Source organism: Bicyclus anynana, chromosome 20 (genome assembly GCF_947172395.1).
Source record: "Bicyclus anynana chromosome 20, ilBicAnyn1.1, whole genome shotgun sequence".
Lineage (NCBI taxonomy): Eukaryota > Metazoa > Arthropoda > Insecta > Lepidoptera > Nymphalidae > Bicyclus > Bicyclus anynana.
In genome coordinates, this window is record NC_069102.1 from 5,268,566 (window position 1) to 5,845,281 (window position 576,716).

At 36.3% G+C, this 576,716-nt stretch overlaps 20 protein-coding genes and 1 long non-coding RNA gene across 36 annotated transcripts in view; 12 read left to right on the plus strand and 9 right to left on the minus strand.

Annotated features, from left to right (window-relative positions):
- The first annotated feature begins 7,936 nt into the window (after nt 1–7,936).
- On the plus strand, nt 7,937–217,651 carry LOC128198030 (high affinity cAMP-specific and IBMX-insensitive 3',5'-cyclic phosphodiesterase 8-like). Its single transcript, XM_052887935.1, has 12 exons — nt 7,937–8,109; nt 54,699–55,012; nt 55,199–55,417; nt 102,381–102,416; nt 139,428–139,516; nt 165,203–165,268; nt 166,234–166,439; nt 189,053–189,112; nt 208,635–208,692; nt 216,429–216,596; nt 216,998–217,221; nt 217,459–217,651. The coding sequence occupies exons 2-12, from the start codon at nt 54,760–54,762 to the stop codon at nt 217,649–217,651; spliced, it is 1,572 nt and encodes a 523-aa protein (XP_052743895.1). The 5' UTR covers nt 7,937–8,109; nt 54,699–54,759.
- On the plus strand, nt 217,449–237,828 carry LOC112052756 (high affinity cAMP-specific and IBMX-insensitive 3',5'-cyclic phosphodiesterase 8). 2 transcript variants are annotated; one of them, XM_052887643.1, is made up of 9 exons: nt 217,449–217,639; nt 218,641–218,817; nt 224,604–224,696; nt 225,744–225,995; nt 226,456–226,672; nt 227,687–227,868; nt 228,582–228,715; nt 229,378–229,532; nt 230,586–237,828. In XM_052887643.1, exons 2-9 carry the CDS (start codon nt 218,716–218,718, stop codon nt 230,759–230,761), a joined length of 1,311 nt encoding a protein of 436 aa, XP_052743603.1. In that variant the 5' UTR covers nt 217,449–217,639; nt 218,641–218,715; the 3' UTR covers nt 230,762–237,828. The 2 variants fall into 2 exon arrangements, 1 of the variants encoding a protein (XP_052743603.1); XR_008251867.1 differs by lacking the exon at nt 230,586–237,828 and having other exon boundaries at nt 226,456–226,871; nt 228,579–228,715; nt 229,378–229,517.
- A 2,557-nt stretch (nt 237,829–240,385) lies between these two features.
- LOC112052752 (AAC-rich mRNA clone AAC11 protein) lies at nt 240,386–242,037 on the plus strand. The gene is made up of 2 exons (XM_024091948.2): nt 240,386–240,465; nt 240,981–242,037. Exon 2 carries the CDS (start codon nt 240,986–240,988, stop codon nt 241,994–241,996), a length of 1,011 nt encoding a protein of 336 aa, XP_023947716.2. The 5' UTR covers nt 240,386–240,465; nt 240,981–240,985; the 3' UTR covers nt 241,997–242,037.
- A 660-nt stretch (nt 242,038–242,697) lies between these two features.
- Nucleotides 242,698–299,585, minus strand: LOC112052743 (ceramide transfer protein). Its single transcript, XM_024091935.2, has 12 exons — nt 299,269–299,585; nt 298,553–298,672; nt 295,742–295,841; nt 293,846–294,016; nt 292,690–292,840; nt 291,714–291,774; nt 255,344–255,526; nt 254,283–254,389; nt 254,024–254,145; nt 252,940–253,121; nt 251,620–251,743; nt 242,698–249,049 (listed from the first exon to the last, which is right to left on the minus strand). Exons 1-12 carry the CDS (start codon nt 299,485–299,487, stop codon nt 248,922–248,924), a joined length of 1,668 nt encoding a protein of 555 aa, XP_023947703.2. The 5' UTR covers nt 299,488–299,585; the 3' UTR covers nt 242,698–248,921.
- Nucleotides 259,408–312,570, plus strand: LOC112052742 (RNA polymerase II subunit A C-terminal domain phosphatase). 5 transcript variants are annotated; one of them, XM_052887637.1, is made up of 12 exons: nt 259,408–260,090; nt 300,688–300,835; nt 301,557–301,694; nt 302,943–303,193; nt 304,063–304,205; nt 306,345–306,675; nt 307,292–307,527; nt 308,817–308,959; nt 309,284–309,427; nt 311,281–311,417; nt 312,079–312,125; nt 312,370–312,570. In XM_052887637.1, the coding sequence occupies exons 2-12, from the start codon at nt 300,731–300,733 to the stop codon at nt 312,504–312,506; spliced, it is 1,812 nt and encodes a 603-aa protein (XP_052743597.1). In that variant the 5' UTR covers nt 259,408–260,090; nt 300,688–300,730; the 3' UTR covers nt 312,507–312,570. The 5 variants fall into 5 exon arrangements, with proteins under 5 accessions (XP_052743597.1, XP_052743598.1, XP_052743600.1 ...); XM_052887638.1 differs by lacking the exon at nt 259,408–260,090 and adding an exon at nt 266,197–266,340 and having other exon boundaries at nt 300,653–300,835; XM_052887636.1 differs by lacking the exon at nt 259,408–260,090 and adding an exon at nt 299,980–300,223 and having other exon boundaries at nt 312,373–312,570.
- A 1,360-nt stretch (nt 312,571–313,930) lies between these two features.
- LOC112052744 (28S ribosomal protein S17, mitochondrial) lies at nt 313,931–315,695 on the minus strand. Its single transcript, XM_024091936.2, has 2 exons — nt 315,450–315,695; nt 313,931–314,556 (listed from the first exon to the last, which is right to left on the minus strand). Exons 1-2 carry the CDS (start codon nt 315,573–315,575, stop codon nt 314,197–314,199), a joined length of 486 nt encoding a protein of 161 aa, XP_023947704.2. The 5' UTR covers nt 315,576–315,695; the 3' UTR covers nt 313,931–314,196.
- Nucleotides 315,696–318,330: 2,635 nt separating this feature from the next.
- Nucleotides 318,331–323,178, minus strand: LOC112052755 (peroxisomal membrane protein 11B). Of its 5 annotated transcripts, XM_052887722.1 has the most exons (5): nt 323,109–323,178; nt 321,929–321,958; nt 321,111–321,257; nt 320,281–320,396; nt 318,331–319,638 (listed from the first exon to the last, which is right to left on the minus strand). In XM_052887722.1, exons 3-5 carry the CDS (start codon nt 321,164–321,166, stop codon nt 319,094–319,096), a joined length of 717 nt encoding a protein of 238 aa, XP_052743682.1. In that variant the 5' UTR covers nt 321,167–321,257; nt 321,929–321,958; nt 323,109–323,178; the 3' UTR covers nt 318,331–319,093. The 5 variants fall into 5 exon arrangements, with proteins under 5 accessions (XP_052743682.1, XP_023947719.1, XP_023947720.1 ...); XM_024091951.2 differs by lacking the exon at nt 323,109–323,178 and having other exon boundaries at nt 321,929–322,573; XM_024091952.2 differs by lacking the exon at nt 323,109–323,178 and having other exon boundaries at nt 321,877–322,573.
- An 889-nt stretch (nt 323,179–324,067) lies between these two features.
- LOC112052740 (RNA-binding protein spenito) lies at nt 324,068–329,206 on the plus strand. Of its 3 annotated transcripts, none has more exons than XR_008251890.1 (2): nt 324,068–324,313; nt 328,209–329,206. XR_008251890.1 is itself a non-coding variant. In XM_024091930.2 (2 exons), the coding sequence occupies exon 2, from the start codon at nt 324,551–324,553 to the stop codon at nt 326,795–326,797; it is 2,247 nt and encodes a 748-aa protein (XP_023947698.2). In that variant the 5' UTR covers nt 324,156–324,313; nt 324,525–324,550; the 3' UTR covers nt 326,798–327,182. The 3 variants fall into 3 exon arrangements, 2 of the variants coding, with proteins under 2 accessions (XP_023947698.2, XP_052743802.1); XM_024091930.2 differs by lacking the exon at nt 328,209–329,206 and adding an exon at nt 324,525–327,182 and having other exon boundaries at nt 324,156–324,313; XM_052887842.1 differs by lacking the exon at nt 328,209–329,206 and adding an exon at nt 324,525–327,182 and having other exon boundaries at nt 324,239–324,379.
- Nucleotides 329,207–331,625: 2,419 nt separating this feature from the next.
- LOC112052753 (neuralized-like protein 2) lies at nt 331,626–335,058 on the minus strand. Its single transcript, XM_052887843.1, has 2 exons — nt 334,318–335,058; nt 331,626–333,198 (listed from the first exon to the last, which is right to left on the minus strand). Exons 1-2 carry the CDS (start codon nt 334,964–334,966, stop codon nt 333,083–333,085), a joined length of 765 nt encoding a protein of 254 aa, XP_052743803.1. The 5' UTR covers nt 334,967–335,058; the 3' UTR covers nt 331,626–333,082.
- A 982-nt stretch (nt 335,059–336,040) lies between these two features.
- On the minus strand, nt 336,041–339,954 carry LOC112052750 (neuralized-like protein 2). Its single transcript, XM_024091946.2, has 2 exons — nt 339,067–339,954; nt 336,041–338,384 (listed from the first exon to the last, which is right to left on the minus strand). Exons 1-2 carry the CDS (start codon nt 339,752–339,754, stop codon nt 338,275–338,277), a joined length of 798 nt encoding a protein of 265 aa, XP_023947714.2. The 5' UTR covers nt 339,755–339,954; the 3' UTR covers nt 336,041–338,274.
- A 1,230-nt stretch (nt 339,955–341,184) lies between these two features.
- Nucleotides 341,185–354,448, plus strand: LOC128199232 (uncharacterized). 3 transcript variants are annotated; one of them, XR_008251891.1, is made up of 9 exons: nt 341,185–341,620; nt 341,917–342,083; nt 347,011–347,147; nt 347,656–347,740; nt 348,716–348,800; nt 349,191–349,279; nt 349,636–349,720; nt 351,344–351,473; nt 352,088–354,448. It is a non-coding gene; the product is annotated as an uncharacterized LOC128199232 (long non-coding RNA). The 3 variants fall into 3 exon arrangements; XR_008251892.1 differs by lacking the exon at nt 349,191–349,279 and having other exon boundaries at nt 341,186–341,620; XR_008251893.1 differs by lacking the exons at nt 348,716–348,800; nt 349,191–349,279; nt 349,636–349,720; nt 351,344–351,473; nt 352,088–354,448 and adding an exon at nt 348,097–348,236 and having other exon boundaries at nt 341,191–341,620.
- A 413-nt stretch (nt 354,449–354,861) lies between these two features.
- LOC112052748 (leukotriene A-4 hydrolase) lies at nt 354,862–368,399 on the plus strand. Its single transcript, XM_024091939.2, has 11 exons — nt 354,862–355,032; nt 356,591–356,655; nt 357,274–357,386; nt 358,586–358,728; nt 360,173–360,284; nt 360,950–361,170; nt 362,158–362,356; nt 364,746–364,967; nt 365,756–365,903; nt 366,858–367,035; nt 367,831–368,399. The coding sequence occupies exons 2-11, from the start codon at nt 356,595–356,597 to the stop codon at nt 368,282–368,284; spliced, it is 1,851 nt and encodes a 616-aa protein (XP_023947707.2). The 5' UTR covers nt 354,862–355,032; nt 356,591–356,594; the 3' UTR covers nt 368,285–368,399.
- A 2,052-nt stretch (nt 368,400–370,451) lies between these two features.
- LOC112052751 (39S ribosomal protein L13, mitochondrial) lies at nt 370,452–372,464 on the plus strand. The gene is made up of 3 exons (XM_024091947.2): nt 370,452–370,588; nt 370,722–371,000; nt 372,146–372,464. The coding sequence occupies exons 1-3, from the start codon at nt 370,565–370,567 to the stop codon at nt 372,377–372,379; spliced, it is 537 nt and encodes a 178-aa protein (XP_023947715.2). The 5' UTR covers nt 370,452–370,564; the 3' UTR covers nt 372,380–372,464.
- Nucleotides 372,465–373,218: 754 nt separating this feature from the next.
- On the minus strand, nt 373,219–376,099 carry LOC112052749 (sporozoite surface protein 2-like). Its single transcript, XM_024091945.2, has 2 exons — nt 375,051–376,099; nt 373,219–374,543 (listed from the first exon to the last, which is right to left on the minus strand). The coding sequence occupies exon 2, from the start codon at nt 374,536–374,538 to the stop codon at nt 373,219–373,221; it is 1,320 nt and encodes a 439-aa protein (XP_023947713.2). The 5' UTR covers nt 374,539–374,543; nt 375,051–376,099.
- A 1,394-nt stretch (nt 376,100–377,493) lies between these two features.
- On the minus strand, nt 377,494–393,927 carry LOC112052745 (sorting nexin-2). The gene is made up of 10 exons (XM_024091937.2): nt 393,710–393,927; nt 391,928–392,041; nt 389,744–389,987; nt 388,794–388,979; nt 386,358–386,479; nt 385,841–386,047; nt 384,937–385,053; nt 384,394–384,513; nt 383,274–383,426; nt 377,494–382,881 (listed from the first exon to the last, which is right to left on the minus strand). Exons 1-10 carry the CDS (start codon nt 393,797–393,799, stop codon nt 382,831–382,833), a joined length of 1,404 nt encoding a protein of 467 aa, XP_023947705.2. The 5' UTR covers nt 393,800–393,927; the 3' UTR covers nt 377,494–382,830.
- Nucleotides 393,928–394,148: 221 nt separating this feature from the next.
- LOC112052746 (protein PRRC1) lies at nt 394,149–403,141 on the plus strand. Of its 2 annotated transcripts, XM_052887845.1 has the most exons (10): nt 394,149–394,198; nt 394,397–394,557; nt 395,014–395,117; nt 395,474–395,598; nt 396,418–396,564; nt 398,243–398,345; nt 399,898–400,068; nt 400,782–400,971; nt 402,142–402,318; nt 403,027–403,141. In XM_052887845.1, exons 2-9 carry the CDS (start codon nt 394,405–394,407, stop codon nt 402,265–402,267), a joined length of 1,119 nt encoding a protein of 372 aa, XP_052743805.1. In that variant the 5' UTR covers nt 394,149–394,198; nt 394,397–394,404; the 3' UTR covers nt 402,268–402,318; nt 403,027–403,141. The 2 variants fall into 2 exon arrangements, with proteins under 2 accessions (XP_052743805.1, XP_052743806.1); XM_052887846.1 differs by lacking the exon at nt 394,149–394,198 and having other exon boundaries at nt 394,240–394,557.
- A 2,553-nt stretch (nt 403,142–405,694) lies between these two features.
- On the plus strand, nt 405,695–409,984 carry LOC112056411 (uncharacterized). The gene is made up of 4 exons (XM_024096843.2): nt 405,695–405,915; nt 406,592–406,768; nt 408,443–408,586; nt 409,850–409,984. Exons 1-4 carry the CDS (start codon nt 405,736–405,738, stop codon nt 409,907–409,909), a joined length of 561 nt encoding a protein of 186 aa, XP_023952611.2. The 5' UTR covers nt 405,695–405,735; the 3' UTR covers nt 409,910–409,984.
- Nucleotides 409,985–425,632: 15,648 nt separating this feature from the next.
- LOC112046731 (sodium channel protein 60E) overlaps nt 425,633–576,716 on the plus strand; it is a 260,429-nt gene continuing 109,345 nt past the window's right edge. For both annotated transcript variants that reach the window (XM_052887629.1, XM_052887630.1), the window contains exons 1-2: nt 425,633–425,889; nt 542,684–543,206. In XM_052887629.1, the coding sequence (XP_052743589.1) occupies nt 542,751–543,206 (456 nt within the window). In that variant the 5' untranslated portion in view covers nt 425,633–425,889; nt 542,684–542,750. The remainder of the gene's footprint in view (nt 425,890–542,683; nt 543,207–576,716) is intronic.
- LOC112054823 (trypsin, alkaline B-like) lies at nt 491,364–494,678 on the minus strand. The gene is made up of 4 exons (XM_024094729.2): nt 494,630–494,678; nt 493,474–493,639; nt 492,182–492,434; nt 491,364–491,648 (listed from the first exon to the last, which is right to left on the minus strand). The coding sequence occupies exons 1-4, from the start codon at nt 494,676–494,678 to the stop codon at nt 491,364–491,366; spliced, it is 753 nt and encodes a 250-aa protein (XP_023950497.2).
- Nucleotides 503,610–513,858, minus strand: LOC112054825 (trypsin, alkaline B-like). Its single transcript, XM_052887936.1, has 4 exons — nt 513,854–513,858; nt 506,588–506,782; nt 504,937–505,189; nt 503,610–504,053 (listed from the first exon to the last, which is right to left on the minus strand). The coding sequence occupies exons 1-4, from the start codon at nt 513,856–513,858 to the stop codon at nt 503,763–503,765; spliced, it is 744 nt and encodes a 247-aa protein (XP_052743896.1). The 3' UTR covers nt 503,610–503,762.
- On the plus strand, nt 516,357–517,418 carry LOC112054826 (periaxin-like). The gene has a single exon (XM_024094732.2). It carries the CDS (start codon nt 516,357–516,359, stop codon nt 517,416–517,418), a length of 1,062 nt encoding a protein of 353 aa, XP_023950500.2.

Sequence of the window (576,716 nt, forward strand, 5' to 3'; positions counted from 1 at the left end):
ACATTTGAAGAACGTTATATTAATTATCTCTAGAATTGGAATTATATAGTTTTGTTTCTTCAATTCTTAAGCGCGCTTCACACTCCGCTTGAACATAAATGCCGCGAACGCTGTTGTTCGCTGTTCACTATTTTCGAATTCATTCATGCCGCAAGTGTAGAGCCCACTTAAAAGTTTTAAATCTTAATAATTAATCTCCACTTAAAAATTTACATCTGATACAATTTCACACACACACACGCACTCACACACGCGCACACACACACACACACACACACACACGCACGCACGCACGCACATAAACCAGCGTTTATTGCATGTTGCATGTTAAGTTAAGTTTAAATTTGTTATTAAGGAAGAGCGAGACCTTCTGATACAGGTTTTAACTTAAAAGAAGGTCTCAGCCACATCAGAGACTGTAAAACTATAAAATAATAAAATTTCATTTCATTTCATTTCAATTTCATTTCATTTCATTTCATTTAAATATTGCGCCATCTCTTGAGGTTATTTTGAACTGCTAAGTAACCGCACATTGCTCTTCACATGAAGCTACGGTTTAGCTACGAGGTGTAGTAACAGTATAACAGATGGCGTTAGTAGTATTTTTCTTGATTTCAGTAAAACCCACAATTTTAAATCGGGCAGAATAAAATAATAATTATCTTATGATCCACGATTACATTTGTTTGAAATCTATGCTTTTTTTATTCAATGACAAGTTAGCCCATGACTCAGTGGCGGACTAGGACCTTCGGGAGCCCGGAGCGAAAAAGCTAAATTTCCACCGTTATGATTTTTTTAAATAAATATTTGTAATTTTTTTTTATTACTTTGATATATAATTTAAAAATATGTCACAGAGATCAAAAAATATCACACTTTTCGGCGATTTTAAAGTATAAAAAATAGTTTTAAAGTGAAAGCTTCTTTAGCGGTGTTGATCTCTTTTTTGGGATGGGTAAAAAATGTTAAACTCGCTTATTATTATTATATTAGTTATAGTTGTCCCTATTCTACTATTTTATACTGGTCGAAGAACTTTTTACACACACACACACACACAAGACGCAACTTATTCGAATTTGAACTTTATGATTATTATTGATTAAGATCTTTATTTTCTCAAAAGAATTACCTACATAAAATTCACCATCATTGACAAACCATGTTCGGCTCACTGTTGAGCACGAGTCTCCTCTCAGAATGAGAGGGGTTATGCCAATAGTCCACCACGCTGGCCCAATGTGGAGTGGCAGGCTTCACACACGCAAAGAATTAAGAAAATTCTCAGGTATGCAGGTTTCCTCACGATGTTTTTCCTTCACCGTTTGGCACACGTGATAATAAATTTCTTAAAATGCACAAACTGAAAAGTTGGAGGTGCATGCCCCGGACCGGGTTCGAACGCACACCCTTCGGAATCGGAGGCAGAGGTCAGCCATATGGCTATCATGGCTCTATATATTTATATATGAGTATACATATATGACGAGGTAAACTCGTATGTCGTCTCCTCAAAAAACGACAGCATTTTGTTGGTATACAAGTCCAAAGGTAATTTTAAAATTAATTGATCTGAGCATTTCGCATACGCCTATAATACACGCAGGGCGCGTGTCATTCAATGAATGTATCGTGTATTGCACGCTAATTACGTCCTTATTACGTATAGAATAAGAAAGAGATTTTGAAGTGATTAAATCGATAGCAATTGCAACATTCAAGAGTCGATTCTGTGTGAATGCGATACTAATGTAAGCGTGTACGTGCATAGAGAACAGTATAGGATATTCGAAAATTAATTTATATGCAGGTATTGTAATATCACTGTTTCTAGCACGAGTTTTTTTAATGTCGATAGCAAAATTCGTTATACGAATATAGCCTTACTATAAAAAAGATAATTATTGATTCTTGCATTCTCCTTAGCCTAACTTACGCTAGTCAGACATGGATTGAGGAAGATACAAAAAACAAGAAACCTAGACATCCGAATTAAAACTAAATTAACAGATGCTCTTCTCATCAATACAAATTAATCAAGCCCAAACAAAAGGTAACTGCTGTAAATTGTTGACGAGTTCCATCGTCTATGTTTCGGCTCATCAGACCAATCCTAATCTTCATAAAATTGTAGTGGTTTAAAATACCTTTTGGAAACACTAACAAACGCACTAGCGGTCTCTACGATTTTCGAAAGTTCTCCACGATTTCTCCAAGATACCATTATCAGACCCTGACATGAAAAAAATAGGACTACCCTGGAAGTAAATCCTTCTAAACAGAAAAAGAAAATTGAAAATCCGCATAGAAATCGGTCGGTAGAAACTTTATTTCCTTCCCTATCTATGTTTTTGGTAATACACACACAAATTTTTAAAAATGTGTTATTTACACTGTCTTCTATTTCTATTTTCGCGTGTTTTTATATTAAATCAATAGATTAATTAACATGAACCAATTGTATAGTCGTGATAGCCCAGTGGATATGACCTCTGCTTTCGACTCGCATTTCGAATTTTTAAAAATAAACATTTTTGGTGTCAGTATCCATTATATCCTCCTCCTTAATCCGTCCTTGTCAGTCAATTCATTAAAAACGGACGTCTACCAACCTCTCTGCAAAATTTCAAGTTTGTAGCAATGAAAATAAAGGATTTTCAAACAAACTTGGGAGAGCCCTTAAACCTTAAAAAATAATTTCTTAATCCGGCCTTGTCGCAAAATCCATTCATAACTAACGTAAACTAATTGTTAACTACCTCCATACTATTATAGGACTCAAAAGGTGATTACAAATATAAGAAAACTAATGTCGAACAAAGGTTATGATTCACAACACTTGTCAGGACAACTTAATTAATAAGTCAAACTGTAACCAAAATAAGATCCTAGAATGGCAGAGAATGACCTTGAGTGGAGTCACGTACTTGTGAACGATGTGAGTAGGGTTAAAGGTACCTTTGACTGATATCAAACACTCCCCTTTTCCACTCAAGTCACTCTCCCCGCCTATCCCAAGTAACCCATAAAGAATTATACAACAAGAGATGTGGACGGCTCGAACGCCATGAGCACACTGAAGTCAACACGAGATCGAGCGACGTCATATCCGTCACAGACTACTATTTCCAACACTAAACGGCGATAACATTCGGCCATCTGGTGGCGCATCCGTCCCTGGATCGCGTCCGCGTCTGGTGCAGTTGCGTTTACACTGACAACTTGAGCGTGTACAAACCACTATTGAAAGTCGTGTATGACTCATTTTTAATCGAATGAGTGTGTATGGGCCTTGTGTATCTAGGGTTATGTATAGTTCAAGTCACCATTGTATGTAAGGTCGTGTATGACTAATTTTTATCGAATGACAGTAGGGTTACTTAATCCGGTAACAAAAATTCACAAATTTCAAACGGTTATAAGTTGCAATTATTAACACAAAATCTATACGGTATCATTTCGCGTCTTGTCATAAAATTAAAACACAAAATTTCATCGAGTACACCGTGGAACACAATTTCTAAACAATTTCTGTCAATACCGTCAATACTAAATTTATACCGTCGATACTTAAACTTGGAATCACGATTCACACACTATTGATATTCGAATTTAACTTTACCGTTATGAAAAACTCATCGGTGTACTTTACTCAATTAATTTATTACCCTCTTTTTATGAAAAATGATCTCTCATACCAGATTTAACAATTAAATGAAAAACGATTGGCCTAATTTAGGGTAGTTTAAAACTTCTTCGTTATCTTTGTTTACTTTGTGGGCACAAGTTCTTTATCGCACTTCTGATATTATCGGACTAAAAAGTGATTACTAATATAAGAAAACTAATGTCGAACAAAGGTTATGAATCACAACACTTGTCAGGACAACTTAATTAACAAATCACATTGTAACCAAAATAAGACCCTAGAATGGCAGAGAAAGACCTTGAGTGAAGTCACGTACTTGCGAACGATGTATGTAGGGTTAAAGTATCCTCTGACAGTCGACTAACACTCTCCTTTTCCACTCAAGTCACTCTCCCCGCCTATCCCAAGTAACCCATAAAGAATTACACAACAAGAGATATGGACGGCTCGAACGCCACGAGCACACTGAAGCCAACACGAGATCGTGCGACGTCATATACGTCACAGACTACTATTTCCAACACTAAACGGCGATAACAATACCTAATTTCAAGTTTGAAGCACAAAAATAATGTACGAAATTTTCGAGAGCCTTTAGACCTCCTTAATCCGGCCCTGTCGTAAAATAAATTTGTAACGGACGTCCACAAACTATAAAACACCCCTCTGCCAAATTTCAAGTGAAGGACATTCAACAATACAACCTAGCGAGTGCCTTTTTGCCGTCATACCGATAAAAGGCGCTCCTAACATTTTTGTCAAAATTGAGCTAGATGCATATTCGGAACTAGAAAAAAATGGCGCACCTGCCAGTATTTTTATATTTTGCCTACATATAGCAGAACACCATAATCTTTACTGTGAAATAAGACATATATGTAAAATAACTACCTACCTACCTACCTACGGGCAATTTCGTTATTTTCATTTTAACACAAAATTACTGAACCGATTTTTATGTAAATGTAATGGGACCAATCTGGAATTGCACTCTTTTAAACAAAAAAAAATCAATATTGCTTAAGAAATTACGAAGTTATGAGGTAACAAATATTGAAAAAAAAAAAAAACATACGTGTCGAACTGTGTTAATTGAGAACCTCCTCCTTTTTTCAAGTAGATTAAAAATTAGCATGTATAGAAGTATAGATTCACAGGAGTCGAATTCAGTTTGCTGAGTAGCGTATCACCAAAGCATTAACGAAAATTTTGGTATTGGGGGGAGGAAATTTGGGGCTTATGTTTCAAAAGTTAAATATTAATTTAATTTTTTAAATTATTGTTCACACTGAAAATATTGAAATACTTAAATAATTTTTTACAAAAAATACAACCGATTTCGAAACATAAACGTACCCACGAAACGCAAGCCCGTGTGGTTTGTAGTCGTTACTGAAAAAACTACACGAAATAAAACAGAATGTCTGAAAAAAAAAATAATAGCCTTGAATTATAGATCACCGACACGGCTTGACACCGACTTCAAAGTGATCAGTAGGTAGAAAATATTATAATTATAAATTTTCGCTTTTTAGTTTCGTGGGTACGTTAAGTTAAGTTTTGACGTCTGTTGTAATTTTTGTAAAACAAACATTTATCTCTTTTCAGAAAATTCAATACAATTATTAAGGTATCGGGTTTTATTTGTTTTGTAGAATTTTCCTTACTTTACTATACTTACCTTTTTGTATCCAGAGCCCGGTTCAGAAATTACCCATGCAAAGGCTATTTATGCACTGCACGCTAGGCTGTTTTGCATTTTTGTGAATTGTTTACCAAACGATTTTTTTTACTCCGTGTATTCAATAACTAGCTGACACCTCGCGGTTTCACCCGCGTAATTCCCGTTCCCGTAGGAATACGGAAATAATAAATAGCCTATAGCCTTCCTCGATAAATGGGCTATCTAACACTGAAAGAATTTTTCAAATCGGACCAGTAGTTCCTCAGATTAGCGCGTTCAATCAAACAAACAAACAAACAAACTCTTCAGCTTTATAATATTAGTATAGATAAAAGCAAGTAGAGGTAATATATACTTAAGGTGTATACTTACCTAATATTTTGAAGAATTATGCGAAAGTACATCTAAACTGAACCGATTTTGACGAGTTTTTATATTGAAAATTGGCGCATAAATGATGAGAGACCTAATTTTTTATTTATAAATAATTAGAGGTGGAGTTTTATAAATTCATTAATAATATAAAAATAATTTATGAAATTGCTCCTGAAAAAAGGGTTTTTTTAACCCTTGTCTAAAATTGGTCTAAAAATTTGAAATATTTTTTTTAATTAAAACGGTAAATGTATATGTATAAACGATCAATTAAAAATAAATTGATAAAGTTAAAATAGGGGTTGATTTTTTTCATTTTCGTAGGTCATTTTTAGGGTATATTCACGAGTGTAAAAAAATGCATACAGGTTACTTATATACAGTAGGCTAACTAAGCAAGGATTTTTGAAAAATATTTTTTTTTACAAAATTCTAAGAATTTTCCGAGACTATTTGTTAATTTAATAAATAAATAAACTAAATAAGAGTTGAAAAATAGTTTCAGTAATTTATCCCCAAAAAAGAAGTTTGTTAGTTTGAAAGGTTTATAGTCCTAACCGGCAAAAGGGTGAATTAATATTGTGTGAAAATTCGTAAATCAAGTAAAATTTAAGAAAATGTTATCGTATTTTATTTCAAAAATAGAGTTTTAAATAGACTACCAAAATACATTATTGTAAGAGCACTCTTTTATATACATAGTACACATACTATCCTCAATATGTATGTATAGAGTAACCAGAGTAAGTCTTTACAAGCAACGTACTGAAGCCGGTGAAACCCATTAAAAAAAAACAAACGCCAGGCGTCTCCTTGACATCCGCATACAAACTTTTTTCATAATTCGTATATCAAAATTCAACACTAACAACAATTACGTAAATTAATAATCAATCAATAAAAAATAAAAAATCTTATATTATTAGTTTTAAAAATATTTAAAAACATTTTTCTTGAATAATATTGAAAATTACCGATGCGACTGTTCGTGTCGTACTGACTCGAGAATGTATTACTTTTTGAATTTCGTATTTGGAGCGGCTACGACATTGTCGTGTTCCGTATATTATTGATTAAACTGTGAACTAAACTGTAAACTTATGAAAATTATTATATGTAAATCTTAGAGCTTAAACCACTACTCTGTTTCATTTCAGGTTAGTTAGTTTATTTTTTAGGAGGATGCCAAGAATTTTAAGCATTTAAATTAAATAAGACAGCAAAGAACTTAAGAACTCTTAATCCGTTGTCCATTTATTATAATAAGTACTCAAGTACTCAGGCAAACGAAGCGCTAAAGTGGATGAAGTGATATTAAACAAGTACCTAAATAATTAAAAAAATAAAAAACCTATTGCCTAACTTGCTCGCACCTAGTCATCCACGTCGCTTATTTTGTATAGCGATTCATTTATAATGTTTTTCTAATTGTAGTTTTTTTTTTAATATGACCATAATATAAATACAAAATATTTTGAAATCCTCTTGATGAGCCCTTGAACTTGATACGTACGCAATATACGAAAAAAAAGAATTTTTACCTAGAGTAAAAATTTTTTTTTTAAATAGCGTCTCAGTCGTCGTGTTGGTTTTTTTAACTTCATCTATCTAAGAACACTTGTGTTATTAAGACAAATTTTAACGATATTTTAATTAGGTACGTAAATCCGTTCAGCGATTTGGAAGATTTATTTAATTAATAATCGAGCAATACCACACATTACATTATACAATATAATAATTAAGCCTCAATAGCTCAACGGTAAGAGCGGTCGGACTCATCATCGAGGGGTGGTGGTTCGATCCCCGCCCCGTTGGTCTATTGTCGTACCCACTCCTAGCACAGTCTTTCTTGACTAGTTGGAGGGGAATGGGTATATTGCTCATATTTAAAAAAGATACAACAAATATTCTTTTTTTTTTTTTAAATAATAATTATACAAGTTACATTTTACTATATAATGCAAGTTATGGAAACTCAGTTTGGGCGTAGCCTTTTGTCGAGTGAGTGATAGGGAGACCGATTTTATTATCTGTTTTATTTATCATTCATATAGTTATTCATAAGAGGTAATAAACAATATTACATATAATCACATAAGATACGCGCAAAAAACATAACCCTTCTTGCAGTCGTGTAAAAAATATTTTAATTTTTTTTCGTTTGGGCGGCGAGCTTGCCTAGGGCGGGCGGAGGGGACGCTCAGTCGCTATGTGTCCGCCGGTGTAGACGCACGCTCTGCGCTCCCACATCTCGTAAACACGGAAATGATTTAACCAAAGTCCATAAGGAGATCAGTTAATGTTTTATTGTTTTTTTTTAATAAACTCCATTGAACTTTTGTGTTAGTTTCCAGTGATTGTGTTAAAAGGCCACGATCTCGTATCGTTTCCGGTAAGTTAAGCGGAACATATGTGTTGATATGAGTTTTATTTTAATCTTCGTAAACGGTAGATATTCCTAAATAGATACAAAATATAATTAAAAATTTGTTAATAATTTTTAATTAATGCTTATGTTCGTAATTTTACAGTAAGTAAATAAAAAAATATGTGTTGTATTGTACACATATTTTTGTCAACATAGTATGTTGTGAACATAAAGTAATGTTTTACTAATTCGTCTGAGGTTGTGAGTTGCGACAGTATTTAATAAAATTTGGGCTTAACTTATGAGAAACGCTAATGCCTAATAAATTTGTCAAAACTTACAGCAGCATACTCATACTTACTCTAAATTCCCTTGAATTATTTCTCAATAATTCCTAACATAAATAAAATCTATCGGTGGTAAAACTTCAAATCAAACTTAAAGTTTTAGAAGTGCTTGTAAAATAAGCCTATTTGAAATAAACGAATTTTGATTTTTGAAAAGAATAGAGAAGAGAAGACTTAACAAAGAAACAGAAAAAAAGAGATTCTTTCTGAAATTCAATTCAAATAGTCCCAAATAAAGTTAATTTAGGTAGGTAAACAAATATTTTTTATCACATTAAACAACTGATATTACTATACTCACTATTAACCACACATAATTAAAATGTCTGTGTGTGATATTAAAATTTATAATTATTTACTAATACAATACTAAAACACAAACAAACTATTTTTTTATTTTTTTGTCTGTGTTTTATTTTAAAAAGATTGTCTAGGCCAGAGGTTCCCAAACAGAACAAACAAATAACAGTTTTATTAAATAGTGATAATTGATTACATAGTTAATTGTCAGTGGATAGCAAAAAGTAAAATTGCCCAGGCAAAAAGTTATTTATATAGGTATATTAGCCAACTTATTTGGATATCTACTCACAGCACAAGGAGGCAATCAATTCACAATTATTTTATTTAGAAAACTCACCATTCTGTATAAACCCAGATAATTTTCGTGGACCCCGCTTTTAAATCGTGAACCCCCATTTTTATGTCTCGTCAACGTAGACCCCGAATCTTCCGTAGAGCCCTTGGGACCCACCTGGACCACTTTGGGAATCGATGGTCTAGACTTTAGGCTTATCTCTGGAACGGCACAACCTATTTTAATGGTACTTTCACTTGAAGATAGAGGAGATTATTGTTCAACTTATAGGTTATTTTTATAAGACAACTACTAGAACAGGCATCTGTACTCTAAACTACTTAATATTACAAAGAAGGAAGATATAATTTATTTGTTTATTTACTATTTAACTAACAAACTACTCGACCGATTCTAAAAATTCTTTCACCATTATATCTATACTATATTTTATTTCCGTATTCCCACGGTAAAGGAATTTACGCGGGTATATTCTGCGGGAACTCCTCTAACTTTACCTAATATTATGAAGAGGTAAAGTCGTAAGATTGTGGGGGGGTATCTATGTAATTATGCTAAATCGATTTTGAAAATTCTTCAAATAATTGAAAGTCACGTCATTTGCTATATCTGAGTATATGTGACACTCACATATATACGAGTACTCAGATATAGCAAACGAATAAGCTATATCTTCCCGCACAGGAACTTTGCTAATGAAACCGCGGGGCGTAAAAAGGCTAGTCTACGAGTATATATATTAATTACTAGCTGACGCTGCGCGGTTTCACCCGCGTGGTTCCTGTTCCCATAGGAACACGGGGATAATATATAACCTATAGCCTTCCTAGATAAATGAGCTATCTAACACTGAATTTTTTTTTCAAATCGGTCAAGTAGTTCCAGAGATTAGCGCGTTCAATCAAACAAACAAACTCTTCAGCTTTATATTATTAGTATAGATTGTAAAAAGGTGAAGTTTGTGAAGGTTATCTCTGGATTTACTGAACCGATTTTGAAAATTCTTTTACCAATAGAAAGCCACGTTATTTGTGAGTAACATAAGCCATATCTTGTCCCTGTATTCATACAAAAAAGAACTACACGGATGAAACCGCAGGGCGTCCGCGAGTCTGTAATAAAAGAAATCTTTGTGATAACGCGTCCTCTTACGCGCCGGCCATAAGGTTCATATCCGTTGAACACGCCGTCCGTACGTCAGCACATTAATGTGGTTTACAAATAAACATGTGAACGCTAAACGTGTGATAACCGCTAGTAGTGCCATTTACACAATCTATACTTAAGACTTTAAGAGCACATTATCGATAGTGTTTCTAGTACGGAACAACACAAGCTACGCTTAAGCGGGTTTCTAATGTAAGTAAGTAAGAGCCGTGATAGCCCAGTGGATATGACCTCTGCCTCCGATTCCGGAGGGTGTGGGTTCGAATTCGGTCCGGGGTAAGTACCTCCAACTTTTCAGTTGTGTGCATTTTAAGAAATTAAATATTACGTATCTCAAATGGTGAAGGAAAAACATAGTAAGAAAACCTGCATACCAGAGAATTTTTTTAATTCTTTGCGTGTCTGCCAATCCTTATTGGGCCAGCGTGGTGGATTATTGGCCTAAAGAGGAGACCTGAGCTTCAGGAGAGAGCCGAATATGGGTTGATAATGATGATGATACTTTCATCATTATTCATTATAATTATCAGCTTATTTTCAGGATTTCTTCCTTTTTAACTGACTTCAAAAAAGGAAGGTGTTCTCAATTCGATGCATACGTTTTTTTTTACCTCATAACTTTGTCATTTATTGACCAATTTCGAAAATTCTTTTATTGTTTGACAGAGTACACTTCTTGAATGGCCTCATTTCATTTTTACGATAATCGGTTGAGTGACTTTGTTTTAAAATCAAAATAACTGTAATAAGTGAACGAAATTGCCCATGCTGTGGCGTTTATGGTCACTATGCTATACACACTAAAAAAAAATCATTTTAACAAAAATTATCCCCTTTATCGGAGAGGGGATATAGATTTTGGCTGGTGGGAGGCTTCGGCCGTGGCTAGTTACCACCCTACCGGCAAAGATGTACCGCCAAGCGATTTAGCGTTCCGGTACGATGCCGTGTAGAAACCGAAAGGGGTGTGGATTTCCATCCTCCTCCAAACAAGTTAATCCGCTTCCATCTTAGACTGCATCATCACTTACCATCAGGTGGGATTGTAGTCAAGGGCTAACTTGTAAAGAAAAAAAAAAAAGTTTAGACCCACCTTGTTGCTCCAATACGGGTTGGCGGGCTTAGAGTGATAATGTTAGTCTCTATAACGATATCTGAATAATTATTCATCGCACTTAATTCTGTATAAAAGAAAATGCTGATATTTTAAAAATATTATAGAGTTATAAATAGTTAGAGATAAACTCTTTCACTTGACCTGTTCTAATACGTTTTTTGATCGCTGGCGTTATATTTAAGGGATGTATGATGAAGCGTTAAGTCAATAAATAAAATCCATCATAATGGTGAGTCAAGCAGCCAAACGCAAATAGGCCTCAATAGCTTCCGCTTAAGGAAGAAAGCCTGAACCTGCATCATCATTATTATAGCCTATTTTAACGGTCCACAAGACTCCCTCCTTAAAGGAGAGGTGATATGGAGCTTAGACCCACTACGCTGCTAATGCGGGTTGGCGGGCTTAGGGTTATAATGTTAAAATCATCATGCTGAGCTCGAGTCTCCTCTCAGAATGAGAGGGGTTAGGCCTTAGTCCACCATGATAGCCTAACGCGGATTGGCAGACTTCACTCACGTAGAGGAGGTATGCGGGTTTCCTCACGATGTTTTTCATTCACCGTTTGAGACATGTAATATTTTATTCCCTAAAATGCACACAACTGAGAAGTTGGAGGTGCATACCCCGGACCGGATTCGAACCTACGCCCTCTGAATCGAAGGCAGAGGTCATATCCACTGGGCTATCATGTCTCTCGGGCTTAGGGTGATGTTAAATTCGTTAACGACCACTGTCAGATGTTAATGATCTAGATCGACGGCTTAACGTCAGGGCGTGCACAACCTTTTTGAATAGGGTATGCACTATACGTACAAATTATATAAAGTGGAAAATTCCTTCTGCTATTTAAATACTTCAGGGTAGGCAGCGCATTTTTGCATCTATGAAGTGCACGCCAATAGTTAACGTGCTCTCCGGGTCACAAGGGTGTAGCACCGCTAATTTCCCAACTCTGGTAGGAGAACTTTAACTGAACTGAGAAAAACTCAGTATCTCATATAATCCGATCCAGAATTCGAACCCAGAACCTCGTGATTCGAAACCACAGAGGCTAACCACTGGACTGATGGGGCACTGACCCCGTATTAGGTCGTTGAAAGGATAATACAATTTTAACAAGCAATTAATTTCCGTTGTAAATTTGCGTAATCTTCCTATCCCTAACGGGACGCAAACAAAACTAAACCTTGTCTTCTTCAGATTTCTGTAAAGAGATTTTTAGAAGGAGACAATCTGTCAACTTTCTTCTTCATCTCACTCTGTCTATCACCATAGATAGAGAGATATAAATTAATTCGAAACTCACGCTGTCTAGTTTTAAGTGATTACCACACCCAGTACCAACCACGCCAACGTCCTAAGCTAGAAGCTCCCAAACTTTTTTTTCTCAGAAACCACTTTAAAAATTTTGCTGGTTCCGGTGGACCCCTGCTACATTTCTACATAAAATCTTGCCTTCAGAACCGGTGCTAGAATCAGTACAAATGGACAGATCTGATGTTTCAAAATGCTTAATTAAAAAAAAAAAAGTTTAACAATCAAAAAAATTATTCTAGCCAACTTTACTTTTTGATGTCTACTTAGGTATAGTACAAGGAACCAATCAATCCTTACTTATGTATTTTATTTAGAAAACTTCTCATTTGGTATGTAGCCACTATAAAACCAGATAAATTTTCGTGGAGCCCCGCTTACGAATTGTTGACCCCATTTTTTGTGCACGCCGAGGTAGACCCCCAAGGAGTCTCCCGTGGACCCCAGGGGGTCCACCTGGACCACTTTGGGAATCAATGCTCTAAGCTGTAGTCTCAGGTCATGCCTTTGGATAGAGACACTTTTGTCTAACCACTTCCCTTCGCAGTTGTAACGCTGCAGAGGTCTTTTGAAGTGATAGGTAACTTCATATGGGGATGCAATCAGCTTCGTAACGTAACGTGTTACGGCGCGGCTCTGGCTTCTCTTTCTCTCACGCATACGGCTGCAGGTTTTACTCGTATCACTTCTGTCGAGCGTTTAATTTCTTTATTTTACAAAGTATCAACTAATAAGTAAGTATGTAAGTTTTGAATTTGTCTTTGACTTTAAAAGCGTTTGTTGCCATGGAGAGATTAGCTCAAATTTTTTTTTTATTCTTTACAAGTTAGCCCTTGACTGCAATCTCACCTGATGGTAAGTGACGATGCAATCTAAGATGGAAGCGGGCTAAATTGTTAGGAGGAGGATGAAAATCCACACCGCTTTCGGTTTCTACATGACATCTTACCGCTAAATCGCTTGGCGGCACGTCTTTGTCGGTAGGGTGGTAACTAGCCACGGCCGAAAGCCTCCCGCTAGACCTGAACCAATTAAGAAAACCTCACCACTGCGCCACGGAGGCCGTCATAAAACCTACAAAGGTTAAGAAGACAGAAATACTGCTTTTCTAATGGTTCAGAGGTATTTAGAACAGCTAGATAGTTCGTAATACCCAAGTTCATCGTAGCTACAACGTTAGGTGCTAATTGTTGAGCCACGTTCCTTTGTTGACGTTCACATGACGATTATTTCCTGTGTATACCCAGTGCTTGTAGACTGTGTGCTGTTCAAGATCTTGGGTACGTCACTTTGAATATAATTTATGTACTCGTACTTCAACGAAGCTGTTTTGTGTGGATCTACAGAATAATACGTAGGAACATCAAGTTTAGAGCCCAGTGGATATGACCTCTGCCTCCGATTTCGGAGGGTGTGGGTTCGAATCCGGTCCGGGGCATGCGCCTCCAACTTTTCAGTTGTGTGCATTTTAAGAAATTAAATATCACGTGTCTCAATCGGTGAAGGAAAACATCGTGAGGAAACCTGCATACCAGAGAATTATCTTAATTCTCTGCGTGTGTGAAGTCTGCCAATCCGCATTGGGCCAGCGTGGTGGACTATTGGCCTAACCCCTCTCATTATGAGAGGAGACTCGAGCTCAGCAGTGAGCCGAATATGGGTTGATGACGAGACATCAAGTTTGCAGCTTTGTTAAAATGAGCCTCCAGAGTTCCTTCTTAATCAACCCATTTTGTCATGTTTTAACTGACTTCAAAAAAAGGAGGAGGTTCTCAATTCGAGTCTGTTTTTAGGGTTCCGAACGTACTGTTAGTCTCAGCCTGTCGGTGTTTATAAAAAAAAAAAAACACTTTAATAACGGAAACTAAGTTTTTATTTAAATATCTGTAATTCTTTACTGCAACAATAAACTTTCTATTACTTAGGATCACTTTCACGACTCGCGAGGACCTGCAAAGGGTCTATAGGCGGTGAATGTTGTTAGGCGCTTAGTCTTATTACTAGTCCAGACCGGCGGGCATAAACCAGGTCCGTAGCTGGACAGCAATTCGGCTAATTACCAGAACGACTGGCTGTTAGAGGCAGAGCTATGATTTATATAGCAAATATATTGCTGACTGAATATTTATATCTGTGTCACAGCTCTGCAGTATGAATATAGAATTTAGGGATGTAACAGTACGTAGTTTTTTGTATGTGTGTTACCTGATTGCTCGAAGACGCTTCAATCATTCTTTTTTGTTTTCTGTCGACGATGTTTGTTGTCGACGATTTCAATAATTCTTTTTTGTGTGTTTTTTGGGTCCCATTTTCATTAAGGCAGGATCTGATGATGAGATCCTGGAGAAATCCAGGGGAACTTTCAAAAATTGTAAGGGAAACTACAGCGTTTCATATTTTTTCGATGAAACTCTTTAAAGCACTACAACTTACTAAAGGTCTGGAGTCGATCTCATGAAGCCGAAACACAGACTAGGGAACTCTTTAACTGTTTACAGCAGCTACCTTGTGTTTGGACTTGAATAATTTATGTTGACGAAGACTTTCCACCTAGATGGCTGTGACTGTTATTATGGGTCTGATGATGACGACAAAGGACAGTAAATGTAACTCGTCAACGGTTTACGGTAGCTACCTTATGATTGGGCTTTATTAATTTGTATTTATAAGAACTTTCCACCTAGATGAGTTATGACTATCATTAGGGGTCTGACTGTGACGACAAATGACAGGTAATGGAACTCGTGAACGATTTTGATTTTGGGTTTTGATTGTCTCCTATTAATGAAATCTTTCCACTTAATGGGTTATGACTATTATTAGAAGTCTGATGATGAAGATGAAAGCCAGGTAATGGAACTTCTTAACTTTTTATTGTAGCTACATTGTGATTGGGTTGGAAGAAAAATATACTCAATATGTTAATCACCAGAACTCAAAATGCAAAGCCGCAGAGTCTAATCACTGGACCAACAACGCAGTTCAAATGATTCGTGCATACTTTTTAGTAATTCAATAACAAATTTAATAAATCCCACCTATTATGTCGCTGTAAAATAATATATCAATGCAAATTGCGTGCGAATATTCAAATGTGCAAAACGATTTATTTTGCACAGTTAACAAAACGAAACAAAACGGGCACGATAACGTATTTGTTTGGAACAATGCCCGCTTTTATCTGCTTTTATCACGAAAAGTTAATTCTAAAGCAAATACTCCGAGGAATAGTTTCACTGATGGTATTTTTTTATGTATATTTAACCATTTTTTCTGTAAATACTGAGACTGTTTAGAAGTAATTGTATCTGGAATGTCTTGGAAATCGGAGTACTACAAGGTAGGACTCTCGTCCCTATATTATACAAGCTATTCATATTTGTCCGATAAACAAAGCATCTTTTGAACCATTTCAATAAAGTAAGTACATTATAAAGTAAAGTAAATTAATAAGCATCCAAGTATTTCTTGGTGACTAACTTGTAATTATATCTTAAAGAATATTTTTCTATATCTCTACATAATGGGAGTCTAATAAATATTCCTTTTCACATCCACAGAACGGACAGTTATTAGGACGTTCGGGCGGATAAATAGATCGGATCCAAGAATGAATATTTTCATATTCATTCTTGGATCCGATCTATTGCTTATTGTTACTGAATTGGTTGACCATTATTATGGTGTGATACGTAAACACTTACTACCCCTTTACCACTATGTAATAAATGCCAGTAATATGGATTACTATAATGAAGTATTTATAGTCTGTATTTAAAACACTTGCGGTCTTATATAGAACAGATATGACTTCACTGCATTACGTAGTTCTATCGTTGATGCTGCTTGATTTTATATAGTTGCTTTTATTTATAGTTTAGTTTTTATTGACATGAATTTTTGTCTTTATTATAGTTTGACGACGTTTCGTGGTTTCGCATTTCCGTGACCTCCACCAGTACCTAGTGCAAAGTGTCAGCTGAAAATAAGCGCTTTATCCCACGTGTGCATGTGTTGTCTCATGATGCACAATGCTGAGCTAATTTTCAAGGTTTTTCTGTATATCCACATATTTTGTGTCTCAAATTAATTTAACTTTTAATGTGCCTATAATTTAACTGTTAGCTATACTTTTAGACATTTTTTTATTCTTTACAAGATAGCCCTTGACTACAATCACGCCTGATGGTAAGTGATGTTGCAGTCTAAAATCAGGCTGACTTGTTAGGAGGAGGATGAAAATCCCCACCCCTTTCAGTTTCTACACGACATCGTACCGGAACGCTAAATCGCTTGGCGATACGTCTTTGTCGGTAGGGTGGTAACTAGTCACGACCGAAAGCCTCCCGCTAGACCTGGACCAATTAAGAAAACCTTAATCGGCCCAGCCGGGGATCGAACCCAGGACCTCTGTCTTGTAAATCCACCGCGCATGCCACTGCGCCACGGAGGTCGTCAAAAACATCAAATTATCTTGGTAAAAATATTGCGACAGAAATATAAGTATGACAGCAGTACTTCCTTGGAACATCTCTGACACAAATAACTCAACTACCAGTAGATGATAAGATCTACAAAAAGTGAAGCTAAATATAAATCAGCAAACATTATTAAAGCACACTCTTAAGTAGGCACACGCATAAATACAGCACGTCTCGTCATTATCAACGCGATAAACTGTGATAACACTTCTAATAGCACTTCGCTTATCTTTGCAGAGGACTCGACGTCTATACTTGGTCAGCGTGTGACCGAGTGGCGTACTTGTGTTGGGTCACATTCTTACGTTACATTGTATTCTTCGATACGTTAAGGTCGGTACTGACCGACATAACGAGGCGTAATGTAACGTGGCGAGCGTTCGTACAGTCAGTACGGGAAAATAAGGCGCTCGCAGCGAGCAACGAGCGGCACGTTCCCGCTCGCGAGCGCTTCACTCCGTTGTCAGTTTTTTAGCGAATCGACGAGCATGTTACACAGATTAACATGTTATCGCCGCGTTGCAACGACTTGCGGTACGGACGGCTTCAGTGTGCTCGTGGCGTTCGAGCCGTCCACATCTGTTGTTTTGTAATTCTTTATGGGTTACTTGGGATAGGTGGGTAAAGTGACTTGAGTGGAAAAGGGGAGTGTTTGTTAACACCTGTTTGGGCCTTTAGCCCTACACACAACGTTCACAAGTGCGTGACTTCACTCAAGGTCATTCTCTGCCATTCTAGGGTCTTATTTTGGTTACAGCTTGATTTGTTAATTAAGTTGACCTGACAAATGTTGTGAATCTCGAAATCGACCTTTGTTCGACATTAGTTTTCTTATTTTTGTAACCACTTCTGAGTCTGCTAAAAACAGATATTAAGCACACGAAGTAACGTAACATGCTCGCTGCAAAAGATATATAACGCCCTGTAACTTTGGTCAGTACCCGCCTTTATGAAGTCCGTTTTGGCGATTTGATTTGACGCTCTTCGTTACGTAATAATTGATGGATTTAACCACTATCGTAATTATCGATGGATTTGATAGGGTAGTAGACTCTTTAAATTAAATTTAATATACACCATATTAACTTCGTATAGTACATGTAATAAGGTTCCGAAATTTATCAGTATTAATGAATAAAAGCTAATGAATACCGATATATAAACCTAATTTAAAAAATATATATTTAAAAAATTTCCAAAAGTCTAAATCGCTGTCGTCCATTTTATGACGTCACGATGTTAGTTGAAATCCCGACACCCGGCCTGACACGCATACCGATTTGCTGGCAATATGTACTGAAAACATATATTGGTGGAAGAAACATAAGCTAATGAATAACATGCCATAATGTATAACAATCATTAAATTAAATAGCCGTGCGATTTGTTATTCATTCTAATGGGCTAAGAGACTGTATAAGCCAGACACACCTCATTTTATGAAGGACATTTGGGGATCTGTAACCCTTAAAACCTGATGATACCTATTAAAACCACTACGATCCAAATTCCATGATTGGCTAACGGCTAACGTACTTACTACGTTGGGACCATGGGATTCTGTGATAGAGAAGGAGGCCGCTAAATGGAGCCGAGAGGGAAGATAGTAGTGGACCAAGCTGCTATTGGTGGAAGTAGTAGAAATCATTCTCACTCTTAAATGAGCACAAGGCGTCGTAAAACGAGGGCACCGGCGTGTTTGAGTTAGGTTCCGGAGCTTACCACAATGCGCTAAGGATGTAGCCACGAGAGGGTTTTAGTTAAGTTCCACATAACCTATCTTCACCCCCACTGAAACGGGTATCTCAGAAAGAGGGATTTCTTTCTGAGATACCCCTCCCCAATAACCAAAAAAAGACCTGACAAAGTTTCAGCCTTCATAACCTTCATAAAATGTTATATGTCTGGCTATTGCATTCCAGTTCTAAATACAGCATCTGTCGAATAACTTTTACACCAACGACAAAACACTTTCGTCCCCACCTGTCATTGCTAACGTTATAAAAATAAACCTAACGATGTTTGTCAGCGATTTTTATGAAGCATATAAAAGTTATGAGTCTAGCAATTTGTGGCGAGATATTTGCGTACACCTAAGGTATTTCGCAAACATTAGAACTTCACTTTCGACGTGAATACGAATATATTGCGATGACGAGGTAAACAAACATTTGGAAAAACCGAAGCATCGCAAATAGAATCAAACCATGGCTGATCCAATCACAATTTTTTCCGATCTTCCCTTATGGTGTAGAGACGTGGACTATCACGCCAAAGAAAGACAAGGAGTTAATATGTTCGAGATTTGGTTCTGGAGGCGAATGTTACGTTTACCGTGGACTGCCAAGTGAAATTTATCAATTCTTTCACAGCTTCAAATTACTCGCAAAACACGTATCTCAACCACTTATCTACAGCGCATCCTCAGTTATTTTGGACATATCACACCGTGGTAACGATAATTTCCAAAAAAATATTATGGTAGGAAATGTAGAAGGCGACTTCACATACTTTAAAATATTAACAAAAAGCTCATTTATGCAGATTTCCCTGCGATATTTTCCTTCACCGTTTGAGACGCGTAATGCACATAACTGAAAAGTTGGAGGTGCATGCCCTGGACAGGATTGGAACCTACGCCCCCGAATTGAAGGCAGAGGTCATATCCACTGAATATGCTGGGTCTATTGTCGTGTCCACGTACGACAATATTCCAGCGGACGGGGAACGAGCATCGAACCTACGGCTCGTGCGGATTAACATGAAACCTGGCTCGAATGATGTTTGTATTGTGTTTGTTTGGTTGTGATAGGTAGACAGATGTCAACTTAATGCGCACAATTTATATGAGCTCTCGGTGTTGAGTGCACCCACTTAACCCTGTAACTACTAGCTGTAGACATCTTGTATGCCACACTGCCTAAGTGCGAATTAGCGAACTTTGAACACCTTAAGGTGGCATTTTCAGACACCTTTCCTTAAAATTACCTTTCACTGATGAGGCACGATATTCCTTTTTATAAAACGAAGAAAGAAATAAGAGAAACAATAAGATAATGAAAAAAATAACAGTCACCAGATATTTTTAACAATAAAATGGAATCATAAAAAGCTGACAGTGCTTAAATACTTAAGGGCATCCCCGTTTTATGTTAACTGACAGATAATAACTTAAGACGGAATGGGAAACCTTTTAAATTAATCATCTAACCTTTTTATAATCGGAGGAAATCTCCGTTTCAGTATTTTCTCTCTTGATATAATAGTCAGTAAGTCTGTATTGTTCTACTAAGAGATAATACACAATATAAGTTGGTATTATTGTAAACGTGTTTGTTTTCTACATTTGCGATTTCCTGCAAGGAATCCTAAACTTTTGTAGTATTAGATTAGTTAGTGGCTATCGTTTAGCAGTCCATACTAAGTTTTGCCCAGTACTGACCACGCTGGGCATGCGGGTTGGTCAGCGCAGTGCTAGATTATTCGCGCCGATGTCTGGCCTGAGGCATTTCATGATCTAGCCTGTGGGAATGGTTATACCGCCATTCGTCGGTCGCCAGAGCTTCGTCGGTCCATCTTCAGGGTGCATCACGAGCAGGTGAGGTTGGCAGTTGGGGAGACTGACTGGTACTAGCCTCCCCCTTACACCCCAATCCAACTCGGCTGGGCTGCATTCGGGAAACTTCGCGACATCTTTTCGTCCGAAATTCCTCAGTGCCTGAAGACAAAAGTCTTCGAGCGTGTTGCCAGTGATGACCTATGGTTCCGAGACTAGGTCGCTAACTATGAGTCTCATAAGAAGGCTCAGAGTCACACAGCGGGCGATGGAACGAGCTATGTTAGGAGTATCTCTGCGTGATCGAATCAAACAACAAACAAAGTGTTACGTTAGTACGTGGATTTTTTGTCTGAATTCAAGATATCTTCATTGGTAGATGTAACCTTATATAACTGATAATAATAATTGTCCCAGAAGGCATACAAAAGGGGATGACACGCACTGCGATGTTATAGAATGCCCTTTCAGCTGTAGTTCTTCATACCATCTAAAATGCCAAGCAATAACTTATCTCACTGTCACAATTATATTATAATATAAAATTTAGAATGGAGAAAAATTATACTCTGGATTTACACATAGATAACTTTTTATTCCGAAAATTTCATCACAGAATATCACGTTGAAAGAATGGAGTTGTGTGCGTCTGGTAGTATACAAAAATAAGTAGGGAAACTGTATCTGGATAGAACCGCAGTTCATATCTTCGTTGTATCGAGGAGCTGTTACAAATATAACAACATAGTTATTAGAAGGAATAATTAAATGCCGTGTGTCTATGTCGGCCTTCAGCTTTATACTCAAATACAATCGCGTACAATAGAGCTTAACGGAAGCTCTACGACATTGATGTCTTTTGTTACGTAGCCACTGACGCACGGATCTGTTCGTTGCTGGATGGTATTTATTTAGCATAGAGACAATTTATACTGTGGTATAAGGGGCTGGAACCATGCGGCAGGTCGATTCTGTTACAACGAGCGCTTCGAAAATTAAAAAATGTACGCAGTTTTTTTAATTAAAATTACTTACGAAGTAGAAAATCCTAAACTTGCACACAGCGGGCGATGAAACGAACTATGTTAGAAGTATCTTTGCGTGATCGAATCAGAAATGAGAAGATCCCCAGAAGAACCAAAGTCACCGACATAGCTCGACGTGTCGCGAAGCTGGCGGTACATAGTTCGAAAAGCCGATAGATGGGGTTCGAAGGTACTGGAATGACCCTGATGCACTACATAGCGCAGTGTTTGTCGACCCCCCACGAGGTGTACTGACGACATCAAGCGAGTCGCAGGGTCTCGCTGGATGAAGGCGGCTCAGGATCGTGATGTTTGGAAGTCCCTACACAAGGATCTGCAGTGGACGTCCATCGGCTGATATGATGATGATGATGATGATGACGCAGTAGAAAAACATAATCTTTCATTATTTGAAACAACTATTCAAAAATAATTACCAAGTATAAAATCACGTCCAAATCAATAGTACGACTAAATTGCATTGATGGTAGTGATTTTCGCATTTTCTAGAAAAAATAATATAACTTTGAAACCGCAAAATTTCGGCTAACATATTATATTGTGTTATTTTAGTAGGCCTTGAGTAACTTACAGGACATCCTGTATATTAGATGCACGTCCTTCAATTCACTTCCTAATATAAAAGCACCAGTCAAATTTGAATTATTTAAAAATTACTAACATTTACATTTAAATATTTTCTTAACTATTTAGGAAATTAAATATCACGTGTCTCAAACGGTGAAGGAAAACATCGTGAGGAAACCTACATACCAGAGAATTTTCTTAATTATCTACGTGTGCGAAGTCTGCCAATCCGCATTGGGCCAGCGTGGTGGACTGGCCTAATCCCTCTCATTCTAAGAGGAGACTCGAGCTCAGCAGTGAGATGAATATAGGTTGATAACGACGACATTTAAATATTTAATGTTTGTACTAGAACTATTTGTTAGTCAAGACTTGTTCTAATATCCATTTAGCTTGAGTCCCCAATAGGAATAACAACGTTTAAAGTCCCCCTACGAGGAAGTATCTACTCGAATATTTTCAAGCATTACATTGTTAGATTGGAATAGTTCGAGGCAACTGTATCTTTATAAGAGCCGTGATAGCCCAGTGGATATGACCTCTGCCTCCGATTCCGGAGGGTGTGGGTTCAAATCCGGTCCGGGGCATGCACCTCCAACTTTTCAGTTTATTTATTTATTTAAATATAAATATACATTTTTTAACTATACTTAATATAACTTATCAGTGTGACATAAACTCACAATAGTTGTGTGCATTTTAAAAAATTAAATATCACTTCTATCAATCGGTGAAGGAAAACAAACATCGTGAGGAAACCTGCTTACCAGAGAATTATCTTAATTCCCTGCGTGTGTGAAGTCTGCCAATCAGTATTGGGCCATCGTGGTGGACTATCGGCCTAACCCCTCTCATTCTGAGAAGAGACTCGAGCTCAGCAGTGAGCCGAATATGGGTTGAATTAATAGTAGTAGTAGTAGTATCTTTATAAAGTCACGGTAGGAACTTTAATGTTTTTTAAAGAATATTTGCTACTAGCGAACGCCCGCGACTTCGTCCGCGTGGAATTCAGTTTTTCACAAATCCTGCGAGAACCATTGATTTTTCGGGATGAAAAGTAGCCTATATGTTAATCCCGAGTAAAATCTATATCCATTCTAAATTTCAGCCAAATCGCTTCAGTAGCCGCAGCGTAAAAGAGGAACAAACATACAAACTTACACACAAACTTTCGCCGTTATAATATTAGTGTAATACATCATTAACAGCCTATTTAACTAGCCGATTCACTATTTTGGTCTTACTTTATATACTACATTTGGTACTTTCATCCTGAAATAATCTATGGTTCCCGCGGGATTTGTGAAAAACTGAATTTCGCGGAGACGAAGTCGTGGGCTATGATTGCTATAATATATTAAAACAGAAACTCTTAATAAAACTATAACTTATAGTTCAATTTTGTAATGGAAGCTAATCGTTTTAATGTTGTATGTATATAAAAGATAACATTCGCTAGCTTAATGACTCCAAAAATTAATTAGTTTTATATGAAGGGGAACGGTTAATGGGTTTTATAATTGAAAATAAACAGTACCTTATATTTACATTTATAGGCTTATGAGATAAAACTTTGTATTATGACTGTTGCTTTATTTAATAAAGATCAGAAAAGTTTTGATTTTTATCTCTTTATAAGTCGCAATTTTGTTCTATTATTCAAATCTGTTGTGGTTCAATCCCGTTGGTCTATTGTCGTGCCCATTCTTAATACACTATTTCCCGATTAGTTGGAGGGGAATAGATATATTGGTCATATTTAAAAGATTGGCAAATATTCTTTAAAAAAAAAAAGAAAACACCACGGTCTTTAGCCGCCAGCATCCAGCGGCTCCCTGTAAACTGCTTGACGTCACCGGTCCACTGTGACGGGTTGACCAACACTACGCTTTCCGGTGCGGGGTCGCTATTCCAGCACCTTGAGACCCCAATGTTCATCAACTCTTCAAACTTTGTTCTTTATAATCAGTATAAAATTATTTGCTATAAAAATCTAATTTACTGATAACCACACATATAGGATATCTCCCTGGAGACTGTTGATAAACACAATTAATGAAGTGATAAAGTTTCTAATAGGCAATCGCTGAAAGCAAATTGTCTGGAAATTTAAAAGCTTACAACATATACGAGTAAATATATTACTTTCTTCAACGCTTCTGTTTTTAATGGACCTTGAAATTACGTCTTATCAACAATTTATTTTAAAACAAATATCTCCATTTAAATAGCCAGAAAACTGGGACTTTTTGAGTGTGTTTTCATTTGCCTCACAATTAAAAAGGTAATGTTGTTGTTTACAACACGGGCAAGAATACTTTTTATAAACTTTATTTTGATTTTGATTATTGTTAGTAGTATTTTTATTTTGGGTAGCAATTAGTAAATTTGTATTTAAATTAGAATAAGAAATATCTGGTTTTGATGTTATATTACTGCTTTCTTTTAAAGTTTCTAATAAATCAGCTCTGTTACTGAGAAAGGTTATAAATATATCTAAAGTTGGTGGATTAACTAGTGTGTTTCGGTGCTCTTCCCATTTTCTATGTGTAAGATTATCTAACTTACTGGCCATCATGTGGATAACTAAGGTGTCCCAGTATTGTGTGGGTTGATCTAACGTAGCTAAGGCACGTAAATTTTTATTAGTAATATCAATAAGACGTCTAATAGATTGATAAGATTCTGTTTGTATTGTTTCAATATTAAATAAAGCACTAACATGATTATTAACTAACAATCTTTTGTTATCATACCTATTGCATAATAACGTCCATGCTTCTTCATAATTTTCAGATTTAAAGTCCAATTTGTCTATAACTAATGATGCACTACCCTTTAAAGAAGCGCGTAAGTAATGAAGCTTATTAACACTATTAATATCTTGTCTTGAATGAATTAGTGAAATGAAAGTTTCTTTGTACTCTAACCAGTGCTGATAGTGGCCGCTAAACACGGGCAAATCGATTTTGGGTAACCTAACGCAACTCGATCTAAAACCACTTGCCTCCTCGTGACTCAGTAGCGAGCTGTCTCGCTGTTCGCCCGGTCTCTGCGCATTGAGTATACTGCGCGCTGTCGCCACCAACTTGTGGTACTGATCCTCAAATTGAGTACGTTCCTCAACGTCATCGTCGAGGTGCTCTGATAACATCTCAATATCGATCTGTAATTTGTCAAATTCGGCATATACACTCTCAAATTTATTAAAACGGCTTTCCAAGTCTAATACATCGATATCGGTTAGTGTACTAATGTTTTTAAATAATTTCAGATAGTTGTTAAATATCGTAAGCTTCGACTTCATACAACTACGACGTCTAACTAATTTTTCGTATTTTTCTTCAGACATTTTTATCTTAGATTCTATCTATTAATATACTAATCAATGGAAAAATATTCAAAATAACACAAAACCAAGTAACAAAAAATAGGTAATGAAATGTAGGTACGTATTACTATGCAATTAAATATTAACTATCAAACATTTACGAGTCTAAACAACCACTAAGTTAATTATAACAGAATTTAAAATGTATTGCTTAACAAATTGTATCTAATATTATGTTTACGTAAAATATTCAATCAAAATCAAATTAAATCTGAAAGTGAAACAGCGGAGCGCATCTAGTGTAATAAACAGCTGTAATATTATACTATGTAGGTACCTTCCTACTGTGCACTCGCGAAATAAGGCCGTTTACATTCGCTAAAGAAAATAAGTATAGGTTTTATAATTAGGAGTATAATGAAGGAAAATGTAGGATATGAATAATTGGAACGAACTCACTGGTTGATGAATCCAAACCACAATTAATCCTTTTTTAAGACGACTCGGTACGTCGGGTCCAAAGTCCGTTGCACTTTCTTCGTGTTCTTCTTTATAATTATGATTTATTGTATTCCTTTTAAAAGACGGCTAGGTTCTTGCGAAGGACCATTGTTGGTACTGGGACGTTTATATATGTAAATGATTAGACTGTATAGTAAAGATTAAACGTGTAATTCAAAATCAGTACATCGGTAAGTGGATCCGAATACAGAGTGCCTGTCCCGGGCGCGCGCCTCCGCTGCCGTGCGCCGTCCTCCGGCTCCCCGCGCGTCTCCTCCCGTGCGTACGAGTACATAGATGGACGATGATCACGGCCCGATGTTTCATTTTTATGGCGAGCAAATGACAATGGGGTTACTCTGGTGTTAAGTGATAACAGCTGCAAATAAAATATTGCAGCACCAGTGTCACTGCTAATCTATTTATAAGAGCGGTTTTTAGGCGACAGATGTTCTCAATGCGTTCCACAAGCATAACTCTTTAATATTTCATTCATCATTCAACCCATATTCGGCTCACTGCTGAGCTCGAGTCTCCTCTCAGAATGAGAGGGGTTAGGCCAATATTAATTAAGTGAAATTAAGAATTTCATGATATTCTGTTATCGCCGTTTAGTATTGGAAATAGTAGTCTGTGACGGATATGACGTCGTTCGATCTCGTGTTGGTTTCAGTGTGCTCGTGGCGTTCGAGCCGTCCACATCTCTTGTTGTGTAATTCATTATGGGTTACTTGGGATAGTCGGGGAGAGTGACTTGAGTGGAAAAGGGGAGTGTTTTATATCAGTCAAAGGATCCTTTAATCCTACACACATCGTTCGCAAGTACGTGACTCCACTCAAGGTCATTCTCTGCCATTCTAGGCCTTTTTTTGGTTACAGTCTGATTTGCTAATTAAGTTGTCCTGACAAGTGTTGTGAATCATAACCTTTGTTCGATATTAGTTTTCTTATATTTTGTAATCACCTTTTGAGTCCTATAATAATTCGGTGTTTTAAATTTTTTAAATTTTCAGGCGAGAACTCCCTTTTTATTAGGTAGCACATTTTTGTATAGTCCCGACTTATTTTGTACCTCATGTACCTACCTATTAAATATCACAGGTCGTGCTTTTTAATCGGGACTACAGTGGACATTTTTTTTTAATTTAAAGGATTCAGCTTATATTTTAACAGTCATCTGTATGCAAGAGTGTTAATGTAAAACTTACGGCAGGAAATGTTCTCCAATTTTATTGTTTAAGGGTCTCAAAACTTAACTCGATTATAGTTATTTATATATTATATTGTTTGAGTATCGTGGGAAAGGGTGCAAAGTTTTAATATAAAATAAACCTAATTATGGTATCTAAGCCAAGCGGGGGTTTTATTAATGTTACTTCTTAATAAATTGCAGTTAATGGAAGCAGTGAGAAGACACTCGGGAACCACGTCTTCGATAGTGATCTTGTGATGAAAATCGGTTGTCTGTAAAGTCGGTTTACTGACGATAGTTGAACGTTGCATTTTTTCAAAAGAAAATGTTCGTTTTTCTAAAATACTGTTTAATAATCTTCATAGACCAGAATATACTTTATTTCTTGTTAAAAAAGTTGGCAACCCTAGAGCGAGGAAACGACGTATGACGTCATCTTTTTTCGAGTGTGCAACCGGCTTCATCAAATTATAAGACGTTGTCACGTCAAAAATCAATGTATAATAGGTTATTTATGTATCCATTAGCCGCGCGACATTTAGAACGGCTTGAAGTATTTTTCCAAAATCTTTTCTAACGTTTTGTGTCTATTTTTCCCACTTCCGGTTTCCCAACAACCGTTTCTCGTTTTGTTCTAATATGGCGCCTATGTCAGATGTTTAGTCGAGTCACTTCATTTTCTCAGTACATCTTCGTTTTTATGGTGTCCAGACGTAGCAATGAATATTTTAAAGCTCTGCACTAAATTGTAATTCAGATTATTATTCAAGGAACGAAACAGTTCCATAAGAATCTCCCTCGGAATGAACAGGCGAAAGTTTTACGGCATCGCTTGGTAAACAAATAAACGCTTTGACCGCGTGAAGAGGCCGCTACGTGCCTCGGGTCACGTATTCTATTTCTTATTTGCAAGGAGAACGATTACCTACTTATAGGGGACTGGATCCTGGATACTTTCTGTCTACTCTCTATCGATTATCTATACTGTTAGGTTAGAGGGTATTCGAAGAAAAAAACCCTCCGTCACTCGTTCGTCTCTTTGTTCTTGTTTTGGATATAACGGTGCGAGCTAGAACATTCTTTACCTAGCCGTCGTAGTGTTCAGTGCTATTTCTTGTATTGTAAATTTAGTGTTCCGTATCTTTTGTGATTAAGTCTTGTTTAATTTTGGTTTCATTTTGATGAGTTTGTTAATAAATTGTCCTTATATTAGTTGTGAATTATAATTTTGTCCTATATGGCTATTGTTATTTTCAAACCCATGACTGAATAATCTAAATATACTTATAATAAATCTATAGAGAGATCAATTTTGTACATGAAATATATTTCCAAAATAACTATCAGGGGGTGATTAGTGATCGATACTGATGCTAAAAATGCAATCAGTAAAATTTTTGTCTGTCTGTCTGTTTGTATGTTCGTTATGGAAACAAAAACTACTCGACGGTTTTTAACTAAACTCGGTACAATTGTTCTTCAAACTCCTGGGCAGGTTATAGTATACTTTTCATCACGCTACGATCAATAGGAGCAGAGCAGTGAAGGGAAATATTGGGAAAACGGGGAAGTTACTCCATTTTTTAAGCTTCCGTCGCGTGGTAGAGTAGGGGTAGGGTAGGGTAGGGATACGGCAGGGGTTTAGTAGGGGTAGAATTGTGTCCCTACTCATCCTCTGTATGGTAGGGTAGCTGTAGAGTGGGATTAGGGTAGTAGTAGGGTTTCACGTAGACGAAGTCGCGGGCGTCCGCTAGTTATGAAATAAAATAATCCATTTTGGTATTTAAACTATCGTGAATATTATTCATATTATGAAACAGCTAAAATTCACATGATACAACGTCGTAGTATGCCCGACTAGTTTCGAACCCATATGGGGCCGTTAATCATGAACTGGTTCTTCTAACGCGGCACGATGCAAACTGTGACGCGGCGCGCAACCGCTCTGAGCGCGCGTTGAGAGAGGAGTTGAGGCGTGATTCAAGTAAGCTTACATACCTGCAGCGCGATCAACATGATGTCTTGCACATCGCGATCAGTTTTATCAGCTGTCAAAGTAGCACTTAATGCTACATTTTACCTCATTATTCCCATGAGAAGGCGTTCTAATGAAAATAAAACTCAAAATGTCTTCATATTATAAGCTGATAAAATAATTATGTTATGTAACTATTTAAATGTGTTATTTTGCCCAAGCGTAGTCGCTTGCGGTTAAAAATAGTGTCTATATAAATGAATTAATAAAATAATTCACTTTACTGAAGTGCTGCTTTATTAAATTAAATGTAACGAACGCGCAACATGTGGGTTTACGTCAGTCATGATGTGTCTAAAGTCCGCACACGTTCAATAATATTGTCAACATATTGACAATATTGTATGGTTAGATAGTATGTAGCCGTGATAGCCCAGTGGATATGACCTCTGCCTCCGATTCCGGAGGGTGTGGGTTCGAATCCGGTCCGGGGCATGCACCACCAACTTTTGAGTTGTGTGCATTTTATAAAATTAAGTATCACGTGCCTCAATCGGTGAAGGAAAACATCGTGAGGAAACCTGCATACCAGAGAATTATCTTAATTCTCTGCGTGTGTGAAGTCTGCCAATCCGCATTGGGCCAGCGTGGTGGACTATTGGCCTTACCCCTTTCATTCTGAGAGGAGACTCGAGCTCAGCAGTGAGCCGAATATGGGTTGATGACGACGACGGTATGGTTAGATTGCCTAAAATCGTAACTACCATAAGTTGTACAATATTACAGTATAGACCGCCCATGACTTCGTCCGCGTAAAATGCTGTTTTTCACAAATCCCGCGGGAGTCACGCATATTCCGGGATAAAAACTAGTTTATGTATTAATCTAGGGAATAATCTTTGCTTAGCACTAGACAGCGCAGTGTTAGTCGACTCCCCACCAGGTGGACTGACGACATCAAGCGAGTCGCAGGGATTCGTTGGATGCAGGTGGCTCAGTATCGTGATGTTTGGAAGTCCCTACAAAAGGCCTATGTCCTACAGTGGAAGCCCATCAGCTGACATGATGATGATGATGATGATGATGATGATTATTGCTTGTACATCTCACTACTACAAAGCCAAAAAGATTTCCAAAAGTGGTCAAACAATGATCGAAGTAAACTAGTTAAGTATTCTAATTGCTTGGATACATCCTGTTACCGACATGCCATGTGGACAATCATCATAATGTGATTATGTTGATTGTCCACGTGCCATTCTATGACATCCACAACGCTGTCAAATTAGGCATAAACAATTGAAACTTCGTAATTAGCGTGACGACCACAGACATAGAAAGTAATGGACGCATTCATAATATCCGTCGCATTTTCTCAAAAAAAAAAAATAAAACAACGTAGGGATGGACCCTATAAAGAAATGAGACAAGGCTATTGGATATTCGCTATCATGATGCGTGACCATTTTTTCAGACCTATCCAATGTGACCATTTTTTCTATCTCACTTGTGTCTGACAAGTTTGACAATTGTTATTCTAATAGATTTTTATACTTTTATTAAAAAAATCTTAAAAAAATTTAAACGACTTAAAAATCAGAAAAAAAACTAAAAAGCGAAAAATAACATCGTACGTGCTACCTTCTGATAACTTTAAGGCGGTGCTAAGCCCGTGACGTATTAAAATAAACAGCGTTATGGGTCTAAGCTCCATACGAGTATCCCATCTCCTATACAGAGGAAAGCTTGGTCCAGAAGAAGGTCGTTAAAATAGGCTGATAATGATAATGATAGTTAACTTAAAATTTCCTCAAACTGTAACAGCCGATGGACGTCCACTGCTGGACGTAGCATGGACTTCCAAACAAAACGTCCATATAACGTCAGCATCCAGCAGCTCCATATAATCCACTTGATGTTTAAGACATACTTTGACTTAAAATACATTTATGAAAAAAGGTTCGATGTGGTTTAATGTTCTGTGAAAATCACGTCAAACTTGATTGTCTTTTGACTGACAATGACACGACAAACAGTTCTATTTATAATTCGTCTAAGGTTTATGTTGATTGTCCACATGTCACTCTCTGACATCCACTACGCTGTCAAATTAGGCTCAAACAACAGAAACTGTTCGTAATTAGCGTAACAATCGTGCAGATTTTAAGTAGACTTTAGTTCCATCGTTAAGATTGAAACGAAAAACAGAATAGTTGTATTACAAATACAAGGACGTGGAAATCTTTTGTCACTGTCGTTTGACAAATTGACCTACTCGAATTTCGGTGTAGGGTTGACACTTTATTCCAAGAAACAAGATGATGACTAGGTTTGAATATATTGATTTTTATGATACATTCGGGTAAATAACGTCAATGTTAATTAATTTTTACATAAAAAAACAAAGATTGACTGGATATTTGCAAAATAAATAAGATTATAAAATTTCAAAATCTATTAAAAATCTTTTATCGTAATTAGATGAAAATGCATACAGTTATAGCTTCCTTACATTAAATGTGTTTTAATAAACGAATTATAAACTTAAACGCACAAATAACGAAGATATTAGTAATTTTGTTTGAACGCCCATACAAATCTAACGATCATTATGTACCTACGACGTCATTAATTCGTACCATTTTGTATGGGGCGTTTTTCAGGGATCCGTGGCAGTGCAAATCTAACCCTTTAAATCCCTGTAGCTCCGAAAGTAATGGTCGCAGATACCATGTTACTTTTACAAAATTGCTTTAATATTAGCATACTCTTAATTTATATACAATTTAAAAAACTGTCATCATCCCTATTCTCAGTAGCAGCCCCAAGTTACAACCCTAAGACTCGGGACAGCATGTTAAGTCGTCAGTGCGTGTCGTAGTCTGGCAAGTTCTTTAATGACACTCCCATGATATGCGGGCGACGGGGGGAAAGTCTGCGCGGTTGTGAATCGTGCGTGCGGGGAAGTGAGGTGCATCAGTCGTGGGTCTTTCGTTCATCGCTACACGCCCCCCGGCCCGCGTGGACCATCGGGAGTGTTACGAACGAAGTTGCCAAGCTATAGTTAATTAAAGCCACAATGAATGTCAGTTTGACAATTGGAAATTCTTACAAAACCGGTGTGCATTCGTTAGTATGCGAATCACAGAACAGAAAACCCTTATGCAAACATTTATGCACATCATGCGCAGCCTACATATCAAAATTAACTTGGCACCACAATGTGTGGTGTCTATAAATGAGCCCAAGGTGTATTTGGGAAAATACATTTAATTTATACCAAATAGGCTTAATTTATAATTTTCCAAATTACAATTTTACAATCATTTTTTTTAATTTACAAAACCCGCGCAGTCTTTCCCCCCATCGCCCGCACATCATAGGAGTGTCATCAACGAACTTGCAAGACTATAATTGTTTAATTCTTAATTAATTTACATTACGGGACAATTGTTTTGTAAACGATCACATCTAAACTAATCTATACTAATATTATAAAGCTGAAGAGTTTGTTTGATTGAACGCGCTAATCTCAGGAACTACTGGTCCGATTTGAAAAATTCTTTTAGTGTTAGATAGTCCATTTATCGAGGAAGGCTATAGGCTATATAATATCCCGGTATTCCCACGGGAACGGGAACCACGCGGGTGAAACCGCACGGCATCAGCTAGTTAATATTATAAATGCGAAAGTTTGTGTGTAATGTTTGTGTGTATGTTTGTCCCTCCTATGCGTTGTTACTAAAGCGATTTAGCTGAAATTTGGAATGGAAATAGTTTTTCTTCTCTCTCTGGATTACACATATACTTTTCATCCCGGAAAAATCCATGGTTCCCGCGGGATTTGTGAAAAACTGAATTCCACGCGGACGAAGTAGCGGGCGTCCGCTAGTTTGTAATAAATAATAATATCTATTTGTACACATTGATGTCAAAAGAGGAAGAACATAACTCAACAACGTTGTTTAACATTCATATCACTTTTAGATGGTTCTTTTCCTTTAGAAGTGATTTAAAAGGTTTCTTCGGAGATTTATATCCATGACCTATATTCGTAAGGTTATTTATTTTCGTTTGTTACCCTTTTTTCCATGAATCGGTCTTTGTAACCTTTCTTGTAGTAGATATCTACAAAACTGTATAAAGAATAGTTTTTTTTTAAACTCAGTAAGTAGTGAAGGAACCGGACCAACAAAGCTATTCAAATAATAAACCGAATACAATGCAGACGTATTATTACGACAAATAATAAATAATTTCTAGGTACTTACCTATCTAATTAATCACGAAATAATAAAATAGGTAATCGTTATTTAATTTTGTATTATTAGGTATCCAAAACTTTCCCGTTTCTCTTCAAAACAAATGTAATATAAAAAGTTTCTTATCCCGTCCGAAGCGCCGACAGGGCAATTAGGGTTGTCACCTGTAATTAAAAATAAGTCGCAAGAAATTAATAAATATAATGGTAGGGTGAAAATGTTTAAAATACGGACATTATTTCAGTGGCTTTAATAAAGGTCTTAGTGTCAAAGTTCGTTTGGAGAAGTAATACCGCCATACTTATTTCGGTCACTAAAGAGAATTTCTGTATTTCGATCTGCTGGCATATTCACTAATTTGGTCTTTAGTAATAACCTATTAAAATAAATATCATGTGCAGGGCTATACGACGAACGGAGTAGTCGCTCCAGGCGCCAAATCCTAGAGTACACCTAAATGATAATCCTTCTCAACCGTAGACGGTACTGCGCCTGATATTCAATAGGTCATCCCAGAATACGGTCGAGATCTTCGCGTTCCATTCTTACTTTACAGTCATAATTTGGTATAGGTTCTATACCTATCTACACATTATTAGAACAAACTGGAGAGGCGCCATAATTGGATCTCGCTCCATTAAAAAATTTGCTTCGGGCCGGCGCTGTCATGTGTCATCTACCTACTGTATAAAATTCGCAAAAGGATGTCAGTAAGCACCGGATGATATTTCTTACATAGAATCTCATATGTCAACTAACATTAAGTTAGTGAATTAGCCTGCTGAAATGGCTGCCTTAAACTCTGCATATGATTCGGAATGCGGAACGTAGAGTTGTGGGTATATAACTGGCAACTGACAACCCTACATTAATAATGATCGCATAGTCTCTGTCAAATATTTTACTAACAGGTGGAATTTGTTGATAACTGGTCGCCAAGTTTAATGCTCAGGTAGATGTGTTTTACAAATTGTGACATCATAATTAATTAATATTCAAATGTTTTTATAAATAAGTTTTAATTTTATTTTTGAAATTGGATTTTGCGTTAGACCCGGTGAGATTGAGTCAGCAAAATTCGTGACGGTGACGGTGAGATTGAGTATCCCGCTATCCTGAAACAATCCATGGTTCCCGAGGGTTGAAAAACTGAATTTCACGTGGACGACATCGCTGGCGTCTGCCAGTCAATAATATTTCCCGATATTTTTTTATAAATTTATAGTGTTTTGTATTATAATTTGTATTTTATTAACATTGTTAATACACTGAATAATTAAATCTAAAGACTTAGGCGTCATAGAGTTCATCCCAATCGATGTTCATTGGTAAAGTTAGCCTTAGCACTTTGTCCATAAGGCTGGCTTTGCCACATTGTATGGTAATACTGATTCTCTGACCTAAATATAGGCCAGCCTTCTGGTCGCGGGAGGCGTCGATTAATCGCTTAGCGATTTCTTTTAAAAGAAAGCGAGTACGGACCCACGGAGCTAGTGTTTTAACCGCAAACGGCTCAAATATGTAATCTACAACAAGATTGCTGTATTAGCCCCGTTTGAGGGTCTCTGCTGATGCAGCAGCAGCGTCCGCACAGCCCATTGTGCCAGGAAGCTGTGAATAAAGCAGGCCCTGCACACCCCATCGTGCCAGTAAGCTTTTTTTTATAATTTACAAGTTAGCCCTTTACTGCAATCTCACCTGATGGTAAGTGACGATGCATTCTAATATGGCAGCGGGCTAACTTGAGAGGAGGAGGATGAAAATCCACACCCCTTTCGGTTTCTACACGACATCGTACCGTAACGCTAAATCGCTTGGAGGTACATCTTTGAAGGTAGTTTGGTAACTAGACACGGCCGAAGCCACCAGCCAGACCTGGACCAATTAGGAAAACCTCAATCAGCCCAGCCGGGGATTGAACCCAGGACCTCCGTCTTATAAATCCGCGCATACCACTGCGAGGTCGTCAAAGCTGTAAATAATAATATGAACTTTATTGTCAACATTGATGTGTGCGTGCGAGGGTGACACCCTTGGTCCAATAGTCTAATTCTAATCTTTGTTACACAAACATACAAAAAAATTCGTTGATATTTTTAGTACAAATTCTAGTCTAAATATATAAATCTTTCAACAATATTGTTGACAATGTCTATTTTAGAAGTGTGTACGTTTTGGTGCCAATATTTAATTGGGTGTAACAAAAACTGTAACTCATAGTAGCAGATTCTTATTTTATATAGATTTTAGTAAGTAAGTAGTTATATAGTTCTTAGTAAGAAGAACTAAAGTTTTTTTTTATTCTTTACAAGTTACCCTTGACTACAACTCACCTAATGGTAAGTGATGATGTAATCTAAGATGGTAGCGGGCTAACTTGTTAATACGTGAGGAGATCCGCAGAACTAAAGTTTTTTTTTTATTCTTTTCAAGTTAGCCCTTGACCACAATCTCACATGATGGTAAGGTGTAGGAAGACAATCCACACTCCTTTCGGTTTCTACACGGCATCGTACTAGAATGCTAAATCGCTTGGTGGTACGTCTGTGCCGGTAGGGTGGTAACTAGCCACAGCCGAAGCCTCCCACCAGCCATACCTGGACCAATTAAGAAAACCTCAACCAGCCCAGCCGTGGATCGAACCCAGGACCTCCGTCTGGTAAATCCACCGCTCATAACAGTGCGCCACGGAGCCCGTCGAATATACTTAGTATTAAAATAAAATCACATATTAAAAGCGTTTTATTATAACAAAATACATACGATAAACAAACTCAGTGCCGTGATAGCCCAGTGAATATGACTTCTGCCTCCGATTCCGGAGGGTGTGGGTTCGAATCCGGTCCGGGGCATGCACCTCCAACTTTTCAGTTGTGTGCAATTTAAGAAAATAAATATCACTTGTCTCAATCGGTGAAGGAAAAACATCGTGAGGAAACCTGCATACCAAAGAATTTTCGTAAATCTCTGCGTATGTGAAATCTGCTAATCCGCATTGGGCCAGCGTGGTGGACCATTGTCCTAATCCCTTTCATTCTGAGAGGAGACTCGAGGTCAGCAGTGAGCCGATTATGGGTTGATCAAATGAAAAAAAAAAACAAACTAAACTTCTTCAGCTTTATTATTAGAATTTTTAACGGATGTTATTATATTCAAAGGCAATTGAGGTTTAGCATTAAAAAGTTTATCAGGCACTAAAAAAACAAGAAACCTAAATAATCTAGAAACTCATCTGTTTATTAGGTTTTCCACGCGTTTGCGGGTGGATTTAAAATAAGCAGTAAAGATAATACGGCTTCTTTATAAATTGTTTTATGTTATAAACATATCTGAGTTTTTTTTTCAGTGAAAATGTAAATTGTAATTTTCTTTGAAGACTCGCGACTCTCAAATTGCAAGCTTGTGATGGAATGTAGGAATTCATATTTTTTTGTTTTGAATTTTTAACCGACGTCTAAACAGGAGGTGGAAGCTTGTTACGAGTAGATAGGTAAAGTGGCGGAATGTAGGAATTTATATTTCTTTGTTTTGTTTGACTCCTAAACAGGAGGATCTCAATTCGTCGGAAACTTGTATGACTAGCCGACGCCCCGCGGTTTCACTCGCGTAGTTTTCGTTCCTGTGAGAATGCTTGGATAAATATATCCCATGACACTCACAAATAACGTGGCTTATATATAAAAACGAAAGACACGCATCACGTAATCTCAAAAACCACTTGTGTAGAAAGCTGAAATTTGCCAGGGAGGTAGTTTAATTTATAGTTAGTGGACGACCGTTAACAACGAAATTTGCGACAGGGGATTTAATGTAGGAGTATTAGTATATGCTAACTATGGGCCTTATTAGAAGGCTCAAAGTCATTCAGCGGGAGATGGAGCGAGCTATGCTTGGGGTTTCTCTGCGTGATCGAATCAGAAATGAGGAGATCCGCAAACGAACTAAAGTCACTGAAATAGCTCAGCGAGTCGCGAAGCTGAATTGGGCAGGCCACATAGTTCGAAAAGCCAATGGACGATGGGGTCCCAAGGTGCTGGAATGGCGACCCCGCACCGGAAAGCGCAGTGTTGGTCGACCCTCCACTAGGTGGACCGAAGACATCAAGCGGGTTGCAGAGAGCCGCTGGATGCGGCTCGAGATCGTTTTGTTTGGAAGTCCATGCAAGAGGCCTATGTCCAGCTGTGGACGTCCATCGGCTGATAATTATGATGATGATGATTAGTATATGTAGATACTAGTTACCAAGTTCAGGGTAAATAACACCTTCAAATACCTGTTATCGCCGCGTTGCAACGACTTGTGGTACTTGTTGTTAATTACTTGCTGTGTAATTCTTTATAGGTTACTTGGGATAGGCGGGGAGAGTGGAAAAGGGGGTGTAACTTTAACCCTATACACATCGTTCACAAGTGCGTGACTTCACCCAAGGTCATTCTCTGCCATTCTAGGGTCTTATTTTAGTTGCAGTTTGATTAGTTAATTAAGTTGGCCTAACAAAATTTTGTGAATCATACATAACCTTTGTTCGATATTAGTTTTCTTATTTTTGTAATCACTTTTGAGTCTGCTAAAATACCGTGTAAACAATTTTTGTTACATTTAATTCTAAATCTGGAACGAGAATTCCGTTTTCCATCTCAATTTGTTTGTAAATACGCCAATAGTTTGCGCGGTGTAGCTGTGGCGCCGGCTTTGTTTTGGTGTCTACTTATAGATTTAATGCAGTATAGATACTTTTTCTGTAGCCCTTTAACCCTCATTCGCACGAGAGTTTTTTTACAGACGTTAAAAAGCGTTCAAATATAGTATGAAGTTAAACGAAGGTCTATTTCCAACGCCCAAAATTGAAAATGCAACACTGCTCGAAAAGAAGCGTTGTGTTTTAAATTAGGAACGTTATAAAAGCGCCAACGCTTTTTAACTCTCGTGCGAATGAGGCCCAAGATGGACAGAACAGCATATCTTGAGACGAGAAATAGACAACCAATTAGCAGAGCATTCTCAACGCAACGAGCAGATTTAAGCTCAGACTTCATATAACAATATAATCATAAACATTTAATTTTCTTCAAAGTAAATTGGACCTAAACAATACTGGCTTAAGTTTTAGTTTGAATAAGTTTGAGGTGTAAATTCAAATCTATGTCTTTAATTTATGGCCGATATAGTTTATAGATACGTGATAGCCTCTGCCTCCAATTCCGGAGGGTGGTGGGTTCGAATCCGGTGCAGGGGGGTCCATGCACCTCCAACTTTTTACAGCGTAATTATCGAAAAATACAATTGCGCCCTGAAATAAATACGCTTTAGATATTTCGCTTTTGAGATAAATAATCAATTGTACACAAAACAGAACAAACGAATGACTTAATTATACCTTCTGCATGAATCAAACAAGTATCGACAAAAACAAGCCAAGATTTATTCCCTAATATAAACCACATTGCACATTTTACAGCCCAAATTAGTAATTAATTCAATGGTTGCCACCCGTCAGAGTTTTCCGGGATTTGTCCTACTTTAGAAGTCCGGGGAGCGTTCAGGGGTTTAATAATATGTAGTCCGGTTTTGGACTTTCAAGACTTGAGGCGCCAGGCAACACCTTCAGTTAGTTTGTAAGCTTAAGGGATTAAGACTACAGCTTGGTCTTTGGACAATTCGGGAAAGGGTGTGTTTTGGCTTAAGTGTTGACACTCCTGTGACCAAGGGGCGGATGACGTTGAAAATCGGGGACTTCATCCTCATCTTCGCCGACGAAGACGCTGTGTAGCTTGTGTTAAGTATAGCTTGAGAAACGTTGTCTGACGTTTTTTTTTATTCTTTACAAGTTAGCCCTTAACTACAATCTCACCTGATGGTAAGTGATGATGCAGTCTAACATGGGGCTAACGTTATTGTCATCGACAGAGTCGTGAACACAGAACAAAGAAAATGTTGAAGCGAAGTGGTCGTGAAGGACTTCTTTTTTGGCGTCTTAGGCGTTAAGGGATTAATGTACATGCTGCTTTATATTTTTTATAAAGTGGTTGCGGTAAAATTCAAGAGGTGGTATGCACTGTGGATTTACAAGAAGAAAGTCCTGGGTTCAATTCTCAGCTGGGCCGATTGTGGCTTTCTTAATTGGTCCATTATTGGCTGGTGGGAGGCTTCGGCTGTTACTTATTACTACCCTACCGGCAAAAGCGTATCGCCAAGCGATTTAGCGTTCAGGTATGATGTCGTGTAGAAACCAAAAGGGTTGTGGATTTTCATCTTACTATCTTACTACTTACAAGTTAGCCCGCTTTCATCTTAAATTGCTTCATCACTTACCATCAGGTGAGATTGTAGTCAAGAACTAACTTGTAAAGCTTAAAAAAAATCAAATTGTAGGTGATTTTTGATTTTCTATATTTTAAAGTTGGCAACCCTAGATTTAGCAAACATTGTTACACAAAATCGTGCCTACATCTAAATACGAGTACGAAACCGCGTTGATATATTTATAAACACGCCTAATTTGTGTTCAGAAACCGAATCCCAATATAAATTCCATATAAATGTTTAATACACCGCAAATCAATTTCACGAAATGCGTTGTTTCAGTTCAACTTACCGGATAGAATGAGTTTCGGGAACTCACTGTTTATTGAAACGTATTTCATTTGCGGAAGAGGCCTCCTTTAAGGAGAAATAAACTCTATCTATGTAGTATTAGAGTCTCAATTTAATTGTAAGGCGTTTGTCACGGCTCTAATGTGGTGATAGACAAACAGTGTCATAATCTGAGCTAATCTCATGGTAGTGGGTAAACAGTGAACAACACGACTACTTGCTATGCATGAGATTTGTAACACATATTCCACGGTTGTGTATGCGGTTACATTGTTCCATTGGTAATGGGTACAACTAATTTGAATACCTTTGTGTTTAGTGTTAAGTAATCACAGACTATGAAAAAGTTAGACGAGACAACACGAAAATAATTTGTTTATTACTAGGAGTCGCGAAAATTCGTTCGTGCGCGAGGTAAGTGACAGACAGACGGATTTTCACATTTATAATATTAGTATAATAGAACAGACAACGCTAAAAGCTAACGTACGGATGAGTTGAACTTGTGACATACTCGTATACTATGCTACTATACTATGCGTATATATGTAATATAGTAATTAGTGCTCCCGCTGCACACAACAATACCTTTTCGCGAAACGTTTCGTCGTATCCCTGCTTATAAATTCAGTCTGGTTCCTGCTAGAAAGACCAAATTTTCAAGATATTTGATCAGCAGCCTTCTCCTTAAACATGCCAAGTTTTAATTGTATAACTAGTATACTTTCTTGGCCGTTTCTATATGATTTGCAACAGATTACACCCACTTGCATGTTCAGAATATTGGTTTGTAGAGAGCTTAAGACTTTCATAAATAAGTTTAATATAATATATTAATAATAATAATGGTCTTGGCGGAGCGAGATCTGCCTAATCTATATCCTAATAAAAAAAAAAGAGATAATCTATTATCCTACGTTCGTTTTTCCACAAAAAAAACAGCTTATTTGCCAAGTGTTTCTTGACATTCATTTTCTGTATCTATTTTCTTTTAGTCTGTGGTGTTAAGTGAGGATTTTCTCCTCTCCAAATTAATTCTAAATTGTGTTTTGTAATCTTCGTTTCTAGAAAAAAACAGAGCAATTTTGTTTAAGCCATTATAAGAAGTTTCAGCTTTAGTACAAACTGCCAACGCATTTGATTAAAACGTTACGAAGAACCGTGTTTTTTTCTACACTTTCTTATTATAATTGTAGGTATAAGTATATTCATACACCTACATACATATTAGGTACATCACGTCTCGTTCCCGTATGGTTATCCCTTGTTATCCCTTGCTTCTTCTATTCGCATCAATTCTTTCATTATGTTCGTCGGTTTTGGGTTATATTGTGAATATCCTAGATTTGAAGCCAGAACGTTCGCAAAATCAGTTTTCAGCGAACGTATAACTAAACCACTACCTACCTTTTCTCTTTTTTACGTCAAGCAGTGTATGATAATTAGTGAAGAGTGATTATTTGCTTTTCTATTGATAATAATATTTAGATGTAAGATTCGCACTTTTTACTAGAAAAATAATTCGACTAATTTCTAGAAAAAATTATTTAAAATAAGTTGCCCTATGTCTTAAACAAAACAAACGACGTCTATAACATACATAATCAGTGATACATATGTCCAACGACTTAAGACGTCTCTAATTCCACTTTATTTCGATAAGCTATTGAGGGTATATTGGATTACATTGGATCAAATCGACCAAAGCGTGGGGTAGTTGTAAAATGTTGCTAAAACATTAAAAGTAAGTCGTAACACCAATCTCTTGTGAGCCGTAAAACGACCGTCTTTCAATGTATTCCTGGAAGTAACGATCGTGGTGATCGTAGACTACCACTTTGAACCGCACGCATTTCTAATTCTCTCGATGCGATGGACACACATACCGTTTGCGGAACTATTATTTGGTAACATGAACCATGAGTGGTGTGTACAATGCTTATAACTAGGGTAGGCATTGTAAGTACAAATGGCACTAAATGGAAAATTCCTTGTCTATTTGAAAAATATAGGTTTGTAATCAATCTTTAAAAAAGGGCATAGCATTTTTGCATCTATAAAGTGCACGCCTCTGAATACCGTCAAAGAAACTGACATTAACAGTTGAAATGTATAAAAACAATACTACAAAGTATAACAAATTTGGTTATATACGTACGAGTATGTTGAAAAATTTGATGCAAAACTCCTTCGGCTTTGCGTGTAGTCTAGTTTACTTAAAAAAACATTTTGTTTTCAAATGTAACGTTATTCGAGTTGATTAAAAATAAATAATAGAATACATATATTTCAATAAATAATTAAAAATTAACCAAAATAACCAAATATATTGTAAAGTCAATTGCACACTATCTCACGTGCCGCTGAATCTCAACAATTCCAATCTTCTTAGTTCATATCAGTTTTTTTTTGTTGTAATTGGGAGTTACTCATCATTCAGAAGAAAGGTTTTTAATAGTTAGAAACACGTCATCTGGACAATGACGTACGTTTTCTTGACGTATGGAAGTAATTCGTATTTTTGAATTCCTTTACGTAAAAGCTATAAATTCCTGACAAGATTACGTAAACAGTACGTAGTCGTTCCTAGGCGTAATAGGACTCTATATGCTCGTATTCTATAAAATTTGCTTATGCATGTATTGAATGAAAGTGTTGGCACATTACATTTTATTCAACGTCTTCTAATTGTGTATAGTGTGTTTAAATTAAATTGGCCGCTAACTTTGACACTCATAAGACGACATAAAGTCACTCAACGGGCGATGGAGCGAGCTATGCTTGAAGTTTCTCTACGAGAATCAGAAATGAGGAGATGCGCAGAAGAACCAAAGTTACTAACATAGCTCAGCGAGTCGCGAAGCTGGGTAGAGTACATAGTTTGTAGAGCCGATGGAATTTGTGTGCCAAGGTGCTGGAATGGCGACCCCGCACTGGAAAGTGCAGTGTTGGTCGACCGAGGACATCAAGCGGGTTGCAGGAAGCCGTTGGATGCTGGCGGCTTCAGACCGTTTAGTTTTGAAGTCCACGCAAAAGGCCTTTGTCCAGCAGTGGACGTCCATCGGCTGTTAATAATGATGGTGGTGTATTAACCAGCGGCTTCCACGACACATTTGATCTCATCAATCCACTTTATAGATTGTAGGGTCGACCAACACCTTGTGGATAACATCCATCAGTTCATCTTTTTTTTTTTATTCTTTACAAGTTAGTCCTTGACTGCAATCTCACCTGATGGTAAGTGATGATGCAGTCTAAGATGAAAGCGGGCTAACTTGTTAGGAGGAGGACGAAAATCCACACCCCTTTCGGTTTCTACACGGCATTGTGCCGGAACGCTAAATCCCTTGGCGGTACGTCTTTGCCGATAGGGTGGTAACTAGCCACGGCCGAAAATCATCATTCATCGAACGATGTTTCAACGAAACAAGGGTTTTATATGAAATTATTAGTTGGTAAAGTATTCCGTAATGTTGGCTGCACCTAACCACGTTTAACGAACTAGCTCACGGTACACCCAAGTCAACTATACAAGCCCGAACGTTACGTCCCTTAGCAAACACATTGTACGCCATCGTTTGTGTTATTAAGGTTTTAAGGGGACTTGCAAACGACTGCCTTGCTGCACCAGTGCTTAGACTATGTGGCTACGAATGACGAGGTCTTGGGTTCGAGTTTTGGGCCGGGGTATGAAATATTGAGCTTTTCTTTCTTGAAAGAAATTTTCAGTAAAAATCAGCCCGTATCAATCAGCGAAGATGATGGAGACCCTGTGCCTCGAAAAGTACATTAAGAAAAGTTAACATTTCCTGCATAGAGCGACGCCTCATTAGCGTTGCAACGGATCTTCGTTTTTCATATATTTTAAACTAGTGGACGTTTTCACTCGCGTAGTTTCTGTACCCGTTACAATACGGGGATAACAAATACACGCTTTCTAGTGATAAAAGAATTTTCAAAATCAGTTCAATAGATCCAGATTTTTTATATCCAGAGATTACCCCCTATAATACCACATTACCTCTTTATTATATTAATACAGATGACAACCACATTAAAGCATTGCTTCGACGGAGTTTCAACGGCGCTTACTTCAACGGACAGAGTTTCACTTGTTTCGATCCATTGTTGATACTGACTGGGTGCCTGCGTCGTCCTCTTGCGCTGCGACGTCGTGCATCGTCGCATTGCATGTTGTGCCATACAATGCGTTGATAAGTTGTAACGCAGCAACGCACTAATGAAGCATCTCCCTAAATAGTAATTGAGCCATCGGGCTAGTGTATCAACTATTGATCTAATTCACTATTTAGTGTTCAGGCTGCCTAATATTTTACGCCTCCAAGCCTACGTGTAAGTAACGTTTATGCGCGTCTGTCTAATAAATTAGGTTAAGGAGCTCTTTCTCAGATATACGCTGCCTAATAACAGCGTATGAGTTTGGATTTGTGCCAATAAGCAACAGGTAGAGTCGTATTCCCGGTGGGTGGTCCTTCGCAAACATATTCGTAGGTTTATGAAATTTTGGTAAAGATGTAATATTACGAGTCATAAAAGGTTAAGGTTAGGCTGAGATTTGCAAATATTCGTTTATGGTTTTATCATGATTGCCATGATTTTTCTTTCTGTCGCTTATACCTAAACTTGTGATAACGAGAAACGGGTTATCTGAGAACGCCCGTCGTCCAAGACGAAAATGGTTAGAAGACAGGGGATAAAATAGGTATAGCCTTCAATATATGACACTCATAAATAACGTGGTTTTCTAGTGGAAAAAAATTTTCAAAATCGGTTTGTGAGATTCAGAGATTACCCTAAACAATACCACAAAGTTTATCTCTTTATAAAACCTATTAGTAAAAAGTATACATCTAGATATGGTTGGAAGTCAACCGTAATTCATCGTTTTTGGTTGGTGGGAGGCTGCGGTCGTGGCTAGATACCACCATACCGACAAAGACGTACCGCCAAGCGATTTAGCGGTCCGGTATGATGCCGTGTAAAAACCGAAAAGGGTGTGAGTTTTCAACCTTCTAACAAGTTATCCCGCTATATTAGATTGCGAGGAGGAGAGTTGAGATTATAGTCAAGGGATAACTTGTAGAGTATAAAAAAAGGTTTCCGCGGAAATAGTAAAAAACTAAATTTCACGTAGATGAAATACAGAAATAAAAAAAAATGTAATTTTCACATAATCTGTTGAATTTCGGAAAATGGTAGAAATGTAGCTGCATGGAATCTACAGAAAGATGCAGATATATTTGAAGAAAATGAGAGAAGAGAGAGAAACAAATGTTTGGAAACCTCTGCTCTAGGTCCTCAATTATCTAGATCAGAAGTCCAGAAGCTAGAGGGTATAAACCGTATTTTTTAAATATTTACTGTCCGAACTCCATAAAAGGCTACCATTCTTACCTATGGTAGGTGCTTAGACTTTCGGCCTTCATAAAATGAGGTAGGTATAGCCCTCGCAGGCCATTAGTTCAAAAGTCAAAATGACGCTCTTTCCGTGTCGCAAAATATAATATCTTGGCTAGCAACCCGCAAATACAAAACGAATTTTCACCGGCGGAACAATTTTCATAATTATAATTACATCAGACCTTTTCATACTTTACCCGTGTTATTTGCTAAAGAACTTGATACACAAATTATCTAATTGAAAATGCGTTTGTTTGTATCCAAAGGAATGTAATATTTGCTACACTTTTGAAACAATTCTAACATTATTAGGATACTCGTAAGTCGTAACTTAGCTTATCTGTGATGAATTTAATAACTGTCTGGAAAAGCCTTTTATTTGAATTCCCTTTGAGACAGATTTAGTACAAAATTTGTTCATAATTTGGGATGATTGACACCTGCGTAGGTAGACGATTTCGAGTTAGTTCGTTCATTGTATTATTTCTACGTATCTTTCACAGGATGCGATAAGTTATATTCCTCCGACGAGAAGGAAGATCTTTGTTATTTTTTATTTTTAGGATTCCGTGCTTCAAAAGGAAAAAACCGAACCTTAGATGATCTCTTTGTTATTCGTCTGTTTGTCTGTCACGACCCTTTATTTCTAAAAGGGGAGACGAATATCTTAGCATTCCATGAATTCACCGTGCGGGTGTCGGGTCCATCGTGCGGTAGAGAGAAAACTCTGAGCAGAGTCCTGAACTTGTGACTACAGGATGTAGTGTTAAGGAATTCCTTGTCGATCGATCAACACTCCCCGTTCTCTGCTCGTGTTGTTCTCCCTGCCTAGCCAAATTTGGTAAGCTCCTATTAGAGCAACTTTGGATACTCGTTCTAATATAGAACTAGCTGCACTTCTAGAGACGCCAAGGTCTATAAGCAAGTTATAGAGAGATTTTGCTATTAATCTTCTCGCACCTACTTCTACGGCGTACAGACTAACTACATAGCCATTTTTAGTTAGTTCAAGTTCTTTAAACCTATCATTGTCGTTTTCTGATATAAGGATTTTACATTCGAAACCCAGTGGGCGAGTCCGTGCAAAAATCATTTATTTGTTTACAAGCGAACGAAGTCACGGTCGTCAGCTAGTCTACAAAGTAGGCCAATGTTACTGCCGTCCGTGGTGTAAAATTACAGGCGCCTTAAAATTATGATCAACTCGAGTCGCTACGCAAATTTTCCCTCAAAAGAAAACATAAAAGACAAAATAGAGACAGCGTAACAAATCTAATTTCCGCTGTTATCCAGAAAATATCAATGTTGACAAAGGTCGTAAATTTTTGTGTGACAAGCTGATTTCATCCGGATGTCCTCCTATCCGTTGCCAATGGAAAATGTACGTCCGGTATGATCTTTGACGTATACTACTACTAGGTACATGACTACATTTTATTTTCATTTTTTATGAGTATTATATACCTACCGTGATAGAACAGTGGATATGACCTCTGCCTCCGATTCCGGGTGGTGTGAGTTCGAATCCGTTCCGGGGCATGCACCTCCAACTTTTCTGTTGATGTCGTGTCTCAAACGGTGAAGAAAAAATCGTGGGGGAACCTGCATACCAGAGAATTTTCTTAATTCTCTGCGTGTGTGAAGTCTGCCAATTCGCATTGGGCCAGCGTGGTGGACTATTGGCCTAACCCCTCTCATTCTGAGAGGCGACTTGAGCTCAGCAGTGAGCCAAATATGGGTTGATAACAGAACACACAAAGTAACTTTCATAATTATTACATTCCAATTAAGTTTCATTCTAATAAAGTTCTAATTAAAAATACTCCAGAAATTAATAGGCCAACAGGCACTATATTTAGAGTAATTGATTTCTTTTCACACAAGGAAGTAACCTGAATTGACTCGATGCCGTCAATAGCTGAAAACAAAGACTTATTATATTCTCAAACGTATAGCAAGTCTTTATTCTACGAACAATACTCTCGGTAGTCGGCCGGTCGTCGTTAATTGGTTAATTACGTCGTGTCATGCCCTGATAACTCGCCACAATTCAATTCTCATTAATGGATGGACAATGTTATCGTAAACCTAAGAGACACATAATACAAGCATGTGGATGGATACGGAAAGGGACATCGGATAATTAGTGGGATTTTTTGTTTGCTTAAACTTGATTTCTGTATTGTAAAGATTTAAAAAAAAAATATTGTTTTGTGTAATTTTAGTAGTTTCAAGTAATTTACGTTTAAGTTTTTCTACTTCAAAGTAAGTTTTTCCCAAAAAATGCGACTAATTACTTTTTTTTATGTTTAACGCCACCATTCGAGTTTAATTACAAATATATATATATAAAAGAAAGTCGTGTTTGTTACAACACTTATAACTCGAGATCTGCTGGACCGATTTTCATGGCTTTTGATTCGTTGGATTTGTCTCCGCCAAGAATAGCAGAATACATCTTAAAAATAAATAAAAACTTGAAGAATAAATAATTATGAACGAAGAATAATTTTCTATAAATGTTACTTTGTTTAGTACCTGTCAAACATTTGTTGTCCATTCTGTCAAATACTGTTGATTGACATTTATACGTGCGTTCAGAAATACTGACAAATGATTAAAATTTACGTGTGCGCGTAAATTAAAGTTTATATTTCCGAAAACTTTTAATTTTTTTAAGATTTATTCTATAGGTTAACGAATTCGTAAATGTCTTTTTTTATGTCTTTGATTTTTCCAAGAGAAATAATTTACATTGGTATAAAAATCAATGCCACTTTTCGTTGTAATTTTAGAACACAAGCTATTCAAACCAAATGTTTAAGGATTTGTTCGGACTATTTAGTAGATGGCATATGTGAAGTTTGCACAAAAGCGGTTGTCATTTATCACATTTTTTGTAACAAATGAAACCGAAGTAGGGTAGGGGTAGGGTAGAGGTAGGGAAGGGGTAGGGTAGAGATAGTGAAGAAGTGCATATAAGTCAAAGCGAAGCTTGACCGGGTCTGCTAGTGTATATATAGTTACAGAGCTAAAAGGAACGGGTAAATTGTAGGATAGCTTACTATGCAAAACTAAAATGCATTTATTTACGAGTACACTCGTGCCCGGCAAGACCTATTAACTAGGCACGCCGGCTGAAGCTAAGAAATTACCAGGTTGAGAGTTTTAATTGCCCACTTGCCTTTCTCGAATAGGTCTAATTAATTCCAACTGTTGTGGAATAGCGGATATTAAAATGTAAAAGTTTGATAAAGAAATCCAGTTTAATTTACAGAGTTAGGTGTTTATGCAAGTGATTTATTAATAAAGGGTTCATCATCATCATTATCATCCAATGGACGTTCACTGCAGGACATAGGCCTTTTATAGGGACTTCCAAACGTTACGATACTGAGCTGTCTACATCCAGCGACTCGCTTGATGTCGTCAGTCCACCTGGTGGGGGATCAACCAATAAGCAAGCTCAGGCTCAAATTTACAATGAACTCAGTCAGGTATTGTTTTGTTATCCCCATGTCACATTTAATTTGCAGCAGTTTAATCATAGCAATTCTTTAGCGTTCTTGTGTAATTAATTAGGTAGACTGTAACGTGATTTTTCTATAGGCTTATTATTTTTATATACTTATTGAGAGACGTACCAGTGAGGAGACCCTCTTTAAAGCCTATACTAGCCAACTTAATTATACCGCAGAAATAGAAATTATGTAGAAATGCAGTACTATATACTGTATTTTACTTCATAGTAGATGCAAAGACCCGACTTTAATTATTTAAATTGTACACCAGTCTTGCAAAACTGATGAAATTCTGTCGCCTTTAAAATAATAAAATGCAAAATGTATTTTGTTATAGAAACAGCATTCGTTGTCTATAAAAGAACTTGGCCAGACAACAAAGAGAATAAGTTCACAGTAAATACGAATAAGTTTCTATTAAATTAATTTATTTTTCAATACGTTCGCTCGTAAAGCGGTTCTTATTTCACCGCTGGGAAAAGTCTAAAGTAGACTTATTGCTACTAAAACTTTACTGTGCTATAAAGTGCGGTAATATCAATATTTTGTATTAGTAGTAGCAAACATAATAATTTTGCGTGGAACTAATTTACAATAATGAAGCACTTAATTACTAAAATTTTAGACTCAAGCTGAGAAACGAAGTCTGGATTTGGTGGTTTTACTTTATGAGTGACTAGTAGACGCCGTGCGGTTTCACCTGCGTGGTTTCCGGTCCCGTAGGAATATGGGAATAAAATGTAGCGTATTGCCTTCTTTGATAAATGGGCTATCTAACACTGAAATATTTTTTCAAATCGGACCAGTGGTTCCTGAGATTAGCGCGTTCAAGCAAAGAAACAAACAAACTCTTCAGCTTTATAATATTAGTATAGATATGAATCTCGTAAGTTCGAATCCGGTCTGGGGCTTGTATCTCCAACTTTTCAGTTGTGTGCATTTTAAGAAATTAAATATCACGTGTCTCAAATATTGAAGGAAAATTATCGTGAGGAAACCTACATAGGTATTTGAGATTTTTTTTTAATTCTCTGCGAGTGTGAAGTCTGCCAATCCGCATTAGGCCAGCGTGGTGGACTATTGGTCTACCTCCTCACATTCTGAGATGAGACTCGTGCTCAGTAGTAAGCCGAATATAGGCTGATAATGATGTTGATTTTATGAGCAGTCAATGGTAGAGCGTGTTTTCGTTTCGTTTTCGTGTTTGTCCAAGAAAAAACTCCCACGATTAAGTGTGCCCTGGGATATGATGACTAATAAATGCTTAATTAATACACTTAAGATAACTTAGGATAACTTAATGCTTTCTAATCAGACAACAAAGAGTTTTTTTTATTTTCTTTATTCTTTACAAGTTAGCCCTTGACCACAATCTCACCTGATGGAAAGTTTTGATGCAATCTTGGATGATAGCGGGCTAACTTGTTAAGAGTAGGATGAAAATCCACACACCTTTCGGTTTCTACATGACTTCGTACCGGAATGCTAAATCGCATGGCGATACGTCTTTGCCGATAGGGTGGTAACTAACCACGGCCGAAGCCTCCCACCAGACAGACCTGAACCATTTAAGAAAACCGTCCCAGCCGGGGTTAGAACCCAGGACCTCCGTCTTCTAAACCCACAGCGCATACCACTGCGCCACGGAGGCCGTCAAATGTTTAATACAATTTAATCGTAGATTTTCATACAAAGTAAACGGACCAATATTCAAACTGAAAATTTACTTTCGATAACAACATTTCAATTTTATCAAGAATTAATCTGTCGAAAGTACAAATCAAAGATTTTCTTCCAAAGGTAAATAATAAAGAACAGCTAGCAAATAACAACCAAGTTAGAGTTTTATGCAGTTTTAATAGATTCTATCAGTTTGCAAACAAATGTGTCAATAACATAAGAACTCCAAGAAAGACGTGTTTTGTTTTTAAAGTACCTATTTATAATATTGTCACGGCATCTAGCGAATGTCTAAAGCCGGGTCCAGACGAGTCTCACAAGCAAATAAGGTCTTCTTTTATATAATTTATAACACAATTCCTCGTACAGTATAAAAATAAAAAAAGTATCTCTTTTTTCAACAATTTCAATATTGTAATGTATCTCATTACGCACATGTGCCGTAATGTAAAGTAAAATGCACATGTGCTGTAATGTAATATAAAAACTTTATCATCCTTCTAAAACGAACGGTACTCTTTTAAACCTTAGCAAAAAGTTTTTATGTCAGAAAAATGCCCAACATTTTATGAATAAAATTAACTTTGTGAGATAAAACATAATAAATAAACATTTAATTCTTTCATTTTAATAATTTGGACAACCATTTATAATTAACATGAACGCAAAAATATTAATTTACTTGATGAGTAATACTTATGTCTTTGGTGCATTTTCCTAAAAAAAAACCGCTGGTGCTCGCACTTCGCTATCTGTGTAAAAATGACAAGTGTGCCAAAATGTCATCATATGGAAAACAGGCAAAGATGCAAATTCATTTTCAGAAAGTGTGTTTCCTCGCAAATGTGTTATAAAACCTCGTATGACATACGTGCACTTTCATAATTACAGCCTCTGCTTCCTTACTATTGCTCTCGCCTTCGGCTCGAGCTGCAATATAGCCTCGGCTGTAATTTTCAACTTACCGCACTTATATCAAAATGTACTATTAGCTTTACTATCGACGCTCCAAACGTTTCCGGTCTTCATTTAATAAATACATAAAAATAAAAGCAGCACTAGCTATCACGACCTTCCTATTCGGCATGTTCGTAGCAACTATTCTGGATTATATTATATTGGAAATCGTTCTTGATATACATTCGTGTAGACAATTAGCTTTGGAGTCCAAGTGCCATCCACACTGTTGACGCTTTATTACACGTAATCTTACATTACGCGTTACACTCGTCTGGACCCTGCTTAAATATCCACGGACAAAATGTAAACATTACCAGAGAGGCTGCCAAGAGAAATCAAACAGAGATCACGTATCACCTATCAATTAAAGTAGCTTACACATAGATTAGCTCGGCTTTCAGAAGCTCACGTTGTAAAGTACTTACCTGTTTACGTAATATCCCTTCTCTGAACTGGAAGTTTTATTTATTAAGTCCGTTTTTTCTAACATTTTTTTTTTAATTTTTGCTAAATCGAAATAGCTTACACTGTGATAGCCCAGTGTATATGACCTCTGCCTACGATTCCGGAGGGTGCAGGTTTGAATCCGGTCCGGGGAACTTCCAACTTTTCAGTTGTGTGCGTTTTAAGAAATTAAATATCACGTGTCTCAAACGGTGAAGGAAAAACTTCGTGAGGAAACCTGCATACCAGAGAATTTTCCTAATTCTCTGGTATAAAGGGCCAGCGTGGTTGACTATTGACCTAACCCCTCTCTTCTGAGAGGAGACTCGAGCTCAGCAGTGAGCCGAATATGGGTCGATATTGATGATGATGATGATGACCTACACCTATTCTTAATGTGGGTTTTCTCTTACGTAGTGTATTAAGATGTAAGAGCAATATTTGTCGAATTTACGTAAATAAATATTGTTAAAAAAAAATTACAATCATGACGCCCCAAGTTGGGTGCCAATCGATATCAAGGATGTTGAAGTAATTAATGCGTGAACCAAATGAGAAAATAAATTTTCCTTCCACCTTAACGGAAATCTCTTTAGACTCTCCATACATCTTATCTCGTTTCTATGGTTTCAATTTCTTTAATAAATAGCTCAATATGATGTATTTAATATACGAGTCAATCATTCTTTTTTTATCTTTACAAGTTAGCCCTTGACTACAATCTCACCTGATGGTAAGTGATGATGTAATCTAAGATGGAATCGGGCTAACTTGCTAGGAGGAGGATAAAAATCCACACCCCTTTCGGTTTCTACACGACATCGTGCCGGAACACTAAATTGCTTGGCGGTACGTCTTTGCCGGTACGGTGGTAACTAGCCACGGCCTAAGCCTCCCACCAGCCAAAAGCCTAATTGAAATAATTGAATTTTGACTTGAAACAAAAAGTTACTCTGACTCCGAAGTCACAAAGTGATCTTCAGTCAATTCCGTATCTTTCTCATCAAATCATGAGGCGAAGGAATCGGAGAGTGCACCTGCATAACAGCAAACATTTGTGCACTAAAATATCTCCTCTCCAGTCTCAAAACTGGTCTTCGTAGCGAAATTGGTTGCGGACGTAAATATAATTGATTTATAACTCTTATAAAACTTTTTAATTTTCGATACCTATTCCAATAACACTTAGCTCAACTTGAGATCACCAAGTAGAAAGTTGAAGGAGGATTAACTAAGTACAACAAGGTTTTTATTAACTTTCGTCCCTTCGAAGTTAGCAATTTCTTGAACAAAAGTTAAATTTTGTTCCACGAACCCTATTGATATTGTGAAAATATAAACAAGGTATACAGAATTTGATTAAGTATCGTCACCATTATGATATCAGCCGATGGACGTCCACTGCAGGACATAGGCCTTTTGTAGGGACTTGCAAACATCACGATCCTGAGCCACCTGCATCCAGCGAATCCCTGCGACTCGCTTGATGTCGTCAGTCCATCTAGTGGGGAGTCGACCAACACTGCGCTTTGTTGTGCGGGATCGGACCATTCCAGCACCTTGGGATTCCAACGTCCATCGACTCTTTGAACTAAGTGCCCCGCCCATTGCCACTTCAGCTCGTTGAGCTAAAATCCGGCATGCTAGGATATCTTCGGCCTACAGCGCCAATGGCACCCTAAACCTACATCCTTATCAGCCTATTTAAAGAGTTCACTAAAGGGCCAGGCCTCCCTCCTTACAGGACAGGGCATAAAGAGTTTAGACCCACCACACTGCTGCAATGCGGGTTGGAGGGCTTCAGATATAATGTTTCCAAAATGTTAACTACCGCATTTTCGTCACCTTTAGGTATACCTTATGAATCCGGTTCTCCCGCAAAATCTATTCTTAGCAGACGTCTATTACCTAACCTAACAAATATCCTCCCTGCCAAATATCATCTATTATATGTTTATAAAATGATAGTAACCGGTGCTTACGGCTGTACGTGGTCTCCAAGGCTAGGGGTGTAATACAACCAACTACCCAACTCTGGAGAGAGAGATTTCACTGAAAACTTCTAGAAGGAGAGAAAATCTCAGTATTATATAGTGCCACCCAGACTCCAACCCAGCCTCTTAATCTGAAGCCTCAAAAGCTAACCAGGAAATCTACGATCTAGTTCCTCCGTCCCCATTTTACCACAGAACAACGTGTCAACGTCCCGTCAACCCGCACGAAACGTTTTGCGTCAACGTTCCTAATAAGAACTGCCAAAATATGGAATGCCCTTCCGGCGTCTGTGTTTCCTGACACGTATAACTTGTGCACCTTCAAGGCAAGAGTGAATAGGCATCTTCTAGGCAAGCGCGCTTTATCTTAGACCTCATCATTGCTTTCCATCAGGCTTGATTATGGTCAAGCGTAAGCCACATAAAAAAAAACTACATAAAAAAAACCACGAAACCAACGTGAAAGAAAATAACCCAATGTTTCTAGCCTAAGGGGTTATAGCCCGTATATTGGATTTTATTTATTTTGTTTTCCTTTGTTCCAGGTTCAAACGATGATGCCGCAATGTGTTAGTGCCAGTGCCAAAGTGAAAGTGTAGGGCCAGCATGGGTTGCACGCCGAGCATGCTGTTAGACCACAAGAACCGGCGGCGCGACAGCACCGGCTCGCAAGAAGCAGCTCTCGCCAAGATAGCGCCAACACCGCTGTGCCAGAACAAAGCTGTCCAAGCTGCCAGGGCGCCCAGAGCCTCGCTGGAGTCAGACGGCTTCAGCATACAGCTGTCCAGCAAGAAGGACAGCTATGTGTCGCAAATGGGTAATAACTTTGCGACTCAGCTGCATATCAAGAGGATATCTGGTAAGATTTTTTTTATATAGTATAATATATGTATAACTGTAATTAATGGTCATATTAAAAAAAAAACAAGTGTGCTTTAAACCACACGACTGAAGTAAAACTTCTTTCAAAAATAAAGCACACAACGCCAACTATATGGGTTTGTTTCAATGTTATCTAAGAACGCCATCTATTGGTACTTTAAAGTAATAAACACTGTGTGTGTTACTGGCTCGCACGAAGCAGCCCTTGCCAAGATAGCGCCAACACCGCTGTGCAAGAATAAAGCTGTCCAAGCTGCCAGGGCGCCCAGAGCCTCGCTGGAGTCAGACGGCTTCAGCATACAGCTGTCCAGCAAGAAGGACAGCTATGTGTCGCAAATGGGTAATAACTTTGCGACTCAGCTGCATATCAAGAGGATATCTGGTTAGATTTTTTATGATATTATAGCTATAATATAAAATTATAATAAATGGTCATATTAAAAAAATTAAGTGTATTTTAGACCACACAACTGAAGTTAAACTTCTTTCAAAAATAAAGCACACAACGCTAACTATACAAAATGGGTTTGTTTCAAAGTTATCTAAGAACGCCATCTATTGTACTTTAAAGTAATAAACACCGTGTGTAATACTGGCTCGCAAGATGCAGCCCTTGCCAAGATAGCGCCAACAATGCTGTGCCAGAACAAAGCTGCCCAAGCTACCAGGGCACCGAGAGCCTCGCTGGCTTCAACGTACAGCTGTCCAGCAAGAAGGACAGCTATGTGTAATATGAAGAGCATATCTGGTATAATATTTTTTACTGTTACGAACTAGGGTTAGAGGATTTGGCATGAAACACCTGGTGACGCGTGTGAGATTTTATTTCACTCCTTAATCCGAGTACCAATACACACTTCCAAATGAAGTCAATTCGATGTCCAAAATCGTAGATTCACTATTGTTCACTCGTATCGCTGGTATACTTCGATGTTACTTGACTCCGTTCCGAAGTTACACTGCACCGATTGTCCTGTCCAGCACGTATTTGCTGACAATAATTCTAGATCATTCTGGGAATACTTATACACGAGTTGTTTATTCCACGAAATTCGACAAAAACAATAATAAAAGATTGTTAGCTCAAATTGTAAACAGCTCAAATATGGCCGAGCGATAGTGGACCTTATGGCAGTATATAGTAGTAACATTATTATTTAAAGGCTTAATATAATGCAATATTTTCAATAGAAAATTCTACACATTTGTAACCCACTAGTCCTTTATTTCTCATTGTTAAGCCTACATAACTGAGCTACTTTTGGCCTCAATAAGGGTAAAGGCAAGTGACCGTACTCATATTCCAGAGGTCTAGGGTATTGTTGAACAATTGTTATACCCATTCTTAGCACGAACTTTTCTCTTGATTAGAGAAGTAAAGAAAATACTCTTTTATTAAAGGAAAAAATTTAGAAGAATGGAAATAATGTTTGAAACATTATTTTTTAAATCACCATGTACAGCAGAAGCAGATGTCTGGCACACCAGATGTTCGAAGGGTTGAGAAAAATTGATATGGGTAACTAAATTTCATATATTTATCATTTTCATATAATAATAATTTTTCATTTTATTAATATCTTTAAATATCAAAAGTCCTATTTTCGCCTTCTAAACTGACGTAACTCATGCTTTCTTCCTTCCGTCAAATCCATATCGCTAGAAGAACATGATTTTTAATAACTAAGATCATTAGTTATTTAGTGATGAAACTTTTTACTTATTCATTACGCTTCATAAAGGTAGGGTACAAATGCTCAAATCGCATTAACTGATTTGCTTATAACCACAAATTCAATTATAGTCATAAAACTTTTGAGAACATCAGTAAATACGGCAAAACTTTAATATTTTCCAAAGCTACCGCTAAAATCATAGAGGAATAAAATCTTTTCCAATAAAATAAAGCCACAAAAGCCATCCCCCAGCGTCATATCCGATTATATAATAGTGGAAAGCGGGCTAAGAAAACTTTGCTGCAATATCGGATGACATAATAAAACGAAAAAGCTTTAAATGTACCTAGAACGAAAATGTATTCTACCAAGAAACATGACACGAGTGTTTGGTTTGTCACAATATACTTTTATAGAAATACTTTTTCAGACCAGTTAGATAGTAGGATACAGAGGGCCTAGTGGCAGTTTGATACTGTTACTGTCACGTAACGTAAACGCGAATTTCTAAGGAATTGAAACAGCGCCATCTAGTTGCACTACTGCAAAACTGTTTCATTCCATATAAATTTTGCGTTTACGCTACTTGACAGTAAGAGTATGAAAATATTGAAAACTCCCACTAGGCACACTGTTGACATAATAGGATACAGTTAACGTAGTAGGATACAGTTGACGTAGTAAAATACAGTTAACATAGTAGGATAAAGGTGACGTAATAGGATACAGTTGAAATAGTAGGATACAGTCGACGTAGTAGGATACAGTTGACAATTGAATACAATTGACGTAATGGGGATACAGTTTACGTAATTGGACACAGTTGAAGCAATATTATACAGGTGACGTAGTAGAATGCAGTTGATGTATTAGGATACAGTTGACGTAGTAGGATACAGTTAGCGTAGTAGGATACAGTTGACGTAGTAGGATACAGTTGACGTAATAGACCGAGAGGCTGCAATAACCAGACATACCTCATTTTATGAAGGCTGAAAGTTTGTCAACCTATGCTAAGTTCAGTAAGTATGGTGTAGCCAATTATGGAGTTTTGACTATGATTGATGTTGATGATTTATATAGAAGGTAGCAGGTTTCAAAGCTCCAGATCCTAAACTATCCAAGTATAAACCGTACATCTTAATACTTTCTGCTGGATAACATAAGGAATCATTTACCCAGTTTCCAGGCCATTAGCTTCGCTAAAAATTGTAATGTTTAAAAAAACTCTTTAACGATGTCTTTCGAAGGGTTGACGCGAAGCTACGTGACTGGCGACTAGAAACATGGTCAGTCATATTATGCCGAGAAAAATATTATAAAAATAAGTTTTATACTTGGACGATTGAGGGTCTGGACCCTTGAAAGCTGTTACCTAAAGCCACCACAGACCAAATTCCATAATTGGCTACTATTATTACTCAATATGTTAGGACCATAGACTAATATACCATATTCAGGTAAGTATGTCTATCAAATAGTTTTTAATTAATTATTAACTTAATTGATTAATAAATTATCATCATCATTAGTAATGACTATGAATGAAAGAGTCGTGCTCAATAGTGATGTTTGAGCAAGATTCTCCTCTCAGAATGAGAAGGGTTAGGCCAATAGTCCATCAGGTTGGCCCAATGCAGACTGGCAGACTTGACACACATAGAGCATTAAGAAAATTCTCAGGTGTGCAGGTTTCCTCACGATGTTATAGACAATACAAGCTTAGACAAAATACTAGCGTTGCTAGGTAACCGACAAATTAATAGGAGGTATAACTTGTGCGCATTAATTTGACACCTGGGTACCAAACAAACACAGTACAAACTTCATTCGAACCAGGTGTTTAGCTAATCCGCACGAGCTGTATGTTATTGATAACATCCCTATCTCTGGATATAGGTAATCTGTAATATTTATCTCATAAACCTTTTGTTTGTAACGAACGTATAATTTTCCCATTTCCACTAATTCTATCCGCAAAAGTATGACGCAAACCTATCAAAATGCATTTAACATGATAAAAACGCCATTAATTTTATTAGCAATTTCTATCGAAATATTTCCTGGTATTAGAGGAGAAATATTGTTTGACGTCGTTTTTGCAATATTATGTACGTATCAGCAGCTGTACATACTTAACACGTTCGCTGCGGCACTGATATTTCTGTACTTTCCTCTGTTACTAAAACTTTATGTGGTGCAGTACGAGGTCCATTGACCTCGTAACTCTTGCAGACACTAGGCGTACGAGTTCCATTGACCTCGTGACTCTTGAAGACGCTAGGCGTACTAGGTTCATTGACCTCGTGAATCTTGAAAACGCTAGATGTACGAGGTCAATTGACCTCGTACATCTAGCTTTCCTCTGTTACTAAAACTTTGTGGTGCGGTACGAGGTCCATTGACCTCGTAACTCTTGCAGACACTAGGCGTACGAGGTCAATTGACCTCGTGACTCTTGAAGACGGTAGGCGTACGAGGTTCATTGACCTCGTGAATCTTGAAGACGCTAGATGTACGAGGTCAATTGACCTCGTACCACAGCGAACGTATTAAATGAACTGATTGCCTTGTGGGAGTTTTCAATGTTTTCTCTTTCATTGAGTGGCCTACTTAATATATATATTTTTTAAAGAATGTCTGCCATATATTTTAAATCCAATATTACCATTTCTCTCCAACTAGTCGGGAAAGGGGAAAGAATGTATTAGGAGTGGGTATGACAATAGACCAACGAGGCAAGAATCGAACCTCGGTGATTAGTCCGACCGCTCTTACTGTTGAGCTATTGAATCTAAGTCAAACAACACTTTTCCTTTCTTTCAACACAACTCGGAGCAACATACACCTATCCTTTGGCGTTTTTTTTTGCCTAGAAATATAACAGCTTTACCAAAAAAGCTACATTATATGTTACAAGCAACAAAGAAAAGATTGACGAAAAAGTCAGAGAGGAATCGTAGGGTTAGTTTTGTATGAAAATATTTTTACACGTTTTAAGTTAACACAAAAAAATAGACAAGTGAAAATTTTAGAATAAAAATTAAACCGACTTCAAAACATTAAAACGTACGGGCCACTAAACTAAATATTTTATGTTCTACTTGCTGATCAGCTTGAATGCGGTGCGGTAAAATGTAAAATTAACGCACAAACTAATTCTGTGAATTGGCTTAAATACAATTTCACGCTTACGTAGTCTCTGTCGAAGTATGTTAAGTACTTACCTGTAGATCATAATTTTTATCTACAAAAGGATCAGGTGCTTAGAGCTACGAAGTTGATAATTGTGATACACAACGCTCCACAACTTTTCACTTAGCATAGGCTATTGTGTAAAGGCTATATTTCATACACATTTAATTCGGCTCACTGCTGAACCAGAATCCTGCTGAGAAAAATAATCCACCACGGATTGGATTATTTTTCTATATGGCAAATATTCTTTTAATAAATGCAACTAGAACGAAAGCAAACTTAAACCCTTAATTAGCCTGTAAATAGAATATGCACGAACGAATCAACAGGAAATCAAGACAGTCTCAAATTACTTGGATGTTTACCAAGTTAGCAAGTATGTGTAGTCGGCAAAAGTTAGCTTCATTGTTTGTTGCGACCTACTAAAGTTGTCGACGACGTCAAGTTTATTACGAAACCGTATAATTCGTGTCATTTAAAAAGAACGCTGACTATGCGGATTGGGTTTAAAATTTATAAACTTTAAGCTGTATTAAAAACATTTCTTGAGGTTTTTAGTTCGACTCTATTTGTGGGATAATAAAGATAGGTGTTTTTGTTGACTAAACTAAACAAAATAAGCTCATCATATATATTGATTATTAAAAAATTAAATAGAGATGCATCTTGTCTATTACTTTTTATACTACTTCTAAAGGAGACTTTGTTTGAATTGTATTATTTTGGTATTTCGTGTTATAATATCGTCGCCGACGTTGTCAGTTTTATACAATTTTGATCAAGTTACTTTAAAAAGCTTTATTAGTTGTAATAAAATCTAAAACATTTATTTAACAGAATCAAATTGACACTGAAACTAATTATGTCTGTATAAGAATTATGTTATATTTATCATATTATGCATTTCACATAATATCACATCAACATTATAATTTCAATTGCAAAGCTATCTCAAGTATACAATAAAATTATTCATTACAGTAATATCCTCATACAACGGCTGTTAAATAGGTTTGTACTATATTAGAGATTCGATTACAAATCACAGCTAATCGTAGTAGATTGCGATAAAATTAATGACTATGCCAATAACACGTTTTTCTAATCAAGTGACTTATCACAAAAGTTTAGTCATTCAAATCACTTCTATAGATAATGGGAATGATGACTAAGTTTGAATATTAATTGATTATGAAACACGGCTAAAACTCACGTGATATTACGTCGGAGTATGCCCGACTAGTTTCGAACCCATACGGGGCCCTTAGTCATGAGCTGGTTCTTGCATCGCGGCACGATCCAAACTGATTATATTATATTACTCCGACGTAATATCACGTGAGTTTTAGCCGTGTTTCATAATCAATTAATATGAATAACACTCACGATAGTTTAAATTCTAAAATAAGTTTGAATACATTGATTTTTATGATACATTCCGGTAAATAAGGTCAATGTTAACTAATACATAAAAATGATATGAATGTTTGTTACTCTTTCACGCCTCGACTACTGAACTGAATTAGCTGATTTTTGGTATTGAGATATATTATAGCATAGATTAACACATAGGCTAGTTTTTATCCCGGAATAATCCACGATTCCCGAGTGATTTGTGAAAAACTAAATTCCACGCGGGCGTCCGCTAGTCTTCTATTTTTAAGCTATAAAAATACCTTTTGTGTTTTTTGTTTAAGAAGTCAAATAAAATAAAAAAAGCGAAGCTTCACCGGGTCTGCTACATATAAAACGTGCGAAAATGTTAATAAAAGTGGGTGAAATAGGGGTTGAAAGCTTACATCGAATTTTACGCGGAAAAAGTCGCGGGCGTCCGCTAGTTAATTGATAAGGTAGGTTACCTATCAGTTTCAAATTATAAATCTATCTCTGTGTTAAATCTCATTCAGATTTGTTCAGCTATCCTGGGGTTTAAAATGGTGTAACTGCCTCGTTGGTCCAGTGGTTATCCCATTTGGTTTCGAATTACCAGGTCGCAGGTTCGACTCCTGCATGGAATTATGAGCTTTTCTTTTCTCAACAGCGTGTCGTGTCTAAGCCCCATATCTCATAACCTACAAGGAGGGAGAGAAATCTTGTATGGTATCAAACAATAACCGTCAGTGTTCAATTTAAATGACGCCATTTAGAAAAGAGTAAAAAATATGGCAAGTCACGGGCCAATATTGTTAAATGAGGGGGGAATAATTAATGAACTAGTAGGGGTTAAATGTTTATGTCATCAATTACTCAGCGACCCGATGTCTCCTAGTTTAATTATTACATTTATTACTATCTATATTTTTAGCGTGCGTTGAAATGGATTTTTTAATATTTGGTAATCTGCTTTGCTATTTCTTCTAACTTATTTCACCTAAAGATAAGTGTAGATTTAGATATTAGGCTAGGCTTCGAACATACTTGTTTTATAATAATAACCGAGCCGTGATATCCCAGTGAATATGACATCTGCCTCTGATTCCGGAGGGTGTGAGTTTGAATACATTCCGGCGCATGCACCTCCAACTTTTTAGTTGTGTGCATTTTAAGAAATTAAATATCACGTGTCTCAAACGGTGAAGTAAAAACTTCGTGAAGAAACCTGCATACCAGAGAATTTCCTTAATAAGCTACTTGCCTCATTTGTAAACAGAGTTTAAACTGAACTATGGAAGTATTATAAGCTATATTTTATTTTGTTCCGTCAATAATAACCAGTAAAAAAAATTAATACAAATGAAAAAATATCTACGTAATTTTTTTGCCGCCGAAACACAATACTTTAGCAAGTGACGTCATTCATAGAAATAACAGCGTGATTGGCGTTTTCAGCGATGTGGTTATATTACGTCACCGCAAGCGCCAATCACAAACCGATGCCTTGTAGCGAATGACGTTACAATTTATGATTGGCGTTTGCGCTGACGTGATAAAAATACAATTTCGTTTTATAAAAATATTACAATTACGAGATTATTTTCACAAATAAAAATGTCATTAGAGTTTCTAGGCATCTAAACTGCCTCTATGAAAAAAATCTTCTTAGTTTTGTACAGCAGGCGAGTAGCTTATTCTATGCGTGTGTAAAGCCTGCCAATCCGCATTGGGCCAGCCTATTGGCCTAACCCCTCTCATTTTGAGAGGAGACTCGAGCTCAACAGTGAACTGAATATGGGTTTAATACAAATGTGATAATGAAATTAAAATTAAATAATATTTAGAAAAACTGCGGAAAGAGACGTTTTTAAATTTAAATGAACGAAACAGGGCTGAAAATTCACCTTTGTGTATTGCAGTCATTTTAATGCTCGCTGGTGAAATTACCAGCACATGCTTCAGGAATACCTTCGAGTGACGTGTGCTTGGCAGCGCATTGTAGAGCAAGTTTCTATCGAGCATGCATTGCAGGGTAATAGGTTTCGTCATATTTTGACGGCCTCCGTGGCGCAGTGGTATGCGCGGTGGATTTACAAGAAGGAGGTCCTGGGTTCGATCCCCGGCTGGATCGATTGAGGTTTCTTAATTGGTGCAGGTCTGGCTGGTGGGAGGCTTCGGCCGTGGCTAGTTACCACCCTACCGGCAAAGACGTACCGCCAAGCGATTTAGCGTTCCGGTACGATGCCGTGTAGAAACCGAAAGGAGTGTGGGTTTTCATCCTCCTGACAAGTTAGCCCGCTTCCATCTTAGATTGCATCATCACTTACCATCAGGTGAGATTGTAGTCAAGGGCTAACTTTTAAAGAATAAAAAAAAAATATATAACTTAGTTCAGGTACTCGTACTTCGTTATATGACGAAGCATGTATACTCTTCGCTTTACGAGTATATAGTACCCCAACGTCCATCTGCTCGTCGAACCTGTGCCTACACATTGCCACTTCAGTTTCTCGACTCGCTGAGTTATGTCAGTGACTTTGATTCTTCTGCGGATCTCCCCATTTCTGAATCGATCACGCAGAGAAACGTGTATATATTTTCAAATTTAGAGAATAGGCCTATTATCTGCGTAGGAGCATAGGCTGACCTTTCAGCTTTAATAAAATGCGGTATCTCTGGCAGCGGCGAAGAGTTCATGCAGAAGTCTCCCACCGGGTTACCTTTAAAAATCCATACATATTCACTGTTGTACTGTAACTAGATATATGAGAAACCGAGTTAGCATAACGTTGTAAGAATTTCCTTTACTTTGGGAAGGCTTACCTTCATCTAAATTCCAATCGTCGCCACTGATGCTGGCTATGCATACTCTTAGTCCATGGCATATGGCTCAGGTTGCAAATCTTCATTCAGTACAGAGTAAATACGAAATTTACTCAGTTTATCGTCACGGACACGTGATAATATGTTTACATGCCTCCGTGGCCTTAGCGTACGCATCGCCGATTTGCCGACCCGAAACGAATGAGCCGATAAAATATCAGATTTGTATGGCCGTGACAGAAATTTTTCCTCAAGGACAATTTGTTATCGGGCGAGTTATTCACGATCTCGGTTGATTTTAGATCCTAAAAGCCAAGAACTGTTTTGACATCATCATTATCAGCCGATTGACATCCACTGCTTGACATGGGCGTCTTGTATCTTCCTTCTTCCAAACACTGGTCTAGTGCCGCGACCATTTAGCGGCTCCCTGCAACCGACTGGATTCGCTCAACCGGGACTCGAATCTTATTCTAATTGTTATTATTAATAGTTGAACCAGTTAACAAATTCTAATGAGACCACACCGTTTCAAAAGTGCTTCTAAACTAATGATATTTGAAATAAATGATTTTTTTTAATTAAAAAGAAAACATAAACCTGTATTACATTCCTACTTGATTTGTACTGTGTACTAACAAACAAACTAAAAATGAGGATATAAATCGCTAGTCATTTCAAATTACACATATAATTCATTTACCTTATCAGCCGATAGACGTCCACTGTTGGACATAGGCCTCTTGCATGGACCTCCAAGCACAACGATCTCGAGCCGCTAGCATCCAGCGGCTCCCTGCAACCCGCTTGATATCCTCGGTCCACCTAGTGGCGTCCATCGGCTCTTCGAACTATGTGGCCTGCCCATTGCCACTTCAGCTTCGCGACTCGCTGAGCTATGTTAGTGACTCTGGTTCATTGCAGAGAAACTCCAAGCATAGCTCGCTCCATCGCCCACTGAGTGACTTTAAACCTTCTAATAAGGCCCATAGTCAGCCCATTTTCCATTTGGTTGTTACTAATCAGTACACATTGAGTAGGGCTGTAGTATAGCTACATACTCTCGTATTGAAATATATATACATAATATACAGCAGCAATCTCGTTCAATGCATGCATGATAACATGCACCTAAAATACATCCTTGCTTACGTCAAACAAGACACTTGACGTCAGATTCGTTCCAGTTTAATTCTAAATTTCGTCAAGCACGCTCGAGTTATGCGATGAGTGGAAGAACATAAAGATTATGTATCTTTACAACCTGGAATTATGACTACTTAACTTTGTAATGAGCCTTATTTACAGCGGATAGCCCAGTGGGTATGACCCCTGCCTTTGATTCAGGGGGCGTAGGTTCGGATCCGGTCCAGGGCATGTGTAACTTTTCAGTTATGTTCATTTCAAGACATTATATATCACATGTCTCAGACTGTGGAGGAAAAACATCGTGAGGAATCCTGCATACCTGACATTTTTCTCAAATATTTTCCCATGTGAAGCCTGCCAATCCGCATTAGGCCACCGTGGGCCGAATAGTCCACCACGCTGACCTAATGAGAGGGACAGTCATCTGATGCAATTATTCCAAATCACAGAATTTTTCTTTGGCAGAGTATTTGTTTATAGAGCGAGCTATGCTTGGAGTTTATCTGCGTGACCGAATCAGAAATGAGGAGATCCGCAAACGAATCAAAGTCACTGACATAGCTCAGCGAATCGCGTAGCTAAAGTGGCAATGGGCAGGCCACATAGCTCGAAGAGCCTGGCCCCAAGGTGCTGGAATGGCGACCCTGCACCGGAAAGCGCAGTGTTGGTCGACCCCTCACTAGGTGGATCAAGAACATCAGGCGGATTGCTGGAAGCCGCTGGATGCTGGCAGCTCCAAACCGTTGTGCTTGGAGGCCCATGCAAGAGGCCTATGTCCAGTAATAGTTCTATCGCCCGCTGAGTGACTTTAAGCCTGCTAATAAGGCCCATAGCTAGCGACCAAGTCTCGGATCCGTAAGTTAAAATATCACTGGAATTCAATTGTTTCAAGTATAAGAGTGACTTCTAAAGTGTAATAGATCAAAGGCATGTCAAGCATGCAATCGCTACTCAAGCCAGCGTAACGGTTACGTCACAAACCTACTTATCTAAAGTGTGCTGCTTACATGCATATAACACAGAGTACCCTACGGACATTATCACAATGAGCCGTGGTAGCCCAGTGGATATGACCTCTGCCTCCGATTCTGGAGGGTGTGGGTTCGAATCCGGTCCGGGACATCAACTTTTTAGTTGTGTGCATTTTAAGAAATTAAATATCACGTGTCGCAAAAGGTGAAGGAAAAACATCGTGAGGAAACCTACATACCAGAGAATTTTCTTAATTGTCTGCGTATGCGAAGTCTGCCAATCCGCATTGGGCCAGCGTGGTGGACCTTACTCCTCAGATTCTAAGAGGAGACTCGAGCTCAACAGTGAGCCGAATATGGGTTGATATCGATCGATTGTCACAATACTTCACGCTGAGGCGCCTGACACGAATATAGATCCCTTTTTTACCAGACCACGCCAAAAGAAAGGGTAGGCAGGTAGGAAGGGAGGGGTATCAGGTGCGACCACGGCTCTACCTTAGTCATTTTTTTACTTATAGAAATGCATAAGTAAAAAAATGACTAAGGTAAAGTATATCTATCTGAAATATTTTCTCATTTCTTACTTTTTAGATCCCTATTTTACGTAGCCCTTCATATTTTTATTGTAGTTTCAGGAAGGATCCCTAATTTTTTTGAAAATATAATATAGCCTATAGCCTTCCTCGATAAATGGGCTATCTATCACTGAAAGTATTTTTCAAATCGGACCAGTAGTTCCTGAGATTAGCGCATTCAATCAAACAAACAAACAAACTCTTCAGCTTTACAATATTAGTATAGATTTATAAAAAAAAAATGCCTTATATTTTTCTTTCATTATCAGGGAGTAACACAGGGTAAATTTTATCCCCGTGTTCCTACAGGAATGGGAACTACGCAGATGAAACCGTGAGGTTCTGCTAACCGCTCATAAATTTGTCTGACTCGAACACACACTTTGAGCTGTAGGGTCATTAATAAATACTTTGTTCTTGGACTCAAGGACTAGTAGCTTTGCTTCCATATGCATGTGTATAGTACGTGAACGCATCCGATAATAGCTAGTAATAGTTAACATGGTGACAAGATCATCCTTCGCTCTTATCACAATCATTATCGTTATCAGTGACGCACGGCAGCACTAATTTAAACACACACATCCTCGTGTATAGTATGTGGGTCATTTGGTTACTTTTACTCAGTGGCGTGCACAGGGTAAACTAGGGTAGGCACACCGCTCGTGCGGATTAAGTTAATACGCACGGGTTATAGGTACAAATTGTACAAAATAGGAAATTCCTTCTCTAATATTTTCGCAATGAGTCTTCAGAGTAGGCAATGCATTATTGCATCTATGAGATGCACGTCACTGTTTTTACCCGACGGAGGGTTATGTCTTTAGACTGAACTAGACGCTCCGCGGTTTTACCCGCGTATTTCCCGTTCCCGTGTGAATACGGGGATAAAATATAGCCTACGTTATTCGCTGCTAATGTAGCTTTCCGTTGGTGGAAGAATTTTTAAAATCGGTGTAGTAGTTTAGACGTAAGCGTAACGGACAAACTTACTTTCGACCCTCAACCGTTAACAGTCTTAGTACACCGCGTAAATTGTTCTACACTTTCTTCGACATACTCGTAATGCAAGAAATTATGTACTCAGTCGCAATAGCTTTGTAGAAGTCTTTGCCAGACTCTTTGAAGTCTCATATATGACGGTGTTTTCAAAGGGTTGCCTTTTCCACTAAGCTAAGTCCTAAATAAAATAACCCGGATTTCACCCGCGTAGTTTCCGTGGTTTCTTCATTATCAACCCATATTCGGCTCACTGCTGAGCTCGAGTCTCCTTCCAGAATGAGAGGAGTTAGGTCAATAATCCACCACGCTAGCCCAATGCGGATGGGCAGACTTCACACATGCAGAGAATTTAGTAAAATCTCTATGCAAGTTTCCTCACGATGTTTTTTCTTCACCTTTCAGACACGTGATATTTAATTTCTTGAAATGCACACAGCTGAAAAGTTGGAGGTCCATGCCCCGGAACCGGAGGCAGAAGTCATATCCACTGGGCTGTATTTTAGCACCGTATTCCCACGGGAACGGGAACTAAGTGGACAAAACCCCGATGTGTCTGCTAGTAAAACCACTTTTATGGAAATCGGTTATGAAATAAAGCGATGTCATCGCAGAAGGAATATTATAAAGTGAATTCCGCCGTCGATTGCCCGATTACTGACGTCACCAAGACGATAACAATCGTCGAGTGAGGCAGGAGGCGAGCAATTTATGACATTCGATTATCCTACACGATTATGCTAAATCGTTGTGATGTCACGCGTTATCTAATCGGATTAGACGTAGATCGCAAACAACCTGTCTTGTGTGAAGCATTAACTGTTTGCGACGTAAGCATTATCATTCGTTGACATTTTCAGTAAATATTCAACAAGTATTCGATTTGATAATGTTTTGAAACCTTCAGTTTCTTCACCTTTTCTTAGAGATTAAATTAAGTATCTATAGTTAGTGGATTACGAAAATAAGAAAATCAATGTCGAACAAAGGATTCACAATATTTGGCAGGAGAACTTAATTAACAAATCAAACTAACCAATACAAACACTAGAATGACCTTGAGTGGAGTCACGCACTTGTGAACGTAGGGTTAAAGGATCCTTTGACTGTAATAAATACTCCCCTTTTCCTCTCAGGTCACTTTCCCCGCCTAGCCCAAGTAACCCATAAAAAATTACACAACAAGAAATGTGGACGGCTCGAACGCCACGCAAATCGTTTTCGCCAACCAATCGGTAGCCCTCTTTAACACCCCATCTTACAGTCTCAGACTACTATTTCCTACAAATCTCGCGGGAACTATGTGTTAATCCAGAGTAAAATCTATTTCCATTCCTAATTTCAGCTAAATCATTTCAGTAGTAGCGGCGCTAAAGAATAACAAACATCCAAACAAAATCCATACAAACTTTCGCATTTATAATATTAGTAGGATGATCATTGATCTTACTTCTCAAACTTTGTATACAATATGATATTATTAGTGAATCAGACAAAATTATGAACGTAGCGAATAATGGTGGTCTACCACATCTTTTTGCGGATGATTATTGTTTTTTTTTTTTTAATTTGATTACAATCATTTATTAAATAATTAAGTCGACATCATTTTTTATCTTTAATCTGTAGTTACATAAAATTAAAAATTACGTCACATAGGTATCTGTTGATACATCTATCTAAATAAACTCGTATCTCGTTGTTGATTTTATATTGGATTTATGATTAGTATCAAATCAGTTTTTTATAAGTATACATATAAAACATTTTTCTGATTCTTTATAGTGCTTCTATCTGTATCTAATACAGATATCGATCTTAATGATTGGAGATAGTATTATATAAAAACAGCATACAAATATTTATCATGAACATACATACGAGTACGTAGTTATAAAATGAAATCTTCTACATAAAATATACTGCTGAGTTATACGCAATTAAATCAAAATCTAATTTCACTTCACGTATTAATTAAAGCCGTTTCTGAAAGAACCACGGGAAATTACTGTCTGATGCATTAACTTTTGTAAGGACTTCCAAACATCACGATACTGAGCCACCTGCATCCAGCGAATCCCTGCGACTCGCTTGATGTCGTCAGTCCACCTGGTTGGGGGTCGGCCAACACTGCGCTAACATTACAACACAGGTTGGCACCGACTTCAAAGTGATCAGAAGGTAGCACATACGATGTTATTTTACGCTTTTTAGTTTTGTGATTTTGAAGTCGGTTTAATTTTTTAGTTAACGTCATGTAACGACTTTACCACCGGTTCGGAAGGCGGGTTCTGCTGAGCCGGCTAGAAACTTAACAGTTAATCTTTAAAAAACATCTTACCAAATCCAAACAGACTTTAAAGTAGACAAACTGTAATCAATTACATCTGCTTGTCGCTATGCAGTATGTCAATTAAAAAAACAAAATTAACATAATCATTAAATTGAAATTTGACTTTAAATGACTTCTTAAAAAATCCACGTGTGCAAAATTACAATAGAAAATTTTAAAATATTCAGATTACATATGGATGTCATGGAAAATTTTATCGAATTACAAAAATAAAGGAGTAATGTTTTTTTAAGGGACGGTAAACAAGAAAGGTGGAGAATCGATCTAAACTTTTGATAACATAGCACTGAAAATTTTGAAAAATCCCCGTAGTTCATGAAATTATTAATTACACTCTCGATCAAGTCAGCAATATTCTCTTTCAGTGCGCTTTCATTTGAGACCCCACTCGAGCATATACAGACATTCTTCCCCACTTTCATATCCCACAACTTTTAAACGGCTTAAACGATTTTCATCAAACAAGTCTAAGAACACTCGCACAAATTGAAATCGCACCATCCATTCGAGATCTATGATGCCATACACAGACAGACACGTCAAACATATAACATCCCTCTTTTTGCGTTAAGGGTTAAAAACACGGAAGAAGCGTGCAAGTAAAGCCTCAATAGCTCAACGGTAAAAGCGGTCGGACTGATTTTCAGCTGGTTACTTGCTTGAGCTTGAGCCAGGTGATACCACGGAAGTCACATAGTGACATAAAACTAAATTAAAATTATGTCAGCCACTGACGATCAAGTACGCTCACATGACAGCCGATAAAACTGATTGTGCATTCGGCTGTCAAGCCGTTAGCACTGCAGTTATGAGGGCTTATCGGATGGTGAGTGTTCAACGGTAAAGTAGTTGGACTTATCACCGAGGGGTGGTGGTTCGATCCCCGCCCCGCTGAACTATTGTCGTACCCACTCCTAATATAGTCTTTCCCGACTAGTTGGAGGGGAATGGGAATGTTGGTCACATTTAAAATATATGGCAAATATTCTTTTAAAACAAAAAAAAAAAACAGAAATCATTACAGCAGTCATTCTTAAATTCAAGGTTGTAAATAAGAATTCACATTCATCTAAACTGCAATACATACACAGTATTATTTAATGAACATCACATGCGTGGAGCGACATGCGCTGACGCTTATCAGTTGTGAGTCGACCTCCAGTGTTGTGCAACGGACCAAATGGACCGATTTAATATACGTGTTATCGATAAAAACGTAAATATATTGCTAATTAACACTGTACAAACTGTTACAGTTTAGAATCGATTAACCGGATTAATAAAGGCAAAATATTTGGATAAGCTAAAGTGCAAATAAGGTTTGAATTGATACAATCTTGAAATTCGATTGTTGTTGATGCTTGATTTTTGTTGTTATTATAAAGTATGCAATAACAACAAAAATTACTCATCTTGTAAATTATAGACATGATATAATTATGGTTATCTATAACTTGAACAAGATTTGGATAATCAGAAACAGCCTATGGATTCTAAGGTTCGGAAAATCGAGTTTTCTCTGTATTACGGAAAATAAATGACGTCGCGTGTGGTATCAAGACTTTGTTGGAATGTGTCTAATTACATGTCAAACTAAAAACTAAAATGAAATGTGTGAAAAATTGAAAATTGTGTTGTTAGTAATTGGTATCAAATAACTTCAGATTATACGCTATCTAGCTGACGCCGCGCGGTTTCACCCGCGTAGTTCCCGTTCCCGCAGGAATGCTAGGATCATATATAGCCTATTTATAGGCTTCCTCGATAAATGGGATGATATGCTATCTAATACTGAAAGAATTTTTCAAATCGGACCAGTAGTAGTAGTGAGATTAGCGCGTTCAATCAAACAAACAAATAAACTCTTCCGCTTTATAATATTACTATAGATACAGATTATACTAATCGAATCGAGTCCGTTCGTTTGAAATTCAGTAAATCAGAAGAACCATGGATTAACAATAACAGTAGTCTATTTATTATTCTATCTCAATTTCAAATTTTTACCAACTCCTTTCAGTAAATATGGTGACACACACTTTCGGCTTTATAGTGACTAAATTTACTATCTATTAATAATTTACTAAGGAAAACATAAATGGTTCGATTGTTTGATTGATAAATGGTTGATATAATAAATAACATAACAAAATGCATAAAAATATTAAAACTAAGCAATTATGAAACAGATGGTACAGTCCCAATTTTGTATAAAAAATATGACCAAATTATCAACTTATCGAAAACTTATTCAAATCCACCAAGCATACTTTATTTGAAAATTTTATACTAACAGAAAATGTGTACTTTAGTCTCTAGTGACGAAAGTGCTGACGTCACTGCGACTTTTTTAATAGTGACGATGCGACGACATTGATGTCTCTTTTATTGGTAATTTCGTAAAGAGCAGTGCGATTTATAGCCGTTTGTTTCAATCGCATCAAGGTTTTAAGGCGATTTTTTTTATAACCGAAAAGATATTACGTTGAAAATTAAAAAGAAATTTTGTCTTTTCTCATTCAGTGTTACAAACAATAAATCTACTAGACTAAGTATTTTTTCATTATAATGTCCGACTGATTGATACAAGAAGTTGCCCGCAAATTCATTTGTGAGAAAATCTATGTTAACTTTGATTCTACGCGACCATTTTTTATGAAATAAAATCTGAATAAAATCAGTCTACAATAAAATATCTTAGATAGAAAAGGATATTTAATTGTTGACTGTTTTGTAAATCTTTAAAGGAGTATTTTCCGCCATGAATTGTTTTGTTAGATCTGGAAAGAATCAAACGCTACCTAGCGTTTTTGGTGACAGTTCTTAGGCGCGTTGGAGCTATGTGGTGGGTCAAACGTCATATCCCCTCTCCTATAGAGAGGAAAGTCTTGCCCTATAGTGAGCTGTTAAAATATCTGGGTAATGATTCACGCTGGCCCAATGCGGATTGGCAAACTTCACACATGTAGAGAATTAAAAAAAAACTCAGGTATGCAGGTTTCCTCGCGATGTTTTTCCTTCACTGTTTGAGACACGTGATATATATTTTTTTTAAATGCACATAACTGAAAAGAATGTAATAACATAAATTAGTTAGATCGGTAATTAAAGTAGGTACGAGTATGATAGATAATCATGAAACTTTACCTACGTAATAAAAATCAACAGTGATTACGTAAAATATGGAAATAGGATGTGTTACCTAAACAAATAAATCAAAGGAAGTTGGTGGACGTTCGAATTTTAAAACAAACATGTTTATTACGCTGACCCAAATGAGTTATTGAAATATGATAGAAATGAAAAACATGACAGAAAATAATAATCTAAGAGCCAGTGATAACAAGTATTTCGTCATTTCATACTTTTTTTTTTCTACTAATTTTATTTTCTACTGATATTATAATTTTTTTTTCTACTAATATTATAAACGCGAAAGTTTGTATGTAAGTATATTTGTTTAGATGTTTGTTACTCTTTAACGCCGTTACTATTTAAGCGATTTAACTGAAATTTGGAATGGAGAAAGATTTTACTCTGGATTAACACATAAGCTACTTTTATCCCGGAAAAATTTATGGATTCCCGAGATTTGCGAAAATCTGTTGATTTTGATAGTATGAATGTTTGTTACTCTTTCACGCCTTGGCTACTGAACCAAATCACTTGAAATTTGATGTAGATAGATTATAGTCTGTATTAACACATAGACTACTTTTTATTCCGGAAAAATCTATGGTTCCCGAGGGATTTGTGAAAAACTAAATTCCACGCGGACGAAGTCGCGGGCGTCCGCTAGTATAAAATGAAAATAGAAACTTTAGGGATGTCTTTGTGCCGCAACACATCGTGTGCGCTTTCTCTAACGCATGCATCTCTATACGGCAGCAGGCTTATGTTGTCATTTCTGTCGAGCGCCCAGACACGCACACTTTTTTTTTAAATTTGCACACTACACTTATACTTGGAAGTTCTAAGGCTGAGACCTGTATTGGCTCTTAAGTCCTAAATCCTATGTGATCCAATTGGCTTTGCTAGGTACAAACTTCCATATTTTTCTCTTCTTCTTGTTTTTGGCTTTTCGTAGTGCAGCGCACTTCGCTTTTAGTTTTTATTCAATGACGAAGGTCTAATTACCACCGGCTCTCGGTCTGTAATACAAAGCGGCTTGAGCTACCGTTTTGTTTGTAGTCGCATCATATGACAGCCGATAAGACATCACTCGGCGATATTCTAAACCTGTAGAGTTATTGCGAAAATGCTTCATCACGGTAATTTGACACGTTACACGTTTCACTTGCTAATGCCCGTGACTTTGTTCATGTAATCATGTACATACACTATCATCAACATCATCATTATATGAGCCGATGGACGTTCACTGAAACATTACTATCCTGAGCCGCCTGCATCCAGTGAATCCCTACGACTAGCTTCGTGTCGTCAGTCCACATGGTGGGGGGTCGACCAACACACCGCTTTCTAATGTGGGGTCAGGGTTTCATTCCACTGTAATACTTACTGATTTTTCTTTATTTAATGAATCGTTCCGGTTTACGATTCTTATATCTTCGTACTCGTAGTTAACTCAGATCTATCTGTTTTGTTTTTGTTATTATCTATTTTTCGTTATTTTTTTGTAATTTTACTTATTAATATAATCAAGTAAAATCACAAAAAATAAATACACTTCACGAACAAATAAACTAATTGTTTTTATAATAATAATGTTACTATGTGTATCTCGAGGGCCATGAATCCCAAATCTCAAAACAGTCGCCACGCTCTTCAAGCGTCAGCGTTGAGCGATAAAAACAAATGTATTGTGTTCAAGTAGGAAGACCGTAAAAGTACTGCGAGTTATAACGGTATTTACAATTTAGTTAGCTGATTAATAGGAGCACATATTTCATGAGCGTCATGAAGAAATGTACGAAAAATGACGTAGTGAAATATCACGTAACGTAACTTAGGTGATTCAGAAGTTAAACGACGTAGTGTTTTAGTTGTCAGAGAGTTACCGTGATTCTTATTTTCCAATCTATAATATAAAAATGAATCGCAAAATGTGTTGGTAAGCGCATAACTCAACAACGCCTGGACCAATTTGGCCAATTGTTTTTTTAAAATGTTCGTTGAAGTTCTAGGATGGTTTTAACGGCGAGAAAAATTCGAATAATTGCCGAAAAAACCATAAAAATGAGTCCTTTTCTTTTTCCCATACGAATGTTTTCTAACTAAAAGTCAATTTGAGCTTTATTGTTAATTTATAAAGTTCATATCTATTTATATAAAAATGAATCCATATATTCCTTGGTCACACTATCACGCGTGAACGGTTGGACCGATTTCACAATTTTTTTTTTATGTGTTTGTTATAGTCAGGAGAAGATTCTTATGACAGAAAAATTAGGGGTAGGGTAGGGGTAGTTGAAAGTTTACATCGAGTTTCACGCGGACGAAGTCGCGAGCGTCCGCTAGTTGCCAATATAATTAACGGATGCAAACTATTGTAGGCCAAATTCCTATAGTTCTTGGTGTGATGTGATCTTAGTGTGATGTTTAGAAACAATGCTGGTGGCACTTATCTTCTAGTAGCGATATGGTTGTTTCAATTAAAATTTATAATACTAGATAATATGTTGGCGATGCAAGCAAGCAATTTTGACGCAACATTAGTTGCAGAAAAATTTCCAGCGGGGCGATAATTTCATGGCCCAAGTTTTAAAAATTCGCACTGACTTACATTTAATTTTGCAGCCTTGCATTATAGTTATCGACATACGCGTCTGTCAGTGTCAGTTTGCTTTAGCTTGTGATTTAGATAGCCGTGCAACTAAATATAGTGAATTGTCAATACATACTCATAACTTATGTAATAATTAATACATTTTGTTAATCTCTCTGGCATTGAGGTAAACGTGATAAGTGGAATCTCCTGGGGTAAATTTCCGGCATTGGAATTTTTTCTTTCACTTTTTTGTGTTGGAATCGAACTAATGATTCATTGGTGGTGAGTCTGCCCCAGTAACCGTGGAGCTATTAAAGCTTGAGGAATTTGGGAATTTATAATTTCTAGATTACCTTCTAGGTTCAGATGGAGGCTATAATACTTTCGTCTAAGTCGTACTACCGAAAGATTTACCTATTGCTATTGTAGCGTAGGTATTTAGAAGTCAAAACAGTCAAATAGTATAGAGCGTTTAGGCGTCTTTACTAAGGCGTGTTATTTCCCGTTCCCCAAAGAATGTGAGAATAAAATATGGCCTTTGACACTCATACATTAAATGGCCTTTCAGTAGCAAAAGAATTCAACTAATCAGTGCAGTAGATCCAGAGATTTCAACCTACAACACCACAAACTTTACCTCTATAAAATATTAGTATAGTCGTCATTTAAGGGACAGACTCTTTATGACAGCGTCCACGTCTACGTCCTACCAATCATAAAACCAATTCATCCTATGGTTGGTGTGGACACGGACCTATAAGCGATTTTGCCGTCAGTCGAGATCGATTAATAAAAATAAATATATTATCTCCGTTAAAAACTAGAGCGCCGGGAATTTGCCGACGTTTTATCAAAAAAATCACTACGGCTACGTGTAATCGTGTTATCGCGGCGTAAAAGATAAATAAAATAATTGTATTATTTTTTTGTTATTTCTCGTAAAGACTTTGATCATAGACCATGTGACTACAGTGCCGTTGAGAAGTTTTATATTTGTTGTATTTGTGAATTAAACTTTATAAAGTGTGTGTTATAACTGATAATATGAGTTTGTGACAATGGATGTGGACATTGAAGATTGTACAGGTATTTATATATAATTTTATTTGTTAAATTAGTCTGACCCGTTTATTTGGATTAAAAGCGATTGAAAATTTCCCTCTTCCTGTTAACAAATCGATCTGATTTTTGGTACAAACGTTTAGTTTTGATGACGATATTTATTTATTTTATTCTGTTCTATGGCCTCGTTGTATGTTATCAGTGATTCAGTTTAGTTGCCGTTGCGTTCATTTACGTCTATTCAATCACAACACTGTTGTTTGAAGCCATGCTGTGTTATGATAGGACGCAGAATGCAAATTAGTTTGCAGCTTAGCTGGCCTATTTACTATTTTGGTCCCTATTTTCAACCTATGAATATAAACAACAAATCAATTGACAAAATGTCATCTACATAATATATGATATCCACCAGTAAGCACCGAATGACATTTGTAATTTGTATTACAAATGTCATTCGGTGTCATATATATTTGTATCCTTAGTACGTAGATGAAATTTTGTCAATTGATTTGTTTTTATTTTAATAGGTTGATAGTAAAGACCAAAACAGGAAATAGGCCAGCTGGACGCAATAGAGTAGCTTACCCTTAAATTATTAAATATTAACGAATGTTAAAAGCGAATGTGAGTTTGTTTATTTGTCTTTCACGGCTAAACCTTGGCTATACAAGCCAACAGCAAGTAACATGGGCTATATTTTACCCCGTGAAATATAAATTCGGGGCGTCCGGTAGTGAAACATAAATTTCTCTTTTAAAAATTTGATAAATGTTTGTACTTTTAATCATGATTTTACGAGGTAGTAATAAATTTTATTACTTAACTAATTAACTTATTATTTTACATTAAAATTTAGCTAGGCGGGTTTTAAAGACGCTTTGAAAATAAAAAATTAAGTCACAAACTCTATCGGATATATTTTATCAGATAGAGTTTTGATTGAAAAAGTGGTCAAATTACCACATTCTCTCTCTCTTTCTTTGTCTTCCATTATTCTGATTCTAATTTAATCTGCCTTTTAAGTCGATGGAAGTTTCAACAAATTGAATGACTTGATTTTATTACGATTTTAAAGTCCTACCTACTTTTTTTTGTTTTTTTTTTAGTCTTTACAAGTTAGCCCTTGACTACAATCTCACTTGATGGTAAGTGATGATGCAGTCTAAGATGGAAGCGGGCTAACTTGTTAGGAGGAGGATGAAAATCCACACCCCATTTGGTTTCTACACGACATCGTACCCGAACGCTAAATGGCTTGGCGTCTTTGCTGGTAGGGTGCTAACTAGCCACGGCCGAAGCCTCCCACCAGCCAGACCGGAACCATAACGCGGTGGCCCAATGTGGATTGGTGAACTTCACACAAGAAAATGTAAAGAATTAAGAATCAGGTATACAGGTTTCCTCACGATGTTATTCTTCTACGTTTGAGACACGTGATATTTAGTTTCTTAAAATGCACACAACTGAAAAGTTGGAGGAGCATGTCCTGGACCGGATTCGAACTCACACCCTCCGGAATCGGATGCGGAGGTCACATCCACTAGGCTATCACGGCTCTACGAAGCCTTTATAACACTTACATTGGTATAGGGACTTTCAGAACTTCGCGGTTTCGCCCGCGTAGCACCCGTTCCCATGGGTATAAAATATAGCCTCTATTACTTCCTGTATGTATAGCTTTATAATGGTTAATTCAAATCGGTCTAGTAGTTTTTGAGTTAATTCGTTACACATTCAATACAATTCTTTCATTTTTATAATAGTACAGGAAATCTAGAAAATATGACTAAAAGAATTACATGACTACAAATTCTTTTACAAATCTTATACGATTTTTTCTAGATTTCCTGTTCTATAATACTAGTGTAGATTTATTGACAGCCTGTTTCTAATCTTTTAATATTCTATAGATGATATAATTATTGCCTCTATGTCAATAATTATACATAACATACATGTATTGCTCGAAGTTATATTTATTGTTACGTCACTAATAATAATTATCCAACAACAGCACGCGGTTAATATTTCATATTGAATTAGAAATTCAAATTCGCGATATGCGGATGACGTCATGAGCATTATATGATGAGTTACTGTGACGTTTTATTCACTTAATATTTTCCTATTAAATGAAAATCGAGTATTATTTTTAACACTTTATTACGACATTTCCGTTTTAGTACTTTTCAACTATAATGTAACACGATAGATAGAATAGACATACTTACATCCATAGTATATGAGTCTCAGTAGAAGCCCAGGCCCCCCTAGCCAAGTGGCATGTCAATTCTCTGTCTACGATCGCTAACGCTTCGAAAACTAGAAAAATGTATGGGAATGACAACAGATGTTGATCATGTGACCTGTCGATAGCAAATTTCATCATCAGAAAGAAAATCGACGTACCACTTGGCTAGGGGGGCAGATTGGGAATGATGGTAGTGTTTTTTTCATATTTTTTTTTCTTTACAAATTAGCCCTTGATTACAATCTCACCTGATGGTAAGTGATGATGCAATCTAAGATGGAAGCGGACTAACTTGTTAGGAGGAGGATGAAAATCCACACCCCTTTCGGTTTCTACACGACATCGTACCGGAACACTTAATCGCTTGGCAGTACGTCTTTAGGGTATAAAGACACATTTATTTTCATTTTATTTTCTACAAGTTAGCCCTTGACTATAATCTCACCTGATGGTAAGTGATGATGCAATCCAAGATGAAAGCGGACTAACTTGTTAGGAGGAGGATGAAAATCCACACCTCTTTCGGTTTCTACACGACATCTTACCGGAACACTTGATCGCTTGGCGGTACGTCTTTAGGGTATAAAGACACATTTATTTTCATTTTATTTTCTACAAGTTAGCTCTAGACTACAATCACACCTGATGGTAAGTGATGATGCAATCTAAGATGGAAGCGGACTAACTTGTTAGGAGGAGGATGAAAATCCACACCCCTTTCGGTTTCAGTCTCAGGGCCTAACATTAACAACCTAAGCCTAAAGATTTAATACAATCTTTCCGTAAGCCTATCTCCCCACATTGAAGAAACGTGGTAAGGTTAAGCTCGAAATCTCTACCTATAAACAGGGAGGCCTGCTCCTATAGCTTTCGACAGGTCACGTGATCAAGATCTGTCATTCCCATACATTTTTCTAGTTTTCGAAGCGTTTGCGATCGTAGAAAGAGAATCGACGTGCCACTTGGCTACAGGGGCTGGTCCCATAGTGCATCCTTCAAATAGGCTGATAATGATGAAAAGATACGGCGCAGTAGCCAGTAGCAACGCGTAGGCCGTATCTACCTGCTATCTATGAGCAGGATATTATTGATTTTTGCCCATAACTCTTGTGGAACACGAAGCTGATAACGGCAACGTGTAATTACAAGGTTAGACGTACAATTAACTATGTCTGTTGCTACCAAACACTGACAAGGGAAACAATGTAATTAAAAAAAAAATTCACTACTCTTGTTTAAAAACACTGTCATAATACCACTTCACATCGGCCTTTAGAGGCTAAAGTAATATTGTTTTATTAATTTTTGTCTGTTACGAGTCGCCTAATAAAAAACGGAAAAGGTTTAATTCGTAAATCATAAAAAAATAATGACCTCTATAAAACGAAAGAGGTTTTTTTCGTAAATAGAATCATCATAGGTTGGTACGAGTACATTTATGTAATTCCCTGATTATTTTATATTTGAAATTGGAACATTTCGTTCCACGCGTTCTTGTCTGTGGAATGCTCAGACCAATTATAGAAGGACCTGTATCGCACTCATAGTCACAAACAAAATTGTCTGTCATTTTCTGAGAAAAACGAGCTTAGATTTTGTATATATCTTATACTTTACACAATTCAATTACACAAAAACGTATTTTTACGGAGCTCTTTAACGGACGAACACGATTACAACTATTTAACATCGATTCTATAGAGACAGTTTTTATAATCGCATTAGATCGTTGATCATATACTTTGACAGAAAAGTATATGATCAACGATCTAATGCTGATTTTTTATTATTTAAGTTGCTTTTAAGTTGCGTCAACTCAAAAAAATGGTTGTATATTGAGACGTTAATTTAAGTTTCATAAGCAGGGTATTATATTCAAGAGTTCCTGGCAGGTACGAGTAGCTCTTACTTTGCAGTATGTATACTACTCATCGTTTTTTTTTTTACAAGTCAGCCCTTGACTACAATCTCTTTTGATGGTAAGTGATGATGTAATTTTAGATGGAAGCGGGCTAACTTGTTAGGAGGAGGATGAAAATCCACACTCCTTTCGGTTTCTACACGACATCGTACCGGAACGCTAAATCGCTTGGCGGTACGTCTTTGTCGGTAGGGTGGTAACTAGCCACGGCCAAAGCCTCCCACCAGCCAGACCTGGACCAATTAAGAAAACCTCAATCGGCCCAGCCTTGGATCGAACCCAGGACCTCCGTCATGTAAATCCATTGCGCATACCACTGCGCCACGGAGGTCGTTAGGCGTTTGAGGCCGCTATCTTGGCAACAGGATTAATATTGATTTTCACCCATAACTCTTGTGAAATATGAACCGATTACGCGTAATTACAAGGTTAATTATAAGGTTAGACGTACAACCATGTCTGTTTGACACGAAACACTGACATAAAAACACTGTAATTAAAATAATTGTTTTAACACTTGAATACTGGCTGAAATGGGAGCTAGTGAAAATTAAATTTTAATGCAGTGAATTAATTTTAAGAGAGTTGTAATTAATTTGAGATTTCGACTTACGTTCAATAGTTCAGAGAATCTTGCAAAAAACTTCTTTGTATACTCACTTATATCCGGTTTAGGCAACTACCTCTATGGTCGAAATTTTCTTAGATGACTTTTTTACACAACAATAATGGCCGACTATGAATCAAAGACAATCAGTAGGGTTGAGAAGTTAACGGCGGGCATCGGAACGATATCAAGTAGGTATCGTTATAACTGAAATACCTAAACTAAAATATCCGTTACTATACTACGTTATCTTAAAAAGGAACGTATAGTAACGTTTTTCGGTTGTGTGCATTTTAAGAAATTAAATATCACGTGTCACAAACGGTGAACGGTGCACGGTTTATGCCTATGGGTACGCGTGGTTAAGAAATGGGGTAATCTTTTTTTTTTATTATTATAAATATACTTAAACAATACACATCACTATCTAGCCTCAAAGTAAGCATACAGAGTAGCTTGTGTTATGGGTGCTAAGATAGTTGATATTATAATATTAATATACAATTATATACTACATATAAATATATAATGTATAAATACGCTACATATACACTTATATAATGTATAAATACACACAGACACTTAAAAACACTGAATCTCATCACACAAATATTTTCCAGTTGTGGGAATCGAACCCACAGCCGTGGATGCAGAAAGCAGGGTCACTACCCACTGCGCCACGCGGCCGTCTCTTTCTTTAATCTTTTGGGGATGTACTAACGTCCAAGATTTGCTTATACTTCAAAAAAGTGTGCACGTATCCACGTACATACTGGGTGTAAGGGACATGATACCGAAAACTGCATGAAGAGGTTAAATTTAGTTTCCACAACGATATTTTAAATACCAATTACGTCGGAAATAAGAAAATTCAGATTTTGAAAATTTTGAGCACGCAATGTACAGCGAATAATGCGATAACAACGCTCCGCAATCTACTGCGTACGTACACGTAGGTACGTACGCATCGACAGCAAATCGGCTGGCTACACTTACCTATCTAATACCTATTTTTTATACTTTACAAGTTTTTAACTAGGTACAGGTACTTAACTTACTTCAGGTTGTTTCTCGTTTACGAGACGTTCTGTCGTCGTAGTAGGTACGATATTCATGAGTACTGAATTGATTTGATCTAAGCATTTCAAGACTTCTCAGTCAACACACACAAACACACACAATACAAACGACACAATTGTATGAGTATTCGTTACAGAAAATCACTACTAACAGAACATAAAACATACACAAAAGTTTTTGAATTTTGGTTTGGTTGTCAACAGACCGCCGAACACGAACTAAAGAAAAAATAGCGTAGTGTCTAGCGAAAGGACCTAAAGTTTCAATATTTTGAAAATACCTATTAACCGCGCCGCGTGGCTTAGGTTTGAGAGAGATAGCAATTATTTTCCTCGGCACCGGCGGCGGTCGGCAATACAACGTCGCGCAGTTTGTTTGTGACTTTGTATATATACCTATTAGTCGTGACCTGCCTATTTGACCTCTTGGAAAACAGCTGATCGCGCGCATTTTGCAAATTAAATTTACATTGCTAGTTTTTGTTAAAAATCTTGATTTGACGATTTTTATTAAAAATCGTATTGAGATATATGAAATAAGTACTTCTAAGCTGTAATTAGTTAAAAAAAACTGTAAAAAAAATTTCAATATCGTGAAAAGACCGACAAAAAATTTCAACGCTGAGAGACTCAGAATCATGTACTGAACCACTGGATTAAGTTTTCGTTAGCATGCCCCTTACACCCAGTATAGGTAAACGTATTTGAATAAACTAAAACTGTAGACTCTGCCCTGCATGTATATTTTTGAAATATGTAAAATAGTCAGAAAAAGTTAATTATTACGAAAATACTTATAGAGCACGGCGTTTCCATGAAAAAAAAACTCATTTACCCTTCTTCATAATTATTACTCTACAGCTACAACTTAATGTTATCCATACCAGTGTTTGAATAATGCTACTATTCGTAAGATATCTTTTACGCTATAGAATAACGTGAGCATATTTATTGTATAACATTTTCATTAAAAAACTATTTTTTAAAATAAAATGATTATAAAATATCAATTTTCCATCTTTAAACTAACAACATATCAATTATTAAAGAATCATTCATTATCATTTATCGATAAGTTAACGCTCGATGTTATTTACCCATCCTTGCTTTTCATAGACAATCTAGCGTTACGAAATGTCAAATTGCCGTAATCGTAGTTAAGCTGTGCAAATTAATCTCGTTGTGATTTTGTTTTTCAGAAAATAAATGTGAATAAATCGTAAATTCGATGTAGTTTTTGGTGTAATTCGTACTGTACGCGTATAATAAAGGATTTAGACACTTTGTTCTTTAGAAATTACGCATAACGTAAGTGAAATATGTGATTTTAGTGACAAGACGGGTTTGTTTTGTTCATAAGACTTCTAAGAAAATTTCGACCATATATTATTGATTTTTACTCAAAACGCAGGTCCTGGGTTCGATCCCCGGCTGGGCCGATTGAGATTTTCTTAATTAGTCCAGGTCTGGCTGGTGGGAGGCTTCGGCCGTGGCTAGTTACCACCCTACCGGCAAAGATGTACCGCCAAGCGATTTAGCGTTCCGGTACGACGGAATGTAGAAACCGAAAGGGGTGTGGATTTTCATCCTCCTCCTAACAAGTTAGCCCGCTTCTATCTTAGACTGCATCATCACTTACCATCAGGTGAGATTGTAGTAAAGAAAAAAAAAATACCCATAATTCTTGTATCTTCTTGTTCACCCAAATTTTTAGCTTTGAACGTTAACTCCCCGGCCACCTTGTATAAGAGAGAAATATCTATAATAGAGAACTATGTTTTTTGTAAACGAAGTTGTCCGCCCCATATCTTTCGTCCGTCTTTCTATTCGCGATACATTCGAAAATTACTGAACGGATTTTTATGCCATTTTCATCTGCCTACCCTGAAGATTCATAGCTAACCTCTATTACAGAAGAAATTTTACTTGCACAATTTGTATGTTGATGCCTACCTAGTTAAAAACTTTGTGCACGCCGCTACTATACGAGATACCACAAGAACTAAATGTCAAATAATCCCTTTATTTCAGTTCCAGTATGAGAAAGCTCTGTAACAGATACATGACTGTTAAATTAGTTTTCACCGCAACTTATATTAATTAAGCCGTGTGCGGTCTGGGGGCATCCCTTCCACTACATTACTCTACACTTGTGAAACTGTAGGAAATACTTAGGGTATTTGACTCATATCAAATTTAATTTATACATTTATTAATTTCACATAGTACAAATAATATAAATTTGAAAATTTTGAAAAACCTCCGAAGGTCATGATTAATTAAGTACACTCTCGATCAAGTCATCAATATTCTTTTTCAGTGCGGTTTCATTTCAGAGGGCGTAGGTTCAAATCCGGACCGGACGGAAACATCACTTCAGTTAAGTGCATTTTAAGTGTAACGTGTCTCAAATGGGGAACGAAAAACATGCCAATTTCTGCTAAAGTCTGCTCTAATAGTCCACACAAGGCTAATAGTCCACAATAGTCCAATAGTCCACCACGCTGATCTAATGATAAGCTTGGTGGGCTATTGGATTAATAATGATATTAGATAAGAAAGAAATAGTCGGTCTAGTGGTTAGGTGACTTCGTACCCGGAAGTCCTGGGTTGCAATACTGGAACGAGCAATTAAATAACTTGAAAAAATCCTCCAATTTTCCGAAAAATGGACAAATAGTTCCCAATATCAGTTCCCAACTTCAGGCTGTTACTGAGAAATTCTCGGAAGAAAGAGAAGTTCAATATTTAATAACCCGATTCAGGATTCGAACCCAAGACCTCATATCCTACATAGGCTAAGAGCTAGGTTAACTATCTACGTATATTGCATAGCCTCCATTCCATGCACATAACAGCACTGCAGTGTAATTAGCGCTGAAGGATGTCCGTCGCTAAGTACATTAGCCAGTTAGTTTACATTAACCCCTATTACTCAATAATTTCATTTATGTTGGTAAACTTGTATAATTCGATGCACGCAAAACGAGCACTTACACAAACTTCTTTTGGCTGGTGGGAGGCTTCGGCCGTGGCTAGTTACCACCCTACCGGCAAAGACGTACCGCCAAGCGATTTAGCGTTCCGGTACGATGACGTGTAGAAACCGAAAGGGGTGTGGATTTTCATCCTCCTCCTAACAAGTTATTCCGCTTCCATCTTAGACTGCATCATCACTTACCATCACAGATTGTAGTCAAGGGCTAACTTGTAAAGAATAAAAAAAAAAAAAAACTTCTTTTTTACTACTCACAGTAAAAGCTCATTATTCGCGGGGGATACGTTCTCTAAATGTGTCGCGAATACTAAAACCGTCAATATGGAATGGTATTTTATATGGGATTATAAGGGATATCAGTAAAGGAGCCGTGATAGCCCAGTTGGATACAACCTCTGCCTCCGATTCCGGAGGGTGGGGTTCGAATTCGGTCCGGGGCATACACCTCCAACTTTTCAGTTGTGTGCATTTTAAGAAATTAAATATCACGTGTCTCAACCGGTGAAGGAAAACATCGTGAGGAAACCTGCATACCAGAGAATTTTCTTAATTCTCTGTGTGAAGTCTGCCAATCCGCATTTGGCCAGCGTGGTGGACTATTGGACTATTGGTTTTTAATGATAATGTTTAAGTATAAAATTTAATACATAAATATAGAAAAGGTATAATTAAGATAAAAAAGTTTACAGAAAAACACACACACACCACCACTATCAGTTGAGTATTAGCGTAGTACAGATATAGGACAAATTTTCAACTTGCTACAAGTACTACCAAAAATATCGACCGGCTCTCAAACTATAAAATGCACTTACAGAAAAGCAATGGCAAAGTTACATAAATAACAACTGAATTCAATTTGTAAATTTCACCGGAAGCAATCAAAACAATTGATGTAGTTTCTTGATTACATTTTGCAAGTTTGCAACTAAAACTGCTCCTGCAGGGCTATACCAACTTCCGGAAAACTCGCTTGAGGTAACTTAATTCTGTACCTATTATTACCTATAGTAAAAACTATCAAATGCCCGTTACTTCGTCTGAAAGGCATTTCTTTTAATCAGATCATCAACATCATCATTAAAAACCCATATTCGGCTCACTGTTGAGCTCGAGTCTCCTCTCAGAATTAGAGGGGTTAGGCCAATAGTCCAACACGCTGGCCCAATGCGGATTGGCAGACTTTACACACGCAGAGAATTAAGAAATTTCTCAGGTATGCAGGTTTCCTCACGACGTTTTTCCTTCACCGTTTGAGACACGTGATATTTAATTTCTCAAAATGCACACACTTGCCCACCCTAGACTCAATCTTTCCCCTTTGTAATAAGTTTTAGTGAGATGATTTGTTACAATTCACAAGCCGATTAAGTTGTACGATTACACTAAGTCTCATTTAGGATAGCTTCCCCTCCATCAGTCATACTACCATCCTCAGCGCTGCACAATAGGCAATTATCCCAAGGGTCTGAAGACAACAACGGCTAGCAAACACATCTCCTTGCCCTCAGAATCAAATTAGGGAGCTCCAAATTAATCCCGTTAATTTTCGGGAACAATTCAAGCCAAACCCAGCTTAATGGAGACACTATTTACTTTGACACCGCCCTTATTTGTGTGGTTTTGGAATTATAAAGTTGCAGGTCAATGCGGGAGAGTTTGGTGTTAAGTTACAAACGCAATTTGATTATTCTTGTTGATTTTGGGAAACCATAATTAGTTTTGTCACCAACCAAAATTCTAAATTCGTTAATTGCTCGCTCGTTCGCTCTTGGGTATCACCGTCTCATACAACCTCAATTTCGGGAAATGCATCGAATCTAAAGATGAAATTCATCATCATCATCATCATGATATCAGCCGATGGACGTCCACTGCAGGACATAGGCCTTTTGTAGGGATTTCCAAACATCACGATACTGAGCCACCTGCATCCAACGAATCCTTGCGACTCGCTTGATGTCGTCAGTCCACCTGTTGGGGGGTCGGCCAACACTGCGCTTACTAGTGCGGGTCGCCATTCTTTGGTACCCCAACGTCCATCGGCTCTTCGAACTATGTGCCACGCCCATTGCCACATCAGCTTCGCAATTCGTTGAGCTATGTCGGTGACTTTGGTTCTTCTGCGGATCTCCTCATTTCTGATTCGATCACGCAGAGATACTCCTAACATAGCTCGTTCCATCGCCCGCTGTGTGACTCTGAGCCTTCTTATGAGACCCATAGTTAGCGACCAAGTTTTGGAACCAAAGGTTATCACTGGCAACACGCACTGTTCGAAGACTTTCGTCTTCAGGCACTGAGGAGGAAAAAAGCTGAAATTGCTGCCAAAAAACTTGGAATCCTCAATAAGTTCAAGGTATTTCACACACTAACAACTACACTCTACCATACTTAGGTCAGAACTTGTATGGAGTAAGTACTGCAGTCACTTCTGAGATGAGGTGACTGCATTAGACTCGATAGATCGCCGCGCTAGAAGGATCATTGGTAGTGAACCGTTGGCAAAACTGGAAACTTTGCAACACCGTCGCAATACATTAGAACGCTGTAGTCAATCCGCATTAGGCGTGGTGGACTATTGGCCTAACCCCTCTCATTCTGAGAGGAGACTCGTGCTCAACAGAGAGCCAAATATGGGTTGCTAATGATGATGATGATGATGATGTGTGCATGTTTGTTCACGTTCTTAGCTACTACTAAACACTCATTCAACCATTACATTCTCAATCTATACTAATATTTTAAAGAGATAAAGTTTGTTGTGTTGTAGGGGGTAATCTCTGGATCTACCGAACCGATTTTGAAAAAATTGTAACCACTAGAAAGCCACGTTATTTGCGAATGTTATGCTATGTTCTATACCCATATCTTCACGAGAACGGGAACTACGTGGGTGAAACTGCGGGGGTGTCTAGTCCTCATATACTATTAAAAATGTCGTACACACTTTATCAGATGCATAAAAAGTACTTGCTAATAATATGCCCGGTGACTGAATAAAATTGTATATCTGTACTACGCTAATACTGAACTGATAGTGGTGGTGTGTGTGTGTTTTTTGTAAACTTTTTTATCATAATTATACCTTTTCTATATTTATGTATTAAATTTAATACATAAATATAGAAAAACAATTCATCATTATCATCATTACTAACAACCCATAGTCGGTTAAGAGGTAAGGCAGTTCACACACGAGAATTAATATAAATTCTCAGGGATGCAGGTATCCTCATGATGTTTTTAATTACACATACATTTACATTATATATTTATGTAAATATAGTTTTTACACTAAAATACCATAGAATATCTGTAAAATACCGCATGAAAAAGAAACCAAATTCGAATATAACTAATTTTCCAGTTTATCGCGACAGACGACTTTGTTTCATAATAGGTATGTATAAATAACCGTGAACAGGTAATCTAAGAAATATGCGAGATTATAAAAACTCAGACATCAATGGGTCCAGCAATAAATGAATGTGTGACCAGTGACTAAAATAGACCAACGTTCGCCGCTCAGTTGACAAATCGTGATAGTTTTATTTTCACATAATCGGCACATTTTAGAAATGTAATCGTAACGTAAATTTATGAAATTACATATCACGTGTCTCAATCCGTGAAGGAAAAACATCGTGAGGAAACCTGCATACCTGAGAATTTGTGGAAGAAGTGGTGGACTATCGGAATGGGAGGGGTTGGACCTTAAACCACCACGCTGGCCCAATGCAGATTGGCAGACTTCACACACGCAGAGAATTAAGAAAATTCTCAGGTATGCAGGTTTCCTCACGATGTTTCCTTCCCCGTTTGAGACACGTGATATTTAATTTCTTAAAATGCACACAACTGAATAGTTAGAGGTGCATGCTCCGAACCCACATCCTCCGGAATCGGAGGCAGAGGTCATATCCACTGGGCTATCACGGCTCTGTAGTGAATTACCTACTGTTAATATTATTTGTATAACCGAGAGGGGACGGAAATTTTTCACGTTCGATTCACGATGGCAGAGTTCTATAACTTCGTTATGTATGTGTGTAGTAAAATATAGGTAGATAGTATATTCGTATCTTGTGGGACGCGGTATCGCTAGGAGCCGATAATCGATATAGTTAGGACAATATTGTTTTCCCGAGGTCATCGTATAAAACAATATACATATATATAGCCAAGATAATCCACCAACAGCTTGCTTTTCAGTATAGCCTTATCGACACTGAGATGCCTTACTATAAGGACGACTCAGCGTCAGTTCTTGAAAATAGCAGTGCATTGCTCTACGGGGACTAAACCATTATCACTGGCAGGTATATTGTTGCCAATAGACCTGCTGGCCTATTTCCTATTTTGATTTTTTTATCAACCCATCAAAATATAAAACAAATCAATTGGCAAAATGTCATCCACATACTATGATACAATCACAAATGTCATCCAGCACTTTACGGTGTATATCATATAGTATGTAGATGACACTTTGTTGTCCACTTCAATAAGTTGATAATAAAGACCAAAATAGTGAATTAGGCCGTATAGTGATAGATATTATCGATATTACATTAAAGCATATTAAAGCTAAAAAAAAGAAAAGTATCAAAATATTTGAACCTTGCTTACTAGATTACCGCCATGTGAAATGTTGAGTCAACTATTATTGTTCCGATAGTCGTTTCAGTCAATGGTCTTATAGCGAAAAGCTTCGAACAACGCCATAAGAAGCTTTCCCTTAACTGCTTCGGATACAGAAGGCAGTGATTCTTGAGACTTTTAACCGTACAATTGTCACTTATTGACAGGAACTGACTTCCAACTTTTATAAATTATCGATGGCTATCCGAGCTCGTATAGACCAATAACAAACAACGAAAAAAATATTATTATATTTATCTTTTATTAACTTTATAACTTATCAATAATTAGCAGTCGCCCCGTAGTTTCACCCACTTGTTTCCCGGTACCCAGTGGAATACGCCCTAAAATATAGCCAATGTTACTCGGTGAAGATGTAGTTTTCTATCGAAAATTTTCAAATTCGATTCTCGCATAACACATAAATTCATAAACATTAATATTAGTACCTATACTCTCCCGAAATCAAGCATCTATAGGATGAGAGTGAATGGGCATCTTCTAGACATTGACGTTCCTCCTGCCCTATTTACACTTACCATCAGGTGAGTTCGTGGTCAACTTATTCCATATAAAAAGAGTAGCTATATATTTGTACCTGACGCCGCACGGTTTCACCCGCGTGGTTCCCGTTCCCGTTGGAATACGGGGATAATATATAAAATAAAGCCTTCCTCGATAAATGGGCTATCTAACACTGAAAGAATTTTTTTATTCGGACCAGTAGTTTCTGAGATTAGCGCGTTCAATCAAACAAACAAACTCTTCAGCTTTATAATATTAGTATAGATGAGAATAAAATCACCACTTTGGTCCAGTGGTGGTTTATGCGATTAAATAGAACATCAATGGCGTAAAAACTTGAACCAAATTTCCACGTGTTCAGTCGCTCTGTATTCTAAGTACCTACTTCAGTAGGTCGGTATTCGCTGATTTATTTTTCGCCGAAACAGGGTGCTACGTGTAGCGAACCGCGGTTCTTCGAACACTCTACGTAGAGCGAAATTACCAATTACGCAAAACAGTTTTTCATGCGAAATGGTTTTAAAATTTGCAGCGGCGAATTTGCGAGAATTTGTGTCAGTAATAAATCTTCATATTGCTCTTGCTGGTGACGTTAATATTGTTGGAATTATATTTTATTGCAACACCGTACATTATCATCAGTAGAGTTTAGCAGTATAGACCAGGCGCTATGAGATATTCAGTGTACATAATTCGAGGACCGCATTCTGTTTACGGTTTTAAACTCAGAAAATTCGTCAGGGCCTTCGTCCAGTACCTTCGGATACGTTTAAAAAATAGCTTGTTTTTAACTTTTTTGTGTTTTTTTTAAAGAAAAAAGCATATCCAACTTTTTATCATGACATTATTACACTAATATAGAGCTACTATATTAGTGTGATAATGTCATGATAAAAAATGGGATATGCTTATTGAAAATACTTGTTTTTAACTGTCTTGTGTTTTTTTTAAAGATTAGGTCTATTAGTTATTTATACTAGCTAGGATAATAATATTTAACTAGGCTAAACTTATTATAAAAATAAAATAAAAGGAAATATCATTATAACTACAACTATAAAATTAAAATAAATTAAAATTAAAACTAATGCCTAAAAATACTTATCAAAATTTGCAATCTATTAGTTTGATATTGTCATGATGAAAAATTGGATATGCTTATTGAAAATGCTTGTTTTTAACTTTCTTGTGTTTTTTAAAAAGATTAGATAAAAAATTGGATATGCATACTGAAACAAGCAATAAAACTGATACAGATCATTTGTTTAGTCCATACCCTCGACACAAAAGAATGAACCAACGTGTATGACGTAAAATTAAACATCTCCTGCAACATGCAGAATCGTAATCTACATGCTTTTCTGAGTTCAAAACTGTAAACAAAAGCTTTCCTCCAATTTTTCTAACTAAATACCTCACAGCGCCTGGTCTAGTATAAAAACGCTTTGTGACAAATGTCTGGGGATTATTACAGCCACGCTTATTTCTAGCAACATTGTTATATCCGGATCAAAGCCGTAATTACTGGAAAATACATAAGGCTTTAATCTCCACAGGAAGGGAAGGGAAGGATTGTTATTGTAGGAAGAATAGCAAGTCTATTAAATGTATAGATGATTGTTCTCCAATATTACCATAATCTATTTGTTCTATCAGCTATTTGTATTACCAAAAACATTCAAATAAGTTCTTTAAAGCTGATAGGCCTAAAAGAAATTCAGGATGCGTAGGTTCCGGTCCGGGTCATGCTACTCCAACTTATATAACTATATACATTATAAGAAATTAAATATCACGTGTCTCAAACGGTGAAGGAAAAACATCGTCAGGAAACCTGCACACCTGAGAAATTTCTTAATTCTCTATGTGTGTAAAGTCAGCCAATCGGCATTGAGCCAGCGTGGACTAACCTAACACCTCTCATTCAGAGCGGAAACTCGTGCTCAATAGTGAGCCGAATATAGGTTGATAATGATGATGATAACAGGCCAATTACGCTACGTAATTCTGAAACGATGATTTTACAACTCAACTGCGCGAGTGTCGAATGGACTCTATCTCTTATCTAACGCATTACCTACACATAGAGAGAGAAAACGACGAATTCGTAACTCACACTGTTGAGTTTTTTAAAACAGCGTTGCAAAATAATGTTACCTTCTGGTCACTCGAGGTGGACATATAGCTCAGACACTACTACCCATCCCCCCTACCCATAATGTTTAAGGAACCCTATTTTAGGGTGTAGGTTTCCTCTCGCTCTGGATGGAGGATCTTGTGTGGTTGCGCGCTCTCGGAAAGGCACAATATCACTATCGCGACTGGCAGCGTGACGGTATGTACGCTGCCTAACAAACAACTGAGCTCAAGTCATCAGTCATCAAATATCCTCTTATTTATACCAACACTGATACCTCCCTTCTACAATAACATAAATAATGAATGTTAATACCACCTGTAATCGAGGAACTTGATTCATAGGGAAACAGATTAAACAATAGATCAACAAGACAGTAGTTAGCTAACCAACTTGTTCAAATCACTTCAAAGTAGGTAATAAAGTTTGTTCGTCGCGTCTATCTTCTTAAAAGCCTTAGAACTTCTGATTGAATTTCATTTAAGAGAGAGACTTTCTATTAAAAGAACTAGTAAGCCGCCTTTGGCAAGTGTTTTGTACCGACTAGACTTTCTCTTTTTTGTTTTCTCCGTAAATATCACATTGTATCTATTTGTTTCTCTTCTACGCAGCGGCTACTGAAGCGATTTGGCTGAAATTTAGAATAGAAATAAATTTTACTCAGGATTAACACATAAGCTACTTTTCATTCCGGAAAAATCCATAGTTCCCGTGGGATTCGTGAAAAACTGAATTCCACGCGGACGAAGTCCCGGACGTTCGCTAGTTAAGTATAAACTTAATAAGCAAAGATTTGATAAGTTTCGAATAAATCTTCTTGGACCGAGTCTGGCTCAAGCGCGGTGAAGGCAAACTTAATTTTAAGTCACATCGTTAAAGCTAGGCGCCTTATAAAATTTTCGTAATGTTATCTAAGTGAGTTTGCTAGTATTTTACTCACGGTCTGAACGATGTAAGCGTTTATATTAATACTAGCTGATGCTGCGCGTGGTTCCCGTTCCTGTATGAATATGGGGATAATATATATTATATAGCCTTCCTCGATAAATGGGCTATCTAACACTGAAAGAATTTTTCAAATTGGACCAGTAGTTCCTGAGATTAGCGCGTTCAATCAAACAAAACAAACAAACTCTTCAGCTTTATAATATAAGAAAAGTTTTTTTTTTATTAAAACTGCAAATGAGTTAAATATAAACACTTTTAAAAAATTTAGTCTGTCAGTCAGTGACTGAATATCCATTATGCAAAAAAAATCTTGCAGGATAAGCTGATATAAAATTTATCAGTTGCTTTTTTCAAAGAAAATAAATATCTATTTTTTTATTCTGTACAAGTTAAAACTCAGTCTCAAATATGTGTATATTGCTTTGCTTATATTTAACTTACTTGCAGTTTTAATTAAAAAAATATATAAATATAAACGCTTACATCGTATATACTATAGCTACAAAGTAGGTATATAGCATCAGCGTAACAATAATACACTGTAATAAACCATGAAAAACGACATACAGAACGTCATTCATGATCATCGACATTAACAACCAATATTCAGCTCACTGTTGAGCACGAGTGTGCTCTCAGGAGTTAGGCTAATAGTTCACCATGTCACTATGCGGGCTGACAGATTTTACACACGCAGAGAATTAAGAAAATTCTCAGGTATGCAGGTTTCCTCACGATGTTTTTCCTTAACCGTTTGAGACACGTGATATTTAATTTCATATAATGCACACAACTGAAAAGATGGAGGTCCATGTCCCGGACCAGATTTGAACACACGACCTCTAAATGGACGGCAGTGGCACTGGGCTATCACGGCTCATATAAAATACAGACAGAGAACGCAGATTTATTATAATAAAAGCATATAAAACGGGATGTAGACAAAGCTAGTGATGTTAGTATGTCGTCATAAATAACATTCACGCAAATCCACTTCAGAATAAGCGAGAGTCGCAAAAGCTAGCGAGTAAGTATATAAAATTATTCGCAATATACGTAGCACAAAATTGCATTCCGTAATAATATGATTCGATAGGTATGATGCTAGAAAATTGCATTTACGTGAATGCAGTGAAACATGCTCGGAACAAATTGCCTATATCATGTAAATAAATGAAAGTTTATATGTCTTTCGTAATGTTATGAAAATACAAATTCTCTAGAATAAACATATACCTATTAGTAGAAGAAATTAATTAGAAACGACCTTCACCCATCTGTTTAATGGATTAAAAGTGTTTTAAATTTAGTAGTTTAGTTTAGTTATTTTCAAATTTAGTAGGTACGTTAAAAAGTACATTGCGAATAGGTTGATTAAATATCTCTTGGTTAAATTATTATTAACTAATGATTGTTTGGCTAGAAGTTTTTAAGGCTACCTACTCGCAACATATTTTTAACGTTACTAATTTTGATACAAATAATTTTTCATCCAGATGGGATATAAGGTCATTTCTGATACGGATCTTAGACAATATAGAGTCATCATTATCAACCCATATTCGGCTCACTGCTGTGCTCAGCATGCATACCAGAGAATTATGAAAATTCTCTGGTATGCATGTTTCCTCATGATGTTTTTCCTTCACAGTTTAGAGACACGTGATATTAAATTTCTTAAAATGCACACAACTGAAAACGTTGGAGGTGCATGCCTCCGATCGGATTGAAACCCACACCCTCTGGAATCAGAGGCAGAGGTCATATCCACTAAGCTATCACAGCTCCACATTATCTTTCTTTAAAGAAAGTGAGTAAGCTGTTGGAACAGGCTGATCAATTATACGTTTAAAAGAATTTCTCAAAACTCTCGACCTTTGAAACATAGTTTGCATAATAAAGTCCACAGAACTGTAAAATGTTAGCTGTAACCAAGTTTTTAATTCAGTTTCAAACTAGTTTGGCATTTCCAAAAGCTTTCTCTTTTACATAACTTGAAGAGACTCAAGGAGTTGCTCATGCATTGTAAATTTTACCTTTAAATTTATGATTTCCTTAAGCAAACTGTAGACATTTTTGGTAGCGTTTCAGTCTTTGTTATTCGGATAATTTTATATTTATGTGATAAGTTCCATTCAATAAATAAGTTATAAGATCTTCTTAAGTAGTGCCGCAATCTTTTACTAAACCACATAAAATCTTTATAACAATCAACCGACTTCAAAATTACAAAAAAAATAACTAAAAAGCGATAAATTGTACGTGCTACCTTCTGATCACTTTGAAGGCGGTGAAAGAGAGCTTTCAGAAAGAACCACGGGAAAGAACTGTCTGAAAATCCTAAAACTTTATGATTTAAACGGCTTGAGTAAATGCATCACTGTGTTGACACCGCCTTCAAAGTGATCAGAGGGTAGCACATACGATGTTATTTTTCGCTTTTTAGTTTATTTTTGTGATTTCGAAGTCAGTTGAATTTTTCTGTTAAAAAGATCCAGTACGTGCAATTTCATTATTTTCATTTGAACACAAAATTACTGAACCATATAAATTAAAAGGGATCAATATATTCTTTCAAACAAAAAAAAAATTTTAAAATTGGTTGAAATGTCGAAGTTCTGAGTCAACCTCCTACTTTTTTGAAGTCGTTTCAAAGTATGAATAGTTATTACTTAATAGTACCAATACTGGCTAAATTCTGTCATATCAAACTAAAGTTACGATTTAGTAAAATGGGAGGTGAGAAACGGTAGGAGGATGAGAAATATACTGATTTCTTTTCATATCTACGAAACTTCTAAATCTAAAAATCTTAAACACCTTTTCCTAGTGTAGTGCCTTTTCGGAGAAGTATGACCACAAATACCATTTACATACTTATGACTTAATCTAAATATATAAAAGCTCGAAAACCGCTTCACGTAGAAAGATAAAAGTTTAGTAGACTTCCACATGGCCACATGAAGGAGGTGTAAGGGCCGACGAAATCGTGGGCGTGGGATATAAAAAAAATAAGTAACAACTTCCGAATTCCTTGTAGTTTCTCTAACGCATCAATTATGGACAATTCACAGTCACATGGCACTATGAACTACGCAAATTAAATCATTTGCAACATCATTGAGACTTCGAAAGGATTTCCGACATTTAAATTATTTTAGCTAAATTGCCAGTGATTTTTTTTTTAATTTTCTTCCAAACTTGTACATACTAACTTTAGCACTGTTTACAAAAACAAACGCTTTGACCTTGTGCTAAAATTTTGACTTAAGTGGTCATTGGGACTTTAGACCTTGTGCTATAATTTTGACTTTAGTGGTCATTGGGACTTTATTATTATTGCCATAAGAACATATTATTTATATTACGAATAAGTTTATTCGATTTGGTACATTTCGCGATGTTGTTGAAAATACGTTGGCCCACTTTTTCATCAGCACGGAATTACGTGTTGCAGCTTATTTTAGATCGGCCGAAATCCTTTTAACGATGTTTTAACCTATATTTTAAAATAAAAATGCAAATAAATACATGTTTGAAGAGCTTACATCAAGTTTTAAATTATATCTATACTAATATTATAAAGAAGAAAGATTTGATTATGTGCGTTGAACCGATTTGAAAAATCATTTCACTTTTGGGAATCTACACTATTCCTTTTTTCACGAGGTTTTACCATCACCGTTTGAGACACTTTATATTTTATTTCTTAAACTGACTTATAACTGACTGTGACGTCACCCGGGTCTCAGCTGAAAATCAGCGCTGGGCATTGCTTTCCTGTGATGAACGGCTAAATGCTGAGCTGTAAACCCTTTCCGTTTGGTGTCGCAGACAGTCATATAATATCTAAGATAGGATGTACTGTTTGTGACACTAAAAAAATTAATAAACTTATTTTCTTTCTTTCTTTCATAAAATGTACATAACTGAAAAGTTCGAGGTGCATTTACCCCCCGAAATGAATTCAAACCAACGTCCTCCGAAACGATATATATATATATATATATATATATCGTAAAGTATATATACTTAACAGCCTATTATAGATATATATATATATATATATATATATATATATATATATAATAGGCTGTTAAGTATATATACTTTACGAAATAATTAAGTAAGTAATTTCTATTTATTACAGAGTCATTCTTCAGATTACATCCCACAGTTACGTAAAATAAATAAAAACTAATATACCTATAATTATGTTAGAAAGCCCGTCACAAAGTATTTTAACATGCGCGTAAATTAAAATCAACGTTTTGGCAGCCAGCCATTCAGACGCCTGTCTAAAATAACATCTCTAAATAATCGAACTATCCCCGATTATTGCATGTTTCATCGTACGTGAATCATCGCCTGTGTATAAACAGTAAACACGATGATTATTCTTAACGGCAACATAAGAAAGAATCATATGGCGCATGGCGCAGTGGATTTACAAGACTGAGGTCCAGGGTTCGATTCCCGTCTGGGCCGAATGAGGTTTTCTTAATTGGTCCAGGTCTGGCTGGTGGGAGGCTTCCTGCCGGCAAAGACGTACCGCCAAGCGATTCAGCGTTCCAGTAGGATGTTATGTAGAAACCGAAAGGAGTGTGTATCTTCATTCTCCTCCTAACTAGTTAGCCCGCTTCCATCTTAGATGCGTCACCACTTACCATCAAGTGAGATTGTAGTCTGTTTCTAACTTCATCGAAACAGACAAACGGTGTCTCTTTTCGTAGCATTAGAAAAAATATAAAATCCTTTTTAACGAAAAAATTCAATCGACTAGCGTATTAATTAAAGTCGTTTCTGTAGAAACCACGGGAAAGAACTGTCTGAAAATCCTAAAACTTTATGATTCAAACGGCTTGAGTTAATGCTTCACTGTGTTGGCACCGCCTTCAAAATCATCAGAAGGTAGCACAGCACATACGATGTTGATGTTTCGCTTTTTATTTTTGTAATTTTGAAATTGGTTGAATTTTTTGTTAAAAAGGATTTTTTATTATTCTGTTTTTAGAGTGACCAAGCATAGTGATCCTAGCAAATAAAGTTTTACTTTCTTTTTTTAGATTTACTCGAAACCTTCTGTCTGTCCGTCTGTCACAGTATTTTTTACGTAACACATAAAAAAAACGTAAACGCAGCGCATGCCACGAACTGAAAATAAAAACACTGTGGTTCTTATTTCAGGCTTATTTATTAGATAAGGCTTGTTTTATTAATGTCAAAGCGCTGATGCGAGATGCTATTGTGGATTGATGCCAACATTTTTCGTAAAACAAAATAAAAATGCCCATCTGCCGTAAATAGATTCATTCAGCCAACTCATAAGGAACACCTGTTGCTTAGAACAACGGCAACTCGTTGGACATAGAATTATTACACATAGAAGTGCAATCAGCCTCAATATCTCCTCTTGTTAGATCAAATGTTTGATCGGTTTCAGAAGTTGAATTATTATTATACCCAATGGTAGTAGGTATATGGTTTTAGTTTCGTAGGAGGAAAAAAGGGAATATTGACCATGCTTTTTAAATACCGATTCTATTTTTGAATATACTATAACTATCTTGAGTGTTATTCATAATAATTTTTTAGGAAACAGGGCAAATGACGATGATGATGATGATGATGATGATGGGGCCCTTAGTCATGAGTTGGTTCTTGCAACGCGGTACGATTCAAACTGATTGATTTGGATAGATTCTATAAAAAAATCAACGCAATATTTTGTGACATCTATACCTAATGTTGTTGTTGTTTATTTTATCCTAAACGTAATCCTGTTTTAGTTTTGGTGTCAATTACCAGTTTGAAATTTAGGAATAAGTAGGATTCGAATTAGACAGTAGTCAAGCGATTTACCGTTACAAAAATAATTTCATTAACATACTTAATCTATGTACATTAATTAATTCATAGTAATACAAATAAAATAATAAATAAATATACCTAGTAACACATAAATTGAAAATCTTTCGCATGCCGCGAGGGACGTATGTCTTACCTTACACTACCTTTTATATCTTAGAATGAAATACTAACCGCAGTTAAAATCACCCTTAAGTAGAACACAGTCATGCGATTCTATGCGGAATAGTTCTATGTCATTAGGTAGGTGTGTGCGGTAAATTTCTTTATCTTAGTTATAAATAATTGGCTTGTTTACGTCGAGTTTTAACGGTTTTAGATCATGGCCGCGAAGATACGCCAGTGTATACAAATTATGTACTGTACTCTTTCATCGTGTATGTTGTATATTACAAAATGTGCTCATCTACTAAAGACTTAAACCTTAATGGATCCTATACAATAGTACAGGGTTTTTCAAACTTTCGGCTCCACGAACCCCAGTTAAAATTTCCAATTGACCGCGTACCCCTTTCTAAAAAAAATTTGACTGTTGAAGAAAATAAGGTTTTTATTTGAATTAAAGGTAACACGTAAAGTACCAAAACAAATGTCTTTGTAATATTAATGTGATGGTTGTGCTTGTTTCTTGTCGCAAATGGATTCAATGTTAGGAGTAATTTTGGACAATTTTAACCTTAATTCTGACTCGGTATTAGTTATCAAGCCACTATTTCGTCGCCGTCGAATGGCGAACCCCTAGAGGTTCGCGTACCCTACTTTGAGAAACCCTGCAATAGTACATGCGATGATTTGTGGTTGTGTGTAGTGTTGGGACACAATATATTTTTGGTGTTAAATATTTTCTATGTGTGAGTTTATCTCGTCCCTAGCTTAGCTTACTAGCGGATGCCCGCGATTTCGTCCGAGTGAAATTCAGTTTTTTACAAATCCCGCCGGAACCATGGATTTTTCCGGGACAAAAAGTAGCTTATGTGTTAATTTAAACTATAATCTATCTCTACTTCAAATTTCAGGTAATTCGGTTCAGTAGCCGAGGCGTGAAAGAGTAATAAACATTCATACCATTAAAATCATCAGGTTTTCGCAAATCTCTGCAATCCATGTTTTTTTTTATGATACAACCTTTCGAGTTTAAATAAATAAAATAAAAATAAAAAATAAAAATAAAAAAGCCTTTTATTTCTTCTTATTTACAATTAATTAGGTAATAAGTATTTTAATTTGTTAATTGATAAATTAAGTAAGTTACAATTTTAAAATGTTTATTTATTATATCTTCCCTTTTATTTAAAAGAAGAACCCTTGACGGTGAAGGCCTCCTCCAGGTGCTGCCATTTTGATCGGTCTATTGCCTTCAGTAGCCAGTTTTTGCCGGTAAAATTCATGATGTCGTCGACCAAACTTTCGCGTTTATATGTATAATATGAGTAGGATTAGTAGGATAACCATTGGATAACCGAGGCAGTTTACTAGTTAAGAAGTACCTACAATAAAGATACAATCTATCTAGATCTGTCTATCTGCAGTAGTGCAGTTAAAAAACTAAATTCAAGTTTATCTTCTGACGACTATTAAAGGAGACAAGTTTAATTCAAACTTGCAGAGTGCACTCTTAAATTGTTACTTTATACTTTAAAACGTTAACCAGTGTTTGCTCATATAATATAACTTTGCCTGGAGCTTTAATTAAGTTTTAACCGCTATTTCGTTCACAATTTATCTTCTATATTAATTATAGGATGTAGTAGTTTAATAACTTCAGCGCGAAATAGCTTCGGAGACAGTTTTAAACAATTTTTTTGTAGAACTAGCTGACGCCGCGCGGTTTCACCCGCGTGCTTCCCGTTCCCGTAGGAATATGGGAATAATATATAGCCTATAGCCTTCCTCGATAAATGGGCTATCTAACACTGAAAGAATTTTTCAAATCAGACTAGTAGTTCCTGAGATTAGCGCGTTCAATCAAACAAACAAACTCTTCAGCTTTATAATATTAGTATAGAAATAATAATTTTATTATGGACTAGCAAATACCCCCATTTCTCCTGTTCTCATATAAACACGGGGATAAAGCCTTTATATAAAAGAATTTTAAAAATCGGTCCAATGTTTCGGAGCCTATCCGTAACAAATAAACAATCAAAACTTACTTCTTATAAGCAGCGACTTTTTTGAATTGTTAACTTCTAATGGGAGGGTATACGGCTTCGTAACGTTACGTTACGGCGCCACTCTATCTAGCTTCCCTTTCTCTCACGCATACAGTTAGGACCTCGGTCGAGCATCCCAAAACGCACACATTTTATTCTCTTTTTGTTTTAAAATTTAATTTAATCTAATCTATTAACTATAAACATGTTTTTTCTTCTTGCTATTGTTCTTACCTTGTTTATTTCACTTTTTAGTAGTTTTCTTCTTTCACAATTTTTATTTTTTTATTTTCACAGGTACGTTCACAATATGTGGAGGTCAAAAAAGTGTTTGTAAGTAGTCGCTTTTTAACTATTATTAACTTAAGCTTTATTTTACATAACTAAAACTTACTTATAGGATAACATCGAAAGATCGATGTTTAATTTATTAGCCTTAGAACTGAAAATACACAATTACTAATTAAGTTATTTTTTCTTAGTGTTTTTTTTTTTAATTATAACGCCTTGTTGTAGCTTTTTAACAGTGCAACAATGAATTTGTATAGAATAAAGCTAAACAAATTCATAACGATTACGGTTAAGATTTTAAATCGCCGTAAGTAAAAAAGTGCAGTATGAAAGTGAATTATAATTAATATTACAAACTAACTAAAAATCGCTATGTGGTTAGTTTGTATGCCGTAGAAGTGGGTATCAGAGATTACCAGCAAAATCTCTGTATAACTTGCCTTAAGACCTTGGCCTCTCTAGAACTGTAACAAGTTCTATATTAGAATAGTGTGCTTTGTGGCAGTTTTCAATGTTTTCATATTGTGACTATCGCGTAACCGTAAACGCTTCTAAGGAAAGGAAACAGTTGTGCAGTAGTGCCACTAGATGGCGCTGTTTCAATTCACGGTTACGTGATCGTCACAGTATGAAAACATTGAAAACTGCCACTTAGCACTCAGGTATCCAAAGCTGCTCTAGTAGTATCGTACCAAATTTGGCTAGACAGGGAGAACAACACGAGCGGAGAAGGAGATTGCTATTTAACTGTCAAGGACATCCTTAACCCTGCACCCATTGGTCACAAGTTCAGGGCTTTAAGTTTTCTCTCTGCCACACGATGGAATTGGCACCCGTTCTGTGAATCCATGAAATACTAAGACATTCGTCTCATACCTTTCAAGATCTCAAAGATGTACCTATCTGAAACGTCTTTCGAAACACCATAATTTTCACCCAAAATGTCTCATCTTCTGGTAAAATATACAAGAATTGCTTATTCAAATATCATCTTGAAATCTTGTCCATTTATAGTGAATAGATAAATACAATCTGTGAATGTGTTGATAGGTAAAAACATTTTAAGTGAAAATGTAATTTCCTCCAGTGGAAACATGATTGAAAGAAACAAGGATTTCTCATTGCGTGAGTTATCAAAATAATGAAGAGTGAAGCGAGGTGACAGAGGGACAGGCGTTGTTCATGTCAGGTGCTGATGTTTGATCCTTAATAAACAGTGTTAAAAGAAGCAGCTTCTTTTGCACCCCAGTGTGTTCCCAGTATTAGATTATTTCGTTTATGGATCATTTCATGAGTTAAAGTTTCGAGTCGTCAGTCATCCAACAGTTTTTTTTATTTCTGGCAAAATACACAAGAAATGCTTTTTCAAATATGTATTGTACTCGTTTAGATCTTGAAATTTAAATAATGAAGAGTGAAGCGAGGTGACAGAGAGAGAGGTGTTGTTCTTGTCAGGTGTTGACGTTTGATCCTTAAAAACATACATACAGCCGACCGTAAAACCTCCTACTTTTTGGAAGGCGGTTAATAGGATGTTAACTAGGATGCAAAAGAAGCTGCTTCTTTTGCACCCCAGTTTGATCCTATTATTAGATTAGATTGTTCCCTTATAGATCATTCAACAGTTAAAGTTTCGAATCATCAATTAGATCCAACAGATTTATTATATTTATTAATTCTGGCAAAATATATAAGAACTAGCTGACGTCGCGCGGTTTTACCCGCGTGGTTCCCGTTCCCGTAGGAAAACTATATAGCCTATAACCTTCCTCAATAAATGGGGATACTATATATCCTTTCTATCTAACACTGAAAGAATTATTCAAATCGAACCAGTAGTTCCTGAGATTAATCGCGCGCATTCATTCGAAACAAACAAACAAACTCTTCAGCTTTATATATTATTATAGATTGATTGTTCAAATATATTACGAGTATATCTTAAAATCTCGTGTTTAATTAGTGAATGTGTTGGTAGGTATAATAATTTTAACTGAAAATGTTATTTCCTCCAATGGAAACATGATTGAAAGAGACAAGGATTTCGCATTGCGTGAGTTATCAAAATAATGAAGAGTGAAGCGAGGTGACAGAGGGACAGACGTTGTTCATATCAGGTGCTGACGTTTGACCCTTAATGAACTGGGTTACTGCCTTTTTGGTTTTGTGATTTTATTGTATCCAGATTATATGAGATCAAAGTTTTGAAGTCACAAAAAAGATTTGTATTGTATTGTTTAAGGAAAATATAGAAACGCAAAACTTCTCTGCCCAAAACAACACCATGGTGTAGATAAATTAATAGTGTTCGTATTACCTCCGTCAGTCAGAGAAAATGACAAGCTGTCGTTCTTGCGCTAGAAGACTCACCAGGCTGTTATCGAACCCCGCCAGTTTTTTAGGGATCGCTTACTGGCAGAAGAACTTCTCTGCCCAAACAGCATGGTGAGGCAACACCCTGGTGTTGGTAAATTGACGGACTTGCTCACTGGATACCCAAAGATATGCTAGAAAGTCATTTATAACAACATTAGAGACAAAAAATCAGTGTAACTTACTCATTGTTGAATTTTACTTAACTTTTTGAAATAAGTCACACGACCATAGTCTGGCAAGTTCGTTGATGACACTCCCATGATATGCGGGCGACGAGGGGAAAGACTGCGCGGGTGTGTAATCGTGCGTGCGGGGAAGTGAGGTGCATCAGACTTCCACATCACATGTTCACATCAGTGTTACGAACGAAGTTGCCAAGCTATAGGATCTGGATCTTCACTCGGTTTCTCGTTGTAAGATACTAATGACTATCTTGGATGCACCCGTATTTAACTAAGATAAAATCCCGCAGCTCTAGTGTGAATGATTATAATGTTCGAAAACGGAAGTTACGTATCTTCATCTACTCGTAAGTCGTTTTCTACGTTCTCATTATGTTTATTCTTCCAAGAGAAACTAATTGCTATAATCTTTGTTATCGAGTATTGGATAAGTAAAGTTTTATAAGTGAAAGTAGACAATGAAAACGCCCGGCAAATTAAAAAAAGTGTGTGTCAGCTCCGAAACACGAATGGAGTTTACTCTTTCAGATCGACTGTCTAAATAGGTGCCCCGCAGCATACACTATGTAATACCTACACCTGAAAAGTGAAAGGTGCGCAACCAAGGAGCAGCAGGTCACGGCGTGCGCGCCCGCCAACAGCGTGCACTATTAGCAGAAGCGCACGGTGAATGCGCACGGTATGCTGTCATTCATTCATCGAATTTGATTGTCCATATTTTTTTCATACCAAATGCTATATATGAAAAATCGATTCTTACACACACATGTGTGAACACATATGTGTGAAATATTACTAAGAAATTATATATCACGCAGTAAAGGAATAACATCGTGAGTAAACTTATATACCTCGGAATTTTCTTAAATCTTTACGTGTGTAAAGTTTGCCTATCTGCATTGGACCAGCGTGGTGGTGCCTAACCCTCTCATTTTGAGAGGAGACTAGTGCTCAACAGTCAGCCTAATAATAATAGTTGTTAATGATCATCTTTATTAACTTTTTTAGCGTCAAAAACACAGACTACGATCAAAGCATTCGAAATGTGCAAACTCGTACTAGCAACAGAGGAAATGAGAACAAAGTACTTCTTATCAAACATGCAAACTGCAATAAACACCTACAAAGGAAATCAATTAGCGATTCGCTCTCTAGACTTTCTCGCGAGCACTCAATGAAAATTTTCAATGCACTCAATCCGTATCACGTTATCAAGCTTACGTCAGATGACACTGATAAGAATGGGGCGGAATCTTCTATGTTTTTTTAGTCTAGCAAGACGCGTTGTCGCGAAAGGTGAAATGGTTCAGTGCAGTGATACGTGCTACGATGTACCGACCTAGTGAGATGTGGAAGGGTAAGTCCATATTCCTACATAACTATCGCTATATACATATGTATATCATTATCATTGTAAGCATATTTACCGGCTAATTATAGAGACAGGCCTCTCTCCGTAGAGAATATAGTCCTTAGACCGTACTGCTCCAATTAGGATGATATTGTTTTAAGCATTTCGTGATCACTGTCAAATGTTGATTGACGATTTAACGGGGGTGTTTCTCAAATTTTAAATAAAAATGTTACGCTGTTTTTGGTTGTTGAGGTGCTGGAATGGATAGGAACCCCCTCACCGGAAAGCGCAGTGCTGGTCGACCCTCCACTAGGTGGAGCGAGAATATCAAGTGGGTTGCAGGGAACCGCTGGATGCTGGCGGCTCGAGGCCGTTGTGCTTGGAAGTCCGTGCAAAAGGCCTATGTCCAGCAATGGACGTCTATCATTATCGATAATGATGAATAGTAAACTCTAGATTATATACTAGCTCTTTGTAACACTTAAATTTGAATTATTTTATTCTGTCTATATCAGAGAATTCAGCTATAATTTCCATGACATAATGCGCAATTCTACGTATCACCACTTAAGTGGCTCGCGAATGGCGTTTCAGTTTTAAATTTTGATGTGACAGGTCTAATAATCCTGTCCTTTTCTGCTGGGAATATTGTGAAAAGGGTAGCACTACTTTTAGATCTGCCAACAAGGTGCCAACTTAGTCAAGCTGTGGAACCGAATTGGCATGAATATTATGAATATTTAAGTAGCAGCAATTACCCGACTGATATAGTTTTGATGTTTGATGGGAAAACTAGATGATAACGTCAGTTCCTATTAATGCCACAACATAATTTATATATACAAAATATATACATAAGTAAATTATGTATATATAGACATACTAGTGGACGCCCGCGACTTCGTCTGCGAATAATTAGAGTTAGCTTATAAACCATTTATTTATCAATGTCGCAAAGATAAGTTGAAAAAAAAATCAGCTCATTTCAGTAACACAAAACATATCCACGTAACTAATAAGAGAAAAATAACATTATTACTATGTTTTTTATTATATTGATTGAGGTTTAATAATTGATATTGAAATAAAATTTAAATTCTAATTCTAATTCAAAAGAAATCAAAATCAAATTCAAAAATCTTGAATTTCATTACATTTCGTATACTTTGCATGATTTCTGTACAAATTTTAAAAACTGTAACTTTAAAAATGACGGACTGTCTATACAAACTTTCAACCCCTATTTCATCCTTCTCTTTTTATTTTAGGGATGAAAAGTAGCCTCTGTTCTGCTCCAAGGTCCCATTTATCATAATACCAAAATTCATTTTGATCGGTTCAGCCGTTTACCCATGGAAAGGTGACAGGCAGACAGACTTACTATCGCATTAATAATATTAGTAAGCCTAGATATACATAAAAGTGATCTGCGAGTGTGCATGTCACTTAAGTTATTCTAAACGGCTGTAAGTTCTTCTAAACGGCTTTAAGAAACTAAATATCACGTGTCTCAATCGGTGAAGGAAAACATCGTGAGGAAACCTGCATACCAGAGAATTACCTTAATTCTCTGCGTGTGTGAAGTCTGCCAATCCGAATTGGGCCAGCGTGGTGGATTATTGGCCTAATCCCTCTCATTCTGAGAGGAGACTCGAGCTCAGCAGTGAGCCGAATATGGGTTGATGACGGTAGTAAAAATTTTCAAATATTTTTTTTGTGGAAGTTTTATATACAATATTGTAGTATAACACAATAATACACTTTCATATTTTAATGAGTAAAAAATAATAAGTTATTTTTAAAATAAAACATCAAACAAACTTGTTTATCTTGCATAAATATTTACATACTATGACGTATACCACTTGGCTAATAGACATTTATCGCTGAAGTAGTGTATGTACCTAAATTAAATATAATTAATTAAATAGATCACTATTGTATTAGTTGACTGGACTGAGGCCGTGTTTTTGTGTTATTATTGATTTACTAGCGGACGCCCGCGATTTCGTCCGCGTGAAATTTATTTTTTAACAAATCCCTCGGGATGGATTTTTCCGGGATAAAAAGTAGCCTATGTGTTAATCCAGGTTATAAAATATCTCAATACCAAATTTCAGCTAATTCGGTTCAGTAGTCGAGGCGTGAAAGAGTAACAAACATTCATATCATCAAAATCATCAGTTTTTGCAAATCTCGGGAAACCATGGATTTTTTCGGGATAAAAAGTAGCCTATGACCAAATATCAGCCAAATCGCTTCAGTGGGTAGTATCGGCGTTAAATAGTAACAAACATCCAAACATACATCAAAACATCCATACAAACTTTCGCGTTTATAATATTAGTAGGGTAGGATCTATACTAATATTACAAAGAGCTAAAGTTTGTGGTAATGCGAAATATCTGGATCTACTGAACCGATTTTGAAAATTCTTTTACTATTAGGAAGCTACGTTATTCATGAGTGTCATAGGCTATATTTTTCCCCCGTATTCTCAAGCGAACGGGGACTACGCGGGTGTAACCGCGGGGCTAGTAAACAATACAGAATATAATCTTTGTAGTTTCGTTGATTTAATACAAAGCCTAAAAGAGTTTTACGAGGCCAGGTGCTAGTCCAGTTACGGTCCACTTATGCTCACAATATTTACTATATCGCACTAATTTATGCCTCTATCCGCGAGATTGCCTCGTAAATCTGTCTAGTGGGATATACGCGCTTAAATTAAACCGTAGTCTGCGATGACCTTTACCTAGTAAATTCCTTTTCAGGGTTCCGTTTCCGTATTACATAACCTTAAAAAATAGTATACCAATATAGATTGTCTCTGTAGTCTTAAACAGAGTTGTTTAATATCATCATCATCATTATCAACCCATATTCGGCTCACTGCTGAGCTCGTGTCTCTTCTCAGAATGAGGGGGTTAGGCTGATGGTCCATCACAATGGCCCAATACGGATTGGCAGACTTCACACACGCAGAGAATTAAGAAAATTCTCTGGTATGCAGGTTTCCTCACGATGTTTATCCTTCACCGTCTGAGACACGTGATATTTAATTTCTTGAAATGCACACAACTGAAAAGTTTGAGGTGCATACCCCGGACTAGATTTGAACCCACACCCTCCGGGTTCGGAGACAGAGGTCATATCCACTGGGCTATCACGATTGTTTAATATAGTTTAACAAAAAAATACGGATAGATTGGGTAATTTGTTGGAGGTTGACCAGCAGTGCGTTCTCCTGTTGAAGGTAGCATTCTAGTAACTTTGGATCTCAACTTCAATGGTTCTTTGAGCTATGTGCCCCACCCATTGCCAGTCCAACTTTGCGAATCGCAACTATACTAAGGCCAAACACGCTGTACAAAGTTTATCAACAAGCAAATTAGAAATAAGGATATAAATCGCTAGTTATTGTACACCTAATAAAAATTTACTTGTTCCTAAATTGTTAAAAACTAGCGGACGCCCGCGACTTCGTCCGCGTGGAATTTAGTTTTTCGCAAATTCCTCGGGAACCGTGGATTTTTTCGGGATAAAAAGTAGCATGTGTTAATCCATGCTATATGTAATATATTTCAATACCAAATTTCAGCTAATTCGGTTCAGTAGTCTAGGCGAAAGAGTAACAAACATTCATATCATGAATCATCAGTATCATCAGTTTTCGCAAATCTCGGGAATCCATGGATTTCTTTCAGAATAAAATGTAGCCTATGTGTTAATACAGTATTAATACATAGGCATATATTAATAATAACTTTCGTCCCTCAATGAAAAAGCAGGTCAAAAACACGAATGAATACTAAAAGATTTTTACACTTAAATAACAAAATGTATTGGAACCATTATAGCTCATTTCATTGAGAATCGAAATGGGAGATGTTTTTACTTTTAATTTTAGCACGAGCAAACGTATGGAATTCTTTTGTATGGAAACAAAAGCTTCCAACACAAAAGGAATCCCATATGAAGGTAGTGTGGGGCAAAGATCACACCAGCCACTCCATTGCAGTTCACAAAAGCCTTTATGTACTTGATAATAGAGGCTATATTGAAGATGTTTCAGTTATAATATCGCAGTGCTCTGTAAAAATTTCCGCGCGAATCTCCAATTTCTATTTTCAGTCGAATATGATTTTGATATGAATTTCGTTGTATTTTTCTTTGCAGTACATTAAAATTACGTATAATGGTTAGTTACGTACATCTTTACTAAATATATAATATTATAAAGTGAATTTGTTTGTTGTGCTTTCACGAATATACTACTGAAACGATTTTTAAAATTACCAATGAAAAGCTATTAAATTGACGTTTTGTAAGGGAGGAACATAAAGACGATTTTATTTAAAATATCATTAAAATATTTTATTTAATATATATTTATCTAATCAAAGCATGTACCATTGCTAGCTATCCACTTTTGCCATCTTATATGTACTTCATTGATCCCTTTACTAAAAAACCATGCGGTTGTCTCGGCCTCTCGGTGTTTATAAAAAAAATATTTTATTAACTGAAACTAAATTTATTTTATATATATATTTATAATTTAAATATCTGTGTCGCAACTCTGCTTTATTATAATTAACAGAACAATCAATAAAATCTTTGGCGCTTTGGAGAAAGATGAGACTATGAGATCAAAGTGTACGACTTAACACCAATTTCATAATTGTAAGGACCTAAACCTCGTATAGTCTAATTCCAATAACATATATTATTACGATTTTGAATACACATATCACATAATCGGGTGAAGTGGCTTTAAAATCTATTACGAAATATATTCGACATTTCGTCTATATCTAAACACGAAAGCTCTCTCGTAACACAATACTCGATACAAATCCGTATGAGCGACCATTAGCCGGTATTCGTGATAGACAGGCCATAGATACGTGGGTGATTTAGCGTCCAGCTTACGGCCTTGTCGACACTTACGACAGAGGCTAATCACACCTTACGTAGTGACAGTTCTGAATTATAGTACGCGTGGAACTTAAACTGGTGTTAGCGCGTGGCTTTGGTTAACTGATTAATTTCAAATTTAAAGTATCGTGAATGTTATTCATATTAATGGATTATGAAATATGGCTAAAACTCAGGTAAATTAAATTAATTCCAATAATATAAGTCATTAGTACATTATTTTCGAAACCTTCGTCAATTTTTGCCTCAGAAGAAGTTGCACTGAAGGTATTTTTGTATTTTGTAGAAAAAATATACCTACTTGACTTGAAAACCGTCAAATTGCGTCAAACATATATTTTGTTACTAGCTGACGCCGCACGGTTTCACCTGCGTGGTACCCGTTCCCGTGGGAATACTGGGATAATATATAGCCTATAACCTTCCTCGATAAATGGGCTATCTAACACTGCAAGAATTTTTTAAATCAGACTAGTAGTTCCTGAGATTAGCGCGTTCAATCAAACAAACAAGCAAACAAACTCTTCAGCGTTATAATATTAGTATAGATTAATAGGTACATTATTTTCAAAACCTTCGTCTATTTTTGCCTCAGAAGGGGTTGCACTGAAGGTAGATATTTTTGTATTTTATAGAAAAAAATATACGTAACTTGAAAACCGTAAAATTTGCAGCTTACATGTATTCCGTTGTTGTGGTAGCCTAGATATCAGTTATCAACCTGTAGAATATGTTGTATTATTTACCCTGTATATCAAATAATACACATTATCAATAGATAGGCGTTTGTTACGTATCCCACAAGAAGTAAGAACGTAACTTAAGTGAAACCGCGGAGCTCAGGCAGTAGACCTATAAATCGTTCAACCCCGAGTAAAGTCAAGGTCGCCCACTCTTCTTTTAAAGTACATAATACTTACGAGTACTTATAATATTGATTTTTAAAACGGCCATGTTGATTTATTGACTGACAGAGTGCGTTAACTTCCTTATAAAGAATGCCCAGACGACAAGTGGTATTCTTAAAATGCGCCATTCATTATTCCATACAAATAAACGGGCTATCGAATTAAATATTATAATATTATAAATTCACTAGCAGACGCCTCACGGTTTCACCCGCATTGTTACCGTTCGCGTGGGAATAAGGGAATAAAATATAGCCTTGATGGTTATTTGGCAAAGTCGAAAGTCGAGTAATTTTTCAGTTAAATCTAAACTAATAAACAAACAAAAATGTAAAGTCTTACATCTTTATGTCATTAGTTTAGATTTAGGTTACGTTCCAAAGCCTGCGGCTTGGCTCGCGAAACATCTTTCATTGCACGTGATGGTTTTAATTTTTTTTAAGAAGTATGAATATTCAATCGCAGACTTTTTTTGATCTATAAAAGAGGAACAATATCTTAAACGGATTAGTAATTAGATCGATAAAAGTTTTCAACACTTCCAACATTAATATTGTCATGTTTCAACACACAAAACTTTGACAAATTATTTAATATACACGTATCTAAATCCTTTTTATCGATGGAAACTGCATGCTTAAAAGTTCATCAGTATAACGCCAATAGTTAGACAGACTGAGGAGGACTTTGTTAATGTTGTAATATATGTAATATGTATAGATGTACAAAGCGAAAGTTTATAGCGAAAAGACAGAAAGACGTAGTGGATGACTTTGTTATGTAATATATACCTATAGATGTACAAAGTTTGACGGCTTTCGTGGCGCAGACAAGACGAACGTCCTGGGTTCGATTCCCGGCTGGGCCGATTGAGGTTTAATTGGTCCAGGTCTGACTGGTGGGAGACTTCGGCCATGGCTAGTTACCACCCTACCGGAAAAAAACGAACCGCCAAGCGATTTAGCGTTCCGATAGACTTTCATCCAACGCCTGACAAATTAGCCCAGTTCTGTCTTAGATTGCATCATCACTTACCTTCAGTTGAGATTGCAGTCAAGGGGTAACTTGTGAATAATAAAAATAAAGTCGAACTTTATAGTTAACCGACAGACAGACCCGGCGGAGTACTTATATATGTATCGTAGATGTACAAAGCAAGTCAACAGAGTTGGCAATGCGACGAGATATGGCCACGACGTGTTCATTAAATTGATACACGATCGTTGGTGCCCTAAATACTAATAACATTGATTCATTGATTATAAGCATTTGTTCAGCCGTCTCTTTAATATTAGTGGTTAGGTCAGTTTTGTTGCTTAAGAAATAAGATACATGAGTTTCTAATCGATAGTGCCAGCAATGTCAGTCGGTTTTTTACCGGATATTCTTTGGAGTGTGTTAGCAGGAATTCCAATATCTTGTTCCTGTTTTTTTTACATTATATACTCGAGCGCTTGGCTGCAATCATGCTTGACAGTAAGCGATGATGCAGCTTAGAAACGCGCTTGTCTAGAAGATGCCTATTCACTCCTGAATTGTATATCTATGTTGTAGATAGGGAAAACTGAAGCTGGAAGGGCATTTCACAACTTTGCAGGTACGAAGAACCGAAACGCTTCGTACGCGTCCAAGGGACATCAACCTGGTATGGATGCAGACCTCTGCGATGCCTGGCAGTTCTATGGTAAAAAGGTGAAGATCTGAAGTTCCTGGACGCATTCTTCGAAATTAATCCTGTAGTACACCGACAAACAGGCAACTTTTCGGCGATGCTCCAACGATTGCAATTTTGCACTGGTTAAGGCCTCGTTACCGACGAACCTTCTAGCTCGGCGATACTGTTTCTCCCTTCTACCACAGAACAGCCGTAAAGGGTGGCATCCCTACGTCGTTGACATTAAGACGACTAGCACTAGATATTTCGCTTCAACGTGTCTTATTCGAACTGCTAAAGTGTGAAACGTTCTTCCAATCAATATAAACACCTTCAGGGTAAAAGTGAATAGGCACTTTCTAGGCTGGCGCGTTCCATCCTAGACATCATCATTCCTTTTCATCACGCATGATTGTAGTCAGGCGTAAGCCTATTAACCATAAATATTATAAGGGTTCCGTTTTTGTACTACGTACGCTCGTAGCCCTACAAAGCGTTTTTTTTATTCAATAACAAGTCAATCCTCGACTGCGATCTCACCTGATGTTAAGTGACGATGCAGAGATGGAAGGATACGACTTATGTTGGCTTTCTTAGTAGGTATGAGATTAATCTACCCATATCTCTGATGGTTTCTTCACGTCATCGAACCGGGACACTAAATCACTTGGCGGTACGTCTTTTCCGGTAAATCACCAGACCAGCTTGAGCTATTTTAGGATTAGGATTTTTTTAAATCCTAAAATAAGCTGGTAATTTAACCGAGGGCCTCTCTTGAAAACGGCATTACCAATTGCGATCAGAAATTCTTCAAATTCCTAAACTAAACCGTTATAAAGACTCGCATTATTACCATCAGAGACCTAAAGTATCCCTTCGAGTATACATTATCAATGAAGGATACACAAGTTTTTGCATCACTTCCTTTTAGAGACGAAGCAGCTGCTCGGTTTAAAACGTGCAGCCTTTTGGTTTCGCTTTTAATCAGCATGTAATTGATGCTAATTAATTTGAACCACATGGTTAGCATACGTAATACTAAACAACTATTTATGTTGTCATTTGCGTCACAGTGATTGGGTGTGAATTGAAATCTTTCACTTTCAATTAATTGATTACCCTAAGCATGAATGTGGCGGTTTCTGAGAATCATCAGCTTGTATTCGTTCACATGGGCCTTTCCGAGAGCCATTCATACCATCAAAATCATCAGGTTTTCGCAAATCTCGCGAATACAAGGATTTTTTGGGTTAAAAAGTAGCCTATGTGTTAATCCAGAGTAAAATATATTTCCATTCCAAATTTCAGCCAAATCGCTTCAGTAGTAGCGGCGTTAAACAGTAACAAACAAACAAACATACATCAAAACAAACTTACATCCATACAAACTTTCGCGTTTATAATATTAGTAGGATTGAGGATCTGGTCCATCGATACCTCCTACCATCCAAAATTGCGGTCCAAACTGCATAATTAGCTATTTCTTTATGTTACGTACATTCACTTTGGTATTTGATAGTAAACTTTTGCCTACATAAAATTTGATAATATATTATTGTATCTATATGTCATTGTTAAATAGAACAAGAACTTTTGTTCTACAAGGTATTGATATATCTAATTAATTACTAATAGTGTTACAGAATTACATTAATAAACCTTGACCATTTAATGACAGACAGGTTTAATTTTTAAACATGTATACACACATATCAACTTCGTTTAATAAGACACGTATGTTAACCGCTTAATTGGATAATTACTGTAATAGTAGGTGTGTTATGTAAAAACACACCATAACTGTACAGTTATACGGTTGATTATCGGTTTTATTGCTTAGGGCAATAGTTTAAAGAACATCGTTATATCCTTTCACACTAGCGTTTCACAATCGTAAGCGTTCAGACAACGTAAACAGATGATAGCCGATCGCAAAGTTATCATCGCCCCGAGCTGCTTGATCACATACGAGTTATGGTAATGGTAAACAGTTACTTAGTAACGATACTATCTAATACTAATACCGACTTCAAAGACGTGTTTCAGTTATTTTGATTTAAACACAAAATTACTAAACCTATTTTCATGAAAATGAAATGGGAGTAATCTGAAAGTTTACTCTTTCAAACAAAAAAAGAATTTTCAAAATTAGCTTATAAATGACAAAGATATGAGGTAACAAACATACAAAAAAATAAATATATGAAATAAAACTTACGCGTTTAATTGAGAACCTCCTCCTTGTATGTAACGAATAAACTCAAAAACTACTTTACTGATTTCCAAAATTCTTTCACTAATAGAAAGCCACATTATCAGGAATAAACATGGGCCATATGTTATCCCCGTAATCTCAAGGGTGTAGGAACTACGCGGGTGAAACCGCGAGGTTCTGCTAGTAATCAATAAAAATGTATGTTAAAATAATAATCACAACCATTAAATTTACAATGACAAAGACAATCAACTATTATGATATGATTTTGTACTATCATTGAATTACTATGTACTACGTTAGTACATACTAATTCAATGTGTACTATGATGCTGTTTGTAAGCCCTCAATAAATTAAAATAAAAAAAAATTAAAAGACACGCAGTCCTTTTCAACTTTACCACCACATAAAATTTAGATACTGTTTTTTTTTCATATGTTTTCAACTGTAAACACACAAAAATATCAAGTAAGTCCTAGTAATCCTACATATATCTATAAAATCATATAAATATACTGAATTACTACAAAGACCAATAGCTATGAAGTAAATATTAAAACTTGGGAATGCTTTTTCCTTCGATAAGGTTTCTACGGCATTGGTCTAAACTTTGTTATCTACTTGCAGCTTATTGCCCCCATAGAATAGAAGTTTTACCCCATAAAGATAATTCACGCGTGTCAGGAACGTGGCGCTCCAGAAACGCCACTGTTTAGGGGCTATAAGTTTATGTGAATTTACTCACCATGAGTGTAAAATAGTAATTAGCTAAATGTCAGTCTAGGTCATTTACTCCGAGTAAATTGTTCGTGACCATAGAATATTGAAACTGAAGAAGAATGTCAGGGAAACGAAGGACATCGCTTTACATGATAATGTGGCTATAAATTATGTGGATGCTCAATATTCCTTGTTTGAACCTACTCATAAAAGACTTTTTTTTTTTTGCTACTTTTTATCCGACTGCGTCAGAAGGAGTGTAATGTCAGAACTATAAATAGATATTGTGATACTTGTTTTCTCTTTTCAGTTCATTACGCTTAAGCAGTCGGGTTTTTTTTTAGCAGACTCAGAGGTGATTACAAAAATAAGAAAACTAATGTCGAACAAAAGTTATGATTCACAATATTTGTCAGGACAACTTAATTAACAAATCAAACTGTAACCAAAATAAGACCCTAGAATGGCAGAGAATGAGTGAAGTCATTTCGCTCTTCGCACTTGTGAACGATGTGTATAGGGTTAAAGGCGCCTTTGACATATAACTACACTCCCTGTCTATCCCAAGGTTACATTTTAAGATAACATTTTCTTAATTTTTGTTTTTCGAAATTGTTGCCGCATGTTGAGACATTTTAAAGTCGATAGAGGGTAATGAAACTCGAAATTAGGCTCTTAAAACTTGGTAAATCCTTTTGTGCTCATACACCCCAGGGTTCAGAGGTTTTTCTTTTCTATCAACTATTGAAGGTTTTGATTGATTTTGTTTTTGAATTGATTGATTTTTGATTTTGTATTTTGAAGGCAGATGTCATATCCATTGGGCTATCGCAGCTATTACGTTATTAAAATACTAGTCATCATCATCATCATCATTATCAGCCGATGGACATCCACTGTTGGACATAGGCCGGCCCCTTGCCACTTCAGCTTCGCGACTCGCTGAGTTATGTCAGTGACTTTGGTTCACCTGCGTATATCTCCATTTCTGATTCGATCACGCAGAGAAACTCCAAGCATAGCTCGTTTCCTCGCCCGCTGAGTGACGTTGAGCCTTCTAATAAGGCCCATAGTTAGCGACCAAGTCTCAGAACACTCACTGTTAGAAGATTTTCGTCTTCAGACACTGAAAATACTAGTAGAATTATAACAGAGACACGACTACTTTGATACTTAGAAAGATCATGCTCTACTTTATCTAATCTGACGCATCATTTAATAATGGCTATTCGTTTATTTCATCGTCAATCTCACGTCGATCTCGAAAATACAACAGATCAATCAAGATTTCAATTGTAAACAAATCGTCATGTTCAAATAGAGCATCATTACAGGCCCTTCCAAATCGTGACGCGAGTTGTCCAAAGTGATATTGATGTTAGGCACAGCGACCTTCGCGGTATCTTCGCCATTCATCTTCAGTAATGGCAGTGTTCGCAATTTGACAACTTACTGTATATCATTTTAATAATATTTTATGCCGTGATAGCCCAGTGGATATGACCTCTGCCTCCGATTCCGAAGGGCGTAGGTTCGAATCCGGTCCGGCGCACGCACATCCAACTTTTCAGTTGTGTGCGTTTTAGGAAATTAAATATCACGTGTCGTCGGAATCGTGATAGAGGTTTACCTACTTAGCAAGAAGTTATATATAGTTTCTTGCAATATAAATAAAATATAGCTTGGCAAGTTCGTTGATGACACTATCATGATATGCGGACGACCGGGGGAAAGACTGCGCGGGTGTGAAATCGTGCGTGCGGGGAAGTGAAGTGAGTAGGTATTTCATTCATCTCTACACGCCCCCCGGCCCAAACGAACCATCGGGAGTGTTACGAACGTATTTGCCAAGCTATAGACCTTGCCCTAAAAAATGTCAATTATATTGACAAGATTATTGACCACGATCATACATGAGCTATGACCATAAAGAAGTAAAATATAATTTTCCGTTCGTTTGTTAAGAATCCTACCTACCTGTAGGACCAATTATAAAAAAATCTTAAAAACTACATTATCAGTGAGAAACATAGGTTATATTTTATCCTCAATTTCCCACAGTGGAAACTAGTAATTGTTTCTAAATAAGAAATCATCTGCTCCTGTAGCCAAGTGGCGCGTCAATTCACTTTCTACGATCGCTAACGCTTCGAAAACGAGAAAAATGTATGGGAATGACAGATCTTGATCACGTGACCTGTCGATAGCAAATGTCATTCCCATAAATTTTTAGCGTTAGCGATCGTAGAAAGAGAATCGACTTGCCACTTGGCTACAGGGGCTGATACAAAACATAATGCGACATATAATCTCGTATCTAAAAGATTTGGTTCTGTTTGTAAACAGTCATCCAAATTCATAGAGGCTAGACGAAAAACGATACACAACTATCGTAGACTTTTCAATTTATTGATAGAGAAAAATACACCTTCACGTGCCATTTTTAAGGTGCATTTTAGTGCAAAGCAAGTGGAAATTATCCCACAACACACGAATCTCGTTTCAGTTTCAGTTTTCGCGGTTATTGCCCTACCGAGGTCGATGTACCAGTGCCCCCTTGAGGATAATCTCGTGAGTCATGAGCCTTGAGAGATACACAGAATCTGTTGAAGACGTTTCTCTGATGTACATTTTCATTGCCGTACTGTTTCTTTGCGAAAGAAACAATCAGTTGTGTTAATTACTAAATAATTTTGATCATAATTTTTTTTTATATTTATAGCAAATGATAGACTCTTTTTCTTTCTTTTTAAAGAGTATTATTCTGCCATAATTTTTATGTGTGAACGCAGCGTACCAGGAACGAATTATTAAAGTTTGAGTAATAAAGAGGGTAGCGTGTAACACATAACATAATCCGTTTACCAAAAGCCTTTTACTTAACAACCACTCACAGAAAAACTATAATCTACATCTCTCTAATTAAGATAAAGATGTAAAGTTTGGTGTATTATAGGGGTTAATATATTGTATATATTAACTGATTTTGAAAATTCTATTACCTCTAGAAAGTCACGTTATTTGTGAGGGTCATAGGCTTTTGACGGCCTCCGTGGCGCAGTGGTATGCGCGGTGGATTTACAAGACGGAGGTCCTGGGTTCGATCCCCGGCTGGGCAGATTGAGATTTTCTTAAATTGTCCAGGTCTGGCTGGTGGGAGGCTTCGGCCGTGGCTAGTTACCACCCTACCGGCAAAGACGTACCACCGCGATTTAGCGTTCCGGTACGATGCCGTCTAGAAACCGAAAGGGGTGTGGATTTTCATCCTCCTCCTTGACAAGTTAGCCCGCTTCCATCTTAGACTGCATCATCACTTACCATCAGGTGAGATTGTAGTCAAGGGCTAACTTGTAAAGAATAAAAAAAAAAAAAAAAAAAATTATCTCCGTATTTTCACAGGAACGGGAACTACGCGGATAAAATCGCGGGGCGTCGGCTATAAATATGTTTCTACTTTACTGACGCTCCTTTTTCACTCACATAAGCGGCATAAGAAATATATAGATACCCTCGTCTGTTATTTATTAGGGTAATAAATGATGGAAAATATTTACATTGACACAAAAGGTTGGCCTAGTTAAATTTCGGCCGGATGACATTAAATGATGAAAATTTAATTAAATTTATTTAATCTACTTCCCTCATTGGTTAATTTTAACTGTGAAAATTATCTATTATTCATCATCATCATCATATCAGCCGATGGACGTCCACTGCAGGACATAGGCCTTTTGTAGGGACTTCCAAACATCACGATACTGAGCCGCCTGCATCCAGCGAATCCCTGCGACTCGCTTGATGTCGTCAGTCCACCTGGTGGGGGGTCGGCCAACACTGCGCTTATTAGTGCGGGGTCGCCATTCCAGCACTTTGGGACCCCAACGTCCATCGGCTCTTCGAACTATGTGCCCCGCCCATTGCCACTTCAGCTTCGCAACTCGTTGAGCTATGTCGGTGACTTTGGTTGTTCTGCGGATCTCCTCATTTCTGATTCTATCACGCAGAGATATTCCTAACATAGCTCGTTCCATCGCCCGCTGTGTATCTATTATTATTTATTTCTTATCACTAATAAATAACAGATGAGGGTATATCTTTCTAATACCGGATCTTAGACAATTACCAAAGCACAAAACTCAGACAGATAGATGTATAGTTCAGCCTTGAAGAAAGTTGCCTTCAGAGTCTCATAAGTGTAACTTAACGTACATGCACATAATTTGCATATATATTGGTTTTTAAACTAGTTTCATAATAGCTCAAACTTTAATTATTCTAAGTGGTGTGCTTAACTAACCGATACGTCAAGATCAAGAAGTTATTTATGGTAAAAAATTACTGACAGTATAATCCACACATATAGAATTAATAATAGATAAATGTCTATTCTTTATTTTTGCTGTCTTTTATTTAATTCAATTTATTTATTAAATATCTATTCAAAGTCACCGACATAGCTCAACGAGTCGCGAAGCTGAAGTAGCAATGAGCGGGGCACATAGTTCGAAGAGCCGATGGGGTCCCATGGTGCTGTAATGGCAACCCCGCACTAGAAAGCGCAGTGTCAGTCGACCCCCTACCAGGTGGACTGACGACCTCAAGCGAGTCGCAGGGATTCACTGGATGTAGGTGGCTCAAGATCGTGATATTTGGAAGTCCTACAAAAGGCGTATGTCCTGCAGTGGACGTCGATCGGCTGATATGATGGTGATGATGATGAAATATCTATTATCTCCCTATTTGTGTATAGTCGGACGGATTTTGAAGGTAGTTTAAACTTTTTTTTCATTATTTATGTTATTGTAGAGGGTAGGTATCATTGTTGGTATAAATAAGAGGGTGTTTGATGACTTGAGCTCCTCGTAATCCGCGTAGACACCGTCACGCTGCCTAATGTGACGTCCAATGGGACAATGGTGACATCATTAACAATCCATATTCGGCTTATTGTTGAGGACGAGGTTTCTCTCAGAATGGGAGGGATAATAACCACGCTGGCCCAATGCTGATTGCCAATCAGCATTGGGCCATTTCACACACGTAGAGAATTAAACAAATTTCTTCACGATGTTTTTCCTACAACATTTGAGACACGTGATATTTAATTTTCTTAAAATGTACATAACTGAAAAGTTGGAGGTTTATTTATAACAACAATTTTATGACTTCATTAAACTACATAAAATATTCATATTTCTAGGCATCCGCGCTAATCGACTGATCGATCGAATCTGACTGATAATCGAAAATATAGCCTATAGCAACCGGGGATAGTGTAGCTTCCCAATAGTAACAGAATATATCAAATCAATTTAGTAATTTCAAAGCCTATTCAATGCAAACAAACAAACAATCAAATCTTTCCTCTTTACAATATTAGTAATTATACTAAATAGTATAGTATTAGTATACTAAGTGTGTAAAGTGAGCCTTGATAGCCCATTGGATATGACCTCTGCCTCCGATTCCGGAGGGTGTGGGTTCGAATACGAATTTCAAGAAATTAAATATCACTTGTCTCAAACGGTGAATGAAAAACATCGTGAGGAAACCTGCATACCAGAGAATTTTCTTAATTCTCTGCGCGTGTGAAGTCTGCCGATCCGCATTGGGCCAGCGTGGTGTACTATTGACCTAACCCCTCTCATTCTGAGAAGAGACTCGAGCTCAGCAGTGTCAGCAGTATCACGTACGATTCTAAGTACGAGTAGATATCCCTGACCTAGTAAGTAGATAGTGGGTAGAGCTAATTTTAAAAATTCATCATTATCAAAAAAAGGACACAAAAGAAATTTAAAAATTCATCATTATCAACTCACTGCTGAGCTCGAGTCTCCTCTCAGAATGAGAGGGGTTAGGCCAATGCGGATTGGCAGAGTTCACACACGCAGAGAATTAAGAAAATTCTCTGGTATGCAGGTTACCTCACGATGTTTTCCTTCACCGTTTGAGACACGTGATATTTAATTTCTTAAAATGCACACAACTGAAAAGTTGGAGGTGCATGCCCCTGACCGGATTCGAACCCACACCCTCCGGAATCGGAGGCAGAGGTCACATCCACTAAGCTATCACAGCTCTAGAGCTAATATTATTCTACTCTTAAATTATAGAATATTCCACATGAAAGCATACCTGTTGAAAACTGAAGTTAATTTGTTATGTCTGTGTAGAGCAAGTCGCGCCCACACACTATCCGTAGACTAAACACTATCTCTGTCTACAGCGAGTCAACTTTGATATCTTTATTGATTTAATCCAACTAGTACGAATTGAATAAATATTTAGAAAGAAAGTCAACACACAAATAAAATACAAAGGATGGCCTTACGTTTAATGAAACTCTATTTTCGATTATTATCAACTAGCGAACGACTGCAACTTCGTTCGTGTGAAAACACTATTAATAAACTTTAGACGTACCGCCAAGCGATTTAGCGTTCCGGTACGATGTAGTGTAGAAACCGAAAGGGGTGTGAATTTTCATCCTACTCCTAACAAGTTAGCCCGCTCCCGTCTTAGACTGCATCATCACTTATCATCAGATGAGATTGTAGTCAAGGGCTAACTTGTAAAGAATAAAAAAAATAATAATAATAATAGACATTCCTGCTTTAGCGGACCTTTTTTATGACCTTTTAAAGGGAAACAACTCCATCATTCATGATTTTTACGTAACTCAGCGCACGCAACGGAAGCTCTATGAAGGATTTGTTTCCGTTTTTGTCACATTTTTCATTGATGCTCCCCTCCTATTAGGCATAGTCAGTAGCGTGCATAAGGTTGTTGATCAGGGTATGCACTACTATAACAATTTAACCAAACTGGGCAAATGTGCATTGGAAAAGAATTAACGAAACATTTGTTAGGGTATGCAGCATTTTAACGTATGTATGAAGTGCATGCCACTGGGCATGGCATAATGTTACAGAGCATAATATAACCTTTCTCCACTCCACTCCTCTCTTCGTGTAGGATGAAATTTTGCACACGCTCTGCGCTCTGATGACAATACACGACTAGCTAAGAAACGTCATTACAAATCCAATATGGGTTGTTAATGATGATGATGATTATCCGTAGTTCTAGATCATTGGGAAGTTAACCCTAAATAAATAAATAAAGAAGTTAAGTATACTTATATACTTAACTTCTTTATTTTGATTCCTTTGAGTATCGAAATATACCTATTACCGACGTATTTTGCGAGAGGGCCAGATTACAGAGGTCTAAGAGCGGACGAAGTCACGGGTGTGTGCTATAATAATAAAAAATAATAATAAATATACTTAAACAATACACATCACTATCTAGCCCCAAAGTAAGCATACAGAGTAGCTTGTATTATGGGTGCTAAGATAATTGATATTATAATATTAATATACAATTATATACTACATATAAATACTTATATAATGTATAAATACACACAGACACTGGAAAACACTGATGCTCATCACACAAATATTTTCCAGTTGTGGGAATCGAACCCACGGCCGTGGATGCAGAAAGCAGGGTCACTACCCACTGCGCCACGCGGCCGTCTAAATATGCTATGGCTATAATTTTAACTCCACGCGTTCTCAAGATAAAGGATCTTGACTCTTAACAGACAACTAGACACACAGACTGACAACAAAGTGATCCTACACGGGTTCCGTCTTTTCCTTTTGAGATACAGATCCCTAAAAATCAACATAATGTAATAATACATTTCAGTGATGGAATAGATAATCATGATTATTCATCGATCAACAATGAAAACTCATTCCGTATGCCGTGACGTCAAGACCTGATATACCGTCCGCTTAAAATTCATCAAGTCTATGACGCGATTCCACTGACGTAACTTATCGGACGTATCTGCAATGGTTTTACATGCTCCAAGATCCAGCAATAGAAATATATACCCTCATCTATTTATTAGTATAAGAAATAAATGATATTCACAGTGACACATTGCAAATAGGTTGCCTAGTTAAATAGTGATGATGACAGTTTTTTAAGTTGTAAATTAAGAGTATGCTAATAATAAATTAACTTTGTAAAAGTAACAAAAAATCAAGTAGATACTCACCATTTTTATGAGCCTCGAAAGTACCTACTATATGGAAAAGTAACCTAATTTTCACTCAATCTTAGTATGATGTCTGAAAAAAACATTTTCTTTCTAAACTAAATATATAACTTGAACTTTCTATCGCTTCAAAATCATTTGAGCGTATTTCTAGTGTATATTTAGATTTCTATTAATGTTTGAAATCACTGTGTATACCTGACTCGATACGAGAATAGTTTATAAAGTTCTGCTAGATTATGCGTATTCATACAACTAATACATTTTATGTTATTGCGTATTATAAACTGTTGATAGTATTATACATTGAAATCGAAATTCTATGCTTTCCTGTCTCTGAAGCAATGTTAAAATCGATTCTCCTTCTCCAATCAATTGCTTCGAAAATAAAAAATGTAAGGGAATTTAATTAGTCAAGGTTACTATACTATTGATGAATTTCTGTATTACAAAGTTGCTTGGAAGCTTATGAAGGTATAGGTATTGGTCGACTTTTACTTTAACTCAAGATCTAATACCTAATAAATTTTGTTAATGATAATTATTGTTTGTGAAAGATTTTTTTTTTATTTATTTTAAGATTTTATTTCAAAACAATAATTTTTGGCTGGTGGGAGGCTTCGGCCGTGGCTAGTTCCACCCTACCGACAAAGACGTACCGCCAAGCGATAAAACGTTCCGATACGATGTCGTGTAGAAACCGATTTCATTCTACTCTTAACAAGTTAGCCCGCTTCCATCTTAGATTGCATCATCACTTACCATCAGGTGGGATTGTAGTCAAGGGCTAACTTGTAAATGATAAAAAAAAAACAACAACAACAATTGTTGAGTTTTTCTTATTTTCAAAAGAATCTACCGGTGCTTACATTACATACAGCATATAGCGTTAAAGTGCTTGTAAACCTTGAAATAAACCGAAAATAATTTTAGAAGCTTCCAGAATTATTGTAAGAATCTCTGTTCGTACAATTCCTTTGTCCACAAAGGAGCAAACTTAAATATTGCAATTTTGTGAGATCCGAGTTTCCTCTTTCCATGTAAATAAAAGAAACATCCAAATGCTGAAATTTCGTTTGTTCTTGTTTAACATAATTCATTCCTTATTCCATATATTAAGGAGTAGGTATACAAAAATATAATATTGCGAAAGTATACAATTAGAAACTAAGCAAATTATTGTACCTAATAGTTTAAGTAATATAATATATTATACTATATTACTTAATATATAATACTCTTTTATTTTCATATAAATATTACGAATCGTCTTGACTTCAAGCTCCCCGTAAAGGCTGGATTCGAAAAAGGCTTTATTACCATAGACCATACATAATATGGTCTATGGTACTAATATATCCAAACGCTGCGTCAGGTTATACAGAAGACTCAAGAGTATAACTAGCCATTTTGCTTAGTATCTGTGGATTATGAGAAAGCCTTCGATTCGCTGGAAACTTTGGCTGTGCTAAGATTGCAGAGATGCCGAATTGACTACAGGTGTATCCAAGTGCTTGTACGAAAACGCCACCTATGTCAGTCCATATTCAAGATCAGATTACGAGGCCAACCTGTTCCAGCGAGGAGTGCGTCAGGGAGATGTAATTTCACCGAAGCTATTTATTGGACGACGTCTTTAAGCTTCTGGACTGAAAGTCTAGGGTCCCAAGGAGCTGGAATGCCGACCTTGCACTAGAAAGCGCAGTGTTGGTCGACCCCCCACCAGATCAAGCGAGTCGCAGGAATTTTCTGGATGTAGGCGGCTCAGTATCGTGATGTTTGGAAGTCGTTACAAAAGGCCTATGTCCCGTAGTAGCTGCCATCGGCAGATATAATGTTGATATGACGATATTAGTAACACCCGTGACTTCATCCATTTTAATTTTTTTCGCATAAAATGCTTCTGACATATTGTATGAAATATATGTTATATTTGTAACTCCATCCAAATCCGTTTGCCATTACTTCTTACATTATTTAATACTACAAAACAAATTGCATTTGAAAATAAAAGGAGATACAAAGATAAACTGCAAACAATTTGAAAGTCACGCCAATGTTTCTTTTAACAAAACTTCTGTGTTTCAGTCATGCAAATATATTCTTGCCTTTTTCTCAAGCGCAAAGCAAGCGGCGGTAAATAAAGTAATTACTACAGAACGGTACTAATTAAATAAAAGGCAGGGTAAATAGCGTACAATTTCGCTCAGCTGACGCTATACGGTCGTAAAAGTTCCAATTTTCATATTTCAGTTTCAACAGCGCCGGTTGGACATGCAAATAGAAACAAAACTAGCAGGTGGAATATGGAAACAGCCATTTCCTGGAATAAACGAGAATTAATACGCGGTCGGTTCGTTGGTTGTCTTTATTACAGTTTCTAAAAACTTTATTAAAAATTTGCTTTTACTGTATTAAATATACTTATAATGGGATGTGACAGATACGTTTTTACCAAAAAATCTCACTATACTAAAAGATTAGAGAAGCAAATATCTTAGCATGCCATTGATTTACGGTGCAGGTGCCGGGTCCAACGCGTGGTTAAGAGAAAAACACCGAGCAGATTCCTGGACTTGTGACTACAGGATGTAGGTTAAGGAATTCCTTGACGGTCGATCAACACTCCCCTCCTCCACTCGTGTTGTTCTCCCTGCCTAGCCAAATTTGGTAAGATCCTATTAGAGCAGCTTTGGATTCCCGCTAAAGACTAACTACATAGCCAATTATGTTAGCTCGTTTATTAGGTCATAATATTTATACTGTGGTATACGCTTATATACTGTGTATACGCCAGTATAACCGGATAAGCAATCTTAACAAATAATAGAAAGGCAACGGTGCGAAGATACCATTTGGCTAGAAACACACGGTACAGTTAAACTACGATGTATGGTACAGGCTTTACAGGTATATCCGAACGAATGTCTACGTCGAGTAGCTGGATTGTCTTAACGTTAGGTAACATAGTATATCATCAATTTGTTGTACTAGGTTTTATTTCGTGACTTCCTAGAATATACTAATCTAATATATTGAGATGCTCTTTATATATAGTACGCTACATCTCACAATAGTGACATTTAGAGTCACGTACTCTATATGTAATAGATGAGCCGTGTTAGCCCAATGGATATGTCCTCTGCCTCCGACTCTGGAGGGCGTAGGTTCGAATCCGGTCCGGGGCATGCACCTCCAACTTTTCAGTTGTGTGCATTTTAAGAAATTAAATATCACGTGTCTCAAACGGTGAAGGAAAACATCGTGAGGAAACCTGCACACCAGAGAATTGTCTTAATTCTCTGCGTGTGTGAAGTCTGCCAATCCGCATTGGGCCAGCGTGGTGGACTATTGGCCTAACCACTTTAATTCTGAGAGAAGACTCGAGCTCAGCAGTGATCCGAATATGGGTTGATAATGATGATGATGATGACTTAATAGATTCACCAACATAGAGTCGTGAAGCTGAAGTGGTTATGGGCAGGGCACATAGTTCGAAGAGACCGACGACATAACTGGACTACAGGGAACCCCAGGATGCTGCCGGCTCGAGACCGTGGTGTTTGGAAAGCCATACTGCCGTCTTAATTAAGAAGGGCACAACTAACATTTTTTACGAAATTTAGTTATATACATATTTGGAATCAGGAAAAAAGGCCTATCTGTCAAATTTTAGCAACAAAGTAAACAGTAGTATAAGCTCAAAGGGCTCAACTGCACGATTTTTTAAGTTATAGTAATACAGGAGGCATATATTTAGAAGTGGACGTCCATTGGTTAATGACCATGATGATGACTTATTAGATAAAAGCATAAGATACGAGTTACTGAATCTCCCTTTGTAGACGTAAAAAATGTATAATATAATAATGTTCAATATACTGTTTTCAAATAAAAAGCTTCAGAGGTCAGGAAAGCGTTCAATTTCCTTTTGACAGGCGCAGACTACAAATTCTATTACCGCGAAAGTAATTGGACAAATATGTACGATTGGAAAATGCTGTGTTTTTAAATATTTCTCACAAACTGTGCTGCTTTTTCTTAATGTTTCTCAACTTTTATATTGGATTAAATACATTTCGTAACCAGGCTACTAAGCCTGGTTACGTAATGTATTTAATTTTCTACAATAAAATTGTGTAGCATTGAATTTTCCATCGCCGGAGGAAATGTCAAGTGATGAAAATTATTTACGTTCGTAATTATATTTTCCTAACTGTTTTTCATCCACGACGACCTTCTTTATTACTCTTTCCTGTGATGTATTTAATCTGTTTACGTATGTAGATGTAAAGCCTCTACGGTATTTTTATTACTTTGGCTTAATGAAATTGTCAAAAAATTTTAGCGATTAATGAGGAGGTTATTTCCTACAACATAAGTAAAAAATTAATCGCCCTCGTAACTCGAGAACTAAAATATAGGGGTTTTATTTTGTAACTTTGAAACCCTCTCATTCTATTACGTTATGCTCAAATCGTCAGATTTCAAAATGTGCAGATTTTAGCTATAAACTCACCTATACCTTAATCTGACGTGCTGGTTGAGTATTTCTGAAGTCAGTTTTTTTTTTGGTTGCCCTAAAAAAAAAGAAGAAAAAAGTACCAGCCGTTTCGGAATACTTTGGTAACAGAAACCGTGACACGAAAATTTTATATTAGATTGGAGAAATAATTTCATACAATTTGTAAGTAATCTGTATTTATATTGTATACTGCCTACTCTAGTCAAAAACCTTAAGCACGCCATCAAGTAGTAGTATCCATCAGGTCATTACGAAGAAGAGGTTATCAGTTAGAATATTTATTAGTGTTCTTTGTATGTCTCTTTCAAGCGAACATAATGCGAGAAACATATAGGATTACGTAGTGATTTTATAAATAGCTAGTTAGAGTATATAGTTCACCAATAGCATTGCTCGCATTATAAAATAAGTACCTATGCCTACAGAACTTGCAAGAAGTGATACTTCATTATTATAATGCTTTATCTTAATAATGTTATAAAAAAGAAATTGTCCACTGTCAGTTTATTTGTTTTCGATAAACTCGAAAATTACAGATTTTCGTACGGTTTTTCAATGGATAGAATTTCGCATGTGGTATTACGGTGTAAGTACCTAATAGATAAAAACTTTGTCAACTTGATGTCGGAAAAGTATCTTTCTGTCCCTCGGGAACAATACATCATTCTTGATAAAATAATTTTCCGACCCACGAAAAAAAGGAGGAAGGTTCTCAATTCGACGCTTGTATTTTTTTAAGTATGCACAATTGAACACGCAATAAGTAGAGGTTCGATTATATTATTTATTTTTTTATTTTGATATTTTTTTATTGGAAAGGATGTTTGATTTTATATAAATTTCGTTCGTGTAGGTATACTTATTATATTTAAACAAAATTTAAAAAAAAAAATATTTTTTTATAACACATAAACGTACGCAGGAAACTAAAAATCGAAAATAACATTATAATGCATACTTACGGATCTACCTACTGATCAGTTTGAAGTCGGTGCCTACGACGGTCGGTGCCAGTGTCGCCTAGTCTTTGGAACGGCTAAACTGATTTTACTCGCACTTTCACTGGAAGATATTGGAGGTTAATAAGCAACGTATACCTACCATTTATCCTGGATAAACCACGTTTCCCTCGGGATTAGTTAAAACTAAATTTTACGCGCAAGAAGTCGTGGCTATACCTACACTAAGAAATACTCCCCTATAAATCTCCTTGGGAGAGGTAGTAATATTTGATATATTACTAGCGGACGCCTGCGACATCGTCCGCGTCAAACTCGATGTAAACTTTCAACTACCCCTACCCTACCCCTACCGCAGCCTACCCTAGCCTACCCTTACCCTACCCCTTTTTATTTTTTTTCTGTTATGAGAACCTTCTCCTGACAATAACAAACGCAAAAAAAAAAATTAAATCGGCCCAGCCGTTCACGCGCGATTGCGTGACGAAGGGATATATGGATTCATTTTTATATATATAGATTGTATGTGTAAACATGTGTACGTATATTATTTCATTTTCGCATTTAAGAGTGTGTTGCACGCGGTATTACGAAAAAATTAAGTTTATTTATACTTAACTGGAGTTGACGTTCGGCAAAACCTGTTCCTTTTTTATTTATGCAATAAATTCTGTGTTATGTCCAATGCTTTTAGTCGATTTTACGCGATGTAAAGTTTTAATTATGTTGAGTATGCAAAAAAATATTTCGAAGTAGTATACCTAAATCATTTTAACAACTATTTAGGTATATTCGTAGGTATATATAAATAATAACTGTCAGTTCATAATATTAAAACTAAAACTGCTTATGAATGTTCTAATGAATAAAACAAATTAACAATTAAACTACGTAATATATGCTACGAGTATGTGAGTGTCATCTACAAAATGATAAAACAAGTTTTCTACAAAAAAAATTCTACAAAATTGAAAGATTTGAATCCAACACTCATAAAATAGTATTTAATAAAAACAAAAACGAACGAAATAAGGTGAAAGTGGTAATTTCGATAGTGGAATCAGAAACCATTTGTAATTTATCATAAACTGAAATCCACGTGGAAGAAGTCACAGGCGTCCGCTAGTCTATACTAATATTATAAAGAGGAAAACTTTGTTTCTATGTTTGTTTGTTTGATTGGAATGAATAGGCTCAAAAACTACTGGACCGATTTAATAAATTCTTTCACCATTCAAAAGCTACATTATCCACAAGTAACATAGGCTAAAATTTATTTTGAAAAAAAATAGGGTTCCGTAAGATATTTGGGTTTTTCGGACACAAGGTGTAAAAAATCAACCAGAAAAGCTATTTATTTTGCTAACGCTGCCTAAACTATAAATGGTAGAACCACAAGATGTTTTAATTAATTGTATTATAAATATCTACAAAAAAGTCCGCGACACACTATACCTATGTAAGTCGAGTGTGGCACAGGTAGAGGTAGGTAGGGGTAGGTAGGGGTAGGGTAGGAGTAGGATAGGGCTATTACGCAGACGAAGTCGCAGGCGTCCGCTAGTTCATAAATATAGCCGGTCAGTCAGGACAGGTCTTTTAATTTTAAGTATAGATTTATTAAATCAACTTAAAAGGCGGTCAGACTTGTTTATATCTAGCTATCACTTCTGATCCATTAATTTAATTCGGACAGACATAATTATATTGGAACTGTGACAAATAAAACTTTAATACGTCGCTGGACAACTTTCTCGTGGAAGATTTCCTCTCATTTCTTTGGCAGATTCGTGTTTCGTACAATTAAGCAATTAGTCATATCCTGTAATATTGTAATACAAAAAATTGGACAAGTGCGAATTAGACTCACCCACCGAGGGTTTCGTATGGAATCGTTATAAATAGTTCATTAATCGAATTACGCAGTTTTTGCAGAGCTTTTTCAGATTTTTTTTTATAAGATTTAATTACAAATGTATAGTTTTGAGATTTTTTCTTCTACGTGTGGTCTATAACGATGTTAGTTGCCAAATTTCATAGTCCTACTCGTAGGTCAAAGGGAAGTACTTACCCTGTGTGTTTTGATTACTTTGAAAGTGACGAAATATGCGTTTCTTTTGGTGAATAAACGTATCTTTTTTTAACGAAAATTTAGAAGTTTGATATTGATACGCATTGCAAAAATAATGGGTCTTGGCAGACAGAGAGACATGCAGACTGGTAAAAGTGTTTTAAACTTCATCATCATCATCACAACCCATATATGACTCATTGTTGAGCACGGCTCCTCTCAAAATGAGAGTAATTAGACTAATGGTCAACCACGCTAGCCCACTGCGGACTGGCAGACGTCACATACTTAGAGAATTAAGAAAATTCTCAGGTGTGCAGGTTTCCTGACGATGTTTCACCGTTTGACACACGTGATATATAATCTTTAAATGCTCATAACTGAAAAGTTGGAGGTCCTTGCCCCGGGCCGGATTCGAACCTACGTCCTCCTAACCGAAGGCATGTCACATCCACTGAGCTATCACAGCTCCGAGTTGATTTACTTCTATTCAAAATTTAAAATTCATTTATGCTCAGTTTACAAGCACTTTTGAAACGTCAAGTTATGATTTAATTAAATGTTGGTAAGTAAAAGTCGAAAAAATAAAATTACGAGGGTACCAAATGCGTCGTGGTCCGAGAAGAGCCCACAACAAACTCAGCCAAGAATGAATATGCAACACTTGGCTGCGAGAAAATTTCTCGATAAGCAGTTCGTAAATATCTTCTTCCATTAGAAATATAGGCGAGTACCGAAACGAGCATAATTCGCCACGATACGTACCCATCAAATACCTATTGAGAGCAAAGTCGCGTATCTCTTCCAGTTAATATATGCTTACATGGCACTCGTCCTACATTCACCCCCCTTCTCGGCCTGACTTACTTGAGCTGACGGCCATTACCTAACCGGCTGCCTTACAAACTCCCCGCCACAGCATCAAAATAGTAAAACAGTGAAAGTGATTTAAGCCTTGTTACCTTCTGTTAAGGTTAAAAATCACGCGGAAGAAGATAATGCTTAGCTGTACAAATAAATTGGTATCACTCGCTGTTTACACTCGGCTGTCGACGAACATCATTTAATTAATTCGATATTTGAACGCGTTGTGTGTTGTCATCTCGAGATAATATTTTTGTGCGCGCATTTTTTTTTTAAACGCGAGGTGTTTTAAGTTCTGCGTTTTGAACAAAAAAAGTAAACTAGTTGTTTATTGTAATCTGTAACGATGACTTTTATAAATAGAAATGTGGGTATTTTAAAAGTGTTATTTTGTAGAAGGTAGATGTGTTTAGAGCATTGTTGGTGAATGTGAATTGTGGATTAGAAAAATGGTGTAATACAGGATGGTGTCTATAAATATGTGCAATAATTATGTTGGCCGGGGAAAGTATTGAAATAGTGCAGCGTTGGCTGCAAAGACGCGGCAGTGATGAAAATGATACTGGTTAGTAATTAATTTATTAGAATTACCCTAACTCATCAAAAAGAATATTACCTAACCTACGTAAAATTAAGTATGTACCTATACTAAAGCCATACTCGAGAATTACTGTTTACTAACAAACAAATTAGAAATGAGGGTAGAAAACGCATGCCATTTCATAACTTTTTTATTTTAAATTATGAATTGTTGTTTTATAAAATATTATTCAAAATATAGTAACTTTATTTATTTGTTTTAAGCTTATTAATCAAAATTTTTTTTATTAATTTTAGAACAAGTTAATTATAATTATTATTAGGTGGGAAATGACTAGTGATTTATACCCTCATTTTTAATTTGTTTGTTGGTAAACAGTACTCCTCTAGTATGGCTTTAGTATAGAGATTTAAACTTTTGATGTATTTTTTAAACATTTTGTTGTCCGTCATGTCAAAAAAAATAATAATATAGCCTGTAAAATTCGTTTGAAAGGCGTTAACTTTTAGTTACATCAGAGGACTAGCTGACGCCGCACTGTTTCACCCGCGTGAATCCCATTCCCGTTGGAATACGGGAATAATATATAGCCTTCCTCGATAAATGGGCTATCTAACACTGAAAGAATTTTTCAAATCGGACCAGTAGTACCTGAGATTAGCGCGTTTAATCAAACAAACAAACTCTTCAGCTTTATAATATTAGTAAGTATAGATAAATAAGACACTGAGATTGGATAGCTTTTTTGACCCATTCATTTTATTAATACTAAATAGGGAATTCAAAATTATTATTGAAAGTGAATTTATTAATGAAACAGATTAACTTAATGGTTTTCAAGAGGAACCGTCAATGTTAAGTGCCTTAGATACTAAACAGATTCCATTCTCTTAATCCATTAAGAAATACGATAGTATACCTATTTAAATCATTATTAAATTAATATTCAATACAAGCTTAGAATCATCTTTGAATGTCGCAGACATCAAGCGAGTCGCAGGGATTCGCTGGATGCAGGTGGCTCAGGATCGTGATGTTTGGAAGTCCGTACAAAAGGCCTATGTCCTGCAGTGGACGTCTATCGGCTGACATGATGACGATGAATCTTCGAGACAAATGAATAGATCTTTTTTTATACACATGTAAATATCTGTGATAACGGATGCAACTCCTTGATATTCAGTATTTCATGATCCCGCTGAAAAATCTACCACCATATGGTTTGACAGCATATACTTAACTATCATTTGTGTAAATCCAGAATCTATCTACATTAAATTTAAAAAATCTCAAGATAGAACGATAAGATAAAGTAGTAGAACAGTGATGTGTTTTCTAGTTATGAATAAGTATCTGACGGCCTCCGTGGCGCAGTGGTATGCGCGGTGGATTTACAAAACGGAGGTCCTGGGTTCGATCCCCGGCGGGGCAGATTGAGATTTTCTTAATTTGTCCAGGTCTGGCTGGTGGGAGGCTTCGGCCGTGGCTAGTTACCACCCTACCGGCAAAGACGTACCGCCAAGCGATTTAGCGTTCCGGTACGATGCCGTGTAGAAACCGAAAGGGGTGTGGATTTTCATCCTCCTCCGAACAAGTTAGCCCGCTTCCATCTTAGACTGCATCATCACTTACCATCAGGTGAGATTGTAGTCAAGGGCTAACTTGTTAAAAATTAAAAAAAAAAAAAAAGTATATGTATTTTATGTATGTTCGTGGTTACCTTCGACGTTTATATACCGATTTTGATGATACTATTTTTACACGAGTAGGTTTTACTTCATTGTGATCATCATTTAGCTATAAAAGGCTGTTTGAAATCAACGAACACCACAAATATTTGTGTCAATCTCCTTCATCATTAACAGCCGATGGACGTCCATTGCTAGACATAGGCCTCTTGCATGGATTTCCAAACAAAACGGTCTCGAGCCGCGAGCAGCGGCTCCCTGCAACCCGCTTGATGTCCTCGGTCGACCTAGTGGGGGGTCGCCATTCCAGCACCTTGGGAACAACGTCCATCAGCTCTTCGAACTATGTGCAACTTTAGCTTCGCGACTCGCTGAGCTATATGACTCTGGTTCTTCTGCGGATCACCTCATTTCTGATTCGATCACGCAGAGAAACCCCAAGCATAGCTCGCTCCATCGCCCGTTACCGTTCAATAATTAAAAAAGAAAATAAAGGATTAAATTCCACGCTCATGGAATTCTCGCGTTCGCTACTCTTCAATATTCTCGCAGTGGCAGGCATCAGGAGGTCTAAAAATACCGGCCAATTAGTAGCGTATCCTTTTAAAAGCAATTATGCTTTAATTGATTATTCACCGCCCACTTAATACAGTAGCATTGAATACATTATGCTCTTATTTCTCAACTAGTGGACGCCCGCGACATCGTCCGCGTGGAAATCAATGTAAACTTTCAAGCCCTATTTCACCACTCTAGGGGTGAAATAGGGCTTTTAATTTTTTGTAATTCAAAAAATTTTTGAATTACATTATATTTCGTATTTTTTTAAGATTTAAGAACAAATTTTTAAAACTGTTACACTAAAAATGAAGGACTTTCCATACAAACTTTCAACCCCTATTTCACCCCCTCCTTATTTTATTTTCGCAATAAAAAGTATCCTATAACCTTTTCCGTATTATGGTCTTAAACCGTGCCAAATTTCATTTGAATTCATTAAGTAGTTTTAGCGTGATGCCCGAATAACAAAAAAACACGGACAGAGAGACAGACAGACAGAAAAAAAAATCGAGAAAAAATATTTTTAGCTTCAGTATCGATTATATAATACCCCCCAACAAAAATTTTCAAAATATCTTTAATGTACTGAATGTACAAAATGTACAGAATTCGTATTATAAGTTTAGGTTCTAGATGGCACTGTCTTCCGTTATGCCACGCTAACGTTTGTTGTTACAAATGGTATAAGTAAAATCTCAAATTGCGGATAAATATATAGAAATCTATTAGTTTTATTATAAATATAGATATAGATAAGACGCGTATGTCTTTTTTTAAATGTTTATAACTTCGCAATTTCATAACCAATTTTTCAAAAATTTTTTTTGTTTGAAAGAATATACTTCAAGATTGATACCATTTATTTTTCATGAAAATCGGTTCTGTAGTTTTATCAAAATGAAAATAACGAAATTGCCCGTATTGTCTCGCTTTCGTTCCTTAAGCTAGGACATAATTAAATAGAAAAATTGGTATTTTTTTTTATATGTAATCAAGATTTACTGACCTCTATTACTATTTTTAATTTATTTACCCAGTGGAACCTGGGTAATAGAATCACAATCACAATTTTCTTTCAAATCCTCCAATTGGACCTTTTGAACCGTTCCGCGAGTGTTCTGCCACTGATTTACCATTCAGTGCCATTCGTTACTTTGCATTCAACATTCAATGTAGATTGAAGGCATTCGCTCGTACTGTATTGATAGGAATATGGGTCAGAACCAAAACAATATACGAAAATATTTATTTATCTTTGTAATAAATAACTTCTGCCTATTATTTGTTTTTAGCCTCAAAGTAAGCATAACACAGGCTATGCTTACTTTGGGGTTAGATAGTAATATTGTGTGTATTGTCCAAATATATTAACTACACACATAGAGAATTAAGAAAAATCTCTGGTATGCAGATTTTCTCACGATGATTTTCCTTCACCGTTTGAGACAACGAATTGAGGATCAACTCCTTTCTCCGCTTAACAAGACAAATTTTGTACCTCAATTAAAATAAAATGAAAAAATAGATATGAACAACTCATCAAAAAACTCGAAACAGTCCGCAAGTTTCTGATATGTATAAGTTTATATTTACTTTTTAATTTTATTTTAATTAAAGTACAAAAGTATTCTTAAGAACCGGAGAATAGAGTTGATACTCAATTAATTGTCTCAATCGGTGAAGGAAAAACATCGTGAGGAAACCTGCATACCAGAGATTTTTCTTAATTCTCCGCGTGTATGAAGTCTGCCAATCCGCATGGGGCCAGCGTGGTGGACTATTGGCCTAACCCCTCTCATTCTGAGAGGTGACTCGAGCTCAGCAGTGAGTCGTATATAGTTGAATAATGATACACACACACAAACTTTCACATTTGTAATATTAATGAGATAATTATCTATTTTCCACGAAAACGAATCCATTTTGTGGAGCAATACATTGCAATTGAACATTGTAGATTGGACATCCGAGGATGTTCCTCCGGTTTTAGTGTCAAACGATGTATATAAGATTTTTTTAGGGCAAAGAATAAATAATTAAAAAAATACATTAACTTTAAACTTTTAAATGCATTAAGATCAAATAAACGGAAATAAACCTTGGCTTATGTTTATTACGAAGATTACGTATAATGTACAGGTATAAGTTGAAACTGTCTCAAAAACTTAACCTTGACTTTTAATAAACTGGTTAATGCAAGAAATTTATGCTCAGAGTTCCTTGCATTTAATCTGACAGAAAATTTAAAATTATGAAATTATTCCGAGTTATACGAAGACCTTCGCGCGGGATCATTATATTATTATCACTCTTTATACCAGTAAGTATGTGTGATACTTAATATTTAATTACTAGCTGACACTGCGCGGTTTCACCCGCGTGGTTCCCGTTCCCGTGGGAATGCGGGTATAATTTATAGCCTATAGCCTTCCTCGATAAGTGGGATATCTAACACTGAAATAATTTTTCAAATCGGACTAGTAGTTCCTGAGATTAGCGCGTTCAATCAAATAAACAAACTCTTCAGCTTTATAATATTAGTATAGATTTATTTTCGCGGTATCAGCACACCGTTTTGCAAGCAATGAATGGTCCACTAGTCGACGCGTCAACCGGTTAGCCTTAATCTAATCCACGAGTATCACATGTCCAACTTGTAACATTAAAAGGATCGTTTTGTACTGCTTTTTATTGCTAACCCACTTAATAGTACAATATTCGGGGGTTAATTTTTTTTTGAAATATCATGTACATTTTAGCAGACTCAGAAGTGATTACAAGAATAAGAAAACTAATGTCGAACAAAGGTTATGATACACAACATTTGCCAGGAAAACTTACTTAATTAACAAATCAAACTGTAACCAAAATAAGACCCTAGAATGGCTGAGAATGACCTTGAGTGAAGTTACGTACTTGTGAACATTGTGTGTAGGGTTCAAGTACCTTTGACTGTTAACAAACACTCCCCTTTTCCATTCAGGTCACTTTCCCCGGCTATCCCAAGTAACCCATAAAGAATTACACAACAAGAGATGTGGACGGCTCGAACGCCACGGGCAGACTGAAGCCGACCGTGCCGCAAGTCGTTGCAACGCGGCGATAACATACATAAAGGACGTTTGCGATTAAGTCAACGTGAAATTCGGGTTTACAAGAATCCCGCGGGAAATAATGGATTTTACTGGGGTAAAAATTAGTCTATAATTTGCTCATGATCCTCTATGTTACAGTAAAAACGGACAAACAGACAAACAGGCCAAAATATTAAAACGGCTTGTTTATGTTTTTCGTATCGTAGGTAGACTATAAGCATACACAGTTGATAGAGTAGACAGATATCATGATGGTTTTGTAGAAGGTTGTGATAATTCCTGTGAGCTAAATTATTATAACAGTATTCGTCTCAATTGTTTCAGGCAGTTCTAGCGGCTCGCCGGGGCCACGAGCCGGGCGGCGCTCGTCGCTCGCTCTGACGCCTGAAGACGAGCCGCTGGTCGACCTCGCCGTAAGTGCATACCCTTACTTTTTGCTTTTTACTTATGTGCACAGTACATACACCTCTTGCAGATAACTTTTCTCTTATCTATTAAACGGGTGAAATTAAATTACCTACCTATAGTTATTATTTACTTGGGATACGGCCATAAGAATATCACGTGAGATTCTGGTTATTACAAATCCTTACATATACAACGGTCGAAATTAGATTTTTAACGTTTTTTAACGTAGGTTATGTCTGCCACTGGCGATCAAGTAATCTCACATGCCTGCAGCGCTAATGCCTAGTTCGGATTTTAGTCGAGTACGAACAATTTTACCGCCCAAAAATCGTTCGTACTCGACTAAAATACTAAAGTAATCTTTACGGCCTTTAACGGCTTGACTTTCGATAAGCCCTCATTCGAACTAGAGCTTTTTTAACGGACGTTAATAAAGCGTTCAAATGCATTCCCAAGTTCACACGACAACGTTTTTAAAACACGACGCTTTTTTTCGAGTAGTGTGGCATTTTCAATTTCGGCCGTTGGAAATAGACATTCATTTAACTTCATACTATATTTGAACGATTTTTTAACGTCCGTTACCAAGCTCTCTTGCGAAAGAGGGCTAAAAGTGATCGTGTGTTGGTCGCTATGGACCAACAAGCGACCAGTTTTATCGGCTGTCTAAAAAGCGTTCAAATATATCCTGAAGTATATGTTCACACGACAGCGTTTTTAAACCACGACGCTTTTTTATCGAGCAGTGTTGCATTTTCAATCTTGTGGGTTGGAAATAGACCTTTATTCAACTTCATACTATGCGCTACGCCCGCCAATGCTGGTTTTTTTAACTCTCGTGCGAATGATGCCTAAGCAGTATATCCACAAACGTTATACAAATAATATGATGTCGAATTGTCAACGTCACGCACATACTAATTAAAATTCTTCAAAAATTCCTCATTATTAAACGATTACCATCAGTGACAAATAGGATGTATTTAACCTCAACCTTCATTACGAATCTTATCCTTAAGATTATCGAAATAATATAAACACTTTCCAAGAAGTTTTATATGAAACCTTACATTTTTTCGATTCGCCTTTGACAACAGATTCTCGGCGAGATAAAAAAAACACAGGTTCAAAACGTGTTTAGTTGGCAAATACGAATATTAGATAACTCTGTTATCTTTTCTTTCTACTTTAAATCTTAGACAGATTCGTGATAACAGTCTTCCTACCCAACTTCGGCAACGGCTATCAATAGTCATCATAATTTTGATGGTGGGAGACTTCGGCCGTGGCTAGTTACTACTCTACCGTCTTAGACGTACCGCCAAGCGATTCAGCGTTCCGGCACGATGTCGTGAAGAAACATGCCTTACCTGTTAGCCTGCTTACATCTTAATCAGGGGAGATTGTAGTCAAAGGCTAACTTGAGGAGAATAAAAAAAACAGATTGCAGGTTTTTTTTTTAATTAATGACAATTTAGCCCTTGTGATCTCACTTGTTAAGTTACGATTTAGTCGTAAGATGGGAGCAATACTTGGAGAAGACACAAGTATTCTGCCCATAACTTTGATTACGCAGCATCGTATCGGAACGCTAAATCACTTGGGCGGTAAATCTTTGCTGATAGGTTGGTGACTAGCTACGGCCGATGATCACCTGACCAGAGCTGAGCTAATTTAAATAATCCTAAACTGACCCGAGGTGAGAATGGAATCTCTCTGTGTTGAGAACCACAGCATTACCAATCGTGCCAGAGAGGTCGTCGTCATAAAAGGTTCTCGTATTATACTGCACAATTGTGAACTAGCAATTATCTCACTCTAAGTAATTTAATATCCTCTTCAATAGCCAGATCAGGCCAGGCCAGCTGCCTTATTATATTGTATCTCAGTGTACCATTCAAACAATCAGTCACTTCATCGATTTTCGTCGTATTTTCGTTTTTCTGATGCTCTAACATTGGTATTTCTACGAAATGTCCTTGACCATTACATCAAGTGGCAATGATGTTTTGTTTTGACAATCATCTAACTTAAATATTTCAAAAAAACTATGTAAATATCAGTTTTTTGTTAAAATAACGTTAATACTTGCTACTTTTACTACTATATAATGTAAATTTACGTAAAATGACGATAATTATGTAATTTCGTTGAGAAAACAATGTTAGATATTTGCAATAACGAAAATACGATGAAAAACTATGTAGTGAATGATTATATGAATGGTACACCGACCCTACAGGCCTTTGTTCGTTCTCATTCACTCATTAATTTTAGCTTATGCTCCTAACGGTACGTTCGGTAGACAACTATTAGATTGGACTATGGTGGTAGAAGATTTGAAAAGGCCAGATCCTCGTCCACATATAAAGAGAGTATTTTTATACTTTCTTTGGGATAAACAGAGCTATTATAGTCCCAGTCGCTCGACACACTTGAATAATTGATGGTCAATGGCTGACTTTAGATTTGTGGCAACATTCGAAAAACACCATTAAAATTTAACTACTTTTGAAGATTTGACTACGTGATGGCCCAGTGGATATGATCTGTGCCTTCGATTCGGAGGGTATAGGTTCGAATCCGGTCCGAGGCATGCACCTCCAACTTTTCAGTTATGTGCATTTTATTAAATAAAATATCTCTTGTTTCAAACGGTGAAGTAAAACCATCGTGAAGAAACCTGCATACCTGAGAATTTTCAGTCCAATGCCAATCAGCATTGTGCCAGCGTGGTGGACTAAGGCCTAACCCCTCTCATTCTCAGAGGAGACTCGTGCTCTATAGTGAGCTGAATGTGGGTTGTTGATGATGTTGATGATGATAATAGTAAAACTAAGCGTCTGGCGATAAAATTTCACACATCTACAAATAAGGCGTGGTAATTTAGTCACTAGTAAGTGTATGTAAAATAATAATCAATGCCACGCTGATTGATAAACCCTGAAAATAGTGATTCCTTATCATGTTATCTTTATAATCTATGCGACAAGTATTTACAGTACTGTCTTAAGTTAATCAAGACGGTTGTCCGTGTGTGAGCTCGCGTTAAGTGTTTATTAATTTATAATAATGACAATTATGTAAAATAATAGTTTCACCGCAATATAAATCATAATGCAACCAATTACGTAGTTTTTACAGAACGTCGGAAATAGGTATTTTGTGTGCAAGTGTGTAAAAAGACGTGTTGTTTGATTAACTCGAGTGCCAAATTTAAAAATGGGTGGAGAGAGAATTTAGTACCTAAGTATGGATGTTACCCGTATAAGTTTAAAAGAAGAAAACGTAAGAGAACATGAAGAAGTCAAAAAAACTAGTTGCTGGACTAGATTCAAAAGGTTATTCGAAGAGAGAGGTTTTGATTTAGAATTCGAATATAATGAAACCCATCAAGTTGTTGTAAGGGAAAATAATACTGAAAATGGTGGGTATAGAAAGATTGAAAATAGAAAACCTGTAAACAAAAGTCCAGAGGAAGTTGTAAATATTGACGGCGAGTTGTCAGGTGTGATCAACTTTTACGAGCAGTTTGCTACATTAGGCGATGACTCGAAGGAGGAAGTTTTTGAAACCAAAAGGAGATCAACTTTCAGACCGAGGGTTTCTATGAGACCGAGTGTTCTGTTGACGAATATTATAGAAGAAACTGGGGACGGTGATGTTGAGTCAGAGGTAAGTAAAGTGTTTGCTATTGATTAATTATTCTATCATAAAACGCAATTGATTTATAATAGTTATTTATAATTAATAGTGTTGTATGAAAACGAAATAATTACCAAATGACAAAAAAATTTACAGGAGAGTCTGTCAATTTAGCAAAATAAAAATTAATTTACTAATAATTTATCCTTCAGTGTGGGTAGCACTGCAAACAAAAAATTAATTATGACGTTGTATATAAGTCTTTTGTTTTGTACTTATTTATTGTACAGAGGTAAAATGATTTTTCTCGTTTATACATAATTTATATTATTTGTAGTTAAATAGTTGATAAATGCAGATTGTTTGGCAGTGTTGATAACTTAGATTCAATAATAAATCTGTTTTTATCGCTTTAAGATTATCTCCTTTTTTTAGTTGACAAAGTAGTTTTCTTAATCTAAATTGTAATTTTATTTTAATTACGTTGTCTATATAACAATAATGTACTAGACCATAATAAATATTATCTTAATCTATTTAGTACGCAGGAATAGATACTTGAACTAAATACATTTATCTACACTCATCCATGCAGGTAAACACTTATAAACTAAAACTAGAAACTCTATTAAAATTATCAAAGAGTTGGACAGATGAACAAATTGTGTTTCAAACTTTTTTATGGTTCCGAACGAAGTTCTATAAAATTATTAACAAAATATAGTATACCAATTTACTTATCACAATTCTACCCTATATATAAAATTCTCGTGTCGCGATATTTGTTACCAAGCTCCTTTAAAACGGCTGGATTTTTTATGAAATTCTGATAATTCAGAATCTAAGAATCAACCAACAACTATTTTTCATACTCCAATAATATTTTAAAGAGCTTTTATTCTTGTTTGTGATGTTGTTGGACGTATTATCTGGATCTACTAAACCGATTTTGAAAATTCTTCCACCACTAGAAAGCCACAATGTTTGGCTGTGTTACAGGTTACAGTTTATCTCTTTACTCTGACTGGAACGATAACTACGAGGAAAACCGCGGGGCGTCGGCTACACCATGTGTCACATTTATAATATTAGTTACGATTTGACCGGATTTGACATAAAACAGTTGCTGATTTGGTATTATTTTCTGAAAATCATTAAATAAACCTTCCAAAATACGATCAGTAATTTCGGGAGTGTTTCAAAGGTAATATGACAAACAATACGTCGTGAACAAAGGACTCATCAGGGCGTTTTCCAATACGTGACCGGGCCGAAATTCATTACCCCTGGCGCTTTATACTCCCCTAGTACTCGTAGATAGGCTTTTGTAAAATAATTCATGCAATCCCGTTATTATTTTATAAAAGCTTCATTTCGTTCATTTTCCCATCGAATTTTCCACGGAAAATGGATTATCAGTGGATAATCGTGGAACAATATTGAAAGGAAAGCTTCCGATTGAAAAATAATTATTCTACTACTATCTATAAAAATAATATAAAGCTGAGTTTGTTTGTTTCGCGCTGATTTTGGAACTACTGGACTAATTTGAATGGGACTTTCACTGGAAGATAGAGGAGGTTATTGAGCAACAATAAGGCTACTTTTTATATCGGAAAAATTAAAAACTGTAGTATTTCACGCGGATGAATTTCTGAGCGACCGTTAGTAGGTAAATAAACAGTAATTAACATAACATAAATAAAAATTAGTAGCAATAAAAAAGCCCAAGTTTTTCTTTACAAGTTAGCCCTTAACAAATACATATTTATACCGGAAAAATTAAAACTGTAGTATTTCACGCGGATGAATTTCTGAGCGACCGTTAGTAGGTAAATAAACAGTAATAGTACATTACATAAATAAAAATTAGTAGCAATAAAAAAGCCTAAGTTTTTCTTTACAAGTTAGCCCTTATTGATAATTAACGATTTATGGGGGGTTATTTTTTTCTCTATTCGTATCTATATATTATTACATATTATAAAGCTGGAGAGTTTGTTTGTTTGATTGAACGCGCTATCCCAGGAACTACTGGTCTGATTTGAAAAATTCTTTCAGTGTTAGATAGCCCATTTATCGAGGAAGGTTATAGGCTATATATTATCCCCGTTCTCCTACGGGAAAGGGAACCACGTGGGCTAAACCGCGTCAGCTAGTATATTATTCAATGTAGAGTCAACATCCTGTGACAATTAACGATGAGTTAATTTTATTATATTTCTTCATAACCTCTTTTTAATAATTGATATTTTACAAATACCTATTGAATACGTCAGATATAAAAAATATTGCCGATATCCATTCATTTTACACTTCGTGAGTCGTATTTGAAATGGGTTGGTACTACGGTAATCGTATACGGCTGTACGAACAATACGGCTTCAACAAAGCCTCGACGAGGGTTTTCGAGTACATGCAATTTATGATCCCCTGGTACTTTAAAACCTTTGACGCTTTATGGAGAGCCTATAATGGCTATTGGAATGCATATTGAATTTGAATTTTAAAATAACAAAGAGAAAAAAGTGATTGAATAATGATCCTATCTTTATTTGTCAAATGGTGAAGAGTTGGATTTAAACGCGATATTTTCAGAAACCTGATCTGATTGAAAAATGCGTTTGGCTTTTGATAGCTGGTTTATTGAAGATTTTTTTTTGTTTATTGCTAGCGGACGGCATCCTAATTAATCCCTCCGTTCGAAAGAAATTCTGTTTTTTATCAATCCTGCGGGAAACGTGGATTTTTCCGGGATAAAAAGTTGCCTATGTTCCACTTCAAGGTTGTTTCAAGGTCAAATGTAAGATGGCAGACTTAGGTACTTTCGAATTTATAATCATCATTATCATTAACATCCCATATTCGGCTCACTAGTCTAATCTAATACTTAGCTGCGGGTATGTCTCAGTCCCATACGATCATTGAGACAATATTAAATTTAGAGAAATACAAACATATGTACGTTGAGGATTACTCCCGATGCGCTTCTATAAACTTCAGATCGTGAAGCACTCATTTGTACAGTTCAAGTTTACTTTCCTCGAGTGTTTACACGGTCTTTCCTATCAGAGAATTGTATTTTAATCACGTGAATTACGCAAACTAAAATATTTCTGTCTGTTAACTAAAACCTCTTAGTTTTAGTTAACAGACAGAAATATTTTTGTTTGCGTAATTCACGTGATTAAAATTCATTCAATTTTTATTACAGAAAAGAGCTGGATTTTATGAATGAAATTAACTTTTTGAGATAATATAATAATATATAGAGATTTAATTCTGTCATTTTGATAATTTTAACAAAAAATTAAACCATTTATCTGTAACAAAAACAAAAGAATATAAATTTACTTTATTAGTAATACTGGCTGTTTTTAGTGCATTTGCCTAAGAAAAAAAAATACTGTTGTACGCACTTCGCTAACTGTGAAAAAGCTAATATTATTCCGCGCGCTTTTTCTTTTCGCTGTATTGTTTTAATTTTAAAATCTATAATTTAAAATATCAAGTAGTGATGAATTTATTAATTTCATACGGCTTGGAAAACGAGCAAAGGTGCAAGTTCATTTTCAGAAAGTGTGTTCATAGTGTGTTTCCTCGCAAATGTGTTATAAAACGTCGTAGACTTACGTGCGCTTTGATAATTACAGCCTCTGCTTACTTGTAACCCCATGGCTCGGGCCAGCAATATCGCTGTAATTTTACCGTACTTATATCCTAATGTACCTACTAAAGTAAAATATCAAGTAGGTAAAGCTCGGTCACCTAGATATAATACTTGTCATTTAAAAGAAATCAGCCGGTGACTTTATTCGCCATCCAATTCCGACAGCTCAAGAACTTTCCTTGCGAGGAAAATTCCTCAACAAAATGCTCAGTCCAGAGTTTCAGCGTAATAGTTTTACAACTCCCGTGTTTTCGAATGCTACAAAGTAAACAATATTCGGAGCTCGTTAAACACTCATTTGTAAACTTTGTGTTTACTTTATCTTTTTACACGTTTACACGCACTTTCTGCCTGCGAATTGTATTTTAATCGCGGCATAGCGTATTTTGCACGAGTTGTACTTTTAATTCAATGATTCATCTTTCAAACAAGCTCACTCTCGCATCATCAATACACAGAAATGAAATTGAAATGTCAGTTTGTGATTTCAAGATAACTGTGTTTTCTTAAGTGCTTAGATATAGTTATTTACACGATACTAAACCACGAACAGTTCGAACAGTGCGTGTTGCCAGTAATGATCTATGGTTCCGAGACTTGGTCGCTAACTATGGGCCTTATAAGAAGGCTCAGAGTCACTGGTGAAAACTGAATTTGCCATAATTAAACTGGGCGTCTAGCCATGTGGTACGTCGATTTTCTTATCTACAAACGCTAACGCGTCGAAAATCAAAGGATGTATGTGAATGACATTCGTTATCGACAAGTTGTCGATCTCATCTGTCATTCCCAAACATTTTGTTTGTTTTTGATTGAAGCGTTAATGCGTTTGTAGAAAGAGAATCGACGTGCCACGTGGCTAGACGCCCAGTTTAATTACTGACAATATTACCTATGAACAATGTTGATTCCCGATCAAATTAACTCGTAATATCAAATTAAAACAGAAAGCGAATAAATCACACATTTCAAAAGCATGTTTTCAGCACTAATGGTTCGGGAAACATCGCAATTAAAACATAACTAGGACTACATCCAGAGAGATGTTTTTACCTCTAGAAAATAAGCTAAAATTATAATTAGTGTAGTAAAATTGACTAAAAACCACAGACTCCATTAACAAAGGCTGTAATTCAAAAACTACCGCCAAATTGACAACCTGTGCGTGTTGCCAGTGATGGTCTATGGTCACAGAAAACATATACTATGGTTCCGAGACTTAGTCGCTAACTATGGGCCTCATAAGAAAACTCAAAGTCACACAGCGGGCGATGAAACGATCTATGTTAGGAGCATCTCTGCGTGATCGAATCAGAAATGAGTAGATCCGCAGAATAACTAAAGTCACCGACATAGCTCAACGTGTCGCGAAGCTGAAGTGACAATGGGCGGGGCATATAGTTCGAAGAGTCGATGGCCGTTGGGGTCCCAAGGTGCTGGAATGGCGACCCCGCACTAGAAAGCGCAGTGTTGGTCAACCCTCCACCAGGTGGACTGACGACATCGTGATGTTTGGAAGTCCTTACAAAAGGCAGTCCTGCAGTGAACGTCCATCGGCTGACATTTAGATGATGATGATGAGGGACACATTTTAAAATCTATTTACAAAAGAAACATTATTTACTGCGAAAATATTAATTTTAGAGCACATGTTCTTTGAACATTTTTAACTTTTGATTAATTTTCAATAAAGAAAATAACCCCAAAGTTATGGGAAATACTCCCCAGAACCCTGTATAAATAGGTATATAGCATAGTATTCAGCCAACAACCTATATATTCATTTCAGTAGTTCTGTCCACAAGATTTTCACGTACAGTATTCTTGTGGGACGAAGTGAAACCTAGATTTAATAACATGTCACATAAAGATAGGGCTGCCCTACGTGATCTAAATCTGTGATAGGGACATATATCGTCAACGTTATTTATTCCGTTAAAAGTGACATTTACTACATTATATTATGTGTGATAATAAACGTTTAATAAACGTCTATATCATGAACTAGCCGACGCCCGCGACTTCGTCCGCGTAAAACTCGATGTAAACTTTCAACTACCCCTATCATACCCCTAGGGTAGTTACCCCTACCCCTAGCCTACCCCTACCTCCAGCCTACCCCTACCCCTACCCTATTCCTACCTACCCCTACCATACTTTTCTGGTTAATTTTTTACACCTTGTGTCCGAAAGACCCAAATATCTTACGGAACCCTATTTATTTCCAAAATAAAATTTAGTCTATGTTACTTGTGGATAATGTAGCTTCCGAATGGTGAAAGAATTTTTAAAATCGGTTCAGTAGTTTTTGAGCCTATTTATTACAATCAAACAAACAAACAAAGTTTTCCTCTTTATAATATTAGTATAGATAATATGGACTTGTGACTTGTGCCTGTAATCGCCAGACCTATGTCGTTGTGTAAAAGCTGGAAGTCTATATTATGGATGATTAAAAAACCGGTCAAGTGCGACTCGGACTTGCACATGTACGGTTCCGTACCATTATCTATGAATATTTTAAAAATATCATGTATGTTGTATGAGACTGAATATAAATTTCAATTTAGTATGCACTATTACTATTAATTTTTAAACTTAATAGTAAGTTTAACTTAATATTCTGTGAATATTTCAAGCATCTACTATCATATTGAGCAAACTTATCACGTTTGTTGTATGGGAGACCCTTAAATATATATTTTTTTGTCTTTCTGTAAGAGCCGATGAACGTTGGGGTCGCAAGGTGCTGGAATGGCGACCCCGCACCGGAAAGCGAAGTGTTGGTCGACCCTCCACTAGGTGGTTCGAGGACATCAAGCGGTTTGCAGGGAACCGCTGGATACTGGCGGCTCCAAACCATTTTGTTTGGAAGTCCATGCAAGAGGCGTCCATCGATTGTTAATGATGATGATGAACAGGGTCCCGTTTTACACTTTTGGTGCGGAACCCTATAAATAACGTTCACAAGTTCCTTTATAGAACCAAATTGATATCCATATCGAATCGGATCGCTAGAACCAATCCCATTGGTAAATTCCAAACTCAACCTCAATTGGAATAACATTCTACGATAGAGATCTTATCACTGGCATTTGCATTGTAATGTTGAGCATGTGTACAACCACTTGAGACTTGTTGCACTACACTTAAGTGGGTTTACACTCTAAAATGGACCTTAATGTTATGCAGGAAGGATCACATTCGTCTAGACGTTACTAGAGTTATTCTCGTAATTGCATACAGCAGGCCATACTTATGCAGTTTATTTGATAGTTGTTCTAAGTAATAGACAGTTTATTTATTTATAGTTAAGTTTAACGATTTCACTTCGATAGATTATAATATACCGAAAAATAACACGTTAAATTGTAATCAGTATGTTCAGTTCACAATATATCGACAGATTACAATATCGCGAGTGAGATTATAAACTAACTTATTTTACAATTTAACTGTGACATATATATAGATATGTATTTATAGACAACTAGTCAGTCAGTTATTAGGCTCACTAGTCAGTGCGTTACCAACTGAGGCGGGCGAGCGGCTGAGATAAACAAAGGAAAATGACCAACAGGCTAATTCACTTATTTTGACAACCCTTCATGGATATCATACAGTAGGTAGATGTCGTTTCTCAGTTGGTTTAATGTATATTTTAATAGGTTGTCAATAACGACCAAATTAGTGAATAGGCCAGCTGATGACTCAATTGATAATGCGTTTACTATAGTCAGATTTAATACATAGATAGTTTTAAGAAATAGTTGCATATAATATGTATATTAATAGTCATGAAAAATTATTACCTGAATAAAACTAAATTCCACTCGGAGGTAGCAGTGGTGTGCATAAGTTTGTCGATCAGGGTATGCACCAGTAAGAAAAATTAACCAAATTGGGAAAATCTGCATATAATAAGTATTAAGAAAACTAGGGTATGCAGAACTTTAATGCATGTATAAGGTGCACGCCATTGGGACATAGTAACGGGCAATAGCTAGTAATCTATACTAATATTATAAAGCTGTAGAGTGTTTGTTTGTTTGTTTGATTGAACGCACTTATCTCAGGAACTACTGGTCCGATTTGAAAAATTCCTTCAGGGTTAGATAGCCCATTTATCGAGGAAGGCTATAAGCTATAAATTCCCATATTCCTACGGGAACAGGAACCACGCGGGTGAAACCGCGCGGTGTCAGCTAGTAGCTACATAAGACGATAATATTATAAGCGTCTTACTATGAACGCAAAACAATTCCATTCTAATTTGAGGGTAGCTAGCATTGTAGGCAAACGGCCAGATGCACTGAATTCATTATCTGCCAGAGCGGTATTAAACCGTTGTACCATTTAAACTATGCAGCTAACTAAAGCTATGCTAAGCTATCTGCCCCTGTAGCCAAGTAGCATGTCGATTCTCTTTCTACGATCGCAAACGCTTCGAAAAATGTATGGGAATGACAGATCTTGATCACGTGACCTATCGATAGCAAATGTCATTCCGAAACATTTATCTGGTTTTCGAAACGTTTGCGATCGTAGAAAGAGAATCGACGAGCCATTTGCCTACAGGGGCTGGTGCCTTGTGACCTTTTCATCCGAATATATGAAGAAAATAATGAATTATGTTTCGTAGATTGCTGAGGAGATGTTTTAGCAGGCTCAGAAGTTATAACAAAAATAAGAAAACTAATGTCGAACAAAGGTCATGATTCACAACATTTGTTAGGACAACTTAATTAACAAATCAAACTGTAATCAAAATAAGACCGTAGAATGGCAGAGAATGACCTTGAGTGAAGTCACGCACTTGTGAACGTTGTGTGTAGGGTTAAAGGTACCTTTGTTAGCAAACACTCCCCTTTTCCACTCAAGTCACTCTCCCCGCCTATCCCAAGTAACCTTTAAAAAATTATACAACAAGAGATGTGGACGGCTCGAACGCCACGAGCACACTGAAGCCGTCCGTACCGCAAGTCGTTGCAACGCGGCGATAACAGATGAATATAGCTGAATTAATAAAACCCTCAAAAAACTAAAGTTGGCTGCTATTACAGTTACCAACAGTTTCTATTACTGTTCAAAAGTTAATAAGATCTTTATTCAAGTATGCCTATCATAGAGCTCCGATTCCAGCCACAGGTCCCATGGGGTCCATAATCTAAATATAACCTAAAATAACCTAAATATGGGGTCCTAAATAGAGCTCTTAGTACTGTATCAGAGCTTTAAGAATTTTAGATAACTAAACTTTCACATATTGGTAAAAATGACTTGACTGTTTCGTGATTGTGGCACAAACTATTCTTTATGAAGCTATAGCTTATACGTGTGTAGTTAGTTACTAGTTAGCGTATTATCATAAAACGGGAAACAGACAGGTAAAACGACGGACATTCAGATTATTCTATATGGTTGCTGTTTTTTTGAGGTATGAAATTCTAAACACACATACATTTTGGGTTCCAGAAATTTAGAAGGAGCAGGTATTAAAAAACTTATGAAAAATTATCTTATCATAGAATTATAATATTCGGACGCCCGCGACTTCGTACGCCCTTAGACCTCCTTTATCCGGCCCTATCGCAAAATCCTTTCTTAGCGGATACCTACTAACTATAAACTACCTCCTTGCCAAATTTCGTCTTTGTACATCAAGCGATTTTCCAGATTTCGTGATGAATGAATTCATTTAGAATTTCGCATTTATATATTAAGACTAGACGCCGCGCGGTTTCACTTGCGTGATTCCCGTTCCTGTAGGAATATCGGGATAATGTATAGCCTATAGTCCTCCTTGATAAATGGGCTATCTAACACTGAAAGAACATTTCAAATCGGACCAGTAGTTCCTGAGATTAGCGCGCTCAAACAAACAAACTCTTCAGCTTTATAGTATTAGTATAGATAGAGATAGAGATTCTTAGATTAGTCCTATTGATAATTTTGCTATATTTCTCATCTTGTAACGCATACTAACATAGATGGAAAGATGGCTTTACTCTGGCATAAGCAAATTAGCTTATGTGCTTAGACGGTCGGGTGGGTTTGCGTCTAGAATTGCGTTATTATACACAACTAATAAAGCAAAACTTCAAAGGTCCGAACCCTCAGTCGTCCAAGCATAAATTCCTAATGTTTTTTACACTGTTATATGAATAATTTGAGAAACCATGACCTGTGTTGCTAAACACTATGCTCCACGACAACTCTTTGGCAGAGAACTTTTTAAACTCCAATGTTTTTTTTAAAAGAGTTTTCACGATGTTCATTGTTCGGCGACTGAGAAGTTGAGAACATGTTTTCTTAAGTCGTCGTCGTTATCAACCCATATACGGCTCACTGCTGAGCTCGAGTCTCCTCTCAGAATGAGAGGGGTTAAGCCAATAGTCCACCACGCTGGCCCAATGCGGATTGGCAGACTTCACACACGCAGAGAATTAAGAAATTCTCTGGTATGCAGGTTTCCTCACGATGTTTTCCTTCACCGTTTGAGACACGTGATATTTAATTTCTTAAAATGCACACAACTGAAAAGTTGGAGGTGCATGCCCCGGACCGAATTCGAACCCACACCCTCCGAAATCGGAGGCAGAGGTCATATCCACTGGGCTATCACGGCTTTACAAACAAACAACATTGAACAAAATTTATGTTTCAACGACTGTGTCGTGGGTTTTTCATTCATCGCTACACGCCCCCGGCCTGCGCGGAGCATCGTGAATGTTACGAACTAAGTTGCCAAGCTATATTACCTAGGTTAATGTAAACAACGGTTAATGTAGCGTTATTATTGTTTCTCACGTTACGAGCAAGGATTACTTTGGTGAAGTTTTTAATAGGGATCAGGTGCGGTTTGCGGGTAATAGCGGTGTCGTGTGATATTCTAATGAACATTATACACCAGCTTCTCTTATAATTATACAAGTTAAAATTAACTATTTTCAAAAATCCGATAGTCTACCGTCTACCCATTGTTGGCGGAGTTCTAATATGGGCTTTTTCTTTGAGTGGGCGCGATTGGAACTTTCACAGTTTTAACTTATAGTTTTTTTTTTATTCTTTACAAGAAAGCCCTTGACTACAACCTCACCTGATGGTAAGTGATGAGGTCTGGCTGGTGGGAGACTTTGGCCGTGGCTAGTTACCACCCTACCGACAAAGACGTACCGCCAAGCGATTTAGCGTTCCGGTATGGCATCGTGTAGAAACCGAAAGGAGTGTGGATTTTCATCCTCCTCCTAACAAGTTAGCCCGTTTCCATCTTATATATGAAAAATCGATTCCTAAGGAGTAAACTCCAATTAATCGGATTCTCGGAAAGTATCGGATTCTGGTACCTAATCTATCCTAACCTAACCTAACCCCTTTCATTCTAAGAGGAGACTCGAGCTCAGTAGTGATCCGAATATGGGATGATAACGACGAAACTACAATAAACTCAAACAAGGCAGTATACATACTCGTACATAATATACGATATTATAAAGCAACGAGTAGGTACAATAAAGACTCGTAGCATATTATGAAATGTTTTTTGGTAAAACGTAACATTAGGTACATATCTCTCCTCGGGCTTTCTCAGAACTGATTGGTATGAGTATGTTACGCATTGTTAGTACAAACCCAGGGCCAGGACTTTGACGTTGTAGCGGAAATTAACGCGGTGTGATACGAATAAAAAATTAATAATAAATCTAACTATTTTATGGTTCCGCATTCGACAAGGAACCCTTATAGTTTCGTCATGTCCGTCCGTCCGCGGTTTAGCACAGTGAATATTTCTACTAAAAATAATTCCTACTAAAATTTATTCCTACTATTTATTTCTACTAAAAATAATTTATCATGAGTATGTACATTAAAAACTAAGACAAAGTCGTAAAATAAAATTGTTGTGGTTGTGTTAACACTATATTTTGAAATCCTTAAAAACCTTATTTATGCAACTAACAGCCATAGTCAGACCCAATAGAAGATGAAAAGAAATGACGTCACGACACGTTATTAACGCTCAAAGACGGTAACAACATAACAATGAATCCGTTTTAAACGGGGATGAAATCAGCAGGCTAATTCACTAACTGTGACGTATATTAGTTGCCTTATGAAATTGAGATTCTATGTAACAAATATCCTACTGAAAACCCTACTGGGTATTATGCAGTAGGTAGATGACATTTGTCAGTTGATTTGATGTTTATTTTAATGGATTGTTAATAAAGACCAAATTAGTAGATCTGCTGGCCTATTTCCTATTTTGGTCTTTATCAAAACCAAAATAAAAAAGAAATCAATTGACAAAATGTCATCCACATTCTGTGATACAAATTACAAATGTCATCCGGTGGATATCATATTGTACGAGTATGTAGATGACACTTTGTTGTCCACTTCAAAAGATTGATAATAAAGACCGAAATAGTGAATATGCCAGCAGCTGGAACAATATGTACAGAAATGAATAAACAATCATTGATACATACCACAATAGCACCAAATCACCGCATGACGCATTGCTTCTAAAATATTATCGAAAGCCATGGCCTCAGAATAAGAAGTAAAGAAATAATAAGTCGAAAATTATATAGAGGTGGAGGGAAAGTAAATAAAAATATTGGGAACCAATTTATATCAAAGTTATAAAAGGCTAGAGTTATAATTTCATGTTTTAACCGACTTTTAAAAACGAGGCGGTGTTTTTTGTATGTATACATGCATAGGAGTGATTTCACCGAGATTATTAGGCTTATGACTTTTCTTTATTGTGTATTTCATGTTTTTCTTTCCAGAATGTATAGATAAACTAGCGGACCCGCGACTTCGTCCGCGTGGAATTTAGTTTTTCACAAATCCCTCGGGAACCATGGATTTTTCCGGGATAAAAAGTAGCCTAAGTTTTAATCCAGGCTATAATATATCTCAATACCATATTTCAGCTAATTGGGTTCAGTAGTCGAGGCGTAAAAGAGTAACAAACATTCATATCATCAAAAACATCAGTTTTCTCAAATCTGAAAATTATCAAAATCTCCATGGGAATCCATGGATTTTTTTCGGGATAAAAAGTAGCCTATGTGTCTATCCAGAATAAAATCTATTTCCATTCTAAATTTTAGCCAAATCGCTTCAGAAGTAGCGGCGTTAAAGAGTAACAAACATCCAAACATCCATACAAACTTTCGCGTTTATATTATTAGTAGGATAGTAGGATTATAGGATTAGGTGGCGGTAAAGCCAGTTTATTTTTATTGTAAAATTTTGGTTCTTCTATGGATTTCGTAATTTGGTACAAGACTATCGTTCGAGATCGGTCAGAGTGGAGGTCCTATGTTCACCCTTTGGTTTTGAAGATAGGCGGAGGCGGAATCTGGATAATTGTCGTGAGCAACTTAAGGCCAAGCCACCGTCCAATATCTCATATGGACGGTACCCTAACTTGTCATGTCTGCTCCAGGACATTCGTAAAAATAGGGTACTTAAGTCAGGAGGGCGCATAATCGAAGCCCGCATGTGATCTGACAGAGTGTTAAGTCGCTGTTGCCGAATCGGCAAAGATAAGACGATCGTCTTCAGGCACTGAAGAATTTAGTACGTAAAGCAATGCTAAAATAAATAAAATAAAACGTCACGCCCACACTATCTAGTGCATTATCTTGAACACACGATAACAACAAGTCTTTTCACTATATTGTAACACTCGAACGATGTCATAATATATTTTTTATTGTATAAACACGTGTATTCATTCAGTAATCTTGTTGCTTTAACGAAAACAACGTGTGTAGACAACAGTGTGTTTTTACACAATTTAAAATTTAATAAAATCATGTAACAGTCGGTATAATTCAAATTAAATTTTCATTTATTTCAATTTGGCTCAGTTTACAAGCACTGTTGAAAAGTCAGGTTAAGTATATCATCATCATCACCATCATTATCAGCCGATGGACGTCCACTGCTGAACATAGGCCTTTTGTATAGACTTCGAAACACCACGGTCTCGAGTCACCAGCATCCAGCGGCTCCCTGCAACCCGCTTGATGTCCTCAGTCCACTTTCCTGTTGCCATTCCAGCACCTTGAGATCCTAACGTCCATCGTTAAACCGTTATGCCGTCGGTCCCAATCATTATCATCATTATTAAGTATTCTACAGAGTATTCATGTGTAAATCATAAACATCACAAAAACACACATATTGACAAAGCATGTAGGTATTGATTTATTATCGAAATTCAACAAATATTGTAATACGTTGCAAATAATTCAAAATTGGATGCCTAGTTTCCAGACCATTACACTTTGGTTTGGTAGGTACTTCACTACGATTAAATTGTTGTGTTAATATTTTTACCTAGGGTATGCCCTATAAGTAAAAACTGGAAAATTCCTTGTCCAACTATATATTCTGTAGTCCAACAAGGGTTTGTGTAGGCGTAAAAGAGTAACAAACATTCATATCATCAAAAACATCAGTTTTCTCAAATCTGAAAATTATCAAAATCTCCATGGGAATCCATGGATTTTTTTCGGGATAAAAAGTAGCCTATGTGTCTATCCAGAATAAAATCTATTTCCATTCTAAATTTTAGCCAAATCGCTTCAGAAGTAGCGGCGTTAAAGAGTAACAAACATCCAAACATCCATACAAACTTTCGCGTTTATATTATTAGTAGGATAGTAGGATTATAGGATTAGGTGGCGGTAAAGCCAGTTTATTTTTATTGTAAAATTTTGGTTCTTCTATGGATTTCGTAATTTGGTACAAGACTATCGTTCGAGATCGGTCAGAGTGGAGGTCCTATGTTCACCCTTTGGTTTTGAAGATAGGCGGAGGCGGAATCTGGATAATTGTCGTGAGCAACTTAAGGCCAAGCCACCGTCCAATATCTCATATGGACGGTACCCTAACTTGTCATGTCTGCTCCAGGACATTCGTAAAAATAGGGTACTTAAGTCAGGAGGGCGCATAATCGAAGCCCGCATGTGATCTGACAGAGTGTTAAGTCGCTGTTGCCGAATCGGCAAAGATAAGACGATCGTCTTCAGGCACTGAAGAATTTAGTACGTAAAGCAATGCTAAAATAAATAAAATAAAACGTCACGCCCACACTATCTAGTGCATTATCTTGAACACACGATAACAACAAGTCTTTTCACTATATTGTAACACTCGAACGATGTCATAATATATTTTTTATTGTATAAACACGTGTATTCATTCAGTAATCTTGTTGCTTTAACGAAAACAACGTGTGTAGACAACAGTGTGTTTTTACACAATTTAAAATTTAATAAAATCATGTAACAGTCGGTATAATTCAAATTAAATTTTCATTTATTTCAATTTGGCTCAGTTTACAAGCACTGTTGAAAAGTCAGGTTAAGTATATCATCATCATCACCATCATTATCAGCCGATGGACGTCCACTGCTGAACATAGGCCTTTTGTATAGACTTCGAAACACCACGGTCTCGAGTCACCAGCATCCAGCGGCTCCCTGCAACCCGCTTGATGTCCTCAGTCCACTTTCCTGTTGCCATTCCAGCACCTTGAGATCCTAACGTCCATCGTTAAACCGTTATGCCGTCGGTCCCAATCATTATCATCATTATTAAGTATTCTACAGAGTATTCATGTGTAAATCATAAACATCACAAAAACACACATATTGACAAAGCATGTAGGTATTGATTTATTATCGAAATTCAACAAATATTGTAATACGTTGCAAATAATTCAAAATTGGATGCCTAGTTTCCAGACCATTACACTTTGGTTTGGTAGGTACTTCACTACGATTAAATTGTTGTGTTAATATTTTTACCTAGGGTATGCCCTATAAGTAAAAACTGGAAAATTCCTTGTCCAACTATATATTCTGTAGTCCAACAAGGGTTTGTGTAGGGTAGGCAGTGCTTTTTTGCTTCTATGAAGTGCGTGCTTCTACATGTACGTATTTTCTTCAAATAGCTGCAGTGAGTCTACAAATCCTGCAAAAAATACGAATTCCCGATCATTACCATCTACAATACTTCACAGAGTATGCGTTAGTAATTAAATAAATGACTTAATTAATTAAAATTATGTGTGTGTTTTTGTGATATATGTGAATTATCACATAAACACACACATCGACAAAACATAAACGAATAGCTTGATTTATTATTGAAATTCATCAGAAACGTAATAAATATAGGGTAGTAAATAATAATTCAAAATTCGTTACCTAGTTTCCTAACCGCTTCGTTTCAGTACTTTAAAACGGTTACACGCTAGCCTCACATTCTCGTATATGGCAATAAATCCTCAATCGATACTATACAGGGTGTCCCGTAAATAGTACGACATACTCTACAGGGCGATAGCTGGTGACGCAATATATGTTAGCCGAAAGGAGATGGTCCAAAATTGTATGGAGCCCAGGATCAGTCATTGTACCCTGGCGGAAATAAAAGAAAATATATTTTTTAACTATTTTTGATTATACAAATCTACGATTTTAAATTAATTCTTTCAAAATAATATTTATTCTCTCCCAAGAAATACAACATTAATATGGGTAATAATGGCGGATTAATGACGTTTTCAATGCAGTAGTCGATTTGACGTTTGCTGTCAATTGTCATGTCATAGTTGCTTTATGGGCGCCATCTTGATTTATCTCAAAAACTTGGGTTTTAATTTTATTTATTTCTTTTTATGTAGTTATATTTATTTACTTATTTAGATTTTAATGAAATCCTTGTTTTTTTAAATTTCAATGATACGGGGTACAAGAGTGGACCTGAAATGGACCATCTCCTTTACATTTATAGGTACTATTGTGTGTCGTATTAAGTCGTAATATTTACGGGACATCCTGTATACGTGTTTGGTTCAAATAGCTGCAAGGGTCTACAAATCCTGCAAACATCGCGAGTGCTCCGTCCGTTTATCGCTGAAATGTATTTATTGTTTGTTCATAACTCAATAGTCCTTCGATCTAAGAGGTTGTATAATAATATCAGTTCTAAAGTAAACATTTACTCTGAATCAATATATAGTTTTCGGAAAAAATACATCTCTACTTGGTACTCTTATGACTAATGTGCTTATCTTATTTCATTTTCTTTCTTTCTCCCATTTTTTTTTCTTTTTATGTATGTTCTTTATTTGTGATAGTTAAATCTTTTATTTTACTTTTCTTCTTTATTCCATGCTGTTTTTTTTAATTCTTTACAAGTTAGCCCTTGACTACAATCTCAATCTTTTTTTTTTTTTTAGTTCAATACTGATCATTTATTGTAATACCCTCACATACATTAATCTTTAATATTTTATATTAATCATACACTACACCTGAAGGTAAGTGATGATGCAATCTAAGATGGAAGCGGGCTAACTTGTTAGGAGTAGGATGAAATCCACACCTTTCGGTTTCTACACGACATCGTACCGGAACGCTAAATCGCTTGGCGGTACGTCTGTGTCGGTAGAGTGGTAACTAGCCACAGCCGAAGCCTCCCACCATCTGTGTTTATTTGTAAATAATCACTACACTTTTGATTTAAAATTTAGTTACATTTTATTATTTTAGATTCTAAATAAACAACCTAAGGTTTTTAATGTAATGTAGTGTATGTGTAGGTTATAGACAGTTAGGCTGTCTCTAGTGTAGACTTCTTCTCTTCTTCAAAATCTACTTGTAAGATTCATGTTTATCGTTTACAATGCAGTGATTACTACACACTCAGTGTCAAGGCATACGAAGGTCGGGATATTCAGAATCGCTATTATATTGTTATCAGATAAGGGCGAGCAAGTAATTAACATTATCTAAATTGTTTGAGTGAGTATGTATAAGTTCTAAGAAATATTACACGGTAGAAATGTAATTAGTGCTTAACAAGGTTGTATTGAAGATTCGATCTACACTGGAAGGTATACGGAAAATAGGTACCTAATGCAATATCATAATCGCATATCGCGTAAACTAATTAGTCAAAGCATATCGCACTTCCTTAAATATCGCTTCTGTTTATTAAAAAATAATATTACTTGTGACTACAAGTTTTCGAAACGCGGTAATTTGCGTATTCGATTTAAAAACGAAGATATTTTGAAATTTTTAGTTGGAGGGCATTATATGGCATTATAATCGATACTGAAGCTAAAAATGTTTCTTTTTTGATTTTTTGTCTGCCTGTATTCTGTCTGTCTGACCGTGTTTTTTTGTTATTCGGGCATCACGCTGAAACTACTGAATGAATTCAAATGAAACTTGGCACGGTATAGACCATAATACGGAGAAGGTTATAGGATACTTTTTATTGCGAAAATAAAATAAGAAGGGGGTGAAAAGGGGGTTGAAAGTTTGTATGGAAAGTCCTTCATATATTGAGTTACAGTTTTAAAAATTTGCTCATTAATCATGAAAAAAATACGAAATATAATGGTATTCAAAAATTTTTAAAATTCAAACTCTAAAATGGTGAAATAGAGCTTGAAAGTTTATATTGATTTATATATAAATTAGTTTATATTGACGAAGTCGCGGGCGTCTGCTAATTCGTATACACGTAATTTATTTATTTATTTATTTACTTAATCAATACACGGGAAGACATTACAGTTGCCCAATTCGTCTTCCCAGGCTATACATACATTATAATAATAGATAATTACAAACAAAATGACAAATTATAATAAAAATAACATAAGAGAGAAAAAAAAAAGAAAGAAAATATTACTAATTTAAATACAAAAACATTCAATAACAATAATTCATTAACAAAAACATTAATCAATAACAATAATATACTTAACAATTTAGCAAAACATAAAAATGAAATGCCCGAAGAATCATCAATACTTACTCCATTAATAAGTTTATATGGTTTTTATAAGCATAAATATAAGTGGAGAGTGAAAATCTTAATAGATTAGCATACTGCAGTGCAATTACAGAGTGCACAATTGGCTTGCGAGAAAGCGACATCCTTTGAAAAGGCAACACAAACAAATCGTTATATTTCAAGGGCACAGTATGTAGGACAGGGAAATGTCGGCCACCCCACTGACAAGCGCCCCCGGCAGATAGGGGCAGTGTGCTTCCATCCAAGCCTTCCGAAAAATATAAACTCTCGAAACTGGGTCAAGTTCTCTACAGATGTATTGTGTGTTTTTACCCCTGACACAAAAGGCGTGTTTTAAGATATGTGTGTTTTGTGTCTGGCTGTGGCCAGTGATGTTTTATACTAGGGATACTAGCCAAAACTGTGGCGGAAAATGTGAAAAAAAAGATTAATTTAATTTAATTTAGTCGCTTATTAAACAACGAACGCTATTTACCTACCTTACCTTATACGCCGTCCACCGCTGGATACCGGCCTCTTGGATGGACCTCCAAGCACAACGATCTTGAGCCGCCAGCATCCAGGGGCTCCCTGCAACCCGCTTGATATCCTCGGTCCACCTTGTGGGGGGTCGACCAACACTGCCCTTTCCGGTGCGGGGTCACCATTCCAGCACCTTGGGACCCCAACGTCCATCGGCTCTTCGAACTATGTGGCCTGCCCATTGCCACTTCTTCTTCGCGACTCGATGAGCTATGTCAGTGACAAAGTGAAGGTTATTTATCAAACAAATAATACCTAAATACCGTCGATAATATCGAGTTGTGTATTCAGGAAGTGGAAAAACTATATATAGATAAATATACAATGGAATTAATGACAAAATTGTGCATGTATGCGCTCAGTGGTGTCGCTAAATTCGAAACACTTTTTGCAGTGATTTTGTATGAACGTAACCTATCTTCTCGTAAAAAAAAATGTCATTGGCTGTGGCATCGTTTAATAGTAGTAAAGCTTATTAATGTCTATGTACATCCGGAGATGTGCCATGATTGTTTTGTCGCCAAGCATCATTGTCGTGAAGAATTGGAATGTAATTTCCATATGCTTAATATTCATACTAAAATTATAAATTTAACAGTCCGACAATCTGTTACCTTTTAACGACTACATTGCTGAGGCGAATATCTTAGCATTCCATAGATTCAGTATGCGGGTGCCAGGTCCATTGTGTGGTAGAGAGGAAATCTTCGAGCAGAACACTGGACTTGTAACCAATGGGTGTAGGGCTAAGGATATCTTTGACTGTTAACTTACACTCCCCTTCTCCGCTCATGTTGGTCTCCCTACCTAGCCTTGGTTAGACACTACTAGAGCAGCTTTGGCTTTGGATACTCGTTCTAATATAGAACGTCTCTATTACCCCTACCTACCTATTATTCTCCCTACCTAGCGTTGGTAAGATACTACTAGAGCATCTTTGGATACTGGTTCTAATATAGAACTTGCTGCAGTTCTAGTGACGCCATGGTATTTAAGCAAATTATGAAGAGATTTTGCTTGTAATCCTCTTGCAACGGCATACAAACCACATAGCCTGAATTAAGATACATTTTGATCCTGGAAAAATGCCTTGTTCCTGTAGGCTTGGGAAAAGTTGCGAACGAAATTGCAGGCATCTGCTAATTACAGTATAGCTTTTAGGAAAGTCTTATTATAGTGTTAATCATTATATAAATGATAAAAAAAAGCTTGGTGTTAAACCGTACGACTGCGTGCTTAGTTTTAAAAAAGTTTGTTTAATGGTGGTAAACATAAAAAATAAACCTTGGCTGAGTTTGTTGTGGGCTGTTCTCGGACCAAGGCGCCTTATGGACGTAACTTTAATTTTAAGTTTTTAACTATTATTACCACCATTAGATAAAATTAAATTATTACATAATCCTGACTTTTCAAAAGTGCTTGTAAACTAAGCCTTTGTGAATTGAATTTATTGAGAACTTCAAAACCTCGTTTTTTAGAGTCGGCTAAAATATTAAAAAAAAAAAACAAAAGTCAGTGCGATCTCGCTGTCAGCCGTCCAATTTCAATGCACTCGCCGTATAATCTGCGATGTGATCCCAAACGAGAGTGGCACTTACGTCCACACGTTTCCCAGAAAAAATTACCATATTCGCGAAACTGCGGTCCGTCTGTTTACTCTAAAAAGTGCCAATTACCCGGACCGGCTTCTGTCTACCGCGGGGCTTATACTTCCAGTCTTGCAACATTTTTCAATAACGTATCGGTAATCTAATCTCGCGTTTAATTGGTTCAATAGTCAATATAAGCAGGTAGTTTTTTTAGGAGCTCCGTACATAGAAAGAAGAAAGCGAATGCTATGCGTTAGTGCGTTAGTAATAATTTCTTGCCGAGTAGAATTACTATTTTTAAAAACTTCAGCAAATTCAATTAAATTTGAAAAAAAGAAGAAAAGAATGAAATTTTTGTTGGCAGGTTGGAACTGTCATATTTTCATCAAATAAAATATCAATTGATGAAGTTGTAGCTAAAATTCGACGACACTGGCGTACTCATGCATATTACGACGATTACAACTTTTAGAATCGTTATGTCTCAAAAACGGTGGCTCGCAGAAAAAAAGTATTAATAAATTTTTTGTAGATAATTTTATGATCTACAATTTTGTCTTGGGTATTTTTATGATGAAACTTACCGTTTTGCTGAAAATCGCGAAAAACTCATTTATTGACATTTGACCTTAAATAATTTTTTTTCTTTACAGGGGAAAGATAGGGAACTTTCGAATTTTGTTTTTAATGATATTTTAAACAATCTTACCGATTTTCAGCTTGGTGGAAATTTAGGTAACTTTACTCTTTTTTTTGGTTTAATTTACGTCATCAACCCATATTCGGCTCACTGCTGAGCTCGAGTCTCCTCTCAGAATGAGAGGGGTTAGGCCAATAGTCCACCACGCTGGCCCAATGCGGATTGGCAGACTTCACACACGCAGAAAATTGAGATAATTCTCTCGTATGCAGGTTTCCTCACGATGTTTTCCTTCACCGATTGAGACACGTGATATTTAATTTCTTAAAATGCACACAACTGAAAAGTTGGAGGTGCATGCCCCGGACCGGATTCGAACCCACACCCTCCGGAATCGGAAGCAGAGGTCATATCCACTGGGCTATCACAGCTCAGCTGAGCTGTGATAGCCCAGTGGTTTAATTTGGCCGGTCTAAATAGACAATATTCATTTATTTCTATTAGGCTTAGTTTACAAGCACTTTCGAAACGTCAGGTATTAATATTCTAATATAATGGTGCTAATGATGGTGTTTTCTTGATTTTTTACGAGTGTGAGGTCTGCCAATCCGCATTGGGCCAGCGTGGTGTACTATTGGCCTAACCCCTCTCATTCTGACAGGAGACTTGTGCTCAACAGTGAGCCGAAAATGGGTTGTTAATGATGAAGTGGTACAGCAAATGTTGACGCATATTACACAGAGTCTTCTCTTTGCAGAACAGGTCGCCGCCGCCTTCGCACGTCCCCTCTGCCCTCCTGTACGCGCCTCCCGAACCATTAGAGGTAATATAATATTTGTTAAATAATCACATAAGTAGCGACGACCTCTGCCTCCGATTCCGGAGGGTGTGGGTTCGAATCCGGTCCGGGGCATGCAATTAAATATCACTTGCTTCTAACGGTAAAGGAAAAACATCGTGAGGAAACCTGCATACCTGAGAATTTTCGTAATTCTCTGCGTATGTGAAGTCTGCCAATCCGCATTGGGCCAGCCTGGTGGACTATTGGTCTAACCTCTCTCATTCTAAGAGGAGACTCGAGGTTGATCAAATCGAATCACATAAGTCATTAGAAAATTATTTAATGAAAATTATTTGTTTATATTAATTAATTTTAGTAACGTAATTTTATATTTCGTATCTGATCTTTGTCATCAGGGGTTGCCTGTTATAGAACTAAACCTCATTTTTTATAGTTCATGTTTTAGGTATCTACACATGGGTTACAAATAATGATCACAGTACATTCTATAGCTTGGCAAATTCGGTCATAACATTCCCGATGCTCCACAAAGGCTGGGTAGCGATGCCCCGCGCGCACGACTTCACACCATAGACGTGCAAAATATTCATGATGATGATGTTATGGATATTTTGCACCACTATTTAATCATAAATTACACTGACAATTACATATCAGAAAGTTATAATTAAGAATGAAATTATTACATTTATTTAAATTAAATCATTAATTCCAAACATAAAATGTGTACCTAAATAAATATTTGTATTACTTTAAATTCAATTTAAAATATGTATTTAACACGTTCGCTACGGCACTGATTTTTCTATACTTTCCTCTGGTGCAGTACGAGGTTTTATGACCTAATACTAGAACTTTATGTGGCCAGGCACGAGGTCCATCGTCCTCCTAACTCTTGAATACGCTAGACGTACGAGGTCAATTGACCTCGTACCGCAGCGAATGTGTTAATATAGTAGTAGACATTAATTCATTGTTTTGTGTAGCTGCTATGCGTGTTCCCGGAGCGCGCGTCGCGTGTGTGCGCGGCAGCTTGCAACGCGGCGGCGAGGGCGGGCGGGGAGGCGCGCGCGGTGCGGGGGGCGAGGGAGGCGCTCGAAGCCTTCCGCCGCGACGCGGACGCGCGGCCGCCGCACGTCGTCGTGGTAGACGCGCGGCAGCCGCAGCTCATGGACTCCACCTTGTTAGCACGGTGAGTAACATTTCATAAAAACCATTATGAAAAAAAAACATTATGAAACAAAGAAAATATTTTGTCGACTAGTACAATATGAAAATATTTTTATTTAAACATCCTACTAATATTATAAACGCGAAGTTTGTCTGGATGTTTGGATGTTTTTTCTCTTCAACGCCGCTACTACTGAAGAGATTTGGCTGAAATTTAAAATGGAAATAGATTTTACTCTGGATTAACACATGGGCTACTTTTTATCCCGAAAAAACCATGGTTTCCCGAGATTTGCGAAAACTGATGATATTTATGATATGAATGTTTGTATTGAGATATGTTATAGCATGAATTAACACATAGGCTACTTTTTGTGCCGGAAAAATCCATGGTTCTCAAATTCAAATAAATAGTTGTAGGTAGGTACTCGTATTTGACGGTAATAAAAAGGTATTCAAACAAAAACGTTCGGTAAAGATTGATTAATTAATAAATAATTCATAGGAACGCTTGGAATGTCTTAATGAAACTTTGAAGTCGAAATAATGATTCGCAGCTGGGCTCAGTCGGCAGTTATAGTTGCTCGTACTAATGAACTGCCGCCGGCCATAGCGGAACCTCGTTTAGTTAACAATTACTGTGCGATTTATTCAATTTATTAACATAATCTGTAATACATAATTATTATTCATATCTACATAACATTACAGAAGATTAGTTAAAGATTTAAAGCTCTTAAAGTTTACGAAAGAAACTTCATTTAAAACGTTTTTTAACAAACAAATTAAAAGTGAGAGTATTTTACATACCTATTACGCTTTTAATTTGTTTGTTGATAAATTTAAAAAAAAACATTTATTTCAATGAGACTTAGTTTACAAGCACTTTCGAAAGGTGAAGATTATGTCATAATTTAATTTAATCTAATGGTGGTAATAATAATCGAAAAATTAAAATTGAAGTTACGAGGGTTCCAAACGCGCCTTGGTCCGAGAAGAACCCACAATATATATTCCAAATCGAGTTCGACTTTAATACAGTTTGTGGTCAAACTGAAAAGCACTTAAATAATTTTAAAGTACATAAGGTGTAAGGAAGGAGTAGGGTAGAGGTATGGTAGGTGTAGGGTAGGTTAGGGTAGGTGTAGAGTGGGAGTAGAATAGAATAAAGGTAGGGAATGAGTCAAAGCGACTTGACTTGAACGGTTGCGCTTGTTTTATGTAACACTAGCTGACGCCGCGTGGTTCTCGTTCCCGTAGGAATACGGAGATAATATATAGCTTATAGTCATCCTCGATAAATGGGCTATCTAACACTGAAAAAATTTTTCAAATTGGACCAGTAATTCCTGAGATAAGCGCGTTCAACCAAACAAACTCTTCAGCTGTATATATTAGTATAGATATAGAAGTAGGTATAGATTAAAACGCAAAGCCCTATGTTTTAAAATAATCCTTGAAGAAGAGTCCTTCATATAAGTAGAACACGAGACAGTCTCGTATATATAAGTGCTGAGGCAAACACTTGAAGTTTTCGCGATGGATAATATTGTGGCAAATAACCCTTCAATATTTGAAGAAGGTCGTAGGAGTTTCTTTTATATGGACAGTAATAATGTCATAGATTGTATTTTTGGAAGACGGTTCAGCTTTGATGTAGTAGTAAGGGAACAGCATAACTTCCATTCCAGTTATTAGGGTTCCGTGCCTCAAAAGGAAAAAACAGAGCTGTTATCACTTGTATGTCTGTATGTCTGTCAATACCCTGTACCTCCGAATCGCGAGGAGGTGATGCTATGTTTTCAGGTCTCCGTCCCTTGAAGCGGCAAAAAAACAAACGTTAACGTAAAAAAACATACCCTTTGGTCAAATGCCACAAGAACAAGTACAAGTATTGGCGGTCTCCGCAAACTCCATAACAACGAAAAATTTGTAGTGCCCCAAAAAACAATTATTACAGTAGGCGCACCAAAGATTATGAATGGTGGCAAATTGTTCAATATTAACTTAACCAAAAAAAAACCATTCAAATATGCAAAAGGTGCATCTCGAACGGGAGGGGAGGGTTCGGGGATGCACTTCGCTAGGGGACATGATCAGGTATTCTATAACATAGTACCTTTTTTTTCCTTAATGTTTATAGATTAGAAGATCGTAATTGTAATAAAATTATTAGATTAGTGAACTCGTCATCCTCACAAAAACGTTAAGTTTATGAGGATGGCTAACTTTGTACAATAATGTAAACATAACACTTTTTGTTTTGAACAGTAAAATTAAAAAGTAAATAATAAAAATAATATGTCAAAACCAGAGGATGAAGAACTGTCAATCAAGGAGCTATAAAAATTATTGACAAAGGGAAAGTCTCAGATTTACCTAGTGAGGTGTACCGTAAGTGAGGGCCGCGCTAGCCTGTGAGTAATTTGACATCGGAGATCTGATAAATTGAAGTAAATCTGATTGCCGGCCCTACAGAGTAAAGTCAGCCATTGACGGTCAATTATTTTCACGTTTCTACAAACGGCAGCGAAGACGTTTCATAAGTCGAGCCGTCATGCACGCACTGACCAATAAACTATCAGTTATAGTCGTGGGTGCTGCAGAAATGTGAGAATAATTGATCATCAATGGCGTGCATAACGGAGTACTGTGGTATTTTTAATTATAAATACATTATGGGTAGTCGAATTTCATAGGTGATATAATATTTTTTGGTGACTTAATAAAAACAGAAGAGGTTTTTAATTCGATAGTTATTTTGAATAAAAGCGGGCAGTTTGCATTTCAACGTGATCTTCAAATATGATCTGATAAAGTACCTCAACTATGAGCTCTGGAGCCTTTTGAAGGGGGAGCTGGATAGCAAAAACACACTGGGAGCCACATTATTTCCAACGGCTCCTAGTTAATTGATTAATGTCATCGGTTCACTTGTGGATTATCGAGCAACACCACGCTCTCTGTGCGAGTTCCCCATTTCACTTTGTGACCCCCAAGTGTATAAATTCTTCGGACTATATGCCTTGCCCATTGCGACTTTAGCTTTACGACTCGTTGAGCTTTTATAAGCACAACTATGATAAGACCGAGATTGTTGATATCTATCAAAGCTGATCCTAATCAATTATTGCACAATCCCTTCGCGGTCTCACAAAAGCGGTAGTGGTCACACGACGTTGATTGAGGACTGACCCAAATAAACTAGACCATTTGTGGACATGTCAACTCTTCCGACATGTTTGACATCCCCTTTGACGACTAATGACTTATCGGGCCGACTGACGACCTCGTTTTATTAGATTGTGGTCTATCGTTCATAGGGTTCCGTGCGTTTATGTTATTAAAACAAATAATTTAAAGGTGCACTATAAGCATAAAATTATGTCCCCGAGGAACATAACATTTAAAAAAAAATAAGCAATATGTTTTTGTATAAATGCATAAAAAAATATAGTCAAAAGTCGGTTTTAATAATCTTTTTTAAAAATTGAACCGACTTCAAAGACTTTCATGTATACGGAAGTATACTTTTTCAAAAAAAAATGATTAGTAAATGACGACGTTTTAGGTAACAAACATTTGAATAAAATCGGTTGTCTCAACTATCGTCAGTAAACCGACTTTACAAGTCGGTTTACTGACGATAGTTGAACGCGACAACGTCATAAGAAAATACTGATGGAATGGTTGCATTTTTAAAAAGAAAATGTTCGTTTTTCTAAAATAATATTTAATAAAAATAGTGGTATGCGCAGTGGACTTACAAGACGGAGGTCCTGGGTTCGATCCCCGGCTGGACCATTGAGGTTTTCTTAATTGGTCCAGGTCTGGCTGGTGGGAGGCTTTGGCCGCGGCTAACTACCACCCTACCGACAAAGACGTACCGCCAAGCGATTTAGCGTTCCGGTGCGACGTCGTGTAGAAACCGAAAGGGGTGTGGATTTTATCCTCCTAACAAGTTAGCCCGATTCCATCTTAGATTGCATCATCACTTACCATCAGGTGAGATTGTACTCAAGGGCTAACTTTATTTCATGTAAAAAAAGTCGGCAACCCTAGAGCGAGGGAACGACGCATGACGTCATTTTTTTCGAGTGTGTAGCCGGCTTTATCGAATTATATGACGTTGTCACATCAAAATAACATACGCGTCGAATTGAAAACCTTCTCCTTTTTTTAATTCGGTTAAAAAATGTCTCGTCTCACACCAGACGGCATATTTTCTCATATGAACAAAAATATGACAGTTATGCCCGATTAAACGCCGCATGCCCGAGTTCCCAGTAAAGTCCGCACTCGCTTATAAAGAGAGGCCCAAATTGAATTCCGTCCCGAGAGGAGACTTTCCGATACTGAAATATGTTAGAAGGGAAAAGCTAAATGTATTTACATATTATATTGATTTGGTAACAATTTATATTGACAAGCTACGGCCTGAAACGAGACTCGCGGGTTTCGGGGTAAAAATTGTTTTTTTTTTCAGGACTCCAATGCTTTCATTCAATGGTCCAATTCGCATTCACGCTTGGTCCTAGAATGTATAATGTCTGCTTTGTCCGCCAATGATAGGCTAGTTGACACTTTTTTTTAAATGGTCCTAAATAGTAATTCACTATCGTTCTATTAAATATTACAACATTTTCAACAAAAATATTAAATAACAATAGTTTGACGTTTGTTTAGGTAAACATTTAAACTTTTATTACTTTTTTCATGTCTTTATTTTCATGAATATATTACATTACAAAGGATTGAAATTGGCGTTAAATTTGGACATAAAACGGAGTAACACGTAGTACGATAGGCTATTTGATGATGAATGCGCCGGTAGCCTCCCGGTGCCGGCGCCGATGACCCCCTCCCGCAGCTCCTCATGTCCGCTCCCCTCGCTCGTCTGCGCGCGAACATCCTCCCGGCCTTGAAAGGATACCTTTCAAATTATTGTTGGTCCGGTGGGCCTGGGTTAACTGGTAGCGGGCACAGTTTGTTGACTGCACGCCTCCATGTCTGTGTGCTTGCTGTGACTTCGGCTACGCGGCTGACCCCATCAGAACCCGGGAACAGTCGAGTGACGCGCGCTAATCTCCAGTGAAGGGGAGGAAGGTTGTCTTCTTTAAGAATGACCAGATCCCCGACACTGAGATTAGGCTGCGACGCTCGCCACTTAGTTCTCTGCTGGAGCTCAGCTACGTATTCCCGCCGCCATCTTTGCCAGAAATGTTGCCGCAGCTGCTCGATGTGCTCGTATCTGTTGGGACGCTTCAAATCGATAGGTTGCGATGGTACTGACATAAGAGGCCGTCCGATCAAGAAGTGCCCTGGAGTTAAAGGAGAAGGATCAGTGGGATCTGAAGTTAAAGGAGTGAGAGGGCGTGAGTTTAGGATAGCTTCTATTTGCGAAAACAACGTAGACAACTCTTCAAACGTAAGTGAAGCATTACCTGCAATGCGTTTTAAGTGTGTTTTCGCAGATTTAATCCCCGCCTCCCAAATACCTCCGAAATGAGGTGAGTACGCAGGACTAAATTTAAATTCTATGCCCTCATTGCTGGCATAATCGGAAACCGACTGATGACTGGACCTTAACAGCCTTTTTAATTCATTATTTGCACCCTTAAAATTCGACCCCCGATCGCAATATATGACTGATGGCCTGCCTCTGCGAGAAGCGAACCTACGTAAGGCTAAAATAAATGCATTAGTACTCAGGTCACTAACTAGTTCAAGATGTACCGCCTTTGTTGTCAAACAGACGAATAAACAGAGGTAACATTTTGAGATACGGCTCCCTTTTCCTTTCCTACTAGAGATCATAAAGGGTCCGGCCATGTCAATACCGCACGAATGGAAGACAAAGGTAGGGGTATTTCGTTCGGCAGGCAAATTACCCATCAACGGTTGTAAAGTATTACCTCGCAGACGTGTGCACATTATACAATTTTTAACGGTGCTACGAGCTAAGTTTCGGCCTCCTATTGGCCAATATTGTTCCCGAACAGATGCCAGAAGTAATTGGGGTCCAGCATGAAATAAGCGGTTATGCTCATATAACATTATTAATTTAGTGAGTTTATGTTTAGAATCTAAAATCATGGGATGCCTTTTATTATAACTAAACTCCGAATTGTGGATTCTACCTCCAACTCTCAATACGCCTTTTGAATCTAAAAACGGAGAGAGCGCTAATAATTTAGATTTACGATGTAGGGTTTGCTTATTTGCAATTGCTTGAATTTCAACAAAAAATGATTCATCTTGACTGAATTTAATTATTAATGTTAAGGATTCCTCTAATTCTTCTGCCCTTAAAGGTCCACTTAACTTATTATTTTTAGCTTTACAGTTTTTAATAAAACGTAGAAGATAAGCATAGGATCTTTTAAGCCTACTAAAATTTGAAAATCTACCGAATTCAATAAAACTATTTTTAGAATTAGCTGTATGCATTACATTTTTAACTATTTTTATTTCAGGTAAGGTAGCATTTATTTGTGTATGTATTTGTTTAGGCCATTGACTGGATTCTGAATGGAGGAACGAAGGCCCTTCCCACCAAAGAGAAGAAGATTTTAACTGGGTCGGATTAACACCTCGAGACGCCATATCCGCAGGATTTTGATCAGTAGGCACATGCTTAAAAGTAAAACCAGTAGCCAGTTCATTTATTTCATTGACTCGATTACATACAAAGGCCTTCAGGTCCCTGGGCTGCATCTTCAGCCATCCCAAAACTACCGTGGAATCAGTCCAAATAAAGTTCCGGTTTATTTTACAACGCAACGACTGCAGAACCTTAGTAGTCAAACGAGCCCCCAATAAAAATCCCATTAATTCTAACCTAGGAATAGTTACCGGCTTTAAAGGCGTAACCCGCGTTTTAGCGCATAATAACCTAACCAGAATCCGACCGTCATTACCTACAGAACGCAAATAGACACAAGCTGCGTACGCGTGTTGTGAAGCGTCCACAAAGCAATGCAATTCAATATAATTTGGGGCTTCGCAAAGAACAAGTCTTGATACTTGAATTTTAAATAATATTGGAAATTCTTTCAGTAACTTCGACCACTCCTTAGTAAAGCTAACTGGAACCGGATCGTCCCAATCTAATTTAGCGGTCCATAATTGCTGTAGTAAAATTTTTGCTACAATTGTACAAGGAGTTAATAATCCTAGCGGGTCAAAAATTTTACATGTAGTAGAAATAACCGATCTTTTAGTGATCTCAGAACCTGGTGCTAAATCTGCTGAAAATTGCAATGTATCACTCTTAGGGGAATAATTAAGACCTAAAACACTAGAATCCTTTGATACATCAATAGGTTTTAAAATATCTTTATCATTATCGAACAGCTCAGGGCAATTGGTTCGAAATTTCCGTAGGGGAAAACATGCTGAATCTAACACGCGTACAACCCCATGTAATATGTGTTGCAAATCTTTGACATTATCGCAGCCTGTAGTAACGTCATCCATATAAAAATCGTTCCGTATGACATCCGCCACTACATCGTCTGAACATTCATTTGCCAATTCTAGCAAGCATCGTGTACTTAAGAAAGGCGCAGACGCCATCCCATAAGTGACCGTATTAAGTTGCAAAACTTCAATAGGTTGATGTTTGTCCTCACGCCACAATATTAACTGTAGGTGACGCTGCGGTTGAGCAATCTCAATTTGGCGATACATCTTCTCTATGTCGGCAATGAACACTAACTTGTGTTGACGAAATCGAAGTAAGATTGATACCAAGTCACTTTGTACTACTGGACCGACCATTTGAAGGTCATTTAAAGAATGTCCAGATGACGTTTTAAAGGATGCGTTGAAAACTACCCGAAGCTTTGTTGTCTCACTTTTTTCTTTTAAAACAGCATGATGAGGCAAATAGTATCCAAATCTTGGGCGCTCGACCTTAGATAGATGCCCCATCTCCGCATATTCCTTTAAAAAATCTTTATAATTTTGTTTTAAATTAGGGGACTTATCAAATCTTTTTTCTAAATTTTGAAGACACTTTTTAGCTGCATAGAAATTATCACTTAATGAACCTTCTGGAGTTGTTTTTAATGGCATTGATACCGAAAAGCGTCCATTATGTAAACGAGATACATTTTCTTTAAAATATGACTCACATTGTTGTTCCTCTATGGTATAATTATTGGCTCGTGGCAAATCATCAATTTCCCACATCTTTTCAAGTGAATCTCGAATTTCTTGCGTGAAATTACACTGAACCCTTGCACAATTGTTTGGAATAACTATAGGTCCAGCTACTAGCCAACCTAACTTAGAATCCTGTAAAGTTGGTTTACCTGATCCTAATTTAATAATATTGGTGCCAATTAACTCATAATATACATCTGCGCCTAGAAGAATATCTATCTCAGATGGGCAATTAAATGTAGGATCGGCAAGCTTTATGTGATTAGGTATATTTAGGGCCTGTATACAGACTTTAGAATTAGGTAAAATACCCGATATTTTAGGGAGTATTAAAAATTTGACTTTTAAATTAAATGAATTAATACGTGATTTAATGATAAGACTACATGTTTCAGACACATTACATGTTACATTATTTATTCCGCATATATTAATCGGCTGAGACGGACAACTAGACAACCCCAGTTTAGCTCTAAATGCCTGCGACACCATCGACGATTGACTCCCCGTATCTAATAAAGCTCGAGCGATGTGAGTAGTATTATTAGTAACTACTTCCACTAATGCAGTACACAACAATACTTCACTCCTAGACACCGCCGCTAACGATAAAGACATCGCATTTGTTGGTGTTGATTGACCGTCACCCATATTCACTTCCTTGTGTAAAAGAGTATTATGTCGCTTTCTGCAAACCCTACATAAACCCTTTAATTGACACTTAGAAGAATAATGGCCTTTTCGTAAACAATTTTTACACAGTTCAAGTTTGGATGCTTCAGTGTGCCTATCCTCAATACTCATGGACTGAAATTTAGGGCAATTATGCAGCTGATGGGCATCATTACAAATAAGACAAGACTGATGCATATTTTGTTTCTTATCGACAGATACAACAAAACTTTTTTGATTATTAATAGTAGGTTTAATTTGTTTAGATTTAAAATTAAAATCAACCTTATCGGTACGATTAGTAAACGAGGTTTCTAACACATCTGCCCGACTACGTAGAAAGGTATGAAACTCATCCAATGTAGGTAAATCCTTAAAATTCGATTTGTGTTCCTCCCACTTTCTACTCGTATGAACGTCCAATTTAGCTGACACCATAAAAATAATAAGAGCATCCCACTTATCCGTTGGTTGGCCTAAATTATCTAAAGCCCGTAAATGCTTGCTTACATGATCGACGATATATCGTAAGGCCTTATAAGACTCTTTGACCATAGACTCTAAATTAAATAATGCTTTTAAATGGTTATTAATTAAAATATTTTTATTATTAAATCGCTGACATAAAAGATCCCATGCAATTTTATAGTTTTGTGCACTAAATTCTATAGATTTTATTACCACGGCCGCACTTCCCTCTAACGAGGAACGTAGATAGTGAAATTTATTTATGGCAGGAATATTCTCATTATCATTTATCATGGACTCGAAAATATCCCTATATTCAAGCCATTGCAAATAATTACCATCAAATGTCGGTAATTTTATAGTAGGTAGCTTAATCGCGTTATGAGAATTAGAGATACAGTTACTAAATGCATCTGAATGTATCTGACCATGTTGTTGCTCCTTTTGTTCGTTATTATTGGGGCAACTTTCTAAGAAATGATGGGCCGTTGCAATACAAGTAAGGAACTGATTTTCAGTAATATCTCTTTCCCGGATTTGTGCGTCAGAATCGGGATGAAGTAGGTCAATCTGGTTCTGTACCTCATCAAAATCATCTAACATTACTTGTACCTTCTTTAATTTCAACTCTAATTCTTTATACTTAATGGCAGTACCCCCTGGAGAACTAGGAGAAGCAAGGTCATCAAAACTTCCTAAATAATCAGAGAATTTAGTTAAACGGCCTTTTAAGATGCCGCGACGTTTTATTAATTTCGATAATTCTTCAGCGTCTGCCTTAGATTCACTCATATTTATAATATAAATTAATAACCAGACTAATAAAGTAATCAACTAAAATGAACTCAAACCCGAGACTTAGGCGCCTTAGGTCCAGTTGTCAGCAGCGGTTGCGTCGCGCCGCGCGCTCACAGAACAGGTAGGTAGGTACGCGTGGCACGAGCGACGTGCCGAACTCACGTTCGCTGGAAACGTTGGCAAAAATCTCTTAATAGGTGTAATAGAACAATAGGTATCCTCCTACGCGTATACGAAAATTAAATATATTTGCATTATATTACTACTACATTATATTATTACTAGTAGCACAGAAAACATCTAGTAGGTAGGTTAGGTAAGTAGATTTATTTAGCTAAGTATCAGGTTTCTGATTTATCACGTAAGTATTTTAACTACTATTTAAGTTACTTTTACTGTAAATATATTTATTTATTTAATTAGATTAGCTGAATAGCAAATGCAATACCTAGCAATTATATGTAGGTAAGTTATTATACGATAGCTCAAATCAATATTAATAATCAAATATTAGTATCAAATATTAATATCAACAAATATTGAAAATTATCAAGACCTTAAAATAAGGCAATAAGTCGATTTTACGTGCCTAAAATACGTAGAATCTAAATGCAAATCAAAGTTCTTATTATTAATCTTGAATGTAACATACCCACATAAGTAGTAGGTAAAGTAAAACGTCCGTTTCTTTTATATGAAATAATATTTAACAATTTAACTATACAAATTATACATTAATTTTCCACTTGCAGTATGGCTAATAGGTACTAGCTATAATAAGTAGGTAGGTAGTAGCTACTCCGAAACACAAAAAAAAAAGAGAATTCACCGATAGGCAAAATTAACAAAAGACTAAAATCACTATTATACAATCAGTTGTTCGCAAATAAAAGGTAAGGTATAGGTAATACACAATATAGGTATAATAGGAATGGATTAGACTTCCCTCGGATTAGACCTCCTGATCTCGTCATCAACCAGCAGGCTCCAGAAGCTCCTCGACTTGACTTTTATTCACTTCATTGTCTTCATTGTTCAATCAACTTCATTAGGTTAGGTATGGTTTCACTTTTCTTCGGCCAGATGTTTAGTTATTTAGCCACGGTCGCCAGATGTTTAGGTAAACATTTAAACTTTTATTACTTTTTTCATGTCTTTATTTTCATGAATATATTACATTACAAAGGATTGAAATTGGCGTTAAATTTGGACATAAAACGGAGTAACACGTAGTACGATAGGCTATTTGATGATGAATGCGCCGGTAGCCTCCCGGTGCCGGCGCCGATGACCCCCTCCCGCAGCTCCTCATGTCCGCTCCCCTCGCTCGTCTGCGCGCGAACAACGTTTAGTACATCAAATAACATTGTGACGTCACAAAATGGACAACAGCGTTATTGACGTTTGGGAATTAAAAAAAAATACATGATTTCTAAATTAAGTTTTATAAGAAATCCTTAACTTTTATTAATTAACAATGATATATTTCAGACCCTTATTTCATGTACTATGCGAAATTAATATTGTTTATGTTATATGTGATATGAGTCAACTACCCTATTACTATAATCGCAGACGTCCGCGACTGTTCGCGAGAAAATCGATAGCTTTCTTTGTATAACCTGTGCGCATTAACTTGACACGTGGCTAACAAACACATCCATACAAACACAGTACAAATATCATTTTGTACTGTGTTTGTATGGTGTTTTTTTTAACATCACTTCACCTTTTCCCCTACATTGAACACTAAAGTGCTGGAATGGCGACCCCGCACTAGTAAGCGCAGTGTTGGCCGACCCCCCACCAGGTGGACTGACGACATCAAACTAGTCGCAGGGATTCGCTGGATGCAGGTGGTGACAATTTTTTTTATTGGGTAAATCATCCTTAGAAGATAGTTGCGTGTATAATCTATCGAGGACGTATTCGTAGATGTAAAACGAAGAATATGCTACCACGCATGTTTCTATTATATCAATCAAGGGTAGAGTTTTCGAAAAAAGCTGCCAAGCGGCTTGAATTTTTCCGTCATTTCCAACAATGTCTATCAATTTACACAAAATCTAAATATTATATACCAAAACTAAGTCACTCTTACTATTAGTGAAAACTGCATGAAATCCGATCGGTAGTTTTTGAGTTTATCGCGATTAAACAGATAAACAGTTGCGGCGGAGGACTTAGTTTTTAATCGACTTCCAAAAAGGAGGAGCTTCTTCTACGTTCGGCTAAATGTATGTTCTTTTATAAAAATTTAATTCATAATAAGAAATTGGTATCTTTATTAGCAGCATATCTAGTTTTTCCTCTTTTATATTAAAAAGGGTCCGAGAACCCTTATCCTGTCCTCTCTGTATATGGCTACATCACGCCTTGGAGCACTCAAAAGACAATTAAGGGAGGACTTAATTGGCTCTCCGAGTGACGGCGAGCTCCATTTTTGCGCAAACAATCATTTTAGCAATTTTGCACAGGAATCATTCTTGGCGCCTCTCCACGAGGACACGATTTACATATTGACAGCTGATTTGAATAGGGTAGTTGACTCGTATCAAATTTAATATAAACAATATTAATATCGCATAGTACATGGAATAAGGTTCTGAAATATATCGATATCTATACTTATAATAAATCTATACAGAGGTCAATCCTGTACATGAAATATATTTGCAAAATAACTATCAGGGGGTGATTAGTGATCGATACTGATGCCAAAAATGCTATCAGTAAAGTCAAAAACGTATATAAAATCTAAAATTTTTATCTAATCACGTCTCAAAAAAATATGAGAAAATAATTCAATCTAGTAGAATTTAAGACCATTTAAAAAAAGTGTTAATTTAATTTTTACGCTTTTGTTCGTTTAGTTGTCTTTTTTTTGATTTTCTGGGCCAAGGTTCCAACACACTGCTCTATAGTGTAAAACTATACATAATCTATTAAGTATCTACTTATAATGTAGCTTTTCTTTTGTGAAAGACTTGATTGTCAGTTTTGTAGTTTATCCGTGGAAGCGTAACGAACTAACTTTCGAAGCCTCAATAGCTCAACGGTAAGAGCGGTTGGACATATCACCGAGGTTCGATCCCTACCCCGTTGGTCTATTGTCGTACCCACTCTTATCTAAAATGGCAAATATTTAAAAAAAAAACTAACAAACTCACTTTCGGATCTCTCTAAGTATACAAAACCGTGGCTATGGCACCATAAAAACAGAGGTACGTTACATTGAAAATGAAATTAATTAATGCGATAAAATGGGAAAAAGAATAAAGCCAAGGATTTCCTAGAATATCAAAAACATTATTCGTTTATACAATTCACCGGAGGGTAGATCCCTAATTACCTTTTGCCCCTGGCGTCTTGAAAAAGCCGAACTCAAACATTAATATATTTAGGAGTCGCCACTCAGAAGGTAACAGAAAGATAAAAAACCATATTATTTAGACATTTAAGTTGAGAACGGTATTTTCCAGGCCAAGTTTAAAGACGAGAGACATCGTAGGCACTCCTTAGCAAAACTCCAACATTTCTGAAACTTTCAAGCAAATTCTGCAATAGGTTTTGAGTTCGACTGTTCACTTATAACGTCCTGATCCAATTTGGATATAGTTTTCTTCATGAAGACGAATGTCTTAGCATTTCATTGGTTTACCGTGCGGGTGCTGGATGTTTATGGTTCTAGTAAATACTATTTCTATTGACTAAAACTTTTCTACATGTTTAATAACATGTTTTATAGGATTTGGGAGTTCTCTGATTTAGTGAATCCATATACTAAGATATAATAAAATGCTAAGATATATTCATCTCTCTATGTTTTCGTTGATGGACAGAAAGATAACACACTGTTAGATACTACGACCCACACTCATTATAGCGACAAATTAAAGAAAATCTTAAACTTAAGCTAAAATAGAGAATTTGTGGACCTGAAATGTTCTGGATGTAAACAAAAAATAACCTCAACTTAATCAAACAGCTGAGGTATCTTGACGTTTGAGGCTGTATATAATTTAGGCTGCTTGTTAAAATGCCAGGCTACTAATTGACAGGCTAATTAAGCTAGTCGGCTAGTGTCATGGATATAAGATCATAGATGGCCTGTATATGTCACGAGTAAATCAGTTATAATAACTTCAATCAAGCCGACAAAGCGATAATCCTTTGCCATAACGTCATATATGGCTATTCGATTTACCTCAAAATCTAATAGTAAATCCCTATTAGGTTTAACTGAACCTGATCGGCTTACTAATTAGCTGCCTTCCTTCGATACACATACATTTATGGAGCGGTATACTAATAAATAACGCAGTGCATATATGGTCCATTCAAGTAACAACCTTTTGATATAAAAAACGATTGAAGCGAGATCAGTGTTGACACCAATGTACAATCTACATACATGTAGGTATGTAATACAAAATCTCATTCGGAGTTTAGATTACAACCTATAGATTTTGGCTTTTCGATAGATAGCTTTTTTTATTATTCTTTACAAGTTAGCCCTTGACTACAATCTCACCAGTTGGTAAGTTATGATGTAGTCTAAGATGGAAGCGGGCTAACTTGTTAGGAGGAGGATGAAAATCCATACTCCTTTCGGTTTCTACTCGACATCGTTACGGAACGCTAAATCGTTTGGCGGTACGTCTTTGTCGGTAGGGTGGTAACTAGCCACGGCCGAAGCCTCCAGCCAGACAAATTAAGAAAATCTCAAACTGCCCAGCCGGGGATCGAACCCAGGACCTCCGTTTTGTAAATCCACTGAGCATACCACTGCGCCACGGAGGGCGTCAAAATTTTCTTTCTTCCATGAGATTAGGTAGGTATCAGTAACAGCCTGGAGTTGAGAAGTTAGTGTTATAGATTAGCAACTACGTTCGTAACACTCCCGATGGTCCGCGCGGATCGGGGGGCGTGTAGCGATGAATGAAAAAAATATATTTCTGTGATGGTGTCTTTATTTTTAGAATTTTTGAAGTTGAACTAAGGCAATGTGACAGATTTGTTGTACACAATCTGTACTGATTCCCATTACGTGAATTGTCGAGGGCTCTAAGCCATTCTCCATTAGCGCGCGTGTTGGTTTTAACTCGATTCGACATGTTTTCGAAACCCGAAGCGGGATTGCATGCGTAGTACACGGCTAAAATAACACACGCTGTTTATGGAGAGAGACATTTTCATTTATTTGATGACCAGTTTTTATTCAATTACGGCGTAGTGGAAATTATTTTCACCTGTAGGCACATATGAGTATTTTCAGCAGACTCAGAAGTGGTTTACATAAATAAGACAACTAATGTTGAACAAAGGCTATGATTCACTACATTTGTCAGAACAAACTGTAACCAAAATAAGACATTAAAATGGTAGAGAATGACCTAGAGTGAAGTCACGCACTTGTGAACGTTGTGTGTAGGGTTAAAGGTACCTTTGACTGTTAACAAACACGCCCCTATTCCACACAAGTCCCCGCCTATCCCAAGTAACCTATAAAGAATTACACAACAAGAGATGTAAAGCACACTGAAGCCGATCGTACGACGAGCGCTTTATATCGTAAATCGTTTCCGCCAACCGATCAGTACCCCTCTCCAACGCCCCACTCCTAAAGGAAACAAGTCGCGCCACCTGACGTCATATCTGTCTCAGACTACTATTTCTTACAGTATAATAAATAATCTAGGGGCTTGGCATTTCACTGTTCAGCCCTTTTAGCCAAGTGGCACGTCGATTCTCTTTCTACGATCGCAAACGTTTCGAAAACTAGAAAAATGTATTGGAATGACAGATCTTAATCACGTGAGACCTGTCGATAGCAAATGTCATTCCAATACATTTTTCTAGTTTTCGAAGCGTTTGCGATCGTAGAAAGAGAATCGACGTGCCATTTGGCTAAAGCTATAGGGGGTCATTTTCGACCCCCTATAGCTTCGTTCTGGATAAAATTAAAAGCCTCAATTTTTCAGTAACCAAGCAGGCTGATTAATCAAGTTTAATTCAATTTGATCCAGTATTTTAAGAATTATAACTAGTCAACTTGTTTTAATTTTGTCACTCACTGACTGATTTTATTACTCCCTCACCTACCTACTACTAAGTATTCAATACAATGTATAAACAAAAGTGACTGCCTGTCTGTGATTTTAAAATGCTGTTTTCTCAAATGCTTACAGTTAATGACTAAACCACAAAGTTTTAGAAATGTTTGTACGTCTGTCTGTTTGGTTTGTCCGGCCTGATCTTTGGAACGGCTGGACCGATTTAAATGGGACTTCCATTATCCAATGGAAGTCCCATTTAAAACGGTATAGATAGCAAAGGTTATTGAGCAACATACACCTACGCCATTTTTATCCAGAAAAAAAACATGGTTCCCGCGGGATTTTAGAAAAACTGATTTTCGCGCGATGTCGCGGACGTCCGCTAGTAGAATAATATAAAGACTCTATATTTCATTAAGTCGTCGCTTTTTAACTTACACACGAACGTTGCAATTTAAATAAAAGCTTGTAATAATAAAAACTAGGCCACTTTGCACGTGTCTAATGAAGGTGGTTCATACTCAGCTCCATTTGAATTAATATTACAACGCAATTCTGTTAAATTGTATTATGAGCTTAAACAGAAGGAAATCTATAGCTTGGCAAGTACGTTATTGTCACTCCCATGATATGCGGGCGACGGGGGGAAACGACTTCGCGGGTGTGAAGCCGCGCGCGGGGCATCGCAACCCCTCTCCCAGCCCGCGCGGACTTTCGGGAGTGTTTCAAACGAATTTGCCAAGCTATAAACCTCTCATTCCATCGAATGTACAGCGTCTTTTTTCTGATCGCTTAAGTGCCGTATGTTCTTTAATGGGACATCAGCGGCTTCAACGGAGGGTTTGGGTATGCTCAGAAGCATCGCCTGATGGGGCTCGAAGGCAGAAGTAGAAGAGATTGGTGGAGCAACTCTCTAAAGGCATCTCCCCTGAGACTCGGAACTCGGCTAAGAGGGCCGTTCTGAAATTTTGTTTTGGCCTGAGATCGTGAGTTAAAAAGCCCACGTCCGGGTGACGTCAGATATCGGGAACCTCGTCTTCGTCGGCGAAGACGCTGTGTAGCTTGTGATTGTGTTGCCTGGATTGTCGGTCGTTATGTCATCGTCAGGATCGTAAATGATTTTTTTGGTACGAAATGAATCCACATTTCTAATTCGTAAAGCAAAAATTTGGAATGCCGTTCGGGCGTTTGTGTTTCCTGACACTTATAATTTGAACACCTTAAAAGCAAGAGTGAATAGTCAAGGTAAGCGCGCTCCAACTTAGACCGCATTAATGCTTACCATCATGCTTAATTGTAGTCAAGCACTAGCCTATATAGCATTAAAAAAGCGTAAACGTATGCGACCTACTGAACGTCAAACAGCGTAGGAAGTAACAAATTGAATGCGCAGAAGTTTTGATGAATTTATACACCACGTGGCAACAAAAGTGGTGAATCGGCGGAAATCTGATAATTGATAATGCTGTTACAGAAGCTTAAGCTAATGAAAAACTTTTGTTATTCATAAAGAATGCTATGTAATATGTGGCGTAGTAAGTACTTTTACGAGTAAGTAATATGTGGCGTATATCTATACTTTGCAGGGTATGAAACCAACACGCCCTACAAAGTTCTGCCTTATGTCCATCATCCTAAGACGTGGGTTTTAGGTTTCATGCGCCTGTAATTATACCGGCAACCATGTTAATTAATGTTGTTAGTGACCACCCTCGCGGCAGTTATGTTCCGCCAAGCGGTTTAGCATTTCTGAACGATGCCGCATAGAAATACTATAGACACTGGGATTTTGGTTGAAACCTTGTACTATTCTGTATTCTGTGACTGTACACCTAAGTTATATAGAGTATAGAATATACCAAGTACAATGGATCGGGGATCGCATTGAGTTAAAGTATTTTGGTTTTGTATGTCATGTCTAAATCCTACTAATATTATAAACGCGAAAGTTTGTATGGATGTTTGGATATTTGTTACTCTATAATGCCGCTACTACTGAAGCGATTTAGCTAAAATTTGGAATGGATTTACTCTGGATTACCACATAGGCTACTTTTTATCCCGAAAAATTCATGGTTTCCCGAGACTTGAGAAAACTGATGATTTTAATGATATGAATGTTTGTTACTCTTTCACGCCTCTACTATTAAACCGAATGAGCTGAAATTGGTATTGAGATATATTATAGCCTGGATTAACACATTTTTTACTACTACTACTACTATTTTTTAACCCGAAAAAATCCATGGTTCCCGAGGGATTTGTAAACAACAATTCCACACGGACGAAGTAGCGGGCGTCGGCTAGTACACTAATACATAAAAGAATACATTGAAGTGTTGATATGATTTGATGATGATATGATTTCAAAATGTCTTGTCAAGTTTATAAAAACCTCAATAGGCCCAGCCGGGAATCGAACCTAGGACCTCCGTCATGTAAATCCACCGCGCATACCACTGCGCCACGGAGGCCGTTAAAATTCAGAACATTCAGAACATTCTCCTTTTTTTAAATCGGCTAGAAATAAGTAAAATTGAAATAAATCAGCACAAAATACTCCACGATTTACAGAAGCCATCACATAAATTAACTCGACCAAATTGGTGATGGTCGGATTTTCCGCCACATTCGCCCGTCGAGTTTTGTTATACGGCTTTTATATCCGCCTGTTGACATTCTGATACACATCAGCGAAGTTGTTTTCTCCTGTCGGGAGAAATTACTGTTTTCAGTGTAACATGGATTGGATGGTGGATGATGGATGTTACACGGACTTAAAAGTTACTAGAAATGAAAAACCAAGTTCAAAAATGTTCAAAATGTATGTAGAAAATAAAAATGGCGATGGACGGGACATACTTTGAGAGAAAAGACAGAGACAAAAATAATAACTGAATAGGTATCATAGAGATAGTAAACGAAATAGAGGAAGACAGGTGAAGAGATGGGAGGATGATTTTAAGATAATAGGACCAGAATGGGGATGATGACTAGGTTTGAATATATTGATTTTTATGATACATTCGGGTAAATAAGGTCATTGTTAACTAATTTATATATAAAAAGCAAAGATTGTCTGGATATTTGCAAAATAAATGAGATTATAAATTTTAAAATCTATTAAAAATCTTTTATCGTAATTAGATGAAAATTCATACAGTTTCAGCTTCCTTACATTAAATGTGACATTTTTTAATAAATGAAATATAAACATAAACGCACAAATAACAAAGATATTAGTAATTTTGTTTATACGCACATACAAATCTAACGATCATTACATCGCCTACGACGTCATTAGTTCGTGCCATTTTGTATGGGGCATTTTTCAGGGATTCGCGGCAGCGCCGCAAATCTGACCCTTTAAATCCCTGTAGCTCCGAAAGTAATGATCGCAAATACCTGTTCCTTTTACAAAATTGCTTTACTAATAGCGTACTCTTAATTTATATACAATTTAAAAAACTGTCATCATCCCTATTGATACGATTAGTAAAAGACAGAAATACGTGGAAAATGTTAGAGAAGGCCTTTGTCGGTGTATTCTTGTTCTTGCAGTCGGTTAAAAAAAGCCCTATAAGTCACACAATAAGGTGTAACGAAACGTTGACATAATGTATTAGGTGCAAAGATTTTCTTTCAAAATCCTGCACAAAAGACAATATGTATGTCTGTCAGAGTTGCTCTTGGCATTAGCCGATTTTAATAATTGTTTAAATATAAAGCTACATTATCAGCAAGTGCCAAAAGCTATATTTCATCCCCGTACTCCCACGGGAACGGGATGGAAAGGTGTATAAAACCGTAGGCGAGTGTGTCAGTTTCTTATTAATAATCCAGGTTTTGTGATGTTGTTGTTTTGTTTGTTGTTGTGTTGTCGTTGTTTTTTTTCCAATTTTTTTTAAAATTACTCATAATACAATGTCATGTGAACTATACTCGTAATGATATGTTTATTAATCTTTCCCGTTGGTTCCAGCCTTTTGTTGGAATGAACCGCAAAGTATGTTTTCAAGCCTTCAGGCAATGCCCTTGCGAGCACATTTTCTCTCCAATTTTCTCTGACAATGTTGACGGGTTTAATATCCCTTACATCATTATATTTACATACGTAATATTTTTCTTAACATATTTGTTTACGTAAAATCTTTATAAACACATACTTTTTTAGTACAAGAAATTTTCTTTAATACCGATATTTTTATATTTTGTACATAAACAAAATTATTGAACACTTATTTTATCTTTTTTTTTTAACTCAAAAATAACAAAGTTATCGTTACCTAAAGTTATTTACGTTTAAACAGAATTTGAGGGTCACCCTATCGCTGTACTAGGTAATAGGCAACTACAAAAACAGCTGGTAGGTACTACGTTAAGTTTTGAACTTACTAAATTTTGTTTAAAACCCTTTTCATCACCATCATCAATGAAAGATGAGAAGACCTTACGAAGAGAGAAGGAAATCCCAATTAGAAAAGTCATTTCTAATTCGGATTTACTACTATTAATAGTTGGATCTCTAAAATAGGAAGCGTGTTCATCATAAGAAGATTCATCATTATCTACCCATATTCGGCTCACTCCTGAGCTCGAGTCTCCTCTCAGAATGAGAGGGGTTAGGCCTTAGTCCACCACGCTGGCCCAATGCGGATTGGCGGACTTCACACACGCAGAGAATTAAAAAAAATTCTCTGGTATGCAGGTTTCCTCACGATGTTTTTCCTTCACCGTAAATTAAATATCACAATTAAATATCATATTTAATTTCTTAAAGATATAGAGCTGTGATAGCCCAGTGGATATGACCTCTGCCGCCGATTCCGGAGGGTGTGGGTTCGAATCCGGCCCAGAGCATGCACCTCCAACTTTTCAGTTGTGTGCATATTTTAAGAAATTAAGAAGATTGGCGTTCTGATTTTTTTGCAATTATAAATTCCTTGTGTCCTTAAATATTTCATCACATAGGAGTATATTTGCGAAACAACGTAGAAGATGGATTGATCTTACCTTGGGGCTAGCTTGAGCTCTTAAGGGACAAGCTACCTTACGATATCCCTTACGCGATTACAAGATAATATCGATTTTCAACAAGGTGTTTCTTCGTTGCAAAGTAACTAATACTGACTTTGCTGTGAAACACAATATCTTGAATATCGTTTAATAAACAATACTTTCTACTTCGTTAGGGCAGTGGTTAGCCTATTTGGTGTCGGATCGCGAGGTACTCGAGTCGGGCTGTGACTGTGAGATTACTGAGAATGCTGAGTTTTCTTTCTTGTAAGAAATTTTCAGTAAAAATTATTTGAGTCTGGAGTTTAAAATTGGTGGTGTTACACCCAGTCACTGATGATAATGACTGGGTGTACATCACTGATAGTAGTCGGTAGTGGATTTATCTATATCACCCTAGCCCACCCACCCGCATTAGAACAGCGTGGTGAGTCTACGCTCCATAAAGAGAGAGACCCCTCTGCTATAAAGACAGAGGCATATAACTTTGACTATTTAGATTATGGACTGTATGAACCTTTTTCGCACCCAAGTTCACCAACAAAAATTCAAACAAAAACGTCATATTTCCTACATTTCCTGTACTAGTTATCTTTTTGAGCGACAGAATTGAAAAGCATATTTATTTCCGTTATATACCTGCAGTTCACAGGATGGTTAATAAAAAGGCTTTGCAGTGCTTTCAATTGCGACAACCAATATGTACTCTATCACGGGATTAATTTGTTTAAAAGCTCAAATCCAGACCACTTTGGAAAGTACTGAATGGATTTGGTTGAGCTGAATTGAAACTCCAAAAATACAACCGACTTCAAAAACACAAAACGTATACCGACTAAACTAATATCTTAATATGATGTACTTACTGATAATATGATGTACCTACTGATCAGCAGGTAGAACATATTGCTGCTGATCAGTTTGAAGGCGGTGCTAAACCGGCTCGGTTAATAATGATTAGGTTCTCTCGGTCGTAATATCCTTTATTAATGCAAAGTAAATAATTAAAAAAAAATCCAAATTATTAAGAAAAATATTTGTTTATAACATCATGTATTCCAATTTCCAAATTTCGTCAATACATATAAATGTATATGAGTACAAATATAGAAAATTCAAGTGTCTGTTTGTAATTTTTAAATAAAAGGTTTTCACTTAATACTTGATAGCAAACGCCACGCGATTCCCGTCCCATAGGAATACAGGGTTAAAATATTGCCTGTAGCACTCGGAAACAGTGTTCCCAACAGTGAAAGGATTTATGAAATCGGTCCAGTAGTTTCAGAGCCTATTCAATGCGGGACTTTCACTGGCAGATAGCAGATGTTAAACGTATTACTTTTATTTTATTTTTAATCCCATGCGTACAAAATCGCATTGTATTAAAAATTACATCTTTGTTTGATGTCTTCATTACATAACTTAGCTAATTATTTATTCTGTTTTGTTTCAGAGCGATTCGTGGTATGAAGAACACTCAGCACATAATTCTGATCGCCGTCGTCAAAAAAAGGTGAGTTTGTCATTATGTTACGGCTTACATCTCATCATACTACAATCTCACCTGATGGTAAGTGATGATGTAATCTAAGATGAAAGCGGGCTAACTTGTTAGGTACTCCTAACAAGAATGCTACTACAAAACTTAAACTAAGCATGAAATCCACACTCCTTCCAGTTTCTACACGACATCCTACCGGAACACTAAATCGCTTGGCGGTACGTCTTTGTAACTAGCCACGACCGAAGCCTCCCACCAGCCAGGCCTGGTCCAATTAAGAAAACCTCAATTGGCCCATCTAGGGATCGAACCCAGGACCTCCGTCTTCCATCCATCCATCTATCAAGTCCATCGTGTAGAGCTAGCTTAATAAACCACGATTTCCTACGATGATAACAAGTGGTCCAAATCTAAGTCCATAAGTTTGTTTTCTCAAGTATTACTATAAAAAATCCAGGTCGTCGTTTAGTCGTATCCAACGATTATTTTATAATATAGATATGTTTACGTGGCTACAAAATCACCGCAATAAGTCCACATAGCACACACTAGGTCTGCAAGTGGGAGGCTTTGGCAGCTAGTTACCATCGCTTAAGACGTACCGCCAAGCGATTTAGCATTCCGGTACGATGTCGTGTAGAAACCGAAATGGGGTGTGGATTTTCATCCTCCCCCTAACAAGTTAGCTTCCATCTTAGATTGCATCATCACTAACCATCAAGTGAAATTGTAGTCAAGGACTAACTCGTAAAGAATAAAAATAATAAAAAAAAAAAACATTCACAATTTTGTGTTTACTTATATTATACATTTGTGTATACTTATAGAGTTTTAACTGAACATAGCTCGACATTGTAGACAGTATTTAGTTATTTTTTTTAAATATCTTTCGATGTTTACAATGTGACTCGAACGGCAACTGCTACCGACGACTGCAGTCGACTGCGGTCGTTAGTAGCAGTTGCCGCTCGTGTAAATGAGCCCTAAATGAAATTAAGACAATTAGCCACTTAAGTCCGCCTCAGTTTCGAGACGCTAGTGCCATATCTCTACTATAAAATATCAATGTACCTATAAGTCTGGGTAGATTATTTCAACTAATTAGGAATTTAGGAACGGAGACGAACAAAATTCTTTTCATTTATATTCTACATGGGTTATGTACGAGATGATGGAATACAAAGGCGCCTTTCCAAATTAAGGATTAATCCTCCCCTACCCTTATCTAAATAACAATGTCATTGGGCAAATGGAGACGTATCCAAACGGATTACATATACTTACTTGCGTATTTCAAAAAGCTACAGAATTTTGCTAATATTGGGATTTGGAAATTTTCATACTGTGCGTTTTTTTTGGATTTCATACCTCAAAATGAATAAACGGAATTCTTTGGTGCTAACATGCGAGCAAATGAAGAGAAATAGACAAAACGCCGTTCAATGGCGACCGAGATGTCACAGTTCTATATCTTTCGTTCCAACGCAATGAAACAGATATAGCTTGGAAAATTCGTTTGTTTATTGATTTTTTTTTTTGAGTACAAAAAACAGCTTTTTTTCTTCTGTATAATTCTTCTGTGTAGTACTTAAAAAAATAGTTTCGTTAAAGGTACTTTCATGTAGGTACGCTTCGACTGCTGCGTTTCGGAAAAGTCATCCAAAAAAACTAATGTCGCCTGTATGAAGTCGCGGCAATCCCTAGTATGTTCGTTATCAACCCATATTCGTCTCACTGCTGAGCTTGAGTCTCCTCTCAGAATGAGAGGGGTTAGGGTCCACCATGCTGGCCCAATGCGGATTGGCAGACTTCACACACGCAGAGAATTAAGAAAATTCTCTGGTATGCAGGTTTCCTCACGATGTTTTCCTTCACCGTTTGAGACACGTGATATTTAATTTCTTAAAATGCACACAACTGAAAAGTTGGAGGTGCATGCCCCGGACCGGATTCCTCACCCTCCGGAATCGGAAGCACGGGTCATATCCACTGGGCTATCACGGCTCACGGCTATCACGGCTCTAGTATAATGAAACGCAAAAGCATGCCCCACCAAGTCAAAAATAAAAAAAAAAACCGTTTCAGACTTGACGTGTGAATCTTCTTTTCAAACTAAACAAGACGAATGCTATTCACAGTAGGTATAATAAATCAAACAAATACGAAACGTATTCTCCAGAGAAGTTTTAAAAGAAAAGTTTATAAACTGATATGGATTAATTCCATTTATAAACTTTGGCTTTTGCCTCGCGAGTAAACTCCAGATAAGAGTTTAAAGTTTAACTGAGTTGTATTATAAAGTTTTAATGTGATATATTAGATAACTTGTGATATCTGACGGATTATTTGGCACAGCGGCGTTGAATGGGCGCGTCGTAGCAACAGGTTGTTTTAATATTCTTTCGGGTGGAATAATATTTATTATATTACTAGCAGATGCCCGCGAATTCGTCTGCGTGGAATTTAGTTTTTCACAAATCCCTCGGCAACCATGGATTTTTCCGGGATAAAAAGTAGCCTATGTGTTAATCCAGACTATAATATATCTCAATACCAAACTCAATTTCAGCTAATTCGGTTCAGTAGTCGAGGCGTGAAAGAGTAACAAACATTCATATCATCATAATCATCAGTTTTCGCAAATCTCGGGAATCCATTGATTTTTCGGGATAATAATCCAGAGTAAAATCTATTTCCATTCCAAATTTCAGCCAAATCGCTTTATTAGTAGCGGCGTTAAAGAGTAACAAACATCCAAACAAACATACATCCAAACATCCATACAAACTTTCGCTTTTATAATATTATTAAGATTGTGCCACTGACGATCAATTAAGTTCACATGCCTGCAGCGCTAACGGCTTCACAGCTGACGTGCATGACATCATGCCGATCGCGACCAACACACGATCAGTTTTATCTGACGTCAAACCGTGAGCGCTACAGGCATGTGTGCTTACCGGATGGTGAGTGGCTAGTATAAACAGATGAAGTTCAGCAGGAAGGTAGTTTATTTAGTAGAGTCCACTAAGAACGGATTTTAAGACAAGGCCGTTTTAAGGGGGTCTAAGGACGGACGACGTCGCGGGCTTCCGCTAGTTAGTTACGCGATCATTAATTAGTTTATTTATCAATCACAATACATAATAATACACTTATCGACTTAGTTTGAGATTAAAACAATATGTATTGAGTAGTTTCACTCGTATAATACAGCATAAATAAATAATGCAAAACAATTAATTGTTGCTTTGCTTTTAACGGATTAATTATAATCTTTATCTATTAAATCTCCCGGGCTACTTTCATTTTGTATTCAACGCTCAGTTCTCTTTAATTAATTATACCAAACCGGTTTTAATTTTGTACTTTGAATTTTAGTTTTAATGTTGATTGATTAATTTCATTTATGTGACTACTTTTTTGGTGCAGTGATCATCCGGTTGACTACCAATCACCAGGCAATGGTTATCCGTTGTGACTATGGATCACCAAGTTAGGTATAGGTTCAAGTCCAGCAAAAGAGCCTGTTTTTGTTTTATTTACCTACATACAGAATCTCTTTATTAAAATTTAAAAAAATATACTTAATAAAATTAAATATATATAATAATATATATTTAAATTAAGTATTTTTTTTATATTTATGATATTAAGCCGTGATAACCCAGTGGATATGACCTCTGCCTCCGATTCCGGAGGGCGTAGTTTCGAATCCGGTCCGAGGCTTGCACCTCCAACTTTTCAGTTATGTGCTTTTAAAGAAATTAAATATTACGTGTCTCAAATGGTGAAGGAGAAACATCGTAAGGAAACCTACATAACTGAGAATTTTCTTAATTCTTTACGTGTGTAAAGTTTACTAATCCGCATTGGGCCTTTATATTTATATTAATAGAGTGGACTATTGGTCTAACTCCTCTCATTTTGAGAGGAGCCTCTTGCTCAGCAGTGAGCCAAATATGGGTTGATATATTATTATTATCTATTATGTTTTTAAAATAGAAAAATGAGTTTTTAGATTTATTTTAATGTGATTTAATAGGATAGAGTTATCCGAAAGTACAAATTCAAAGCGGATGAAATTGCTATCATTCGATAGTACTTAATAAAATATGGTTGAATTTGAACAGAAAAAAATTATACACGTTTGTTGTATGGGAGCCCCCTTAAATATTTATTTTATTATGTTTTTAGTATTTGTTGTTATAGCAGCAACAGTGTGATAACAGGTGGACGGACTAATCTTAGTACTTAATAGGCAGTGGCGTGCACTTCATACATGCATTAAAATACTGCATACCCAAAGACTTGATTTTTAATGCTTATTAAATGAAGATTTTAGTTTGGTTATATTTTTCTTACTAGTGCATACCCAGATCGATAACCTTATGCACGCCACGGCTAATAGGGTATTATAGGTTTTACCTTTGAGCAAGGAACCCAACAATCAAGCAGACAGACGGAGAACAAACGTAAAAACTGGGCCTAAGGATTCGGGTTTCGACTTTTTTCCTTTTGAGGCACGGAACCCTAAAATATTAAAAGCCCTAACAATTAACATTAACGTTCGATCCAGCAGTCTGTCACATACACGATACATCGTATTACTTCCAACGATAGACACTCGTGTGTCAATGTACCCCACAAAATTGCGTACTCGAACCAATATAACGTGATAAGAGTGACGTATACAGCTCCATAAAATTTTATGTTTATAATGTACTCTAATGTTAATATACCGATATATTGCGGCGTATCTTGTTTACGATATCGGCAGGACAGGTAGCTTATATGGCTTTGGACATAGTTTGGAATAAACCCATCGGAAATAGGTTGACTCATAGCATCACGCCTACATGCACGTATAGGACAAAACATTCATTTAGAGCAGGTACAAACTACAGAGCAAGGCATATGCCTTCTTATTCTTGATGTCGCGGCTCTGCAGGTCTTCTCGAGGTCCCTGTATCACATTTACCGTTACCGATCTATTGTAATCGCCACAGACTAGATTTCCCCCCAATACTGGTTGCCGACAGGTACAACAGCAGTTTCTTGGCTGGCTTGAGATGTGTTTTACCTCTTCCGAGTTTACTGCGATATGCCCTAAGTGGAGGTTGCGTTTATAGTGCTGGGCAATTGCATAAGATGTGCATAGGAATTTCCTATGCCTCTAGATAGAGTCTGCACAGATCTGTGTCCCGGAGTTTAATAACATATGTCTTTTGAATCCACAGTGTCAGGCATATGCCTAGTTTGCCTTAAAGATTTAACGCCTCTGTCTACCCGCGATAACGTATGGGACGAAATCGTGATCTTTGACAGTCGGCCTCATCATTCAAGGTCCCCCAGAGAGCTGTTTGGAATCTATTTTAAGGCCGAAATACATAAGAGAATTTAAGTCACAGATATGCCGCTTTCTAAAGTCAGTGGGTAGGCCATATTTAGGAGTAGGTGTAAACAGGTTCTGGAGTAATTATTAAAAAACAGAACGAGCCTCAGCTTAATTGTCAAACACCCTAATAGATCTTTTTCTAGAGTCTAGACCTCATGATCTCCCTTTATCTAGACTCTAGATACATGATGATCATAATAAAGGCAACTTCGCTAAGTGGCATGTTTGTAAATATAAAGAATGCGACACTAAAAGCTTGTTTTATAAAAATTTTAATAAAAAAAATTCAACCGACTTCCAACTCAAAAAATAACTTTAACTAAAAAGCAAAAAATAACATCCTACCTATGTGCTACCTTCTGATCAGTTTGAAGGCGGTCCCAAGCCAGTGATGTTTTAATTAAATACGTTTAAACTACAAAATTTCTGTGGTATTCCAGAAACAGCTTTAATTAAAACACGACACTGGCTTGGCACCGCCTTCAAACTGATCAGAAGGTAGCACATAGGTAGGATGTTATTTTTTGCTTTTTAGTTAAAGTTATTTTTTGAGTTGGAAGTCGGTTGAATTTTTTTTATTAAAATTTTTATTTTTTTATTTTTAGTGTTAGCATCTCTTCACAGTGCTTCGTCTTCATCACCAGACCCTTAATACAGTCGCAATCCATCTAGGTGGAAAGTTCTCATCAATACAAATTTATCAAGTCCAAACACAAGGTAGCTACTGTGAACCGTCGAGGAGTTCTCTTCACTGTCCCTCGTCTTCATCATCAGACTCTTAATACAGTCACAATCCTTCTAGGTGGTAAGTTCTCATCAATACAAATTTATCAAGTCCAAACACAAGGTAGCTACTGTGAACCGTCGAGGAGTTCTCTTCACTGTCCCTCGTCTTCATCACCAGACCCTTAATACAGTCACAACCCATATAGGTGGAAAGTACTCATCAATACAAATTAATTAAGCCCAAACAAAAGGTGACTGCTGTAAACCCTTGACGAGTTCCATCGTCTGTGTTTCGGCTCCATCATCAGACCATCTCCAAACCTTCATAAAGTTGTAGTGGTTTAAAATACCTTATAGAAACACTAACAAACGTACTAGCCGTCTCTACAACTTTCGAAAGTTCCCCTCAATTTCTCCAGGATGCCATCATCAGATCCTGACATGAAAAAAATGGGACCACCTTGGAAGTAAACCCTACAAAACAAAAAAAGAATTTTCAAAATCGGTCCATAATTGACGGAATTATCGCTGGACATACATAAAAAAAAAAAAAAAAAAAACATACATACAGCCGAACGTAGAACCTCCTCCTTTTTGGAAGTCGGTTAATAAAACCATAAAACAAGCTTTTAGTGTCGCAAAATATTCATTGTTCTTCTTTGATTTGATAACCGTACAGTCCGCTGTCTTTGGGATTCTACTATAAATTATATGGAATTTAGAATAAAGTAACTTAGTTAACCATGTACACAGACTAATTTTATTATTATCATCCAACAGTTAGTAATATTTTAAAAAAATGTTACTAATCTTACCTAAACGTACCTTGTAAAACGGATTACGGAAACGAATACGTATGTTATTTAACACGAATGAAAAATCGTTATTCTATTAAGAAGATAACAATTTTATCTGAAGTCGGTCAGTTCATGACAGTTCCACAACTTGGTGTCGCGGATAAATAAAATAAATGAGGCTATAAGACAAAGAAATAAGTGACATTAGCTTCATAAACTGAACAATAAGTAGCGCTCAAGTTCTGCCAACTTACTCGCGACTAACTTACACTTGGCAAGTTCATAAAAACATCATAAAGTTTGATTGTCTTTTATTCACTTACTATTTCGGTACAATATATAGTTAGTGACTGTATCAAAACTATTATTTTGCAATATATCATTATTTATGTACGTATTAATTATTAATTGATTATGAAACACAGCTAAAACTCACATGGTATTAGGTCGGAGTATGCCCGACTAGTTTCGGTCGTGGCGCGATGCAATAACCAGCTCATGACTAAGGGCCCCGTATGGGTTCGAAACTAGTCGGGCATACTCCAACCTAATATTACGTGAGTTTAAGTCGCTTTTCATAGTCAATTAATATAAATACCACTCACAATAGTTTAAATTCTAAAATACGTATTAATTGTTATTGTTCCGATTGTCGTTTGAGCCTAATAGTCTATTAGCAAAAAGGTTCAAACAACATCTGGAAGAGTATTTATGGTGTCGACTGTCGTTGACGTTATGACGACTCATACATGCAAAAATAAACACCACACCCCGAGGACTGTATGAAGAAGGAATTTCGCGATCGCTAACTATGGGCCTCATAAGAAAACTCAGAGCCACACAACGGGCGATGGAACGGAACGGAACGGAATGTTAGGAGTATCCCTGCGTGATCGAATCAGAAATGAGGAGATCCGCAGAAGAACCAAAGTCACCGACATAGCTCAACGAGTTGCGAAGCTGAAGTGGCAATGGGCGGGGCACATAGTTCGAAGAGCCGATGGACGTTGGGGTCCCAAAGTGCTGGAATGGCGACCCCGCACTAGTAAGCGCAGTGTTGGCCGACCCCCCTACCAAGTGGACTGACGACATCAAGCGAGTCGCAGGGATTCGCTGAATGCAGGTGGCTCAGTATCGTGATGATTGGAAGTACTTACAAAAGGCCTATGTCCTGCAGTGGACGTCCATCGGATGTTATGATGATAAATATTCCCGTAAGTACACGTCGTTAAAGTTTCGTGTTGTTTGCGCAGCGTTGTTTCCACGTAGGAGTAATTCAAACATTGTACGAATTTTTAGTTTATCCATACCACCAAAAACTGCCACATTTAAAAAAAAACAAAATACTAATATGACTGAAATTGAAATTAAAAGAACACGGCTTTCGAATAAAAGTTTGAAAGTTGCGCGTCAATTCACAGATAATTAGCCCTTAAAATGCTGCTTATAAAATTTTCAAAGGTAAAAGACCTATTATAATAATTAATTTGTACGTACTGCCTACTATAGCAAAAAGCACTTGTGATTATTATATGCATACGCTTAAAGTAAATGTTATATTATAAGTAAAAATATGTTTGTTTAAAATGTTCTGTGTTATCATAGAGTCAAAAGTGACCCTGAAAAAGTCAATAATGGTTTCTGATAAGATGAACTGGCTAACGTTCGTTCCAATTTAGATACAGGTTTTTACATAAAGAAGATCTCAGCCACCTCAATAATTGTAAAACTATAAACAATAAATCTTCATTTCATTTCATTTCAGATATACATATTATTATAAAATAATAATATTATATCGTTTCAGTCAATGGTCTTATAGCGAAAAGCTTCGACCAACAACTTAAGAAGCTTTCGCTTAACTGTTGGATCAAGAGTCGGATACAAAAGGCAGTGATTCTTGAAACGGCGCGTATTGTGAGGAGGTTCCTCACTCTGGAGCCCTGACCACCGGTTACGGTTACTTGGGCACTCAAATGTCCCGCAGCGGGAAGGTTGATTTTTTTTATAAATTTTTAATAGTGTTTTGTATTTATATCGTTCAAATGAGAACCAATTTTAATTTAATATACCAGCAAACATCTAAAATTAATAATGTTCGCGTTATCATCGAACGGATCGGCATTGTTTTCATTCAAACGCCGACACCTAATAAAACAACAACATCACGGCGAAATTCTCTTTCCTCTCCAGTAACAAAATGATAACACAATATTGTTGTGCTCAAAATTATTATGGTAAACATTTAATTTAGCGAAACAAACGCCGTGGAATATATTGTGATAATTTCCTTCCATTCGCTGTCTTATCGAAATTCCGCTACTGAATTCCAAGAAAATCGAGGAGCTTTCATCAAAGTGTGGGTGAAGCCACAGTGTACAGTTAACAGTATTACAAAACAATGCAGCTTTCGATATCTAAGTAAAAATATGATCGACTAGCCGAAGCCCGTTTCACTCGCATTGATTCTGTTCCTGTGAGAATACCGGGATAAAATATAGCCTTAGAGCCTTTAAAACTCACAAATATTGTGGATTTCTAGTGGTTTAACAATTCAGTAGATCCAGAGATTACCCCTTACAATACAACAAGCTTTACCTCTTTAGTATCTATAGATTATGATTGATGATCGAAAACTATCTAATCCACACCAGAATTATGGAAATAAAACGTAGTCAAGGTGTATTCGTATCAGTGTATAGCAGAATATCTTAAACCATCGGTCCCAGATATTCATCATCATCATCATATGCATGGACGTCTACTGCTGAACATGGGCTTCTTTTAAGTACCTACTTACATCCAGCGATTCCCTTCAAAACGTTTGATATTCTGTGTTCTTCTAGTGGGGGGCCGGAATCGGAAACCCACTCGGTACCCTCAAAACATACTCGTATAGCTCCAAACACTAAATTCTCACAAGGCCACAATAAAACATAATTTGTAACCTTATCAAATATTTTATCGCCGCAGAACACATCTCGGTACTCATATTATCTTCCAAATAGTCAATCACGAGACATTACTATCAAGATAAACGATAATCTCCAGATTATACGTAGCTACTAAATTCGGTAGTATTAAAACAATATTGTCATTGTGGACTTACCGTTATTTTTTATCTGATAGAAATAATATAAAGATAAAATTGTTGTATATTGTTGTTTTTATTATTATCATTTATCAACGACCCTCTACAGGACCAGTCTATCCTCCCTACAGGAGACGGAATAAGGGATTTAAACCTAACACGTGGTACACCAATGAAACATTCCAAGTAAAATAATCTTCTACTTGGTTGCATTCTTTATTGCTGAAGGCCGTGTCCACACTGCAGTCCCTTCGATGCGTTGTTTATAATTCCCCTCCACAAAGTTCGGTCCTTGTCTATTCTAACGGTTGTTGTTACAGGGAGGCCAGTGAGTAACTTAACCTGGTCAGACCAGCGAGTGATCGGCCGCGTGGTCGTTTCCCCTCCACCTAGCCCACCACTATTAGTCTATCCAGGTTATCCCACCACTATTAGATTAAGTCTAAATAGATCATCCTGCAAAAGCATTTGATCATTAACATTGTTCACAACCCTGAAAATCTTCATGACGCCAGCCAAAATTCTGAATTTTGAAAGCAGGCATCAATGTCATGAATAAATAAAATAAATGATAGGGGCCCTAGCAAAGAACCTTGTGGAACTCCGAATATTACTCCCATGCGATGTGTATCCATCCATCCGTCCACCTAGTGGGGGGTAGACCAACACTGCGCTTTTCGTTGCGGGGTCGCTATTCCAGCACCTTGGGATCCCAACGTCCATCGGCTATTCGAACTATGTGGCCTGCCCATTGCCACTTAAGCTTAGCGACTCGCTGAGCTACGTCAGTGACTTTTCGGTTCGGTGACCGTTCGTCTGCGGATGTAGACGAACCAAAGTCACTGACATAGCTTCTCTTTTCTGATTCGATCACGCAGAGAAACTCCAAGCATAGCTCACTCCATCGCCCGCTGAGTGACTTTAAACCTTCTAATAAGGCCTATTATTAGACACCAATTTCAAATTACATTACTACAAGTCCCCATATACGTCCCTGTCTGGCCGTTTAGTTAAAGCACGATTCATTTACATTTAGATACTAAATCGATGCTATTCAATAGCAACGGAGCTGAAAGAAAATGAGATACCATTACATGCAAATGTCAGAGACATTCATCGAGGCAGCTGACATCGGGTGAATGCGTTCCGATAGTATTGCTTCAATTAAATGCAATTTCAATACCGACTGGATCGAACTGATAACAATCTACCTGATTTATGTATAAAGGACAACATACTTTTAAACAATCTTTTGATGCTTTGGTATAAGAACGTTTTTAAATTCGTGTTTTCAGTGTATCATGATCCAATTATCATGCACGTACCACAAATTTAATCAAAAGGTCCTTTTCATTAAAAAAGAAGTCTCCCAGATGCGGCGCTAATTTCTTAATGGCACAATGAGTGCCATTTTCGGTACGATTTGGTAATGACAGTTTTATTGTCATTTGTGTTTGACGCTGTCAATTTTACTTCAGGTTTTAGCCGCGGGATTTCTTTATGAAAAGGACTCCTTATGTCTTGCAGCCACTTTATTAACCAACTTCAAAAAAGAGGAGGTGGTGGGAGGTGACCTATATGTTATTTTTTTTAATATTTTCTTTATAGGTAAATCAAAATTATTTAGGATTAAATAAAGAAATATAGGCTTTAGAACCGAGTTAAAAACTACGTTAACTCGTGGATGAAAAATATTTTATATTAAAATAATATCTAAGTAGTATGTTAATTAAAAACAGATTGCGACTGTAGGTGTAGGGTAGGGTAGGGTTTAGTAGAGGTGGGTAGGGTATGTGTAGGGAAGAAATGTACATAAACCAAAGCGAAGCTTGACCGGGTCCGCAAATATTAGTGACCTGACCTTTAAAACCTACGATTTTTTTTATAATTTTGTATTTTACATATCTCACATGAAATGATGAAAAAGTACACGGTATTCTATGCACCTAATTATGCACTAACCACTATTCCGCATGCATTTATATTACTCGCAATAGCAGAAATGCACGCAATCGCTATTAGAAGCTAGCAATTTAGCTCCTTCATTCGTTTGCAGTTTATTGCTCGAAGTGAACCTCTTCTATTGTATAAATCAATTGGTAACTCAATTCAGTGGAAAAATAAGGGGACCTCCATTGTGTAGAAATGTCAGATATTGATTATCTTGACTATCTTCCGGCTTGGAACGAGAAGTTATTACACACTTGGAAGAATACTTTGAGTAAGAGCAGGAGCGTAGCTACAGCCGTATCAGCCGTATCAATGATACGGGGCCCCCGGACTAAGGGGCCTCACACGCCAAAATTAGTGAAATGCATATGCTTAAGCCAACTAAGCGATATTTCTGACGCGCGTTGGCCAATGCATTTTGTTAAAAGTTTGGTTAAAGTATATGAAGTATATATGCGTGATAGCCCAGTGGATATGACCACCGCCTCCGATTCCAGAGGGTGTGGGTTTGAATCCGGTCCGGGGCATGCACCTCCAATTTTTCAGTTGTGTGCATTTTAACACGTGTCACAAACGATAAAGGAAAACATCGTGAGGAAACCTGCATACCAGAGAATTTTCTTAATTCTCTGCGTGTGTGAAGTCTGAAAATCCGCATTGGGCCAGCGTGGCGGACTATTGGCCTAGCCCTACTCATTCTGAGAGGAGACTCGAGCTCAGCAGTGAGCCGAATACGGGTTGATAACGATATTACGTGCTAGACGGACTGTGGAACCAAACCGTTGCGTTAGGAAATCAGCCAGAGACTAAAGTTAAAATGCATTGGCCAACGCGCGTCGGAAATAACGCTTTATTGGCATCAGCACATGGGCTCTCGAATGCTCAAACTTTACCCTTGAAACTATTCGACATTGAACTTACCTAGTTAGGTAGAGTACGAAAAATATTGACTACGACTCTATGAGAAACTTAAATATTTAAAAAATCTTTCAATAAATTGATTCATTTTTGATATTTATTAATTGATTCGGATCTATACTTCAGCCTTTCTTGATGAATACTGTTTACTAACAAAGAATTCAGAAATGAAGGTAGAAAACGCATGTCATTTCATAACTTATTTATTTTAAATTATGTATGGTTTGTATATAAAATATATTAACCATATCTAATTGTTCTAAGCTTAATAATCACATTTATTTTCATTAATTTAAGAACAACTTAATTATAATTATTTTTAAGTGTGAAATGACTAGTGATTTATACCCTTAGGCTTATACTTTTTTTAATTCCACTTGGACGATGTCGCGACAAACTAGTCTATTAAAAAACTACAGCACAGCAGCACGAAGTAGCTACCTACAACAAACACAAAGTGCTGTATCTGGTAACGACAGGCAACATGGCAGTAACTTTACCGCTTGCTCCTTGACCTCGAAAGTTTTCCTACACAAGATCCTAAATGTGAAAGTGTGTTTGTTTATTTACCGTGCCGTGATAGCCCAGTGGATTAAACCTCTGCCTCCGATTCCGGAGGGTGTGGGTTCGAATCCGGTCCGGGGCATGCACCTCCAACTTTTCAGTTGTGTGCATTTTAAGAAATTAAATGTCACGTGTCTCAAAAGGTGAAGGAAAACATCGTGAGGAAACCTGCATACCAGAGAATTTTCTTAATTCTCTGCGTGTCGAAGTCTACCAATCCGCATTGGGCCAGCGTGGTGGACCCCCACCCCCCTCATTCTGAGAGGAGACTCGAGCTCAGCAGTGAGCCGAATATGGGTTGATAACGACGACCTACCTATAGTAGTTTACCGACACAATCAGTATGCGTAGCACGTGATCAACGACATAATTATCTCGAGGAGAAAGAAACAAAATGTCAACCAATGGCGGCAGAGTAGTCCCAGTCTAATATCTTTCATCCCAACGCAACGAGACATATAGTGATATAATGGTAGGCGTCCACTGATCCACATCATCGTATAGGACGCATCGCATCAAACTGCTTTTTAATTTTACAGTAGATAAAATCAGTTCGATCGCATCGAACGATGCGATCGAACAGATGCTTACGATACGGATCTATGGACGCCTGCCGATCAACATATTATCGTGAGATATGTTGTTGATGCTTCCTAGGCCTAGGCCTAGGTTTACAGGCTACATTGAAGTTTTTCTTAAAATAAAAATGGACCATGGACATTATTATCAAATTAGCTATGGGACCAATAAAGCAATTTAACGTGATATTTACGAAAAATTAAATATTTGCAGATAAACTCACTAGCATCGCCATAAAGATAACTCTGGCGCAGTTTTGAGTGCTGTGGTTTTCTTAATCTACAATCGCAAATGCTTCAAAACTTGAAAAATAATGGGAATGATGTGATGGACAGGTCACATGATAAAGTTATCAATCGGATCTGTCATTCCTATTCATTGTTTTTAGTTTTCGTAGCGTTAGCGTTTGTAGAAAGAGAATCGACGTGCCACATGCCCAGGTGAGATTGCATTAAGGGTCATTGAATAAAAAAAATAATGTAATGAAAGTATATCTCTTCACTTCGACCGCAAAGGCCATACTGCCATAAAAATGCAAAGAAATCGATACCTTTGCATACTTTAAAGTGCCATTACGTCGATAACCGGGTGTTACTCAATTTATTTTTACATTACAATGAATAAATATGTAAAGTGCTACAATAAAGGGTAAATAATGATCGTATATCGTCCGTATATCATTTTTTAATTTGCGCCTTCCATTCAAAACGGATGCATTTAATTCAGTGCTCAATTATAAGGTTGCCACTTGCTGTGTTGGAAGTTACTTTCATGAATGCCTTAAAATAAATTAACCGATTTCCAAAATTTTATCGTTAGCCTATTTAAACTTTTTTAAGAAAGCGAAAGAAATCAGTTTTTTTTTACAAACTTAATAAATATGATGTTTATTTTTTAAATTGTTATTAAAACGCAGTTTTTTGCGAGAGATGGGGAAGTTTAAGTGTATAAATTATGAAATACTGTATTAAAAGGAACCTAATACGAATATAATAAACCTAAATTAAATTACTATTATTATCTCCAAAATCAATGTTAATCAATTGAAATTCAATTCAAAAGTCCAAGTTACTAAAAAAATCTAAGTATCGGGTCGCTCGACAGAAGTGAGAACTTAAACCTGCTGCCATATGAGTGAGAGAGTTACGAAGCGGCTTACCCTACTAAAGGAAGTTATTACTTCAAAAAAGTATAACATTTTATTCTTTATTTCATCAAATTCCGTCCAGTAGATTTTGACTGAAAGAGGAACGTATTTTTTCCACCACATCGTTACCTACTTCTTTTAAAATAATTCCCATTTCTCTCTATCTACGGACTATTTCATTCTGCTGACATCACAAAAGCTAAAACGGGTAGAAAATACTTTATGGCATTAAGTTTCGTATTTTAGTATAGGTAAGTAGGATTTTAAGTTTTAATTATATACAGGGTGCTCGGAAGTATTTCTCATAACTCTGGGGTTATATTCTTTACCGAAAATTAATTAAAAATCTTCAAAGAACAATGTGTCCTGAAATTAATATTTTCGAGGTAAATAATATTTCTTTTGTAAATAAATCTTGAAGTCTCTTACATGCATCCTTGTAATTATGACGTAGCCAAATTTGACGTATTTTAAAATGCAAGGATAGATAAAGGCGTTACAAGGATAGATAAGTGTGTTACAAGGATAGTCGGAATTATTCAAATTACTTTGTATGAAAACATAAAAGTTATTATTTTTTAGTTAAAAAAATATTAGTTATGCAGTTCGACTCCTATAAGTGGACTCGTCAACACCTTGAAGTTATGGTAAATACTCCCGAGCACCCTGTATAAGTAAGTGGTCATCAACCCATATTCGGCTCACTGCTGAGCTCGAGTCTCCTATCAGAATGAGAGGGGTTAGGCCAATGGTCCACCACGCTGGCCCAATGCGGATTGGCAGACTTCACACACGCAGAGAATTAAGATAATTCTCTGGTATGCAGGTTTCCTCACGATGTTTTCCTTCACCGATTGAGACACGTGATATTTAATTTCTTAAAATGCACACAACTGAAAAGTTGGAGGTGCATGCCCCGGACTGGATTCGAACCCACACCCTCCGGAATCGGAGGCAGAGGTCATATCCACTGGGCTATCACAGCTCTATAAGTATAAGTAAGTAAAAACTACTAAATTATATTTCTTAATAAAGTTATTTCAAAAACACATATTGCCCTAGTGAAGCACCAACGAGTAGATAAATGAGGCCACATTCATCAATCATCAAATCGACATTTAATGTTAAAACACTTTCTTTTATCTGGTAATAACTTGTTATTTGTGTTCCACTTATCCAAATTCGTTCCTATACGCTTGTTTATGATAAGATTAGGTACCCAAAACAATCTGGTTTCTTTAAATTTATCCATAGATTACTTTACTATATACGGAAACATTTTCTTTATCTATGTCCTTCCTCAGTCCAATAATTACAGTCTGTAGGTAAACCAAAATGTCTGGTTCTAAAGAAAATTACCTAATTTAATTGTTCAAGAGGGCCGGATTAACGAGGTCTAAGTGCGGACGAAGTCACGGGCGACCGCTACTGATAAAAATAAATAGTATAGGATAAGAATGTAGGGTGGGAGTAGAATAGGATAGAGGTAGGGAATGAGTCAAAGCGAAGCTTGACCGGGTCCACTAGTATAAGTATATAAGAAGGAAAGAATATAACAGAACACTAAAAAATAATAATTGGTCTTTTCATGTTTTTTAATAAACCTCCTAAAACGGTTTGTGAACTTTTATATTTAACAGACATTGTGTGTGTAATTGAAAAGTATCACAAAATGTCAAACATTTTACAGAATTTCAAAGTAATTCGGCCGCGTTTATACAAAATGGCAAACAAACACAAAAAGTCGGCTTTCGAGTTTTGGGCTGAGAGCTTCCATAGCCAGATATACCTCATTCTATGAAGGCTGAAGGTTTGACAGCTTTTTTTAAATTCTTTACGACTTAGCCCTTGACTACAATCTCACCTGATGGTAAGTGATGAAGCAATCTAAGATGGAAGCGGGATAACTTGTTAGGAGTAGGATGAAAATTCACACCCCTTTCGATTTCTACACGACATCGTACCGGCTCGCTAAATCACTTGGCGGTACGTTTTTGCCGGTAGGGTGATAAATAGAAACGGCCGAAGCCTCCCACCAGCCAAACATGGTTAAATTAAGAAAACCTCAATCAGCCAAATTGGGGATCGAACCCAGAACCGAGGCCGTCGAAAAATCAGCAGATCATACCATAGTTTGGATTGTGGTGACTTTGGAACATAGCACGTTTGGAGACTTGTTTCCTCATGATATCCTGAAGACAATTGAGTATTTGTACTTTTGAAAACCTGGAGTCTTGAAACCTGCTACCTTAAGAGCTACCACCGTCCACCGCTCCTAACCACGGGAAAGTCAGTACTTTCCCGTGGTTCGGAGCCCATTTTGGTACCACACACATAATCTTTAGCTTTAATATCTTTTAATTTTAGTTTTCTTTATTTTAAACTATCAAACGCCCGCGACTTTGTTCGCGTAGAATTCAGTTTTTCACAAATCCCCAAGATTTTACCGGGATGAAAAGTAGCCTATGTGTTCATTCAGAGTAAAATTTATTTCCATTCCAAATTTCAGCGAAATTGCTTCAATGGTCTCAGCACAAAGGAGGAACAAACATATGCACTTACATACACACAAATTGTCGCATTTGTGATATTAATTTTTTTGTTGTCTTTCGTGTATTGCAAGAGAGTATGTCCAAAAAACTAATTTTCTTTCTTTAGGTAAGTGTGGCTATTGCAAGCTCTTAGTCTATTTGAATGAGGCATCAAAATTGCAAACGCGCACCACAAACATCAAAGTCCCCACCGCGAACACTTTGGCGTGACGTGACCGGCTTTGAACTTTTAACTTTTCACTGCTTTTCACCGCTTTTCACTGCTCTCGTCAACCTGACGTCTCGATTATTTTGACCCGATTCCATTTTTACGCTGTTGCACAAAAGCGTTTTTAACTTTGAACCGAAATTTAAAAGTAGAACATTACCAAAAACACGAAATATTTCAAACTATAGGTAACTAAGATATTACTCGATTAAAAAAATAATAATAATATAAAGAACTCTACTATCACACTTATTGCTAGATGAGACTAAAAGTTTATAAATGTTATACAAACTAAAAACCTAACCTAACAATAAGGACCATAATAATTAGACCAGTTGAACAATTTCTCTTAAATCTTTTTGGCTATAAACAAATTTATTTTTTGGACTTACATTTTCCCGCGACTATCCGCGGTGATTTTTTTTTTAAACCCAACCTAACTAACATTAACTGTTAAAATGTGGATTCTTGTACCATATTAGGTACATGATGGTGAGTATTATAAATTAATTGAGGTAAAAACCTTCCTCTAACTCTCATATGCCTCAGACTTCGGCTACGGCTAATTATTTTGGATTATTTAGTTACGAAGCTCTTAGCTCAAAATGTGGAGTGCTCAGGGTTTTCGTACCAGATTAGGTACATGATAGTAAGTATAAATTGATTGAGGTAAAAACCCTCCTCTAACTCTCATATGCCTCAGACTTCAATTATTGCTAATTATTTTGTATTATTTAGTAACGAAGCTCTTACAAGTATGTACAGTTAATGTCTGAACATCCGTCCCCCGTGGTGTCCTTTTATGAAAGTTTTCACTTTCAGTTTCAGTTCCTATTTAAAACCTTAAGCTAGTTCGTTTCTTAACCCAAAACGTTAAGGCTTTTGAGCTATAACGTATTTAGTATGTGTAGCCTGTTTCAAAACCTCTCCGATACAGTACTATAGAAGTTAACATTGCCAGCTCTAGATCCTGTGTTTGGAATATTGACAAAGCATACCTACGCAATTAAGTTTGCATATTTCGACAAACATTTTGTGTATCCACACAGTTATATCAAAGGAAAATGGATGCAATTTAATAGGTACCTTTACTTAAAACGAGCTATTCTTGTGTATATATACTTTTTATCGGAAAATGAGACTAGAAGAAAAACAATCTAATCTAGTTGCAGCATTTGCTGCTGAAATATCTCCTATATCTATCTATATGATATTTGAAAAAATATGTAATGAAAATTACTCTTTTATTTAAAAAATGCAACAAATTAGGAAACTCCGCCTTGTTTAATTTGGTCAAATAAATATTCTAATTGGGTTGCGATGGGACTGGCGTGTACAAATTGAGGTCCCAAATTTAAATAAGGGAAAGGAAAAATAATTCGTCAAGGGCTATGTAATAAGGAACAGATAATATCGTTGCTTGTTGTATAATTAAGTTTTGAGAAATCTTTTAAAGGATATTTGTTTTAGAGACGTTTCACATTTGACAATTTGATCAGATATGATACACGTGTAAATTTCAAAAAAGCGCGACATGGTATATAACTAAGAAAGATGCAAAATTGTCTTCACAGAAAAATTCATAAAGTTTTTCATTGTTTCAGTGCATATCTCAAAGATGACTTCGCCGTACTGCCTTATTTGGAAGCTGGCTTTAACAGGGTGAGTTGTACAGCCAAGAATATAAATAAATACGTGTTCTAAGAATACTAATTTGTTTACTAAGTATAATTACAACTGTTTGTAAGTAAGAAGAAAGAGTTTTGCTTTTGCAACAGCCTTAAGCATTTAAATTACAGAAAACAAAGATATTTGCGTTTCTACCAGTAAATATTTCCAAGCAAATGAACAAAATAACTCACTTTGGGAAATCAATTAGAAGCACTCTAAATACTTAGAGGAATCGCTCCAAACTAGTTTCATGTAAATTGCCTTATCGCCTTTGAGGCTTAGTAGGCCCTTTCACTTTAGCTCACGACGCATTGGGCTTTGAAACTTTGAAATCCGATCATTTCGAAATGACCTGGGAATGGGTAGTTTTGAATTTCAGAGCAATATATTAAATGACTAACCGCAGGTGGTTCGCCGCGACACTTAATGGAAAATTAATCGTTCGGTTAGATATTGATACTCCCAAAAGGTCTAAGTTCTGAAGAACGATTTGTCTAAAGTTTATTATGCAAACTAAAATACGAATATATACCACATTTGGGCACGTTTGTGTATATCGTAAAATAGGTATACTCGTAAAAAACGGACTTCAAAAAGTGAAAGTAAAGATTAAAAATGACATTTGCTAAAAATAACTAAAATAAAATCATATAATAAGAAAAAAAAAGAGTATAATTCCTTTAAAATATTTTATTCCTATTTATTATTATTTAAAATAGGTAGGTAATAATGTAACTTATACGTTTAACTATAATCATTGTTACCAACAGTTGCATAATATACAATTGAAAATACAAGTATTGTAAATACCAATATACCAGTGCGGGGATAAATGGGCTATCTAACACTGAAAGTATTTTCAAATCGGACTTCAGATTTATATATTAGTACAGATATAGAATTCAATTTAACCAAATAGGCCAAATCATTATTATTATATCAAAAAACACAACCATACCAACCAACCATAGGTACATAAACAAATATGATTACCAATTTCATGTCACAATATTAATCCGAATTTCCTATATTAAATTCACTCATACATAAAATAATAAAACCAATTACTGGACAAAGGGAAACATAACGGGATAGCTGTCGGCATACCATTAATAAAGTCATCCCTTTTACAGTCAATAAAGGTTTGTGGAGCGCCTCGGGGTAATGGCTGTGGGACGTTTACCCTGAGCACTATACCAACGGATACACTGCAAATACGGAGACACGGAATTTAGATATTAGTAGTGGATAATAGGTATACCCGCCTGATGCACTTAAACAGAAGTACAGAATATACTCTCTATTATTGAATCAGCCTTATTGAAGGATATCTATTAGGTACTTTAATAATGGCGTTCATTATGAATAACGTTTGTTATGCGAGTTCCATGTTCCAAAAATGGCACATGAAAATTGAACAAAAGTCGTGGTTACGGAATACCTACCTTTTTTTTTATTCTTTACAAGTTAGCCCTTGACTACAATCTCACCTGATGGTAAGTGATGATGCAGTCTAAGATGGAAGCGTGCTAACTTGTTAGGAGGAGGATGAAAATCCACACTCCTTTCGGTTTCTACACGACATCGTACCGGAACGCTAAATCGCTTGGCGGTACGTCTTTGTCGGTAGGGTGGTAACTAGCCACGGCCGAAGCCTCCCACCAGCCAGACCTGGACCGATTAAGAAAACCTCAATCAGCCCAGCCGGGGATCGAACCCAGGACCGTCTTGTAAATCCACAGCGCATACCACTGCGCCACGGAGGCCGTCAAACCTTTCATCATCATCATTGTCAACCCACATTCGGCTCACTGCTGAGCTCGAGTCTCCTCTCAGAATGAGAGGGGTAAGCCAATAGTCCACCACGCTGGCCAAATTTTTTAGTACTTAATTTAAAAGTTGTTGCAGCGCCTCGCCTCGTTTTCAAAATTGGCAAATAGCTGGGCAATAATGCAATTTACGGTTTGTTATCTTTCAATCGTGGACAAAGTATATTAGTCCTATAGTATCCTACGTGAGTTTGTATAATTTATTATTGTAGTAGCAAAAAAATATACAATTAATAACGAAATCGTAGGCGTCCCCACGTTTCTGAACATGAAATTATTTTTTCACAAATCCCACGGGAACCATGTATTTCTGGAATAAAAAGTAATAATTATGTTGTTAAACAATATTTACTGTCTCATAACTATGTATACACACTTGGTGTTTTTCATCACAGACGTACAGTTCAATATGTATGTATGATGTTTTACTTATAATGTATGTACTTACTCGTATGTACTTATGTATCTAACTCAACTTTCCTTCTACTTAATTAAGTTACTCTAAACTACCTACTCAAAAACTCAAAACTACCTACTACTGTTCGTTCGTTATAAACCCATATTCGGCTCACTGCTGAGCTCGAGTCTCCTCTCAGAATGAGAGGGGCTAGGCCCATAGTCCACAACGCTGGCCCAATGCGGATTGACAGACTGGACACACGCAGAGAATTAAGAAAATTCTCTGGTATGCAGGTTTCCTCACGATGTTTTCCTTCACCGTTTGAGACACGTGATATTTAATTTCTTAAAATGCACACAACTGAAAAGTTAGAGGTGCATGCTCCACACTCTCCGGAATCGGAGGCAGAGGTCATACCCACTGGGCTATCACGGCTACTACTGTATTTTTATAATAGAGTCTGGAGTCACTTTAGTGAGACAGACTTTATTATATTAAGCAGCAATATAAATTCCCTCGCCGTCCAATAAATGAAAAACGGCAGTGTGACAACAGCGGTTATACACGAGAGGATTTAAAGGCGATAGCCAATAAATTGATCACAATACCATTACTTACTCATAACAAGGTTGTCGCAAAAATGTTTATATCGGAAGAGACTGAAAAAATCTATCTATACCTATAATAAATCTGTAGAGAGGTCAATCCTGTACATGAAATATATTTCCAAAATAACTATCAGGGGGTTTTATCTGTCTGTATGTCTGTATGTTCTTTATAGAAACAAAAACTACTTCACGGATTTTAACGAAACTTGATACAATTATTCTTCATACTCCTGGGCAGATTATAGTATACTTTTCATCGCGCTATGATAAATAGAAGCAGAGCAGTAAAGGGAAATGTTGGGAAAACGGGAGAAGTTACTCCATTTTTAAGCTTCCTTCGCATGTACAGCCTCAATGGGTAGGGTAGGGGTAGAGTAGGGTAGGGGTAAGGTAGGGGTAGGGTAGGGGTAGGGACTGGGGTAGGGGAAGGGTAGGGTAGGGTAAGGAAGGAGTAGGGTAGGGCAGGGTAGGGGTAGTTAAAAGTTTACATCTACTTTCATGCGGACGAAGTCGCGGGCGTCCGCTAGTATACTAATAATAGGGGTTAAAGTATGAAATTGCCGTTTTATTGCAATAGGTTTTTTGAATTGACATAGCATTTACATGGTTTGAGGTTTTCGAATGAAACTTTTTTCAAATGGTTTCTATGATGTTCTTTTTTTTAAAAATGTGAAACATTTGAATATCGGCTTTCAATTGTTTTTGTTATTCAATTTAGACAAGAAAGATGGATACTGCGAAAATTTGAGTGACTTTTGAATACGAGTTCCGACGCTGAACTAACGCGGCAGAAACAGCCCGCAATATCAATGCTGCGTTTGGAGAGGGGTCTACTAATGAACGCATCGTGCGATTTTGGTTTAAACGCTTTCGTGAAGGAAATTTCGACTTAAAGAATGAGCCACGAGGAAGACCGCCCACACAGGTGAATAACGATGAATTAAGAGAGATAGTGGAAGCCGATCCTAGTCAAACTACCCAGGAATTAGCGGCATGGTTTAACGTTATCTTACCCACAATATTGACTCACTTGCGTCAAATCAATAAAATAAAAAAATACGAAAAATGGGTGCCTCATGATTTGACTGATCTGAGTGCAGAAAGAAACGCGTGTCGAAACTTGTGTTGCCTTGTTGACCCGGTACAGAAATGAAGGAATATTGGATCGAATTGTAACATGTGATGAAAAGTGGATTCTTTATGATAACCGGAAAAGAAAAATGCAATGGCTGACCCCAGGTCAAATGCCACAACAGTGTCCTAAAGCAAAACTTACCAATAAAAAGGTAATGGTAACTGTTTGGTGGTCTCAGCATGGTGTTATTCACTATAGTTTTCTCCGATCTGGTCAAGCAATAACGGCAGATGTCTATTGTGCCGAACTCCGAACCATGTTGACAAAACTAGCAGTTAAACAGCCCCGACTCATGAATCGATCTTCACCATTATTGCTTTACGACAACGCGAGACCTCACACAGCACGAGAAACCATTTTTTTCGTGATTTGGACAATTATCTACGTGACAAGAAGTTTTCTTCCCAGGAGGCAGTATAAAATGCTTTCACACAGTTTGTGCAGTCTAGATCGTCGGAGTTCTATCGCAAAGGCATTAATGACCTTCCCATTAGATGGCAGCAATGTATAGATAATAATGGCAACTATTTTGATTAAATAAATTTGTTAAAAATTAAAAAATAAACAATTTAGATTTTCAGTACACATCGGCAATTTCATACTTTAACCCCTAATATTATAAAAAGGTACAGTTTGTGGTATATGTGGGGTAATATTTGGATAGCCGTGATAGCCCAGTGGATATGACCTCTGCCTCCGATTCCGGAGGGTGTGAGTCCGAATCCGGTCCGGGGCGTGCACCTCCAACGTTTCAGTTGTGTGCATTTTAAGAAATTAAATATCACGTGTCTCAAACGGTGAAGGAAAACATCGTGAGGAAACCTGCATACCAGAGAATTATCTTAATACTCTGCGTGTGTGAAGTCTGCCAATCCGCATTGGGCCAGCGTGGTGGACTATTAGCCGTTCAGTAGATCTAAAGATTCATCATTATCAACCCATATTCGGCTCACTGCTGAGCTCGAGTCTCTTCTCAGAATGAGAGGGGTTAGGCCAATAGTCCACCACGCTGGCCCAATGCGGATTGGCAGACTTCACACACGCAGAGTATTAAGATAATTCTCTGGTATGCAGGTTTCCTCACGATGTTTTCCTTCACCGTTTGAGACACGTGATATTTAATTTCTTAAAATGCACACAACTGAAAAGTTGGAGGTACATGCCCCGGACCGGATTCGAACCCACACCCTCCGAATTCGGAGGCAGAGGTCATATCCACTGGGCTATCATGGCTCTCTATGGTAAACAGTATTCATCAAGAAAGGCTGTAGTATAGATTTAGTTATTCGTATTTAGTCTAAAATTAAGCAACATCATATATTACTAATAGGTATAGTAGTATAATAATGTGGTTCGTCTACATAGCTACGAAGGGTTGCTGGCATATCATTAATAGAGCAATCCCTTTTACTGCCAATAAAGGCTTGTCCGATGGCCTCGGGCACTGAAAGTTGAAAGGTCTTTCACCCTTTGCAATATACAAATACATTTTACGGACTTCGGCCAACTTTAACAGGTTACTTAAAGTTTGATAATTTTTTAATAATTGCGCCTAAATCAAGCTGTCCAAAACTTCAGCAGACTTTAACAGGTTACTTATTTGATATTTTTTTAATAATTGCGCCTATATCAAGCTGTCCAAAACTTCAGCAGACTTTAAAAGGTTATTTAAAGTTTGTAATTTTTTTAATAATTCCGCTTATATCAAACTGTCCAAAACTTCAGCAGACTTTAACAGGTTACTTAAAGTCTGCCATTTTTTTAATAATTGCGCCTATATCAAGCTGTCTAAAACTTCAGAGACTTAACAGGTTACTTAAAGTTTGTCAATTTTTTTAATAATTGCGCCTATATCAAGCTGTCCAAAACTTCAGCAGATTTTAACAGGTTACTTGAAGTTTGACATTTTTTAAATAATTCCGCCTATATCAAGCTGTCCAAAACTTCAGCTGACTTTAACAGGTTACTTGAAGTTTGACATATTTTTAACAATTGCGCCTATATCAATCTGTCCAAAACTTCAGCAGACTTTAACAGAGTACTAAAAGTTTGACATTTTTTTAACAATTGCGCCTATATCAATCTGTCTAAAACTTTAGCAGATTTTAACAGGTTACTTAAAGTTAGTAATTTTTTTAATAATTGCGCCGCTATATTTCAAATTAAATTTCTTTTTATTTATATATTTTATTTTGCGTTATAGCGAAACTTGATATTTTTTAAAACTATATACTTAGATGACTTTAACGTAACAGTAACAGTAAAACTGTTACTTAATTTAATAGCTAGATTACAATTTAACATCCGCGTTGCTTTACAAATAGCTTGGGTACGTTATATTATCATAATCAATTGTGAAAATACTCCCCGGATTATGGACTGTAAAATACGTCTACAATAATTAATAAAATGGCAATTTTTGCCATAATCATTATATTAGGGTAAATCATATTTTGTTGAGCTGATCCAATAATATAGTAAAGATATTATGGATATAAATGTATACGGAAAGAAAAACCATTTCCGTTCAAGATTTGCAAGAAATAAAACGTTTATACCCTGAAGGTTCTCATCAAAAAGTTATTATTTATCGCGTAAAACTTCTGACGCAAAACAAGTACATTTCGGCCTTTGGAACGCTCCATAAAATGGCGATAAACGGATACGAATTTAAAGAACTGCCTGTCCGACATTCCATTTCCCATCCCCAATAATTGCGCGCTCGACATTTATTCGATTTTCACGCCGAACCGAGAGTTGAAAATTCATGTGATCTTTACAGTATTGTGTGTTCAATTGTATGGAAACTATTTTACTGTTGGTTCACTTTAAGCGTTAATGGATGTTTAATCCAAGTCAATGATTTGGATTGTGTCAGTCAATAGATTTTAACACTGTCCCGTCGTCCTGGGAATTACTATCGCTATCGATATCGATAAAAAAAGAATTTCTGGTGGAACGAACTAAGATTCGTGTGATGTTTCAGAGATTAGTCGCCTGAAAACCTGGCAACAATTTCGAAATTGTTTTTTTAATTAGTACTTTCTGTATTTGCATTGCATTATGTGAAAAGCTAATAATTTAAAATTACAAAGAGTCACTTCAATTATATTTGAACATGCAATTTCGAAAAGAGCACATGTCAGATGTACGACATCTTACAAATATAACAATATAATTAATAATACTTATAACAATACTTATAACAATATAATTAGATTAATTTTAAAATAAATAATTTTTGAAGGTTAATTAACACCAAAATGTAATACAATAGTTACTTTTAGAAATTATACACTGGATTGAAAAATAATTAGTTTTTTTTATTAATTCCTGGACATTTAAATATTTCAGACATGTGCCCTTTTCAAATTACATATTTGTTTATATTTTGACGATCTCTCTAGCCCAGTTAGTATTGTTGTGGATCTCCACAGAGAGGTCCAGAATTCGATTTCCAGCTCGGGTCAGTTTGGGACTTTATAATTTTTAATTTGGATTATATCTGGTCTGGCGGTAGGCCGTGGCTAGTTACCACCCTACCGGAAAAGACTTACCGCCAAACGATTTAGCGTTCCTGTACGATGCCGCTAAAAATAAACTTATACCTCTTCAAAGTAAGTCCGCCTCAAATTAAATTGCATCATCACTTAACATCTGGTGAGATCGTAGTTAAGGACAAACTTCTCATTTAATAAAAAAAAATTGGTATAGATTAGGTATAAGATAGTGATGATATCGATACATTGTTGCAGGTGATGGTAGAAACGCTGGGCGCGACGGCGTGGTGTGCCGAGATGCTGCAGGCGCGTACTGCGGCGGCGACCGCGCGGTCGCAGGTCGGTGCGGTTGCGGCTCTGTCCGCCGCGGCCGACCGCTGCCGGGACCTCGTCGCCGTCACTGACGACCAGCAGCGGATACTTGTTAGTTGTAACCATAGAAACCTTCTTCTTCTTCCTTCATCAGGGCCTTTTCCACATTTCACCAGTAAAGCTAACGTGACTGTGACCAAGTGAAAATAGACAAAATGTCGTCTAATGACGGCGGAGCTGTCCCATCTCTTTCGTACTAGCGCAATGAAAGATATAGCGTGACTTCCAGTTGCACCGTCATTGGTTGAGTTTTTTCTATCTCGTAAAGAGAAATAGACAAATGTCAACCAATAGCAGCTATCTCTTTATATCAGTAGTACAAAAAACGACGAAACGACGGTCTTTTGCCGCCAATGGCTAGAAGTCGTGGCCACCTTACTGCTGCACAGTGCACAAGGTCCCTTAAAAAAAATATAAACTTACCATTGTGATTATATTTTTAATTCGTACAGCTCACAAACAAGTCATGGTGCCGGGTAGTGGGATGGAGGCCGGAAGACGGGCCGCGCGCCCTGACCGACCAGTTATCCGGGGAAGCGCTCCGGCTCGCCGCAAGCGGGGTCAGGGACTGGGAAGCACCGGTCATGCTCCGCCGGCGAGCCGCCCCGGACTCAGTGCTGCTGCCTTGCCGGGGCTCGGCAGTTGCTTTGGGCAGGCAAGTATACAAACTACTTTAGTTTACATCATAGGTTTTTTTATGAGTACCTACCTACCTATGATTTCATGTTACTTATTACCGTAGCTGAGCTTTTGCTTTACTGCTGCCCCATAGTTAAGTTACGAAATTCTAAATCTAGATGCCGGACTGTCAAAGATGGCGGATTAGTCTTGTGCAACGCCAAGTGTTTTAGAATCTCAAATTTTTGTTTGACAACAAATAATTAGTAATTAATTTTATTGTTATTCGCAGGAGCACTTCTCACGTAGTGTTCGTGTGCGAGCCGACAAACTCGGTGGACAGCGAGCGAGCGCGCGGTTCGCTGCACTCTATACGGCGCGGCTCGCTCGACGTGCGCTCGGTCGCGTCCGACGGTCTGCGGCGAACGTCGCTGGCTAAGTTGCAGGGCCTGCCGTTGGAGGCGCCTATCACTAAGGTATTGTGTTGATATCTAGCTGCATAATTCACGAAAACTGCGAAGCTTACATCGTTAAAAAAAAATAAGTAAATTTGTAAAAGAAATGTTGAGAAACTTCTTATCTCTTGCTTTAGAATCAACGTCAGACTTTTCTCCTCCTGAAAAAAATATCAGATGAGAGCCGTCAAAACATTTGTTACGACCAAGATAATATATTCACTTCGCTGGCGTTGAAATAATAAACACATTTACATACAGTACATGTACACAAGTTATAGTTTTGTAAGAATACTTACCCTTATGGTACTCGCAAGTATACCTATTACATTGTTTATTTTACTGGTCACGTTAGAGCGCGCTTACCTAGAAGATGCCTATTCACTCTTTTTTGAAGGTGTTTAAATTATAAGTGTCAGGAAACACAAACGCTGGAAGCGTATTTCTAATTTGTGTGCGATTTAGAAATGTGGACTCGTTTCGTACGAGTTGCCTGAATATCCACAATGTAACGATTTCCCCGTTCGCGGCGTCTTGCTGTTCCGTGGTAGAAAGAAGAAAGAGTTAATAATCTATCGGTATCAACCAATATTCGGCTCACTGCTGAGCTCGAGTCTCCTCTCAGAATGAGAGGGGTTAGGCCAATAGTCGAAGAATTAAGACAATTCTCTGGTATGCAAGTTTCCACGCGATGTTTATTTACGCGACGTGATATTTAATTTCTTAATTGTTTATTTTAGAAATAATAATCTATACTTACCTATAATAAAACTGTAAGAGGTCAAATTCTGTGCATTGAATATATTTTGAAGATTTTAATTGGAGGGCATTATGTAATCGACACTGAAGCCATAAACATTTGTTTTCGATTTCTTGTCTAGACTAAAGCTAGTTTAAAGAGAAATATGCTGTGCTCAAAAAAACCGACAAGAGCGTACGAGCACAAAGAATTTTTGTATTGATTTTGTTGTTAAATAAATATATTACCATATTTTTAACCAGTTTTATATTCATCTTCAAAGGTGATATCCCTACTCTCAACGGCGACAGAGGGCGCTCCTCCATCGACTGTGGCGTGCATAGAGCGCGCCGTGGACATGCTGCGCACTTCAGAACTGTACTCCCCTCAGATGCGAGAGGACCCCAAGATGAGGGCCGAGGACCCTATAGCGACCGACCTGATTGGAGCATTGTTGTCGGTGAGTACTATTAAACACCCTCTATGATGGTGAGAAAAATATATAAATAAAATAATGAGTAAAAAAAATTTGATGAACCATTGACAGGGCTAAAAACAGTAGGCATAATCATTAATTACAGTAACAGAACTTAAAAATGTTTTGAATAAAATATTTAATTTATTAATTATTTTCCATTACTTTAATTTATTTATTTATGGTGAGTAAAGTGAGCAAGAAGTACATACATAGTTACATATGTATAGTTATGGCGAGGGAAAGGGTTGGCGTGATAGAGACCTAATTTATATGCGCGTACCTCCTTTTACACGAAAATACGCCTATGTTTTACTAAGAGACGATGGGTATGTTCGTTGTAAGTCATTCTATGACTAAAAGTCGAATTCTGAAAATTTTGAATAGGGATGATGACAGTTTTTTAAATTGTATATAAATTAAGAGTATGCTAATAGTAAAGCAATTTTGTAACGGGAACAGGGTATCTGCGATCATTACTTTCGGAGCTACAGGGATTTAAAGAGTCAGATTTGCGGCGCTGCCGCGGATCCCTGAAAAACGCCCCATACAAAATGGCTCGAAATAATGACGTCATAGGCAATGTAATGATCGTTAGATTTGTATGCGCGTTCAAACAAAATTACTAATATCTTTGTTATTTGTGCGTTTATGCTTATAGTTCATATATTAAAAAATGTCACATTTAATGTAAGGAAGCTAAAACTGTATAAATTTTCATCTAATTACGATAAAATATTTTTAATAGTTTTTGAAATTTTATAATCTCATTTATTTTACAAATATCCAGACAATCATTTGCTTTTTATGTATAAATTAGTTAACATTGACCCTATTTACCCGAATGTATCATAAAAATCAATATATTCAAACCTAGTCATCATCCCCATTAGGTCTCTATAATTCTAAAGGTATTATGCTTTAAACAAAAGAAATAAAAAATAGATCTGATATACAATTTAGTATTGGAAAATCACTTAGTTAGTGACTAATAAATCACTTTATTAGTCTACTTTATCACGAAACTTGAACTACATCAGTCTGTATCCTTCGGGACCTATGTTATTATGGAAGGAAATAATCCTCAGACATTTTAATGACTTTTTTAATGAATAGCTAACAGATTGAGCTTTACTGTGTAAATTAATAATTATCCAGAATGAGAATGAGAATCTCCTCTCAGAATGAGACGGGAATGACCAAATATTAGTTGCGACAAGGAAATCATTACGTCAATCCGTACAATTTATACAATTCCTTTTTGTACCTGGCAGAATATAGTATGGGATTATAAATTATATCTTTTTTATTTACTTTTACTAAAGATGCCCGTTGGAAAATACTTACTGAATAAAACTATATGGTGATGGTACAGACTGATTAAACTGTCATTTATAACCTTTTTCTGTAATGTAATTTATTTATGTAATTGGTATGTAAATTTTACCTGATACCTCAACATATTCACACACTGTGGGTGTGCTAAGTATATATATGTATTGTGTATGTTAAGTGTCTATGTAATGAAAGACGTGACATAACACAGTAAAGTGAGTGAAAACTACATATTGCGTTATTTCACAGATAAAATACAAGCACAATGTTTTGAATATGTTCAGGTGCCAATTAAAATATATTTAATTTTAAAACACAAAAAGAACCTACTAATTTATGTCCCTTCGTACCTACTAAATTGTAGTGGTTCATTAATATTTAGTCACATAATAGTACAAATATAATTACAATGTTATTAAAAACTAACCGTTTTATATATGTATTTATTTGTCCATGATCCTCATCACCTGGGAAAGCGGGAGCAAGCGAACGCAAACCTTATTTTTATGGTAGGAGGTTTGAAATTACAACAAACATCTACTGTGAACGTCCCTATAGTTCTTTCTCTCTGAATGCCTTGTTCACACCTTCAGACGGAGATTTGCGCTGCAAGCTTAAGTTTGCTAACACAACAAAGAATTCATTTTGATTACTTAAAAACTTAATAAAGTCAATACTCAACAGTGTATGTGTACTTTGATACAAAATTGGTATCAAGCTCTTAGACTATACCTTGTTGTACACTTGTACAGTTACCAAGAATAACGAATTTACCAGTGAGATGTTATTGACTGTGGAGGGATATAGCTTATCTATACATTGTATTTAATTATCACCATCATTATCATATTATAAACCGATGGACGTCCACTGCAGGCCATAGGCCTTTTGTAGGGACTTCATCACGATCGTGTAGTTTAGTACAATGAGTTAATAGTAGCACATTCATACACATCCACTATTATAATTCACGCATTGCTAGAAGTATAAGCTAGTATTTTTGTGGATAAATAAAACTCAGAATATGTAGGTACACGAGTATTTCGAATGTTCCAATAATAATAAATAGAATATTCTGCATTAAATACATTAAAATATACTTTACGCTTTGTTATATTTAATTAGTAAATGAAATGACAAAACTTTTCCAAATAACATCCCTTATCACTCATTTACATTCTAGAACTAGAGAGTCAATTAATTTTCCACGAACATTCGTCAGTTTTTTATACTCGTAACTGTTCGGAACTCTAAGCGATAACATCTCACGGGTCACTGCAAATTTTCAATCAAAATAAAACGAAATACATTTGTCGTCCCTCTTTTAACAAGATCGCAAGGATTGTTGCCAAGCATCAAGCTCGTGCTATAGTCACATTATTTTTGTTGAAAATTTCGTCGAATAAAGTTTAGATAGCATCGCTGAGACTTCGCGAAGTTTTCTCGAAGCCGTTCGTCGTCGAATTACCGTAAGTTGATTACAGATTACGAAACTGTACCGAATTTTTCAATAAAGTACATCTTGAGGGCTTATTACGGTAGCGTATATTTATTTGAGCCTATGCTCTGTCATTCAAAAGGTATAACCGCATATTAACCCATTCACCGCATATAAAAATTGTGGGATGAGTTCAAAACTAGTTTTCGGACAAAAAGTTCAGCTGTAGGTACATCTGATTCTGTACAGACTTTGTGACATAATATATCCATAACCAAATCAAAAAGGCGTCAATAGTTCCACGGTTCAGATAAAATCCGCTAGATCTAGATTCAATCTCCGCTCAGTAGACTATCACTGACATGACTGATATGACACGAGTATTTACTCCTAACGTGGGCTTTCTTTCTTTCGTGGGCTTATAAAAATATGTATTAAGATATTTTTTTAAAGATAATTTGCCATATTTCATTATAATATAACCTCTCGGTTATAAGTCCCGCCCCTTTACCACTGAGCTATTTAGGCTTTAAATCTTTATTATTGACGATTTTTGGATCATTTACATTTCTCCATGAAAAAGTACAATTACATGTCCAAAATAAGCGTCACTTAATGTGCAATCAACGTCCTTTATCTCAAGTAGAAATGGCATGCGCCTCGCACGACGTTATCGAGCCGCACGAAATTCTCGACTGTGTGAAATGCCATCCATTCCTTGGAGAGTTTCTGCTTGGCTGCATTTTCGGAACATTATTAAATTATAGTCCAAGAGATGGCGAACTATTTGTTTTAATGTTATCGTTAAAATTTTCGTATTTATAGGCTTCATCGCCTTCGAGATATCGTAAATAGCTCTAAAAGGCTGAACTAATTTAGATGCAATGTAACACCCAGTTGTATTAGTATTTAGATCTAATTTTAACGAGAAACAGAATTGGTTATATAGATCTTATTCAATTGACAGCTGATATTATAAAAAAATAATCCCAGGTGTCTCACGTTTAATATATTGAATGTAATTTATAATCGACGTAAAATGAATAAATGATTATAAGCTCTTATAAATATCAAATCAAATCTTTAGCTTCTAAGTCCTATCATAATTGTGTGAGTCGCTTTGCTTTTCGTCGTCGTTGCTTATAAGTTAATGGACTACTTGGTAAGAATTATATCTGAAGAATGAAGCTACTACATATAATTATTAGAACCCTACATAAATCGGTTACCAACTCTTAGTCTATCGCAAGATATCTACAGTGGACATAATGAAAATAGTACGCAACGAAACTTGAAACTGCTGCTATCCAAAGCTCTTTACGTTACAGTCTCCGATTTTATTTAAACTTAAGGTTTAATTTAAATCCCGGCCAACTTTTAGCAGTACGGTGTTACGAATGCGAATCCAATCTTCTAAGTTTGATTAACCTATACCTGTCTAGTCTGCAGTCGACTTTCTCATTATTTTGAACGAGCACTTAGTGTTTAAAGAGGTGTCTAGGTAGAAACGAGAAGTGAGAAATTCTGTGTGAAGCAGACTGTGTCAAGTTGTACTAGAAATATCGACGGATAGAGCTCTTAGTAAAACGTTTTTTGAAGTTCTTAATATAATTGCGTTTGAGACTGAATCCCTGACTCCTTTGTTATTGGTTAAATAGGTTTCAAATAAAATCACGTGATACAAGAGCTGGAGCTTATTTTATCTAGGAGTGATTAACAAAAATATTACTTACATTCAATTTTCTTAGCACCAGAGTAGGGTGCACACAATTATAACTAGGATAGGCAATATAAGTACGTACAGATTATGCAAAATAGAAAATTCCTTCAGTCATCAGGGTATGTAGAGCATTTAACACGATATTGTATGCCACAGGAGTATTGTTAAGCATTGGATAGAACGCATCGACGCACCTATAATGGTAGGCGTTCACAGATCCACATCGTACGGATTGCATCGCACGGATTTTATCTACAGTATTACCCGCGGCACGTAACTTTAGCGCTGAGCGAAACACGGTGGGGATAGCTGCGCATCGGTACTGTCGCGCACACAATACAATTATTACGTTTATTAATTAATAAGTAAATAATTTTAATGACATTATTTTAATGTTTATGTTAAATAGTAAGTCTAGCTATAAACGAAATGTGGGGTATAGCTATATATAAACGGTAGCGCTAAAGTTACGTGCCGCGGGTTGTAAAGATACAAAATTCGTTTGATGCGATGTCCGATCCGTACTATGCGGATCAGTGTACGCCCTTGTACGACTTTCTATACAAAGAATACTAAAATCCGTTTATTCCTATGCATCCGATGCGGATCTGTGGACGCCTGTCTTAACGCTGAACAGAAACTGACTTAGGTAATTCCTTGATATCAGTAGCGAAGACTGAAATTTTCTGGTACGTTAAATTATTTGAGCCCGTAAAACTCGTGAATTTTTAATGGAAATGTAACCCCATAGTAATAGGGTTATGTATTTTACTCTATAATCTAAAACCACAAAATGCACAGGGAAAGCTTAAAAAAAGTATGGCAAATCGGAAGAAATAATAAATAAAAGAAATACGAAGAAATTGATAATGTGGCAACAAGCCTTGATATTTTTTTTTTTTAATTTAATATTAATCAAAATGACTTCTACCGCTCACCCATCTAACTTACCTTATGAGTTGCAACTTCACACTTCCTTATGATCTTTAACACTCGCTTATACTAAACAATGTTATGTAGTAACATAAACATTTCACATTTTTTTTCTATAGAAACGTCATTATTGTACTAACTTATTGATTAATACTTTATTTAATCTTATAATTTTCCTTTATCCATAGGTTTCTACATGATTAATTTACAGTGAATGTAGTGTTCATATAGATATTATTATATATGTTTATTTTCATTTGTAGATACAGCTTAAGATAAAACAATTATGTTCTAGTTATGGCATGTTAGATGTCTATATATAAAATTGTCATTTCTATTCACCAGCAAGGCGCACCAAATGTACTGTCTTCGAGAAGGAGCAGCAATGACTCTACGGTCGTCAGAACGCAGGCTAACAGAACCAATATGAAACATAAAGTAAGTAAATACGATACGAGTACAAGCTGAATTCCCCTAAAACACATACGTAAACACATACGTACATACGTACGTACATACATACGTACATTCTCATGCTAATTTAGCGCAAATTTTAAAATAGCGCAGAGTTCGTCCATTTGGACGGACAGACAGACGGATATGGCGAAACTATAAGGGTTACTGTGGACTACGGAACCCTAAAAAACCCCTCTTCATAGACTTATATCCACCATATCCCGTACTCCGGGACCCGTAGCCATATGGCACGTAGATTATCTTTCTATAAACGCTAACGTTATACGAAAACAAAAAATTTATGGGAATTATAGATATGATCGATAACTTGATCACGTGACACGTTATGCGAGTGGCGAACCCCGAAAAAGGGCTTTAGTATACGATATAATCTAACGACGCCAGGTGTAAAATTGCTACCAAAATATTTGTTAATAACATTCTACAGATGTAATTTTTTTTCGGACTCAAGTGGGGCAAAAAACAGTGCTTAAAGTTCAAATATACAAATTTAATACAATTTTGACATTACTCAAGATATCTCAGCTAGGTTTATAAATATTTCGATCCGTTAAAAAAATGTGATCGAAATATTATTTGAATTAAAAATTAAATACGTATTTCCATCAGCTATTTTAGTACCTATCACAAACTATCTTTATTGTGTGTATTTTTAGCTGTATAAATGTATTTCTTAATTTATTTATGTACTGTATCCGTACCGTAATCAACCTATACTGCTGAGCTCGAGTCTCCTCACAGAATGAGAGGCGTTAGGCAAATAGTCCACCACTCTGACCCAATGCGGATTGGCAGACGCCACACACGCAGAGAATTAAGAAATTCTCTGGTATGCAGGTTTCCTCACTATGGTTTTCCTTCACCGTTTGAGACACGTAATATTTAATTTCTTAAAATGCACACAACTGAAAAGTTGAAGGTGCATTCGAACCAACCTCCGGGATTGGAGGAAAAGATCATATCCACTGGGCTATCACGGCTTTATGTATTGTAATTTGCGTGTTACAGACAACAGGTCAACTCCGCGAACTTTTGGACACGCACCTAAGCTGGGACTTCGAGATCTTCCGACTAGAGGACTTGACTCGCGGCCGACCGCTCACTCACCTGGGCCTCACACTCATGGGAGGGAGGTTCGACCTGTGCTCTACCCTGGAGTGCGACGAGAGGACACTGTTGCATTGGCTGACTATTATAGAGACCAATTACCACGCAGTCAATACTTACCACAATTCTACACACGCTGCTGATGTACTTCAGGTAATTGTTTTTTTTCCTCATTATTTTTAATTGAGAATTTGCTTAAAATTATTTTAAAGACCCCCAACTCAATTTCTTTGTAATATTTACTTTTTAATGAGCTAAAAATCTTGACAAATTAATACATCTAGATATAAGAAAAAAACTCATAAAACTTAATAAACTTTTGTAAAATAATACTAAGCTCCATCACTAAAAGCTCTACTGCCAATGTACAAGTACAGGACCTGTAGCCACGTGGCACATCGATTCTCTTTCTACAATCTCAAACGCTCCAAAAATGATAATATATGGGGATGACATTTCGATCGACAAGGACCTGTCATATCGACCGGATCTGTCATTCCCATATATTTTTTTAGCTTTCGAAGCGTTAGCGTTTTTAAAAAGAGAATCGACGTGCCACATGGCTACAGCCGCAGTACAGTTTAGTATTTTATGGTCGATCACTCCTCTTCAGGCGGTAGCATACTTCATAGAAAAAGACCGCCTCAAAATGATACTGGAGCCGCTAGAAGTCGCCGCAGCGCTGATAGCGGCGGCGGCACACGACATCGACCACCCCGGCACCTCGTCCGCCTTCCTCTGCAACTCGCGGCACTCCCTCGCCATCTTGTACAACGACGTGTGCGTGCTGGAGTCGCATCACGCCGCTCTCACCTTCAAACTCACTCTCAGTAAGTTTATTTATCAAAATGATACTGGAGCCGCTAGAAGTCGCCGCAGCGCTGATAGCGGCGGCGGCACACGACATCGACCACCCCGGCACCTCGTCCGCCTTCCTCTGCAACTCGCGGCACTCCCTCGCCATCTTGTACAACGACGTGTGCGTGCTGGAGTCGCATCACGCCGCTCTCACCTTCAAACTCACTCTCAGTAAGTTTATTTGATAGTTCACGTAGCACCTCACCTCCTCTAGCCAGGGCCGGCCCGTCCATACGGCGAACGGAGCAGTCGCTCCAGACGCCAAATCCTAGAAGGCGCCTAAATGATAATCCTACTCAACCGTAGACGATACTGCGCCTGATTTTCAATTGGTCACCCCAGAGTATGGTCGAGATCTTCGCGTTCTATTCTTACTTTACACTCATAATTTGGTATAGGTATCTACATATTATTAGTAACAAACAGGAGAGGCGCCACAATTGGATCTCGTTCCATTTTAAAATTTACTTCGGGCCGGCGCTGCCTCTAGCCATACTTACATGTCGACTCTCTGTCTACTAACACTAACCCTTCCAGTGCTAAAAAATATATGCAAATGACATTAGTTATGGATAGTCATTCCAATACATTTTTAGTTTTCGAAGCGTTGTCGTTTGTAGAAAGAAACGTTAAGTAATATGGCTAACTTTCATCAGTTTTATAATACGTTGCGCTACGCTTATAACAACCTTTGCGTGCTTTATATTTTAATATTTCATTTGTTTGTATTTTCATCTTCTTCTTCAATTTATCATTCAAAATATAGTATTAGCACACATTCTTTTTGTCAAACATCGAGTGCCGTGAGCGAGAGGAGTAGAGTGTATGCGCAATGCGAGGGAGGGAGAGCGCTGCGTCTAGCCGTATATCATTAAAAAGTCAATAATTTCCACCCTTATCCTACAAAAAAAGATGCCTATAGTCGTATAACTTATTAAAATTATTATATTATGAGCTAATAGTGATGATGATACTGATGACGACAGGCAACGAACGCGTGAACATATTCAAGAATCTCGACCGCGACACGTACAAGTCGATGCGGCACAACGTCATCGACATGATCCTCGCCACGGAGATGACCAAGCACTTCGAGCACCTCGCCAAGTTCGTCAACGTGTTCTACGCCAAGTCCGGCGGCAGCAAGGAGGACGACATGCAGTCCGATGTAAGAAACCGTCCGTCATTTTTTCCTTTTTTTAAAAAAAGCAGCGGTTCCCATTTGTTTTTTTCATAGACCAAATCTTGAATTTATAGCTTGACACATTGGTTCGTAACTCTCCCGATTATACGACCCTTCCCGGACCATCGGTAGCGACGCCCCGCGCACACGACTTCATACCCGCGCATTCCTTCCCTCTGCCCTGCGCGCACGACTTCACACCCGCGCAGTCCTTTCCCCCGTCACTCGCATATCATGGGGGATGTCATCAACGAACTTGCCAAGCTATAGCTGGTTCTGGCTGACTTGATTTTCTACCGAAAACTCAATAAAAAATGTGAAGATTAAATCTAACTATGCGTGAGCAACCATGGTGTAATTAATTAATAGATTGTGAGTGAATGCGAATGTGAAAGAATTTCATCTGACATGCATGCTTTTATACTTGTAGCTGTAAGTTGTTGCGTAGGCATAAGTAGGGCCGGCCTGTCCATACGGCGAACGGAGCAGTCGCTTCAGGCGCCAAATCCTAGAGAGAGCCAAATGATAATCCTACTCAACCGTAGACGGTACTGCGCCTGATACCGAAACTGATGATCACGAAACTCTTCAAATATTAATAAAGATATTGAATTCAAAATTAGGATGCACAGATTAAGTAACTTCGTAAGGACTACCTATCACTGGTTATTTGTTCAATCGAAGACTTATTTCAGCAGGAACCCTTGTCATTAGACACAACAGCTTTGACGTCGCCTGACAATGTATCGCTCGTGAAGAGAATGATGATCAAATGTGCAGATGTCTCCAACGCTTCCAGACCACAAAAGTTCGCCTTTGAATGGGCGAGAAGGTAACGCTACCTTTTTTACTGTAAACGCTCTAATGCATTAACTGTTATTTGGTTGTCTTTGGATACATTTTAAATTTATTTTAATATAAAATTAGAGATTTTTTTTTAAGTTGCTTTGGTCGTATCGAATTCTTAAAACAAATGTAACATTAAAGTTTACTTGGAATCTGTGATTAATGATGGTTTTTGACAATAGAACCTTATAAAGTTCAAACTTCTAAAAGCCTGACCAGAAAAATAAAACACCTGACCATGTCGCGGAAGAAAACGGAACTAATTCCTTCCATAAGCACTCCGAGGTACCTACGTCAGAAATTACGTCATCCATCCTCCCCATGGAGGGATTCATCATAAGGCACCGACTAGTCGCGCGCGCGGACAACGCATCAAATATAGTCCTCACGGGGTAAGAACTGACACTGAAAGGGGCAGGAAGAACATTACTGGGGGAGAAAGTTCTCCGCATCTTAACAGAGCAAGGAGGAAATGCCTCTAGTAAGCAGGTACCCCCAACCGACTCACTTAGGAGGGGGATCATATCATAAAGAAGGCTAAAAAAGTATTTCTGGCGCCCCCACTCCAGGTTTTTTATAATTCTGGTCAGGCTATAAGTACGTTTGAGTATCGACAACTAGTATAGTTGTTGTTAACTTAATGTCCAGGATCGCGGAGGAATACTTCCTGCAGACGGACGAGGAGAAGGCCAAGGAGCTGCCGGTGGTGATGCCCATGTTCGACCGCGCCACGTGCTCCATCCCGCGCTCGCAGATCGGCTTCATCGACTACATCATCATCGACATGATGGAGGCTTGGGCTGGTAACTAATATCACTAAATTTTGAACGTGATAACGTATTATAAATCAATGAATGGGCTGTACGCACGAAAAGAACATGACTCTTTGTCATGTTCCACCTGAGCCAAGCGGAGAAGCGAAAACACGGAACAAGCAATAGAGAGACACAATTAGCCTGAGCGTAGGGTTTGCACGCATCTATCTCTCTTCCAATGTTTTCTTATAACGCTATCATCATTTATTATCAACCCATAATCGGCATTATCAACCCATATTCGGCACACTGTCGAGCTCGAGTCTCGTCTCAGAATGAGAGGGATTAGGCCAATAGCCCACCTCGCTGGCCCAATGCGGATTGGCAGACTTCACACACGCAGAGAATTAAAACAAATCTCTGTTAAGCTGGTTTCCTCCCTTCACCGTTTGAGACACATGATATTAAATTTCTTAAAATGCACACAACTCACATCCTCCGGAATCGGAGGCAGAGGTACACTGGGCTATCACGGCATATACGTTATTACGTAAATTTAAACCGTCGAATTTACCATAATTCAACTTTACAGACAATTAATTAATTGAAAATAAAGCGGCTTTTACCACAGAATATAAAGTACTTGAGCTGAGACCTTATCTTAGAAGTTCGTCTCTTCCGTACATATTGATAGTAGATTGTAAATTAGTTAAAACAAATCAACAGAATAGATCTGAATGTTTGTATGGGAGGGTAAATTTTGAAAGTAAAAAATTACCTACACACGTGTACCTAATTGTGATTATGGTTATTCCCTACTTCAGTATGCTTAAATTTGACTGTCCATAACGTCAGGTTGAATCATCAAGTCTCGGTGATATTGGAACACTATAATTAAGGCAAAACCAAAAGACTATCATTATCTACAATGTAATACTAACAGACAATAGAAAACAATGATGTTCATCACAAAAACATTTTTAAGTTGTGGGACTCGTAAATGTTTTTGTTATAACCTAGAAAATATAAAGTGAAAAAGTCTGGTCACTACCGTACGGACTGCACCAATCGACCCGTCTAAAAAGTACACATTATTTCCAGCATTCATCGACATGCCAGAACTGGTAACTCACGCGCGAAACAACCATCAACGCTGGCGCGAACTAGACGAAGCCGGGGTCACCACCATAGCGGACGTGCTGCGAGCTCAAAGGCAAGGCGCTCTACCGGCTCCACCCCCCACTACGAGTACCTCGGAACCCACTGCTGAGGAATAAACCAGACAATCGAAGCCAAAGAAAATAATTACCAAAATAATAGAAAAACAAGAGAGTGATCAGTCAGTTAAATCAAATACAATCGCAAAGTCAACTGTAGCTTTCCGGGAATTGGACTAAATGCAAAACTAATTAGCAAAAAAGACTAGCAACAATAGTCTTCTGGTTATTTCTCATAATACGAGTAAACCCGACACTCAGTCTCAAAGAGACAGTGACATATCTACATTATCTTAGCCCTTGTCGAATTCACTGAATGGGGCCCCGGTCTTATTGTATGTTCTTTTAATGTTAGATTACTTCAAAAGCTTCTAACTTCTTGGTTATATTGGGGGCCCCTTCAGACCGTTGCGTTGGCAAGTTAAAAACCCACGTCTTTCTCTCATTCTTGAGATCAATCCTAATAATTGAATCGATGTCCAAACATCTCGAATCTGACGGATTGACATTATAACAATAAGAAGTATTTTAATAGTCACAAAACCCATTTTTATCATGAACTACCTACCTAACCTACAAAAATCGGTTCCTAGAGCCAATATTTTAAATTAATAATAATAATAAGTGTTTAGACGTGCGTACGTTACGTTACGTAAGTCCATGTTGACAACATTAGGAAGATGATGTTGATGATGAACTGGATCATGCCTGCCTCAATTATCTTTCTAATCGACTCGAAAATAAATATTTTACAACAAATCGACGTTCCCAGTGCAGAGATATTGGGATTCCAAATAGATTACCGAATAGTTAAACAGCAGATCTTGACGAATTATAAAAAAAAATGGTTAATCCCAATTACCTATTTGTTCGCGACTTAATGAAGAAATTATAAATGCACAAATAAACTAATAATCGAGAGAAATTAATTTAGTTAGATGAGTGAGTTGAATACAAATAAAAAGACTATTCGAAATTAAATTCAATTTTATTTTACTTCGGAGCCTTTATTATTATTAAACGTATGACGGTACAAATCGTACAAAAAGAAACTTTAATTATTTGTTTGGTAACATAATTGAAATTAAGTTCAATATATTACCAAATAGATAAATACAATCGAGACCAAGTAAAACTAAAATGGATACGACTCTCAGGAAGTTTGTTTCCTAAAATGAATTTGGACGTTATACTGAATAAGTCTGAAATGGATCACTGGCGCAAGCCCCAATGGATGTGTCCGATAATACGCTTATTTTACCTATTATAACCGTGTTGGTGTGGGTATTAAAATGTATTGTTACTACCAAGTAGATAACGGTAGATATTGAATCCATTGTTTATTAGTGTATTTATTGAGTAAATATGTCATTGATATAATCTATATCGTCGTCTTACTAAATGTTATTCAGTGTATGAGATATATAAATTGTATTACAGTTGCCATTTAGACGGGTATTTAATTTGTTGTTTAGGTAAATAGATACGTTATATAAAAATTAGACTTGCAACGAATTGTAAAGTGGAGCACTCGCCGATTACCGAATATTCTGCAGACTTACTGGCTGAATAGCCGACTGAATATTCAGAAAATATTCTCTATTTACACAAAAATCTTTTCCAATTATATTAATCAAAATATATTTTGTGAGATAATTTTATTTTGCTTTCACTTTACGTTCATTATAAAATCATTTAATATTTTCATTTCGTAAATTTTTAGACCACAACAAAAATCTTATGTAGATTTTGGGCACCTATTCGGCCAAATAGCACCCAGAGATTCGTTATTTTGGCAAATAGGATGAATTCGTTGCAAATCTAATAAAAATCCGTGATATAGTGCCATATATAAGGTAGCTGGCATTTACGACGTGATAACATTTTGTGTCCTACTTCATTCACTGGAAATACGAGTAAGTTTTCAAACAAGTTATCACGCCTACCTTTCGGCGGACATTTTCATCGCTTACCATGACATTGTAACTGTATAAGATTCTCGATCTATTTGATCAACCCTTATGAGTCCCAAAAGCCATTATTTTTCACTAGATATATTAGGTACATTATTACTGAATATCCGCTTCAAATATAGATCTATTTGATCAACCCCTATGAGTCCCAAAAACCATACTTTTTCAATATATATAATAGGTATATTATTACTGAATATCCGCTTGAAATATAATTAATGTGTGACTTTCTACTGTCACAGAAATTATTGAAAATGTAAAACATTATTATAAAGCACAATAAGGATAATTTCTTATTAAGTAGGTACTTATCGAACCCTTGATTCAGGTTTTTTATTTTCTGCTCAGTCTATATAAGCTAAATAAAGTTTTCTAATATTAGTATTCCTTATTTCGTACTTAGATTGGTTATAAATAATTATGAATATATCTAAGCGGTAGATCAAATCTCTTTAAAGATAAAATTGGTCCACTTATACACTTGAGCTTTGAAATGAAAATTCCTATTTTTATATGTAACTTTTATAGTACCAATACACCGAACCTTTCGGTGTTGTCATATCATAATTTTCAAATTTTTCGAGTGTTTTAACAAGTTTTTCTAAACTAGAACAAACTTTTACATAACTGCGGGCTTATGATATAAGATTTTTTTTTATTAAAACATAAAAGAGCGATGATTTTTGAGAATTATCTACTAATTTCTTTGGTCACACTGATGATAGGTAGTAGGGACATACATATAATTTACCTATATTAAAATCATTAGTAGAAGTCATATTTAAATCTTCTAACATAATCCCGCAGTGCAGTTTTCTTTTTATTTTCTCAAACAACTAGTTATCTACCTTTTTCACCTTTTTATACATTACGACAACTTGAATAAATGTTTATCTAAGTACATGTTTATACCTGAACATTTAATAAAATATAGGCAAATCGGCCAACTTTTTTTCAAGAATAATATTTCTAGAAATAACTAGCTAAATGTTAGCAATACAGTCGCAAACTATATACAGTCGAACGTAGAACCTCCTCCTTTTGGAAGTCGGTTAAAAATAAAGACATACATTCTATAACAAAGAATAATAGTCCAAGTTACGAAACTACTCAAATACTATAGATGTGAATACTTATTAGTCAAAGAGCCTGTGGCCAAAACTACGTAATTAAAAAAAACAGACAGACATTAAAATGTGCGCGAGTGATATTATAAGGGTTCCGTTTTTGTACTACGTACGTTCGGAACCCTAAAAAACTGAAAATTTGTCATACCGTGTCCCACATAAAGGTTGATGTCCCCCTATGTAAGGCAATTGTTTTTTTTTTAAACATACTAGTAATACAAATATGTACGTAGAATGTAAATTATTTCAACTATTAGCTTATTTAAAATAAATATTACTCTTTTTCATTTGTAGTCCGAGAGCAAGTGCTAAATGGAGTACTCAACAAAACTGAATACCTACTTTTAATTTAAACTACAAATTTTTAGCTTGTAAATTTCTCTTGAAATATTATTTTACTTTCCTACTATTAGTCCTAGTTGGCCAATTTGCTAAGCTATGGTATCTACATGTTGCTTAAAATTTCGTGTTTACTATTAATATAGTTTATTACTATTAATTAGTTGAAATAAGGTTTAACGTATTTATATACTTACTAATTATACCTACCTATAATAATATTAATTATGAAAAGTTAGAGATTTATTCGTCTATATGACGCTGGTATTCATAGTAATTTATACATAATTTGTAGCTAATAAATACAATTTTATTATTGTGGTTATTATATAATATTACGCTTTCTTGTGCTCAATGTCAATACATAACGGTCTAAATTACCAGACATACTATGTTAATATGTAATAATATATGTATTGGTGTATACTGTATCCCAATGTTTACGTACAATAGAGAATAGTTATTAAGTATAATTATGATGTTGTTTGGAGCGTGCGTATGTACTTACACGTTTTGAAAAATTTATAAGTTGACTAGGTACATACCAAAATATATAAAGTCAGAATAATGTAAACAATTTCTGATTTGTTTTTGTTAGATGAAATCCGAAAATCGACAATCTAGATTCATATAAGTTATCACCTGTAAGTATCAAAGATCAAACTGCAGAGGCTGTTATAAATCTAGACAGAGGCCAGATTTAAGGTTCTGTTTTTTTATTAAAACAGCTGCAGTTTGAAATAGTCGTTTATTTTTTGGTTATATCTAGATATTGATATTTTAAGCATGCGGATTTGTGGACATAGCAAATGTTCACAATTCCGTTATATTTTTCTGTGAAGATTTTATGCCCCACTTAATTATATAAATGTAGAGCGTGGTTCAATCTCATATTATTATAAAACGATTGTGTGTAACTTGAATATTAATTATCTACCAAATGTATGTTTCACGCCTACTAACAAAGTACATAGACCGTAATATAACTATATTGATTAGGTATTATAAGTTTCTAATTTTACTAAATTATTTCGGTTAGCTAGTTAGCTCAATTTAATTATTGGTTAGAATAATCCTCGTAAACTTAAACGCTACTACCTATATCTCTCACTCCTTCGATGGCTGGAGGATTTCAAAAAAGAAAATTAATATTTTTTATAAGTTTTGTTGATTAACATACCTAAATAAAAGCAATTTTACACAAGTCGAAATCTGCATTTCGTAAACATTTTTATTAATCATCTTTAAAGTTTGGAGGAGATAGAACAATTTAAAAGAAGGTATTTATATTAAGTTGATAAAATGCAAATTATTCAGTGGTGCCAATTCAAACGGAAAGATTTACTGCAAGTAGGCTGATGTCATTTCGAAATCTTCCCGAAAGAGCACCGTTAGAAAGCTACCGATTTACTTATGTTTTTAATTTTTACTGATAAACCGAATTAGCACCAATATTTCAGTCAAATGACAAGCATGCGCAAAGCACATATAAACTGACGACGCACAGTATTTGCGATAGGTACGAGTATGTAATATAATCTTACTTACGTTGTTCGACGCGAAAGATTACTAACAACGTACAAATAGATATCTACTATTTTGAAAATTAGCATTTGTCAATAAATCCTTTAAAGTCTCTTTTAGTAAATATTTAATGATACTAGGTCAAAAAAATATACAGGATTGGAAAAAAAAATTATTACCAATTTTTTAACAAGCACTCTTGGAAAAATTTCCACGCCCTCTCAGTCATTTTATAGAAATGTTATTAACATTTTTTTAATTGTAGGTACTCGTACGTAAATATCGATTCAACGAATACCACTAGGGCGTAAGAATCCAACGTGACATAAGGGTACTTTGGTGTGATTTAGTAAATGTGGATCTTAATCCAAAGGATGTTCTATTAAATTTGCCAAAATCTATATCTAACTCCCTCCTCGAAGGTAAAGTAAGTACCTAACCTTTTATTAAGGGGTAAGAAGCTAGATTTTTTTGTGCTTTTAGAAATATCGCTCTCTTTTTCGTCTCATCATAATGGCAGAGCTATATTTCCGGTTCGTCGACTATGTTTTTTTCTCTTCACAAGATATATCGTGGCGCGCATCTTAGGCCTATAGCTATAGCTTGCCTATAGTCGTGTTTCATAAGGGTTTATTTAGACGAGCAGGAACTGCTACCGACGACTGCAGTCAGCGACGTCTCGGCGGCAGTCGCCGACAGCAGTCAACGGCAGTCGACTGCAGTAGCCAAAGTCTCGGCGGCAGTCGACGTCGGTCGGCGACTACTGTCCACTGCCGTCAACTGCCGTCGACTACAGTCGACTGCAGTTGCCAGCTGCCGTTGGAAATGTGCTGCTCGTGTAAATAAACCCTAACTTTAATTTACTAAAATTTGTTAAATGGACGTATACCAAAAAATAACACCCCCTTGTTGGACAATGGCGTTCGTTGAACCCGTATTTACCTGTGTACCTACTTGTCTTGTCTAAAAAAAATAACGTTCTTTACTAATAGAAGTTTTGTTTTAAATGTAAGATTTTGAAATTGTATAAGAAGGGGGCTGGTCCCCAAATATGAATGTGAAAATATATTTAGCATAGTTGTGAATTTTATATGCTAAAAATATTATATTATATACGTTAAACATAGGGCCGTATATGACTAGGCTTGGATAGATTGGATAATGTTTGCAAGATATTTTACGATACATTTATCTGATAGGTACTTTGGGATATCGCAACAATTATTGTGCAAATAGTTACTTACACTTCTGTCTGTCTGTCCATACGTTATGTTACAACTAAATGCATGTATGAAATTATCTTCTACGAAATAACGTAATCTTAATAAAATTTATGTGTACGTACCTAACTGTAGGTAGGTACATATTTAAATGAAGTCTAGACAACAATTAAGTATAAATATAGGTATTTTTAGCAGACTCAGAAGTGGCTTGCAAACAATAAGAAAACTAATGTCGAACAAAGGTTAAGATGAATCATAGTTGTTGTCTATTGTTGTCCACTTATTTAACAAAATCAAACTGAAACCAAAATAATGACCTTGAGTGAAGTCACGCACTTGTGAATGTTGCATGTAGGGTTAAAAACTTGGACAGCTAGCTAACACTCCCCTTTTCCCCTCAAGTCACTGTCCCCGCCTATCTCAAGTAACCCATTATCTATATATATAAAAAGCTCTTAAATTCTGCAAGTAGATAAAGGTAAAAATGTCAAGAAAGCCAAGTAGGTATATGCGGCCCTGTCTAAATCAATTAATCAATGTTATATAAAAAAAGATCCTAACAAATCAGGATCTACTTGTAATTCGTCGCTTTTTTAAACATTTATGGCGTCATTGAATTATTACCTTACTAATAAACAATTTAATTTTTTATGTAATAATTTTTAAAATATATAAAAGCTATGATTTTTGTATGCTTTTGCTAATAAAAGATATATAGAATTTTCCTTCTGAAAATGTGAAAAATTACATGTTGAAAATTTTGAAGTGTTTCAATTTACTGTGAATTCCATAAGTTTGTTTATGAATAGGTATATTTTTATTATTTTATTATTAAATGTAAAGTGGCAGTAATATTTTCATAATGAATTTCCATACAATATGTGTCCAGCTATGATGAATGACATTGTTAAGTGTTGTGTAAATAAATAAATACTTACAAATATTTAGTTTCATTTATCTACATATAACCGTAGTTTGAAGAGCCAATGGACGTTGGGGTCCCAATGTGCTGGAACCCCGCACAGAAAAGTGCAGTGTTGGTTGAGCCCCCACTAGATGGGCATAAGGCGGGTTGCAGGGAGCCGCTGGATGCTGGCGGCTCGAGACCGTGGTGTTTGGAAGTCTATGTAAGAGGCTTATGTCCAGTATTGGACGTCCATCGGCTGTTAATGATGAAGGTGAACATATAAGTACGTAATCCTGAAGATAAATGGTAACGAAGATTTATACTAAAAAATAAAAGTTACATTATAATACACTTTCCATACAAAGAGCAGTGTTATAATGTAATTTTTTAATTTATTAGAGTATGCATGTAATAATCTATGCCATTATCTTATATTTTTTAATTTCATATTTGGAATAATTAGATACAATATCTTTTACTATTAAAACACAGTTAGAGCTCTGGGTTCTTGGTCTTTTGTGCACACAGAACACTAAAACTTTGTGCAGCTCTGGATTCTTGATTTTTAAAACAATGTTTTGTATATATTATATACGCTAACTTCTGATCAGGCGTACCGCCTTCAAGCTGATCAGAAGGTAGCACATAGTACGATGTTATTTTTCGCTTTTTAGTTTAGTAGAAACATTTTTGTAATTTTGAAGTCAGTTGTATTTTTTTATTAAATTTTTTTAATTTTCCCTTTTTATTGATGACATGTTATAAGTGTAAAAAAATATTTAGTAAGTATTTTGGTTATAAATCTTTAAACCACGACATTATTATTTACTTATCTATCTAGAGTGGGTTTTATTGAAGTGGAAATGAAATGAAACACCACCTGGTTGAAGTGGCGTTTCAGTCATTTGTGTTGATTAAGAAAATATAGTAAGTAAGTATTTAGGTATTGTATTACTGTATTAGTGCCGTGATAGCCCAGTGGATGTGATATCATGCTTAAGATTCGGAGAGCGTAGGTTCAAATCATGGGCAGGCAACTCCAACTTTTTAGTTACATATTATGTATTTTAAGAAATTAATTATCACGTGTCTCAAACGGTGACAAAAACACATCGTGAGGAAGAACCTACCCTACCTGAGAATTTTAATTCTCTTCGTATGTGATCCTGATCCCTCTCAATCTGAGAGGAGACTCTTACTCATCAGTGAGCCTAATATGGATTGTTAATGATGATGACTTACTACTTAGGTACCTACTCGTATTATAAAAAGTAAGGGAAACTTATCTGTAAATGAACAAGCGAATGTTCTTCCTTGCGAATTCCTTAATTGGGTCCAAATAAAAACACGACCGTTGAGCCGTGGCTACTTGTCAAAAAAAGCCAAAATTCATTTATTTCAAATAGCATTAGTTTACAAGCTCTTTTAAAACGTCAGGTAATAATATTAAACTTAAGATAATAGTGATAATAATCATTCGAAAACTTAAAATTAAAGTTACGAGGGTTCCAAACGCGCCTTGGTCTGAGAAGACCAACCGTCTGATCATCAACTCTTCAAGTCATAGAATGTGATTAGGTTCATAATATTTCAAATAATAGTCGTAGGTACCTACCTACAGGTTAACATTGCAAATGAGGTCATCATCATCATCATCATATTTTAAATAACAGCCCACAGGGCCACGCTTTCCGGTATCCGTGGCGCAGTGGATTTACAAGACGGATGTCCTGGATTCGATCGCCAGCTGGGCTGATTGGTTTTTTTTAATTAGTTCACGTTTGGCTGGTGGTAGGCTTAGTCCGTGACTAGTTACCACCCTACCGGCAACGACGTGTCGCCAAGCGATTTAGCGTTCCGGTATGATGCGGTGTAAAAACCGAAAAGGAGAAATTTCATCCAACTCCTAAAAAGTTAGCCCGCTTCTTAGATTACATAATCATTTGCCATCGTGAGATTGCAGTCAAGGGCTAACTTGTAAATAATAAATAAAATAAAATATACATATATGTTAATTTTGTAACAGATGTTATTATTGGGCTTCCAAGAACATCGGTCTCGAGTCGCCAGCATCCAGCGGCACCCTGCAACCCGTTTGATATCTTCGGTCCACCTAGTGGGGGGTCGACCAACACTGCGCTTTTCAGTGCGGGATCGCCGTTGTAGCCCCTTGGGACTTCAACGTCCATCGGCTATTCGAACTATGTGGCCTGCCCATTGCCACTTCAGCTTCGCGTCTCGCTGAGCTATGTCAGTGACTTTGGTTAGTCTGCGGATCTCCTTATTTTTGATTCGATCACGCAGAAACTCCAAGCGCAGATCGCTCCATCGCCCGCTGATTGACTTTGAGTCTTCTAATAAGGCCCATAGTTAGCGACCTAGTCTCGGAGCCGTAGGTCATCACTGATTCTTCAATATATGTATCTAACCAAGATTCGACTGCAGTGGGGTGATTTCCCCATTTGATCTTCAAGTGTCTGCAAGTGGCTATTATGAGTAATCAGAATTTACGTGGGCAAATCACCATAGCGTTGTTCAGATGCTGTTATCAATCTATCATAGACGATAGATAAGATATATAGATAATAGATAATGGATTAAATTAGCATTGACCTAGAACTCCTAGAAGGCGACGCGACAAGGCTAAGAACAAGGACTCCCGAATCCTCAGGTACGCAATTGTTTTATTTTTTTCATATTATAAGTTCCTATATTATCTTACTAGCGGACCCGGTCAAGCTTCGCTTTGAATGTGCACTTACTTCGCTTACCCTAGCGTGGCAACTTCACCCTTTTGGCTAGGTGCTAGGGCATTACGCAAGCAACCAATAAGCTATCGGCAACAAACAAAAACGTTAGTTGCTTAATAAGAAGTTCTTATAGACCTATACTTGGTTTTTTATAAAAGTTTTTTAAGTAAGATTAGCAGTGGCGTGCACTTGTAAAAATACAATGCCTAGGTACTAGGTACTATCATTTGGACACTGTACTTACCCTTGTTATAAATCTTGTGCACATCACTCAGTCTAGGCTTTTTTTTTATTTATCTTATATTTACTCCTTAAGTACCTTTTCTGTTTCTTGCGGCAAAGGACACGGATTCAACCTAGGCCCTCTCCACCTCAGTCCTATTCTAGGCTAATATATTTAAGCTGTTACGCTATTTATTTAAATTCTTTGTTTCAGGTAAAATGAAATTTTTATTACTACTCGCGTTTGTGGCCACGGTAAGCGCGTTACCTCGTCTAGAACAAACCAGTCCAGCAAACGACGCACCACTTGAGCCATGGGGCCCGTCAGAAGGGTCAGGAGATGGAGATATTCCATCGGAAAATGGATCAGGTCCATCTTCTCCACAACCTCACGAAATACCAGAAGAATCAGATGAAGATGAAAGTGATGAATATGAAGATGATTCCGATGAAAAAATAAACATTGGCGATTTAATTAACGCTCTAAGCGGCATCAGAGAAGCTCTTCATCAGAAGATTCATGACAAACTAAGGCAACATAAAAACGAGGATTCGGATCCTGAAGATGTCAATAATGTGCCATCAGAAAGAGTTCCTGCAGACGAAGACAACTCAAATGATACGACCGCTGATGCTCCTCTACCAGGCAATGGCACTGAAGGACCCAGTTCTCCTTCTTCAAACAATACTGATTCAGGCAACAACACGGTATCCAACCAAAGACCTAACATTAATTTTACTGCCATCAAAAACGAAATACATGAAAAAATTGAGAACATTCTATTGAACATTTTACGTCCATTGCTGGGTAATAACAGTGAACCAGAAAATGGAACAGCTGTCAATCTTCCTCAACCAGGCAACAATACTCAAGCTCCATCCAATGAAACTGGCCCTGGTGATAATGGCAGAAGACCCCAAGATGTAGGACCTAGTAACAACTCAGTTATTGCTCCTCCTCAACCAGGGAATAATTCTTTGCCTCCACCAGAAGTTAATGCTTCCAACAGTGGTAATGAAACAGATGAAGCCGAAATTTTAGCTAATGAACCAGCTACTGTTGGTTCAGGACCTAGCTCAGGTAGTGAAGTGATACGAGGATTTCAACCAATTAATGTAGAGCCAGCATCGCAAAGTCAAGTGAGATTTGTTAATACATACCCTGTAGGAGTGCCTCTACCTGGACTTCCGCAACCTGATCCCACTGTTCCTCATCGTCATCGTTACTAAGATATTGACGAAGTTCAACATACAGTTTCAACTTATAATTATTACATTTATTTAATTTGTATGCATTATTTAATTGTTATTGTTATTTTAAATATCTATTTTGTATTTATATATTTTTTTAACATTCTTTTTTATTTCCATTCCACTAATAAAGTTTTTGTATAATATATCTAAAATGTTTTTATTTTAATTCATTAGCCAGGTATATTATAAAATATACCTGGCAAATGAAAGTAGACTAGACCGCCAAATTTAAAAAATCATTTAAACAAATTAAAAAAACATGCGTTTTCACTTGTATAAATTATTTTTTGTTTGTGAATTTACCTATAAATAAGTATTATAGCTTTATATTTTTCAAAATCAATGACTCGAGCTCTGATGTGGAACAAACTCCCTCGGATATATCAAATACAACCATCAATCCTTTAACTTCTAAGTTGCGTAAAATGTTATTTAATTTTGTTAAGATTCCTATTTCATGAGATTAGATAAAGTAGAGTGTGAAACGTGCATAACTTGGCATTAAAGCATTCGTGTCTCTATTATAAAACTCACTTCGTTCGTTTTATAAAATGCACCTCGTACTTTAATGACCATCATTATGCAACCATTTCATAATCTACTATTATCGAACCAGAACCAGATACCAATGCGGGTAAAACCTCAGGGCACAGCTAGTGTTCAAAAAAAAGTCTCAGTTATCCATCATAAAACATTTTATTATAAACAATAATTAAAAAACATATTTAGACATGCTACCTAAGAACATAAACCACTTGACGAGTATTCGAAAACAAAAGATTTTCAAACGGAACTACAAACAATACTAATTCGTTCAATGGACATCCACCATTTTTAAATTGTGATGACGTCACACATTCTTTTTCTGAAGGCCTGCCCGATTATAGGCTTAGGCATATTACCATCTTTAATGTTTGTCACATTAGAGATGGTAATATGCCTTAGCCTAGTTCAAAAATAATATCATCATCATGATCTAATAAAGACTGTACCAGACTTATCCAATCGGAACAGAACTTATTATACACTTATCCCCTATAACCATCGATCTCCTATTAAAAAGTGGATGCACAATCAGCTACCAAAAAACTTCCCCACTCAATGAGTGCCATTTGCAAATTCAACCTTGAACTCAATTCTTAAGGTTGAATTTGCTCTGAATATGGGATTTTATTGACTATATTTAAAGGCCATTAGGTATAATTTTCTTTAACAACAATTCTAAAACTGTCAAATCAAATTGGCCAGTTTTTAAGTGAAATTTTCTACATGATTGTGCGTCCTTTTATTGTAAGAGGTATAGGTCCAATGCCTATAACGCAAAGAACAATAAAACAAGATACGACGGCCGCGTGGCGCAGTGGGTAGTGACCCTGCTTTCTGCATCCACGGCCGTGGGTTCGATTCCCACAACTGGAAAATATTTGTGTGATGAGCATGGGTGTTTTCCAGTGTCTGTGTGTATTTATACGTAATATAAGTATTTATATGTAGTATATAATTGTATATTAATATTATAATATCAACTATCTTAGCACCCATAACACAAGTTACTCTGTATACTTACTTTGGGGCTAGATAGTGATGTGTATTGTTTAAGTATTTATTTATTTATTTATTTATAGACGAAATATTCAAAATTGGTCTTTCTCGCTCTAGTAAACCTGACTTTTTAAGTGGTAGCAAGAACAGCAGTTTCAGAATAAGCCTGGTCCAATATTGGTCTCGTCAAAAGAGTTATGTTCAGAGGCAGGCATTATAACATACAACTCCAACATTGCTTTATAAATGCAATCTAAATACCCTTCTCGCTCTCTTATTTTAGGTATATTTGAGACACAAATGATAAATATAAACAACATTATCAGCGAAGGCAAACTTATCAAAGAAACTAAAAATATATTATATATTTCAATATAAACAAAATTGTATTCATAATTAAAGGAATAATAATAAGAGTTGACCGGAAAAATCCCTTTCGAATGAAAATAAGATATTATTCAATTAGTAGGTATAATATAATCAATCAACTGGCAACATTTTTGTCGAGTTTGTATTAATAGCATGTAGGCCTAGGATGGCTATGACACATTGTCTACAAATAGCGGCAGGATCAAAAATATAACTCTCTTTAATTGCGATAGAACAAAAGAGAGAGCGACATTATCTCCCGCTATTGGTCGACGATGCCTCCTTTCGTCTGTATTCACGAGATAGCACGTAGAGCGCATCTACTGTTTCTCGGAAACTACAATATATATCATAAATAAATATAAAGGGGTCCACAAACGTAGACGCATGACAGAGTGGATGAAGCATTTCTTCCGTAGTATTAATTATCTCGTTTCCCTCTTAACATTTAGTGAAAAGCTACAACAATAATCCAACGAGCGAGAATCGTTTGTAAGACATTGCTTAACCATGCAGATACTAGGCAGTAAGGGTATAAATTCAAGTGTACTTAAAAAAATAAAAGAAATGAAGCAGACATTTAACACTTTTATACTAATGAAGTTTCTTTTGTATTATGTGGTATAGTATAATTGGAAATAATCAAAAAAAACTTCACCTATCACAAAATTGTAACGGAGATGGGTCTAAAACTAAAAACAAATAAGATCAGACATAGCGTCTGACGTAAAACGTCTACGTCTGTGGTAGGCCTAAAATTCTACAGTAAATCTGGAATGAAAAGAGTTTGCTTGTCAAGAAAATACTTGTTAAATATAATAACGACTTCGTCCCTGTGTAATAAATAAATATTTATTTAACCCGTACTTTATATTCATCGAATATTGAGCTTTTATATAACGCAACGCAATAAGCATAAAATACGAGATATTTTCAGATAACAATATCGAATGAATCAATATTTATATTAATTCATATTAAATACTTCCAAGAATTTTGTAAACAATTTTAATTGGACAATAAATTTTACAACATCAATAAGTTTTAAGGTCCTCAGTTCTGTGCGAACTAAGACATATGTCAAGGCAAAATAAAGACAAAAGAGACAAAGACAATCGAAAATATCGAATTTTATTCGTTCCGATGGAACGATCGGTCACTATTGGTCGACAATTGTCTCCTTTCGTCTAGAGACATGCATATGTCGCATCAAAAACTTACTGATCATAATAACCATTTGCCACAGTGACCTTTTGTCTTCAAGACGAATGATATTATATTTTAATATCCTTCGATTTGGACGGAAGGTACTCACTGTGTGAAAATAAGTTGACAAATATTCATCTTATTTTCACGTATTCACTATGACAAAAAATTACAGTGAGCTGGAGTCGTAGACAGAGAAGTAAATAAGACGAGAACAGATAGCATCCATAGCAATTCTTCAAAAAACTTTCTGCTGGGACGCTGTAAAGAAACGCGACAAGGCGATACTCGATATTTTTCAGGCACAACGACAGGCCAAATTAGACTAGAATTAGAACATAATTTTTTGACTGTTTTTCACCAAAATTAAAATAATTATTTTGAGATAATTTAAAAAAGCAGACGAACTCGTACTTTATTTATGGCATTATTGATTTAAGTAGAGGATCTGAAGTAAGATTAAGCTTTACACATCTGCTTACGGGATGAGGGATGAAGAGTTTACTTTATTGAACAAAATAAATTGTCTAACACATTTAAATCTCAACTTGTTGCATATTATAAGCAGCCACTTAGCTTAAAATACATGGATGAAAAAATGGTGCTATGATGTCAAAATCTAATAATATCTTTTGATTGACAACGGTAAAATCAGTTGTCTATTTATTTCTCTGTCTACGGCGACCGGAGCAAAAATTGAACTATTACGATGTATTTCCGTTTATATAATAAATATGTTACAGTATACTATATCTGTACAAGTGTGTTAACCAGGCCTGTACAGATACAGTCAATGACTATAACATGTCTTCGCGTGATTTGACTTTAATATTTTACTTTTTACTCAACATATAAATTTTACATAGTCAGACATACAAGAACTTATATATATATTCTATAATATAATACAATTTACACCAAATATATCCTTGAAAGACCCCACCTATATATAGTATATAGACACGATATAGTAATTACATAATATTCTACCTTACATTCAGACCTTATTCATCAAATAGGAGTGTAAATATATTGGATTTCTGTACAGGGAGAAATCTTTACACTAATTATACAAATATAATATATTTAATACATACTACGGTTTATATGACAAGTTAATTTACAGGTCACGAATTTTCAGTTTTCTTATAACAAGTACACTTTGGGCACCAATGTGATTCCAATCTTGGAATCCATAAAAATTCCAACACTAGACTGGAATGAACTTCCGGTCTGGAAATTCCAGCTTTCAATATTCCAACGATAGACTGGAATGAACTTCTGGTTTGGAAATTCCAGCTTTCAATAGTAAGGCGCGGTCAGACCATGGACAGAGGCTATAGCTACAGAAGTTTGGCGGGATGATAGACAATTAAAGACAATAAAGACATTACCATTTGTGACGTAAGCATCACAATAAAAATATTCTGACGTTTTCAATAATATTCAAATTCACCTTTTGTATTGTGCTTCTAAACAAATGATAAGAAATCTTTTTTAGCATGATAAATACTCGAATAATTATTTATTTTTAAACCATTGAACCTTAAGCTAATAAAATATCTCGCAAATGAAAATAATTACTAATTTATTCATCATAATTGATTCTATCCAATCAACCAATAATGATAGCATTTAACAATTTCAATTACTTATTTATTCCAATTGTCCATTATAAAAACCATTAATTAAAGCATGATGTAAAAAAAAGTACATCTATACTAATATTATAAAGCTGAAGAGTTTGTTTGTTTGATTGATTGAACGCGCTAATCTCAGGAACTACTGGTCCGATTTGAAAAATTCTTTCAGTGTTAGATAGCCCATTCAACGAGGAAGGCTATAGGCTATATATTATCCCTGTACTCCTACGGGAACGGGAACCACGCGGGTGAAACCGCGCGGCGTCTGCAAGTCACAAATATCACCTCTCCCGCTGACCGACCGAATCTTGAATTGAATAAACGTGGTCATACATAAAACATTTAAATAAGACAGAAGAAAAAAAAAACAGTGAACATTTGGGCAGGGTATGTCGCCGATTTATGTAAAATGTAAACATTAAAAACCACCGTAAAATATATTCCGCAGACCTGAGATACGCACAACGACATATCTCGAGACGGGGGAAAGACATATGTCGACCAATAGCGGGAAAGTCGAAACTATCGCTCTCTCTTTCGGAGTCCCAACACAACGTGTTACAGACAAAATAGGGTAGTTGACTCATATCATATTTTATGTAAACAATATTAATTTTGTGTAGTACATGGAATAAGGGTCAGAAATATAACGATATTAATTAATAAAAATTAAGGATTTCTTATAAAACTCAATTTAAATAACGCGTATTTTTTTAAATTTTCCAATTGTTAAAAACGCTGTCGTCCATTTTGTGACGTCACTAAACTAATATTTTTGTCAAACGCTCCGTTTGTCAGGGGTTTGTTATAGTGACGTCATGAAACAGTTGAAACATAGACCATCATGGCCGACAGGCATTTTGGCTCGTATTGTCAAAAACATATTTAAAAACTAAAATTTTCATGTAATCACGTCAAATTTCAAAAAATTAAAAAAAAATCAATCTAGTAGAACGATAATGAACTATTTAAGACGATTTAAAAAAAATGTCAACGAGCCTATTATAGTTCTGTCTGCTCTGCTCAAGCTAGCATTACACTGTGCTGTGCTGACCAATACACTGTCGTGCTAGCAGTTGAATCGTCAGTTGCGATGACACGCAAGTAATTCACGTCAACGACTAAAAGAGACCGACATTTTCTGCGATATTATTAAAGCTCCGGCGGCTGGGACAACTCGGCCGCTATTGGTCGACTGTTTATATTGTTCTCTATAACGAGATATGTCGTAAACGCATGTTCGGCTTACTGACCATAGACAACGATACAAATATTTATATTCCTAGAGATCCAGGATTTTTTTTTACACAAAACCAATATAAAATCGTAGGTTTCTTATTAGTTACATACCGAATCGAGTTTGAAACTCTACTAGCGAAAAATTGGCAGAACGAAGGAATTGCAATTCTCTTTGATCAACAGTTCTCAATTACTGTCGATAGTAGATATACCAGTTATCAAACGGTATACGCATATTTTACCTGGCACTTAACGCTAGCCATTCACCGCCCAATAAGTCCACGTGCCTGCAGCGCTAACGGCAGCACATCCGATAGAACTGATCGTGTGTTAGTCGCGACCAACACACGATCAGTTTACGAGTTATTGGATGGTGAGTGACTTGATAAAGATTCTCGCATTGGAAATTGAATAAAACTATCATCTTTATTTCATTCACAGACAAAATAATCTTTTTAACATAAAAACTGAACCGACTTCAAAGACGTATGTTAGTTATTTAGAGTTTAACACAAATATACTATAAACCGATTTATATGAAAATGAAATGTGGACAATCCGGAAGATTCAATCTCTTTCGAACAAAAAAAATTTAAATTGATTAATAAATGACGAAGTTATGTAACTGCTCCTTTTTTTGAAGTCGGTTAACAAATGTTTATGACTTCACACTAAGTATAGGGGAGGCGCATACTGAGGTTATGAGGACTATTTTAACCCCTCAAAACAATAATTTGTGAATACGAGTGCCAAGTAATAATAATGTCAAATACACCGATATTATCTTTATAGTGAATCTGTAGTATTAACCGTTAATAATAAAAAAATACCCTTATCAAAAACAATTTGAAAGTAGAAAAAATATTTCAAGCAATATTCACATTGCATTGTATGGGTAGTTGCTACATGACTAGCGGCTTGCCCCGGCACTGCTCGACCACGTAGTTGGTGAACCTTTTGAGGAATTTCGGGTACTCCCTTTTGTAAACCGCACGGAGGACTCCGGCGGGGGCCCAACCACCCGGATTCACTGCAAAAATAACATAAAATTGAAAAATTTGAAACTCTTCAAGGTCATGAAATTATCTATACTTATAATAAAACTGGTCGAATTTTATACAACAATTTGAAATTTCGCTTAAACCATTTGTAACACTTAACGTTGCCGTGGCATAGAGTACTACTAGCGCCATCTAGAATCTATACTTATAATACGAATTCTATACATTTTGTGCATTTTGTACATTGAAGATATTATGGTAAGCATTATATAATTGATACAGAAACTAAAAATATTTATATTCGATTTTTTTGTCTGTCTGTCTGTGTTTTTTTGTTATTCGGGCATCACGCTGAAACTACTGAATGAATTCAAATGAAACTTGGCACGGTATAAGACCATAACACAGAGAAGGATACTTTTTATTGCGAAAATAAAATAAGAAGGGGGTGAAATAGGGGTTGAAAGTTTGTATGGAAAGTCCTTCATTTTTAGAGTTTTCATAAATCATAAAAAAAATACCAAATATAATGGAATTCAATAATTTTTAAAATTCAAACTCTAAAGTGGTGTAATAGAGATTGAAAGTTTACATTGATTTCTACGCGGATGAAGTCGCGGGCGTCCGCTACTTTTATGCCATAAATACATTTGAGACCCCACATTCACCCCCACAAATTTTGAACGGCTCAACCGATTTTCATCAAACAAGTCTAAAAACACTCACACATAAGTCACCAAATACAAAAAATAAACTAAATTGAAATCGCTTCATCCTTCGGCAGCTATGGTGCCACCTCAGACTAATTAGATAAAGACCTGCCTCGCAAGACATTATTTTTCTGTCAACGTATATGATCAACGATCTTATGCGATTATAAACACTGTTTCTAAGGAATCGATGTTTCGTAGTTTACAATCGTGTCCGTCGGTTAAAAACCTTCGTAAAAATACCTTTTTGTGTGTGTTATATGGTGTAAAAAACGAACAAAAACTGCTAGTTTAGTATAAAATATGTATGAAATCTGAGCTAGTTTTCCTTAGAAAATGGCAGAAAATTTTGTTCGTGAATTTGGGTGCGATACTAGTCCTTATGTATTCAGTCTGAGGGTGCCACAGACAGATTGACAGACATACACGTCAAACTTATAACAGCCATCTTTTTGATTACCATGACACACACAAAGATTGATTCTGATTGGTGGAATGTAAAATAAATATTTGATGTTTAACACAATTTTACTCTAATACAGTTGACGTGACCCTTCAAAGGTTATTTGCCTTCGCGTGTACAGAAATAATAAATTAAAATGCGAACACCTGCATTTATTATTTTACACCGTAACGATTTGTTTAACGCCTCACTACAGATCGTTCACCTTTTATTATCAATGTTACAAATACAACAATATTCTCACTATATCCTTGCGTAGAAAGTGGAATCATTATGAAGAGAATACTCTTCTAGCGCGGAGCTCTTATCGTGTGAGTAAAAATTGTATTGTTGATCTAAAACTCATAATAATACTGTGTTTAGTTTTACATTTTAATTTTCTATGCATTTCGTGCTGTAAATGATTTTCTTTATAACCAAAATCTCGTACAGTCTAGCAACTCTTTTTAAATTATAAATTGTTTGTAATTTTGTGACTCTAATTTGTAATTAATGAGTGTTCTTTATTTGCAATATGTGAGCCACAGAATCCTCAGTTAAGTTTTAGACATTCCTTTCAGTAGTTTTTCTACATAAAATTATCCGTCATACTGACCAATATTATGTGCGGGAAACTGAAACTATTCCACTTCCTATGACGACACAGAGGAACTTATAAGGTCTTACAAGTAACTTATCTTTCACACAGTCATAATCTCCGTATATCGCTTTAACGGTTCTTTACATCAACACACACACGCACGCACGCACGCACGCAAGCACGCACGCACGCACGCACGCACCCATGCATGTAAGCACGCACGCACGTAGGCACACACGCACACAGGCACACACGCACGCACACACCTACACATAATGGGGATGATGACTAGGTTTGAATTTATAGATTTTTATGATACATTCAGGTAAATAAGGTTAACTAATTTATACATAAAAAGCAAAGATTGTCTGGATATTTCCAAAATAAATAAAATTATAAAATTTCAAAATCTATTAATTTTTTTCATCGTAATTAGATGAATATTCATAGAGTTTTAGCTTCCTTACATTAAATGTGACATTTTTCAATAAATGAACTATAAACATAAACGCACAAATAACAAAGATATTAGTGATATTGTTTGAACGCCCATACAAATCAAGCAAACTATCAGCGAGCCAACGACGTCACTAATTCGTGCCATTTTGTATGGAGCGTTTTTCAGGGATCCGTGGCAGCGCCGTAAATCTGACTCTTTAAATCCCTGTAGCTCCGAAAGTAATGATCGCAGATATCCTGTTACTTTTAGAAAATTGCTTTACCATTAGCATACTCTTAATTTATATACAATTTAAAAATCTGTCAATAAATTAATAAATTAAAATAAATTCACAAATCTTATCTGAATTTTCAAAACTTCGAAGCTATAAACAATGAAGGCAATACCTGTGCTGCAGTAGGCGATGCTGGTGGAGATGTTGTCTCTGCTGGGCGTCTCGCCGGCCGGCCACTGCGTGCGGCACGCCAGGCACACTGTGACGAACAGGCGGATGCACGCGCCGGTGTTCGACTGCAACGATACATACTGTTTTATATATACCGAGACTAGCTGACGCCGTGCGGTTTTACACGCGTGGTTCGGGCCCGTAGGAATACGTGGATAATATACGTGAAGGCTTCCTCAATAAATGGGCTATCTAACACTGGAATAATTCTTCAAATCGGACCTGTAGCTCAAGATTAGCGCGTTCAAACAAACTCTTCTGCTTTATAATATTAGAATATACCTAGATTTATACGCAGCAAAAGTATAGAGAATATGAGATTGGGGGAAACCAGGAATACGGTTCCAGATGAAAATCAGCAGTATGCTGAGCTGGGGCCATTTTCTAGGTTATGTCACACATTGCAGGGAAGTTCTAGATATTGAAATAAAGACATATTTGAAGTGAAATTTTTATACGAAGTACGCACATTTAACTTGCAGAGTAAGTTGGTGAATGCAATACGAAAAATGCAATCGAGACTTTTAAGATGCGAACTGCCATCTATCTACAGGCACAGTGTTTGTTATTTTAAACTACCAATAGATGGCGTTCTTAGAGAACTTTGAAACAATTCCTACACTTCAAGAACCTGTTGCGTGTCAAGTTGTATGATTGAGGCGTTTTTATTTTTATTTATGAGTCATCCCGCTGCGACGCCGCTGCGGATGCGCAGATGCGCTTGAACGTCTGGTGGAACACGATCGCGTCCGACGAACAAAGTGTCACTCACAGGATACTCGTCGTTGGTGGTGGAATGGTTGGTGACGACGTAGGTGTGCTGCGGCGCGGCGCGCACGTGCGACCAGAACAGCGCGTCCCGCTGCGACGCCGGCCAGATGCGCTTGAACGTCTGGTGGAACACGATCGCGTCCGACGAACAAAGTGTCACTCACAGGATACTCGTCGTTGGTGGTGGAATGGTTGGTGACGACGTAGGTGTGCTGCGGCGCGGCGCGCACGTGCGACCAGAACAGCGCGTCCCGCTGCGACGCCGGCCAGATGCGCTTGAACGTCTGGTGGAACACCATCGCGTCCGACGAACAAAGTGTCACTCACAGGATACTCGTCGTTGGTGGTGGAATGGTTGGTGACGACGTAGGTGTGCTGCGGCGCGGCGCGCACGTGCGACCAGAACAGCGCGTCCCGCTGCGACGCCGGCCAGATGCGCTTGAACGTCTGGTGGAACACGATCGCGTCCGACGAACAAAGTGTCACTCACAGGATACTCGTCGTTGGTGGTGGAATGGTTGGTGACGACGTAGGTGTGCTGCGGCGCGGCGCGCACGTGCGACCAGAACAGCGCGTCCCGCTGCGACGCCGGCCAGATGCGCTTGAACGTCTGGTGGAACACGATCGCGTCCGACGATATCGCCTCCACTATGTTCATCGTTTCCAATGTCGCTGTAAAATTACTCCAATAAATACACAGAACAAACACAAAAACAGACCATCTTTAGATGATTACCTATACAGTTATAAAGGTGTTGAATTATAAAGGTACTATTTTAGTTATTCCTTGTTTACAATAAAGTTACGTCGACTTCTGTTCAATAAGTTCAAATCTTAAGAACAAACTTTTAGTCAGCGTTTTGACAAGTAGCAGCATAAAAATAATCTTTAAGAATATGAAACATAGGTGAATAGGCTCTTCTAGGCAGCGCGCTCCAAATTATTTCCGCATTACTGCTTTCCTTGAGGCATGATTGTTTAAAAGAGCGCGTCTATCCCTCATTTAAAACGTTCAGTGGATATTTAAAAATAAATCAAGTAAGTAATTACAATTTGTTTACAATTATTTATACGACGACTGCGATCGTATTACACCACATGTCGATAGTATCAAGTGTTGCATAAACGCGTATAAAATTGTTCTTAATTGTATTCAATCAGGTAACATTTTTGTCAATTTCAAAAAACAAATGTTGTTTGTTATGTCCATTGGAGATAGGTGAGCATAATAATTTTGAACAATGGCAAGTTACCCAGGGGCTAGGCGGTGCAATGCCCCATCAAGCTCAGGGGTCCCTCGAATCCTTACCAGAATATCGCAGAACTGAATTTCGAACGAAACAGATAAAATATCTTAGAATTTTTATGTATTTATATACGAGTATATATTTATTACTTTCACTGGGTGATTTGGGTCGAAATATTGACACTGTAGTTTAATTATTTATCGAACAGTTTAGAATCTAGAAATTAAAATTTAATTGAATTGTGATTTCCAATTCTGCCACAAATGATAACTATCCGGTTGATCCGTTGAATATTTTCTAACATTATTTTAACCATAAAGTACTTACTCTCCCATTCATATCTGTACTGAGGGTTGAAGAAATAGTGACACATCTCTCGCGCCGAAACTCCGCGCACTTTGTGCATCGCCTTCAGGGGGTCCATCACCATTCCATCTACTTCCACTTCCCTAAAAATTGTAAACTTAATCATTTTACCCATCTATAGATAAATGACATAATGACTAACTAGACTTCGTTGATTTTGTTTTTTCAATTTAATTATATTACATTTTAGCAAAAAGATATATTTTGGTCGATTCTTTACCTTCTATACATCCTCATGTCGCCTTCTTCAGCAAACAACTGCCAACCTATTTGACCTCCGACTCCTTCAAACGCAGCTTGCAACTGCTCCGTCGATATCCTGTCGATCTAAAAAGAAAACAATTGTCTAAAAACAACAATCAATCTGAAACTCGACAGGGAGCGCCTGCGTCTCTTATCTTTAGCTGTTTATGTCGACTAAAGTCTGCCAGTCATGGCTCACGGTCTTGTCCAGGATCCCCGCCCAGTTAGCGACACTGTCCTAAGATGTCTATTCCGGTAGCCCTTAATGTCGTACACAAAAGTGCCTCCGCTTAACTACATAGGGTACAATAGAACTAAACAAACTCTCAGACTCCTGGGTTTTAAATTAGCCCAGTGTCCATCTTACACTGACCACAGCGCGTGCACAGTGAGCCGGTTGTCAAATCGACAGGCAAACGCATCTCTTACCCTTAGCCTTATTTCTCTGTTAAAGTCTGCGACTCTTAGCTGGCGGTCACGGTGGGTCCAGCTTCCACATCCTGGCAAACATGAGACTGGCCCAAGATATCTATTCCGGTAGTCCTTGTGTCGAACGTACAAAACACACTCTCAGACCCTTGGGTATTAAAATAGCCCAGATCCCCCTTACCTCTAGCCACAGGGCATACACAGCACCGGGAGCATTACGTGTCTCTTAGCCATAACCGGTCAGCTAAAATCTGCTAGTCTTGTAAATAGCAGTTTATCGCCGCCTGGTTAACGATATTGTCGCCGTCTTCGTCACAGAAAGTGCTTGCACTTGGTTATGCTGGGTACAATAGAACTAAACAAACTATTACACAAGAGGTTTCAAATTAGCCCAGTGTCCACCTTACCTCTGGCAACAGCGCGTACACCAAGCAAGCGAGTTGTCGGCTAGGGCAGCTCCACCTCGTCGGTCATCACCTCGACAGGGAGTGACACGTCTCTTAGTCTTAGCCGTTATTATCGGTGATCGGTGGTGAGTTCGGGTTCCAAGTCAGTGATCTAAGATGCTCTTAAACCCTTGGTTTTCAAAATAGTCGAGTGTCCCCTTACCTCTGGCCACAGCGAGTGCACAGTGAGCCGGTTGTCGATGCTCGGCGGGGGCAGCTCCACCTCGTCGCGCGTCACCTCGACAGGCGGCGCCACGCGCGCGCATCTTTCCTCTTCCATCTTGTCGAAGCCGGTCTCCACCGCATCGTAGAACTCGTCGTCCGGCAACGTTGAATGCGGCCCTTCCTAAAAAAATACTTGATCATAAATAACACGGAATTAACAAGTAAGAAGCGTTAGCTTTAGCGTTTTCTGTTCTGTGATAAATTATATGTACATATAGATCCCTATTTTCCTTGGTCGCGCTTTAACATGAGAACGACTAAACCTATTTAATTTATCACATTTTTATATTTACTAAAATTTTTAGAAGATTCTTGCGAAAAAATTAATTTTGGAAATAGTGGAAAGTTTTGGTCCCGAGACAATGCTATTGATTCCGATTAGTGTGCGTTCCAGTAAGGAATTCCATACTAACTGCTGGTCTATACTGAACGGCTCAAGTTGATACGCCGATCCTTTTCGACTAGATATTTGTGCTATAACTATCAGGTAGAAAGTCACCCATAGCTTGCATTTGCGTCACTTAGCGCCCCACATATTATTTTTGTATTCCTCAATACACGAGCTTAAATACAATATACAAGAGAACATCTAATACATAGAATATAATATAATAGAATACATACAAATATATTTATTCATTATGTATCTATATCATTCCATGGATCCACCGTGATTGGCCGGGTCCATCGCGAGGCAGAGAGAAAATCTCCGAGCCCCGGGACTCGTGACAAATAGGTGTAGGGTTAAAAATATCCTATTCAGTATACTATACTCCCCTACTCCGCTAGTGTTGTTATGCGTAGCCAAATTGGTAAGATTCTACAAGAGCAGCTTTGAATACCCTAATATAGAACTTGTTCTAATATAGAACTTGTTGCAGTTCTAGTGTGGCAAGGTCTTTAATGGATTTTGCTGGTAATCCTCTCCTACCAATCAAACCGTATAAATAAGAATCAATTTTTGAATGTCCCTATTCTACCAAAACTTTTGATGAAAAAATATGCGCGTTTACATAGGTCTCTTGCTTGATTGAGATTTACAATTGGATCCGGTAAATGGTGAAGCAAATGGGGTTTTTGGACTGTTTATTTTTATCCGTTTTGAATGAATGATTGATTTGTTTACAAAAATGTAGGTCGATGGTGGACACGATGGTACAAATAGAATATTTCTATTCCTTAATCAGAATATAATTCACCAGTCAATGTTTTTATACAAAATAAATAAACAAAACGGTTCACATTTGAGTTTAAAAAATACTTATAATACATTAGTTTAATAATAGCCTTCCAAGTACCTAGGTTCGTGAGACATAAACATTTATCATTAGTTTTGTTAACAAGGAATCACGAAGTATTGTTAGATAATCACATATCGCATACAATAATAGAAACTACAATATAATGTGGAGCATACAATAAATGATAATGAATTCTGCTAGTCGCGACATAGCCTACATACTGGTACAGTGTGTGTAGTAATAAATTTCGCTGATTGCACGTACATTATCTAATAAACGCAAACTGTTTTCTTGATTAGATCCACTGTTGAGTATTTATTTAATAAAGGTTCTATAGTGTGTGAGCTAGAGCTCCACTTTAAAGTCTTTCAATCAATACAAATATTATAAAAGGGTAAAGTTTGTGGATTGTAGGGGGTAGTCTCTACACAACGGATTTTGAAAGTTCTTTTAACACTATAGAAAGCCACGTTATTTGTGAGTATTTTTACAAGAACGACAACTACGCGTAAGTTATATAATAAACGCAGACTGTTTTCTTGATTATATTTCTAGTTCTCTCTCTTAGTTTTCTAAAGAACCTTTATTGAATAAATCCTTTGACAATGAGCATTTATTTAAATTCTTTAAATTCTTTACTTTGCTAGCTAGATCCACTTTAAAGTCTTTCAATGGGATAACTCTTCTGTTTTATATAAATACAAACTTTACGTAAATAACTTTGAACATCCCTTCTGCTTTATATAAATACAAACATTGCGTAAATAACTTTGAACATCCACGCATTTGAATGGTAATAATTAAAGGGCTCCCTGATCTGATGGTAAGGATGGAAAACCATTGCAACACCATTTATAAAAAAAATATGAAAAAATCAAAAACAAGTAAAGGCTAAAACAATTGTGACGAAAGTTGAAGGACGATAAATGCTATAAAAGGCTCTCATTTTGACATTGAAAACAAACACTTATAACCAGTATTTTATTTACAGCACAACAGAATGCCAAAACATAAGCAACAATGCAATTAGAGGAATAAATCCATCGCTTATTAACATTCCGGAGTGAGGTGGATTCCAGTTTAAACCGAAGGCATGCCAAGGGTATGCGGCGACGTGCCCCGAAGTGGCGTGCGGCGTTCACCCCGTGTGACGTCATCGACACACCCCATCGCCACATGGCAACACTGGGCAGTTGATGCCTACCCTTGCCGCATATACAAACAGCTAAGATGATATATTACCTACATGTAGTGGCTGTCGTGTGACGAAATTTGACCATCCTAATAATAAATGTTGGTTACGCTTTCACACTGTGACTACTGATCCGATTTGGCTGAAATTTAGAAATTAGACAGATTATACCCTGAATTCATACTTAGGCTTACCCAAATTCGATCCGTCCGATACGTAAAGTCCTTTTCATGAAACAAGTCCCGCGGCTAAAACCTGAACTAAAATTGACAGCGCCTTACACAAATGACAATAAAAATTGAGCGCTATTAAGACATTAGCGCTGCGTCTACGGGACTTGTTTAATGAAAAGGATTTTACGCTGCGGATCAGTGGACGCCTGTCACTAAATCGAGTAGCTCCGAAAGTAATGATCGCAAATACCCTGTTACTTTTATAAAATTGATTTACTATTAGCATACTCTTAATTTATATACAACTAGTGGACGCCCGCAACTTCGTCCGCGTTTAACTCAGTTTTTCAAAAATCACCCGAAAGCCATGGATTTTCCGGGATGAAAAGTAGCCTATGTGTTAATTCAGAGTGAAATCTATTTCCATTTCAAATTTCAGCCAAATCACCTCTGTAGCCGCAGCGTAAAGGAGCAACAAACATACACACCTACTTACACACAAAGTTTCGCCTATAAAATATTAGTGTGATTGTAAGAGGTAAAGTTTGTGTGGTTGTAGGGGGTAATCTCTGGATCTACAGAACCGATTTTGAAAATTCTTTCTCCAAACGTACTTTCCAACGCACGGGGGTGTAGCACAATCAACTTTTTGACGACCTCCGTGGCGCAGTGGTATGCACGGTGGATTTACAAGACGGAGGTCCTGGTTGCGATCCCCGGCTGGGCCGATTAAGGTTTTCTTAACTGGTCCAACTGTTACAACAACTTAACTGGTCTGGCTGGTGGGAAGCTTCGGCCGTGACTAGTTACTACCCTACCGACAAAGACGTACCGCCAAGCGTTTTACCTTCCGGTGCGATGTCGTGTAGAAACCGAAAAGGGTGTAGATTTTCATCCTCCTCCTAACAAGTTAGCCCGCTATCATTCTCAATTCTATCATCACTTACCATCAGTTGAGCTTATAGTTAAAAAGGCTAATAGACGCATGTGTTTTATGTGATAGTTATTATTAGGAGTTATTTTCTGATATAGTAACAGCCTTCTAAGCGTTATTCACGTTGGTTCATTTCACAGGTTAATTTTGTCCATGGGCTTGTAACGCTAGTCTAATTAAAAAAATTATAGAAGAAAGTACAACTCAATGTTTCTGAGCCCAACCTAAGACCTCGTAAACCGATGCCACATATGCTAACCACTGTACTGGACCAACGTGACAATACAAATTAACATAATACTAGGTATTTGTTACATACAAGTGTTAGATTTTTAATTATTTAAATAATTATAAATACATAAGACAACATATAAAAACTCCTTCTTCCAGATAAATGTTTTAATCTGTACTGTTTATTAATGATTATGGTTTTATTCTGAGGTTGGTAGGGTATTGTGATATATACTCTATGAAAAAAAAAAGAGGCGAACATGCGATTATGTGGCGTGAAGTAAATTTAATTAATGTATTATCCATCTACCAAAGTAACGATTTGTTTAAGAATGAGTAATAAGTTATTTGAAATACAGTTTATACATTCCAGCTTGTGTTATTTTATTCCATTGCTTTTATCAGAAGTGAGAGTACCTACGAACACGATGTCATTACCTACATTAAAGTCGATCTACAGAAAGAAAATGTAACGGCATTTAAATGAAGTGTGAATTTGGGAAACAGTGGTTTACATTACGAGAAATGCGATAAAAATCATACGTGTGTACAACCATTAAGTATGTATACCACTGACGGCTATGGGACGCACGCCGCACTGGTCCCGGTAAAAGTATTTATGCGATGTCGGTTGTCGATGCTTACAATATCTAACAAGAATGAAGAAACGTAAACGTAACACACTTATACCATGTTGACGATATTTATGAGCAAAACAGTCAAACAGTCCAACAGCACTCATAAGAGGATATTATTTGAAAAACTGCGAGAGAACAGAGAAGAACGTGTAAATTAATAACAAAATACAAAGATGCATGTGTGGTGTTAGCTGCAGAGTTATATGAGATGGAATCCTGTTGGTTTGACGGATGAGAAATACCAATGATGTCTAAATATATTAAACTAGGTGTCTGGTGAGTTTTATTATTTTGATTAAACAGCCTCATAAATTATTCAGTTGTGACGAATATGAAATAAAATTACAAAGAATAAATAATCACTAGGTGAAACTAAGTATGGTTGATAGGTTGTCAGTTTGTCTGGCTTATTGTCAAAACATTTTTGTTAGATGACTATCTAGGAAACCAAAATCATTTAAGTGAAAAGTACACACACACACACACACATACACACTGCTCAAGAAATTAACGTATGAAGACAGACCACTCTAGGGTTGTTAGGATGTAGGACACTGGCATAATGTAATATTGAGAAATCTTAATTATAGAACTACATTACATCCGTTGCTGACATGGGACTAAAATGAATTAACTAAAATATTGTTTTTTTTGTGCCTGTAACTTCAAACTATACATTTGTTATGACTGAATAACATAAAAATTAAAAATATATGAAGTTTTATGTAATGGTTCAAGTATTATTTTAGGCCTTGATGTAGGTACCTGATAACAAGTTTTGAGACAGCTATTACAATATTTTCAGATAGGATTTGCTTAGATATATCATTATGTAGATTACTGTATGTACTTAATATAAATTTTTTTAAATCTTTTAAGAAATTGGATTGATAGATTTCTTGAAAAATAAATTTGTAGTTATGTTTGAAACCTATTTAACTATTCAAGCGTTGACAACATGCCTTCAGCCTATTTAGTATAGAACAGTTATTAACAATCTGCAGCAACACAGTAAATGATTCTTATCCATGAATATTATTATATTCGGCTTATCTACAAGAGTACTAAGAGATATTATGATATTCTTCTTAATGAAATCTTATAATTAATTAAATTGGAGATTTTTTTTTAGGGTGATATTAAAAAATTACTTGTGTGACAATTGAGTAATAAATAATTAATTATAATAATATCATTGATCACAAATTGTCTTAGAGCCCAGTCTGTATGGACTTCAAGTAAAGAGACACAGATTGCCATAAATAGGTTGTAAAATATTTGTCTAAGACATATTTTGACAGTTTTGTGGGTGGGTGACGTTGGGCTCTCTTTTCATTAATGGTCATGTGCAGATGTATAGATTCTACATACAAGTAAATTAACCATACTATTGCTGTTGTTTTAGATTCAATCAATCAGTTTATTATTTGCAGATACACTAGTGTATTTAATCCATGTCTCATTTGTTTATTTCTAGCATTTTATTAGATTGCAACATTTTGTATAATTATGAAAATTAGTAATTATTATGGGGTTGTGGTTAGAATTATATATTCGGATGGTTACAATGATATGTGCATAAGGTTTTAACTAGGGTATACTAGTACACTAAAGGTAAAAAAAAAAAATTAGAAAATTCCTTGGCCAACATATTAAGTGGTATAGGTTTTGAATATAGATTTGTATTGGGTCCTTAGGTAGTCAGTACATTTGTGCATCTACAAAGTGCACGCCACCGAGTTGTTGGTACCTGCATGCAACTGATGGGTGGTCTGCATCAAGTATGAATCAATATAGAGACTTAAATCATTACATCAGTAAAATAATTAATGGATATAGCCAAAAAAAAAAAAAAAAGAAATTTAACAGAGTTAAAAAAAAAAAGAATATACTAAAATTAATGAATAGGTAAAACCTCTGATAGCAAACTAGAGGTATATAACAAAGGGGGTGGTCTGGTCTAAGACAGGTTTATGCTACTATTATTACAAAAAAGGGGGTAGTCTGAAGATAATTATACAATAAATAGTCAAATATCATCTTTTCTTATCTAGTGATAACTACTAGGATTGGATTACATACTAAAATTATTACAATCATAAATCGCAATATTTTCAAGAAGTCTTTATTATCATTAAAAAAAAAAAGCATTTCTTTAAGAGAAAGAGTCTTTTGTCTGAATTAAAGTAAATGGATAGATTAACACATGTTTAACATTTTATTTCATTTTATGTACCGGGTCTAAGGTTCATTCAATTATAGACTGATTTTCTCTTGGATGCTAGGTATGCTAGTTATGTTAAATTAAATTATTTGTCAAACAAGTATGATATTTATCTGAACGATTAAGTGACTGAGCTATGTGATACTGTGTGAAAATATTTGATTACAGATCCGAGATGCATGGATATTGATTGATGAATATGGGATATATGAGATTCTCATGATAATCATTGGGTTGAACACAGCCCTATTCGACAGTTGACCCAAATCACAAAGATGAGAGAAGTTACACTATGTATTGATAACACACGATTTAAATTTAGTATTTTTATTTATGATATGATGATATTATAATTATGTATTATATTGAGAGTTATTAGTTTTGATATCATATATACATATATTTTAAATATTTGCTCACATCCATGATGTTATTCATTAATTATGACTTACTGATGACGATTTGTGTTTTGGGAAAATTTTAATATAAGAATAGATGTATTACACAGGCCGACACGATTTTCGTTGTCCAAGATATAATTATTTTTTTTCTACTGATTTTGTAGTGCTGATTACGAAATCAGACCTAATTTTATCATATCACATCAGATTTTTAGTAAAATTAAGATATTCGCTAGTTTTGATTTTTCAGTGAAATTTTCGAGTTTTGGCACTCTTTCTTTGAATTAAGCAACCTCTCATGAGAAATTACTTCAGTTATAACAACGACACACCTATTTGTAACGCGTTTTGTGGAAATAAGCTGTTATAGTGCCTTTGTTAAAAAAATATATATATATATTTTAGTTAATGGTTTTTTTTGTTGTTGGAAAACGTCTGATAAACATAACGTCTTCTATAAAGTGTCACAATAGTCCAGATATATTTTGTTACATTTGTTGAAACTTTATGATTCTAAGCAAAAACTGAAAAATTTGTGGAAAATATGTATAATAAATATGTAACTTATTTTGACTTCAAAATACAAATAAAATCGTGGACTCTGCAGTTTGTACTAATCGTGTTGAACAATTAAGGCAGTGGACACTGGACATACAGCAAAAGACAATCTCTACCTTTTGGTACTACCTATGATATAGTGAAAGCAAGACAATCATACAGATATTGTTATTTTTGCTGTATGTTAGAAGCTTTTAAAGTAAAATTTGTTTTCCTTTTTGTAAAAAAAAAATTGATGTGATAGAGTAATTGTGCAGGTATTTTTGTGTTCAAAATACTATAAATTACTGATAATTTTTACTGAAATCAAAACAACGTTCAAAAAGTATTCATTTGTCGGCCGGTGTTATCGATAATATTTTAGATAGTATTATAGTATAGTAGTGTTATGACGACTAATATACCGTTATTTGTTTTGTGAATGATTATGGATATATTTGTTGTATAATAATTTCTCTATTGATTATTACACAGCAAAATAAAATAAATAAATAAATATAAAAAGATTCCAACGAATTGATAAACTCCTTTTTTTTGAAGTCGATTAAAAATGTATGTATATGTATTTATATCTGATTTTATATTTTGATTATCTTCTATCACATGTCATCTGGAAGTCTAACACGATCATGAAGTCCTGTAACTATATTAGTTCTGAACTTGATGGTGAGGGGTTCGGTGCAGATGCAACACATCATCTGGAAGTCTAACACGATCACAAAGTCCTGTAACTTTACTAGTTCTTGACTTGGTGGTGAGGGGTTCGGTGCAGATGTCACACATCATCTGGAAGTCTAACACGATCACAAAGTCCTGTAACTTTACTAGTTCTTGACTTGGTGGTGAGGGGTTCGGTGCAGATGTCACACATCATCTGGAAGTCTAACACGATCACAAAGTCCTGTAATTTTACTAGTTCTGGACTTGGTGGTGAGGGGTTCGGTGCAGATGTCACACATCATCTGGAAGTCTAACACGATCACAAAGTCCTGTAACTTTACTAGTTCTGGACTGGGTGGTGAGGGGTTCGGTGCAGATGCCATTAATCGATGATGACGAATTTGACAAATATAAATAATGTTTTGAAATGATGAAAATAGATAAGTTGATTGACAAAAGCTTCACATGAACATTATGTTTATTTATAATATGTATCACTCTTATTCTTATTTAACATTTTTATGATAAAAGTATATAGAAGAAATCAAGAATTTCATTATAGTTTCATTGGATTCTTTTAAATAACTTATGGGATGCTGTGTGATAATTAATTATAAAATTTTATTGTTAACATTGTTCTATTTATAGTTGATATTATAGTAATATCATAATTTCATGATATTCTTGTGTTGTTTGGGGACAAACTTTTAGTAAGGATGGCCGAATATTAGAAGATAAAGACATTACATTTGTAAATATTACATATCGTCTATGTACTTAATGCTTTAAATTAATCTACTACTCTGTCTAAGTTAATTACAATATTTAATAAGTCTCTGTCTAGAGTAAAGCTCCCTCTTGTCATCTGGAAGCTCAGACAAATATTAGAAGATAAAGACATTACATTTGTAAATATTACATATCGTCTATGTACTTAATGCTTTAAATTAACCTACTACTCTGTCTAAGTTAATTACAATATTTAATAAGTCTCTGTCTAGAGTAAAGCTCCCTCTTGTCATCTGGAAGCTCAGACAAATATTAGAAGATAAAGACATTACATTTGTAAATATTACATATCGTCTATGTACTTAATGCTTTAAATTAATCTACTACTCTGTCTAAGTTAATTACAATATTTAATAAGTCTCTGTCTAGAGTAAAGCTCCCTCTTGTCATCTGGAAGCTCAGACAAATATTAGAAGATAAAGACATTACATTTGTAAATATTACATATCGTCTATGTATTTAATGCTTTAAATTAATCTACTACTCTGTCTAAGTTAATTACAATATTTAATAAGTCTCTGTCTAGAGTAAAGCTCCCTCTTGTCATCTGGAAGCTCAGACAAATATTAGAAGATAAAGACATTACATTTGTAAATATTACATATCGTCTATGTACTTAATGCTTTAAATTAATCTACTACTCTGTCTAAGTTAATTACAATATTTAATAAGTCTCTGTCTAGAGTAAAGCTCCCTCTTGTCATCTGGAAGCTCAGACAAATATTAGAAGATAAAGACATTACATTTGTAAATATTACATATCGTCTATGTATTTAATGCTTTAAATTAATCTACTACTCTGTCTAAGTTAATTACAATATTTAATAAGTCTCTGTCTAGAGTAAAGCTCCCTCTTGTCATCTGGAAGCTCAGACATACATAAGACCTACCTCGCTAGATGTTGTTTTTCGTCAAAGTACATGATTTACTTGTATGATCTAATGCGATTATAAGAACTGTCTCTGTAGAATCGAGGTTTCATAGTTATAACTTTATATTAACATAACTTTTAGTTTAGTTTAGGAATGACAAAATGACAGACAATTTTGTCATGAATTTGGGTAATTGGACTGAATCTGGAAGTGATTAAAGATTGAATTTATTTCAAATTTGTAAAAACAAGAATTAACATACCAGTTTAACTGAATTTAAGTGTTTGGATTTTTATCAATAGAATCACTATCAAAATCTGTATAGGTCTGTATTCACAATTTGTAAATATTGAATGAGAAATCTGTTAAACTATAATTATATAATTCTTAAAGAATAATTAAATGTATTGTAGGGTGTTTCAACATATTGTTAAATCAAGGTTTAAAATTAGAAAATATCTGTAATGACAAAATTGAATTTTACTACTTGTAAATCAGTGAATTTAGCAAGTAGTAATAATAATAGATTAATTGGGACTCACTTTTGTTATAATTAGAAATTATTGGAGAATTAATGAGTTGTGGTAATAAACATAAATTAAAATTTTAAATACTATGAGACATAGTTCAGTGAATCTTTATAATAATGTAATGTTAGAATTTATTTGTGTTTACAAAGTTTGAGGACAAACTTGTAGTCAGTATGGCCGAATGTTAGATTTTTAATTATTTAAATAATTATAAATACATAAGACAACATATAAAAACTCCTTCTTCCAGAAAAATGTTTTAATCTGTACTGTTTATTAATGATTATGGTTTTATTCTGAGGTTGGTAGGGTATTGTGATATATACTCTATGAAAAAAAAAAGAGGCGAACATGCGATTATGTGGCGTGAAGTAAATTTAATTAATGTATTATCCATCTACCAAAGTAACGATTTGTTTAAGAATGAGTAATAAGTTATTTGAAATACAGTTTATACATTCCAGCTTGTGTTATTTTATTCCATTGCTTTTACAAGCAACATGAAAGTGACTATAGCAGATGCTATAACAATAACAAAAAAAAGGCAGGCTGCTACGATAGTGAAAGTCGAATTATTAGTGAACGTGCCTCTTGCTTAGGTTACACTATTCTAGTCTCTTTGGTCGAGTGGTTAGTATATGTGACAGGGGCGTAGCTACCTCCGTATCAGCCTTTTGAAAGTCTCAATAGCTCAACGGTAAGAGCGATTAGACTTATCACCGAGGGGTGGTGGTTCGATCCCCGTCCCGTTGGTCTTTTGTCGTACCCACTCCTAGCACAGTCTATCCCTACTAGCTGGAGGCGATTGGGAATATTAGTCAGTCATTATTATAAAGGACTAGCTGACGCTGCGCGGTTTCACTCGCGTGGTTCCCGTTCCCGTAGAAATACGCGGATAATATATAGTCTATAGCCTTCCTCGATAAATGGGCTATCTAACACTGAAAGAATTTTTTAAGTTCCTAAGATTAGCGCGTTCAATTAAACAAACAAACAAACTATTCAGCTTTATAATATTAGTATAGATATGGCAAATATTCTTTAAAAAAACACATTTGAAACTTTAAGTTATCTCATGATTTAATGGTAAGTAAAGACGAAAACTTAAAATTATAGTTACGAGGGTTCCAAAGCGCGTTGGTCCGAAAAGACTCCACAACAAACTCAGCTAAGGTTTATTTTTTTCACCCATAAAAAATACAGTTTATAACCTGGAAGAAACTATCGTAAATCATACTACCATTCAAACGGTATTTCAAAATAGACAGCAAGGTTAAACCATAGTTTTGAGTCAACAAAAAACGAATGCGCGGCGCAAACAAAAGAGATTATTAGTCTTTGTTCTGGATGAAGCGGAATTAACACATTAGAGCTCTTACGTAACCCAACGGCTACTTCACGCTGTGCTATGGTGTAAAGTAACACTGAAAACATAACAGTAAAGATTCCCAAATGGCCTATCTTATACGTAAACCTTAACCTTATAGCATATTGAAAATAACATAGAACAAGAGAAAAACTACCCATTTTAAAACTGTTGCCAACTGTTGCAACGGCAAAAAGGTCAAAAACATAGAAAAAGCGGTTGTGGTGTGTTTTGTGGTGTAGTAGAAGGTAATCTCTGGTTCTACTAACCGATTTTGCAAATAATTTTACCATTAGAAAGTCGTGTTATTTGTGAAAGTCATAAGACTATATTTTATCCCCGTATTTACACGAAAACGGGAACTACGCAGGTGAAACCGCAGGGCATATGCTAACTCTAAATAAGATAAACTAGAGAGCGATCACCTATTTTAAATCTGCCAACTCTTGCTTACAACGGCAAAAACACCAAAAACATAAAAAGCCATTCTTCTATGTTTTTGGTCTCTCTTGTAGACAAAATAAATACCGCCTTCGAAAACTACAGAAATTCTATATAATATTGAAAGACTACACCCATTTTAGTCTGTCAAATCCCAATTTAAAACGAAAATGAAACCTAACAACCTCACAATGATCGTAATACCGAGAAACGAAACATTAGATATAACCTATAAGAAGTTATAGTATAGTCTAGTGCCAGAGAAAGCAACAACTTAAAGCAACAGAAAGTATTACAAGAGGCACATATAGCAACATGTTACAATGTAAAACATCTAAAACATTCACGTACCCTTCACATCGCGACCATCTAAAAACGGAACGGCAGACAGTGTGTGAGGCCACGCCAAAAGACCATAGGGAATGGGCAAATAAAGGGGGATGGTGACGTCAGAACTAGGAAATATCCATCTACATATTATCTATACGCCGTGTCTGTCGTATCGAGGATAGTAGGGTTGCCATGGGTTCTAACCGTCATGAATATCAAATCAATCAAGATATATGCCATCATTTTCTAGGCGGCTAATGAAACCATTCGTTTCCACATAAATTCCTCAAGTCAGATCTTTAAAAAAAAACAGTTGATTGGTTCAGTGCTTTCAAAGTTTATGAAACGTCAGGTTACTAGTACTTAGACTCTACGCCACAAAAAAGTTCCGCAGACGCGGTACTAAATAATATATTGTTGCAAAATGTTGCCAGCATAATTACTTTCTATGACCTATTTGCCCATTATTTAATTAGGTAATTAATCAGTACGTAATAAAAAAATTATTTTTATAAGTAGGTAAGAAAGGTCGATATAAAATGGGTTATAAATGTTATGTTACTTCTATTAAACACGTAAACCGTTTTTTTATATGAGGTATTCTAAAATCATATCAGTCCGAGTCTTGAACTCCTATGTAGTCTTAAAAGTCTTAAAAAGTGAATCAATTGCTGCTAAATGCGTAAAACCCAATTTTTTTTTTCAATACTTAGTATATGGAGATATGTCAAACGTTTTACTATTTTTTTATATGAAATTCAGCTTATATAGAAGGCGGTCTATGGTAATATAATGTATGGTATGGTATAATTTGTGTTGTGTCCATAGATACAACGTCAGTTAACGTCAAACTATGATTGACTTCATTAACTTGTTAACTTTTCTACAAACGAACTTTAAACAACTTACCGGACATTATAGGTCTTAGTCAAAGAGACATAATAGTTGGAAAAATCGATTGGTACCTACTATTACTATTGAGAATAATGTCAAACCCTTAAATATTCATTTTTGAGACAAATATCCATGAATCCACCGTGCGGGGCCATCGCGTGGCAGAGAGAAAATCTCCGAGCAAAATCCAAAAACATGCGAATGTTTGTCCGAAAACATGCGAAAAATTACACAACCTAATAGAAAGGTGCCGGAAAAAAAAGAGTTTCTATATTCGGCAACGTCAGTGGGTGGGTGAGCCATAGATGTCTTCCCCAATATCAGTGGTGCTAACGAAATGGCCACCCCCCGTCACTATGAGGGGTGCAATATACGGACTGTACGTTTACGAGGAAAGGGCACGAAATGGGGATGACCTATTTCCACGTTACTTTGCAATTTGACATAGTCCCCATTAATCTTAATATCATGTTATAAATGGCAATAATGTGTAATCTGTACACATAAAGGGCAATAACCTTAACTGACTGATCTTTAAACACACGCATTAAGAAAGAAAGATCTTTATTTTCAAGTAATGCCACATATTACATTATTTAATTCTAAATTATAATATGGTTTATCACTCACACTGTCCACTCAAACAATGCAGAAACAAAAGAGTGCCCAGCAATATGTGGCATAACCTAAAAAAGGGTCCCAACTCAGCATTTTGGCACAATCAAAAAAAAAGTATGTACCTAGCACTGATTTTACCCAGTTCAGGTGCCGCCAACTCAAACCATTGAACGGACTTGTATAATTTATTATGACGCAAACTAAAAAAGAGTTTTCTAAAATTCTATTTTCTAAAGTCACGCCAAAAAAGTTGCGGGCATAAGCCGTATATGATATCACTAGTTTGTTTTGTAACGTAAGCAAGAGTTTCGGTATCTGCAACTGTAAGGCCTTTTTTATGCAAACAGGCTCGCGGTTGACCATGATCTAACCTGATGGTAAGTGTAGATACAGTCTAAGACAGACATGCTTGCTTAGAAGGTGCCTATTCACTCTTCTTTTAAAGTTATAAGAATTCCAAACCCTAGCGGTGCGTATAAGAAAAGAGGATTCAAAGTGTTTTGTACGGGTCCTAGGGTTAGGAGTTACATCTACAACATAGGGACGAAAACTTACCCGATGTCTTCTACTAAAAGGCTTTTCTTTTCTAAAAGATAATTTCAGTCGTGTTTTGGAGAGCACGTTTAAGGCGTTAATTAATGATACATTATTACTTGGAAAATACGTGTACTACTACTAAACTATTAAAAATCTTTTAAATAGCCGGTCAAGTGCGAGTCGGACTAGCAAACGATGGGTTCTGTGTCATAATCTATAAAAAGAAAAAAAACCGTTGATGTATCGGACCCTTAAATATTTAGTTCATGTTACGGCGGCAATAATAATCTATAACTAAAATTCTATAAAAATAACTTCTAGAATCTTAAATCTAACTATCGCGATTCATGAGATACAGACCGGTGACAGACGGACAATTAACGGACGGACGGACAGCGGAATCTTAGTAATTGGCTCCCGTTCTACCCTTTGGGCACTGAACTGTAAAAATAAACTATCACTTTCATCAAGACATTTTGATATTAATCTCCAATAATTTAGTAAAAAAACATACATTCAATATGTATAAAATATTTCATACACGACAGATTCCGGTAAAACGTATACGTACTGCCACTTCTAAACATTTTATGTAACTTTTCCTCTAATTACTAAGCACAAAAGTGAAAGAGCACATAATTGCAGGAAGTGTACGACAGATTAATCGTCGTGATGATAAGCAACAAAACGCTTTTACTACTCAATTTCAAGAGCGTTTATATCTCAACAATCCTGCACAGGTAGCGATTACCGGCAATTACGTCTTGTACGTAAATCTAACATTATACGAACATGTGGTATACAATTTGTTATACCGCATGATTTAATTTTTCTTATATCTTCTATCTATACACATTTAGTAGTACATATAGTAGAAACTGGATATCTTAACAATTTATATTTAGTCGCGTTTAGTAGTTTCGGAGATCCGAAACCGTCACTTACGGTTTCGCCGTAGTCGGGTATATTAGATACATATCTTGAATGAGGGAGGACGCAATGTTTTGGATTTTTATTCGGGTTTAGGAACGTATACAACATATATACATAATATACATTTTTAATACGTACAATAATATACATTTTTTTTATAAAATATAACATAGTTTGAAAAAAGAAATATTGGACTAATGATTGGTAACTCAAACAGGCATTAAGAGTACATATAAATACAACTAAGCAAAAATTACCGTACTTGCACATTAGCAATCATTGGATTATTGGACAGAGAAGGTTTGCAAAATATTCGCTTGACGCAGCAATACAGAAATTGTCATCATCACCATAATGTTTTAGTATATGACTATTTTAAAGTCTTACTACAGAGCCAAGACTCCCTATTTTACAGGAGAGGGGTTATGAAGGGTAAACCCACCATGCTGCCCAACTCCAAGCTAAGAAATTTTACTAAAAATTTCTTGAAAGAAAGAACAGCATATCTCGTGATCCACAGCCAACACACACGCAGGCTAACCATCGGACCGATTGTTAGACCGATCTCCTCTCAGAATGAGGAGGTTAGGCCCATAGTCCACCACGCTGGCCCAATGCGGATTAACAGACTTCACACGGGCAGAGAATTAAGAAAATTCTCTGGTATGCAGGTTTCTCACGATGTTTTTCCTTCACCGTTTAAGACACGTGATATTTAATTTCTTAAAATGCACACAACTGAAAAGTTGGACGTGCATGCCCCGGACCAGATTCGAACCAACACCCTCCGTCATATCCACTGGGCTATCACGGCATAATGGTGTGGAATGATTTGTTAATCAATACGCCCTTCGTGTCAATCACGAGTCCTTTCACCCCGCGCTATCATCGATTTTATATTATGCTTAAATATTTATGGCATTCTACTCCACATAATTATTATGTCGCCTCGGTAAACAACATCGATTATTCACAGGCGAATTATATTCTGTCTGGGATATGGGATTACGTTTTTACGGTGTAGTTTGATCAATCCTACCGAGAGGTCCTGGGTTAGATTTGAGTTTGGTTAATATAGATATAGGAAGGAGTAAGTGTTAGTTAAAAGAACACTCCGAAGTAATACCTATTTTTGACTCTTATTATGATATCCTGTATTTGTAATATATATATCTAAAACATATTATGTTAATTATTTTGTCTGCCTAAATTTTGTTGGCCTGTATAAATAAATATATATACAATCTATACTAATATTATAAAGCTGAAGAGTTTGTTTGTTTGATTGAACGCGCTAATCTCAGGATCTACTGGTCCGATTTGAAAAATTCTTTGAGTGTTAGATAGCCCATATATCGAGGAAGGCTATATTATCCCTATATTCCTACGGGAACGGCAACCACGCGGGTGAAACCGCGCGGCGTCAGCTAGTATATATATATAAATGAATTGCTGTTTGTTAGTCTCGCTAAAACTCGAGAACATTATCTTGTCTTGGTCTTGAAATGTTCGTGGAGGTATAGGGACGGTTTAAAAGGTGAGAAAAAATCGAATAATTGCCGGGAAAACCATAAAAACAACCCTTTTCTATTTCCCATACAAACGTTTAAGAGTCAAGGGGTAAGGTAGAGGTAGGGTAGGGTTAGGGTAGGGGTAGGGTAGGGGTAGGGTAGGGGTATGGTAGGGGTAGGGTAGGGGTAGGGTAGGGGTAGGGTAGGGGTAGGGTAGGGGCAGTGTAGTGTAGAGTAGAGATAGGGACGAAGTGCACAAAGCGTAGTTTGACCGGGTCCGCTAGTAATAAATAAATTATCACTTAAGAAGCATATTACAAAATATGCTTTACAGCGATATATAGGTTAAGAAAACATGGAAAACATGCGAATATATGTATATTGGCTCATACATAAACATTACACACATAAAAAAATATCTAAAACATAAAGAACACATATATGTTACGTTGCCCTAGTTTTTAAAATATTTATATTCTGTGTACATTTCTTTGTATTCATTCTGTGTATTCCTACATATATTTTTTATTCGTGGTCCAAAGACGGCATGGGAATAGTGTGAAAATAAATAGTTAAATTAAAAACTATAGGAAACTTTTTAGTAATAAATCCGATGATTTAAAAATATTACGTACGTACGGTACCAGGCAATCATGAATCTGTTAGCGACGAACTACCAATACGCGATTACGCGCCACAGTGAACGCAGAGCGCATTTTGATAAGGCAACAATAATAGAAAACGATGACAATTGCAAGCAAATTGTTTTGTTAACGTTAAAGAGTTAAAAGTAACGTACATCATTCAACAATAAATTAAAAACAATAATTAAAATATTGGAGTTTTAAACGATCCATACAATTTAGTTTATCACACCTAATTAAAAGTAGTCGCATTTTTAAACTATTAGTTACTTATTCTTCTATTGTACGAACACTAACTAAGATTAGGTCAACAGATTTTCGTGATTAAATCATTTTTATAAAAATAACTTAATTAGTGATTACTATTAGTAGTTTTATAATCATCTATCTAATGTATCAGCCGGCCTATTCACTATTTTGGTATTTATTATCAACCTATTAAAATAAACATCAAATCAATTGACAAAATGTCATCTACATACTCATACTATATGATATCCACCAGTGAGCACCAGGATGACATTTGTTACAAAGAACCTCAATTTTCGTTGATGTTAACTAGCATACGTCAAAGATAGTATAAATGTTAGATCTTACAATAAATAAAAATTGTTAAAAGTTTAGTTAGATTGAATATGAGTAGAGAGCTAAATTGAGAAACAAACTGGTGACAAACAAGTTTTGGAAACAAGATACACTGATTAATTTTATGAATTCAGTTAGTTAAAGTAACAAATAATATTGGCTTCAATAGAATCACACGCTAACGCTCTTCAGTCAAACGGTTCTGTAAATCTAATCCGGGGTCTTCGATAAATTGGCTTAGCAACTGGATTACATTTTGCTTTGTGTTGTTTAACGTTCAATAACACGTTTAAATCGGGAATTACGAGTATTTCAGGCGCGAGAAGGTCGCCGATGCAAAAATCAGTAGCATTAGTATCACAGGCCAGTATTACCGCAGTAAAACTACCAACGTCAATATTTAATAGCTAATAGCTATCTATTTATTGCCGACTTAATGTAAAATTAACGTAAATGTGAAAGCTTGTATAGCTTGTAATTTGGATCTTTATTACTAAATCCAATGATAGAAAATGCTGCTAAGATGTTACTAGCGCATGAAAAGCGAGGCGCTCAAAAGAGGAAATTTATACACAACTCAATGTTAGTTGTGGTCAACAACGAACGTTATTTAAACAAATAATACCTAAATATCGTTTACAATGTCGCGTTGTGTTCAGGAAGTGTAAACGCTATATATTCATAAACATATAATGGAATTAAGACAAAATTGTGCGCTCAGTATTGTAGCCTATATTCGGATCACTTTTTGCGGTGTTTTTTTAGGGACGTAACCGATCTATAGTATACAGTGCCGTAAATAGCTTTTTCCGCGCCCTTTGCAAGCTTCTATAACTGCGCCCTATTTAAGTAGACCCTTTATCTATCCGATCATACCACCCACTGTGTCTCACTCACTAAAACTCAAACGCAAGTTCACTACTGCAAATGCGTTGCCCATTCTGATGCTTAATTTTGTATATTCTTGCGCCCTCGAGAGTATACGCCCTGTGTCTAGGCACCGGTGGCACCGCCCTATTTACGCCACTGATAGTATAAAATTATCATTGACTAAATTGCGTAAAAACCACACACACACACACAAAATTTTGCAAACAGATAGTTTAGGGAATAACATTCCTGGAATATTTATTCTGGTTAGTTTATCCATATTTTAGTCGTGCTAATCTCGAATTTTTAGGCGATTGATTTCTCTTTGACGTTCATATTTTTATAAGAAAAATTTCAAAACTATACCATAGAACAAGTACGCAATTTAGAAAAGTCACACTGTTTATTTCAGCATTACTTCAATTGTTTAGGTAATGTATAACATTTATTCGTAGTATTTAGCAAAATATTACATCAATATAACTGTTAATATAGGTACTTTTTTTCTGAACTAGGTTTTACTCTCGAGAAACTCTTGCATTTATTTTTGAGATAAACAAAAAAGCATGCAAGTTAGACACTATTTTATATCTATGCAAAAAAAAATCATCAATCGTTTTGCAGAACCTTGATCATTAAGTAATGTAAGTCTTTCTGGCATTGCATCAATTTGTTATCAAGTACACTGCATTTGCCTGGACGACCTAGGCTCAGTGCCAGGTGCCTGTCCATTGTTAGGCTATCGCATTACTAGTAGAGATGTAAGCCGATACTTATTGTGCAAATTATGTCGTTAGCATACTTTAGTTCATACGTACCTTGCCGCGAATCGTTTATGAGTTACTAACTGCTTTGTCATGAATTATGGTTTAACCATGGCGATGTTTTCAATATCTTTAAACACAAAATTTACATATCAGTATTTGATACTTCTAGACTTCGTTTTGAATTTGCATTTTCCTATAGAGTGTTTCTAATGAATATAAATTATATTCTTTATCCTCTATATTTGCATAAAAGAATATCATTCATCATCATCATCATCATCATATCAGCCGATAGACGTCCGAGCAGGACATAGGACTTCCAAACATAATGATCCTGAGCCGCCAGCAAATCCCTGCGATTCGCTAGATGTCTTCAGTCCACCTGGTGGGGGGGTCGACCAACACTGCGCTTTCTAGTGCCAGGACCTTAGGACCCCAACGTCTATCAGCTCTTCGAACTATCGACTCGCTGAGCTTTGTCGGTGACTTTGGTCCTTCTGCGGATCTCCTCATTTCCGATTCGATCACGCAGAGATACTCCGAGCATAGCTCATTAATTTGTTTAAAAGGCTGAAACAATATTCGCATTTTCTAATTGTATTGCCATTATTAACACGTTCGCTGCGGCATTGATATTTCTGTACTTTTCTCTCTTACTAAAACTTTATGTGGTGCGGTACGAGGTCCATTGACCTCGTATCTCTTGAAAACGCTATGCGTACGAGGTCCATTGACCTCGTAACCCTTGAAGACGCTATGCGTACGAGGTCAATTGACCTCGTACCGCAGCGAACGTATTAAAAGCTAACTCAAACAAACAGTTTAACAAATAATGCGTCATGTACTAAAATATTACTAATAATATTATCAAATTATGACTAATAACAATACTATGCTACATGATAGAACTACTCTAGCCACTTTATTTATAACTCAGTCTTCTTTTAATATTTATACTAATATTATAAAGCTGAAGAGTTTGTTTGTTTGTTTGAACGCGCTAATCACAGGAACTACTAATCCGATTTGAAAAATTCTTTCAGTGTTAGATAGCCCATTTATATTAATCTCCATGAACCATGAATGATGAATGGGAACCACGCGGGTGAAACCGCGCGGCGTCAGCTAGTTCTAACATAAACCGATATAATTAATAACTTTAAATTCTAAGATAAAATACAATCACGTCGGAATCGGAGATTCTCATATTATAGTCTACTAAGGTAAAGTGATCCGAGTAATTGAATTGCTCGGGCAATTTAATGCTGCATTTAATTTTTCTCTAGTCTTATACAGTACTTAAAGCACACTGTATTAAAGTTGTTAACGTATAAACACCAATAGACACATTATTTTAACACTTTTTTACTATAATAGATTTCTATTTTATAATAAAGAGAGTTTATAGTCTGGCAAGTTCGTTGATGACACTCCCATGATATGCGGGCGACGGGGGGGAAAGACTGCGCGGGTGTGAAATCATGCGTGTGGGGAAGTGAGGTGCTTCAGTTGTGGGTTTTCATTCATCGTTACACGCCCCCGGCCCGCGCGGACCATCGGGTGTGTAAAGAACGAAGTTGCCAAGCTACAGTTTAGTTCACAATTGACGTTTAATTGACTCTACAGCAGCAGCGAAGAGTCTTAACAACCCGAATCCTAGCGGCTTACCTTTTAAAAATCCATAATATTCATTATTGTAATTTATTTTATACGCTCGAAATGGGTATATAATATTACCACAGCATTTGTACTATCTTTACAAAAAACGCCCGTACGCATGACTAAAACACACATAATCGGGTTACCTATTACAAAATTTCAACCTTCGCTACTGCTCTACAGTCTTCTGCAGTATAGCTTTTCTTGTCTATTTATCTCCTACTATTGCTATATATATATTCTATGTTATAGGATTCATGTTTCTTCCTGTTTTGTTCTTCATGTTTTATGTACCGACACCATTTTTTGGATAACTCACGATAGTCAACTTTGAAGTTTTCAGTTTTATCTTCTTTTTTCATCATCATCATTAGCAACCCATATTCAGCTCACTGTTGAGCACGAGTCTCCTCTCAAAGTAAGAGGAGTCATGCCTTAGTCCAACACGCTGGCCAAATACGGGTTGGTAGACTTCACACACATAGAGAATTTAAAAAATTCTCAAGTATGCAGGTTGTTTTCCTTCACCGTTTGAGACATGTATTAATTAATTTCTTAAAATGCACTTAACTGAAAAATTGGAGGTGCATGCCACAGACCGACCGGATTCGAACCTACGCCCTCCAAATCGAAGTCAGAGGTCATATCCACTGAGCTTTCTTGGCTCTTATTTTTTGTAAAACATAAAAGTGAACGCTAAAGTAAAAATATCGCTATGCGATATGTTGAGTTGCCTGCTACACTTCGTGGTTTCCCGCAATAATATAAATTAACATAATCCGAGTCGTTCTAATCGAATAAATCATATTATAATATGTAATTTTAATTCAATGTGAGCAAACTGAATAACTCTATATGACTGAAGTTATTTCAGTGGCATGCCGACTTAAACCCTCATTCGCACGAGAGTTTTTTTAAAGGCCGTTAAAAAAGCGTTCAAATATAGTATAAAGTTAAATGAAGGTCTATTTCCAACGCAAAAATTGAAAATGCAACACTGCATGAAATAAGCGTCGTGTTTTAAAAACGCTGTCGAATGAACATATAAATGGGAATGCATTTGTTGTAGTTGAACGCTTTTTTAACGCCCGTTAAAAAAGCTCTCGTGCGAATAAAGGCTTAAGCCCTTGAATCCAGTAGCATGCAAGCTGAAACGCCTCTACTTTGTACGCGAACATCGCAGGTCAGGCATCAAAGCAAGCTGTGACCTTGGTAGGTTTAACAGTTGGAAATCTAGATACTTTCGATGTACGATTATCTCACTCATCCACGTGTCTATGTCGAGGCCAAACATTGGACTGAATCCGAATTTACAAGTAAGAACACTAAGATATAAAAATCTCGTATCATTTGTGGTCGCACTCGTCTGAAACGGCTCGACTGATTGTTTTTTTTTTGTATATTTGGTAGGTTGTAAAGATAGAATTTCAACAGATAGATATTGTGCAGGATTCGTAAGCAGTATTATGTGCCCTGGGAGCCCTTAAAGATAAGTACACTTGTGTGCGTGTCGGTGAGTAAAATTAGCTTAACTCTTACTCTCACACAGAAATGGCTTACGTTTGTAGTAAAAAATTTGTTAGGTGTTGCGAGTCTATAGGTAGGTATATATAGTCTAAGGTTGTACAATATTTTTCATCGCGATTTAAATATTCATGTATGAAATAATTTATAACAATGTTAGCCAGTTAATTTTCCAGTATGGTATAAAAATAATATCGATATAAATACATTTTTCACATTGAAACAATGCGCTTGTGTAGTGACTATGAAGCAAACGACACAACGCCGCTTATAAAGAGTGATTGAAAATGACATGTGATGTTAGTTCATAGATAATACAAAACATGTGTTGCCAGGTAGAAATGATTTACCTAAATATAAGTAATATTGTTTGCTTTTAATCAGAATCAAGAATTTTACAAAAACAAAACGTATTCATATTAAACATATCTTTTAATTTTGTTAATTACTACGAACCTACTACGTATTTTATTGACGACTAGCCGGCGCCAAATGTTTACCCGCATAGTTCCCGTTCCCGTGGGAATACGGGCATAAAATATAGCCTATGACGCTCACAAATAATTTAACTCTCTATTGGTCAAAGAATCTTTAAAGTCGGATCCAGACTACCCTCTACAAATTGTACAAACTGTAGGGGGTAAACAAACATTACCTCTTTATAAGATAAGCATAGATATAGATTTAGATCCAGAAGCTGTGTTTTTGCAATTGAATATCTAGATTTCAGGACTACTATTTTATTTCATGCTTCATTACCGATATATAGATATGAATACAAACTACAACCGGCGAATATCCTATTGATAAAGAATTGTAGCGTCCACTCAGACCTTGACGAACAACATCACAATTAAACGACGTCTATAGAGGAATACCTTTGTTTTTATCATACATTTACATCTTTTGGATATTTTAACGAGCAAAATGCAATTTGACAATAACGATATATCCAAAACAATGTTTGGTTTTACACAAACAATGAGTAAGTAAGGTTTGAGATGTTTTAGCAAAGATTTTATACTATTAGATATGTCACTAACACGTCGAAACTGGTGAAGCACAAAGTTATTCACTTAATTTAATAGTAAACCATGAAAGTTATTTGAACAAATAATACCTATACTAAGGGTAATCTCTCGATTTATTGAACCGGCACTTGAAACGGGGTCCTAGCTGAAAATCAGAGCTGTTTGCATATGGGGATCATAGCAATAGGCTGAGCTGGGACCTTTTTCTAGATTATGCCACATATCGCAGGGTATTATTCTGATATATTTGTGATATGTGGCATAATGTAGCAATTAAGATATATTCTTTCTTTCTTTCTGTCTGTTTTTCTATATTAAAAAATCTTATACCAATAGAAAGTCACGTTATTTTTGAGTGTTATAAGCTATTATATTGTATCCCCCTTTTCCCACAGGAACTCGCGGGGTATCTGTTGTAATTTATAAAGTTATTCACAACTTTACCTAAAGTTACGTTTGCAGAATGTATACTGGAATCGAGCTTCCGATATGTGACGTTGACACGTCCCAATTCCACGTTGCATTATCAAATTCCCAAAATATATTTGCTGGAGATATTTCTCCAGTAAAATACTATGCTTATTATATGCGATACAAGTAATGCAATCTTTAAGTAATAATTATTATTTACCTATTCGACCAATTATTTTTGTGTTTGTCGGTAAAATAACGCTTGACTATACGATCTCATCTGATGTTACTAACTACGAAGGAGTACCTACAGTTTGTTAACTGTTGTATAGTCTTGACTGAATTCGACTGTAATCTTAAATCGCTTAGCGGTTAGCCTTTGATTTTAGGGTGTTAACAGGCCACAGCCAAACCTACCACCAGACCTATTGGCAATTGCGTAAGTCAATCGGATCCAACGAGTCAAATCAGTGTCAAATTCCTAGGAAACCTGTCAGTTTAACAAAGATGGGATGGATTTGCTGGCAAACAGATGCGATAAAGTTACACAATTTCCTGAGACCTGAAAATCCTAAATAAACCACCTTGCGTCGTATTCCTTATTACTGAGGGTCGTGACTCCTAACACAAGCTTGCTTCTTGACGATGTCGCGCCTAAATTAACCAGAGTCTATTCAAATCCGGGATCTTACTTTAGGTAATTCCAGGATTTTACTGAAGGTAAGTCAAGGCACTACAAACGCGTTAGAGTGTTAGTCAGTCAGTGTTCTATATTTTCATACTGTTACTATCACTTTGAAGTTTACGCAAATTTATATGGAACTAGCGGATGCCCGCGACTTCGTCCGCGTGAAACTCGATGTAAACTTTCAACTACCCCTACCCTACCCCTACCCTACCCTACCCTACCCCTACCCTACCCCTACCCTACCCTACCCTACCCTACCCTACCCTACCCTACCCCTACCCTTCCCCTACCCTACCCTATATTTTTATATTATAGATTGAAACAGTTGTGCAGTAGTGATACTAGATGGCTGTTTCAATTCCTTAGAAATTCACGTTTACGTTACGTGAGTATCAAACTGCCACTAGGCCCTCAGATCTATGATAAACTGCGGTGTACGAGTAAACGTAAGTAAACACTTGAAAGCCAAAGCTATTTATCTACGGCCTAAGTAATCCTATTACAATCAAATGATGTAAATGATACTCGATGTATTGAACAGATGATAATAAGTACGAGTATATCATATTCAGTAGTATTATGCCATAGCAAAGAGATTGAATTCTTAAAAAAAGAAAAAAGAAAGGAAAGATTAAATTCCCAAGAACTCGAGAAGAAAAAGAAACTCCATTTTAAAAACACATTTAAAAAGAATAATATCTTACATAATATCATGTTTAAAAAGAATGAACGTATCACTTGATACGAACACAAAGACAGATGTCAAAGAAAATTTTGCAAAAAGAAATCTGTTTAACATAAATCAACATCAAATTTTCCGGATGTATAATATTTAGATTTATTAATACTATTATATTAGTACATACTGATTTTATAAATGCAAAAGCAACTATCTGAAACACTCAACTAATTACAGACTACATAAATTCATTATATCCCATGAACATGAACTTCTTTCATGGATCATTGGACGCCTACCATTAGAGGATAACGTCATAACTATTTTGCTGTTTTGCATGTATTGAGCTGTTTGTTAAGAAATCAGTCGTTAACGGTTGGCTTTTATATACGGGTATACGAGTACATGTTTTATATCATAAAAGGCATATAGCCATGTGGCACGTCTCACATTCTACAAACGCTAAAGCTTCGAAAATTAAAAAAATGTATAGGAACGACATTTACTATCGACGGGTCACGCGATCAAGTTGTCGATCGGATCTGTCATTCCCATACATTTTACTAGTTTTCGCAGAGTAGGCTTTTGTAGAAAGAGAATCGACTTGCCACATGGCTAAGGCATCTCTCATCATATCAACGACTCTACTGCTGTCTGCTGACACATGTCACTGTCTTGCAAATCCATCAGACTGACGGTAAGAGTTTATTTAAAAGCGCTGTTTGTTTTTTTTTATTTTAGCCTATATAGGGTTACAATATTTATGTAGTTGCAGATAAAACATCTTTCGACCTTGGTGAGTGATAAGAGAGCAACGAACTTCCTCAAACAAAGAAGTGTAGTGTACGAGAAGCATGAAAATAATAATATTACCTTTTTTAGTTTTTTTTTGTACTTTAAAAACATAGGTATCATACGAGATATTTACTATTTTTTTTTTTTTGCTTATTTTGCATGTTTTAGTTGCGTTTCTTCATACGAAACTAAAATACTTTGTATTCAAATTAATTAAGTAAGCAACAAGATAACTTATAAAAGCAATGCCTTGTAAAATATGAAATCGTTGATTGACTAACCGAGTTGATCATGAAATCTCAAGATCTAATACTCATATATGCTACGAAACTACAAACTTTCAATAAATCATTCATTATATTATTGCAACTAAGCCTGTCTATATCCTAGCCCTGATAGGTGCTATGATATAGACAGATTTCCAACGAAGGAAGGAAATCTTTATCACGAGAATACGAGAGAAAAGGTATAAAAGAGAGCATACGGTGCTGCGTATGGTTTTTAGGTCACGACGCGACGTCGCAAACCGGCTATGCACGTATTATCGGATGCCTCCGCAAGACCCATTCTAGCATATTTTATTTTACCGTGACTGCATCGGATTATTTACACATCGTTAACCGTGGACATAATGTTATATATCGTAAGCAGAAGTCTTTTGCAATTATTTGATTGATTAACGATTGATTAAATCAATTTGTTTGATTGAATGTCAGTACTCGGATTACCTAATCAACACATAATATTTGTTGATAAATCCGATATCGACGCATGCCATGTTGAGACTAAAGATGGCTGTAACATGTAATATCTGAATAACCCGACAACCAGCAACGTGGTCTAAACTTTACATCCCTCTTCTATTTAAGGCGCGCTATTGAATTAGTATGTAATTTTTGAATAACAATTATTATCACCATTATATTATCTTATAATATTAATTACCTGACGTTTCCAAAAGTGCTTAGAAACTAAGCCTTATTGAAGAATTTTGAATTTCAGTTTTGAGTTTTTTATTAAGGGAAGCCTGGCATGTAGTGAGTCATTTAAATACTCTGATAATTATGATGACGATGAACTGAATAGATATGACATCATAGAGTCAACCCCTGATAAATGGAGAGAGAACAAAGTGATGCAATAAGGAATACGCCTTACTATAGGGCGACTATATTAAAAGATATAGGGGAGTATAGACATGATAGGAACAATCTCAAGCAGCAATTTCCCATACAAAGTTTCAAAGCGAACATCCTTTCAGTATTATATCACACCTAATTTACATGCGTCTCATCAAGAAGCCGGAGCAGTGTTTAGCCGCAAATTGTGAATGACGTAATGACTTAATGAAACAGACACTGTTTGTTTCGATGTATCACGAAAATTCCTTTAGCCTGAAGATACCTAACAATCACTTGTGGCTTATGACTAATTATGAACTCTTTAACGCAATTTTGTTTGGCTTGATTGAGTTATTTGTAACTCTTTGCACGAGTTTCAAGTTACGAAGCGAAGCAACGAAGCTAAAAAGCGTCTTGGAAAATACTTGCTATTTAGCTTCGTTCCAACTTGGACATTGTTGTCTTTATAAACGACTTTTTTATAGATTATACTAGCTGACGCCGCGCTGACGAAGCTGGTTCCCGTTCCCGTAGGAATACGGGGATAATATATAGCTTATAGCCTTCCTCGATAAATGGGCTATCTAACACTACAAGAATTTTTCAAATTGAACCTGTAGTTCCTGAGAGTAGCGCGTTCAATCAAACAAACAAACAAACAAACTCTTCAGCTTTATAATATTAGTATAGATTACGGCTTTGTTCTACCGTATAATTTCCATAGGGTACTGAAAATGCTTTACCGACATTTGAGGAATTTATCCGACTTTTAAATAACCCAATATTATCACTGTGTAAAAAACCTCGGCAGAAAATTGGTTCCACAATTTGAATGCGAGTGGAAGTAGCGATCTGGTAAATCACTGTGTAATCTATGATTGATGTCATTGAAATACGGAACCTTTTTTCTCCGTTTTTACATTTCCTAGTACCGGAACGCTAACTGCACGTAATTTTCGATGGGACAGTATGTAATGTTTAATCAGCTCAAAATATATTAAAGAAATAATTTTCTTTTATTACAGTATGCATTAGTGATTTGATTTAATTACAGTTTAGCCTACGTATTAATTTACTAATCGTTAGTTTAATTATAAACTAAATTAGTAACATTATTGGTTACTCTAAGAAATTTACAATCATCAGCGTAGCTTAACCGCTTTATGTTATTAGCTAATCATAAACTATATTATACTAAGTCACAAGGTTTTGTCAAGTATTCGCACGTATTTCGTTTCAAAACTATACAGGGTGGTGGGGAGTTTTTCCCATAACTTTAAAGTGTTGACGAGTCCACTTATAGGACTGCATAACTCATATTTTTTTAACTAAAAAATAAAAACCTTTTATGTTTTAATACAAAGTAATTCAAACAATTCCGACTATCCATGTACCACACGCCTTTATCTATCGTTGCATTTTAAGTTTGTCTCCATCTTTATTATAGGGATGCGTATAAGAGACACATTTTAAGATCCATTTACAATAGAAATATTATTTACTCCGAAAATATTCATTTTAGAACACGAATATAACCCTAGAGTTATGGGAAATACTCCCGAGCACCCTGTATGCTACTCTTATGCTGTATAGTCTTACTTTTCTTCGAAGGACCTTCCGCATATAAGACAAGAGTGAGTTTGTCAAATAATAAAACCTTCTTACAACAGCTTATCAACGAGATTGAGTATTCCGTTTACTCATAGATAAAATGTTCTTTGTTTCATCTTTAGAGATAAAATTGTTCTATAGATATTCTGTGATTATGTTGTTAAGGATTAAGATGAAGAGCGTGTAAAACGTTGTGCACTGAATATGTACACGAGCGTCCTTTAAATCACAATACTGTATTTTCGAAGACACGCCTATATTAATAACTAGTAGATAGCCCGCGGTTTTATCGTAGTTTTCTCTCCCGTTGGAATACAGTGATAAATTATAGCCTATGTTACTCGGTACAAATTTAAGTTTCTATTGGATTTTTTAAAATTTTGGGGGGCTACTATCAACTTTAATTCAGTGATCCACTTCCGACTCTATTCAATATCGGTGCTACTGTCTACGTATTTGAGTCGTGGATAGAAGCAGGCGTTACTTGGCGGAAGTTCATCATGAATAGATAATAATTTATTTATTTTTCTATCTTCCGCGAAAAGCCGACGAACCCACGCGACAACGTCACCCAGGTCCGACAAAATACTCTCTACGTACGTTTCACATCCTCAGGAGATATTGACTCTACAACGTGCATTTGAATAGTGTCAATAATAATGGTCAATGAATGATCAAGTTTTGTCTATGATCTACAGTTGAAAAGCAATATGTTTGATGAAGGCAAAGCCGAAGAAAGTCAAACATAAAGGCGCAAACTTTGAATTTATTTTGGTTCTAACTTTACAAAATTAGATTATTATAAGTATTTTTTTTCTAATCAGTAGATCCAGACACTTCATGCATACTGAAGCTTGTAAAATTTGATAGTGCCAAGTAAAAATAATCAACATATACGAGTAAGTTATTTATCTTATGCAATTTAAACCCATCAATCAATGTGACATAACCTCTAGTAAGGTGGAATGTGTTGTGCATTTTTGCAGATTTTGTGTATACATAACGTATCTAATAGTATAAAATCATTGGGTGTGCAAAGTATTGTTGTCTTTTTACACGCTTTATATTAGCTTCACTTGTATGTATGTAAGAAAATCTTGGAATCTTAATTTGACCCACTTTGGTCTTCGATTAGGATGAAATTTATTTACTGTGACAATTTGCAAATAATGATGAACTTCGTATGGATGAATTTAGATTTTTCATCGGGAACTTTTGAAAAGTATCCTATGTTATTCTACAGGATCCAATATCATCATATATCTGTGCCAAATATCGTCAAGATACGAGTTTTCTCAGCGGAAAAGCCGGAAACATTTATTATAACACTGTGATAAAAATAACTTTTATTATCACAGTTTTTGTCAACTACAGCAAAGCCAAAGGGTTATGATTTTGTCGTATCCAGTGGCGTGCTATAGTTGTTAAATAGGGTAAGCACTATTGGTCCTCAGGGTAGGTAGTACATTTTTGCATGTATGAAGTGCACGCTACTGGTCGTATCTGCATTGACGATTGATGGTTTTGACTAACGCTATCATCGATCCTAGTCTTCGTAACCCCTATATTTTTAAAATACTATTGGCACTTCCGCTTAAAATTCAAACTTGAAAAAAAAATCAAAATTCATTGAATTTAATTAGCCTTAGTTTACAAGCACTTTTGAAACGTTAGGTTGTCATGATTTAATGGACTGCTGAGCATTTGGAACCCTCGTAACTTTAATTTTAAGTTTTCGACTTTAATTACCATTAAAGTCGAAAACTTAAAATTAAAGTTACGAGGGTTCCAAATGCTCAGCAGTCCGAGAAGAGCCCACAACAAACTCAGCCAGGTTATAACCTACCTCCTCATCATAGCCTCCCGCGGTTTCACCCGCGAAGTTCTTATTACACGTGGGAGTACGGCGATAAAATACTAGTTACTCGCTGATAATGTAGCTTTCCGTTTCGTGGAATAATTTAATATATCGGTCCAGTAATTTCGGAGGCTATTCGTAACAAACAAATAAAAAATCAAGTCAATTACAATCTCTATAATATTAGTACAGAAAAAGACGAAATAGAAAACCACCAATAACGATCTCAATACATAACTGTGGATTTCTAATTCATTCCTTGCACGACTCCGCAAAAAAAAAAACAAAACGAAAAATAATTTTACAAATTAACAATACAGACATTATAAACTACACGACTGCCAAATACACTTTCAAAAATCCAAATTACACAGACATCAGACACGGTGCAGTACAACTGAACAAACAACTCACCTGACGCTGACATTTTCGGAAAAACTTAAACTTCATCGTGTGTTGTGAAAACCAAAAAAAAAACCCCAAAAAATTCAAAACTCAACATGCACCGTTGAACACGACCACCATAACAGAGTTCTCTAGCCAAGGTCGCAGATAAAAGCGCAAAAATAGCGAGCGAGCGAAAGATAAAACGCTTGAAAGTAAATAAATAAATAAACCGAGCAACGCGCGTCCGCCGGCCGTCGCGGCCTGACGCCCATAGACGTGTGGCGGAGAAATTACGAGCGTGCTACTAACGCGTCGTATGCCATGGCATTTCTATTTAATTGTTTTTTTTTTTTTATGGTTTAAGAGCCGTGATAACCCAGTGGATATGACCTCTGTCTTCGATTAGGATTAAGTTCGAATCCGAAGGGCATGCACCTCCAACTTTTCAGTTAAGAAAATAAATACAGTAGAACCCGTTTAATACGATTTCGCAGGGACTCAACTAAAAACGCGTCTTATACGGAATATGGTTGGGGGATAGTGAAAAATATAACGACTAATGTAAACATACATAGTTGTAAAAAATTATGTATTTGGTGTAAGGACTACCTAATTATGCTACTTAAAGTAATCACTTATTCTGGTATGACAAAAAGATTTACTAAATTTTCAATTGAATTTTACTTTTGCAGTGCGTCTTGTAAATTTTCAGTTCAGAATTGCATCATGTCAAGGGTCGTTTGCTGTCAAGGTCTTTCAGTTTCAGTTAAGATATCATGTATTAGTTTTGTCCTGCAACCCTGTTTAAGGACCTTTATAACGTCCTAATCTATCTGTTGTAATTTATTTGTCGCATTTGGAATAACACGCGTGTGACATGTAGGCGTATTAAACGGGATGACGAATTGACGAATCGTATTAAGCGTTAGGGAATGTATGAAAACATGTCTCAAGATGTAGAGACTGGCATAAAATGACGTATTATGCAAGAAATCGTTATAAGCGTGATCGTTTTAAGCGGGTTCTATCTACTGTATCACGTGTCTCAAACGGTGAAGAAAAACATCGTGAGGAAACCTGCATACCTGAGAATTTTCTTAATTCTCTGCGTGTGTGAAGTCTGGCAATCCACATTGGGCCAGCGTGGTGGACTATAGGGTAGTGACTCATATCAAATTTAATACAAACAATATTCATTTCGCATAGTGCATGGAATAAGGGTTCGAAATATATCGATATTAATTAATAAAAGTTAAGGATGTCCTGGACCAGATTCGAACCTACGCCCGCCGGAACCGGAGGCAGTGGTCATATCCACATGGCTATCACGGCTCTACCATACCATGGCATTCATATTTACTTGTTTTTATGGTGTGATCAAATCATTTCAAACTGAGCAAGTACGAGTCGTCGGTTTGCGCACCTAGGGTTCCGTACTAAATATAATGAATCCAACTTCCGTAACGACGATGGCCTTAATAATAAACAGACTGCAGTCTATCGTATTGTCGTTCGTCAATAAAGCGGTAAGTTCAAATTAAGAATCCGGAGGGCATGCACCTCCAACTTTTCAGTTAAGAAAATAAATACAGTAGAACCCGTTTAATACGATTTCGCAGGGACTCAACTAATAACGCGTCTTAGACGGGAAAGCGTATTATACGGGATATGGTTGGGGGATAGTGAATATAACGACTAATGTAAACATACATAGTTGTAAAAAATTATGTATTTGGTGTAAGGACTACCTAATTATGCTACTTAAAGTAATCACTTATTCTGGTATGACAAAAAGATTTACTAAATTTTCAATTAAATTTTACTTTTGCAGTGCGTCTTGTAAGTTTTCAGTTCAGAATTGCATCATGTCAAGGGTCGTTTGCTGTCAAGGTTTTTCAGTTTCAGCTAAGATATCATGTATTAGTTTTGTCCTGCAACCCTGTTTAAGGACCTTTATGACGTCCTAATCTATCTGTTGTAATTTATTTGTCGCATTTGGAATAACACGCGTGTAACATGTAGGCGTATTAAACGGGATGACGAATTGACGAATCGTATTAAGCGTTAGGGAAGGTATGAAAACATGTCTCAAGATGTAGGGACTGGCGTAAAATGACGTATTATGCGAGAAATCGTTATAAGCGTGATCGTTTTAAGCGGGTTCTACTGTATCACGTGTCTCAAACGGTGAAGAAAAACATCGTGAGGAAACCTGCATACCTGAGAATTTTCTTAATTCTCTGCGTGTGTGAAGTCTGGCAATCCACATTGGGCCAGCGTGGTGGACTATAGGGTAGTGACTCATATCAAATTTAATACAAACAATATTCATTTCGCATAGTGCATGGAATAAGGGTTCGAAATATATCGATATTAATTAATAAAAGTTAAGGATGTCCTGGACCAGATTCGAACCTACGCCCGCCGGAACCGGAGGCAGTGGTCATATCCACATGGCTATCACGGCTCTACCATACCATGGCATTCATATTTACTTGTTTTTATGGTGTGATCAAATCATTTCAAACTGAGCAAGTACGAGTCGTCGGTTTGCGCACCTAGGGTTCCGTACTAAATATAATGAATCCAACTTCCGTAACGACGATGGCCTTAATAATAAACAGACTGCAGTCTATCGTATTGTCGTTCGTCAATAAAGCGGTAAGTTCAAACATAAAACAAATATAAAAACATGATTTTCCACAATGCAATCAGATGAATGCTTGGTCGATGGCGATAAGAAAACATTTGAACTGTGTAGGCCAGATGCTGTAGCCATATAACATATCGATTCTCTTTCTAAATCGTTAACGCTACGAAAATAGGGATGATGACAGTTTTTTTTAATTGTACATAAATTAGGAGTATGCTAATAGTAAAGCAATTTTCTAAAAGTAACATAGTATCTTTGTTATTTGTGCGTTTATGTTTATAGTTCAAACAATGAAAAATGTCACATTTAATATAAGGAAGCTAAACCTGTAATAAAATGAATTTTCATCTAATTACGATAAAAGATTTTTAATAAATTTTGAAATTTTATAATTTGAGTTATTTGCAAATATCCAGTCAATCTTTGCTTTTTATGTATAAATTAGTAAACAGTGACCTTATTTACCCGAATGTATCATAAAATCAATATCAAACCTTTCTGAATTGTTCTGACGGTGTTCTATAATATGTTCTGAGGTACTGAACCCAATAAAATAAAAATAACGATAAAACTAGTACACACAACATACATAAGTCAAACTTCCAGTGAAATGATCTATTCCATAACTATAATAGTTGTGACGGTGTTATATAATAGGTTCTGAGGTACTGAACCCAATAAAATAATAATAACGAAAATACTAGTACACACAACATACATAACAAAATGGCGCCTGTGAAACAAGTGCCTTAATTAATAATAGCTTGATTGCTCCAAATATTTATAAAGGCTTTGTGAATTAATTGTCACATGCAAGTAATCTAACATATTACATAGAACTAAACATATGTATAGCTAGGCAAATTCGTTCGTAACACTCCCGATAATCCGTGCGGGCTGGGGGGGCGCACGCACTATTTCACACCCGCTCAGTCTTTCCCCCAGTCGCCCGCATATCATAAGAGTATCATCAACGAACTTGCCAGATTATAGTTCTACATGTGATGTAAAATTTACGTAAGTTTAGTACCACAGAGGAATGCCCACTCCCACTGGCCAATACGTCAACCCTGGGAACCCAGGTATATATAATAAAAGTATACGGAGATGATATGATAGATAAATAAGGACCTAGTTAAATAATTGGCTTAGTAAAAGTTTGTTTCTTAAAGAAAAATACATATTTTTATCACTCTTCTAGGGCAAAATATTCGCCGGTGTTCCTACCAAAGCGGCGAAGAAACATTTGAAGGCTTGAAGCTGTATTTTTTTTCTATTACCAACAAGCTTAACAAACAAGAAAACGAACAAACAAACCAATCATAAGTCTTCAAAAAAATATCGTAAAACTCAGGCTGTATATGTAATAAAACGTTGTAGCAAACTTATTCTTATTAAGTAATGATTTCATTATTATAGTAGAACTAGCGGATGCCCGCGACTTCGTGAAACTCGATGCCTATATATATATATATATATATATATATATATATATATATATATATATATATATATATATATATATATATATATAACTATACCCTAGCCTACCCCTACCCTACTCCTACCCCTACTCTTACCCTACCCCTACCCTACCCTATTTTTTTCTGTTATAAGAACCTTCTTCTGACAATAACAAACACAAAAAAATAGATTCATTTATATACATATATATATATATAGGTTATCAAGACTTTTTTAAAATATAAGTAAATTGCCGGGTGGTTATAGGGTATGTCAGGGCCGGGATTGTCATTCCCGTTTAAAACTTGCTCGGAACTCGCTTTAGGAACTTCGTTATCGATAATATTACGTCAATACGTTATCGATAATGTTTTTTTTTGGTAGAATATGAAAACTTGGGTACAGTTTAGTCTTTAACATTCAAACCTCCTATTAAGATCTGTTATAAATTTACTATTAAAATATGTTTATGACATGTAAAGACTTACCTCGTGATCGGGTCCGGGCTTTGATGCTAATCTCGCTTCAGCCAACTGGTTTTTGAGGGCCCTATATAAAAAAATATAATGTCAATATAATTTAAAGGAAAAATGGTCATAATCCATAATCAACTGGTACACAAGCCACAAGAAAAGGAAAAAAAGTAGACCATCTAGACGATGGGCCGATGACATCAAAGCCGTGGCACATGGACAAGAACTGCACAGGATAGAGAAAAATGGAGAAAGTTGAAGGAGGCCTTTGCCAACAGTGGCATACAGACAGACAGAGGGATATTGATGCAAAACAAATAATTAAGTGTGTAATATAGTGTAAGGAATTAAATATAATATTTATGTTAAAAATGTCAGTAATAGAATACTTAAGATAGATAATAATTTTAACTGTAATACTGTCTGAATAAAAGGCTTTTATTATTATTATTGGAATCGAATCTTCACACCAATATTATAAAGGCAAAAATTTGTATGTTCCTCCTACATGCTGCAACTACAGGGTTCAGACCTTCAGTTTTATCGAAAATTCATTAGAAAAAACTGTACAGTTCTCAGTTTTGCCTACACACAGACGTTTTAACTGAACAGTTCGTTCCGGTGCAGTAAATACTGCAGGTCTGTAGCCAGCATAAGAAGCAGATTTGACTGTAACTTGAAGAAGATAGAGATGATTAATTAATCAATCAATCAAGCAATGTGTTTATTTGCAGATACATCAATAATCTATCGCAAAATCCGTTCTCAGTGGATACCTATACTAACTATAAACTACATCCCTGCCAAATTTCAGCTTTGTACATCAAGAGGTTCTCGAGATTTCGTGATGAATGACCATTCATATAATAAGATATATCGGTCAATCGGTCGGTGATAATAACGTCCCTAATAATAAGGCCCTCCGTAACAATATTATAAAGTAAGTGATAAGTAAAGACGTAAACTTAAAAATAAAATCAGCCAAACTTACATATAAAGCTCCTCAGCTTGCCTAGCCTGTTTCTCCCTTCGCTTCAGAAGATCAGTGCAATTTTGTACGGCCAAGACAGTCGCGTCGCAGGTCGCCCGAAACGACGCGCTTGTCGCGCGGACTTCTTCCGCGTACTGCTTTATATCGACACCTAAACATAAATTATATTCAATTTGGAAATCAGGTTAAATTCATTCGTCGCGAATTACAGATCATGTAAAATTTTGCTCCAATGAAAATTGATTTTACCTGCGATTTTCATTCACGTTGATAGCACAATGGATGGCTCTATGATAGCACTATCAGCTTATTTTTATGGCCCACTACGCGGATAGGCCCCATTTTCTTTTATAACCCTTCTTATAAAAGTGAGTATATTATGGTTTGACCTGGCTGCTTCAACACGCGACAAGGTGGTGAAACACAACCAATTTCCCAACTCCGGGCGGAATTCCCAGGAATAAAGAAAAATATTTTCGACTCTTTTACTATATGTCAAGAATATGTCTGTCTCTTCACGAGATATGTCGCTATCGTATGCTAGCTATGCTATTCTAAGAACCTCATCATCATTACAACCCATATTCGGCGCACTATTGAGCACGAGTCTTCCCTCAGAATGATAGGGGTTAGGCAAGTAGTCTACCACGTTGGCCCAATGAAGATTCTCGGATGTGTAAATTTCGTCACGATATTTTCCTTCCACCGTTTAAGACACTTTTATATTTAATTTCGTAAAATGCACAATACTGAAAAGTTGGAAAGGCATACTCTAGACCGGATATGAACATACACCCTCCGAATAGAAGGCAGAGGTCAAATCCATTGCACTATCGCGGCTGTACTTGCATGTTATAGTGCTGGCCATAAAATATAGTAATGTCTTTACTATCGACCAGTTGCACCGCGTCGATGTTTATCTACAAAGTAGTCCTGCAGCTGCGCTGTACATATCCACAGCTCTGCAGTTGTCTCTTCACCAGATATATCCTTGAAGCATGCTAGATTAGTAATGAGATATAGTGATGTCCTTAGTGTCGGCCAGTTGCACCGCGTCAATCGCGTCGTGTCCAGCTCTGCTCTAGTCTCTTAACCAGATGTCGTTGTGGCATGCTAGACTAGAGCTACTGGTAATGAGATATAGTGATGTCCTTACTGTCGGCCAGTTGCACCGCGTCAATCGCGTCGGCCGCGTCGTCGTTTATCTGCGGGCACGCGGTCACGCACTTGTCGAAGTAGTTCTGCAGCTGAGAGGCTTGCTTCGACAGCAACTCTGTATACGTGTCCAGTTCTGCGATTTTCTCCGCCAGCCGGCGCGACGTGCGGCCTGTTTGAAAGTCAACGTCAAAGTAAAAACTTGAAAGTTTATTTAGAATAGACAATAAATTATTTTGTATTTTGTTAAGTAATGGTGAAAATATAAGTCATGATTTAATAAAATAAATAGAGTACGAAGTAGCCCATAAAAAACTTAGACAGGTATTTTTTATTATCACCATAAAACAAATGATAGTTTAACTGTTGTCGTACTTAACTGTACTACGAGGGAATGCAAGCAATAATATAGACTTTAAGGTCTTAATTCTCAACGAATTAAAACCAAAGTAAAAACTTCTTTTAGGATTGTTGAAAATAGGGTTATTATTAAATTTTTTTTAATGCATGAATCATGTAGCCAGTGCACAGTAAAAGTTACTGTGGTTTGTGTTGCTTTATGGTTAGGTTTAATTTCATTATTTTGTTGAATAATAAATAAAATAAACAGAGTTCTTACATGTGGCTTGCAAATTGCTTGCACACTGACTGGCTCTTAATAATTATTTTTTATTTTTTAATAGGATTTATAGTAGCTAATGCCTAGACTGAACAGCAACGCAGTTAAAACCAACTATGCTAACACTAATTCATATTTTAAAACAGGTAAAATGAACTATACTCATATTATAATATTTTTAAAGCATTTAGTATATATAATTGTTGTGGTTAAATATCTTATGAATCGAGTAAATGGCAACCCTACTAAATTAGCCTAACATAACATTAGGTATAAATTAACACAAACTAAATCATAAATAATTGAATAATTGAACAAATATGAAATTTTTATTCAATTACTCAGTTATTTTAAGCCAAGTAAAAATGTACCTTACAAAACTCATCTACGAGTATACTAACATTATAAATTGGAAAGATTTGATTGTTTGTTTGTTTGTTGCATTGAACAGGCTGTGAAACTACTGAACCTATTTCAAAAATTGTTTCACTGTTGAGAAGCTACACTATAGGCTATATTTTATCCCCATATTCCTACGGGCACGGGAACCACCCGGGTGAAACCGCGCGGCGTCGGCTAGTATAATTATTAAGTTTGCAATATAGAGTGTTATCAAATACTTGTTACAAGTGCTAATTCACAAGTTATTAATTATTATATGCATGGTGAATCACTTTTATCGAACATAATAACATTCGAGTGCAAAAGAGACCGACAATGTCTAAATTAGTGTATTTATTTAAAAAATTATTCAGTTCGATTGACAGTAGCACATAATCAATATAGGGGCAATTAGATTAATGCAGAATTACATCAAAATACTACGTACGTTCGGAACCCTAAAAATACACAATTCTGAAAATTATCAACAACTGTGAATTCTTATTATTATTATTGCTTTTGATTTATTATAAAATATATACGGTCGAATTGAGAAACCTCCTCCTTTTTTTGAAGTCGGTTAAAAATGAAGAATTTTTCCTAATTTATTTTGTTTCAGTTACCTGCTGGGCCCAAAATGATGGGTCCTCTTTAGACATAAAGTAGTAGAGTTCTATGTGATAGAGGTCCTCCTAATAAAGTGAAACTCCCACCACCATTGCCACTTCAGCTTCGCTGAACTATATCAGTTACAAACAGTGTACCGACAAAGGCGTACCGCCAAGCGATTTAGCGTTCCGGTGCGATGTCGTGTAGAAACCGATAACACACCCCTATGGGTTTCGCTGAGTGACTTTGAGCCTTTGAAAAAGCATTACTTTATAAAAAAAAACTCACCATGCGACCCTGTCGACTGCAGTGATGTGACGGATCCATGTCTGCGCAGTCCGCCACCGTTGGAACTGCTGTCTGAACTGGTTCCATACCCTGATTCCACCTGCCACATAAAAACAATGTTTTGAGTATGCTAATACCAGACCAGGCCGAGGAAAACGAAGAGTCGTGTATAAATCTTCGTGAGTGTGATGTATGATATTTGTCAGAAATATTTTATAGAACAACTATTCTCTTAAAAAAACATCTTCGAGAACTCAGACGTTATACTCGATGTGCACTGTTTACCAACAAACAAATTAGAAATGCATGCCACTTAATTATATTAAATTATTATATACTAGCGGACGCCAGCAACTTCGCGTGAAACTTATTTTCTTTACAAATCCCTCGAGAACCATGGATTTTTCCGGAATTAAAAGTAGCCTATGTGTTAAATCTAGAGTAAAATCTATTTCCATTCCAAATTTCAGCCAAATCAGTTCAGTAGTTACGACGTTAAAGAGTAACAAACATCCATACAAACTTTTGCGTTTATAATATTAGAAGGATTGTTTTTATATAAAACAGTGTTCCAAGCCTATTAAACAAATTTTTTTTTTCAATTTAAGAACAAGTTAATTATAATTACTACAGTGTTTTGGCTCATATTGTCAAAAAAATGTTTAAAAATTACAATTTCTATGTATTCACGGTTATGAAGGTACCTACTGTTAAGTGAGCATAGCAAAAAATCCATATAACAGATTATTGTGGATTAAAACATTTGTTTCCTTCCTCTTCAGTATGAGTGAGACTGTTATCTATACTATAATTATCTATTCAACAATTACAGCACTCTGTAGCTATGTTATTTTAAATCATCTATCTACATTATCTGCTAAGATAAAACAAATAAATGTATTCAACATACATTTTTATATAACACAAGATAATCTCAAAATTTACATGTACCTATTACCTACATTATGGTATTGTATATTATAGATGGATTGATAAAATAGTTGTATGACCAAAGGATTGTATTACATCAGATATTGTATTTATTAAGAACTAAAACATTATACCTACAATCTACAATTACACTACTAGTGAAACCCGTCACGGTATTTAGTTGTAGGTTGGATAAGGTTGGGTAAGGTAAGTAAGGTTGGGTAGGGGTAGGGTAGGTGTAGGGAGGAAGTGCATATAAATCAAAGCAAAGTGTGACCGGTCCTGCTAGTAGTGTATTTAAATGTAGATTGTAGGTATAATGTTTTAATTAGTTAGTTAGGTAGGTAGGTTAGTTAGTTAGGTAGGTAATTAGTTAGGTAGGGGTAAAGCAGCCTACCCTACCCCACTCTACTCCCACCTAACCCCTACCCTACTTCTTTCCAATCCCTAGCCTCTATCAAATATTGTTAATCGTTTTTATGTAAGAATAAAAATGTGCTGATGTTAGACTTTTTTTAATTTGTAATTTTTATATTACACCTTGTCCTAACAATAACAGATATAAAACCAATTTATTGAACATTTTTACCTCCAACTATGTAATTTAATAAGGTAAATGGCGTGAGGAAAATAATAATTATGGATAAAATTACTTCTTTCCTTGAAAAACTATTTCCTTGATCGAAACTAGATTCAGTTTAAGACATTAAAATGTTATTTTTAATTACAAATTATAAACTGCTTCAAGTAAATATTATAATAAATCCATTACTAAACTTAATGCATAATATGTATGTAGATATATTATTTTATTTGATTATTATAATTAATAAGAAGTTATATACTCAGAGGCACAATTATCCGCCCACTTTAATATGATGCGAGTATATTAAAGTGGGCAGATAATTATTGTGCCTCTGAGTATATATTAAGGTACTAATGTTTTATGTTGTTAATGTAATAGGTTGTATGTTTGTTTTATTTAATCCAGGTAAAACCTGAGAAACTTTTTATTCCAGAGACATTTCTATTCTATAATTCCTGTTCACCCTTATTTTCAATTGAAAATTCAATTAAATATCCAGCTTAGCTTGAAGGACTACAAAAGTTAGTACATTAATTATATCAAAAATACCAAAATAAAAACACTCTTGGAAGCTCTCAGTTATTGCTTCACTAAAAAATATATCTTATAAAAATTGCATCACAGTGTCAGTTGCCATATTCCTCTGAAACGGCTAGACCAATTTTGATTAAATTTGATATACATATTTGATAGGGTGAGAAAAGCTTATTATATATTTAATAACCCCTAATTGATAAGAATGATCTAAAAAGTCTTGTATATTATAAAAATATATTGCAGTGTCAGGAATGTATGAGTCAAATATGTATAATAAATTGTCAATTCATATCATCAAACTTTATGATATTTATCTTTTGTTTCAATTAAACCCAAATTGAGATAGTCATTTATTTTGATTGTGTTAATAGACAAAATGAGTTAGTCATTGAAAGCCTAATTAATGTATAACTCAGAAGTCTTATCTGTTGTCTACAACCTGTGTCACAATTGTCAATATTTCTTGGTTTATTTCCTATATTATTGAATACAATAATACAAAAATCAATTGATTATGTTTATGTAAATGTAATTGTTAAGTGTACTTTTGTTGATTTTATCTTGGAAATAAATAATAAATAATGTATGTGTGCTATAGCATGGTGCAGGTGACAGTTTGTTTCTTGAAAATCTTGAAAGTTTACAGTTATTCACATTATTAGTACATATTATGAATGTCATAAGGCAACTGTTACCCGCACCATGATAGAGCGCTCAGAGTAACTGAGTATTATCTGATGTTAATAGTATTAACTTACAACTTTGAATGATTCCAACACATCAATCCACTGTTGCTTCTCCTCCGGATTCTGAGCTCTTAAGTACCAAACACAATCGTTTACTGATACATCAAATCTGCAGTCATCAAACTCATGAGGCTGAAATGTTATTACTTATGAAAAATACAAATAAATAATGGTGATGTAAAGTTTGAATGTAGAGTTTGAGCTGTAATAGCCGAGTGGATATGACTTCTGCCTTTGAATATGAGTGTAGGTTTGAATCCAGTCTGAGGCAGGCACCTCAAACTTTTAAATTAGGTGCATTTAAGAAATTAAATATCACATGTCTTAAACATTGTGAGGAAACCTGCATACTGAGAATTTACTTAATTCTATGTGTATGAAGTCTGTCATTCTGCATTGGGCCAGTGTGGTGGACTATTTGCCTAACGCCTTATTCTGAGAGGAGATTTTGATTAAATATTTTATTGCTACTTTTGAAAATGCTTAAAGTTTAAACAAAGTCAGACCCAAAGTTAGGTGAAACTGTGGGGCATAGATAGTCTTTTACATTACTTGACATTTAACAAATTGTAATTGAGTAACATTGAAGCAATAAAACGCAATCGTCTATCGCAATTAATTAAAAAAACTTTGTGGATGATACGTACTTTGGACAAGGACATATTAATTTTTTTAAATGAATATTTTCGTCTCGCCGTTTAGTCAACAACAATATAATTCATATTCACCTTGACTTTAGCTTTTTTCAAACACAACGCACCACGACATCCAAGATTACTCTCCAATTCGCTTTTGTAATAGGATAAAGTGGAATCCTTCAAAACAATAAACCTATCCTGCCAACCATGTATGTAGTTAGTCCATTTACTCAAATAACCACGTAGCTCCGGGTTACTGCTATCTTCTATATCTGAATTATCACTTAAAGTATTATTCTCATCCATCATGTTTATAATTCGTTTTATTTACAACAAAACAAAATAAAATAAATTGACAAACCTACACCTACAAAAATGTAACTGTCACAATAACAGATAGAAAATTTAAAACCAAAAACAAGCCTCGACTTCGATTGTCTACAATTGGTTATTGCCACAAGAAGATTTATTTACCCATTTTTTGGGAAAAATATATCGAATAGTCCAGTCACAATAGTCCAACCAAAAAAATTAAAAGTCTGGCAATTTGGTATTTTAGGCTTTAATTTGTGGTTGCATTCTGAAGTGATGTCAATGTCAATGGCATCCATGCATCCAAGCACTTTTCATTTCTATTTCGTTTTATCGAAACACATATTTACTCTGTATATTAGGTTTCTAGTTGTCTATGTTACCTTGAAACTCGATCGATTGACGAGTTAAGAATTCTGTAATATTATTGGTAGATATCGCCTTGCCGCCAAAATTGTTTCTCGTGAACCAATGAGAATACTGCCATTAGTTAAAACGCGCAATTTCCGTTCAAGATGGCCGACAAAAGTATGCCTATTTCTGTTCCATCGCAAAAGCCTTTAAAACTTGTAAAATGGAAAGTTAAGGAAGGTGCATTTGTGTCGCATGGTCAAATATTATTTTTATACAGCGATTCGTCGGGCGATAGTGGTGAAATAAAGAAATATAAAGTGTCACGCGCAGGCACTATCGTGTCCATCAAGGTGAGGGAAGGAGACATTGCAGATCCTGGGTAAGTGACGTCATAATTCATATCATATTTAGGCACTTTTTTAATATCATTAGTTAAAAACTATACATTTACTTATTTAATTTATGTTTTCTGTTCTTATAAAATATTATATATATTTTTCGTTCAAGTAATTTGTATTTAGTGTAAACAAAGCTATTAAAATTATATAGCTCAAATGTTTAGGCGCGAAACTAAAAACTGGCAGCAATGTTTACATTTTTATTATTGCTTTCTGTGTCTAATTTCTATTAAACATTATAATCTAGCATATACAGCCTCACGACTGGACTTTTCTTCGATCTATTTACGTATATATTTTGTAGTAGGAGTCAGGTTTTTAATAATTTCAAAATTATTGTCTCTTCGCGCGTCATCTGTTTTGCTTAATAACACGTCGACGCGTCGACGTAACTTATTAACTTATAATCTATATGAATAATATACATCAATAATTTCTCTTGTAGAAGCTGTATAGCAGATCTAGAAGAATGTCGTCATCCTACAGTGATGAAGGAAATGTGCGCCGAGTGTGGCGCCGATTTGCGAGCAGAAGAAGTACAGAAACACGACGTGGCCGTCGTACCAATGGTACACTCTGTACCTGAATTAAAGGTATGATTAAATTATTTTTAATACAGGAACATAATTAAGCCTATGGTATAAGCTTTCTAATGGAGAAACGATTTTTAAAGTAAAAAATACAAAATCTTACTTCCTTATTAGTACTTATATCAAGAAGATAAATGCAAAATTAACTGTATGCTACCAGTTAAAAGGTTTTTTATCTCTGATTTTAGCTTTCTGATTTATGGAATGATGAATATTTTACTCTCATGAAGACAATGGAAATTAAGTTTTGAGGATTATTATAACTTTTCATTGACAAAATGTAAAACCAGTTTTAATTAAAAATAATACAGTAAATGTTCTATTCTCACTTGGTATTTTTGCTATTCTTTATTAGAACAAATAGCCTTAATAGCTCTACACTAACTACAAGTAGTTGGGGAAAAACTGAATTATAAAGATTAATGAATATATATTCTTTAAAAAAAAAGATATGCAAATTGTCTGTATATGAGTTATTGTATTGGGTATAAACAAGACTAACAAAAGCATTTTTTTTTTTTAAATGATAGTGTATAACTGAAAATTTGTCCATTTGACATCTAAAGTTGATAAACTTCTGAATAGAGTTTAAAATAAATGTAAAAATTAACTTACCACAGCCCTGATACTTCCAGAATACATAGTTTAACATATTCAAACATAAACAAAAAAATTATTTGGGTTAATTGGTCTAACATTAAACATTTATATTCAATAATTTCAGGTATCTGAAGAATTGGCTCAGAAGTTGGGGAGAGAGGATGCGGACAGACTTCTGAAGAATCGCAAGCTGGTGTTACTTGTGGACCTCGATCAGACCCTGGTGCACACCACTAATGACAATATACCTCCCAACTTGAAGGTGAAGATATTAATTAGCTACTGCCCTTGGCTCTCATGTGCAAAAGAGTTCTTTTTCAGTACAGGGTACTCTCGGAATAGTATATTTTTAGGGTTCTGTTCCTCAAAAGAAAAACTAGAACCCTTTTAAATATACTTTGTTAAGTACAATGTCTGGTACGTCGAGGCTCTTTTTGTTGGGAATGTGTTTACTTGAAATTGAAATCATTTATCATTTACTCAGTTATAAGACGCTAAAAATGAAACTTCTAAATTAACATGAAAAAGATATTGTTGTTTAGTGTTTATGCCACATGATACATATATTTTCCCTATCAATGTGTATGTTCAGTTCAGAATTATATTGGCTTAGTAGTGAATGTAAACATAATAAAGAAACTTCCTTGTGCATCTAAAATACCTAATGTATTTATAATGTACTAGCCGACGTCCGCGACTTCGTCCGCGTGAAACTCGATGTTAACTTTCAACTACCCCTACCCTACCCCTAGCCTACTTTTTTGGTTGATTTTTTACACCTTGTGTCCGAAAAACCCAAATATCTTACTGAATTCCTTTTTTTCCAAAATAAAATTTAGCCTATGTTACTTATGGATAATGTAGCTTTCGAATGGTGAAAGAATTTTTGAAATCGGTCCAGTAGTTTTTGAGTAGTATTCATTACAATCAAACAAACAAACAAACAGACAAACATACAAACAAAGTTTTCGTCTTTATAATATTAGTATAGATGTATTCTGCTGCCTCTTGTAATGGTTAACAGACAAGTAAAATATTGTTAAAAACATTCATGTTTCATACATTTATTGGCTCATAACTATTAGATGTTCACCTGTGCTGTGATTTATTGATAATTTATGATGAATTCTGCTACATTGGACCTCTGAGGAGACAAAAGTACCTATCTGTTTCAAAAATTTAAATTGATTAGAGTAAAATGAAAAATTATTAATGCCCTGATATAAAAGAGTACAAATAAATGTATCATGGAATGTGATATTCTTATGGGGCAACAAAAATACAGCTATTTTCTAATTCATACTTTTTTTTTACCTTGATAAAAATGCCCATCTATCTGGGTTTTCTAACTAACTAGTAACTAGTAATTTTTTTTTCTTCTCTGTTGTAAAGTACCAATTGATCTTGCATTTTTTATACTTTATAAAAAAAATGTTATTGTGATAATTCTCCTGTACCCGTCCTTACCACAAAAGACCTTATAAAGAAAACAATTTTTTTACATTTACAGGGTGTCCTGCATTTCTTTCTAAGAGGTCCAGGCAACCAAGGCAGATGGTGTCACACAAGACTGCGACCCAAGACTGAAGAGTTTCTTGAATCAGCTTCAAAGAACTATGAGTTGCATGTATGCACGTTTGGTGCGAGGCAATATGCACATGCAATTGCTGAATTATTGGATCCTCAGAAGAAGTACTTCTCGCACAGAATATTATCTAGGGATGAGTGTTTCGATGCTAGAACAAAATCTGCTAACTTGAAGTAAGCGAATCCAAATTAAATTATTATTTGAGCTACTATTGCTATAATAATTGACCGTTTGTGGCTACAAATGGTAAATTTTTTTGAAGGTGAATATTAAGTAATTAATATGTAAAAAACAGAGTTTGACTGGATGTGTCCAAAATAAATAAGATTATAAAATTCCAAAATCTATTAAAATTCTTTCATCGTAATTAGATGGATATTCATACGTTTTAGTTTCTTAAATTAAACGTGACATTTTTCAATAGATGAACTTTAAACATAAACGCACAAATTACAGAGATATTTGTAATTTTGTGTGAACGCCCATACAAATTTAACGATCAGCGAATCAACGACATCATTAATTTGTGACACTTTGTATGGGGCTTTTTTTTAAGAATCCGTGGTAGTGCCGCAAATCGGACCCTTTAAATCCCTGTAGCTCCGAAAGTAATGATCGCAAATATCCTGTTAATTTTAGAAAATTGCTTTACTATTAGCATACTCCTAATCATCCCTATTGTTATTTAGTAGATGTGGTGCAGTTGACAAGTATCTGTGATGCTCCATGGTTCATAAAGAATGACGAGATTTACTATCACCTAAAGATGAAAACTGTCATTGAAGAGATTGACAGTATATAACACAAATAATGAGTCGTCCATATGTTCTGACTACAAAATTGATTTACAGAACATTCAGGCTTAAAAGGAAGCACATTCTTTAAAGCTTTTAACATTAAAACAATGAGGGAATGTTCTTATTGGGAAATACACTCAAAAAGCGAAGTTATTATAGAACACATATGCTTATAGTTATTTTACTGATCGCAGATAATCCCTGAAAGAAAGAAAAAATATTTAGTGAATTGCTGTCTATTTCAGAGCCTTATTTCCCTGTGGTGACAACATGGTGTGCATAATAGACGACAGAGAAGATGTATGGAGGCACGCGTCAAATCTTATACACGTCCGGCCGTATTCATTCTTCCAGTCCACAGGGGACATCAATGCACCTCCGCCTTTGCGTAAGTATTCATATCATTAGATTACAAAGAACAAATATGTAATATATATGAAACTCGTGTCACAATATTTGTTCCCATACTCCTCTGAAACGGCTTGAATTTTGTATAAATATTTAGTAGGTCCGAGAATCAGCTACTATCTATTTTTCAAACCCCCAAGTGATAATGGGTGTCCACCTCAAAATTTTCATTGTTTGGATAATACTTTTTTACTTTTTTTTTATTATGTGGCATTTTAAAATATTTACATATTTATTTTTATTAATTATTAATATGTAAGAGTTTTATGAACGTATAAGTAATTAATTATTAATCATAATCATTATACAACCCTAAATATTCACTTTTCCATCATCAACCACTGATTTTTATTTATCATTACATACTTGGGAAATAGGGGTAGGGTAGGGATAGCCTGGGTAGGTAAAGGGTGGGGGGAGAATATAATAAAGACTAGCTGGCGCCGCGCGGTTTCACCCGCGTGGTTCCCGTTCCCGTAGGAATACAGGGATAATATGTAGCCTATAGCCTTCCTCGATAAATGGGCTATCTAACACTGAAAGAATTTTTCAAATCGGGCCAGTAGTTCCAGAGATTAGCGCGTTCAATCAAACAAACAAACAAACAAACTCTTCAGCTTTATTATATTAGTATAGATAGGGATTGAATCAAAAAGCTTGTCCAGGTCTTGTTTCTATGGGCATCACCAGGCTATATTTTTAATGAAAATCTGACACACTTAAGGTCCCAATTTAGTGGTCAAGTGTGGAAAAGGCCCAGGAAAGAAGAAGAAAGGCCCCCGTTTCGGTACCTTCGGATAATTGTCTCATAGCTAATTCATAGGTATTATTTTTAAATAAAATAAAGTGATGAAACATATTAGAAAATCTGAGATTTGTCAGAAGATAGTGAAATCGGCTCTTAATGGTAGACGTAGTACGGATTTTTAATGTTACGCTAAATTTGTGCGATCTGTACGATGATGATCAGGGGACACACTTTTATAACTTTCTATACAAAGAATACTACGATCCGTCTAATGCGTCCGATACGTTAATCCGTAAACAAATTTATATTTTTAATTTATAAAAGTAGTTTGAATTATGTCTACTTTAAATTAATCTACTATCCTATCATTGTGTAGCATTTACTATTTTTTCAAATTACTAGAGAAGTAATATTTTAATAAGAAACAGAATATATTTAAAAGTTATACATGGATTTAAGATACAAGTTGCAATGTCAAATGAGTATTTATTGCAACTTCACTACAAATCCAGACATCAACAGTCCTACTGAAGACTTCCTTTTCTTAAGATTTAAAAGGTAGACAGATACGAGGATGACAAACTTATTTATTATCATTTTTAGGATGCTGTTAAATTCCACAGCATATTTGTTATTATAATAGTTACTACCTGTACCATTAATATTATGTTATAATCTCAAAGGAATTGGTATGGATATGACCTCTGCCTTTAATTGTGAGGTAGTTAGTTTGAATCAGGTCTGGGGCATGCATCTCAAACTGTTAATTTTTGTGCATTTTAAAAAATTAAATATCACGTGTCTCAAATAGTGAAGGAGGAAACTGGCATATTGTTATGTTGTCTCATCACTACAAAGATAAAACAAAATACCGAGGCAATTGTAATTGAATATATTTGTCCCATCAATCTCCTATTAAAATATGGATGCACAATCAGCGACCAAAAAATGACCCCACTGTGCCAAACATAACTTCTTAGCACTCAATTCAAGTAGACACATTTGCAAATTCAACCTTAAACTCAATATTTAAGGTTGGATTTGCTTTGAATTTGGGATTTTATTGAATATTGGACTATATATACAGGCCTTTAGGTATAATTTTCTTTTAGCCAGTTTTTAAGTGATATCTATCTACATGATTGTGCGTGCTTTTATTATAAGAGGTCATCGGTTTGTCTCTTTCAATCACAACTATCGGAAACGCAATCTGAGCGGCCGGACCTTACCTGTGATATTTGTTAATTCTCTATGTATACCAATTACCGCAGCAAAGTATTTTCGATACAAGCTCTCCAATACCGAGGGACAACTAGTCCAATAATGAGAATAATATCTAGATTTTTTTATCAGAGAAATCTTTTATTACAGCCGAAGAAAAACCCAAACTGGCGAGTGGCAAGAATGGTTCCCAGTTACCAATAAGTAAACAAATGCCTAATTTAGATGCTGAACCCGAAAAAGATAGCAAAGATATAAAAGATAAAGAACAAATTGATGAAAAAGATAAACCTGTGGAGGGTGAAAATGGGAGAATTGTCAGTGAAAAGCCGGAAGTGATAGATGACAAAAGTGAAAGTGAAATGGACAAGAGTGTGGAACCGCCCTGTGTTTGGGTCAACACTTCTGACGGGCAAATAGAAATGGAAGACGCTGATGACTATTTAATATATTTGGAGGATATATTAAAAAGGATACATAAGTAAGTTGTTAAATGTTTTTGTTATGGGGATGATGACTAGGTTTGGATATATTGTTTTTTATGACACATTCGGGTAAATAAGGTCAATGTTAACTAATTAATACTTATAATAAATCTGTAGAGAGGTCAATGTACATGAAATATATTTCCAAAATAAGTATCAGGGGGTGATTAGTGATAGATACTGATGCCAAAAATGTAATCAGTACAATTTTTGTCTGTCTATGTTCAGTATAGAAACAAAAACTACTCGACGGATTTTAACGAAACTTGGTACAATTATTCTTCATACTTCTGAGCAGATTATAGTATACTTTTCATCACTACAATCAATAGGAGCAGAGCAGTGAAGGGAAATGTTGGCAAAATAGGAGAAGTTACTTCATTAAAAAGCTTCCGTCGCGTGTGCAGCCTTAATGGGTAGGGTAGAGTGGGGGTAGTTGAAAGTTTATATATAAAAAGCAAAGATTGTCTGGATATCTGCAAAATAAATAAGATTATAAAATTTCAAAATATATTAAAAATCTTTTATCGTAATTAGATGAAAATTCATACATTTTTTGCTTTCTTACATTAAATGTGACATTTTTAAATATGTGAAAAATCTCTTTTACAGACAATTTTATGACATATATGACAGTATGGGCCAACACCCAATACCAGATCTCAAGTTCATAATACCTGATGTGAAGAGTAAGGTGTTGGGAGGCTCTAGCCTGGTGTTCAGCGGGCTGGTGCCCACGCACCAGAGGCTCGAGACCTCCAGGGCTTACCAGGTGGCCAAGAGTCTGGGGGCGGAGGTCACTCAGGACTTCACTGAGAAGACCACACACCTGGTTGCAGTGCGATCAGGTAATTACAACATTTTTAAAAACCTAATAAACGGAACTGTTTGTCGTTTTCCGCAAAAAACGTATATTTGACATTTTAATCTATAATATAAAAATGAAATGCAAAATGTGTTGGTAAGCGCATAACTCAACAACGCCTGGACCAATTTGGCCAAATCTTTTTTTAAAATGTTCGTTGAAGTTCAAGGATGGTTTTTACGGCGAGAAAAATTTGAATTATTGCTGGAAAAACCCTAAAAATAGCCCTTTTCTTTTTCCCATACAAATGATTTGTAACTAAAACGTAGTCAATTTGAGCTTTATTGTTATTGTATAAAGTTCATATTAATAATAATTAGAAAACGGGGTAGGCGTAGGGTAGAGGTAGGGTAGGGTAGGGGTAGTTGAAAGTTTACATCGAGTTTCACGCGGACGAAGTCGCGGGCATCCGCTAGTTTTGTATAAAAATAGATTTATGCATTTCTTCTCCATTAAAACTTTAACTGTGACAAATTGCGCAATTTTCGTCAAAATGTACTGAAAGTTTTCGCTTACATTACCATCATCAAATCCCTGCGGACCACTACTACACTAGAGTTCTTATTATTTTTTTAAGAGCAGTATAGCGGCATTTGAAATATGTATTGAAAATACATACTTTAAAAGTATTTACTAGTAAATTATACTAAAACAAAGAATTTTACCTCTTTAAAACAGATAATAGTTACGTACAACAATATATCTAACCCCTGTCTTACTTATTTCAAGCACATAATTAGTTTGCACTACTTTGTATAGTTATTAAAAAATTATTATGAAATTTCCAATAGATTGTTGATACCAGCTGGCACCTGATTGGTGGTACTCATCGAAAACGGCTCAACTATAGATATAGATAGTATAGTGCATGCCCTGCTTGCTGAGCTGTGATAGCCCAGTGGATATGACCTCTGCCTCCGATTCCGGAGGGTGTGGGTTCGAATCCGGTCCGGGGCATGCACCTCCAACTTTTCAGTCGTGTGCATTTTAAGAAATTAAATATCACGTGTCTCAAACGGTGAAGGAAAAACATCGTGAGGAAACCTGCATACCAGAGAATTATCTTAATTCTCTGCGTGTGTGAAGTCTGCCAATCCGCATTGGGCCAGCGTGGTGGACTATTGGCCTAACCCCTCTCATTCTGAGAGGAGACTCGAGCTCAGCAGTGAGCCGAATATGGGTTGATGACGACGATACCCTGCTTATAATGCATACCTTGTGCATGCCACAGTCTGCTTTGTATTGCTAATTTCACTGTTTTTCATATTGTAGGCACAGCGAAAGTGAACGCGAGCAGAAAGATGGGTGACGGCAAAGGCAAAGTACACGTGGTGACGCCCGACTGGCTGTGGAGCTGTGCCGAGCGCTGGGAGCGAGTGGACGAGCGGCTCTACCCTCTGCAGAGAGGCGGACAGGTAATATACTCACACCGTGCTAGTTTTTATTTATTAGTCCAATACAAGAAACCCCTTAACAATATTAAAAATGCCCTCAAGCTAATGTACACGCTAGCGAAAAAAAGCAATACCAATAAGCGTAGTGGTAATACTTCTCCAGTTGAGCGCTATCGCAATTTGCTACTGAATTTTGACTTTAAAAGCTTGCAAATAACTTGAACAAATGTAAATAATTTCAAACTGTAGGTTCGTCCGTTCAACCTACACTTATATAAGTAAAAAAAATAATTAATTAATTCATGAAGTTAGCAGTTCAATATTAACATGTGTCGCGTACGACAGAGCAGCGCGCGTCGGCCCCCCGCGCACTGCAGCAGCCCCCCGCCGCCCCCCACGCGCCGACGCACCCCCTCCGGCCGCTTCATGGACTCGCTCAACCCGCTGCTGTCCTTCTCAAGCGACGATATCGCTGACATGGACCGAGAGGTGAGCGGTTGTATGTTTCTGGAGCGTATTATTACTCATTCGGCCCCCCAGCGCAATGCAGCAGCACCCCGCCGCCGCACCCTCTCTGGCCGGTACATGGACTCTCTCAACCCGCTGCTGTCGGCTTAAGCGACGATATCGCTGACTTGAAGTGAGCTGTTGTATGTTTCTCGAGCGTATGTAAGGATTACTCATTCGGCCCCACGCCGACGCACCCCTTCCGGCCGGTTCATAGACTCGCTCAACCCGCTGCTATCCTTCTCAAGTGACGATATCGCTGACATGAACCGAGAGGTGAGCGGTTGTATGTTTCTCGAGCGTATGTAGGGATTACTCATTCGACCCCCCGCCGCCGCACCCCCTCCGGCCGGTTCATGGACTCGCTCAACCCGCTGCTGTCCTTCTCAAGCGATGATATCGCTGACATGGACCGAGAGGTGAGCGGTTATGTTTCTCGAGCGTATGTAAGGATTACTCAGTCGACTCCCCGCCGACGCACCCCCTCCGGCCGGTTCATGGACTCGCTCAACCCGCTGCCGTCCTTCTCAAGCGACGATATCGCTGACATGGACCGAGAGGTGAGCGGTTGTATGTTTCTCGAGCGTATGTAAGGATTACTCAGTCGACTCCCCGCCGACGCACCCCCTCCGGCCGGTTCATGGACTCGCTCAACCCGCTGCCGTCCTTCTCAAGCGACGATATCGCTGACATGGACCGAGAGGTGAGCGGTTGTATGTTTCTCGAGCGTATGTAAGGATTACTCAGTCGACTCCCCGCCGACGCACCCCCTCCGGCCGGTTTATGGACTCGCTCTACCCGCTGCTGTCCTTCTCAAGCGACGATATCGCTGACATGGACCGAGAGGTGAGCGGTTGTTGTATTTCTCGAGCGTATGTAAGGATTACTCAGTCGACCCCCCCGCCGTCGCAAACAACCCCCCCCCCCCCCCCCCCGGCCGGTTCATGAACTCGCTCAATCCGCGGCTGTCCTTCTCAAGCGACGATATCTCTGACATGGACCGAGAGGTGGGCTGTTATATGTTTCTGGAGCGTATTATTACTCATTCGGCCCCCCAGCGCAATGCAGCAGCCCCCCGCCGCCGCACCCTCTCTGGCCGGTTCATGGACTCGCTCAACCCGCTGCTGTCCTTCTCAAGCGACGATATCGCTGACATGGACCGAGAGGTGAGCGGTTGTATGTTTCTAGAGCGTATGTAAGGATTACTCATTCGGCCCCCCGCGCACTGCAACAGCCTCCCGCCGCCGAACCCCTCCGGCTGGTTAATGGACTCGCTCAACCCGCTGCTGTCCTTCTCAAGCGACTATATGACATGGACAGAGGTAAGCGGTATGTTTCCCGAGCATATGAATTACTTATTTGCAACAGCCCCTCACCGCCGCACCACTTCCGACCGAGAGTTGGTAAACTTCTTTATTACTACATAGGGTAATGTATGTACCTATTTTTTATTTGTTTGTACATTGTTTTTGTAATTTGACATAATATTTGGCTGGTGGGAGGCTTCGGCCGTGGCTAGTTACCACCCTACCGACAAAGACGTACCGCCAAGCGATTTAGCGTTCCGGTACGATGTTGTGTAGAAACCGAAAGGGGTGTGGATTTTCATCCTCCTAACAAGTTAGTCCGCTTCCATCTTAGACTGCATCATCACTTACCATCACGTGAGATTGTAGTCAAGGGCTAACTTGTAATTAATAAAATAAAAAAAAAATAGATTGTATGGTCAAGTATGAATCAACTGAGTCTGGTATTGGAACTCAAAACCTCAAAACCAAAACAGCAGCCACAGAGCTTGTCAAATATTTTAGTAATATTCTTATTCATGGTTGTAGGTGGAGGATATTTTTAATGAATCGGATGAAAGTTCGTCGGACGATGAAAAGAAAACAACAGATGACGTTGACGATGAAGAGAATATATCCGAAGACAGGTTACTGGCCCTGGAAACGAATCGCAGTTCACAGGACAGGTAAAAACTTTTTTTTGAAATAGTCATAAAAAATGTGGGGTACGGTAAGCTAATGTAGCATTTCTGAAAAATGTGTTTTTATTTTCATTATAGGTTATGAACCATTTGGGTATCCATACTAATATTGTAAATGTGAAAGTGTGTGTGCCTGTTTGTTTGTCCGACTCTTTCTATCTCTTTCTATCTTTCACAGCAAAACAGAGCGACCAATTGAGTTGATTTTTTAAGTAGAGATTGTTGAAAGGGTTTTATAGGCTACTTTTTGTTTCTTTGTAACCCCCCCACTTCCCTAAAATGGGGGGGGGGGGTGGAAGTTTGTATTGTAAAATGGGGAGGGGGTGGAACTTTGTATGTTTGGAGCATGCTGCAATTTTGAAAGTGTGGTATGTTGACTATTTTTGTAACTAAAAAAAAACCGTACATCATTTTTTTTTTTAATCCGCTCCCAACCCTTAAAAGAAGCGGTGAAATTTTATATGGGACTTTTCGCAGTTTTCAAGGTAGGGGTAGGGTAGGGTTGGAGTAGGAAAAGGTAGTGAAGAAGCGCACATTAGTCAAAGCGAAGCTTGACCGGATCCGCTAGTTCAGTATAAAGTTATTTTATACATGTAATTATTGTCTGTTTTTAAAATATGTAATAATCGAAATTATTGTTTTACAGATTAATGGAAGATAAAGAGGACAATGATTCGAGTGATTCCAATACAGGTGTGTAATTATCTAAAGAAAGCATGGATATTGATATGTTAATTAAAGTAATATCAGTCACCTAACATTAGCTTCCTGGCTTTATACTGAAAATGCTAAATATTGAAATTGTATTGAAACTTTATCAAGTGCTCAATAATTTTCGACCTACCCATACAATGTTTGTAAGAAAAGTTGTGTTGTTTTGAAACTAAACTCTGACAAACCAAAGTTTATTATTCACAATACATTCAATGTGTTTCAGAAGATGGTCAGAGGCCGAGGAAGAGGCCTAGGCCTTCAACACCTCCCTCCGACGATGATGTCCCACCAGATGACGACGATAGCTCGTGGAACCTCATGGGAGCTGCGCTTGAAAGAGAGTTCCTTGCACAGGATTGATGCAAAGATACCATCCCGTTGTACAAAATACCTTTTGTGTTAATAAAATGTTTTATAAAACATTGTTTGGTGTTCCCTTCTGACTCTACCAATGCAGAATGACAAACTACTATCTATCTATACTTACAATAAAACTGTATTTTTGTTAGAGGGCATTATATAATCTATACTTAAGCCAAAAATATATTTTTTCGATTTTTCTGTCTGTCTGTCTGTCTGTCCGTGATTTTCTTGGCCGGGCATCACGCCGAAACTACTAAATGAATTCAAATTAAATTTGGCATATTTTAAGACCATAATACGGAGAAGGTTATATTAAGGTACTTTTTATTGCAAAAATAAAAAAGGGGTGAAATATGGGTTGGAACTTTGTATGGAAAGTCCTTCATTTTTAGAGTTGCAGTTTTAAAAATTTGTTTATAAATCATAAAAATAATACGAAATAATATAATGTGATCCAAAAATTTTTAAAATTCGCGGGCGTCCGCTAGTCTTTAATATGGAATGCCAACTCAATGTGGAATGTTTATATACTATGAGACTATAGTTACTTTATCTTTTGCATGATATTTTATAGAAGAAGGATTCATAATTTTAATTATGTAAGAATGGAATGACGTGTCCTTCATTTTGAATATGCGAATTGCTTGTTGACGATTTTTTTTTTATTCTTTACAAGTTAGCTATGCGCTTGACCAATTTTTGGCATTCGCCGCTTGGGCGTAGGAGTCGCTATGATGCTATCTAAGATGGAAGTTATTTTTTTCTTGTATGGCCAATCTGCGATAAGTCCAAAAACTATAAACAAATGTGTTGCGAGTGTCTGTCTTGTGGAGGTCAATCCTCCTTACATTAGGTCATTAGGAGTCGGTTTGCCAAGATATTAGTCAAGAGTCTGTTTGCCAAGATATTATGATGAATAAGGAGTTGCTTCTTGTATCTTTTGGCTAGCCCCCTAACAACTTCAACTTAAGATGGAAGTGGGCTAATTTGTTAGGAGGATGTAAATCCATTATTAATCCACACCTAAATAAATTGCTCGGTGGTACGTCTTTGCTGGTAGGGTGGTAACTAGCCACGATTGAAGCCTCCCACCATCCAGACCAGGACCAAATTAAAAAAAACCTCAATCAGACCAGCCAGGGATCGAACCCAGGACATCAGAGTTATAATCTGCAAACATGATACTTGTCATATATATCAAATCATTTAATCTGTACCTATTTATAGACTAAATATGAATTTGGGTGTTCTTCATTCCAAGACATGTTCATTACCAGCCTTGTGTTGTTACACTCATGCCTTGGAAAGAGTTAAACAGTGTCCCTTATAAATAGCAAACTATAAAAGCAGGTGATGAAAATAATGTCTCAAGAACTTCATCATTCAAACAAGGAATTGTAGGTATTAAATTAAAAGATCAGTAAAACAAGTCCTACTTTTAATTACTATTTACAACTGTCTATGTTATATATTCTAATTAAAATTTCCGAGTCTTTAAGTAGCCAATGGACGTTGGGGTCATGAGGTGCTGGAATGGCAACCCCACACATCAAAATACAGTGTTGATCAACCCCTCACCAGGTAGACTGACGACATAAACAAGTCACAGGGATTTATTGGATAGGCTGCTCAGGATTGTGATGTATCCTACAAAAAGCGTTGACGTCCATCGGCTGATATATACAAATTACACAGCATATGGGTCATTTTCATCAAACACATGGAATTTGGTGTATGTTGGTTTCGAGGTGAAATCTTTTTTGCCATCCTGCCAACCTCTAGGAGGAGCTTTGTTATAATCAAAGCCAGACTTCAATTTTCCATATATTTCTGCCTCCCTGTCAATATCTTCACGATACCTCTCTTTGGCTACTTTTTTACCTGTAACGGGATCTGTGATATCTCCAAATGGATATACAACTTCCTTGACTTCGTGTGTTATTAATTTAGTAAGTTTTCGTGGTAGGGCTTGTATCAGAACGATGTCCCCAGTATTACATTTCTTTTCAGGATCATGACAGTAATAGAAATCATCTTTTCTAAAATACTGAAACAATGATAAACCAAATTTACTACCCACAATCACCAGTTTTCTTATACAGTTTTTGGATCAACTAAAGGTGAGCCGTAATAGCCCAGTGAATATGTCCCCTGCTTGTGATTCCAGAATGTGTGGGTTCAAATCCGAGCCAGGGCATGCACCTCCAACTTTTCAGTTGTGTGGTCAAATGGTGAAGGAAAAACATTGTCAGAAAACCTGCATACCAGAGAATTTTCTTAATTCTCTGTGTGTGTAAAGTCTGCCAATCCGCATTGGGCCAGCGTGGTGAACTATTGGCCTAACCCCTCTTATTCTGAGAGGAGACGAATATGGGTTGTTAATTTATTTATTTCCTTAAACTATACCCGGGAAGACATTACAGTTGCCCAATTCGTCTACCCAATTTATAATGATAAAAGTCTTCCCTCCTTATAAGAAAGGGCATATGGAGCTTAGACCTGCCACACTGCTCCAAAACATGTTTTGCAGGCTTAGTGACAGGGACATTGGCACAATCGTTTAACATGCTCTAAAACACTGGGTTGTAACACCACCAACTTCCCGACACAGGGCTGAGAAGTTTCTCTGAAAATTTCTTACGAGTAAGAAAAACTCAGTATCTTGTATAGACCATCCCAGGATTTGAACCCAGAACCCCGTGATCTAAAACCACAGTCTGATCAGTAGACCAACGAGGCAGTTAACTAAAATACAAACAGTGTTGATTAACAGATCAGTGTTCTTTCTATAGATCTTGGAGCAAATAATGAGCAGAGAATGTCCACTATTAGAGATATTGGAAGTAAATTTAATCATCTCCCATAATGCACGTAAGAACAAATCAACTATTTTACCAGATCTCTTTAACAAAAAAGCATTATGTTTAGTTTTTTACTGACCATTAGCAAATTCTCGTCCAATTCTAACCTCTTTACGCGTATTTTAGTTGCATTTTGTTTAACAGTTGGAACACATTGGCCTAATAACAGGAACTTTTTTGCAGCATCTGCTAAATGGCGTGACATACTTAATTTCAAATTATAATACTTGTTTTTCTTGTTAGTAACGAATGTAATTAATATTTTTTAGAATTATTAAAAATGCAAAAATCAAAATATTCTCTTCGATTTTTTTTTTTAAACTGGCTAATTAAAAAGCGGTTCTGTCATTTGGGGGTTCTAACCCGTTTAATAATATGTACACAGGGTTCTAGCCTTTTTGATTCTCTATGACTTTTTTTTTTCTAGTTTATAACTTTGAACTCTAGTTCTTTAATCTTTTGTACCTTATTCGATTAATTTTTTTTACTGTCTTTTCAGCTCGGAGCTATTTTGTCTGCCTCATTTTTCACTATAGTATGCGCGTTATCATCTGAGTCGTCCGGTCATAAAAGTCAAAAAAGATAGGAATGTGCAGCGCGCCTACCTGCGCACCCTAATTATCGATAAACGGCTACCTGCGCACGTGCTAATGATGAGTCAATAATGATTTGGACGATTCTGATTGGTCGGTTTCTAATGTAATTGCATTGCGTATTTTTTTTGCTATAAATGTGTTTACTGCAATTAAATAAATACATTCATGTGTTACTCGTTGCGCACTATGGATACTTTATTTTCTAACGTTGATCTGAAGAAATTACATGGCGATATTAGCCCTCAAGCTCGAACACTGATTCACAACGTATTCCTGTTTCTCAATGAATTGAAAAGTGATCCGAATAAAGTGGCTTCTCTAAATTTCAACAAACCACGTGAAATGGCCGCATTTGTTTGTGGTGTGAGCAGAGCGACAGTGGACCGAATCAAGACGGAAGTATCACAATCAGGCAGTACCTGTATACCAAGAACAAATTTTAAGAAACCACAAACCGTCACTAATATTGACGATTTTGATAAAAGTGTGTTGAAGCGAACTGTAGCTTCATTTTATGAGAATGGAGAGTATCCATCCGTGGCGAAAATTTTAGAAAAATTCCGTGAACAATTACCCGATTTTAAATGCGGCAACACTTCAATGAGAATACTACTGAAGGAGGTTGGGTTCCAGTATAAGAAAAATAGCGAAGGACGTAAATATTTAATGGAAAGAACTGATATTGTTTGTGCTAGAATGGACTTTTTAAGGAAATTGGATTTACTTAGAAGAACTAACGATCAGCGACCACGTTTCTATCTAGACGAAACATGGATTAATCAAAACCATGCAAGAAAGAGGATGTGGCTTGGAAGCAACGATGAAGGAGGTTTCAAGAATCAGCCTGTGGGAAAAGGCCAAAGATTAATAGTTTGCCATGCGGGTTCTGCAAGGACTGGCTTCGTTCCAGATGCGAAGCTAATATTTAAAGCGGTGAAATCAAAGGATGCTGATTACCACACAGAAATGGATGGCGAAACATATATGCCATGGTTTTCCGAATTCCTGAATCTACTTGAAGAGCCCTCAGTTATAATTGTCGATAACGCAAGCTATCATTCGATACAGTTGGAAAAGATACCCACAAGAAACACGAGGAAAGCTGAAATTCAAGAATGGTTGACAAAGAAAAAGATTCCATATTCCAGCAACGAAATTATTGAAGAATTAATAAGAAAAGTAAAAGCCAGTAACCCGCAGAAGGTCTACGCTTTAGACCATCTGGCAAATGAACGAGGTCATGAAGTAATAAGGCTCCCTCCATATCACTGTCAATATAACCCAATAGAATTAATTTGGGCACAAGTAAAGGGAGAAGTTGCGAAGAATAATAATACCTTCAAGATAGCAGATGTCGAAAATCACCTCCACCGAGCCATAGAAAATGTCACACGGGAAGACTGGGCCAAATGTGTTAGGCATGCCGAAGAACTTCAAAACAAAGATTTACAAAAAGCTCTAATTAGAGATCACGCGCCGCTTATAATAAATTTGGCAGAAGACGAAGATTCTGATGATGAAGACTCAGATGAAGATTAATTTTATTTAGTTAATAATTATATAATATGAAATATGTATTATATTAAATCAAATATTGTTAATTTTTTTAATTTTGTGAACAAGATACGATAATAAACTTTACTTATCGATAATATGTCTTTCATTGTTACACCCTTCACTAGACGGCTCCATAAGACCCATAAGTGCAAGCGAGATAGATATAGAGAAATGATTTATGGCCCTAAGACTCAGTTGTTAACGCGCGTACTATAATCCCGCGGCAACCATGTATTTTCACTTAGACCATAACTAAGACTAAATAATGGTCTAAGATTTTTCAGGATAGCCTGCTTTTTTAGTAGCAAATATTGTTACTAAGCTGTGATAGCCCAGTGGATATGACCTCTGCCTCCGATTCCGGAGGGTGTGGGTTCGAATCCAGTCCGGGACATGCACCTCCAACTTTTCAGTTGTGTGCATTTTAAAAAATTAAATATCACGTGTCTCAATCGGTGAAGGAAAACATCGTGAGGAAACCTTCATACCAGAGAATTATCTTAATTCTCTGCGTGTGTGAAGTCTGCCAATCCGTAATGGGCCAGCGTGGTGGACTATTGGCCTAACCCCTCTCATTCTGAGAGGAGACTCGAGCTCAGCAGTGAGCCGAATATGGGTTGATGACGATTGTTACTGAATATTCTATCTACATTTCAAATCCTATTCAAATCGGTCCAGCCGTTCCAAAGATCAGTCCAGACACCAATTTAAAATATAAATAATCCACTCTTCCTTGATGTTAGATTATGACAGAAATAACTAGTTTGAGTTGGTACAATTCCACATTAGAATTGAAAAAAAAACCAATTTAATAATATTAAAAGAATATATTTTATAAACAGTCTCATTTAGCTAGATTATGAAAATGCCATGTACAATTTACAAGTAAATTGTACCTACACAAAACTTGTTTTCAATCATCAATCACAACAGTTTCAAATCATTCAGTTATTAAATAATTCTTGATTTTCATGACTTGTACAGAACCACACAACATTAAAGATGTACCTCAAGTTGTTTGAGATAAATATCTTAGCATTAGATTGATTCATTGAGAGCAGAGCGCTGGGCTTGTGACTGTTATGAAGGTGTAGGGTTATAAATATCCTTGACAATCAATTAACACTCCCCTTCTCAGTTTAAATTTGGCCAAATTTGGTAAGGATCAAATTCAAATTTGGTCAAATCGATTCAAAAATGAATTTATTTATACCTTTGAATACCCATTTCAATATGAAAATTGCTGCAGTTCTAGTGAGGCACAAGTTCAAACAAAGATGAATAATTATACTTAAACAGTTACAACATACTTATTTATAAGAGCATAAAACATAATATTATATGCAAAAATGTCTCTTCTGAGTACTTACTCAAATACAACAACTATAGTAAAAAAATGCTATCATAAAAAAATCATCTATATAATGATATACAGTAAAGATAAAACATGTAACAAGTAATAAACTTAACACAATAATTGTGACACCAACCAACTATAACAATGTAACCATAATATTTTTTTATCCATACAGCATATTTTTTATTTTTTCAGTCTTACCAGATTACAAGATCAAGCCGGAACTAACTTTGTAATAGGTTTGATTAAAGTCACTAGAGCAGCAATAGAAGATATAGCTCCTAACGCACCAACTGCACTGGGACTTAATTTTGTAAAACCTAAGGCTGTTAGAGGAATAAAAAGATCACAGGAATTTTTGAGTGTATCTATAAAGATATCCTTATGGCAATTAACAAGTGCATACATATGCCTCATGCTTGCGTGTAAATCAAAATTTTTAATTGAACCACTTATTAAACTGGATGGCTTAAGCAACACAGAGCTATTCAACTCCAATATATGCAATATTTCATAAAAATCCCTAGCCAAGTTAGCAATAATCGATAACAACCAAAATCTATTGGCTGTTTTGTTCCAGTTATCAGAATCAGTTTTGAGGAATCCACTTTTTGTTAGCCACACAATGTGGTCCGCATACAAATATAGTGCATGAGCTAATTTGCTCACTGTCAATGATATTCTTAAAACTGGATCTTCTATGGTCATAGTGTTCAGGGCCATGTAAATAATATCAACACATCTACCCATTCGCAATACTGCAAACAAACATAAATTATTATTACAATAACATGCAGCACCAAAACTCTATCATAGATAAAAAAAGAATCTTCATATAAAAAAAACTAACAGATATCTGCTACTCAGCCCACATGGATAAATATTTATTATACTACTGTAAAAAACCTTTTCATACTGTATTTACATAGATCACTTGACTCTTGAGAACCACATAAAATCTATTGCATTGTTTAAAAGTATCTAAGCATACAGATGGCGGAAAGCAACTTTAATATGAGTAAGAATCCTCAATAATTTGAAAATCACTTCATTTTATAAAAAAAAGTAAACTCCAAAGATTATACATCATTTCAAGAAACTGTTAGTACTATATATTAAACTGTTATGATGCTACAACCTAAGCATTACTAATGTGTAACAAACATTTAATAACACAATTCAGTTTATTCATTTATTTATTTATTTAGATATTGTATATATACTTTAAGCTTTCTATATATCAGAGCTGTGATACCATATTATAGACAATGATTCTCCACTTGAGATAAGGTTTACCTTTTACAGGTTAATTTAGGTAAACACCATAAGAAGGTAAACACCCTAAGAAGGTAAACTTGATTTCAAGTGGAGAATCATTGTCTTTTCTTTAACAAACTTACCTTTTCTAAAAGAGCTTAAAGCATTCTCTAAGCTTTTGATTCTATCCACTGAGTATTTATTTACATTTCTCGATTCAAGTTGATGCCATATTAGGCGACTGGTATACTGACATAATCTTGAATACACATGAAACAAATTTTAATATTGAAATAATCATAATAATCTCTTTAAACAAAAATATTCAGATTCAAATGTAGCTGAACTTTACAGAAAACAAGTGTATATATATCTACCATGTATCTACCACCACATAGGTTTTTCAAATAAAAAAAGCCTATAGGATATATGTATATGGATTATATCAGACTAATAACAGAGTTAAGAGTAGAATAGTAAACATGCAATTAATTTCTTAATTAGTCTTCAGTTCTAAATATTGATAATTTACCAAGAAGCAAAATAAAAGAACAAATTATATTCTTCTAGTGGACGCCTGCAAATTTGTCTGCCCTCAGACCTCTTTAATCAAGCTCTTACAGTAGTAGTGCTGTAAAAATTAAGTAACTTTTCCTGTTTTCCCAACATTTCCCTTCACTGCTATTGATTGTAGCGTGATGAAAAGTATACCACAACCTGCCCAAGAGTATGAAGAATAATTGTACCAAGTTTCATCAAAATCCATCAAGTAGTTTTTCTCTAAAGAACATACAGACAAACAGAACAGAAACAGATTGCATTTTTGGCATCAGTATCGATCACTAATCACCCCCTGATAGTTATTTTGGAAGTATATTTCATGTACAGAATTGACTTCTCTACAGATTTATTATAAGTATAGATTTTAACAATCAAACACTTATATTAGATAAAATTAAATTAAAATACAGACCTAGCAATTTTGTCTCGTCCATTTGACTGATTATTAACTTTAATAATTATATCCATTTTTGTTTAATATTAATCTTATTAGTAACAACTCTTGTTTGTTCTTATAATAAATAATTATGGATCACTGAAGACACTTCAGATGAATAATCTGGAAAAAACAAGGAAACTTTAGTGTTATAGGAAAATGATAAATAAAATATCCAATTACCTACTCGGGCTCAAGCAAGCTAATTATTATTGTTTGATTGACGTTTCAGGCAATGTTTCTTTAAATATAACACTGAGTAGGTAACAAAATTTGCCACCTCATTAATAATTATAACCGACTGTATAGTTTTATATTTATGATCTCTTTGATGATAACGAATATTTAATAAATAATAAATAGGTAATAAAGGTACCTACATATAGTTACAGTATAATACATACAACATACAGTTTTCATACATAATGCATAAGCCCTAAATAATGTAAAATTGAATTGATTACTTACACTATTAAGAATTTTATTACTTCTAGAAAAAAATTAAGATCATCAATAGAATTGTAATTTTTTTAAATTACTATCAGTAAGATAATCTGTAATTAATGTACTTTGACCTGTGGTGAACATTGGTAAACTTAATAACACAAAGGAGACTGAAGACTATGCATTAGGTGTATTGAAAATAATATGTTGTGAAAGGATATTTTAGAACTATTATATTGAGCCTGAGCCGTTAGAGATATAAAAAGATAAAGAACATATGCATATCATATATTATTACGTAGGTATATCGTATGACAATCTATAATATAAATATGTTTATCAAAAATTACAATTTCATTTCTTTTGATTTTAATATTTTGATTTTCATTTAGACCTGTGTCGATCGCGAATGATCAAATCTCCGACACCCGATCACTACTTGTGCGTGAGTAATTGGGTCGCGGACGTTAAAAACACCCGATCTTATGTGACCCGTTTGGTGACCCGCCCGGGCGCAGACTCGATTAAAAGATCGAAAGGTTTTTGTTTACCATACTAAATTGAACTTTATTTTCATTACAATAACTCTCAAATCTGTAGATCTAGTGAATAATCGGGTCGCGGACGTCTAAAACACCCGATCTTGTGATTCATATAAAAACTCGATCACTCGACCCGACCACGCTAAATTGAACTTTATTTTTAATACAATAACTCTCAAATCTGTAGTTCTCGTGAATAATCGGGTCGCGGACGACTAAAACACCCGATCTTGTGAGACCCGTTTGGCGATCCATATAATAAACTCGATCTCTCGACCCGACCACACTAAATTGAACTTTATTTTGATTGTATTAGTGTTATAAATAATTATTTGGCTCAATTGCTTATAATGTCGAATCATCATTCGCAAGTACAATCTGTAGTTGTCTCTTTTATTCGTATGTAAAGGAAGATATGTATTACTCTGTATTTATGAGTTTCATCGGCTTCATCTCGGGGCTTGTAAAGATATCATTCTTTATTCTGTAGTTGATATTGATGATGACTTGAGTGGTAAATTCGTAAGGAATAAAGTCTAAAATATATATGTAGGTATGTATTACTTTTAGCAATAGTTTTATCTATATAATATATAATAACTTTAATTATTTACATTTTTTTTTCTATATTCATAAAAACATAAAATAAAATTTCCCATTTTTCAAATGTAAATTTAGACGATGACTTAATATTATTGTATCACCACGCAAAAGCGATACAATTACAAACCACAATATTTATTTAACTGATAGTAGGCATAACTTTGTTTTGAATCCGTCGGTCAATCAAAGGATCGGGTTCCGGTTCGGGTCTTACGGGTGTTCAGTTCAAATACCTACCTACTTCAAGCCGCGTCGCAACGATACACATAACCCAAACAACCCGTGACCCGAATGATCGAAATGATCGAATCATTGAGACCCGATCTCCATGAGTATGGGTCGCGATCGACCCGGGTTTTACGAAACGATCGAATTACACAGGTCTATTTTCATTTGGCTTGGCTTGGCTCATTGGCTGACAAGTTGACACCACAAACGTCAAATTTGACACTTGACAACTGACACTGGCAGTGACAACTGACGCGAGTTGTGACCACAAGTGACCCTCAGACGAATTATAAAAGGATCAGTATCGCACCAAAATTCAGGAACAAAATTGTCTATCATTTTGAGGAAAACAAGCTTTATTTGGTTTAAAATGTCCTAAATTTTTACCCGTTTTTTACAACCATTCATTACAACTACACAAAAAGGTTTTTTACGAAGATCTTTAACCGATGAAACATTGATAATCCATCATTTATGTTCTTTGACAGAAAAGTAACGTCTAGCAAGGCAGGTCCAATAGACCTTAGACTTATATTCCAATAGTCCAATCCAATAGATAGAGGATAGATTTTTTTTAAACTGGCTTGATGGTTCTGAATTTAAAGATCTTTTGGCTGAGGATTGAGCAGAGAAATAGAAAGCATTGACTAATAATTTCGAGGTATCTACGATAGTCAAGGATGTTGTATGGATGTTGTTGATTGTATATAAGAACTAGTAAGGTTATAACATTCTTGACGTTAATAAGAAGTCTCAGTCACAATGCAATCACGTGATGAGGCAGTTAATCTTTTTATCTGAAATGTGGTTAACGAATCGTTCTTAGGCATAGACAGAGAAGTCTCAAGTTATCATAGACAGAAACAGTTTGTCTGTCATATTCGGGACTATTGAATAACACCTCAGAACTGTACTAAAATGATGATGGTGATGATGATGACGATGATGATGATGATGATGATGATGATTACGATGGTGATAGTAATGATGATTGATTATTATCTTTTGTAAAACAGTTTAGGGCTATGGTTTAGGGTATTTTTGTAGTGATAACTGGCAATGATGTCAAATTAAAGAAATACGAATTCAAAACCTCATTAAAAAGAAAGAAAACAAACGTATTGCTCTATGCCAGTACCGCCGCCAACCAATGGCATCGTAGAGAAAATGGCATTGACATTACATTATACATGATTTTTTTTTTTACTACCGCCCGCCCCGACCCCTTGTAGCACCCCGGCCCCGGTAATCGGCAATCGGCATCGGGCATTCGGCATTCCGGCAGCCATTTTGAAGTGAAGACATTTTTCAAGTCAACCTTCAATTCAAAGTGATAGAGCACGGCTAATTTTCATTGTTACGGTAAAGATCATTTTGGTTTATCAATGTAAATTTCATTAAATGGTGGAGGTGCTGTGGTTTTAGTAGGTTAGTTGGTTTTGGTCCTTAATTTATTTGTGGTAAGACTAAACTAACTGATAAAAAATATGTGCAGTGCGCTAATGTCTGGATCAAGACGACATTTTGAAAATTTGAAGTGACGTGTAATTTAGTGTAATGTTGTGCATTTCAGATAGTGGTTCATCAAACTGAGCTTTCATGATTGGATTACCGCGTAGCGATAGAGATAGAGATCGTATAACGGTGAAAATTCGTAACATGAAGAGGAGTTCGTCCAGGGACAGTATGCCGCGATCGAAAAGAACGCGCAGTAGTATCGGGCGTTATGACGACAGCTCTGACGAGCGCGTCACGCCGGACAGGGTGCGTCGGAGGGTGCGGTCGCCCAGCCCTCGCGGCCGCTACGTATCGCCCCACCGCGACGACTACGTGCGTTCGCGAGAGGTCAGAGAGGAATCGGCGCGTCCTTACTATAAAGTGTTGTGCGTCAGCGCCCTGCACCCCAAAGCCTCCGACGACATCATCAAAGACACCTTGTATCGTGAATACAAAAAGTTCGGCGATTTCAGCATCAAGATATCCCACGAGTTGGACGAGCGCGTAGCGTATGTATGCTTCCGTAGTGTAGAGGACGCGAAGGACGCCAAGCACGCCAAACCTAGAATCATTTTATACGACAAAGTGGCTATCGTCGATCCTGTGTATGAACCGGTCAGATCGGAGTATAGGAGCAGACCCAGGAGCATAACGCCACCAGATTATGAACGCCCGTACTCCTACGCGTGGTCGCCAGTTCCCGAAAGACGTAGACCGCCACCAGACGAGCGAGCTTACGGGATGCCTCCTGCGGTTCCGCCGCATCATCGAGACTTCCGTCCTCCTATGCATGACTATCCAATGGCTGGCCCACATGGGCCTCCAATGCATCACCGTCCACCAATGCACCATCCTCCGCATCCTCACTACATGCCCCGGCCATACATGCCACGTCCGCATCATCCACCTTTTGAGAAAATGGAGAACAAAAAAGATAAATTTCCTAATTATTTGCATCACGTCCAACCTGAAGATGACCCTCTGGCCACTAGGACACTGTTTGCTGGTAACCTGGAAATAAACATATCTGATGAGGAATTACGCCGGATTTTTGGACGCTATGGTATTGTTGAAGATATTGATATTAAAAGACCACCTCCTGGTACTGGAAATGCATTTGCATTTGTGCGTTATCAAACTCTGGACATGGCACATCGCGCTAAGGTTGAATTGTCTGGTCAATACATTGGTAAATTCCAGTGTAAAATTGGATATGGGAAAGCTACACCTACAACTCGTGTGTGGGTAGGTGGTTTAGGGCCGTGGACTTCAGTGGCACAACTCGAGCGAGAGTTTGATAGATTTGGGGCTATAAAGAAAATTGAATATGCTAAAGGTGAACCGCATGCATATATTTTGTATGACTCAATAGATGCAGCTCAGGCTGCAGTAAAGGAAATGAGAGGATTCCCATTAGGGGGACCTGATAGACGTCTGCGTATTGACTTTGCTGATGTTGGTCCAGGAGGTCCATTCAGGCCAAAAACATTTGCGCCTCCTGTGGGGGAAGAGGGTCGATCAACAGAACCATACGAGGGTTATGAAGGTACTTGGGACGAAGGCTATGGGTATGCAGGTGGGTACAGGGGTAGAGGGGGACACAGAGGCCGTGGGCGTGGAATGTACCGTGGTGTGTATCATGGCACTGGCGACTATCGCGACGACGAGTGGAGACGCCCACCGGACACTGAGTATGATGGTCAAATTCGCAGATCTGGTTCCCGCGAACCAGGTGTTGACAGATCCCGTTCCCGATCCCCTCGTCGGCGTTCTCCTGACAGTGATTCTGATGGCTCTCCCCGCAGAGGTGGTGGAATGCTAGTGTCTGCTAGAACATTACCTGAAGTGGTTCGCAAAGCCACTACAATATGGAATGGAGCATTGATTTTGAAAAACTCCCTATTCCCGACGAAATTCCATCTCACAGATGGTGACTCTGAGATTATTGACAGTTTGATGAAAGATGAGGAAGGTAAAAATCAGTTGAGAATCACTCAGAGACTTCGCTTGGATCAGCCTAAACTCGATGATGTCCAGAAGCGCATAGCAACATCCAGCTCACACGCTATTTTCTTAGGAGTGGCGGGCTCTACTGCCTCCATTACAAACGAGGATAGTAGCATTCAGACAAGACCTATGAGAAACCTAGTGTCATACTTAAAGCAAAAGGAGGCTGCCGGAGTAATATCTCTTCTAAACAAAGAGACTGAGGCAACTGGTGTGTTGTACTCATTCCCTCCGTGTGATTTTTCAACGGAACTGTTGAAGAGGACTTGTCACAACCTCACAGATGAGAGTCTGAAGGAAGACCACTTGGTTATAGTAGTGGTGCGTGGAGGGTCTGCCTAGTTGTAGAATAGTAATATAGACCATCTGTGTTAGTTTAAGATTTTATGAAATACCTTTTAATATTTTCAGAATGTTAAGAAAACACAATTTTTATTATATAACTGTGTCGTGTAGTGTTTGTGAGGTGTATGTAAAAATTATTTGTGAAGGTTCAATATTACTTTATAAATGTGCGAGTGCTCTGAATGCCACAGTTATAGTGTAAAGCAATAATATGTATTGCAGTTTTTTTTAAAGTTACTTTTGATTTATTTAAATTAGTATTTGCTAGGAATCATATGCAAGACAAAATATACATTGTGTACTAAGTTATAGTGTATACATTAATCAGTGTAAGTTAGGTGACGTGTAGTGTGTGTGAACACAAATAGAATATTTTATTCCATGTTGTAGTTTTTTTACACCTTGTGAGTTAGTGAGTCAGTGCAGTTGCTAGTGAAAGATTGTGATGGAAGATGTGTTTCAAAAAGTTATGAATACATCAAAATATGATTTAGACTGACCGGGGCTCTATAAAGACATTAGTGCTAAATTCCTAAATTTGTTTAGTGACATCTTGTGATACATAGGTAATGCATACCTTGTGTTTGTGGTTGTGATTAGTGAAAAATGGGGAGTATTATTGCTTAGTGTCTAGTGATTTATCTGATGCATACTGAGTAAGTAAACAAAAAAATGGAGGTGAATTTTGTTGTAAAATGAGCAGTTTTTTTATAAAGAATATTTGGCATATGATTTACAATATGACCAAAATTCCCATTTCCCTCCAACTAGTCGGGAAAGACTGCTAGGAGTGGGTACGACAATAGACCAATGGGCAGTTGAATGACTTCAGGGTCGAGCCCTGAGCAGGTGCAAAAATAGAATTGCCAACTGCCCAAGTCAACTTGAAGATGGAAAATTTTGCAGCTTTAAATTTAGCGTTCAAAATACGAATAGTATTTTGGAACACTAAATTTAAAGCTGCATTTTTTCATTTTTATTAATATCTTTTAAGAGATTGATAGGTTATTGAATTTCTACTAACATTCATTCATTTTTTGTTAATTTTAATGCTCAATCTGAGTCTGACCATTACATGTAGGAAAAGGGATCTGTAGTTTTGAATCTTGTTGCTTGATTGGCAGATTATTTTTCTTCTGATCATGTTAGTGACCTCAGTGGTGTCTCTGGGAGTTTTGGCTGAGCTCAAACGGGTCGGCACACAGGTTGTTTGACTGATAATCACTATCAGAGACTAATGATAATGTCCAGGACATTGAGTAGCACCTACTGAAGAATTACATGAAAGAAAGAAAAACCTAATAATTTGTAGCTTGCTCATAGATTTCAACCCAGGACCTAACAACCAGGAGAATGATTTGTATGTAGGTAGGAATTTTAATCTTAAAATTAGGCTGTATATTTTAAGGGAGCTGCTCTTCAGTGCTGGGATCTGGTTTCGGTAAGTATAATTATGATTTTCTTTTTTTAAAATGTTCTTAATTTAAATAAAATTTTCATCCACATTTGTTTCCATTCCTGTGAGAATATAGGTATGAAAATAAAGCAGGTTCCTCCCTGTTAATGTGGCTTTCTATTGGTGAAAGAATTTGTCTAACTGGCCCAATACTTTATTCCTTACATCATCATTATCAACCCATATTCGGCTCACTGCTGAGCTCGAGTCAGTCTCCTCTCAGAATGAGAGGGGTAAGGCCAATAGTCCACCACGCTGGCCCAATGCAGATTGGCACACTTCACACACGCAGAGAATTAAGATAATTCTCTGGTATGCAGGTTCCCACACGACGTTTTCCTTCACCTATTGAAACACGTGATATTTAATTTCTTAAAATGCACACAACTGAAAAGTTGGAGGTGCATGCCCCGGACGGGATTCGAACCCACACCCTCCGGAATCGGAGGCAGAAGACATATCCACTGAGCTATCACGGCTCAAGCTTAGATTAAAAGTTTAGTATACCTACAGATAATTATTTTATAAAATAATTTAAGTAATATTATCGTATTCTGTTTTTATTAATATCACAATAAGTTGACTGGTCAGTAAAATTGTACATACACAAATCCTTTTAAGCAAAATAATTGACAATAATTATTATATTGTATTCAAGTTCCTCTTCAAAAATACTGAACTTGGTTTTCACATAATTAAAATTTTTAGTAACTTTATCCATACAAAAGATGTTTAAATATCTTCATTATTTTATTCATTAGGTTAGGAATTATTAGTTATACCTGATAGTAGGATGTTTATTTAAAATAATATTTCTGTCTTTCAGCATATTCAGCATCTTCTGCGATCAGAGGTCACCATTATTTTTAAAAGTGCAGTGATGTGTAGTGATTTTATTATATGCGGACTTTGTGTGCAAGGATCCAAATAAAATAATTTTCATAAATTAATCAATTTTCTCTTTTTTTTAATAAGTCATTTCTGAGATAGTTAACTATTAAATATCTTGACTTCTTTATGTCAACAGCACAAGTTGCCAATTATTTTTATCAACATCGGTTCAGCATTATTACATGAGTTTTGTGGCCAAATATAAAAATAATCCTTTGTACTTGGTCACAAGGCAAACTAAGTTTCTGTTGAATAATATTTTTGCAACTATCTCAGTTCTTGCGAAGTACAAAAGTTTTATAGATTTTTGTAGGTTCTGGAATCATAAAAATATGGATGTAAATTATATTTGCTGATACTAAGTAGGTAATGATGATTCTAATTAAAAATATTTGATTAATCGCATTTAGCGCTAAATATGATTAGGAAATGGAAAAGCAGAACTGATAAAACCACTTCTGTTTCAATTAACAATGACTACCAACTATCTATATTCCACAATGTGTTTGTAGTAATTGATGATCGTATTTATTATATCGAAGTTTAATAGTCGTATGTATTAGATACCGATATTAATTTTTTTGTACTTCATTGACTTTTTTATAATTAAGTCAGGCAGACTGGATATTAGAAGTTATAATTACTTACTTAAATTATAAATGTTCTAAACTCCTCAATTAAAAATCCTTTCATGTAGTTAAGTACCTTTGAGCCGTATAAAAATAATAATGCGATGACAAGAAATTAATTAATCTGAGCCCTTAATTTAAACGTCCCACTACTGGGCAAGGCTACTTATAGGAGAGGGAATACCTATATATGGAGCTTAGACCCACCACGCTGCCCCAATGAATGAGAGTGGGCTTGTCGTGATAATGTTCAACTATTTATAGATCGCTATCAGATGTTAATGATAATGACCGGCACCAAAGGGTTAAAGTGCTCTGCAAAGCCGGCCATCTCCGGACTGACTTGGAACTCAAACCCAGGATCTCGTGAACTGAAGCACTTTTGGACTATCGAGGCAAGTCCATTTACTTATTTATTACTGACTTTTACTTACATTCCAAGTGTTAGCAGTAATCAATCGGACTCGGCAGCAGTCTACAGGCGTCGAGATGCATACCTACCTACATCAAAATGGGAAGTATACTTACCAGTTATTCATAACTATAAAGTTCAAAACTGAGTATAACGCCTCTGACACGGTCGTAATGGAAACGTCAATCCTCCGGGCAAGCTTACCGCGCGCCGTCACCTCGCCGGAAACTTGTTCACGTCACTTCGTATAGGCCGAAAGCTGGTGGACATTTTTGGGTAAGTATTTGAAACAAGTTGAAAGCTTGTCCTATACCTTTGCTACCCTCACCGTACTAGAGAGCTGTGTGGGAGTAATGAGATTTTTTTGCAAAAAATATCATTGAAAAGGCAATCTGTAATTTTTATACCTTAGAAAAATTTATTATTTTAATAGTATAAAAATAAAGAATCCAGATTATTTAGGTGTGTCTTTGACTTTGCCAGGTGTTTTCAAACTATTTTGAAAATGAAAATAATATTTTGAAAAATTGGCTGGCCGACTGGTTTATATTGTTACCCTTTAGATATTATAGTTAAGTCATAAAAAGTTCAGATTGTCTCAAGGATGTATTTTGCAAAAAAAATTAATTTCTACTAGCGGCTAGGTAGCTGAGGGTAAAGGATAAGTTTTTGACTTAACTCTAAAATATCCACCAGCTCTCTTACTCCAGTTAACAGACATAGCTAGTCTGTCCGCGGCGATAGGTGAGTTTTGAGCTTAATGCTAATGACATTTTCCTAGTCACTCGAAGCATATACTACTTAACAAATTTTGATGAAACTTTTGCTGTTGCCTAAGTTGAAGTAGGTACTTATATCTGGTCCAACTCCAACTCATTCTTGGAAGGCTAATTTAATTTTGGTCTGCCTATGTTTCTAAATTTCTAAAAAAATACAAGTACGAGTTTCTTTGAAAGGTAGCCAGTTTTAATGAAAAATTTAAAATTATTTTGTGCATGTTGATATATTATACTACTGAAAATGTATTGAATAAGGGAGTTTATATTACATACCTACTTTCAGCTTTGATATAATGAGGTTCTCGGTCCATCCAAACTGTAAATAACAACTTTACACTTTTTTAACAACTGCGTGCGTGACAATGTGTTGATGTCATGTGGTCAATATGAATCATTTTTGCCTCGGTCAATGGCACTTTATGATTGCTTGTAATTTGGAACATCACTCGATTTAAGAGATAATGACAACCATAGATTTAATTTAAGTGTCGATACGGAGTATGACAACGGTAAATTGGGTAAGTTGACTTTTGGGAGATTTTTTCTCCCGCGCGTATCTGTAGGTAGTTACCTACCTAAAGTAATTTAATATAACATGTTTATGTATATGGTTTAAGAAGATATGTAGCTTCATGTACCTATAATAAAACACAGAACAGAAAAAGATAAAAATTATTATTAATATTAAAAATAAAAACGACAATAAGGTCGTTGTTCGTTCCTATACTACAACTCTACTCGATGCGTACTGTTTACGAACAATCAAATTAGTAATGAAGGTATAAAAAATAATGTCATTTCATAACTTAATTATTTTAAATTATGTATTGTTTGTTTATAAAATGTTATTAAAATACATTACTTATATCTAATTGTTCTAAGCTAATTAATTTGAGAACAAGTTAATTATAATTACTATTAGGTGTGAAATTACTAGAGATTAATTACCCTCCTTTTTAATTATTTGTTGGTAAACAGAGCACAACGAGTAAGGCTATAGAAAATCGAGAATCTTCTAAATACCTAGGTAACTACCTACACCTACCTTACTTACTAGGTACCTACCTACCTACTTAGGCCAGAATGGTTCAATGTCTTATCTATACTTATAATAAATCTGTAGAGAGGTCAATTCTGTACATGAAATATAGTTCCAAAATAACTATCAGGGGGTGATAGTGATCGATACTGATGCCAAAAATGCAATCAGTAAAATTTTTGTCTGTCTGTCTGTCTGTATGTTCTTTATAGAAACAAAAACTACTGGACGGATTTTAACGAAACTTGGTACAATTATTTTACATACTCCTGAGCAGGTTATAGTATACTTTTCATTACGCTACGATCAATAGGAGCAGAGCAGTGAAGAGAAATGTTGAGAAAACGGGAGAAGTTACTCAATTTTTTAAGCTTCCGTCGCGTGTACAGCCTTAATGGTTAAAGCTACATGGAAATCATGTATGACGGAAATGTTCTCCTTAAAATTATCTATAAAAACACAACAGCACATATATGTCTGTCTTTTATGGTTGACTCACAATAACACGTGTAACTCCCGATAGCTTAGCAGTTCGGAGCTTTCTAATTATATTTGTCTACTCTTATGTTTATAACACTCATCACTCATCCCTAACTAAAAAAGTTAACATTATTACCTATTTAATAAAAAAAGAATCATAAAAATCGGTAAAGAAACACTAAAGTTATACAAGAAATACGCTAAGCCATCGCGCGTGAATACTAAGTCATGCTATATGGATTATTTTTGTGTAACGGTTGCCGCGCTCGATGCGGCTCGCGGGGGAGGGGGAATAAATAAAGAAGTGCAGCCTTAATGAGTAGGGTAGGGGTAGGGTAGGGTAGGGTAGGGGTAGGGTAGGAGTATTGTAGGGTAGGGGTAGGGTAGTGGTAGGGTAGGGGTAGGGTTGGGATAGGGTAGGGTAGGATAGGGGTAGTTGAAAGTTTACAACGACTTTCACGCGGACGAAGTCGCGGGCGTCCGCTAGTATCGAATAAAATACGTCGAAAAATCGGAAAGTGAACTCTGAATATCTGACCAGCAGTACTAGATTTAACGTCAGCAAATGCAACCATTGACACTTGAAATGACAGACGTTAGCAGAACTTGGCTAGATAGTCTTTTATAGGTCGAGGCAGAGGTAGAGACTTTACTGAAATCCTGTCGATGTATGGCAAAATGGCGTCTCTACACAACATTTGAAGAGATGGAACTGAAACAAAGAATCAAAAGTTCCCTGTTATTTTAATAACATACAAATCAAACTGGTCTAATAATTACGTCATCATCATCATCATCATCCTCATCATCATTATTACAACCCATATTCGGCTCACTGTAGAGCACGAGTCTCCTCTCAGATTGTCTCTCACCACGCTGGAAAAATGCAAATTGGCTCCTACTAAAATTATAAACGAGAAAGTTTGTATGGATGTTTGTTACTCTTTAACGCCGCAACCACTAAACCGAGTTAGATAAAATTTAAAATGAATATAGTTAAATACTCTGGATTAACACATAGGCTACTCTTTGTCCCGAAAAAATACATGGTTTCCCGAGTTTTGCGAAAAACTGATGAACAAGGTGGTATGAATGTTTGTTACTCTTTTACATGTTGTTTTTAAAGTTTGTTACAAATTACTTATGTAATTTGGAATGTAAATAGATTTTAACCTTTTATCCCGGAAAAAGTATATGTGTAGGTACATACTTATTTTTCGCGGGTAGCACCGCGAGGCTCAGCTAGTATAGTGTATTTATATTAAAATACTTATACCTACTGGAATAAAATGATTTGGCCAACCCTTCAGACTGATGAATTATTTTATTAAAACGCGATCACGTCACTAAGCCTTTATGATTAGATCCACCCACTTAACTTTCATCCCAATCGGTCCAGCCGTTTATTAGTTAGGTTTGGTAACACACATTTACATAAAGATGGTACAATTTTTTACCTACAAAACTATTTATATCATTACCTAAATACATACTTACCTACATAATTTTGCATAGGTTATGGGCTCATTACTCTCATATTAAAATATATACTTACGTATAGATTAGCACACAAATTAACACTACTGTATTCTAAAGTTAAATTCTTAAGTGTCGTAAAAGTCGTTAGAATAGAATGAAAATTAAGAAGTTATCAATCTGAGAAAAATGACTTACCTGAATGCGTCAGGAAGGTAATGATTTTTGAGCGACCTTAGGTATGTATGTATATGTAGGTGGGTATATATGTCTATTTCTACACGCTTTACAGCAAGTAGATAAAAAAAAGTTTCGATTAGAAAATAAAGTTTGATAACCTCTGATAGAGACCAACCTGTATAAAGTTGTATTATCTTCACTCGTTTTGTGGTTCCATATACGTCGACTACTGCATGCAAGGGCCCTGTAAACGGTATAACAGTATGTGGGCCCACGGAGATGCCGTTAACGATAAAATACATTTCAACTTCTTCCAAATTTGCGTCTACTTTACTTGTTTTTGAACGTGGAACATACATTACGCCAATACGACTTCCGACTTCCATCGGCTGCATTTTTGGTGCAAGAGCATATTCTTCTGACTTCAGGTTTGTTTTGGAGAATAGTCCACGCGGGGTTAGCACATTAGGCCCCTCTCCGAGTACTGATTCTGCAGTTTCTTCGACGTTTTCAATGCTGTGTTTTAATATAGATATAGGTATAATCCAGGACGTCTCATCTGTGACGAGGTCGGGCAAAGAATACTGTGGTAGTTCTTCATCACAGTGTTCAGTTACATCGGGATCGAGTGAAGTCAATCCTAGGCGCATATGACCACTCCAACCGCGTTCCCACTTATCAATCTCAATTAAAAATACTTCACCGGGCAATATAGGATTTTCACTAAACACTAGACTGTGCGCGTAGCTGGATTTTCGATAAGCTACAGTATTGTCTTCAGATAAAACAATATTCGGACCATGAAAGCTATGAAAGCGAATCATTATTTACAACATAGGCTTTTTAAAGTAATAAAAAGTAAACAAATCAAAAATTAAGCTAATTGCTACAACATTTTCATCGTCACAGACTAATAACAAAAACAATACACAACTCGTGAATCGAGACTAAAATTCATCATTCTTTATCGCTATTCGGTCACTGGTCGGTTTATCGTACGAAGTTCATTCGCACAAGGTTAAATCTCCTGTCCCTTACTCGCTCGCATATTGATATCGCGGTAAGCGACGCTGGAGTTTGAATTTGGATGAGAACCGTTTTTATTTATTGTAACGTTATGGTGGTATAGTAAGCGGCCTTTAAGTTGAACTATGCACAGTAACACATTTTGAATTTTAGCGAAGTACGGTTATGGTGCTAAGTAGGTACGAGTAACCATAACAATACGTCGACGCCATTACAATAGTTTTTAGCCTATTTATCGAGGAAGGCTATAGGCTATATTTTATCCTTGTATTCCTACAGAAACGGGAACCACGCGGGTGAAACTTAGTTAATAATAATAGAAAATACAATACTAATATTAAATGAGGTCGTTAAAGTTTTCTTGTTTATGACATTGTAGATGGTAATGTCTGAATCTACTGAACCAATTTCGAAAATTCCGAGCATCAATGAAAGGTGTGACAAAAACGACAAAATAAATTTATTTTTGAGTTTCCGCGTTATCGGTTAAAGATACGCAAAAGCGTAATTAGTTACTAGCAGGTGCCGCGCGGATTCACCCGCGTGGTTCCCATTCCCGTGTACTCGCACATAGTGTAGCTTCCCAACAGTGAAATTTTTTATAAGTCGGTTCAAAAATTTCCGAGCAAACAAACAAACAATAAAAGTTCTGACTCGAGGATGTATTCGTTGTTGAGTTTTGTATTTGGAACGGCTACGACACCGTCGTGTTCCGTGCGCTCTATCTGCCTATTATTTTTTAATCTGTGATCACTATAGACAGAAAGTGCGACAACACGACATAATTATGTTTATGATAGTGGTATTACACGGCCGATTGAAAATGAACTTTTATTGTAAAACAGGTAGGAAATACAAATTTAAAAACATAATAAGCAAAAATATTTTTATTAAATAGGCAGATACCTACAACCGTTACGTTAAAAAATTCAAATTAATAAAAAAAAAAAAAACAAAGTTCTTGTACATTGTTTCCGTAAAACAAAGAAGTATCTATTTGTGATAATTAAATACAACATTCAACAAGCTTGTTGGCAAACATTGGTCTCCATTTTATTTTTAATATACTAAAATCGCGATAAAAAAAAAATTAAGGTGGAGAGTGAAATATCTAAACTTTACGACCTATTTATATAGCTACCTACCGAATTTACATTAAAATCGGTCGAGCTGTTTCGAAGGAGTGCGACCATAAACACCGGGACACAAGACTTTTTGTACATCGTTATCAAGCCATATTCGGCTCACTGCTGAGCTCGAGTCTCCTCACAGATTGAGAGGGGTTATGCCAATAATCCACCACGCTGGCCCAATGCGCATGATCAGACCTCACACACGCAGAAAATTAAGAAAGTTCTCTGGTATGCAGGTTTCCTCACGATGTTTTTCATCACCGTTTGAGACACGTGATATGTAATTTCTTAAAATTCACACAATTCAAAATTTGGAGTTGCATGCCTCGGACCGGATTCGAACCCACATCCTCCGGAATCGGAGGCAGAGGTCATATCCACTTGGATATCACGAAAGTCATACATACTTATTAGATTCTTTCAAACGCATTTTTCCAAAATAATTACCATACCATTAGGCTATTATGATTTTATGACGGCCTCCGTGACGCAATGGTATGCGCGGTGGACCTGGGATTGAGGTTTTCATAATTGGCAGGTCTGGCTGGTGGAAGGCTTCGGCCGTGGCTAGTTATGACCCTACCGGAAAAAACGTGCGTGTCATCATGTCTTACCATTATGTGAGATTCTAGTCAGGGGCTAACTTGCAAAGAATAAAAAAAAATAATCGACTTAGCTATTATTATCCCCGTATTCCTACGGAAACGGAAATCAAGTGAAACCGCGCGGCATCAGCTAGTACAAAATAATAGCTCTTGTAGGTACTATTATTTATTCATGTTAGCTACCTTTCAGGAACACAAACAACCACTTTGTTAAAGTAAATAACCAATAAAACATAAAAGTACATAATAGACAATAGTGACAATAGTAATAATTTTGATATTTTTTTACAGTAAGACTATTGATGTACAATGTACGTGTAGTAAAACTGATAGAAATTGTATATAAGTGTTTATTTACACGAGCAGCAACTGATACCGACGACTGCAGTCGGCGACGTATTAGCGGCAGTTGCCGACTGCAGTCAACGTGTAAATAAACCGTATCATGCATTTCTGATTCTTACAATAAAGATAAATAAATTTGGCCCCAATTGTTGACTGGCAATTTTTGCTTTTGCATCATATTTTCTCATCATATATCACATTCTCAGCCAATTTTTATACCAGACTGCGAGATGAACAGTTATGTCTTTTTTAGTGTAAAACATAAACACACTTTTTACGGATTACCAGGTTTTTGTTTCTTATTTCAATATTTTGCTGAATTTGTAAATAAAAAATTAAATAAATATATTTGAACAATACACACAAACGCGAAGCTTGTGTTATTGCCTGTTGGTATTAAGATGATGAACATAAATCTATCTACCTATACATATATAAACCACTCAGTCCTTGGAAAACATTTTCTAACTGTTGGAATCAAATCAAAGCAGAAAACAGGGTCATAAGTGACTGTGCCTTTTATTGAAAATATTGCAAAAACTTCATTTTAGTATTTTCAAGTCATAAGAATGTTGATTTGTGTGGTGGACCAACCAATGTATGACCATAACACGAAGAGGCGGTTAATGTAGCAACCTTCAACCTAAAACATTGTCTAAACATCATCTTCTATCAAAAAATCAGTTTATAGTCAAGCGACTAATTACTGATGGATTAAACTGAACAAAAAAATTACATACTTTAGACTTATTTTCAATGATATATATGCACCAGTTGTAAGAAAGTACACATACAAAGGACCATTAATTTCATTATTTATACAGATTAAATTATATTATTTATACAGGAAATACCTGAAAGGTTGCCAAGTATCTATGATTGAATGGCAGATGTAATATAATCCAATTATATATACAAATATTCAAATAATAACAACACCAAATACATAATATGGAATAGTAAGAAAATTTAACAGCCTTATTGTCATCACAATGTAACCATTGTTACTTTAACGAGTTGATATTATGAAAGTAAAAAATCTTTTAAACACTGGGGCAACGGTAGAGATTTCACTGAACCAATTTTCATGTACTGCAGTATTGCATCCCTGCATACTATTTGAAGTGTTTTTACTGAAACAAAGGAATTAGAATTTGTTTTAATATAATTATTTATCATTTAACACTTTCGCTGCGGAACTGATTTTTCTGTACTTTCCTCTGGTGTGGTACGAGGTTTTATGAACCCATACTAAAACTTTATGTAGTTCGGTACGACGCCCATCAACTTCGTAACTCTTGAACGCGCTAAACGCACAAGGTCAATTGACCTCGTACCGCAACAAACGTGTTAGTAGTATTAATAAAACATAAGTACATCAATATACACATTGTATTGTATTCTTTTTTTTTTCATTTTATTTGGTTAAATCGTTAATTCATCATCGTCATTATATATCAACTTACAAACACCACATTTGAGCCTTAAGCTAAAATAAAATATAATTTATAATTTTTTTAATTATTGATGGACAATCCAGCTGAGGTTGCTCAACATATTAGTATTAGTAGTAATTGCAGAAAAATAAACAAAATGTGGGTTCTGTTTTTGTACGTTTGGTACCCAAAAAAACTGTCAATCCTCATGAATGTGATACTGAAACTTCACGGTTCAAAACTAGTCAGGCATACTCCAACACTTATATCATGTGAGTTTTAGCCATGTTTGATAATCAACTAATATGAATAACACTCACAATACTTTAAAATTTAAATTCTAAAATCCTTATGAATGGTTACATTAAAAAAGACTCACCTCCATAAAGTTGTATAATTTTCACTTGTTTTGTGGTCCCATAAACATCTACTACTGCATGCAATTGCCCAGTAGTATAAGGTATGACTTTAGTGCAAGGGCCCTGCTCCTCTCCATTAATAATGAAGTGCATTTCAGCCATATCTGGATCACTTTTACTAATTTTTGTGCAAGGAACAAACATTACACCAATACGACTCCCAGCGTCCATTGGTAGAATGCCTTGCGGTGTGCCTTTCTGTGATAAATTTTGTGGCTTCAACAGCTTTTTGGAGATTAATCCACGAGGTGTTCGCACGCTAAGGCCTTCGCCGAGCACTGGTCTTCTCGATTTTATATTTTCATTTGCATTTCCGAGTTCAAAAGTGCTTATCACATTATTTTGAGATTTTGTTATGGGGTAAATCCAGGACATACCTGTGTTAGCGAGATCGGGCAGTGCATACTGTGGTAGACCTTTATCACCTAGTGCAGCAGTCTGGGGATCGAGCAACGTCAGTCCTAAACGCATATGACCGCTCCATCCGCGCTCCGTTTTTTCAATCTCGATTAGAAATATTTCACCAGGCAAAAGGGGTCTTTCACTAAACGTCAGACCGTGAGCGAAGCTGGCTTTTCTATAAGCCACAGTATTGTCTTCAAATAAAATAATATTTGAACCATGAAAATGGTGAAACCGTGACAACATAGTTTAGGACGTTAAGAGCACATCAATATCGACACAGTACTTCCTCGTTATTTCATTAACTTCAAATCTTTAATACGTTTGAACATATTTTCATTTTGTACAATTAAAGATAAAGTTTTCTATACACAAATTCCTTAAATATTAAACTAGCTGCAAAGCAAAAACAAGAAGGCGAGCAAAATACAATTACAAATGACATTGACAAATTGACAATTGACAATTTGAGTTTGACATTTATTTTATTATTTTGTCACTGTCAAAATGTCAAGGGGGACACAAAATAGTAGAAACTAATGAGAGCGCTGTAGTCACTTATTGTCGTTCCTATGGCAACCCTGGGTGCTGTCATCCCACTTATGACTGCAACTACCGTGATACTTGATAATAATTGATATTTTGTTCTATTCGTGGATAATAATATTATGTTCTTATTTTTAATGAGACAAAGAAAATAATATTGAAACTTATTATAAACTAGCGGACCCGGAGCTTCGCTTTGACTTATGTGCACTTCTTCCCTATTTCTACCTTACCCTACCCTGTCCCTACCCTACTCCTGAATTCATTTGTTACAAAAAATGTGTTAAATGAAGAACCGCTCAACCGATTTTGTACAAATTTTACATAAACCATCTACTAAATAGTACAAACAAAGCCTTTAGGTTTGGATACGTGAGCCCTTTCTTGAGTTCTAAAGTTACAATGAAAACAGGCATTGATTTATTTATAAACTAATTATCTTGGAAAAATTATAGACAACATAAAAGACATATTAGCTTTCGTTAATCTATAGAATAAATCTTAGCAATTGTTTTCGGAAATAGAAACTAATTTTATAGGTACTGATTTCACGATTCACATATATTTACAAATAAAATTTGAGAGAAAGAGTAAATCTCATATAAATCAATGATATTGCAATTGGTGAAACTATCAATAATAATTGGTTGCTCTATAATTATTGACAGAGCTTTGTGATAATGACAGTAATTGCGGTGCTGCCAGACATCAAGTGTATTAGTTCCATTTACATTGACTTCTACTTCTAAAAATCACTTTTTTTAATAAGTTAATATATCGTTCCTTGCTGCCTCAAGCCTCACTCGAGGTCGAGCAGTTTAGAAAAAAAATGTAGGTAAAGTTACTGTCACACAGAATCTGTGTCACAGATTTACTCTCATAGTCATGTCCAGGCCGGGTCAACTCTCGAACAAAGTTTGGTTATACCTACGGGGGCTAGACCTGTGGTGTCATCATCCATACGGTTCTACCGTCTGGTAGTTGTAGCAATATTATTATCATTAGTAGCTCACGCCTGACATAATATTTTGATAAATCTAATACATTTTTAGATTTAAATATGACTTTAATAACTGAATAAATACTTTTCTTCTATAAAAATATAGAGAGACACTCTCGTTGAATATTCTTTTAGTAACGCATGGGTAAGATTTTCTAAACGAAGTGTGGCAACCCCAATTACTTAATAAAAAATAAAAATGTTATAAAATGAAAATGGCGTCATTTCACCAAATATCTTAAAACACAAATTCACGAATAATAAAATAAATGTTTGCCACGGCCTGTTAATATTTATGAAGACCTCTTCATGGATTGGATTTAAGCAACCTGCTGTGTAATATCCTCGCCATTCTTGATGTTGAGAAGATCTATAAGTCTTTTACGTTTCATCTGAGTGTTGTGGTTTTTCATTATGTTAAAAATAAGACTTTGTTAGTTCAAGTGTCTCTATAACTATGAAGAAGAACAAAAGAAAATGCTTTGAGTGTGGTTCTTCGCCTGCCGATGATCCAGAGAAGACCCTACAGAGATTACCGAAACTTGATTCTACAAATTTAGTCTCCGGTATGTACCTACTTTAGTTTTAGCTAATAATAAAATACTTTAATAATAGCTATTGATCAGATAATGATTACATTAGTTAGTTAGTTAGGTTTCTTAGTAGTCTTCTCAAGATATGGGAATTATTAAAATCCTACTAATTCTTATGAAACTCGTGCTCAATTATACAATTATGCTGGGTTTACACATTATGGTGATGTTTGTAGATGCAATGCACCCCAAATAACTGTCTGACCTGCAGCTGTCTGAATGTTTACTTCTCTGGATCTACTGAACAGATTTTCATTTGGTTATCACAGGTAGCTTAATCTGGAGCAACATAAGGTTAATTATGAAATGGTAATGAAAATAAACATCTGAGAAAAGCAAATTCCATGAACTAATTTGAAAGTATCTGTTACCAGAAGTAAATTTTTTACTATACCACTGTTCAATATTAAACCACAGGTATATGTACTAAAGGCAGGTAAAGTAAAATTTGAGTTTTATTTTTGAATCTATAATAAGTAGTTTATAATTATGTAATGATGAACCAGAACAATTTGTTAATTTGAAACTACAATTACAAGTTTTTATAATTATGTTAGGCACTAGGCAGACTAATGAAGAGTATGTTAGTTTACTTTGTACGAAAATCTGTTCTTTGACATAATTATAGAATAAGATGATAAGTGATGATGCAATCTAAGATGGAAGCGAGATAACTAGTTAGGCAACGGATGAAAATCCACACACATTTCTGTTTCTACATAATATCTCACCGGAACACTAAATCACTTGCCAGTAGGGTATTAACTAGCCAGCCAGACATAGACCAGAAAGAAAACTTCAATCGGCCCAGCCGGGGATAGAATCCAGGACTTCTGCGTAGTTAATCCACTGTGCTACGGAGGCCATTTTGGCAATATTTTTCTTGCCTTGATTTATAAAAGTTTTTGCCAATAATAAGCTACATTTTTCATTGAAGGTTGTTTGAAAGAAATAGCTTTTAGCTATAAGACCTAAGCTTTGCACATTTTACTTTTTTTTTCTTTTTGACAATGTAGCTTCTGTGAACAGTTGAGGAATTCCCTCATCTGTGTTACTGTTCTATCATCAGATTGCCTCCGGACATTTTAGTTATATTTCTCACCTGGTTCTTGTCAAGGTTTTGTAATAAATAATAATAACAAATGAACTAAGTAAAAATGGCTATGTGGTTAGTCTGTCTGCTGTAGAAGTAGGTGCAAGAGGATTACCAACAAAATCTTTCTATAACTTGTTTAAAGACCTTGGCATCTTTAGGACGGCAGCAACTTCTATGTAGAAGAAAGAGAGAAAGAAGAATAAGTATCCAAAGCTGCTCTTAGTAGGATCTTACCAAATTTGGCTAAGCAGGGAGAACAACACAAGTAGGGGAGTTTAATCAATTGTCAAGGAATTCCTTAACCCTACATCCTGTAGTCACAACTCCAGGACTCTGCTCGGAGTATTTCTCTCTACCAGGCGATGGACCTGGCACCTGCACGGAATGCTAAGATATTCATCTGTCTCTTCTTGCGTAGTATGTTTATGTATTTTTAATTAAATTTACTCACTCTCTTTATTTCAGTAATGTCCAGATAATCAATGATTAGACTATTGGACTTTTAGAATAAATTTTACATTGAACTATGAATGGTTTGTCATCTACATTTTTAAAAAAGATGAGATGTTTTGCCTGTATGAAGAAGAGAGAGAGAGAATAAGAAGTTAAGTTAAACACCTACTGTAAAATGCACACTGCTCCAATGTGGGTTGATAGGCTTGGGGTAATAAAGTTAAATTATAAAAGGATCACTATCAGGTGTTAATGATAATGACTGGGATATATAGCATATCATACTCTCTGAGATATAGGGATATAACACCAGCAACAGCTCTCCAGTGATAGCATCATTGCTCTTTGCATCTACATGCCATTGCCAGTTTTGGCAATCAAACTCATCATATTAGTGTGATGAGCATGGATGTATTTCAGTGTCTATGTGGTTGTGAGTGTATGCCCATGTTAAATAACAAGTAATGGCCCAAATAATAAGTAGCCTATATGTTGCTCAATAATCTTCTCTATCTTCCAGTAAAAGTCCCATTAAAATGACCCTGCTGTTCCAGAGATTAGCTCAAACAAACAGACAGATGAACATTTTAAAGAAGTATGGCTGTATGTCAGTATTGTATATAGGCACTTGAGAAAACACAGTTATTTTGAAATCACAGACATACACTTAAATTTTATTTATATGTATTGGTGCTGTTCATAAATATAGCATCAGCTGAAACAAACTAGGCATAGTTAAGTTACATTTTATACAGGGTACTCGGGCCTATTTCTCATAAATTCAAGGTGTTGACAAGTCCACTTATAGCTACCTTAGCTACTAGTTTATATTGAGGAGAACGTTCCACCTAGATGGGTTGTGACTGTATTAGGCGTCTGGTGATGAAGACGAAGGACAGTTAAGAGAACTCCTCAACGGTTCACAGTAGCTACCATGTGTTGATAAATTTGTATTGATGAGAACTTTCCACCTAGATGGGTTGTGACTATATGAGGGGTCTGGTAATGAAGACAGTTAAGGGAACTCCTCGATGGTTCACAGTAGTAATTAGTTTGATTCTAAGTCAGACGCAATCAAATACAATGTTTTATCACGACTCATAGCAACATACCTTTGGCGCTAGATCAATATCTAGGATGATTTCACTAAAAATGGAAAAATAAAAAATTTTAATAAAAGAAATTCAACCAACTTCAAAAACATAAAACATACTGGCTAAACTAAAAAGCGAAAAATAATGTTATACTAAGTTCATATCATATTATGTTCTAACTGATGATCAGTTTGAAGGCTGTGCTACACCGGTGTTGTTTTAATTTAAGCTGTTACTGAAAGAACTACATGAAAGAACACTGTCTTAAAAACCTAAATATTTATGATATTCTTACATGGCTTGAATTAATACATCATTGGGCTAGCACCACCTTCAAACTGATCATCAGTTAGAACATAATATGATATGAACTTAGTATAACATTATTTTTCGTTTTTTAGTTTAGTAAGTATGTTTTTGAAGTCGGTTGACTTGTTTTTATTAAAGTTTTTTAATACACATGTTCCTTAGACATTTTAAATTAATTTTCCTTATAGAACTTGGAGCTACCCTAGAGTTATGGGAAATACTCCCGAGCACCCTGTAGATGCTACTTAATCCTACTAATCCTTCATTCATCAGTATCGGTTGGTGGGCTTGGAGTTTATAAAGTATATATAATTTATTTATGAACATTCCTCATTCAGTTGAGCTTTTACTACCCATAACACAAGCTAAGCTTACTTTGAGACTAGTTAGTGATGTGTGTAATGTGTTAATATAAATATTAACCAACTTTCTGCAGTTTGAGAATACGCGGATAAAATATAGCCTATGATACTCAGAAATAACGTGGCTTTCTAGTGGTAAAAGAATTTTCAAAATTGGTTCAGTAGATCCAGAGTTTACCTGCTAGAACACCACTATTTTTACCTCTTTATAATACATACTAGCGGACGCCCGCGACTTCGTCCGCGTAAAAATCGATGTCAACTTTCAACCCCTATTTCACATTCTATTTTGCAAGTTTTATAACTTATACCTTGTACCTAAAAAAATTAAGGACTTTCCGTACAAACTTTCTACCCCTACTTCACCCAATTCTGATTTTGTTGTCACGACAAAAAGTATCTTATTATCCTTCTACGTATTATGGTCTCAAATCGTCTTAAGTATCATTTGAATTCATTCTGTAGTTTCAGCGTGATGCCCGGTCAAAAAAAAGGCAAACAGACAGACAAAAAATAGAAAATAGGCTTCAGTATCGATCTCCTACCTCTACCCTACTCCTACCCTACCCGTACCCTAACTGTATCCTACCCCTACCCTACCCGTACCCTACCCTACCCGTAATCTTCCCTTTCCCTACCCCTAGGATAGGGGTAGGCCCTACCCTTACCCTACCCCTAACCTAGGCATACACTCCCCTACCCCACCCTACCCCTACCCCATACCTTCCCTACCTTACCCCTACCGTTAGCAAAATCGGTCCAGCCCTATGAGCGTGGTGCGATGACAAAGGAAAATAGAGACTTCTATGCTAAAATTATAATCTTTGGATCTACTAGACCGATTTGAAAGATGGTTTTACCAATAGAAAGCTACGTTATTTGCGAGTGTCATAGGCTATGTTTGATTCCCATATTCGCACAGGAACGGGAACCACGTAATTGAAAGCGCGGGGCGTCATGTAGCGGAATTTCTGCGTCTTTGAGAAATTTTGTATTATCTCCGAAACTATTTAACTAATTAACATACTATAAAGGGCAAATCTTATCTCCATAATATCCTTGTGATTATTAAATAATTTATTTTGATAAGGATTTAAGTTAAGTAGCATAAATAATGACACAAACCTAAGTATATAAAATTTATAATTTTTAAAACACAAAAGGTACTATATCTGCTAATATATAGAAGATAGATATATGATGTCGCGAACTTTTTTGTAAAACTTTTAAAGATACATAAAGCCTCCATACATTTATTTCAATTTTACACAATGGTTAAGGCAGCGCATGCGAATAAGTCTGCTTAAGAGGATTTTCGGTCCGACCTGTATGACAAAAACTGTGTTAACTCGGCGAATATATATCATGCTAATATAAAATATAGCCTATAGCACTCCCCGATAATGTAGCATTCTACTGGTGAAAGAATTTTTGAAATCGGACCAGAAGTTCCGAAGATTACCCCATTTAAAAAATGTGAAAAACTTACAAACTTTACCTCTTTATAATATTAGTATAGATATAGTTTAACAACCCATTTTCGGCTCATTGTTGAGCACGAGTCACTTCTCAGGACGAGAGGGGTTAGGCCTTAGTCCTTCATGCTGGCCCAATGCGGATTGGCAGACTTCACACACCTAGACAATTAAGAAAATTCTCAGTTATGCAGGTTTCTTCACAATGTTATGCTTCACCATTTAAGACATTTAATTTTAAAATGGGTTGGATACATATTGGTATAGATTTTTATTGCGAGTTTCTTGAAAGAAGGAAATGCTCAATATTTCATAGACCAACCCAGGACTCAAACTCAGAATTTCCTGATAGTTACACTGAACCAATAAAGCAGTTAGAGAGAGAGAGAGAGAGAGAGAGAGAGATAAATAAGAGTTTATTATGTATTAAAATTCAAATATATACCTAATGCTTTCAGCAATCCTGCTTCTTCACATGATTTTTACCCGCATGACGACGGTTTTTAATATAAAAAATATTTACACAATGTCTCAAAAAGCAATAAAAGCTTTGAAAAATAAACAATGTTCGCAGAAGTTCAGTACCAACAAACTCACAAAAAATGAGCCCAAATTTAGCATTACTTGCAAGCCAGACTAAGAAATTTCAAGAAGATAATTTAAAAGAAGACAATAGAATAAACAGATAAACAGATGGAAACCAGGCAATAGGTATGTTAAAATAGGTTATGTTTCATAGAAGCTATTTTAATCCTACACATCCATCATTCATCATTGTCTCCATATAGTAGAGGAGGTATGGAGCTGAGACCCACCACACTGCTCCAATGCTGTTGGTGGGCTTAGGGTGATAATGTTCAATTAATTAATTACCACTATCTGATGCTAATGTTAATAATCGGGATTAAAGGTTTCCCACCTTCAGGATGAGAATTCAACTGAATTTTTTTACATTTTTCATAATCTATTCTTCACATTTTTCACTTAATAAAATTCTTTTAGTTTTTGTTTGTTTTTAACCTGGTGAAAATATGTGAAATTTTGCTATCGGCTTCCCAACTCCAAGATGAGAATTTGACTGAATTATTTTTAACCGACTTCTATGTTTTTATTTTCATAATCTATTCACTTTTTCCACTTAATAAAATTCTTTTAGTTTTTATTTGTTTTTTAACTGGTGAAAATATATAAAATTTATTCTTTATGTTTAAATTTTCAGGTGTAGCAAAATAGAAGATGAAGGTCTAGCTGTGCCAGTGCTGAGCCACACAGTTGCTACTGGCATGTTTGCAAAATAGCACAAGGTAACCTGCTTCATCATCATTATCAGCCTATTTTAACAGCATTACAGGGCCAGGCCTTATAGAAAAGTGATTATGGAGCTGAGACCCACCACACTGCTCCAATGCTGTTGGTGGGCTTAGGGTGATAATGTTCAATTAATTAACAACCACTATCTGATGCTAATGATAATAATCGGGATTGATGGCTTCCAAACTCCAAGATGAGAATTTAACTGAATTATTTTTAACCGACTTCTATGTTTTTATTTTCATAATCTATTCTTCAGTTTTTCCACTTAATAATTTTTTTTTAGTTTTTATTTGTTTTTTAACTGGTGAAAATATATAAATTTTATTCTTTATGTTTAATTTTTCAGGTGTAGCAAAATAGAAGATGAAGGTCTAGCTGTGCCAGTGCTGAACCACACAGTTGCTACTGGCATGTTTGCAAAATAGCACAAGGTAACCTGCTTCATCATCATTATCAGCCTATTTTAACGGCATTACAGGGCCAGGCCTTATAGAAAAGTGATTATGGAGCTGAGACCCACCACACTGCTCCAATGCCGTTGGAGGGCTTAGGGTGATAATGTTCAATTAATTAATAACCACTATCTGATGCTAATGATAATAATCAGAATTAAAGGCTTCCCAACTCCAAGATGAGAATTAAACTGATTTTTTTTTACATTTTTCATAATCTATTCTTCACATTTTTCAATTAATAAAATTATTTTAGTTTTTGTTTGATTTTAACCTGGTGAAAATATGTGAAATTTTGCTATCGGCTTCCCAACTCCAAGATGAGAATTTGACTGAATTTTTTTTTCATTTTTAACCGATTTTAAAAAAAGAAGGAGGTTCTCAATTCGAGTCCATGTTTTTTTTTCATAATCTATTCTTCACATTTTTCACTTAATAAAATTCATTTAGTTTTTATTTGTTTTTTAACTGTTGAAAATACATAAATTTTATTCTTTATGTTTAATTTTTCAGGTGTAGCAAAATAGAAGATGAAGGTCTAGCTGTGCCAGTGCTGAGCCACACAGTTGCTACTGGCATGTTTGCAAAATAGCACAAGGTAACCTGCTTCATCATCATTATCAGCCTATTTTAACGGCATTACAGGGCCAGGCCTTATAGAAAAGTGATTATGGAGCTGAGACCCACCACACTGCTCCAATGCTGTTGGTGGGCTTAGGGTGATAATGTTCAATTAATTAATAACCACTATCTGATGCTAATGATAATAATCGGGATTAAAGGCTTCCCAACTCCAAGATGAGAATTTAACTGAATTTTTTTCACATTTTTAACCTACTTCAAAAAAAAGGAGGTTCTCAATTCGAGTCTATGTTTTTTTTTCATAATCTATTCTTCACATTTTTCACTTAATAAAATTACTTTAGTTTTCATTTGTTTTTAACTGGTGAAAATACATAAAATTTATTCTTTATGTTTAATTTTTCAGGTGTAGCAAAATAGAAGATGAAGGTCTAGCTGTGCCAGTCAGTGCTGAGCCACACAGTTGCTGCTGGCATGCTTGCAAACTAGCACAAGGTAACCTGCTTCATCGTTATTATCAACCTATTTTAACAGCATTACAGGGCCAGGCCTTATAGAAAAGTGATTATGGAGCTGAGACCCACCACACTGCTCCAATGCTGTTGGTGGGCTTAGGGTGATAATGTTCAATCAATTAACAACCACTATCTGATGCTAATGATAATAATCGGGATTGATGGCTTCCAAACTCCAAGATGAGAATTTAACTGAATTATTTTTAACCTACTTCTATGTTTTTATTTTAATAATCTATTCTTCACTTTTTCCACTTAATAATTTTTTTTTAGTTTTTATTTGTTTTTTAACTGGTGAAAATACATAAAATTTATTCTTTATGTTTAATTTTTCAGGTGTAGCAAAATAGAAGATGAAGGTCTAGCTGTGCCAGTGCTGAGCCACACAGTTGCTACTGGCATGTTTGCAATATAGCACAAGGTAACCTGCTTCATCATCATTATCAGCCTATTTTAACGACACTACAGAGCCAGACCTTATAGAAAAGGGGTTATGGAGCTTAGACCCACCACACTGCTACAATAAAGGTTGGTAAGCTAAGGGTGATAAAGTGAAATTCATTATGGATCACTATCAGATGTTAATGATAATGACCTGGACGAGGCACGGGAGTGTAATACAAACAATTTACCAACTCCAGGCTGAGAACTGTAAATTTCTTAGAAGAAAGAAAAACTCAGTATCTGATAGCCTGACCCAGGATTCGAAGCCACGACCTCGTTATCCAAAACCACATTGGCTAACCAATATTATAATACTAGCTGACGCCCGCGATTTCAACCGTGTGATGTTCAGTTTTTGAACATCCAGCGGGAACCATGTTTCTGGGATAAAAAGTAGCCTAAATATTGCTCAATAACTTCCTCTATCTTCCAATGAAAGTCCAATTAAAATCGGTTCAGCCGTTCCAAAGATTATCCCAGAGAAACAGAAACACAGACAGACGAAAAATTTAAAAGACCTTGTTTGCATTTTAGTATTGTGTATATAACTATAATCACTTGAAAAAACTATTGATAAATTTCACTAAAATTAACTTTTATTCCTGAAAAAATCAAGGGCGATTTGTGAAAAACTGTATTTCACGCGGCCATTGTTGCTTGCCTCACCCTACTCAACTAAATTATTTTAGTGTACAACATGATTTTTTTTGAGACGAATATCTTACCAATTCATGGATTCACCATGTGGGTGTCCATCACGTGGCAGAGAGAAAAACGCTGAGCAGAGCTTGGACTTGTGATCAAATGGTAAGGTTAAAGAATTCCTTGACAATTGATTAACACTCCCCTTCTCTGCTCGTGTTGTTCTCCCTGCATAGTAAGGTCTGCCAAATTTGGTAACCCAAATCTGCACTTCTAGAGAGACCAAGGTCTCTAAGCAAATTATAGAGAGATTTTGCTGGTAATCCTCTCGCACCTCTCTACGGCGTACAGACTAACCATATAGCCATTTTAGTTAGTTCATTTGTTGGTCATAATATTTATTCAGTTTTATACTGTGGTCCTTTGGAATGTTAGTCTCCCACGGGACAGTAAGCTCTACAAGTACTATGCTAAAAGAAAATGTCTGGTTTAGATCACGAAATATCCTATTAACTGGTAACAATAATAATTATGTAAAATGTATACCTTATCAGCCGATAGACGTCCACTGCTGGACATAGGCCTCTTGCATGGATCTTGTTGTGTTGTACTATACATTGCAAGGTAATGCCCATAAATGACCACGCTGGGCATGCGGGTTGGTCATTCGCAGGCCTAGACTTCTCGCACTGGTATCGCTGCTGCCTGACTCCGGTCTGTGGTACTTGTGAAGTCTAGCTGAATCAGAATGGTTAAACCGCCATTGGTCGGTCGCCAGAGCCTCGTCGGTCAATCTGCAGGGTGCACCACGTGCAGGTGATGTTGGCAGTTGGAGAGGCTGACTGGTACTAGCCTCCCTCTTACAACCCATAAATGTATACTTCTTATTTATTTTTGCAGGTGCAGTGCATGCAATAATAATTATGTAAAATGTATAACTTCTGATTTATTTTTGCAGGTGCTGTAAAATGAAGATATATTGTTAAATAACATGAGATAGAAATGAAAGATGAAGATCTAGCTGTACCCGTCCCGAGCCACACTACTGCAGCCACGTTGCTGCTGGCATTTTTGCAAAATAGCACAAGGTAACTTGCTTTATTCATTCGGCTTAGGTTGATATTATTAGATTGATTAATGATCACTATCAGAAATGTTAATGATAATGACCGGGTTCGACGGCTTAACATGCTCTCTGAGGCACGGGGTGTGACACCACCAACTTCCCAACTCCAGACTAAGAATTTGTTAGCAGAAGCAAAAACTCAGTATCTCTTAAAGACAGAACCAGGATCTCGTGATCCAAAACACATGGACTAGCTACTGAACGAACAAGGTAGTTTTGACCTGCTTAATAACAATGAACTACATGTTTCCTAGATACACTTACAGTTTTGTTTTTAAAAACTGAAATAAACACATTATAATTTCTCTTTAAGTTTGTGTGCAAATTTGTGAAAAACTGAATTCCACATAGACGAAGTAGCGGGCGTCCGCTTGTAAATAATGTAACAAAATATCCATATTTCTATACTTTTCAAGGTTACAGCTGAGCTTCCTAAAATGATTTTTTGTAAATGGAGCAGAAAATAGACTAAAAATGTCCCTGATGAGAATAGGAATTCTTATTATATATAATTATGTAAATATTTATTTTCAGTGCATTTTAAAAAGTCATGTTAAATGAAATTTTCTATTACAGGTCACAACAATTGATGTAACAAATATAATCAATGGACCAGGCACCTGCACTATGATTCTTTGGAATACTAAAATTCGTCTCTTTATGTCTGTACTTCTCATAATGAAAAATGTCACGTTTTTATGAAAGAAATAATGGAATCAAATAATAAATAAAACAAGCATATGCTGGAAGTCCTCAGAAACAGCTCCGACTTTGATGATTTTTTTTAAAGTCATGTTTTTTATGTTATTTAAAATCATAAATGTTTTGGTGGACGAAATTATTTAAATTGTTAAAAAATATCTATGCTATTTATACATATATATATTTTTTTTAAATACAACCGACTTCAAAAATACAAACTTATGCAGAAAACTAACAAACGAAAGAAAATATTATAATATTTTCTATCTATTGATCACTTTGAAGGCGGTGCCAATGGTCCAATTAATGGGCCGACAATTAGTTATCTATTGTTTACTAGCTATAGCTATATTCGAATTGCTTTTTCATATGTTTAAAAGACTATCATCGGAATGAACCCTTTATAATAAAAAAGTATTATCAAAATCGGACCGGTCCGACCTATTTAACCATTAATTTTTAGTAGACAACCGATCGGTTGTATACTAAAATTAATGGTTAAACAATCAATCATCCCCTGTTTTCGTAATGTAAAACCAAGCATAACTGTTAACATGAGTAGTCCGATTTTGATAATTCTTTTAATTGATCATTCTTGATTGTTTTAGTTTAAAACCAAGCATGTCTTCGAATTCCGATTTAAATAACTTTGTTTTAAATAGAAAGGGTATATTCCGACAATGGTCCCAAATCATTATAAATTTTAAAAAAACGAAGATGACTGGTTATTTTCCCATTAATTGTATTGTAAAACTATGCGTAACTTATTACGAAGTGGTCCGATTTCGTAAATTCTTTATAGATTGTAAAGGTATTTTGATTGTAAAGCTCCCATATAAATTTTAAAAAACAATTTCAATCCTAAATGTGCGATTGATTGTTTTCTTATTCATTTTAATGTAAAACCAAGCATAACTTTTTATTGGGTGGTTCGATTTTGATTATTCTTTTTTTGATAGAAAGGCTATATTCCTAAAAGTCTCATAAAATGTTGGAAAAAACAATTTCAAACCTAATAGTAGGAAAATAGAAGATGATTAATTGTTTTCCCATTTATTGTAATGTTAAACTATGCGTAACTTTTTACTGAGTGGACCGATTTTGAAAATTCTTTACTTTTTGTAAAGGGTTTATTTCGAAGTAGGTCCCATATAAATTTCGGAAAACAATTCGAATCCTTAAGGTGGAAAAAAACGGTACGATTGATTGCCTACCCATTAATTGTACAATTGGCACCGGCTTCAAAGTAATCAGTAGATAGAAAATATTATAATGTTTTCTTCAGCTTATTAGTTTACTGCATAACTTTGTGTTTTTGAAGTCGGTAGTGTCTATTTTTTAATTATTTATTATATAAAAAGCATAACTATTGTTAAATAGTATAAATCGTTCCATCCTCACTCAATATGAAGAAACAAACTGAACAAAAAAAATCATCAAAATCAGAGCTGTTTGAGGAGGTAGAGGGTAAATGCTCTATTGATTCGCCTAAAAGTAATATTATGTTATCGCATTAGGTTGTAAAGTTTGGCTAATGAAAGTAGAGACTGAAATTGCCCGCCAAATTTAAAAATCACATGCGTTTTCATAATTTATTTAAATTAGTTTTTCTTTGTGAATACATTATTACCTACACTATAAATGTTAAACTCAGTTACTCCAATATTTGCACTATAATTTTGAGAATTTACTCCGATTTTTTAAAATTTGGTGGGTGATTTCAGTTTCTACTTTCATTAGCCAAATTCTAATAATTTTATTGTTTATGAAATTTATACTAATTAGAAAGAGGAAGAATTTGATTATTTGTTTGTTTGCATTGAATAGGCTCTGAAACTACTTTGCTGATTTAAAAATTTCTTACAGCATTATAATCATGGATTAGGCCATAATTGTTATCTCTGTATTCCCACGGGAACGAGAACTACGCTGGTGAAACTGCGTGACGTTTGCATAGTTTATCATATGTACAAATATCCCGACAATCTATATTTTTATGTATGAATTGGTTAAGTTATAATTGACTTGATTTTCCCAAATATCTCAGTGAAGTCAAATACCCAATTGATGCATAGATATATTTTTATTTTGGTTTTCATTTTACTTTAAAGATAAAATTTAGTTTTAGAAGCAAAATGAATATATGTAGATTATATTTAAGGTGCTGATGTTTACTTAGTAATTGATTAAGTGCATAACATATTTATTTGATAATAAAGACATTTCAACTTGAAACTGTTATTCTTTCTATTGTTTAATTTATTATATACAATTACTTGTTACTAAAATATTGTGCTATTATATTGTTTTTAATATTTTCACAGTTCAGCTTTTGGGGACGGAGTGGTTTTAAAATAAATATTTTTAAAAATCTGTTTAAATTAATTAATTAATCGACAGAGTTTATAAATATCTGTTTAAATTAATTAATTAATCGAAATGGTTTTTAAAAATATTTATTTTAAAGCTATTCCGTCTACAAAAGCTGAACTGTGAAAATTTAAAAACAATATATTAGCTTTGAATTTCCCGCGTTGGCAAATTGTTTCAATGGGGGCATTCCACAGATGGCGGTAATTTTGGTGCCACTTTTTTTGTATGAAGTTGGTATTCTTCTCCTGAGTAAATATGTTCCTTGGTCATGTCATTGGTAAAGTAGTCACGCGGCATTTTCGTTTACCTTTGCGTTATTCAATTTTTACAAGAAAACAAAGAGTATTTTCAATTGATAGTAGTAAGTTAAGTTGTGACTATTTCCTTCCTTTTACACCAGCAACAAATAAAGTGCCTTCGATAGAAATTAGAAATTTTTGCCTCAAGTAAGACTACAATATTATGAATTTACATTCAGTATCGAAAATTTTCATTGTTTATTTTTTGAACGGCTTGTAAACTATTTTTACAGAATGTTAATTGAATATTATGTGATTTTTAATTCAATAATTTTATATTTACTTTTTTTTTTTTATTCTTTACAAGTTAGCCCTTGATTACAATCTCACCTGGTGGTAAGTGATGATGCAGTCTCAGATCGAAGCATGAAAATCCACACGTCTTTTGGTTTCCACACAACATCATACTGGAACGCTAAATCGCTTGATGGTATGTCTTTGTGGATAGGGTCATAACTAGTGACGGTCGAAGCCTCCCACCAGCCAGACCTGGACCAATTAAGAAAATCTCTATCGGCCTAGCCGGGATTGAACCCAGGATTGACCTCTGTATTGTAAATCCACCACTCATACCACTGCACCACAGAGGCCGTCAAAGGAGTTATTTCTTTCATTGTGGAACAAAAGAGACTGGGACAACTCCATCTCCATTGGATGTTATTTTTATCTATTTCTCTTCAATTAGGGTCAATTTTCTCTTGGGTCAACAAAGTTCTGCATGTATGGGTGTGCATTGTTGTGAACAACAATGTTGTTCAACATGTCACATTAAATGTTGCTGGATAAGAGGCTTAAACATTTTGATTGATTTCAACATGATATGTCATATGACATATCATTAATCTGTTGTGACAGCCAATTTGTTTTCCAAATAACCCATTACTTTCATAGAAGTCAAATTTTTAGATTTATTAATTATCACTTATGAAATTATTTCTTCTATTAAATTTATTTCGCTTAATTTAGCAGTTTTGAATATTGGAATGGATTTAAAATAAAATCCTCTGTTTCCAACTGATTGGTTCTAAACTGACGGTGTGTGCTGTAAACCAGGAAACCACCATTTAATGTACTCATATGATGTTCTTCATACAGTATAAGCAATAAGCAGGCATACAAAATGCCAATATTACTGCTACTTTTATTATATTTAATAGTGAATCTAGCTTAACAAGAATAATGTTCTTTGTGTGAAATTTACAAATATTATTATATCTTGCTTTAAATCTATACTTATATTATAAATTATAAAGCTGAAGAGTTTGCTTGTTTGTTTGGTTGAACACACTAATCTCAAGAACTACTGGTCTGTTTTGAAAAATTCTTTCATAGTTAGATAGCTCGTTAACCCTGTGTTTTTAAGGGAACGGAAAACACGCGGGTGAAACCGCGCGGCGTCAGCTAGTACTACCCATGGGATTATAGGGATAAAATATTGCCTGTGACACTGATAAATAATCTGGCTTTCAGTGGTAAAAGATTTTTCAAAATTGGTTCAGTAACTTTACACACTTTACTGAATTCATAATATTATGAAATGATGCCAGCGAAGTCGCGCGCAAAAGCTAGTTATGATTAAGAGCAATAGCTATAAACTGCATGTCAGTCATGATCAATTTATTGTACTGAAAGGCCTTGTATTCTGATCAGCAATGTATAGTACTAGAGAGATATGTTTGTTAGTGATTGGTGTTATTTGTTTTAGCTCTATGAAACACAAGACAATGGGAGCTCTTAGCCCTTTGGATCCATCTTCATTTTCTAGACCAGGTACTAATTTATAATATAGTATTTTTTATTACTGTTTTTAATTTTCCCTGTGATTGATTCACTATTATATTACGTTCTTAAAATATTTTCTGAAAGTACCTGGACACATTTGTATCAATTCTATTTTTTTTAAAAGCTTGCGCCACACGGAAATGTTACCACGGCATAAGTATGTCTGTAATGTATGTAATGAGTGTGATAGCCCTCTGCCTCCGATTCCGGAGGTGTGGGTTCGAATCCACTCAGGAGCATGCAACTCCAACTTTTAGTTGTGTGCATTTTAAAGAATGTGTCTCAAACTGTGAAGGAAAAACATTGTGAAAAAACCTGCATACCTAAGAATTTTCTTAATTCTCTATGTGTGTGAAGCTGCCAGTCTGCATTGGGTCAGTTTGGTGGCTTAACCCTCATTCTGAGAGGAGACTCGAGCTTGGCAGTGAGCCGAATATGGGTTGATAATGATTAAGCATGTCCCCTGGGAATAAATTTGTTATTAGTAGTTGTAGAGCTCCATATTACAGAGCTTGTATGCTTAGCTTGTTAGCTTATTATAAAGTACATGTGGTATTGGTAATTCTGTAAGTAAATATATACAGCTTTAAAATGTATTTATTACAGAACTCTGTTTAATAAAGCATATACAACTTACATATGATGTGGACTTTGAAAACAAAATATTACATGGGACTGCTTTGTATAATATACAAGTTATAGACTTTATGGATGATTTGGTAAGTGTTACTACTTTTACTTAGTTACTTACATAACCCCATGAGCAGGCAAAATACCATTACCTATATGCAATGTACTAGCAGACCCGGTCAAGCTTTGCTTTGACTCACTCCCTACTCCTATCATATTCTACTCCCACCCTACACCTACCTTAACCTTACCCAAGCTACCAGAGCTACCTAACCCTACCCCTACCCTACCCTACACCTACCCTACCCATACCCTACCCATACCCTACCCTTATCCAACCTGTACTTTGCCCCTACCCTACCCCAAACCTACCCTGTCCTTACTCTACCTCTACCTTAAGTATCCTATGTCCATCTCTTGGCTCTAAGCTATCTCCCCACCAATTTTCAGCCAAATCAGTTTATCCATTAAAAAACTATACTGTAAAAAAAATACTGGGACCCTGGACCTCATGTAAGATCTTAGTCGAAACTAAGCAATCACTAGACCAACCAGGCAATTTAAAATTAATCCCTATTGTATTGAGTAGTTATCTTATTATTTTATCAGCAGTTGGCATTTGACATATTTGACGTGGATATCTCGATAGTAGTCGGTACTTTACCTATTGCAGATAAAGTTGATAATATATTTCGTATTATGTTATTATAAAGTATGCCTCAATAGCTCGACGGTTAAGTCGGATCCAAAGGACGGGAGGTCCAGGGTTCGTTTCCTGTCCGTTAGGCTTATATTGTTTGTTTAGTTTGAGGGCAATGGGGCAGTGACGTGCACAAGGTTTTAAACTAGGGTATGCGCTATACGCACAGATTACAGAAAATTTTCGGAGTAGGCATTTTGCATCTATGAAGTGCCCGCCACTGCAAAGGGATTAAATGAGATGGATGATTAATATGTTTTTTTTTAATTATTAAATGTGGTCACGCAAATTTTTGCCTTATTTATCTCATAACTTCACTATAAAATATCTTAATATATATATTTTTTTGTTAATTTAAGAAGTCTAATGTCTAAGGCGTACCCTTTTGAATGTTTACACTAAACTTTTGGTACCTATATAGAATCGATTTTTCCTGATTCGATCATGTAGAAAACTTTGGGAGTATTTCTAACATAACTCGCTCCATCACCCACTGAGAGACTTTGAGCTTTCTAATAAGGTCCATAGTTAGCGACATGAAATATGATTACGTGTATATATTTACGTGTATTTTGTTATTTGTTTTAGATATTAGACACCAGTGAGTTAACCATAGAGTCAGCGGAGCTTGACGATGGTACCCAATTAAAGTTTAAATTAGGCGAATTTATACCAAACTTAGGTTCCAAGTTATCAGTACGTCTGCCGACGTCTGTTGCGCCAGAGAAAGAGTAAGTTATAATCAGTGTGTTTAAGAATATGGGGCCTTAATACGGAAAATATGGGCCATGAATAAGGAGAGGGCTCCTTGCCCGAACAGTGAGCCTAGCACGCGACCAATGACATATTTCGTGAAGAGAAATAGGCTAAACTTGACCCCATCTTTTTCATCCCAACTCAATGAAAGTGTAAGCGGTATTTCCGGTTTCGCCGCTTATTGGCTGACATTTGTCTATTTCTCTGCACTAATATCTAGTTGGTCACATGTTAGGCATACAGGTCCTCGCGGGGAATTATTTTTCCTCTGTCTTGGTATCCAGCCACTTGTAGAATCTTACGGGCCTGACTTACACTCGACTAGTGGAATGGGAAATAACGAGGGAAGGGGGAAGAGATGTGGTGTGGTTACTCGTCCAGCCGCATTTCATGCTCTTCATCCTGCCAATCGCTTCCTATTTGTCTTTTTCGCTTCTCTATTTATAAATACTGTCCTGTTTCAACGTAGTTAAATATCTTTGGCTAATACACTAAAACTCTACAGTGTATATTGTCTTACTGTATCACAGCATATTCCAAGGTATAAATAGTAGGGGTACGATAGGGTAGGGGTAGAGAAGAAGTAAGTGCATATAAGTTAAAGCGAATCTAGACCGGTTCTGCTAGTATTATTAAAACGCTAACCTAAATAAACTGTCAAATTCAGCGTTTCCAATTCCTTTTAAAGTTTCGATCCCTTTCTCGGGCTGTCTAAAAAAGAGTGCGAAAAATTGATGAAAGACGACCCCGCCGAGAAAGTTCCCATGACGTTCAACGGATTCGCGTACAAGCCGCGTACGCCTTGCTTCTATAACTACGACGTGGAGGAGTCGTCTTGCGAACGACTAGAACCGTTCGACGAAAGGTGCACCCAGTGGAAGATGGTACAAAAGAGTCCGTCGGAGTATTTTTTGAAAAACAATATGTGAGATGATTCATTCTCCCGTTTATTAGAAAGAAGTTCTTTAGAGTGAACTGGCAGAAATCGTCGTGATATAAAGTACTAGGGTAGCAGAGAATATTAGGAGTTCGAGGTAGACGGAGTATCTGTTTATGTCTATGGAGGTAGATTTATACTCTCACTATATTTTTTTTTTACGAAAAGTACCAGGTTAACATGTGCTCGAAAGAAACTTCAATGTCTCAAGTGAGGCTGGGTTTACAAGACATTGTTTTTTTTTGTTATCATTAAACCACGGGGGTTTTCTGACCACACAGTTTTTTAAAAACAGGGTTGTTATCTTCAGACTTTATGATATTTTTCCGTTTGTTGGAAGTCCTTTGTGTAGAAAAAAGTCTTTTTAAAAAAAAAGACGTTTATTAATTGTCACCAATATGGTAGCCATTAGTTTTGGTTATGCTTTGACACGTCGGTCGGTCAATTATCTTTTTCAACAATACTGTATTTTTATGTTCTAGGTTTGGGTTAAAGATCAAGTTCAAAACTGCGCCTACCGCTACTGGGTTGCAATGGTTAGCACCAAATCAGACCGCTGGGAAGGAACACCCGTATCTGTTCAGTCAATGTCAGGTAATTTTTGTTATATATGGTTTGCGTCTACACTAACAATACTTGTAGGAAGATTTTTTGTTTGTTTGTAGCGTATAGGTTCCGGAAAGTATTGGACCAATTTTAAATGTTCTTTCACCAATGGTAAGATACAATAATGGGAATGACATATGTATATTTTGTCCCCACATTCCCATGGGAACGAGAACGTCCCGATTGAAATTGCTGGTTTCTGCTAGTAGAAGGATTGCGATTATGCTTGTTACTTGCTAATTAATGGACTAAGAGACTGCAATAACCAGACATAGGTGTCTCATTGACAAACTTTTAGCATTTCACTTACAAAAATTGTTTGTCTCATTATAGCAAGCTATATAGAGAGCCGTGATAATTCAGTGGATATGACGTTTATTGACACGTGATATGTAATTACATATCACGTGTCAATAAACGTTAAAAATAAGGAAAACATCGTGAGGAAACCTGCACACCAGAGAATTTTCTTCTTTGGTGGCTCTGGTGGCTCTGTGTGAAGTCTGCCAATCCGCATTGGGTCAGCGTGGTGGTTAGGCCAATAGTCCATCAGTGAGCTCAGCAGTAAGCCGAATATTGGTTGATAAAGATAAATTATGATAGCAAGCTCTCGTTCGATAGTAATTTTACTCATAAAGAAACATCTTTTTCAGCCCATCCACGCGCGTTCTATCCTCCCGTGCCAAGACACGCCGGGCGTCAAATTCACGTACAACGCCACCGTCACCGCCCCCAAACACTTCACCGTGTTGATGAGCGCGCTGCGAACAGATGTAGAAGACGACCAGACCTGGTTCAGCCAACCCGTGCCCATCCCCTCCTACCTGCTGGCCATTGCTGTGGGGGTGCTGCAGAGCAAGAAACTAGGATATCGGTAGGTTCACTTACAACACCATCGTCACTGACAAAACACTTCACCGTGTTGATGAGCGGCGAGCGCGCTGCGAACATAGGGAGAAGACGACCAAGTGTCTTCTCTTCCCTTATAGTATAGCTGGCCATCACTGTGAGGCCACATCGTTTTTTTTTTTTGTTTTTTATTCTTTACAAGCTAGCCCTTGACTACAATCTCACCTGATGGTAAGTGATGATGCAGTCCAAGTTGGAAGCGGACTAACTTGTTAGGAGGAGGATGAAAAACCATACCCCTTTTCGGTTTCCACACGACATTGTACCGGAACGCTAAATCGCTTGGCGGTACGTCTTTGTCGGTAGGGTGGTAACTAGCCACGGCCGAAGCCTCCCACCAGCTAGACCTGGACCAATTAAGAAAATCTCAATCGGCCCAGCTGGGGATCGAACCCAGGACCTCCGTTTTGTAAATCCACCGCGCATACCACTGCGCCACGGAGGCCGTCAAAACGTCGTTACAAAGAATGAACCTGGGATATAGATAAAGAGACTGGTTCGGAAACTTTTCTCTATTCAAGAAGAAAAAAATCCTTTTTAGAGCGATGCTTAAATACGGTGCGTTACGTTTTGTCTTCGCAGCGTCGACGTCGTGTTATTGCAACGCAGATGTGGGATGCAATGATACATTGCAACGACGCGACGCAAGCAATAATAAGGCATCGCCGTTAGCCGAAAGTACCCTGTAGACAATGGCGTCCACGAAGTTTTTGACTATGATAAGCACGTAAAAATTGGAAAATTCCTTGTCCAACTACGAGTATGTATTGTGTGTTTCAGAAAAGGTTTGTATTGTCCTTAAGGTGACACTGTCTGTTATTCAGTATGCAATATGTACTACTAAAATAGTACAGTAATATGTACCTACTATCACGCACAACGGCCAAACACATGGCTAAGTGCGGAAACGGCCCAGAAGAAAGAAGAAAGAAGATGTACCTACTATTTTCAGATCAACCGTATGGGCGGAAAAAGAGAACATAGAAAGCGCAGCATCAGAGTTTGAGGATACGGAGAGGTATCTGCAGGCGGCCGAGCAGCTGTGCGGCCCCTACCAGTGGAAGCAGTACGACTTGCTGGTGCTGCCGCCCTCCTTCCCGTACGGGGGCATGGAGAACCCTTGCTTGACCTTCGTGACTCCCACACTACTGGTGAGTGAACTGTGAGGATACGGAGAGGTATCTGTAGGGGGCCAAGCAGCTGTGCGGCCCCTACCAGTGGAAGCAGTACGACTTGCTGGTGCTGCCGCCCTCCTTCCCGTACGGGGGCATGGAGAACCCTTGCTTGACCTTCGTGACTCCCACACTACTGGTGAGTGAACTGTGAGGATACGGAGAGGTATCTGTAGGGAGCCGAGCAGCTGTGCGGCCCCTACCAGTGGAAGCAGTACGACTTGCTGGTGCTGCCGCCCTCCTTCCCGTACGGGGGCATGGAGAACCCTTGCTTGACCTTCGTGACTCCCACACTACTGGTGAGTGAACTGTGAGGATACGGAGAGGTATCTGTAGGGGGCCGAGCAGCTGTGCGGCCCCTACCAGTGGAAGCAGTACGACTTGCTGGTGCTGCCGCCCTCCTTCCCGTACGGGGGCATGGAGAACCCTTGCTTGACCTTCGTGACTCCCACACTACTGGTGAGTGAACTGTGAGGATACGGAGAGGTATCTGTAGGGGGCCGAGCAGCTGTGCGGCCCCTACCAGTGGAAGCAGTACGACTTGCTGGTGCTGCCGCCCTCCTTCCCGTACGGGGGCATGGAGAACCCTTGCTTGACCTTCGTGACTCCCACACTAATGGTGAGTGAACTGTGAGGATACGGAGAGGTATCTGTAGGGGGCCGAGCAGCTGTGCGGCCCCTACCAGTGGAAGCAGTACGACTTGCTGGTGCTGCCGCCCTCCTTCCCGTACGGGGGCATGGAGAACCCTTGCTTGACCTTCGTGACTCCCACACTACTGGTGAGTAAATTGCGCCTTAAATAATCGCCATACCTGTTCGTTCCCATAGGAATATGGCGATAAAAGTAGCCTGTGAAATTCACGGACCAAACCTTCCCCCCCCCCCCATATACGCCTATGAAGTCAAGAGTCAATAGGCATTTTCTAGGCAAGCGCGTTCCACCATAGGCTTCATTTCATTTCAAATGAAAAAGACTTGAAGTAAGTTGAAGTTAGTAAGTAAGCCAGGACTCGATCTCAAAACCTCATTTTCCGAAACCATATACACTAACTACTAGGCCGACGAGGTAGTTGTTTTAAATTATTTACTGTTCAAAGGTTTATTTTTACTCATTTATTCAATAACAGTTGTATGTAACTAAATTATTTATGTTCCATTGTTAGTATGCAACATTAATTTTCTATTGTAGTGCATGTTTTTAATATTTTGTATAGGAAGTTTCTTTACATGAATATATTTTTAAATATATTTTTTAATGAAATCTACAATTTCACTAGCAGTAGTTAGTTATTCAACACATATGTGTTAAAGTTTTCTACACAATATAATACTGGAATGTCTTAACGCTTGGCATTATGTCTTTGCTAATAGAGTGATCCCTACAGTCAAAGCTACAAAAGACAAAATCTAGATCAATTAAAAAATATAATTTCCTCAATTGGAAGATTTAGAATCTTCCAGTTAGAAAGTTATATATATTATATAAATTATAATACATCTATATGAACTAGTGGACATACGCGTCCAGTTAGACCCTTCATAATTTCTGTCTTTAAGTTTGGTTCTAATAGTAATGAGAGGTTTTATTCTGGTGCATTCCAATATTTTGGGACCCCAACGTCATTGGCTCTTTGTACTATGTGCCCCGCCTTTGCTTATTTGTCATTGAAAGGCTTTTAAATAGAAAAAAGTCAGTCTACACGGACGATAATAATTTTTTAAAAAAACATCGATGAAAAATTGCTTACTTTTAAGAATTTAATTGAATTATTATCATTGAACTATCTATATTCTATAATACAAAGAGGAAGATAATAGAAAACTTTACGATTTTTCCATAAATTAACTAGATGTGTCAGCTCTCGTTTCCATGCTAGGCACAGGCAAAATGTGACACTTTTTCGTGCGTGCCGCCGGTGTTCAACGATTTATAAGACGCTATCAAGTCAATAATATGAAAAAAAAAATCATAATTCATTTATTTCAAGTAGGCTCAATTTACAAGCACTTTTGACACGTCAGTTGACTATTTGTAAAGATTCTACCACCGGTTCGGAAGGCAGGTTCTGCTGAGAAGATACCGGCAAGAAACTCAACAGTTGCTCTTTTGAAATGAAAAAGTCATACAGTATTATAATTTACAATTGATAACAATTACAATTTCTTATAGTTTTACTTCCTGTGTGAAGGTGGAAGCTGATCCTATGGCCTCCAAGCACTTTTATCGTTAAGGAACTCATCAATAGTGTAGTAACCTCGACTAAGTAAATATTTTTTAACACATTGCTTAAAGTTGTGCATTGGCAAGTCCATCACAGTCTTGGGGATCTTGTTATAATAAACATGAAAGAATATACAATAATTTCAGGCCGGAGATAAAAGCCTAGCAGATGTCATAGTGCATGAAATAATGCACAGTTGGACTGGGAACCTTGTGACTAACAGAAACTTTGAGCACTTCTGGCTCAATGAAGGCTTCACCGTGTTCCTAGAGAGGAAAGTGGGGGCTTCGCTCCAACAAGACCCAGAAACGGCTATACAAGCCAGAGATTTCAGCAGTTTACTCGGGATGCAAGAACTTGAAGAGACTGTAAGTATCAAAATTTTTTTAACCCGCTTATATTAGCTTCACTTGTAACTACTTGTAAGAAAGTTAAATCTTGGAATCTTAATTTGACCTACTTCCCGGTCTTCGAATAGGATGAAATTTTGCACACGCTCTGTTCTGAGTTCTGATGACAATACATGACTAGCTAAGAAATGTTATTACAAATCCAATATGACGGCCTCCCCGAGACGGTTGACTGGCTGTTTGAAATTCACCCCCATGATATGGACATCAAATGAAAGTGTTTGCTGTCAGGAATACGAAAAAATAGTCACGTGACTTAAATCCAATTACATCAAATATCACAAATAACAAAGATATTAATTGATAATGAAACACAACTAAAACTCACGTGATATAAGGTCGAAGTATGCCCGATTGGTTTCGGACCCATTCGGGGCCCTTAGTCATGAGTTGGTTTATGCAACGCGGCACGATTTCTAAAAACGAAGATATTTGTAATTTTGTTAATTTTGTGTTGTTGTTTGAGCACCCATACAAGTCTTAACATTCTTACGAATCGACGACGTCATCCTTTCGTGCTATTTTGTATGGGGCGAATTTTAGGGATCCGTGGTAGCGCCGCAAATCTGACCCTTTAAATCCCTGTAGCTCCGAAAGTAATGATCGCAGATACCCTGTTATTTTACAAAGTGGCTTTACTTTTAGCATACACCTAATTTTTATAAATTACAATTAAAAAAAACTGTCATCATCCCTATTATTTTTAACTTATTAATACATTCATTAAATTAGTCTTTATATTCCAGATACATAATGAGCTGGGTGACAATAGTCCTTTCACACAGTTGGTAATTAATTTGGAGGGTCACTCTCCAGACGATGCCTTTTCACGGGTCCCATATGAGAAAGGGTCACTGTTCTTACGTTACCTTGAAGATCTTGTAGGAGGTCCGGGTAAGTATGAACTATACTATAGCCCTACTCGATGTGTACTGTTTACCAACAAATAAATTAAAATGAGGGTATAATCGCTATTATGACCAATGATATTAAATACTGTTAGATGTTACTAGTGTTTAAAAAATGAGGCGCTCAAAAGAGGAAATTTATAGTCAACTCAATTAGTTGTGGTCAACAACGAACGTTATTTAAACAAATAATACCTAAATATCGTCTACAAGGTCGAGTTGTGTGTTCAGGAAGTGTTGTGTTGTAAAAACTATCTATATAATATATAAAAAAAAGTCGTGTTAGTTACTCCATTTATAACTCAAGAACGGCTGAACCGATTTAGCTGAAAATTGGCAGGGAGGTAATTTAGAGCTAGGAGAAGGACATAGGATACTTTTTTTTTATACTTTTCGGGTAGGGTAGGGGTAGGGTAGAGGTAGTTGAAAGTTTACATCAAGTTTCACGCGGACGAAGTCGCGGGCGTCCGCTAGTATATATATATAATGGGATTAAAGACAAAATTCTGCATGTGTGCGCTCAGTGTTGCAGTCATTGATCTTTTATTATAAAATGACGCACAATAATGTAAAAATACTTCACTTAAAAATTGACCAATTTTGCTTTGACAGTTTTAGAATTATTGTTAAAGAAAATTATACCTAAAGGCCTTTAAATATTGCCCAATATTCAATAAAATCCCAAATTCAGAGCAAATACAACCTTAAGGATTGAGTTTAAGGTTGAATTTGCAAATGCGACTACTTGAATTGAGTGCCAAGAAGTTGTGTTTGGCACTCATTGAGTGAGGACGTTTTTTGGTCGCTGATTGTGCATCCACTTTTTAATAGGAGATTGATGGATGCAGCCTGTTATTCGGATCACTTTTTGCTTTGATTTTGTAGGTAATCAATCTATAGTATAAAATTATTATTGATTATTTATACATTATAATTACAGTTGTGTTTGATGACTTCATAAAGGCATATATCAAGAAGTTCCAAAGGCAATCCTTAGACACGTATCAGTTCAGAGATTTCTTTTTGGAGTATTTCAAGGGAAATGAGAAGATATCAAACATAGACTGGGACACATGGCTGTTTAAGACTGGACTACCTGATCTGTACTTCTGTGACAGGTAAGAAAAACATACCCATACCTTACAGAGTTTTGTTAAAAATCGTAAATAAAAACTAAGACCAATTATAGAAAGACCAGTATCGCACAGAAAATCACGAACATCTGTCATTTTCATACATGAAAATGAACATAGATTTGGTATATACTATCTAAACTAGAAGTTATTGTCGGTTTATTACACCATTCAACTACACAAAAAGGTATTTTTACGGAGCTATTTAACCGACGAACACGATTACAACTATCGAGCACGAGTCTTCTCACAGGATAGATTGTACTTATATTGTGTATAAAATATAATAATTACATGTATGTCAGTCTGTTAACTAAGGAGCAAAAAGCATGTTTCATGTGAAATTGTGGGCATAGTTGTTATTTCAAGATATAAAAGGATAGAAAAAGTTAAAATTATCAGACCTTGCAGGCGAAGTGGTTGATATTTTTGACGACCTCAGTGACGCAGTGGTATACGCGATGGATTTACAAGACGGAGGTCCTGGGTTCGATCCCCGGCTTGAGGTTTTCTTAATTGGTCCAGGTCTGGCTGGTGGGAGGCTTCGGCCGTGGCTACTTACCACCCTACAGATAAAGACGTACCACCCAGCAATTTAGCGTTCTGGTACAATGTTGTGTAGAAACCATAAGGGGTGTGGATTTTCATCTTCCTGCTAACAAGCTAACCCGCTTCCATCTTAGATTGCATCATCACTTACCATCAGGTGAGATTGTAGGGCTAACTTGTAAAGAATAAAAAAAAGAAAATAATTTAATTTATATCCATTGTTTTTTGTAGTTTTGACAGAACATTGTCGGATGCGGTGAAAAAAGCTGTTGATATGGTGAAAGATGAAGAATGTTCAAAGCTGACTTACTCCGATGTAAGTCGTTTCACACCACAACAATTGATATACCTCCTCCAATCACTGATCGAAGAGGATCCATCGTCATTGACATTGCAAAGACTCCGGGACATGGGAGAAACATACAGAATACATGGCAATCCAAACAGCGAAATCCTATTCAGATGGCTCAGGTTGTGTATACGAAAGAAAGATCAAGGTAAATTGGACGAGGCGTTGGAATTCGTGAATAACCAAGGCCGTATGAAATTCGTGAGACCACTGTACAGAGACCTCTATGCCTGGGAGGAGGTCAGGGAGAGGGTTATTAAAAACTTTTTGGAAAATGAACCATATATGATGCACGTATCCGCTTACATGTTGAGGAAGGACTTGCGTCTCGAATAAATGAATTTTGTATACTTTTTTCTTTATTCCACAGTTATTTTGTTTTATATAAATAAAATGTATTATACTTATTAACAAGATTTCATGCACATGTAAATAAATAAAAAAATTGTAATGTTGCTTTTTACTTCCTTAAGTTTTCCTTTATCCTCTTGAGTTATAAATTTTTAATCAGCCGATTTTAACAGCAGTAGCCTGGATGGATGCTACGCAGTGGCGTGCACAAGGCTTTTATCTGGGGTAGGCATTATACAAACTGGAGCATTGTAGAAAATCTAAAATGGGGATGATGACTAGGTTTAAATATATTGATTTTTATGATACATTCGGGTAAATAGGGTCAATGTTAACTAATTTATACATAAAAAGCAAAGATTGTCTGGATATTTGCAAAATAAATGAGATTATAAAATTTTAAAAACTATTAAAAATATTTTATCGTAATTAGATGAAAATTCATACAGTTTTAGCTTCCTTACATTAAATGTGACTTTTTTAATAAATGAACTATAAACATAAACGCACAAATAACAAAGATATTAGTAATTTTGTTTGAACGCGCATACAAATCTAACGATCATTACATTGCCTATGACGTCATTATTTCGATTCATTTTGTATGGGGCGTTTTTCAGGGATCCGCGGTAGCGCCGCAAATCTGACTCTTTAAATCCCTGTAGCTCCGAAAGTAATGATCGCAGATACCCTGTTCCTTTTACAAAATTGCTTTACTATTAGCATACTCTTAATTTATATACAATTTAAAAAACTGTCATCATCCCTATTCCTTATAAGGAACTCTTCTTATAAACACAGGTTAGTATTGTTATCCGGGTAGGCAGTGCATTTTTGCAGGTATGGACTACACGCCACTGATGCCACAAGATATTTCGGGAAGAGAGCGGTGCTTTGAAAATAAAGCTCTTTTTTGTTCAGTCACAAGAAAGTATTTTCGATTCTGCCGCTATTGGTCGACCATAATGTCTTTCTCTTTGCAAGATTTTAATGTTGACGCATGATCAGGCTTTGTTCCCCAGAGGAAATCCCACAGATGTGGATCCCACCACGCTGCTTTAATGTGGGATGGCGGGTGGAGGGTGATAAAGATATAATATTCTTTAACGACCACTGTCAAGTTAATGATGATAAACCGTTAATCAGAAACCATAGAGTACATTGAATATAGGGTATAGAGTCCTCAGATGCCATCTCAGCTTAGCGCCATCATATGAGCAGATAGAGAACTACACCAATTATAATATATACCCATAAGTATAAAATGAGCGTCGAATTACGTATATATACCTATATCCATAGAGATATAAACATAATGTTTACCTACTAGTATTAACTGTTCTTTAATTCTATTATTTTATTTAGGAATTCGGATACAAATAATAAAAACACAAATGGGATACATATAATTATTTATTGTTTCTCCTTTTGTGAACATAAACAACTCCATCTCTTTGAATACAGTCATCTTCGTCAAAACCTTTAGTAGTACCGCTTAACAATATATTTGTTGACTTACACCAATTAAATGTAAAAAATCTGCACGAAAAAATAAAAAAAGAACTCTACTAAATCTCAAGACAAGACATATATAACAGAGTTCTCGGAATCCAAAGTAAAGCACAGGTCGAAACGATTTATAACAGTCACCAAAATCCATAAAAAAAGCCAGGTCGACGGGAAAGATCAACGCAAAAAAACACCATGAAGAAAGCAGAAGAAATAAAACCGTTTCGTCTACAAAATTAAACAAAATGTCACAAGCCGCACAAGGTTATATTTTTTTTTTAATACCTGGCTTAAGATTACCTCAGAATCCTGCTGGTCAAAGTGCCTTAAAGCGCCATCTATTGAGCAAATAGGGAATTAATGAGGCATATGCAATTTGTACTGAGGTCGTAATGTACAGACTGATTACACCCTGTCAGAAACTTTCCAGACCCTGGTTGAGAATTTTTACTGAACTTCATTTTAATAAGTATATTAATAAAATGAAGTTCCAGTATTACAAACCATGACCCACGAGATCGTGAGACGGTAATCCAATAAATCTAGATTAAAATTTTATAACCGTAAAAGCTTTCCTACTACATGACTACATGATTATTGTTTCAAAAGGACTAGAACTCCGAAAATAATGTTAGATAATAAAAAAAAAACCTATTGTTATGACATCTGTGATTTTGACGTATAACCTCACTTTTATTATTCGTGTATCAATTATTCAAAAAATAGTTCCTGCTGTTTTTACCTCCTCATTTTAATATGTCCGCAGCAAAGCGTGTCCAGGTAAATAAATAGTGTAATTAATCATTTTTGGATGCACTATTAAGTCTTTATTACCCATGTAAAACTTATTGTAGGTTCTTACAATTTCATGGTAAATAAATTTTGTCAATTAGTTATAAATGTGAATTTTCAGCAATGGGCAACGTTCGCGCGTACTTGGCACATATTTGACTGCAAGTGGCAGGATCCGTATCTATCTGCGAATGTTATAAAAAAGTATTTAATGGGGATGCACAAACCTATATACCACCCAATGAATGATTGCGGCGACGTGGTGGTTTGCATCAACAGTAGAGATATAGCTCTCCGTGGTGATGATTGGCGTCAGCGCGCTTACTTCCATCACACTGGGTACCCTGGCGGTGCATCCTGGACCTTAGCTTGGGAGGTTCACAACAAAGATCCAACTATGGTTAGTACTTGTGTCCTATATTCTTTGTAATGACTTAATTATACTATTATAGTACCTCTAATATAATAGTAGTAAGTCATTCAACACCCCGGTTATGAACCTTAATAGACTTATCACACTGTTCCTATGAAGGTTGGCAGATATTTAATTTTTACTATGTAGTGAATACTATTAGAGTGTTAGGAAGAATTAAAGGAGCCAACAGATTTGTTGTGGCCAACTATTTAACTGCTCTTACATACTCCTGACATAGGCATATAAATAATCATAGTTATGCCAATGACTCCAAACTGCTATTTAGAGATTATTGGATAAAAGAAAACCTCAATACTCCATAGCCTGAACTACGACTTGAGTACATATTAGTAGCCATACAAATTATTCACCACTAGGACGCCTACTGGATAAACTAGACAGTTATAGTATGCACAAACAAAAAAAACTTACAAGTTACACTATACACATTACATATGAGAGCTCACTTAGAACATGTTGCTCTGCGTAAGCTGCATAGTGTACAAAAACATACATACAGCCGAACGTAGAACCTCCTCCTTTTTGGAAGTCGGTTAAAAATATAAATACAAATGAATAGCTTTGCAACTTTTTCTTGTACTTGAGGCTTATTAATCAATGTTAGTTGCCAAACTCCCGACCCGGCACTCACAGAGAATCCATGTAATGCTAAGATATTTTATCTCCACACATTTCTGAAATAAATGGTCTTGACAGATAGTGATCATAACAAAGTGACCTTATAAAAGTTTAATATTTCCCTTGTGAGGTATGGAATCCAGAAAAACAATTTTATTACTATACTATGAGATGCTCCTGTGTTTTTTCATTTGTATAGTTCTTGTTAATAATTATTATGTTTGAGAATAATATATATTTTACTCCATATAATATATGCATATTCATTTGATATAGTTGCTCTTCAGCTCTTCAAGAGGTCCCTGTGTCATATTGACCTCTTCTTCTGATGTATTGTGATCATTAATCATTAGATTTCCCCTTAAATAGTGGTTACCACCAGGTACAGCAGCAGTTTGCATATAGACTTTCTTATGCATTCAGTGAAAAGTTGTTTCATAATTTAGAATAACGTAGAGAGAGTTCAGTTTTATTTATTTGTATTATTTCAGATAATTAAGAAGGCAGTGTACAGATCAATGAAAGGTAATCTACAAAGACGTCACACTATGCAGAGGATGTTAATTTATCCAGGAGAAGAGGTCCCAGAAGATATTATGCAGAATGTTACAAATCAAATACGACAACTGCGTCCAGTACCCACTAGGCTTGACCATATTCCTGAAGATGAAGTCAAAAAGTACCCTAAAGTTATGGAATACCCAGAAGATTATGTGCTTAAATGAATTATTGTTTTCAAAATTAGAGTTAAGTTAGTATGTACAATACAGTAATAGAAGATTTTATGAATAAATTAGCTTTAAATTATAATTGATTTTTTATTATAATTTAGTTTAATCTATGATGGTTAATGACTATGTTATTGCCTAATTGTAACTGAATTGGTTTTTAAATTGATGAAACATTTATAACAATAGAAGTAATTATTTTTAATTACATTTATATTTTATTTACCTACAACATTTACTTAAAAACTTCTTCTATAATAGTATTACAAATAGAAAGTTTGTGGTATTGTAGGGTTATCTCAGGATCCACTAAAGTAATTTTAAAAATTGTTTAAACACTAGAAAACTACATTAATTGTGGGTTTCATAGGCTATATTTTGTGTTCTTCCTGTTCCTGTGATCTTACAGTAACGGGAACTATGCGGGTGAAACTTGTAGTGAATTCTGAAAATTATAGTGCAAATATTGGAATAACTGAGTTTAATACTTATTTATAAGTAGTTGTATTTACAAACAAAAAAATATTTAAAGAAGTTATGAAAACGCATGTTTATTCAATTTGTTTAAATGATTTTTTAAAATTGTCAGGCAATTTTAGTCACTACTTTCATTAGCCAGGTATATTATGAGTGAATAGAATAAAATATAAACATTTTAGATATATTATACAAAAACTTTATTAGTGGATGTTAAATGGAAATAAAAAAGAATATTTAAAAAAATTATAAATACAAAATAGATATTTAAAATAACAATTAAATAAAGTAATTTACATACAAATTAAATAAATGTAATAATTATAAGCTGAAACTGTATGTTGAACTACGTCAATATCTTAGTAACGATGACGATGAGGAACAGTGGGATCAGGTTGCGGAAGTCCAGGTAGAGGCACTCTTACAGGGTATGTGTTTGCAAATCTCACTTGACTTTGCAATGCTGGCTCTACATTAATTGGTTGAAATCCTCGTATCACTTCACTACCTGAGCTAGGTCCTGAACCAACAGTAGCTGGTTCATTAGCTATAATTTCGGCTTCATCTGTTTCATTACCACTGTTGGAAGCATCAACTTCTGGTGGAGGCAAAGAATTATTCCCTGGTTGAGGAGGAGCAATAGCTGAGTTGTTACTAGGTCCTACAACTTGGGGTCCTCTGCCATTATCACCAGGGCCAGTTTCATTGGATGGAGCTTCAGTATTATTTCCTGGTTGATGAGGAGCAATAGCTGAGTTGTTACTAGGTCCTACACTTTGGGGTCCTCTGCCATTATCACCAGGGCCAGTTTCATTGGATGGAGCTTCAGTATTGTTGCCTGGTTTAGGAGGAGCAATAGCTGAGTTGTTACTAGGTCCTACACTTTGGGGTCCTCTGCCATTATCACCAGGGCCAGTTTCATTGGATGGAGCTTCAGTATTGTTGCCTGGTTTAGGAGGAGCAATAGCTGAGTTGTTACTAGGTCCTACACCTTGGGGTCCTCTGCCATTATCACCAGGGCCAGTTTCATTGGATGGAGCTTCAGTATTGTTGCCTGGTTGAGGAGGATTGACAGCTGTTCCATTTTCTGGTTCACTGTTATTACCCAGCAATGGACGTAAAATGTTCAATAGAATGTTCTCAATTTTTTCATGTATTTCGTTTTTGATGGCAGTAAAATTAATGTTAGGTCTTTGGTTGGATACCGTGTTGTTGCCTGAATCAGTATTGTTTGAAGGAGGAGAATTGGGTCCTTCCGTGCCATTGCCTGGCAGAGGAGCATCAGCTGTCGTATCATTTGAGTTGTCTTCGTCTGCAGGAACTCTTTCTGATGGCACATTATTGTCATCTTCAGGATCCGAATCCTCGTTTTTAGGTTGGCTTAGTCTGTCATGAATCTTCTGATGAAGAGTTTCTCTGATGCCGCTTAGGGCGTTAATTAAATCGCCAATGTTTATTTTTTCATCGGAATCATCTTCATCTTCATCTGATTCTTCTGGGATTTCGGGAGGTTGTGGAGAAGATGGACCTGATCCATTTTCCGATGGAATATCTCCATCTCCTGACCTTTCTGACGGGCCCCATGGCTCAAGCGGTGCGTCGTTTGCTGGACTTGTTTGTTCTAGACGAGGTAACGCGCTTACCGTGGCCACAAACGCGAGTAGTAATAAAAATTTCATTTTACCTGAAACAAGGAATTTCAATAAATAGCGTAAAAGCTTAAATATATTAGCCTAGAATAGGACTGAGGTGGACAGGGGCTAGGTTCAATCCCCGTCCTTTACCGCAAGAAACAGGAAATGTACTTAAGGAGTAAATATAAAAAAAAATAAAAAATCGCTTAGACTGAGTGATGTGCACAAGGTTTATAATCAGGGTAAGTACCTACAGAGTGTCCAAATGATCTCAGTACCTAGGCATTGTATTTTTACAAGTGCACGCCACAGCTATTCTTACTTGAAAAACGTTTATAAAAAGGCAACCTAGCCTAAAGCTAAAAGACCTATTGGTACCTATAGGTTTTTAAGCAACTAAAGTTTTTGTTTGTCGCCGACAGCTTATTGGTTGATTGCATAATGCCCTAGCCAATAGGGTGAAGTAAGTGCACATTAAAAGCGAAGCTTAACTGGGTCCGCTAGTAAGATAGGTATTATAGGAACTTATAATATGAAAAAATAAAACAATTGCGTACCTGAGGATTCGGGAGTCCTTGTTCTTAGCCTTGTCGCGTCGCCTTCTAGGAGTTCTAGGTCAATGCTACTTTAATCCATTCAGTGCAAATATATATTAGTCCTAATCAATGTTTCTTATCTATCTTCTATGATAGATTGATAACCGCATCTGAACAACGCTATGGTGATTTGCCCACGTAAATTCTGATTAATCATAATAGCCACTTGCAAACTGATTGCAAACACTTGAAGATCAATTGGCGAAATCACCCCACTGCAGAATTTTGGTTAAATACCTAAGAAGATTCAGTGATGATCTACGGATCCCAGACTTAGTCGCTAACTATGGGCCTTATTAGAAGACTCAAAGTCACTCAGAGGGCGAGCTATGCTTGGAGTTTCTCTGCGTAATCGAATCAGAATCGAATAGCCGATGGACGAAGCGGGTTGCAGGGTGCCGCTGTTGGATGCTGGCGGCTTGAGATCGATTCTCTTCTCGGGTTCTCGAGTTCTTGGAAATCCATGCAAGAGGCCTATGTCCAGCAGTGGGCGTCTATCGGCTGATAATGATGATGATGATCTAAGAAGATTAGGCAGTCCAATTCCGAGAGACATACCTATACCTCGAACTTTTGACTTTTGTTAGTGTCTGAATTTATGTAGGTTTTCGTGTGGTTTATCTTTAGACCCAATTAAGGAATCCTCAAGGACGAAGAACATTCGTTAGTTCATCTATAGATAAGTTTCCCTTACTTTCTATAATACGAGTAGGTGCCTAAGTAGTAAGTCATCATCATTAACAATCCATATTAGGCTCACTGTTGAGCACGAGTCTCCTCTCAGAATGAGAGGGGTCAGGCTTATAGTTCACCACGCAGGCCCAATGCGGACTGCCAGATTTCACACACGTAGAGAATTAAAAAAATTCTCAGATGTGCAGGTTTCCTCACGATACGTTCGTTCAGCGTTTGAAACGCCTAATATTTAATTTCTTAAAATACACATTTCTAACTGAAAAGTGAGCCCACCGAATCGAAGGCATGTCACATCCACTGGGCTATCACGGCACTAATACAATACCTAACCCTCCCCCCCCCCCCCCCTTGGTGAGATGTCGTGAGATTTTTTCAACCCTCTCCCCCCATCCCCCAATCTCACGTGAGATTTTTCAAAATGTGGGTTTCTTACGTAAATGTGTTTGATTATTATTGTAAAAACAAAAGAAAATTTGCTTCGTGTTTTTATTTACGACTAGTTAAGACTAGTAATCAATATTGCTGTGAGTTTAATTATAAGTATAATAAAAATTTAACAATAGAATACTTAAATCGTAAGTACTGTGGTTTAAAAAAGAATATCTATTCTAATTCTGTCCATGGAGAATCATGCTTGGTCTCAAGAGAGACTATTGGAACCAACATGTCCATATGATTTTCAGTAAAATCATCTGCTCCTTCAACTTCGTTCTGATCTACCCACTCTAAGCCGTTGGCACTTGCGCACAGTAACTCATTAGCTTGATCTTATCTTGATGATGATAATGATCTTAATCGTATTACGATTACGCTTAAGATTAAATCTTAAGCATGTACAATCTGGTTTAAATTGACTAAAATAGTATATTTTCTTTTTGTTTCATTCAGAAAAAAAATTACGTGATATTTGCCGAGACCCCCCCTCCCTCCAACGTAAAACATCTCACGTAATTTATGAACGCCCCCTTACTATATTTTCTTTATCAACACCACTTCAACCAGGTGGTTTTTCGTTTCATTTCCATTTCAACAAAACCCACTCTAGATAGATAAGTAAATAAGTACAGAAACATTAATAGATAACGAAAATCCACAAATACCAACTTAATAGTCTCGCAGAACCATGACTCACAAAAATAATAAACATTTAATTTAAAAATAATATTAGTCTTAATTAAACAGGTAGGTGACCATTATACGTAGCGTAAGTTTTTCCTTCACCGTTTAAGACACGTGATGTTTAATTTCTTAAAATGCACTTTCACACACACAACTGAAAAGTTGGAGCCTCGGACCGGATTCGAATCTACGCCCTCCGGAATCGGAGGCAGAGGTCACATCCACTGGGCTATCACGACTCTTATGATTGGATAAGCGAGTAAAAACTTTTTCTGTCGCCAATAGCTTACTTGCGATTGGTTACTAGTCTGGCAAGTTCGTTGATGATCGTCCCACATGCGGGCGACGGGGGAAAGACTGCGCAGCTGTGAAAGCGTGCGTGCGGGGAAGTGAGGTGCATCAGTCGTGGGGTTTTCATTCATCGCTACACGCCCCGCGCGGATCATCGGGAGTGTTACGTACGAAGTTGCCAAGCTATATATTTTAAGCGTCAATTAGCCAAAAGTCAAAGCGAAGCCTGACCGGGTTCGTCCGTTACAATAAAAGTGATTAAAAAATATGGTTCAGAATCGAAATAAAACAATAGCTCTTTCAAGTAATAATTTTAATCGGAATAAAGTACAATTTCTATAATTCGAAACCAACATTATTTAGAATTAATCTCTCCCGTTACATTTAAATTACCACTATAGGTATATATTTGGCAATATAAAAATAATGAATACATTAGACTCGAGATTTTCAATCGTTCTACCTAATGTGTATAAATTATTTTACATTCTAACCAGAGTGCTGCATTCTAAGATACGTTGCAATAAATAAACAGTAGCTATGTGGCACGTCGATACGTTTTCTACTAACGCTTCAAAAACTAAAAAAAAACGTATTGGAATGAAAGATCCGATCGATTATTTGATCACGTGACCCGTCGATAACAAATGTCATTCCCATACACTTTTTTTTAATATTCGAAGTGTTTGCGATTGTAGACAGAAAATCGTCGTGCCACATAGAAGCTCAGGCATACCACGAAGGTGTCTCGTTAAGACAAAAAGATAATGTCCAGTCACGGTGGATCGAAAATATTGCTTTCTCTTTTGTCCCATCGCAACGGAAAAGAGAGAACGATATTTCCGATTCAGCCGCGTTTCGACAATAGGTTTTTCTCTTCACAAGATATGTGGTAGACGCATCATAGGCCTGAATAACTCGCAAATGCAAATGCTTGGCACACGCAGTGCAATGGCGTAATTATAGCTTAGCAAATTCGTTCGTAACACTCCCGATAGTCCGCGCGGGCCGAGGACGTGTAGCGACGAATGATAAACCACAACTGCACCTCACTTCCCCGCACGCACGATTTCACACCCGCGCAGTCTTTCCCCCCGTCGCCTGCATATCATGGGAGTATGATCAACGAACTTGCCAAGCTATACATTGACTATTAAATTTATAGCCAGCGCGTTATCAATTGAGTTGTGACTCCATAATTTGTTAATTTTGTCTTAATCCTGCATTGAAGCAGTGATGGTTCTAAGCTTTAAATTCCCTCTCCTGAAAGGCAGGGAGTTTGACATTACTTATGTATTCAATTCAAATTTACTTTCAATTAATACTTGCCATAAAATATGACCAATATTCCCATTCCCCTCCAACTAGTCGGGAAAGACTGTATTAGGAGTGGGTACGACAATAGTCCAACAGGGCGGGGATTGAACCACCACACCTCGGTCAGTCCGACCGCATTACCGTTGAGCTATTAAGTCTTAAATTTGGGTATATATTATATACCGACTCAGTTGATAACGCGGGTTGTGTAAAACACAAACGCACTTGGTCTGATCTTAGCAGTACATCCAAATCCAACAAACTTCCCAGAATTGATTGCAATCCCAATGCTGTGAAACGAATGATATTTCGTCTATGGGTTAAAGTTTAACTAAAACTTCAATCAAATTTCAAACTTTAACTAAAATTAAATTATGTATTTAAAGTTAAAGTAATTGATTTACCGTAATAATTTTTTAAATATATTACTTTGGTTAATTAAAAAAAATATATTTGCATAATCAAGAATGTACTAATGAAAAGTAGGATTCTATTGTGGTTTTACTACAGTGAAAATTGCGAAATATTACCTGATAATGTAATTTAAAGATTTGTATTCAGTTGTACATAAGATATTGCCTGTTCGTTTGTAGATTCAGACTGAAAAATTATAAAAGTTTTACCAACAATAATTTTTTTTTTCAAAATTTTAGTAATTAGGTACATGGAACAAATATAACATTGCAATGCAAATATTTTCAAATACTTATTTATCTATCTTAGATGAATACTCTGGCTTAATCTTACATTAGCTTATCTAGATTGGAATACATTTTCTAACATATAATTAATACGCAATTTTAAGACAGACAACAAACAAAATATAAAAAATATAGAAGAATATAACAAAAAAATGTTTTCTCTTAAAAAAACTTAACCTATATCATAATGATAGGATATTTTGTTACCTCATCCTGCGAATTTAAACCAATATTTTTTTATTCAACTTTTTTTGTGTATTTTCTTTTAACCATCACCAATTTTTTTTTTCGTTTTATGTTCTGTATACGGTAAAGACAAAATTGTGCATTATAGCAAAGCTGTGATAATAACACTTAATGATCTAAAATAAAAAAATACATATATTTTTTATATAACCATTCAAAATGAAATTCGCAAGACAAGGTAATTAATATCATATTTGAAACAAACTGTTGTTTGTAATTGTTTCTAACAACAATTAATATTACTTGGGAGGTTTATTACACAGTGCATCACAATTCACAATCGATTTTTGACGTTCACAATTAAAAAGACCGGGACCAATTATAAAGACCTCAATCAGCCCAGCCAGGGATCGAACCGGACCTCCGTCATATAAATCCACCGCGCATACCACTGCGCTACGGAGGCCTTTAAGGATATGTGGACGCCTAACTTTATGCCATTAAGGAGCATCGTGTTTCAGTATGATATACATAGATGCTGGTGTAATTACAGGCTTATTCCATATATTCCTTGCATGCCCTGTGAAGTGTAGCTTTTAATAGGTTACGGTTTTCTATTTACCATCAGATAGCCATATGTTTTTTCCGACAATTGTAAAAAACAAGAGAAAAAAAAGAAATTTAAAATTTTCGTAAACTTTAACTATACACATTAACACGTGTACAACATTAATTATTATAATGCGTAAATACACTTAATACAACTTACACATAATATAACAAATGGTTTAACTAATAGTAATCTTAGAGGGGACAAATTTAAAAACGCAAATGACTTTTGAACAAATGAAACGATTCAGACTTGTTAAAAATTAATAGATTACTCTATTATTTATCGAAGACACAGCCTATATAGATACATTTTGTATTTTTATACATTGAGAGACGCACATTTGTTACATGAGAGTGGAATCGAGGCCTTGACGTAATACTTCGTGTGAAGACATCTGGCTCGAAGGACCAGAAAAACATTAAGTAATAATTGGTTAAGGAATTTTAAAAATCTTTAATTTTTTCTTTTGGATCAACAAATTCCAAATGTATATCATCAAGTGAACGTTTTGGACAGGACACCGTAAATGCGTTAGGTACCAATTGAGTCGTCGAGTTAACATCAATGTCTATCTATTTATTGACATTTTAATTTATACATCCAGTTGACAACGCGCTTACTAGAGTAACTCATGTGCGTCTCCTAATTTCCTCTGGGTTAGTTTACTTAAATTGAGTAAATTTTTACGTGTGTTTTTACATCATTTCAATACTTCTTATTTACAAATTATCTCTAGAGATCATATATTCAAATACAAATGCATGCAAAGTCCCAAATAATACATCGTGGAAAGGTGATAAACGGAATATTTTAACAAAAAATAACGCTAACAGCATAGGCTAGCATAAATTCAATAGAGGTCGCACCACAATTTACCAACTACCTACTATTATCTAAAAGATTATATAATGTATAAAGAAACATTGCTTTTGCATTAATTTTTAAGAAATATTAGTTATACACTAAATAATTTATTTGCGCAAGTTTTTGAATTGTGTAAGATAATAAAAACAATTTCCGTACGTCTCTGAATAGGTAGCTATTGCTCCAGCTTATTCGAGTCGTTATATCAGATAGTTAATAAAAAATATATATACAGTCCAAAACCCATCGGCTGTCCTCCATTTTTTGAGGTCAGTTTTGTTAAGAAATATAGGGATATGAAAATCGAATGTAAATCTCTGAAATGAACTCCTGTATTATGCATTGTGGCGCGACCCGATTTACATCCAAGTCTGCTTCTTTTGTGTTCTATGGCCGATAGAAATATACGTCCTTTTGAGCAAGTATTATTGGGTATCCGACGCAGAAAACTAGTTCATTGTTTAATGTACTGCAATTTTTTTTAGTAAACAAAAATACTTGCGTATCTACTTTCAGAGGGAGCCCATATCCATAGCCCTAAAGAAGACGCCGCATTAGTGCGTTGCATTATGCCATCGCAACGGTTCGTTGCCAACGGATCAACGTATTGTATGCAACACCTGCGTTGCGACGATTCACTACGTCGCAGCGCAAGAGGCCGACGCAGGCACCTATACCTAAGCCATACTCGATGTGCACAGTTTACCAACAAACAAATTAATAATGAAAGTATATAAATCGCTAGTCATTTCACGCCTAATAATAAATATAATTAACTTGTTCTTATATTAATGAAAATATTTTTTTAATAAGTATAGAATAAATAAATATAGTTAATATACTTTGAATAACATTTTATGAAAACAACAAACAACACAATTTAAAATAAATAAGTTATGAAATGACATGTGTTTTTTAGCTTCATTTTTAATTTGTTTGTTGGTAGTTGGCAGTGCACCTCGAGAAGGGCTTTAGTATAGTCAATTTACACAATGTATCTTTTTATTATTTACAAGTTAAGTTTAAGGATCGAAACAAGTGAAACATTGTCCAACGTCGCAAAGGGGCTCCGTTGAAACGTCGCGTGCGACGTCGCAATGCTTTAATGAGGCATTTCATTCAAATAAATATGTGGAAAATGTCGTAGTGTCGACGCAAACGCAAACGACGCAAAAATATGCGTCAACTACATAATTGTCGACCAATCCAAAGAGTCCACAATAATATAGCTTTTTCATAATTAACAAACGAACAACTTTCAAAAACAAAGTTCTTTGATACAATTGATATTTTCTAACCGAAATAATATTATATTCGTTGACAAATTAATATACAATCATGCACATGTGTACATAAATTATTTTTACTTGACAATAAAAAAATCACACATTGCGCTTGTGTGTGTCTATTTATATGCAACTAATAAATGATTGAAAATGACATATTCGCAGTAGTCATGTAAAAAAGATTTAGATATTAACCATAGAAACATTAATAACAAGGTGATTAGAAATGGCGTATACGTAATATTAGCCATTAAAATATTTTATTGACCCAATAAAAAAAATATGAACAATATTCACTTCTCGCTCAATAAGTCATAATGACTTATAGGGCTATACGATTAATTGGAGTAGTGGGTAATACTAAATAATAGTCCAACAAGCGGGAATCGAATCAGTGACCTATCGGCGTAGAGTCCGGCTTGTTTAGACACCACTGACACTTATATTTGGCCATTTCTATATCTTAGTTATTAAGTTTTCTATGTACATATACATCGATCTGCTTAAGCTCAAAAGGGCTAGAACTCAGAGCCGTCAAGCCAGTTAAAAAAAAACGTTGACTGCCTTAAAGGGTGCACAGTAAAATGACACGTAACAGTAAGGTGCTAGGGTGTGTTTTGGCGTAGTTGTGGTTAGACGTCGGCCCGCGGTCGCCGTGGGTCCGGCACTCATTTGATGGCGCGCGGCTCCGGTAGGAAGGCGTCCCAGTACCGAATTGCCTAAGAATCATAATAAAACTTTTAGTTTTAAGTCCAAATGTGACTTTCACTGGAACATATTATATGCTCAGACCACAGTAACCAGAGTGAGTATTTACAAGTAACGTGTGAAGCCGTTGCAACCCATAAAAAACCAAACGTCACGCGTCTCCTTGACAACCGCATATACAAACTTTTTTCATAATTTGTGTTTCAAAATTTAACACTAACAACATTTACGTAAATTAATATATTAATCAAAAATTACCAATAAAAATAATTGGTCTGAGCATATATGCTACCTTTTTATTCCGAAAAAATCATGCTTCCAGTGGGATTTTTACAAAATTGATTTTTCGCGGACGTAGTCGCAGGCGTCAGCTAGTATAATAGCTACTAGTCGTTATAGATACCTGCGCTTGGTGCTTCATATGCTCCTCGAGGTAGCGCAGCAGGGTGGCCCGCAGCTCGCTCAGCCTCACCTCCTCCCACCTCTCCAACTCCTTCTTGATGACGCGCGAGATGGAGTCGAACTCCTGCTGACCGCGCTCCACCTTCGATTCCCACTGAAATGTCACCCAGTATGTTAAGTGTATCTTGAAATTTTAATGTGGTTAACCATCATAAAAGGGTTTAGTGGCGACACAATTCGGATCGAAGCATTTAAAATCCAAATTAAGTATGATTTTTCATTTTGTAAAATAAATGATATTATAAATGATTGTGCAACTAATTTGCACAATGATTAAAATTAAATAAGAAGCTGGAAAACCACTAATTTTTGAATTATAAAGTTTGCACAATATTGAGAAATCTCCAACAAATCATTCAAAAAAATATATCCAAGTTTTATGGATATTAAATATTCGTAGTTTAGATATTGTTTTTTCAAATGACGGTTTCTGTGAAAACTAATGTCAGCACGCCGACCTGTCCGAAACTTTTCTGTACACTTTACAACTACAATGAAAAGCAAACTGTAATCCGAATAATATATACCATAGTCAGTACAGTACGCAACTATAGAGTGCAGATCCTTATTATCCAAGTACAAATCACATGTTTTTTTTTTAATAACATATTCTTGCAGATAATATATAAGAAATTATGTTATCGGTCTCTTACAAGCTACCATTCGAAAACACTTAAGTTTCTCTGATTCTTTAGGCACTTCTTAGTGCCTAAAGAATCAGAGAAAAGAGATCGTCCTTTTTTCATACATTAATGGGCCCTAATTGAATGAATGAACCGTTACAATGTCCAAATTAGTATAATTTAATAAATAATAATATCGGTTTTAGACTGGTATAATTTCAGTTTTATTGAAAGTTGTATAATCTACATTATAAAATGCACGATTTCAAAAACATAGTGCATTTCCAACGAATATTAGCAACTATCAATTATTCTAATTTTATCTGTTGTGATTTTGATTTATTTTTAAATGAAGGATTTTCCGTCATTTTTTTTATTCTGTAACGTGCTGGGCATAAAATGGTCTCCTTTCGATAATACAGTGGAATTAGACCTTACCTCAATAATTTCAGTAGAGGCCTGAGCAATCTTCTCTGGACGGTTGGCGAGGTCGGCTTTGGCTTTGTTCTCTCTCCGTTTCGTGAGCTGCATTTGTGCGTGTTGCCAGTTTTGGAATACCTACGGACGATATTGTAAATTCAGCATGAAGCAAGGAATTTCAGAAACTGTTTCCCAAATTACCCTTTTTCAATTTTAACTAAAGACATAAAGAAGTTAGTCTTCTGGCTTGGTTTCACATAAAATATATTATATTTATTTTGCAACTTTTCGCGAAAAACGGCAGCATCTCCCTGATATAACAGAGAATTGCCACTGCACTGTTCTCCCAACAGAATTTCGGCCACATCAGTATATTTTACGATGACTTTCAGACTACCTTTAGAAAAGATATTAAGTTTACGAGCAAACACAGGTGCAGTCTACTGGTATTATGACGGCACCGTTATGCGTTGTTTGTTTTACAAAACCACAGGTCCTGAGTTTGAGCCTCGGCTGGGCCGATTGAACACTTGCCACTTTCGAAGGAAATGTTAAACTCACCTTAACTCTTTCATGGAAGACATCTTTGATGGCGTTGATAAGCCCTAGGTAGTCTTTGATATGTTCAGTGAGGACGTAGAAGTCAGTGTTGGCTTGTTCGTTCCTTAAGTGTTCGATCTGGAAGCAAAACATATTTTGTTTAGTTTGATTTGAAAGCTATATAACAATAGATTTTTTTTTTATTTATGATAGCTTTGATTGTACGTCATATAATTATATACTAATATAAATAAGCCCTCCATAATCAGCGAATTCGCAAATGTATCCTCTAGCTTTTACTGTAATATGCGATGTTGTCTCGCGTCTGGCAGAGCGTGCAGTAGGGTTAGTTGACTCATATCAAATTTAATATAAACAATATTAATTTCGTATGGTACATGGATTAAGTCTCCGCATTATATTGACATCAAAAAAGTTAAGGAATTAAAAGAAAACTTAATTTAAACATTATGTATTCCAAACGTCAAAAACGCAGTCGTCCATTTTGTGGTGACACGATATCACTTGATGTCACTAAAGGAATAAACGTCAAACTTATAATTAACTAATAATTTTGTCAAACACTCCGTCTGGTTAAGATTTAGTGTTAACGTGACGTCATGAAACTAACTAACTAACTGTAGCCCACACAAAAAGGCTCAAAGTCACTCAGCGGGCGATGGAGCTAGCTATGCTTGGAGTTTCTCTGCGTGATCGAATCAGAAATGAGGAGATCCGCAGACGAACCAAAGTCACTGACATAGTTCAGCGAGTCGCGATCCTGAAGTGGGAATGTGCAGGGCACATAGTTCGAAGAGCCGATGGTCGTTGGGGTACCAAGGTGCTGGAATAGCGACCCCCCCCCCACTTCCATGCAAGAAGCTTATGTCCTTTGGCTGTTAATGATGATGATGATAACTATTACCTTCTCATGCAGATCAGACAGGTGTGAGAGAGCGCGTGATAGCGGCGCGTGGGGATCCGCCGCAGCCGCAGCCGCAATGGAGCGCGCAGCATCGTGCGCGCGCGTTGCCAGCTCGCGTCTCTCCGTTGCCAGCGCTTCGCAAGCGCCGCACAATCGACGGAGGCCACTTTCTAGGGACTCTATGCGTGCACAGCGTTCTTCGAACCACTGGAATTTCAAAATATTGAGTTTTTCAACCCTATTATTTAAATAATTTAGCTGAGTTGACCCTGAGGGCTATTGGGTTTTATATCAAAATCTTGTCAAATCTTTACCATTACAATGGAATACAGCAATTTTGTAAAACCTTTTCGTACTTATTCGGGCATTGTACAGGAATATAATATTAGTTTCATAGCATCTAAGGAATCTCTATAAGTGATCTTTGAACCAGTGAAAATTGACTACTACCCCCTTGTAATGTGTGGGGGAGGACTTAATGTGGTTTGTCTATAGGAGTAGTATATAACAATCATACCGGGTCGGACTCGTCCATCCTATACGTGATCTTGTTGACGGTCTCCCCCACCTTGTTGAAGAGACGCAACATGCCCGCGCCACTCAACGCCGACGTACTCGTTGCTTTTGGTAATTCGGTATCTAGACAAAAGATGAAACTTTATAAAATAAATAATTAAACTAAAAGTTTTGCAAGTGATACTTATGTTTGCATACTAATATGATTGCGATTTTTCTTAAAAACAACTGATGCTATTTGTATGAGTAGTTTTATACTTAAAAATTTCTAACTATAACACAAACCTATTCACTTCTAGGTTGTTCGGTAATGATCATTCATCATTATCAATCCGTATTCGGCAGACTGCTGAGCTCAAGTCTCCTCTTACAATGAGAGGCGTTAGGCCAAATAGTCTACCACGCTTTTTTTTATCGCTGGGAAATGCTTTTACGCATTTCGATCGTAGAGTGGCAAGCAAAACTGGCATTCTAAGAATACCCACTAAAACCCAGCGAAGTGTCCTATTGGAATGCAATTCGGATTTGCAAACTTCACACGCGCAGAGAATTAAGAAATTGCTCAGATATGCAGGTTTAATTTCACACGCGCAGAGAATTAAGAAAATGTTTAAATATGCAGGTTTCCTCACGATGTTTTTCCTTTACCGTATGAGACACGTGATATTTAATTTCTTAAAATGCATATAACTGAAAAGTTGCATGCATCGGACCCGATTCGACACTACACCCTCCGGAATCAGAGGCAGACTTCAGATCCACTTGGCTATCACGGCTAATGATCATTACCGTGTGATAACTGCTGGTGGGTTAACTATGCTGTCACTACAATATAGTTAACTCACCACCAGTTACCACTTATCAGCTATCGACATGAGCAGGCCATTGCCTGCACATACTCGAAGCATTATTTGACAGTGAAAAAAATAACTATTAAAAATCAAAAAATAAATTATATGCTGACTGAATACTTTGTTTTTCACATAAATTTACAGTGTTTCCTCTATTTCCGAATTTATATTGGCGAGGTAGAGATAACATTGCATCTCAGAGACAGACGTGATATTTCTTTCAAGAAATAAATGAACAGTTTTTGAGAGATCATTAACATTTAAAACGCGGTTAAAGGCGCGAGCCTAGTATTATACGGGGCTTATTGTATCAAAACTATACTTCTTCTATAAGTAATGATTGAGTATAATATTATTATCAGGGCAATCGTCATAATATTACTGTTTATTTACATAGTTATTTAGTAACAGGAAAAACCACATATAAAAATAATAATAAATTGCTGCGCCTAAGGCCCGTTACACACGACATCTTCAAGGTAATTGAAACAAATATTATTGTATATATGTCTCAATTTGTATTATTACGAATCTTTTGACAACTCATTCATTAAAATCGGTTAAGTAGTTTAGGCGCTACGGTGGAACATACATACATACATAGACTGCCAAAATCATTACTTATCCTGTCCCTGCCTTAGTCGGGTAACAAACAACTATTGGCGTAAGTATTTCATAAAGTTTCTTTCAAAATTAATGCAATTAATAAGTAGCAGTTGAGCTTTTAATGACTAGCCCAATGAGTTACGTAAACACATATTAATTTCACAGCTATTTAACAAAAAGCAGACAAGTGCGATTCAAAATTGCCGACCGAGGGTTCTGTACGTAGGATCATTAGAAATAGTTAAGAAATTGAATCGCACCTGTTTTTGCCGATCTTTTCCCGACTTTTTCCTGATTTTACCTTACGTCATCAACCCATATGCGGCTCACTGCAGAGCCCGAGTCTCCTCTCAGGATTAGAGGGGTAAGGCCATTAGTCCACCACGCTGGCCCAATGCGGATTGGCAGACTTCACACACGCAGAGAATTAAGATTCACCGATTGAGACACGTGATATTTAATTTCTTAAAATGCACACAACTGAAAAGTTGGAGGTGCATGCCCCGGACCGGATTCGAACCCACACCCTCCAGAATCAATGGCAGAAGTCATATCCACTGGGCTATCACGGCTCGTACAAATATACTTCTAGAGAAGTATATAAATAAAGCAACATTTGTATCTTTTTGCTATCTTATACCGAGATACGCGTAGCAGCAAAATCCAAGCGAAAGTCAGTATACGTATACTGACTTTCGCTTGGATTTTACTACCAACAATAATTTTGTCTAAAGCACTATAATTATAAATACCAAACTACATCTGCTTTGAAAACAGTATATAATAAAGTTTATCTTTTAAATTCGGCCAATATTTCAGTTTCCCTCCAATTAGTCCAACATACTTTCCTTCATAAAATGGCTAGCAGGTTTTCTTTCTATACACTTTGATTATATATTTTTTTACAATTATACATTGTTTACGATTACATATTTTTTTTACCTTAAGAGGTATGGAATCCTAAAGGCAATTATTCTTACCGGACTCCAAGAACTCTCTGAAATCCGGGTCAATGCACAATACAGGGTGTTGCGCGACGCGGTTGAGGAATCTCTCGAGCGCCGCGCGACGACGTTCCACGAATATCGACTGCACGCTGGCCGACGAGTTGGTGCCATTCGCACTTTCCGTTGACGGTGTTGATGTCATTTTTAATTTTGTTGTGCCTGTAAAACATCAAACCAGGATTGAACACCCTTTATTCATATAATTTTTAAGCTATTGCATCGATTTTATCGCGCGGCTTTGAGCGCGGTAACCGAAACGAGAAATTCCGTAACGAAAATAAATATAACACCCAAGCCGTGCATCAAATTAACATATTTCGACGTTATCACATCAACTCAATTGGACAAGTGATGTGAAACTAAGGGGGTAAAACTTGTTAAGGGGTAAAACGTTACACGATTCAAGTTCTACGTAAAGACATTTTTTTTCATTTTGTTGTTATATTTTACAACAAAAACTGATGTTATCAATTTAGTTTTCATTAAATAAAATAAATAAATAATTATAATTGCATAGGTTGATAAAAAATGCTATTGCAATAGGTTTACCGCGTAAACTGCCGTTCAACCGCGTAGTTCCGTTCCCGGATACGGGTATAAGATACACCCATGTTACTCGGTGAAGAAGAAGCTTTCTAATGTCGAAAGGATTAATCATACCTCAAAAATCTTATCTCGTTATAATATTAGTTAAGAAAAAAATATCCAAGCGCAAAGTCGATTTTTGCAGAATAAAATTGATAAAGAAATTTATAGTAGTTAAGGAAAACGCCAGAATATTACACACATAGTTTGAGTAGTATGATCATGAATAAATATTTTGTTAGGATTAAGGATAGGTATAGGTATTTAAACTATTTTAAACTCTATAATCTGTGTATTATTTTGTTATTTAGTAAATTATTAAAAAATATTACACTTACCAACAATACTTTTTTCAGGTGCAGGTGGTATTATTCTGCCCGATCGAAGATATTTTTCTGTTAATTTTTCATGGAGGCCTAAGAAATCAGAGAAACGTCTAAGCACAGCGAACTCATGTCTACTGAATATGGGCATGTTTGTTTTAGTAAGCACCCTGTATGCGACGTAAGAGCTCATGCCTTCTCCAATTTTTTGCGGCTCTGTTACAGTTATGATTATATTGTTGGCACGCTCTGTTGCGATCTGTAAAGAAAAATTTGGTTTTTTACTTGAACTATGAAAAGGAACTTTATCTTATAGGTCTTATATTTATTTATAATACATTTGCTCGTAATATATCCCTTATTTCACCAATTTCAATATCGTAATGTATCTCATTACGCACATGTGCCGTATTGTAATGTAAAATGCACATGTGCCGTAATGTAATGTAAAAAGTTTATCACACAAGTGTATCAAAATGACATCATATGAAAAACAGGCAGATGCAAATTAATTTTCAGAAAGTGAGTTCAAAGTGTGTTTCCTCGCAATTGTGTTATGACGTCGTATAACAATTATAGCCTCTGCTTATTTGTAACCCTAGCCTACGGCTCGGGCCAGCAATATCCCCTCCGCTGTAATATTCAACTTACCGCACTTATAACATAATGTACTATTGTAGATGGGATGAAAGAGAGAGCGATATTTGGATTCCTTCAGTAGGTATTGATTGCTAATGTGTCTTTCTCTTGTCAAGAGACATGTCATAACACATGCTAATTGTTATAGGCCTACATATCGTTAAAAAAATACAATGCAACAAGTAAGCGACGAATATGGCAGACAATAATACCACTTCATATGAAAATGTATAATTGCTATTGTTTGTTAATATGAAATTTTCCACAGACAACTATACATTGTTCATTCGATGACTAACTTCTTCATATGTACAAACTAGCAGATACCCGCGACTTCGTTCGCGTGACATTCTTACAAATCTCGAGGAAACCATGGAGTTTTCAGGATAAAAGTGCTCCCAATTAATTTTTTTCACATTTTATCCAAATTGTTCAGCTGTTAAAAAGTTACAGAGAGACTGACAGACTTACTATCACATTTTAATATTCGTATGGAATCAATAGGGAAGTATTGATTATTCAGTTTTGGCTAAATGGTTACAAAAATGTAAAATAATACTGATTCTAGATAAGCCATAATTTATGTGATATATTATGACATCTGGACACTATTTAATTTTTATTTCAAAACAAGTTTTGCTATAAATAAATTTCTTTCATACAAAAATATCAGGACTAAAAATGGTGTTATACTTTACTTTACCTCCTATTACTTTATGTGTATGAAAGTACACATCAATAAAACTGATTGTAGTGTGCAAAAGTGATTATTATGAATCATAATATCACATGGAAGTATAGAATGAATAACATGCTATTAATATTTTTTTATCTAGAAGCATCTACACGTAGTAGTATAGTATTATTGGAAGTTATTCTTTATACTACAGCCCTACTTCTATGTGTACTGTTTACAAATCAACAAATTAGAAATGAAGGTATAAAACATGTTGTTTCATAACTTATTTATTTTAAATTATGTATTGTTTGTAAAATAAAATGTCATTTTCTGTATAGATTATCCAAAATGAAAATAACCCTTTCTCCATTATAGCTGATGCATTATAATGATGTGTCCTCAGAGTAGCTAGTGTAATTTTGCATTTATGAAGTGCACGTCGTGGGGTAGCAATAATAATTAATTATTTAACCTGTATATCCCATTTACCCCACAGTGTGTGCAAATTTGATAAAAATTTGTCAAGTAGATCAGAAGTCCATCAAGGACAAATAATGTGACACATAATTTGCATATATTAAGATTACGAAATAACATTACAAGTATACATATTATATAAAAATAAAACATTCTTTTGTAACATTTTCTCAAGCAAAAACATCTGTGCAAACATATTTAAAAAACCAAATAAAATATATACAAACCTGTTCTAAATTGAAACACTAGCTTCTGAAATCACTAAATAATCTCAATTCACTCTTGGCCTCCACATTTAAATGTATGTCAGGCTAAATGAATGGTCTAGGCATTCTATTATTTGGCAAATTCAACCTAATGGCTGCAACATAGATGCTAAATCTAAGAAATGCTTAATAACATACCTCTTCCATTATAGGGCTGCCAATAGTAGCTGGTGAAGATATTGATATATCTCCCATGTTAGATTTCTCTATATCTTCCTGTCCACCATTCACTTCTGGGTCAAGGCTGACCTCCTAAAACAATTTAAATATTATTTAGATATAAAAATTAGAAAACCCTTTATCACAATGATTAACCTATTGACTAACATATATTTTAGTTTTAGTTTGTTTCCAGTATATTGCCATACAAATACTCTAAAGCTGTGTATAATCTTCTAGGGATGGTTGCATTTCTAACTTGAAAGTCAAGTTATTGTGTCAAGAAAAAAGTATTTCAAAGATAAATTACATTCTAACTAAACTCTTCTTTAACTATATGCAAAAATATTGAATCTGTTCCCAATTAGGTGACTGTTTTAAGCATAATTTATCTTAAAAGCAAAAGGTTGCTCATAACAAAATATCAAAAAGTCAGTTCTTAAACTAAAAACTTCTGTTAGTTCAATATGTATGTGATGTTATATATACAGTAGAAGCTCCTTGTTCACTCTTCACATTTTCACTATTCACTTTCATTAAATGAAAGCAATCTAATTCCTATATTAGCTGCTAAATATTTCTTTATTCGCAGATCAGACTGCAGAAAATAATGTACAAAAACTCAAAATTCAAACTTTAAAATACAAATATTGCCAAAATTGTTATATTGCTCTGATGGACTGATTTGTACCAAATATACACATGTGGACATGTGGAAAACAATGTAAGCAATAAATATAACTGAAAATGTGTTTTGTCAGTCTCACAGACTAACACACAGGTACAGGAAGGTTAAGAGGGAAATACCAGTCTGCTAAATTCAGAGCTTCTAAAAACTACAAAACAAGAAAAATCTACTAAATAATTATGTAATATTGATTATGTACTAATCAATATTGCCAAAAATATAGATTTTCCACAATTTTGGTTTTTTTTTTGACGCTTAAGAATGTTTCTCCTTTAATCCCATATAAATTACTATTCCAAATTCACAGTTTCTGTATTTGTAGCACATTTGCAGAAATAATGAGGTTTTACTGTAGTAAACTGAATGACATATGAATATATATTAGTTGATTATTTATTTCTTTGGTTTTGGTTAGCTTAATAGATTTGTTTTAAATATTGTAAGGAAATAAACAATATGGAAAATAAAATTGCAATAGTATGATAATATAGACCAATTGTAATGTGATGCAGAGTTTCAATCCTCTATGTTCAAGTCCCTAAGTATCTATACAAATATTAAACAATGATTCAGTATGTTTTAATAATATTTAGCAATAAACACAATAACACAAAGTATAGCCATTCCACAATTTAGCTACTTTGAATTTGTCTGATATAAATCTAAACATATGCTACACTAGATTTGATTTGAGAAGCCTTACAGTAAAGATGAGCATTAGCAATGTATGTGATGTTGATTCAAGTGCATTGAACTGAATATCAACATGATTCAGGTGCAATTAAAAAAAAATAATTGCTGAGGTAACTAGCAAAACAGGTTTCAGTGTTCTTTCAAACACTCATAGATAAACAAAAATATGTTTGTGGCGTGTATGATAATCGAATTATCGGACGATTATTAGTATTAATTTGGTTCAATTTACAGACCAAATTTTAAGTTTTATCTAGGACTTAATGTGAATGATTAACAGCGCGTTTTATGTTGTAGAAAGGGGCGTCGCTTTAGGGTCGTTGACGCCCCTGATAGACGCCGGATGAATGCCAGCGTAATTAAAACAAATTCTAAGATACCTGGACTGCTGATGCGAACAGATCTTCCTCCTCCCTGTCTTCATTGTTGATCTCTACGGTACTGAACGGTGCATCTGCCACCTCCGACATTGTTTATCGTATTTTTTAAGTTTCTACAGCAAGCTGATAAACGTATTAATGCCACTTATTTCTGAAAACAGCGAGATAACTTTACCGAAACGATTTACGATGATGACATTAATGAATTGACAATGACGTCGTGAATGACATTTCATTTCAACGAAAATGACAGATGATTAAATCCTTGTCAACTTTAAAACTTAATTTTTTAGAGGAATAATTTTGAAATCACGAGTAATTTGAGGGTATTTGTAATTATATTCGTAATTTATTCGTGTCTCTAAATTGCTATTTATTGTGAAATTATTCTTATCAATTTTGAACACCGAACACGTATGCTATCAAAAATTGACGTTTTGTCAATATTGGAACTGTCACAACAAAAATTTTGATTATTTTCAATATTTGGTAAATTTTCTCCTTGTTTTTCTTAAAATTATTCGTGCTTTTTTTATTTCATTCTGATTACACGATACGTTATGAAGTACGTGTTAAATTAAATAAAGAGTATAGCTAACAAACAACGCAACTGTGGTGGTGCAATATGGTTTACGATTCGTGAACATAGTTCGTGTTTGTAATCATTAAAACGTGTGTTTTCCTTAGATTTAATAATGAATAACGAGAGAAAAACCAAGATACCAGCGGCACCTACATTTTCTAGCAGCGGCAACCTGTTGTCGAATGTCGCACCACCAACAGAATTGCCAAATTTTGTAACCACAACCGCGTCGCAAAATCCACCGGCTTCCAAGACTCCTGATGTGGTAAGCACAAAGAAACGTACTTTAAATATATTGTCTCTTGTTATGTTATATATTGACGTTAAGCAAGAATGAGAATTTCTTTTATGAAGCTATCAAGAATATTATTTATTTTAACAAATTCTCAGTGTACGCCTTAGAGAGAATGCTTAATCTGTTATTCCTTTAACATTAACAAATTATAGTGGTCATGAAACAGGTAAACATTACCATGCAGAATGGATCTAATTCTGCTGGCTTAATTAAATAAGTCTGATAATAATGAAGTTTAAGCATGACATCAATAGATTAACTAACTACTGTTTTTCTATGAAAATATTTATATGTATACAAACCAAACATTTTTCTGTGTTGGTTTAAATGAATACATATAGTTAGTTTTCTTATACTTTTTGTATTAAATTTTAAATTATTTTTTTGTGAGTAAATACAGACATTATTGTTATTACTTTTTTAAAGGTGCCACCAGCATATGCAATACCAGCATCACAACTGCCACCTGTAAGCCAAAATATTGGCACAAAACCTGATCAACCCTCACCAGAGAGCCCTGAGAAGTTTAGGTAAAATTATACTTTTTATACAAGTTTTTATTTTTTATTCTGCATTATGACAATCTTAAGCAACAATCCACATTTTGGCCTGATAATATTATCTTAGATCATAGTATTCCTTGGGAGCTACACTTCAGTATAGATGTAGATAGGTAGAAGCCTATATGTTGCTCCATAACCTCCTCTATCTTCCAATGAATGTTCCATTAAAACAGTTCAAACATTCCAGACATAAAATTAAAAATAAAAACCTTATTATGTTTTAGTATTGTATAAATATAAGCACTTGAAACACAGATATTTTAAAATCACAGACAGAAACTTCCATTTTATTTTATTAATAAATTGATTTATTCTTTTTACAGTCCAGCCATACCACTATGCAAAGGAGAGCCTACTTTACCCATAAGGTCACCAGAAGACTCTTTGACAACTCTGTCACCTGAGTCAATGCCTGATTCTATCCCAGATATGGAAATGGAGAAGATTGGTAGGTTCAATAGCATAAATGTTGTATACTAACTAATTGCTTGCAACTTTTATTGTAATGTATTGAACTATTTGTTCAACAACCCTATACTGTTGTGTTAAGCACAGCGGTATCGCAAAAAACAAAAAAACATTTATTTGATTTTTGTGCCACCGGAAAGCTTAGAAAAATATGCATTTATTGATTACATTAGAGCATTATTTTATTTATAAAGTATAGAAAACCCCTAAGAAAGTTTTTTATATCTCCCTTATACCTTAAAACTACTTATACATAACTTAAATTATCTCGAAACTTTCTGTCACTGAGATACCGCTTTTGTGTTTCACACAGCAGTATAGTTCGATAGAGCTTTAACACTAATTATCGTCACTTAATACCAAGCTTTGACATATATATTTCTAATTATTCTTATAAACTTATTTTCTATTCCTTGATTGGCAAGGGCTTTATAAATATAGTTGTGAGAAAGTGAGTCGAATGTCTTATTGTAGTCTACAAATGCAATATAGTATGGTTTCTCATACTCATTATATTTTTCTACAACTTGTTTCACTACATATAGGTGGTCTACTGTCGAGAAATCAGCTCTGAAACCCGTCTGTTCTCTTGGTTGTTCTTCGTCTAATCTTTTGGAGAGCCAACAAAAGATGATTTTTGAAAAAGTTTTATAAATCGTTGACATTAAATTTTTTTAATTTTATTTATTTATTTTATTATTAATATCAAGCTTGTTATTTAGTAAAAGACCCAACACTTTGCTGCCTTGTGTTTTAATCAATGACTAAAAAATGGTAGCTCTAATTGGTACTTCTACAGGTGACATAATGCCAGGCAGTGGCTTACTCACATGGATGAAAGGTGCTGTCTCTACTGGAGGGATTTTACAAAGAGTAGCAGAGAAGGCAAAGAGTTCAGTAGACTCAATGATAACCACACTAGACCCACAAATGAAGGAATATCTAAGTATGTTTTAATAAATTTCTAAATTAAAAAAATAAAAAGTTAATTTTAAACTAGCAGACGCCTCGCGGTTTCGCCATAGTTCCCATGATAAAATATAGCCTTTGTCACTTGGTCTGATATGAAACACACCAGTATTTGAAATCTAGCCAAGAAAGAAAGCTAGAATAGGAGATTTATTATATGATCTTAGCGCTCCATGGATTCACCATGTGGCTACCAGGTCTGTACCAGGTCCGAAAAACTCCAAGCAAAGTCCTGGACTTCTGGCCAATGGAATTCCTTGTCAATCAATTAACAGTTCATTTTATAAGATAACTGTATCTGCTATCTATTTTGGTTTTATTAGTAAAATCCTTTTAACAACAATGCATGGTATGAAGAGTGGCATAAGTTTTTAAACTGTTAGTGATATTATGTTTTTAATTTATTTTTAAGTATCATTCTAAAACGAAAACTACCAAGTTTTATGCAGTTTTTGCGGATACATCAAATAAGAATTTAAGTAAGTAGTATCTATGTTTAAAGCAGTTTGTATGTAGGCAAGGAAAAAAGGTTTTCACTAGTCTACTAGTATTAGACAGAGGAAATATTTGATTGTGTGTTTGTTTCCTTGAATTGAATAAGCTCTGAAACTACTAGGCCAATTTAAAAATTCTTTCAACAAAGGAAAGCTACATTATCAAGGAGTATTATAGGCTATAATCCCCATTTGGTAACAGGAACTAAGCGGATGAAACCGCTGGGTTCTGATAGTGATTATATTAATAGAAACCTGATTGGCGGATCGACAATCAGCACACAGTACAAAAACTGTGGGTTCTAGGTAGCACATACCTATTTACATAGCTGGGCACCAAATAATCAAATGGTTAACTTCGTTAATCGTTAATCCGCTACAAAAAAAAGTTAGCTTCGTTAAATGTTAAAGCGTTACATTCCGGAAGAGTTAACGCAAGTTAACGTTAATCTTTAATCCGTTAATATGACTGGTTAATAGTGCATTTTTATATCATTGTGTGAGATCCCCATTGGAAAAATAAAGATGTGCAAAAAAAGTACCATAATTTGTTTTTAGTTGATCTTATCTATAATTTTAACATAAATTTAGTAATTTGTTGATTTCTTTGAAAAAAAAAAATCTTTCATCATTTCTTAATTGTCTAAACCTGTTAATCGCGTCGCGCGGTAAATAGTGGGCATTGGATTAACGATTAACGGACTTCTGCATATTAACGGGTCCGTTAACATTTTTAAAAGTTAACTTAAAAGTCAATCTGTTAAACAAAATGTTAACTTCGTTAATTAACGATTAACGGATTAACGAGTTAATGCCCAGCTATGCCTATTTATATAACTCGTCCACTTTAACTTGATACCTGGCTACCAAACACAACAAAACAAACACAGTACAAAAATCAAATTAAAATTTCGTTTATTTCAATTTAGTTTACAAGCAAGTAGCAAGTTTACAAGCATTTTTGAAAAGCCAAGTTATGTCATAATATAGATTAATCTAATGGCGGTAATAATAGTCGAAAACTTAAAATTAAAGTTACGAGGGTTCCAAACGCGCCTTAGTCAGAGAAGAGCCCACAACAAACTCAGCCAAGGCAAGGCATCATTCGAGCCAGGTGTCAACTTAATCCGCACAAGCTGTAAATATATGTCCTTATTGCAGGAAGTGGCGGCGATATGGTCGTAGTTGTTGCATCAGATAAAGAAGCAAAAGTGTCCCCGGTCAGAGAGGCTTTCCAAACTGTCTTCGGAAAAGCAACTGTAGTGTAAGTCAAGCTTTTTTATCTGTACCTAAAAAAATGAAATGTATATTTAGTAATTTAAAAATAACTGTGTTTTTTCAATTACTTACACTTATTTACATGATACTAAAACAATCGAATTAAAAAAAAGTCTATACTAAAGCCATTCTCGAGGAATACTGTTTACCAACAAACAAATTAAAAATGAGGGTATATACCGCTAGTCATTTCACACCTAATCATAATTATAATTAACTTGTTCTTAAATTAATGAAAATAAATTTGATTAATAAGCTTAAAACAATTAGGTATAGTAAATATATTTTGAATAAAGTTTTATAAAAAAACAATACATAATTTTAAATGATAAAGTTATAAAATGACATCCGTTTTCTACCCTCATTTCTAATTTGTACTCCTCGAGTATGGCTTTAGTATAGACTAATCTCTGGAACAGCTAAATCGATTTTAATGGTACTTTCACTGGTAGATAGAGGATGTTATTGAGCAACATAAAGGCTACCTGATTTTCCTAAAAAAACAATTTTTGGGATTTGTGAAAACTGAATGTAACGTGGATAAAGTCGCGAGCGTTCGCTAGTGTACAATAAACACATAAATTATAACATTATAATAGCATATACGAGTAAATAATATTTAATTATCAAGTGTATTGAGTAGACAATTTAAGGTACTTAAGATAACTAAATCTTTATTTGATAGTATAATAATAATTATTGAAATGTAGATACTTCAGTGAGAGATAAGGATATTTGTAGTATCTGCATACTCCTAGTATGTAAACATAAGACTATAGCAGTAACCAGTGGCGTAGTTTGGAGGCGCCCTATCAAAATTAGCTCTGCGCCTGTAAATGAGGCCTATAGTTAGTGAACACGTCTAGGATCCACGTCATCACAGGCAACACGTACTTATTCGAAGACTTTGAGAGTATTATGGTTATGTTCCACTAAGCGATCACAACGATCATCCTCAGAGCTACAATTTTTCTCGTTCTACTCGCTAGCTTTGACGGTTTGATCGCTAAGTGGAACATAGCATATTTGGGTAGCGTGTTAGACCCATTGGTCAGTGACGTCACAGCCGAGCAGCTCGTCAGCCACGTACGCGTCTGCTAATCAGCGTATCGCGTACATCATTCTGCTCCGTGCACGGCGAGCTCACTAACAACGTTCCCGTGCTCGTTGTCGAGGGCTTCGTACAGTGGAACGAAGCATATATCGTTGTCGTCGTCGTTATCAACCCATATACGGCTCACTGCTGAGCTCGAGTCTCCTCTCAGAATGAGAGGGGTTAGGCCAATAGTACACCACGATTGGCAGACTTTACACACGCAGAAAATTAAAAAGTTCTCTGGTGTGCAGGTTTCCTCACGATGTTTTTCCTTCACCGTTTGAGACACGTGATATTGAATTTTTCAAAATGCACACAACTGAAAAGTTGGAGGTGCATGCCCCGGACCGGATTCGAACCCACACCCTCCGGAATCGGATGCACAGGCCATATCCACTGGGCTATCAGGGCTCTAGCATATATGGCTGATTGTTTTGTTCAGCGGCTACCCGGCGGTCAGTGACGTCACAGCCGAGCAGCCCGTCAGCTACGCAGCCGCGTACGCGTCCGCCAAGCAGCGCATCGCGTACATCCGCTCCGTGCACGGCGAGCTCACCAACAACGTGCCCGTGCTCGCTGTCGAGGGCTTCGTGCAGGAGACAGTCACTGACAGGTACGTTCCTTTTGGCTCCTCTTCACAATCGACGATTATAAACGACGCCATGCTGTTTCAAAATTCAGAGCTTACCTAACTATTCAAATTATGATAATATAATAATAATAAGCCTGTTTATTTCCAATCCAAATAAAATAACATAAAGTACAAGCAATTTTTAAACTTAATTACTAACATAATATTTATAAAAAAAACTATTCAATTTAGTTTTAGATAATTAGATTGTTGGACAAACATATGGTATAGATAATACCATATGTTTGTCCGCACAGAGTAACCAGAGTGAGTCTTTACAAACTGCGTGCTGAAGCCGGTGCAACCCATAAAAAAAAAGTCACGCGTCTCCTTGACATCCGCATATACATACAAACTTTTTTCATAATTTGTATTTCAAAATTTAACACTAACAACTATTACGTAAATTAATATAATAGTCAATAAAAACCAAAAAAAAAAATATTCCATCTTATTTCTTTAGTTTTTGAGAACAGTTTTTAAATATTTTAAAAACTGTTCTCAAAAACTAAAGAAATAAGATGGACGCCATTTTGTTTTTTGAATAATGATGAACCTTACTGATGTGACGCTTCGTGTCGTACTGACTCGAGAATATATTAGTTTTTGAATTATGTTTTTGTGACGGGTACGACACCGTCGTGTTCCGTGCGCTCCATCTGCTTATTATTGATTAGTCTGTGTTTGTCCGGTAGATGGTACGCCTTGGACCTGCTGGTGCTGTCGCAGCCGTCGCTCGGCATCGAGCTGCAAGTGCAGTCGCAGGCCACGCCGGTGCCGGCGGCGGCGGTGGCGGCGGCGCAGGCGGCCACCCCACCCGACTACACCCACGCGCAGACCGGCTACAGTGTCACCATCGGTTCCATCATGGCTGCCAACTTACAGGTGATTTATTATATTTTTAACCGACTTCAAAAAAAGGAGGAATTTCTCAATTCTTCTACTTAGCCAATTTTAAAAATTCTTAACCAATTTTAACACAGTCATGCATTAACTAAAGCCGATTAAATCATATACCTACTTTAGATATTAAGACAGTTCTTTCCCGTGGTTCTTTTACAGCTTCAATTAATACGTCACTGTCTTGGCACCGACTTCAGAGTGATCAGAAGATAGCACATGCGATGTTATTTTTCGCTTTTTAGTTCATTTTTGTGATTTTTCAGTCGGTTAGTAAGGTTATATTAGGAACCAGTTAGAACCAGACACAACATATACTTTGAAATAAGAATTTTGACTAAATCAAAGATCTAACTCGTTAATAATTTTAGCTGAGCATTACAACACTATCATAATAACAAATTCTCAAACTCAAACGGACAGAGTGAAGTCAAAAGACTTCACTCTGTTCTGTGTTGACGCTATACAAAAATCGTCTCGTGCAGCGGCTTATTTAGGCTTGCTGGCCTCTACCGCCATATTTCATCCTTTCTCTGATGATGTTATCTCAGTAATCATAACTATACCTAACAATATCATATGCCTCAGTGCCTGAAGACGATAGTCTTCGAACAGAGCGTGTTGCCAGTGATGAAGGATCCGAGACCTGGTCGCTGATTGTGGCCCTCATAAAAGACTCACTGGTGGGAGGCTATAGCGTAGAAGGCCGGTGTAGGCCGAAACCAAAAGGGGTGTGAATTTTCATCCTATTCCTAATAAGTTAGCCAGCTTCTATCAGCTGAGATTGTGGTCAAGGAAAAATGTTGTGTAAATAATAAAAAAAAAAAAGATATAAATATTTTTTTGTTAGTTAGCGACTATAGTTAGCGACCAAGTCTCGCTTACTATGGGTCTCATTAGAAGGCTCAAAGTCACTCAGTGGGCGATGGATCGCCCACTGAGTTGGTTATGGTTATGCGTGGAGTTTCGCTGCGTGATCGAATCAGAAATGAGGAGATCCGCAGACGAATCAGTTCCGCAAAAGTTCGCAGAAGTTAGTGATGATGATAATAGTTAGTGTAGAAAAGAATATTTTTTAAAAGTGGTGGAATTATGTGACAATTGCGTAACAGGAATTCTTTAAATTCGGAAATGTATTGTTTTTTTTATCATCAGGTTCCACACACTCAGTGGCAAGAAGCGGCGACGGGCGTGTCTCGGAGGGAAATACTACTTTTGGCGGCAAAATCACTCGCGGGCTCCTTCAAGAAGTTGTTGGCTGTCTCCGCTGCTGAGGAATAGAAATACAATTTATCGTTAAAATATAAAATATTGGAATATTAATTATATTACGTAAGTTTTCTTCTTTACATTTTTACTAGCGGACGCCTGCGACTTCGTCCGCGTGTATTTCAGTTTTTCACAAATCCCTCGAAAACCATGGATTTTTCCAGAATGAAAAGTAGCCTATGTGTTAATTTAGAGTAAAATCTATTTCCATTCCAAGTTTTAGCCAAATCGCTTCATTAGCCGCTGCGTAAAGGAGGAACAATCATACCTACGTACACACTCACACAAACTTTCGCATTTATAATATTATTGTGATGTATAACATGTATTTACAATATACTAAACTAAAAAGATTGTCGGTGATTGCCCAGTGGAGGAGGGTGTAGGTTCGAATCCGGTCCGGGGCATGCTACTCCAACTTTTCAGTTGTGTGCATTTTAAAAATTAAATATCACGTGTCTCAAACGGTGAAGGAAAAACATCGTGAAAAAACCTGCATATCTGAGAATTTTCTTAATTCTTAACATGTGTGAAGTCTGCCAATCCGCATTGGGCAAGCGTGGTGGACTATTGGCCTAACCCCTCTCATTCTGAGAGGAGACTCGTGCTCAGTAGTGAGCCGTATATGGGTTGACAATGATGAATAATGATGATGAAAATAAAAATATGACTGTCTCATTGGTTCAAATGTTAGCTTATGTGGCTTCAGATAATGAGCTATAGCTTTTCATATAGTTTTTTCAAGCTAAAATGTAAATTGTTTTGTTTCAGGTGAGCACAAAATTTATGAAGAATCTACGTTTTATTTAGTTTTAAGTATGTTGTAAGTGATATAGTTTAAAAGTACTAAAATACTTATAAAATAAAAGACCTTTTAAAGACTGAATATTTTTGTACCTACCATTTTATTTGTAATATATTCCTTTATACTTTATGCCAGTGAAATATATATAAAAACAACAGTTAAAGACATTACACTTGGTATTTTACAAGTTAGCCCTCGACTACAATCTCACCTGATGGTAAGTGATGATGCAATCTAAGATAGAAGCGGGTTAACTTGTTATGAGGAGGATGAAAATCCACACCCCTTTCTGTTTCTACACGACATCGTACCGCAACGTTAAATCACTTGGCGGTACGTCTTTGCCGATAGAGTGCTAAATAGCCTCCCATCAGCTAGACCTGGATCAATTAAGAAAACCTCAATCGGCTCAGCCGGGGATTGAATTGATTACAGGACCTCCGTGTTTGTAAATCCACCGCGCATTTGACCTAAGCTTGGTAATTAAGCAAAAGGACCATTTTGTTGAAAACCAAGGTTTTACCAACTGAGCAAAATTGAGAAACATTTCGGACATTTAATCTGATGAGTCCGGAATCATAATAATCAGACGGGAGACACGTTAGAATCTAGAACAAACCTTTGAACAGCGCTTTAAGGGCGTTAAGGTTTTCTGAAAATAATCTTATAATAATTAATTAGACTACGTCCGCCCTTACTCCTCTTTAAACCGGCCCTGTCGGAAAATCCATTCTTACCTGACCTCTACTCACTTTAAACTCTCGCCCTGCCAAATTTCTTTTTTGTACGTCTAGAGGTTTTCTAGATATCGTGATGCTATGTTGATATCTTTCGCTTTTATACATATATGTACTAACAGACGCCGCGCAGTTTCACCCGCGTGGTTCCCGTTCCCGTAGGAATACGGGGATAATATATAGCATATAGCTTTCCTCAATAAATGGGCTATCTAACACAGAAAGATTTTTTAAATTGAATCAGTAGTTCTTGAGATTAGCGCGTTCAAACAAACAAACAAATTCTTCAGCTTTATAATATTAGTATAGACAAACAACAAAAGAGTAGCTAACTTTACTATCAATCATCTTTATGGTCGCTTATCTCTATATAGATAAGTACGAGTAGGTACTCTATGGTAATCTAAGATTAAGTATTTTATTTTTCTCTTTAGAGCATCTGAAATCAAAGGTAAGAAAAAATCTTATATTCATCATTTATCGTGTATTTATATGTATGTATAGGGTTGGGTAGAGGTAGCTTGTGTAGAGGTAGCTTGTGTAGGTAGGGATAGGGTAGGGTAGGTGTAGAGTAGGAGTTGGGTAGGGTAGAGTAGGTGTATGGTGGGAGTAGAATAGGATAGGGGTAGGGAATGAACCAAAGCGAAGCTTGACCCGGTACGCTAGTATCTAATAATAAATAAAGGTATTCAATAATGATAATGATTAGTAATGTATTGATGATCTGTCTTATCATTATCAGTTTATGAATCACCTTTAAGCCTCATTTAACTTTAAGCCACAATTAAGGTGCCGGATACAAATCTGTGGTCTAGAGATTGGTCTCTTTGGGCCAATGTCTATTATTTTTGGGCCAAAGGGGACTGACGATTTTTTATACATTGCTGGCCCCAAATTTGATGAATGAACCGGTAAAATGTCCAAATTAATGTTGTTTATAAAAAAAGTATGATTTCAACAAAACAGTTAGGTAGTCTAGTATCTTGATTTACAGTATAGGTAAATCGTATTAATCGTAATTTTTTTTCTTTAACGTGGTGGTCCTAAAATGGTCGGTCTTCATTGGGGTATTTTAATTACCTATAGCAAAGGTTTTTCAGGCGTCTGTGACCATATTATAATTTCTAATATAAAACATATGCCCAATCGCTGAAAGCGAAAATTGTATATAACCACTTATTGTTTCCAACCTATCATCTAATCTACCAAATCTAATAGCAACGCTTGAGTAAGTACACTTTTAGCATCATGGGCTCCCCTACCATTAGCGTCACATGTTTATTAATATTTGGGTGCAATTTTGTTTGTAGTCGGTACAATTTCGATACCAGTGATGCATAATCCTAGCTGTATACTTTATTGATTGATACGTATTATCATTATTTATGTAAGACGTATATAAATACTAAATTCTTGAAAGCTTACACCATACTGTCTCAGTTTGCGGTAAGTGGATAATTTGTTTACTTTCTTATAATTAAAAAAACAAATGGTAGGTAGGTAGGTACCTACCTACATTTCTAGGACAACTAAGTACAAAAACTACAAAGCTACCTACCCATATCATCATCATTATCATTATACTTATATCATCATCATCATCATCATACTTATCATACTTATAGCATCATCATCATCATTATCAGTCGATGGACGTCCACAGCTGGGCATAGGCCTCTTGCATGGTCTTCCAAACACAACGGTCTCGAGCTGCCAGCATTCAGCGGCTCCTGCAACCCGCTTGATGTCATCTATTCATCTATTTGGAGGTCGACCAACACTGCGCTTTCTGGTGTGGGGTCGCCATTCCAGCACCTTGGGGCCCCAACGTCCATCGGCTCTTCAAACTATATGCCCGGCACATTGCCACTCTCTAATTATACCTAAGTAAAATATATTGTAGGTACCTAATTCGATTTTTCCAGCAAGTAACTAAAGATGAAGTTCCTCGTCTTCGCTGCCCTGGTCGCCATGGCTACGGCCAACCCACTGAACACGTGGTCAGTCGCGGACCTCACTGCCGCGGTCAACGACCCCAGGACCGATGCCAACTTCCTCCCCTACCTTCAGCATGCGCTTAACGAACTGCTCAACGCCATTGCTGGTGGACACGAGGTGGTAAGTGTGCAACTTAATGTGTAGGTACCTACTTACTATACTTAACAGAAGTCAGCATAGCGATTCTGTAAAGTTACAGCGTTGACATGAGTCCATTGTCATGGCAACTTCGTTGTTTGTGACGAAAAAGTAGGTACATTTAAATTTTGGCATCCAATAAAATATAGAGTTAATACTCGAAAAGACGTGTTATAGGTGGAAAAGTATGCCGACAAGTGTGAAATACCGTATTCGCATGGCGGAAAAACTCAAAGGAATATTTGACCTACGTAGCTATAGATATGTATGTATTAGTGCTACGAATATTAGGTATCTAAACTACGAAAATATTAAGATCTATATTTAGACAATTTAAAGTCGTTTACCGGATCTGTCTAACTATCTGTTGGAACTGAGGTAGGTAATTAAAATTTTAAGTGACTAACACTTTTCTGTAAAACCTGTAAAATAGTAAAATAAAACACATTGTTTTCAGTCGTTGACAGATGAGTCAAAAGTGGCCCTAAGTGTTTTGTGTAAAGATATACCTACAGGCTGGCGTTCGCTTAAATTCGCTCTCGCGTCGCATATCTAGATTTTGCGTACAAGTAGGTACATATAAGCTCGGAAATGTCGGAAGACTTTTGATGTCCAATCCAAATTAATCCAAATATGGTTTAATGTTTATTTTTAACAGGACGCCATTGTTGTGCCAACTCCAACAGTCCTGGAGGTAGCAAGTCAACCAACTACGTGGACTCTTCCTGAATTGTCTGCTGCCCTCCAGAATTCACACACCGACCCTGAAATCAGGCCCCTCCTTGTGGATGCTCTTAACAACCTTATGAGCGCGATACACTCTGGAGATAACGTTGTAAGTACTAAATATTGGCTACAAATAAAACTCTAAACTTCGCAGTTTAGAGCATCGTCGAAAGGTTGGTTTTATTATACAAATGGCTTTCTTTTTATACAATATGGTCTTGTGCTTGACTACAATTAGGCCCGATGGAAAGCATTAATGCGGTCTAAGTTGAAGCGCGCTTACCTAGAAGATGCCTATTCACTCTTGCTTTGTTTGTTTAAATTATAAGTATCACGAAAAACAAAGCCGGAAGGGTATACCAAATTTTAGCTGTGCGAATTAGAAATGTGAATGCAAATCGCTTAGAACGAGTTGCCGCAACATCCACAACGTAAGGATGTCTGACTATCGGTATGCTAAAAATGTATATTTCGGGGAGTGTGCTCAGGAATTGTTTGATCTTGTGCCACCTTCGCCGTTCTACCACAGGACTGTTATTCATCGCACCGCTACTTCGTCGATATACCTCGGACGCGTATTAACTAAGCGGTTTAATTCTCGTTTCCTTAAACGTACTGGATAGATGCTCTTCCAGCATCCGTTTTCCCCACCACCTACAATATGGGTATCAATACTCAAGTCCATTACACCATGCAGTAGGTGGCATCGCGTATCATCTCGCGCCATTGCAGCCAAGCGCTTGCTAATACGTAATAAAAAGTACTATAGGCTGACTCCGAGAGTCTAGATAATACAGTAACCTCTGCCTTCGATTCGGAAGGCGCAGGTTCGAATCCGGTCCGGTGCATGCACCTCTGAGTTTTTAGTTATGTGCAATTTAGGAAATTAACTATCACATGTCTCAAATGGTAAAGGAAAAACAACGTGAGTACACCTGAGAATTTTCTTAGTTTTCTAAGTGTGTGTGGAGTCGGCGAACCCGCATTGAGCCAGCGTGGTGGTTAGCCTAACCCCTCACATTCTGAGAGGAGACCCGTGCTCTACAGTGAGCCGAATATGAGTACTTAATGATGATGATATTGTTACGAACTAGGGTTCGAGGATTTAGAATGAGACATCTGATGACTTGTATGAGACTTTATTCCACTACCTCTATGACAAACGATAGGGTAGGTATTTAGGCGCGGATGGAAACAATATATTGCCGAACGATTGTGAACCTTATGTACAAAATAATAGGTGGGATGGTCCTACGTAACAATAAGCTTAGGATGGCTCGTTGGTCTGGGGTTAGCCTATGTGGATTTAGAACACGAGATCTTCGGGTCATGGAATACTTACTGATATTTTTATACAGTACAAAGGAGATGGTCCATAATTGTATGGTGCCCAGGATCAGTCATTGTACCTTGGCGGAAATAAAAGAAAATATTTTTTTAACTTTTTTTGATCATACAAATCTACGAATTTTCTTTAACTCGTTCGAAATAATATTTATTCTCTCCCGAGAAATGCAACACTAATATGGGTAATAATGGCGGACTGATGACGTTTTAAATGCAGTAGTCGATTTGACGTTTGCTGTCAATTGTCATGTCATAGTTTCTTTAGGGGCGCCATCTTGATATAACTCGAAAACTTGGGATTTAATTTTATTTCTTTATATTTAGTTAGATTTATTCACATACTTAGATTTTAATTAAAACCACGTATTTTTTTAATTTTAATGATACGGGGTACAAGAGTGGACCTGAAATGGACATCTCCTTTGTTTTTTTTTAGAATTCCATTGTCGTCAACATGCCGGTCGAGGAAGTCGTTGAGCCTGAAAAGCCTGTGCCCGAGCCTCCCACTCCTCTGCCTCAACCCCCCGTGACCAGCCCCTTGGTGCAGGTCATCGTCAACGTCAACGGACAACAAACACACGTCAGTATTCATTTGTTTTAATATCTGGACGATGATTTTGAAGTAAAACTTCTTTACGAACACTGTGTGAACACCTAGTGGGAGTTTTCAATATTTTCATACTGTTACTATCACGTTGACGTAAACGCAAATTTATATGGAATTCAAACAGTTGTGCAGTAGTGCCACTAGACGGCGCTGTTTCAATTCCTTAGAATTCGCGTTTACGTTACGTGACAGTAACAGTATCAAACTGCCACTAGGCCCTCTGGTCTTAAAGAATAGGTAAGCTGGTGAAAGTGTTACGAAATATGTAATCGAAATGACATACAAAGCGCGATCTATAGTAACACAGCTAAACTACGACATCATACAAGTAAGCCCAGCGCCGAATCTGTTTAGTCTGTTCACGGCATATTTGTAAACTAAATAGGATTAGTGTAATGCAAGTCCAATAGAAGAGATGACGCTAATAACCAGGACTTTCAAGTTTTACTTTATGTATTACTAGCGGACGCCCGCGACTTCGTCCGCGTGGAAATCAATGTAAACTTTCAAGCCCTATTTAACCACTTTAGACTTTTAATTTTAATAATTTTTGTATCTGAAAAATATTTCGTATTTTATTTTTGGTTTATGAACAAATTTTTAAAACTGTAACTCTAAAGTCATTCAGTAGTTTCAGCGTGATGCCCGAATAACAAAAAACACGGACAAACAGACAGGCACAAAATCGAAAAAAATATTTTTAGCTTCAGTAGCGATATCATTTACACATATAAAAAAATTTTTCAAAATATTTTCAATGTACAGAATGTACAAAATGTACAGAATTCGTATTATAAGTAGATTCTAGATGGCGCTAGTAGTACTCTATGCCACGGTAACGTTTGGTGTTACAAATGGTATAATTAAAATCTCAAATTGCGAATAAACGTATAGAATTCGACCAGTTTTATTATAAGTATAGAGTATAGATAGATAGATAGATATATTATTTTTGAAAAAAGTTTTAAAGTGTAATCTAACTAAAACACACTCTTGGCATTTTTTTGCATGCTAGTTGCTGATTCACATTCATGGTTTTAGCAGTACTTACTATTTAATAATTTTCACGAAAATTCAGTTTTTTTACAAATGTCGAAATAAATCCATTGAAGATTTAATATACTAAGGGTTAGATTATACCTAACGTTTATACACGTTTAGTTCCATAAAACTTTTAGATATTTTACCATTGTTCGACATGACTGTTACAACATACAATTTGTGTTTTCTTTTCAGTTTACCGAAGTCCCTGCTTTCGATGACATCCCACAAGACGTCCTTGCCTCCCTGAGATAAGAGAGGAATGACAAAAAGAAAAGCCTTAAGAAAAAAAGAAAATTCTTTTAAAACAAAATAAATGTGCTGTATTAATAATGACTTTTATTAGTCTAATTAGTTTAAATATCTTTATTTTACTTTATTAAGGTTTTTTATTCTCTTCTATCTTTCCTCTTTATAATATTAGTAAAGTAATAGTGAAGAAGCAAAGATTACTTACTGTATTATGCCCCATGCCCTATGTAGGTACCTATAGGTACCTATAGGTAACTATCATTGCATTGCCACACTTGTACTATGCAGACGTCTGTATCCACCAATGTCTGTTTCTCGAATGAGGCCCCACTTGCGTGCTTGACTTATACACACCACAATGTGGGTAGTCTACAAGGAGTATCTTCATAATACTTGGAGTCTCAAGCTTCGGTCCCCCGGCTTTGATCCTTCAGCCAAGCGAGTGCTCTTGAGATATCGGCTATGCCCTTTGGTATCGCGCCGTTTGAAATTTATCTCGGAACATCATAAGGTAACTTGTCACACAGCTTTTGTTGATTTTCTTTTGTCAGGATTTTGTTTTTTTAAGATAAGATTTTTTTTCAGTAATTCAACTACAGTAGCAGTCGATTACAAAATACAGCTAAAATTAAAAAAAAATATAATCATGATGGTAACAGTTTTAAGTAAGTCAGAAAAAAGGTAAATAAAATTAACGTTTATGGTCCCGTAACTTAAACAAGTAGTAGCATAGTTACTACTTAGGTATTAGTACCAAAGTTATTACTTAGTTTATAATAGCTCAGTTACTACTTAGGTAATAGTAGCACTATTAGATACTATTTAGGTAATATTAGCACTGTTTACAACATAAGTAATAGTAGCACAGTTACTTCTCAGGTCATATCAGAATTACTACTTAGGTAATATTAGCACGGTTATTATTCATGTACGGTTCATACTTAGGTAATAGTTCCACAGTTACGACTTAGGTAACAGTAGCATAGTTACTACTTAAATAATAGTGGTACAGAGTCGCAACTGTCACGTCATCAACCCATATTCGGCTCACTGCTGAGCTCGAGTCTCCTCTCAGAATGAGAGGGGTTAGGCCAATAGTCCACCACGCTGGCCCAATGCGGATTGGCAGACTTCACACACGCAGAGAATTAAGATAATTCTCTGGTATGCAGGTTTCCTCACGATGTTTTCCTTCACCGATTGAGCCACGTGATATTTAATTTCTTAAAATGCACACAACTGAAAAGTTGGAGGTGCATGCCCCGAACCGGATTCGAACCCACACCCTCCGCAACTGTAGTTACTACTTATTACTACGTAGTACAATTGCGACTGTACCTACTTAGTACTACTATGTACTACGTAGTACGAGTATAACCAATTTATGTGGTATATCTATGGTAGTACAGTTGCGACTAGCGAATACGGAACTCGCGTGGCTAGAAACGTTTGACCAGTTTTTGTATTTACCGATTGAACTGAATTCAAAGTATTATTAGCGACTGTTTACTTTTCAGTTGGAAACGGATAAAATATTTCGCACGTAAAAATAGGTGACGCGGTATTTGGGGCAGACATTTATCAGTGCAGTATTGCGAAAAATTATTCGCCATACTTTGTACTTACGTGTGAATATTGATAAAGTTTTGGTCACTTTATCGCCGCTGTGACACCAAATACTGCCCTATCTAGAGACCTGTTTGTTCAGTGATTTATAAATAGAGTGTGGTGTGTGTTTAGATAGCATTCTACTAGTTTATGATCTAGCGCATAGTGCAAAGAGTTTTTTTTTAAATTATCTGAAGGTAAGTTCTTGTCCATTTTTTTTTCTTTGTATATAGACGTAGTATTTTTTGTCAGACATGTGGCTAAGCATTATTATATATTTGTGTTCATTTTCTGATGGTAGGTGAGTCCTTGTTCATTTTATTTGTTACTTAATTTTTATCAGATAGGCTGAATTAGATTAGGTATTATAATAAACATCCTTCTAATATTTTACTGCTAAGCATAGGGCTCATTTACTATAGTATCTACTGTAGAAAAGAAGAACGTTATCATCATACTGCTGTTATCACAACCACCTACTCAATATTTTATAGCTCTACCTTAAAGGAATAGATCCCTGGACTTCATGATCCGAAACCGCAGATCTAACTGCTGGACCAACGACGTATAAATAATGATAAACAGCAATATTGATGATGACAGTTTTTCAAATGGTATATGCTTAAATTAAGAGTATGCTAATAGTAAAGCAATTTTGTAAAAGTAACAGGGTATCTGCGATCATTACTTTCGGAGCTACAGGGATTTAAAGGATCATATTTGCAGCACAGCCACGGATCCCTGAAAAACGCCCCATACAAAATGGCACGAATTAATGACGTCGTTGATTATAATGATTTAATAATATCATGATTTTCAATATTTTTAACTATGGCTGCCTGTGTTAAAAATTCGATAGCGACATTTTATTGATTACTCGTATACCTATCTTTGAGTGTTCTATACTATATCATCATGTTATCGTCTCTTGTTTACGTAATACTACGTAAACGACATTTTATCTATATCTACGAGTATACTAATATGATAAAGATGAAAGGTTTGATTGATTGTTTGTTTGTTTGCTTTGTATTGACTCTGAAAGTACTGAACCGATTTGAAAATTTCACTGTTGGAAGCTACACTATCCCCGAGTGATATAGGCTATTTTTTATCCTATAATTTCTACGGGAACGGGAACCACGCGGGTAAAACCGCGCGGCGTCTGCTATTATAATATAGTATCGTCTTGGCCTTAGCCACCCTCCAATATCTCATATAATTATGTGGACGGTACCCTAACTTGTCCTGTCTGCTCCAGGACATTCCGCGCAAAAATAGGGTACATAAGTCATATGAGGGCGCACGATCGAAGCCCGCGTGTGATCTGACAGAGTCTCCAGTCACTGTTGCCGAATCGGCAAAGACAATACATAGTATCGTATGTTGTTTAAGCATTAGTGGGTACTTATTTACACTTTTAGAACAAGTTTTTATAGTTACAGAATACATAATTGGTTTAGAATCGAACTTACGGCTTTAAATGCAATAGGTATTTAGCGCCACAACCTACTACATCAATTAGTGGTCAATATTTATTTTTAGGTTAATTCTTTACTTAGTAGAAAAATTGTGAGAAAATGGAATATTAATTATCATTATTAACCTATTTAATATTTTAATGGTCCATTATAAGGCCTGCAGGCATATTCACTAACTGCAGCGTATGTTAGTTGACATATTATAATGCTATGTAACTAATGTCATCCGGTGTCTACTGATATCCCTTCGTGGATATCATACAGTAGGTAGATGACATTTCTCCCTTGATTTGATGTTTATTTTAACACGTTGTTATAATTATAAAATATAATAAAGATCAAATTAGTGAACAGGCCCACAGACCTCCCTCCTTGTAGAAAAGGGGATAATGAAGCTTACACCCTAACTTTTTCTATACCTCGGGGGTGTACTGCCAACAACTCCGAGCTGATAATTTATAGCGAAAATTTCTTAAACAAAAGCAAAGTATGTCATAGAATGAGCCAGGACTTGAACTCAAACCCATTGGATCAACCAGGCAGCAGAATATTAATGCTTCTTTAATTTTATGCAGATTAAAAATGTCGGTCCCTACAGTCACCATCGACGAGATCTCCAAAGGCATCCAAGATTACTCCTCTAACGAGAGCATAAACAATGTCTTAGAGGGCATTCTCAACGACTTTATGGATCTCCAATACGGCAAAGAAACTCCATATACAACAGGAAAACAAGTGATACCTTCTGGAGCTACCATAGAAGACGTAAAAAGTGGAATAGAAGGTGACCTTGAGAAGAAATTCAAGGATATTTTTGTAACCATCTCAGAAGTGTATGAAAGCGGAGATTTAACTCCTAGGTCGAAAAACGATGGATCTTGGGACCCAAAATATAAACCAGTTCTGGTGGTTTTAACTCCTAACAAGTGATTTTAGTATTATAGCTTTATTTATTTATGTGATTAATTCGTAATAATAAATTCATTGATCTTGTTATTGTGTTTTACTTGTGTCTCATTAGGTAGACACGTAGCTTTAATCAGTCCTGAATTTGCATATAGGCAATTGCTTGGGATTTCTCATCTATGGTTGGAATACCTCACACTTTTCAGTTATGTGCATTTTAAGAAATTAAATATCACGTGTCTCAAACGGTGAAGGAAAAACATCCTGAGGAAACCTGCATACCAAAAAATTTTCTTAATTCTCTGCGTGTGTGAAGCCTGCCATGGCATTGGGCCAGCGTGGTGGACTATTGGCCTAAGCCCTGTCATGCTAAGAGGAGACTTGAGCTCAGCAGTGAGCTGAATATGGGTTGATAATGATGTTTCGCTAACAAATCATCAAACGAGTTGTTGAGTTCAAACTGTGTTGTATGGTGAGATATTACTCGAATTCACTTCAGAAGCAATTACAGTTAAAAATAACTGTTCTCAAATGTTTATAGTTATTTGCACGATTATTAAAATACAAATAAACTTTTTTAAAGACTGTCCGTCTGTTTCTGCGAGCTAATCCCTAGAATGGCTGGACCGATTTTATCGATACTTTTACTGAAAGTTAGAGCTACAAATAGGCTACTTTTTGTTCCGAATAAAATTAAAAAATCCGGCAAAATTAGAGAAAAACAGAATTTCACACGGACGAAGTCGAAGCGTCCGCTAGTATTAAGTAAATTTATAATGTCTAACAGCCAGTTTTTTCATGTAAAGCTAAAGTAACAGTTAAAGTAGTAAGTAGTAAAGAAGACTTTATTTTTCAGTGAATAAGACCGTCACTTTTGATTTATGACGTTACTTTGACTGTTACTTGCGATGAAGAAACTGGCCGTTAATATATATTCGTGGGGTAGTTACCTACATAGCAATTCATCATACAGTGTTGTTTGTTGTATAAATTACTCCGAACTCTCAGCAGAAGCAATTACAGGTAAGCTGGCGTCCGTCCAAACAACGGGCCCGGCCATTTGGAAACATTTATACAATTGAATAACATGCCGTTGGTAGCTGTTCAACTAATTTCAACAGAGTGTTACCGAGAAGATAATTGCTGTTTTTGGTTGAGTTTAAAGCGTTCTAACAGATTAACACTTTCATCATCTAATTTATTAATGATTTGACGGCCTCCGTGGCGCAGTATGCGCGGTGGATTTACAAAACGGAGGTCCTGGGTTCGATCCCCGGCTGGGCAGTTTGAGATTTTCTTAATTACTCCAGGTCTGGCTGGTGGGAGGCTTCGGCCGTGGCTAGTTACCACCCTACCGGCAAAGACGTACCGCCAAGCGATTTAGCGTTCTGGTACGATGCCGTGTAGAAACCGACAGGGGTGTGGATTTTCATCCTCCTCCTAACAAGTTAGCCCGCTTCCATCTTAGACTGCATCATCACTTACCATCAGGTGAGATTGTAGTCAAGAGCTAACTTGTAAAGAATAAAAAAAAAAATTTTTGCTGAACATTTACTATCGATAGGTCATGTGATGAAGATCTGTCATATCCATACATTTTTCTAGTTTTCGAAGCGTTTGCGATCGTAGAAATAGAATCGACGTGCCACTTGACTACAGGGGCAGGTCTCTCCGTCTTTAATACTGGGGTATTAAACGCGGGGAACTGGTTCCCCCGGTGATTTCTTACAGCCTCTTTTAGAGCTGAGGCATCTAGGCCTATGAGTCAAGTTTTTTTTCGAGTGCCTCTGCGCGGACTGCGATTCCTGCGACGGTGGCTTATCCAGTATTTATCCCCGCACGAACTGCGATTGTTTTTTTATTCTTTACAAGTCGGCCCTTGACCACAATCTTACCTTTTTTTTTTATTCTTTACAAGTTAGCCCTTGACTACAATCTCACCATAAGTGATGATGCAATCTAAGTTGGAAGCGGGCTAACTTGTCAGGAGTAGGATGAAAATCCACGTCACATTTCTCATCATCGTATTGGAACGCTAAATCGCTTGGCGGTATTCTGAACATCAGAATAGACGAATTGTTTCATATCTCTGACGCAAGTTTTGCACTGCTTACCCCGAGGACTCAATACAAACCGATGTTAGACCACAGAATACATAGTTGGACAAGGATTTTTTCTATTTTTACATATAGTGCATACTTTAGTGAAAATCTTTGTGCACGCCACTGAGTGCTGTGGTCCTCAACAGTTATCCTGAATTCCATTCCCAGCTTCGATCAGTTTAAGATTATAAATTGATTTTATGAATTGGCTCAGCAGGTCAATTCACTAACTATATGTGACTTAAATGGGTATAAACGACCAATTATTGGCTGTTGGTACTAAGTAACGTGATGTTGTGATACCTATTTATTTTGTTCCTCCTTTGCACTGCGGCTATTGAAGCGATTTGGTTGAAATTTGTAATGGAAATAAATTTTACTCTGGATTAATACATCTGAATTAATAGGCTATATAATAGGATTAATAATTTTGGATTAAATGGAAAACACTTCTTGATTAATAGGCCATGGATTTTCATCCCGGAAAAATCCATGGTTCCCACGGAATTTGTTAAAAACTGAATTCCACGCGGATGAAGTCGCGGGCGTCCGCTATTAAAAAATTTAAAGAAAAAACATCTACTAAAACATTTAGGATGCTGAAATATCCAACCTTAGATATGAAACAAAACGCTAACTTTACTAAAGGTGGAAATTATCCACGAAGCTAATTTAATTAAAGACAAATACTACTTTATAAAGTGTACGAGGTACCATATGTGTTTAAACCTCATTAAAACGTTTTGTCCTAAACAAACATTATTATGTACTTTCAGTTAGCCGGCATTTAGCAGGGCAAGAAAGGTAACCACAATGTGCCATGACGTACTTTCGCGTATTATGAAAATGATATAGGTAGGTACAGTAAACATAGAATTTGTAAATAATAATTCTTTTTCATCATCAATATTTCATACTATAGACTAGCGGACGCCCGCGACTTCGTCCGCGTGGAATTTAGTTTTTCACAAATCCCTCGGTTCAGTAGTCGAGGCGTGGAAGCCGGCCTTCCTTGAAGGGGTCATACATCAAGAAAAATCTTTTTACTTTTTTTCATTTGCTTTTACACCACTTTTTTTTTAATAATCCTGTTAGATGATCGTACAAAAAAAAACGTTGCCACTGAATGTAAAATGTTGCAGTTAAGGTTATTTCGTTGAAATAACTATTTTAATTGATCATAATAACGAAAAAACGATGAAAAACGATGTAGCTATTCGCTAATTAAATGGTACACCGAGGTACATAGTAGGCCCGCTGGTGAGACCGCAGTTAATGGCTAACTTTAATGAATTCCGTGGCGCAGTGGTATGCGCGGTGTATTTATAAGACGGAGGTCTTGGGTTTGATCCTCAGCTGGGCCGATTGAGCTTTTCCTAATTGTTTCAGGTCTGGCTGGTGGGAGGCTTCGGCCGTGGTTAGTTACCACACTACCGACAAAAACGTATCGCTAAGCGATTTAGCGTTCCGGTACAATGTCGCGTAGAAACTAAACGGGGTGTGAATTTTCATCCTCGTCCTAACAAGTTGGCGTTTCCATCTTAGATTGCATTATCATTTACCATCAGGGGCGATTGTAGTCTACAGCTAACTTGTAAAGATTAATAAAAAAAACTAGTAATTACTCATTTAATAAAAAAATAAAACAAAATAGCCCTTATTAATGAAGATTTTGTACAATTAAATGATGTCCCTAATCTCATTGGTCCTCACGGCAAAGGCCTCCTCCAGCTCCCGCCAGTGCTTCCTGTCCAGAGCTACTCTTCTCCAGAATGGGCCAGCTGTAAGCTTCAGCTCGTCTTCTCATCGTCTATGCTGCCGTCCCTTCTTACGTCTTCCATTGCGAGGGCACCATAATAAAAAAAAGTAAAACCAAATAAGCGTCCGTCTTTTTGGAAGTCAGTTAAATACAGAACATACTTAGCCGTTCCGTTGTTGCGAAGTTTCTTCGCTTTCCATTAGATAAGTTTCGACATTTTGCTTAGACTGCCTTTGTCTCTGACAACTTGCCTTGTTTACACAACTGAGCTTAACTGAGTCTTTGTTTAACTTCGCTTATGTATCGACAATGATAATTAACTGGAAGCTAATGTACACAATTAATGATGTTGTTGTATGTGTAGGTAATTAATTAGGAGCACGTTTAATCATTAAGTGTATCCTGGTAAAGGCGTACAGAAGGTTTTTGATTAGGGTAAGCAGGATTGTAATATATGTACATATACAAAATGGAACAATTTTCTTTTTTAGTACAATATGTTTGTACTTTGTAATCAGGTTAGGCAGTGTGTTTTTGTGTCTATGAACTGCGTGGATTATGATTTTGATTTCATGTGATTAGGTTATGTTTCTTTTTATTGATAAAATAGTAAACACACACACATAGGGGCTGTCTCTGGATCTATCAACCGATTTTGAAAATTTGTTTGTCATCCTTGTGATACATTTACATATGACTTGTATTTTGATTACGCTAATAAATTGTCAAATCATTATTATTAGCCTATTTTAAGGACAAAATACAGGAGCAACGAGTGAACACGGGAGTGTAACTCTTCCAAGTTACTTATCTGTGACTTATCGGTCAGATAAAAATTAAGACAATTCATGTAATGTAACGTTTAAAAAGTTTTATCCGAACCAATAAAATATAAATGGCCATTATCGAAGAATAACCGAAACTCCCTTTAAAATAATGGCATCCACGTGAATTTAGCGTCGTTCGCCAAAGTTTGGCGATGTGAAAAAGCGCCATGACTAAGCCAAAATGATTCAAGACATTTTCAAGGGTCCGATGATTCTTTGTGGATAATTTACTCCAATAGCAATCTAGATTGAAAGAAAATCGAGGGCATGGATAAAGATTGACTAATGGGCCCAGGTTTTTAACATTATTTATGACATCACACTACTATTATAAAGGCGAAAGTTTCTCGTTAGTATGTGTAAGTGTGTATGTTTGTTCCACCTTTACTCTGAGGTTACTGAAGCGATTTGGCTGAAATTTGGAATGGAAATAGAATTCACTCTGGTTTAACCGGAAAAATCCATTGTACCTGCGGGATTTGTGAAAAACTGAAATCCACGCGGACAAAGTCGCAGGCGTCCGATAGTATGTTATATTTTCAGAACTCTTGGCAATAATGGTAAATTTTATACGAATGCTAAAGCTTACCTTTAGCGTTTTCTATATTCTGAGAAAAAGGTGTTATAAATAGGTAAAGTTTATGAGTTGGATGTACTGAAACTCATAAACTTTAGACTCTGGATGTACTGAAATGATTTTTAAAGTTCTTTTATCGATAGTAAGCTACATATATTATGTATAAGTGCCATAGGCTATTTTATCTCCATATATCCACCGGAACGGAAAATACGCGGGTGATTTTGATTTGATTAGTGATAAAATAATAGTCAAAATTGATTCAATAGATCTATTACAGAGGATCGACCTCTACAACCTCATAAACTTTACAACCATAGATTATGCAGAGAGACTCATTCCATATCGATGTTTACTACTTTCGAAGATAAGATTTAGAGAAATTAGTACATATTATTCTAAGTAGACAGAATATCGAAATCATATAGTCAGGGATCCGTAGAACATTTTGTACAACTGATTACTATCAAATTAATTTTTCGTGAGTAGCTTCATCTCGATGAGACGATCAACTTTTTTATTTTCGAAAAGTCTTGATTCTGGTAGCGTCGGAACGTCGCTCGAATCTGCAATGGGTTACCAGGTAATAAAAATTTCTGAGCGACGAAACGAGATGTACCACGCAATTTGTAGGACAGTGTGGCTTTAAAGTTGTTAAACTATTAATTAAGCAACAGTAAAAAAAACGTCTGTTTAGTAACAACTTTTAGTAAACTGCCCTCCTCCCAACTTATATCAATAACGAGGTTACTAAAAGTTGTTACTAACCAGCTACTTTTTTACTGTTGCTTAATTATTACGAGTAGTTAAACAACTTAACAGATACATTGTTCTACAAATTGTGTGGTATATTATCTCGTTCCGTTGCTCAGAAATTTTTATTACCTGGTAACCGATTTAACGAAGGTACCCTTAATTTTTTTTAAGTTTGGCGGAACAAGTGAACGCTGCAATTCGTATGAGACAGATCATTTAGAGCAATTAGTATTGTACTAAGTAGACAGAGTATCGAAATCAGCTATTATAGAAGGGTAGATGAATCACAATCGGCGTATAAAGATTTCGATGTTATAAATAGCAATGCATCAATCAAGAGTTCTGTAATCGGCGGGATGTTTTGACGGTTTATCAAGCTTGGCGTGTAGTCAGTCATGCGATTGATTGATTGGCAAAGGGATTACGTTCACGGGTTCAGTTATTAAAGGTTCAGGAATTAATCCACGAACTTTTACCGTTTCTTAGAAATAATCTTAGATTTATCTCAATTTGAAATCACATTTAAATGAATACCAAACTTGGAAACGATTGTATCTTGGGATTATCGTAATTTTATCTTCTTGATTCCATTATTTTGTTTGACATAATTTTCCATCTGATTCCATCATCATCATCATCATCATATCAGCCGATGGACGTCCACTGCAGGACATAGGCCTTTTGTAGGGACTTCCAAACATCACGATACTGAGCCATCTGCATCCAGCGAATCCCTGCGACTTGCTTGATGTCGTCAGTCCACCTGGTGGGGGGTCGGCCAACACTGCGCTTACTAGTGCGGGGTCGCCATTCCAGCACTTTGGGACCCCAATGTCCATCGGCTCTTCGAACTATGTGCCCCGCCCATTGCCACTTCAGCTTCGCAACTCGTTGAGCTATGTCTGTGACTTTGGTTCTTCTGCGGATCTCCTCATTTCTGATTCGATCACGCAGAGATACTCCTAACATAGCTCGTTCCATCGCCCGCTGTGTGACTCTGAGCCTTCTTATCAGGCCCATAGTTAGCGACCAAGTCTCGGAACCATAGGTCATCACTGGCAACACGCACTGTTCGAAGACTTTTGTCTTCAGGCACTGAGGAATTTTGGACGAAAAGATGTCGCGAAGTTTCCCGAATGCAGCCCAGCCGAGTTGGATTCGACGGTTCACCTCTTTCTCGAAATTGGACCTACCTAACTGGATCATATGTCCTAGGTATATGTATTCGTCTACAATTTCGAGTGCAGCGTTCTCAACTATAACTGGGTGGAGCGATACATGAGCATTACACATTATTTTTGTTTTGCCCATGTTCATTTTCAGGCCCACCTGTTGAGAAACGCTGCTGAGGTCATTGAGCATGGTACTAAGGTCATCCAGAGTCTGTGCCATGATGACTACATCATCCGCGAACCGCAGTTGAGTGATGTACTCGCCATTGATGTTAATGCCAAGTCCGCCCCAGTCCAGAAGCTTAAAGACGTCTTCCAGTGCGGCGGTAAATAGCTTCGGAGAGATCACATCTCCCTGACGCACTCCTTGCTGCAACTGGATTGGCCTCGTAGTCTGATCCTGAATACGGACTGACATAGTGGCGTTTTCGTACAAGCACTCTGATATGATTCTGATTCCATGGCACTAGGTTTTTGGCTTAGACATAGGTACCTATTTTAAGACTCACACTTTAATTTCATAATCTGAAACAGCCTGTTTTAATGGGTTACCGCAGTGCACCAGCCAGCGTGTGTCAACCATATTGTTACAATGGAATGAAAGAGAGAGAGAGCAATATTGTCAATGTTGCTGATATTGTTTAACGATAGAAGCTTCTCTCCCAAGAGCCACTCATGGCTCTATCCCAAAGGCTCCACAGCCAACCTAAGGACACAGTTATATTCATGTCCGTCGGAAGATCCCGCAGAAGGCTATGCCTTGGTCGCGACTCCCCCCGGGCCCTTACTGGCCCGAGAGAAGAAGTACGAGCATTGTTTAAAAATAGCTTTTTCTCTTCACACGATACCTCAAAGTCAAAGTTCGTTTATTTCAATTAAGCTTAGTTTACAAGCACTTACGAAACGTCAGTCCTCTAATCGTCCTAGGTCTACAGGAGAGATATATTTAAAGATAAGGTCCACTACGCTGGTCCAATGAGGTAGGTTGGACCTTGGTATTGGTGTTGGACGTTGGACCCAATTGGTACGGGCTTAGTGCTATAATATTTGACTTAGTCAAATGAATCAGATCACATCTGTGCAAATGCTGAGAATTTCTCGAAAGAAAGAAAATCAAATAACTTTTGTAGCCCCAGGTTCAGTAGGGCTTTTTTGAAGTTATTTCGGTTTCTTTAATAGCTCTGAGATCTGTAGATAGAGATAGATCAGAGAGAAATATGTCCGAGAATCTGTGGGATCGATTTTGTTTGAATATTGTCGTACCTATTCCTGAATCTGACAGTCTTTTACAACTAATTGGAGGGGAATAGGTATATTGGTTATTAAAAAAAATATGGCAATTGGCAAATATTCAAAAAAAAATAATAATAATACTGACGCACCCTCTCCTAGAGAGAAAGAGAGACGTGTTAGCCTAGTGGATATGACCGATGCCTTCGATTCTAGAGGGTGTGGGTTCGAATCCGGTCTGGGGCATGCACCTCCAACTTTTCAGTTGTGTGCATTTTAAGAAATTAAATATCACGTGTCTCAAACGGTGAAGGAAAACATCGTGCGGAAACCTGCATACCAGAGAATTTTCTCAATTCTCTGCATGTGTGAAGTCTGCCAATCCGCATTGGGCCAGCGTGGTAGACTATTATCCTAATAATAGTCCACCACGCTGGCCCTCTCATTCTGAGAGGAGCCTCGAGGTCAGCAGTGAGCCGAATATGGTTGATAGCGACCCTCTCCTAGCACAGTGCTTATGATTATTTTGAAGAAAAAAAAAGAATGTTAATGCTATTCATCAAATCAAACGGTAATGGTCCCCCAGACCAAGGCCATGAGCTCAGAAAACTATTAAAAAGAACGTGTACTTTTTTCTGTTGCCGTCCATATTCTCTAATTTCTCCACGGCCTTATATGGTACAATTACGTCACTGACCTCAGGAATTCTAAAGTGAGTACAAAATAACTCTAATATTCTTTAAAAAAAAAAAAAGTTATCGAGCCATTGTGATTGCGGCACGTCCATCGACCGACTGCGGCGGCGGAGCGAGCCGCGTGCCGTCCTCGCGTGCCGCCCGTGCGTGCCTCGCTGTTGATTCTTATAAAACTTATTAAATGACCGCACCGCTGAATGCCCACCGCGGCTTGAAGGTTGAACGGTTATGTTTTATGTAATAACCCGCTAAGCCGATCCTTGTGTTTCAGCTATTATTTTCATAAGGGGTCATCCGTTTGCTTCAACACACAAAATTTACAGTATTATGCTCCTTATACTATATTGGACAAAATATCACTTTGAACTCCTTATTACCATATTTGACAAAATAACACTTTGAACTCCGAAAGAACTTTGAACATTCGACAAAGTATTAACAGCTAATTATTGTTATTTTAAAAACGATTACGAAGTAATTATAGCATAATACCTAATCCAAAAGGTAGCTTTGCCAAATGCATTTTTTTATGTAAACGCGATCACGAAGGGTAGGGAAAGTTTACATCGAGTTTAACGCAGCTGAAGTCGCGGGCGTCCGCTAGTAAATTAATAAAAATTACAGACTCTTTAAGTTCATAACTACGAGTATGTATATAACTAAATACGGTTATTTATTCCGAGCTATAAAAAAGCGGACATTAAAAAAACAAGCAATTTTTTAAAATAATAACACCCTTGTTTACAATAATTGTCAAATTATACGAGTACCAGTTTGTATATGCCTCTGACAAATTGACAAATTACTTACATTAAAATATTTCAACAGTATTATGGTTTTGTTTGAAATAATTGCGTAACCCTATGGGGAATGTCCTTGCATTAACAATGTCTTCATAGTGTAAATGTATTAAGGAATTAAGTTATCAAATGTGATGAGGGCACTACATAGTTTAAACCTTCATTTATGAAATTATGCCAATCCCTTGATAATATAAAACTAGCAGACGCCCGCGACTTCCTACACAGTCAGTCTTTCACATATCATGAATTTCCGGAATAAAGAGTAGTCTTTATATAAATTAGACTATATTCAATAACCACCTTTATCTTGCGACCTGGGAAAGTCCCATTTAAATCGATTCAGCCGTTCTTGAAATTAGCCCGAACAAGTAGACGGACAGACAGACAATATTTAAAAAAAAACTTGATTATATTTTAATACTTATCTTATAACCATGTTTTATACACAATAACACTTGAGAATAAAACATAGTTATTAATCGTAGTTATTTTAAAATCACATAATTTTCAATCTTTTTTATAACTAGCTGACGCCGCGCGGTTTCACCCGCGTGGTTCCCGTTCCCGTAGGAATACGAAGATAAAATATAGCCTATAGCCTTCCTCGATATATGGGCTATCTAACACTGAAAGAATTTTTCAAATCAGACCTGTAGTTCCTGAGATTAGCGCGTTCAATCAAACAAACAAACTCTTCAGCTTTATAATATTAGTATAGATATATTGTAATAGTAGCTTATTATAATATAAAATCCCGCACATATCCCACATTGCTGTGGTGATAAAATAAATCCACTCACAAACAACGTGGTTTTCTATTGGTAAAAGGGTTTCAAAACAGGTCCTGGAATTGCCCCCTACAACCTTAAAATCTCAGAATGTTTACCAATTTATTTTTATTAATAAAGAGGTAAAAATCAAGACCGGGAGCCGCAGCAGAAAATACTGGTTCTGAAAAGAGTACAGGTATGCCTCTCTGACAGAGAGCTTCGACGTCTTAGCCGGTAAAGTGGTAACTAGCCACGGCCGAAGTCTCCCACCAGCCAAACCTGGACCACTTAAGAAAACCTCAATCGGCCAGCCGTGTTAACTTGCTTGGTTGTTAAAAATTCACACGAACAAAGCTGCGGGCGTTAGTTAGTAATGATTATAAATTGAATGCGCAGCGCGTCGCGTAGCAATGTGCTGACGTACTCGTAGCCGCGTAGCACGTTTGTCGTCACTCGTAGCGTCGCGTAGGCGGCCTTCTGCATTGCGCGATTTGTTACACTATACAGCTTTTTTATTCAAAAGAAACTACTCCTTGTGTGGGCTGGGCTTATAGTTAAAAAGGGAAAAAAATATACAGAAATATGTTTTTTTTAAATGTCTGCCAGATGAGCAAATTGAACTCCAAATGCCTAAATTTTATTTTTTTTTTTCAAAAATGTATATTGCATAAAAAAGTTAAGTTGTTGAAAGACTTATTTTTAATTTTAAACTATTTCGGTTGCCCCTCGCAGTAGTTCGAGCGCCGTTATTAAACCGAAAGCCGCCCTAAAGATTTCCCAACAAGTTTATTTATAAACCCCGCGGCGATAAACAATCGATATTAAGTTTTAAGCTATTTTGTGACCTAGAATTGTTTAGGATCGCGTTACCGTACCGACCGCATTGTATTCGATCGTGTTAACTTTTTACTTTCACGAAACGTACTGAATCGATAGGCTGTCGCGGTTGCAGCTTTACAATTATTGTGCCGCCTGTAGCGCGAATTTAGGGCAATGAGAGGCGGTGGCGGCAACCCGGCCAGTTCGCCTCGCGCCGCGCGCCGGCCGCCCGTCTCTCCGCCGCCCGCCGCCCCACGTCCCCCGCGCACCGACATCGCCGCACTGTTGCGCGGGCTCGGCGCTTCCGCCACATCGATTCCACCACATGACTCTAGTGCCGGACCCGTGAAGTGATAATGAGCGTGCGAAATGAGGACCCTAGTGCCTGTCCTGACCTACTTCAATATTACAGATCGATCTCCACATTTGACGTAATGCTGATGCATTAAGTCGTCGCCCCCCATGACCGACTATTAAGGTAAGTCACGACTTTCTCAACTTTTCATAAATACTCGTAGATTTTGAATAATATGACGCGAACGGTTGGCTGTGGCCGGTACGGTTATGGTGTATTTAAATTTTGGGTTGACCATAATGAGTTTTACATTAGCATAAGCCGACCGGTCGAAATCAATTCCGTGCGACCCTTTCTTCGTGTAAACTTCCTTACTTGTGTTGACTTTATGAACCAATTTATAACTTAAACTTGCGTTAAATAGAAACTATGTAGCGATTAACATTTTTTGTTAAGTTGGTTTCTTTCAAAAATTGCATGAAAAATGAAAGTTTTAACTACGTGCTTAAGATAAATTTTTTGACTATGCTGATAGCATAATTTGGTAAATTATTTTAACCTGATCAACCACAACTGACTGTTAAAGTCATGATTAATAAGAATTAATAAGAAATTCATCGTCTAATTGTATACAAACCTTAAAAAAACCGTACAAAGTATTTAAGACTTCGACGACATTACAATTTCTCTCTTTTTTACGTTGTGGTAGATTTTGTGTGGCCATTCGTGACATGAGAGATATTGAATGACTCTGCAGTTTTCCTAACGGATTTACGGCAAAAGTACGTTAATGACTTCTTATAGAAATCATAGGTACTTGAGTACGCGATTCTTCGATAAGAATCTTAATATTTGGCTATACAATCTTTTCAGAGGGTGAAGAATTATGCTTTTTTCCTTTTGAATTTAACTTTAGCCCTGATCGCTTTCTCGTACTGAAACTTTAAATTGTTTATCGAGTTGATGTAATTAAAATGGCCAACCAACCTACGTCATAAACGAACCGTCTTGTACTCGTAGGTTAATATCACGGATATAATAAGTGTAGCTTAAGTGCTTTATGTACTTTGGTTAATAACCATGATAACTTGATGAAAGTTCAAATAATTAAATTGTTTAAACAACTGCTCATTTTTTTAAATGATCACTATCACTAATTAGATAAAATTATTAATTCTACTAGCGGACGCCCGCATCTGCCAATCAGCATTGGACCAGCGTGGTGGACTATTGGCCTTACCCCTCTCATTCTGAGAAGAGATTCGAGCTCAGCAGTGAGCCGAATATGGGTTGATAGTGACGACATATTTATCGTACATTGTTTTTATAATGTGCGAGCTATATACTATTTACTTACTAGTTTTTTGTAGTATATTGTATGGTAAACCTTTCTAACTTAACAGAATATCATACAAAACCCCCCTTAAAGTTACATTTCCATTTTAAAAGGAAACTTCTCACCGTCCAAATTTCAGCTTGCTTGGTTAGTTTAGTAGATTCTGTGTATGAGTGTGCTGTGTGTGTTGATATTTATGTAAGCTGGGCTATTTTTCTCTGTAACGATATTTTTATAACTCGCAAGTGCGAGTTTCGAATTCACCTCTCTCTCTGTTTAACACGATACTATAGAATGAGAAAGATAGTGGTAAATTCGAAACTTGCACTTGCGAGTTATACAAAACATCGTTAGAGAATAGACGTGCTGTCTCGTCGGTAAAGTGCTTTCTGTTTGGTTTTGGAGCACGAATTCGTGGGTTCGAGTCGAGTCGAGGGTCGGGCTGCAAAATACTGAGCTTTTGAGTTTTCCAATATTTTTTTTATTCGATAGTGGTTGGAGAAGAACCTTCCCCCCTAGCCAAGTGACACGTCGATTCTCTTTCTACGATCGCTAACGCTACGAAAATTAGAAAATTTTACAGGAATGACAGATCTTGATCACGTGACCTGTCGATAGCAAATGTCATTTCCATACATTTTTCTAGTTTTCGAAGCGTTAGCGATCGTAGAAAGAGAATCGACATGCCACTTGGCTAGGGGGGGCTCATCATACTAGTCAGTCAATGAGTAATATTTATATTGGTAGAGATATATGGAGTATATAATAAGGACGAATACATGTCAATTTACCTCACAGGAATACCGTTTGTCCGGCTATTTGTTACAAGAAATAATTATATGGTGATGATCTGTTTTCTTTAGGCTTTTATTTTTTTTACAAATTAGTATATTTTATCGTAATTTGTGCTATAATTTCTTACTCTATAGGAATAGTAATTTCTAGAAAACATCAAGTTCTCCTTACCTTCCTTATAAATAACTATAATATTCATTACTAATATGATTATTTACAGTGTGAATATTGATCAACTTAAAAAAAAATCAGTTGTCTATAAAGTCGGTTTACTGACGTTGAACGTCATAAGAAAATACTGATGAAATGCTTGCATTTTTCAAAAAGATAATGATCGTTTTTCTAAAATACTGTTTAATAATCTTCATAGACCAGAATATACTTTATTACTTGTAAAAAAAGTTAGCAACCCCAGTGCGAGGGAAAAACGCGCGAAGTCTTCTTTTTTCGAGTGTGCAGCCGGCTCCATCGAATTATAAGACGTTGTCACGTCAAAAACTACACAGACAACCTAAAATATGTAAGAAAAATGTGTGTTTATTTCAAATGTAATGTCGATGTTCGTACGTAAATTTTTATGGGAATGATCTTTATGGGGTATTGATGCTATAATTATCTTTTACGGCTTCTTTTTATTGCAAGCCATAGCATGACTTCGGGATTGTTCCATGTAAATGTACTAAAGAAAACTACGTTGTCAGTGCACATTTATAGTTTCCAATTCAATGCAATTTCTTAATTTGGAGACAGTATTTGATAGTTACAGTTATAATAAACTAGCGGGCGTTCGTTTGGTTTATGTGCACTGTACCCTACCCAACCCCTTCCCTATCCTACCATTCCCTACCCTACCCTACCCCTACCGTACCCCTTCTTTTATGTAATACTATGAATCGTTTGCATAGAAGTATAGAAAAAGTTATAGGCCTACGCGCAAAATTTGCAGTAAAATTTCCATTTAAATTTTCAATGGTTGTTTCTGAAATAGTCCAAAAATTTAATAATTTCATACAAATAATGTTAATGCGTAGAAATCTCGTATTTGTGGTCGCACTCCGCCGAACTAAAACGATTTAGATAAATATTTTTTTGTGTATTTGATAGAGTATAGTTTTGTTTTATGAATGTTATTTAAACGGGTACATACCACGATAAAACGACGACATTTTTAATGTCGATATTTCGACCCAGTTGCACGGATCATGGTCACGACGGAACTTAGTTTTATTTTGTATGAAAGAAATGTATTTTTTTTTCTTAACAAGTTAGCCCTTGATAACAATCTCACCTGATGGTAAATGATGATGCAATCTAAGATGGAAGCGGGCTAACTTGTTAGGAGGAGGAAGAAAATCCACACCCCTTTTCGGTTCCTACACGACATCGTACCGGAACGCTAAATCGCTAAGTACGTCTTTGTCGGTAGGGTGATAACTAGCCACGGCCGAAACCTCCCACCAGCCAGACCTGGACCAATTAAGAAAACTTCAATCAGCCCAGCCATGTATGTATGTAAAGGCATAGCAACTTTTACCTATTCTGTTTACATATATACAGTGTGTTATAGGAAATACCGTCCGGTCCTTAAGGGTGTACTTAGGTATCATGTATACATTATTTTTATGCAGTCCTTATTTTTAAAAAATGCAAAATTATAAAAACTTACATGGCAACACAAAAGTTGAGATAGGTTAATTATTAGTAGGCATTACTACAAAATAAAAACGCCGCCATCTATGTTTTGTGCTGCGTTTACACGTGTTGTCACTTTTTAAATTTTCCAAGTTTTGGGTCAATTTATGTTTAAAATTTGAATCTTTATTATCACGATAAAAACGCTTAATTATTGAATAATATTTTTTTAAATATCTTTTCTGTTTATAATATTATAATGCTTACACGCACAATTTGGATCGGACGGTATTTTTAAAACACACTGTATAATTTCGAGTCTACACTGGCTCAATTAGTCTTTTACCTATAAGTTTTTGTATCTGTGGTATGGATTAGAATGATATGTAGATTATATATAATCTTTGTATTTTTCCTATTGCCTTTGGAAGTCTGCATCAATTTCCGCCTACACAGTTGCCGATGCGATGCCGCCCGCCATCGCATACAGGAATGACTATGTTATTGCAAAAGGTAATATCCTTCTTCAGTTTATTAGGAAAACCGTGGACTATATACTTCTAACATACGTATATATTCATCCCTCATCCCCATAAGTGTAGACACTAGACCACATTCTTCCATTTGCTACGATGGGAGAAATGCAATCATTTCTCCCATGCGTCGTTCCTTCTGATCCTTTTATTAAAACATTTTTTTATTGAAGTTTTTTATTTGCTTAGAGATGAACAAACAATGAATATTAAAAATAAAAACCAATTTTTTATGCAAACGGTCTAACTTTTACGTTAGTTTGTGTAAAAATTAATCCAAAATTGATGAGTTTATTTAGTTTATCGGAGGTAGTACCGGAGGATGCTCCGGTTTCGGGGTGAAACGTACGTAGAGAGTATTTTGTCGGACCTGGGTGACGTTGTCGCATGGGTTCGTCGTTTTCTCGCGGAGGATAGCAAAATAAATAAATCATTATACAGGGTGTCCTGTAATTAATGGATTTCTCGCCTGCTTCTATCCAAGCGTAATGTTATTCGATCCCCCACTAGGTGGACTGTGGAGGCGGCACAAGACAGTATTTTGAAGTCTTTGCTAGCTTATGATGCCAGTATAAATATAAGCTACACACTTTGGACTGCTATCAAACAGGTTAAACAAAAAAAAAAAATCAATCTTCTGGAATGTTTTTTTGGCAACCCATTTGCAATACTTTTATTTACGTATTTATTTAATACTAGTAAATGCCGCGCGGTTTCACTCGCGTAGTTCCCGTTCCCGTAGGAGTACTAGGACAAAATAGAGTTTCTTTGTTTGATTGAACACGCTAATCTCGGGAACTACTGGTCCGATTTTAAAAATTCTTTCAGTGTTAGATAGCCTATTTATCGAGAAAGGCTATATATTATCCCCGTATTCTTACGGGAACGGGAACCACGCGAGTGAAACCACGCGAAAAGAAGTACACAATTTTCAACTAGGTTTAAACAAAATATGTTCTTACAACGAAAATACAATATTTTTCTATACTGTGATTTACCCAAATTGAGCATCTGTTGGGTTCCCGATAGGCTCAATAAGATAATATGTCAGGGATTCTGTAGACAAGGGTCGAGAAAAGCCCCCTGGCAACTAAAGGCCACACCCAAACTTATATGTGCATCGAAACAAAAGGATTCCTTAGAGATCTAGTTAATCTAGTTAAGTTAGAAAATTAAGTAAATAATAGAAGTAATATAATTTATATTATTTACTTAATTTTGTTTTTTTGATATATCTAATTACCCATTAATCCATTTTATATTTGATTTCATATTTCAAACAGTAACTTCAAGATTTAATACAAAAAAATACAATATTAAGAAAAGAAATAAATGAATAAATTGTAAATACTAAAAATATTATAATATAATTATAGAATATGATAGTTTGTCTGAATGTCGTGAAACTTTTTCAAAAGTCTTTTGTATATTTCGAAAGTGAGAATTCTTCACAGATAGTTGTAAAGAATATAAATAGCTTGTAAGCTAACGACTTTGTATTCCTAATATTTTTAATAATCTAATCTATATCTATACTAATATAATAAAGCTGAAGAGTTTCTTTGTTTATTTGTTTGATTGAACGCGCTAATCTCAGGAACTACAGGTACGATTTGAAAAATTATTTCAGTGTTAGATAGCCCATTTATCGAGGAAGCCTATAGGCTATATATTATCCCCATATTCCTACGGGAACGGGAACCACGCGGGTGAAACCGCGCGGCATCAGCTATAATATTATAAATGCGTAAGTAAGTCTGTCTGTCTGTTACCTTTTCACCGATTTGAATGAAGTTTTGTATAGAGATAATTATGAACCTTGATGCAGAACATAGGCTACTTTTTCCTGGATCAATCTACGGATTAAAAAAAACACGTACGCGAACGTAGCGCGTATTAAAATAAATGTAGATGTTTGTCGTTTAGAGAATTACGAATTAGGTTTAAAAGCGAAATCCTAATTAGCTTGTTTATTAATTACACAGAACACGTATATTAATTCGTTTTATTGTATTAAACGAAACGGGTAATTTGAAGTTAAAATAATCCCACCATTATCGGAGCGGACGAAATGAAATGATTGAGTTTCCCTCTAATAAGGAATTAAACCGAAACCCGGGGACAGAAGTGGGACGTATAATTCGGTTGTGCCTTACTTAATTACACTTTACGATGGCTTGTATAGCTACTAAAGTATTCCCTCATAGTGGTTTACTGTTTATACACTTACTAGCAGATGCCCGCGGTTACACTCGCGTAGTTTACATTCCCGTGGGAATATGGGGATCAAATATAGCCTTTGTCATTTACAAATAACGTGGCTTTCTAAAGGTAAAAGAGTTTTCAAAATCGGTTTAGTATATCCTAAGATATCCTCTTTATAATATTACCAGCTGACGCCGCGCGGTTTTACCCGCGTGGTTTCCGTTCCCGTAAGAATACGGGGATAATATACAGCTTATAGCCTTGCTTGATAAATAAGCTATCTAACACTAAAAGATTTTGTCAAATCGGACCAGTATTTCCTGAGATTAGCGCGTTCAATCAAACAAACAAACTCTTCAGCTTTATAATATTAGTATGGATTATAGATGAGCAACCTCCCATGGTTTTACTTGCGTAGTTTCCGTTTTCGCGTGAATATGAGGATACAATATTTATATATACAATATTTATATATACTCAATGAAAATGTAGCTTTTTAATAGTGAAAGGATTTTAGAAATCGGTCCAGTAATTTCCGTGTCAAATTTTAACAGACAAACTAGAAAACAAATCTAAATCGTAATTTATTTTAACCGACTCTCAACAAAAAGGAGGAGTTTCTACGTTCGGCTGTATGTATGTTTTTTTTATCGATACAGCGATAATTATTGTTTTAATTTATAATTGTATTTTTGTGTGCAATAAAGTATTTCTTCTTCTTCTTCTTCTTCTAAATCGTTTAGAGTTTTACACTATAATCACTACTATTTATTATAAAGCGTAAAAAATTGAATTTTTCAAAAGTAATCCTAGTGCTCAAATTATGCTACTAGAATGAATCTATTATTAAACCGAAAATTTAATCATCACTCTAAGCAATAACTAAGTTTAACAACGAGGAAGTATTGTGAATTATTTACTAGTTAGTAAATCTAATTTAGCTTTTGAACTTACTCGTGTATAATACTCGTATATAATACCAAATTGGTATTGGATGTGTTCCGTTGCGTCTCTAATATATATTTAAATGCCATATTGGTTTGATGTTAGTTGTTTGGGGTTTTACCTACGCTTGAGGTTCGGGTTTCTGAAGAAAAACCAATTGGTTTTCAAGAAAAAAAAATCTTAAGAATTTTGGTTTGCTTGAGTGATATTTTCAGTATATTTTTAAATATTAATTTTCGTCCGCCATTATACTACTAATAATTTAAACGCGAATGTTTGTATGGATGTTTGGATGTTTGTTACTCTTTAACGTCGCTATTACTAAAGCAATTTTACTATTGAAATTTGGAATGACAATAGATTTTATTCTGAATTAACATTTTACTTTTTATCCCGAAAAAAATCATGATTTTCCGAGATTTACAAAAACTGATGATTTTGATGATATGAATGTTTGTTACTCTTTCACGCCTCGACTACTGAACCGAATCAGCTGAAATTTGGTATTGAGTTAGATTATAACATGGATTAACCCATAGGCTACTTTTTATCCCAGAAAAATCCATGGTTCCCGAGGGATTTGTGAAAAACTAAATTAAACTTCGTCCGCGTGGAATTTATTTAAGATTATGATTACCTACTCGTAATTATAATACAGAAGATATTCTAGTACTAAATACATACCACATTCAGTCACGATAGATAATATAGTAGGTAACTGTAATAGATCAATATAATAGTTTAATTACTCTGAGAACTGCATGAGTACGGTACTGCTGCAATGGGAATTAAGTAATTATAATATTATTATAATATGTAGGTATGCTATTCTCCGTTATTTCTTGAGCCGTGATAGCTCAGTGGATATGACCTCTGCCTCCGATTCCGAAGGGTGTGGGTTCGAATCCGGTCCGGGGCATGCACCTCCAACTTTTCAATTGTGTGCATTTTAAGAAATTAAATATCACGTGTCTCAAACGGTGAAGGAAAACATCGTGAGGAAACCTACATACCAGAGAATTTTATTAATTCTCTGCGTGTGTGAAGTCTGCCAATCCGCATTGGGCCAGCGTGGTGGACTATTGGCCTAACCCCTCTCATTCTGAGAGGAGACTCGAGCTCAGCAGTGAGCCGAATATGGGTTGATGACGACGATGCTATTCTCCTATATCGCCCCGGTGATGTTGCGAATGTCTTTCTTTGCAACATATACTCGTAGGTCTTGGGTTTGATTCCCCACTCGGTTTAATTTATATAAATTTAAACAAATTGTAGTAGCTAGCTAGCTTTTTTCTGGTAGTACAGATGTAACTTGAATAATGAAGTATTTTCCATACAAACTTTCATCCCCTATTTCACCCCCTTCTGATTTTATTTTTGCGACAAAAAATCTCCTATAACCTTCTTCGTATTATGGTCTCTAATCGTGCTATTTTTTATTAGAAATAATTCAGTAGTTTCAGCGTGAGACCCTGTCCAAGACCAAAGACATGGACATACAGAGACAAAAAATTAAAAAAAAAATATTTTTGGCTTTAGTATGGATTATAAAATAATGCAAAATTTGACCTGTTACAGTTTTATTATAAGTATAGATATGGGTGTACAATAAATGATATTAACTGAGCAATAATAAAAAAGTGATTAGCAATTTGACTTCTCTTCAATATGTATCAATCGAAGTATTGTATATGTGAATGTACGAATAGATGCTACTCGTAGGTAGGTAAATAGCTGGAGTTACTATAAAGTCATTAAAAAAGCTAACAAAGGACTTCAGGGACGAATTCCGTACCAAAACCGATACGTGAAATGAGAGAATTTGCTATCTATACTAATATTATAAAGCGGAAGAGTTTGTTTCTTTGTTTGATTGAACGCGCTAATCTCAGGAACTACTGGTCCGATTTAAAAAATCCTTTCCGTGTTAGATAGATCATTTATCGAGAAAGGCTATATTAAGGATAGCAAAATATTTACGCAAGTAGTTATTTTAAAGCTAATGCGATGTACGTTTGTATTTATATTTATTTATCCAGAAATAATAAACAGTTTTGTCTAATACACGTTTGATTTATGAGGTTTACGTCGTTTTTACATCCGTGAGAAAGCTATAGATAGCGGTTCAATTTATTTATTTGCGTAGGTATAATGAAGCTCAAAAGTATTACGGATGATTTTATTATTATATTTGAGACTATCGTTAATTTGTTTCATTGATATTATAAACACGTATTTAGTTAGTGATACAAAAATGAAGTGGACTTTGTCTTTTAATTCAAATTAATAATAATTCATCAATTTTGTTTTTAATTATTATCATAAAAGTATCAAGTATTATTATCATATAGTAAAAGTAATTATAAAGTTTAGTAGTAGTAGAGCTTTTATGACAGATCGCATCTGGGGGAGTACCGTCATGGTTATTTTTGGCACCAAGCATCAAAGTCAAAGTCAAAGTCCAAATTCATTTATTTCAGTTAGGCTAGTTAGTTAGCGTTTACAAACACTTTTGAAATGTCAGGTAAATTTATTAAATAATGGTGATAATTCAAGTAGAAAACTTAAAATTCAAGTTACGACATTAGTGCTGTGTTCCAGGGTATAACATCTACATCTTATTTTTCTGGACAAAGAACAGCGTTTTCTATGACGTGTCAGACGCTTGAACTGCGCAGTATTGCTCTGTTTATAGGAGTTGGACTTAGGGGGACTTGGAAGTCTGTTTAATCTGTCTCTTATTACTAAATCAAAAAGTAAAGAAACCGTTAAAACAGTCAGACTTGAGGAGTATAATCAGTTTTGCTTTAAAACTGAGTGTTGAATTCCACATTCATGGGATGTAAAAAATTGGGCTACGTATGATGTTAGGATCCTGACACTTTGAATTGAATATAAAAGAATTCGTAAACGAATAGGCGTGCCCAAAATTTTTAATATGAAACTTTTAAATTATTCTTTCAATTATGGCTTGTGTATTTAACTGTACGCAGTTATTGACTGATTTACTACGACCTTGGCTTCGAACTCTGTATCCAACTCAAATGTATCCTTTGCTGTTTTAATGTAGAACAATTTATACAAGCACGGGTTAAATAATGTTTGCCGTCATTCATTGCTTTTCTCTACGTCAGAATATGTACATAGATTTACTCGTACATTTTAGATGGGTGATGGCACCAACTGGGCGGTAAAGTTATTATATTATAATATTCGAGATATCGTTTAAACCGAAACTTTTATGATTCAGTCAATTCTATGTATTAATCAGGCAAAGCTATTTTATTGTGTTACTAGCAGACACCCGCGACTTCGTCCGATTGGAAATCAATGTAAACTTTCAACCCCTATTTCACCCCCTTATTATTTTATTTTCGCAATAAAAAGTATCCTTTAACCTTCTCCGTATTATGGTCTTAAACCGTGCCAAGTTACATTTGAATTCATTCAGTAGTTTCAGCGTGATGCCCGAATAATAAAAAACACGAACAGACAGAAAATTTTAGCTTCAATATCAATTATATGTATAATGCCCCCAATAAAATTTTTCAAAATATTTTCAATGTACAGAATGTACAAATTATAAAGAATTCGTATTATAAGTATAGATTCTAGATGGCGCTGGCGTCTGTTATAGTTTGGTATTACAAGTGGTATAAGTAAAATCTCAAATTGCGAATAAATGTATAGAATACGACCAGTTTTATTATAAGTACAGATAGATAGATTGCTATAAACTTCAAAAGTATCACTAAGTGCGTTGGATTTGGTTCACTCAGCCTGTTTAGTCAAGTCTCGCAATTTTCTCTAAGTAGGAGAGGAAAAAAAATATGTATAAGTCATAATTCTTGGCATGTCATCATTTTCCATTTACCTCTGTCGTACGACACTAACTCTTTATACAAACATATAACTTCTTTCGCATACCATTTCTTCTTTCCTCTAAAGAAAATTAAATTATGGTATGCACCTACAACGACACTAGAAAACGCGATGGAAAATGTCGAATGCAAGCGCGGTTTCTATCACAGCAGCCTGTCATGTCAACCTGCCAGCAGATTGGTTACCACTGATTTTTCGAGAATTTTTGTCTGATATTTTCTTTTGACACGATAGTTCTGTGTATAGATTGCTTACTGTATTATTCAAATGTTTCTAAGAAAGAAAAATTGTATGAATTTTATGCAATGATAATTTTACACTATAGATCGGTCACGTCCCTACAAAATCACCGCAAAAAGAGATTCGAATAATGGGCTACAACACTGAGCGCACACATGTACAATTTTGTCTTTAATTACATTATATATTTATGTATATATAGTTTTTACACTTCCTTAACACATAATTCGACATTGTAGACGATATTTAGGTATTATTTGTTCAAATAAACTCTTTTGAGCGTCTCCTTTTTCTTGCGCTAGTAACACATCTAACAATATTTAACATCATTGATTTTATGTACATTAATTCACATAATTTAAATTAAAGTGTCTTTATGTGATTTCAAAATTATTGTGTTTTTCTGAAATGTTTAGATATGGCTATTTACATATACTAAAACTTATTTAGGCTTTTTATTTGTCTGCCTGTTTGTCCGGGCTTAACTCTGACATCTGGCAGTTTCTCGACAATAATGTTATCGCCCAGAGTAAGCAAATGGCGGGTATTTCGCTACTCGAATGCATTTATTGCCCTATACTTAACTAAGAAGATTTCGTTCGTAAGAATGCAGTAAGTATTACACAGATGACCCCAAAAACCTTTCATATTTGTGTTATAATTTGTAGCAAGGAGAGTTGTCACATTTATAGTCACCACACATGTTTGTAGAATACTTTTAAAAAGCTCTTCTGTTTCAAAGGAGAGTTTTAAACTTTACTACGGTAAACAATGTTTTTTTTTACTATTTATATTAGTCAATAGCGCATAGATACTGAGGCGAACAAAGTCCCAGCAGCAGCAGATTGGTTACCACTGATTTTTCGAGAATTTTTGTCTGATATTTTCTTTTGACACGATAGTTCTGTGTATAGATTGCTTACTGTATTATTCAAATGTTTCTAAGAAAGAAAAATTGTATGAATTTTATGCAATGATAATTTTACACTATAGATCGGTCACGTCCCTACAAAATCACCGCAAAAAGAGATTCGAATAATGGGCTACAACACTGAGCGCACACATGTACAATTTTGTCTTTAATTACATTATATATTTATGTATATATAGTTTTTACACTTCCTTAACACATAATTCGACATTGTAGACGATATTTAGGTATTATTTGTTCAAATAAACTCTTTTGAGCGTCTCCTTTTTCTTGCGCTAGTAACACATCTAACAATATTTAACATCATTGATTTTATGTACATTAATTCACATAATTTAAATTAAAGTGTCTTTATGTGATTTCAAAATTATTGTGTTTTTCTGAAATGTTTAGATATGGCTATTTACATATTGTGTGCATATGTTTGTCCGGGCTTAACTCTGACGTGTATTTCGCTACTCGAATGCATTAATTGCCCTATACTTAACTAAGAAGATTTGGTTCGCAAAAATGTAGTAAGTATTACACAGATGACCCCAAAAACCTTTTATATTTGTTATAATTTGTAGCAAGGAGAGTTGTCACATTTATACTCACCACACATGTTTGTAGAATACTTTTAAAAAGCTCTGTTTCAAAGGAGAGTTTTAAACTTTACTACAGTAAACAATGTTTTTTTTACTATTTATATTAGTCACTAGCTCATAGATACTGAGGCGAACAAAGTCACCCAATTCATTCAGTCGCATAGTAAACAACGAAATTTATTTAAAAATACAATATGTATGTAACAAGAAATTGTGTATGTTGTTCGTTCAGTGGAGTAGCAGAGTTTGAAACACTTTCTGCGGTGATTTTGTAGGCATGCAACGTATCTAATAGTATAAAATCATTGACGGTAATTGATTTTGACGGCCTTCGTGGTGCAGTGGTATGGATGTATGGTAAATATGGATTTACATCATGGACAAAACGGATGCCCTGGGTTTGAACCCCGGCTGAGCCGATTGAGATTTTCTTAATTGGTTCAGGTCTGGCTGCGTTCGTTCGTGGCTAGTTACCACCCGGCCAATATGTACCGCCAATTTAGCGTTCTGATACAATGTCGTGTAGAAACCGAAAGGTGTGTGAATTTTCATCCTCCTCCTAACAAGTTAGCCTGTATCTTAGACTGCATCATCCCTTAGCAGGTGAGATTGTAGTCAAGGGCTAACTTGTAAAAAAAAGTATTCGCCAATAATAAAGCAAGAAATAGCGAGTTTATTAGTCAACTACAAAGTGATATTGCGTTAACTGACGTTCCAATACAAGCATTGATATTTCTTTGCCCTCGTTTCACCATTAACAATAAGAATACATTTCCTTCGACCCCATTACCTTTGAAAGTTTGAATACATGCATGTTATAATTGTCATGGCGGCTCTACAATTAGGTGTCCAGTGTCGATGTATCGTAAAGGTCGTGGGTCAACTGGCCCGGAACTTTGTGTCATCGATTTTCTGTACACCATGTTTGTTAGACGTATCAACTTGTGGTAAAAATTTAATAAGAGGAAGCGGAGATTTATACGCTTATTTACGAGCTGATATTTAACTTGATGTAATGTTGTATGTATAGAAAGTAGTGATAGCCCAGTTGATATAAACTCTGCTTCCGATTCAGAAATCACGTATACCAAACGGTTAAGGAAAAACATCGTGAGGAAACCTGCATACCAGAGAATTTTCTTAATTCTCTGCGTGTGTGAAGTCTGCCAATCCGCATTGGGCTATCAGGGGCTATTAGCCTAACCCCTCTCACTCTGACAGGAGACTCGAGCACAGCAGTAAGCCGAATATGGGTTGATAGTGATGATGATGATGATGTTGTATGTCAGTATTGGAAAATAAAATAGAACCACTTACAGTTCAAGCCCATGTCAACGTCGTGAAGACGAAAAGACATATCCTATTATCGACCATTAGAGGAGGAATCAAAAATATCACTTTTTCTTTCGTTGTCATCGGAAACAAAGGACAGCAATATATTCAATAACGCCACTCGGTGCTGCTATTGGCCGATATTATTTTTTTCTCTTAACTTTTTATTATTCAGTACAACCTACAGTCATTTCATCCTTTTCTGTTTTTGTTTATTTTTCACCTGATCAAGCTGTCGCTCGGATCTGACATTTCCATACATTTTATTAGTTTTCGAAGCGTTAGCGTTTGTAGGAAGAGAATCAACAGCTACAGGCTCTGATAATCAATATCTAATAATCATCATTACACAATCAAAATGTTATCATTCTTAACCCTCAAACCCACACTGAGTCAACGTCTAAGTTCCAAAAAATCCTGGCCATCAATTCATAAAGGATGATAATAATGTACCTAACTTAAATGATTGCTAAAAGCTTAACCATAACGTGTAAAATTGGAAACACCCCAATGGATTTGAGCGAAATCACTACACCTAACCCGTAAGTCACTTCCTAAAGGTAATGAAAACGTGCAGGAAATATCCAAGTGTATCGACGCTACCATTATGTATTAATCTTACGGCTTTGTAGTGGAACGCTCTGAAATAGAGTTACAGACACTTCGCGCGACATATAAAACCTACTTACAAACTACCAACTAGTCTTGTATACAGTTTGTGAGGCGAGGTGCTATTTCTGTGTTATGTAGCTGAGTAAACTGAAAACAGAACACTCAAACTTGGCGCTTTTGGAAGCCTCATTAGATTTTGGTTAACTTTGGTTAGCTTTATAATCACCATTAACAGCCCATATTCGGCTCATTGTTGAGAACGAGTTTCCTCTCATAATGAGAGGGATTAGGCCTTAGTCTACCACGCTGGCAAAATGCGGATTGGCAGACTTGGCACATGTAGAGAATTAAGAAAATTCTCAGGTATGCAGGTTTTCTCACGATGTTTTTCCTTCGCCGTTTGAGATACGTAATATTTAATTTAATAAAATACACATAACTAAAAAGTTGGAAGTGCGTGCCTCGGACTGGATTCGAACCTACACCCTTCGAATTGAAGGCAGAGGTCATATCCACTGGGGTATGACGGTTCGCTTTATAATAATTCTACCCATATTATATTGCTATGCTTCATGGTGGCTAGTACGGTTGTCAATTCGCCTTTCAGATTGATTAACATTGTGGCGAATATTGTGGTTGTTTCGAAACACCCGTATTACATGATATCCAACATACTGGCCAAAGTACTGGCCAACATACTGGCCAACATACTAGCCAACATACTGGCCAATATTCTGGCCAACATACTGGCCAGACTAACCAACCAACATACGCAGAGACTTGAGAAGTTCTTTTGAATCATCAAAATAGTCCGTTGTTAATGAATCTGCCGCCGATTTGAAAAGATTATTGTAGTATGAAATGGCTAAAGTCGTGACTCATTGCGGTCGTGAAAGGGTTTCCGCGCAATCCCTTTCGTTTTATTGAACCATTACGTTATTGAACGTTCAAGCTTTAAGTATTTTGAAGGGTAAATGTTGAGATCTTTTTTAATTTTAAAGAAGACTAGCCGAGTTTCGCCCTCATAGTTCCCGCCCCCGAGAGAATATGCATATAAAATATAGCATATGAAATTCACAAATAACGTGGTTTTCCTATGGTGAAAGAATTTGCAAAATCGGTGCAGTAAATCCAGAGACTCACACACTTTACCTCTTTATTACCTATAATAAGCAGCACCGGCCCGAAGTAAATTTTAAAATGGAGCGAGATCCAAATTTGGCGCCTCTTCTGTTTGCTCCTAATAATATTTAGATACTTATACCAAATAATGAGTGTAAAGTAAGAATGGAACGCGAAGATCTCGACCATACTCTGGGGTGACCAATTGAAAATCTGGCGCAATATCGGCTACGGTTGACTAGGACTATCATTTAGGCGCTCTCTAGGATTTGGCGCCTGAAGCGACTGCTCCGTTTGCCCTATGGACTATTGGACGGGCCGGCCCTGATAATAAGTACCCTGTAACTAGATATTGATAAAATATAAAGTGTTAAAAATTCGCTTTATAAATATTTCCACTAAAGCTGAATTGCTCATGTAAAAAGAAATACAAAGTTTTATTTTATTTAGAACCAATGACAAGTTGGTAAGGTATGGATGTAGTTTGAAAGAACTCAAGTCTACAGCTTATGTAACTTATTATAACAAATATTTTCACTTAGGTTGAATGAAAGACTTGCGTGAAAGCAAGGAATAGAAACTTTAGTACAGGCAATCGGTGGAGTGTGTAAATAGATATCAGGCGTAGTATTAGCAAGGGCTCATATATTATTTATCCTCAAACTTCTTGATTTCTCGCGTAAGGTCTCATTCGCACGAGAGTCAAAAAAGCGATACGTTAAAACTAGCGTTGGCGTTGTTATAGTATGAAGTTGAATGAAGGTCTAGTTTGAACGCCAAAAATTGAAAATGCAACACTACTCACAACACGACACAAAAAAAAAATACAACACAACACGTTAAAAAAGCGTTCAAACACAACAAATGCATTCCCAAGTATATGTAGACACGACAGCGCTTTTAAAACACGATGCTTTTTTCGAGCAGTGTTGCTTTTTCAACTTTGGGCGTTGGAAATAGACCTTCATTTAACTTCATTTGAAAGCTTCAAATTCATACTATATTTAACGGACGTTAAAAAAACGTCCGTTAAAAAAACTCTCATGCGAATGAGTGCTTAGACTTCGTTCGTGTGGAATATTTTTTACGTTGTTTAAATATGTACAAATGGTTCGGATGTCCCTCGCCGGAACTTGGAAGGTTAGCTTTTAACTTGAGATCGTTTCAATCTAACGTTCTCTGAGATTGATTTTGGTAACTATAGCAATGATAATTTTATACTATAGATAGGTTACGTCCCTACAAAATCACCGCAAATTAAATTCCGAAAATTTAGCTACACCACTGAGCATACACATGCCTAATTTTATTTGTTTATTTACATGAAATATGCCCAGAGAAACAATATAGTTTCCCAATTAGTTTCCTGAACAATCATAAATAATATCGAACTACAACAATAAATATTTAATTACAAAATTACTATTTTGTCTTTTTTTTGTACACATAAAATATATAATACTAGCCAACGCCCTCGACTTCGTCCGCGTGAAATTTAGTTTTTCACAAATCCCTCGGGAACCATGGATTTTTCTACGTGTTAATCCATGCTATAATATAATATCTCGATACCAAATTTTAGCTAATTCGGTTTAGTAGTCGAGGCGTGAAAGAGTAACAAACATTCATATCATCAAAATCATCAGTTTTCGCTAATCTCGGGAAACCATGGATTTTTCGGGATAAAAAGTAGCCTATATGTTAATCCAGAGTAAAATCTATTTCCATTCCAAATTTCAGCCAAATCGCTTCAGTAGTAGCGGCGTTAAAGAGTAACAAACATCCAAACATCCATACAAACTTTCGCGTTTATAATATTAGTAGGATTATTAACTAAATATATAGAGCATACGCTTTATATACAAATAAATTGCCGTGATAGCCCAGTGGATATGACCTCTACCTCCGATTCCGGAGGGCGAGGGTTCGAATTCGGTCCGAGGCATGCTCCTCCATCTTTTCAGTTGTGTGTATTTTAAGAAATTAAATATCGCGTGTCTTAAACGGTGAAGGAAAACATCGTGAGGAAACCTGCATACCAGAGAATTTTCTTAATTCTCTGCGTGTGTGAAGTTTGCCAATCCGCATTGGGCCAGCGTGGTGGACTATTGGCTTAACCCTTCTCATTCTGAGAGGAGACTCGAGCTCAGCAGTGATCCGAATATGGGTTGATAACGAAGTTAAGATTGTAAACTACTGATTTAATCCTTGAAATAAAAAAAAATTGATTTTGATGTTTTGGACTAAACTCTCAACATTAGAAAAAATAGCGAAGGTATAACCATCACTGGCTCTTACGCTATTATAAACGTCGCAGTGGGGAGATTCGACAGTATTTATTTCGCTTTTCGTTTAGATGTTTGTCTCTGGTGAAGTTAAAGGCCGAAGGTCGACTCTGACGCTATCGATAAAAGCCTACTGTCGTTTCAAAAGAGTATTTATGTTCTTATTCAAAGTGTTTACTAGTAAGTGGAGATAAAAGAGATTTCCTTTCAAAAGTGTTACTTTGATGTGATTACAGACGGACAGCTGGATTAACATTGTACAGCACAATACAGATGTAAGGAATAAGAATTCAATACAAAATATTTTTACTTCAAAGGAGACTGTATCTTGGGATCTACTCACATACTTATCTTATTTGTTGTATTATGAATAAAAAAAAACCATACTTAACATTTTATGCGCATAGGATCAGCCTGGACTATAGAGAAAGCAGCTATTGAGATTTCTCTTAAAAGGAAACTCGAAATTGTATATCTATGCTATAACTGCTAGTTTAATTCTGGCATTTATGTATCTGTGACCGTACAAGCTATGGGGATCAATGGGCAACTTTGTTCATACTTCCATACTCTTCTAAACTTACATAATACTAGCAGACACCCGCGACTTCGTCCGCGTGGAATTAAATGTAAACTTTAGAGTTAAAATTTAAAAAAATTTTGAATTTTTAATTATATTTCGTATTTTTTTTTTTTATTTATGAAAATTTAAAACTGTAACTCTAAAAATGAAGGACATTCCATACAAACTCCTATTTCAACCCCTATTTCACCCCTTTTTTTATTTAATTTTCGCAACAAAAAGTATCCCATAACCTTTTCCGTATTATGGTTTTAAACCGTGCCAAGTTTCATTTGAATTCATTCAGTAGTTTCAGCGTGATGCCCGAATAACAAAAAAACACGGAGAGACAGACAGAACGACAAAAATCGAAAAAAAATTTTTTTTTGCGAAACTAGTGGAACGATTTTTAAAAAATTCACCACCAATGGAATGCCACATTACCAGCGAGTGCTACTGGCTTTTATCCTAGTATTCCCACGGGAACGGAAATGACAATACGTGAAAACGCGGATCGTCTGTTAGTACAATATAAAGTTATGATATAGCACTTGGAATTTCTTAGTTCTCAAATAGCACACTATATTACGAAGTTAAGACCGTCACACCAGAGGGCACTGCTCGGGGAGAATTACGTAATGCATTAACTTTAGATAGTTGTTTATCGTCTTGTCCTTAAATCAATTAAAAAGTTAGAGCGCCGATCCCTGTCCGGAGCTTTTGCGCTATTTTTACTTGAACTTTGTTTGAGAAAAATAGCTGCATCAAAGTGATGGTTTTCTCTTTTGTTTGAAAACTTTCTTGCTATGCTTCTTTGGGTTGCACGCGAGCGCGATTTATGTAGATTTTACTGGCAAAATCTTACATCTATACATATTATGAGTCCTGCGCTTTTGTGAATCATAAAACGCGCGTTTGTCTGTCTGTTAGCGATACACTCAAAAGCTACTGAATAGATTTTTATAAGGTTTTCACTAATAGATACGAGAAAAACTTAATTCCATGCGGACGAAGTCGCCGGCGTTTGCTACATCCTAATAAAAAAATGCTCGTAATAAATGTACATTGTGTCAGTTTTAATAAAATATTCGTATTATTGTGAAATTTATTGGCGACGCAACGTCAAATTTAATACCTTTGGGGAACCTAGGGGTATTAAACATAAGTGCGTGGAAGCAATAAGAAAACCCATAAAAGTCTTCAATGTTATTCATAAAATAAGTTTGTGAGACTTGAATGCTACGGATGTTATATTTTAGGCTAGATAGTATAGAAGATAATAATTACCTATACTTAACAATCATCATCAACCCATATTCGGCTCACTGCTGAGCTCGAGTCTCCTCTCAGAATGAGAGGGGTTAGGCCAATAGTCCACCACGCTGGCCCAATGCGGATTGGCAGACTTCACACACGCAGAGAATTAAGAAATTCTCTGGCGTGCAGGTTTCCTCACGATGTTTTCCGTTTGATATTTAATTTCTTAAACTTAACAATTTTCACTTATAAATAAAATTTTGAATTTATTTCTATATTAGCGGACTAATCCCGCGGGAACCATGAATTTTCCGGGATAAAACTAGCCTAAGTGTTAATCCAAACTATAATCTATCTCTATCTTCAAATTCCAGGGGATTTGATTCAGTAGCCGAGACGTGAAAGAGTAACAAACATTCATACTATCAAAAACATAAGGTTTTCTCAAATCTCGGGAATCCATTAAGATTTTTCGGGATAAAAAGTAGCCTATGTGTTAATCTAGAGTAAAATTTATTTCCATTTCAAATTTCAGCTAAATCGCTTTAGTAGTATCGGCGTTAAAGAGTAACGAACATCCAAACAAACTTTTGCTTAAAATATTAGTATGACAAGTTGCTCCTAGTATGGTGTTACCCGCGAAAAATGAGTACGTATCTACACGTAGTTTAATTTTTCTGGGATAAAAAGTAGCCTATGTGTTAATCCAGGTTAATTTATCTCCCTTCCAAATTTCAACTAATTTGGTTTCGTATTCGCGGCGTGAGAGTGACAAACATTCATACTATCATAAATTCCACAATTTTTCGCAAATTTCGCAGAAACCCTTGACTTTTTCGGAACAAAGAGTAGCCTATGTGTTAATCCAGGGTATTATCTGTTTTCATTTTAAAATGTCATCCAAATCGGTTTAGTAATTGCGGCGTTACAGAGTCACAATCATCTATACAAACTTTCGCGTTTATAATATTAATTAGGATATTATACGAGTATATGTACCTATATTTGTCTTTATTTATATTTTCCTCTCTTTTTACAGAAGAAGCTAAACTACTGCTTCCAATAGGAATAGAATAACAATGAGAAGTAATAACCTCAAATAGGTTTAATTTCAATATGACTGTATTTTGTATATTTGTCTGAAGGTGGCGCCAGTGACAGAAAAATTGAGGAGTAGAAGGTTAGCTTGGTATGGAAATGTAATGCGTAGGGAGGAAAGTCAAATTACTAGATAAATGTTGAACGTGCAAGTGGAAGGACATAAAAGGAGAGGAAGGCCAAAGAAGAGATGGTGGGATTGTGTGAAAGAGGACATGTGTGTAAAAGGAGTGCATGATGAGTTGACGAGTAATAGAGACGAATGGAAAAGAATGACATATTTTTCCGACCCCACTTAAGTGGGATAAGGGTAAGGAGATGATGATGATTTTATAGAATAATTAATAAAATAAATAAATGGTTTGGTACTGGTTCCACGAGTAACTCGCGTGGCTCCCTAACTCAAAATAGGTTAAAACTACATTGATATTTTGAAACTTTGCGCTCGGGGATTAGTTTGCATAATTTAAAACGTTTCACTAAGAAATTTTTGTGTCGTGACCGAGTTTAATATTTTAACAACGCGACACTTTGCGAGTAATAAATTCTCGTACTGGAGTTAGTAATTTTGATGCATAATTAATCAGTGGTGCATCATGCGGCAACGGCAGCCATTATTGCTTCACAAAGATAATAATTGAGAGAGCTAAAAAAAAGTAAATATTTTTTTCTTTATTCTACAAATTCTACATTATTATTAATAGTAAGCCAAACCATAATACAACAGTTGGTTTTACTGTGCACTGGTAATTATAATTAATTATACAATATTAAAAGCTAAAAAAACAAAAAGAAAAAAGAATATTAGCGGGTAGTAAAACAAATTACATAATTATTGTGTGAGTGTACTGTTGGTGCGATACTATACAGGTTGTCCCAAAAACTATTCTTTCAGATTTTGTATATGTACGTTCGTAAAAATACTGGTATCATAATATATAAGATTTTGACCTTGTCCGGAAGATCGTTAATAATAGTTGGAAAAATATATTCCAACCTTCCAATACATTTACTAGTTGTAGTAGAGATTTATGTTACTTTAGTTCGGTCTCCCATTAGACTACCGGCAAGTAACTCGCGTTTTGTACGCGTATCCTACGAGCGGTTTCAGACTAGCGTTTTATACGCGCGTATAAACTCGTTTTTGAAAGTGCATGTAGGCGAGTATTGGCACACGCTCAACTCGTACAGGCGGTGACGCGCTTCTAAGCTCCTATAGACTTTTTTCGTCGTCTAAGTCGACGAGAGAGTCATTTCTTCGTCAGAATTTATTTTGATACTGACACAACACCACCGGTTCGAGCGAACAAGCCGAAATATGCCCGTTTACGAGAGTAAGGTTTTTTGAAGCCCGTAATGTAGTGCGCAAGTATGCGCGTATTCTGAAACGATCGTATACGCGACAAAAATGCGCTAGTCTAAACTCTATTACTCGTAGTTGCACCTGAGTCGCTTCTATACATTTTCGCTATGTTCGAATACCCTTTTGATGTCAGTCAGCGCTGAACACCGTCGTAGCATTTCACGAATACGAATGGTAAAACACACTTGTCCCCATTCTACGCCTCTTCGCCGCGAAGGCTGAATGAACGGATGCGTGCGCGTTTTCATAGAAAAATCTACTTTTGTATGCATAAAAACTGAATAGAGCTTGAATATAATGTAATTAGTCCTTTGATGTATTTATTATTTTCATCATGTTTGAATGTTTTTTTTATAGTAATAGTAAACGAACAAGATGGTGTTGTTGCTGTCTATTAGGCAGATCGGTAATGTCGTTTAAGTAGTCTATGGGAATAACATACTAAAAAAAATTAAACGTTAAACCATAAAGTGTGAATTTTGTGTGAACAGCTTTATGATGATGATTCTTTTGTGATCTTCGGATAAGCCGTCGTATATTTTAGTCATTTTTAAGGACTCCTATTTTATTTGCACAAAGAAAGTTGTAGTGTAGTACGTAATAGTACATTATGATATAATATTGCAGCTCTAGCCAAGGACGAGAGCTATAGTAAGGAAGCAGAGGCTGTAATTATCAAAGCGCACGTATGTCATACGACGTTTTATAACGTTTGTGAGGAAACACACTTTGAACACACTTTCTGAAATGAATTTGCATCTTTGCCTGTTATGATGACATTGATACGCTTGTCATTTTTGCGCAGATAACGAAGTGCGCACACCAGCGTTTGTTTTTTTAGACAAATGCACCAAAAACAGTCAGTATTACTAATAAAGTAAATTAATATTTTTGTGTTTCTGATACAGATAAATGGTTGACATATATTGTCAGATAATTAATTATTAAAATTAATGATTTAAATGGTTTTTTATAATATTTTATCTCACAAAATTAATTTTATTCATAAAATGTTGAGCACTTTAATATAATAATAAAAAAAGTCTTTGCCAAGATTTAAAAAAAAACCGTTCGTTTTTAGACGGATGACAAAGGTATTATATTACATTACGGCACATGTGCGTAATGAGATACCTAACGATATTGAAAATGGTGAAATAAGCGATACTTTACGAGCAAATGTGTTGTAAATAATAATTTACCCGATATGCTTGTCTCAAAACCATAACGTCTAGACTCAGACCAATTACGATAGGACTTGCCTCGCTCGACATTACCCCTCTGTCAAAAGTATAATATCAAAATCTAACGTGTATACACAAACTGCGTCTACGTTCTAGAATCGATGTTTCATTGTGTTAACATTACACGTGTGTGTACTACGATTTAAATTTATAGTTGTGTGTTGTCACAAATATATCCTGTTGTGACACAGGATATATTTGTGAATTTGAGTGTGATACAAATACATATCCAATCTCAGTGACTAGATCAATTGTCAAAATTTCCTGCATATACTTTGTACATAAAAGTGTTCACACGTGGATAATTCTGCAAAAAAAAAATTAACGTTTAAACGAATAACTAAAAATGCGAAAATGAAAAAAAAAAACCTTTAGGACACTCCTTAGCCTAACATCACAAAGGGGATTAAAAGGCTAAAACTTTCACTATAATATAAATAAATTTAAAAAACACAAGATTACATAATAAGAATTACATTAAAGTGCCCAGAAGACCCTTACCAATGATCATTGATTCGGATGAATTCTACGACGCCTAAGTTTGTAGATATAATTTTATATTTCCTTTTATTTTATCTTTATAATATTATTAGGTAGTTAATTTATTAAGGTAAATATTATTGTTTTTGTTAGTGTAAATAATTGTACATTTTGAAATAAAATATTTGTTATAAAAAAAAAGAATTACATTACAGATTATTTTTTTTGGCACTTCTAAAGTTTTTATGAAAATAGCATGCGGCAAAGTTAAAATGCAACGAATGCATAATTCTGGTTTCACCATATCGACACTCTGTTTCCAGCGTCAGATTATAAATGATTCATATGGCTGGAAAATTCTTTTCACGTGGGCTTTTATTGCTACATGGTTGCCTTTTGATTTTTTTGTACGTCACGAGTTTCTTTTTTGAATTTAAAAAACGTTATGCAAAATGAATTTTTGACCGAAAACGCTTGGCTAAGCTTCTGTTCTTATTTTGTATTTATTAGATGGATGGAAATCCAACATTTTTTTTACTTTTATGAATGATTGAAATTTAAACGGGTTACGGCGCACTACCCGGGTTCAATGAAACACTGACTAACTGAACTGAATATTTCTTTATTGCACACATAAACTGAACAGAGAAAAACTATCAAACATGGTTTGCACTATATAAATTCGAATCAACAAACGCTAGCGCGAGTCACACCATTTATACCGCCATCTATCGAGAACTGTTGAAACTACGCGAACAGGACTTGATATTCATTTGAGCGCCAACATATTAGCTAAATTTACATTCACACGGGAGAATATAGACGATTTAGATTAGATAGGATTTGGGAGGGATCCTAACAAAGCATTTGAACGGCAACACAAATAAAATCGGCCTTCGAGGAATCTATTAAGACGTTAACACGATTCAATACAAAAGGCTCGAAAAGACTTCCCTGTAATAATATTTGTCTGTCGACGGTAGAAACGAAAACAAAAGCGGAAATGACTCGTGAAAGCCACGTCCGCTAGTAGCAACTGAGCCGTTTCCATTTGTAATTATGTTTTTGACAAAATAGGGCGTCAGCATAGCGAACTCGATTCGCGCATTGCTGAATAGAAAAGAAATAAAATTGTTTTCGTGTTCAAAAAGCTTCCATCATTCGCTTATTAAAATAGTTAAAGAGTCAGAGAGAAAGAGAGTTAATCAACATAACACGTACTTGATTTTTTTTCTTGATATAGGTAGATACTTACTTTTGTATATTGTTCAAATGCCTTAAAAATAGATATGATACCTAATCATTTATTTCTAATTACAATTTTCACATAAATTAAATATTAAGGGCATTTAGTAGGGTGGTCACAATTTATAATCTTTGATCAACTTGGTAAAATATATACCTAAGAGATCCAAAGACAAAAAATACAATAATGGTATTTCATGAAGTAGATAGAACTCAAGGTAATATGGCCAGGATTCGTTTTTTTTTTACAACTCGCTGGTGCATTTTGACTATCATTACCAATTTCTAAGAATTTTCTTAGAACTTCTGAGAACTTGATTTTAAACGATCGGAAATCGACTTTTTAATTTACAAGTTTAGTTTATTTTCTATATAAACAAATATATAAACTAAGACCTGATTTTTGCAGAATCGTTTGAAAAATATATTTAAAATCCAGACAATTTTCTAGGAACATATTTTGTTATAGGACGCACCAAAGCTTGGAAGGAAAATATTATTGTTTGAGCAATAATGGTTATGAATAAATATATTGTTTATGGACCAAAAACCTATAAAATTTGGTTCACTAAGCCATTATAATAATATTGATTACGTATAATAAATGTATAATATTTTTACATTAAAATAAAACCGACTTCAAAGACGTATTTCAGTTATTTTGGTTTTGACACAAATTTCTGAACTGATTTTCGTAAAAATAAAATGAGACCAATCTGGAAGTATACAAACAAAAAATAATTTTCAAAATTGGATAATAAATGATGAAGTTATAAAAAACAAATATTAAAAAAAACATTCGCCTTGAATTGAGAACCTCCTCCTATTTTAAAATCGGTTAAAAATATGTTCCGTTCTACAGAACATTACTATAAATGCAATAAAATATGGAAGTGCGAATGAACGTTCAACATCTGTGGAAAATATAAAATGTGATACTAAATGTAGTTGCTGATACGAACAGTACACAGATGTAGCACAAACAGACAATATGACACAAAGATACAAAATATTAAAGTTTATTGCATTTAGTCAGGTGAAAAATTTCTTAAGAACTCTAAAAATAAAAGCTTAGTGTTTATTTGCTTGGAGTTTAATTATTTGTAGGACATTAAGAAAATGACGCAGAGTTAAACAGGGAGTAAAAGCTTACGCTAAAAGAGAGAGTGATAAAAAAGGAGTGAGACGGAGTGATAGAGAAAATTGAAGTTTTTTGACCACATTTCCAGAAATCAGGATTCTATTGTTTGGTGTAGGGCTAGGTCGGAAGGAATAGGTCGAGAGAAAAATCTCCAACCCGTAACCAGTAAATGCCTCAAAGAAGCATTATAATCAATGGTCAAGTGTTAATTCAGCCAATCGCTAAAAGTGGATAAGCATTGCACTGAAGGCATCGCATATCGAAGCACGATTAAAAATAATAAAGTATAACATGGGAGTTTATAATTTTTAAGTGACAGTGGGAATTCTATAGAATATCATGCGCAATGCATACGGATATTTTCATTAGCGCGCTATTATAATTTCTATATTATACTATTTTTCTATACTTATATACATACACATACAACTTAGGTTATATATCTATCCTATCTATGTCTTCTATGAAAACAAATTGTATTTACACAAAGTTACAAGTTAAAACGGATATGTTTTTAATTAATTTTCCGAGAAAAAAAACATTGGTGTAAATCACTACATTGTAGTTGGCAACACTAGTGTACCATTAAGAATAATGAACACTTAGCATAAATTAATTACAGTTGGCAACACTAATGTGTTATTAATATTGTTATAGATGTGAGTGGAAAGTTAAATATCTTGTTTCGTAAATAATATTAATCAATTTTATTGTTTTACTTTTTCATATTATACTAGTGGACCTGGGTTTAGTTCCCGTTTTCGTCAGAGTACATGGATAAAATAGTCCATGTTATTCGCTGTTAACGTAGCTTTCTATTGGTGCAAAAAAAAAACGTTTTAGTGAAAGTAGGTGTGAAAGCGTACCTAGCAAACTCAGTTTCTCATTTATAATATACAACCTGCATACCTGAGAATTTTCCTTAATTCTCTAAGTGTGTGGAGCCAGCGTGCAGCAACTATTGACCTAATCCCTCTCATTGTGAGAGGAGATTCGTGCTCAAAATAAAAAAAAAATCAAAATCGAAATTCATTTATTTCAAGTATGCTCAGTACAAGCACTTTTGACACGTCAGTTGACTATTTGTAAAGATTCTACCACCGGTTCGGAAGGCAGGTTCTGCTGAGAAGATACCGGCAAGAAACTCAACAGTTGCTCTTTTGAAATGAAAAAGTCATACAGTTTTGTTGTAATTATCCATGTGCTCAGCAGTGAGCCGAATATGGATTGATAATGATGATGACGATAGTCTATAACGTACTACGCAAAATAAGGGTTACTACCTATTATCTCAAGTCTTGGTGGCAGAAGTTCAGAGACACAAGTCTAATTTAGCTTTGTTTAGTTTTCCATACCAACCGTGCCTTCAACAGGTTTCGAAGTAAAGTGGCATCGATCGTCTAGCAACTCTAGCACTTAATATCCGTTCTCCGCATAGGTGACATGCTTCAGGCTATATCGTGTAGCTTTTATACACTTATCAAGTTTGTTAAGTAACTTTGCAGTCGTGGTTAATACTGTGAGAGAAGGATTAACTTTCTATTGACCTTTTATCAGAAGTGGGATTTAATATTGAGGATAAATCCGTTTTATTCTGTGATATTAACAGATAATCTAGAAGGAATGAGTAGGTTATGGGTATTATATAAATTAATCTGATCTTTTGATCACAGCTTTCGATATAATTTTGAGACAAGCTATCTGGACTTTCGAGGTTATAGTGTACCAACTTTGCGCCAATGTAGCCTGTAGGGGAGACCAGGGATGAAAGTAACGCGGGAAGAACGTAACAAATAAGTTTTTGGCTAAAATGCCAGTCTGTCATATGTAGTGGGCCTGTATTCTTTCTTACACTATGTAGAAACCATAAGTTGTAATATAATACCTTTTTTCCACAAAAAAAGACATTTGAAGAACTGTGAGCATTTTGCTCCCGCGCCTTCTCACGGATTAATATAACAAGGCTGCTTAACTTGTTATAGTCTATGCAGCTGCTCCATAAATGTTCGCCAGGTGGTTCTCTTAGACCAGGGTTTCACAAAGTGGGGTACGTGAACCCCTAGGGGTTCGCCATTCGACGGCAGGGGGTTCGTGACAAGGTTTACGTAATGGTGGCTTGATAACTGATACCGAGTCAGAATTAAGGTTAAAATTGTCCAAAATTACTCCTAACATTGAATCCATACGACAAGAAACAAGCACACCCATCACATTAATATTACAAAGACATTTATTTTGGTACTTTATGTGTTATTCAAATAAAAACCTTATTTTCTTCAACAGTCAAATTATTTTTTTCCATTTGGGTTCATTAGTTAGTAAGGGGTTCGCTGTCACTTGGAAATTTTAAAGGTTCGTGAAGAAACCCTGTCTTAGACCATGTCAGGTGTGAAATTAGGTGCAGTAGCTCTGTTGTTTTATAAATCAGTTTTGAATTCGTATTTTCTCTCTATCTATTAGCATGTTAGACCCGGGAACAAAACCTTAATCCTTTAAAACCAGCTGATAGTCTAAGATCCCGTATATTCATCGACTGTTGAAGATCCGTTTTATTACTTACTAGCTGACGCCGCGCGGTTTCACCCGCGTGGTTCCCGTTCCTGTGGGAATACGGAGATACAATATAGCTTATAACCTTCCTCAATAAATGAGCTATCTAACACTGAAAGAATTTTTCAAATCGGACCAGTAGTTCCTGAGATTAGTGCGTTCAAACAAACAAACTTTTCTTAAACAAAAGGCTTTATAATATTAGTTTAGATGTCTTATATTGGGATACTCTACTACCACTACCACTAGCACTAAGTCCACTAGCATTAAGATAGTTAATATTAAGCAAGCTTTAAAGCCACGTCATGTGACGAGAGTTCAAACACCCGAGTAGAGTGTAGTAGGTACGGGGTCGAATAACATATTTTTGTGATAATTTGATGTGTCGGGTTGACGGCACAGCGCTATTTGAATATCCAATATACTTCGTTCCCTCCATCCATATCTGACGTATTCATGATTTTACATGAAACTCTTACCGCGACGTTGCATTTATAAAGTACGTTTTATAAAACGATGATATAAGCTAAAAAGAAAATGATAAATAAAATATTTAAAAATTTGTTTTTCTTATCATCCGAGATGAAGATGTTTTCCGATGCATTTTTCGTGGTCTTATCCAGATTGAAGAAATTTCATTATAATTTATAGACAAGCTGTCAGTTACGACTATGTTTGATTAGTTCTCGCATTATGTTTAAATTTTTAATTTAGTGTAAGTGTGATTTCTCATTATTTTTTTCGTATAATTTATTTTCTTAAGGGAATGTCCATCCCTGGACCGAGTTTATTCTAACTATACCCGGCAATTTACTTATATCTAAAAAAATCTTGATTCCACTTTAATAATGAAATCATTACTTTATTAAAAAAGTTTGCTACAAGGTTTTACGACATTTTAAATTTGTCCCCAATGGACAAGCAAGATCGTTAATTGAGTTTTACGACATTTTTTGAAGACTTATGGTTGGTTTGTTCATTTTCTTGTTGGTAACAGCACGGAATACATAAATGTGCAAGTAAGAAAATAATAATACAAACAAATACAGTTTCAAATGTTATTTTGCCGCTTTGGTACACCAATGAACTTTTTGAGCAAGAAGAGTGATAAAAAAAATGTTTTTCTTCAAGAAAGATACATAAAATCATAAAACATCATATTATTATCTCCATATACTTATAAACGGAAGTATACCTGGGTTTAAAATGGAAGGGTCATCCGGCAAAAGAAAAGTAGGTATACCGAAGCAGCTATGGGAAGACGACATCGCTCAAGCAGTGGGGAGAAATAGGATTGACCAAGGCAATGACAGGGAAAGGTGGAAAAGGTTGGGGGAGGCTTGTACCCAAAATGGGGACCATATCCCAAATAATTTAGATTTAAGTTAAACACTAACATTAACTAACACTAGATATTAAGTACATTTGTCGTAATCAACCCATATTCGGCTCACTGCTGAGCTCGAGTCTCCTCTCAGAATGAGAGGGGTTAGGCCAATGGTCCACCACACTGGCCCAATGCGGATTGGCAGACTTCACACACGCAGAGAATTAAGATAATTCTCTGGTATGCAGGTTTCCTCACGATGTTTTCCTTCACCGATTGAGACACGTGATATTTAATTTCTTAAAATGCACACAACTGAAAAATTGGAGGTGCATGCCCCGGACCGGATTCGAACCCACACCCTCCAGAACCGGAGGCAGAGGTCATATCCACTGGGCTATCATGGCTCTTACATTTGTACATTTGTAAAAAAAATAAATCACTAACACAATGTAAAATGTAAAAGGCTTTATTATTATTATGCCTGGGTTCCCGGTGCCCACGTTGTATTGTCCGGTGGGCATTCTCCTTTAAGACAGACCCTGGATTCGGCCTTATAATCCGCATGTTACCGAAGTTACCGATTGTCAGAAATACAATTCAGAAAGACAATCGAGGCTAATAAAGTAACAAATAAGAACCAATAACTGGCAAACGTCTCTCGGTCTACATTACAGATAACAAGAAGTAAATTAATTTCCTTATTGGGAAGTTTGCATGAAATTACAAATTAGACATCTGAATTTGTAAATGTCAGAAGTTTGCCGTGCTCGCGAGTTCAGCGATCGATGGCGTAACGTGCTCGCCGAGTGGAGGGGGGTAGTGATGACGTCACGGCACCGCCGGCCGGCTAGTCATTCAGCTATCGACGCGCGTTTAGATTGTTATCTTTATAAACCAAGTATATTATTAAACCGACCTCTATTAAAGGGTTTTTAGCTCAAACCGATGGTGCTATATAACGGAGAGCCAGATCTCTGTTATAGATACTTACGCCACAATTCGGATGTTGAGTTCAATACGTTGTAGAGTAGTCAAATGTAAACAAATAATTCTAATTGATTTTTATACAGTAGACTTGCTGACGCCACGCGGTTTCACCCGCGTGGTTCCCGTTCCCGTAGGAATACGGGGACAATATATAACCTATAGCCTTCCTCGATAAATGAGCTATCTAACACTGAAAGAATTTTTCAAATCGGACCAGTAGTTCCTAAGATTAGCGCGTTCAACCAAACAAACAAAGAAACTCTTCAGCATTATAATATTAGTATAGATACCTAATAGATAAAAATACTACTAAATATCCACGTATTGTTTTGTTATATCTCGAAGGGATTAAGCATCATTTTCGGTGAAAACTTTCAGGTGGCTCTTTTGTTTCCGACATTTTTAGCAATTATTATTATACTAGCTGACGCCGCGCGGTTTTACCCACGTTCCTCTTCCCGTAGAAATACGGGAATAATATATAGCCTTTCTCAATAAACAGGCTATCTAACACTGAAATAAATTTTCAAATCGGACCAGTAGTTTCTGAGAATAGCACTTTCAAACAAACCAACTCTTCAGCTTTATGCTATTAGTATAGATTATGTCAATCAATGTCCATGCAAGAGGCCTATGTCCAGCAGTGGACGTCCACCGGCTGTTAATGACAATGATGATGATGAAGACGATGTCTATCAAATCACACAAAATCTTCACAAAAATTCTCTTTGATGGCCTCCGTGGCGCAGTGGTATGCGCGGTGGATTTACAAGACGGAGGTCCTGAGTTCGATTCCCAGCTGGGCCGATTGAGGTTTTCTTAATTGGTCCAGGTCCAGCTGGTGGGAGGCTTCGGCCGTGGCTAGTTACCACCCTACCGACAAAGACGTACCGCCAAGCGATTTAGAGTTCCGGTACGATGTAGTGTATAAACCGAAAGGAGTGTGGATTTTATCCTACTCCTAACAAGTTAGCCCGCTTCCATCTTAGATTGCATCATCACTTACCATCAGGTGAGTTAAAGTCGTCGCTCCACCTATTGTTGACCAACTCTGTGCTTTCCGTTGCTTGTCGCCATTCTAGTACCTTTGAATGTTTATCTATTATCTATTCTGCAAAAATCGGCTTTTAGATAATTTAATTGTCAAACAATTTAAGTCGGTTGATAAGCTCGATTACCAAGCTATTGTTTGGAATAAAATATGCGGTTAATATCAATTAAAACAGTCGTATAATCGATATACAAAAGGCGCCTCGCTCGCAACCTTCTCTGTTGCCGGCAAAAGGGTTATAATTATAGCTCTCGTTTCAGAATATCACGCTAATGATAGCCCATTGTTTTTACATTGCTAATGAATCGGGTTCGTTGACTTAGTATGACTCGAACAGAACCTTTGTTTCGCTTTCTTTACATTAGTAATTTACGCCTGCTTTACAGTCACTATGAACTAGACGACGCTCCGCGGTTTCAGCCGCGTAGTTTCCGTTTTTGTGAGAATACGGGGATATAATATAGCGTATGATACTCACAAATAACGTGACTTTCTAGTGGTAAAAGAATTTCCAAAATCGGTTTAGTAGAAATAGATATTACTCCCTACAACACCACAAAGTATAAATCATTATAATATTACGTATAAAAAAGCGAAAGGAAAGGGAATCACAAAATATCGAAACCACACAGAGAAATGAAATTTGGTAGGGAGGTAGTTTATATTTAGTAGACGTTCGCTAAGAACGGATTTTGCGACAGGGTTGGATTAAGGAGGATTGAGCGCGGACGAAGTCGCGAGCGTCCACTAGTTTTAATACCTATATTGTTTAGGTGCTTAGTAACTTTGCTATTTGTCTAATGTTTTCTTTAACTATTTATAACTTGCTTGCTACACATACGTGAATACCTGGAGGAAAATAATGAATAAAACAACTATACCTCACGTTACTTGCTGATAATGTATCTTTCGAGTAAATAATCGGTTTAGAGGCGCATGTTAAGAATACCTTGAACAGCCAAGCGCACAAACGTGTCTATTCTATCGTAGCACGGAATCACGGTTTCCTCCTTATATTACCAACGTATACTGAGGTATTTCGGGCACATTATGCAGTGTGAGGCTTCGGCCGGCCTACCAGCAAAGACGTACCGCCAAACGATTTAGCATTCCGGTACGATGCCGTGTAGAATCCGAAAGGAGTGTGGATTTTCATCCTAACAAGTTAGCCCGTTTCCATCTTAGATTGCATCATCACTTACCATCAGGTGAGATTGTAGTTAAGGGCTAACTTGTAAAGAATAAAAAAAAGGTGTGGTAACTGCAGCTTAGAGAAGTTGATAGTAACAGGCATTACTGAGGGAAAAGACCAAGGGTCCTACACGATGGGCTGACCAGCTGAAAGAAGACAAAAAGACGAATTTTTATACGCTAAAAAAATGCCTAATTAAAGATGACTATCGCAGTAAGAAGTTAATGACTGCAGTTGAATCATGTAGTTTATCTGTCCTGCCACTTACTGCTACACATTATTCTCCTAGTTGTACTCCATCTCTTCTTGACCTTATTATTGTGTCTTCTCCTGATTTCGTCTTCAAGCATGGTCAATGTCCAGCTGAAGCATTTTCGTATCATGATTTGATTTATCTTTCCTATAAATTACGTCCTCCTAAGGCAAAATCGAGAATACTTCTGCAGCGTAACTTTGCTGGAATTGATAAAAATCGCCTTTGTGATGATGCTACGAATTTGGATTGGTCTGTTATTGCAGATGCAGATTCAGTTGATTGCAAGGTAGACTTATTTAATACCCTAATAACTCAGCTCTATGACGTGCATGCTCCGGTAAGGCCGATTAAAATGAAACACCTACCTGCTCCTTGGCTTTCTGATGATATAAAAATTTATATGAACAAAAAGAATTCTGCAAAATATAAATATAAAACAACTGACTCTGAAGCGAATCGTCTTAAATATTATAAGGCTCGGAATCGCTGTAATACATTATGTAGAGATGCACAACGACGCCACATTTTTAAATCAGTAGAAAATGGCAATTCTGCCAAAACTTGGAAATTTCTAGAATCTCTTGGAGTTGGTAAATCTTCCCCTAATAATCCTATCAATATTGATATCGAACATCTGAATAAACATTTTGCTACTTCCGATACGATTGATAGTATTGATAAAGAACGTACACTTAACATTCTTTCTTCTGCTTCAACTCCTAATCATTTACCCTTTTTCTTTGAGTCTTTCACTGAATGTGATGTTAAGAAGAGCATTTTATCGATCGTCTCAAATGCTGTCGGTTCTGATGACGTGAGCCGTAATATGATCATTCCCATCATTGATATTGTTATCCCAGTTCTTACCCATATCCTAAATTATTCCATCCACTCCAGTAAATTTCCTGAGGCATGGAAGAGTGCTCAAATTATTCCATTACCTAAAAAAATTACCCCTAATTCCTTCTCAGACTTTCGACCTATTTCAATTTTGCCTTTTCTGTCAAAAATCCTTGAAAAATTGGTTTTCCGACAGTTGAGTCTTTTTCTTAGCAAGCATTCCATTCTAAGTCCCTTTCAATCCGGTTTTCGCCCTGGTCATAGTACGGTCACAGCTTTAGCAAAAGTTACTGATGATATCCGCTGGGCGATGGATAATAGACAACTCACAGTCTTAGTTCTGCTAGATTTTAGTAATGCTTTTAACACTGTTGACTATGACATTTTGTTGGGTTTATTATGCTCTCTTAACATATCTCCATCGGTGGTTGACTGGTTTCGGAGTTACCTCAATGGCCGTAAACAGCGTATTCGCGTTCACGATTCTTTCTCATCTTGGTGTGATGTTTCGGCCGGGGTACCTCAGGGTGGCGTGTTATCTCCTTTACTCTTTTCCATATTCATTAATTCTATCACTCAATGTTTCACTTCTCTCTACCATATGTATGCAGATGATGTGCAAATATATCGCTCGTCAACTCTTGAGAACCTTGGCTCTGCTGTGTCTGCTATTAATAAAGATCTAAATGCAATTTCAGTATGGAGCAAACAGTATGGGCTTAAGGTTAACCCTATTAAATCAAAAACAATTATTATTGGCAGTCCTAGTCTAATCTCAAGAGTTGTTTGGGGCGACGTACCACCTATTATTTACAACGGTGTCATGATACCGTATTGTGATTCGGTTAAAAACCTTGGAGTTGTTATGGACAAGGAATTATCGTGGTGCATGCATATCAAGGAGTTGAGTAGGAGGACGTTTGCGACGTTGAGTTCGTTACGACGCCTACGTTCTCTTCTTCCAATTCCTACCAAAGTTATGTTAGCAAATTCTCTCCTACTCTCTGTTCTCGATTATGCGGACGCAAGCTATCCCAGTTTGACTGAGGACTATCTTAATAAACTTGAGCGACTTCAAAATGTTGCAATTCGGTTTATATTTAGCCTTCGCAAATATGACCATATATCTGAATTTCGTCAGAAACTCAAGTGGCTTCCTATTCGCCGTCGCCGGGATCTGCATGTACTTTCTCTTCTGTACTGTGTGCTCTTTAATCCAAAATATCCTCCTTATCTTAAGGAGAAATTCACATTTCTGGGAGTGCAATCAGAGCTAAGAACATGTCGTGCTCTTACTCTGTGTATGCCTTTCCATAGGAGTAAATTTTATAAGTGTTCATTTGTTGTTCGTGCTGTTAAGCTATGGAATGCACTCCCAGTCGACATTCGGAAATCCAAATCCCTTGATATGTTTAAAAAATCCGTTAAGACATATTATCTTAGTCACTAGTTACATATTTTATTTTATTAGAATATTTATCATACGACATAATGATATATTTATATATTAGTTTATTTTATGATATTTATAATTATTATATAATTTGTGTATTATGGTTTATGTATTAGTGTGTAGTTATTTGTATGTATGTATATGTACAATATTATTACGTACACACCACCTACAGTTGTCCTAATAAGTTCCTAAGCCTAAGGTTGCCTGGAAGAGATCGCTACTAAGCGATAAGGCCGCCTTTTGTATTCTACTTTTTCTTGTGTTTCTGTTTTGCTTGTTTTCTTTTATTCTTGTGGTGTACAAATAAAGTGTATTAAATAAAAATAAAAATAAATAAAAAAAAATGGCCACCAACAGAAGCTGGTGGAAAACGTAGACCCGCAAGACCTTCAGAAATGAAAGAACGACCGCAGTGAGAGAGAGGTACTTACAGGCGTGAAAGCGCAACAAACAAACTTAGATAAATTAGGATTTAAAAAACCAATAGGTGTTACCTGTGGTTGCAATCCTATCACTGTTATCCCTTATCTGCTCCTTTATGTTTATGTTTATGCTCCGATACACTAAATTTTGAATAGAAATGGAATCACATAGAGAATTTGAACTACATCCGAATCCCCCGTATACCCTGATACATAAAGTTAACTTAAATTGGACTCAAATAGTGCTTAGGGCCCTTTATCGATATTCCCTCCGTGAGAGCTTTTACAAATTCTTAGAAAGGTAGGGCAAGCTTTATATACTTCATTGCCGTGCCTTTCCGAATTTGCCCAATTGTATGGACTTATGAACTGATATTTGATTGGATATATCGAACCTGGATATAACTGAACTGGGTCCTAACTGAAAATCAGTGCTGTATACTTTTTTTTTGGATAGGAAGTATGTAGCAAAATGCTGAGTTAGGGCCTTTTTCTAGGTTATGCCACATATTGCAGGGCGTTCTTCTTTTTTTGCTCTGGCTATAAGCTATATATATAAAATTTATTTTTGTAATGTGTGGCACTGCCTAAAAATAAAGATATTTTTTTCTTTTTTCTATCTTTCTTTCGAATTTACCTTATAGATAGATAGATAGATATTCTTTATTTGCACACCACAACGACTAATACAAGTGAAATAAAAACATATTAAGAAGAGATCAGCATACAAAAGGCGGCCTTATCGCTAAGTAGCGATTTCTTCCAGAACAAAAATAAGCATAGTATTGGTAATAAACATACATAAAAATAATTTACATCCTAATACATAAACAATATTACACAAATACCTACAATAATGAATAAAATACATATCAAAATATACTAATAAATACATTATAAAGTCATATTGAAGAGAAATAATAGATATAAATCGTCCTTACTGTACCAGATAGTCAGTCTTTACAGCATTTTTAAAAATGTCCAGTGACTTTATATGAGGTTGTTGTGAAAATATAATAAGTGGAATCGAAACGCGTCTGCGTGTCAGCCAAATTCGTGAGGACAGATTATACTCACTCGTAGATAATGATGCGCGAAGATTTGGTACGATTTATTATTTCTCGTTTTAATTACAGATTTTACAGAATTATTATCGATGTTTTGAAATAGCTCAACACTTTTTCACAAAATTTATATCACTTTATGACATCATAGATAAGCCAATTTATATCACTTTATGACATAATTTTATAAATAAAATACTCATCACGTTTACTGTATCGAATAAGTTAAAAGTAATAACTTCGCGAATAATGTCAAGAAAATAAGCCAATAAAGTTTTATAGCTGCTTCAATACTAACGCGTTATTATTCAAGTGAGCCCCGGAATTCAGAAAGAAGTCGCATTCCGTGTACGTACTCGCACGGGTACATCGAAGTGTATAGAATATCGATAACGATGTCACGTTCCACCCATCCCTAATATAAAGTTTTCATGAACATTATACATGTATATTATAAGCACTTCCGCTGAATGTCATATGCTTCCGTTATTTGAGAGTTAGGGCCGGCATACATAGCTAGGTACATCATTATCACCATTATCAACCCACATTCGGCTCACTGCTCGAGTCTCCTCTCAGAATGAGAGGGGTTAGGCCAATAGTCCACCACGCTGGCCCAATGTGGCAGATTTCACACACACAGAGAATTAAGAAAATTCTCTGGTTTCCTCACGATGATTTTCCTTCACCGTGATATTTAATTTCTTTAAATGCACGTAATTGAGAAGTTGAACCGGATTTGAACCCACACTCTCCGGAATTGGAGGCAAAGGTCATATCCACTGGGCTAACACATCTGCCAATGTAGAACTGAAACTGTTAAACCTTAAACCTCTATTAAAACCTTTGATGATCAGTGATATTGTGTGTATTGTCCAACTATATTGTAATAAAATAGAGGAAAGATTTTTGTGATATACCTACTAGTCCCTTCGTCAAAAGTTTAAAGAAATAGGCATTTTAACAGTAGCCTGTCAGTATATATATAACAGTATAGTTTATGTGAGACAAAATATTAATTTGTACAAACGAAAAGGAGATCTAAACCCACGTCCTACTAGACACGGGCATAAGTTAGTTATTTCTGCATATCGTCTCCAAAGAGTTAAAAAATCTTTTGTGGGTTTGGGTGTACTCTTCTATAACAAGATCCCCAAGACTGTGATGGACTTGCCAATGCACAACTTTAAGCAATGTGTTAAAAAACATTTACTTAGTCGAGGTTACTACACTATTGATGAGTTCCTTAACGACAAAGGTGCTTGGAGGCCATTGGATCAGCTTCCACCTTCACACAGGAAATAAAACTATAAGAAATTGTAATTTAATTGTTATCAAATGTAAATTGTAATACTGTATGACTTTTTCAAAAGAGCAACTGTTGAGTTTCTTGCCGGTATCTTCTCAGCAGAACCTGCCTTCCAAACCGGTGGTAGAATCTTTACAAATAGTCAATTGACGTGTCAAAAGTGCTTGTAAACTGAGCCTACTTGAAATAAATGAATTTTGAATTTTGAATTTTGAATTTTATATTAATTAATGTTACATTATCAGGAAGTCACATTAAACTTCGTTCTTATCTTCTCCAACTAGTAATACGAGCTAATGCTAGGAGTGGGTTCGAAACACAGGAAAATATATTCATCAGAACGGCTATTCTCTAACAATGTTTTGTATAACTCGCAAGTGCGAATTTCGAATTCACCGCTATCGTTCTCATTCTATAGTATCGTGTTAAACAGAGAGAAATAGAGGTGAATTCGAATCTCGTACTTGCGAGTTATAAAAATATCGTTGCAGTCTAGCGTAGCTGAGTCGGGTTTCTTAACTATTGGAGCTTCAATTTGAATTTGTTAAATTGATTAAGTGAATTATTGTTTTTTTTACGCTAAATGATAACATAGACTATAGAATCACCACGATTTCCTCTTATTGTTTCTGTACACGCTATGCTAATATATCTATTTTATGCTCCAGGGAAATCGGTACAGCTGTTTCAAAGTTCAACCAAGCCAAAACAAACGGACGTAAAGAGTTTACAAATAGATTTCGGATCAGCATGGCTATTCTCTAACGATGTTTTGTACAACTCGCAAGTGCGAGTTACGAATTCTCCGCTATCTTTCTCAGTCTAAAGTATCGTGTTAAACAGAGAGAGATAGAGATGAATTCGAAACTCGTATTTGCGAGTTATAAAAATATTCGTACAGTCTAGCGTAGCTGAGTCGGGTTTCTTAACTATTGGAGCTTTAACTTGAATTTGTTAAATTGATTAAGTGAATTATTATTTTTTTGCGCTAAACAAAGGCACAGGCTATAGAATCACCACGATTTTCTCTGATTTTTTCTATACACGCTATGCTAATATATCTATTTTATGCTCCAGGGAACTCGGTACAGCTGTTTCAAAGTTTCACCAAGCCAAAACAAATATAAAGTGTTTACAAATAGATTTTGTAGTCCAAGTACCGTATTTTTTGTACATATTCAGCACACAAATAATAAAAACTGTACTGTTATCATGCAGTGTGCAATTAAAATCGGAATCTATTTTATAAACACAAAATTGTCAGCGTTTTAAACTCGTCTGATATTTGAAATGAACTTAAATATTTTCACAAAGCATTTTTTCAGCGCCAAAAGCTTGCCGAGACTTCATTTTGTTATAACGCAAAGAATTTATGTTCACGGAGTTTGCTTTAAGAGAATATTTGAAATTTCAACTATTTGCGGATAAATCTTCGACAATATGTAAGTAGGTACCAGCTTTTGGGAAACCTATGGGATTCTTTTTTCATATTTTCTTCTTTTAAATGTGTAATGTACGTGGATCAAAAAATTTAATTACCATCTTTCAGCCAATTTTAATTTTAATTTTAATGTGATATACCTACTAGTTACACGACTTTGATGTCTACACAGAATTAAGGTCTGCTTTGTATTAAGTTTGCTTATCAATTTTTTTTCATTTATTCTCTAGTTAGCCCTTGACTACAATCTCACCTGATTGTAAGTGATGATGCAATCTAAGATGGAAGCGGGCTAATTTGTTAGGAGGAGAATGAAAATCCACACCCCTTTCGGTTTCTACACGACATCGTACCGGAACGCTAAATCGCTTGGAGGTACGTCTTTGTCGGTAGGATGGTAACTAGCCACGGCCGAAGCCTCGCACCAGCCAGACCTGGACCAATTAAGAAAACCTCAATCGTCCTAGCCGGGTATCGAACCCAGGACCTCCGTCTCGTAAATTCAGCCGTTAATTTCATGAAACAAAGTAACAGTTTATTCAGATATCTTTATATAGGTTAAATATTTCGTCGACGGAAAAACAAATGTCAAAGGCAAAAAACAAATAAGATCACGCATATCAAATGTACCACGTGGCTGAATAGTAATTTCCCCTTGACCCATAAAACCCATCTACCACTATTTCGTGACAAGAGAATATTGTATGGTAAGATGTTGACACTAATCAAAACGTTGACTATTTATGTTCGTTTGCGAAAAAAATAACTAAAATCCATACTAATCCTTTAACACCGTAACTACTAAACCAATTTGGACGAAATTTTGTCCACAAAAATCCATGGTTTCCCGAGATTTGCGTAAAACTGATGGTTATGATGTTATGAAGGTTTGTTGCTCTTTCACGTCGCGACTTCTGAACCAAATAAGCTGGAAATTAAGACAGATTGTAACCTTGATTCACACTACTTTTTATCCCGGAAAAGTTTACTTATTTTTAGTACCTTTACACGAAGAAATAACCCTTAAAAGATACCAAATCGATTATACTGGCACGCATGAAGCACCTAATCGAGTAATCATATGCCAAAAACGCCTTACATCATTTTGGAAAAGGGCTGATACACATCTGCTGGCGTACCTATTCACTATTTTTTATCAACATACTAGCAGACGCCCACGACTTCGTCCGCGTGGAATTTAGTTTTTTTACAAATCCCTCGGGAACCATGGATTTTTCCGGGATAAAAAGTAGCCTATGTGTTAATCCAGGCTATAATATATCTTAATACCAAATTTCAGCTAATTCGGTTCAGAAGAGGTAGAATTGAGGCGTGAAAGAGTAACTCACATTCATATCATCAAAATCATCAGTTTTCGCAAATCTAGGGAAACCATGGATTTTTTCGGGATAAAAAGTAGCTCATGTGTTAATCCAGAGTAAAATCTATTTTCATTCCAAATTTCAGCTAAAGCGCTACAGTAGGTAGCGGCGTTATAGAGTAACAAACATCCATTCAAACTTGCGCGTTTATACTATTAGTAGGATTAAAATAATTATCAAATCAATTGACAAAATATCATTTATCTAGATAGACCAGTAAGCACCCGATGACATTTTTTCATAGAATCTCAATTTTGTATATGTCAACTAGCACACGTCAAAGATAGTGAATAAGCCTGCTGGACAGATATTAACCGAACATGGCTAAGGACTACCGCAGGGAAACTGGCATTCAAATGAAATAACAAAAATAACGCATCGAAATCGGTCCATCTCTTTGAGACCTACAATGTCAGAGACAGACATCGACACTTATAACACTCCTCTTTGAAGCAGGGATTTAAAAATAGTTAGATTTACAATTAAATCATTTGAAAAACGATCTTATACCCTTAATAATACACTTCAAAGTTATATAAATTTCAACATTTTCATACATCTCCGTAATAAGGGAGATTTGTACAGTGATTTACGAGTATCACGCCATTTCGTGGTTTTTCATATCAACATGGCGTGTTACTTATGATTCATTCATTATAATTTCCTGTAATTTAATGTATAAATAACATTTTTTTTGTATTAAGCTATCTTTTACAGTAACTTTTTATTTTTACGATCGATTACTTTGTATATGATGTATATTTATATGAGCCGTGATAGCCCAATGGATATGACCTCTGCTTCCGATTCCGGAGGGTGCGGGTTCGAATCCGGTCCGGGGCATGCACCTCAAACTTTTCAGTTGTGTGCATTTGAAGAAATTAAATATCACGTATCTCAAACGGTGAAGGCAAAACATCGTAAGGAAACTTGCATACCAGAGAATTTTCTTAATTCTCTTCTTGTGTGAAATCTGCCAATTCGGCCAGCGTGGTAAGGCCTAACTTTCCCTCATTCTGAGAGGAGGCTCATGCTCAACAGTGAGCAACGCTTCGCTATCTAGTGACTTGTTTTTTTATCATCTTTAGATTTAAGGTGACTTATAAAGCCAAAATAGTTGTGACTAGACGTTATAGAAAGTTGATTTTTTATAAGGGTTACTGACCCTTATACTAAGTGGAACTTTGGGCCAGTCAGTGCTGTATTTAAGGAAAAATGCAGAACTTGAAACGCTATTACTTTTAATTAAATAAGTTTCAAGCTAAGAGCATTTCCTTAGTAAACAAATAGCGGTCTGTAAATCTTTTCCGGGTGGAATAGCACGAAGAATGCCGGCTGCATTTCGGCGCCAAATGGCCAAATTAATTCAAATTGTCAATTTTAAAAGTGCTAATTATTTTACTTAAGGGTACTCTGACGTAGTAATATCATACTTTTATATTAATTAGTCAAATAAAACAAATATAAAGTGTGTTATTTGCAATAGAAATCTGGCTGAGTAATTTGATTAAATAAAAGTTATAACCGAAGTTAAACACGCGTAGATCCCGTTCTAGTTGGAATATCAGTATATAAAATATCATATTTGCTATCCTGTCAATAATTTATCGTGGTAGAGTAACACATATCCATCGTTCATCATCATCATTATCAACCCATATTCGGCTCACTGCTGAGCTCGAGTCTCCTCTGAATGAGAGGGGTAAGGTCAATACCACGTTGGCCCAATGCGGATTGGCAGACTTCACACATGCACAAAATTAAAAAAATGTCTGGTATGCAGGTTTCCTCACGATGTTTTTCCTTCACAGTTTGAGACATTTTTTAAAACGCACAGAACTGTTGGAGGGGCCCGGATTCGAAACCACACTCTCCGGAATCGGAAGCAGAGGTCATATCCACTATCACAGTTTCGCATTCATTCGCATTATCATCCATCATTCGCATCGCATTTATAACAATAGTAAGATTCACGTAGAACTAGGTCAAGCCATCCACAACAAAGTTGTCAATAATGTTGAGTATCTTGATTAAAAGCAAGCAATAAGTTGAATCGTTCAATATTAGCTCGGTTGATTACCTAACCCGCATACGTTTAGCAGCTTCGGCTTCGCAATGTATTTGTAAAAATTTTAATCATAAAAATGGCTGAACTTTGAATGTGAATTGATAAAAATATGAACTGAATCTGCATATTTATAACCTTTTATGTTATGAATGCAGGTATTTTTATTGGATATTTTATTCAAATTGCTTTGTTTATAACGTCAAATCTTGCAACTGAATAAGAACTTATTTAACATCCGATTAAAGTATATATCTAATTATTGATATGGACGTGACCTCTGCCTTCGATTTGGAGGGCGCTGATTCGAATCCAGTCCGGGGCACGCACCTCCAACAAAACATTATTATCACGTGTCTCGATGAAGGAATAACACTGCGAGGAAACCTGCATACTGGACGTTGGGTTCCCATGGTGCTGGAATGGCGACCCCGCACCGGAAAGCGCAGTGTTCGTCGATCCCCCGCTAGGTGGACCGAAGACATCAAGCGGGTTGTAGGGAGACGCAGGATACTGGCGGCTCGAGATCGTTGTGTTTGGAAGTCCAGGTAAAAGGCCTATGGCCAGCAGCGAACGTCCATCGCCTGTTAGTGATGAAGATGGTGATAATAATCCGGCTCTGCTTGCGACATACACACAGTTGTGTATTGACGGCCTCCGTGGCGCAGTGGTATGCGCGGTAGATTTACAAGACGGAGGTAATGGGTTCGATCCCCGGCTGGGCAGATTGAGATTTTATTCGGCTTCGGTCGTGGCTAGTTACCACCCTACCGGCAAAGACGTACCGCCAAGCGGCGTTCCGGTACGATGCCGTGTAGAAACCGAAAGGGGTGTGGATTTTCATCCTCCTCCTAACAAGTTAGCCCGCTTCCATCTTAGAGTGCATCATCACTTACCATCAAGTGAGATTGTAGTCAAGGGCTAACTTGTAAAGAATAAAAAAAAAGTTGTTTTTCTTTATTTTACAGCTGAGAGTGAGAGTCAGTTGGACGGTTAGCACTTAGCTTATCGACATTTTTATAACTCGACAATGAGTTGCAAATTCGTTCTACCTCTCTCTTTCTAACACAATACTATAGATAGAGAGAAAAAGAGACACATTGGTGAGTTATAAAAATGACGTTATAAGCACAGAATAAAGATCATACAGAATGAGTCCTTACAAGCTGCGCGGTAAGGTCGGTTAAAACCAAAAAAAAGCAAACGTCACGCGTCCTTCCATTCGCATATACAAACTTTTTTCATTATTTGTATTTCAGGATTTAACATTAACAACAATCAATAACCTGTAAATAAATATTCCATCTTATTTCTTTAGTTTTTGTGAACAGTTTTTAAATCTACGACATCGTCGTGTCCCGTACGGTCTATCTTCCTAATAATAATAATGCCTTTATTTCCAGTAATATAAAAGTAATTACAAAACATTATTCATTACAAATCTAATATTAATTTTAATTTTGTACATGTCAATTTTAATTCGAAATAAATGTTTTATGTCAGAAAAATTTTTCGTCATTGTTACTATTAGTTTAGTCAAAAGAAAATTAGTTCTACAGATTTACGTCAGTGCTTTAAATGTGAATTAATTATTGGAACTTCCTCCATCCTTCTCCATGTTTCTCTGTCTCTCGCCAACCTTGTCCAGGTGGTCCCCGCTGCGTCGACGATGTCGTCGCGCCAGCGTCTTCTTGGCCAGCCTATCGACCGGCGCTCGTCACGTGGGTACCAGTGCAATACCTTCTCTGTCCGCCGCCCGTCCGTTGTCCTTGTTATGTGTCCAGCCCAGCGCCATTTTAGGTCTATCTTCCTAATAATGATTAATCTGTGGCTATAAAATATACGCTACAGGTGATGGAGCGTGGCAAACAAAGCTCGAAATAAACAAAAATAAACACAACGAATGTTTACCTTTGTATTATTCAAGTGTTTAGGAAAAACAAAAGCTTATTTGTAATTTGTAACAATAAACCTGTATTCCGCGGCGTAACTCCCACCGGTTACAATTATTAACTGACCTATATATTTATTCTTGTGCATGAGTAAAAATCCGGTTAGTAGGTCGCTGTGAGTTAAAAAATATCTAGTATTTCGTTGGTGCGACATTAATATACAAAGTAAACGCGTCTCCAACTTTTCCTGATGATCTGAAGTGAAACAAAGCGACAATTTGTGTTTATATTTACCAAGCAGTTGGTTGACGAATGTGAAAACTCTTAGCATACCTTACTTTTTTGAATCGAACCTTTTTTTTTTAATTCTTTACAAGTTAGCCCTTGACTATAATATCACCTGATGGTAAGTGATGATGCAGTCTAAGATGGAAGCGGGCTAACTTGTTAGGAGGAGGATGAAAATCCACACCCCTTTTCGGTTTCTACACGACATCGTACCGGAACGCTAAATCGCTTGGCGGTCTTTGTCGGTAGGGTGGTAACTAGCCACGACCGAAGCCTTCCACCAGCCGGACCTGGATTAATTAAAAAAATATCAATCGGCCCAGCCGGGGATCGAACCCAGGACCTCCGTTTTGTAAATTCACCGTGCGCCACGGAGGCCGTCAAAACTGAACGATTATTCAGTTGTTTTTCTTTTTTTTTTCTTTATTTTACTGATAATTTTTTTATGAATTATCCGTAAAAACATTTCATTTAATCAGTCATTTAAAATTAAATAGTTTAGAATTATCCTAATTCAATATTATTTACGTCACTTCCATTTTTGGGTTGAGGGTTTAACACATATAGTCACATAATCTCAGTGCTCCTGTAGGTATTATTTTCAATTTTATCTCTCTCTCAATGAATATATGGAAATACGAGTAAAACACACGTTTCTACTAAATAATGAAATAAACAACTTTACCTTTAACAAAATTCTGATTACTATGATTATTTCTTTAGTATGTCAAAATATGTTACAAGAATTATCGCTATGACATATTTTTTAAAGAAAATAATAATTAAAATAAAAAGAATTATTATATATTAGACACATAAACTAACTATGTGCCTCATAAGAAGGCTCAGAGTCACACAGCGGGCGATGGAACGAGCTATGTTAGGAGTATCTCTGCGTGATCGAATCAGAAATGAGGAGATCCGCAGAAGAACCAAAGTCACCGACATAGCTCAACGAGTTGCGAAGCTGAAGTAGCAATGGGCGGGGCACATAGTTCGAAGAGCCGATGGACGTTGGGGTCCCAAAGTGCTGGAATGGCGACCCCGGACTAGTAAGCGCAGCGTTGGCCGACCCCCCACCAGGTGGACTGACGACATCAAGCGAGTCGCAGGGATTCACTGGATGCAGGTGGCTCAGTATAGTGATGTTTGGAAGTCCCTACAAAAGGCCTATGTCCTGCAGTGGACGTCCATGGGCTGATATGATGATGATGATTATGAGACACATAAAGAGAAACTTTTTTTTATAAATGTTGAACAATCCTATGTTCAAGATCGTAAATATATAGGATCTCTAAATTGCTTTACAATGTTCTATATTCTAAGATATAAATGCCCTAGAAATGAAGTTAGTTGTAATAACTCTGATTAAAATGCAAGAACTGTTCTGGTCTATGAAACTCGTCTATTGAATAGAAGCAGCATTACTTTGTGTAAGTCCATAATGCACAATGAATAATTTATTTCGCCACACTCAGCGAAAACCAACTAAACCGTGCTTCAAAGTTATCAGAACATAGAAGTGAATGGATGTTTTCAGAAGATAATAGACAAGACTAGTAAATTTGAAATTTTGAAATTGACCAAATGAATAGATATATTCTAATGCATATATATTTACAAAATATTAAAAGAAGATGTTTACAAAAAATATAATAAGTACTTTTGGACATTGTTTGAAGTGACTCTACCATAGAGTTCAGAAAGCAGATCAAAATAGAACTGTCGAAATTCTTTTACTTCTTCAATGCTCTTTTAAATGCAACTGTTAAAAAAATCAAAATCATATATTTTTATACTAAATATAATTTAATTATAAAATATAATCAGCAATCATATAGATATCCCGACTTATAATGTGTTTTAAAACATTTTCAATTTTTGATTCTATCTTGAGGTTATACTTAATTATGATAAAACATTTCCATTAACGGAGAAAGATCACCAAAATCCAATTTCTGAACTTTATTGATTGAATACTTTGTTAGATTTGTTTACAGCAATCCATCACCCGTTACACATCATCATCATTAACAACCCATATTCGGCTCACTGTTGAGCACGAGTCTCATCTCAGAATGAGAAACAATAGGCGGATTGGCAGACTTCCATACACGCAGAACGTAGAGAATTAAGAGAATTCTCAGGTATGCAGGTTTCCTCACGATGTTTTCCTTCACCGATCGAGACACGTGATATTTAATTTTATAAAATGCATATAACTGAAAAGTTGGAGGTGCATGCCCCGGACCGGATTCGAACTTAAGATCTCCGAATCGAAGGCAGAGGTCATATCCACTGGGATGTCACGGCTTACCCGCAACACAGCTGCATCTAATTCCCAAATGGTAGAATTTAATGGTGAAACAGTTTAACAACACTGGTGGGACTAAATTATTTAGATTATTAAATTTCTGTATCGGGGTTTGTTAATTTATAGCTAGATTTTAATTTGAATTAAGTGGTTATTAACTATAACAACAACAGTTAAATAATAATAAATAAATAAATAAATAAATAAGCCGTTTATTCCATATCTAAATTTACATATCTAAATTACATTTCAAAAGTTGTTAGTAGTCTGTTAGCAAGTTTTCTTAAATTATGTTAGTAATATTAGTTAGTAAGTTCTTATTAAATATGGACCCCTGAAAGGGTAAAGGCCTCCTCCATCTTCTTCCACAACTCCCTGTCTTTGCCAGATTTCATCCATTCGTTTCCGGCTATCTGAATGATATCATCAGCCCACCGTCGGATTGGTCTTCCTACATTTCTTTTTCCTAATGGACCTTTCCATCGTGTTGCTTCAATAGTCCATCTTTTGTCTACATATCTTGAGATGTGGCCGGCCCATTTCCATTTAAGTGTGAGTGCATGGCTAAGAGTAAAGAGTTAAATAATAGTTATATACAACTATTATACAGGGTGCTAGGGAGTATTTCCTCATATCTATGAGCTTATATTCTTTATCGAAAATTAATTAAAAATATTCAAGGAACATTTGTGTTCTAAAAATAATAGGACAATTCGAACTTAAAATAGTTATTACGAATATTATGTTAAATAAGTTTTCTCTTCCTCGATATCTATATATATAATAAAAATGAATTGCTGTTCGTTAGTCTCGCTAAAACTCGAGAACGGCTGAACGGATTTATCTTATCTTGGAAGGTTTTAAAGGTAAGAAAAATTAGTATAATTGCCGGGAAAACCATAAAAACAACCCTTTTCTATTTCCCATACAAACGTTTAAGAGTCAAGCGGTAGGGGTGGGGTAGGGTAGGGGTAGAGGTATAGAAGGGTAGAGTAGGGATAGAGAATAAGTGCACTTATGTCAAAACGAAACTTGACCTGGTCCGCTAGTATAATAATATAATAATAACAATTTCTAAGTTCGCTAGCTATCAACGCACGAAGGTCCCAAAGGCGCGCCAGACATGCTCAGGATGTGCCAGTAATTGAACTACCCCGTTGAGATATTAATTGCATTCCCCATATTGGACTGTGTTTAGTTCAATTTGGAGAACTAAGTGGCACTTCGGACATTATAGCTAACTAGATAATTCCCATGATGTGTTGTGTGTTGGAAATTGGGATCTTAAGGAATTATATGTACTGTATATACTTTTTTGACTCTTTGTATTAGTTTAGCGAGTTTTTTTCAATATCTTGTAAATCATTTAACTTATGTCAAAACCAAACTAGGTATACCAAAAAAATAAGAAAATTTCTTTTATGGTATTTATTTGAAAGTATTTCGCTGATAATTAGTCTACTAAATTATGTTTAAAGCTCAAAGTTCTATCTTTTCAGTTTCTATTGCGTAGTTTATATCCCTAATTTCTTAAGGAAAATATAATTATTTTAACTTTGTAATATAGGTTTTCTATAATAATCTATTACTTATAGAAGATAGAAATATATTATTAAAAATAATGTAACTATTTAACTTTGCGGACTTCGACCGCGTGGAATTTAGTTTTTCACAAATACCTCGGGAACCATGGATTTTGGATCATGGATGGATCCATGCTATAATATATCTCAATACCAAATTTCAGCTAATTCGGTTCGTAGTCGAGGCGTGAAAGAGTAACAAACATTCATATTATCAAAATCATCAATTTTCGCAAATGTCGGGAAACCATGGATTTTTTCGAGATAAAAAGTAGCCTATGTGTTAATTCAGAGTAAAATCTATTTCCATTTCAAATTTCAGCCAAATCACTTTAGTAGTAGCGGCGTTAAAGAGTAACAAACATCCATACAAACTTTCACGTCTATAATATTAGTAGGTTTAGTAGGATTTACTCATAAATGAAGCATAAAATCACGATGAATAAGTTAAAGTTTGGTATTCTGAATACTCGAAGCGCAATGAATATTATTACGTAAATAAACCTTTCAAGTAAAGCACAAGATGGCTAGACAATCCGAATTGCTCTAAGTATGTTTTAAGAAAACTTCATCCTAAATAAAGCATTCGCCAACTACTTACAAAGAAGTTAATCCAGTTTTAATTTATGTCAAGCACTTTTTATGGGGAGTAGCTCTTTGTAAAATTTTATACCATTGAGAAATGTGGAGCGGTGAGTACCTAGTGCCGTTATTAAAATAAAAGTCTCAACCTTTTACGAGAATACAAGTAAATACCTACTTCTGATTGGACCATATTTTTTACCATAAACAAACGAGACTTTACTTTTTTATTTGGTTATTTCGAAAAATGTCTTCATTCTTTTGTTTATTGTAAATAAACCAAATATGAATTATTTTATAGAAAATGTGTATTTTTTTATTATCGAGATCAGTTATTAGAGATTATAGTCAAAGAGATGGATAGCTGAAAAACTTTTCACTTATTGTCTGTCACTTTTCTTCTTTTTCTTATCACAATTTTTGTAATTTTATTCAATTCTTCTACGCATAATTATCTAATTATGGAAGATCAAGTGAACAAAGTGGCCTAAAGACGTAATAGTTAGTGAAAGACTAAGATTAATTGGACATTATCTTAATATAATAAGTTTAGGTTAAAGATAAATAATTACTAATTAGTCACATAAGTAGGCAAATTTTATGAAGTACCAAATTGGTACTTTACAATAGAGAAAAAAAAGAGAAAAAAATGATCTTTTTTTGTTTTTGTTTTCTTGATCCAGATTAAAAATGCTTGGAGGCCGTTGGATCAGCTTCCACCTTCACACAGGTAGTAAAACTATAAGAAATTGTAATGTTGTCATAAATTGTAATTATAATTGTATGATTTTTTTTTAAAAAAAGAGCAACTGTTGAGTTTCTTGCCGGTTTCTTCTCAGCAGAATCTGCCTTCCGAACCGGTGGTAGAATCTTTACAAATAGTTAACTATTTACGTTAAAGACGCATCAAAAGTGCTTGTATACTGAGCCTACTTGAAATAAATGTTTTTTTTTTTTTTTTTTAATTTACGAGTAGTCATAACATAGAGCACGCTATTAGGCTATTAACATGTGTGACGTATTTCGAGTTACTTTAGAATCTTGATAATTCCACACTAATATTGATAAAATACCCGCTTGGCAGGTAAAATCTGGATTCAATAAACAATTCAATAGTATCTTAGAAGGTATTTCTTAGGATACCTAATCCGTTGAACGTACTAATAAAGACGAATTGTGGTTACTTTGGGCAACTTCTCTTTGAGTAGACCAAAGTCGAAACAGAACAGTAGCGGTTTACGATTGTGTAGGCGAGGAAAATTCCCGGAATATATATTATTTCAACAAGTATGTGTAGAGAATAAAAGGAAGGGAAACTAATTAGCAGCATAAATATAGAAAATGGTAATAAAATTTATTTTTACTTTGATAACCAAACATCTAAGCCCTCATTCGCACGAGAGTTTTTTTGACGGATGTTAAGAAGTGTTCAAACGCTGTCGTGTGAATGTTCATTTTAAAAACACGACCCTTTTTTATCGAACAGTGTTGCATTTTCAATTTTGGGTGTTGAAAATTCTTCTCTTCGGGATGCTCCTCGCGCTACCTCGATATAAGCTAAAGAGTTTGTTTGTTTGATTGAAAGCGCTAATCTCAGGAACTACTGGTCCGATTTGAAAAATTCTTTTAGTGTTAAATAGCCCATTTATCGAGGAAGGCTATAGACTATATGTTATCCCCGTATTCCTATAGGAACGGGAACCACGCGGGTGAAACCGCGCGGCGTCTACTAGTAGAGGATACGAGACAAAGTCTGGATGATATTGTAACATCGCTTCAACGGTTTTTGAAGACAATAGTAATTAGAATATCTATATATTCTCCTAAAAACAATGCAATTATTATTCATAACAATATTTGTTTGTTCTAATACAATAGTATTTTATTAGCGTCTATTTATTTGCAGTAGTCCAGTTGTTTCATTACCAGAGTTCTGTCCCAGGTGTGTTGTGAGCGGATTTGGCTCGCCACCAATGCCCACCTGGGGCGTTCATTTCATACAAACAACGAGTATCTAATATTAGATGATATATTCCCCTTTTAAACTGTGAAAAGGGTAAATGTTTGCAAAGTTAGAGGGTTGTAAATCTAAGTTGAACTAAATTAAAACAAACTATGTTTCATATATTTCAACTTGTGTAGTTTTCCGTTTTGTTTGCTCGCTCTAGATTACGAGTTTTATCATGATAAAATTAAAGCACTTCGCTGTGCTGGGTTTGTGTTTGTGTTTGATTGGAGTAATCTCGGAAACGAATGTAATATTTATATATCCGTTAAATAGTGGAGAAATACTGTTATTTTTGAGGTTTCTAATGTGATATCGTAAATGATTTTTTCCGCTTACATTGCAAACGCAGGTTGAACCCTAGGAGATTTATTAAAATAATGTACACATTGAAAAGGTCTACAGAAAACTTCGCGATGGTATATGTCTATCTCTTAGAAATATCCCACTATAAATTTTTTTTTGTCATTTACTTTTTATGACAAATATAATGGCTTATTTTCGAAGCGCTTTTTAACCAATACAGCATTAATCCTTATCCAATTTAATTTAACCTTAAATACATTGTTGATAAAATAGATCTATATTAATGTACTTTACAGCATATGATTTAAATGAATATTTTCGAAGATATTACATATTTAAAATTGCGAGACGTAGCGTTTGCGGCGGTACCGGCGAATTGGCAGACTTCACACAAGTAAATTAAGACAATTCTCATGTACATAATGACATAAATATAAAACAAAGTAATATACTCGTAATAGTAGTAAATTAAAGTAATAGTATGTACTAAATTTATAGCACAATGCAACTGCTGCCTTATATACGTTATATATTCCAAGCTTCACAACACGGGGGCGGATTTCGACAGTGTTATTAGGGATGAGTGATGATAATTGCGCGGTAAACTTGCCGCCAACTGCTTTCCAGTTTCCATTTACTCAAATGCCATGGTTTGGTTAACGGAACACTGGGAGTGTTGGATGGTTTTAATTAAACGTTCTAAGAAGACCAATTGGCTTGATTTATTCCGGAACTAGTGGACACCCTTGACTTTGCATGGATTTGTTTCATCATCATCATCATATCAGCCGATGGACGTCCACTGCAGGACTTAGGCCTTTCGTAAGGACTTCCAAACATCACGATACTGAGCCACCTGCATCCAGCGAATCCCTGCGACTCGCTTGATGTCGTCAGTTCACCTGGTGGGGGGTCGGCCAACACTGCGCTTACTAGTGCGGGGTCGCCATTCCAGCACTATGGGACCCCAACGTCTCTTCGAACTATGTGCCCCGCACAGAGCGTGTTGCCAGTGATGACCTATGGTTCCGAGACTTGGTCGCTAACTATGGGCCTCATAAGAAGGCTCAGAGTCACAAAGCGGGCGATGGAACGAGCTATGTTAGGAGTATCTTTGCGTGATCGAATCAAAAATAAGGAGATCCGCAGAAGAACCAAAGTCACCGACATAGGTCAACGAGTTGCGAAGCTGAAGTGGCAATGGACGGGATTTGTTTAGTAGGTAATTTGTGTTGCCATGATGATGAATATGACTTATTTTACAGATGGCGTCAGAATGAGGATAATGGGCGTTAAAAAAAAACGAAATAGAATGTGATTCAAGAATTTTTAAAATTCTTCTAGAGGTTGAAAGTTCACATTGATTTTCACGCGGACGAAGTTGCGGGCGTCCGCTAGTTTTTAAATAAACCAAAACATAACATGGATAAAAACAAGAAATATTTACTTAATTATAAACGGTAGATAAATCAAAATGTTGAATTAATATTCCATAGCAGTGTTAATAATTACATAAAATCGTGAAGTTAATTATGATAACAAAATGAAATCTCACTCAAAATTAAAACAAACGTGATCCTCGTGTTAATTATTTGTTCCGTTTATTTGAGCATTCTTTACCTGACTCTTGTTTCAGCGCTCTTGATAATATCATCGTGATTGTACAACTGAGGCTGTTTAAAACGTAATTAGAATTTAACTTTTTTTCAAAGTTCTCTATGAAACTATAGTTTGGATGTTGGTGCATGGGGAACCTGTGATGCTTAATAGATTATTTAATAATTTATTTATTTTGCTATTATCCGCGAAAAGCCGATGAATCTATGCGACAATCGGAGCACGTGATTTGTAATTAATAAATATTTATGATGACCTTCCGCAAAGTAACGCCTGCTTCTATCCAATGCTTAATAGATTAGATGATATAAACAATTTCTGTTACAGCAGTAGAAAAAATCTACAGACTTTAAAGACGAATTTATTAGCAAGCTTAGCAAGCCACAGCTTGCTACTTCGGTAGAAAATATTTTTAACAATATTTGGGAATTATTTCCTATAAAAGAAAAAGAAAAATAAACTACGATTTCTGTTCACGCTCGAGAATAGAAATACTTGGTTTTATTTAATTTAGTGACGTTTTCGATTTCCCTTTCGATTCATCATTATCAACCCATATTCGGCTCACTGCTGAGCTCGAGTCTCCTTTCAGAACGAACTGTAGCTTCATTTAACCTCAAAAGAGTTCCTCCTACATAGCTAAATAGCTGCGTAAAAAATGTTCGGCACAAATTAGCTGTACTAAAAACATAATCGCATTGCTAATGACCTGGTGTCATCAACTTGATGAATGACTCCGTTTTAAACACACCTTGTTTTCTACCTCACTACCTTTAACTACCCGTTAACTACCTCGTTTTTAGTCTCTTGTTGTTTAGCGGAAGATTTTAGGTTAAATAAAATAAAAAATGGTAAAAGAGTAGCAAACATCCATCCAAACTTTCGCTTGTATAATATCTAATTACCTTTTTTTTTGTTATGGAGAAAGAATACAATAAGGAACTTAAGCTAACTTATCCTAACTATACAAATCTTGGCCACGTGGAATGGTGGCAAGAATACTGGCTGCATGCATCCTTTACGCAAATAAATGAGCCAGCCCTTCTGTCACCAGTCGAGGGAACTATCCCCGGTGAAATGATTCGGTAAAATTTTTTGGCACTGCGACTCCATGGCCCAAGGGTCTCCACGCTTTGCTTTGCAGTTTTTTCTGCTGTGGCTCCCGGTCTTGATTCTGTCTCCCTGATATGATACGGTGCTAATGTGTCAACGCATCCCACATTAGTGCCCGCCGCATTTCACAGGGAACCAACGTCAATCCATCAGGTCTCTTGCCATCATCCCGACTGATTCCTGACGGGTCGATTAGCGCAAGAATATTTATGGTGGCAAGATCCCTTTTTATTATATCTTTAATTGCCTTACCTTAACTTTAAACAAGCAATTATTGTTTGGATTGGTATAAAAATTCTGATGTGAGGCAAAACGTATCTATATAAGATCTTTTCTTTCAATAGTACCTAAAGATACACGTTTATCTAGTAGGTGTAATGAAATCCTAAACCCAAATGAAATATGAATAAAGATATGAATAATTTGCAGACATTATTTTTACATAGACATATATTCATTTCTTTTTACATCCATGTATAAACATCAAGGTAAATGAGGCAACAGCGGGCCTAAATAAATATGCTGAGGGCATTTGCTAACCATTTTTGAAGACCTTTAAAAGCGCCGGCCTTCATTTGTTAATACTATTGTTCTATTTTTACAATACCTTTTGGATCGTTAACCAAATGAAATTTACACAACATATTTTGTTTTTATAAATTAAACCAGCAGACGATTTTGTCTGTGCGAAATTTAGTTTTTTACAAATCCCAGGGGACCATGGAATTTTCTGGGACAAAAAGTAGTCTGTAAGTATGTATAGGTTAAAAGCTAACTCCATTTAAAATTACAGTTGAATCGTTTCAGTAGTTCAGGCGAATCTATATAACTTTTGCGATTAAAATAGGGATTTAATTTTTTTGTAATATTTTTTTTTTACATCAAGCGGGTTGCAGGGAGCCTCTGGATGCTGGCTCGATGTCGTGGTGTTTAGAAGTCTATGCAAGAGGCCTATGTTCAGCGGTAGACGTGCGTCGGCATATAATGATGATGTTAATGATGATGATGATGATGATGATGATGATGATGATGATGATGATGATGATGATGATTGCTTTCTATAGTGACACTGTCATTGCTAAATAACTATGATATAAATATTGATAGATAAATATTGCTGAATTTTTGTGGCGCAGTGGTAAGCGTAGTGGACTTACAAGACGGAGGTCCTGGATTCGATCCCCGGCTGGATTGATTGAGGTTTTCTTAATTGGTCCCGTAAAGACGTACCGCCATGCCATTTAGCGTTCCGGTACGATGCCGTGTAGAAACCGAAAGGAGTGCGGATTTTCATTCTCCTCCTAACAAGTTAGCCCGCTTCCATCTTAGACTGCATCATCACTTACTATCAGGTGAGATTGTAGTCAAGGGCTAACTTGTAAAGAATACAAAAAAATACCTTTAAAATAAGAAAATCAATGAAAACATTTTATTGCTCGACCAAAAGCCCAAACCTAAATAATCCGCTGCATAACCAAAGCACTGGACCAAAATTGAGTCAAACAAATCTGAGTAAATTTTACAACAAAGCAATAAATTTTGTGAACATTTAGACCAAAGTTTCCAGTTTCAATTGGAATACATGCATATAAAAATTGAAATACCTAGGCAAGCGAACTGTGTAAGTAACATGGGCTAAAACTTTTACGATTTACCTCACGTCGACTCGGAGGCTATTTCTTATTCATTTTTGTTCCGTTCCGACTCCTCCAACTGAATTTATAAAGCCGGTTACGTAACATTTAATAAGCTACATTGTTTAACAAGAGTTGACCTTGGACACTGAAGTTAATTTGTGTACAGCTTTGTATAGCGTTTTTCATGGCATTTTCCGAGTATTTAAATGGAGATTTTACGACGCCTTTTGTGGAACAATATTAGATACCGCATTGCATACGTGGTTGAATATTAATAGCGATCGTTCTGCGTGATCGAATCAGAAATGAAAAGATCCGTAGCAGACCATGTCACCGACATAGCTAAACGAGTCGCGAAGCTGAAATGACAATGGGCGGGGAATAGTTCCAAGAGTCGATGGACGTTGGGGTCTATAAGTCTGGAGCCATTGAAGCCAGTCGGCTGATATGATGATGATGATGATGAGCGAACGTTTTCCCCGCAGGATTTGTAGGTATGCAGAACGAAACGTAACGTAGGGATCATATGAGGTCAAGAGACGGGGCGGAACACTATAGCTTACAATTAGTAACCTTATTTAAGTAAAGTAAGTACAGTTGGTTGGTATTTGAGAAAATATCACTGGATATATTAGCCTACTAGGCCATAATACCGAAATTTATTCTATGGTATGACCACTGCCTAAGATTCCGGAGGGTGTGGTTGACAAATTCCGGCACCTCCAACTTCTCAGTTGTGTGCATTTTCAGAAATTAAATATCACGTGTCTCAAACGGTGAAAGAAAACATCGTGACGAAACCTGCATACCAAAAACACACCCTCCGGAGATCATATCCACTGGGCTATCACGGCTCATATAAAATAATAAAATAATTTTTGAATAAGTTTAGATAATAAACCTGTACCCTTCACTTTTTTCATGCTTAAAGGTTAAAATAAAAAACGTACTTTTTTCAATATAAGAACGCTATGAATCCCTGCTCGTCGTATTCTTACAGATAAAAAATATAATATGGTGTTAGAGTGTTGGAGGTCATTGACTCGCACATCACGAGAAAATAGGGCCCTATTGCTTCTTTATATTTCATCCCTCACGTTGTATTTATATTTCATTCCGAGAACAATCGGGAAAAATTATCTGTTTTTCCTTATTTGTGTTTCGGTGCTATTTATTTTATGATGGAAGAGGAAAATGCTGTCGGCCATTTATTTTTTACCTCTGGAAACCTATTATGTTTGCTCATGGTCCAGTAAAAATTAAATCAAAATGCAGAGCCAGGTCGAAGGGAAAAAGGGGAATATCTCCAAAAAAAAAGGTTTTTTCATTATGCAGCCATTTTTAAATAATGGAGAAGCACTAAAGAGGTCTTATATCGAAGCAACCACAACCACTCTGCCAAGAGATTACAATTAAAAAGAAATAATTAAAAAAAAGTGTCGTACACATTTGGACTTCCAAACACAAGGACCTCGAGCTGCCATCATCCAGCGGCTCCCTGCAACCCGCTTCGCCCAACACCACGCCTTCCGGTGCGTGGTCGCCATTCCAGCTCTTTGGGACCCCAACGTCTATCGGATCTTCGAACTGTGTGGCCTGCCCATTGCCATTTCTGATCCTCATTTCTATTTCTGATTCGACCACGCAGATAAACTCTAAACATGACTCTTTCCATCGCCCGCTGAGTGACTTTGAGCCTTCTAATAAGGCATAGTTAGCGACCAAGTCTAGTAGGTCAACACCAGAGCGTCTAGCCAGTGAAGACTTTCTTCTTCAGGAATTTTGGATAAAGATACGCTCAAACGAATAAAACCACGTGCTTTAGTAAGTTATCCATAAAATACGGGCATAATTGCCCATCGCCCGATCTCTTAATACTAATTGCCGGCTGATTCCGACAGCTCAGGTTTAATTTATTAAAATCGCAATCAACGCTATACGAGACGGCAAATTGCCAGTTTTCGTTCAAAGGCGAAATTCGTGGCACGGGCCGGATTAACCGGTTCCTTTCAATTTTTGTTAATTGTTCAAAACTGTTCAAGATTTTGGTATACTTAAGACGGAGTGGTGTCAGGGGATTTTAAACTTTAATTTGATGTCTCAAAGTTTAGATCAAGGGGATTGAGAGAAGACAAGCTTTCTTTGTGTTGTTGAGATAGCAAGCCGGTTTTCTACCAAAGCTATGCTAAACTTGGGATATGTTTTAATGCGGGCCTATTTTTGTAGCTCAGCTTTTTCGAGTTTTGAGTAGCAGTAATACGAGTAGTTAACTTCACGTAGTTTTTTACTACCAGAAACGAACAAGCAGAATTACTTAATAAGGAAAATTACCTTCGAGTATCAATTGAGAAAGAATACAATAAGGAACTTAAGCTAACTTATCCTAATAACTATACATATCATGCCCACGTGGAATGGTGGCAAGAATACTGGCTGCATTTCCGCGCTAGACAGCCAGGCTGATCATTTGCGCCAAAAATGAGCCAGCCCGTCACCAGTCGAGGCAACTAGCCGCGGTGAAATGATTCGATAAAATTTTTTGGCACTGCGACTCCATGGTCCAAGGGTATCAATTGTTTTTATTGTTTAGAACTTTATGCAAAGTAACTTCTTGCTTGCATCTTCAATAATAATCGCTAACGTGAACCGTAACGTGCTTTGAAGAGGCCCTGTATGAATATCATTTGTGGGGGCCCAAGTGAAGGGTAACGATTCACCACCTAAGAAACTAAAATGCTCGCTTAAAATAAATATAACAGTGACTTAGCCTGTGTAAGATGATTCCAACTTTTGGGCGCACGCTTAACTAGAGAAAAAGAGATTCATTTCTGATGAAGTGAAAACTTTGCAGTTTTTTCCGGGAAGCACTAATTTTTGGTTTCATACGTAAGGGACCCCGTGCAGTATGTTGATACGGCGGTAGCTACGCCCCTGCTTTTCCTACTTTAACAACAATATTAGCAATTGTGTCTATACCTATGTCTAGTCAACTGCAAATGCCAAGTTATAATCCCTTGCGAGTGTTAAATACACGGGTACCGTTTGTTCCTTTTGAGGTACAGAACCCTTTACATGAAGCGCGTACTCGTATGAACCATGCCAAGATTAACATAATTAATGACGTCAACTCAAACTCAGTTTTGTTTACTGTGATTACTTATCAGCATCGAGTTCCTTTGAGAGTACATTATTTACGACAATTTATTAATTTATAGGCCTGTCTCTTAATTAATAGTTAAACTGTTAATTTCTAATACGAGTTCTTCTGCCGTTCACTTTTTTCATTAGAATAAAATACAATATTACTAAAAAGTGAGAAAATTTATAGCTTTATCAAGCTCATCGCAGTAGTGGACAGTTGGCTGTACAATGATTACTTTCCTATCAAGACACGATGTCTTGAAATTTTGAACATTAAAAGTGTGTCATGTAACGATTACATTTATTATCTTGTTTAAAATAATGCCTTATTGCCTTGCTTTGCTTTCTTTATCAGGTAACAGGTAATCCATCTATACTTATATTATAAAGAGGTATTGTTTATGGTATTGTAGGGGGTAATGTCTGGATTGACTGAACCGATTTTGAACATTCGTTTACTAGAAAGCCACGTTATTTGTGAGGTTTGGTGGTCAGATTATCACCAAACCAAGCAAAACGTACATTCAGGTAAAGTTAAAATTTCTTCTTCTGAAAAAAGGTTTTGAATACAGCCAAGTCTACTCTCGATTGCGGGTAGTAATAATTATTTATGTTTTTGTTCAGGGGCGTAATCTGTGATGGTATAATTGAGAGGGTATTTGATGATTTGAGCTCAGTTGTTTATTAGGCAGCGTAGATACCGCCACGCTGCCAGTCGCGTTAATGGTTTTGTGCGATAATGTTTTGTTGTAATTATTAATAATGTATTGTGTTGTAATTATTGATCATAAATTGTTTAGTGTGGACATGGGGAACAAGTCGGGCAGGGAAGGTGAGTGTTAATGCATTCTAAAGGGATTCCTTAAGCCTACTCCCAAGATCGCCTTCTGGGACCTGCTCGAGGTGTTTCCTCTACCACAAAATGATGGTACATTTACTGTTGCTGCTACCCGTCACGTCATATCACAACATAGTATAAGTCATTGAAGACGTAGGTTTATATGTATTATAACATCCATGGTTTCCGGGGGATTTGTGAAAAGTTGAAATCCACGCGGAGGAAGTTGCGGGCGTCCGCTAGTTATTGTATAATTATAACTATGTATATACTTGCATATTTATCGAAATCATTGTTTACTATCTAATTACTATACCCTTTTTATAAAGCTCTCGTACTACTAATCATAATCCTTCCGTAGTCGTAAATGGATGGATTAATACTGTTGGAATCAGTGCTTTAGTACGAAATCATAGCTTTGAGGGTTATCGAAATAATGTAGAATCAGAGGAATCTAGACTTAATGACTCTTGTTTTAACGTTTGACTTTGCTTATCAGTATAATAGCTGAAACTGTGTCAATTGAAAATCAGAGTACGAATTAGTGTTATATGCGGGTTTAACTGTCTTCTATAGTTCCAACAGCCGAAAAACGATTGTGCTCATTCGTTGTAAAAATCATTTTCGGCAAAAAATTTAGTAATAAGTAGTTAATTAGTTCCCTACAAATAAAATAAAAGCAAAACGTTTTACCTTGTGCAATATATATATTTTTTATTTGTGTAAAATACATGTTTGTAATGGTAACCTTTAAATGTTACCATTATGAATACGTCTTTTAAAACATGACATTAATAAATTAGAAGATGGTTGATCTATTTATTTGTTTCTATAAATAGAACACTCCTCTGAACGTCAAAATTAGATCATATACGAGATATTATATAAAGTTGTTGTTTTAGTCATCGAATTTCACTTGGACGATCGCTAGTTTCGAGTTTCGATTGTCAGAGGCTCGCTATCTCGTACTAAGGGTAAGTACTAAATACGTCTACGAATTAATAATGTTCTTTTGATTAGTTTGGCCGTTCCTAACTCCAGGGTTATATAGCTCAAACATGACACCGTTACACCGTTATTATTGCAGTTTAGACTTAAACACTATGTTATTAAAGTTCATTCTCCATTAGAGAGGAAGTAAAATCACTTTTCAAGAATGAACATAGTCACGCACGCCCATAAATCAGATAAATACGTGGCAATGATGATTAGCTTAAATTTTGGATTGCAAAAATTGTGTCAGTGTAATTATTATTAGAGGTAGTATGAACTTTACGGATTTCGTTTACGCACAGGGATTGTATTCCACAGATATAAGAGGTAACTAGATTTATAAAGTGCCAATTCTTTGTATTGAAACCAGCGTACCTGGGGGCGTGGCCTAAATGGCTGTTTAATATTTAGTGAAAAATGAAATATGTCACCCTTACTTTAGAGTTGAATGTTATTTATTCCTTTTGTCTCCGAACAAAACAAGACTGCTAGTACATGCGCGGACACGCTTGCGATGTTCCGCACACCCGGGTGTACGCGGGCCACGCCCCCTTGCTACTTCTATTGCTAAAAGCGTTAGCTTTTAGCGTTGTCTGTTCTGTGTTGTATTCAGACCAGCTGACATATTCACTAACTTTGGGTGTCTTCTTCTAACTACAGTTTGGCGGTTATGTGAAGAAAACTCTTCCGGGTTTTTTTTTCTTCCGGCAAAATTTGTGTAGTTTAACTTGGTCCACTCTTTGACATCATCAATTTCTTCGCTGTCTTCCTGGAGCACGTTTTCCGAGTATCATACCTATTAGGATAGACCTAGGAAACTCATAGAGGGATGCAGATGCCCGAAAAAAACTTTGAGTTGGCCACTTACTTTAGTTAACATTAAATCTACAACTGCATTTTTTGTATTCCGTAAAGACGTTGATAACAAAAATCACATTGTCAAACACACTGGTTAGTCATTTCGTTCAGTTAGCAATAAATTAATAGTGAATACGAAATTATGTGACATGAGAATTACTTACCAAAAAAGGCCAGCAAGACTGAACCCTAGACCTACCCTTTGCGAGACACGAGACTGTCATTGTAATGGCCGCTATCAATCGAGTCGTAAGGCCATCAATCATTTTCTATTGACATTTATGAAAACGGCTCAGTTCGTAACCTGACCAGCACAGTTGATTGGCTCGTTATCAACTGAGTTACGGGCGGACTAGTCAACTTGTTCTGAGTCGGGAGCTGACTAGCCAGCGCGTTATCAACAGAGTAGTGAGGCCAGCAGGCGTACTCACTATCTTTGACGTATGCTAGTTGACATATACGAAATTAAGATTCTGTGTACAAATGTCATCCGCTGCTTACTGGTGGATATCTCACAGTAGGTAAATGACATTTTTTAAATTGATTTGATGTTTGCTATATTTTAAAGACAAAAATAGTGACTAGGCCAGCTGAACTGTCAATATATAGACATAAGGTAATAATTAATCGCTCGACGACTCAATTGATAACGCCTTGCTATAGTTACCCGTATTTATAGTTACTTTAGGCAGAACCTGCTGTAGACGTTCTGCCAGTTCAAGAATGCGCCTCAGTCGTAATATGTATTTGAAGAGTTACATTCCATTGTAAAAGATTTTCCGACACATTTAGCTTCGTATGCACTTGACAATTTATTCTTGAAAATTCAGCTTAAAGAGCAAGATTTGCATTCTTAGAGAATAGATGATTTCTTGTGCTAGAGAATTCTCATTTTACTTTTCATTTGTAAACAGTACTTTTAATATATAATATTGTATTAACCAACTTAAAAAAAGGAGGTCTGTAAATTCGAAGCGTATGTTTCTTTTTAATATTTGTTACCTCATAAGTTCGTCATTTATTAACCAATTTAAATTTTTTGTTTGAAAGAGTATATTTCCAAATTGGTTCTATTTAATTTATGAAAATCGGTTTTGTAAGTTTGTGTTAAAATAAAAATATCTGAAATACCTACGTCATTGATGTCGGTTCCATATTTATGTTAGAAAGATTGTTTTGTTTAAATTAAACTATATATTCGATTAAAAGTTTGTGATAGTCAGACCGTCCTGGGTCTCTAGCCTTGTGGCACATCGATTCCCTTTCTACAAAAGTTAAGAATGATTTTAAAATATAAACATAACGGAGAAACAGTATTCTCTCGTGACTAATCGTCGTGATCACGATCCATACCACTGGGTCGAAATATCGACATTAAAAATCTCGTCGTTTTATCGTGGTATATACCCGTTTAAATATTATTCGTAACCCTTAAAGGATTATTATCGATTGTATACCGATCAAGTAACTCACTCGCGACGACAAATATTTAAAAAATATTACATTTTTTTAATTTTCAGAAAATAATCCAGTCCAGGTCAGTTGAACCCGGAGGCGGCGCCATACGCTTATAATCGAGCGTAAACAATACCTATATTTTTACTCGATTTTTAAAGGGAGAATTTTCAAAACAGCTATATCTACCACTATTTATTACATATGCCTATTTATTCTACAACTAGATTGGACGGATCGAGTGGAAAGCTTTTAAAAGTACTCGAACTTCGTGCTCGTGAAATAATGGTTTACCTAACTGTTAAAGTGCGGTTTAGTTTGACGTACAATGCTTAGATTTAGTTCGATTTTAGTCAAACTTTTTCGATAGATTACTGTTTTCATTTCATGTATGCATGTAGCAGTGGCGAAGGATGAAATTTTGACGAAGTTAAGCCGTTTCAAAGAAAAGGAAATTCATGCCGCTTGATACGAACTCCGTATTCTCATAAATCCATTCATATACCTATATTCATTACAATAATGATTTTTAAAAGGTAACCCGACGGGAATCGGCCTGTATGGAATGTTCCCCGCTGGTATGTTGTATTTATATGTATTATAATAGTAGAATTAAGGACACAAACTCGTGATACAGGGGTGGTATAAGAAAAACTGACTAGTTATTGCTATTTCCTTATTTATTTTAAAGTTAGCTTGCCGATAAAAAGTTAAAAAACTAACAAAGCCAAATCTTGGCTTTCAACTCATTCTGCAATAATTAAAAAATGTGTATATTGGTACAATAATGTAGATATTTACAACCACTAACTACTTCATTTTATGTTTGTATGTGACACACTCTTTAGTTTATCGAAACATGCTTAAGCATTGCCTACAATCCAGTTGGAAAAGTATGCGACCCTGCTGTATAGAGCAGGTAAGTTGGGCGCACCACAATCGTACGCAAAACTGGTGATGCCTACAATAGCATTGTTGAGTACTAGAGGTGATCCATGGTCGCCTTCGCAGGAACCTCGACCTCCCTCCAGCGGGCCAGCGCACAAATGACCCGCGGTCATGTTTAAGTAATTGTATTGGCAGATGTAGTCCGGCACCGTTGGAATTTGTACCTGACGAAGCTGCTCCGATCGACCGTATCCACCTGGCTGCAAAATTCATAAAGACTTGTTAAGATATTAAGTAATATAACTATCGGACGCCCGCAACTTTGTTCGCGTGGAATTCAGTTTTTCATAAATCCCACGGGAACCATGGATTTTCCGGGATGAAAAATAGATGTGTTAATCCAAAGTAAAATCTATTTCCATTCCAAATTTTTCTTTCGAAAAAAAAGAGAAAAGTTTTCCTGGTGCGCCATACTTAAAATACGCAGCAAACCAGACACTATTACGCTTATAACTGGCACTATGTTGTATACAAGCTCCATATGTAACATGGTTTGCTTCTAAATGGCACAGTAACCCTTACTAAGTATACGGCGTCTATTGTACGTATGGTGCACCTGTAGTAAGTAGAAATATGCAAGCTCCTTACATAAGTAGCTCATCTAAGTAGCTCTCTCAGTGCAGTTTTGTCTACACAAGAACTATTTAACTGAACAGTTCAACTCTACAGTCCTTCAGTTTTAAGTCTGATTAAAAGTAAAGGATTGTAGCACTAGTGGTAAAAAGCAACTTACATTTATCGAACCCCATCCGATAGCCGTAACAATTGTGTTGGCAGGAATAACAGCGTTTGGTCCAACGATGGGTGCAGCTCGTACATTGGGTCCGAATCGGAAAGCGAATTGTACTCTGAAGAGACCAACGTCATTCTCCAATGTGTAGATTCCATATCCAGGGTGTTGGATGAGCTGAGACGCGAAGTGAACCTCCCCACCGCTGTTAGCAAACGATGAGGCGATGCGAGAGCGCAAGTTTTCCACTTTGTAGCTGAAATTAAAAACAAAAAATATATGAAACAGTGTATTTTACATAATTTATTTGCTAGAATTTTTCAATCAAAATTTGCATCATTCAACTAAATAAATAGTGTGCAATTATTATACATACGGTAAAAAATACAAACAGTCGCAATTACTAAATTAAAAGAAATGAACTTTAAAAAAATAATAATACAAACAGTCATAATTACCAAATTAAAATATATATTACAATTACAATAATTAGAATTAGATTTAGATTTACTTGTTTATGTTTTGGTATCGTGTACATAACTGTAAGCACTTGGCAAAACATAGTTTCTTGAAATCACAGACAGACACGACAGTTTAATTTATAGTATTGATTGATGTTGATGAAATAAGTAATTCTTAAAATTTCATTTTATTTTTAAATTAAATTCGTAGAAATTAGTAAACTGCCACATAAAACTACGGGCATGTCTCTCAATAAGTTCAAAGTTTTTAATTAAACTCAAGCTTATAGAAAAATCGTATTATAGTGTTAATCTATACTAATATTATAAAGCTGAAGAGTTTGTTTGTTTGTTTGTTTGTTTGATTGAACGCGCTAATCTCAGGAACTACTGGTCCAATTTGAAAAATTCTTTCAGTGTTAGATAGCCCATTTATCGAGGAAGTCTATATATTATCCCCGTATTCCTACGGGAACGGGAACCACGCGGGTGAAGCCGCGCGGCGGCAGCTAGTGATTATATAAATGATAAAAAAGGTGGAAATAAAATGTATTACATGACTGACTTATGTACTCATTTTAAATGGTGATAAACTAAAAATTATACTACCTGGCTAATTTTGTTGTGGACTCTTCTCGGACCAAGGCGCATTTGGAACCCTTATAAATTTAATTTTAAATTTTGACTAATTATTATCAACATTATCTTGTAATATTAATAATACCGGAAGTTTCGAAAGTGCTTAACTGAGCCTAATTTAAATAAATGAATATTGACTATTGACTATTGACTATTGATGTTGATGTATTGATAATGATAAAAAATGGGTCATACTTTAAACAAGAACCGGTTGTGAGGATAGATCTGTTGTTTATAATGGTGCCACCGCAAGTCTGCACGAAGATTCCATTACTTCTGAAACTCAAGAGAGCTGCCGAGTACGGGTGCACACTGATGCTGGTGACAGTTCCGCCGACTATTCTTTCCTGTCGTGGAAGTGCTGTAAAATAAAGAATTAGATATTTAATATCGATTCTTTTGTTACAGCATGTGTAACAGTGCAGTTTAGCATGTAGCTTTACACAAGAAGAACATAATTCTTCTTGTGTAAAGCTACTGTTACACATGTCATTTCAAGCACGAAAGCATGCTTCTATTTAGCAGTTGCTACTTATTGTCGTTGTCAACCCATATACGGCTCACTGCTGAGCCCGAATGAGAGGGGTTAGGCTAATAGTCCACCACGCTGGCCCAATGCGGATTGGCAGACTTCACATACGCAGAGAATTAAGAAATTCTCTGGTGTGCAGGTTTCCTCACGATGTTTTCCTTCACCGTTTGAGACACGTGATATTTGATTTCTTAAAATTCACACAACTGAAAAGTTGGAGGTGCATGCCCCGGAGAGCCGTGATAGCTCAGTGGATTTTTTTTTTTTTTATTCTTGACAAGTTGGCCCTTGACTACAATCTCACCTGATGGTAAGTGATGATGCAGTCTAAGATGGAAGCGGGCTAACTTGTTAGGAGGAGGATGAAAATCCACACTCCTTTCGGTTTCTACACGACATCGTACCGGAACGCTAAATCGCTTGGCGGTACGTCTTTGCCGGTAGATTGGTAACTAGCCACGGCCGAAGCCTCTCACCAGCCAGACCTGGACCAATTAAGAAAATCTTAATCTGCCCAGCTGGGGATCGAACCCAGGACCTCCGTTTTGTAAATCCACCGCGCATACCACTGCGCCACGGAGGCCGTCAAAATATGTATATACATATATATATGATATATGATATGACCCCTGCCTCCGATTCTGGAGGGTGTGGGTTCTACTTATTGTAGCATGTGTAAACTAATCAAGGCAATGCCCTTGGAAGAAGCACAGGTCTATGAGAAGAAAGGGCCAACCGAGCGAACATTTTCCCGCAGATTTTTAATTTTTCTTTATTAAAAAAAAACATCATAATTTCCACAAACATAAGTTAACTTACCAGTCGTAAGCGTGATGTAAAAAACAAAAAATAGTGCTATTTTATTCATCTTTAATAATCTGTACTCTTGTTACTTGATTCTAAAAGAATGAAGATCGGTTGCTTTTATATGAATCTTTAGCAATCAAATTATATCTAATAATCGACGTACCGTAAAGTTGTCAGCGTGATTATTTTTTTCCAGATAATTTATGCTGGGTCTATCTCTATGATACAAATCGTTTATTGTCCAGGGTTATTTGAACGCGAGCCATACACGGTCAAATAAACTGTCTAGTCGCAGCGCACTTGAAGCGCCGATCAGTAAACTTGATGGTGAGTGGCTATCAGTGTCCATCATCATCATATCAGCCGATGGACGTCCACTGCGGGACATAGGCCTTTTGTAGGGACTTGTTGGTCCATCTACAAAGGTTTGCCCGATACTGACCACGCTGGGCATGCGGGTTGGTCAGCGCAGGGCCAGATTTCTCGCACCGGTGTCGCTGCTGCCCGACACCGGCCTGTGCCATTCTAAAATCTAGCCATTGTGAATGGATATACCGCCATTTGTCGGTCGCCAGAGCCTAGTCGGTCCATCTGCAAGGTGCACCACGAGCAGGTGAGGTTGGCAGTTGGGGAGATTGACTGGTACTAGCCTCCCCATAACAAGTATATTAGAAGCAAAAATTTAATTTCCATTCCCCGATTACTTCATGTCTGCTGCGTCATTCAAACTTGAACGTGAGTAACAGTTGTCAAATTAACTTGAAAATCCGTTCGGTAATTCATAAGATAAGTAAATTCATTGTACAGAGAGAAAGAAATTTATTTTGTCTGGGCTTTTGGTCTTTTTTAACCCCCGACGCAGTAAGAGGGGTGTTATAAGTTTGACGTGTCTGTCTGTCTTTCTGATGAAGCGATTTCAATTTAGTCTATTTTGTATGAAAGTTGACTTATTTGTGAGTGTTTTTAGACATGTTTTATGAAAATTGGTTGAACCTTTTAAAAGTTCTGGGGGGGTGAAAGTGGGTAAGAATATCCGAATGTCTGCAAATATACTTTAATGGGTCTGAAATGATCGAGAGTGTAATTAACCATTTCATGACCTACGGGGGTTTCTCGAAATTTTCAATTTTATGTTATTATCAGATTTTTGTAATTTTATTCAACATACAACGTACAGACACGTTGCTTTAAAGATTTTACTATAATAAAGATATTATATAAATATTATTTCTAAGTACAATTATTATGGATGGATTACTTTTGAGATACAGTTTTTTCTTTGAAATAATCTCAAGGCAATTTTGATTATAGGTACTGCATTAAAAGATTTACATAATATTATATTATCCATAAATAATAAATTCTTAATTTTAAAAGATAATTTTAGTTTAATGTGAATCCTGTGTTTCGTGAATACGAAGAAATTGTTTATCTTCTGTGCTATAAAGAAACGCCGATTACTCATTACACACTAGCAGATGGCAGCGACTTCGTCTAGACAAAATTGGTATAGGCTTTTACTGTACGTAACTATTTTTTGACGATCAAATGTAAAATAAGTCATCCTTAGCCCTCATTCGCACGAGAGTTTTTTTAACGGACGTTAAATAATCGTTCTAATATGAAATATGAAGTGAAATGAAGGTCTTTTTTCCAACGCCCAATATTGAAAATGCAACACTGCTCGAAAATAACGTCGTCGTCACGCTGTTGTGTGAATATAAACTTGGGAATACATTTGTTCTATTTGAACGCTTTAACGTTTTTTTTAACGTCCGTTAAAAAAACTCTCGTGTGAATGGGGGCTTAAAATAGTTTCCTATAACTATTTTAAGCCCCCATTCGCACGAGAGTTCCATCCCGGAATTCTTAATTCAATCATGCATGGTTTTAGAAGGGATTAATCACCGTTTTCGACGAAAGAATTGATATTTGAAATGAAAGAAAATTTTCAGAACTCTTTCAACAATAATTATTGTAATATTATTTCAAGTTATTTAATCACATTCATAAAAATCATTTCGCACGTAGGTACATAATATAGTCTTTCCTATGTATTGGTAAAATCGCATAAAAATCCGTTCAGTAGTTTTTTTTTAGTTTTTGGTTAACAGACAGCGGTCTTTGTTTATGTATAGATATAGTTATTGTATTACATAGATATAGATAATATAATATATTTTATCCGTGATACATGACTCTCTGGTAGGATTATTCGGATTGCACGAAAATCTTCTATTTTTAGAATCTAATCAAACAAATCCACTAATAAAAGATATCGATACAATTGTAATTCAGATTTATCTATTGTTTTATTCTATGTTTGGTCACTGAAATGGTGAGGTTGATATTACATGCTATATCGAAGAGACTAAGAAGGTAAATATTATTTTATTTACTTAATTTAGTAATTAAATTAAGTAATGCTCGCAGAAGTGTTTAATATACCAGTTTCTGCTGCACAAAGTAAGTTACTTTCTGTAAGTTACTGGTAAATATATCTTTATAAATGGGTTGGATATATTGCAAGAAAGAAAATTTATTGATGTACTATCGGACGCCCGCGACTTCGTCCGCGTGATAATCGATGTAAACTTTCTACCCCTATTTCACCCACTTCTTTTTATATTTTCGCATGTTTTGTATATGATAAAAAGTCTAACTACTAATCATTTTACAAAAATAAAACTCAAAACATGGACGATTTATGTTAAAATACTTCAACCCCATATAGGGGTAATATTTTGAAAAACATTGAATGACATTATTTTTGGTATTTTTTGGTAGCCCCCCTTCTGATTTAATTTTCGCAACAAAAAACGATAAAATATCATATACATATAACCTTTTCTGTAATATCTCAAATCCGTCACAAATCGTGCCAAGTTTCATTTAAATTGATTCAGTAGTTTCAGGCAGACAAAAAATTAAAAAAATATTTTTGGTTTCCGTATCGATTATTTAATGCCCTCCAACTAAAACTTCAATGTACAGAATTGGACCTACTACAGTTTTATTATACCTAAGTATAAATAGATTGTTCCAGTTATTGTCGAGCGCTCGAAATTGTAGACGAATATATAGGGTGTCCCGTAATTAATGTATAAAACGCAAATGGTAGATCTTCATCTGATAGTGACATCTCCTATCGGAGGTCAGCAATCATTAAGGCTAATTTCATTTTGTTCACTGCTGCCCGAAAGAGTGATCTGGTACTCTGAACCATTGGCGTAAGTTCTTGAGCCAAGACATCTACGACCAGGCCTTCGTTTCCCCTTCATCTTTCCCTGAATAATAAGCAATGGTATATGGATAACAAGAAATGGTAGATACATCACCTAATTATCTAAAACTAATTTGAATAGTTTTCCAAAAATCTCTAAAATTACGGGACAGCCTGTATATAAGGACACACAGTCCAGTTAGGTAGGACCAATTTCGAGAAAGAGGTGAATCGCCGAATCCATCTCAGCTAGGCAGCGTTCGGGAAACTCCGCGACATCTTTGCGTCCGAAATTTCTCAGTGCCTGAAGACGAAATTCTACGAACAATGCGTGTTGCCATGACCTACGGATCGGAGACTTGGTCGCTAACTATTAGTCTTATTAGAAGGCTCAAATTCACTCAGTGGGCGATGGAGCGAGCTATGCTTGAAGTTTCTCTGCGTCAGAATCAGAATCAATCAATCAATCGAATCAGAAATGAGGAGTTCTGCAGACGAACCAAAGTCACTGACATAGCTCAGCGAGTTGCAAAGCTGAAGTGGCAATGGGCAGGCAGGTCACATAGTTCAAAAAGCCGATGGACGTGGGGTCCCAAGGTGATGGAATGGCGACCCCACACCGCGCACCGGAAAGCGCAGTGTTGGTCGACCCCACAGTAGGTGGACCAAGGACATAAAGCGGGTTGCAGGGAGCCGCTGGATGCCGGCTCAAGACCGTTATGCTTAGAGGTCTATGCAAGAGGCCCATGTCCAGCAGTGGACGTTCATCGGCTGATAATGATGATGATAGATAGATTGAAGAAGACTTTTCATTTAATTTATTTATTTAATTAATTTAATTTTTAAATATTTCCTAGTGTCTTTTAACGGTGTAACAATAACTCAGTTAAATTTATTATTTTAAATTATTTAAAAAATAACCCTTCTAATAAAAAAATTGCCAGTAAAAGTTAAAACTAGCCAAAAAAGTATTTATATATACAGAACTGCTTTGTAAGTAATTAATGATATAAAATTAAGCAACCATTTGAACCACATATCATATTTTGTCCACGTCTCTTCTCTAACTTGACTCCAATTTTCACATTTATATTTTAAAGGGATTTAATCTATAAGGGAGTGGGTTTATATAGGATAGTAATAAAATAATTTAAAAAAATATAAGTTTATTTTTGTTCGGTTACACTCATTAAGTTAATCTTAAGCATTGTGTACAATCCAGTTACTAAAGTAAGCGACTCTGCTATAGATAGTAGGAAAGTTCGGACGAGCACAACCGTTACCAAAACTAGTGATGCCTATTACAACATGATTGTATAACAGAGGTGATCCAGAGTCGCCTTGGCACGAACCAAATCCTCCCTCCATCGGACCAGCGCACATGTGACCAGCGGTTAAGTTTAAATAATTGTAGGAGTGTTGGCAGGTGGCGTGGGGTACCGTTGGAACTTGTACGTGACGAAGTTGTTCTGATGGGTTAAATCCACCATGCTGCAAAATTCATATTATCTTGTTATGGTAATTAATATAATATACCTACATTATACCAATAAAGGTGACATATTTTCGGATAAGTGATTTTTTTATTATCCTTCGCAATTGGGTGTTTGACATTTTTTTTAATTGTTTATTTAAAAAGTGTGCTAATAGTAGAGCAAATTTGCAAAAATAACAGTTTATCTGCGATGACTTATTTTGGAGACATAGAGACGTCTTTTCGACGTAGCCCTGGATCGCTCAAAAACGTCCCATACAAAATATTTCGCGTGTGCGTCGCACCCACTAATAACGTGGCTACTGGTGGTATTGGTAAAAGAATTTTCAAAATCGATTCAGTAGATCCAGATATTGTCCCCTACAACCTCACAAACTTTACCTCTTTCAAATATTAGTAAAGAAGGATATTTAATTGTTTTTTCTTCAACATGCTGATGGGCTTAAAATTGTTGATCTCTTATTCATCAAATCAACGTTAATTAAGTTCAATCGCTACGGGTCTTTTTGGGATGATATTATAAACTTTAAAGGTTTCTACCGAAGGTTCGCCATGAAGCTAACAGTCTGGCGACTAGATGATTCCTCATAATATTTTGAATAAACTATACAAAAAATTAGTTTTACACTTGGACTAGTAGTAGTAGTAGAAGAATCTGGAGCATAGGAACCTGGTACCGTCCAAAGTTATTGCGATCCAAACTCCTCTATTCGCAACTGCACTTATAGGTATGGTAGAAAGCATGGGCTGGCAAACTTTCAACTTTCTTAAAATCAGGTTTGGCTATCCAGACTATAATCACAAAATAGTAAAGAGTAACTTACATCCTTCCACCCCCATCCGATAGCCGTAACAATTGTGTGATAAGGAATAACAGCGTTTGGCCCAGCGATAGCAGCGGGTTGTACAGTAGCTCCGAATTGGAAAGGAAACAGCACTCTGACGAGACCAATGTCATTGGCCGTTGTGGCGCGATTATAATCAGGATGTGGCATTATGTTAGAAACGTGGTGAACCACGCCGCCGCTGCTGGCATACGTTGACCCGACGCGGAAGCGTATGCAAGTAAGGCATATCCTGTAATTGAAATAAAAAAAAAAAAACTGTATATTTTACATAGTTTATGTTTTACGAGCCTAAATTCTATTTAGGCTCGTAAAACATTGTAGAGCGGTTGTATCCGACCTATCTGAGAAATCTAACAATCTTAGTGACAGTTTGACATCACTGAATATAGTATTTAGTACGAGGCGTTTAGTGATATACGGCACTCCGCAAAGCTATCCATACTACTCAAGTTCATTCAGTAAGTCCGAATTGGAAAGGGAACCGCACTCTGAAGAAATCAATGTCATTAGCCGTTGTGGCGCGATTATAATCAGGGTGTGGCATTATATTAGAAACTTGGTGAACCACACCGCTGCTGGCATACGTTGACCCGACGCGGAAGCATATGCAATGTAGGAATATATCCTGAAATTAGAAATAATATAAAAAAACAGTATATTTTACATAGTATATATGTTTTAAAATCCTCAAGCTCCATGGTTAAGGTACTGGGAATGTACTCTGACAAATCTAACGATTTTAAGTATGGGGCGTTTAATCCCCGGCAACTGTACAAAGATGTCGCTGGATGGTCTTTCTTCTAAATTTGCTCTACTATTAGCATACTTTTGTCATCTTGCAGATCATCGACCTTTTGTAGGTACTTCCTACATACGATAAATATCACGTTCCTAATTTAATTACGATAATTTTTTTTACGAATTTTACGAGTTTTTGTTAAAAAACGATTTTTAATAGATTTTGAAATTTTATAATATTATTTAATTTTTTTTTTTTTATTCTTGACAAGTTAGCCTTTGACTACAATCTCACCTGATGGTAAGTGATGATGCAGCCTATGATGGAAGCGGGCTAACTTGTTAGGAGGAGGATGAAAATCCACACTCCTTTCGGTTTCTACACGACATCGTACCGGAACGCTAAATCGCTTGGCGGTACGTCTTTGTCAGTAGGGTGGTAACTAACCGCGGCCGAAGCCTCCCACCAGCCAGACCTGGACCAATTAAGAAAATCTCAATCGGACCAGCCGGGGATCGAACCCAGGACCTCCGTTTTGTAAATCCACCGCGCATACCACTGCGCCACGGAGGCCGTCAAAATTTGCAAGCATCCTGACATCCTGGTATACAGGTTTCCTCACAATGATTTTCCTTTACCGAAGACTCTTTCAACATTGAAAGAGTCTTAAAACACGCTTGCAACTCCGCCTTATGGGTTTAATTGTGAATTTGAACTTTATGTTCAAAATCCCACCTCTTGATAATGAAGTTTTATAGTAAATAAACAGAATGGTTCGTACCCTATACAATGAGCGACTGTGAGTATAGATCTATTGTTAATAATGGCGCCTCCGCAACTCTGGAGGAAGACTCCGTCAGCTCTTACATTCAAAAGAGCTGCTGAGAACGGGTACTTGGTAATGCTAGTGACAGTTCCGCCGACTATCCGTTCCTGCCGTGGAAATGCTGTTAAATAAAGAGGTATTTCATCATCATCATTATCAACCTATAATCAGCTCACTGCTGAGCACGAGTCTCCTCTCAGAATGAGAGGGGTTAGACCTCGCCGGCCCAATGAGGATTGGCAGACTTCACACACGTAGAGAATTAAGAAAATTCTCTGGTATGCAGGTTTGCTCACGATGTTTTACCTTCACCGTTTGAGACACGTTATATTTAATATCTTAAAATACAATTAACTGAAAAGTTGGGAGAACATGCCCTAGACCGGATTCGAACGTACGCCCTCCAAAATCAGAGGCAGAGGTCATTTCCACTGAGCTCTCACGGCTCGTTGGGTATTTATTATCATCCGTTTAATTGTAATAAATAGTATTTACATAAGGGTTGGGTTTGTGACACCATGCTGTTCTAATGATGTTTGAAGATTTAGGATGATGATTGTTACCCCATAACCCTGTTATCCTTACGCAATGAGGTAGCTACACAGGGGATAGGCGGTGCAATGCCCCAAATTCATGGGGCCCTCTAATCCTTATTAGAAAATCGCGCTAGCTGAACCTAGAAAATGTCGGAAACGAAAAAAAACTGATGAAAAGTTTTACTTAAATAAAACCTAACCAGTTTAGATAAAAGTGGGGCCCCATTTTTTATTAGCACTAGTACCTAGCTACGGCACTGTCCTTACGGACCGTATCACCATTCGATACGCGAGATCACTGCTAAAAAATCTTTGTCTTTTTCAAATCACTATCACTATCACTTTTGTATTGCAACCTTATTTAAGCATTTAAGAGATAGAAGACAATAGTTCCTTTCTTTTTGAAAACATAGAATATTTAATTTTTAAATTTTTCTCAAAAAAGAACAAATCATCTTCAAACATAAATTAACTTACCAGTCGTAAGCGCAATAAAAAAAAATATTAATAGTGTTGTTATCTTCATATTTAGTACTCTATGGACTCTTGTTACTGGATGCACAAAGTGATTTGATACAGAAGCTTTGAATATCGGTTGCTTTTATACGATTAGTTATATCTATTAAGCAACGTACCGCTACTTCGTCCACGTATATATTTTTTTCAAATGCCAGCCATACACTTTCAAATATACCGTCAGTTCTGCAGTTCACTTGAATCGCCGTCCAGCTGGAAAATCCAATAGGCTAGTTGTCACTTATTTTAATGATCTTAAATTGTTCATTATCGTTCTACTAGATTGAAAAAAATGAGCCCCATTTATCGCCCCTTAATAATATTTGGTAATTTTATTCAACGTACACACACTTTATTTTCACTATTTAACAATAATATAGATAATTTATTACTATTTTTGATATGGTATGAGGATTATCAAGATACCATTTATTTCTTTGAAAACAACCGACATTTGGAACATGGAAATTTTGTTTCTAGATGTTGCATTAAAAGATTTACATAGTATAATAAGAACATAATGTTTTTATAAGATAATTATAATTTGGGTAATATTAAACACTGTTATCTATATTAATATCATAAAGTGTTTATGGTATTGTAGGGGGTAATCTCTGAATCTACTTAACCGATTTTGAAAATTATTTCACTACTACAAAGCCACGTTATTTGTAAGTATCATGTACAATACTAGCTGACGCCGCGCAGTTGCGGCGTTAAAGAGTAACAAACATCCGTACAAACTTTCGAGTTTATAATATTAGTAGGATAGGATAGTAATAAAATAATTGAAAAAAAATCAACTTTATTTTTGTTTGATTACAATCGTCAAATTAACTTTATAAAATTTACAGCGACAAAAGTATTGCCGCGCTAAATCTACCGGGCATACGTATGTCCCACGGGCGTTCAAGGGTCGATAGATTACCAGGCATACGTATAACCCGTGGGCGTTCAAGTGGTTAGGCATGGTCTACAATCCAGTTACTAAAGTAAGCGACTCTGCTATAGAGAGCAGGATAGTTGGGACGAGCACAACCGTTACCAAAACTAGTGCAAGCTATAACAACATTGTTGTATATTAGAGGTGATCCAGAGTCGCCTTGGCACGAACCACGTCCTCCCTCCATCGGTCCAGCGCACATGTGACCAGCGGTTAAGGTCATAAAAGTGTAAGAGTTTTGGCAAGTGGCGTGGGGTACCGTTGGAATTTGCACGTGACGAAGTTCCTCTGATGGGTTGACTCCAGCATGCTGTAAATATAATGTTTTTAGCAGACTCAGAAGTGGATTACAAAAATAAGAAAACCAATGTCGAACAAAGGCTATGATTCACAATATTTGTCAGGACAACTTAATTAACAAATCAAACTGTAACCAAAATAAGACCCTAGAATGGCAGAGAATGACCTTGAGTGGAGTCACGAACTTATGATCGTTGTATGTAGGGTTAAGTGACAGTTAACTAACACTCCTCTTTTCCAATTAAGTCACTCTCCCCGCCTATCACAAGTAACCCATAAAGAATTACACAACCAGAATGTGGACGGCTCGAACATCATCATCATTATCAACCCATATTAGGTTCTGCTGCTGACTTCACACACGCAGAGAATTGAGAAAATTCTCTGGCGTGCAGGTTTCCTCACGATGTTTTCCTTCACCGTTTGAGACACGTGATATTTAATTTCTTAAAATGCACACAACTGAAAAGTTGGAGGTGCATGCCGCGGATCGGATTCGAACCTACGCCCTCCGGAATCGGAGGCAGAGGTTATATCCACTGGGCTATAACGGCTCTTCCGAGCCGTCCGTTGGTTGCTCAATAGACACTTGAATATAATGAAAGTCATAGAAGATCCATCATGTCCAGATTGTGGTGAGACCAGTTATCACTTTATAGCTGAGTGTCCCAGAAGATGGGAGTTACTAGGTAAGGATACATAAAATGAAGTAGACCTGACAGATCTCACTATAGGGCATATTGTTAGCTTCACGAAGGCTTAAGGAAGGTTGGAGGGGGAACACTATCGAGACATTGACAGGAATTGGGTGGAATGGTCCCTAGTTAGGACTGATCACCCGTCTGACCTCGTCAGACGTCCCCTCTATAAATATATATATATATATAACTTACGTCTTTCCATCCCCATCCGATAGCCGTAACAACTGTGTTGTAAGGGATAACAGCGTTTGGCCCAGCGATAGCAGCAGGTTGTACAGTAGGTCCGAATTGGAAAGGGAACAGCACTCTGACGAGACCAATGTCATTGGCCATTGTGGCACTATTAAATTGAGGGTGTCGGATGATTTGGGCCACGTGGTGAACCACACCGCCGCTGCTTGCATATGTTGACCCAACGCGTAAACGTATGCAAGTTATGCATGCACTAAAATTAAAAACAAACAATGAAAATATAATACCTCCTTCCCATAAGTGGTGGTGGTGGTTCACACCAAATGTTCCTTTAAGCAAAAATCTATTTATACATTTGCTGGGTCAGCTAAAAAATAGTATATTTAACATAATTTAGGTAAAACACAAGCACCGATAACTCCACAGTTAAGCGGTCGGATTTAACTCTGAGAGACCTTGGGTTCGATTATTGTCCATAGGAATATTCTCGTACCCACAATCAACACAGTTTTTAAGATTGACTGATTTATACAGGATGTCCTGTAATAATGGATATGTCCTGTAATCTATACTAATATTATAAAGCTGAAGACTTTGTTTGTTTGTTTGTTTGTTTGATTGAACGCGCTAATCTCAGGAACTACTGGTCCGATTTGAAAAATTCCTTCACTGTTAGATAGCCCATTTATTGAGGAAGGCTATAGGCTATATATTATCCCCGTATTCCTACGAGAACGGGAACCACGCGGGTGAAACCGCGCGGCGTCAGCTAGTTAATGGATAAAATGCAAATGATAGGTACACCATCTAATTATCTAAAACTGATTTGAATAGTTTTAAAAAAATTAGGGTATCCAAGATATTTTTTATTATGAACTTTTCATTTCTTTACGTGAGTGTCACTGACATCTTTGCCAATAGTTTTAACTTTATCTGTGATGCAAATATCTGGGGTTAGAAAAATATTTCTTTTTTGGAATCCATTTTGCAACTCGACGGCTGCCGTAGATCATTGACGTTGACATGTCAACGGCTGCCGCTGACACGAATTAGTTTTTTTCATTTGTCCTTTCATAACACCAAACTCCCACCTCTTGTTATAGAAGAGCGAGGCCTCCTAATACGGGTAATTATATACCTACAAGGAAGTTTCGGCCTCTATTTGTTATTACTGTATTACTAAGAAATAAACGATTATTATTATTATTATTAATAATAACTAGCGGACGCCCGCGACTTCCTCCGCGTAGAATTTAGTTTTTCACAAATCCCTCGGGAACCATGGATAAAATGGAACCGGGATAAAAAGGAGCTTATAATAGATAATATATATATATACCAAATTTCAGCTAGTTCAGTTTAGTAGTCGAGACGTGAAAGAGTAACAAAGATTCATAACATCTAAATCATCAGTTTTCACAATTCTCGGGAAACCATGGATTTTTTCGGGATAAAAAAAGCCTATGTGATAATCCAGAGTAAAATCTATTTCTATTACAAATTTCAGCCAAATCGCTTCAGTAGTAGCGGCGTTAAAGAGTAACAAACATCCAAACATCCATACAAACTTTCGCGTTTATAATATTAATAGGAAAAATAGGAAATGTTAGTAGGATGATGTTTTGTAGTAAATAAATAAAATGGTTCATACCCTATACAGTGAGCGACTGAGAGGACAGATCTGTTGTTAATGATGGTGCCACCGCAACCCTGGACGAATGGTCCATTAGATCTTACATACAAGACAGCTACCGAGTACGGATACTGATTGATGCTGGTGACAGTTCCGCCGACTATCCTTTCCTGCTTTGGAAGTGCTGTGAAATAAAGAATATATAATTTTTGACGGCCTCCGTGGCGCAATGGTATGCGCGGTGGATTTACAAGACGGAGGTCCTAGGTTCGATACCCGGCTGGGCCGATTGAGGTTTTCTTAATTGGTCCAGGTCTGGCTGGTGGGAGGCTTCGGCCGTGGCTAGTTACCACCCAACCGGCAAAGACGTACCGCCAAGCGATTTAGTGTTCCGGTACGATGTCGTGTAGAAACCAAAAGGAGTGTGGGGTTTCATCCGCCTCCTAACAAGTTAGACCACTTCCATCTTAGATTGCATCATCACTTACCATCAGGTGAGATTGTAGTCAAGGGCTAACTTGTAAAGAATAATAAAAAAAGAATAAGTACTTATTTATTAATATAGGTATTTTCATCATCAACTGATGATCGTTAACAATCCACATTCGGATTACTGTTGAGCACAAGCCTCCTCTCAGAAAATGAAGGGTTAGGCTATAGTTAACATGCTGACTTAATGCGGATTGGCAGACTTAACACACGTAGAGAATTAAGAAAGTTCTCAGGTATGCAGGTTCCCTCATGTTTCCTTCACTGTTTGAGACACGTGATATCTAATTTCTTAAAAATGCACATAACTAAAAAGTTGTAGTTGCATGTCTTGACCGGATTCGAACCTACGCCCTGCGAATCGAATGCAGAGGTCATATCTAGAGGCTATCTGGTCACTGCATGCGTCACCATCACTTTTTATTGCATCCTTATAAACCAGGTGGAAAACAATTAGTTCCTTTGTTTTCCGCAACCTTATAATTTCTATTAGATAACATAAATTAACTTACCAGTCGTTAGCGAGATGTAAAAAAGAATAAATAGTATTATTTTCTTCATCTTTATTTCTCGCCTCTTGTTACTTGATATAAAAAATGATTTGATTCGGAAGCATCGGTTGCTTTTATATAAACAATTTTATGCATATTATATCTATTAGTTATTTACCAACGTACCGCAACTCCGCGCGTGGAAAATATTATTTTTTTCAGATCTTTTTTCTTTGTCGATTTTCATGAAAAAAGTCTTATGTTGTCCCAGGCTAATGGAATGCCAAATATACCGTTTATTCTGCAGAACACTGAAGCGCCCTTAACTACCTATTTCGTGAAGCAATATTGTCGACCAATAGCGCCTGATTAAAAAAAAACCGCTATACTCATAATATCATACCCACGCAACGAAAGAGAGATCGGTATATTGCGCCAATGTCTCGTCTCGAGTCGTAGCCCGTAGGCCCAAGTAAAGTTGATGATGTATGGCCAACATAACAACATACAAGCATTTTTAAACTGGATTTCCTGGACTGTAAAGTCTGCTGACGTCATACCGGATGCATCATCCCCGTTCATCTATAATGAGGTTGTACCTCCCAAACAAGTGTGGAGGATGAGGCTTCTTGAACGCCAAGAACCTCCACAATCGTGAGGTGTGCAATTTCAGAGATCATTTTCTCAAGATGAATGTGAGTATGTATCTGGATGTCGTTGCAGTGGACACGGCACTTACCTCAAGCTAAGTTAGTAATTACTAACTCAGTTTTTTATTTTATTTTATTTTAGACTAGCGGACCCGGGTCACGCTTCACTTTGACTTTTGTGCACTTCTTCCATACCCATACCTACCCTATCCCCACCATACCCCTACCCTACTCCTACCTTACTCCTACCCTACACCTACCCTATCCCTACCCATACATATTAAAATTCAAATTATTTATTACGAATCGTTTGTATGGGAGTATAATTTTTTTTTAGTCTTTTTAATTTTTCTCGCCGCAAAAACCATCCTAGAACTTCAACGAACATTTTAAAAAAAGAATTGGCCAAATTGGTCTAGGCGTTGTTGAGTTATACGCTTACAAACGCATTTTGCGATTCATTTTTATATTATAGATAGTTTAACTTTAACTGAGAGCTATATCCCCACCATTCTTTTGTTTATTGAGCTTTGGCATATTTTTCAATTATAATTTGGAACAAATTCATTCAAAATAATATTAGTAGGTATGTACGTTATACACAGTGCGAATATGCTTTTTTTTGTACTATTGCACTTCTTTTAACTCCCAATCAGATTTTAATCAACTTACAGACAATTGTTTAGCTGTTTTACTATAGCATATATAATAATTTATATTGTATTAAGGGGTTTACCATAAAGGGTTTACCTACTTCTTATCTACAGTTTATTTCTTTGAAAATATCCGACTCAAGGAAAATTAAATTTTAGTATTAAAATATTTACATAATATTTATATTGCTTTTAATAGATATTAATGGCGTTTATAAATATTATTTGTGATTGCAGTTTTTCGATAATACAAGGAAAATGTTTTATCTTGCTATAAACAGATCCCTGGGTTTGTTTAATATCGAATCTCTCGAATGTACAAGTAAAGTAAGATATCCTTAAAATATATATAGTGGCTATCTATCTTTTTAAAAACCCGACACAAAAAGAGGGGTCTAATATGTATGACGTATACAAAGTATCATGGACAATAGTTGGAAAAAAATATGTAGTGTCAAGTGAACCCTATCGTAATAATTTAAATAGTGAAATTGTTGAGTTTCATATATATAAAGGTTATTCATCAAGAAGGAGAAATAATACATTATTAGATACAGAAGTTTATTAGAATCATGTTTTGATAGTAATTTACTTATTACTTTAGCAAAATAAAAGGATTTATCAAGTTTATGTCAAGGACGCATTATACCGTAAGAGTATGCAAAAATTGCTCTCCTGTAAAAAACGTTTTTTTTCCTATTACGACCTTATGCTTAGGAGGTGTTGAAATAGTCAACTGACGTTTCAAAAATGCTAGTAAACTGAGCCTACTTGAAAAAATGAATTTTGAATTTTTGAATTTTTGAATTAAGATACACAGACGCGGCGGAGGACTTTTATTATAATTTGTGTAGATATTTTATTATTCCATAATATGTATTGTATATCACTCTATCTAGTAAATAAAAATAATTTATGGTATGTAAACTCAACAAAAACATAGGTTCTTATATTATATTTGAGATTGTTATCGAACAAATCCAGCAATAAAGAATATCGTGACAATTTTAATCCAGATTTATTCGATTGTTCGATTCGACTGAGAAACAGTAATAGACCGGATTATTAAAACTCATTATAACGTCTCCGACACGTAACGGAAACGCCTCGCCTCCTGACAAGCAGTCGGTTCGGTTGCAGCTCACCGGCAACGTTCTTACGTCACTTCGTATTGTACGCGAGCTGGTAGACTATTTTGGGTAGCTATTTGAGGCAAGTTGAAAGCTGGTCGTCTACTTTTCCTATGCTACCCTAATAAAGACCATACACCAAAAATAAAATGTCACTAAGGATTTTTTTTACATTAAAATTAATCGTTTTCTGTAATTTGTTTACCTTAATATTGAACATTTCAATAGTAAAAAAATCCAGTATTTTACTTAGCCGGGTGCTTGCAAAATACTCGTATTTTGAAACAGAAAAAAATAGTTCAAAATATCTCGACTGGCTTAACTATTCTTTCACTCTTTAAATATTACATTATCTTTAATGGGGACTTTAAAAGGGGACTAGCAAAGATCGTTGACCATACAGCCTGAGTTTTACGATATTTTTTAAAAGTTATGGTTGGTTTGTTTGTTTGTTTTCTTGTTTGTTAAGCTTGTTGGTAATAGAAAAAGACAAGTACAAAAAAAAATCAAATGTTACTTCGCCGATTTGGTACACCTGCGAAGATTTTGCCCTAGAAGACTGAGACAAAAAATATATTTTTCTTCAAGAAACATACTTTTACTAAGCCAATTATTTAACCAGATCCTTATTTATACATCATATTATCATCTCCATATATGTATGAGCATAGTATGGGCCGGTGAGCATTCCCCTTACCAGATTTCAAGGATTTTTTTTTGCAAAAAAATAATAATTCCTACTCAGGTCAGGTCTCCTTCTCTGTGTAAAGGTAGCTTATGAGAGTTACAGGACAAGTTTTTAACTTCTCTACTCTAAAACTAGTTCTCGGACTTAAAATAATGACGTAAGCGCGGTCTTCGACCCATCAGAGCGCTGTTCCCCGAGTAAGATGTTGTGGTGGTACGTAGCCAGTCCTTGTTCGCGATAGATGAGTTTTGAGCTTTAGGCCCCTATCTTACTATCCGCTATAAGCATCGTTTCAACGTCAGTCGCAATAGCAAGTCTCTAGTAGCAAGTGTTCACGATGCGATTTTTAAATTTTGTTGGCAACAAGATCACGCTTCAAATACAAATTGCGCGATCTATTTACCGATAACTTTGAGTTGATTTTCAAGGCAAAAGTTTGTGTGTGTGTGTGTAAGTATGTTTGTTCCTTTTTTACGCTGTGGCTACTGAAGCGATTTGGCTGTTTGGAATGAAGATTGATTTTACTCTGGATTAACACATAGGCTACTTTTCATCCTAGAAAAAATCATAGTTCCCGCGGGATATGTGAAAAACTGTATTCTACGCGGACGAAGTCGCTTTTTTTTATTCTCTAGAAGTTAGCCCTTGACTGCAATCTCACCGGATGGTAAGTGATAAAGCAATCTAAGATGAAAGCAGGCTAACTTGTTGGGAGGAGTATGAAAATCCACACCGCTTTCGGTTTCTACACGACATCGTACCGGAACGCTAAATCGTTTGGCGATAAGTCTTTGTCGGTAGGATGGTAACTAGCCACGGCCGAAGCCTCCCACCAACCAGACCTGGACAAATTAAGAAAAACTCAATCGACCCAGCCGGGGATCGAACCAAGGACCTCCGTCTTGTAAATCCACCTAAAACCTATATAACTTTACTACCGGAAGCTAGTATAATAGATAGGTAGAAACATCAGCCTTCCTATAATGAAGTATGTCTCTATTCTATCACAGGCTGTCAGTCTAAAGAATTGACTAATAATAACCAAGTTAAAGTGTACATTAATTTCCACAATCGATATTAATATCCCGCGAACCCTGATGCAATAACGAGGTGGCGCACGGGCGGGAAATTTAGTTAACGGCACGTGGATCCAATTAGTGACGATCCCTAAAAATTGGATGCGCGAAGTTTTTTTCAATGGAACAAAAGAAAAACATGATTAAATATATGTATTCTTAGTTGTGATTTTTAATTAAAAGTTCACCATCATCATTATATCAGCCGATCGGCGTCTACTACAGGACATAGGCCTTTTGTAGAGATTTTAAAATGCCACGATCCTGAGTCGCCTGCATCTAGAGGTTCCCTGCGAATCGCTTGATCTCGTCAGTCTATCTGGCGAGGAGTCAACCAACACTGCGCTTTCTAGTGTAGGTTCGCCATTCCAGCACCAAATTGAAAAATGTATTTATTATAAATTATGTTTACATTAAATACTAGCAAACGCCCGCGACTTCGTCCGCCCTCAGACCTCTTTAATCCAGCCCTTACAATAGTATCGCTGTAAAAATGGAGTAACTTCTCCCGTTGTAGCGTAATGAAAAGTATACTGTAACCTGCCCAGGAGTATGAAGAATATATTGTACCAAGTTTCGTTAAAATCCGTCGAGTAGTTTTTGTTTCTATAACGAACATATTACATAGACAGAAAAAAAATTTTACTGATTGCATTTTTGGCATCAGTATCGATAATCTGTCTATAACTAATCATCCCCTGATAGTTATTTTGGAAATATATTTTATGTACAAATTTATCATACCTCCTCTCTCCTCTCTCTACAGATTTATTATAAGTATAGATTTTTTTACATGTTTCGGGAATCGTGTTTATTTATATAATAAATTTATGTAATAAATAGAACAATACCAACACTATCCACAGTGTTGGTATTGTTCTATTTATTACCCCTGCCAGTTTGTCGTAAAAAATACCAAAACGGATATACGTAATCTATGTGGAATCGCCGCTTGGATTTATCAGTTTTTGCAGATAATAGAAAATAAATAATTTAATTTTGAATAGTTCATAAACTTTCGCAAAGTATTGCGCGCTTCACTGATGTCAAATTGCAAAACTCGAAAATTTCTGTTGGCCAAAATTTTTCTTTAAAACTCAAGGATTATTTCACCCAAATTTTAGTGGGTGCCTCTAGGTAGTGAACACAAAGCGAGCTAATTTAAGTATTTAGGTTTGGATCCACAAAGCGTGTTGACGCTCACAGCGAGGGCTCTCGAGAGAAGAATGCGAGTCAAGAGTTTCCGGCTCACTGACATATGCATCTGACATCATTGTTCAGACAATTAAGTAGTAGTAGAACTTTGTGTGCCGTAATGGCCCAGAGGATTTGACCTCTGCCTTAGATTCGTGGAGTGTAGGTTTGAATCAGGTCCGGGGCATGCACCTCACAGTTATGTGAAATTTAAAATTAAACATCACGTGTCTAAAACGGTGAAGGAAAAACATAGCCAACATTGCACCGGCGTGATGGACTATCGGCCTGACCCCCTCTTATTATGAGAGGAGACCCGTGCTCAATAGTGAGCCGAATAAGGGTGTTAATTATGAGAGCTTTTTGTGACAGAGCACAACAGAGGAAGGTACTACCTTTATGATTATTTCTGCAGTCAAGTAGCATTGGTATGAAGGGCATGTTTTTACATGACCTAGAATTTTATGTTGGATCAAAATTGGGAGGAGCGGCTGGGGGCATGGTTCTTCAAAGTAATAGCCTAGTGGATATGACCTCTGCCTTCGTTTCGAGGGCGTAGGTTCGAATCCGATCCGGGGCATGGGCACCTCCAACTTTTCAGTCAATATCACGTGTCTGAAACGGTGAAAGAAAAACATAGTGAGGAATCCTGGCAACATAGTGTGAATGGCAATGCAGGTTATGTATTTACCTGACCTAGAAAACGTTGGACCAAAATTGGGGCATGGTTCTTCAAAGTTGGAAAGGCTTGATTGTTTCCAAGTCAGCAAGTACTGTGTTCATTTCTCCACTCTCACTCTATTCTCTTCTTTGTCTCTTTGTCGGACCAGTAGGTCCACTCATATCTCGTGAATGAAATTATTAAAAATAAATAATTAAGTGACAATTTATGTTCAATGAAAACTGCACTCACTCCATGATGAAACAAAAAAAAATGTTTGCGATATATGAGTAACTTTCCGAGTTTCGGCCATAAAGTTACATTTCTACATTATTAAACTATCAGAAAATCAAAACATTTTTTATTACTAAGTTGTTTGGCTATCGGATTTGTAGATTTCTCAATTATAAACTTGATATAGGATTAAAAATTCAAATAAGACAAAGCGGATCTTGGTATTTAGAATAGAATATAAAGAGTGTTGATTTTCATAAGAAGTGGCTCTTCCGTCGAGGGCGCGATGTCAAGAGTTACGTGCCTCAGAGAGACGTGCCTTGTGACCTCAATGTTTCTTTTTTCTTTTATTCTGATATTTAAAAACACCCTTACCTTCTTTTACAGACATTTTAATTCTATAGATTTTTTCGTTCACCAGCGGAAGCCCGCGGATTCGTCTATCCTAAATCCTAATATCCTTCTTCCTATTAATATTATAAGCGCGAAAGTTTTTATGGATGTATGTTTATTACTCTTGAACGCCGCTACTACTGAAGCGATTTGGCTAAAATTTAGAATGAAAATAGATTTTACTCTGGATTAACACACATACTTTTAATCCCGAAAAAATCCATGGATTTCCGAGATTTGCGAAAATCTGATTTTTAAAGCATAAATGTTTGTTACTTTTTTATGCCTCGGCTGTTGAACTGAATCACCTGAAATTTGATGCAGAGATAGATTATAGTCTGGATTAGCACATAGGCTACTTTTTATACCATTCAAGGTTCTATTAAAGGTTTTAATAAAACTACTGATTCGATTTGATTTGGGCCTTGTGTTTAAAATAATAGAAGAAATTTTAATTAACTTAATTTAACATACTCTAAGCATAATTATATAATACCTATTATAGCGATATTATAACATTACTCAAACCATCGAAGTTATTGTAAAGTTGGAACTATGTAGAATGGTGGTTCTTGAAATAAGTTATTATCTTTGCCCCCAAAAGTTTACGGCAAATGTTCACCTCAGTTGTGGAGTTATCAAGTTGAACGTGGAACTCTGAACCGTTTTGAAATGCGGTTATATTATATTGCTTAATTTTACGAGCGACTTTGCACCCATAAATGACATATTTACTCAAAGGGTGGTTTTGTTATTTATGTACTTTATTATATATTGTATAAGAGTACTAGCGGACGCCCGCGACTTCGTCCGCGTGGAATTTAGTTTTTCACAAATCCCTCGGGGAAACATGGATTTTTCCGGGATAAAAAGTAGTCTATGTGTTAATCCAGGCTATATAATATCTTAATACCAAATTTCAGCTAATTCGGTTCAGTAGTTGAGGCGTGAAAGTAACAAACATTCATATCATCAAAATCATCAGTTTTCGCAAATCTCGGGAAAAGTCTCGGGTAGCCTATGTTTTAATTCAGAGTAAAATCTATTTCCATTCCAAATTTCAGCTAAATCGCTTCAGTAGTAGCGGCGTTATAGAGTAACAAACATCCAAACATACATCCAAACATCCATACAAACTTTCGCGTTTATAATATTAGTAGGAAGTAGGACTGACGGCCTTCGTGGCGAGGTGGTATGCCCGGTGGATTTACAAAACGGAGGTCCTGGGTTCGATTCCCGGCTGCGCCAATTGAGATTTTCTTATTTGGTCCAGGTCTGCTGGTGGGAGGCTTTAGCCGTAGCTAGTTACCACCCTACCTACAAAGACGTACCGCCTAGCGATTTAGCGTTCCGGTACGATGTCGTGTAGAAACCGAAATGGGGTGTGGATTTTCATCCTCCTCCTAACAAGTTAGCCCGCTTCCATCTAAGACTGCATCATCACTTACCATCAGGTGAGATTGTAGTCAAGGGATAACTTGTAAAAAATAAAATAAAAAAAAAACTAGCGGACGCTCGCGATTTTGCAAAATCCGTTCTTAGCGGACGTCTACTAACTTTAAAACAAAACTTAGGCAATGTATATAATAAATAATAATTCACATTATATTACCTACACGGTTTAGGTATTCTATTCTATGTCTAGGCATATAATACCGGATTGTACAGATTGCCAAAGTGGCCATGTTTTAACTACGAACTACCTAGAACTAGGTACTAGGCAGGTACTCGTAGTTACGTAGATGGGAGTGACTTCGGGGCCTATTTTTGTGCCATTCCTGGAAAATTATATCATCATCATGTTAATAAAATAAATTATTAATATCTACCTGGATTAAGAAGTAATTGATAATAAAGAAATGGACTCGAATACAGTGAAATTAGATAATTTTTATATAACTGTTGAAGATAAAATGATTGTATACGAGTATATAACAGATAAATTTGAGATTAGCATTGTTCTTGTAAAGCAACGTGAGAAGAAACAAGTAAGTATTGTTGTATATATTTTTGGAAATATTCTCGTAATATTTAAAATAAACATTTATCAAAATCACAAGTAAAAAAAATACTCACTTAAGTAATTAAAGTTAACTAAAACAAAATATATAATATTTAATTTTCAGATATGAAACTCCTGTTTATAGCCACCGCCATCTTTGCTGTTGCCGTTGCTGGCCCAACTCGTTTCTTCAACCCCAGTGCCGCTGGATCTGCTCCCAGTCTTATTGGCGAGTCAGTCATCGTCGCCCCCATTGAACTGCCTGAGGTCGAGCCTACCCCAGTGGAAGTCGTTGAGCAGCCTGATATCCCCGAGTCAGTCATCGTAGTACCCATTGAACTGCCTGAGGTCGAGCCTACTCCAGTGGAAGTCATTGAGCAGCCTGATATACCCGAGTCAATCATCGTAGCACCCATTGAATTACCTGAGGTCGAGCCTACTCCAGTGGAAGTCATTGAACAGCCTGATATACCCGAGTCAGTCATCGTAGCACCCATTGAACTGCCTGAGGTCGAGCCTACTCCAGTGGAAGTAATTGAACAGCCTGATATACCCGAGTCAGTCATCGTAGCACCCATTGAACTGCCTGAGGTCGAGCCTACCCCAGTGGAAGTCGTTGAGCAGCCTGATATACCCGAGTCAGTCATAGTAGCACCCATTGAACTGCCTAAGGTCGAGCCTACTCCAGTAGAGGTCATTGAGCAGCCTGATATACCCGAGTCAGTCATCGTTGCCCCTATTGAATTGCCTGAGGTCGAGCCTACTCCAGTGGAAGTCATTGAACAGCCTGATATACCCGAGTCAGTCATCGTAGCACCCATTGAACTGCCTGAGGTCGAGCCTACCCCAGTGGAAGTCATTGAGCAGCCTGATATACCCGAGTCAGTTATCGTAGCACCCATTGAACTGCCTGAGGTTGAGCCTACTCCAGTGGAAGTCATTGAGCAGCCTGATATACCCGAGTCAGTCATCGTAGCACCCATTGAATTACCTGAGATCGAGCCTACTCCAGTGGAAGTCATTGAGCAGCCTGATATACCCGAGTCAATCATAGTAGCACCCATTGAACTGCCTGAGGTCGAGCCTACTCCAGTGGAAGTCATTGAGCAGCCTGATATACCCGAGTCAGTCATCGTTGCTCCTATCGAGGTTCATCCCGTCATCACCCTCCCCGATGAGCTTAACTAAACATAAAATAACTATGTATATAATGCACATACTAAAACGATGGAGCAGAAGATCAATGAGAGCAAAGTATAAAATGTTTAACAACTTAAATATACTTCTTTTATAAATAACTTGTGTTTTCATTATCTAAACAAGGATAAAATCTCCTAAATCTGTGAAAAGAACACTATGTTATCAACAAATAACCTTTTCCCGTTAGTATTTTTTGTACAAATAGATAGGCAATCTTTAAAAGCTTTATAACAAGGGCCGATACCTCGATACCGATCTCGGCGCAAAGTCAACAACTGTCTCGAGTGTAACAGCCCAGCTTTACTCTCATAATGTCTTGCTACAGCTATTTAGAGTTTAAGTGCTTGTTCCAAGGCTTATGCTCTCATAAAATATATATTAAGTGATCTATTTTTTTTTACCCGACATTCTGTGTATCTAACACAAGAAATCTATACTAATATTATAAAGATGAAGAGTTTGTTGGTTTGCTTGAACAAGTTAATCTCAGGAACTCCTGGTTCGATTTGAAAAAATCTTTCAGTGTTAGATAGCCCATTTATCGAGGAATATACTCCTCAGAGTACTCCTACGGGAACGGAAACCACGCGGGGTCAGCTAGTATATAATAAAATGTATCTTTTTTCAAACAAAAAGATCCGGGGTTCTACTTCCAATTCGAGTCAAATGCGAATTTCATATTTTTTGGTGACACATCTCGTATGTTCAATATGTCCTTTCTCAAGTAAGGCTCTCCAAGATTTTCGTATTTCGCTTAATTGGTCGAAAAACGGGAATATACAATTAAGATCGTTGATTGACGGTTCTTTGAAATTTATGTGAAGGGATTATATTACAAAACATTTTAGACTCAAAAGAAAATTGATTTCGTTTACCCAGCAGTTTCAAAAGTAAGACCACACTCAAAATATCCTGCCCGATGTTTCACAGATAAGTGCTATAATACCAAGCGCCTCAGTGCCTCTTTAATCATTCAACTACACTTAGCACATGTCCCAGAAATTTTACCTGCAATGGGTCTAAATTCCGCTTACGTAAGCTTCGTTTGCAAACTGTTGCTGTTTGCAAACACGGTGAAACTGAAACTGTAAATTGTTATTTAAGTGAAAAGGTTTTTTTTCAACGATATGGCTTGTTAATACATTAAGCCAGTTCATCGTCATCATCATATCAGCCGATGGACGTCCATTGCAGGCTCAGACTAATTAGATAAAGACCTGCCTCGCAAGACATTATTTTTCTGTCAACGTATATGATCAACGATCTTATGCGATTATAAACACTGTCTCTAAAGAATCGATGTTTCATAGTTTAAAATCGTGTCCGTCGGTTAAAAACCTCCGTAAAAATACCTTTTCATGTAGTTATATGGTGTAAAAAACGAACAAAAACTGCTAGTGTAGTTTAAAATATGTATGAAATCTAAGCTAGTTTTCCTTAGAAAATGGCAGAAAATTTTGTTAGTGAACTTGGGTGCGATACTAGTCTTTATGTATTTAGTCTGAGATTGCAGGGCATAGGCCTTTTGCAGGGACTTCCAACCATATTTAATTTGTTGGTTGGCTACAAAGATTTGCCCAATACTAACCACGCCGAGCATGCGGGTTGGTCAGCGCAGAGCCAAATTTTTCACACCGGTGTCGCTGCTGCTGTTATTCATATTTTTAAAATCAGCCGGTCTCACGGACATATTGCTTCACTGTTAGCGGGTAAAAGACCTTAATTGGACTAGAACTGTTCTATATCTTCAGATGTTAATGTTCAGATCGTTCACTGTACGGGTTGACTCGTATTTATTGTTTGATTTTTCCTGTTAATTTAGTTTCCTATATATGTTAATTTTGTTATTTTTTTACTCTGTTCTTTTTTGTTTTTTGTTTCATTATTTTATTTTACTTTGTATAAATTGTATAAAATGTAGTCATGTATAAGTTTTAAGTTAAGACACGTCACGTAGACACGTCCGTGAACACACAAGGTTCCACCTGAAAACCAGCGCCACAGCTCGCTGTGGCATCGTGCTGAGGTGGATACCTTTTTTGTCCACGACCAGATGTATATATTGTATGTTCTGTTTGTTTATTTTTATTTCATTACTTGTGTGTGGGCAAATAAAGATATTCTATTCTATTCTATTCTATATTAGAACAGGCCCCCCAAAGCTGTACTAGTAGGCAAAATTTAGCTGGACAAGGCGAACAACACGAGCATTGAAGCTGTGGCTTATTGTCAATCAGCTTAGGTACTACTTAACTATCAATATCAATTTACTAAGAAACCTTACATTTTATGAATATCACTTAATCTAAGCTAATTATGATTTACCAAGGTCTTATATTGATTGGAGCTGTGATAGCCCAGTGGATATGACCTCTGCCTCCGATTCCGGAGGGTGTGGGTTCGAATCCGGTTCGGGGCATGCACCTCCAACTTTTCAGTTGTGTGCATTTTAAGAAATTAAATATCACGTGGCTCAATCGGTGAAGAAAACATCGTGAGGAAACCTGCATACCAGAGAATTATCTTAATTCTCTGCGTGTGTGAAGTCTGCCAATCCGCATTGGGCCAGCGTGGTGGACTATTTGGCCTAACCCCTCTCATTCTGAGAGGAGACTCGAGCTCAGCAGTGAGCCGAATATGGGTTGATGACGTGAAGGTCTTATATTATTATATCTTAAACGTCATAGCCCAATTGTATGATTAGATAGTTCGATTTTTATGGATATATACCCAGAATGTGTAAAGAGCTTAAGCATTTCCGTGGATTACGTAGATATAGGTAGATTTAAATAAGTAGGAACATATATAAATACATTTAAAGTTGGTCTATGTTATTGACACTAAAACATAATAGAAATAGAATTGAAAAATCTGTCTGTCTGTTTATCCGGGTTAATTTTTGGTACGGCTAGCCCAATTTTGATGGGACTGTGACTGGAAGATAGAGGAGGTTATTGAGCAATATATTGGGTACTTTTAACCCGGAAATCTCCACGGTTCCCGCGGGATTTGTGAAAAACTGAATTTCACGCGTACGAAGTCGATGGCGTGAAATATTAACCAGAAATATACATCACCCTTAAACAAGATATTCAATATTCGCTGCCTTTGGATGACAATACTACGTATCTATTTTAATTTTTGAAAAAAGAAAAATAAAAGTAATTGTTCTATGATTTGTGATTCTATGAGCCGTGATAGCCCAGTGGATATGACCTCTGCCTCCGATTCCGGAGGGTGTGGGTTCGAATCCGATCCGGGGCATGCACATTCAACTTTTCAGTTGTGTGCATTTTAAGAATTTAAATATCACGTGTTTCATACGGTGAAGGAAAACATCGTTAGGAAACCTACATACCAGAGAATTTTCTTAATTCTCTGCGTGTGTGAAGTCTGCCAATCCGCATTGGGCCAGCGTGGTGGACTATTGGCCTAACCCCTCTCATTCCGAGAGGAGAATGGAGCTCAGCAGTGTGCCGAATATGGGTTGATAATGATAATGAATTGTTCTATAACAAGACTTCCGCAGCAAAACGTAGCACAGAGAGGTTAGTAAAGTGCCTATAGGTATATAGAACAAGAAAGATCCTATAGGTATATAGACACGAGAAGACAAGAGGCTCATTCTAAGAACACCTTCGTTTGACATTCAAGCACTATCGATACTTGAGATGTAAAAGAACTCGAAAGTGCTAGATTTATATCTGCAAAATGCGACTTACAGGCGTCTTCAATAAAAAATAGCCGTTATCGACGCTTGTAATCTTTCACTGACTAAATTACATAATGAAATATTATAATATTACAAAAATAATGAAATTACTATATTATTGACTAACAATTAATTAAAAAATGATGTCCAAATTTTTTCGGTTACTTAAGATTATTTGAGTGTAGGCCAGAAAAGCGTATGAAACATGTTATTTCGATTATTTATTTTTATTTTAATTAAAAAAAAAATACTCTCCGAGGCGAGTTGTTGTAACCACCATTCACAACTTTGGGTTGAGATTTTTTCTTAAAAATATTTTGGGAGAACTCAACGCGACAGACCTAGGACCTTGTTATTCGAAGCCACATAGGCTAACCACTGGACCACTAAGGCGGCGAGACCAGAAGCATCACCTGATGGGGCCAGAAGGCAGAAGCAGATAGGCCGAACGACTCTCTAAGGACGACTTCTCTTCGTTGGCATTTCTAAAAGGGTGTTTAGGCCTGAGTGTATATCAGTCCGAGATTAAAAAACCCACGTCCGGGTGACGTCAGATATTGAAGACTTCGTCTTCGCCGGCGAAGACGTTGTTGCCGAGATTAAAAAACCCACGTCCGGGTGACGTCATATACTTTTCGAAAACGTCTTCGTCGGCGAAGATGTTGTGTTTGTGTTGCCTGGGAAGCGTTGTAACTGTTACTTAAACCAAACGTGTTACGTTTAATACGAGTACATTACAGGTACCTATCATTATAGGTATACCTACTCGTACATACTATAAGTAGCTGTGTTTCATTTATACCGCAACGTGAAACAGCCAATACGTTCTATTTCACCGTTACTGCATCTAATATTCGCGTATTTTGCGCGATACAACCCCAAAGGAATTCAGACATGAAATAGAGGAAAAGGTAAATACTTAAATTATAGTAGACTGCCGCTAGCTTCGCGTGAAATATATGAAACAAATGATGAACGTCTTTGAAGCAATGATACAATGAAAATAGTTGTAATTTCGAATTTAGAGATGTTTAGTATTAGGAACTCTACAAGTTAGCCCTTGACTACAATCTCACCTGATGGTAAGTGATGATGCAATCTAAGATGGAAGCGGGCTAACTTGTTAGGAGGAGGATGAAAATCCACACCCTTTACGGTTTCTACACGACATTGTACCGGAACGCTAAATCGCTTGGCGGTACGTCTTTGTCGATAGGGTGGTAACTAGCCACGGCCGAGGCCTCCCACCAGCCAGACCTGGACCAATTAAGAAAACCTCAATCGGCCCACCCAGGACCTCCGTCAAGTAAATCCACCGCGCATACCACTGCGCCACGGAGGCCGTCATTAAAGGTAATAGGAACCTGCTATCGTTATGCCTATTTTTGCGAAAGTCAGTGTTTCAAAGTGAGTGAAAAAGGGTTTGGTTGAAGGTAAAATTACAGGACAAGACAACAGTTTTACCACATTTTGACGGATACAGGAAAACTTTTTTGCTGTAAGTAAGTATACCTACCTGTTTAATATTCTTTAATAGGTTTTGTATGTTCCGACAACCATTGCAATATATTTAAGATAACATATTTGATACAAGATTATGTTGTAAAATTATTTAAATAACTAAATATTATTTTAAATTTAATTCACGCTAATTAGTGGAATCACAAAGAAAAACATGTAGTTTATTGTTTATACTTGTTCTGCTGAAGTCATTAGAACAGTTTTCTGTGTAATATATTGCGGTTTACTCTATGCGACTCTTGCGATGATATGCAATCATCACCACTGCTCTCAACTCAAATACTTATCTAATTGAAAGTATATAATGAATGAATCATAATTTGATAGCCCACAAAGAAAACCTAATCATTTAATATGTTTAAGTAATTTTCACGATATCATCATCAAAAGCCTATGAATGTCCACAGCTGGACATCTTGGACGGACTTTAAAAAACCACCATATCGAGCCGCTAGTATCCAGAGACAGAGGCATGTCGCATGATATCGTCAGTCCACATAAGACAAAACAAACGCTGAGACAAAAATCGCTTTGCTTAATTATTAATATTTTGTACTCGTAGTTTCATCCCGCATAGTTTTATTTTTCGCCACCCTATTCCCGTAGGAATACGAGGATAAAACGTATACAGCTTATGTTTCTCCCAGATAATGTGGCTTTCCATTGGTAAAAGAATTGTTAAAATCGGTTCATTATTTTTTAGTTTATTCATTACAAATCTTTTCTCTAAATATTCCTGTAGATTACGATTTTAGAGCGAGTACATATTAGGTGATTCGAAACTCCTTATTGAACAACCTCTTTATTCTTAAACTAGCTGACGCCGCGTGGTTCACGTTCCCGTAGGAATAAAGAGATAACTAATAGGCTATAGCCTTCCTCGATAAATGGGCTATCTAACACTGAAAGAATTTTTCAAATCGGACCAGAAGGTTCTTAGATTAACGCGTTCAAACAAACTCTTCAGCTTTATAATATTAGTATAGATATGTACTCGATCTTATATTCTATAAGGTACTATACTAGTGATTCTGCTATGTAACATACATCTGTATCATTCTGGAGTTCATCGTTAGATTCTATCGTTCGCATTCGATACTGGACTGGTCTAGAATATTAACTAGGTGTCTTCATTTCGGTACCATTTCACAAATTCCCTGATGTATGTAGATACTACGTACAATACAAATGGAAATATGCGGGCTCTGCAATTTGCCATGACCGTTGAGCGGTTTTGTTCTGGGTAAATAAATTTCAGCTGACTGTGTCAATATTTCTGAGTTTAGCTGAATAATAAATTCATTTCTGTATTACAAGTGTTTTGTAACAGTTTCTAATGAAAAAGCTATATTTCCAGTAATTTTGGTGGCAATAAACTTTCTGATTTAACAACAAGAAGAATAATTGATAAATAACGATAAAAATGAAATTTATTGGTTATGATAGCTTAAACAGGGAAACAATAATTATAAAATATTTAAAATATAAAATAACTTATTAAAATTAATTGAAATATTTTATTGTGCATAATAATTTTGAGGTTTTTTATCTGTGGCCGACAATAATCAAACCGTTCAAGTGGAGTGTGTCAGCTTTGACATTATTTAAAAACAAGCGGACACCAGTGAATGCGATCGTGAAATTCAGATTCAGATCCCGCGGGAACCTGGATTTTTCCGGGATGAAAAGCAGCCTATTTGTTAATTCAGGGTCCTTATCTATCCTTGTTGTAAATTTTAGCCAAATCAGTTAATTAGTTGCGGCGTTAAGGAGTAACAAACATCCAAACAGACATCCAAACAAACATCCATACAAACTTTCGCGTTTATAATATTAGAAGGAAGTAGGGTTTGCAATATTTATAAATTAAAAAAAAGAAAAAGGAATACATTTAAGGTTTGTTGCACGTTTAAAACGTACGAGTACAGCATAGAACTTGTCTATGGTATTAAAATGTGACGTCACAGCTCACACATAACACGTAATCAGCTGTTTTTATTAACTCCAACTAGAGATTTTAGCTAATTTTTGATGCTACTAAAATACTTTTTACTAACTTTAACGGTTATACAATACATTAACGGTTTAGAAAATGGAGATCTCAAAGTTATTATCAAACACAAAACACAGTAAGTATAATACGAACCCCTACGTGACGCAGCATCGACAAGGCGTTAATCCGTCAATTAATTACTGCGTGGAGCTTAACGTCGAAAAATTTTTACCGATTAACACGTTTATAAACTTATATATATGTTTATAAATTTTACGATACGAGCTCTGAGCATTCCATTAATTATTGTAATCTGTTTTAATTATATTGGTAGTTAAAAATCTATTAACGACAAATCTATATAATCTACGATGCGTTGACTACATTTAATCCGATAGTGATTATGACTTTATCACATTTTAACGACCCAATACATGTCAGGCTTCCATTTTTATTGGAGGGAGATATGAAGCTTAGAGCCCACCACGCATGACCACTATCAGATGTTAATGACCGGGACCGACGGTGACCACTGTTAATGATAATGACCAGGAACAACGGCTTAACGTCCTCTCTAAAAGCGTAACACTACCAACTTCCTAACTCCGGGAATTTTATCAGAATGCCCGACATTTATTCACAAAATAGAACAACTGAAACATTGTTTCCTCTACACAGCAGTTGAAATATTTATAAGTGTAGTTTTTACTCCACAGTGTTGTGCACAGGTGGAGTTGCCGCGCGCTTTGGGGAGCGCTGGTCTAGAATATTAATTCGCTTCGTGTGTTTTCCGTTTTAACAAATTCCCAGCAGTGCGCAAACAATACGTTTTGGAAACTAGTTGGGAATGTATCCGAGTCGGCCAATTCATCACACCTCACCTTTGAGATATTAGTTTAGCTTTCTCTGTTTTCTGTACTAACTTTATAAAGAGGATTTGCTTTCTCTGTATTATATACTCTATGCTAATATAAGAGGCAGCGTTTGGAAGTTTTTGTTAGGTAATCTCAGGATCTACCGAACCGATATTGAATTTTGTTTTACAACTAGCAGACGCCGCGGGGTTTCACCCGCGTGGTTCCCGTTCCTGTAGGAATACGGAGATAGGTACAATGTAGCTTATAAGTGTAGCTTCTCAATAGTGAAAGAGTTTTTCAAACCAGTTCAGTAGTTTCAGAACCTATGCAAGCAAAAAACAAACATAAAATCTTTCCTCTTTAATATATTAGTATATATAACAGAAAGCCACGTTATATGTTAGTGGTGTCATCATGAGTTTTTGGCCTATGGCAGGCTATGAGATGGGTCTTTTTTGGCGTTGGTCATTATCATTAATAGCTGCTAGTGTTTGTTAATGTTATTATCACCCGAACGTTTGCTCGCACTGGAGCACTGTGTTAGGTATTTTCTCTGCTCTAAGGAGGGAGGCCTTGCCCTTTAGTAGGCTCTTAAAATAGGCTGATAATGATGATGATGATGATGATGAGTGTCTTAATGATAAGGATCTTTGGAGGAAAGACCAACTAATCTTTATTGTTCAATAGATTATTATAATCAGCACGTTTTGTTTGTAGATAATGCAGCTATTTCCGACCAATTGGAAAATAATAATTTTAATATATAAATGCGAAATATCATTCATAGCGATGTCTTGAAAACTAATTACAAAGACGTACAAAGTTGACAATTGCCAGGAAGGTAGTTAGGTAGGTAGTAGACGACCACTAAGAAAGGTTTTATGAGAGGGTCGGAATAAGGAGGTCGTCTGCTAGTACCTACATATTTATATCTACAAAATATACATAATACTTAATAAGAAAATATCATGATATTGTCATATTATCACGATTATGGACTTACAAAAAAGGCTGTTACCTAAAAATACGTTTGTTTATGTGGGGAAAAGAAAAGAAGAATTTTATTTTTACGGCCAGATTTTCATCCGAAGCAATTTAATTCTTTCGGCGGCGCCACAAAAACATCGTTATCATAAATCATAGGGACCAGAATTCTATTTACAAAATTAACAAAAGGAGCGTACCAAAACGTCGCCAAACGTTCAGGAGTTGTAGAATACTCATGTTCTAAACGGCTGACAAGATAAAGCCGAGGGTGGGGAAATGCCTTTATCAGCAAACCGCAACGCGCCCTGTTCAAACAAGTCGGATCAATTACCTGATTGTAATCAAGCTTAAACAAGTGGTGAATGGGGATTAAATTGTTGCAACCCTAAGTAAAGTGGTTAGGGTTGCAATATTGTAATTCCTGGACTGTAAACGTGCTGGAGTTTATGCTTTAGGTACAGGACAGAGGATACGCAAAGTTCAAGTGTCAATGAAGACGTTGCAAAGAAACAAAAAAGGAGTAGGATTTTCACTTTACAGAAAATACGGGTAGTATATCGTTTGTACTCTGATGTAGACGAAAGTTTATAATAAAAAATATCCATCAACTAGCAAAACTACGTGGTTTCACCCGCGTAGTTCCTTTTCCCGTGGGAATACGACATTAAAATATAACCTCCGGTTTTACTGACCGGATTTCGAAAATTCTATTATCAATACAAACACAGGTTATTTGTAAGTTTTATAAATTCTTTTACCAATACAAAGCCTCGTAATAACTCGTATTTGTGAGTGTTATATTCACAAATAACCTGGCTTTGTATTAATAAAATAATTCTCAAAATCGGTTCAGTAGATCTGGAGATTACTTCCTACAACCTAACAATAATAGCAGACGCCCCGCGGTTTTGCCCGCGTAGTGCCTGTTCTCATGGGTAAACGGGAATAAAATATAGTTTGTGCACTCGCAAACAACGTGGCTTTCTATTGGTAAAAGATTTTTCAAAGTCGGTGCAGCAGTTCCAGAGATTACCCCCTACACCCCGAGATTACCCTCACAAACTACCTCTTTAGAATATGTATTAGTATAAATGTATAAAAGCATAGATTTGTTTAATCCAGTAAAGTATTTGTTTTTGTGGCTAACCTTTGCGGGAATATTGGGTATTTGATTTACGTTATTACAGTTTTCCTTCTGTATTGGTCATTGGGTACGAATAATCGGTTAGCGATCGGCTGAACGGATCGTGTTTAATTTCACTGTTTATTATTATCCCCTCGTAAAGTCGGTAGTTTCAGGGCTGCGAAATTTTTTTACTCGACTGACAAGAGAGCTTTTGTTTTTATTACAAAACAATTTGTTAATCTAGAATAATTAGTAACTATATTATCCAATTCATGTAAGATGGTGCGGGTGACAGTTCGTTTCACTCTTGAAAGTTTGCCGCGATTCTCGATAATAGTACGTATTATGAACGTCATACAGTCGACTATCACCGTATGGTGACAGTCCACTACTATCATACTATCTGAAAACACTTTTAATATAATAACGGATCAAAATAAGTTATTTTTTTTTAAATTGAATTATTCTGTAATTAAAACAAATTAAACGAATGAGGAATATATAAAGGAATGAGTAACAATGTATTGTATGACGTAGAAATATAAAATACTATATTGCTTTCTTCTTTGTATTACTCGGAGGGATTTAAAAGGCGTGGGACGCTTTGTATTTTGAAATGATTCATGTATTTGGGAAGGTATAATTTCAGTACCTAATGTGAAGACCTTGTAACATTTCATGAAGGTATATGTTCCTTTTTAATAGGGATTTAAATGTTATAGACTCAACAAAGTAAAAATAACTGCCTCATTTTTCTATTGTTTACGTCGAGTTTCTTTCTTCTAAGAAATTATTTTTTTAAATTCCGTCCGTTCTCTGAGGAGTTAGGAAGTAGTTACATCCCTGTCCTTCGGAAAGCTAGTTAAGTCATCGTTCACGGTCATTAATTATCATTAACAATAACTTAAACTAAAATCGGTTTAGTAGCCCCAGCGTAAAAGAGGAACAAACATACACACACTTACACACAAACTTTCGCCTTTATAATATTAGTGTGAAGAGTAAATGTGTGTGTGTGTTATAGTGTGATAACAATAACAATAAAAATTGCTAAGAATAAGGTGTGATAACAGTAAAACGAAATCATATCGTGGTAATATTATATTATCTCATTTAATTTAAAAATAAACAGCAAGATTATATAATTATTTATTTATTTTGCCATCATCCGCGAAAAGTCGACAAACCCATGCGACAACGTCACCCAGGTCCGACAAAATACTCTCTGCAATTGCACGTTGTAGAGTCAACATCTCCTGAGGATGCTCCGGTTTCGGGGTGAAACGTACGTAGAGAGTATTTTGTCGGACCTGGGTGACGTTGTCGCATGGGTTCGTCGACTTTTCGCGGATAATAGCAAAATAAATAAATCATTATATAATCATGATGAACTTCCGCAAAGTAACGCCTGCTTCTGACGATTGACGATCTAGCTTACCATTGCTCAAATAATTTTTATTATGAGTTTAATGGTTTGGACATTAAAGCGTAACTTTTGCATTTAGGTACAATATTATGTTAGTGGAAGTATGGATAATTTTTTTTTCATTATTAGTATAATTATTTTAAAATTATATTTGCAATATTTTTAAATATGACCTGTGCCCTTCAACTAGTCGGGAAAGACTGTAGATTGGGTACGACAATAGTCCAACAGGGCGAATATCGAACCACCACCCCTCGGTGATGAGTCCGACCGCTCTACCGTTGAATTGAGACTCTTTCAAAGTTTATAATTGGGATATGTTTGTTTAATTATAAAAAAATAAATGAAAATCAATTTTAGACAGCCCTATTTCTGCTAAGGGTCGAATGCCAATAAATAAACAGAACAGCCCGATGAGCAAATAAAGTTCTACGATCAAATACAATATTTATTGTGACAAATTAAACATCTCTTTATGATATCGGGTATTAAAAGCGTGCTTAATGTTGATAATTTAGTTACTGACTTTGTAATAAATCATTTATTTTTCTTTTTTGAAGAAATGCTAGTGCTATTAAAATACAAATGATGCTAATAAAATACAAACTAGGCCGTTTAAAGTAATACAATCATACAAAACATGCAAATGCATAAATCAATGCTTATTACAACTAATAACAGAGCAATATCTTCAAACTAGAGGCGTGCTCACTGCTGACTCGAGTCTCCTTTCAGAATGGACGTGTTAGGCCAATAGTCCACCACGCTGGCCCAATGTGGATTGGCAGACTTCACACACGCAGATAATTAAGAAAATTCTCAGGTATGCAGGTTTCCTCACGATGTACGATGTACTTTCTCACACAACTAAAAAGTTGCAAGTGCATGCCCCGGACCGGATTCAAACTCACACCCTCCGGAATCGGAAGCGGATGTCATATCCACTGGGCTACCACGACTCAAAAATAAATAAATAAAATAAAAATACCTACACTACATTGTGAAATCGGCTGTAGAAAAAAACTCTAAGTGAAATGGGTACGTAATTAATCATACATGTATGAGTAACAAATCGCAAATTGTATAAACAACAGAATCGTCAGAATGGCGCTCTATTTGCGCCCTGCCTTAGGCTGCCGGCGTTTGTGATCAACGGAGCGTGAGCTGGGACCTAACGAACGTAATTCTACATCATGCAAATGCTACTACACAACGTTTATCAGTTTTCGGTTTGTTTGTCACAAAAATACTGGGAAAATCCCCGATAATATAGAAATAGAAGCACACGCACACAATGTAATAGAAGACACCAAAATTAATAATTCAAATACAACTACGAAAAAAGAAAAGACAGGAAACAAAATAGAATATGATGTGTGTGGTACCAAAATGGTCTTCTCTCAGCATTTGCTACGTTGGTGGTGGATAGGGATACACCAGCATAAGTATTCCGTACGATAGCACGCAAAAGTATAGGTTTCTATCAGATATCTATACTTATAATAAAACTGGTCGAATTCTATACATTAGTTCTCAATTTGAGATTTTACTTATATCATTTGTAAGAACAAACGTTACCGTGGCATAGAGTACTAACTAGCGCCATCTAGAATCTATACTTATAATACGAATTCTGTACATTTTGTACAATCTGTATATTGAAGATATTTTGAAAATTTTGAAAATCGATACTGAGGCAAAAAAATTTTTTTTTCGATTTTTTGTCTGTCTGTCTGTCTCTCTGTCTCTCTGTCTGTCCGTATTTTTTGTTATTCAGGCATCACGCTGAAACTACTGAATGAATTTAAATGAACTTGGCACGGTTTAAGACCATAATACGGAGATGGTTATAGAATACTTTTTATTGCGAAAATAAAATAAGAAGGGGGTGAAATAGGGGTTGAAAGTTTACATTGATTTCCACGCGGACGAAGTCGCGGGCGTCCGCTAGTTAAATAATAAGCGTTTAGTCGCAAATGAATATTATTTATCTACATACTATTAATAAATATAATGTATATTCAATTTTACTATAATAGTATCCAGTATAGACAGACAAAGGCGCATGCAAATCCTTGTTCATATTTGAAAATACAGACGCTTTCCGTGATCTTTGAAATAACTTTATTATACTTGTACAGAAGTAATAATATTTCACTCGACTCATGCTGGTTGAGTTTATCTTTATATTAAATCCGGATATTTTTATCCGGTTAGAAAGAGGAAGGAAAAAGTTCTTTCTATTAGAAAAAATAAAATACACGCATGGAAAAAATGCTCTCAGGAAATTATTTAGGTATGGTCATGATTCTTAGGTATTTTTAGTTTTGTTTTGTGGACGGCGTTCGCTATTACCATTTATAAAAATATCTAGCCCACCGGTTGCGAGGCTTTTTTTCCTAATCGTCATAATTAAAATCGGTGAAGGAAAACATCGTGAGGAAACCTGCATACCAGAGAATTATCTTCATTCTCTGCGTGTGTGAAGTCTGCCAATCCGCATTGGGCCAGCGTGGTGGACTATTGGCCTAACCCCTCTCATTCTGAGAGGAGACTCGAGCTCAGCAGTGAGCCGAATATGGGTTGATGACGACATAATTAAAAAATCCAATACACCCAGGGTTCCCAACTTAGGGGTTTCCCCCCCAGATTTAGGGGCAAATAAGTGAAATGGGATTTTTTTAGGGGTCTGAAATTTTTAGGGGTATTTTCAGGGATTTTTTGACTCTTTAATATTTTTAAATTGATGATAATTTTAATATTTCTTTCTTGACCTAGCGATATATAATATACCTTTAAACGATATATAATATGTTATTCTACAACCACTCTGAAGCAACTGGCGGCAATTTTCATCGAATAAAAAAATTGTTAAATATATTCATTGTCAACATGTATGATTTCCAAAAATCTGAATCTTCAGATAAAGATGTAATATTTTGTCTGTATAAAATATAGACTTTTGAAACATATTACAGCATATTATTTCTAAATTATTATGAATTTATATAAGACACAAACTTTAGGGATAAATATTTTGGAGAGTTGGTAACACTGAATACACCGTGCATTCGTCACTGTGACACAGTCGCGACTGTCTGCACCGCAAGCACCATAGATGATATATTATATATGCAAGCACGCCGCGGTGTGAGGTGCGTAGGTATAGCTCGCGGTTCGACCTCTACTATGAAGTCAAACTACTGTATTTATCTTTACTCTACTATTACTCTATGAGCTCTTATCTCATCCGCTGATAGGACATTCGGGCCGTAATCATTCGACCAATGAAAACGCTTGCCTCGCAAATGACCAAATGTGTCAAGTTGGTTGACACGGACAGAAAACAAAGTGGTTTCGATTGATTCTATTTTCGGCTCTTGACGACGAAGAAATATTTGAATTTACTATATTTTTAAACTGTAAGTTTGTTAGTTGACGCTGTTACGTACCTACTGGGCGTGATAGGGGTATGTATTTTCATTATCATCATCATTAACGATCCATAACCGGCCCACTGTTGAGCACGAGTCTCCTCTCAGGATGAGAAATGGGTCCTCCACGCTGGCCCAAATGGCAGACTTCACACACCTAGAGAATTAAGAAAATTCTCAGGTACGCAGGTTTTCTCGCGATGTTTTCCTTCACCGTTTGAGACACGTGAAATGTATTTTAATATTTTATTGTGTAATTCTTAAGTTGTTTTATCTGAGCGGGAAAGACTCCACGAGCGGTCAAGGTGAGTGTTGGCATGTGATCAAAAGTTACTTTAAACCTGTTCTTAAAGGTCACAAGCCCGAAGGGGCCGCTCGTGTTATCTCAGTCTGCCTTTTATTTTGTAATATGTAAATAAAAATTACCAACATACCAAGTATAACTATTAGTTTACGAATTTATGAGTTACTAGCCGGCGCCCCACGTTTTTACGCGCGTAGTTACCGTCCCCATGAGAGTACGGGGATAAAATATGGCCTATGACACTCACAAATAACATGGATTTCTAGTGGTAAAAGAACTTTCATAATTTTTGCAGTAGTTCCAGAGATTATCCCCTATAATATCACAAACTTTCTTCCAAAAAGGAGGAGGTTCTACGTTCGGCTGTATGTATGTTTTTTTTTTTTTTTTTATGTATGTCCAGCGATAATTCCGTCATTTATAGGCCGATTTTGAAAATTCTTTTTTTGTTTTGAAGGGTTTAATTCCAGGGTGGTCCCATTTTTTTCATGTCAGGATCTGATGATGGCATCCTGGAGAAATCGAGGGGAACTTTCGTAAATTGTAGAGACGGCTAGTGCGTTTGTTAGTGTTTCCATAAGGTATTTTAAACCACTACAATTTTATGAAGGTCTGGAGTTGGTCTGGAGTTGGAATATTTCACATAATCTAACTAATATTAATAAAAATTTTAATAAAAAAAATTCAACCGACTTCCAACTCAAAAATAACCTAAACTAAAAAGCAAAAAATAACATCTTACCTATGTGCTACCTTCTGATCAGTTTGAAGGCGGTGCCAATCCAGTGTTTTAATTAAAGCCGTTTCTGAAAGAACTACAGAAATTACGTAATTTAAACTGCTTGAATTGAAACATCACTGGCTTGGCACCACCTTCAAACTGATCAGAAGGTAGCACATAGGTAAGATGTTATTTTTTGCTTTTTAGTTTAGGTTATTTTTGAGTTGGAAGTCGGTTGAATTTTTTTTATTAAAATTTTTATTAATATTAGTTAGATTATGTGAAATATTAAAAGATCAATTAATCTCAACTCAGAAAACGTTTATGATATGAAGGTTTTTCAATTTAATAACAATATTCCTAAGCGTTCAATCTTGTAGAAATCGCAGAGTAAAGTATATAAATCCAGCTCATTCGGCTGAAACAGGAAGAGAACTTTTTAATATCAAACGTCAGTTTTCTGAGAAAATGGAACTTTTTCTTCAGCAAAATACTTCCGAAGCGACTAAAGGGGACAATGCTACAATGGTTCCACCATTCTCAATAGTACGTTAAGTCTGTAACAATTCTTGATCGAGAATTGTCCAGTCTTCGCGCTGCAATTTTTCTCCACGAAAATACTCGGTTATTCTGTCTTGGTAGTTTTAAAATCTTTGTTAAATTTTGTAAGCGTGAGTGTTGTAGCGTTCTGTGTAACGTTTGTCACAATCTTAGCATTTATGATTGATAGCACAGTACATATATTACGTTTGTAAGAATTCACACTTAAAAAAATATATATTCAACGACTATCGGATGTCAGCGATTTCGTATTTTAACGCCCATTTTAACAGCTCATTACAGGGTTAGTCCTCAGTCCTTAGGAGAAATATAGAGCTTAGACCAATCACGCTGCAAAAAAACGACTGCGACGAATTTCTGAGGCACGGGGGTGTAACCCCAATTATTAATTTTGTCTCTGAGGCACGTGGTTGAAGAAGTTGATGGTGTTACTCACTATCAACTTCCTGACGTCGGGCTGAGAATTTCTGGTTTTTTTAGGAGACAAAGACATTTATGCTTACTACTATTAGAAAAAGGAAAGATTTAACTGTTTGTTTGTATTAAATAGTTTCATAACTACTGGCCTGATTTGAATTTGATTATTTTTTTCACTATTAGAATCCTACATTATCCCTGATGAACATAGGCTACATTCATCATTATCAACCCATATTCAGCTCTCTGCTGAGCACGAGTCTCCTCTCAGATTGGAGACTTATTAGTTCACCACGCTGCGCTGCGGCTGCGTAATGCGGATTGGCAGACTTCACATACGTAGAAAATTCTCAAGTATGCTGGTTTCTTTACGATGTTTTTCCTTCCTTGAGACACGTGATATTTAATTCCTTAAAATGCACATAACTGAAAAGTTATGCATGCCCGAATTCGAACCTGGACTCTCCGTAATCGGAGGCAAAGGTCATATCCGCTGGGCTATCACGGCTTTTATAATCTACATTATAACTCCGTATTTTCAAGGGAACGGGAACTCTCGGAAATCTGCTGGTTGATTTACATTTCCATCCAAACAACTGAATAAATAAATATTCTTATCTACGATATATTTTAATCTAAAAGCCGCCCACTGTGGAGCAAGATAAAGTGATTAATACAAACATTTCGCAGACGAGATTGGTTTTGCGATTTCTGTTTTCTGTTGATTCATGTTCACTCGAGCCATTGTTCGCGCATCGCTCGCTCAATAGCTTTGATTGATCCAGTTCTTGTTTAGTTGTTTTTCAATATATCACAGAGATAGCTTTTTGTCTGAGAGATGCATTTGCGGAATGCAGTGTTGATATTTTGGACTAAGAGCATAATAATAACCAGGTATCCGCCATGTGGAATGTTGAGTCAACTGTTATTGTTCCGATAGTTGTTTCAGTCAATAGTCTTATAGCGAAAAGCTTCGACCGATCTTTGATCTCAAGAAGCTTTCGCTTAACTGTTGGATCAAGAGTCGGATACAGAAGGATATTGTGAGGAGGTTCCACCGGTTACTTGGGCAATCAAATGTCCCGCAGCGGGAGAGTTAATTTTTTTTAATAAGTTTTTAATAGTGTTTTGTATATTGTATGTATAACATTGTTAAAATTTTAAAAAAGAAGAAGTAAATAAATGAGAGATTAAAATTCGCTAAGTTTGTTTTCTAAATAATTTAAAATGTATTTATTATACCTTTCATAGTATAAAAAAAATATTATGTCATTTCGTTATTTCAGGTAATTTAGCTTTCCAATTTAAAGCTGGATATCTTTTATGCCATTTTGTGAGCAATTTTAGAACGTTGCAAATGGTCTTCAGGCGGGAACTCTGAACATTTTATTGCTTTCCAATAAATAAAGGCTAAAACATTACCTGAAAACAGAAACAAAAACTACATGGCCGGTGAACGGTTTTAATGATACTTTACATTCACTGTAAATCATCCGACCGGCGTAACAGCGCGCGCCTTAATGACCGACTTCTCCGAAATGACTCGCCAACAAAAACGAACGAAACCCGTAAGTAAACAAACCGTTTTAAGCCGACATGCGTGATTTACGATACTTTTATATTATAATAATCTATATTATATTGGTATTTATGTATTTTAATGTGTTACTTAGTTTATGTAGCAATCATTCATCAGCAAATGTATTTCCGATCGGTCCGTGAGCTCACCCTGGGGTCATGCCTGAAAATCAGCACTACAGCTCTCAACTGTAGTATCGAGCTGAGGCAGCGCCCCATTCAGCTGAATTTCTTTATTAAAGTGTTATACTAAGTACAGAGTAACTTTGTAATTTAAGTAGGTATCTTTAAGTAGCTTGTAAGCTCAGTTAGTATTGTAATTTCTTCTTGTTTTTTAATTTGTTCTTTTTTAAGCTGAATAAAGGATTTTATTATTATTATTATTTTGTTATTATGTACTTTTAGGTAAGTATATTTCATTATGTTTTTATTGTAAAGTATATTAAGTTGATACAGCGCTGGGCAAACATCTTGAACAAAAAGCGGCGTAGTAGGGGAAAGTTCGCGCAGGTACACTTTATGACAATGGACAAGGTGGACTGATTGACCAATAGCAGGCGCGCGCGCGCTCTGTATTCCCCCGCGTTCCCTTCGCCCCACCAAAAAAACCGACAAATCGACTTCTGCGCATTTTAAAGGATTGTTCAAGATGTTTGCCGAGAATTATATTTGCGCACCAACCATTCCTCTTTGTAAACGTGAACTCCTTATACGATAAATAGCAGCGTTTTACCTGAAATAAAACGCATATTAAAATACTTACCTCACTGGAAACTTTATATTGAGAGTAGCATTTCCGTTTCCGTCGATTTCATACCAGTTTTCGTACTTTTATTGACGTCACGTCGGGCTATGTGGCGCCACCTGGCGGTGTCGGGCTCGGGAAGTTTCGTAAATCGCTGAGCGCGACTTTAGCTCATTGGCTCAATATATCACCAGGCAGGAATTACTTAAAGTTTCCAGTGAGGTAAGTATTTTAATATGCGTTTTATTTCAGGTAAAACGCTGCTATTAAAATATTGACCGTAACTGGAAACTTTATATTGAGAGCCTGTTTGTTTTCGCCTGGTGACGCCACATTATGGTATTATTTCGCCAATGTGATTATTAAAATAAAACTTTTTATAACAATATTATCTCTAATTCGATTAGGCTTTATTTAGAGAACAAGCTACTAACGAAGTTTGACTTACTGTGTCTGTGCATAATACAATATTCCATTTTGTTGGAATGTAGCAAAAATACATGTCTACGGTACAATGGTAGCCAGTAATAAGTATCTATTGTCTGTGGATATTATTTATTCAAACTGTCAACTCTTTGACATTCAAGTGTCATTATATGTCATAAGCCATTTACTATATTTTACAAATATTAATAAATAGAACAGTTAGTAGTGCTTAACGTGTTTTCGTTCATCTCGCGACTCCAACTCTCAGCACATTCAAAAATAAATCAATGAACTAAAAACATACCATACATTTTTTAGATTGGAGTTCAATACTTTTAATTTTAGGGATTTCATCATATAATTGATATTCACACTAAATTATTTAGGAAAAACACTGCTGACCGATATAGTCGTTATGAAGATTTCTTACGTGACGTCTTTACTCATTCTGCTATAACCATATGCGAGGCGGTTTTTTAAAAAATTTATTACAAAGAAATTAATATTAATTCTTGCTGCATTTAGTCGTAGTGGATAGTTATTTCATTTAATAATGAAATAGACTTATTATTTCCTAAAGAAAAATTATGATAGTGATTATTTTATTTACAAATAATTTCCAGCCAGAGTAAATACTTCTATCGGTTTTTGAGCCAAATTGCGGCCAAAATTGAATAAAATCATCAGATTTTATACTATGTTATCCCTATAATAAGTAATGTTAGGTCATATACACGCCTTTCAGATTGTACCCACAAAAATATAACTATTGAAAAAATAACTTATTAAGAAGTTACTTACATTCCAAACTGGTGGCATGGAATTTTTAGGCTTTCTTAACAATTTGGTATGAATTTAAGGATATACTTTACAAAGTTATTGATCTCTTAAGTAGGTTACTTGAAGATTCTAGAAACTAAAACTGAGTCAGTTCTTAGACATTAGGTTATATAATGTACTAAAACTTTTACTTTTAGACAAACACTACACAAGCCGATTTTTAAGTTTTGACAGGAAATTAAAAATAATTTCAGGTTTTCCCATATTTCTTGAAGACTCCCTCTAACAGTTTTGTAACTGCTAAGTCCGTTGTCGTGATTATAATAAATTTGTCTTCATTCTATAGAATTATCGGTACTGCTAGCACTCGGAATCTGAGATCCAAATGACATAAGACTTACTCTTATCAAGGCTATTAAATATATTCCTGTCAACCGATTCTGATGATTCTCTGAGAATCAGTGTAAGTGGTGGCGATACCATAAAGCAAGTGGGAAATTCCCTATACACACTGTACACATCGTATAAAACAACTTGAGCGTAAGTTACATCTCGGGATATGTACAAGTAATCATGGACTACGTGTACCTTATTTAATGAGTCAGATCAGAATAGATCAGTCACCGACATACCCTATTTCACAATCACTTTTTCTATGCTACAGTAATGAAAGCGCCAAGTATGGAAGATGGCGATGTTGTATAACAAGTGATTTGCATGCTTGTTGTTCCTGCCGCGTATACTATTGTGTACTGTTGTGAACTTAGTGATAGTCTAATTAAGGTTACTAGACAAAGATCTTGCAATTTTAACTGTTATATTCTATATTTAAACTCATTTCTCTTTTCCTCCGTAATATGTAACGGCAGTCATTTTGTCAATTGAATGTTGCTTAGGAGGTGAGTTTGATTCTAGGGACATATACGAGTAGTATGACATACATTTCCTTTTTATTGGAATGCAGTACCTATTCCTCTCGTGACCATGAATACCTCAGAGGGTGAATGTTTAGTAACGCTGCCCAAGCGTGGTCAAAGGCATCTGCTACTAACAAAAACACTGGCTGAGGGTGTCAGTGAAGTAGGTAGCTAGCAGTCTGATTATATTAAACAAGGTCATTCATTCATTCAATGGTAACGGGCAAGTTTTCGATATAGTCTACATCTACGCTTCGTATTATTTTCTTAGTAAATGATAAAATTGTCTATTCTTAATTCTACATATCTCTTACAAAACATGCTGCGAATTCGATAGCATTGAGAAAGTATTTGAGAATGAGACATGCATAGTTCAAATGACAAGGAAGTAATGTCCAACAATTCCCTGTATACAAAACGTAGGAAGCACCTTTGGGATTTTATTACATACACATGCAAGTAGGCTTGTGTCTATTCTTCAAACTGAGTTTTTGATGCTGTGCGTATTTAGCAAGTGGAAATGAGGTTAAATATTGGTCCGGCTTCAGTATTAGCAACAGAGCATGGTGCTTTTATGATCCTTTGTATTTCATTAAGTAGACAATTGTTGATATTTCTTCCAAAACAGGAGTGTGGAACGATATTCCATATAGATTAAGAAAAACACGAGGTTATTCGAGAGAACGGTAGGAGATAACCTCAGATTAACCTCTGTACGTTTCTGGTGCCACCATTTTCTCCCATTGAAAAAGGTGGTGAAAAAGATGGCTAAAAAGACCGCTTGAAATGAAGTCTATCTCAAAATACTTTATGTTTTCTGGATGCATTAAACTTTAAAGCATACATAATACCCTTGATGGGCCTCGAGCCCCTGAAAAAGGATTCATTTAGAATCCTTTGTTTTAATAGAAATTTATATGTTACCGCTTATGCGTTTTTCTACATTTGCTAGGTGACGGAGGGTATCATAATATGTTTTACCTTTTCGTTTGTTTCTAAGTTTTATGAAACCTGGAGTATGGTTATAAATTTTGCAAATAATAAACTGTATACATCCAGTAATACCTTTAGAAAACTTTGATGTATTCGGAAAAATAAGTTTCCTGCCTTTAACCTCTATACCAAAATGTACATGATGTTTTAATCTGACGCTTTCATTCATCAGATTTTTACGCCATTGTTACAAAGTAATTAATTCACCCATTGGTTACAAATCTAGTTGGCCTATTCACTATTTTGGTCTTTATTATCAACCTATATCAATTGGAAAAATGTCATTTACCTACTGTGGGATATTCACGAGTAAGCAATAAATGACATTTTTACATAGAAACTCAATTTTGTATATGTCAACTAGCAAACGTAAAAGATAGTGAGTCAGCCTGCAAGGGCTTTAGGACATTAGTTTCTTGTACATTGCTGATAAACACCCTGCGAGAGTGGATTATAATGATCATACAAGCAAGGCTGCGCAAGCGTTCCAAGCGATGGAATCTTAACATTTTTCATGCATTACCCTCGCGAGGGGTGGCGATCACACACACACGACATCGACAAGGGTATTTGAATAATTTATATAGATAGATAAGATATTCGTATCCATACATCGTTGATAAACACCCGGGAGGGTGGATTGTATTGATCATGCAAGCAAGGCTGTGCATGAACGTGTGCGCATTACAGATATGTATATTCCGTGTTGTATGTTCCACGCGATGGAACATTACTCTTCATGCATACGCCCGTGACGGTGGCGATCAAGGACACCGGTATTTGAATAATTTCTATAAAGAGATAAACACCCCGCGAGGGTGGGTTGTAATTATCATGCAAGCATGGCTGTGCATGAGCGTTTGCGCATTGTATGTATATTCCGTGTTGTGTGTTCTACGTGATGAAATTTCAACACTATTTGTGCCTTGCCCATGCGAGAGGCGGCGATCCTCAGTATTTGACTGGAAATACGTCTAGGAATGTTAACACTTTCTATAACCTCGTCCCCATGAGGGGCGGTAATCTATTAGTCCGGTATTTGACTGTGCAAATACGTCTAGGAATATTTAAACTTTCTATACCTTACTCAGTAAGTTGGTTTTGCAAATACGTCCAGGAACGTTAAAAAAAACTGTGTATACCTTGCCCCCGCGAGGGGCGGTAATCTATTAGACCTATATTTGACTGCAAATGTGTCCAGCGACGTTAACAGTGTCTACGCCTTGCCCCTGCGTGGGGTGGCGATTTATAAGGTCAGTAATTTACATCCAATCAAAATTCCTGTGCTAAATTCTGGCGGGATTTGTGAACCTTTTTTCAATGCCGGTTTGAATTGAAGTAACAATATGTTTGAGTAACTTCCAAAAACTCTTTGTCTAACTTGTATTCGAGCATTCGTAATTTATGTACTCCTCTGAAACGAAAGCCACTGGCCACGCGTTCGTTTTGCAGTATATATGTTAGACAACAGTCTATTGCTAGAACGTTCACTTTGGTTTCCGAGTTCACATTTTTAGGAAGCCCGCTGGGCCCCGCCACTTTAATACTATTTTAACTGTTGAAAAATCACTACAAAGAAAATATTATTACATGCAAGTACGAAAACATTTGCAAAAAAGCAAGACTTTCAAACACATGAAGTAGTGATCCGAACGGAAAAACCGTTAAAATAATGATCACGTACTATTTTCAAATGAAATTTGAAATTTTTACATAATTTAACGTTAATTACATTAACGTTGTATGTTACAACGTAATAATTACAACGTAATAAAATATAAAGTACTCACAGCGAATTCACTTCACTTATTACACTTTATCTTGCAATGTCGGGTACCAACTGATTGCAAGATGTTGCTTCGACGGTAAACAAAACGCCAATGAGCTAAAGTCGCGCTCAGCGATTTACGAAACTTCCCGAGCCCGACACCGCCAGGTGGCGCCACATAGCCCGACGTGACGTCAATAAAAGTACGAAAACTGGTATGAAATCGACGGAAACGGAAATGCTACTCTCAATATAAAGTTTCCAGTTACGGTCAATATTTTAATTAACGGTTTCCTGGAAGACATCAGTTTAGAGATAAGGCTGTCGTTACACCATTGTTTGTATTTTCACTTAATTTGTTTTGTAAAATTTAGTTATTTTGTTTTTGGTGTAATAAAAATTTGGTTTTTATCATTATTTATTATTATTATTAAAATAAAGACTTTCCGTTTTTGAACCTCGGTGGCAAAAAGTGTAAATAGCAAACACAGTATAAGCTAGTCGACGTCCCGATGTCTTACTCACGTAGTTCCCGAGAAAATATGGGGATAAAATACAGCCTATGATACTCACAAATAACGTGCCTTAATTTGCTATCGACAGGTCGACAGGTAATCGTTGAGAAGGACAGCTAAAGAAGTGTAAAATTTCCTTCAGTCGTGTACTAAAAGCACCACTGAGTACTGATCAAACTGTAACCAAAATAAGACCCTAGAATGGCAGAGAATGACATTGAGTGAAGTCACGCACTTGTGAACGTTGAGTGTAGGGTTAAAGGCGCCTTTGACTGTTAACTAACACTGCCCTTTTCCACTCAAGTCACTCTCCCCGCCTATCCCAAGTAACCCATAAAGAATTAGCTAACAAGAAATGTAGACGGCTCGAACGCCACGAGCACACTGAAGCTGTCCGTACCATTGCAACGCGGCGATAACAATAGTCGAATTATCTAACCACAGTACCAATGATAGTTTGTATTTGTTACAGGCAGTGTTACGCGAAAATGTCGTCACCGGTCCGAAAATAGTGCCGGGCGGGGCGATGGCGGCGTAGCATGGAGGAGGACGAGAGGCGGCTGTCGTTCCCGCCGCCGGCGCCGCTCCATTCGCCCGGGGAGGAGATAGACGGCTCGCGGCTGCTCGGCGAAATCGTGCGAACGCTCGAGGTCACGCACCCGGAGGCTGCGGCGCCGCTCGTAGCGTCGCAGTCGCGCGACGCGCTAGCTTCCCCCGAGCGTCCGAAACGCGACGAGCTGCGAATCGCTCTCGATGTCACGTTCGCGGAGCCCGCGCGTGACGGCGAGCCGCGGGCCGCCGTCACGCCGTTCACGCGCGAATCCGCCAAACGCGCCGGTTCGCGGGGCGCGCAGCTCGTGCGGGAGTTTGGGTTCATGCCTCGGCGGCGGCTCAGTGTGGAGGACGGCGCGCGCTTGCCGAGGAAGTTCGAACCCTTCCCGCCCAAGCTGTACGGACGCCCGCTCGAGGAGATCGACAATTTTATATACGATGAGGTGAGTTTAACTGCATGCTTACAGTTCATACAGTTAAAATGTAGGTAACTCAACATGTCAGCAAGGATTTAAAATGTAGGTAACTCAACATGTCAACACACAGAAGTTTGTGCCGTCGCGTCGCCTCTTACTATAACTACAGCCTTTTTCGATGAGTACTGTTTACCAACAAAGACATTAAAAATGAAGGTAGAAAACGCATGTCATTTCATAACTTATTTTAAATTATGTATGGTCTGTTATTAGATATGGTTAATATGTTTTATATAAAATGTTATATAAAACATATTAACCATATCTAATTGTTCTTAGATTATTACGAGTATTCAAATTTATTTTCATTAACTTAAGGTCGGGAAAGACTGTATTAGGAGTGGGTACAACAATAGACCAACGGGGCGGGGATCGAACCACCATGGTGATGAGTCCAACCGCTCTTACCATTGAGCTATTTAAAGTATGTAAATCTAATTTTTAATCAAAATTGCTTAGAAATACCAAAAAAATATTTATCTAATTAGAAAATTATCCTTGTTAAACAAATTACGCTCACTTGCAATACCTACTGGCTGCATTTCTGCGTTGGACAACCAATGCAATCCTTTTTGCTAAAAATGAGCTTGCCCTTCTGTAAACAGTTAAGGCAACTAGCCGCGGTGAAATAAAAAATGCACTTCGACTCTATGGCCACCACATGGTAGGACACAACACCACAGAACAGAAAATGCTAAAGATAACGCTTGCTTACACGGTCAAAGTAACATAAAAACTCTCCGACATATAGGCATTCTATTATTATAAGATAAATTGGCAAGATACATTTACCATCTACATCTACCGACCACTTGTATATATATAATGCATGTATCTGCAAAGAAATAAATTGATTGATTGATTGATTTATTATTATTATTTATTGAGGAAAATCAACTGCTAACACATTAAGTCCATGCTTGTAATTATGTACATTAATAAAGTAAATGAATGCTTAGCTAATTATAGATTTTCACAACGTTCACGAATTTTAAGTACATTATGTCATCAAATTCGGTAACTATATGTAGTCGTTTCTAATAATTCTGTTACATTGCAAAAAATATTTATAGTATTTACCATAAATTTCCAACCCCACTTAAATGGGATAAGGGTAAGGAGATGATGATGAGTATTTACCATAAAATAAAAAAAAAACAAATATAAGCTAAGTTACATCACTAACAATTAATTTGGGGTACCTAGACTATATTACAGGTACAATATTCTTGCGCCACATACCGGTTTCAGCTTTTTATATTCTATATTACATATACCAAAAATACATATATTAAAGAAAATGCAGGTGGCTCGATATCTTTGCTCTCATGTGTAGTTCAATGGTTATTTTATTTAAATATTAACCACATGAATCGTAATTCTTGACCGGCAGCCGTAAAGTGGAAACTTTAGTAGTTTACGGACGCTGTGTACGCGACTACAATGGGCAATAACAAGAATTTCATGTAGGAATATGTTCTTTATTGTTGCAACTTCTGTTTATTAAGAAATGGTTTTTACTAAGTTACTAGTTGACGCCGCGCGGTTTAACCGCGTGGTTCCCGTTCCCGTAGGTATACGGGGATTAAATATAGCCTTCTTCGATAAATGGGCTATCTAACATTGAACGAATTTTTCAAATCGGACCAGTAGTTCCTGAGATTAGTGTGTTCAAGCAAACAAACAAAAAAACTCTTCAGCTTTATAATATTAGTATTGATAACTTTGCATCCATTTTCTGGGTTATGGCAAACTCATCGCAGGGAAGAACATATTAATCCTGGAAGAACAAATTGATATTGCGGTGTGTGGCATAATTTTGAAGGAAATTTTCTTTCTTTTTTATCATAAACTAAATGAGCTGAAAATCTTTCATACAAACTTTTAACGTTTAAGCGCATAGGTTATGAAAATTTTAAACAACAAAAAGTTTGTACTTTGTCATTAATACTTGACAAATCAGGTACCTTGTTTTCTCATTCATCATTCCTCTTTTAACACACTTAGAAGTAGACTTTCTTGAATTTACCTCAATTTTCGGTAAAAACAAATTTTTCAAATGAGTCTGGTAGTTTTTTTTATAATTCTTTACAAGTTAGCCCTTGACTACAATCTCACCTGGTGGTAAGTGATTATGCAGTCTAAATTGAAAACGGCGGTTAGGAGGAGGATGAAAATCCATACCCCTTTCGGTTTCTACACGCATCGTACCGGAACGCTATATCGCTAGGCGGTATGTCTTTGCCGATAGGGTGGTAACTAGCCACGGCCAAAGCCACCAGCCAAAACAGATATCACGTGAAAAAACAAACTTCAGCTTTATATATTAGTTTCAAAATTTACTCAAGCGAGAGAAACTCAGGTTTTCTTAGTTAGATAACTTGGGAACTCAGTAATGTATTTTCAACGGATCGGTGAAAATTCATCACAGTATTAACGTAATTTATCGTCACTTTTGCATATTCAATGCTTCTATGCTTTCTCATGGAAAGCGCAGCGGTGAGTCTCGCATACATTAATAGTTTTACTTGAGCAGAAATGTGTCAAGCTGGCGCATTTGAATATGAAAATTTCAATATATGAACTGAGAGTCTGCAATAGCCAGATATACCTTACTTCATGAAGAAAGTCTGTCAAACTATGCAACTATCACTACTTAAATCAACCCATATTCGGCTCACTGCTGAATGAGAGGGGTTATGACAATAGAACACACGCAGAGAATTAAGAAAATTCTATGGTATGTAGGTTTCCTCACGATGTTTTTCCTTCGACGGCCTTTATGGCGCAGTGAGTGGTATGCGCGGTCAATTTACAAGAAGGAGGTCCTGGGTTCTATCCCGGCTGGGCCGATTGAGATTTTCTTAATTGGTCCAGATCTGACTGGTGGGAGGCTTCGGCCGTGGCTAGTTACGCTACTGGCAAACACGTACCGCCAAGAGATTTAGCGTTTCGGTACGATGCCTTTCGGTTCATCCTCCTCCTAACCAGTTAGCCCACTTCCATGTTCAACTGCATCATCACTTACCATCAGATGAGATGGTAGTCAAGAAAATCTTGGAATCTTAATTTGACCCACTTCCCGGTCTTCGATTAGGATGAAATTGTGCACACGCTCTGAATTCTGATGACAATACATGACTAGCTTAGAAACGTCATTACAAATCCAATATGGTGGTCTCCCCAAGATGGCGGACTGGCTGTTTGAAATCCACCCCCATGATATGGATATCAAATGAAAGGGTTTGCTGTCAGGAATACACAAAAAAATAGTCACGTGACTTAAATTCAAGATGGCGGACGCCTAAGATGGCAGACAGGATATATTAAATGCACCCCAGGATATGGGTATCAAGCATGTTTTTTAGTTTTTTTAAACTATTCATGTTATTAATGAATGTATAGGATTTCATCACTCTTCACACTAATATTATAAAGGCGAAAGTTTGTGTGTAAGCGTGAAAGTGTCTAAAGTGTGTGAGTATGTTTGTGCCTCCTTTACGCTGCGGCTACTGAAGCGATTTGGCTGAAATTTGGAAAGGAAATAGATTTTACTCTGGAACAACACTTTTCATCCCGGAAAAATCCATGGTTCCCGCGGGATTTGTGAAAAACTGAATTTTACGCGGACGAAGTCGCGGGCGTCCGATAGAATTTCAATAAAAGGTGTATTCAAACAGAAGCGTCGCGTATTTTTTAATAAATTCGTATTTCATTTTTGCCCCGACGAATACGAGGATTTTAATAAAACTCTCGTTGTGGAAAGACAAGTGGCAATTCAGCAGAAATTCGACCATTCGAGAACCAAACAAGTGTTTCAGGGGACGTCGTAAAATGTAATGAAATAACATGAAAACCATATGTTCGTTAGGGGTTTTTGTTTGCTTTCTGTCGAATGTTTTAAAAGGTTTTATTTTACAGGATTCCTTTTAATTTCCAGGGATTGCAAAGTGACGTAAATATGTATTAATTTGAGACCTATAGTACATTCACCGAAGGCTATGTCGCTGGCTACTGTACTGATTACTTCTGTCAAGTTCGTTTATGAAACTCCCATTATGCGGGTGTGAAATCGTGCGCCTCATGACCTGCGCGGACCATCATGAGTGTTACGAACGAAGTTGGCAAGTTATAGGCACAAGATGCCCATCTTAAAATATCTCGAGATGAAAGAAAGAAAAATACTCTTTCGTTACGTTGGGACGAAAGACAGAGCTATATTTTAACCTCGCCGCTATTTGTCGAAAATATGTCTTTTTCTTTTTATGTCGTTAAACACTATGCATACTTTACTCCGCGTTAAATAAAATGTCATAATTTTCTATTATATAGATATTAAATACTGTTAGATGTTACTGGCTCATGAAAAATGAGGCGCTTAAAGGAGGAAATTTATAGTCAACTTAATGCTAGTTGTGGTCAACAACGAACGTTGTTTAAACCAATAATACCTAAATAAGTTGTGTGTTCAGGAAGTGTATAAACTATATATATATACATAAATATATAATGGAATTAAAGGCAAAATTGTCCATGTATGCGCTCAGTGGTGTAGCCTATTATTCGGATCACTATTTGCGGTGATTTTGTAGAGACGTAACCGATCTATAGTATAAAATTATTAAAACAAGCATTAGGATCATTCTACACTTAGGACCTTAGGACCTGGGGTCCCTATAGGCCCGTGGCGTTTTGCCAATTAGCCACTTTACAGTTAGCCCACCGGACTCTACTGACTAATCACAAAATTGTGTTTCATGTAAAATCAATTACTTAAAGCTTGGCGTATTTGTGGGTTCGGTATCATCTAATGAGCGCTGTCGTGCTACAGCGGCGAATGGATTCGATATTTGCCTCCAACCCTATAGTTTGAGTCTAACCGCTAAACCGCATACCGCCCAAGGCCCATTAGCCGAAGTCTGGTTTATCATTACACGGTGTTGGTAACAACATTATTGACTTTTATCAAATAACTAATAACAACTCGACATTCTCAACAATAGGTAAATAGTTTGAAAAGTAAACGGCTTCGGCCGTGGCTAGTTACCACCCTACCAGCAAATACGTACCGCCAAGCGATTTAGCGTCCGGTACGAACGCTAAATCGCTTGGCGGTACGTATTTGCTGGTAGGGTGGTAACAAGGCACGGTGGTAACTAGCTACATGTCGTGTAGAAACCAAAAAGAGTGTGGATTTGCATCCTCCTCCTAACAAGTTAGCCCGCTTTCAACTCAGACTGCATTATCACTTACCATCAGGTGAGATTGTAGTCAAGGGCTAACCTGTAAAGAATAAAAAAAACGTGTTGTGTCGTGACCTCAGACTAATTAGATAAAGACCTGCCTCACAAGACATTATTTTTCTGTCAAAGTATATGATCAACGATCTTATGCGATTATAAACACTGTCTCTATAGAATCGATGTTTCATAGTTTACAACCGTGTCCGTCGGTTAAAAACCTCCGTAAAAATACCTTTTTGTGTATTTAAAAGTGTAAAAAACAAACAAAAACTGCTAGTTTAGTATAAGATATGTATGAAATCTAAGCTCGTTTTCCTTAGAAAATAGCAGAAAATTTTGTTCGTGAATGTGGGTGCGATACTAGTCCTTATGTATTTAGTCTGAGGTCGTGACGCATCAGAACAGAATCGATATTATACATTTTGTATACATCAGAGGCCATCACGACATATCACAACACATAAGTGTAAACGTTGCCATATAAAATGTATGATACCGATTCTGTACTGGTGAGTCACGACACGACACGTCAGACAAATATAAATCCGGCTTAACCGGCTATATAAATTATATTATAGATAAATTACATTATTTATTTAAATAACTTCCGTTGCTAACTAAATGCGACTAAACGAAATTAAGACAATTTGGCACTTTTGTTTGCTTCAGTTTCGACGCGTTAGGGACATTATTATTGGTAGATATGAGAATATGTAGTAAACGTTATAGTTATATTTTAACCCATCTCCAATTTTAATAGAATTTTTAGTATTTTTGTATCAAACAAATTTATGAGCCAGAACAACGTTTCATAATATAAAATCAAGCTTTATCAACATCATAATGTTTTCATCACAGGTTCAGTTTTGATCGGATGACCGTATTCCCTCGATAGCACAATTGCTTACCAGACGGGCTGACGGACTTGTTGCTTCAGATAGACTTTAGATGAGTTTTCTATTTTATTTCCCATTTCACAATTGCATTATTTTTATCAAACGAGGAAATTCTCGTTGTTGTTAAGATAAGATAAGTCACGGAATCGTTGCATATTATAATTAACTACTTTTAGTAAGACTTTTCATAATATCGTTGTTCTAACTTTAATATAAATGTCTAGCAGTTTACGTTGATTAAACGGTATGGTTTAAATGTTATCTAATATAACTATAATGAAATAATTATATAAACACATATAAACTAATTAATGAAGAGGTAAGATTTGATTTTTCGTTACTTTTGTTTGTTACGAAAGGATTCCGAAACGACTCCGATTTAAAAATTCTTACAACAATTGAAAGCTACGTTATCAGTGAGTTACATAAGCTATATTTTATCCCAGTATTTTTAGGGGAACTGGAACTACGTGAGTGAAAACGCAGGTTAACAAACTTTATTATTAGTTTTTATTAAACTATTCAGCTTTATGTTCCAACTATGATTTCAATAATTCAATTGAACCATAAACAACGCGACGTAATATTTGCAAAATCAAGTGTCGGACCAAACTTATCAGATTAGAGGCTAACTTGTTGCTTCGAATTTAAAAGACGACATTTTAAAATAGCTTTAAGTTACAATCATGCAAAGTAATGCCAACTGACTCGGTCGTCAAGTAGATAGAATGTGTGGTATCGGATCTTGATTCCCTGGGTTCCAGTACCGGGAGTAAAGGAGAATGCCCATCCCCGGCCTATCCTAACCACCCAGAAATTTCATCATCATCATCATCATACCAGCCGATGGACGTCCACTGCAGGACATAGGCTTTTTGTAGGGACTTCCAAACATCACGATACTGAGCCAGCTGCATCCAGCGAATCCCTGCGACTCGCTTGATGTCCATGTCAGTCACCTGGTGGGGGGTCGACCAACACTGCGCTTACTAGTGCGGGGTCGCTATTCCAGCACTTTGGGACCCCAACATCCATCGGCTCTTCGTACTATGTGCCCCGCTCATTGCCACTTCAGCTTCGCAATTCGTTGAGCTACGTCGGTGACTTTGGTTCTTCTGCTCATTTCTGATTCGATCACGCAGAGATACTCCTAACATAGCTCGTTCTATCGCCCGCTGTGTGACAATGAACCTTCTTAAGAGGCCCATAGTTAGCGACCAAGTCTTGGAACCATAGGTCATCACTGGCAACACGCATTGTTCTAAGAAGTGTGCCGAATATGGGTAGTTAATAACATATCTCTACATACTGGGTTGCGGTGGTTTGCGAAATGTTCTCGTGACCCAGTCATCAGACGACGAGTCAGAACAGCTCAAGGCTTAGGTTAGAGTCCGATTTTTTATCTGCTTGCCTCCCTGTGCCGAGAAAGTATCCCCACGTAAGATAAAAATTTTAATAAAAAAAATTCAACCGACTTCCAACTCAAAAATTGACCTTAACTAAAAAGCAAAAAATGACATCTTACCTAAGATCAGTTTAAAGGCGGTGCCAAGCCAGTGATGTTTTAATTCAAGCCGTTAAAATTACAAAATTTCTGTGGTTCTTCCAGAATCCTTCATAAAATCTATACTAATATTATTAAAGAGTTTGTTTGTTTGATTGAACGCGCTAATTTCAGGAACTACTGGTTCGATTTGAAAAATTCTTTTAGTGTTAGATAGCCCATTTATCGAGAAAGGCTATGGGCTATATATTATCCCCATATTACTACAGGAACGGGAAACCGCGCGGCGTCAGCTAGTACCTTTATAAAATTGTAGTGGTTTAAAATACCTTACGGAAACACTAACAAACGCACTAGCCGTCTCTACGATTTTCGAAAGTTCTCCTCGATTTCTCCAGGATGCCATCATTAGTTCCTGACATGAAAAAAATGGGACCACCCTGGAAGTAAACCCTTCTAAACAAAAAAAAAATTAAAAATCGGACCATAAATGACGGAAATATCGTTGGACATGCAAAAAAAAACATACATACAGCCGAACCTCCTTTTTGGAAGTCGGTTAAAAAAGAAAAGGTATACTTCCACATTTTAGAAGACGGGTCTTAATTAAAGGCTTTTCCGACTGATCTTTTTCTGTTATCTAGTCGTGTGTGAAAGAAATAGGGGCTTCCTGCAAATATAGGGAAAATGTTTGCAGTTGCTTGAGCCGTGAGCCACGTTTAGGAAAGGGTTCGTGTATGAACGAGCGCTGCTGTACGTGCCGCGTTTACAAACATTATTTCACTGGGGAACTAGCATGCTGAATTTTGCTACGTCAGTACTTTACCGAGATCGATGTAGGCCGCAGTTCTTTTATTTAGTAGTATATACTAATATAGAGCCGTGATATGATCTTTGCCTCCGATATCGCCTAGTGGATATGACCTCTGCCTCCGGAATCCGAATATATATATCGAATCCTGTCCGGGGCATGCACCTCCAACTTATCAGTTGTGTGCATTTAAAGAAATTAAATACCACGTGTCTCAAACGGTGAAGGAAAACATCGTGAGGAAACCTGCATACCATATAGTTTTCTTAATTTTCTAGGTGTGTGAAGTCTGCCTACCCACATAGAGCTAACGTAATGGACTATTGGCCTAACCCCATTCTAATTCCCCATTCTCATTCTGAGGCTATATTTTATCCCTGTATTCTTACGGGTACAGGTACTACGCGGATGACAGGTACTACAGGTACCGTGGGGTGTCGACTAGTACCTTATAACAGGGTTGCTCGAGGAGTCCCACATTGCTTATTTCTGTTGCCAATACCTGACGATTGTATGTGAGCACGGTTGTTCTTTTTTTTTGTAGTAGCGTACCTTATGACAAGTCACGTTCAAAGTGTACTATACTTAATATTGTTTTGCAGAATAGGTCAAACTAGTCTCAAACCCATACGGAACCCTTATACATGAGCCAATTGACTCTGCGTAAACATTTTCAAAATGTTTTGTTTACGCCGCGTTAATTATTCTACAATTAGCAAATGCCTACATCTTCGGCCGTCTAAAACCCTTTTACAAAAGCGGAATACGCATTGTTTTATTATATCTTAAAGGGATTATGCAGCATTTTCAATGTAATGTCTAGGCGGCTTGACTTTTTCCACCACTTCCAACAGTTATTGTCATACTTCATCCAATTGTCAAAAAACCTTGTCAAATTATATATTTTAACCTTCTTCAAGATTCCGTTGGTTGGTGAAAATCGCATTGAAATCCGTTAAGTAGTTTTCGAATTTCGTTCACAGACAGACACGATGGACAAGTTTGTTTTATAATACATCTACGTATATAATTCCACAACGTTTAGTGAAAGTAAAGTTCTTTTTATTCTCAGTGAAAAATCTTACCGAACAAATTGTCGATTGTCTTGTAATGGCAGTAATGGCATTGTACCTCCGTAGAACAAAGAAAATGCTGATGAGCCGGCACTCACAATTTGTTTGAGCTAAACGTGGCTTGGCTCGTCGAGGGAAGTGTACAAATAACAACAAATACGATTGTTTGCTACTGAATGGATTTATTTCGCTAGTGAACCTTTTAAATGCTAAGTTTATTTTGCTGTTGTAAATTTTATCTTTAAATCTTGTGCACATATGTTTTAGATTATTATTTGTTACGATTATTATTTACTAGTAGACGCCGCGTGGTTTCACCCGCGTGGTTTCCGTTCTCGTAGGAATATGGGGATAAAATATAGCTTATAGCCTTCCTCGATAAATGGGTTATCTGACACTGAAAGAATTTTTCAAATCAGACCAGTAGTTTCTGAGATTAGCGCGTTCAAGCATTTTCAAAGCTTGTCAAGCATTTGCAAAGCAGGATTTACTTTTGTCTGTTAGGCTATTAATAATGATAATGATGAGCTATAAGCTAAAAATCGAAACAAATAACCAAACCAACAAACTATCTTTCTATGCTCCTTCAAGTTAGATAACCTGAAAGAGATCACTATTAGTTAAATCGCCTCTTACACTGCATTTTATCCTTAGTTCTAAGATTTTATGTTTATATATATGTCTGTTGCAATAAAGTTAGTTAAATAAATAAATTAATCAATATTACTCGTACTTATTAATTACTGATTTAATTTTCACATGTCACGTTTCGGTTAACCTCGTATATGTTAAGCCTGGTCCCTTGGCGTTTGTAAAAACATGGGTCAATAATCGGTGAGACAATCAATCTAATGTGAGGCAAATACTTTAATCGTATATTGTTTCCCGAATGATGGATCATCGCGAATGGAGTGATCATGATCGATCCTGCCGACGATCTGATCCTTTGACAAATAATTACCACAAAGGGGAATCATAAACGTTTTTTTTCTATTTTCTCCTACACTATTTCAATGCAGGTAATATATAGCAACTAATTAACTGTCCTGCTTAATTTTTGTTTTAAAAGGTTTTTTACTTTTATCTTTATTTATTTTTCTTAAATTAAAATATTGTAGATTACCAATTTTATCTATGTATCGGGAGGCTATTCTGTAACGGTATTTTTATTGCTTCGAAGACACTGTCGCTCGAAGCTCACACGAGCTTCGAACTCGCATCTATCGGTCTCTGTCTACAGTGTCATGTTAGACTGAGAGAGATAGAGGTGTATTCGAAACTCGCACTTGCGAGTTATACAAAACATCATTACAGAATAGGCCTCCAAAAGCAAAAACGTGCAGTAACTTCATTTGAATCGATCTTTTGAATCGGCGTTTGTGCAAGACTCTGACTGTCAGAAGATTCAAATAAAGAATATTGATATAACGACACTTTACAGGGGTTTCCCGAAAGACTCGGGCCGGACCGAAATTTGGCTTGAAGGGCCGGTCCCGATGCTCCTGTGACTTGTTGGGATCCAAGTCCGGGTGACATTTAAAAAACCTCATTTTCTGTAGCGAAAATCATTGTAGCTCTACGAACTCTCGCTTATGAAACTGAACACCTGTAAAAAAAAAAACAAATTTGCCAAGAAAAATTTTTCACAAAGTTAAAAGGTGGGTAGGTACTAATCTGTATTAAAACCTCCCTCGTATTCCGAGAAACTGTTGTTTTGTTATAAATGAAGCTTAATTTGCGATTATTTACTTCCCGCGGTGAAGGAAACTGGGGAGCGTAACAGATTGCTAGGGAAAAAAGCTTTTCTTAATAGATTGCTAATGCCCATTGCGATATTTCAGCCTAACGACCATTATTGCCAATAGTAATCAGAGACTTCGTAGATATGGATTTTTTTTTTGTTAAGTTAAACCTTTTTTAACAAGAATAGCATTTAAAAAAATAATTATTTTTGTTATTTAGGTAGGTAGTTGAAACTAATTTATGCTATAAAAATAAATTGTTACTGTTATGTCCGATTTGCAGACTAATTCACTATCTTTGACATATGTCATCCGGTGTCTCCTAGTGGATATCACACAGGTCAATTGATTTGATGTTTATTTTAATAGGTTGTGTGAACAAAGACCAAAATAGTGAATATGCCAGTGATTTTCAAATCATCTTGAATCTTCAGTACAGAAAAGCACGTAAAGTAGTCATGTTACCTTTCGTCCCAAAAAAAAGTACTTATCCCGTCTTTATTTAAAATATATAATTCTAGCTTTAACTATAGAATTAGTATTAAATATTTTTAATATCTATACAAAGTTATATGTTTAACAATAACTTTTTCTCTCTTATCTCAATAATGAACAGACTCAATATTTAGAGTTTCTGAATGAACGGTTCTATATCGTCATGTTGTCTTCCTTTGGTCTAAGATCCGGCGTTAGAAATATATACTCTCATTTGTTATTCACTAGTGCTACGAAATAAATAATACATAATGTTCACAACACATTGCAATTAGGTTGCCTAGTTAAATTGCGGCCAAACACATTTTTCATATAAAATCTAGGAAATCATCAATTATTTGACATATTAGACGATTATATAACTGTTAAATTAAGCATAAAATGAGCTTTCCTTTTTTTGACATATTAGACGATTATATAACTGATGAGGGTATAGTAATAGTAGATTATGATATAAGTGCTGTAAGTTGAAATTTACATCAGAGGCGATATTGCAGCTCGAGAGCTATAGTAAGGAAGCAGAGGCTGTAATTATCAAAGCGCACGTATGTCATACGACGTATTATAACACATTTGCGAGGAAACACACTTTTAACACACTTTCTGAAAACGAATTTGCATATTTGCTTTGTTCTCCGGATGATATTTTGATACGCTTGTCATTTTTGCACAGATAACGAAGTGCGCACACCAGCGTTTGTTTTTTTTTAGACAAATCCAACAGCCAGTATTACTAATAAAGTTAATTAATATTGTCAAAATTTATTTCGTAACAGAATTAAATAACAGATGAGGGTATATATTTCTTATACCGGATCTTGTACTAATTTAAATGAAGTGTCTTCAAGGCGAAATTAACGCTCCATTTGCATTAGCGCAGAGTCAAAGCGAAGCGTTTCGACGTACTTTTACACACTATTGAACCTATATTGAGCTCGATCATGGTTTATTAAGGCTGTTGCTAATGCCAACAACTTTGAACAATTATTTACCTATACCGTAGAATATATGATAGTTATATATATTATTAAATATCTTATAAGATTATTTAACTTCTTAAAAAAACGAAATAAATACCTTGTTGAAAATATTGTAAACTACTCGTATTTTAACTATATGTTTCAGGTCAAACGGATAGGCCGCTTTGAAGAATAAATTAATAATATTTAATTAACAAAACTTTATAACAAACTTATAATTTGTGAAATTGCTTTACAGTAACTGAAGGTTTTGTAGTACTTTTTTAAATGTTAAAATGTGTGTTTAATTCAGATAATAATATTCATCGAGACGCGTTTGATATGGTTGCTTTTTGTTGTACGTTAATGCACGGAAATAGAGTTTAATATACTGTAACAAAACTCCCCACTGTTTATGTAACCTTTTTTGTAAACTCAATAGTTTCAGCGTTCAAGTGCTTTTCCTCAAACATACGTTTTGCCAAAAAAGTTACAAGTTAACAATGAAAACTAGGTCAAGTTCGAAATAGCACACAACTATTATAAGTAAGTCATTAAATTTATATTATAACATATAACCCATTCCGTGCGATGAACAATCAATCATGAGGTAGTTACCTAAAATAAGGTTTGCTTGCTACATGGAAGGCTAAACCAACGGTTCTTCGTAATTGTATTTCCTGCGGCTTTTATGTGGTTAAAGGCCTCGATTATATAACATTATTTTCACCGTTTCACTACGAATTAGACTCTGACTGGAGTCACAAATATTTGTAATATAACATTTTTATTGTGTGTCAAGTCTGTCTAACACAGAAATCTATATCTGCAGATCTCTATCTGTATTCATTTCTCTTATACATACGAGTATTATTTGTCAAATGGTCTTGTACAAAACTTTAATCAGCAACTTAAAAAAGCATTAATTGGCTGTTTGAAGGGTCGAAGCATGCGGGTCAAAAGGCAATAGTATTTGTCCTTTTGATGATGTTTTAGAAGTTCATTAATTTAGAAATCAAATTAATTTTGGAGTGGGTACGACAATAGACCAACGGGGCGGGGATCGAGCCACCACCCTTCGATGATGAGTCCGACCGCTTTTGCCGTTGAGCTATTGAGGCTTATATCTTATAAGATCCGTTCTTCGACGGCTGATGGTTGCCTTAGTAGCATGTTGCTACCTCTCAAAGTTACCGTGGTCGAAACTCCATAGTTGACCACCGTACTTGTGATAGAAGCATGGGCTGATGATAAATTTGATATAAACCACTTTTCATCTATTAAACAGATGGGTGAAGATCGTTTCTAGTACGGATTTTAGACTATCAGCTTTTATAACTGAGCACATCATTACATTTTCTGGGTTATGTCACACATCGCAGGGTTCTGAAGGGAGCAAGCAACAAAAAACAAGCGAAGGGTTATTCATCACGAAATCTCTAAAACCGCTTGACGTACAAAGATGAAATTTGGCAGGGAGGTAGTTTATAGATAGTAGAGTTCCGTTAAGAACGGATTTTGCGAGAGGGCCGGATTAAGGAGATCTAAGGGCGGACAAAGTCGCGGGCGTCCACTACTTGTAGATATTGTACTGTGTGGCATAATTTTGAAATAAAGACATTTTTCTTTCTTTCTTTCGTACATTTGCTTATTTATGTAAATACACAAACTTCAACAGCAGATCATTTTCATAATTTGAGTTCATAGAGTATCCATAATTTTGCTGTTGTATTTTTCAATTTGCCTTCCTCTAATCTACAAAGTGAAACGTTCCTTCTTCCGCTCTTTTTGTGTTTTTCAGTTATTTTGCCGGCGACAAAAAGATTTATTAGGTCATAAATAATTTCCTTACAGAATTTGCCTTTAAACTTTCGAATTTTCGTCTAATGTACGAAAAGGTTTCTTTAGCATAAAATTGGCGTAAATTTCTTTTAAGGACAAAGTATAAAAGTGTACGATACTTACGATGTCGCTAACGATATTCTTTATGATACAAGTAAATATAGTTAACATTTGGTGGTTTGGTTTATTCTATCGAAATAAAAGTCAAAATTTCAAGATCAAAATTTAATTGTTGCAATTATCTTTTATGTTCTTGTAAGTGCATTTTAAGAAATTAAATATCACGTGTCTCAAACGGTGAAGGAATCGTGAAGAAACCTGAGAGTTTTCTTAATTCTCTGCGTGAACTCTGCATTGGGCCAGCCTGGTGGACTATTGCCCTAACCCCTCTCATCCCCAGAGGAGATTAGTGTTCAGCAGTGAGCCGAATATGGGTTGATAACGATGTTGATTATGATCTAATTTATTTCTAACAACGTAAGTAAGTTTGTTTGTTTATTACGCTTTCCACAGAAACTGAAATAGAGTATCTTTATCTTTTCTATTATCTAGAAAACTTTTAACTTCTAACTGTAAGATGGTCTTATAAATAAAATTGATGAAGTCTACACTAAAGCGAGTGAAGGCGAATGCAAAATCTAGAATTGTTTGCTGTTACTCTGGTATCAGACTGTATTTTTACCAGATTTACGAGTTATGATTTTGTTACTTATTTTGATCATACTCAATCTTAATAACATTTGGCACAGTGACAGTGACAGATATCATCAAAACATGCTAGGATTTTATTTTAAAAAGCAAAGAGCTTTCGCTGGATCTTTGAAAGACCTATATCCACGCATTAATTTTGGGGATTATCTTCAGTCTTTGATTATGCATTTAAGCGGGCATTTCTTTAGTGAATTTTAATTTCGAATACATTACGAAAATTAGCACCGAGCGAGTCGGCTCAACGGTAATGTGCGAATTGCATAAATATGTAAAGTATTTAACGTTTTGGAACCTATCTAACTTACTCGTACCAACCTTGATATCCGGTATTATAGTAAACCACATGAAAAACGAAAATTTTGCACGAAAATAGCTCTTATTCTTTAATTAATAAGGACCACAAGTAATTCCTTTATAAAGCCGTGTAAATATAATGTAGTGGAGGTTGCTTGAGTCCTCGTTGAATTAAAATTGCCTCGTGAATAGTTGCTAGTGTAGAAAATGCAACTTTTCAAAAGTTGTGGTTCAATTGTCAGGCCATTCGACGTTGGAATTTTCAATTGAAAGTTGTGATTTCTGAGAAACCGTTGTTACTATCACAAGTTGGACTCGTATTTTAGTGTGGAGTTTTTTAGTTCGGAATTAAAAAGGCTTTTGTGTCAAACAAGCTTGCATTGTAATAGGCGTAGTTTATCAAAGTATTCCTTAATATATTTTTTAATTTCATTTTATTAAAATAATTTCATATTTATACCAATACAGTCTTTTGTCTATTCTGATTCTCTAGTTAATCGTATAATAATAATAATAATAAATAGAATAGAAGATAATGGAGCAGCATGACAACAGTTCAATGAAAGAGGATCAAAGTAGTACCTATTAAAGACTAAGTCTCTACACTAAAGTCTTATTCACGGATATTATATAATAACACCTGCACTGTAATGTATTTTTTCTGTTTTAGAAAACTCGAAAAGTATAAAATTCAATTCTAATGAATTATTTCTATTTCAAAGAATTTTACGTACATTTCCTATCTATAAAATCTAAAAGACTGTCAATAAATTTTAACTATTTAAACGATAACATCTAGTTGATGCGTTGGTCATTAAAAACTTTACGCGTAACGCTAAGGTGTTATTTTATGGCGGTTTTTCACAACCACGCCGCATTAATAAAAACAATAGCATACTAAAACTCGAATATACCACACTTTTATTACGCTATTGATGAAACATCGGGCTGTTAATGCATTTCTATTATCTTAAACCTCATCGGCAAACGGTAGCAGCAATCTTATTCCAGTGGCATAAATTTTATTTTTTCAACAAATTAATAAAGTTTATATGCTATCATCATCACCATTATTATCAACCCATATTCGGCTCACGTCTCAAGTCAGCTCAAGCTCAAGTCTCCTCTCAGAATATAAGGGGTTAGGCCAATATTCCACCACGTTGACCCAATGCGGTTTGGCAGACTTCATACACGCAGAGAATTAGAAACTTCCCTGGTATGCAGATTTCCTCACGGTGTTTTACTTTCACCGTTTGAGACATGTGATATTTAATTTCTTAAAATGCACACAACTGAAAAGTTAGAGATACATGGCCCGGACCGGATTCGAATCCACACTCTGCGGAATCGGAGGCAGAGTTTATATCCACTGGACTATCACGGCACTCGGTTATATTTTATGCATACGACTAATTGTCTCATGAATATGACCAAAAAGTTGCTTTAATGCGTGATGGCGAGTAGAATACCGATATTTGACTCAGTATTCTCTATAAAAACTTAATGATTAATGAATGTTATTAAAGGCTTATTAAGTCATAAGAGTGTACACTACTTCACTTTTTAAATAATAAAAGATAATATTAGTTAGTTTACTTCCCAAGAATATAGTTATTGTTTACAAAATGATTATTTTTCTAACTGAACTAAACAAAAAACTAATTTTACGGTTAGTGAGGTAGCTCCTTAGTTCGATATGCGAATGACGAGTAGCTCGAAATTTTTAAATTAGTTCGCGTAATTAATAATGAGTAATGAGTTACGTTTGCCGCAATACATGACGCAGCATGGCGTAGCAGCCTTCTACAGCAGTAAGTGTGTGCTACGAATGATGCTACGAGATGAGCTACGCTGTAGCTATGTCTACGGGTCTGATTTTCTACATAAATCATCCATTCGATTACTGCCCTGTATTAGATTATTGTTTCTTTCAATAAATTTTCAGTAACAGCCCGTGTCTCATAACATTGAAAAAAACAATGAAAACACCTAAATTTCTTATTTTGAAATTAAATGAACACTCACGATACCTCAGGCGGGTTTATATATTTTGATCTGAAATTTTAACACAAAGTATTTCAAATAATTCCGCGCTGAAAAATATTTAGTTTTTTATTCGTATATGATAATAAATTACATATTAAATTTGAAAATGAGAAATTCACGTATTTTCATTGTGTTTTTCAATGTTACCGCATTCGTACTCTGTATTAACAATGTGCAAGCCCTTTTTAGGGAATTGCAATCCGCATAGATGCCTTGAAGGTGACCAAATTATTCTAACTCAAAGAGCTTGATGACTTGCGAAATCTGTTGATTTACAGGTACATTGCACGGTCGGTGGATACAATCTAAAGTATTAACAACATTGCGCGATGTATAAAGCTTGATGAAAACAGAAAGCATTGCATGTTACAATCTCAAACAAACCATTCATTTAGGTTTTATGAAATCCGCTATTCCCCTTTAATCAAAGTAAATTGCACTTGTGTGAATGCGGTCGCGTCGCAAAACTACGAACTCTAGATTTACAACTCTCAAATGTAGATTAAATTGCGCTCTCGTATACATATTTTGTATTGACGTCATTCTTATTGATAGCTCTTTGTATGATATGTTTAACCCTTGATGCAAAAAATGTTATTAGGTTGACGTAAATGTCTATATGTGTGTGTCTGTCTGTGTGAATGCGGTCGCATTATACAGACAGACTTATCAGTTTCGTTCAATACACCAAATGTACAGAAGAGGTCACGTAAAATTAAGCTGTTTGCTATTCCAGCATGTAGGTTGGTGCAGATCCGAGTCACCTCTTGTTCGCGCGTTGGTTTCATTAAATCAAGTCGGTAAAAGACTATTTTGAATTGTTACTCGTATCATGAGGTTCTGGGTTTTCTATGGGGTATTGGAGTGGAATCCGGGTTTAGTTTTTCTCCTCGCCTGCTGAATTTCACAGAACTTTTAGCAGATACATCCAAGTAATGCAGGACTTATATTATAAGAAGACTTAGATATACATATATTATACAAGCACATTAGGTTTACCCTGTAATGTTTATACATATATATTTGTAATAAATAAATAAATAAATCATAAAACTACGATGTTACAATCTTAAACAAACCATTCATTTAGGTTTTATGAAATCCGCTATTCCTACTTTAATCAAAGTAAACTTTGATTAAATTGCACTTGTGTGAAGCCGTGATAGCCCAGATATTTTGTATTGACGTAATTCTTATTAATAGCTCTAGTTTTAAGATATGTTTAATATGTTTGTATTTTTAACACCCGATGCAAAAAGTGTTTTAAATTTAATGTTAATGTCTATCTGTGTGTGTCTGTTGGTGGCACCGTAGCACTCAAACGGATAGGCCGATTTCGATGCTGTTTTAATTTGAAAACCAGTACCTAAGTAAATATTTTTTTTTTTTGATTTAGCTCACATACTGCAACACCATTTAAACTGTTATGATGGATGTGATAATTATAAAGAAGAAACAAGATATAATGTATCTGTTAATATACTTGATAGTTTATATGGAACAAAGCGGATGGCACTGCCATATCTTACCGCTAAAGTGTTAGTTCGCTGACGAACAGTGGCGAGTATAAAAGAGTATTCTCTATTCATGCGCATCGCGACCTAGATAGCGAAACTCGTTAATATTGCTGTTAATGGATGTCATTTTCACCTCTTTATGACAATATTATAAAAGGGAGGCTAGCCTTGCATCCGTCTATGTATATTCAGTGGAGGATCCATTACTTTGTTTTGGGATGGTTTCGGGCTAACTGTCGGAAGATTTATAGATGAAAACTCAAGAACATTATAAAACGCTCATATTTGGTGTGTTTTATTTAGCTCGTACAATATGTATGTTTTGGCTGGTTACCAGTCTATCGACAAAGACGTACCGCCAAGCGATTTAGCGTTCCGGCACGATGTCGTGTAAAAACCGACAAGGGGTGTGGATTTTCATCCTCCTCCCAACAAGTTAGCCCGCTACATCTTAGCATCATCACTTACCATCAGGTGAGATTGTAGTCAAGGGCTAACTTGTAAAGAATAAAAAAAATGTAGTGAGTCTATCGAAATTTCGTCAGATTGTCTGGTATGAAAATTAGAAAAATCAATTTTAACCTTTCTTACAAAGTGTTACAAGTTCCTCATTAATTATTTAGGTTATTGTAGTGGGGAGGTATCAGTGTTGGTATAAATAAGAGATTATTTGATGACTTGAGCTCAGTTGTTTGTTAGGCAGCGAAGACGCCGTCACGCTGCCAGTCGCGTTAGTGATTTTGTGCAATAATGTTTTGTGTTGTAATTATTGATAATGTTTTGTGTTTATCATAAATTGTTTAGTGTGGACATGGAGATCACTTCGGGCAGGGAAGGTGAGTGTTGGCTAGTCGGAAGGGATTCCTTAAACCTATTCTCAAGGTCACAAGTCCTGCGACCTGCTCGAGGAGTTTCCTCTATCACAAAATAATGATACAATTACTATCGCTGCTACCCGTCATTAATGTGTTATCGTTGATGGTTATTTAACATCAAAAGACCCATCCGTACCAACTAGCATAAAATACGGGATTCTGAAGCCGACATTGATAGGAGTTTTAAATATTAAATCCGTTGGTGCAATAAACCCATTTATTATCACCGATAAGTTTCGTTGTCGGAAACGGGAGCAATTCATCACTTCATTTATAGATTACAAGTGAAATATAAATGCCGAACAACGTTCCACGAATTAACATTTTCCATTACTGTGAGTAAAAACATTTGTATACGAAATTGATTTGAAATCCAAGCGTTATAACTAAAAAAAATGGTTGTAATATTTGATTTCATCGGCGACGATCGCCTCTGCGCATATTTCATAACGGTTACGGGATTCTGATATTTATTTTTGGACGAATATTTAAAAAGTACTGAAACAGAGTAAATACTGGAACTAGGGTTATTTTTCAGAGAAAGGAAATAATACAGAAATTATATTTCAGAGAAAGGATTATTTAGACGATAAAAAAAGCTAAGTAAAATTAATTAATTAAGGGAAGCTTGGCTTGCAACATGAGCGTGAGTGTGAAATACCTACAAACATGCAAGCCCAGTTATCCCAGTATCGAGTGAATGCATCCGAGTGTGTCGCAGCTAGTCACGGCGAAATATTGATAAATGTATTAACGTTCACATCTGCATTGCCCCACTTTACCGTCGGTCACTTGACGGCCGGACTTTGTTCACTGAACTAAATACAATTTCGCTTCAGCTCGCCCCGACTCCATAGACTGCGAACCTGCGATAACTAGACTTACTTCATTCTATGAAGGCTATAAGTGTGTCAACCTATGCTTCTACTAAATGTAAGTACAGTAATCGATTATGGAGTTTATTTTGTGGTGGCTTTGTCAGGCATCATCAACATAATCATTAACAGCCGATGAACGTCCACTGTTATACATCTTGCGTGCAATTCCAAACAAAACGGTTTCGAGCCGCCAGCATCCAGCGGCAACCCGTTTCAAAAGTGCTTGCCTATACTTGAAATAAATTAATTTTCGTTTTTAGGAGCATGACAAACATTCTTTCAAACCTCAATAGCTCAAGGGCCAATTCATCACCGAAAGGTAGTGGTTCGACCCCCGCCCGCTGGTCTAATAGTCGTAACCACTCCTGACATAATCTTTTCCGACTAATTGTAGGACAACGGTAACATTGGCCATTATTGGAGATATGACAAATATTCTTTAAAAAAAACATTTTTCATTAAGTGTGGTATGTCTAGCTAAGGCAGGCTTTCATACTATAGTAGTAGCGACGGGAGTATGGTAGCAAGGTGATAGGATAGTTAATTTTATACGACGTCCCCAATGGCACGAGTTAACGATGACAGTAAAATGTATTAGAGCTTTATTGCTTTATGCTGTTCTTGTAAACTAAAAGGCTTATAAACAGGCTATAGCGATGTGGTTTTACTTATACCTGTTTTATTATTAACCGACTTCAAAAAAGAAGGAGGTTTCTCAATTCGACCGTATACCTAGCGGACGCCCTCGACTTCGTCCGCGAGGAATTCACCTTTCACAAATCCCGCGAAAACCATGAATTTTTACGGGTTGAAAAGTAGCCTATGTGTTAATCTAGGGTATTATTTATGTTCGTTTTAAATTTCAGCCCAATTTAAGGTTAAGTAGTTACGTCGTTTTTAAGATTAACAAACATTAATACAAACTTTCACGTTTATAACATTAGTACGATCATATCTTCAATGATAGGGGTAATATTATGAAAATGTGTAATTACCAATAATATTTCAGATGCAGCAGGATTATTTTCCGGGATTCATGTAAAAAAAAATTATGCATTATATACAATTTTTTAATACTTGTTTACGTAAATTTCAAAGTTTACGTAAAAAAATGTTCAAAGTTATTGCTTCATAATTTATCATAACATAAAGATGAAGACTAAGTTATTGGAGATTGCTACTTAATGTTTTAAATGAGCATTGAGTTTGTTTGTTTGTTACGCCTTTAAAGCTAAACCTTGATTTCTTGTCTTTTCAGCAATGGAAAGTTACATTTTATGCAATAAATATAAATAATATTATACTTTGCCCTCGTATTTTCACTGGAACTGGAACTAAACGATTGAAACCGTGGGGGCGTCCACTAGTATTGTAATCACTATGTAATAAAATTATTATAATGAAGTGTTTATAATTTATAATTACTAAGTAATGCCAGCGATCTGTTCCGCATGAAATTAGGGTTTTCCTTTTTTCCCCTTCGTTAGATCCTAATAAAATAAAGGATATAAATTGCTTCAACCTAAGCTTAATAAGTAAACCTGTGAACCCGTCTCGAGTCCTTAGTCAAGAGTTCGTCGAACTACGCCCACCTCCTGCGCCAATAGGTATCACACTAAAGGCTAAAGTTTGTGTGTGTGTTTTTGTTCCTCTTTTATCGGCTAGCCAACCGATTTGGCTGAAATTTGGAATGGCAATAGATTTTACTCTGGATTATCACATAGGCACATTTTCATCACGGAAAAAAATCACGGATGCCGTGGGATTTGTGACAAACAGAATTTCACGCGAACGCTAGTTATATTATCTATTCGTGTAGAAACCGAAAGGAGTGCGTATTTTTATCCTCCTCCTTAAATCAGACTTCTTTTTTTTATTTATTATTATTTAGCCGTTGACTACAATATCACCTGATGGTAAGTGATGATGCAGTCTAAGATGGAAGCGGGCTAATTTGTTAGGAGAAGGATGAAAATCCACACCCCTATTTGGTTTCTACACGACATCGTACCGGAACGCTAAATCGCTTGGCGTTACGTCTTTGTCGGTAGCCAGACCTAGACCAATTAAGAAAATCTCAATCAGCCCCGCCGGGGATCGAACCCAGGACCTCCGTTTTGTAAATCCACCGCGCATATCACTTGCCGTCAAAGGACTTGTTAGGTCTTGCGTGTCTAAGGCTTAAAAGAAAAAAAAAATTAACATAATCTATAGCTGGCGGTTACTCGTCTCATTTAATCATCAATTCGAAATTTAAAAATGCTTATTGTACATGAACGTAGCGAACCACTAGCTCATCGACAACAGCGTACAAGAGTGCAACAATCGACTCGATATTTTGTACACAATGTGTGTGGTCCTTGACAAACTATCGAGCGTTCCAGAGGGCTGAATGCCAATATTGATTGCCACTTCACTGTAGGCTCTTGGGAAAGCCGAGCTCGTGTATTTGCCTGTAGCATGTTAAAGCTTAAGCCTGTATCTGAACAGTTCGACAGCACTATTCTGTAGTGTGTAGCGACGTTTTTATAATTCGACTGTGGTGAGGTTCAAATTCATGTTCTTCTCTTTGTCTAATACGATACTGTAGACAGAGAAATAGAAACGAATTCCAAATGCTGTTTAGTTATGGAAAGCTTAAGCCTTAGTAGCAGTTGAACAGTAAACAGTTCGACAGCACTATTCTGTAGTGTGTAGCGACGTTTTTATAATTCGACTGTGGTGAGGTTCAAATTCATGTTCTTCTCTTTGTCTCACACGATAGTGTAGACAGAGAAATAGAAACGAATTCCAAACGCTGTTTAGTTATGGATTGTTACAGAATAAGGCTGCAAGTGCAAACCTTATATATTTATGGCATTAGCTTCTGATAGAGGTCGTCATCCGAAACACATAAATCCGCATCAGAAGCATTGTAGCACTAAGTTCCAAATCTCCTGATCTATAAGTCAAAGTAAAGGTCCAAAGTCAAAATTAATTTATTTCAATTATGCTTACTTTCAAGCACTTTCGAAACGTAAGGTAATAAAATTATTAGATAATGCTGATAGTAATTAGTCGAGGGTTCGAAACGCGCCTTATAAGAAAGAAGACCGGCTCTGGTCCATAGGCTGATGATGAAAGATAAATATTATATTATTTATTGCACTCACAAGATGACATAAAGCATTATAGCATTATAATAGCAAAATCAAGACTTATTTCAATTATTTATTTATTTAATTTAACAAAAAAAAGAATTTTCTAAATTGGTTAATAAATGACGAAGTTATGAGATAACACACATTAAAAAAAAACATACGCGTTAAATTGAGAACCTCCTCTTTTTTTCCCCTTTTTTTGAAGTCGGTTAATAAAAGCGGTCTAATCGCTAATCGATCGTAGATAACTTGCATTGTAAAAATTATTGTCATGCCTTTATTTTCATGCGGAAAGCCTCGTGACATTGATAGCTCCTCACCCCTTGACATGCAAATTAGTATCCCACCGTGTACTACGTGTCACTCGATGGCTAGATTGCGGGAACACACACACTCACACGTATCGGAGTCGGGTTGACATCAGAAGCGGATTTAAAGAGAAAAAAACGAATATTGAATGGGATTCTAACAATTTCTATTAAGAATGTCAATAAACCCTCGAGTGGTAGAAAATAACCTTGAGTGAAGTCCCGGACTTGTGACCGCTTCAAGTAGGGTTAAAGACGTCTTTTGAAAGTAGTTAACACTCTCCTTCTCCACTCAAGTAATTCTCCCCGCCTATTTCAAAATAATCCATGATGGATTATCCAACAAAAGGTGTGGATGGATCGTCACGACAAGATGGAGCTAGTTGCCTATATAGCCAGCAGCCGACCTCACACTACTCCCCACCAAACTCACGGAACACTTCGTACTAGCCCGGCTCGTGACCAATCTAATGGTCACTCGCACCGACACACGCAATCGCGACCATTACTAATAGTACCTACCTATTTTACCTTCACACTTCTCAAAACCATATACTAATCCACGCTATTGATGCAGAATAGACTTTAAAACTAAATAACTGAAGTACATTTTAACTTGAAGTAATAATGTTTCGAAATCCAAAAACGAATGCACGTGTAAAACCACAGAACAGAGATCGCTAAAAGCTAACGCTTTTAGCAATAGAAGTAGCATAGGGGCGTGGCCCGCTTACACCCGGGTGTGCGGAGCTTCGCAAGCCTATCCACGCATGTACTAGCAGTCTTGTTTCGTTGACTGACACGTTACGTCCTGCGTTTGTCAAATTCGGTAAATGAAAATAATTAAAAACGATTAGAAAATGCTGTATTGTGCCGTTTTGGAATACAAAAATGATAGCCGCCACAAACATGTATCAAATTATGGTGTTTCGTACCATCGTTAAGACGTATTTTATTATATTTTCATTAAAATATGAAAAAATAATTTTACTCAAAGTCACAAACTAAAATAAACTTTACGGGAATAGTACTAAAGTTTACTTTATTTTAATACAAGTTCGATTTTCTCGAAGATTCTATTGACACCAGTAGGCATACATTTGCTGCGTCAACAACAACAACAAAACTATCATAAATCAAAAATATACAAAAATGATTTTATTGCAATAATTCTTCTATTCCTAATAAAATGCATTAATTATTAATATTAATAATCCTTGTTATTTTATATTTATATAATAATAAATAAATATACGATTATTTTATTGATTTCGAAGCCAAAGGTTTCAATTGAAAAACAGCATATTTTATGCTTTTAATATCTTCTCTAGCATTCAGTTTATAAGAAAACTGCAAAACATTTTAAAAATATGATTCCAATGTATATATTATATTATGCTTTATATAAAATAAGAGGAAAAATAGACCAAAAAATATTTTTTTATTTTTCTTGTTTTAGTTCTCCTGAAAAAAGTGTAATTTTGATTTATGTTAGTTTTGAATTTAAGCAGCTGCCATATGTCAATTGGCTATTCATTTAGGGATGTCGATAATAATATATCGATATTTTATATCTACTACGATTATGATGAGACGATAATGATCAAATTTTCGAAAAATTTTTTTAGGAATCCGGAGATGAAAAAATTTAATCGAGGCGACTAGGAAGCAAAATTTGTTTTATGCAAAACCGCATTGTAATTTGTTCCAAACATTTTACGCAGTCAGACACGTTAATGTAAAGTGGAAACAGAAGATATTTAGTAGTCAGGGCAGTACCAAACAAAAAGATTTTTTTTTTCTAAAAGTCGTATTCGTGTCTTTTAGGATACAAATAAAGTGACGTACTAAAGTGTTAGGAACGTCAAGTCTGAGTATTTGTAATTGACCTATTGACTACTAAGGTTGGTAAATAATCTACTGATAACATTCATCATGAAACTCATTATAGTTAAATGGGAAATAATTGAGTTATTTTCTGCAAAAACCGACGAATTAAAAAAAAAATATACTATCGTGTTTTTTTATATTTAGGAACTATTTTTACTTTGCAGAAAAGAGTGAAAGTGTTTTCGTTGAAATATTTAGGAATTAAGTTTTCGAAATACTTAGAGCAGCTGGTCACTTGATTCTCAAAACTTAAACGAACGAATTTAGATATTGCAGTGACATTGTGGTGTTTTTCTGATGATATCTAAAGTTGACAGATAGGCATTCCAATACTTGCAGTTTGGTCTATTTTGTATTGGCAAATATTGTACAGTACATACTGAAAAAAATATAAAAAATCTTCTTCTGTAAATAAATATAGTTGGAAAAGAATAGTCTGAGAAAGATATGACGACACTGTACTATCTCGTGTTTTATTTTTTATTATTTGTTTTTATATCACTTTCATTTGTTAGTCAAATTGTCCTGAGAAATTTGTCAAACATTGTTTAACATTGGTTTTTCCAAATGTATCACTCCGAAACTACTTAATAAAATCAAATGAAACTTAGCACAATTTAAGCAAATAGTACGAAGAAGGTTATAAATTCTTCATGTTGCGAATATAAAAATAGAAAGGGTGAAATAGGGTTATCCCCTATTTGTTAAGGTTTCATGGAAAGTACTTAATTTTTCAAGTATACAAGTTATGGACTTGTGTTTGACCTTCTTTGTTGTGTAAACTCGAATCGTGCAAAGTTTCAGTTGAATTAATGTTTTTTCAGAGTGGTACATTAAAAAAAAATGCTTGTTTTTGACTTTCTTGTGTGTGTTTCCTCATATATTTTAAATTTTTGATTGACCTATGTTGTTCTTCTTAGTTTTACAAAATTAATTTTTTTTTAAACAACAGACGTTCGTTTTATTTACTGCGAGTAACGAGACTATCGATGTTTAAGACTATCGTTGTTTCACATCCCTAGACAATATTAATAAAACAAAGTTAGGATCATTTTGAATCTTATTATAAGGTAATAAAGCTTATAAATAGAGACAACTAGTGACGAGTAGCGGTACTATATATTTCATTCATGAATTTTCATTCAAGAATTTTCATTTGTTCTGAGACAACAGTAATAAATAATTTTCAACTCTAAAATAAGGGTAACAAATTTCTTTTTTCACTAAATATTAAACAGCCAATTAAGTGAAGAGTTTATCAGTGTGATAAGTATTATTACACTATAAATGTGTTTGTAAGGCCACGCCCCCGGGTACGCTGGTTTCAATACAAACAGTTGGCACTTTATAAATCTAGTTACTTCTTATATCTGTGTGTAAAACACACACGGTGCATCTTTGCCCCACGCGTCGGTTACACGGTCCATTATGGGGCAAAAGTAGAATACTAGAACAATAATAATAATAAAAGCTACTCGAAATATATTCTTTCGTTCCCCAACGAGGAAACTGGAGCGTCCGCATTATGGAGATGTAGAATTAGGGGCTGAAACAAAGCAGCAATCCAAGCCGCCCATTGTTCATACACCATTGTGCTAGATACCCACTACTCTTGTACGGTTTGTAACACAAAAAGGTATTATTATTGACATACTGTAAATTATGTAAATGGAAATTTGACGGCCTCCGTGGCGCAGTGGTCTGCGCGGTGGATTTACAAGACGGAGGTCCTGGGTTCGATCCCCGGCTGTGCAGATGGAGATTTTCTTAGTTTGTCCAGGTCTGGCTGGTGGGAGGCTTCGGCCGTGGCTAGTTACCACCCTACCGGCAAAGACGTACCGCCAAGCGATTTAGTGTTCCGGTATGATGCTGTGTAGATACCGAAAGGGGTGTGGATTTTCATCCTCCTCCTAACAAGTTAGCCCGCTTTCATCTTAGACTGCATCATCACTTATCATCAGGTAATATTGTAGTCAAGGGCTAACTTGTAAATAATAAAAAAAAAAATGGAAATCAATTGCCGAAAGATTATACACTATTCTTAAGAACGGCTGGCCCAATATTGAAGAATTTTTTTGGCTGTGTTTGTATAAATCTTTGCAAGGTTAAAATTCACCTAAATAATGGTTCCCATGTTTATTTTTAAATGTGGATATATTAATTATTGCGTATATTTTTTTCTTATTATAAAAATACCTCATTTGTGAAAAAAAGTCACGGAAATTCAATACAACTGACACACATTCACAAATCAAGTTGGGTATATATGAATAAAAATCGACATGAAATTTACAATGTATTCTTTAAGTTTTTTTTTAACATATACTCTCACCAGTTACTTAATTAGAATAAGAAATTAATGATGCTATATTTCTTATCGGATCATATACTATCTAATTTATAAAGGCGAAAGTTTGTGTGTGTGTGTAAACTGTAAGTGTGTAAGTATGTTTGTTTTTCCTTTACGCTGCAGCTACTGAAGCGATTTGGCTAAATTTGGAATGGTAATAGATTTTATTCTAGATTTATACATACTTTTCATCCCGGAAAAGCCATGGTTCCTGCGGGATTTGTGAAAAACTGAATTCCACGTGGACGAAGGCGGGCGTCCGCTAGTTTGTTATAGAGCTCTTTGTCTTTGATTGGTCCTACATATTTAAGGATCGTCATGACTTCACGGTGATCCCGATATGTCTTATTGGTTTAGTGGTCGGCACATCCTCAGTCAGAGGAGGCCAGGGCACTGGTACAGCTTTATAGAAAAAGTATTAAGCAAATTAATTAAATTATAAGATTATTATTGTTATAAAGGCGGCCTTACGGAGCGGCATAGTCCAAAATGGACTCAGCTCCTTAAAATAAAGATTAAAAAAAAACTTATGTAACATCAGATAACAATGTCCTAAGTTCGAATTGTGAGTCGGATTTTGAAAAATAAAATATGATTTACATTCTTTGCAGTTTTCAATAAGTAAAATATCTCAACCTGAAATGGGGAATAATAAGTGGTTTTATATTAATTGATTATGAAACACGGCTAAAACTCACGTGATATTAGGTCGGAGTTTCAAACCCATACGGGGCCCTTAGTCATGAGCTGGTTCTTGCATCGCGGCACGATCCAAACTGACCTCATTACGTGACCTAATACCACGTGAGTTTTAGCCGTGTTTCATAATCAATTAATATGAATAACACTCACGATAGTTTAAATTCTAAAAAGTGGTTTTATATTATTTTTATGGTTAAAATAAAAATCGTTAAAATAAAGCAAAATTTAAAGCAAGTATTTACCAATAAATATCTGCCCATAAAAAGAGGTAGTTCAAGTAAATCAGTCGCAAGTTGTGACCTAACAAAGAGCCGGGTTTATTTAAGACCGCCTAACCTGTGTACACAGGCCTTTACAGTGACTACCGCAGCGTTTAAAGCTTAAATTTTATTACACTGAGTTGTGAACCTAATTTTGCAGATAATAAAGTTTGTTTTGAAATGCGGTTAGGATTTAGATAGGCCGTTTCGTTGTTGACTGAGCCGGTGTAAGCAACGAGGGCTTGGCACTGGGGTAGTATGAATGTTTTATATGCTGCAGTGAAATTAGGGTTGCCAGATATAATTTTCTTTTTTGGACATGGGTAATTGCTTTGTTTTACACCGACGGTGGTGAATTGTGACAATGTGATTTTAATTACGAAGTATTTGTAATACAAATACTTCGTACCTGTAAAAACTGAACAATAAAATTATACATTCTACATGTCAGAGATTTTAAAATAACAATTCGATTGGTACAATCCAAGGTATTGTTGATACAATCTGAAAATCATTATTTATCTTTTAAATGTGTTGTAATGTTTGTTTTATGTAAAATACTGTAGAGTATATTAAAGTATTGTACTCAAATATGTATTCTGATTGACACACTTCACACACGTAGAAAATTAAGAAAATTCTCAGGTATGCAGGTTTCCTCTCGATGTTTTTCATTTACCCTTGGGCCAACGTGGTGGACTAAGGCCTAACTCCTCTCATTCTGAGAGGAGACTCGTGGTTCAACGGTGAACCGAATATGGGTTGTTAATTATGATGATGTATTCTGATATAATTGATTCATAAAACTTTAACACAATGCTAAATATATCTTCGTACTAAACATAAAATCGTAATTGCCACTACTGATCTGAGGTGCATATAAATAAAGTATATCTTTAATTCAGACAAATCTTTGATTTAGAAAAGTTGCTCTATAATATGGTATTTCCGGTTTATAATTATTCTTGTTGGCTTCCTCTCATTTAATTTTAAGTTTCTTTTAGTTTATCCAGAATACAGGCCACGATATTCTGAACGGAAATTGAGTTTCTAACCTGATATTTATCATTCTTCTTCCATAAGGATTATCCCGATATTTTTTGCATCATAGTCACCGCACAGTCTTAAGAAAAATAGAAGAACCAGCCCTCGGGGAGGCGACGCAGAACTATAATTACCAGATGCGGCGACCTTAACCGCATAGCAGCTTCTTTCCATAAATAACTCGGATTTTTTTGTAAGACAATGCGGTTGAATATGCCTACCTTCCATTTTTATAAATTATTAAAAAGGCTTCAGCTCTCATTTAAAATAAACATTTTAGTTGTTGTTTTAACAGTTTAGTGAAACGTTTTTTATTTAATCAGATGGTGAGTACAATTTAAATTCAGGCATTTCTTTGCACCTCCTCCATGGAATACGGATACCATTAATCCTAAATAGATATCTACAGCTAATGCAATTACTTTCGTGTGATTGAAGATAATAATTATAGACGGGTAATTAATCATAATAATTATGCCAATCCGCATTGGGCTAGCGTTGTGAACTATTGGCCTAGCCCCTCTCATTCTGAGACGAGACTCGAGCTCAGCAGTGAGCTGAATATTGGTTGATAATGTTGATAATGAAATTAATCATGTTATTAAACACATAGCTAATATGTTTAATTTACATTTAAACAATGGTAAATATGTATAATATTAGCGTGTTCTAAAGTTTCTTTAATTTTTTTTTAAATATTGACTTTAACTTTAACTTCAAGGAATTAATTAAAAAAAAAAGAATGGAATTTGGAAAATCGCCACACTAATTTGCGGGATGGAAATTAATTATTTCGCTTCCTGGTAACAATACCAAATAATTTCCAATTAAAACATTACAGGGAGTTTACGAAATTCGCTTCACACCAATGCGTGCGAATTAATAAATGCGCGGTCCATCAGCGAATACAAAAGTCCGCGTAATTTACACTTTATATTAAAATTAAATATTCATCACAGTATTTAAGTGGTTTACTTTATTTACAAAATGTCAATATGTGTCATGTCATGTTTTTAAAATTAACATGTTGCAACTCCACGGTTTTACACGCGTAGTTCCAGTTCCCATAGGCTATTTAAAATATGGCCTTTGTGACTTGCTGATAATGTAGCTGATATGATTCTCTGAGTGTGTGAAGTCTGCCGATCCGCATTGGGCCAGCGTGGTGGACTATTGGCCTAACCCCTCTCATTCTGAGAGGAGACTCGAGCTCAGCAGTCAGCCGAATATGGGTTGATAATGATGATGATGATGTTCAATTGGTGATTTTATTTGAGCCATACCCGATGTGTATTATTTACCAGCAAACAAATGAAAAATAAGGGTATAAATCGCTAGTCATTTCACACCTAATAATAATTATAATTAACTTGTTCAGTTAATGAAAATAAATTCGATTTTATTAGAACTTACGCTTAGAACAAATAGATATAATTAATATATTTTGAATAACATTTTATAAACCAACAAAACAAAAATAATTTAAAATAAATAAATTATGAATTGACATGCGTAGTCTACCTTAATTTTTAATTTTTTTGTTGGTAAACAGTACGCATCGAGTTGGGTTGTAGTATACACTCTCTGTGTGTAAGAATTAAGGATTTTTTCACAAAACCTGAGAAAAACATGGAGTTTTTCCGGGATATAAAGTAGCTTTTATATTGCTCAATAGCCACTATTATCTTCCAGTCAATGTCCAATGTCCAGTCAAAATTTTGATTGTGTTTAATTATTCTACACTTAAAATTTATTTATATGTATTGATTCCATAGTTTAAACAAACAGACACGTGTGTTCTGTTATATGACCACTATAGAATACGTCTTATTATAGAAAATAGACACTTACTCAGTAATGTGGACACTAAACTATAATTATTTATATAGTATTAATTTGACTATTACAGCAATATTTGGAACTTTGTCATTCAATCAAGGTTAGTTTTAATAATAGTTACTTTCTTACTAAAAGCACGGAGTAAATTGCTTTTAATTATACTTCTAATTGAGAAATATTATTTGCCCGCAAATGTAGTTTCGGAGCACGAAACATTTTATTAAAGTTTTGAAAGGAGAATTTAATGTCATGGCTAGTTGTTACCCGTTTCTTCTTCTTAATTACATCCTTTGAAGGTGGAATGTCTACATGCATCTTTCATCATCATCATCATCATCATCATCATCATCATCAGCCGATGGACGTCCACTGCTGAACATAGATCTCTCGTATAGACTTCCAACTTTCTCGAACCGCCAGCAGAATTTATATGAATTTATCTGAATATATAACCTGAATAGTTAGTTAGTTGAAGTTTTCACCGACTGTTCTTCTTCAATGCCTTAAGCGGTTAAGTCAACGGTGAGTAGCAAAAACATTGCATTGCGGAAAGTCATACATTTCCGCAATGTGCAAACAATATCAAATCATATTTTTTTTTTCATAGATAGAGTGATTGAAGAATAGAAAAGATAGATAGATAGAGTGATTTATACCTGGTTTCCAGGTTAGGAGACCAATAAAGCAAACAGACATTCAATCATTCAAAAGACAGTCATTATTTTTGACAGCCTCCGTGACGCAGTGGTATAAGCGGTGGATTTCCAAGACTGAGGCCCTGGGTTTGATCCCCGGCTGGGCCGATTGAGGTTTTCTTAATTGGTCCAGGTCTTACTGGTGGAGGCTTTGGCCGTTGCTAGTTACCACCCTTCCGGTTCCGGTACGATGTCGTGTAGAAACCGAAAGGGGTGTGGATTTTAATCCTTCTCCTAACAAGTTAGCCCGCTTTCATCTTAGATTGCATCAACACTTACCATCAGGTGAGATTGTAGTCAAAAGCTAACTTGTAAAGAATAAAAAAAAAATCTCAACAAGTTACAAAAATATCAAGTACT

What these genes read in the sequence shown, in the direction of transcription:
- LOC112052756 (XM_052887643.1), top strand. Translation starts at nt 218,716, where the DNA reads ATGCTGCGCACTTCAGAACTGTACTCCCCTCAGATGCGAGAGGACCCC. An exon ending in GAACCAATATGAAACATAAA is followed by an intron (nt 224,697 to 225,743) that starts GTAAGTAAATAC and finishes TGCGTGTTACAG; the next exon opens with ACAACAGGTCAACTCCGCGA. An exon ending in ACGCTGCTGATGTACTTCAG is followed by an intron (nt 225,996 to 226,455) that starts GTAATTGTTTTT and finishes ACTCCTCTTCAG; the next exon opens with GCGGTAGCATACTTCATAGA.
- LOC112052742 (XM_052887635.1), top strand. Translation starts at nt 300,006, where the DNA reads ATGGCCGACAAAAGTATGCCTATTTCTGTTCCATCGCAAAAGCCTTTA. An exon ending in CAATGCACCTCCGCCTTTGC is followed by an intron (nt 304,206 to 306,344) that starts GTAAGTATTCAT and finishes CTTTTATTACAG; the next exon opens with CCGAAGAAAAACCCAAACTG. An exon ending in CTCTGCAGAGAGGCGGACAG is followed by an intron (nt 308,960 to 309,283) that starts GTAATATACTCA and finishes CGCGTACGACAG; the next exon opens with AGCAGCGCGCGTCGGCCCCC.
- LOC112052749 (XM_024091945.2), bottom strand. Translation starts at nt 374,538, where the DNA reads ATGAAATTTTTATTACTACTCGCGTTTGTGGCCACGGTAAGCGCGTTA.
- LOC112054825 (XM_052887936.1), bottom strand. An exon ending in TCAGTCGCTCACTGTATAGG is followed by an intron (nt 505,190 to 506,587) that starts GTATGAACCATT and finishes TTTTAATTTTAG; the next exon opens with TGCATGCATAACTTGCATAC. An exon ending in TCGGATGGGGATGGAAAGAC is followed by an intron (nt 504,054 to 504,936) that starts GTAAGTTATATA and finishes TTATATTTACAG; the next exon opens with CATGCTGGAGTCAACCCATC.
- LOC112052751 (XM_024091947.2), top strand. Translation starts at nt 370,565, where the DNA reads ATGTCCGCAGCAAAGCGTGTCCAG. An exon ending in CCGCAGCAAAGCGTGTCCAG is followed by an intron (nt 370,589 to 370,721) that starts GTAAATAAATAG and finishes GTGAATTTTCAG; the next exon opens with CAATGGGCAACGTTCGCGCG. An exon ending in ACAACAAAGATCCAACTATG is followed by an intron (nt 371,001 to 372,145) that starts GTTAGTACTTGT and finishes GTATTATTTCAG; the next exon opens with ATAATTAAGAAGGCAGTGTA.
- LOC112056411 (XM_024096843.2), top strand. Translation starts at nt 405,736, where the DNA reads ATGAAGTTCCTCGTCTTCGCTGCCCTGGTCGCCATGGCTACGGCCAAC. An exon ending in TTGCTGGTGGACACGAGGTG is followed by an intron (nt 405,916 to 406,591) that starts GTAAGTGTGCAA and finishes TATTTTTAACAG; the next exon opens with GACGCCATTGTTGTGCCAAC. An exon ending in TACACTCTGGAGATAACGTT is followed by an intron (nt 406,769 to 408,442) that starts GTAAGTACTAAA and finishes GTTTTTTTTTAG; the next exon opens with AATTCCATTGTCGTCAACAT.
- LOC112054823 (XM_024094729.2), bottom strand. Translation starts at nt 494,678, where the DNA reads ATGAATAAAATAGCACTATTTTTTGTTTTTTACATCACGCTTACGACT. An exon ending in TTACATCACGCTTACGACTG is followed by an intron (nt 493,640 to 494,629) that starts GTAAGTTAACTT and finishes TTTATTTTACAG; the next exon opens with CACTTCCACGACAGGAAAGA. An exon ending in ACAACCGGTTCTTGTTTAAA is followed by an intron (nt 492,435 to 493,473) that starts GTATGACCCATT and finishes TTTTAATTTCAG; the next exon opens with CTACAAAGTGGAAAACTTGC.
- LOC112052743 (XM_024091935.2), bottom strand. Translation starts at nt 299,487, where the DNA reads ATGATGGATGAGAATAATACTTTAAGTGATAATTCAGATATAGAAGAT. An exon ending in AGCCCGGACCCGATCACGAG is followed by an intron (nt 255,527 to 291,713) that starts GTAAGTCTTTAC and finishes GTATTTTTTTAG; the next exon opens with GAAGGGCCGCATTCAACGTT. An exon ending in TGCACTCGCTGTGGCCAGAG is followed by an intron (nt 254,390 to 255,343) that starts GTAAGGGGACAC and finishes TTTTCTTTTTAG; the next exon opens with ATCGACAGGATATCGACGGA.
- LOC112052753 (XM_052887843.1), bottom strand. Translation starts at nt 334,966, where the DNA reads ATGATTCGCTTTCATAGCTTTCATGGTCCGAATATTGTTTTATCTGAA. An exon ending in GATAATACAACTTTATACAG is followed by an intron (nt 333,199 to 334,317) that starts GTTGGTCTCTAT and finishes TCTTTGTTTCAG; the next exon opens with TTCCATCTCTTCAAATGTTG.
- LOC112052750 (XM_024091946.2), bottom strand. Translation starts at nt 339,754, where the DNA reads ATGTTGTCACGGTTTCACCATTTTCATGGTTCAAATATTATTTTATTT. An exon ending in AATTATACAACTTTATGGAG is followed by an intron (nt 338,385 to 339,066) that starts GTGAGTCTTTTT and finishes CCTTTGTTTCAG; the next exon opens with TAAAAACACTTCAAATAGTA.
- LOC112052744 (XM_024091936.2), bottom strand. Translation starts at nt 315,575, where the DNA reads ATGTCACGCCATTTAGCAGATGCTGCAAAAAAGTTCCTGTTATTAGGC. An exon ending in TGGACGAGAATTTGCTAATG is followed by an intron (nt 314,557 to 315,449) that starts GTCAGTAAAAAA and finishes TCATTGTTTCAG; the next exon opens with TATTTTAGAAAAGATGATTT.
- LOC128198030 (XM_052887935.1), top strand. Translation starts at nt 54,760, where the DNA reads ATGGGTTGCACGCCGAGCATGCTGTTAGACCACAAGAACCGGCGGCGC. An exon ending in TGGAGGTCAAAAAAGTGTTT is followed by an intron (nt 102,417 to 139,427) that starts GTAAGTAGTCGC and finishes CAATTGTTTCAG; the next exon opens with GCAGTTCTAGCGGCTCGCCG. An exon ending in CGCCTCCCGAACCATTAGAG is followed by an intron (nt 165,269 to 166,233) that starts GTAATATAATAT and finishes TGTTTTGTGTAG; the next exon opens with CTGCTATGCGTGTTCCCGGA.
- LOC112054826 (XM_024094732.2), top strand. Translation starts at nt 516,357, where the DNA reads ATGAAACTCCTGTTTATAGCCACCGCCATCTTTGCTGTTGCCGTTGCT.
- LOC112052740 (XM_024091930.2), top strand. Translation starts at nt 324,551, where the DNA reads ATGATTGGATTACCGCGTAGCGATAGAGATAGAGATCGTATAACGGTG.
- LOC112052752 (XM_024091948.2), top strand. Translation starts at nt 240,986, where the DNA reads ATGAAATTTTTATTACTACTCGCGTTTGTGGCCACGGTAAGCGCGTTA.
- LOC112052748 (XM_024091939.2), top strand. Translation starts at nt 356,595, where the DNA reads ATGAAACACAAGACAATGGGAGCTCTTAGCCCTTTGGATCCATCTTCA. An exon ending in ATCTTCATTTTCTAGACCAG is followed by an intron (nt 356,656 to 357,273) that starts GTACTAATTTAT and finishes TATTTATTACAG; the next exon opens with AACTCTGTTTAATAAAGCAT. An exon ending in TCGTGACTCCCACACTACTG is followed by an intron (nt 362,357 to 364,745) that starts GTGAGTGAACTG and finishes CAATAATTTCAG; the next exon opens with GCCGGAGATAAAAGCCTAGC.
- LOC112052746 (XM_052887845.1), top strand. Translation starts at nt 394,405, where the DNA reads ATGAATAACGAGAGAAAAACCAAGATACCAGCGGCACCTACATTTTCT. An exon ending in CTTCCAAGACTCCTGATGTG is followed by an intron (nt 394,558 to 395,013) that starts GTAAGCACAAAG and finishes ACTTTTTTAAAG; the next exon opens with GTGCCACCAGCATATGCAAT. An exon ending in ACAAATGAAGGAATATCTAA is followed by an intron (nt 396,565 to 398,242) that starts GTATGTTTTAAT and finishes TCCTTATTGCAG; the next exon opens with GAAGTGGCGGCGATATGGTC.
- LOC112052745 (XM_024091937.2), bottom strand. Translation starts at nt 393,799, where the DNA reads ATGTCGGAGGTGGCAGATGCACCGTTCAGTACCGTAGAGATCAACAAT. An exon ending in GCAGCCCTATAATGGAAGAG is followed by an intron (nt 389,988 to 391,927) that starts GTATGTTATTAA and finishes TTTTCTTTACAG; the next exon opens with ATCGCAACAGAGCGTGCCAA. An exon ending in TGTCTGATCTGCATGAGAAG is followed by an intron (nt 385,054 to 385,840) that starts GTAATAGTTATC and finishes TTTTGCTTCCAG; the next exon opens with ATCGAACACTTAAGGAACGA.
- LOC112052755 (XM_052887722.1), bottom strand. Translation starts at nt 321,166, where the DNA reads ATGGATATAATTATTAAAGTTAATAATCAGTCAAATGGACGAGACAAA. An exon ending in GGACGAGACAAAATTGCTAG is followed by an intron (nt 320,397 to 321,110) that starts GTCTGTATTTTA and finishes TGTGTATTCAAG; the next exon opens with ATTATGTCAGTATACCAGTC. An exon ending in TTTAAGCTCTTTTAGAAAAG is followed by an intron (nt 319,639 to 320,280) that starts GTAAGTTTGTTA and finishes GTTTGTTTGCAG; the next exon opens with TATTGCGAATGGGTAGATGT.